Source organism: Leopardus geoffroyi, chromosome C1 (assembly GCF_018350155.1).
Source record: "Leopardus geoffroyi isolate Oge1 chromosome C1, O.geoffroyi_Oge1_pat1.0, whole genome shotgun sequence".
Lineage (NCBI taxonomy): Eukaryota > Metazoa > Chordata > Mammalia > Carnivora > Felidae > Leopardus > Leopardus geoffroyi.
Genome location: NC_059328.1, coordinates 168,534,566 through 169,043,153, shown reverse-complemented (window position 1 = coordinate 169,043,153; position 508,588 = coordinate 168,534,566). Strand labels below are relative to the sequence as shown.

Sequence of the window (508,588 nt, the reverse complement as noted above, 5' to 3'; positions counted from 1 at the left end):
ATTTGGAGTTTGGGCTTTGTTTGGAATGGGGAGCCATGAAAGAAAAGATATTTGGGGACGCCTGGGTGGCCCAGTCGTTAAGCGTCCGACTTTGGCTCAGATCTCAGGTCACGATCTCCTGGTTTGTGAGTCCCCAGCTCCATGTTGGGCTCTGTGCTAACAGCTCAGAGCCTGGAGCCTGCTTTGGATCCTGTGTCTCCCTGTCTCTCTCTCTGCCCCTCCTCCATTCTCTCTCTCTCTCTCTCTCTCTCTCTCAAAAATAAATAAATGTTTAAAAAAAATTTTTTTAAAGAAAGAAAAACTCTTTGTAAAAGTGGATTCTTTTAGAAAATATGTACCACAGAAATAGCCTGAAGGTCCAAAGGCCCATTGCTGATAGGATTTGTGTGGAGCTAAGAGATTGGGAGATAAAGATATTTAGTTGTGTTTTGGTGGCATCTATTTGGGGCTGAAAAGCTAGAGAACTGGATTCTAATCTCATTCTACCAGGTTTATGTGACCTCTGGTAAATTACCTGTTCTAACTTAATTTTTCTCATGTAAAAGAAGCTTGTAGTTTGCAAAGTTTCTAAGTACTCTCTTGCTTAACAACTCCATGGTTCTGGGGCACCTGGGTGGCTCAGGCCGTTAAGTGTCTGACTCTTGATTTCTGCTTAGGCCATGGCCTCACAGTTGGTGGGTTTGAGCCCTGCAGGGGGCTCTACGCTGACCATGCAGAGCATTTTTGGGATTCTCTCTCTCTCTCTCTCTCTCTCAAAAAATAAATAAACTTTTAAAAAAATGTTGTTTTGAATTCCATGATTCCTCAATGTGTTTGAAGTCATGAAGCTCCACTCCACTTTCACTCAACAAAATATGGTACTTAGGAACTACCAGATACTGGGAAATTGGAATGAAACATGGGCACTGCTCTTATGGAGCCCAGTACATAGTGGGAGAGTTGGAAATGTAGGCTATGGAGCCCATTAAAGGAGTTAACAGAATTAGTAGAGTGTTACTATCAACTAATGGGTAATGGGATTATTAATTCAGCCTGGGGTTATAAGTCTTGGGTGGGTCAAAAGAGGTAACAGTGAACTGGGCCTGAAGGAATGAATGGATGATAATGTAGATAATGCTCTGGGCAAAGTAACTGGGACGTAATAGATGTTCAATAAGTATTACTTACCATATTGTTAAAGTCACCATAAAGAGAATGAATGGCTCCTTAACATTAGGGAGAGTAGTGGTCTGCCCCCAAAATATTAGGTACCCAGTTGCCTTTATTCACCCGACTAAATGACTAAACGTGTCATTCAAGTGATTCTTTCCAGCTCACAGTTCTGCAAGGTAAGATAGCAACTTGTAAATTATGAATTGTTTCTAACATGCAGTTCTTCCTCACAAGACACCTTTGTTTGTAATTATTTTATCTGCTTCTTGTATTTGCCATGTCTACCCTTGAAATTAGGGATCATGTTTTATAGGCACTCCTGAGGGCATATAAATTTGACCTAATGCAAATTATTCCATAAAGTATGTAATAAAAATTTTCCCATATGACCCCTCAAAACTACCACGAAGCAGACACCAGCTACTACAAGAGGATTGTTTCCTCTCAGTCTGCTGTTTTTCTCTGGTTGGTATGGGGTCCTGCCAACTTCTTACAACCCCGAGAGAGGTAGAGGTAAGAAGAAAGATACCAAATCCAATGGCAACAGATATTGCCATAATAACCTTCTCTTTTTGTGACCAAAAGGGACCTGGCATTATAAGGACAGAAAAGGCAGGCCCCAGAATCCTTTAGTTTAGGAGATGCTTTCTCTCGAACCTTTCCGTGAGCCTCAGTGTTATATGTGTACATAAGTATATGTGTGTGTAACTAAGAATTTTATAGGAATATATCATTTGCATCACCTAAGCAGTTTCTGAATTGATGACTTGTATAAGCTTTGGTGAGGCTAACTGATCTTTTTCAATCACACACCATGGCCAGCAGTGTACCTCACAACATAATGGAGATAGGATAAAGCTAAATTCGTTTTGTTGTGTTCAGAATGCTTTTGTTCGTTTCTTTCCACTCCATATCCCTTCATTTTACCCCTTTCTTTTTCTCAGGCTGTTTCAGAACCTACCCAGGTACTTGTATCCTTTTGTCCTCTGACTATAATTTTTTTTTCTTTCTATCCATACAAATGGATTGGTTTACAGGGAAGTCATTTCTTGGCCCAGACTTAGTTTCAGAAGCCATGTTTGTTTGCCATTGTGAGTCTCAGTGGCTCTGGCCCTCCAGGATCCAATACTCTGCTTGACATCTGTGCGCTCTGTCCATTGCATCATGGATGGAAAGCCTGCGGTGTGCTAGACCCGAGGTTAGGCCCTGGAAATGGAAAGGTGTTTACACCTTCCTTGGACTCCAAGGACTTCAGGGCCCAAAAACTCAGTGATCATTTCCTGCTTTTCTCCTTTGAGAGAACTCTGGTGGAGGGTAAATGCCAAAAAGGCTCATGTCTTTATTCCCTAAAGAGCTCATACACATGAAAATAAAATATAAGCATGTTAAATAGAACCAAAGCATGATCCGAAAAATTTGCAAAGAACTACATTTATTTAACCTTATTAAAAAAACAAACAAACTCAAATCTTGCTAGTTATCAAAAAGGGAAAATTAAAAAATAATCAACAAAAACAATTTTAGTGATATAATCATTGCAAATTGGTAAAAAAATAAAAATTAAAAAAAGTTCTCTTTGTCCATTTCCAGCGGTAATGAAAGTTAGTACTAACCTTTTGAAAAGCAATCTGGAAGTTTGTGTCAAGAACCTTATATGTGTTCATATCCTTTAACCAACTTGCTCCATTTGAAGACATGTATCTTAAGGAAACATTGTAAATGTGGAAAAAATAACATTAAAAAATTGGAAAAGTCCAATTCTAGGAAAATGATTACTTAAACTGATTCGCATGACATAATGAAATTTGCAGTTATTAAAATAAGATATATGAAGAGTATGCAAAATACAAAAATAAATTATGATAAAATGTTAATGAGGGCAGGAGTTGTCTATTTTGTGAGGTCAGAGCCTGACTCGATGCCTATTAAGGTATCTGGGACAAAGTAAGTACATAATAAATACCTATCAAATACATTTGTACCACATCTTTACAACTAGCAAGGCAAAACTATCTGAAAGAAATACTCTCCAAAAGGTTAACTGTGATTATATTTTAGAGTAACTATGAATAACTTTTTTCATTCTATATTATTTTTCTAATTATTTTTAAATAAGCAGGTACTACTTTTATAATAAAAAAAGATATGAATAATTGTGGATGCATATATTTGGTGAAAATCCTGTTTGAACAGTTTTTTTAATATTTTTATGAACAGTTTTTTAAATTGTTATTTATAAGCAAAAAGAAATGAAAATTCAAGCAGACTGTTTTACAATTTGTCAAAATTTTCATACATGCACCAAGTTGAAACAACGAAATAGACACAATAGTTTGCACTATAAGGTTTAATATAATCACATATAATTCTGTATAGGCTTATAAAATTATCAACTCAGTATAGACAGTTAAAGAACATGTTAGAAATTCGAAGTTATTCATAACAATACGTTGCCTTAAAAACACACCAAAAAAGCCACTAAAAAATGTCTATTAAAGTGAGGCACTACATTCTTGTCCACAAAATTTGCAAATCTAGAAATTCTATGATGTCAAATACCTGTGAGAATATTATGAGAAGAGCACTTTCCTATATTGCTGGTGGCATTGTAAATTGATACAACCTTTTTTTGGAAAGCAATTTGGCAATGTATTTCAAGAGTCATAAAAATGTTCATACCCTTTAACCTAGTAATTCTACTTCTGGGAATCTATCCTAAGGAAATAATCCAAAATATTAAAAAATGCCATATGCCTGACAATGTTTATCCCAGTGTAATTTATACTATATAAAAATGGAAACCACTCAAACTGTCCAACGTAAGGCTATGCTTTAGTAAATTATGGTCCATTCACTCAATGGAATATACATGAATATAAAATAGTGAGCACTGTATCATTTTTACCGTCATATCCTTTTCGTGCTAATCCTTTTCTATGAGATCAGCTCATGTCCTGGTTAGTTCATAAGACTAACAAAAGATGTTGTGCATCAACTTTTTAACTGATGTTTTTACTTAACATTATGTCACTTAAATTTTTCTGAGATGCTTTACAGTATCTCAAGTGTAAAATCAATTTAAGTGTATGCTTTATGCTTCAGAAAACAAAATGTGCAATATGATTGTCTGGAAAATGTATAAAAGAGATTTGGAAGAAATATGCAAACAATCATTTTGGGTTTAAGGGCCTGTTTACTTGTGATTCTGGCTACTTTTTTTTTATATTATACAAATGGTTATCCATTTGGAAGAGATTCAGTAAGAAATGATATGCTTTAATGTGGGGCTGCAAAAAAATGGTTTAATTTGACATGATAAATAAGTTTACATTTTAGTTGAATGCCTTTATAACTAAAGAAGAAAAATAATGTATTTTATTTTTTTGTTAACTTTTTTTTTTAATGTTTATTTTTGAGACAGAGAGACAGCATGAGCAGGGGAGGAGCAGAGAGAGAGGGAGACAGAATCTGAAGCAGCCTCCAGGCTCTGAGCTGTCAGCACAGAGCCCCACGTGGGGCTCAAACTCATGAATTGCAAGATTATGACCTGAGCAAAGTCGGATGCTTAACTGACTGAGCCAGGTGCCCCGAAAAACAATGTATTTTAAATGGGGATATTAACTAAATATGTTGTGAGTTTTCCTTGTTTTTTTTTGGGTCCAAATTCTAGAAGTTTGTCATCATTTATCGACGATCTCAAAGGTATACCTAGTAAAATGTCAGAGTGCATATTTTATCTTCGCTGGATTATAATGTCTCAAGATAACTCGGATGAAATAAACATCACAGAATGATATGAGTGGGTTAAAAAAAGTGTTAATTTTTAGTAAGAATATATACTCAGTGTTTGGTGGAGGTAAGAAGCATAACCAACTTAGACTCAGAAATACTATATGATTTCCCTAAAGTCTTAAATGTAGCTCTTGACAGAACTGGAGATAGAACTTTGGAATTTTGTCCCTATTCCACTATACTGTCATATCCACCAGAACATATAGTCCAGTTTCCCCAGTCACCAGCTCCTGTAGAGATGTCAAAAAGATGTCATCAGAAAGTTCTTTTAAGTGTAACAGCCTTTTCTCTCTCTTGTTCATAAGCGTGAGAATGATTTTCTCTGACACATTGATATAATATTGGTAATTCTATTATAATCACTCCTAATACCCTATATGTTTTCTATAATACTTATCACATTTTATAAATAAATACTTATTTGTGTGATTGTTTCTTTAATATGTTTCTCTCCCTGAATGAGAGCAGGGACCATATCTGGTTTTTATGTCCCATACAGTGCCTAGCATATAATATTTAGTAAATAATTCCTGAGTGAATGAATAATTGAATGAATGGATGAATGGGCAACATATCTTCACACTCAAAATCAATGGAAGGGAATGTGATAGAATAACAACAACAACAACAAGGAACAGAAATTTTTACAGTGTCTAATATACTTATGGATCTGATTTTTAGGAAAAGTAGTATAGGCCGACCACACAGGAATGCAAAAGTATTTAGACAAATTAAAAGACACTAGAATCATACATTCAAATAAATCAAGGGTGTTTGGCATGTGACCCCAACCTCTGAAATACATGTCAGGAGAAAAATGACCACATTTTCTCACCAAACTTCTTACAGAACCATGGTCAGAGAAGGAGTACTGGCTTATACAGTAGGGCAGTAAAATTTTTCTTCCTGTTTATGAAATGTCTACATAGAAGAGATCAAGTCATATGTTCTATAAAGCTAAATTTTAGCAACAAAGATTAAAATCAATCAACCTCAATCTCAGACCCATTGGCGGAGATATTTAAAAGGACTGATGGAAAAATAAAACTGTTACAGATTTGGTCCATCTTTCTCTAGCTCTTAATCAGAACATCGTGGTCATTGACCCTGAAACCTGGCATCTTGGGTTTTAGTTCTGATTACATTGCTTCAGCCTTCTAGATGCCAGTTTCCTCATCAGCAAAATGAAAGAGTCCAGAGATTCTTTCCAATTCTGGAATCTGTATGATTTACGTGATTGTATAAATAAGTCCTGTTGAACAAACTAAATTAACTAACATAGCTGGTAGTGCTTTTTAAAACACTAACAGTGCTTAATGGCAAGACTTGTGCCAGCAGTGATTTAAGGCCATATGTATCCACGCGAATTGATTAACTGCTAAAATTCAATTTGGCTTTTAAAAATTTGAACGTCTTTCTTAAATAAAGGCTACAGTAACCAGCCACCCTACTCCACATCCACCCCAGGACATCCCCCAGTTACTTTGGCTATATGAATATATATATGCATCCAAAGCAACTATTAATTTCACTGGGAAAATATATACCTGAAATTCTAGTTGTTTAAAATTTTGTAAAGAAAATAACCAATGTTATTTTTATGTATCTATTTTTTAATGTTTATTTATTTATTTTGAGAAACACGTGGGTGTGTGCACAGGGGAGGAGCAGATAGAGAGCAGAAGAGAGAAAAGCCCAAGCAGGCTCCATGCTGTCAGCGCAAAGCCCAGTGTAGAGCTCAACCCCACCAACTGTGAGATCATAACCTGACCCAAAATCAAGAGCCAGACCCTTAACCGACTGAACCACCCAGCCACCCTTAATCAATGTTATTTTTAATATGGTTGTTTACATCAGGTGAGATTCCCACTTCCTGGTCAGATTCATTCTAAAATTAATTTTCTTTTGCCCCTAGAAAAATTTTAAGAAGTCCATAACTTACCAATGGCCATTTTTACCACACCCACAAAAACCCCCACAAAACTGAACTTAGCAGATACAATCATTTGCATATCTGACACTTTACTCATCTAACAAATGGAACATATGCCTTTTAAAGGACAAAGCACAGTGCTAGAAGTTATGTGCCAAACAAGATAGGATACCATCTCTGCTATAAAGTTTATAATCTAGCACGATAGTTTAAGAGGGAGGGCTTCAAAATCCAAGAGCAGAAGTTTCTTGCCTAAAAAATAACAGCAGAATGTCATTCACCTACTTTTCATGTGATAAGCAACCCCTTGGAATTGTGCTTTTACTGCCTTCAAATACATTACCAGAAGCCAGAGGATGTAAAGGAGGGATTTATATGCTTACTCAACAAACAAACATTTTGAACCTGTTGAACAAATAAGAAAACGGTATTTTTGAATGTGGATAGCATGCCCTTCACCACAGACACACTCACACTCTCTCTCTCTCTCTCTCTCTCACACACACACACACACACACACACACACACACAAAGCAGGCTCTGAAGAAGTAGGCACTGGTTGAGTACATGAAAAACAAGTTCTATCTTAGGGTAATTACATGGTGAAAAAAACAACAGTTCTATTAATTTTTGCAATGTAGTAAGTTATTCTTTTGTTTTGTTTTGTTTTGTTTTGTTTTAGGAGACTATAACTCAGAGTTCAACCTTCCAGCTAAGGTACTTCAGGTATTGGTCTCTTTCACTGACTCCCTCCCATCACAGCTGTATCCTCAGTGCCTAGCACTCTGTTGGAGTTCACTAAAAATTTGTTGAATGATAAACACTTCTATAATACTTACTGTCTTTTATGCTGTATTTTATATACATTGACTGATTTAATATTCCCAATAGCCCCAATGAGGCAGGTACTGTTATCATACATTAAAGTTGCAGATGAAGAAACTAAGGCACAGAGAGATTAAAGCAACTTGCCCAAAGTCATATGACTACTAAACGATGGACCCTGGCTGGGACCCCCACGATCTTGACTGTTACGCTCTGCTACTTCTAAATAACTAAATGGCATTCCAAGTGACAGGATGGGAGGGAGGAGAAGGAATCGATAGCATCATCATTGGCCCCATAATCAGAAAGGTAAGAATTGGGGCCTCTGGGACAGGCTGGAGACATTGATAGCCGGTGAAGAATGGAGAAGTGCTATGATTTTAGGACACCAAAGGGGTTACTTTTGGACAATCTATGGATAATGGAGTTGACAGAGACTGCCCAGTGAGAAAGAGACTTGTAAGAAGCTCCTATAAAAATCAGAAATTATTTGTGGTCCTTCCGGGCAATTTTTCTTCTGACAATCTCTCTTCTTCTAGTTCATCCTCCTTCTTCATGCCGTACCCTTTCTTTCCTGTGCCTGTCTCTTTCTTCTACTATCCCTTTTAGGCTGTTCTAATGTTGGCTGAAATTTTAAATTATTGTATGTATTAAATGAAATGTATATATCATCCCACTCTGTCTCTGAACTTCTGTGAAAACCACTGAAGTTATTTCAAAATTATTCCTTATTAGTGCAGTAAATGCAGGCCAGTGACTCTTAATAGAAGAAAAGTCTCCCAAAGTAGACTAATTCTTAAAAAGCAAGAGATCATGAAAATAAATCTTGGCACTCCATCAATTCAATATTAGAAGAGATTGCCAAATCTTAAGTACAAAGCATCTCATGTTGAAATTTAACATTTTCTTTTAAGTTAAAAAGTATCTCCAAATTTAGATTTAAGAACATTTTAACTTTAATTAGACTCGTCACTTTTAGAACGGGAGAAAGAGTTCTCTTGGGCCTAACATCAGGAAAGGAATTGTTTATAGAACACTGAAATTTCTCAGTTTCTGAAAAAAAAACCCACTAAAACACTGATAAACTATATTTGTACACTTAACTATGTTCATGTATGAAAATAATAGTGAGTCATTAAGAGGAGTTGTCTAGAGAAAATTCTCACCATCACCAGGCAATTTCTGCCTACTCTGGTACAAAGAGTGTATGGATTAATGACTTAATCTGAACATACTTAGTCTAATTAGTAAAACAGCGCAAATACAAACATACATATATTGTGCATGTGTGCACAGATAGTTAATTTGCCAAAAGAGGAAACACTTGTTTGTTAAAGACTAAAAATAAGGATTAACATCGCAGCATTCACAACCACATAACTTAATAAACTACATAACTTAGGTGCTGCAAACATGGACAAAGTAAAAACCGGTATCGGGGACTGACATCAGGAGCATATGCATAGACTCCACATTGCCTAAGCTAAGTAGCTACAATGTGTTTTGGCATATAATATGTGCGATGTAAAATCCAAACAAAGGAGATCCCATTTTAAAGAGATTGATTTGGGGTGAGGGAAGGGGATGTGATATTCATCTCCGTAGAGCTTCTTAAAACTGATTTACTGCAGTGGCTTGTGGAAGTAACAGATGTTTATTTGAATGAATATTCATTCGCTGACATCAAATCCCAGTAGATGACACTTTCCTCTTAAGAGGTCATATTTTCCTCTTACGGAGTGTTTGCTATTGCGGTTGCCAATTGTCTATTTAGAAGACATAACACTAAGGAGCGATGTAAAGTGGAGTATTGATGTATAATGATGTAGAGTCTGAACCCAAGGTAAATATGCTAATTAGAAACAGTGATAACGCCAGGTATAAACATCATAGTGACTTACCTTATCCTTCTTGACAGCATCATGATAGCTTCTAATCAGCCAATCATGAATTTTCTTTTAAATTACCTCATTAGTACATTGCTTGAGTTGTAAAAACATTTATTTAAGAAAGAACATTACCATGAAGTGAGGTGACTTTAAATCACCATAGAAACCAAATAGAGAACTTTATTGTGAAGAAGCTTTAAAAAAAATCATAAAATTCTGTGTGAATGGAAATTATTATTATTTGGGGCCTAGCCGCATCTCTACCGCTTCCTGTACAAAATCTTGCTTTTCCCCGTGTGTGTTTTTAGAGAAAACAGCAATATCAGAAGTACACATAGCCTATTAGAATTGTTTGTTTCATAAATTTATGCATTGCGGCCAGTTTATCGTACCTAAATTTACTTTGGCTCTGCAAAGGATTATTTTGGCAGAAGTTTTATTAGTGTGTCAAATTGTCTTTTAAGGATATTGGCCAGGATTACTGCCCAAGATGGTAAGTTATAATTTTTAAATCTTATTACTATACACTCCCACTCCCCTCCCCCAAGACAGTAGTACCATCGAATTTCCTGGTGCTACCATTCAAACACAAATTTGTTATAGAATTCCAGAAACAAATAAGATAATTTTAGGAGCAGAGTTACAATGAGGTAATGATCTGGTTGTATTTCTTGGTCCATAAAGTGCCTACAGTATTTAGCAACATAACTAAGTCTCAATTATCTATGATGTTAGGAACAGATATAATCTATACTGCAAAATCTGTAACTAATTCAAAAGTATCACTATAAGCCATTAGGGTCAGCCTTCTTTCTCACACTCGCAGATGTGTTTTCTATTATCTAACCCTTTTCTTAGTGATTCTCACCTTAGGCTGCACATTAGAATCATCTTGTGATGGTTGGGAGCTGTTAAAAATCCTGATGCACAGGGGTACTTGGGTGGTTCAGTCGATTAAGCATTCAACTTTGGTTTAGGTCATGACTTCGAGGTTCACAAATTTAAGCCCATGCATCAGGTTTTGCACTGATAGCTCAGAGCCTGGAGACAGCTTCAGATTCTGTCTCCCTCTCTGTCTCTGTCCCTCCCCCACTTATGCTTGTGCACTCTCTCTATATCTCTCTCAAAATAAAAACATAAATAAATATTTTTTTTTAAATCCTGATGCACCGGTCACACACCTGATTAATTAAATCATATGCTCCGGGAGTGAGATTCAGACATCCGTAGTTTTTTAAAGGTCTCCTGGACGATTCCAATATAAGCTCAAAGTCGAGAACTTCTTAATGGTAGGGATGCTGAAAATTGGTGAAGTGGAGAAAGAAGAAGAAAAGAACCTCTACTTACTAAATTAAAAAGTAAATGTCAGTGATTGTCCAAACTGCTTTACACCAATGATCTGTAGGAACAGATTAGGCTATTTTTTTTTTTTTTTCAGATTACTTCAAAAATCATTATCTTCAGTTCCATTTATTTATTTATTTATTTATTTATTTATTTTTAACATTTATTTATTTTTCAGAGACAGAGACAGAGCGTGAGCAGGGGAGGGGCAGAGAGAAAGGGAGACACCGAATCTGAAGCAGGCTCCAGGCTCTGAGCTGTCAGCATAGAGCCTGACATTGGACTTGAATTCACAAACTGGGAGATCATGACCTGAGCCAAAGTCGGATGCTTAACCAACTGAGCCACCCAGGCACCCTTCACTTCCATTTATTATGTGAGAGGTACATTTCTAGATTTTAGAAGTGTTCATCTATTTATTAAGATTGAAATATACCAGTAGTATGTTTCCCCTCTATCTCAATGTATAATAATTATTCCTAATTTGTGTCTTTTCCAAAGAAGCAGTTTTAAATACTTACCAAAAATACTTTACTAATTAAAAAACTATATAATATACATACATTGTATAGTCATGATGCAATGATGAAAATGAATGTTTTTCAAATGGTAGTTGGAGTTAGCAGTGATGTCCTTAGGAAGTGGATTTTAGCCATTCTCAATTTAGGGAAAAAAAAACAATAAATCTGTATTTTGTGATGATACTCCTTGAAGTTTAATTATTTTCATAAAGTATGTTTTCTTGAGTTATCTTAAAAGAATTATCCTACAAGGAGGATGAATCACAGTAGAGACAGAAAAATTCCCCCAACTTTAATGTAATGTCAGTAAGTTGCAAGCAGTGATTTATTTGCCTAGAAACAATATAATTAATATTGAAGGCAGTATAGTACAGTGATCGGATTCAAATAAACCAGGGTTCAAAACCCAGCTCTGCCCCTCCTGGCCATATTTCCTAGAACATATCATTCACCTAGTCCAGGACTCAATTTTCTCTCCTATAAAAGGGGCATATTTATATCTTCTGTGCAAGGTTGTTAGTCCTGGGAAATTAAATGGGGGAATGTTGACAGAGCCCATAGCATAATACCCAGTACATGGTAAGCCCTGAATAAATGGTAGTTATTTTTCAATTATTCAAGCAGGTTTTTTGAAGGCCTGTTTTTCCCCTGAGTAATGCTAGTATGCCAGTTTTTAAATATATGCTATTTTTTTTAAGTACCCACCACAGACTTGACATTCATGAAGGTTACAGGAAATCTTTGCATATTCTTAAATTTAGATGTAGAGTGGCAGGGAGAGTGTGAGTTGCTGCATGGGTGCATTCCCAGCTCTGTGACTCGAGTGCATAACCCACCACGCTCATTCACAAACTGAGGTACTGGGTCTGTGACCAAACAGAAAACATGCAATATATGTCTCAGCAAAGCCAAAATCATTTCCCATCACAGACTATCTCAGTTACTACTGAAGAGTGGAATCAAGAATGTTAAATCATCATAGTATAGGATCTCCTGATTCTATATATATTGCATTTCATTGATTCTAATGTGCACGTTTTAACATCTCTGAAATCAAAATGTACCATCCAATCAATGATGTCTTAAATCACTCTCAGCCAGGAAGCACTTCTGATGTGGCTGGCATTGCCTGTGACTGCATGAGCTTGGCCATAGCTCTTCTTATTGTCGTGATGCATAATAAATACCCAAGGCCAAGTACATTTAAGAAAATTCTTTAAATAACTATCAAGTAAAAATTCTAAGTGATAAAAAATAGTGTCATAGTTTAACTGACAGTACTGGCATAAAATAATAATGCATTTTAGAATCTAAACTTCAATTTGATATAATATTCTGTGTAATAATCTGTGGTGGTTTTTGTACAGCAATTTGCCAAATATGCTTCAAAGACCTTCACAATGTGCATATATCCAACAATTTCACTGCTTATAATTCATCCTAAATAAATAATCAAAATCGAACCACATGAATACTTCTCTCTCGGTTGCTGTTTAGGCCAAATTTGTTAATCTGATAGAATAATGGCCCCCAAATCCCACACAAAAACAGAGGTCTGTATCCTAATCTTTGGAACCTATGAATATTAAGGTCACATGACAAAGGAAAATTAAGGTTGTGGATGAATAAGGTAGCTAATCAGTGGATCTCAAAATAGGGAGAGTATCCTGGATTATCTAGGTGGGCCCAATGTAATCACAAGGATCATTAAAAGTGAAAGAGCGAGGCAGAAGAAAAGGCTCTGAAAAGGAAACATAAGGAAGGAAGAGGTTGGAATAACAAGACATGGTATGAGACTCAATCTGCTGTTAGTGACTTTGAGGATGGAGGAAAGAGGTACAAATCAAGGAATGTAGGAGGCCTCTGGAACCAGGCAAAGGCAAAAGCGAGGGGATGCTTTCTCCCCCAGAGCCTGTAGAGGAGGATGATATCTAAGCATACCTTGATGTTAGCCCAACAAGATCCAGGTCAGACTTCTAACCTACAGAACAAGAAGATAATAAATGTTTGTTGGTGTAAATCACTACATTTGTGGCAATTTATTATATCAGCAATAAGTAACTAGTATGGTTGATAAGGTGGAAACATTTTTATGATTGATTATCCGCATTAGGTAAGTAGTTACTAGTCTTGTAAATTTAATAGACCAGTAAAAGTTCCAAAACTTGTTAGGGCCAATTCCCAGTGTTTAATTTTGCTGCCTTATTCTAAACTTAACTGCTTAGAATTATAACATGACATCAGCATATTGTCACATAGCTTTACAAAAGAATAATAAGATAAATATAACATATAGGAGCAAATATTTAAATGAATTTAATTTAGAAAAAACATTCTCTTCCTCACTTGATCCAAGGACCAATAAAAATATTCCATAGCAGCACTATTCTAAGGATCAAACATTTGCAAATCTCTGTATTAGCTGTGTTTTGTTGATTTCAGTGTGAAGGTCTTAGAGTCCTCTAAAAAGAGGGAGATTGGCATAACGACAAACAACAAAATCGCATTTGTGAGGGCTCCACTCTCATGACCTACTCACCTCTTGAAGGCCCTACTGCTATTAACACCAGACTCGGGGTCAGGATTTCAACATGTGAATTATAAAATATGTATGAAAATAACCCAGTTAAAAATGGGCAAAGGATGTGAATAGACATGTCTTAAAAGAAGACATACAAATGGTCAACAGGTACGTGAAAAGAAGCTCAACATTGCTAGCCATCAGGGAAATGCAAATCAAAACCACAATGAGATATTATCTCACACCTGTTAAAATGGCTATTCTCAAAAAGACAAAAGATAAAGTGTCGTGAGGTTGTGGAGAAAAGGGAAACTGTACCCCTTGGTGGGAATGTAAATTAGCACAGCAATTGTGGAAAACAACATGGAGGTTCCTCAAAAAATTAAAAGGAGAACTATGTACCATGCGATCCAGCAATCCCACTTCAGGGTATATAGCCAAAATTAATCTGGATCTCAAAGAGGATAAAAGGGGAAAGAAAAACGTAAATTAAAGTCTGCCTCATCTTCAGCTCTCTCACAATCAGTGTCAATAACTGAGAAAATTGAATGACATTTTCATATTTAAAATACTGTAGTATTACAATAAAGAAATAATCTCCACATGTATTAGAGTGGGAAATGATCACATTTCTTTTTAAAAAAAATTTTTTTTTTCAACGTTTATTTATTTTTGGGACAGAGAGAGACAGAGCATGAACGGGGGAGGGGCAGAGAGAGAGGGAGACACAGAATCCGAAACAGGCTCCAGGCTCTGAGCCATCAGCCCAGAGCCTGACGCGGGGCTCGAACTCACGGACCGCGAGATCGTGACCTGGCTGAAGTCGGGCGCTTAACCGACTGCGCCACCCAGGAGCCCCAAATGATCACATTTCTTAGCAACACCAAGCATCTGGGGTCCCAGTTGCCTGAAAAATCCTAAGATTTTTAGTTCACATGGCAGAGGGCGTGTGTTCAACTACCTGACCTTCTTTCTCAGTGCTTCCATAATCCTTTTTCTTTTTCCCCTATCTCTACCTCAAACACAGAAAAAAAAATCCACATCTCCTTTGTGGTCATATAAAAACTACAGCAGTAACTGGAAAATATCAGAATACTGATAATTTTATAGCCCAAAATATCCCACAGATTTTCAGAAAGTTGCCACGGAACAATTTTTACTACTACTCTCACTAATGACCACCACTGCCACATGTAGTGATATTCATAGTATTAAGAATCATATTTGGATGGGGCGCCTGGGTGGCTTGGTCGGTTGAGTGTCCGACTTCAGCTCAGGTCATGATCTCGCGGTCCGTGAGTTCGAGCCCCCGTGAGTTCGAGCCCCGCATCGGGCTCTGTGCTGACAGCTCAGAGCCTGGAGCCTGTTTCAGATTCTGTGTCTCCCTCTCTCTGTGACCCTCCCCCGTTCATGCTCTGTCTCTCTCTGTCTCAAAAATAAATAAAAACGTTTAAAAAAAATTAAAAAAAAAAAAAAAGAATCATATTTCGAGTTGCTACCATTTTTAAATTGAGCACCTACAGTGTGCTACAGACTTGGCCTGCATATTCTCATTTTTTTCTCACTATAAATGTACACCATCCCACTATAAATGTGCACCATTTCACAGTGAGACAAACCGAGATGAAAGATTTTAAGTAACTAACCTATGGTCACGTAGTAAGTGCCGAAGCCTACATTTGAAACCAGGCAGCCCTCAATATTCTATGCTTTTTAAGCATTAAACTTAACTGCCCATCAGTGTTCCGAACTTACCAAATGGAACATCTGAAAGCAAATTACATTAGTAAGAATTTTTGTTGCTAATATTATAATGAAAATTCTTTGAAATTATTTTTAAAAAACGTTTAGTGTTTATATGTTTTTGAGAGAGAGCATGAGCGGGGGAAGGGCAGAGAGAGACAGAAACACAGATTTCAAAGCAGGCTCTAGGCTCTGAGTTGTCAGCACAAAGCCTGACACAGTGCTCAAACTCATGAGAGCTGTGAAATCATGATCTGAGCCGAAGTCAGATGCCTAACCAACTGAGCCCCCTGGAGCCCCTGAAATTATTTTTAAACCCTGTACTGATGTAAAAAGTAACATTCTCAGATTAAAATTAATCAGTGTAGATACTTTTAAAATCTACCTCAAAAAGCACTCTTTCTTATTTTTTTGTGGCTTTCTTCCACAATTATTTTATTTTACTTTGTTTTGTTTTTAGTTTATTATTTTATCTTATTTTATTATTTTATTTTAATTTACTTTTTAAATTTACATTCAAGTTAGTTAGCATATAGTGCTACAGTGATTTCAGGAGTAGAATCCAGTGATTCATCCCCTACATATAACACCCAGTGCTCATCTCAGTGAGTGTCCTCCTTAAAGCCCCTTGTCTGTTTAGCCCATCCCCTGACCCACAACTCCTCCAGCAACCCTCAGTTTGTTCTCTGTAAATTTAAGAGTCTCTTGTGTTTTGCCCCCTCCCTGTTTTTATATTGTTTTGCTTCCCTTCCCTTCTGTTCATCTGTTTTGTATCTTAAACTCCACATATGAGTGAAGTCTTGTGATATTTGTCTTTCTCTGACTGACCAATTTAGCTTAGCATAACACACTCTAGTTCCATCCATGTTGTTGCAAATGGCAAGGTTTCATTCTTTTTGATTGCCAAGTTATACTTCATTGCATATATATACTGCATCTTCTTTATCCATTCATCTGTCAACGGACATGTGGACTCTATACTTTGGTTATTGTCGATAGTGAAAAAGCACTCTTCTTTAACTAATTGACAGTTTGATAACCCTACACATTTTCTCTTGGGTTGTAATTGAGATCCATGGTTTTAACTAATGCCAATCCACTGGTGAAACCCAAGTCTTTAACCCTAAGACCAGTTTCTCTTCCTAGTTCCATTCTCTGCATACATTGCTTTGGAACTTTCCAAGAAGATATTCTGTCATTATCTAAAAAATAAATGTCTAAAAATACAATTTCCCCAACAACACTATTATATATAAATCCCCTCAGTGTCCCTTAGCATACTAGTTTTCCCCTTTATTCTTTTTACCACAATTTGTAATTCATATTTATTTGTTCATACGTTATTCTCCATCACTAGAGTGATTTCTAGTTGAAACAAACAAAGGTCATTTAGTACAAGAGCAAATGAAATCTGTATCTCCTCCTGTGTTCAGGGACTCGGCAAATATCAAGACCGCCCACATTCACATGGTCCAAGCCAGAAAATGTTAAGTCAACAAAGACTCGCTCTTCTTCATTTCCACTTTAGTGACAGTTCAGGTCTTTTATTTTCTCTTTGTATAACTTCTATAGCCTCTTTTTTTTTTTTTTTTTTTTTTTTTAATTTTTTTTTTTTTCAACGTTTATTTATTTTTGGAACAGAGAGAGACAGAGCGTGAACGGGGGAGGGGCAGAGAAAGAGGGAGACACAGAATCGGAAACAGGCTCCAGGCTCTGAGCCATCAGCCCAGAGCCCGACGCGGGGCTCGAGCTCACGGACCGCGAGATCGTGACCTGGCTGAAGTCGGACGCTTAACCGACTGCGCCACCCAGGCGCCCCTTCTATAGCCTCTTTATTGGACTCCTTCCTACTGGCTTTATCTTCAAATGATTTTTCACTCTCCTGTCAGAGTGGTCTTCCTAAAGCAGTATTTGTCAACATTGCAACCTATGCCTTCTAAGATGCTTTCTTCCTTTACCTTCTGTGAAGTTCCAGAGATCTTATCAAACTTTACTTTCTGCTGTTATATCACAAAATCAGGAGATATACTCATATGCTTTTAAAAAGCAAATCCTCCAAGATTTGGGCCTTGCTCTCCATAGCCTCTCTCATTTTGAGAAAGAATATTGTTGTTAACATAAGCTTACTTAAAAATTTTCAATGGCTCTACATCGTCTAGCATTGATTTTCAAGTCTGTGATTTTTATAACACTGGTAGTTTTGCTTAAGCTGGATCTCATTTTGTCATTTCATTTTCATAACTGAATAAGATATGTTTACATTTGTATTTTTACTTTCGTGATGATCTAGAGCAATTTAAACAAGTGTAATGTGGATGATCTCAATGACTACCTTATTCAGTGTCCCCTTGTCTATTTTTATGTTTATGATAACATGCAAGAAGACTAGTATAACTATTTGTGTTGTGGGCTAAAGATGAAAAAAACACAATGAAGTATAACACAGATTGCAAGTTGCCTACCAATAATCTGTCAATAACCAGTTGTTCCTGTTTCCTCAGTAACAGAACCAAAAGGCGGCCTCTAAGAAAGGCTTTGTTTCCCACCATCCCCTGCAGCTAGGTGTGACCACAGGACATAATTGGAGGTGGCATGTGCAGCCACTGGAGAGCATCCTTAGTGAGAGAATGCACATCCTTTTCCTTCATTTTTCTCTATTCTGTGGTGTAGAATATATTCTCATGCCTGAACTCTTCTTAGCTGATGAGATATTTAGGGCTCATTTAGGTCCATTTAGGGCCGGCAAAATGACAGTACAAAAGAAGCCTGGGTCTCTGATACTGTAGAGACTATACCAAACTGTATCACCTTCCCAAACATATACAAGAGAGTAATAAACATCTATCCATTTTAAATTAAGTATTTGGATTTTGATCACTTGTAAATGAACTTAATCCTATTGAGTACATAGATTCAATACTCAAAACATTCTTAAGTGAAGGTCAAATGACATCAAAATGGGTCATACAAATTAGAATTCATAGTAGTTCAAATAGGAAAAAGTGTGGGATAAATGAAGTCATTACATGATGCACAATCATATCGACATGCTGAACTCTGAAGATCTAGTGCTGCAACAGGAGGCAGAATCATAGTCAGTGAGGAAGCTCCAATTGAGCTCAATAAACAACTCCATCCCACAATTGAAATGAGTGTTATTAGATTTAAATTCTATTGGTTTCACAATTTCTTTTTACATTTATTTTCTTTATTTGAGAGAGAGAGAGACAGAGAGACAGAGAGAGAGAGAGAGAGAATCCCAAGCAGGTTCTGTGCTGTCAGTGTGGAGCCCAATGGAGGGCTCAATCTTACAAACTGTGAGGTCATGACCTGAATCAAAATCAAGAGTCAAACACTTAACCAAGTGAGTCACCCAGGTGTCCCCACAATTTTTCTTTGAATTTCATTTGGAAATACTGGTGGCCAGTTCCAGTTTGCTTTTCCTATTAAAAACAGTCCCTATATTACACTAATTTTAGAAACACTGACCAGCTTACTATAATGTTTAATTCTGTTTCCAGAATCTGATTAAAGGGTTCTCTGGGGGAATGGGGAATGTGGGAATCTATAACTTTTTTTTTTTTTTTTTTTTTTACATTTTATTTATTTTTGATAGACAGAGAGACACAGAGCACAAGTGGAGGAGGAGCAGAGAGAGAGGGAGACACAGAATCTGAAGCAGGCTCCAGGCTCTGAGCTGTCAGCACAAAGCCCGATGCAGGGCTCGAACTCACGGACCGTGAGATCATGACCTGAGCCGAAGTCGGACGCTTAACCGACTGAGCCACCCAGGCGCCCCGGGAATCTATAACTTTAATAAGTGTTCCAGGTGATCCTAATGTAGCTAGTGTTCTGGGAACAAATGGGTTTATCTGAATCCTTAAATTGTTTCACAAATCTTTTTAATGTCTGCCCCTGCCAACTTTTCCAGCTTCTTTTCTCACGGTCACCACACACCTTTTTCCTTACAGCTACAATAAACAACTTGAAGTGCCTTTAAAATTGCAAACTCTGTTTCTACTGTTCTGTGACATACACCTTCCTTCTGCTTGAAATACTTCCTTCATGCTTTCCTTTCATTGACTAAATCCCATTTATCACTCAAAATCAGTCATGACTTCTTAAAGGAAGCTTTCTTTTATCACCCTAATGCCCCTCCTCAATGCACCAGCATCCAGGGCCAACTGTTATTTCTGTCAGTCACCACCCTCTGTTATCACTGTTATTTGTTGTCTACCCTGTTAGACCTTAAGTTTCTGGAGGGCAGGATTAGTAATATTCCATTTGGTATCTGGATTGCCTAATACAAGTCCTGGTCATAACAGGGACTCAACAGATGTTTTCTACCTGAATTAATGATAAAGGGAATGAATGAAGGAATGAACAAGCCATATAACATATTCCAAACATATGGAGGTTCTGGACATTTTAAGATTTCACCAAGATCTTTGATATAAATTTACCCTCATCACACAAAACACAATAGGGCATTGTAGTCTTCTAAGGTTAATTATGGAAATCACTGAAAATCAGACTATATAATGATGTATTTATTCACAGAAGACCAAATTTAATATAGTTAGCAGCCCATTCCCAACACCCAAAACTTGACTGGGCAAATTTCAAGACAGAATGAAAACTGATGTGCTACATAGCACACAATGTTATGTTGTATTAGTTATTACTGTTATGTAACAAATTATCCTAAAACTCAGTGGCTAGAAACAGCAAACATTTTATCACTTCAAGCAGTTTCTGCGGATCAGGAATCTGAGTAGCTTAGATGGATGGTTCTGGATCAAGGTCGCTCCTAAGGTTGCAAGCTAGCGGTCAGCCAGGGAAGTAGACTCCTCTTGAAGGAGTATCCACTTCCAAGCTCGCTCATGTGGCTCTTGGTAGGGGGTCAGAAGATTTACTTCCAAGATCACTCTCATGCACCTTCTCACAGAACAGCCTGACATTATGGCAGCTGGCTTTCCCAAGGTCATTCAAAGAGAGCAAGATTCAAGGGAGAATGAGAGAGTGAGCAAGAGAATCCAAGACAGGAGCCAGTCTTTTTATAATCTAATATCAAAAGGGGTATGACATTACTTTTGTCATACTATATTTGTTAGAGGTGAGTCACTAAGTCCAGTGCATATTCAAAGGGAGGTGATAGAGTGTGGATATCAGGAGGTGGGGATCATTGGGGGCCATCTTACAGGCTGCCAACCAATACATATTCTCTATATTTCAGATATTTTAAACAGAACAAAATAGCAACATATTTAAAATGCACAAAATTACAGTGGTTAAAATACATAGCAAAGAAGAAAGCCCTTAAAATAATGTTCAAACTATTTTTCCAGTTTTATTGATATACAACTGATCTATAACATTCTATATGTTTAAGGTATACAACATGATGATTTGCTATATGTATACATGCAAAATGATCACCATAGTAGGATTAGTTAACAACCATCACCTCACATAGTTACATTTTTTTCCCCCTTGTGATGAAGTCAATTCTTTTCACAATTTTCAAATATGCAGTATATTTAACTATAGTCATCAAGCTGTGCATTACATCCCCAGAACTCATTCATCTTATCACTGGAAGCTTGTACCTTTTGGCCACCTTCACCTAATTCCCCCACCTGCCACCCTACCTCTGGCAACCACACAAATGTTCTCTGGTTTTTAGGAGTTTGGTTTTTATTTTAGATTCCACGTAGAAGGGAGACAAGTATTTGTCTCCTTAAACTCAATGCTTAAAATGGATGTATATTATGTAGAGGTGGCTTTTGAGACAATATACTATGGGCACAATCTATCTAACAGGGGGCACCTGGGTGATTCAGTCGGTTGAGCATCTGACTTTGACTCAGGTCATGATCTCATGGTTCGTGAGTTCAAGCCCTGCATCGGGCTCTGTGCTGACAGCTCTGAGCTTGGAGGCTGCTCTGGATTCTGTGTTTCCCTCTCTTCCTGCCCTTCTCCCTCTAGTTCTCTCTCTCTCTCTCTCTCAAAAATAAATAAACATTAAAAAAAATTTAATAGTTATGGTTTATGCCTATTTTGAAATTAGAGTCAGGTTAATGCCTTAGTTCCGAACATAAACCAAAAGTTCCTTACCATCAAAATATAACAAGCGAAAACAATCATTTGCTATGGATATTGTATTTAACTATTACCATTAGCATCATCTGACTTCATCTCTTAACTGAAGGGGAAATAATGTTCTTTTAATTATCAGGTTAACCGTATTCCACTTATAACACTCACATATGTCTCTAGGTGGTTCGGTGTGATTCCTTAAAATAAACTAGCAGTTAAGGTAATATTATCATGAAATAGTATTTCTTTCTATTTCTGATGGGCTTTAACAAAGAAATAGGTAAGAACACAAGACTTTGAATTCCATGTGCCTTGAAAAAGCAGCAATAAACAAATGCCTGTGTCTGAATCATACCAAAAATTTCCAGTCATGATTAAAAGCAATTGTATGTTATTGGCTCCATGCTCTTTATCCGTATTTAATAGAACTAGACTTACAACATGAAAAGCACATACCCATTCTTCAATATTCTTCCTTAAATAATGGTTTTGAAATTGAATACACTTTAATATATGTACCTCTCAGGCCTATGTTTTCTTACCCTTCTTGAGAGAGATCTAGTTTTAGTTCTCCAAAGCCCTGGGGGACCTTTGGAAAAGAAATGTTGTAATTGTCCCAGAGGATGCTGAAGGTGAATACTGAGAGTAAGCACTGGAGCACCTGGCCCAGAGTCAAGTTAGCATCACGGTCGCTACTACCTGGAAATCAGCTAGATCACCTTTCACAAGAGGTCAGTCAGGGGCTCCTATTTCAAGTAAACAAGTAGTGTTTGCTTGACTACTTTCAGGAATTCAAAAAAGCAGAGAAAGATCATGAAGGACACAATTTGGTTGGAGAGACGAGACAAAGCCATAACAAAATGGCAATTTGGAGTATCATATAATAGATAATGAACAGCATTGCAATTAGACACCACACTAACTTTTTATCCATTTATTTTACTTCATCATGTCCCCTAAATTATTTAAGGTAGCTTACAAGAGTTGCATGAATATGACATTAAAAAATAATTATATGAGGCTTCAGAAGAGAAGGGGGTTCCCATAGGTCGGCTTTATAAGGAAAAACTGATACAGATAAGCAGAGAGAGAGATTATTTTAGTCAGGAAATAAGGAAAACAAGAAAGATGGTATTCCTCTTGTATGTCTGAGGACAACAGTTCAATTTATCTCAAATGAAAAATTTCAAGTTAAAAGTTGGTGCTAGTTTGCTGGGATTGCTGTAACAAAGCATCACCAACTGAATGGCTTAAACAACAGAAATTTATTGCCCCACATGGAGTTCAGCAGTCTGACATGCTCCCTCTGGACATGATGGCAAATGATTTATTCTAGGACTGTCTCATAGCTTCTGGTAGTTCCTTGATTTGTTCTTGCCGTGTGCAAATGTCTGGGCCCAAATTTCGCCTTTTATAAGGACCCCAGTCATACTGGATGAGGACCCCACCCTGCTCCAGAATGACCTTATCTGAACTATTACACCTGCAATGATCCCATGTCCCCTATTACCAAATAAGGTCACACTCTAAGATACTAGGGGTAGAGACTTCAGCATATGAATTTTGATGGGGACGCAATTCAGCCTACACCAAAGCCTAAGAATCTCCCTGAGTTCATAGGCAGTGGTGAGTTACTAAGTGACTTTTTTTTCCAGTTTTCTTTGTGTTAGGAAACTGATGTGTTCCAGCAGATCTTTTTGAAAGATATATCTAGTTCTAGTGGGCGAGAATAATTGAAGAGGCTGTAACCCGGAGGCAGAGAGGCAAATTTTATCCTGTTTGATGTCTACAATGTAGTACATAGCCTACAAAGGGCTGGATGATCTGGCCACCCTACCTTGGCAGCCTCAGGGCAAACCATTCTCCTCCTCTCTTTGCCCTCCATCCAACTTGGCTTTGTCCCAGTATTCTGAACGCCCCAAGTCCTTTCCTCCTCAGTTTTCTTGAACACCTTGTTCATTACGCCTAGATTACTTTCTCCTTGCTTCACTTAGTTAATGCCTCCACTTCAGAGCTCAAAAAAAAAAAAGGCATTTCCTCCAGCCATCTTCAACCTGAGCTCTGCAGACTAGATATGTTCTCTCTAGTTACTTGCTCTTACAATTGTCAGACTTTCTTCCATCAAGCATTACCACAGTTGTAGTTGTAGGATTAATTCTGTAATTTGTCATTTACTGTCTATCCACCCTGCTAGACTAGACATTCCATGTGGGTAGGAACAGCCTCTGTCCCAGTATCATAGCCTTGTGCACAGTAGGCACTAAATACGTATTTGTTGCAGGAAAGAGGTAATGAAAACCTGTGCTAGGGTGGGAGCCATGGGAATAGAAAAGGACAGAGAACAGGTTCAGTGGTAACTGGATATGGTAGGCAAGAAAGGAGAAGTCAAAGATTGCTCAAAGGTTTCAAGTGTGAGAGAAGAATGGTGCCAGTAATAGAAATGATGCTAGTGGGAGGTAGCCTGGGAGTCCCATTTTTGGCACTTCTTTTTTTTAATGTTTATTTTTGAGAGAGAGAGAGAGAGAGAGAGAGTGAGCATGAGCGGGGGAGGGGCAGAGAAAGAGGGGAACAGAGAAAGAGGGGTTCTGTGTTGACAGCTCATAGCCCAATGTGGGCCTTGAACTCATGAACTGTGAGATCATGACCTGAGCCAAAGTCTGACACTCAAGTAACTGAGCCACCCAGGTGCCCCTTTGGCACCTTTAATGTAAGGTGGATGATGAGACGCAAGTAGAAACACCAATTAGTCAAAAAAGGAAGGTAGGCAGATACTTGAGGTTAATGTGTGCATCTCGGGCAGATTCCAGGAAGCACTTGATAATCACTCTTGAAGGACAAGATGTTCCATCTTATTTGATCTGCATTTTCAATACTGTATCTTCATATGTGTATAAGTATTTTTTTATTATTAAAATGTTGTTCTTTAATGTAGCTAATTTGGGCAATTAAGAAAAATATAGAGGTGCCTGGGTGGCTCAGTTGGTTAAGTACCCAACTCTTGGTTTTGGCTCAGGTCATGATCTCACGGTTTTGTGGGTTCCAGCCTGCGTTGGGCTCCGCACTGATGGTGAGGAGCCTCCTTGGGATTCCCTCTATCCCTCTCTCTCTGCCCCTCCCCCACTTGCACCATCTCTGTCTCTCTCAAAATAAATAGATACGCTTAAAAAAAAAAAAAGAAAAATATAAAAAAGACCTTGTAAGCTAGGTACACCTGAGTAGAAAATTGGCTTGCTTACAATAAAAATACATAAATTGGTGTAACACTCATGGATGGTCGTTTGAAAATGTGATATAAACCATTTAAAAATAACTGTATACTGGATTGTCTCTATGTTTAGGAATTTAATCAAAATAATTAATCAGCTATGTGTATAAGGTTTGCACTCACTTTACCTAGATATGACATGGTTGAATTTTCTTTCAGGAAAACATTTTTTTTATGTTGGGTCTTACTGTATGAATAGTTTTAAAAACTCAGGCAGGTCATGCAATACATACTATTTCAAACTTTACCTTTCCCCCCTATCTTTGGTCATAATCACATATATTAGGTTATGTCATAATAACCTAATAATTAGAGGTTTTTTTCATTATTTCTTTTATAAACATACTATGATAAACATCTGTATACAAATCTACTTTACCCAAAGATGATCAGCTGTGAGCACAAAGTAGAAGTGCTGTGTTTTTTAAAGACTCTTGATGCATCGTCAAATGATCTTCCAAAAAGTTGAACCAACTTATACTCACACTAGCAGGACAGGACATTTTACAATGATAACAAATTCTGGCCAAGTTTACAGTTATCTCTGATCAGACCTAGATGACTCGCTGGGTCCATTCAATGTCAAATAGGCATTGTCTGGGCTTGAGAAGGAAAAGAAGGAAAGGAGATCACCACCACACATTGGTCATTAGTGACATAAATTTAGGGTAAATGGACTTCAAGCAATGTGATATATATTTCAGTCTACTTACTTCAGTTGATTTGAATTGAACATAGGTATAGCTTGAATATAGAACCAACATCTCTCTTAGAAATGTCACTTTTTTGCCCTCCAGTTTTATTTCTCAGAGAAATGTTCAGTTTTTGATTGAGGCATTATGGCACTATATGTGCTATAGGTGAGTATCAGGGTCTTAACTGTGTATGTTGGTCTCTACTGGATTCCCCTCTACTCTCTGCTGCATTTAAAGGAGAGGATCCAGCAGTATTAACAGTTACCAAAAGGAAACTATTCTGAAAACATTTTTCTTCCCAAACTGGGATTCAGACTAAATAAGCGATGCTCAAACGTTTTATGCAAGGGTTATTCTCCAATGAACTCTTACACATTATTTCATCATAGATGTTTTTAAACTGGGAGCATAACTTATTGAATTGCATTTGCTGCACTAGAAACCATGAAAAGCCTCTTTGCAGAGACAAATGAGAATCCCATTTTCTAGAATAGAGATACATAATGTTGGGCAATTTGGGGAAAAAAAATCTGCCACTCTTATAAAAATTCCATTCTGAAATGGAGAAAAAAATTAAGTCAAACAAAAATAGAGAAAGACAGAATGGAAACTGAAGATCACCTTAGAAAAGCAGCAGAATCAAAGAACAAAATAAAACTAACTTAAAGGGACAAGTAACTCTGAAATTCAAATGTTTTTTAAGTTGAAAATTCCTTTACATTTTATTGCCTCAACTAAGATAATTTTACAATTTTTAAATTATGCCCTTTCTCTCTCCTCAAACACTACAAAATTAATCTTCCATTCATGAAAAGCTTTTATATGAACATCAATGAGGAGTGTTTTTTCTGCATGGATGAAGAAATTTGGCTTAAAAATTTGATTAGTTATACATGTTTGGAAACAGCTTATGTGTAATACAATGGTTTCCACTTAAACATGAGGTTGTGATTACATACATCCCTGCAGATGTGAAATTTAAAAATAACAACATTTACTGAATGACACCATACATTATTTAAAAACCCGTAGCAGACTGAACTGTACTTTGCTATTTTAAGACTTTTTTGTAAACGTTAAGAATTCATTGGTAGAGCCAATTCTATCCGAGTTTTGATGAAGGTTTTAGATGAGTGTAGTATATTTTTATCCAACCAATATTTATTTTCCCCTTCATCCTTACTAATGAATTCTCATTTTGTTCAAGGCAACAAAGTGCATCACTAAAAATACTGACTTCCTGATGCTGCCATGGCATGTAGGGTAGATAACGTGACACATTTCTGGCCAAAGGCAGACAAGTGTCTGCTGTGCACCTAATCTCCTGAGATAGGTACTACCCCTTCACCTTTCCAGCTCATTCTTTCCTGAAACAGATGTGAAGTGTGGTGGGGTAAGAATCATCTTGCAACAATGAGGCAACAAGCATGATGAGAATGGCTAAGGATAGAGGAACATGAAGATGGAAGGAGACTGGGTCCCTGATGATGTCACTATGCATCATTATATCCAAGCCTTGGAATGCTCATATCTAGTCTGGTTTAGTGGGTTTTTTTGTTTTTGTTGTTTTTTTTTAATGACATGAAAAACATTTCTATTAAGCCCCTGTGGTAGAGTTTTCTCTTATTTGTAGCTCTGCACATTCCTAACTCATGCAGTGACCAGTTCTTTTACAGTTCTTTGTTGTTGTTTTTTTTTGTTTGTTTAGGTGAGCAGTACCAAGTATACTTATGAGAGAGAGAGACAGAGAGAGAAAGAGAGAGGCATTTTAATTAAAATAGAAAACAATTCTATGCAATTTGTAAATAGCCACTACCCCAAGCCTTCCAAGTGCCAGACACTTGCCCTAGTAATCTTGGTTATTTCCCTGAGGGCTATTGGATTCTCTATCGTCCCCCATGGATCCCAGCTCAATGTCAGGCACAGCAAACGGCCTCCAGAACCTTGCTCCACTGGGCCCTGCATCCTTCAATATAGGTCTTCCTTCTGCCTTAAGGTTGTTAAATATTTTTAATGTCATCTTAGGTAAAACATGATTTATTTATAAGAACAGCATCAATGATATTTTATATACCTTAAATAATATATGCTATATTCAATTCCCACTTACTGTTCTTATAGAAAACTTTCAAAATTTCCCTCTTTTAGTTTTAACCACATATCCATACATTTATTTTCTTTTATGGTAGATAACCTGGATAACAAGCTTTTGTTCACTTCTAGACCTACCAATGCTTTTTTGATTTTCTGTGCCTATCATTATTTAATCTTATGCTCCAGGCACCTGCATCATTGTCAGGCCTCCTCATCTGCTTTGTCTTACCACCTTATTGCCTTAACTAAGGGACGCAGAACAACTTGGATATTTGTACTGGAAAAAACTGTGAGTCATCTGTATTTAATATATTCATCATCATAGAGCAGGTATTTCTTACTTTCTTTCCAAATACTCAGTTTTATAAGGTCTCAGCTCTTTCTATGATCACCTCAAGCCAAAGAACATGTATTTGGCTTCCTTCCTTTCTCCTTACAGATGTCACAAGGAGGCAATCTTAAAATCTGCATTTACTTTTCCTCCTCTTCTCTTTAAACTTTATATCCCATTATGGAAAGGGAAGCCCATTTTTACTTCTCCAACTCTATTCTGTGTCTAGTCTCTATTTTCCTTTCCCCAATTTTACTTTATGTAATTAGATGCAATGGGAGGGGCTCACCATTGTCTTACATTAGAATTGAAATCCTCACAGTCATTGAAAGTCTATACAAAGGGAATTTCGTGGTTGGACAGGGTTAGGAAGAGATCACTAAACTCAGTAAGTTGCTTGCTCTGTTAGGTAATATATTTTTAGAATTATTTTAAATTATAATATGTATGTATTAAAGGATAGATTTAAAAAAATCTTTAAATGTTAATTTACTATTGAGAGAGAGAGAGAGAGAGAGAGAGAGAGAGAGAGAGCATGAGCAGGGGAGGGGCAGAGAGAGGGGGAGACACAGAATCCAAAGCAGGCTCCAGGCTCTGAGCTGTCAGCACAGAGCCCGATGCGGGGCTCAAACCCACAAATGGCAAGATCATGACCTGAGCCGAAGTTGGTTGCTCAACCAACTGAGCCACCCAGACTCCCCAAAAGGATAGATTTTTAAAGGATAAAATCATGTCTCTCATACAAACAAAAATGAACACATGTCAAAGATTTTATGTAGTTTAAAAGACAACTTATAGTCAGATGAGAAATGCTGAAATGAATATATATATAAATAAAACACAGGCTAAAAGAAGTCAATGTCTAGAGAGCAATAATCAATATAGCATTTTACCAGACAATTTGCATTTCTATGGAAAAGAATTATTGCATTATTATTCATTTTCTACAATTTCTATCTCTACAAAAGTGTAAAATAGTCCAGTAAAGACAAGCAAAGGTGATCACCAGATGTATAAACTAGCAAGGATACCCCATAATTTTAGTCCTCCAGTTTTTCCTTACATAGGTAACCTGGTGAGACATAGCCAAAAGGTTGTGCTCTTTCTCAACCTCCATCCTTGGGAACAAGCTTTTTAGACTTTCCTAGGAGCAGATAAAAATAAGGGTGAGGGAGGGCAGTTTTAAAGGATAAGACTAGGAAACTGAGTAAGAGTGAGACAAATTGTCCTTCTTGCCCAATTAGGGGTAAGTGTTCAAAGCTTGGGCCACAGTTTATGGTTCAAAACCACAGTTTATGGTTCAAATCCCATTTTGGGGCACTTACCTATATGTCACCTCCTAGGCAAGTTACTTCATCTTTTGACTATTTTATCTGGATAATGGGATATTTAGTAATTCCTTATTGGTAAGTTTATTGAAGGAACCAAGTGAGATGACCTAAGTGAAATGTTTAACATAATAACTGGCATGGCAAAGTGCCCAGTGTTAGTTGTCATTGTTAATATTTTTGTCAACATTATAATTTTCTCTTAAGTGAAACGAGTATGTCCAAGTTAAACTAGCTCAGAAATATATAGCATCAAATTACTTTTTAAAAGTTTTATTAATGCATAATTAGTATATAATAAACTGGATATAAAGTTTACAATTTAAGTTTGATATATAAGTACTATGAAACCATCACCATAATGAACATGTCCATCACCAGGAAAAGTTCCTTCATAACTCTGTAATTTCTACCTTCTACTGTACTCTGTTTCCCATCTCCATCTCCAGACAACAACTGATCCAATTTTTGTCACTATACATTAGTTTGCGTTTTCCTTATTTTATTTTTTTTGAGAGAGAGAGAGGGAGAAAACGTATGAACAGGGGAGGGGCAGAGAGAGAGAGGGAGAGAGATAATCCCAAACAGGCTCCATGCACAGCACAGAGTCCACAACAGGGCTCAGTCTCACAACCGTGAGATCATAACCTGAGCAGAAATCAAGAGTCAGACGCTCAATTGACTGAACCACCCAAGTGCCCCTAGTTTGCATTTTCTAGAATGTTTATAAAAGGAAACATATGGTATGTATTCTTTTTTTGTCTGGCTTCTTTAACTCAGCTAATTCTTTTGAGATTCATTCATTCTATACTCTATTAATAGTTCATTCTTTTCAATTGTCAAGTCGAATTCCATTGTATATATATATATCACAATTTATTTACCCATTCAGGTGTTGATGGAATTTGGATTTTTGGTCATTACAAATAAAACTGTGATAAACATTCATGTACAGGTGTCTATATGGATGAATGCATTAGTTGGGTAAATACCCAAGAGTGGAATGGCTAAATCATATGTAGGTACCTAAATGTTAACTTTTTAAGAAACTGCTAGGCTATTTTCCAAATTGGTTGTATGATTTTTCATTCCTGCCAATGTGTATGAAAAGTCCTCTTGCTGTACCTCCTTGTCAACACTTGGTATTGATCAGACTTATAATTTTAGCGATTCTAATAATCACATGGTTAACACCTCACTGTGGTTTTAATTTATACTTCCTTAATAGTTAATAATTGAACATCTTGTCCTGTGCTTGTCATGTACTTCTGAGTTTAATATGAGGTGCTTTGCTAAAACTATTGTGGGACTTTGGTCAGTTGGGTAATAAATTCATGTGTAATACACTTCATCTTGTTGAAACCCATAGCCATAACAGATGAAATGTAAAATCCGTAGACAGAATCCACAACATGTAAACATCTACATGGCTCATAAACCAATAGAAATATGAATAAGTGGGACTGAAGTTGAAGTCCTGCCAGATGATGAGTCTGGAAACAGAAGTGGGGAAAGGATGGCTCCCATTGGTAATGAAGATTAAAAATCCTCCATAGGAGACAGGGGACGTGGGCTGACTCATAGCTTAAAGCCAGTGGCTGGAGTGGAAACTTTCTTACTCACCCCTATGAAAGGAAGCTGAAATAGGAAAGGCCCCATATTTTTACCCTCCACCTTCTTGCTGCTGACCCTCTGTCTGGGGCTCACAGGAAGGTGTAGCTAAGCAAGCAGGAAGCAAGGAGACTTGTGACTGGAAATTGAGTCAAGCTGTCCTCTGGCCCTGGGCCTAAATCCATTATAAACCCATAGGTCGTAATAGCGTGAGATCCCAAAACACATTATAAGACTCAATTCTGGACCAGAGGTCTGACAGAGTGGGAGAAAAAGTAAAAGCAGGATAGGTGGAAGAGAGAGACTGAGGACTGAAACAACAAATCACAACAAAATCTAACCCTCAAAATGAACCTCATGAGAAAAGTAAGGATAAGAATAAGACAGCCAACAAAGTTAACAAGCAGAACATACATTCACCCAAAATGAAATCAGTTCCATGGCACAAGATGACAAAGATCTTAAATAAGTTTGTTCTTTCAAAGAAAGAAATAAAAAATTACATTCATTACAAAACAAGATTTTATGATACAAAATAGGCATAAAAAGAGAATATATGGATATGATAAAAGAGTTACAAATATTAGAAATGAAAAACTATACTTGCAATACAAAATGTAGATGATGAATAAATTCTAGCCAGGTATGGGAAACTGTGAAGAATGGCCATTCATTTTTTTTGTAGCTCCTGCCATCAAAAAGAGGAGTCTACTTCTCTGTGACTTGTTTTAGCCCATGGATCACTAGCAAAATTGATGCAAGTTGAGACCTGGAAAGTATTGGGTCTTACATACTCATACTGGGAACACTAAAGCCACCATGGAAGAAGCCTTGGTTCAGCCACCTCAGCTGTCCCACAGCTCAGTGAAGCCAAGACTCTAGCTGACCTGCCAGGTAGCTATAGTGCATGAGGGGGTCCAGACAAGGCTTTCAGAAAAGCCACTTCGCCAACCCACTAACTCACGAAGCAATAAATTGTTCTTATTTCAAACCAGTAAATTTTGAAGTAATTCTTTAGACAATAGATAATTGACACACTGGCATAGGAAAAGACAGAATTAGGGAATGAGAAGATAGCCTGCCGAATTCACCCAAAACACAGCACAGAGGGACCAAAGAGATTAAAATATGAAAAGGCAAGGAAGAGATGAAGAGGACAGATTTGAAGATTCTAACTCCTTCTAACAAGAGTCTTAGGGGAAGAGAATGGAGGGACTGGCAGAGAGGTAACACTGGAAGCAATGATAACTTGGAATTTTCTGGAACTGAAAACACTCATGAGTCTGTAGCTCCAAAACTACTAAGGTATATTTTATGGAGTTAATAATTTAAACATAAATTAAAACGTACCATTCTTATAAGCTGTTTCCCTATCAACTTGAAGAAAATGTGAATCCTGCTCAAGTTAAACTAAAAAGGGGCAGTTTCTCATTTTAAAATCCAAGCTTTTTTAAATTCGACAAGTGGCCAGGATGATGGTGGGGAAGGCCTCCTTGGAGCATGTGCGGGCATCCTGAACATGTTTGGTTTTTTGTCAAGCCTCTTTCCCACAAGCCTTGTGGTTTCCATTGTCTCTACGTGAAAAATCCTCAATTCTAGCCCCACCAGTGAAGGGAGAAGGTATGAACCAAGATACTCCACAGTTTTGTCACTCCCAGGAGTTAGACACTTCAAATAAAGTCATTATAAAAATGCCATGCATTCTTGTATTGTACTCATACAGCATATGTTTCTTTCATTTCTAGGGATTTGGAAAAGGAAGCTGAAGCACACACATGCGCTCTGTCCACCGTTTTGATTTCATCTTTCTTGTGCGTTCTTATTCTGCTTAAGTTATCCATTTTTCAAAACCGCAACAGATAAAAAAGCAGCAAACTTAATGTCAGGAAAAAAGGCTGCCAGAGACAGATTTATTAGCAGCATTGAAGAATGACAGGCTGGAGTCTGATAGTAAGGAAGAAAACCAGAAAACTTTAAAAAGGAGACGCTACTAAAACCACACATTAAGAGCATGCTAATGTAGGGGGGCACCCGGGTGGCTCAGTCGGTTAAGCATCCGACTTTGGCTCAGGTCATGACCTCACCATTCGTGATTTGGAGCCCCACATCAAGCTCTGTGCTGACAGCTCAGAGCCTGGAGCCTGCTTCGGATTCTGTGTGTGTGTCTCTCTCTCTCTCTCTGCCACTCCCCTGTTCATGCTCTGTCTCTCTCTATCTCTCTCTCCAAAATAAATAAACATTAAAAAAACTAAAAAAAAAAAAGATCATGCTAATGTAGGGATATATATATGCTTCAGAAGAGTCTGAGGGACTCCACGTGAGTTGAGTATACAGCAGTGGTTCTGTGGGTCATTAAGACATTAATTATTATTTTTTTTTGGCATTCTCTGTTAAGGCAGGAAAGTGGCAAATATACCCATATATTTGTAAAAAGACTTCTATCAAAACAAAACTTTTAGTGCTTAAAGGTATGAACACTCATGTGTAAAATTTATTCCATAAGGACCTGAGAGATTTTACTCCATTAGCTAAAATCTGACAGTTCAGAAATTTATCAATATTTTTTGGGTTTTTTTCACTTTGTCATGCTCATGTTTTCATAAAAAACACTCTAGAGTCCCATGCTGATAAAAATATAATGTTTCTCTTTGCTTGATATGGTATGTAATGTTTTCAATTTTATCCAAGAGAAATTTCTCTTCTCTGTGTAATTCAAAATAGCTTTATTTTTCAAAAGGGAACTGTGTGTCATGTTAGGTTCTTTGTATTTAATGCACTGACTACTGATTGTTCTGAGTCACAAGAAGATCAGGACCTAGTTATTTTTGCTACTAGAAAATTGAGTACAGCCTTCCCCAAGTATGCTCTTTCAGACATTTTTTGAGTTATGTTAAAAAGCATGCTGGGCAAAGACTCATTTATCAGATTAGGAAAATAAAAAGATGAAACAAAAGCCCAGGGATCCCAAGTTAGTTACCTACCCAGGTTAACTAATTTAGTCGTCATTTGGTACTACCCTTCTTTCAAAGCAGGGATGAAGCTCCTGTGCAAAACTCTGATGACTGACATCCAGTCTCTGCTTCAATGCTTCCGGTTACAAGGGGTTCCGAACTTTACAAGGCATCCTATTTTACCTCTAGACAGCTCTCATTGTTAGAACACTATGTTGCTTATACTGAAGCAAATGTGCCTCCCTGTAACTTAGACCATTGAATTCAAAATCGTTCTTTTTGTTTCTACATGTGAGTCCTTAACCTCCATGAAGACAATGGTCATGCTTCCCCTTCTGTTTTCATTTGTCTAAAATAATTTTCCCTAATTTCTTACATAGCCATCTTTTCATAAATGAATGAAATACAAGCCTTCTTCTTCCCTCTCTCTATTCATCCCTCCTTCACTTCCACTTTTTCTTCCTTTTTTCCTAATTCAGTCCAAAAGCCATGAGTTGCAGCTAAGTCGGGTAGAGGTGTACGTGGTGGGGAGAAAGGTGATGATAGAACATAGGGTATTGGAGCCTATATGAGATGAGGACACTAGGGCTTGACTGCAGATATACAGTCAAATGATCTCACCAGGTACTACCTCCATCTCTTGGCTTCCACAAAGGAGCAATGTAACCACTCTAGCTCTAGACTTATTCATACAAAAGTCTGGGGTTTGACTCTCTCAATCCTAATGCTGATTCAATGTCTGTGGCTGGCTGGCAATACAATGATTGCTTGAGATTAGGTCATATGCCAACTTCTTTGTTGAACTTGGGTTTGAGTTAATTCTACCCAGTCATTGAACAGAGGATAAGAGAGGGACAATTGCAAAGTCTAGGTCTTGTTATTAGGAAAAGGAGAAAGAGATACTGGGTAAACTAAAACATGTCCGCTCTGGTATAACACTTAATATTTTGAGTAATAATATCTAGACTTAACTTTTTTTTTCATTTTTATTTATTTGAGAGAGAGAGAGAGGGAGTACTTCAGCAGGGAAGAGGGGCAGAGGAGAGAGAATGCCAAGCAGGTTCAACACTCAGTGTGGAGCTTGACATGGGGCTTGATCTCATGAACCATGAGATCCTGACCTGAGCTGAAATCAAGAGTCGGACTCTCAAATGACTGAGCCACCCAGGGGCCCCCTAGATGTTTTTTCATACAGGTATGTTTCTTACAATGGGATCATTCTCTGGCAATTCTATTTTTGTGACTTGTTTTTATTTTACTTAGAACCAATAATAAAAATATTTTCATGTTAACGAATATTCCTTTAGAAAAACATTTTGGGGGCGCCTGGGTGGCGCAGTCGGTTAAGCGTCCGACTTCAGCCAGGTCACGATCTCGCGGTCCGTGAGTTCGAGCCCCGCGTCGGGCTCTGGGCTGATGGCTCGGAGCCTGGAGCCTGTTTCCGATTCTGTGTCTCCCTCTCTCTCTGCCCCTCCCCCATTCATGCTCTGCCTCTCTCTGTTCCAAAAATAAATAAACGTTGAAAAAAAAAAAATTAAAAAAAAAAAAACATTTTGATGGCTATAAAATACCAATTTTATGTAACATTCCTTTACGTTTGAACAAGTTAAGTTCTTTGCCTATTTTTCTTTGCTAAATAACACTGTGAAGATTCTTGGCTTTTTATTTATTTATTTATTTATTTATTTATTTTTAATTTTTTTTTAACGTTTATTTATTTTTGAGACAGAGAGAGACAGAGCATGAACGGGGGAGGGGCAGAGAGAGAGGGAGACACAGAACTGGAAGCAGGCTCCAGGCTCTGAGCCATCAGCCCAGAGCCCGACGCAGGGCTCGAACTCACGGACTGTGAGATCGTGACCTGAGCTGAAGTCGGACGCTTAACCGACTGAGCCACCCAGGCGCCCCGATTCTTGGCTTTTTAAAAAAATAATTAGTTTATTTAAAGTAGGCTCTATGCCCAGTGAGGTCTTGAATTCACGACCTTAAGATCAAAAGTCACAGCCAGGCACCCCCAACACAGTGAAGACTCTTTGCACACAATCCTTTGTGTACTTATCCAGGTATTTTCTCAGGATAAATCCTTACTGGTAGGCCCATCAGATCAAAGAATATGTTAATTTTCAAATTTTCAACCAATTTTAGGTACCATTCTTCATTTGGCATTTGAGAAACACTCTACACTATCTGTTGTCTATTATCTTGCCTACATACTCCAGTTTGTCAGTGTCTCTCTGTATCAGTGCCACAAAGAAGCATAAAACTCCTAATATACATACAGATATTAGGGCGAATACTTCCTTTTTGTGAAAAGCATACATTTATTTTTCCACCGTTTATAATTGTATTGATCTGTAAATTTAACAACACTGGTATTTACACCTTTGTATTGTCCCTTCACGTGTTTTATACAAATTGGCCTCCGTGACCAACAGAATACAACAGAAATTATGCATGTTCAGTTCTGAGATTCAGTTACAAAAGAGATCATGGGTATCTCTCTGTATATCTTATCTGTATCTGTATCTATCTGTATCCCTGTCTTGTATCACTCACTCAATGGTAAGCCAGCTGCCATTTTGTAAGGACAACAGTTAGTCAGCCTAGGAGAAGCCCACAAGGGGAGGAACTGCCAGTCAATGACCAGCGAGTCCTGCCAAAGACCTGTGAATGAGCTGAAGGTGGATTCTCCAGCTGAGTCTTCAGATGACTGCAGTCTTGGCTGACAGCTTGACTGAAATCTCGTGAGAGATTCTGAGCCAGAAGCACCCAGTTGAGCTGCTCCCTGATTCCTGACCCACAGAAAGCATGAGATAGTAAATGTTTGTTCTTTTAAGCTGTTGTGTTTTAGGGATACTTTAACCCAGCAATAAAAAGCTAATATACCCTACACTGTTAAAAAGATTGAACTTTTCATAAAAACCTTTCCACAAAGAGAACTTCTGACCCAGATGTCTTCACTGGTGAGTTCTATCAAACATTTAATTAAGAAATAATATTAAGGGGTGCCTGGGTGGCTCAGTCGGTTAAGCGTCCGACTTCAGCTCGGGTAACGATCTCGCGGTCCTGAGTTCAAGCCCCGCATTGGGCTCTGGGCTGATGGCTCAGAGCCTAGAGCCTGCTTCCGATTCTGTGTCTCCCTCTCTCTTGCCCCTCCCCCATTCATGCTCTGTCTCTCTCTGTCTCAAAAATAAACAAACGTTAAAAAAAACTTTTAAATAAAGAAATAATATTAAGCTTACATGACTTTTTCAGAAAATAGAAAAAAAAAAAACACGTCTCAATTTATTTTGTGAAGCCAGCATAATGCTGTTACCAAAACCAGATAATAAATGCCACAAGAAAAAAAAAAAAAAAGAATATTGCTTCTAACCATAGATGCCATAGATGTAGAAAACCTTAACAAAATATTAGCACATCAAATTAGAGTAATATATACTAAAACCATAATAGATCATGACCATGTGGGGTTTAGACATAAATGCAAGATTCTTTTTTTAAATGTTTATTTATTTCGAGAGAGAGGGAGAGAGCACAGACCCTGATGAGGGGCTTGATCTCACCAACCATGAGATCATGACCTGAGCTGAAATCAAGAGTTGGACACTTAACTGACTGAGCCATCCAGTCACCCTGCAAGATTCTTTTAACATTAAAAAATTGACGTAATTTAGGTTAATAGTTTAAGGTAGGAAAAAACCACAGTCACTGCAAGAAATGCAGAAATAGTGTTTGGCAAAATTTAGCACATATTCATAGTAAAAATTCACAAAAAAATACAGATAGAAAATTCACTCATCTGATATGACACATTTATGAAAAGCCTACTGCTCAGTGTTGCAATGTTAAAACTTTCCCCACTACTCTTCAACATCGTACTATTTAGGCATTCTAGCTAATTCCATGAGAAAAACAAAAAGACAAAGTTTGAAGGCAAACGTAAAACTATTTTCAGATGATATGATTATATACTGAAAATCCTAAAAAAAAAAATCTCCAAATACCGACTAAAAGTAAGTGAATTTAACATGCTGAGAATCCAAAATTAGTATACAGAACTCAATTATTTTTCTCCATAATAGCACTGAACAATTGAAAAAGGATTTAAAAAACAATCAGCATTTGTAGTAGCATCCAAAATCATAAAATACTTAGGAATAAACTTAACAAAAAATGTGTAGAACTTCTACACTGAAAGCTACAAAACACTGCTGAGAGCAACTGAAGCAAACCTAAATAAATAAAGATATACCATGTTCTTGGACAGGAAGATTCAATATTTTTAAGATGTAAATTTTTCCCAAATTGATCTATATATTCAATGAAATCTTAATTAAAATGACTGTAAGACTTTTTGAGAAATTGTTAAGCTGGTTCTAAAAGTTTTGTGAAAGATTTAAAGAATATAAAATGGCTACAATAGTCTTAGAAGTTGGAGGGCTTAACATTACTTGATTTCAAGACTTATCTAAAGGTATAGTAAGCAAATCTCCTTATGAAAGTATAGTGATATAGTGTGATATTGATCAAAATGTAGACAAAAGGACCAATGGCACAGAATAAGGAGCCCCCAAATAGACCAATGTATGTACAGACAAATGACTTGATACAAAAGTACCCAAGTGGTTCTATGCTGAAAGTATGTTTTTGATCAATGTTATAGGAATATTTGGATATCTAGATGGGAAAAAAATGAACACACCTACACTACCTTTTCCACATTATACACTAAAATTAATTCAAGAGGACTTACAGACTTAAATATAAAGGCTAAATTAATAAAGTTTCTAGAAGCATTCATTATAAAATAGCTTTGCAACCTTGGGTAAAATGAAAATCTCTTAGCAATGACACAGAAAGCATTAATCATAAAAGGGAAAAATGTTAATTGAAGTTCAGAACAATCAAAAACTTCTGTTCTTCCAAAGACACCACTAAGAAATGAATAGTCGATTCACAGACCCCGGAGAAAATATTTGTAATTCTTTGTAATATATCTGACAAAAATACTTGTTGCTCAGCATTATCAAGCACAGGAAAGCAAATTAAAACCACAAGGAGATACCTCTTGCCAGAAGGGTTAAAATGAAAAAACACCAAAATCTTGCAACACCAAATGCTATCAAGGATATGGAACTTTCAGAATTCTCATAATGCCAGTAGGAATAAAACTGTTAAACCACTTTGGGAAATAGTGTGGCAACTTCTTATAAAGTTAAAAATTATATATTTACATAACATCGTGCTTCCTGATGTTTATCTGAAATGAAAATATATATCAATATAAAGCCAAGTAGAAGAACGTTTATAGCAGCTATATTCATGATAGTAAAAACTGGAAACTGTCCATGTGTGTGTCCATCAACAGAAGAATAGATAAACAAACTAGTATATTCATACAATGGAATACTATTCAGAAAAAAAGGATTAAATTAGTGTCACACTCTGCAGTATGGATGTAGCTCAAACAATATTATACAGTGGAAGAAGCTAGAATCCAAAAAGTAAGTATTGCCTGATTCCACTTACAGGATGTTCTAAACCAAGTGCAATTAATATTTTGTGATAGGAATCTGAAAAATGTTGCTTTCTGGGTGGGAGGGATTGACTAGGAAAAGGGCACAGGAACTTCCTAAGGAGAGCAATGGCCTATATCTTGAGAAATGTGTGGATTACATGGGTGTCTACATTTGTTAAAACTGAAAGTACTCCTAAAATCTATGCATTTCACTGTCTTAATCATATATCAATAAATTTTAAAAGGGCATAGAGCATGTTAATTGTTGCTCTCCAGTATAGCCTCCCTTTACCATTTCGTTAGTTAGCACATATTGGGTAGGGCATTTCAATTGCCAGTGAATCAATCCATCTTTATTCAGTCAATGTCCATTGTTTCCAGGGATATAATGAGTTACTTCATCATGTTAAATAAAGCTATGCTGTGTTTGTAATTCTCTCCAATATGTTAATAGAACCAGTCATTCTAACTACTGATGAGATTAGACACAGAAGTCAGTTTTAAGTTTCATAACTCTTTAAGTGTCATTTTTTTGTACTTATTTTTTTAGTTCTTATCCCTTGTGCTATATTTATGTTATCTACTGTGATATATAATTCCTTTAATATCATATAGTGATTACTGCCTGGCAACTTGGTTTTTGTTCCAAAATGTGAAATAGGAGTAAATATAAAATCCTTCTAAATTAAATGGTGGGGGTGCTGGGAGGAGGAATATTGGAGTGGGGAATTGAACAAGAGAGAGACTGAGTTAGGGAGTCACCAGATGAGTTACTTAAGGGGTTGTGCGAGGAGCTGTCCGAGGTCTGAATGAAAGAGTTGTCATAGAGCCACCTTTTCCAGAATGGTCAAAAAAATGGCAGAAGACATCATGAGGAAGAAGCCTTCACTTATTTACAGCAAGTCCATTACAAACCTCTGCAGTTAAAGAGGCAATTATGGCAAAATACTGTTATCCAAAAATGACAAATATTCTTTGTAGAGGCTTGACTCAACTAAAACCATATTATTGGAAATATTCCTCTCCGTAACTGCTGTACAGATTTTTTTGTTGTTGTTTTAGTCGTTCTTGAGTTCAGTCAATGGCTGTCAATGTCCAGCTAAAGGGCATTTGTGTATTACAGGTAATACTATTAAGTATTAAGTATGTTCTCTTATTTTAGAATCTAACTATTTTAGATAGTTATTACTGCAATGTATAAGAATTATTTATAATGTTGATGATGATGATGATGACAGCTAATGTTCCTTGAGTTCTTGATAAGTAGTATTAAAATACTTTCCATGGATTTATCTATGTAAATCTTGGCAACACTAGGACATAGCACAGCAATTATTTCTATATTACAGATAAGGCAAGTGAGCTACAACAGCATGTGACGCACATTGTTACTTAGCTAGCAATGGTGAAATCCAAATCTTTCCTCTTAATCAATATACCATGATTCAAAGATGTTAATTTATCTTATGTGGATCCTGAGAAACTTAACAGAAACCCATGGGGGAGGGGAAGGACAAAAAAAAGAGGTTAGAGTGGGAGAGAGACAAAGCATAAGAGACTCTTAAAAACTGAGAACAAACTGAGGGTTGATGGGGGGTGGGAGGGAGGAGAGGGTGGGTGATGGGTATTGAGGAGGGCACCTTTTGGGATGAGCACTGAGTGTTGTATGGAAACCAATTTGACAATAAATTTCATATATTGAAAAAAAATTAAAAAAATAAAAAAAAACCAAAGATGTTAATTTACATATAATTGAACACTTATATAGATGCTCTTTTCTTTTAAGAATACTCTATGCATAACATGTTGCTGTTTTCAAAGACTTTTTTTCCTCCTTAGGGTTGTTTATTGTTTATTTGTGACAGCATCTTCAAAGAACAGGGACAGCAGTCTTATTTCTATGTTCTTCAGTGTAGAAATGAAGCTTTTAGCTAGCACAAAAATATTAATACAATCTTTTCTCAGAGAGATAGATTATCAGTGAAGGTAAACGACAACATTCTCTGGCAATAAAAATAACAAGACAGACAGGACAAAAGTAATGACATCCTCTAGCATAATCTTGGCAGAAAATAACTAAATCACCTTGAAGGAGATAAATTGTTACAAAACACTATCCTTGTCTAATATGGATTGACAGGGAATGACAGTATCCTTCAAGAGGATGGCAGCCTACAGGCCCATGTGCTTTCAAGGGATCAAAGGGACTGACACTGCCTGCCAGCCCCATCTAAGCAGAAAACAACTAGATTCTCTCCAGATGGATATTTACACTAAGATATTATTTCTGGGAAAAGATAGCTTATTTGGAAAGGATGACAGCATTTTCCCTACATGTATTGTCATCTGTTACAGTAGGACTGGAATGGGGGGGTGGATGTAGGGGGAAATCTACCAAACCTGTCCTTGGGATCCAAATTTGTCATAAATCTTTAGCAAGCTAGGAAAATTGAACTATTCTATAACAATTGTTTTAAACATAGAACATGGGGAGCATTTGGTTTACAGATTGTTATTAACTTCCCTTCTATCAATATAAAACTTTTAAAAAAGTCTTGAACTTTCAAAAAATGTGACATGAAATCCTAATCCCTACAAAAAAGACTGATTTGACTACATAAAATTGTAAGGCATGATTAAAAAGTTGAAGAAAGGATAAACTAGTAGAATCAACATTCATGATCAATATTAACATCAGTTACTGTTATTAACATAATAACTTATAAATTATTAAGGAAAAAAATGACACCCAAAATGGCAAAGTATGTGAACAGACACTTTACAGAGAATGAGATTCAAATGGTTACCAAATATATGAAGCGATATTCAACCTATCTGCTAAAGCAAACCCCAATAGCAAAGAGATCTCATTTCTTATCAGATTTGCAGTCAAAAGAGGGACAGTGTACATTGATGTCAAAGTGTCAGAATCAGACTATCTCCTATATCATTTGTGGATTAGCAAATGGCACATGGGAGTAAGATAGAATTTTTTCAGTTTCTCTAAAAACCCAGAATGTGTATATTCTTTGATTTATCAATTCCACTTGGAGTTGATGTCATAGTAACAGCTTTAGAATGATACAAGAATGTACATACCTTGATGTTCACTAGAACACTATTTACAAAATTTACTCTTGGCATAATCTGAGGCTGACAGAAAAATCACAAGAATAACCAAAGAATATAACTTTTATCCCAAATTCCCAAATATTAATACTTTATTACATTTGTTTTCTTCTCTTCTTTTTCTCTCTCCACACACCCTTATACAACTTTTTTTCCTGCAGTGTTTGAGAGTAAGTCGTAGACAGAGTATTCCATTACTCTTAAATACTTCATTACATATTTCCTAAAAATCCAGAACATTTCTGTATAATCTCAGTACATTTATCAAAGTTAAGAATTTAATAATGATATAATACTATTATCTCACCTAGAGAACTTATTCAGATTTCTTCAGTTTTCCCAGTAATGTTCTGTAGGGCAAGAAAATCCATGGGTTGTGTTCATTGTCATGTCTCTTCAGTTTCATTTATTCTGGAACTGTTTCCGTGTCTTTCTTTGTATGTCATGACATTGACATTTCTGAAAGAGTACAGGCCAGGTAGGTTGTAGACTTTGTCTTCCTTTGGGTTAGTCTGATGTAGTCTCACGATTAGGTTCGTATTATGCACTTTCGGTACAACTACCACTCAGTCCTTCCCTTAGTGTATTAGACCAGGAGGCACATGCGGAAGAAGTTTTATCTTCTTCCTGGTAATGTTAACTTTGAACACTTGGCTAAGGTGTTTGCCAGGTTTTCCTAGTGTAAAAATAACATTTTCTCTTTGTAACTAATAGGTATTTTTGTGGGTAAATGCTTTGAGACTAAAAAAATGTGGTTCCGCCTCAAACTTTCACTCACTAATTTAGGTTCTGATGTTGATTCACACCCAAGTCAATTGTTAACCTGATGGTGATTTTCTAATCTCATCATTCCTTCTATATGATTTGCTTTCCACTGTAAGGAAGAGCTTTCTCTTTTTCTGCATGTCTTTAGATTTTGTCAGTATGGACCAGTGACTTCTAATTTTAGTCAATAAAATAATTTTTATTAATATATAATATTAACAACATTATCTTAATTGAGATATAATCTTTATTTTTTTCAAGTTTTTTTATTTCATTGGGGAGAGAGGAAGAGCTAGAGCAGGGGAGGGGAGAGGGAGGGAATCCTAAGCAGGCTCTGCGTTGTCAGTGTGGGGCCCGATGCAGGGCTCAAACTCAGAAACTGTGAGATCAGACCTGAGCCAAAACCAAGAATTGGACGCTTAACCAACTGAACCATCTAGGCGCCCCTAATCTTTATTTTTTTTGGTACTCAAATTTAGACCAGGTTTGACAAATGGACCCATTTAAAGTAAACTTCTATGTCCTTTTGACATAATCCAATCATTTTCAGAATACTTTCCTACATTCCGCTGTAATAAGATGCTCTAGGCTCACTGTCCTTGTCCTGGTACTGGAATCAGCCATTTTCCTAGGAGTCCTAGTTCCATTTAGTGGAGATTGGTATTTACAAACTAGGACCTGCTCAGTGGGTATGTAGAGTACCATTCTTTCTTTGTTTTTTATTTTGTTTTTTGAGTATCATTTTAAATAGCAAAAAATTAGAAACAATTTAACATTTATCAGAGGAATCAGTTAAAGTATGTACATGGATGGAATACTATACAGCTATTAAAAATAATGAGGAATCTTTATTGCACTGATAGGGAAGAAGGTCTAATGTATGTTACATTTGGGAAAAACAAGTTAGTTAACAGTTGGTATAGTTTATTTTGAACATATGTAAATAGATACATAGTCAAATAGAAAAATGTTTTAAATCTGGAAGATTACATACCAAACCACAAAAAATTTTTTTAAGTTTTTTTTTCTTTTTTTTTAGTAATCTCTACACCCAATATGGGGCTCGAACTCATGACCCTGAGATCAAGAGTTGCAGTCTCTTAGACTGAGACAGCCAGGCGTCCCAACCACAAAATCTCTTTAAATTTCTGGCAGTGGAATAAGAAATAAGATTGAACAATAATGTCAAATGAAAATAAAAACTGTTTGGGTGTTAATGGTTTGCAAGAGAATAAAAATAATTTATGGGAGAGGTTAGGGAAACTCGACCTCATTGTACATTAGTAAAATTGCTAGGATTAGTAGTCCCTAGTCAATTAGTTTGTAATAATTGCCTCAATCAGTAAGTCAATTTTCTCAAAGTCTCATTCATTTAGGATCCTCATTAGTTAAGTGTTTTCATCTGTAAATAGATTTTCACTTACCAGGGCACAAACTTGTTAACATATCTTGGAATCAAGACTAGTAGATGCCACTGGGGCATGATTTACATTTTCTTGGTCCAGTTTTAATTTCAGCTGAAGCTACAAGGGGCAGTTCTGTGCCAGATCAGGCTCAGCTTTCACTGAGAGTAACCAGGCTAGATCACATGCAGCATACTTCCACATTTAGCCAGGGGCTTCTCAACTCTGTAAGATCACTTGGTTCTCTTATGTGCAAGACCAGGAAATAGGGGAGAGACAGAGCTCCTCCAGAAATCCTCCAACAAGGGTGGATGGGAGCTTGAAGATAAATGCTCTAGAATAGGGCTGGTAAATTTGTTCCTCAAGGGGCCAGATGGTAATTATATTAAATTTTATAGGCCATAGTTTCTGTGGCAACTATTTTTTAAAAGAATTTTTAATGTTTTATTTATTTTTTGAGAGGTTGAGAGAGAGAGAGAGACTAAGCATCAGAAGGGGAGGGGGCAGAGAGAGAGGGAGACACAGAATCTGAAGCAGGCTCCAGGCTCTGAGCTGTCAGCATCGAGCTCGATACGGAGCTTGAACTTACAAACCGGGAGATCATGACCTGATGTTTAACTGACTCAGCCACCCAGGCGCCCCTCTGTGGCAACTATTAAGCTCTGTCCTTTTTGCCCCAACACAGCCATAAGCAATAAATGAACAAATTATCATGGCTGTGTTCCAATAAAACTTTATTTTCAAAAAACCTACCGGCCAGATTTGGCCCATGGGCCATACATAGTAGGCCTACCCTTGCTCTATACTCCTGCCTTGAGGTGGACCACCATGGGAGGAATTTTACACAGGCCTCTGAGGAAGCTCCACTGGACTTAAGACTGTTGCTCACAGCAGTGGCCTGGGTCATCTCCCTTTGTACTGGCTTTTTCTTCTTTCCTGTTCACTCTGCTTGCTTCCTCACTCTCGCTCCCTATGGTAGCTTCTACATTAAAGCTTCCACGTACACCCAAGTCCAAATCTCACATGATAAATGAAAACACTGAGTTTCCACATTAAATTGTGCTGTGAATGAACCAAGAATACAAATGGAGAAGGTAGCACCTTTTAATTTGTATGGAGTCACAAAAAGAGAAATAAATTTAAAGACTGTGCTGCCGACAATACCTCATACTCCAAAGAGGATACACTTAAAGTGTAAGGTGAGTAGGAAGGGAGGTTGCATCATGCTCTATTTTTTATTGTCAAAATTACTTAAAGTGTTTCCTATGAACAGTGTAGAACTTGGAGGCTCTCTGAGATTTCACACTGAAAAATAAATGATACAATACGGATCTAACTTTAGGCAATGTGTATAATAGACAAAGTTTATCTTTAGGACTGACATATTCTCTTAAAAAATTTTTTTTAATGTTTATTTTTGAGAGAGAGAGAGAGACAGAGCATGAGCAAGGAGGAGCAGAGAGAGAGGGAGACACAAAATCCAAAGCAGGCTCCAGGCTCTGAGGTGTCAGCACAGAGCTCAACGTGGGCCTCGAACCCATGAGCTGTGAGATCATGACCTGAGCTGAAGTCAGACGCTTAAACGACTGAGCCACCCAGGTGTCCCAGGACCTACGTATTCTCAATTAGATCTTGCTTCTCTGCTCTCCTATACACCATTCTCGCAGCGATCATGCAGTTTTTTGATCTAGAGCACCTCACTGTATCAGAAATTCATTCATTGAACAAATAGTTGCCGTGTGCCAGGCACTGTTCTAGGCACCAGAGGCACAAGAGTGAACAAAACAAAGTCCTACCCTCTAGGAACTATTGTTTAAGTAGCAAGAGAATGACACAAATACATATGTAGTTAGTCCAGGGGTGGTCAGGGCCGTGAAGGAAAATTAAAAGTAGGTAAGGGGGATGGAGTATTAGATGCTGTTTCGCATAGTTGTGCTCAGGAAAGGCTTTTTGAGAAGGTGATCATGGAGCAGACACTTGAATTAAGGTGTGCAGATAACTGCAGGAAGGCCTTTTCCAGGCAGAAAAGCAAATGCAAATACCCTGTGGTGGCAGTAAGTAGGAGGCCAGTGTGGATGGCAGTGCTGAGGGCCATCCAGCAGAGGGTAAGAGGTGGGATCTGAGAAGAAGGCGGGGAAATGTGGGGAACAACAGGAGGGTGGAAGAAGGGGAAGATAATTAACATGGATTTTATTTTGAAGGATCAGATGAGATGAGACATTAACACTGAAAGGAAGGCAGCTGCCATTTACTGACAGACAAGAGAGTGGAAAGAGAAAGCTTGGGGGAAATTCGAATGGTGAGTTTTGTCACGTTAGATTTGAGATCCTTATTTGATATCAAAGAGGAAATGTAGGAGTTGTGAGCTTGGAGTTCACAGGAGTGGTTGAGACTGGAGATAAAAACAGAGTTGTTCATTTCTAGATTGAATTTAAAGTCATTGAACTAGATGTGACCAACTAGAGTAAAGAAGAGAGGGGTCCCAGGATTGACCTAGGATGCTTTAACACCAGGTTGGAGAGAAGATGCAGTGATGTAAATCGGCTTGGGGAAGGGAGGAGATACGGAGGGCGGGGAGGGCAGGGGAGAAAGAGGAGAAAAAAAGAGAGAGGGGGAGAAAGAGCTAAAGAGAGTGTGAGAGATGAGCTAGCAGTTACATATGTTCATATTGGGCTCTTTTTTCCTCTTCTTTCTACTTCTATCAAATGTATCCTTATACTTTATTTTTAATTTTTTTTTATTTTTATTATTTACTTTTGAGGGGGGGTGAGGGGCAGAGAGAGGCAGGCACAGAATCTGAAGCAGGTTCCAGGCTCTGAGCTGTCAGCACATAGCCCGACGTGGGGCTCAAACCCACAAACTGTGAGATCATGACCTGAGACGAAGTCAGACACTTAACTGACTGAGCCACCCAGGTGCCCCTCCTTATACCTTACTGAAGTAAATGATTATCTAGTATTAATAGCATCAACTTCTGACTGAACTGTTGGTATTTTAACAGGAATCTTTAAATGCCTAGGATACCAAAGTTTGGGATCATTGGGAATGCTCTGAAATGTCGATTGAAAGAAATGTTTTCAGGTGTTGTTGATACTGATATGGGGATTCCATATATAACATATGGGTCAAGCAGTCTTTTGACACATGAGCTTGACGTTAACTCTAAAAGAAACATACCTGAAGTAAAATAATCCTATCATCTTAAGAAATGAAGTTTTATTTTTTTTTAGTTTTTATTAACAATTTGTTTTTACATTTTATTTTTGAGAGACAGAGAGAGAGCACAAGAGGGAGAGGAGCAGAGAGAGAAGGAGACACAGAATCCAAAGCAGGCTCCAGGCTCTGAGCTGTGAGCACAGAGCCGACTCGGGGCTCGAACTCACAAACTATGAGATCATGACCTGAGCTGAAGTCGGATGCTTAACCGACTAAGCCACCCAGGTGCCCCTTTTTAATTTTTATTTTACATTTTTAACATTTATTTATTTTTGAGAGACAGAGACAGAGCACGAGCAAGGGAGGGGCAGAGAAAGAGACACACACACAGAATCTGAAACAGGCTCTAGGTTCTGAGCTGTCAGCACAGAGCCCGACATGGGCTGGAACCCACGAATCATGAGATCATGACCTGAGCCAAAGTTGGATGCTTAACTGACTGAGCTACCCAGGCACCCCAAGAAATGAAGTTTTAAATTTGGTGAGATAAAAGTATGAAAAGCTATTCTTTAAATAGAAAATGCACAAATGAAAACACAGGTAATGACCACTGGCAAAACTATCAGTTTAAACATAGAGATTATTTCTTTTTTTCTTTTTTCTTTTATTTTAGAGAGAGAGAGAGTGCAAGCAGGGGAGAGGGGCAGAGGGGGAGAGAAGGGGAGAGGGGGAGAGGGGGAGTGAGGGAGAGAGGGAGAGGAGAGAGAGAGAGAGAGAGAGAGAGAGAGAGAGAATCCAAAGCAGGCTCCATGCTTAGGATGTAGCCCAACACGGCTTAATCCCATGCCCCTGGGATCATGATCTGAGCCAAAATCAAGAGTTGGACACTCAACTGCCTGAGCCACCAGGCTCCCTGAGGCTATTTCTTTTAAGAAAACAACTAAAGATAAAAAAAAAAAAAAAAACTTACCATTTTGGAATTACCAGGACACTTTAAAGTGTAATAGGAATAATTAGAAAAGATTCTTGGAACTAAAGGAATTTCTGGGAAGATTTTTAGCTCTACTTACAAAAAATGTATATAGTTTTTGCTTTGCTTAATAAGATGCTCTGCTTTTGAAGAACTTGGTCCCTGCTGCATCTGTAATTATTAAGCACTATGTGGGAAACTTCCTTGTATATTCTGTCTAGATCATTTCTCATACATGTGATCATGTATCATTTCAGTTTCCTAGTTCTGTTGTAATGGTATATTTGCTAGAAATATTTAATTCCTATAACATTTTATACATTATTTTAAAAACGAATAAGTGAACAGGACAATCATTACTAAGAGGCAGACTGAGTGTGCATTTCACTATCTATCTAGCTTGTGTTTAAGGATAAATACATAGAAAGAGGAATACATCTGTCAGGAGAGTATAGGCTATGCTGTAGTAACAAAAAGAAAACCCCAAATTTTAGCGGTCATAACCATAAAAGTTTCTCACTCATGCTACATGCTCACTGCTAGGTAGCTGTGGCCCTTCTCCATATTTTCTAATCTCCAGGTATAGACTGAGGGCCCTACTCTTATCTTGGATGTTGCTGTTCCCGGGGCAGAGAAAAGTGCTGTTCCCGGGGCCAAGCACAGGCTGGCTCTTAAAGCTTCCGCTCAGAAGACACACATGAACTTCTAAGTTTCATGACCATTTCTAAGTGCAACAGGAAAGGATCGTACATTCCTCCCACAGGATCGTACAGTGAGGAATACTGCAGGCAAAGAAATGAGAAGATCTGGCAAGAAGACATATAGTGTGTTACAAAGGATGAAGAGTTGAAGTTGGAAAGGTCTCTGTCTTTCCACGTCTCCAATATACCGACTATGTAACACCACATCTTTTCTTTTCTTTTTGTTTATCATCTGTACTCTTCTTTACTTATTCACAGTGCCCAATGGAGTATTTCTCAGCAACCAGAGATCCTAATCGGCCTTTTAAATTCATCTTAGGATCCGTACCACTTGAGAAGAGAGCAAATTCTAGAGCCTGGGCCATTGGCATTCTATCATTGGCTAGTTCTTATCTAATCCTTCTGTGTAACAGCTCTTTACCCCCTTGGCCCCTCCAGTTGAGGACCTTGCTATTTAAATCTGCCCTCATTGAATATTACCTCTGCCTCTATCTCTTGAGACCTTCTCATAGAATTTTTAAAGAAACCATAAGCGTCCTCACAGTGTTAACATCGTGAAAAGAACACACTGTTTGAAACACAACGTTTGAAATGAGAGGAGGTCTGCGCTCACTCACGGCCTGGTGCTGCATCCCTATCTAGCTTTTTCACTTCAGGCAAGTAACTGACAGTCTAAGAACCTCAGTTTTGTTTTGTTTTGTTTGTTGTTGTTGTTTTTAATCTCTACAATTGGAATAATCACATCTACCTTAAAGGGCTGCTATCAGGACCAAATAAGAGCACATGTAAGGTGCTTTATAATTCCAGAGGATGGGGAAGTGTTCATTGATGTTACAGTTGCTGCTGTTCCAGATGAGTTAGAAATACACAATTCTGGCATGTTATTAATTCTGGAATGAGGGAAATAAAAGAGTTTTATGAGGCCCTAACATGGTGCTTTTGTTCAGATTTTCTAGTGACTAAAATATCCTATTTTGGAAAGAGACCAAATGATGGAATAAATGGAAAGAATCTCCTAACCTACAGGCCTAGCATCACTGTTCTATGTACACAAAAGATCCGACTATAAAAAATGAGTTTCTGTTTGTCAGGGTTCCAGTTCCTTTTTGTCACAACTTGTCAAGGTTGCCAAGTGGCTTCGGTGGAAGCAACCTTTGTGTTAGCCACCTTGTCTCTGGTTAGCATTGTTGTAACTGATTAGCTCCTGAGGGAGCTACTCCACAGGGTCGGGACCTATGTGTAGACATTTACAGAAACCTTCGTGTCAGGATTTCTTATAAGACTAATCTGCTAGGCCTTAATACAGATAAAATATCAGGTCCTAAGTAGATCAAGTCTGTACACATTGGAAATTCAGTACATTTCATATACATCTTCAAGTTTGCCACCATATGGAACAATAATTCTGAGGTACTGGCATGAGAGAAATCATAGTAATCAAACTTCACTGAATAACGGTTTACTTTTACAAAGACCTTTCCTGCTTCATTTGGTGCTGCCAGGGCTTTATCCAAAGGAAATCTGTATGGATTGGGAAGAGTATTTCTCCAGATTTTTTCGGCTTAAACCAAAAAGGAAAACATCTGGTCAAACTCATTTATCACACTGTTTGTCTGTAGTATGAAGATTTCCTTGGCCATATTCTTAGCTAATTTGTACTTGCCAGTAACTCAAAGACCATAAAAAAGTAATAAAGTAGGAAAACAGATTTCAAAAAATTCAGTGCAAAGACAGGTATACTTTTAACTTAAGGACTAAAGTGATACTTGGCCTATGATGGGTAAGAAAAGTCTTTCTTTTCTTTTTTAAAAACATTTTTTTTGAGTGTTGGAGATGTGTAAAACATGGCATTGAAGTGAAAAGATCTCAAAGAAAAAGAAAACAAGGAGGCTTTAGTAAGAAATCAGCATGATTGTGTAAGGAGCATTCTGATTAACATCTTTTGATTAAAAAGATGTGCAAAAAAGTGAAGAAGAGACTTAAAAAAATAAGGACCAACTCAAGAGTGCACCAATAATATCAGAAAGATTGAAGCCCTGGATAAACTGAGGATTTCAAGAAAGTGATTGGAACAGCCCAAGTGACTTTTTCAGCTGTTGTTCAGAGCAGGAGAAAGAATAAGAAGAAAGGGTTAGACTCAATGTCAGAGGTAAATGATTTCATGTTTCTACATTTCAGAAACAATACCCAGACCCTGTTTTGTTTTCATATTTGGCCAGGTTTCCAAATAAATATGGAAAATGAACAAATTATAGAAGCAATCATGGTATGCTCAAGGTATGTAAGGAAGTAACATGAAACTTTTGGTAGCTACAAATGATTTTGAGTCTCCAAAAGCATGAAGTGTCAAAGAAACTTTTACCAGTTGCCTAAGATCTTCCTAGAAATATTCGAAAAATTCAGAGTCTTGCAAAGGTTCCCTGAGACTTGAAGGATAAGAATTGCGCCATTTCGGAAAAGTAAAAACCTATCCATTGTGAAATGGTAGCATTATTGTGTAAGTGATTAAGATTTAGAAAAGAATCTAAGATTTTACATGGTTTCTTTAGGATAACACATTCCAAAATATTTGCTTCTACTTTATCAGAGTTATTAGGTTGGTTAATACAAAATGTTAAGATCGGTATATAAGGATTTTAGAAAAAAAGAATTACTGTCATAATATCCAGATAAGCTGGTAATGTAGGTGGGAAAATAGTCCAGCTTGGTGTATTGACAGCTTATTTAACAATCATAGCTAAAACAGTGATGGTTACATTACTTTTAAGTATTTGCTAGCTTTGTTTCTCTTGGATATATTGCACATTAGGTTAAGGATATTGAGGCTGTCTCTTTCTTCCTGATGTTGTCTGAAACCAGATGGCAGTTTCTGTTGGCAGTGATAGAGCCTGTTTTCCTCCTCAGGGTGAATACAGATCCCACTGGAAGACACTACAGTACAGAAGGGAAGAACTAAGGTGTGTTGCAGTACTCCCTGAGCCATTTGGCAGCCGTGTGGCCTTGTAAGTATCCCTACCTGTCAAACAAAGATATAATAACTGCTGTAACTCAATCTTCTAGGTGGCTGCAAGGTTTAAACAAGATCGTGGTTTTCAAAGGTTTTTACAAAGTATACCTACGCATGAAAATGCAAGATAAGGGTATCAGCAGTATCTCTGTTTCAGCCTGCAATGAGAACAAACACGGAAGACCAGAGGATTCCTTTCCTGAAGCTGTCCCAATCAATACTTTCGTCATGGAAATAGAAGACATAACTGTTAGATTTTAAAAGGTTAACAATGGTAGCCTTAAGATTCAAAACTTTCTTCTCCACCACTGCCAAAGTATATTTCCAGGCAACAAATATCAGATCAAAACAAGAAGAAATTTAGCAGGAAAAAAAGATCTGCTCCCTAGACTTAGACATGCAAATATGGAAGTACAAATCAGTAGGGAAAAACAGCAGTTCCTGTGAAACACTGTGCAGGTTTCGCTGACCACATGGTTTAAAAGAATATTATGAAGAGTGTAGATCCTTTCGTTCTGAGATAATCAGACCACATTGGCCCAGTGCCTGGAATGTAATAGACACGTGAAAAAGTTACTTTGCTTAATTCAGCACTCCTTCCCCCTTAATTCAAGAGAGACATCTACAATCAGTAGTGACCAGTAGATGCTGGCAGGGTCAGGAAACTATGATCTACAGGAAGAACTGAAGGAACTGAGACAGGTTAACCTTAGGAATCACACTAGTGAAAAACCTTAACAGCTGTCTTCAAATATCTAAAGAATTGTCAAGTGATGTTATAGGGATCACTTTCACTCTGTCATTCCAGAGAGCAGCGCAGGAATCAGGGGTGAGAGCAAAAAGAAGGCAGATTGTTGACTCAGAGAAACAACTTTAAAATAACACTTCAATCTGTACAACTAGGAGACGGGCTGCCTGGTGAGAAAAGAAGGTCTCTCTTGCAAGAGTTTAAGCCAAGGCTGGCTGTAATCTATTAGGGAATCCATACAACACGATTCTGCTTCAGGCTGGTCTCTGAGGTCCTTGCTGACTCTCAGGTTCTATGATTTTCTTAGAAATTTGACTTTATTTTCAAGACTATTATATGTCCAAATGTTTATTTTTACTTCTCTTATTACATAGATATCAAAAGACACCTTGCAGTAGATGGTCTATTATTTTCCTACCCATAGGCCATTTTGAAGAAGCTAGTCAACCCTTAAAAATTGCTGATTTACCATCTTAGAGGTTTCTTTACCTTGCAGAAGTAATTTATTGCACACAGTTATGATATGTAATATGTCTAGCTTATTAAGCATGAAAAAGCCATGTTTCTGTGCTATTATGGTTAAGTTTTCTACCTTAGAAAGCCTTAGCATTCATAGCTAAGGTTACTATGGTAACCACAACTCAATCCTTTGTGACTATAAATTATTTCTTATTCCTATATGTTAACTTTGATTCTTTATGTCCATATGATATCTAACTATTCAAAGTAACAAACTATAGTCTCTCCATAAAGAAAATAAATGGGTTAAAGATCTTTCCCCCTAATGATATAAAAAGAACTGTTTGAAGTAGATAGCGATGGCAAGAAAGAATAGAAAAATTAGAATTTTGTGTGATAAGGGAGGGCAAAACAGAGGGCCATGGTAGACAGAAGCATGGATGAGAGTGAAAAGTGAAGTGACCATAAGTCAGTGAATTATATTGTATGTAAGATGTACAAAGTATGCTACTTCACAGATGATTAGGGATGGAAAAAAATACATGACCTGTATACGACCGCTTCCCCTTTCTACGCCCATAGTAAATATCAGTAGTTAATTATGGCAACCTTTTTCTATTGATCTCAAACGAGCCTTCAAATCCTTCACAACACAATACTGTACACAGTGACAATCAATTGATCTCAATTCTTCTCACTTCTTCCAGAAATGCCTTCATTATGAATGTTGAAAAGGTAATAGTCTCCATAAATTTTGCACTGATCAGATTCTGCAGTTTCCATGGAAGCATCTAGGAGGTTGGTTGGAGGATTTACCAAAAGGAACCCTGATTCTGACAGTAGTGATACCTCAGGAAAAGGTGCCCAAGTTTCACTGAGACGATTGGGGCTTGGACTCAAATGAGCCCTAACTGTGGCACTTGGGTAAAGAACTTAACTTCTCAGGGTTCTGATTTCTTTATCTGTGAAATGTATAGAGTAATAGTCATTAACAGTGTTGTTCAGAGGAAAGCACTCGCCATGTCATGATGGTGTACTCCAAGCTGGGCTAAGTGGCAAGGGAAAGAAGGTACACTTTTCATGTCAACCGATTCAATACTGATGGTAAATGGGGTCTGGATCGGGACAGACAGATCATCTTCACTTTCAAATGAATGTGAAGTTTATGCTGTACGACTCAAAAGAACTTGGACTAAGTGTGGCTTGTGACCAGGTTTGGATGATTATGATCTGTTTCATTTCCCTTGCTAGACTGAAATTTCTCTGTGGGCAGAGGTAACACTTAGTTTGACTTCAAGTCTGTACAAGAGCCTTGTATTTGTAAGACTTGGAAAATATTTTAAGCTGAATTAAAAAGTTAAGTGATAAGTCATATGAGGGATAATTTTAACCTAATACCACTTAAAAATTATAGATAAATATAGAAATTACTTCTGTTAGAGAACATCAGGACACAGGCTTAAACTATAGCATGATGAATGTAGCTTAGGTAGAAAATAATGTAACACCACTATAGAAGGCTATAGGATACTGAGAGAAGTATGGTTCCAACTCCGTTCTACAGATTGACAAATCAATGCTATCTTTAGAATATTACCCTGACTTTTCCAAAATTATTAAATATCAGATTAGGCTGCCCATAGAAATGATAAATGATCAGCTAGATTATTAAAAAATGAAAATAGTTTTCTGATATAATTACCTAGGCCATCCTCAACATCACACTTATTAATATATATTCCTTTTGACTGTAATTAGTATATTGCATATAAATATATCTGCATTTAAAATATTAATTAGTACTAGATCACTAATAATCATAGCAATAGTAATAATAAAAAAGAATAATAATGAAAATATCTAGGAAGCTATACATTGTCAGATTGGGAAAAATAATTATAACAGCTCAATAACAACTTCTACAATGACAGTCAAGTGAAATTCATGTGGAGTATGACTCTATGGATGATTTAGAAGAAAATACTTAGGAAGAGAAAACTTAGAAAGGAAAGGAGAAAACATTAATAAGAAAGAAAGCAGTATCTGGCTGAAAAGGCTAACCATTGCAAATGTGAAAAGGGATTTCTGATTTCTCCAAAACAGGTTCTGAGAAAAGAAGAACTATACACAATAAGCCTGAGTCATACAAGACTAAACAGGGATCAGTAAACAATAACTAGAAAACAAATGATCAAGAGGAAGACAATACCATGGACCTTTCAGGAAGGATTTTAATAGTCTGACAGGTCTCATCAAAGAGGCTACTCTAGTTAGGATCAGATCTAATTATAGATAGCACTATAAATTTTTTACTAGGGGGCATATGACGATTGAGCTTTGTAAGTAATGGTTTTACTTAAAAAGTTTCTTCTGAATCTTTTATGGTGCTGTGCTCTAAATGGGATCTAGAATTATTAACAGCATCATGTTCCCAATTTGAGTCCTCTGGTCAACTGGCCACAAAGACCTGGTATAATAATAAATTAGCAATAAAATGTACCAAACCTGTTGCTTGTGAGAACAGATTTAAGCAATTGCTTTGTTTTTGTTAAAAATCCTGGAGGTCTGATTGTTCTTTTGTACATTACTGTTTACAAAGAAATAGGACTATGTGATATCTTGCGAACAGTGGACATTTTTAAAGTGGTAACTTTCTCTTATTATTTTTCTTCATAGTAATAAGAGAAAGTTACTACATGTGATAAGTTGTTACATGTAGCAACTTCAGAAATGTGATTAAAGAAAAGAAAGAAAGAAAAAGAAACTCCCACTGCAAATTCTGTCTCCAGCGGACATAGCCACTAGTTCATAAGCTCCTGAGGGCCAGGCCCAGGTCCTTCTTGGTCACTGCAGTAAACACTGTGAAGAGCACAGTATCTGGCACATGGTAGTAATAATAAATATCTGTTAAACAAATGTTGCCATTTTGGTGTATGCCCTCCCATTAATTTTTTATGTGTAAATATCCTTTTAAAATGAGATGGTACTGTGTACATTCTGAATCCTGGAGAGTAACTGAATTTTGAACATCAACCTTGGATTGAGAATACATTCTCTTCATTCACATTGTAAGATTTTGCAGATTCATAAAGTAGGAAAAGTGGAAGGGAACTCCAGTCATTTAGTCCAAAGCTTTCATTTTATATACAAGCGAAAACTTGGTCTTAAGGTGGTAAACAGATACAAGGGAGTTGTAAAACCCAGGCCTTTCAATTACGGCCAGAATTTTTTCTGCCATGTGACTCCTTACACAGTATCTTAATTCAAACTTTTTGAAATTGAAGTTGAAAATTCATGCTTCTTTATGAATTTTGGTCACTTATACTTGGGTATTACTTTGAATACTTCTCACTCTGATATAAACATTAAAGTGTTTGGCTAAATTCCCTGGGAAGATAATTTATTGCTAATTACCAAGCCTAGGTAATTTCAAATATTTATTTTTATTTCTTATGTTATTCAGCAACTTACATTTAATATGTAAATTTTATATTTTTATTCTACTTCAAGATATATACGTATTTATTCTAACTTGATTGATACATCTTTTGAAAATGCCTATGGCTTTTCTATCAGCAGAAAAAGCAGGGAACCTCCACAATTGAAGTAAGTTGCTATCCTTAAGAGGAAGTATCTGCCTTCCCCCAACACCAGTCAGTGATTAGAAAGATTTATTTTCCTCCCAAATATTTCCATTCTTCATGTACACTGCTTCTTGTACTATTCGTCTTATTTGACATAACATGATTTCAATTAGGGTTTTAATGGTCAAGATCCATGTATGAAGATTTTGAAGGTGAGTACTTACAAGAATGCCCAGCATCTGTCAAAATACTAATGCCTCAGGCTATTTGAGCAGTAGAGTCAAAAAAGGAAGCATCAAATTAGAATCATTAGCATGGTATATTTTGAATGTCACCGTGCAATATTATTCAATATAATCAGAATAAACCAAGTAATATTAACAAGGCAACAGTTCCACACCTATCTCCCATCTACCACCCCCATGCCAATTTAAAGTGATTTCCCAAGCTGAGAATTTACAACCAGTCGTTCTTGAAAGTGTACATGGTAAATCTCTAAGCCATGTTAGTCCCTTCCTCCCCCTGCTTCATTCAGTCTCTCTAGACTTTCTGAACATGAAAAAATAAATTTTAGTAGCCAGCCCCCTTCCATACGATCCTGTTAAGTACAGGCTTCTCTTCTCTCTCCTTTACCATATTAACTCAAGATTGCCACTTTGAGGAAGACTCTGGCCCTTTCTAACAAAATGAAGAAAACGGCAAAGCTGTAAAACAAATCCTGACTCTCAGAGAACAGAGAAAAGGAAGAAGACAAGGAGAGGGAGTGGAAAGCAGGAAAAAAAGAATAAATGATACAGATACTATGACTTCCGGTTGGTGTTCATTTGGTAGCGCTATTTTTCCACCGTACGTTTCCTTAATTTTTTTTTTTTTTTTTTTTTTACTTACAAGGAGAGGTTGAACAAGAGGAGTAAGCAATTCCTCTGTCTCCTTTCTCGGTCCTCCCATCCTGGGTCTGCGATCATCTGCTCCTCTCCAGCCGGGAAGTATTTGCAGTGGGGCTCCAGCTTAGCTTTCCCTCTAATTGCTATCCATCTGTTTCCATTAAGCCTCTAAGCCATTTGTCTCATTTAAATATCTCGTTCCTTTTTCTAAACACTTCAAACCAAATTCTGACCTCAAATATTTACATAGCATTTCCACAGATTTCTGGATTTGAGGACAGTGTCATTTGTTATTTTTTAAAGAATGTTACTCAGCACTGTTCACACTGTGAAGTGTGAAATATGTGGTCATTATTACTTGGATAGTATGGTAGTAAAAAAAAAGTTGAATGGAGTGTTAAGTTCATCCTCTTATAAGATATTCTGTAATTTAATTTCACGACAATAGTATTTCCTCTGATCCAACTTTAAGATAATTCTCTCTCTCTCTTTAACATTTGAGGCTTTTTTTTTTTTAATTAAGGTATGACTGACACACAATGTTACATTAATCTCAGGTGTACAACATAGTGATTCCAACAACTCTGTATGTTATGCAATGCTCACCACAAACGTAGCCAGCACCTGTCACCATACAATGCTATTACAACACCATTGGCCATATCTCCTATGCTGTACCTTTATATCCCTGTGACTTATTCATTCTATAACCGGAAGCTGTATCTCCCACTCCCCTTCACCCATTTTGCCCAATCACCCACTCCCTCCCCTCTGGCAACCATCAGTTTGTTCTCTGTATTTCTTTTGAGATATAAGATCTTTATGATTAAATAAAACCAGTCAGCAGTTGGAGTTACCGTAATAGCACTAGAATGTTCTTGCATCAACCTGAAACAATATTTTAACAACATCCCCAGTCTTTAAATTCTGTTTTAATTAAACATACGAAATGAAAATCTCAAAAAAAGTCCTGAGTAAACATATTCCACTCCACATTTACTATGATGTAAGCAGTATTTTTCCCAGAGGTAACTTACTGGGTGTAAAACACTACCTCCAAAAGACAATGATAACAATACTCATACACACATTTCTCGTGTGTGTGTTTAATTGGTGGCTGCGTCTGCAGTGTGAGAACAGTTTTAGGAGTCGCCAAAGCATCTCATAGATGTTGCTTCCCCACTTGTTAGCCAGCATCCATCGCCAGTGATCTTAGGTGGCTGTTTAACCTGTGAAAAGACGAAAAGGAAAAAAAATTAAATACTGTTTTCATCATATTTTCTTGGCTCCTGTAAGTTTATTTTTAAGGCTTTTTCCATGATTACTCATTGCTGTCCAAGGTCATCTTTCTATTCCTCTATGCATCTCTTCTCTTCCCTCTTGATTACAGTCCCTTATATGCATTTTTTACATCCTCTCCTTTGTACCTTGCTCATGGAGTTTCTTTCTCATTAAGTACCTGTCAGTCACCTTTCCAACAGACCAACAGTTCAAGACCCAGCTCAAATTTAATTCCAGCCAATGATTCACCTTGCTCTCACCAACTCACTCTCCTCCTTGAACGTGTTTTCGGTCTTTGCTATGAACGGAAGCAGGTGTTAAGTGATTACTTACCTTTTTCACTTTTTCTATTCCCAGCATCTCATCATATTGTACTTATTTTATGTGTGCTTTTCCTCTAGTCAATATTTCATTCAAGTTTTAGGATCTGCAAGCAAAAGGAAAATTCTCTTGTTAGTAGCCTCACATCCTAATAGTCTCATATACGGGAAGTTGTCAGTAATGCTTCTGGAGTTTATCTACAGAGATACTTCTTTTATGAGAAGAGTTCTCTTTATCAGGATTTTGCATTAATATGTACCCTAGAACTTAATTATGATAATATCTTCAGGATCCACTTAAGAGAATGCCTTATAATCGAGAATGTTCTACATGTGGGATTCCTATATTTCATGAAGTAAAAATTCCAGGAGAGGATCCAAGATGATTCTTCTATGTAAAATTTATTCTAAATTCAACAGTATTATAGCATGGCTACACAATCCACTTGCCATATTTAAATTTGGCTTGAGGATTTCTACCATGTTTCTACTCTGGTAAAAGTTGGCAAAGAGGGGAAACTTGCCAGAGATTTGGTACCTCAAAGAGTTAGTGCCAAACAGCTGGTTCAAGGTAAATTCTTGTCTGATTTCCTCCTTCTGGACCTTTATTTCTACCCCATAGCCTTCTCCACCTCATTTTCATGATCTCTTTCTTGGGCTCTTTCCTTTTCTGGTGGTTTTTGGGTCCCTCTTCCAGTTTGGGAGCTACCTCTCCCCATCTGTTTTTATTCATTATTTCAGGAATTTTTTCCATTTGGGAGCTATACATTTCTACATTTTAAGGTATACTTTGGTGTTTCTATCTCTAGATAATCTTGAAACTATTTCTTTTGTGTATTTTGCTAATTTCTTCTGTCAGTTCCCAAATGTGCCTTTCCTTCCTGTCTTGTTCTGCAAAGGCTGGTTCACGACTTACAAACACCTACACAAGATAAAGGCCAATTGATAGCTGGCTTGTACATAGAAAACTGGTAGGGAACCATGTCTCATCTCCATGTTGCCTTACTTTACTTACCTGAACTTTAACTCCCTTTAGCTTCCATTTTTTTCCTTCAAATTCCTTCCATTCTCTCTCAGCCAAAAGTGAGGACAATTTTTTTTACCTTCACTCCTTAAATTTTGAGTCAAGTCCATTATATGCCCCAGTGATTTTTCTTGGACATTATTGACTTCTGATTTAATTGGCTTGACATGAATTAATCTTGGGATTTACCTGTAGCCTCCTTTGTAATTCTTTGTTTGGCTAGTGCTCAAGTCTTGATTTTCTTGGCAGTAAGTTCTGAAAGGAAATGCCTAGTTTTCTATGTAATACATGAAGATCTCCTAGAGTCTATTCACAAAATTAGACAAGTAGATTATGTAAATTGAGCTGAGGTCTTCTTCCCTCCACTATCCAATCAGTTCTCCGGGTTCTGATAACAGAAATAGATCAAGACATGGGAACTGTGCAGAGTATTTATCACTATGTATAGATATTTTAGTATGTGTTTATGAATATCCTTCCCTGCTTTTTTAGGTAATTTGGCTTTTTACCTTGAGCGTCCAGTTAAAAGAAATGTGGGCCTTTTCTATTTCATTGCATCTCTTTCAGTGCTACTGTACAATTTAATTTGTATTCATTGGCTTTTCTTCTTTTATTCTTGGCACCAAATTTGATATGAAATACCCAATACCAATATACGAAATGAATTGTTTCTTTTTCATTACCCAAAACTTTCATTTTCTTTTATTTTCAAAATCCAACTCCCCATTAATAATTTCCCTTTTTCTTTTTTATATTTTATAAGTCCTATCCTCATAATCTCCACCACATATTAAAACAATATTGAAGAAATTAGGTAGCATATAAGGCTTAAAGAGTATTTCTGCCTTTATTCTAGTTTATTCAAAAATAAATGGTAGTTGGGCACTTGGCTATATTAGTCATTCTTTCCTCTGAACTTCAAAATTGTGGATTAAGATGGAGTCACTCTGCCACTATCTATTTGGCTAGGTTCCAAATCTTGATCTCTCTTTGCTCATTAGAGAACTGGGCTTCTGTTCTACATATTTTTTGGTTCCTGTAGAATTAGTTTTCCTGAACTTTGATGCTACAGCATCAGCCAGCTTGGGGAGATGTTGTGAGGAAAGGCCTCTGACACTACTTGTATGGATGTATAGCTGTGTTGTTGATGATGCCATTTACTATATCAAAGAGGGTCCACTTTCGGATGATGCATGGGAGAGATGTCTTGGCACCAGATGTCAGCACCAGGAAGAACCACATCTCCTGGCATTTGGATCCCATGTATATTAACCAATCCTATTTTTCCCATCAGCTAAATTTAGTCCTTCTCTGGCAAGTACATTGAGCCATATGCATTCTAACCTCACTTTGAACTTTGACTTATTTTTCCTACACTCATTTTTTATTGATCTCAGGTTCTGTGACTATTTCATGTTATGGTGTAGCCATTTATAATAGGGCATTGTAATTCTGTTTGGGAAGGGGGTATAAACAGACAAGCCAATAAAATCACACCACCTATTACTTGTATATATAAGGGCAGCTCTACAGGTATACTTTGAAGTATATATCTCAACTTGAGAAAAAATACAGCTGCAGTATAGAAAATGATGGATATTGAGGAATCACCAAGTTTATGTTTGTACTTTAAATGTTGATTTTTAACAGTAATTTTCTCAAAGACAAGGAATTAGTATGTTTGAAAATAGAAATTAGTTACATAGTTAAAATGTAAAATAAGGCAAGCCCCCAAAATTTGTATATTAAAAATATTTTTGTTAATTAAAAAGTTATAATTTATGGGTAATATTAAAATTATCTCCATAAAATGTTATTTATGATTTTCAATATTTAGGACATAGCTAGTTCTTAGACTATTATTGTTCAATTGTTCTTATAAATCATTCATTAAGGCTTATTTGCAATTATTATTTAGAATTCTTGTACAATTTTGTCTTTGTGAAGTTTAAAAAATATTTACATAAGACATTTATTCTCACACTATTCAGTAGCATGTTCTTACTTTCCAATTAGTACAACATGCTACAGACATTTTGAAATTCCTCCAGATATCCTTGTGGCCCTCTGCATTTCCTCAGGGTATGGAATAGGAACAGCTAGACTATATTGTTAGAGATCTTTTGCTCCTAAATCTAAAGCTTAAGAATTTAGCAGCACCCCAGCCCTTTAATGGAGAAGCTAGAAATGGAAATAAAATATATCTTTTAGGGGGGCCTGGGTGGCTCAATCGGTTAAGTGATCGACTCTGGCTCAGGTCATGATCTTGCAGTTTGTGGGTAGGAGCCCCGCGTTGGGCTCTGTGCTGACAGCTCGGAGCCTGGAGCCTGCTTCGGATTCTGCGTCTCCAGCTCTATGCCCCTCTCCACTCATGCGCGCTCTCTCTCTCAAAAAAATAAACATTAAACAATTAAAAAAAAAAATATATATATATATATCATTTAGGTTTCTAAAAGGAAAACTGCAAATGGCATACAGTATCTGCATGCCACATGGCTCTGTGTGTGGAGGGAGTGGGCCACTTTCATGAGTTAGAGTTAATAGGATTCATCAATGTCAGTAAATACGCCCAAGACATTTGCAGTTTGGAAACTATCACCCTTCAATTAATGATTCATTCACCACACACTAGTTTTGATCATGAGAAACTTGCTCTATTTATGTAAACTATAGCTTTTAAAAAATGTTAGTTTCACAGACCCATAAGTGGGCAGCTAACAAGAGTTGAGTTTTTAAAATGGTAATAATTATGACAATGGCAACATGTTTAGCACTGTATAAGTTAAAGTGCTTTCTTATATTATTTCTTTCATTCCTCAGAATATTATTATTTCAAATTTACAGCTAAGGCAACTAACAAAGAACTCACCCAGGGTCAAACAGACAGTGAGTAGAGTAGGAGGGACAGGAACAGCAGCCCTCTACTTCAGTCCCCACAGTGTTTCTAGGACTCTGCTCCACATCTCAGTTATGTGTCATCTGTAATATGCACTTTTGCTCAGGAGCATCACGAACTGCTGTTAAGTAAAGTTGAATAGAATAGTAATATGGAGGGGCACCTGGGTGGCTCAGTTGATGGAGTGTCTGACTTTGGCTCAGGTCATGATCTCACCATTTGTGAGTTTGAGCCCCACATCGGGCTCTGTGCTGACAGCTCAGAGCCTGGAGCCTGCTTCAGATTCTGTGTCTTCCTCTCTCTGCTCCTCCCCGTTTGTGCTCTCTCTCTCTCTCTGTAAGAATAAATAAACATTAAAAAAGTTTTTTTAAAAAGAATAGTAATATGGAATCTTGAGAACTTTCCATAATTATAGTAATTAATATAAAGCTTACTATTTTTTAATTTGTAAACTTGTGTCAAATCCTTTTATAGAACACATTTGTCATTCTATTATCCTGGGCAATATGATAGGACCCCTGCTGCTATTTACCTTGGTTTACACAATATAGAATTGCCCCTTCTAGAAGAGGTTTAGCACAGATTAGTTCCTGGAATTTAGAATACTTTTTTCTTGCATCTCATTCATGGCCATGAAAGAATAAAACGATTATTTGAGAAAATCACGCACATTCAAAAGATAAAATATTGATTTCTTGTTTTAACATAGCATGTGGAAAATCACCTATGTTCTTTTTTTAACTCCATTATGATTTAGGTAGTCCAGAGGCTCACTAACTAGCCTTGAGACATAAACTCATTATCAGAATAATATAAATCTTTGGGTTTACTTTTCTCTTACAGGGCTCGAAATAGTGTCAAATTTCAGACACTGAAATAATGCTACATTCCTTGGTGTAATATGGTGTTCCTCAGGCCAGACCGCACTTTAGACTCATCTAGGATAATTAGGATCATCCTAACTCAAAAGAGAATCTCTGGAGAAAGGACTTGACATGGGGCATTTAAAAAACTTTCCACTTAGTTCTAATCTGCAGTCAAGGGTTAAAAAACATTAGTATACTTAGGATTCATACTGGAAAGGAATGATCGTTTTCTCTGCCACAAAAATCTGTACACAGCCTTTCTTCTCAGCTGGTAGACAACCTTCCTTTGCATTGTACTTTGCTGTCAACTGCCCTCAGCCATCCACAGCTCCTCTGACTAGAAGCCTCTGTTGCTCCCCAGAGATGCCCTCAACATGAAATTAAAATGAAACCAACTTTATTTTGAAATAATTATAGACTCACAAGAAGTTACAAAGGTAGTGCACAGAGGACCCGTGGACCCTTCACTCAGTTTCCCCCCAGTGGGTCCATCTTACATAATTGTAATACAGTATCAATGACAGGAATTAGATGTTGACACGATGTATGTGTATAATTCTGTGTTCTCCCATGTGTAGGCTCCTGTAACCATCAGTGCAATCAAGATGGGGAATTATTCCACCACCACGAAGATCTCCCTCCTGCTACTCCTTTAATAGCCACACCCCATTCCTTCCCCCCATGCCTGGTAACCAATAATCTGTTTCCCATCTCCATAATTTTGTCATTTCAAGAATGTTATATAAATCGACTCACAGCATATATGTCTTTGGAAAATTGTTTTTTTTTTTCACTTAGCATAATGTCCTTGAGATCCATCCAAGTTGTGTATATCAATAGTTCATTTGTTTTTATTACTGAGCAGTATTACATTTTGGTTGTTTCCAGTTTTGGGCTATTACAATAAAGCTGTTACAATAATGTTTCATTTCTCTGAGATAAATGCCCAGGAGTGCAATTGCTGGATTGTGTGCTAAGTATATGTTTAATTGTTTTGAGAAACTGTCAAACTGTTTTTTCCAGATTGGCTGTGCCATTTATATTCCTACCAGCAATGTATAACGGATCAAGCATCTTTATAGTCTTGCTAGCATTGAGGATTGTCACTATTTTTATATTTTATCATGCTGAGAGGTTTATAGTGATATCTCATCATGGCTTTAATTTGCATTTTCCTAATAGCTAGTGATGCTGAACATTTTTTCACATGTTGACTTGCCATCCATATATTCTTTTCAGTGAAATGTCTCTTTATGTGTTTTGCCCATTTTCTAATTAGATTATTTGTTTTTACAGTTCAGTTTTACAACTTCTGGATGAGTGCTTTGTCAGATATGTTTACAAATATTTTCTCTTACTCTGTAGCTTGTCTTTTCATCCTCTTAACGGGATCTTACGCAACACAAAAATTTTTAATTTTGATGAGATCGATTTACTGTTTTTCACTTTTATGCGTTACATTTTTGGTGTCATGTCTGCGAAATATTCACTAGGTCTCAGGTCCCCCAAATTTTCTATGTCATCTTCTAAACATCTTATATGATTTATACTTTATATTTGAATCTGTGATTTGGATTAATTTTTGTAAAAGTTTTGAGGTTCAGATAGAGCTTTATATTGTCTTGCCTATGCATATTCAATTGCTCTCGCATCATTTGTTGGATAGCCTAGTCTTTCTCCATTGAACTGCTTTTGCACTTTGGTCAAAAATCACTTCCCCATGAGGCATCTGTGATACCACACTGGTTGGGATGGGGAGGGACAGACATCTCCTTGTGGCTTTCCACATCACCTCCACCAGCACTGCTGGGTTGTCTCGGTACCACTGAGCAGTGGCAAAAGTCCTGACTCACCAGTAAGCCCTCTCTGACACCCCCCCAGTGGGAAGTAACAGGGGTGCTTATTACCTCCGGGTGGGGGTGGGAGTCCAAGCTTCCCCCTCCCCGAACCACAGTTTCACATGGCACCATGGAAGGAGTCCTCTTTACCACCTGGTAGAGATGAAAAAGTCTCAGTTTCCCACTCTGCCTTCTCAGACACCACCCTGGAGGTGGGGAGAGAGAGTAGCACTCCCTAAAGCTGGACAAGGGTGAAAGCATTGGCTCCTACTGGACCTTTGCCTGCGAGGGTGGGGCTGTAGTAGTTTCTGTACATTTTTTTTAAAAGTTTATTTACTTTGAGAGAGAGAGACAGACAGAGCACATGAGCAGGGGAGGGGCAGAGAGAGAGAGGGGGAGAGAGAGAATCCCAAGCAGGCTCCACACTGTCAGCACAGAGTCCAATATGGGGTTTGAACCCACAAACCATGAGATCATGACCTGAGCTGAAGTCAAGAGCCAGATGCTTAACCGACTGAGCCACCCAGGCGTCCCTTCCACACATTTGACTGGATAGAATGGCTATTGTCTAAATGTTGTCTGTCAAGCTAGGCTGTTCCTTTCCTGGTTCATTCACAGGGGAGAATAGGTTTTTCTTGAGGCTTTATTTCTTGGTTCTGTGTCATTAGTGTTTTGGGGGTTTGGGCTTCTTCAGTACCCAGTCTGGGATGTATGAAGTGAGAAGAAAGTCCAGGGAAGTCACAGTATAGTTCTTTGGGTTCTAAGTTCCCTAGTCTGCTTCGCATCTTGGTTCTACCTTGCAAAATCTCCATACATATAATATCCAGGACTTTTAGCTGTGCCTAGTGGGAGGAGTGGGGAAAAGCACCCCTACTCAACCTCCCAGAAGCAGAAGTCAGCATGAATTTTGGATATGACACCTGGCTTGTAATTTACATGAGCCTAACCTCCAAATTTGATAAAAATCAATCTGCAGCTTTTGGAGACTATGGTAATAAGCAGAAAATGAATTTCATTTACATATGTAATCATGACAATAGCTAATAGTTTTTTTGGCACTTAACTATATTCCACGTCATTTAAAACTCACAACAATACTATATCATACAGAATATTATTTCACTAAGAAATAAACTTAGGTTAAATAATATTCCTTTTGTTACCTTGGTCTTCCTGATTCCAGAACTTGTGCTTTTTAACCATAATGCAATGTCGTTTTAACAACGCTCCCAAAGTTTCTTAGAATAATAGAGTGAAAAAAAATTGTGGTAGGAGCCAAGGGACACTATTTTCACACAAATTACACAAAATTCATTTTCTGAATCTGGTCAAAAACTTTCAGCTTTCTGACTCTCAGTTTTCTCGGTTGTAAAATGATGGGTCAATCTTGATTGTTAAAATCTTTTCTTGAGCAATAGCTTTATGAATATCTAAAAATACAGAGAGAAATACAATTTGAAATTTCAAGGTAGGAGGGGCATTCTAAAGTCTGTGGAGTCCTGTGTACAATAGTGTGGCTGGGGGTGGCCTTGACAAGTGACAAAGAATTAAGTAGACTGGTTCAGAACTTTCATCTTCCAGCTTTAATACTTGTCACCAGATGCACACTTGCAAATACCTGCTTGTGAGTACACAGGTTATGTGAACCATGGAAAGATCTCATGCGCACTGAGAGAGTCAAGGCTGAGACGACAGGGTGAGAAAACCATTGTCATTTGGTTTTAATGTAGAGGGTACATGGGGATGCGTGTGCTGGAAATCTGCTACACCCCAAGTACTGAGGGAGATTCATATACATTTGGATGCTTCATTAAATGGAGAACTTCAGTGGTTAACGCCCTGATTAAAGCTCACCTAGGTAACATCTCTTATGTCTATGCCATGGTTTTCTGCCAATCATTTTCATTTTCTCTGCTTTGCATCTCAGCCTATTTGTAATATTTTATGTTCCAAACTTGCTCAAATTTTCTGAAAGGAGGAACATATTGCCATGCAAAAAGATAATGGATCTGTACATCTGCTGAGTGCTCTTGTTCTCACAGAGAAACTTCATATGTACAAGAAAAAATAATTCAGCATAAGTTCTATTTTTTTTCTGTAGCTCCCCTCAGCTGTTATCTTTCTTTAAAACTATATTACATAAATGTCTAGTAATGAACAAAGTGATTTTTAACAGATGTTTAATGTAACTTCATAAACCTTTGTAAAACATCTCAAAGTTTCCTGGATGGGTGGTAGGTGCTGGGGGGTGGGGGTGGGGCTACTAATGTGATAGCTTAAATGGACTTTTCTAGAAAGAAAGCTATATGTATACTATCTGTGTATGTATAATACAATTTTTCTAAATGTTTTTTTTTTACGACACCATGTATGCCATTGTTTCACAAACTGTTTTTCTTCTAATATTAATTGTACTGGATAAGTGGATTAAATAGATTTAGTAAGTTTCTTTGCTACAAGAATTTTGTATAATGAACTTTGGATAATGCTGCTACAAATAAATAATTCAATTCGAAGTACAAATTACTGTGGAGTTATTCAATAAGATTCATAGGTAAAATGAAATTATCCAGGACCTGATGGAATTTCAGGTTGTTCTAGATTTATATACACTCCATTTATACACATCCTTTATATACAAGAAAGGAAAAGCTCGTGGTTATGTGAGTCCTCATTCTTTTCCCTTTTATTCTTCTCTTCTCCTCTGCTAACTGGTCCCAGTGCTGACATCACAAGACTGTGGTCCAACTCTAGGAAAGCAATTGTCAGAGGAATTAATCAAGAAAGAAAGAAAGCAATTTGTACAAAAATATTTATAACAGCACTATTTTAAGCAGTGAAAAGATAGGGAATGATTTAAGGCCATAAGTTTGGAGACAGGTAAGAAATCCACCATGGAATATCACAAGGGCATTACAAAAGACAAATATGTAGACAGACTTGCTATAAGGTATTGTATGTTAATATCAATCAAAAAATCTAAATCCAAAATCACATATGCACGCTAATTATAACTGTGATAATTCTGATCTAAATCGAGAGTGCTCGAAGAGATATGTTACAAATAGACTTGTATATTTATTCATTTTTTTTTTTTTTTGCATAAGTATTTCTGTTGTTCAAATAATAATTGTAGAAAGAAAAATGTCATCTGGTTTGCCTCTCTCGGGCTGGGTTTTCTGGAGGCAAATGTGGACATGGGTTTTAGAGTACAAGATGTAAACGGACGGGGAGGAAGCAGGACTGGGCAGAAGGAGAAATTGAACTGATATGGGCCAACCAATCATTGACCAATCCAGCAGGAGCTATCAAGGGACCATTGCCCTTCACGATTTTTCTGCCTTGGACCAAATGCTGCGGCCTTTCAACTCTCGCCTTGTTCAGTCAGCAGATGTGGGCTTTCTTGGGAAGGATGTGATCACAGGAGAGGTGGCTCCTTACAGCTGAGGTGAACCCTGGAGCCACTGACTGTATCCTTGAGGGTTGGGTGGTAAGTACTTTCTTGAGAGGGATCTGGACGAAGCATCTTGAAGTGCACCCCACATTCCTATTACCAAAGCCCATAGAACTGCTCTCAGGTAACCTGAGAGAGAAGCCATTTCTGAAAGATTTTTTTCCCTACTCTTTGGAGACTTTCCTCAGTGGCACGCCAGGCAATTGCTCCCTTTGCAGAAGTTTTGGCTCAAATTGTCAAATTATTGCTTAGTGTTCCAGATGAGGCCAAGCACCAAATGCCGGGCAAAGACATGAAACTGCTACTTGACCTTAATGGTCAGGAAACATTCGGCACTGTTGAAACGATAACATTCACATTCACGGTTTTGACACTTTCCAGGGGAATAACTGTGATTAGTTTAGATGAGGCAGAGATGATCCCCACTCATTTTTTGGCATCATTTCTCCTGGGCAACTGCCTCCATCACAGAACCCAGACAACTCCCTTCTTTCTAAATCTTGGTTACTAGTTTATGCAAAGATCCACAATAAGAAAAATGTCAAAATTTTAAATAAGGACAGGATCAGTAAAGTGCTGTGCTGATCCATATTAGAACAAGAGGTAAGAGGGAAAAAAAATCAGTAACTGATTTTATTTTTATTAAAAATTTTAGTGTTATGTTCATCGTGGAGTTTTCGCATTCGTTTCTATTTTTAAAAAATATGGCACTAGAATATATTTCTCTTTGATTACTGAGTTTTTGGAACCCTTTAAATTTTGTTCACCTCATCCTAGTGCCAGCCGTGGTAACTTAAAAAAACTCGCTGCCTATAGTTTCTCCTTGTTATCTGTTGTATGACTGCTTTTCTGTCCTGGAAGCGGAACCCACAATACTCAGAGGCAGTAGTTTTGTATAATAAAGGTTGAAGGCTTTCAAAGGGCCTGTACAGTTTCTCTTACGCAGAGAACAGAAAGACCTCAGTTTATAAAATATCAGACATTCCTTTTGTGGTTATGAGGCCTCATCAGTTCTCCCTGTCACATTTAAAGCATCCTCACCCACTAGACTGATGCCAGAGTTGTGTGATATTCATCTTGCTCTCCCCCCGCTTGTCCCCTGACCCCTAAGCAGGTATTAGATGTTTGTTCCAGATACTGAAAAAAATGAATGGCTCTAGGAAGCATGAAATATATTAACTAATGAGTATTTGATATATTTCCTTTTCATTTTAGCATTTGTCATTTTGTTGGAGAGCATAATCTGGACCATGAAAATAATGCTACCAAACACTGTAATTATAATTTTTCATAACAGAATCATACTTAATATTAAACCCTATACCTCAAATGATATCCTAAATATAGGATAGTCTATTACATATGGACTATTTTAACATTTTTGACTGGATAGTAAGGGATACATTTGAATTATATTACGAAATCTGGGACAGAAAGAAGGGAACAAATATATGACTACAAAGAGGTATAGTTATTCGCTACTTTTTCAAGTCGTATGTTATTGTTGGGTTTTGTTTTTTTTTTTTTTACTAGAAAACTGATATGTAACAAAAGCGTGTAATAGAAAGGTGTGCCATAGTCTGGAAATGTTTTCTCTTCTTCAATTGAGTCCTGAATATAACTGGGCCATCTTGAAGCTTGCCTCATGTCTCCTGTCACATCCAAAAGAAACACATATGCCACTTCAATTAGAACAGAAAAAGTCTTCAAAAGCAGTGGAAAACTTTATTACATTTTATTGAGGGCACTGTGGGGAGTATTAAACAGGCATCATACAGGAAAATATATTAAATTTTTCTTATACATCTTTCCCCTAAACCCCTACCTTTATTGTAATTTCCCCCCACCTCCCCTCTAAACCCTCCAACTCTCCTGTGTTGGATTTTTCCCTGATCTACGTCAATCTCTACTCTTCTCTTTCCCCACCTTTTCATTCTCTTTCTTAACTCTTAGTGGGCCTTTTATTTGCTTCCTTCTTTGCTCCCCAGGCTTCATTCAGTTGCAGAGCAAAATCACTCTGGCTGGCCGGCTTCTTTAATTCTATATGCATACCTATCATCTCACCACCCCTCTAAATCAACACAACAAACAAGCGTTAATCAAGCAACTCAGTCTTTCTTTCACAGGCAGGATAAAGAAGAAAGATAGTGAACATTTGACTTTTAAAAGTTTCTAGGGGCATCTGGCTGGCTCAGTTAGAAGAGCATGTGACCCTTGATCTTGAGGTCATGAGTTTAAGCTCCACGCTGAGTGTAGAGAGTACTTAAATAAATTTAAAAAATAAATAAATAAAGTTCCTTATGTCTTCTATCATATAATTTGTTTCTGGAGATTATTATCTTGTTTCACACAGTCTTGGTCAGCTACAAGTACCTAGAGTTTATTGAGATCTATAGAGGCAGTTGAGAATTTATAGTTTGTATACATTTATAGTTGAACATGAGCACATGATATTTTCTACCAAAGTCATGATGTATCCTGTGATACACAGTCTTAAAAGAGACCCTGAATTTTCAGCAGCCTTTTCATAATCACTAGATGCAGTTAAATCTGACACCCGAGAAGCTAGGGTGACACATGTTAATTTCTTTCTTTATCATGAGATTTACGTGACTGATTATCATGTCAAGCTTCTGCCTTCTACAAATAAGGGCTTCGAATATTTCTAAGCAGTCCTTTGGGGGCTATGGTCAGGTTGGCTGTAGTACAACTATGAATATATATGATACTTCTCAAGCTCTCCTGTCAGAACAAAACTGATGTCCAGCAAAACGTGTTTAAAAGCATTTCCACCAACCACCACCCCACCCCCATGAAGAGGAGAAGGAGAATAACGTTCCTGTTTATTGTGTGAGAGCTTTAGGAGAAACCAATAATGAGAGGCTTTTAATTGGTTTTTGCTCTTATTTTTTTGTCAAGTCTTGTATTAGGGTATAATCAGGGGATACGAACCACAACAGTAATTTGAACAGGAAAACATAAATAGAAAGAATTATCAACTAGATTTATGACCGTTAACTACTAACACAGGTAAGCATTCTGAGGTAGCAACTGTAGAAAGGACTCCTAGAACTTAGGGGAAAGCAAAAAACGAAAGGAAGGAACTTCAAGAAGAAAGGCTGAAATTCAGATCTCTGACGAGAGGCTGTGGCGACTGCAGAAACATGCTACCTGATGCTGGCTTGATGCACATCATGGAGAACAACAATACACTGGACAAGGAAAACATCCCTCCCTCCTCTTCCCGGTTTGCAGGCTCTCTCTGGCCCCCTCTATTGGCAAAACCTAGCACTGAGCCAGCTAGCAAAAGAGGAATGTGATCTGCAGAGCCTAATTCTGGTATCACAAAGTGGGGCAAAAAGGATGTGTGGGGAGACAGAAGATGATAAATCAGGAACTAGAACAACCCACTTTATCATTGTCATTAAAGAAAGTTAACTCACTAAGCAGTATGGTGTTTTTATTTGATGCACGGTAACTTGGATGGTAATACCAACAGAAGCATAAATCAAGTTTCCTAAATTTACACTAAGTTTTATGTGACATGTATGATTCAGAAGAGAAGGGGCTTTCGATTAGCTGTTGCTTCATTATACACAACATAAAATCAAGGAATGTGAACATAGGAAAATTCTTCAGGGGTCAAACCTACAGAATAGACTTCCATTAAATGTGGGGATTCTGGTAGAGTTCACCATCTAAATTCCTTTTGAGTACTTCTAACAACCAGAGACTAAATTCATGAGCTGATAAGCCATTTTCTTATCTAGAAAGTTCTAATTTTCAGAAGGTTTCTTCTTCGCCTGTGCCAAAATCTACTTCTTAACTGCCTGCCATTGGGCCTCATTCTGTCATATGGAATGTACTAAAAACTACTGTGATAACCAGTATGACAGCCCTCCAAATATGTGAAGGCTCTGTTTCATCTTGTCTCAACTGTGGTCATTAACCATTCCTCATATGGCAGTTTCTGTACCCTGACATCATTAATGTCATGATCCAAAACCTCGCTATTTCTTAACATCTCTCTTACAATGTGATGCTCAGAAATAAACCTTGTTGGACGTCATAGGACTGATGCAAAATACTGTGGGTTTATTACTTTTAGGATCTGGATGCTGTATTTCCATGAATGCTGCCGAAAGGTTTGACTGGCTCTTTCAACAGTTACATCACATTTTTGCTTTCATTACCCACCCTTCTTCCCCAGCCCCCATCATTCAGAAAACCGAGGCATCTCTTTTTGAAGCATCAATGGTTGATTGAATTGTTCTTATGCAGGAAAAACACGTAACATATCTTGTTCCAAGAATAATATCATTTTACACACTAAATTATCTTTTGCTTCCCCTAAGACAACCCTCCCAACTGGGATGGCAGGAAGAGGTGGTGTGGAAGCTGTTCCAGACTCCTCCAGGCCTCCTCATAAGCAGAATTTCCTGTAACTAAAAGTCCTTCCTAAAAGGAAGAATTTCCTTCCTCATAAGGAAAGCAGAATTTACCTGTAACTAAAAGTCAAAAGTGAAAGCTGGATATGAGGTTAAATTATTTTTTAATTACTCCTCGGGGAGGGCTCATGACATATTTATTTCTTCTAAATTACCTAATAAAATACGAAACATGCCAGGACAGAAATGATCCTTTACAAAGCAGGATTTCGTAAGGGATGCTGCTTCCTTTGATTTGCCTACTCTGGGATCCAGAATCTTGCTTGTGGTTGTTAGTAATGTCAAGAAGCCATGGAAATCCGGGGCGCCTGGGTGGCGCAGTCGGTTAAGCGTCCAACTTCAGCCAGGTCACGATCTCGCGGTCCGTGAGTTCGAGCCCCGCGTCGGGCTCCGGGCTGATGGCTCAGAGCCTGGAGCCTGTTTCCCATTCTGTGTCTCCCTCTCTCTCTGCCCCTCCCCCGTTCATGCTCTGTCTCTCTCTGTCCCAAAAATAAATAAACGTTGAAAAAAAAAATTAAAAAAAAAAAAGAAGCCATGGAAATCCATCTCTAATGGCTTCTGGAAGGTTTTTTTTTGTTTTGTTTTGTTTTTTTTAACTTACCGTTTTTGAAAAAGATTTGCCTGCAAATGATAACTCATGCTTCAAAGGTACTTTAATATATGTATAATCATCACGTAAATAAAGGAAATATTCATTCTACTACATAAAAACTTGAATGTAAGTGCCTACAACAATACCTGAGCTACATACTTCTAACCTAGAATTTTCTCTTCCCTCAAATAGCCGCTTCACCAATTCCTTCATCTTTTTTTAAATGTTTTTTAAGTTTTATTTAGTTTTGAGAGAGAGAGAGAGAGAGAGAGAGAGAGAGAGAGCAGGGGAAGGGCAGAGAGAAAGGGAGACACAGAATCCAAAGCAGGCTCCAGGCTCTGAGCTGTCAGCACAGAGCCCTACGTGGGGCTCAAACTCATGAACCACAAGATGGTGACCTAAGCCGAAGTTGGACGCTCAACCGACTGAGCCACCCAGGTGCCCCTCCTTCATCTTTTTCAAGTCTTTGCTGAAACAGCCCCTCTCCCATGAGGCCTGGCTTGAACAACTATTTAATATTGCGATTGTCCCTTCTCCCTTTCACCAGCACCACTTTCTTTTCTACTCTTTTTCATTTTCTAATTTCATTCTTTCCCTAACATACTCTGTCACTTACTTACTTGTGTTTAATGCTTGATACCAGTCTTTTCTCCCCTCGTGCTTCCAGCCCCTCAGTGTTAAGTTCCTTGAGGGCAGACATTTTTGTCTCCTGGTGTTTCTTTGTACCCAGACATAACACAATAAATATTTGTTGAATTAATAACATTAACTTTCGGTTCCTTCTCACAAACTGGTAATAATTATTTTCTTCCCAATTGTCCAAGTTCAGCTGCTTGGAGGGCGGCACACAAGTGCACTCTATAATATTTTATTCTTACAGACTGCCCCGATGGATATTTTTGCTGTTTTAGCCCATTCTCCAGCTCTGTAAACTTAAAGTATAGCCTTTAACAAATGGAAACAAGCTTTGCTTGCCTTTGAAATTCTCTGCAAAATGTAGGCAGTTGGCTATGTTCACCCTGCAGCTCCTTCTAAAAGTCAGCTCCAGCCTCAGCCTTCTTTACTGGTCTCTGGGGAAGGTTACACTTTCTAATTGTCCTGTTTACTGAGAAAAGTCCCTTTCTGACTGGAAGCTGCAATGACACTCATGTCTTAGAGTGCAGCACTGTGACACTTCCTGAGAGGCACCATTAGACAGCCTCTTTGTGCAAGCAGTAACTCAGGAGCATTTCTATTTAACCATTTCCTGCCTGACTTCTCACCAGTATCCTTAACCACTTTGCATACAGCTTTCTGTGTTAGCCGATATGGGCTGCGCTAACAAGGAACCATAGACTTGGTGGCTTATAAGCAACAGAACTTCATTTCTCACAGTTCTGGCACATGGAAGTCCAAGATCAGGGCGCCACCATGGTGGGGTTCTGGTGAGGACCCTCTTCTACGTTGGAGACCACTGACTTCTCACTGTGTCCTCTACGGTAGAGAGCAGAGAGGGGAAGCAAGCCTTCTGGTAACTCTAAAAAGGGAACTAGGGGCACCTGGGTGGCTCAGTCGGTTGGGCGACCGACTTTGGCTCGGGTCATGATCTCACCGTTCGTGGGTTCAAGCCCCGTGTCGGGCTCTGTGCTGACAGCTCAGAGCCTGGAGCCTGCTTCAGATTCTGTGTCTCCCCTCTCTCTACCACTCCCGTGCTCACGCTCTGTGTCTCTCTGTCTCTCAATAACAAATAAACGTTAAAAAAATTTTTTTTAAATAAAAAATAAAAAGGGAACTAAACCTATTCACGAGGGTGCCACCATAATGACCTCATCTGATCCTACTTACCTCTTAAAGTATACTCATAGTATACTTAAGTATACTTGAAGTATACCCATAGTAACGTATACTCATAGTACCATCCTATGGAGGGGGAAGCTTTCAACATGCACTTTTGAGGGGCACAGACATTCAGTCCATAATACCTTCTTTCCCTATTAGACACAGAACTGACACCTCCATCATTCAGATCTCAACCTAAATGTTAATTCCCCGTACAACATTTCTTGGGCTATTTATGGTGGGTAATTACCCTTTATACAAATACACCGTGCCCTGGTTATTTTCTTCACAGAACATGTAACAATTCACAGCATTTATCGCTTATTATCTGTGTCTCCCACTTGACACTGGACTGTAGCCTCCAGTATGTCTGTTTTATGTGCCCAGTCCAAGCACAGGACCAGAGCTGGCATCCAATACATAAATGGATTTGAGGGTATACTGGCATGTCGTCAACTTATACTACCTATTCAATATATATGATGAGTTGACCTCAATTGGTGCTTATTTAGATGTGGGCCTGTATCTCCTAAAGACTTGGTATAACATACCCTAGTCATTCTTATATTTAATAACTTGTCAGTGGATACTTTCTTCATTAGAAGCCCAGGACAAGGCTGGGATCATTTACCTGTCAGCATTCAGAACTATTCTTGCTTATCATCATATTTGCTGTCTGTATTAGCATGTGGTTTTATGTTTATATATATATAACCTGGATTCTATAATTTACAGAATTGAGATCATAAATGTGAACACATTCAATTCAAAAAACTCCTAGCACATAGAAGTACTGGAAATGTCCATAAGTTCAACAAAATCTTTAAAATAGTAAACAATGCATCCTACAACTTGTACTAGAAGGAACATATTTCATAATTTATATTTGTAAAAAATAGTCTAAATGAACTGTGCTAAGTCTCTGGATGCCTTATCTCATTTAACCTCACTTCTACGAATTCAGTTTATCTTTTTTTTTTTCAGTTTACAGATGAGAGGACTGAGGTTTAACGATTAATTAACTTATTCAAGGTCATACAACAAGAAAAGGCATCAATTTTGTGAACGAACCATTGATCTGAACCACTTTGCCCTACTGCTCCAAAGGATTATTAAAATGATCACTCCCTAGTACCATTGCTTATGAAAGTAAGAAATTTTAGTCGCTGCAACATAAAAACAGCACTAAATGAAATAGGAAAGAAGATGGTTGTTTTACTTTTTTGCAATTTTCTAAAATGAAGGTTACAGATCTCCAAATAAAGAAGGCAGCAAATCAATTTTTCATATAATTTGCGAATAGTATCCATGGTTCCCTACAGACATTTGAGTCAGGATGGGGATAGGTGGAAGCATGCAGAATCATCTTTGTGAGTTTGCATTCATTGCCTTCTCCGACATTGTGAATCTACCACCTTGCACTGCTGTCAAGTCAAGGTTATAGAACATCTATTCTGTAGTCCAAAACCCATGCAGAAAACACCCATAAGTACTCTGTTTTCATGGGACTAATTCATTTTTATAGCTGCTTCCCTGAGGCCCTAAACAGAGAACTAACGCTGAAGATGGGATTTCCAAGGTAATTATATCTGACAGACAGCCAAGAATGTGAGACAGACATTGAAAAATTATAATAACTTGAAATCCAGAGCTAATACTCCATCAATTCCTACTATGATTAGTTTAGTTTGACACTTTTCGAAGTACAAACCTAAGCTATTGAAGTGATTTGTGTTTCATTTCACTTTGTAAATGCTTATTTTTCCTTAGAAAGTTTCGAAGCTTTGACTTGATTGACAGCCGGTTGATTTTTACATAAGAGAAGAGAGGAGACCATGAGACAAATGATAGTTTTGTGTCTTTCTGTTGTAAAAAATAAACAGTGGTAACCAAACTGGTTCTGATCTCACTAATTTTTGGTCAAGTGGTCAAATTTTGTTCAAGCGGATTCTTTCTGTGTGGCTGTCCACACGACTGTAATATCTGTGAGAGACCTCATAGAAAAAAAAAACCGGTATAAAATTGTAAACGAAGAGAGGTCATCCCCTAAAAGTTGGTCAAGGCTTAAAATGAAATAAATGAGGAGAGTGTACTTTTTTTTTTTTTTTACAGAATGTCAGAACTTTGTTTATGGAAGCAACTTCAGATAAATTGTCACAGTTCTGGTCTTTTTAGACCATTGCTAAAGAATGAAAAATTGAAAGAGTAGAGAAGATATAGACAAAGAATTTGACAATGTCTTCATTTAATATCAAAAGCCCTGATGACAGAGTTGATCTTGAAGTGGCCAGGAGTGGGATTCGGTAGGGGTGATCGATCAGCGGCAGCATAAGATGTCCATGTGAGCCTGCAGCAGACCAAAGCACTTCCCAGGTGGCTAAGACTTTTACTATATCCTGATGAGGAGGGATTGATTAACCAATTAATACCAGAACAATTTTCTGAAGCTTTTGAAGTTTATTGCATTATAGTAACCTCTCAGGTAAACAGTATATAATTTTTTTTAATGGCTTTTTTTTTTTTTTTTTTTAGAGAGAGAGAGAGGGAGAGACAGTGCAAGTTGAGAGGCAGAGAGAGAGAGAAAGAGTGGGAGAGAGAGAGAGAGAGAGAGAGAGAATCCCAAGCAGGCTTCGCACTGTCAGCTCAGAGCCCGATGTGGGGCTCGTTCCCACAAACTGTGAGGTCATGACCTGAGCCGAAATCAAGAGTTGGATGCTCAACTGACTGAGCCACCCAGAAGCCCCTGTAATTCTTAATTCATAGTGTTTGGTTTATTCACTCTCAGTGAACAGTTTGGGTGTCTTTGACAGAGTTCAAAGTTCCAAGTTAGAGAATTCCAAGTGATCTGCAACAATGCGTGAAGAAGTTAAAGTATTTTGGTATTAACAATACTAAGCACAGTTAAAGAATTGTTAACAATAGTAGGTATGGTAGAGACAAATACTTGAGTAGGATGAGCCTCTAAATGGTATTCATTGTGAACAAAAGAGATAACCTGCTCAAACCCTGCAGCATAGTGTGGGAAGAAGGTCAGTTCCTGTCTCTGTGTTACAAGTGACACAAGTGACTATTGTCCTTTGTGATGCAATGCCAGTTAAAATAGGAGGAGGCAGCTGCCTGGAATGCAGACTAAGCTCCCAGTTGTTTAAGGGCGTTGCTAGACCACCTGCTTCTTACCAGATAACAAAACACAAGCCCTCTCCTAACATAACTGACAACCCAGCCCTCAATGGGGGCCACCATGGGTGTGCGTTTTCCTACTTGACATGAGTATGATTTTACAAATGATCGAACACAATTACACATGTCTTTTTTTTTTTGCCCCCCCCCCCCCAGTGTTTTTTAGAGGAAGACTTTGTGTTTTGGAGCATAGCATTTGCAGCGTTTGAATTGTACGTTGATCAGATACATAAAACAATAGAAACAATTGCATACTGTTTACATACTGAAATATCAAAGTTCGAGACACATGCACCTTGTCTTCACGGTAAGAGCAGTTTCTTGTAATGTGAACTTGTGTAAAGGCATTGCTGACTGCATCTGGACAATTAGGTCAAACGAGAATCCTTCTAAACAGACCTCAGCAATTCCTCTATGGCAGATAGTGTTTTATTTACCAGAGCTGTCAGAATTCAAAAGATGAACTTCAGTAATAGTTGATGTGGCACTTTGTAAATAGCATAAATCAATTGAAAAATGCATTACTCATGCTTTGTGACCAAAATAAAATAACAATGATAAACTCATCACAAAACGGTCTAGGAATGGGGGGAAATGTGACAAGGGCAAAATATTAGTAACAGATTATACAGACAGACAAAACTATGACTTTGGAAGAAGGAAACTTGACTTTTACGTGAAATATGAACTCTCAGAGCGGCGCTGAAGTAAGTCACGTTGAATAATTTGGACCATTTACCTCGAAACACATGTTAAGTCTGTCTACCTTTACTATTTAGCTGGTTGAGATGATATCCTCAGCACACAGTGATATAGTCTACTGGAGAGATATTTTTTCAGTGCCCTTTGATTCTAAGATGGCTCATGTACCTTTTATTTAAAGGCATGTACTTTTTATTTAAAACTCTTTGTAAATAGCATCTCACTAAATTGAATCCACCATGAAATCATAATGACTAAAGGACTTCTGAAGGTTGCAGAATGAATTTGTTAGTTGAATATTCATGACAAGTCCTTGCTATTTTGGATGATAATGCACATATATATTTTTCTTATTGTTCATGATGCCTATACGTATACAGTGTCGGGAGATTAAAGGAAAAAGAAACCAAGACCCAAAGGAACACGCCAATTCATACACTGAGAATTAGCTAATTATATTGTTGAACAAAGCAAATATCCTGCATGCATGCAGGTAGCTACAAACTTATAGTGGATTTTTCAGGTCTATTTATATGGAATGAAAGCTATGGTTTTTACACATCAGCCTACTTTTAGCAAGCAGTCGGCAAATATTCAATTTGCATCAGTAGCTACATAGAGCTTACTCTGAGGTTCTGCTCTTTCTTTCATAATTCTCTGTCAGGCTTACTCCGAGGTTCTGTCCTTCACAATCCTTTATCAGTACCTCCTAACGCTGCACCTGACAGTGTCTAATATATGATTGGTCAGATCCTTTAACATTTCTCAGTGAGGTTAGATTAGGTTTCTCACAACAGGCAATTCCCAGTATATCAAAGACTCACTCTTCTGGATCATACAGCTTTATCCTTGCTTCCTTCCTGGATGCATCCTTTCTATCCTACAGAAAGCCAGGCACACATTAGGCATTCAGTAAATACATGCTAAAACAAAGCCAAGTGTCTCTCACAAACAGTAGGTTGAGCTGAGTAGAATTCCCACAGAGAATCCTGACCACAGAGCTCCTCCTTTTTGTTCTCTCCTATTTAAATGTTACAGAACACACAATATAAGCTGCCTTGATGGTACTGTCGTCTCACCCCACGTGGCAGCTCATCCAAGTGAAGGGAGTTAGTGCAAGGACTTACAGGGACATCTTGGGTAAGGAAGAAAGGTGAGAGAACAGGGAAAACCCCGGGACCACTGATGCCCAGAAGCCCTCTTCCCTACTCTCATCTCCACTCCTTCCCTTCCCACATTCCTACTTCCAGGGCCGTGGGGTAGCAACTGGATAAGATATCCAGCAGACAAAGCGGAGTCCCCATATCTGCTACAGATAGCTACTATGAAAGAGGGATGTCCATGCATTCAAAGGTAGAACTCTGAAGGTAGTTTTCAAGAGGGAAAAATTTTAAATCTTTTTTTTTTTTTAAGCTTATTTATTTATCTTGAGAGAGACAGAGGCAGCATGAGTGGGGAAGGGACAGAGAGAGGGAATCCTAAGCAGGCCCCTTGCTGCCAGCAGAGCCAGATGTGGCTCGAACTCAAACTTGCAAAACAGTGAGATCACGACCTGAGCCCAAACCCAGAGTCGGACACTTAACTGTCTGAGCCACCCAGGCGCCTCAGGAGAAATTTTATTCCCTTTTACAAGTTGCTTACAAAACTGTTTCTAATCTGCTTTAGTAGCATACAAATGATTGTCCATCTCAGAAAGTTACCTACCATGTCAAAAAGTGTTTTTAATTTCTGTATTTTTTTTTAAATCTTGTGTTTTATTTATCAATGTGGTCATGTATTCGCATGTAATTTAACATTTTCAGTTCCACAAGTTTACACTGTGTATTTTTTTAAATGTGAAAACACTTAAATTTCCTCAAATTGCCATGCAAAACTTTGCAACTTGATCTGTTAGAAAGGCTTTTAGTGGAATGTGCTGGGGCGGGGGCACCTAAATCCCCCCATCAGGATCGACACACTCATATCCAGCTGCTAGTGGTGTTGGCTGAGGGCTGAGAGCAGAGTCTCCTTCTAGGAATTTCCTTCCTTCAGAGAAAGCTGCCTCACTTAATCTTTGGATTTGCTCCTGGTCCCATGACTGGTCAATGGAGTCAAAGGCTCCCTTCCTTCATCTGGGGCAACTCAAAAGAGCTATCCCAGCCCCAGGACCCCTCACGAAGCATTTGCTACAACCACTTGTCAGTTTAACTCCCCTGGTCCAGTCCTGCTTCCCTCCCTCCCTTGGGAGTGTTGTTCCCACAGACACACAATTCTTTTCCTCAGGGAATCCAACTTAAAATAGAGAAAAAACACTACATTCCTTCTGTCAACTTAAGGCTATCTCTCATGACTACTAATACTTCTTCATACTTAGTATGATAATTATGTCAGCATTTACACCATTTAAATTTTTACTCAAACAATATGTATACATGGCTTAAAAAGTTAAATAGTATTGCAATATTTACCGTGGAAAGAGCTGTGCCCTGTTGCATACCTCTCTGAGAGCTTACACTGCAATTTCATGGATTCTAAAACTGTAGTCATTATTTACTGACTTCCTACTATAAAGAATTAAGATTTAAATTTCTTATACTCCTCCATATTCCCTGATATCTACTCCCTCGCTAGCCAATTTGGAAAATAGTCTTTGTTAGATTATCATTAGTATACACGAGTTTCATAATAATCCTTTCTAAAAAATTTATTATTTTTTTTAATCTAATTCCATGCTAGTTAGCATATAGTGCAACAATGATTTCAGGAGTAGATTCCTTAATGCCCCTTACCCATTTAGCCCACCCCCTCTTCCACAACCCCTCCAGAAACTCTCTGTTCTCCATATTTAAGAGTCTTTTATGTTTTGTCCCCCTCCCTGTTTTTATATTATTTTTGCTTCCCTTCCCTTGTGTTCATCTGTTCTGTGTCTTAAAGTCCCCATATGAGTGAAGTCATATGATATTTGTCTTTCTCCGACTAATTTCGCTTAGTATAAAACCCTCTATTTCCATCCACATAGTTGCAAATAGAAAGGTTTCATTCTTTTTGATTGCCGAGTAATACTCCATTGTATAGATATACCATATCCTCTTTATCCATTCATCCATCAATGGACATTTGGGTTTTTTCCATACTTTGGTTATTGTTGATAGTGCTGCTATAAACATTGGGGTGCATGTGCCCCTCTGAAACAGCATTACCTGTATCCCTTGGATAAATACTTACTAGTGCAATTGCTGGGTCGTAGGGTAGTTCTATTTTTAATTTTTTGAGGAATCTCCATACTGTTTTCCAGAGTGGCTGCACCAGTTTGCATTCCCACGGTCTCATAACAATCTTACTGCAGAGCCACAAAGTGTGTTTTGGTGACATTTCCTTTCCTCTCTTGAACAACTTCTTTTTTCTCCTGAGGTTAGTAATTTTCTTTTATATTTTAAAATTTGGTTTGTTTAGTTTTCTTGTACCTATTGTTTTTTTTAATTTATTTTTTATTTATTTATTTTTTTTTAATTTTTTTTTTCAACGTTTATTTATTTTTGGGACAGAGAGAGACAGAGCATGAACGGGGGAGGGGCAGAGAGAGAGGGAGACACAGAATCGGAAACAGGCTCCAGGCTCTGAGCCATCAGCCCGGAGCCCGACGCGGGGCTCGAACTCACGGACCGCGAGATCGTGACCTGGCTGAAGTCGGACGCTCAACCGACTGTGCCACCCAGGCGCCCCTACCTATTGTTAATTCATCCCCAAACCTTATGTGAAATGCCTCTTCCATGGTAAAGTATATTTGTTCATTTTTCAGGTCTGTATTTTTTCCTGTAGAGGACATCGGGCATCTGTCTTGGTGCCCTCTGTCCTACCCAATCTAAACTGCTTGTGCTCCCTGCCTGGGCCTCAGTTGTCATCTGAGGTCTTCTCTTCATTCTTGCCCTGGGATTTTTCTAGTGTTGAATTCTGTGTATCTTGAATCGCATGTCTACCTTTTGCCTGGCTTACACATTTGTTTTGCTTGAGCTTATTCTCCAGAACTCTCCTGAGAATGGGTATATCCCTGGAATAAATTGTTGAAGCTGTGAATGTGTGAATTTGTTTTTATTCTACTCTCATGACTTGCTTAATAGTTTTCTTGGGAATATACTTATAGGTTGGAAATAGTATTTTTACTCAGAATTTTGAAGGCATGGGGAGTCTGGGTGGCTCAGTTATTTGAGTGTCCGACTTTGGCTCAGGTCATGATCTCCTGGTTCGTGAGATTCAGCCCCACATTGGGCTCTCTGCTGTCAGCACAAAGCCCGCTTCGGACCCTTTGTCCCCCTCTCTCTTTGCCTGCCCCCACTCAAGCTCTCTCTCTCTAAAATAAATAAAGCATTAAAAAAACTTTGAAGGCGTATCTCCATTATTGTTTTGAGAATTATAATGTCTCTTTGATTATTTTTTTTTGGATATAACCTGTTGTTTTTTTGTTTGCTTTCTCTCTCACACATGCTTTCTTCTGAAGATTTTCTTTTTATTCCTGGTGTTCAAAATTTAATTATGAGGAAGCTTGTTGGGGGTGAGTTTTTACTCATTGGACTGGGAGCTCTCTGAGCTCTTTAAATCTGAAAGCTAGTGTACTTCAATTGTGAGAAAATTTCTGGTATTATTTTATTCATAATTTCTTTTCCTCTTATTTCTCAGTTTTTTCATTTTGGAATTCCTATTAGACATCTGGAATCTTCTGAAATGATTCTCTTATTGACCATTTTTTTTCCATCGAATATTTTCCTTGTCTTTGTGAACTGTCATTTTTTTGTTTTCCTTTACAAGTAACTTACTCAACTTCATCTCCCAAACTTCATAAATTCTGTTTGCACATTTTTAATTTATAAGGGCTCTTTATTCTCTGAATGCTACCTCACTTTTTTAAAATCAGCACTCTGTTCTCGTTTTATGAATACCCCATCTCTTCTTTCCCAAAGGAGATTACAGTTGCTTGACATTTTATTCTGTTTCCTGATATGTTCTTTGTCTTTTCCAGTTTTCTTTCATTTTCTTATTTCTTTGTTTTGCTCTGGTCTTGCAAGCTAGATTCCCTCTACTTATATCTCCTGATCTTTGGCCATCCGTTCATTTTTAAAAGTCAGATTCTAGGGGCACCTGGGTGGCTCAGTCGGTTGAGCATCTGACTTGAGCTCAGGTCATGATCTCACAGTTCGTGGTTTCGAGCCCCGCACCAGGCTCTGTGCTGTTTGCTCAGAGCCTGGAGCCTGCTTCGGATTCTGTGTCTCCTTCCCTCTCTGCCCCTCCCCAACTCACTCTGTGTCTCACTCTGTTTCTCTAAAATAAATAAATATAAAAAAAATTTTTTTAAGTGAGATTCTAGGGGCACCTTGGTGGCTCAGTTGGTTAAACAGCATCCTACGTGGGCTCAGGTCATGATCTTGTGGTTCCTCTCATTCCTCTTCAAGGACGTGAGACTCTGGCTTGGGGGGAATTCGTTCTATTGCTCATGCCTGGCTTCTACATAACAATAATATCCTCATAGTTAGAAGATTACAATTGCAATTGTTTATCAGTAATTAGCAACTAAAAACCTGCACAAGAAAATTGAATAGGGTTTTGCATGATAAATAGGAAATGACAGTTTTAAAGCTATAAGTTGTACTGCTTTTTTTTTGTAAAATATATACAGTCTATTTTTAGAGGGATGGGTTTTGAAGTGACATATATAGGTAATTCATCAGGGTAAAAATTCAGTTACTATCATGATAGCTTTCATATGTGTGTATACCTCCAAAAATTTAAAATTGAATTGCTACAAAGTTAGCCTACGAAATGCCATACTATGCCATGTGGCATATGGCCTGGCATATGGCAATAATCACCAAAATTTGTGTTAATGCCTTCAGAAAAAGTAAGAAATTGTCCCTGCAGTGGAGCAACATTAGCAAATAAAAATGAAATCTTTTGCTTATATTTACGTTCATTTCTTAAGGTTTAAAATATGACCCGAATAAGCATTTGGTATGTGTGTGTATATGTGTGTATATATATATACAGGCCTATATATAGGTCTAAATCTTTAAAAAATTTCCCCACTAACACAATTAAAATTATTATTAGATAGCTTTGTTTTGACAACTGATTTGATAAATTAACTTCACTTAATTCTTTTGTTCAGATTCAGTTTAAATTTTCTCTCTTCATTACTATGGAACATTAATTTGTTTTATTACTGGACTTTGAATAAATTTGATTTATTCTTAAAAGGCACTTAATAAAAATGGTAATATTTATGGCTTTTTATTTGTTTTTAGTTATTTCAACTTACATAAAAACCTTATAAGTTTTGAACATTGGAATAGTGCCTGGTGCAAATGATCATATTTTACATATTGAAAATCAAGTAGGTTGCTGCACAAAATTAAATTTGTATGTTCATGATTACTTGCATTTAATGTACATTCATTTGACAATATGACATCATAAAATTCCTTTTCTGTGATTGTTTTTTTCCCTAAGTAATGGTAGGAGAACCAGGTGTTTTAGAAAATCACTATTTTCTAAATATTATGCCAAGTTGCCAAGTTATCCAAGTTGTATATATATATATATATATATATATATATATATATATATATAAAATCTCCAAGTTCCTGACAATGCAGGAAAGCTTCCATCATTAGAACCTTACCTGCAACCCTGCCCTAAATCTTAGAAAAAGAATGGAATACTTCAAAAACCTTGGCCTTGAATATCAATGACTTTGTCCTAAAATGAATGACTGTCACCTTCTTTGGCAAGTGGCCCTCAGGGGCACCTCATCATTGTACAGGCTACATTGCTTTACACTATCTCTAAATACGTTTTGTACCCTCTGTATCCACTGTACCCTCATTTTAAAAGTAGTTATGTCTGTTAAAAGAGATTTCCACATAGTCTGCCTCAGAAGGTTCATTTAGCCAACAACTATTTATTTGGCACATATGTATTAGATACTGTTTTAGGTACTGGAAATGCAGTAACAATCAAAACAGACAAAAATCCATGCTCTTATGTTTTTGTGACATTCTAGTTTACATTCTAGTGGGGAAAGAATATATTAAACAGGATAAATAAGAAACATATATAGCATGATAACCCAAAGTAAATACTAAAGAAAAAAGGGAAGGAAGATAGATGGTTTCTAGTGCTGGGAGTAGCTATTGAGTTTGGGGTGACCCGGGAGGGAATAGCTGTGGGAGAGAACTTTGTGACTATTTGGAGAAATCATTTTTTAATGGGGGAAGAGGAGTAAAAACATCCTGAGGCTGGGAGTTCTGAGGTGGACTCCCTGGGCAGGAGTTGGAGATGAGGTCCAAGAGATACAGAATGTGTATGGGGGAGGGGCTGATCATGTGGGTTTAAATTTTTTTCTTGATGTTTGTTTGTTTATTTATTTATTTTTGAGAGATGGGCAGAGTGCAAGCCGGGGAGGGGCAGAGAGAGAGGGAGACACAGACTCTGAGGCAGGCTCCAGGCCCTGAACTGTCAGCACAGAGCCTGATGCAGGGCTCGAACCCACAAACTGAGATCGTGACCTAAGCCTAAGTCGGACACCTAACTGACGGAGCCACCCACGCATCCCTGATCATGTGGGTTTAAAACCAAGTAACATTCATGCTGTGAGTGAAATGGGAATCCACTGCAAGGTCTCCAGCAGAGGAGAACTGTGTCTAACAGGTTTGAACAGGATTTTGTTGGATTGCTGGATTGGTGGCAGTATTTAAAGGAGCAAGATCAGAAGCAGAGACCTGATAGGAGGTGAATGCAATAATCCAGAGGGACACCAGTGACTTGAACTTTGGTGGTATCAGTAGAGAGTGTGGGCAGTGGTTAGATTTTGAAGGTAGAGCCCAGAAGATTTGCTAATAAATGGGTGTTGAGGGTGACCAAAATGGAGACGTGAAGATTGGTTCTTAGTTTTGGCTTGAGTAACTGGAGCCGTTGTAGAGTTTCCATTACCGCAGCTGGGAGGACCCCTAGTGGAGCAGCTTAGTGGGGGTATGAGGGAGACTGATTTCTTCAAATGAAGAGGAGGAATGGGCAAGTTGAATATACAAACCTGGAATTCAGAAGAGAGACATGAGCATATAATATGGGAGTTATCAGCATATGTGGATGGTATTCAAGGCTGCGAGACTGATGATCCATTTCATGCAAATGTGACGGCTTTTTGCCATTACTAGGGAGGTCTATCATATTAGATTTTAAGAGTAATGCTATTTTTAAGGGAATGCTATTTTAGAATAAGTTAAATCTCTGTGTTTTCTGAGACTCAGTAAATTCCTGCAGACTTAGAAGAGCTGCAGGCCATAGTGTTTGATATACAAAACACAGAATAATGTTATTCTTATGTTAAGATGTTAAATAAAAAAGGAATTTGCAAAATTATAAGCATTATATAATCAGAATACTGTAAAATATACTTAGACAAAAATGTGAAGAAAATATGACATTTTTAATATCGATCATCTTGGGCCTTGGGAGTATGGATGAGATTTTCCAACTTTCCCAAATTTTATTTATTCTCTAAATTTTCCAAACAAGTATGAATTATTTTTCAAAGGGAGGGGGAAGATAAAAATTTATCTTCCAAGACTATGCAAATAAAATTGTTTTCCTGCTTGATTAGTTAATGTTTGGATACGTAACAGGACCCAGAGTGAGTATTCGCCCAGGATTTCATGATTTATGATTGTATGGAGTATGATATAAAAACACAGAAAGTGAAGATGAAGGGCATTCACCACTCTCATCTGGATAGCACATTCAAACATATTTGGTTTACTGGCAGTTGATTTATCAATACCCAAAACCAAGTTTTCTAGAAAAACCAAGGGGAAAACAGGCCCCGTAACCAGCCTAGTCCACGGACCTCACTATATTCAGGCTGCACATTATTTCCAAATCAAATTGATGTAATTTCCAGCTCCTGTTTTGGTCTCTGATCTCCTTCTCCAGCACACAGGCTCCCTTTGGGATTTCTTTTCTAACATAAACTTTCACCACGGGGTTTTTTTCACCTTGTTCTTCCAGACACACTGAAGGGTTTTGATTCTTCAAGGTTTATTTCAAAGTACTTCAAAGATCGACCTCCTGAAGTGGGGTAAAATAGATTTAACAATACCAACCTACCTCATAAGGCTGCTGTGAGGAATAATAATATAAAGGACTACAAAGCACTTTGTAAATATAAAGTTCTATACAAACGCTTAATAATAATTACTGGGTACAGCACAATGCAGTCTTTTGTGCATTTATAGAAGTGCCGATGAGTAGGATAAGTTTCCCTCCTCCAGCCTTTTTTCAATTTTATAATAAAAGTATTTTATTTAAAATCATGTACAGAACATCCTTGTGCTCCAGGCCTTGGATGTGTTCCCAAGTAAGAACTGAAACAATGTCAGGCTGTGGGAAAAGAAGCAGAGTGTCCTGGGTGCAGTTCTTTTCATGTTTGAAGATACTTTGGCACAGTAGGGAAACCTTGCTATTTTTTTTTCTCTGAATGGGTACATAGAGGTATATAGATATCTTCCATATATATATGGAGCTGTAGCCCAGCCTCTGGTATGTGTGTTCCGTTCTAAATTCCATAGCAATCACTCTCTCGTAAGCCCCAGATAGTCCTGCACTGTCAATATGCGATCTTCAGAAAAGAGTCATAGGGGACTCATGTAAGACGTCAGCCCTTCTCCATAAATTTCCTCCTCCTCTTCAGCAACTTGCTGTGCAGATTCTTCTTTTCACTGCTACTCTGTACTCTAATCTCTTCCACCTAAGGTCAGTAGGAAATCCACGCTCTTTCTGGATTCTAGCTTTATCTTCTGCGGCCAGGAAATGGTCTCCAGGTGGAATCAGCACAACCGTGAGCCTCCCCTCATGACTTTCTTTTTTCCCCCAAATCAGCAAATCAGCACATTCATTAGAGCAGATTGTGGCACGAAAGCTCATATTTGGGCTTCTCATGTTGAAAAGATGAGTCAACATCAGTTCCGGAATTTTAGGTCTTACATTTAGGTCTTTAACTCATTTTGAGTTTATTTCTGTATATGAAGGAGGTGGAGAGATGAGCAAAATAAGCGAAGGGGATTAAGAGGTACAAACTTTCAGTTATAAAATAAGTAAGTCACAGGGACTTAAATATAGATAGGGAATATGGTAAAAAGTGTTGTAATAACTTTGTATGGTGACAGATGGTAACCACACTTATCATGGTGAGCATTTTATAATGTATATAAATGTTTAATCACTATGTTGTACACATGAAACAAATATAATATTGTAGGTCAATTACACTTCTGTTAAAAAAATTAATCCTAAAACAGTCCAACCAGAAATATTTCTAACTGGTGATTATTAACACAAATGTCCCGTTCTTTCTGATCCTATCACTGTACATTATTTTCCATGTTTAAAATTCACTTCCTCTTTCTTTCCAAACTTCTCTGTGCTCTGTTTTCATTGTAAGCATGATTTATTCCCACTTATCAAGACATAGATACTGCTTCTGTAGATTGAGTCTGATTTGAAGCTTGATGAGAAAATAATTGAGAGAAATACACTGTCATTATTACCAATTTTTAAAAAATTGGTTTCATTAATACAAAATTTTTCTCTTTTCACCATAATTTCCCAAATCTTGGCATCGTATAACTACTACCTAGATTTAATTATTAGAGAATATAGATTTTTTTTTTTTGACCAATGCTGGGGTCTATGAGTATTAGTAACATTTTATCAAAACCACTTCTTACCACTCAATCTGGATTCTCATTGCTCACCATCACTTAAATACCAATCCTGATAAATAGAGCTGGGAATTGAATCACAGTGACTTAAAACTGTACACTTAGATGCAGTTCATCTGTTAAGTCAGTATGAGAGTTCTATCACTTCACCATTCTGATCATGAAAACCTGAAGGCAGTTTGATGTAAACAGATGGATACTTCACCTTCAATGTGAGTCAGCTTGTGATATTCTACTCCTTGCGAGGGGACAAATAATGCTACTAAGGTACATTTTTGGAATGCCTTTAGACATGAGAAAATAACATTGGATATTTTTTAAATTGATTGCTTAGTTAAAAAAAAAACATTATCTCTACAAAACAATCACCAACAAAATCCAGTTACATAAAAATAAGTTATAAGTTTTGTATATCTTTAAATTGAATCCCTTTTCAATCTTTTAATATTATGAGAACGCTGAATATGAAATTTGTTCCCTACATATTATGGATAATGGATTTTCAACAGTTACTAGCAGAATGGTATTGTTAGGCAATATGTGTCTTCATTTATTTGCAAAGACAAAAATCCTTTTAATCTCCCATTAGAATATGATGAATACCATTGTTGCATTCACTTTTTATAATCCTCAAATTTTTGTTAAAAACAGGTATCTACTGAATAGGACGTATCTCACTCCATTTTCAGGCAGAGTAAATGTTCACCTCTAGGGAATGATTTTGAAGCAGGGCAAAGCCTGCCTATGTAACTTGGATTAGCTCACAAGACTTTTTTTTTTTTTTAATTTTTTAAAAAAATGTTTACCCATTTTTGACAGAGAGAGAGAGAGACAGCGCACAAGCATGAGCAGGGGAGGGGCACAAAGAGAGAGAGACACAGAATCCAAAGCAGGCCCCAGGCTCCGAGCTGTCAGCACAGAGCCCCACATGGGGCTCGAACTCACAGACCACGAGACCATGACTGAGCCGAAGGCAGACGCTCAACTGACTGAGCCACCCAGGCACCCCTCACAAGATTTTTAAGTAAGGGTATCAGTCATGGTCCTGGCAGGAAACTGTACAGATGAGTGTCTTGCGTGTGATGAAATGGCATATTCACATTGTAATTTGATAGCAGATTAATAAAGGGGGTGTTAATTGTGGGCAGAGTGTGGGGAAACTACAAGAGATACTCCAGTAACCAGGGCTAGTAACAGCTATCACTAGTTCCAGGCAAGAAGGGACAGTGGAGGGAAACAGTGTCCAGAGCCCAGATTATCAACCAGACAAGAAGGGATATGAGGGGAAGGGAGTAGTACTTGAAAATCAGAGACAGGAAGTCAGGTGAGAGATCTGCCTGAAAGTAGCCGTGACTTTTGTTAGAGGGATCAGTCTGTGTCACAGACTTCACTCTCTTTCTTCCTTTTGACCTCATGTTGCTGTTCTTTACTATCCAAACCCAAAAGGAAGCTAATGAGCAAGGGATCCCATTATAGTCCACAAATATTGTACTCCCAGAGCAGGGAGCAGGTAGTGAAGAGTGGAAAGGTATCTATAGGGCAAATGAAAGATACCCTGTACTAAGAAAGGGGAAAGAAGAACTTTTCTAAATATATAAGAGAAAAACATTTGCTTTCAGAGTTTGGGTTTAACAAAAATATTTTCATATGGATAAAATTTTTCAATGATACAAACCAAATTCTAGAAAATCTATTTTGAAAGTTTATGCAGAAGTTGGACTACTTTTCAATTGAATCTAACCATGTGCTCTATATATGTACTAGATAATGATATGTACTTGATCGGAAGTAACATAAGTGTAAGTGTGCTAAGAGTATATCCCAACTGTATTTTATTTCTATAATTGTATCTCAATTATCTATAATTGTCTCAAGTTACAAAACTAAAGTTTTTTATATTGTCTTGAAAAAGATAGAGATAAAATATTCAGCATATTTTCTGTTGGAGAGTTTTTTACCTGTTTCCACCACTTAATTCAAAGAGCGGTACGTTTAAATTTCTGGGTGCTAAACTAAGTCATTCCATTACTGTCTAAAGTATTTTTAACTCATGATAAAATGAAACAGACAGGTCTCATGAATTCTACACTCGAAAGAAGCTTTGTCTTCTTAAATGTGGCTAGTATTTAATGTTATTAATCCCGCTTAGTGGCAATAATACCAGCTCCCGTTTTTAGAAATGTCGATTCTACACTGTGTAGTTGGAAGGAGAGGAAAGAAATGGACAGTGAAACTTGAAAAATGAATAGAAAATCTTTCTGTCCAAGATATTAATTTTTTCCTGTTTTGTCAAGATGTTTTTGTTTTTATTCATCTTTTTGGGGGGAAGGAGTAGTTGGATAACTAGAATATATGATTTCTGAATAGTTCTATTAATTTGCTGCTTATCACCTTAAAAAGAAAATGTACTCAAATTGATAGCTACTGTAAGGATTGGATTATTGATAATCAAATCTAGAAAAAAGCAATACTAGACCAGCATGGGTCCAATATGGTTTTTGTCATATTAATACAACTTAATTATCAACATATCCCTTACTAAGGAACTGTGAGTAAAGATAAAATAAACATGATCTTGTGCTATATGTTTATGCATGCATTTAGCACTGTTGTGAGAAACAATTTTTTACTACTATAATCTGTGGATAAGAGAGAAAAAGCAAGTCAGCTCACAGTTACAATATACTTATATATGCCAGGCCCTGTTTTAAGCATTTTATATACAGCTATAATTATTTCATCCTCTAACAACCTTATACTATGATAATCAAAAGGAAACTTTGTCACTTTCTCAAATCACACAGCTAATAAGTGTTGAATGGACATAGTGAGTCTGACTTTAGACTTTGGGCTCTGAACTAGTACTTGATTCTACCTCTTACTGAACTTGAACAGAGAAAGCCCAAGTACATTCTTTTGAAGGGATGCTAAGTACACCAATAATTTTATTTTATTTCTGAAGCTAAGAAAATACTCTCAAGTGGCTTTCATACGATGGTAAAAAATAATGTGGACAACCTTTAGATCTCCTATTAAACCAAGTCAGTCCGTTCTTTTGCCTATACCAGATGGCAGAGATCATTTCAACTGGTTTATTCATTAATGCTCAGTTCTAGGGAAGAACATGTTCATTACTACTACTTTGGCATTATGTAGATATAAGCCATGTGAGTGACTGTTAAATTTAAACATGCTAGTTTTAACATTGTCTCCAAAATAATTACTGTGCTATTTAGAATAAATGCCTGGACATTTCCCCTGCATAATTTATATTCTGGATATAAAGCTATTTTTAAAAATCTACTGAAACTAAAAAAAAAAAAAAAAAAAAAAAAAAAGGAGAAAAAGAAGAAGAAAGCTTTCACAGGGCATTCCCTTTCAAAGAAAGATGGCTATATTAATATACTAAAAGCTGAATGCATTCAGCTAACTGTTTAATGAAATGAGTCGATCTGGGCTCTTCAGGAAAGGATTTCTTCCAGTGGCATTGCTATGCTCACACAGCAAAGGCAGAAGACAATTCCTCTATTCAATTTCTATTGGGTTTTGTAAAAAAATATTCAATTAAAAATGCATTCTTTCTCTAACCTGGGGCTCTCCCATGCATTTTAAACTTCTCTGAATATTTTTACCCTTGCTCATATTAAGAGATTCTATACTAAGGTATCTTTAGTGAAAGCCTTTTCAAGCATATTTTATAGGCACCCCGAGATGCAGTAAAATAACCCATGCCTAAGACTCCAGTCTGATACACCGAATATAACATATGATCTTTGGAATGATAAATTTACACTCACAGGGCTATGAAATACCAACAATTCATAAAAACACTCATGAAATAGTTATGGAAGATTTAGAAATGTAGCACTTAAAAGCATATTTTTAAGGACAATGAAGTGAAAAATCAATACAAAGAGAACCAGGATTTTTATTTTTCATCAGAGTACTAAGGGTGCATTGCCATAGAAATGAATCTACACAATTATTCACCACTCATGATATACAAGGCTATCAGCAGTTTCTCAGATATTTAAGAAAATTTCAGTTCCCATGACAAAATTTTACCAAGGCAAAAAGGTCTCTTTTCACCAATACATGGACATGCTGGCTAAAAGCTAACACAAGTTTGTTTTTGTTTTTGTTTAAATTTTTTTAATGTTTGTTTATTTTTGAGAGAAAGAGACAGAGAGACAGAGAGAGAGACAGTGTGAGCAGGGGAGGGGGCAGAGAGACAGAGACAGAATCTGAAGCAGGGTCCAGACCCTTGAGTTATCAACACAGAGCCTGAAGCGGGACTCAGACTCACGAATGCTGAGATCATGAGCTGAGCTGATGTTGAATCAACTCAGCCACCCAGGCACCTTCACATGTTCTGAATAAATAGCCAGTCATTAATCCAAGAAGAAATCCCATGTCCCAGAAATTAAGAAGAATCTGAAAGTCAGAGTGAGCAGGAGCTGAGGCAAAATGTTAGGTGTTATAAAAACAAAACTTAGGCTAGGATGGCAGGCTTGTACAAGAAGAAAGGGTAAGGGAAGTGGCCTCTTACACGTGAGCGGCCAAGGAGTCCCATCGGATGACTCCTTGTGGTCTGAGAGCTAGGGTGGAAATACTAACACAAAGCCAGGATTAGGAAAGGACTGCCTTGGGGCACTTGGGTAGCTCAGTTGATTAAGCATCTGACTTCTTGATTTTGGCTCATGAGCTCGAGCCCCACATTGGGCTCTGCACTGACTGAGAGGAGCTTGCATGGGATTCTCTTTCTCACTCTCTCTTTGTCCCTCCCCAGCTTGCTCTCTCTCTTTCTCAAAATAAATAAATAAACATTAAAACCATTTTTGTTAAAGGAAAGGACTGTCTTGACTGAAAATGGTGCCCAGAGCACCTTATGACTAAGCAGTTTGACTTCTCTCCGTGAGAGTGAACACAGTGTAACTCTCAGAAACTAGAACCCTGGCCGTGGGCGCTCTAATGTCTAGTACATGTCTAGGCACACCGTAGGTGGGCAATATTTAGTGAATGAATGAATGAATGCTGTTTTTTTCATACAGGTCCACAGACATGTACCTAACATAATACTGTCTCCAATTTTCTTGAGCACCTACTATGGTCTAGGCATGTTCACTGCTGGGGATACAAACAATGGGAAAAAATGCTCACTCTGATAAAATTCACATTGTAGTTGTCTGAGGATCAACCACAAATAAATACATAAATATAAATATAAAATATGTCATGTGATGACAAGTGCTATGAAGAAAAATAAAGTTGAGTAGGATAGGAATAGAGAAGGGAGCACTATTTTAGATAGAGTCAATAGGGAAGGCTTTACTCATGAGGTGACGTTTGAGCAGGCATAAAAAAATTAGAGAGTGGCCATGCAGATATCAGAGAAAAAGCACTTCAGGCAGGAGGAAGAGTGAGGGTAAAGGCTTTGAGGCAAGCTGTATGTGGTTGCTTCAAGAAACAGTCAGGAGAGGGGTGAGGAAAGGAAATGGGACAGGAGATACATTGAGGGAAGTTGTTGGGAGCAGCTTGTATAGGGTTTTATGAGCTCCGTTAAGGACTTTGGTTTTTAGTTTCAGTAACATGATCTTAATTTAGAGGGATCAATAGCAGGTGTGTGGCAAATATCCTAGAGGAAAGACAAGGAATTGTGGGAAGACCAATAAGAAGGCTATGCAGTATGGATGTTGGTGAGAAAATCTTAGATTATCACCATATCAAATCCACTGGTATTAAAAAATAACTCATAATGGCAGAGAAGGTTTATATTAGAAGTATAAAGAAAGATTACCATCAGAAAAGCCATGAGAGCAGTACAATGTATTAGTAGACTAAAAGGATACATAGAATAATCTCAATAGTTTCCAAAGAAGAAACTTACAAAATTTGAGTTATTACATGGAAACTCTTTGCAAGCTAGGAATAGAAGAGAACAATCTTCGCTCCATAAAGAACAACTATCAAAATCCCTCTCAAATATTTTGGTGGCAAAACATTTGGAAGCATTTTGACGAAGTCAGGATAAGAAGGCATGCTGTCAGCCTATTATTCAATATTTTACTGAAGAATTGGGCTAAGGCATTAAAACCAAGATATTTTAAAAAACAGCATAATGATAGGAAAGGAGAAAGATGATGGAATACACATCAAGTTCAATAAAATATGTAGACAAACATTAGAATGAAAAAAGAGAGTATAAAAGGGTTTCTGAATACCAAACAATCAGCACAGGGGCCCATGGGTGGCTCAGTGTGTTAAGTGACTGACTGTTGATATCGCCTCAGGTCATGATCTCGAGTTTCATGGATTCAGCCCTGCGTGGGGCTCTGTGCTGACAGCGTGGAGCCTGCTTGGGACTCTGTCTCCCTCTCTCTCTGCCCCTCCCCTGTTCACTTGCATGCCCAGGAACACACACTCTCTCTCAAAACAAAGAAACTTAAAAAAATTGGCACAAAAAATAATTCTGTGTATCAGCAATAACCAAATATGAAATCTTTTAGAAAATAGACACCACTCAAAAAATACAAATACATAGCAGTGAACTTCACTAAAGATGTGTAAGAACTGTATGAAAGAAAAAAATACTGTATGAAAGAAATGACAAAATGCTATTTACTGAAGGACATAATGAATGTGAAAATTTGCTATGGTTATGGATGAAAAGACTCAAAACTAGAAATATGTCAAATATAACCCTTATTAGTCCACAAATGTCATGCAATTCAAATGAAATTCTTTTTTTTTTTTTTTTTTTTTTTTTACTGTCTAATTTTGACAGAGAGAGAGAGACAGAGCATGAGCAGGGGAGGGGCAGAGAGAGAGGGAGACACAGAATCCAAAGCAGGCTCCAGGATCTGAGCTGTCAGCACAGAACCCCACGCGGGGCTCGAACTCACAGACCACGAGATCATGGCCTGAGCCGAAGTCGGATGCTCAACCGACTGAGCCACCCAGGCGCCCCTCAAATGAAATTCTTAATAGAATTTTATATAGAACCAGACAAACTGAATCTGAAATCTATATAAGGGGATTATGGTCAAAACTGAGAAAGTAGAACAAAGGATGGGGGTGTCTTTCCTAGCGTATTTTATGACAATATAAAGCTCAGTAATTGGAATAAACTGGTAAAGACCTAATGTTAAACATTTGTGAGAACTTAGGATGTGATAGAGGAATCATTAGAATTCAATTGGAAAAAGAAGGCAGTAGTAAATAAGTGATATTAGCAAAATTGGTCTTCTGTATAAAAAAATGACTTTCATATGAATTCATTTATCAGTTTTCATTTACATGTAGTAATATTTCATAGATAGCTTCTAAAGTATTTTTTTCCGTAAGCATTATCCTAAAGAAAAAATGTACCTAAGCTCAAATTTTTCAATCTTCTTTAACCAAAGTGCCTTTTATCAGAATTGGGTAAGATCTAAATAGCACTGTGGTAACTGTCTGACTTAATGAAAGAGAGTAACTGAGACTCTGGAGGCATTAGACCAAACAGACCACATGCAAATATTCCATACTATTTCATTATAAGATTCTAATTTCAATGTTGACCTCTCTTTTGATGTTTTATGTGTTTTTCTCAGCTATACCATATTTTAATAGTTGAAAAAAAGGAAATGTTTAAAAACAGTATGCTTTTTATTTCAAAAGCCATTCATAAGCAGATCCACTTCTGGTCAATTAACTATAGGAAATGGAAAAATGCGAAGAGCAATTTTCTGTGATTCATAATGACTTAAACACAGACTGATTGATTAGGGTTTTATAAACAAATAATATGATATTAAAAATGTTAATCAAAAAACTCTAACACTAGGACTTTAATATGTAAGGCAGTCCTTGAAGGGAGTAGGTAGGCAGTGATCCTTACAGGTTAGTGTGCAGACTAACCCTTGAGAAGGCTGTTAAAAATGAAGATCCCCATGGGGCAAGGGGAGGGGTGAAGTGGGGTGGAACTCAGTTGGTTAACTTCTGACTTTGACTCAGGTCACGATCTCAAGTTCGTGAGTTCAAGCACCCTGTGCTGATAGTTCAGAGCCTGGAGCCTGCTTCAGATTCTGTGCCTCCCTCTCTCTCTCTGTTCCTCCCCTGCTCACACTCCGTCTCTCTCTCTCTCTTTCTCTCTCTCTCTCAAAAATAAACAAACATTAAAAAAATAAATAAAAAAACCCTGAAAATTCCCAGAGGCCATCAAGAGAATCGATTCAGGTGCAGGCAGGTTCTAGAGGCAAGCCTAGGACTCTTCACTAGGAATAAGCCCCTGTTTGACTTTATGCAAGAGCCTTTGGCTACCTTTTGGGAAAGGTGGGGAAGGAGAATCAGGGGATTTGACAGGCACCATTGCCATCTTCCTTTCTCCCTTTCTGCTCCTACAATGTGAAGAGGAAGGTACTTGAAATGGACATTGGCTGCCGTGAACAGGAAGAGAAATACGAATTCCCTTTATACTCTTAATCTAATCCTAAAGTCCTTTAAGGTGTATTTGGCTATTTATTTGAGGTTCTCTGTTATTTTTGCACACAGTGACTTCGTCCAAAAGACGTGGGTGCTTACTTTATAACTTATCGAACATTATCTATCGCTTGAGTTCTGAATACCAAAACCCATAATTTGGCCTAATTCATAGGGGTGCAGTGATGCTGAAAAGAAATAGCATAAGCAAAATGATATGTGATGCAAATGTAAAGTCTTAACTTCATCACTGGATTTTATTTATTAAATCTGGCTTCAATATTCTAAAGATAAGTGTCCACACTTTTTTGACTATCAGTAGTTGTTTAAAATCATTTATTGAAACGATTTTATTGAAAAACCATAGTATGAGCTCTAAATAAGAATTGGAATCCTCCAAACTGAACAACGTATTCATGAATCCTTGATTTCTTTTTTTTTTTTTAACGTTTATTTATTTTTGAGACAGAGAGAGACAGAGCATGAACGGGGGAGGGGCAGAGAGAGAGGGAGACACAGAATCGGAAGCAGGCTCCAGGCTCTGAGCCATCAGCCCAGAGCCCGATGCAGGGCTCCAACTCACGGACCGCAAGATCGTGACCTGAGCTGAAGTCGGACGCTTAACCGACTGAGCCACCCCGGCGCCCCGAATCCTTGATTTCTTAATGAGCTAGATATAACCAGAAAGACCCACTTCTTCAGCCAGAACTACGGATACATTTAATTTCTTTCCTTATGTTTTTGACACCTCCTCTAAAATCTCTCTCTTAAGACATCATTGGGCTAGTTGTCCAAACTTCCGGGGCGTATTCAGCGTAAAGTTGTTGGAGCTGCTTCCGAGCACAAGGTGGGGAGCAGTGGAACATTCTGATGAGTTCACTGCAGGTCCCTGATTCCGTTGCCCTTGCCTCTGTTTCCTCTACAGAGGGTTGCAACTCTAATTTGTTCCTTTGCATCGAGTAAGGACTATCCTTTCTCATTCAATCACTAAATCTTTGTTACATCACAATGCTGTACTTGGGATTCAGACTACAGCTTTTTAAAGTCACATTCATGTGCAGAACACTTCTTTTGTACCCAAATGATGAAACAAAGAGGCTTAAAGGCAGGTCAGAGTTTCTTAGCTGTGTTACCGATGAGCTTCTTGGTCCCAGTCTCGAGTTCCTTCTCCCTTATATCTTGGCAAGATCCTCTTTGCAGTTGGCTGCATTTCTACCAATAACCCTCAGGCAGACCTGAGGACAGAATAAGTTAAATTGAAATCCCTTTCTCTCTAGTAGCTTTATTGATAGGATGATTTTCTCCCTCCTCCTCTGTGACATCTTGCATTTCAAGAGGGTATTAAGAGTAGCAGCCTTGGGGCGCCTGGGTGGCTCAGTCGGTTAAGTGTCCGACTTCAGCTCAGGTCATGATCTCACACTCTGTGAGTTTGAGCCCCGCGTCCCGCATCGGGCTCTGTGCTGACAGCTCAGAGCCTGGAGCCTGCTGTGGATTCTGTGTCTCCCTCTCTCTCTGCCCGTCCCCTGCTCATTCTCTGTCTCAAAAATAAATAAAAAGCATTAAAAAAAAAAAAAAAGAGTAGCATCCTTTATCAAGCCAAAAATTCAATGTTTTACATTCTTCCCATGAGTACCTGGGTCCGACTGGCATTTGTAAAATAGGAGGAGCTGGTCCAGTAACTCTTGAAACAAAGAATAAATGCTCCAAGACTACTTATATTTTGTGAATTCCACTTACACAATGGTTGCAAACTGCTGGTTACCATTTGAAGAAATCCCTTGTTTAGCTTGAGTTGTCAATCTTAGCACAGAATTTTGAAGCGTTTGTGCTTGAAGGCTTTTAAGTGGCATATATGCTCATTTTTCCTTACCTATCCCACTACTCCCTGTTACCTTATGTTCACAGTCCTTTTGCAAATGCATATCCACTTAGCCATTTTCCTTCATACACCTCTTCAATATTGGCTCAAATGTGACATTTTTTGCTTAATAAAAAAAGGCTTATCTTATCAGGCACTCTTCTACACAAATAAAACTGTTCCTAGTTGATTCATATATCAAGAGATTTTTTACATTGTTAAATACTATGTTAGGGTTCAGTTATATACTTTAAGTTTTATCATTAAAAATAATCTAGATATAGGGGCTCCTGGGTGGCTCAGGGTGGGTGAAACATCCTACTCTTGGTTTCAGCTCAGTTCATGATTTCATGGTTTGTGAGTTCGAGCCCTGCATTGGGCTCTGTGCTGTTCCTGTGGAGCCTGCTTGAGATTCTCTCTCCCTCTCTCTTCCCCTTGTACTCTCTCTCTCAATCTCTCTCCAAAAAAAACAAAAACAAAAACAAAAACAAAAACAAAAACAAAAAAAACAAAAAAACACTTAAAAAAGAAAAAAATAATCTAGATATAGAAAAAAAGTTCTAGTGGAACACATAATACCTTGTTTATGAGCTTAAAATATCTTTCTGCACAAAATATTTGCCAGCTTGTATTCTGTTCACGTGCTCCTATGGAAATGATAATGCATTTGATGATGGTGATCATCAGAAATTTAATACCCACATTAAAGGTCATTTCATTTTAATTTAAACTTTTTTTCTAGACTATGGTTATTTCAAGTATGTAACTGAGAATATGAGCTTCTTTGAAATGAAAATATCAGTAAACTAGAAAACATGGACAATAAACCTGTTTTGCATCTGATGAGGCAAAGGCATGACCTCATTGGATTTCCATTTTCTCTTATGCAGAGAGGGGATATAATAGCTCATGCTGATTTTGTGAGCATGATGTGAGAAAAATACATCTTTATGATACATTATTGAATAGTTGAACTTCTAAAAATTGTGTGCAGATTGATTTTTTTCAGGTTGAATTGGAAATGCAGTAGGAAAAATATATTTAGGTAATTTATAGTGAATTCTTTTATGAATGATATTGCTACTTCTTAATGCCTTGTACATTTAGGTTAAGATTTAATATATTATTTTTTTAATAGAAAAAATATTTAACCACATAACAAAATCCTCTGAAAACATTTTGAAAGAAAGCTATAATATTTTTTAGGATATCTTAACTTTTTTAATTATAGGAAGGTAAACATTCTAACTACATTTTTTATAAATAGTTTTTAAATTGTGTAAAAATTTGAATAATTTGCCAACACAATAATTGCCTTTTTTTGTTTCTCATTTTTTCAAATACTTAGGTAAACAAGTTTCAGGTTTAAAGACTAAATTTGGAAGCTTTCAAGGATTTGGAATACTGATAATGGTATCAGAAAAATGATGGGATAATTTAAAATAAAGTTTAGTATGTAGGTTAGAATTCCAACTTGAAGACAATGATAAAAGTTCTTATCAAATAAATTTGGTAAAACATTAATAATTAACAAACACAACAAACCTTACTATAGGTTGTTTAACAAATACAACATTACCAAATTTTGTGTTTAACGAAAGTTCAGTTTAACGCTAAATGGTACACATTCTCATGAGTGCACTGAAATAATTTATTGCTTATAAATATATTTCATTGTACTATATGGAGGTAGGTCCTTACTAGTCATGTTCATTTCATAATCACTACATCTACATGCAAACTCTGGGGAAGAAAAAGAAAAAAATATATACTAGATGTATATTCATACTTAAATTACACTTAACTGATCCTTAGTTTTTGGGTTTTTTTCCAGTCATGATGTTTATACATTTGCTTCCTTCAAGTTACATGATTTTGAATTTTTATCTATAGCTAGATAGATCCGCCATCTTGGCTCATGAGAATTATGAATCAATTGTAAAGAAAAATGGTGATTTATAATTACAGCTAAGAGAATAAGTTACTTAATCATCAATTAATACATAATCTATCTTTTCCAGTACTCACTGGTTATGTGAGGCACATTCTGTCCTTTTACACAAGACCTCTTTTCAAAAAGAAAACACATAAGAAAAATACATTGAAAAAGTTTTTCTATCTGTAGTCTTTTTTTAAAAAAAGAGTTCCATTATTTTTTTGCTAGTCTGCAAAAATTTTCCCTATTTTAAAAATGTTTTTCAAAAATTTCAACACACCACCATTTTCACTGTATCCTTAAATATTTTATATGCTTCTATTTTTAATGACGCTGTATATTCCCAGGGATAAAAATGCCATTAGCTCAATTGTCTTTTTCCTCTACTTGGTTTATAGTAGAAAGACTGATTTGTCTTTTATAAACATACAAAATGACATTGCTCAGTTTTCTAGGTCTCTTAAGTGGTAATTTTGGGAAAAAATAGTCTCCAACTATCACTGTTGTTCAAAATGACAAAGGTAGAAACAACTGCTTCTGTCCCAAAGGCACAACTGTCCACACTCAAAGTGAATGCCATTCCAGGAATCAATTATGTGTTGAGGAAAAAAAAAAAAAAACACACACACACACACACACAAAACACTCAAGGCACTAGAATGTATTTTCAAAGAGGAAAACAAAGATTTCTAGTTTACAGGTCTTTATTAGAGGAGAAAAACTTAGATTCACTCTTTTCATTCTTTTCTCCTGTTTTTAGATGGCTTTAATCTCACAAATATATAAGCACATTATTTTACATTTACGGTCCAATTTTTTTTTTTTTCCAGTGGAAAACTGTTTCATTACCAGGCAGCAGCCTTCATCTGGCTAAGATGATGTTTACCCACAAATGTTACATTTTAACTCAAATGTCCAAAGTAGAAACAGCTAAGATTTCTTTTGGCCATAGCAAACAATATAAATTTTAAAAGGATTTTTACAACCCATCACAATGAATATTTTTACATGTTTATAGTAGGGAGATTATGTTCCATAATAACCAAACACTGATATTTAAATTCTCCCCTTTTGTTCAATGCAGATAATTCCCCCTAATTTATTAGTGGGGAATTGTTCACATCTGTGAAAGATGTTCCTTTTCAAAGAGAGGGACTGGGAACTCAGCAAACATGGGAACAGTCAGAGGGAGCAGTACTTGGAATCTAGGCTGTTAGTTCATGTGAAAGCCAATCCCACTGATATGGATGCAGAATTAAGTCCCGTAAGAGACTGGGAAGAGCCATATGCTTGCCAGGCCCGGGCCAAATGGGAGTTGCTATTTTCACTGGATGAAAGCAAACAAAATTTGAGGCAGACATCAAATCACAGGCTTATAAGGAAGAGACTGACTACTGGGCACATTTTAATATTGTAGTTAGCATGCTGAGCCGCGGCCTTACTCTAGGCACCTCCAATCCTATCATTTGAATGGCCATATTCATTGCAAAGCTCTTAAAACACTACAGGACTTTGAAGGGACTGCCTCTGGGATCAGGTGGTGGAAACGTATTAGACTGAAGTTACTTCAACTCTTGACCTCTCACATAGGACAGGGACCGACACTACTTCAAACATTTATAAATACTTCAAAATTATTCCTAGAAAAGAATGTAAGATGCACTGAGCAAATCCTGTTATCTGCTAACTTGAACAACAGAATCTTCTAGAGAGAGATTCCATTCTTTTTTTTTTTTTTTTTTTTTTTTTTTTTAATTTTTTTTTTTTTTTTTCAACGTTTATTTATTTTTGGAACAGAGAGAGACAGAGCATGAACGGGGGAGGGGCAGAGAGAGAGGGAGACACAGAATCAGAAACAGGCTCCAGGCTCTGAGCCATCAGCCCAGAGCCGGACGCGGGGCTCGAACTCACGGACCGCAAGATCGTGACCTGGCTGAAGTCGGAAGCTTAACCGACTGCGCCACCCAGGCGCCCCTCCATTCTTTTTAAAATCAGCAGATACTCCAAAATGGAGTCCGACCCCAAATTCCTCATGGAGAACACTTTTGACAAGGCTTCTACTGTCTCTACTCAGTAGGCCACGAACGTCACAAGACACGCTATCACTGCATGCAGTGTTCAGAATGCAGGTATACAGATGCAGTGACAATCTACATGACTCCATGAGAGGCAGTCTTAGGTCGCATTTTTAGCTGATCACCACTACTCTTCACTAACCCTCAGTGCACCAGCAGCCTAACTTAACGCTAAGGAAGTAGATTCAAAGGATTTCTCTTACAACTGAGTCTGGCTTTATATGCTGTTATTTAGTACTTTGAAACATTTTACAGACTCATGTCTACAAGACTCATGCAGGCTCTACCAGTGTGACACTAAAACATTTCAACAGCTTCAGAATAAGGTTCCTGCTTCCTTCTTATCCGTTATCTACCATACACTGTACTAGATAACTGTTTCCTTTGAGTGCATTTTAATTGTTTATTTCCATCTTAAATTAATCTACCAAATTCTAATTGATTTACTATTTTAGCAAACTATTAGCACTCATGCACTTTTTTGTATAATTTCTAATGTTTACTTATTTTGCAGGAGTCAAGGTGGCATTGAAGCGTTGGGTTTGAATTCTACCCTTGCCAATTGCTTGATACGAGATTTCTTCCTCAGCAAGACAACCATAGTAATATATCCTTCTTGGTTCGATGAGGATTCTCTAAGATTAAATGGGATAGCCTATGTCAAGCCCCTAGTATGATTTCAGTTATATAGCAGACCTTGAACATTTGGTAGTTCTCCCTGTCTACTTTTAAAATTTTTTTTTTTTTTCAACGTTTATTTATTTTTGGGACAGAGAGAGACAGAGCATGAACGGGGGAGGGGCAGAGAGAGAGGGAGACACAGAATCGGAAACAGGCTCCAGGCTCTGAGCCATCAGCCCAGAGCCCGACGCTGGGCTCGAACTCACGGACCGCGAGATCGTGACCTGGCTGAAGTCGGACGCTTAACCGACTGCGCCACCCAGGCGCCCCATCCCTGTCTACTTTTAACTTCCTGAGTTTTGAGCCCTTTCTTCTGAAGATTCTAAATTTCTTAGTGTTAAAAATTAATAATATTGGTAGAAATATCATTATTTTTTCATGCACATGTTTTCTATATTAATGTCAAATTTATCAATAGTTTCTTTTACAATATGCACTTATATCTTTCAAGATATATGTATGATATATGTACTCCATATGTAAGATATATGTGCTCCAAGATTACAAATATATTCCCTTAGCATTCTAGGGGAATATATTTGTAAATTATTTAATATAACAGTTTTATTTTATTAAGATGTTAGAAATAAAATAAAATATTTTAAAACTATTAATAAAGTAGTTTTTAAAAAGTATTTTATTAAATAGTTCAATGCTAAACTACTTATATGTTAGATATTAATATTTATATAATTGTATATAATGCTTACATAATTATATAATATGTATTATATATAATACGTATTATATATAATCTGTATTATATATTATGATATATATCTAAATTTTTATCTAACTTATATATCTAACTTAGATATATATATCTAAGTTTTTACCTTAGATTTTGCACATTTGCATTAGTTTTATTCCTAGTTATTTTCTTTAATTCTCTATCATTTTCAATTATGACCAGGGCTTTTTTTTCATTAGGTTTTCTGATATGTCACTATTGATTTTAGATAGGTATACTTCATCAAGTTAGGAAAGTTTCTTACTGTCTTATGTACTTACCAAATTAAAAAATGCCATTTTTAATAAATGGACTTTTTGCATTTGTTAAAATAATTTTGTGGGTTTTTTCTCTTTAATCTTTTAAAAAACAAATTAATTAAACCATTTTATAGTGTCAAACCTTCCTTGCATTTCTGATGTCAAGCAACTTTTAATACACTGCTATATTTAATCTATTAAATTTTTATTTTGAAGTTTTGCAGCTATACTTAAAAGTAAAGTTGGCCTATGGTTTTATTTTTTGTGCCATGTTTGTTTAGCTTAGGGATCAAGATTATAAAATTATCTTAGAAAGATACAGAAAGGTTTCTCCATTTTTCCCCCAATGCTGTGCAAGCTAATTATCTCTAAAAATTCCTAAAAGTTCTAAAATCTCTACAGAATTATTCAGTGCCTATCTTAAATTCTATTTTAACTTGTCACCTGTACCTTTATTTGCTAAATGTAACAACCATCTCTTAGAACAAACAATACCTGGCACAGAGTAAACACTTTGTAATTGTGAATGGCTCTATGATTTTATTGCTTTGAGATCAGAGAATTTTGAGATTTCTTTTGTGGACTGAAAAATGGTAGTTTCATGAATGTTCCTTTGACTACAAAGTTCCCTATATATTTACTATTGATAAAACCAATTTTGAAAGTTGTGCTTTTGAATTTTTTTCTGTTTATTTTTGAGAGAGAGAGACAGAGCGGTGGGGGGAGGGGGGGAGGCAGAGAGAGAGGGACACACAGAATCTGAAGCAGGCCCCAAGCTCTGAGCTGTCAGCACAGAGCCTGACGATGGTCTAGAACCCACAGACTGTGAGATCATGACCTGAGCGTGTCGGACTCTTAACTGACTGAGCCACCCAGGTGCCCCAGTTGTGCTCTTGAATTCTAAGCAGCTTTAATTATTTTTAGTTTACTTGATCTGTCAATTTATAAGGAAGATATATTAAAATCTCTGACTATGTGCACTTACTAATTTCACTTATTTATCTCTCTTTTTATTTTATATATTTCTGCTGTTAAGAACTTGAGGTATCAAGAGTATACATTATTTTTATATTGTTCCTTTCATCTCCATATAATTCTTTTTCCTTTCCATGCTTAGTCTTGATTTCTACTTTGCCTGATATTGATATTTTTAAATCTGCCTTTTTTGTTAGCAATTTTCTGTTATATTTTTCTCCATTATTTCTCTTTTCAGATATCCTTATAGCACGTTGCCTTAGATAGAGCTTTTGTAAACATCACACATTTAGATACAGATTTTGTTTGTTTTTACCGAATTTGAAAAATCTCTTTCAGTAGAAGCACATATCTCATTTACATTGTGCTGTCACTAGTGTCTGGACTTTTCTTACCATAGTTAAAAAAAAAAGTTTATAGTTATCAAATCTTCTATCGTATATACATATTCTCTGTCTTCTTTCAGTATTTTTTCTAATACGAATTATTTTTGTTGGCATAAGCTTCTAGTTTCAGACAGTTGTCTCCTTTAAAGTTTTTGAGAAATGTTCTGCTGTCTTTTTACATCTATTTTTTTTTAACTAAAGTCTATCTCAATCTCATTTCTGTGGAATTAAATTTTTTACTTCTGTCTCTTCATATTTTGAGGACTTTCAAATTTTCTTTTCTCTTTTGCGTTTTTCCAAGTGTCTCCAGGCACTTGTCCTTTTGATTTATTCTGCTTAGCACTACATGGTCCATTTTAAATGGAAAATTGATGTATTTTTTCAGCTTTCAGCATCCCCTACCCCTTTTAACTTTGATGGTTTCCTCACATGGGTTGACTCTTCTGGATTGTTCTGTCATATTTCTTTCCCTGCCGCCTGTCTGTCGTGTTGGGCCGTACTATAGGAGAATTCACTGCCTTAACAGGCTAGCACTCTAGTTTACTTTTCCAGCATAATTATGCAGCTATTCAGTCCATCTCTCTCTGTCTCTCTCTGTCTCTCTCACTACTAAAAACCACTATTTTTTATTTTCAAGATTTATAACTCAGCCTGTTATTTTTCATGGTTAAGACAGCCTCTCATATCCCTATGAAAATATTTATGATTCTTTAAATTATTTGTTGCTTCCTTTTATTACAGTTTTTCTTCAAATGTTTTGTGATTTTTGATAGTATTCTTATGTGTGCATTTGAGAAGACCTGTCTGTGAGAGTTAATTTTGATTATCATTGCCAGCGTTTAGAGATTGTGCATGTGTGCATACATGTGTGCATGCACATTTACTGCTTTAGCTGTGGGTAATTTTTCTCTCATGGCTTAGCACAAGAGAGGAGGGTGGAAGGAATCACCCTGGCAGGTATGTTTGCACCGTAATAATTGCCTCAGCTTCTTTTCTCGGGCCTTCTGTCCATGCCTGTGCATCTGGAGCAGCACCTTCCTCAGAGCAGGCTCTCCCACACTTGAGGGTCATGGTTTTTCCTGCCATCCCTGACTTGTGTAGGCTAGTCTTCATCTTCTGGGGCTTGGACATATTACCACCAGGAGAAAAATCAGGGATTTTTACCAAAAGGATCCAGGAGAATGGCTATTGGCTAAAGACCCAAGAAGGTGTCCCCTATAGAGCTACTTTATCTAAAAATTTCACTAACGCGACACTTATTTTATTCTCCTAAATACAAATTATTATTATTTTTTAACTGGTAAAATGCACATGGTTTAAAATTCAGGAAGTGTGTGCAGCGAAAATTCAGTGTCCCTCCTAACCTATTTCTTAGCCAGTTAGTTCCCCTCCCGTGATCAACCATCCTTACCAGTCTTTGGACACCTCACTTTTTGATAAGGCTAGGTAAGACAAGTATTCCTATATTTGTCATTCAATTACACAACAATGGTTTTTCAACTGATTGGATATGCAGGTTTTTGTTCCTTGCTTTAGGCATGCGAATTCCTAAATCACATGAGATGTTTAGCATCTGGGGGACTCATACCTATGAACCCTAGAAAACTGATTCCACAACTTATAATGGTTAATATGGTGCATGGTCCTTTGTCGATCATAAAACCAGCCAAGTATTCCCTTGCTATTATTTTCTTGTGTACCGCAAAGAAATGGGGTGAATGTTCCATGGAGGAGCACAGAAATACCCCTCTTCCTCCAAAGTCCAGTCCAGGCTCCCCAAGTTGTAACAGCAGGAATAGGGCAACTGTTGGGACTCCTACCCCACCCACTCTCCATCATCCCCCTTAGATGTGTCCCTAGTCTACTTGGTTTCCCTGCACTTCTGACCCTCAGAGGAGTCTGTGATACCTAAGACTTTATCTGCCCCAGTATCGTCTCTGATTTAGATCTGCTCTTTAGACCAAATTGCAATTAGGTTAGCCTCCAAAGAGGAGAAAATATAACATTTTAAAAACTCTGATCTACAATAAGAACTACACTTCATATCTTTCTCACATATACACATTTGAAACAAAATGCTAACAATTCTTACCCCTATTATCTATAATGCAATGTCATTTTAAAGTATTATTTTTCATTTTAAAAATGTTATGATCAACTCAAATGGATTTCATTATCCACTAATGCAAAGTTCCCTGAAATTTGAAAAATACTGCCTAATGACAATAAGCATCTTGTCAAAGACATTCCTCCTGTAGCCATAAAAAAGAAATTTCTACCATTTGCATATAATTTACCACAAGACAGATATTTTTATAAAGTGACTATTTTCATTTATTTTGATTCAGACCTAGACTTTTCTGGCAAAATATTATTCCAACTGACAAATCTGGTCAGTGCTGGTCCACCAGTACTTACAACGTTTACTAATCCTGAACTAGGTCCAGTCTTGGTATGTGCCAGCGATCAGGGACCTCCACCAAATCACTTCCCTTTGCTTTGTTGTCCAATGACAATTTTTCATTATTTTCCTTCCACTTGGAATTTTTAAACTCCCATTCGTGTTCTCTCAAGACTACATAGTTTTTGCTTTTACCTCAATTTGGAATCTGTTTTATATATTTGTTGATAGATCCCTTAGTTCTCTCTCCACACTGCACCCCACCCCCACCTATGCCTAACACAGCTGTGTTGCAATATTATGTTTTTCTAGTAGACATATTCAACACATGATTAAGTCATTCAGAGAATTCCTTAAGTCTTAAGCTTTGGTTTATTTTGTAGAATATTTTCTTTATAATTACTGTGATTTTTTAAAAAAATGAAGTTCATTTAGAGAGCTTTAGCATGTATCTGTTTAAAAAATATTTAATTTTCAAGTACAAACTTTTAAAATCAGGGCTTTCCAAAGTTATTAGCACTTACAGTATATCTCTGTCCAGTGGAACAGATGTTGCCTGTATCTACAAATATTTCAAAAACAGATTGAAGGCATGCAATATGCAATTTCTTTTGGCACGACTCATGTACATTTTGCCAGAAAACATTTGAACAGATTTTAAATCTTTCTCCTCATTATCTTTGAAAAATATACAAACTCACACACATTTTTGCAAGGTGTCTGTTATGAGTTACTTGCTGTGAAGAGTACCTTTTAAACAATATGCCTCTCGACATCAAAAAAATTTTGACTATATAAAACTTGGAAAGTTGAAGAAAAGGTCATGTAAACTGTAATTGTTAATAGTAACATCAGACAAGTGTATCTTAATACAAAATATTTAGCCTGGTAGGTGCATATAATTAAACTCTTTGAGAAAAATTAACAGCACCTACACTATAACACATTTCAGAGAGATGGTACTTGATTCACGAATAAAAGCTATCTGCAATCGTTATTTTTCCTGTCTTATCATCTAATTATGTTTCAGAGTCCAGTTAAATTCTATCTTTTGACATTTCTCAAAGCTCTTGGTTCTCACGTCTCTTTAAACTGTTTATTCTACCCAGAATATTCTTTTTCCCTTATCTTCACTTAGAGTGTGCAGAGTTTGGGGAAGTTTCATGTAGTTCACGGTGATGAAGGGACAAGGTACAGCATTTGAAGGTCTGCCAAGAGATAAGGCTGGGGAGGTGGACAGGAGCCAGATAACTGTAGAGACCCATATACAATGCTAATTTTAGGAGTTTACAATTAGCACTGAAGATTTGATAAAAAGCACAGGAGGATTTTAATCAAGGAGATAAATGACGGGATTAGAAGTACATTTTATATAATCAAATCCAGATACATCATGTAATATGAATTTAAAAGAGGAAAGCTGGAAGCAGAATAGCCAGTTAGGAGTTTGCTACAATAGTTGAGGCATGGAATGTTTACAATTAGAATCAGTGAACCCATCGTGCTGCACATTCCTGTGATTTGTGGTTACTGTGCTTAATTTAAAGCTTTCCACTGTGTGTTTCCCATGTTCCCATCGCCATGTTGAAAAGGTTTCTCTCCTGCACCCACCACCTCCCAGACCTTGCACATTACCTTCTCTGACGCCTATCTTAGTCAGTCTATCTCTCCCACATCTTTATCTTCTGCACAGACTGGCGATCCTGTTCCCTGGCTTTCACTGAAAACTGGTTTCTTCAGCATCTGTTTAAGTGGGTGCCACCCACTTCCCACACAAAACTAGGGTCAAAATCCTCATTCCTCAATGTCATATCCAGACTTTTATGACTCCTCATCTTACTCCTTCTTGGAGGTTCATGATGCTTTTAGGGTATCACCTTTCATACCTTTGTTGTTCTCATAAGTTTTCCAGTCACTATTTTTCATTCATCACATATTTTGGCACCTGAAGCATCTTTCTTTCTACCCCTGTTCCTATCTGGAGTAGCTTCAGGGATCATTGGGTCTCCCAGCAAACAGCTTAGCTTCCCATTAGCTTGGCTTTTCCTACACCAACAGTCTTCATACCCGCTCCATTTCAGAGCACCATGTCCACATCTCCAGCCCAGACCCTGTTTTCACCCAACAGCGCCCCTTTCTGAAATAGTCACAGCTGCTTTTGTACCACAAAGTCTTATCTTTCTAGTTCTTCTCACCATTATTTCCACAACCTCATTGGGATCTATAATTTCTTACTCCCTGTCTTTTGATCTACAATTCCCTCATATTTTTCACTTCCTTTTCTGTCCAAGCTCCAATGTTTAAACCCCTTTCTTGCCATATGTCTCAACTCTGGCCACTTCCCCTTCCCTTGCTTCTACCAACAAAACCAAAGTTTAAGCCTCTTTCATTGGGCTACTTTCCTGGGCTACTAAGCACTACTGGAGAAAATTAGCACAAATAACAGATTGATAGTCTGGCAAATGAACAGTTTCAGTAACAACTGGGTCCTGAAATCTGCCTGGAAAATTTTCTGACTTTCTCTTGCTTCCCTTTTTCAATTTCCACAGCTTTTTCAAATTTTCTTTCTCCTGAAACCTTTGATCTCTCTCTGTTTCTCTCTTCACTTAAAGCACATAATTTACAAAGAAAATAGACAACAACAGATGGATGGAACTTTCCTCAGACTCCTCCCTCTGTATATTTGCAAACCTCCCAACTCCTGCCCCCTTCTCTTGCCTCTCTTCCCTCTGTCATGGTGGAGTAGATGTTCCTCCTTCTGATCAAGGACCTCTCTGCTTCTGTGTACTAGAGCCGTCTTCTCCCATCTCATCCTTACCTCTTTGGTTGGTCGGCCATCCATCTTTTTTCTCAAGACCTATAAGCACCCTCTCTGGAAGATTTCTTCCCATCAGCACAACCATGGTTAAGTCTTCACTATCACATCAACAAGCAGCCAGCCAAACTTCTTCCCCCATCCATCTTTCTCTATCATCTTTATCTTTTCACAAAAAATTGACTATAAAGCTTGTCTTGCTTTTTTCTCACCTTCTATTCATTCTTCAGCCTAAATGTAATCCAGCTTTTGTTTCTAGAATGCAAGCGAATCTATGCTTGTTAAGATAGTTTGATGCTATATAAGCCCCTATTTTACTTACCTCTATCACTGCATTTTAAACTGGTGTCTATTTTTTCCTCTTGAGATGCTCTTTCCTTGCCTCCCTCTCCCCACGTTGGCCTATGTGACATTGCAGTCTCTGATTTTTTCCCCCTAACTCTCTGGCTGTTGCTTCTCAGATTCCTTCATGAGCTATTTTTCTGTTTTCCTTTTAAAAGGTGTCAGGTCATCAGAGTTCATCTTCAAACTTATAACAACCACAGCAATAGTAATAATAGCTAATATTCATCAAATTCTTACTTGTATTAAATGCTTTTTAGAGATGATATTTTATTTTTTATAAAACCCTATAAGGTATAAAACCCTATTAATATGTCACCTGATGGAGAAGTAAAAGATGCTTAGGATGGCCCCCAGGCTAGCAGGTAGCAAAAGCAAGATACCAAAGATACCCAAAGCAAAACCGAGTTACTCAAATCTGACTGAACAGAGACTGTCCCTTAATTGCTTGTTGTGTGTTCTTACCCTTGGTGATCCCATTCACTTGCATGTAATCCCCTGCCCAATGCTCGTGCTTCTCAAATCTAGTGCTCCTTCCCAAATATGGTTCCTGAAGACCAAGCCCCTATGTCTCACTGACTGCTGTTTTGCACAAGCAAGTAAACACCCACATTTCTCAAACTAAACTCCGCATCCCATCACTCCCTGCCCTTGCAAAATTTTCTTCGTGTTTGTCTCATTTTGGTCAATGGAGCCCACAGTTCACGCTCTCCACCAGGTCAGAACCTTGCTTTCATCCTTGACTCCCCTCAATCCTTAACCTCCTATTTCCAGTTAATTGCCAAGTCTTCTTACTTTTGCTTGTTTAACATTTCTGGTCTCTATATGACTTCTCTTCAGTTCCACTGTCTAGATCATTAAAACAAGCAGGGGCTCCTTGCTACCAGTGCCTCTGCCATTCTAATCTGCTCTTCACAATGTCACTTAATTCAGTTTCTTAAAGTGCAAATTTGATCATATCAACTCCTGCCTTTAAAATCTTCAGTGCCAGAGAGGAGGTGGGTGGGGAGATGGGTGAAATAGATAAAGGGAATTACGAGTATACTTATCTTGATGAGCACTGAAAAATGCATAGAATTGTTGAATCACTATGTTGTACGCCTGAAACTAATATAACACTGTATGTTAATTACATTTCAAGAAAAATCTAAAAGTTAAAAAGCAGTTTGACAGAATTTTCTAGTGAAACAAACAAACCCTTCTAGTGGCTTGTCACTGACCTCCAAACTCCTTAGGATGGCATTAAAGGCTTTATGACCTGCCTTCTACCTACTGTTGTAGTCTAACTTTCTACAGTTACCTACCTCACATTCTATAATCCAGCCATATTGCATTATTATCATTTCCTTAAATGTGCTGAAATATGCTGTTTTTTCTCTTGATTCTGACCTGTAAATAATGATGTAATCTCACCTATGCCCAGAATGTTCATCATTCTCATAGAAGTTAGGTTTCAACATATACAACATCTGTTCTGGAAAGTGGTTTCTAATAACTCAAGGCCGTGCAGGTGCCCCTCTGATGTCTGTCCATAGAATATTGTGCTTATCTCCACTTGAGCACATACCACAGTGTGTTATAAGTATCCATTTATTGTTTGCTCCAATAAGACATAAACAATTTGAGGGTAGAGGTGGTATTTGAACCTACAGTGTATGGCACTATGTCTAGCATATATCAAGTGATCAACAAATGTTTATTGAATTAATGAATTAATGACTGTCTACAAGTGTCACTCTAAAAAACAGAAGCCATCTGTTGTACTTGGAAACAGATAATCTCTGCCAGAAAACCTTCATTAGGGTTGAGCAGGTTAGAAATGAATGGGGAATGAGGAAATAGAAGATTAGACTTCTCATTCGAGAAGCTTAGCTATTAGTTTAATTCATAAGAGCAATGGTAAATAAATAACTAACCCACAGGAATAACCTTTTAAGAGTCAGGCAGGATTTATAGGAAGAAGGTTTAAAAGCTTGACTAGAGGGTATAAAAGGAGATGAACACCACATGGTGAGACATACCATATTTCTGGCTAGGAAAACAATATTGTAAGATAAAATTATTTTCCTAAATTAACTTACAGTTTCAATGCAATGTAACACAAATTTTCCATTGATTTTTTTATTATGAAAATGATTCATATTTGTGGGGGAAAATCCAAACCAAGTCTCTCATTCTCTTACTTTCTCTTGAGTGTGTGTGTGTATGTGTGTAAGTACTCACACATGAATATATATTTATACACACACACACACACATATATGATAGTCGCTTTTTTTTTTTTAACACATATGGACTCTTTCTTTATGTACTCTCCAACAACTATTTTATTTAACTTAGCAGCATAACTTGGATATCTTTCTACATCAATACATATGGATCTACCTTATACATTTTTAAACTTCTAAAATTGAAATTTATCATACATACAAGAATACAGAAATCATCCCTCCCTCATGTCCCTTTCCAATCATGACTCCCTAAAAGTAAACACTATTATGACTTTTTTTCAGCACCTATTAATGTTACCCATTCTTGAACTTTATGTAAATGAAATCACACAGTATGTTATTACTGTGTCTGGTTTCATTCTCAATATTTAGGAGTCATTCAGTAGTTTGGCTTTTCATTGCCATATTACATTACATGACTATTACATGACAATTTACACATTCTTCCTTTAGTAGATAATTGTGTTATTCCCAGACTGAGAATATTATGAATAGAGATGCTGGGAACATTCTTGCATGTGTCTTTTTATGAACATATGTATATATATCTGTTGAATATATACCTAGGAGTCGAAGAGCTAGGTGATAGCGTATTCACATATTTAGTTTTAGTAGATACTGCCAAAGAGTTTTCTAAGATGATTATAGCGGTTTATTCCATAGTGGTATATTCCAGGGTGTATACCATAATCTTTTTAAAGACCTAGAGTATCGCATTGTGTAAATACACTGTAAATGTATTTAAAATTGATTATTTTCATTTTTTTACTAGTACAAACAATTTTTAAATAAACATTTTGTATAGGTATTTTTGTTTACTCATGTGAGTGCTTCTTTAAGCATGTCAATAAGATAAAATCTAAAAAAAAATTGAGAACATAATTTTAAATCTCGCTTGAAAAAATTAGTTTTTCCAAAATAAAATTAGGGAATAATATCTTTTAAAAAGCTGAGTAAAATTAAAATGTTTTATAAAAGTTGCAATCCTTAAAACTGTAGGTACAAAAAAGAACATGTGCATTAGTGAATAGGAATGATAGCTGTATCAGCTCCAAAGAGGAAAAGTGAAATTAAACTGAGTATTTAAAGCAGAGGGAACTTAACGCAGGGGTTAAGCTGGTGATAAAAGGGTCTGAGAAGCCACTCAAGAGGAACAATACAGCAACAGCTGCTGTGCCCCTAGGCTGGAAGAGAAGCACAAGAAGGGGGCAGAGTTCCTAGAGCTCAGGGCTGGGTCAAGTAGGGAACTAGGTAAGATCGTGGGATGGCTGTCTAAGCAGGGACAAAGTGCTAGAGAAGTGGAGCCTCTGCCCAAGGTACCACCTGAAGCAGAAAGAGGGGAGAGATACGTTGGCTCCTCTTTTCCTCTGATCAGTGCCTCCCACCAGAAGTGCTGATGGTAAGTTAGTAAGGAGTGTGGAAAGTCTCTGAAGGTCAGCTTACTTGAGATGACAGAGCAGAGCAGCAGAAGGACAAGGAGGCCAGCAGGATGGCAGAATAGAATATAAAATAAAGATGACATCACAAATCAGGCCAGACAGGAATGATGGTTTAATAAATGCTATTGACATCATTGTTACCCTTTATGAAATTGGACTTTTCACCTCCTACCATAGCCCCAAATAAATTACAAGGATGTGTAGCGTTAAATGTAAACAACTGAAGTCTCTATGAAAAAGAAAATTATGTATATTTTCAGGAATGGGGATGATTTACAGTGCATAAAAACAACAGAATAAATCTAAAAGAGGGGCACCTGGGTGGTTCAATCAGTTAAGCGTCTGACTTCGGCTCAGGTCATGATCCCACGGCTCGTGAGTTCAAGCCCCGCATTGGGCTCTGTGCTGACAGCTCAGAGCCTGGAGCCTGCTTCCAATTCTGGGTCTCCCTCTTTCTCTGTCACTCCCTCACTAGCACTCTGTCTCTCTCTCTCTCAAAAATAAATAAATATTAAAAAAATTAAAAAAAGAATAAATCTGAAACTATGATGATTTAAATTTAAAATAATAACATAAATAAAATTATAAGGTGTATAACACAGTGGGAAAATTACTGGTACACATATGAAAAAGGGTTAATACTGGTAAAGTCTCATAGATAAATAGAAAAGTGGGCAAAATATACTAACAGATGTTTCATAAAAGAAGATAAAAATATCAGTAAACAAAGATAAAATAATATTTAAATTTCTAATAATTGAAGTCATACAAATTTAAGTAAATATATATTTATTTGTCGATTAAAGTGACAAATACTATAAAATATTGTTAATCCCACAGTGTGGGAAAAGTGTATTCTTCAACAATAAATGGATTAACATGCTGCCATTAAAATTATTTTTTGAGGAATACTTGACAAAGATAATATTCTTTTTTTTTTTAACTTTGTTTTTAATGTTTATGTATTTTTGAGAGATAGAGACAGAGTGCCAGCGGGAGAAGGGCAGAGAGAGAGAGAGACAGACAGACAGACACAATCTGAAGCAGGCTCCAGGCTCTGACCTATTAGCACAGAGCCCGACATGGCACTTGAACCCACAAACCATGAGAACATGATCTGAGCCGAAGTAGGATATTTAACCGACTGATCCACCCAGGTGCCCCAATAATATTTTTTTTCTGATAATATTCTTGATATAATAAGATGAAAACATTAGGATTTAAGCAATATTAAGCTTAAGTTAAATTTTTGTTACAAAATAAAACAACCCACACATACAAACACATAGTACTAGAAAGAATATATCAAAATATGGTAAAGAATGAACTGAAATAATCATTTCTGGACCATGGGATTACAGTAACTTTTATTTAATTATACATTTCTGCATTTTTCAAATATTCTACAGTGAAACTTTATAATCTAAAAAAAGCAGTGACCATACATAACAATACAGTGAAGTCAAAAGATGGTGAAGAACGCATTATATGCCAAGAGGAGGAGATTTATGCAAATTTGCAGACTGAAAGGAAAGAGCCAGTGGAGATGAACCAATTGTAGATTAAAAGGTCTAAACTTGCTGAAGGAAGGTCTTGGAGGAGACTGGTTGAGCTCCAGAGCATGGATGGGGGAAATCAGGATTGGATAAGAGTGTATGAGGAAAAAAAAGCCTCAGGAAGGAAGCAAGACCGAGAACCAGACCCTGAGGGAGTTCATACTCTATGACCTTGATTTTCTCTCTGCTGAGAGTGAGGAGTAAGGGTTGAATAGTATACATTTATAGAACTGTGGAGATTCTGGAAATTTGCTCAGGAGAACTCATCGCTAAAAAAAATGAAAGGATTTAACAGGTTGTCCTGGAAGTTTCTTTGAGATAAGAAATCTTAACTTTGTAATGGTGGCATGGTTCTCTACAATTATGTGAGATTTTCCACCAAGGGTATGTATTTTTAAGGACAAAAGCCTTGGAAGTTTGGGATGTTTTCTAGTTGAGAATTTGCAGAGTAGACAGAGGTAAAAGACAGAAAGGTTAGGAGATCGTAGGAACCGTGAAAGCACAGTCTGCTCCTGGATCTACGCTGATCAGGAAAGGAAGGAAACCTGGAGTGGGGGTGTGGGACAGGGAGAGTGGGTCTTTGGAAGCACATTCCCTCAGTGGGCAAAAGAGGAGTGAGAATACATTATCCACCTTAACTGAGCACCCAAAGCCTTTGGATCAAACTTTTGGCATTTACCGCACTCTGCCTTGTGTTTTAGTTGATTGTACTTTTCTTTTTTTTAAACCACACCCCACCCTCATATGTGGCTGTGTATTCCTGAGGCACCTACCCAAGTGCTCTGCACTTGGCAGCCGTTCAAGTACTGTTGTTGGAAGAGTGAAGGCAACCAAATATGTTAATTTTTGGCATCATGGCAAGCGCTTTGGTTAAATTTAGAACTACTCTTTTGAAGATCGTGTAGTCAAAAGTATTTATTAAATTGGCAACAGTGCTTGCCAGCAACATCAATATGGCGCGCCTTGGGAAGAAGCCAATGGAAGGTGTTACTGAGACTATAGCAAGCTCAGGGCATCGAATTTAATTGCACTTCAGAAAGCACAATCTTTTTAAGCTTCACACTAATGGTGAAAAGACCTGTTTCACGTGCAGGCACAGCTTGCTCTGGATTGACTATCTTGCGGTTGCAGGAATGATAACTGTGAATGTTCCTTGCTCAAATGGTATCTAGTCAAGGGGTGACAGGAAACCTTTTGCTTTTCCCTAAAAGCCTGGTTTCAGAAAGTGAATCTTCCTAACACTACATTTCCAGGGCATACTCTTCTTAGTGTATACTCTTTAATTTCTCTAAAATCCCCTAATTTAAGTAGAAACTCACAAGATCTAAGTCTTTATTTTATAGGAAGAGTAAAGATGAGGAATGTATCACTCTGGTGGTGGTGAGGCTTGGGGGTTGGGAGGGAAGAAGAACTACAATTCCTCCTTTTGGTAATCTTAACTGTAGTTTTACACACACACACACACCCACGCATGAGTACACACACACACACACACACACACCCCTAAATTCACTCATGCACACTCAGTCACAAGCTCAGTTACTTGCTCACTCACTCATGCAAACATCTCCAATCTTATTTCCAGTTGGATGTTAAAATCACAACTCCACTGTTTCAATTTTTAGTGTTTTCAAGGCTCTTTCTTATATATTCATGAATCTAGGAGACCTCATCCCAGTGAACATTCTTAATTACAGTCAATTGCCCCAAATTGGCTTTCCTGAATTTAAATGCATTTGCCATTTCATTTTTCAAGGTGAATTTGATTGACTGTCTTATAGTGATTGATGCAAACTCATTCAGAATGTGTGAATAATAAATTTATTGCTCTCTGGAAATCAGTAATAGATCAAAAAATCTCTTTGGTTTAATATTTTACTGTTAAAGATTAAACAGTTCTTCTAAATAACTTAGCAACCCTTTCAACCTCAAATTGTTTAGCTCTCTGTGTAAGGAAACTATGGAGATCGTTTCAGTTCCCTTGGGTGCATTTGTGCAATTTGGATTTAGCTGGTCTGCAAATTGTACTCATCTATGTTACTGTTTCTGTAATGCGAATGATCCAACTGTGTCATAACCTTTTGGCTCTTAACCTCCTTCATTTACATAACCTTTTACTTCTCATTTGCACTAGTCTTGCCATTTTAGGATGAATACATCAAACTCCTTCCTTTTTCTCTCACCACCTGATTTTGTTGCTAAAAAAAATCAATTAGTTCGTCTTACATATGAGAAAACCATGTTGTTCACAATAGATTTTTCAATATTTGAAAGATGTTAGGTGTTTTAACAAAAAGAAATGAGTTAAAGGATTTTAGCACCATGTTATGATTTTAAGAAACAGTAAATTATTTTTACTTTGAAAAATATTTTCAAAGATGAAAAGATTTACAAATATAGACTGTTAAATAATTGACTTATAAGCATATTTAGTGACTTGCTTAGAATAGAATATGTTATAATTTAGAGTAGTGCTACTACTTAATATCTTAAATATATATGTCAAAAGTATATATGCATTAGGGTCTTTTATATTTAAAATTATGCCATTTATATACATTTACACACACACACATATTCACAGGTGTTGATTTTTAATAACGTATCATAAAATTTGGCCTCACTAAACTAAAAATATAATTGGGAATTGTGTTTCAAAAATTAATGACAGAAGTCGTTTGAATAGCAAATAGGACACACATTGAATGATTTGTTTTAAAAATCTTATTTATGGGGCGCCTGGGTGGCTCAGTCAGTTAAGTGTCTGACTTCAGCTCAGGTCATGATCTCACAGTCCATGAGTTTGAGCCCTGCGTCAGGCTCTGTACTGACAGCTCAGAGCCTGGAGCCTGCTTCGGATTCTGTGTCTCTGTCTCTCTTTCTCTCTGCTCCTCCCCCACTCACGCTCTGTCTTTCTCAAAAAATAAATAAACACTGGGGTGCCTGGGTGGCTCAGTCGGTTAAGCCTCGAACTTCGGCTCAGGTCATGATCTCGCGGTTTGTGAGTTCGAGCCCTGTGTCGGGCTCTGTGCTGACAGCTCAGAGCCTGGAGCCTGCTTCGGATTCTGTGTCTCCCTCTCTCTCTGCCCCTCCCCTGCTCATGCCTCAAAAATAAATAAAAACATTTAAAAAATCCTATTTACATGCAAGTTTAAAAAAATATTATTAGCTATTCTGTTTGTGCTACTCTGAAGAAGAAAGACCAGGTGTGTAATAGGAAAACCAGATGTCATCCAGCGTACCAAGAAGGGCTTCCCTGAGGACATGTCATTTGACCTGAGTCATCTTTTTATGTGAACCTGACCCATGAGCCCCTCCCACTTTGCTAAAACCTGCAGCAGCTTTCTCGAATCTTCAGCACCGCTTGTGCACTGTGCATGATCTGACTTACTTCTGCCACCTCTTTCTCAGCGGCACTCATCCCATTGGGAATTTTTGTTCAGTGGCCATACTCCTAGAGGATGAACATGGACCTTGTATTGTCAGAATCACATCACTGTTATATTGTAGGGACCAAGCAAATATTTGATGAATAAATGAGGGTGACATAAAACACAAATCCTTAAATTTGTTATTTATTTATTTAATTTTTTTTTTGTAATTTACATCCAAATAGCATATAGTGCAACAATGATTTCAGGAGGAGATTCCTTAACGCCCCTTACCCATTTAGCCCACCACCCCTCCCACATCTCCTCCATATTGTTTTTTCTCCATATTTATGAATCTCTATGTTTTGTTCCCCTCCCTGTTTTTATATTATTTTTGCTTCCCTTCCCTTATGTTCATCTGTTTTGTCTCTTAAAGTCCTCATATGAGTGAAGTCACATGATTTTTGTCTTTCTCTGACTAAGTTCACTTAGCATAATACCCTCCAGTTCTATCCACGCAGTTGCAAATGGCAAGATTTCATTCTTTTTGATTGCTGAGTAATACTCCATTGTATATATACACCACATCTTCTTTATCTATTCATCCATCGATGGACATTTGGGCTCTTTCCATACTTTGGCTATTGTTGATAGTGCTGCTATAAACATTGGGGTGCATGTGCCCCTTCGAAACAGCACACCTGTATCCTGTGGATAAATGCCTAGTAGTGTAATTGCTGGGTCATAGGGTAGTTCTATTTTTAGTTTTTTGAGGAACCTCCATACTGTTTTCCAGAGTGGCTGCACCAGCTTGCATTCCCATAAATTTATTTTTTTAATAATTTTTTTAATGTTTATTTTTGAGAGAGAGATAAAGAGAGAGAAAGAGACAGAGTACAAGTAGGGGAGGAGCAGAGAGAGAGGCAGACACAGGATCTGTCAGCACAGACCCCAATGTGGGGCCCGAACTCACGAACTGTGAGATCATGACCTGAGCTGAAGTCGGATGCTTAGCCAACTGAGCCACCCAGGAGCCCCACAAATCCTTAAATTTTAAAGATAATGTGTCTGGGGTGCCTGGGTGGCCTAACAGTCGGTTAGGCGTCTGACTTCGGCTCAGGTCACGATCTCGCGGTCCGTGAGTTCGAGCCCCGCGTCGGGCTCTAGGCTGATGGCTCAGAGCCTGGAGCCTGCTTCCGATTCTGTGTCTCTCTCTCTCTCTCTGCCCCTCCCCTGTTCATGCTCTGTCTCTCTCTGTCTCAAAAATAAATAAACGTTAAAAAAAAAATTAAAAAAAAAAAAAAGATACTGTGTCTCATTCATCATTATAAGAATTGTAGCTACCACTTACTAATAAGCACATGTGGTAAGCACAGTCCAAGATAACAAATGTGGTTGATATCAACTCCCTATTAGTGATGAAAAAATGGAAGTTTGGGAGTTCAATAAATTGCCCAATGTCAGGCTGTGATTTGCGCTATGATATTTAAAAAAGATAGAATCACTAAATTGTCTCAGTATCATCTGGAGAGCACAAAAACTAGTCTTGATGTAGTTCATCGCAAATATCAATGCTCTTATAAAGATTTTGTTTCGGGGCGCCTGGGTGGCGCAGTCGGTTAAGCGTCCGACTTCAGCCAGGTCACGATCTTGCGGTCCGTGAGTTCGAGCCCCGCGTCAGGCTCTGGGCTGATGGCTCAGAGCCTGGAGCCTGTTTCCGATTCTGTGTCTCCCTCTCTCTCTGCCCCTCCCCTGTTCATGCTCTGTCTCTCTCTGTCCCAAAAATAAATAAACGTTGAAAAAAAAAAAAAAAGATTTTGTTTCAAGTGAAATGTTTATGTATTATTAAATTTATTCTCATTTTAAGGCATGAAATTCATCAGACTGTCAGACATGTACTATATATAAATAAGCAAAATATATGATATGACATATATGGTCTTAACCATATATGGTTATGGGTGAGGTTATAATTGGAGTTGGGAGAGTGGCCTGGGGAAAAATATATACGTTATAGTAGAGGTAGCCATAAAGTCTTAAGAGTCATAGAGTTATATATATTTAAAAAATATTTAAAGAGTGAATAATATGTCCCACATGTTGTTCTAGGCACTAGGCATACAGTGGAAACAGGGTCCTTGGTCTCATGAAAAATATACTCTAGAAATGAGACATTAAATTTAATTGGGGAGGCCTAATTAGGCAGGGCTTACCAGAATGAGTGATATTTTAACTGAGTCTTGAGAGATGACTGAATAGTGTCATATGCTGATGGGGACTGTATTAGTTAGGATTAGATTAATCCTTGAGTAGTTGAAACCCCAAAATACTACTCTCCCTCTGTCTCCTCCTCCCCTAATTGTCTCTCCCTCCCATAAAATAAACCTGGACATAATTAGTCTAGCTGTTAGTGTTGGGCTCCAGAAATAAGAATCCAGGGTGTTTCCTCTATGTTGCTTTCTGCCTTCTGCTTGTCACTTCCAGCTCAGGCTCTGAAAAGGCTGTTTCATTCCCAGTCATCATATCTGCATCCCAGCCAGCCAGAAGGGAGGGGGTGGTAGGGAGGACGAGCATACCCCCTTTATTTCCAGACACTTCACAAAAGTTGCATACAGTGATTCTACTATTTCCCAGAATCAACCACAAGAGATGTGGAGAGGTGGAAAAATGATGTGTCTTACTAAAAACTGAGAGTTTTATTACTAAAGAAGATAGGACGAATTAATATTGGGGTTTATGGTAGTCTCTAGCATACAAAAAAAGGCAAAGTATAGAGGGATAATGGCAAAAGATTCAAGAAAATAACTTGGAGAATTTTGTGTGGGACATGGCTGGAATTGTTCCATATTTGGAACAATAGAGAAGGGAATAGAATGCAAAACTAGGTCAATGAAAGCATTGATTTGCCATACTCAAAAACATTATCATTTAGGAATATATAATAATTCAAATATTTTTCTATATTATATTTAATATATTTTATACTTTACAATAGCATTTTTCATATATAATCTCATTTAATATTTACAATAATCTTACGGAATAGCTATTACTCTTGTTTAGCAAGTTAAATCACCAAGATCCAGATGAATTTTCTATTACACCTTAAGTATCTAATATATTCAGAGAGATTAAGGAAGATATTACATTCTTTAAAAAAATTTTTTTTATGTTTATGTTTGAGAGAGAGAGAGAGAGCACAAACAGGGGGGCAGGGCAGAGAGAAAAGTAGACAGAGAACTTGAAGCAGGCTCTGTGCTGTTAGCACAAGGCTGATGTGGGGCTCAAACCCACAAACCGTGAGATCATGACCTGAGCTGATGTTGGGTGCTGAAGTGACTGAGCGACCCAGGTACCCCAAAGATATTACATTCTTAATGCAAGGACAGAAAGGCAATGCAAAGGGAACTACTAGAGAATAAAAAAGGGGCTCCTAGAGATTAAAATATGAGCACTGAAGTAAAAAGAAAAATTGATAACCTCCCAGAAAGTTAATGGAAATTAGAAAGATATGGAAACATTAGTGAAAAGATGAGGCATAGAGTTCAAATATGGAACGTTCAAATTTTGATTAAAGTCCTAGAGAGACAGGACAAAAAATTGTGTGTGTGTGTGTGTGTGTGTGTGTGTGTGTGTGTATGTGTGTAAGTGTGAGTGTTGGTGATGGTGGAGGAGGGAGTATTGTCAAAGACAAAATGGAAGGAAATTATCCAAAATGGAAAAAAGACACGAGTCTGCACAGTAAAAGGATTCACCAAGTGTCCAGAACTATAAAAAGATGCCCACAAAGACATAATCTTTTTTTTTTTTTTTGAGAGAAAGAGAAGGAGGGGGAGTGAGGGGGAGAGAGAGAGATACAGAGAGAGAGAGAGGGAGGGAGAATCTCAAGCAAGCTCCATGCTCAGCTTGACACAGGGCTCGATCTCATGACCCACCATGAACCATGAGATCCTTTACCTGACCCTAAATCAAGAATTAGATGCTTAACCAACTGAGCCACCTGGGCACCTCCAATATTCTAATGAAATTTTACACAGTGACAAGGATAAAAGACACTAAAACCTTCTACAAGAAGTTCTTCAAAGTTCTAAGGAAAAAAATTATGTTCAAACTATCAGTCAAATATGAGGGATGTTTGAAAATACATTTAGACATGCAAAGATTAAAAAAATTAATTCTTCATCAACATACTCCAGCAAAGCAGGAGAGTACAGAAAGAAAGGAGACTGTGAAACAGGAAACAGTGGGTTTATTTTCAATGCTTATTTATATTTTAGAAGGAGACAGACAGACAGACAGAACGTGAGCAGGGGAGGGGTAGAGAGAGATGGAGATAGAATTTGAAGCAGGCTCCAGGCTCTGAGTTGTCAGCACAGAGCCCAACATGAGGCTTGAACCCACAGTTCTATGAGATCATGACCTGAGTTGAAGTCGGACACTTAACCAACAGAGCCACCCAGGCACCCCCAGGAAACAGTTGATTTAACTTTGTAAAGAAGTCAAAGAAATCCCAGAACTACAGTTTAGGATAGTGTCACATTAGAGATGAAGAGAGAGAACTCTAGGAAGTTGATCATCAGCAGGGGTTGGGGGGGAGGAGGGAGGGAGGGAGGAAGGATGGGAAATAAAGGAACTGTAGACAATATGATTGAGAAGGTGGGTAAATGTGAGCATGAAAAGGTCACAAATTCAAGGAACAAAGAATGCAATGAGAAATTTCAGAGAAAAATATGAAGCAAAATGGAGTGCCTGGGTGGCTCAGTCAGTTAAAGCATCCAACTCTTGAACTCAGTTCAGTTCTTGATCTCAGGATTGCGAGTTCAAGTCCCGCACTGGGCTCTGTGCTGGGCATGAATCCTACTTAAAAAAAAAAAAAAAAATATGTATATATATATATATATATATATATATATATATATATATATATATGAAGCAAACCAAGATGTAACACAACGGTAAGCAATTGTAGAACGTTAAAAAAAATCATTTCAAATTGAAGTTAGAAACGTCTTTGTATCAGTGATATATACATACACAATTGTAGAGGCTGTTTACACCATAAGGCAATAGGCATTTGATGTTGGACCTTGAAGTTGTCTTCAGGGCAGACAATGGGGAAGGTAAGATAAATAAAATAGTGGGAAGTAAACATACTAGAACCAATAAACACTAGCTGAAATCTACAAGAACAGACTGAAATCTATGCCCATTTGTCACTGCCTCCAACTTCAATGATATGAGTATGTATGTTCTTTAGGATAAGCTGGGGCCTTTTGTCTTGAAATTCAACATCCACCTGGCCTAGATGACAAAAAGACAGAAAGATCTAGGGAAAGATGCAAAAACTGATGGCCAGGCTTCTGCTCCTGGCCAACAAGGTGAACCAGAAAATAAGCAAAACATGTGCTAGAGGGTCACATCCCTTCTTTCCCCTTCCTTAATCTTCTTGTTACGGAACCAGGCTGGAACGCTGGTGGAAAAACCAAACAGCACGCAGAGATCTTGGTGGATTGGATATTTATTTAACACCAGTGGGCTCAGAGGAGGCTCTTTCTTCAAAGGTCTGAGCCCGGAATGCAAGTGGGGAGGGTAATTGATAGCCGACAGCTTCCATATCTGGGGGGGTTTTCACGTGCACAGCAAACAAAGGAAGAAGAACCCAGAGGAGGGGTCTCGAAGCTAGAGACCAGAGTCTGTGTGAGCCCTGTCGGCCATCTTTGGCATACTTTACTTCTCCAACATTCTAAGCATAAAAACAATAGGACTGCTTCTCCATTTCAGCCCTCAGAATTTCACACAAAGTGTCTCTCCGTGGCTCACTCAAACATGAAGCAGACAGAGAAGGAAATTCTGGGGAAATGTAGTTCAGCCTAGCCTAGCTGATCGTGTTATGCACGGACACATTACATAGCTGCCACGGTCCCCTCTGAGTGTCCCTGGGAGTTGTAACATTAGAACTACAGAGACAAGCAATGCAATTTTAGTATAGTATTTGGTCAAACTCTGAACAGTATTTACATAATAATGATAATGTAAATGTTGTTTCTGGGTCACTACATTTAGAATCAATCTGTGGAAAAGCACAGCAAGCTGGGCTGTGGTTACAAGAAAAGAAGATGAATGTTAACCTTGAAAACATAAAAATAAAAGGTAGGTGGTAGAAGGTGGAACATGGAAAGGAATGGAAGAAAAATGAAAGGAAGGGGAGAGAACCAATATTGTAATTTTTTTAAGTGAAGAGTTAAGGGATCCTTCCTAAAATTAATGAACAAGAAACAGAGGTTTAAGGGTAGTATTTAAAGTGACAAATGTAAGCGATAGGAGAATTAAAGATAATGATCTAACTATAAACACTGGGAGAAGAAAACAAAGGTGAAAAAAAAGAGAGTATAAATACGGTAAATCTCAAAATTCATAGTGTTGAATCAATAGATAGTATCAAGAGTTGTTAAGACACTAAACTGATGTATATAGAAACATGTTAGTTACTAAACAGAGATGGTTAAGAGGCTGTTTCTGAGAAATACGAGTGCATTAGGAGAAAAGTAGAGGAATACTTTTGCTTTTCATCTTTTTTTGGTAGTATTTGAGTAGTTATAATAAGCATACATTACTTTTATTATAATAATTTATTTTAAGGGAGAGAAAACAGAAGAGATCAGAGGGTAGGACCTTGGCTAAATCCTGCAGTTAAAGGGCAGGTGTGAAGGAAGAAGCAAGAAAAGAAGATGAAGTTAAGAGAATGTTACCTAATAGCATATTAACTTTTTAACAGATTTAAACAACAGAAACCTTATCTTTACTCTAACTTTACAATGGATTTGGCCACTGTCTACGATGACAGTAGATATACCTGTCAAACCATTCCTTTTCTCTCTTGAATGAGCCATTCTGATGAAAACTTATGGCAATATCCACCAACTACAATTTTATAAAGCATGAAACCATAATATTGATTTATTATATTACTATGTGTTCTATGTCACTATGTATACTATATTACATATGTATCATTTCTATTCTATCCTATTCAACCATACCAATGTTTCTAAATATTTGAGTGCTTGATGTTTCATAGAATAGGCTAAGTTTTTCAAAAACTCTTATTTGCCAGTATAACATAACATTTGAGTATATTCACAATAGAAATTAAATTATTCTTCTAAACAGAATTCTAATCAATAATTAAATTACATGGGTATCACATAAATATGGTATTTAGGATGAGAACTTTACATACTGGTTTATAATTTTCTATAATTATGTTCAAGAGCATTGCTCATGCTATTATAAGTTCTAAATGTTCTGATTCTTCTTCTTAATTATTAGTTACTATGTATATTTCTGGACCAGTCATATCACTAAAATATAAAAGAACCATGTTAATGTCATTCACATTGATATTAGTATATTTCTAAACCTTGCCTATTTCCCATCGTTACATGTTTTCCTTTGATTAAACATCTCTGCCAATTATCGTCAAGTGAATTACTATTAACTTCAACAAGTTATGTTAGTTTAAATCATTTATTCTGTTGAAATACTATATTACATAACCAATTTCTGCAAATCTGTTAGTGATTTGAATTAATTTGTTCTTTAGAAACTGTACTAGAGTAATTATGCTTTGATCTTATAAATTAGCCAAATGGAATATTGTTTATAATATAATTTAAATGAAAACTGCCATTACATTAAATAATGTTTCTTGGCTCATTGCTTAATGGATCTCAGTTAATGTGTTGTTCATGGGGAAATGGCAGAACCGGATCCGCTGGGGTTAACAACATATCAGAAACATGGTTGTCCTCACCGATGTTTTCATTACAAGGCAAATAATACAAATCAAATCTACTTTCAACACAAACTTCAGAGTGTTATTTAATAATTTATAAGGTAGAGCTAAGTTGTTTCTGCACGATGCTTACATTAGTGAAAATCAAAAATGTTAAAACTGCCTCTTTTGGGATCTGTCCCAGAACCCTCCAGATTCTAAGATTTAATCAATGACAGTGGCCACCACATTCACACATGTGAGCTACCCAGGAAACCCTGGTCTCCATCCTGGACCTTTTTATTCTCTGGAACTATTTCATTCTAAACTCTATTATCTTGTCTTTGGCCAACTTGAGATTCTTTTGACCCCTCGGCTATTTACTCCTGCTAATCATGTCTTGAGTTCATGGAGACCTCCATCTTCTTTGCCTGTTCATTTTCTTTTAGCCAATTTACTCAACATAAACCACATTTACTGAGCACTTACATTGTTGTAAGTGCTTTTACACACATTACCTTGTTTAAACCGTATGAGGTCCCCAAGAGTAGGAATTACTATCCCATTTCACCCACGAGGACATTGAGGCATAGAGAGGGTAAATGAGTTACCTCACAGAGAAGTAGGTGGAGAAGGGTTCAAAGTCAGGTGTAGTTGCTCCATAGCTTATGCCATTCAGCTCTGACATTCTTACTCCCTTTCATATTCCACCTGAATCTTGTCATAGTTCACTCAACTTCTCTCAACTGCTCTCTCTCTCATACACACACTCTCTTGTTTCTCAGTGCCCTCAACTCCTTTATTTTCTAGTCTTGTGAGCTACTGACATCCTTAAAAAGTTCCAATTCCAGGGGTGCCTGGGTGTCTCAGTCAGTTGAGCGACTGACTCTTGATTTTCACTCAGGTCATGATCCCAGGGTCGTGGGATCTAGCCCCATGTTGGGCTCGGTGGTGAGTGTGGAGCCTGCTTAAGATCCTCATTCTCTCTCCCTCCCTCCCTCCCTCTGCCCCTCTCCTCATCTTGTGCTCTCTCTCTAAAAAAAAAAAAAAAAAATCCAATTACATTAACCAAACCATTCCCCTTCTCTGTTCTTACACTCGGAGTGCTGAGCGCATGAGCACTACTGGAGAGATCATAAGTGAGTGAGTGCTGCTGCTACTACCCATTCATTGTCTCTAGCCTCAGGTGGGTCCTCAACGCTACCCCTTTGTGTGTCCTTTGTCAGCTCCCTTCTCTATTCCAAACTTAATTTCTGAAAACCTCCTGCTCTACCATTTCCTGTTCATTTAGCTAACCCAAAGACTTTGATGGCCAAATTGGCTCACATAAAAGACAGATCTTCAAGTATCAAGCTTTACTAGTATTTTCAAAAATGCAAGCAATCATGAGGCACAGGGGAAGCATGGAGAGGTCTAAGATATCCTGCATAGCTCTCACAGTGCCTCATTCCTGTGCTAGACATTCACTGTGTGATCCAGAGTAACAGATGAGGTCTCTAAGAAATATTCACGGGTTATTACCATATATAGTGGGAACATTTAGGTTATAAAATATCTTCATTTTGTACCCCAATAGTTACTTAGCTTGCATGACACTCTCCAGAGAACTATGCTTCATAAATGCATGCAACCTAGGTCCCTTTATCATGAGCAATCCTAAAATAGGAGTATCCTGTTAAAAGAATTCCAGAGATAAGGGCTCATCTTCTAGCAAATATCAATCTATTTACAAGGGGTTCAGCTATCAGCATGTCTATGAGGATCACCTGATTTCTTTCCTTCCCCAGAAGTTTCCTCTGACACAACTACAAACATACACAGGTCAACTGCTTTAACTCTTTCCATCTTTCATATTTAGTTAAGAATCCTGCTTTTGGGGCACCTGGGTGGCTCAGTCGGTTAAGCATCCGACTTGATTTTGGCTCAGATACTGATCTCAAGGGGCTGAGATAGAGCCCCGTGTCAGGCTCCAAGCTGAGTGTGGAGCCTGCTTGGGATTTACTTTTCCTTTCTCTCTGCCCCTCCTCCATTTGCACACACTCTCTCTCAAAATAAATAAATAAACATAAAACAAAAAAAAAAAGAATCCTGCTATTTTATAAAAAATAAAGCATCACCTAGGTAGGAAAGTCCTTTGACTTCCTATTTCCAGTAATATGCATTATTAGATATCCATATTACTCTCTTTCTCCCTCAGGGGGGAAAGTGTCATTTATTTTGTCCAAATCCAACCCTTTTCTCAATGATTTGTTTCTCCTTTGCTTTCTCTTCAGAGACTCTGGATATTTTATTAATCAATTGCAAATCCACCTAATTACATTCTTAACTACTCAAGACTCCTTAGCAATGATTTATTTTTTTATTATTACTTCTATTGAGCTCTTTATGTGCCCAGCATTTTAGTAATGCAAACTCAATCTTCATAACAACCATGTGAAGAATACATATAGAATCCCCAGCCTCCATATGAGAAACATGAGTACAAGCAGAGGTGAAGTAACTTTTTCAGAATCACACAGCAGGTAAGTGGTAACACTAGGATTTGAACATAGCACTTTATACTGTGCTACAAGTTACCTTCTCTAATGTCCTTTTTTTAAATGAACATATTTCAGATTTACAGAAAAAGTTACAAAAATAGGTCAAAGAAGGTGCTGATAGCTCTAATCCTCTTTCCCTCTAATGTTAACATTTGTACAATTATCAAGAACAGGAATGCAACTTTGGAACAATATTATTAACTAAACTAAGATTTTATTTTTATTTCAAAAAATTAATTAGTTAATTTGACTCGGTTTTGCACTAATATCCTCTTTCTGATCTAGGATCTACCTTGAAGTCAGGAATGATTTCTTCTTACTTGTCTCTAGTCTTTAAAATTTTCTCAGCCTTGGAGCGCCTGGGTAGCTCAGTTGGTTAAGCACCTGACTCTTGGGTTTGGCTCAGGTCATGATCTCACGGTTCCTGAGTTCGAGCTCTGTGTCGGCCCTGTGCTGACAGTGCAGAGCCTGCTTGGGTTTCTCTCTCTCTTCCCCTTTCTCCCCCCTCTCCTCCTCTCTTTCTCTCTCTCTCAAAATAAAGAAATAAACTTAAAAAAAGTTAAAAAAAATTTTTTCAGTCTTGTCTTTCATGACTTTTGTGAATACTTACTTTTTGTCATTCTTACTATTTTCTCCTAATTGTATGTTTAAATTGTCCTTGAACCCATCTACTCAGTTCTTTGCTTCGGTTATTTTAACATACAACAATATTTACCATCTCAACCATTTTTAAGCATACAGTTCGGCAGTGTTGAATATACTTGCACTGTTGTGAAAGAAACCGTCAGAGCTTTGTCACCTTGCAAAATGGAAACTCTCTACCCATTGAACACCCCCTCTTTGCCTCCTCTCGGTCCCTGGGAACCACCATTCCCCTTCCTATTTCTGTGACTGACTACTCTCAACAGCACACACAAGTGGGGCTCTGCAGTTTTGCCTTCACACCACACAAGTGAAGCAGTCTAAATTCTTCATTGTTTCACGTATTCATTCAAGGAAATCCTTTGAGAGTAGAAACCATGACACAATGTTTCCCACTTCATAGGACAATGAGCACAACTCTGAACATGTAGTTCATTCCCCAAGAGCAACGAATTTGGGGCACTGGTGTGGGTTAAACTGTGTCCTCCCAGAATTCAGAGGTGGAGGTCCTAACCCCCAGTAGCTCAGAGTGTGACCTTATTTGGAAGTAGGGTCATTGCAGAAGTAATTAGTGGAGTTAAGATGAGTTAAACTTAAATAGGATGGGTCTTGACCCAATATAACTTACGACCAGGGTCCTTATAAAGAGGGGAGATTTGGAGCCAGCACACAAGGAGGATGCCATGTGAAGGCACAGGTGGAGACTGGGCTGGTGTTTCTACAAGCCAAGGAACGCCAAAGATTGCCTGGAGACCACCAGAAGTTAGGGTGAGGCAAGACAAAGATTCCCCTCCCAGCTTTCAAAGCAGTCGGGTCTGCTAGAACTTTGATCTTGGACTTCTAGTCTCCAGAACTGTGAGAAAGTAGCATTCTGCTGTTTAAGCTGCTGAGTTTGTAGGAGTAATTTGTTATCCAGGGCTATTGACTCTTAGATGGTCAATGACTGACTCACAAAATTATATATAAAATTGTGTGTGTGTCTGTAGGTACACATTTGTTTTCCTCTTTTGCACAATTTCACAATCTCCTCTTCCTGATTAGTGGCTGGAGCGTAATCAAGAGGGAAGAAAAAAAAAACAGGAAGAAATGAGCCTCTGAGGTGGCATTTGTCTCTGTTTTAACTTTAGGTTCCTCTTGGTGTCTTCAGCTCATGACGGTTTCACATCTTATGACAGAAAGAACACGCACCTATGATCTTCAAGATCCACCTGAGCTTTACTCAGGACCTGGCATCCAAGGGGACCTCTTGCATCTTCCCCATCATAAGCATTAAAAGTGAGATTACAAGTCCACAAATAAATCAATCTTAAATGAAAACCAGGGGAGGGGAAGGAAAAGATATTCTGAGATAAAGGGAAAACAGATTATCTCTTGGAAGCTTTTCTGTTTAACAGATTTGGAAATAGAGAATGAGCGACAGCTCTCTATCAGTTTCCTAAGGATGCCATAACACATTACCACAAACTGCGTGGCTTATGACAACAGAAATTTATTGTCTTACAGTTTGAGTCCAGAAGTCCTGTCCCTCTGAATGGTCCGGGGGAGAATTCTTTCTCATCTCTTTCAGCCTCTGGTGGCTCTAGGCTTTCCTTGACTTATGGCAGTAAAACCCAAATTTTTACCCATTTCTTTGCAGCCTTCTCTAAGTCTTTTCTTCTCTGAGTGTGTTTCTTCTCTGTGTGTCTTTTTTAAGGATTCCTGTCATCGGATTGAGGGCTCACTCTAAATCCTTGCTGACCTCGACTCCAGATCCTTTATTAATGACACGTGCAAAGACTTCCTTTGCCAAAGTAGGTCACATTCACAGGTTTCCTGTGTTACGTTGTATACATACCTTTTTTTGGGGGGGGGTTGTAATTCAACCCAATACAGGCTCTAACATTATTGAATTCTAAAAATAAATGAAGAATAAAATTAGTCCAAAGAGATTTGAGTTCTAGAACTCTATTTCCTAAGAGACCAAAAGTAAACTCTTAACTATGAGTCAACTACCCACCAACAAAAGGACCTGAAAATATTTACACTGTGAAAATGGGAACTTAAGGGGTGCAACTGAGTCCAGCTTCTTTTTGAAGATAATAAATTCAATATTCCAAACACTAAAATATTTTTGAGGAGGATAGGTGATATGATTGTGGTCTTCCCCTTTTTATAGAATGTCATGTAAGAAAAGGATTAGATGTATGCTGTGAAGCTCTCTACTTTCAGGAAGTTTCAGGAAGGTGCAATTTGAACCTAATTAAATCCAAACAATTCCATTAGCAAAGGTATATAGAGACAGAGTAAGCAATGTTGTGAGTTGTGAGTGTTTTGCACAGAAGTCTCCAGCTTTGGGTAGGGGGTTAAGTTAGCATATTTTCAAGGTCTCATTCAAGTCTACATTCTATGGTTCTGCAATCTTCTTTCCTCCACACAAGTAAAAATTACTTATGGATATTTTTCAAGTTAGGGACACTGAACAACAACGTTTTGTTTAATAGCATTGCTCATAAGCTCCTAGTCGAAACAACTGAAGCATTTGTAGGTTGGGCATGTAGAACAAGACAAAAATAAGCTAAAGGTGTGCTCCAGAGTATTTGAAAGGAAGGAGTAATAATTGTAGAATTTGGGCTGACAAGGATTACAAGGGGCTATTAATGTGCATCTGTTGTTCTGTATATGAATTTAATAACCAGGATCATCTGCTATAAGTTCAGGTAATGAGGCATTTCATTTTTCATAAAGGCATCTTTAAATCTATTTCTTTCACTTTGTTATTATAAAAGTACTTCTTTCCCCCTAAAATATTCGATAACAATGAGTAGGCAATCATTAGACCAATATTGTGTTCCAAATAGCTTTGAAATTATGCCATGGGATCTAGGGATAAGAGCTCAGGGGAGGAGAAAGCATATTATAACAAGTAATAGTTTCATATATTTTTTTCTCCGTGTGCCAGAACTTTTTACAGATGGGGGTTTGAAATTGGATGAGATTCAAATAATCTGGTGTAATAAATAATGCCAGGTGCAGATCAGGTCCAATTTCTTTTTAAAAATGTTGAATCCAACATTTCAAATAACCAAAATATGTTAACATTGGAAACTGGTCAGAATAGCTGGCTAAGGCAGACACTCTGAAGCAAGTGATGAAGCTCCATCTAACCAGAGCTCTTTGGCATGGGGTCAGAAAGACAGCATAATGCAAACTCTAAAATGATTTTCATCACTAGGGCAACTTGGCAAGCAACTAGGAAGGGTCAAGGTCTAACAATCATGAAAAATGTTACAATTTTCAATGTACTAAAGTCCACTGAACTTGGAGGTTTTACTTGGGTAATAATAATAATTTCTCACAACGCATCAGGTGTTATTTCAGATGCTTTATTTATGGCATTTTATTTAATCTTCATTTAAATCCAATGAGGGGATTTGCTTTTCCCATATTTCAGATTAGGAAACTGAGTGTTGGAATAACTTGTGTTGGGTCCCCCAGCTAATAGATACATAGTTCAGTCCAGATTCCAACCCAATCAGCCTGTCTCCTTGGGCTCCTCTCTTAGTTCCTGTACTATTAAAAGTTCTGTCTCAATCGTAGGACATCTCCTTAGCCTGAAACTGCAGCCAATTAGTTTGCCTTGGTGAACTTGACGATTCATACTTTTATCTCATTTGTTTAAAAAGAATTTATATGGATCATGAAATGAAATACTATATAAAATACTATGTATGAATAGAATAATGAAATACTATATAAAAGAACTGACCTTTTGAAAAGCAGAAAATGATAGAATGTAATATTCAAAACTCATTAATTTGTACAACTAATATTAATTGATTGCCTCCTACATGCCAGATATTGTGAAATGTACAGGGGGAAAAAGACCTGTTTCCTGCCCTCAAGATGTATATAGACCTTTGGGGGGGGGTGACAGACAATAAGTAGAGGATTTTACATTTTGCTAATTTTGGGGGGAGGGGAACTCATTTAAGCTGAGATTAGATGGTTGAGAAGAAACTAGCCACAAGAAGGGAAGGCAGGAAAGAAGCAAAAACATTGTAAGCAAAGAAAACAGGATGTGCAAAGGTCCTGAGGTAGGAAAGAGCTTGGGGTTGCTCAAGGAACTAAAATGCCAGTGAGTCCAAGAAACAGAAAACAAAAGGAAGAAACAAAAGGCTAGAGATGAGGCTTCAGAAACAGAAGGCAGAGGGTATTGGATGGTCTGATGTGCTGTTTGAATTATATCATAAGTGGCTAAGAAGATATTGGAGGGTTTTAAGGAAGGGGAATGAAATGATCTGATTTGTGTTTTAGAAAGTCCACTTTGGTTCCCATGTAGGGAATGATTTGAACATAGATTTTTATATTCTGGACTCAGATTTTCAAATTCAAGCATCTGGAGCTCTCCTCAAGAGCCGTTAGAAAAAAAAAGAAGTTTGAAAATTATTTCTGTGAGTTGATTCCCTTTTTGTTTAATTCCAAAGAACTCTAGCTGTACTAGATTTTTGTTTTATTTTATCTGTTATGAAGCAATGTGGACTTACTTCTATGTTATTTATTTTAAAGTATTTAGCCTGTGATTGTAACCTCTTCATGTATCCATCTTTTTTGTCTACAAATGAGAGATTTAAAAAAATTTTTTTAATGTTTATTTATTTTTGCGAGAAAGAGAGACAGAGCGTGAGCAGGGGAGGAGCAGAGAGAGGGGGAGACACAGAATCCGAAGCAGGTTCCAGGCCCTGAGCTGTCAGCACAGAGCCCAGACTTGGGGCTGGAACCCACGAACTGCGAGATTATCACCTGAGCTGAAGTGGGTGCTTAACCGACTGAACCAACTAGGTGCCCCAGAGATTTAGTTCATTGACAATGATCTTCCATAGATATCATAAAGTCATTTTGTACCTTTCCAAATATATGAATGCCATGTTAACAGAACATCTGTGAGTTTATTGCTTCTTTCACATTTTATCTGCCAGTTTAGTGTCATGTCATTTAGAAAATGTGGGTAAATAGGTTATGTTTCTGGCTTTATTGAAATTCCAGTTGACTGAAATGATATTTTGAAAACTGTCTTTCATCTAAGACCTTCAAATGCATTGTAGTCATTTAAATTATCCTCCAAGGGGTGCCTGATTAAGCGTCAGACTTCAGATCAGGTCATGATCTCACGGGGTTCATGAGCTTGAGCCCCGCATCTGGCTCTTTGCTGTTAGCACAGAACCTGCTCTGGATTCTCTGTTCTCCTCTCTCTGTCCCTCCCCTGCCTGCACTTGTGCACTCTCTCTCTCAAAAATAAATGTTAAGAAAAAACAACAGAGTGACAATAAGTAAGTAAATAAATAATAAATAATCCTCCAAAATGCAGACAAGGTTGAAAGGCTCTGGAAGATCATCAGGTGATCCAAAAAGAGAAGGCTTTGGATCTCTTGGTCTTGTCTTCATACTTTATATCTTTTAGAGCAGAGGGAATAATAACGCCACCATAGATACTTTTATTTTCTTCTTTGTTTCTCCTCAACATCTAATATCTGCCTTCCTTTTTAGAAAGACTGCCCTGGGCATTGTGTCATGGGGATCCAGTACCCCTCTCCTGTTATGGAAGCTGAACGGGAAAATTCCCCCTCTCCCCACCCCTGGGTGGACAGAATCAGGAGTGGTGGGGTTTGCATGAAGGTGTGGTGTGCCATGGCAGTGAATGTCCAAGCGTTAGTAGTGTTAGTGTCTTGGTGACAACATTCATGGCACCTAACTTCCCAAATCCTTTTGGGTTTCACACGTCTTCCAGAACGACTTCTCTCCAGTTTGCAGATTTTACATTCTTCTGATAATTTCACTCTGGATAGCTGGTCGACTCTACTGCTTGTACCGTGAACCCTACAATCATTAACCTGTACCCGCGGGAAGGCAGCTAACGGGTCATTGTGGAAACGTGATTGAGCTGCTTTGTGTAGGTCATAGATCTGGTTCTGTTCTTGACAGAACAAAAGAACTAAGGTCCTACCTTCTCCCTCTCTAACTCTCAAGTGTGATGACTGAACAAAACATATAAGTAAATGTATGTTACAAATATACTTTTAAAATTTCAAAACGCTGAGAGAGTTCTGAAATAACTGATGAAATAAACCACTTTTACTAAAGTTCAGAAGGAAATACGGTCCCTGTTACCAAACATACGTATTTTTATGCTACATTTCTGTTTTCCGAAGGAGCTGTTTTACATCGGGGTAGTATTAAGACCATCTTCTGACAGGCAACTTTCACTTCTCAGTGTCCTCCCTGCAAGATTCCTTCATGTTATCTTTTAAACAACCTTTCATCTTAAACAAGAGCAAAGTAATTTATTCAAATTGTTGTGGTTGCTGGAAAATGGTTCCCCCACTCCTTTTACCGTGTCTTCTGGGAAACTTAAATACAATTTGAAAACAAATGAGAGGTCAGGACTCAATTTTCTTGCTGTAAGAGGAAACTGGAGAACAAATTTTTAAGTTCAGGTTGAAGCATTTAGGTTTCGATTTCAAAGGGAGTTCTGAACTTGTCGTAACACTTTTTTTGTAGGAGGAAAACAGGCATGGAATTATACAAAGGGAGATGCTAGCATCTTCCACCATCTCCTATCTTATACCTCCTGTGCTGTTTAGTTGTATGTTCACAAGAGTGCCTGCATGTTTTTCTTTTGTTTTGCCCTCATCAAGGGGAAAATTCAGCATATTGCCTACTAATGGTATTTACATTTAAGTTGGCTGATGAAAATTCTCATTTTTAAACCAGTGAGTACTGTTGAAGACTAGAGAACCAACGAGCGCCATAGTCAGAAAGGATCTGAGCTGTTCCCTTTCCCACACTCTGAGATGCCACTAGTGTTAATTATTGTCAGTGCTTATTTTCTACTTGGGGATAAAGACTAAATCTTAATCTATGTGGGAAAGTATTTTGACTACAGGATCTGACTAGATAGTTGAGTTAGACAAATGGTCAATTCATTTCAGTAAGTGGTTTGACCAATTTGGTAAATTCATTTTCAATGATTAAATTGTTCATATTGATACATAATTTCTTTACTTAATCAGGAAACATTTGCAGCCTGCCAGGACTATGCTAGGCATTAAACCTCTATGACTTCTTTATCTTTTATTATTTTTATCAGTTGCTCAATTATCTTAAGGCTAAACTGAGATAATGGTATTAATTTACTTTGTATTAAATTGCATTAATTAAAAGTACGTTGGATTGATTAGAGCAATGACATAGGAGTTGTTATATTCAAATGAAACTAATCTTATTTTTGAGAGAAGTAAATTTTCTCTTTTTAAAAAAATTTTATTTATTTTTGAGAGAGACAGAACACGAGTGGGGGAGAGGCAGAGAGAGAAGAAGACACAGAATCTGAAGTGGGCTCCAGGCTCTGACCTGTCAGCACAGAGCGTGATGCAGGGCTTGAACTCAGGGAACTGTGAGATCATGACCTGAGCTATAGTTGGACACTTAACCGATTGAGTCACCCAGGCGCCCCTCTAACTCTACAAGAGAAGTGAGTGATCTTTAGGCTAATTCATGGAAAATTTGGTCAAACATCTTGGTAAGATTATACAGGGAAATCCATATTTCAAAATTATTTTGCCACCTGAAGAATCAGACAAAATGTGGGTAGTGCACAATAATTGTTTTTTAAAAATAATTTTTATATTCATATGAAATTAGAATAGACATCATTAAATTAATAGAGATCAGTCTAAAATAAGAAGTCTTTAGTAAGTATAAAAGAGTAATAAGTTATAAGAATATATTGTTTACTCAATGATTATCCTCAAATAATCTTTGCTCTTTATTTTTGAATTGAGGGTCAAATGCCATCCTACGAATCCTTTCTTAATTCCCACATGAGAATTAATTACTCTCTCCACTGTCTTACCACAGCAGTTTTATACCTGTATTACAGTGCTCAACACAATGACTCTTCATTATTTTCAACCCGTCTTCCACACTGGACTGTTAGTTCTGAAGTAATGTTTTATTCACAGCTGTGTGCCCACAGAGCCATTCAGAGTGGGCAATCAATAAATGTTGTTGAATGAAATGAGTACAACATTCACCTAAGCAAATATTTTACTAATTTTCCATTTCCCTATTCTATTTTTTTGGTTATTATTTCCTAATGCTTATCTTTTCTTGTCTTCTCATTGCATTTACCTCTTTGCAAATGTTCACCTTACAGTCTTTGCCTACCCTTTTCACTTTCAGAATTTCCTCTGTTTGCTGCAATTTCCCTGTCTCCATTCCTTGTTTCAAATGGCTCGCACTAGTTCTTGTCTGATACTGGAAATCCCTTCATGAGGTCATACCACTTATTTTGGAATCTAAAGCCTCTGTCGTCAAAGTGTTATCCTGCAATAATGACTATTGAACACAATTTATCATCTTAAGAGTGTTGGCAACATTCTACACTAATCCAAAAGGATGGTCTCATGAGGGAATTAAGAATTAAGATTTTGGGGTGCCTGGGTGGCTCAGTCAGTTAAGCGTCCGACTTTGGCTTAGGTCATGATCTCGCAGGTCCGTGAGTTTGAGCCTCGCGTCAGGCTCTGTGCTGACAGCCCAGAGCCTGGAGCCTGCTTCAGATTCTGTCTCCCTCTCTCTGCCCCTCCCCTGCTCATGCTCTGTCTCTGTCTCTCTCTCAAAAATAAGTAAACATTAAAAAAAAAGAATTAAGATTTTGAACAAAAGTATATTTTATAAAACTATTGCCTTGTTCAGTAATAAAATGGAACCAAAGATGATCTTTGGGTAATATACTCAAAGATCAGGAATTCTATGACTTAAATTAGTTCACGGGCTGTTTTGGGGACTCTTAATACTTTGCTTCAAGGTTCTGGACTTTTCATGCCAACCTTGTGAGGGTAAGGTCCACAGTTTATTGTTAGGTCCTTGCATACCTGTTTGGGTCGAAACTGGTGTCTGCAATGATTGTGGTGTGGTAGAAATTTGTGTGTTTCAGGAACTCCATACGTTCAAGAAGGTAAGAAAATGCATGCACAAGTAACATCATAAATTGAAAACAAACCAGACTAACTTAATTAGAAAATGAGAGGTATTATCGGTTCTGAATTTTTAAATTTTTACTTTTTCTTCTCCTTCCCTCCTTCTTCCTCCTCCTTTTCAGCTACAGAGTGGAGTTAGTCTTTTCAGTTCATGGCACAGTGTCAGCACTGATCCCCACAAGACCCCTCTGTTGTTTTGTTAGCATATTCCTTCTTATGATATTATCCTTTAGCTGCTGCCCCTTGTATGGACAACTATTTTAATATGTAAAATATATAGTAATATTTTTGCATATATATTATAATTTACATAAAGTTATTTTCACCATAGACAAAGACAAAGTTTTGTTTTTTACTTTTTCCACACTATGTTTTGAGATACATCTTTGTTCTGAGGACACACATGAAAAAGTTTATTTCTTCTAATGCTCACTAATATTCTGTAGTAGGCATCCACTACCTTTACCTGCTTGGTTCCCCCAGTGAGGATTATCTAGATGCCCTCACCCTGCTACGAGATATATACTCTCACATGTCCCCTACCTGAGAATTTCTTCCTATTCTTCTAGAATAGCTACACCATTCTACAAAACACTAGCTGAACCATGGTGGTTTCTGTTTCCCCATATCTATTTTTCCTCAATCTTTAGGGTTTAAAATGAGCTTTCAGTGTCTTCATTCACTTTACTCTCCTTATGAATCAAATTGAGAACTTCTTCAGATAATTATTTAACATTTGGGCTCCCCTTTTTTCTTAGATGACTGTCAAGTTTGGGTTTCTTCTTTTTTTATTTTCCTGAAGTAATTCCTTCTAACCTCCAGCATATGTCATTTTTTTTTTTTTTTGGTCAATTTTAAATGCTGCAAATCTCTTCTCCTATAGTGCACTAATGGTTAGCTTTGTCTAAGACATTCTTTTCTGAACAAATATCCTTATTTTTATGGATCTAAACCCATTGATATATGTATTTTTACTTAAAGATTATACTTTGGTCGTCTATTTTAAGACCATTGGTATGTCTGTATGTTACCAGGCTAGATGCCAACCCTCTTCCTCTAGTTTAGTTCATTAAAAAAAGGTTAACATAGTTATTCATGGGTCTATAATCTGTTATTTATGTATTTTTTTAAAACATGATGTATTCTTCTAAAAAAATCTAGGTAGATTTCAATGGTGATTGCACTGCTCCGACACATAATTTGTAGAAAATAGGTATCATCTATAATAAGTCATCCTTTACACAAGCATAGAATATCTTTTCACTTCAGAGGTCTTGTGTCTTTCCATAGAGCTTTACAACTTACTTTAAGAGGTCTTGTAAGTTCTTTGTTAATTCCTATATATGGAGAGCATTTGTTGTTATTGAAAATGATGTATTTTCTATTTGCTGCTTAGAAAAAAGTGCCAGAGAATTTGTACATTTATCTTGCATTTCTCTTGACAATGTATTGCTGGATACTGCTTTTTAAATCTAATCTGATTGTCTCCGTCAGTCTGGAGATTGGAATTTATTTATAGTTATTACACTTGTTTCTAAACTGAGACTTTAAAAATTCTATCTCATTTTATGTTTCTCTTTACATATTTTCATTTTTCATTCTTTCCTGCTTTGCATTGAATAAAACAGATTGTCTTTTGCTGATTAAAATGCAACATATTTTTTTTTCTTTTTCAGTTGTTGTCATTAACATTTTAAAGCACATGTAAGGTTAGTTTTAGTGGCCAATTTTATGAATTTACCAATATCTACATTTTCACTCAAATAAAAGAAGTATTTCGTACCTTTTCACCTCCCTACCTTTGGGGTTCTGCTACTATGGTAGAGAATTTAAGTTCTACAATTGTAGTGTTGTGTTGAATGGATTTCCTTTTTTCTCCCTTCCTTCTTTTATTTCCTTTCTTCCTGTTTGTTTGCCTTTTCTTATTAAACAATTTTTGGTCTTTGCTATTTTACATCATAATAACTTTATCAAGTTCACCCATTCTTTTCATATTTTTAGTAATACTCTCCTTTTTATTGTAGTATTTCCTCAAAGAATGTTTTCAGATGATCTCTGTTACACCAAATTGCTGAAGTCTTAAGTACATAAGAATGTCTTAATTTTACCCTTACATGTAAATGATGGTCTAGGAAAATTACAGTATTCTCAAATCAGAGGTTTTTTTCCTTCCATATTTTATTTATTTATTTATTTATTTATTTATTTATTTATTTATTTTAATGTTTGTTTGTTTGTTTATTTTTAAGACAGAAAAAGAGAGAGAGCACACGCATGAGATGGGGTAGGGGCAGAGAGAGGGAGACAAGTTTCCAAAGTGGGCTCGGTGCTGACAGCAGGAGGCCTGCTATGAGCTCAAACTCATGAAGGAACCATGAGATCATGACCTGAGCCGAAGAAGTCGAATGCTTAACCAACTGAGCCACCCAGGTGCCCCTTCCTTCCATATTCTAAATATTGTCTTATTTCCAGGGCTTTTACTAGGGAGTCAGACATCAATCCAATCTTTTTTTTTTTTTTTTTTTTTTTTGACCGGTATGCTCTTTCTCTTTTAGAAACTTTTCTTTACTTGATAATCTGGAATTTCAAGTATAGAAAATTTGTTACCTATCATTTTTGTCATGCTAAGAATGCATTCTATCTATTTTAATCTTTTTTTTTTTCTTTTCTCCAGAAACTCTAGTTTTCTGGATATTGGAACACTTTGTCTGTGGTAGAATTTTTAAGCCCCATCTTCCAGGCACTTACTAGTTCAGTCTTTGTCACTACACATTCTGCTATTTATGACTTTCATTTTGTTTTCCCCCTGCAAGTTCATGTATCACTTAGCTTTAAAATCAAAATTATATGTGCACAATTAAGTAAAGTTCAATAGTACCACAAATTGCGTTATGAAACACAGTAGGCCCCCAACCCTTCCCACTTTCTTACTGGAAACCACCACTCTCAATTCTTAACTGATTATTTGGTATATTTTTCTATATATACTAAATAAAACGTGGCAGTTCTGGTTTTTTGAGTTTTGGCATTGTCTATTGACTTGATAATTTGGAAGATAAAAATTTTCACTCTCTTTTAACTTTCCATCCAATTACAAGCTCCCACCCCCACCCCCAGTTTCCCAACTGTATTCCATCAATATGGTTATATAATTACTTTGGTTACAAAATATACATTATTCCCATTATTACATCTTTTAAAACTGGACACATAATAAACTGTGATTATTTTTGCCACATGATAAGTGTGCTTTCCCTAAGGTTAGTAATTGTGTTTCTTTTCTTTTGTATGTCCTGTTACTAGTTTAGCTCTAAGCTCTTGTCAAGTGTATAAATATCACTCAGTATGTTCAAACATACTAGTACTTTATTAAGATCACCTTAAGTCTTTCTTGGACTAGCCATTCTCTAGACCTGCTACATCCCTCTACCTCAAGTGGTAATCAATTTGGGCAGCCATTTTTTCCCTAGGGTCTTAGCTTATAACTAGCTAGGTAAGAAGGGTCTTCCCTGTAGACAGTATTTCCTCTGACAGATTCCAAGTTTTAGACGTGTGCATTGAGAATCAGGGTCCATTTTACTTTAGGTCTTAGCTATTTTCTGATGACTGTTCTTTGTGTGCATTCTCTATTGATTACAATTATATAAGGGGAAAAGAGTGGAATAATTTGGGCACTGTATTAGTCAGGGTTTTATAGAAAAATAGAACCAATGAGACATACTTATGTATCTCTAGCTCTAGTTCTAGCTAGAAAGAGGTTTATTATAGGGTATCATGTGATTCGGAGACTTAGTATTCGCACGATCTGTCTGCTGTAAGCTGGAGGCCCTGGAAAACCCATGGTATTGTTTTAAGGCCTGATTTCTGGAAAGTTGATGGGAATATAGATTCCAGTTCCAGTCTGAAGGCCTGAGAACTAGGAACTCCGAGAATAGGAGGAGACTGATATCTCAGCTCAAGCAGTCAGGCAGAGAGAGAATTCAACTTTGTTTAGCCTTTTTGTTCATTTCAGATCCTCAACAGACTGGATGAGGCTCACCCACATAGAGGAAGGCCACCTGCTTTTCTTAGTCCATGAATTCAAATGATAATCTCCTCTAGAAATACAGATACATTCAGATACAATGTTTAGCTAGCTATCTGGGCAACTCCGGCCCAGTCCAAGTGACACATAAAAATAACTATCACAGGCACCCCTCAACACTCCTTATTTCTCTACTTTGCAAAGACCTGATACAATTTTCAACACGGATCCGAAATGGTCTGTGGATTGGTGTTTGGGAACCATTAAATGAGCTCACCTACTCTTCAGATTTCACTAATACCTATAAATGGACAACTATTGTATCTATATCTTTAGCTCAGCCTTCTTTTTAAAATTTAAGACTCACATCCAGTAAGCCATCTACCAATAGGATGTTCTCTGAATAGGTCAAATTGACATCTTCCCCACCAGAGCTATCCCTTTCTTGGTATTCTCCATGGCAATAGGCCATGAAACATGCCTATTGTCACATGTGGCATATGAGAGGCAGTCTAGATTGGTGGTTAGATATATGTATTCATGAGTCATACTGCCTGGGTAGGAGTTCAAGTGCTACCACTTAATGGCTCTCTGATCTTGACAAAGTTGCTACTTGGCCTCTCATCCACAAGAGAGGAATAAATAATAATAACGTTGTTGTGAGGATTCAATGCATTACTAAGCACTTAGAATACAACCTAGCAAACAGTAAGTTCTAATGGGCATCTGTTAAATAAATGAATAGCAAAATGAAACAAAAACCCATGTTAGAACCTTGAAAGCAACTGTGTATTCTTCAACTGCAAGCCCCCATTCATCTATTATATTGCCAATTATTGATAACTACCAATAACTACCAATTTTGTCTCCTATTTATTTCCTAAACAACTCTCTAGACTATAAACTCCATAAAGACAACTACTATGCCTGCTTTCTTGTGATGTTATTTCTAGTTTTTAAATATCACAATACCAGACACAGTGAGTATTCAATATAATTTTTGTCGAATAGTTTAATGAATTATACATCTCACATTATAGCGTTAATTTTATAGCATATTTTTCTGTTAATATATCTCCCAAAGTAGATTAAATTTCTTGAGTTGTAAGAATATATCCCAGTACCTGGGATATATTAGGTATAAATATATATCTGTTATATGAATGAATGAATGAATGAATGAAAGCATTTGGATAGGAGAAGGCTTCAAGCTGAATAAGTTAGACTTCTTAGTGGCAGTATTGCTCTGAGAAACACTTAGACTGCTGAAGTTAATAAGGCAGAAGAGCCTAATGTTATGTTGGCTTTACTTGGTGTCAGTTTGAAAAAAAATAACAAGGATTTAACTCAGACAGACCATCGAAAGTAACTAAGACATCTAAAGCACATGAAAGTAAAGCCAATTATCCTGACAACTAGGGGTATTTTGTGTTTGCTAGGCATTTAATTCCCAGAGCTGAGGATGCATTTTTAGCAACAATTCAGAGGGTAGCACTTCTGGTCCTCTTCATATAATTTGAAGAACTCTACTCTAAGAATAGAATAATATTCCTAACCAAGAGGATCCACGCTGCTATATTTGTGTCAAGTTAACTTGTAAACCTAAAGTAATAATGAGGAAAATAGTAAGACTATAAGCATTCTAGGTGATTAAAATGTATTATTACTGAATGCAATAAACATTTTATTCTTAATAATGTACATGCTTGAACTGTATCTAAATATCATTATAATTTATAATGAATGACTGGTAATTGGACTATCTATGAAATGAATTTAAAAAAATTTTAAATCTTAATTAACCTTGTGCTATATGATAAGCAAAGCACCAACAGTACAATGCATTGTTCCAGTAAACAATTGACTGATCTACTTTACAGAGAGAAGCAAAGTGAACAGAGCAAAGTAAATGATATGAATTATAACAGATAGAGGTAATGCAGATAACAGATATGCTGATTTACTTCCTTTTACATAACACATAAAATCATTCTTTGTTAGCATGCACAGCAAACTCTTTTATTTGTATTTCCCTTCATATTACACAAGAAAGAGTGTATTTAACATTGGCAAGGGTAAACATTCCAAACAAGCCACCAAGTATTTCTTAAATATTTTAATTTTATGAAAATATTTCAGATGACACACAAAATGACAAAGCTGTGCACCTCCTTTTGCTATGTTCATTACAGTTGTATTGAACAGGCTATTTTTACACTGTGGTATTTCCATACCATTTGCAATGCAGTATTTTAAGTCCCTTTAAAAATTCCAAGAGATTGTTACTTCTCTGTAGGAAACTATGATCCAGAAAAAAAGTCATGCATTAAACAATTTTAATGCTATTTTATTTAATAAATATTTATTGCTCATTCCCTCTGTGCCAGGAAATCTGCTAGGAGATAAAAATAAACAAAACTCAACCACGCACACACACACACACACTCACACACACACACACACACACACACACACTCACACACACCCCAGGAGTGTCTTATCTCTTGGTGTCATAAAAGAACTCCAGCAGCAATGAAAGGATGTTTAGTGAAAGGGGCGAAACAACTGCTGGTTTATAAGAAGAGAAATACTTTAGGGAGAAGTAAACAGGTGAATTGGGCATTGAAGAATGGGCAAAACTTTGACAGGTAGAGATGATGGGGAGGGGACTGGGGAGAAGTTCCACTAGGAAAAGCACAGAGGCAGGAGCTGTGAGATCAGAATCTCAGCTGGGCGGATGATAAGGGAAAGATGTATTGGAAAGCAATAGGAGGTAAACCCGATTCATATAAATGACAATCTTAAAGACCTGCCTAAGGAGTTTGCACCTTGATGATAATTGAAGGGGAGCTGTTACAGGTTAGCATATATTTGAGCTCAAATATTTATTCCTTGCTTGAGCATTTCATTAAGTTTCATTTTAAAGACAATTTCTAAACAGAGTTTTAGGTTCATAGCAAAATTGGTAGGAAGGTATATAGACATCCCATATTCTCCTTGTCCCTACTAATACATAATCTCCCTCATTATCAACCCCATCTCCCACCAGAGTGGTACACAATTGATGTTACAGTTGACTGACACATCATTTTATCCTAAGTTTGTGCTTTACATTAGGGTTCACTTTTGGTAGTATGCATTCTATAGGTTTGGACAATGAATAAGGGCATACATATATCCACCATTAGAGTATCTAAAAGAGTACTTTTACCTCCATAAAAACTTTTGTGATCTACCTTTTCATCCCTTTCTTTCCTCTAACCTCTGGAAACCACTGATATTTTTACTCTCTCCATAGCTTTGCCGTTTCCAGAATGTCATGTAGTTGGAATGATATGGCATAGAGCCTTCTCAGATTAGCTTCTTTTATTCAGTAATATGCATTTAAGGTTCTTCCATGTCTTTCATGACATGATGGCTTACTTCTTTTGAGCAATGAATAATGCTCCATTGACTGGATGTAACACAGTTCACTTATCTATTCATGTGCTCAGTTGTTTCCAATTATGAATGAAACTACTATAAACATCTATGTGCAACTCCTTTAGATAAATATGAGGGAGCATGGAAGCTGGATCATATGGTAAGAGCATGTTTACTTTTGTAAGAAACCACCAAAAGTCTTCTAAAGTGACTATACCATTTTGCATTCCCAACAACAATGAATGGCAGTTCCTCTGGATCCACATTTTTTGCTAGCATTTAGTGTTGTCAGTGTTCCAGATTTTGCCCATTCCAATAGGTGTATGCTGGTATTTTGTTGTTATAATTTCCATATAAATGTGGAACATTGTTTCACATGCTTATTTGCCATCTGTATTTCTCCTTTGATGAGGTGTCTGTTAAGGTCTTTGGCCCATTTTTTAACTGGGTCATTTGCTTTCTCACTGTTGAGTTTTAAGAGCCCTTTGTGTGTTTTGGATAACAGTTCTTTATCAGATATGTCTTTTGCAAATATTTTCTCTCAGTCTTTGGCTTGTCTTCTCACTCTCTTGACAGTGTCTTTCATAGAACAGAAATTATTGATTTTAATGAAGTCTAGCTAATCAATTATTTCTTTCATGGATTGTGTCTTTTGTATTATATCTAAAAAGGCATCACCATACCTAAGGTCACCGATGTTTTCTCCTATGTTATCTTCTAGAAGTTTTATGTTTTACATTTTATATTTAGGTCTGTGATCCATTTTGTTAAATTTTGTGAAGAATGTAAGTTCTTAGTACAGAGACTCACATTTATGCATGTGAATATTCAGCTGTCTCAGCATCATTTGTTGAAAAGACTATCTTTTCTCCATTTCCTGACCTTGGCTCCTTTGTCCAATATCAGTTGACTGTATTTATGGGGGTCTATTTCTGGACTCTTTATTCTCTTCCATTGATCTATTTGTCTATTCTTTTGCCAATACCACAAATCTTGATTATTGTAGCTTTATAGTAAGACTTGAAGTTCAATAGTGTCAGTCCTCCAACTCTGTTATTTTCCTTTAGTATTGTGTTGGTTATTCTGGGTCTTTCTCTCTCCATATAAACTTTAGAATTGGTTTGTTGATGTCTACAAAATGACTTGAGATTTTGATTTGAATTGTGTTGAATCTACAGATCAAGTAGGGAAGAACTGACATCTTACCAACATTGTCTTCCTATTCACAAACATAGAATATCTCTCCAAATATTTTGTTTTTAAATTATTGTTCATCAGAGCTTTTACACTTTTCCTCATGTATATCTTGTTCAATTTATACCTAAATACTTCAAATTTTTTATCCTAATACAAAATAGTATTGTGTTTTTAATTTCAAATCCCATTTGTTCATTGCTGGTATATAGGAAAGTGATTGATTTTATATATTAACCTTATATCTGGGAGCCTTGCTATAATTGTTTATTAGTTTAAGAAATTTTCTTGTTGATTCTTTCAGGTTGTTTGCATAGATGATCATGGCATCTATAAAGAAAGACAATTATGTTTTTTTTTTCTCAATGTGTATACCTTTTATTTCCTTTTCTTGCCTTGCTGCATTAGCTCCAGCATGATATTGAGAATTGATAAAAGGAGACATCCTTGCCTTGTACCTGAGCTTAGTAAGAAAGCTTTGAGATTTTCACCATTTAGTATAATATTAGCTGTAGTATTTATGAATATTCTTTATCAACTTTATCAAGTTGAGAAAGTTCCACATTGATATATTTTTATTATTGAGGAAGGCTGCATCCTTGGAATAAACCTCATTTGTTTATGATGTGTAATTTAGAATAATTACAAGATATTTTTGAATTCTTTTTACTAATACTTATTAAGAATTTGCATCTATATTCATGAGGGATATTGGTCTACAGTTTTTTGGTTTGCTTTTTGTTTTTATTTATTTTGGTACTACTCTGTTTTGTTTTGGTATTAGGGTCAGATAAGCTTCATAAATTGAATTAAGAAATATTTTCTCCTCTTCTTTTCTTTGGAATAGACAGTGTAGAACTGATGCTACCTCTTTACTTGTTTGGTAGAACTTCTCAGCAAAACTATCAGGACATGAAGATTTCCTTTCAGAGAAATTTTAAAACTATAAATTCAGGACACCTGGGTAGCTCAGTTGGTTAATTTTGGCTCAGGTCATGATCCCAGATTCATGGGATCCATGCTGAGCATTGAGCCTTCTTAAGATTCTCTCTCTCTCCCTCTGCCCCTGTACTCCTTCCCCCACTAGCATTGTCTCTCTCTCTCTCTAAAAATAAAAATAAATTAAATTAAATAAGCTATAAATTCTATTTCCTTAATAGTTATGTGGCTATTTCAGGTGATCTATTTCATATTGGATGAGTTATGAGTTGTTTGGTCTTTTTATGGAATTGATCAGTTTTGTCTAAGTTGTAAACGTATGTCTATATATTTTGTAGTATTTCCCCATTATTTTGCTGATATCTAGTGATTTGATAGTAATATTCACTATTTCATTTCAGATGTTGGTGATTTCAGTTACACCTCTCTTTTTCTCTATTTCTCTCCTTCCTCCCACCACTTTTTCCTTGACAGTCTTGCTAGAGATTTGTCAATTTTATTGATCTTTTCAGAAAACCTGTCCTTTAGAAAATTAACAAGGAAATAGTGGCTTTGAATGACACATTGAACCAGATGGATTTAATAGATATATTCAGAACACTCCCCCCCTAAAACAGCAGAATACAAATTCTTTTCAAGTGCACAAAGAACATTCTCCAGTACAGATCATGTATTAGGTCACAAAAACAAGTCTCAACAAATTCAAAAAGATTGAAGTCATACCATGCATCTTTTCTGACCACAGCACTTTGAAACTAGAAATCAGCCACAAGAAAAAAACTGGAAAGAGCACAAATACATGGAGGTTAAATAACATGCTACTAACAATGAATGGGTCAAACAAGATATCAAAGAAGAAATAAAAAAATGACAGGGAAAAAAATGAAAATGAAACACAATGGTCCAAAGTCATTGGAATGCAGCAAAAGTGGTTCTAAGAGGGAAGTTGATAGTAATACAGGCTTAGCTCAAGAATCAAGAAAAATCTCAAATAAACAACCTAATCTTACACCTAAAGTAGGAAAAGAAGAACAAACAAAACCCCAAACAAGCAGAAGGAAGGAAATAATAAAGATTAGAACAGAAATAAATGATTCAGAAACTAAAAAAAAAAACAAAACAATAAAACAAACAAAAAACAATAGAAGAGATCAACGAAACCAGAAGCTAGTTCTTGAAAAGATCAACAAAATTGTTAAACCTTAGCCAGACTCATTAAAAAAAAGAGAGAGAGAAAGAGAAACACAGAGAGACAGAGGACCCAAATAAAATCGCAAATGAAAAAGGAGAAATAACAATCAATACCAGAGAAATACAAATAATTATAAGGGAATATTATGAAAAATTATATGCCAAAAATTTGGACAATGTAGAAGAAACAGATACATTCCAGAAGCATATAACATACCAAAACTGAAGCAGGAAGAAAACTTGAACAGACTGATTAACCACAATGAAATAATAAAAAAATAATAATGAAAATCAATAAAATCAATGATCCAAAAATTCCCAACAAACAAAATCCAGGACCAGACAGCTTCACAGATGAATTCTACCAAACATTTAAAAAAGAGTTAAGGGGCACCTAGGTGGCTCATCAGTTAATCATCTGACTCTTGGTTTTGGTTCAGGTGATGATCTCGTGGTTTTATGGGTTTGGCCCTGCATTGGGCTCTGTGCTGGCAGCATGGAGCCTGCTTGGGATTATCTGTCTCCCTCTCTCTCTGCCTCTCCCCACTTGGGCTGTCTCTGTCTCTCTCAAAATAAATAAATAAACTTAAAAAAATTTTTTAAATAAAAAAGATTTAATACATACTCTTCTCAAACTATTCCAAAAAATAGAAGAGAAATGAAAACTGCCAAATTCATTCTATGAGGTCAAAATTATCCTGATACCAAAACCAGATAAAGACACAACAAAAAAAGAGACCTACAGGCCAATATCTCTCATGAACATAGATGCAAAAATCCTCAACAAGATATTAGCAAACCAAATCCACCAATACCCTACAAAGATCATTCAACATAATCAAGTTAGGTTAATTTCCAGGATGCAAGTGGTTCAATATATGCAAATCAATCAGCAAGATACATCACATCAGTAAGATAAAGGATAAAAACCATATGATCATTTTTAATAGATGCAGAAAAAGCATATGACAAAGTACAGCATCCATTCAAAATAAAAACCCACAACAAATAATAAAGATCTTCTATGGAAAAACACAGCTAACATTATACTTTATGGGAAAAAACTGAGAACTTTTCCTCTAAGGTCAGGAACAAGACAAGGATGTGTACTCTCAGCACTTTTATTCAACATAGTACTGGATGTCCCAACCATAGAAATTAGACAACAAAAAGAAACAAAAAGCATCCAAATTGGTAAGGAAGAAGTAAAATTTCTACTATTTGCAATGACAAGGTACTATATTTAGAAAGCCCCAAGGACTCCACGAAACAAAACAAAACAAAACAAAACAAAACAAAACAACTAGAACTGATAAATGAATTCAGTAAGGTCACAGGATACAAAACCAATATACAGAAATCTGTTGCAAATAATGAAGCAGCAGAAAGCAAAATTTGAAAAGCAATCACATTTACAATTGCACCAAACATAATAAAATACCTAGGAATAAACTTAACCAAGAAGGTGAAAGACCTGTACTTTGAAAATTATAAAACACTGATGAAAGAAACTGAAGATGACACAAAGAAATGGAAAGACATTCTATGCTCATGGATTGAAAGAATATTGTTAAAATATCAGTACTATCCAGACCAATTTACACATTTAATACAATCCCTATCAGAATACCAACAGCATTTTTTGACAGAACTAGGATAAAAAATCCTAAAATGTATATGGAAACACAAAAGACTCTGAATAGCCAAAGCAATCTTGAAAAAGAAAAACAAAGCTGGAGGTATCACAATTCCAGACTTTAAGTTATACTACAAAGCTGTAGTGATCAAAACATCATGGTACTGGCACAAAAATAGACACCTAGATCAATGGAACAGAATAGGAAATTGTGGGTTTATTTCTTAAACACACAATTATATGACCAATTAATCTTTGAGCTAGGAGAAAAGACATGCAATGGGAAAAAGACAGTCTTTTAAGCAAATGGTGATGGGAAAACTGGAAAGCTACATGCAAAAGAATGAAACTGGATCACCTTCTTACATGACACAAAAATAAACTCAAAATGGATTAAGGACCTACATGTGAAATCTGAAACCATAAAAACTCTAGGAGAACAGGCAGTAATTTCTCTGACATTGGCTGCAGCAACTTCTTTCTAGATGCTTCTTCTGAGGCAAGGGAGACAAAAACAAAAATAAACTATTGAGACTACATCAAAAGAAAAGTCTTCTGCACATTGAAGTAAACAACCAACAAAACTAAAAGAAAACCTAGGGAATGGGAGAAGATATTTGTAAATGGCATATCTGATAATGGATTAATATCCCAAATATAAAAAGAACTTATAAAACTCAACACACAAAAATAAATAATCCAATTAAAAAATGGGCAGAAGACATGAACAGACATTTCTCCAAAGAAGACATACAGATGGCCAACAGACATATGGAAAAAATACTCATCATCACTTACCATCAGGGAAATGCAGATCAAAACTACAACGATCATAAGGTAGTTCTATTTTTAATGTTTTGAGGAAACTCTAGACTATTTTCTAGAGTATCAGCACCAGTTTGCATTCATAAAATAAGGTTATCCTCAGGAATTCAACAGTTTTTATGTTCTTTCCATTAAGTGGAATAAAAGCATAACTTTATGTAAAGATTAAAACAGGATTAATTTTAAGAAGCGATAAATGTCACATAGAATCCCTAGGTATTAAATACAGATATTTCATTTTATCTTTATTTTATGTCAAGAATTACTGAAATTAAATTTCTTTAAAGCCATCATCACCATCAGTATGACTCACTTGCCTATGATTAGAATGGATGGAAAAGGATGCCTGGAACAATCACTGATGTAGACTTTCATTCTCACTGAGTTCGATTCCCGGTGATGGTGTGTTTAATCATTGTATGAGTAATGACTACTGAATTTGGTATGAGAAAAGGAAGTACCAGATGTATTAAAGAAAATTAGTAACTATTTTTGGAAAATAAAGCATCATGAGATGAATCATCCATATTCTAATTTTTATGGAGCTCCGGTCACAAGGGTAGTGAATTCTAAATTGATAAAAATCAATTTATTTTCTATGGATATCTCTTTCTCTGATTTTGTATTAAGTGTTTATTCATTTTTAGTAATATTAGAAATAAGTCTCACTCAAAATTAAAACAATTTTAATAAGACTTAAGAATGAATGAAGCCCATTTGTGCATTTTAATCTAAAGAATATGTAGAAAATGCTTTATGTACTTAGAACGTAGGTAAATGTGAAGCTCACTGAAATTCTCTGCTCAATAAATTAGGAATGTTGATCTTGCTGTCTTACATGATATCGTCCTACATTATATTTCTTAGGCTTTAGATAAGATCAAATTTATCTTTAACATTTGAAAAGAGAAAGAAGCATGGCCAGCATGACTACAGTCTAGAACAGCACTGTCCAGTAAAATTTTCTGCAATGATGGAAATGTTCTAATTCTGCACTAAGATAATAGCCAGCAATGACATTAAGACACTGAGCACTAGAAATGTGGCACTGCAATAAAGAACTGATATTCCATTTTATTAAATTGTAATAAATTTAATCTTACGTACAAATATCACATTTAGCTAGTGTTTATCATGTTGGACAGTGCAGGCAGAATCCTAGGTTTTCCAAATTTGTCATTTAATTGTGTTGAGTCTACAGATCAAGCAGGGAAGAACTGACATTATTCACCAAGTCTAGATGTTATATAACTCAGAGGACCAGAAAAATAACTTAATATTTGAAATATATTAATTTCTTTTTAATTTGGACCCTTCACCGAGGTCCATATTTTCAAGGGAAATTAAATTATTCTGTAAAATTACATAGCTATGTATTACATTAACATTTTAAGAGCTGGAAATAATAAGAAACCACATTTTTACACTGCAAATGATTACTGCCATAAAATCTTTTATGTAAATCTCTTTAGTGCTTAGTATTTAAATTATAAATTAAAAATTGATGAAAAATTGTTGCATGTATTCTATACGGAGGGTAAAAAGCACAAGAAATCATTTTCTCAGACTCCAAACACACAAGTTAAGTTCTGCATTGGTTTTTCAAAAAATATTTCTATAAATATTTATATTCAGAATAAGAAATAGTATATAACTACATAATTTATGTTAAGCATCTTTTTGGCAAGTGAATTTCAGACATTAAGTATTGTCTAGACTTTCTCTAATATTTCTTAATACTCCTACCAAAAAATGTATATATACCAAATATACATAATTCCATATATAATTAAGACCAACATGGAATCCTTTATTAATAGTGCTTAAATGAATGACATCATTAGTCATTTTATGCACGCACACACACACACCCACAGAGATAAAATATTTTGGAATGACAAAATATAATTTAAAAAATTTTTAAAAACATAACCTTCATATATATATAAAATAAACACATGTTAAAGATTTTTTATTTTAATACTTTATAATATGTTTTTAAATTAAAGAGTAAACCAGTAGAATGGTAAAGCTGATTAAGAGGATTTTCTGAACAGCATTTATATCACTAGTCAGTAACAGAATGTTGAAAAAAGTTTGCTAAATTATTTTTTTGCATGCTCCTACCACAGAACTTTTTTGGTGCAATGCTCAATAAGCGTAGGTATCCAACTCCCTTGCATCTCTTCTATTGAGCTGTAGGAGTGCTGACAATACTGACTTCCTCTTTGGCCCTCCATCTTGTTCATGCCCACGCAATGACCTCTCTCAGTGCTACACGTTCCAGGCCTCTTGGAGGTTAATGTAGGCCCAGAATGGAAAGTGGGAAGGCTTGTTCTGATCTTCCCTAAGGTGACATACAGGAAGCACCACTTTATGTAACTAATAGAGATGGCTGGTAGACCGATGGTACCACTTTGGATAATTATCCTTTGACCTCACCACAATGCCCCTCACTCTGTAAGAGCTGGATTGGGTGGAGAGTGGCTGCTGAATGCTTGGATCATCTGTCCACCTGGTCCACCCTGTCAGTAAATTACCCCGAACAAAACTCAGTAAATGGTGTGGAGTGGCTTGCTTCGTTTATCGGACTCAAAATCGCCTGCTCCATTTGGAGGATACTTTACTGTTCTCCTCCACCCTCAACCACCAGCAATCCCAGGAAAATGCTCTGCCTACTCTGCCTACTGTGACCTGTATCCATGCTGTAAAGTTGAAAATTATCATCCACAGACCCCCAAGCTTGAGGGACTTTCTGCTAGAACTAATTAATGGGACCTTGATTAAAGAGGTTTACATTCTCCTCCTTGTGAAATTGTGGGGTGCCTGGAAAATAATTTGAGGAAACCCAAGTAGTTCATAACAAACAAGTCAGCAAACAGATAAAACAAAACAAGAAAATCCCCACAAAATGACAGTTCTTCTCCAAGAAAAAAAACAAAACAAAACAAAACTGCACAGGCTGTGTGTGTGTGTGTGTGTGTGTGTGTGTGTGTGTGTATGTGTGTGTGTGTTTTCTAAAGTGAGAAATTGAAGCAAAAGAAGATGCCCAGGTAGGATTGTTTTTTTCTGTCCTGGATAGTGGCAGAAAGTTCTCTCCCAGGTTATTCCAGAGATGCAGTGCAATTCAATTCAAAGCAATGAGGGAAATATTTGCAATAATAGATATCAAAACATATTGTAAACTTAAAGTAGTGAAAAGACAGTCTCAAGTAAACAGGTCTTATTGCAGACAAGAATTCAGAATATGAAAAATGGCATTACTCGGGACACCTGGGTGGCTCAGTCGGTTAAGAGTCTCTTTTTTTAAATTTTTTTTTTTCAACGTTTATTTATTTTTTTGGGGACAGAGAGAGACAGAGCATGAATGGGGGAGGGGCAGAGAGAGAGGGAGACACAGAATCGGAAACAGGCTCCAGGCTCTGAGCCATCAGCCCAGAGCCCAACGCGGGGCTTGAACTCACGGACCGCGAGATCGTGACCTGGCTGAAGTCCGACGCTTAACCGACTGCGCCACACAGGCGCCCCAAGAGTCTCTTTTTAAAAATTTTTTAAAAATGTTTATTTATTTACTTATTTAATTTTATTTTCATTTTTTAAAATTTACATCCAAATTAGCATATAGTGCAACAGTGATTTCAGAAGTAGATTCCTCAGTGCCCCTTACCCATTTAGACTATGCCCCCCTCCCACAACCCCTTCAGCAACCCTCTGTTTGTTCTTCATATTTATGAGTCTCTATGTTTTGCCCGCCTCCCTGTTTTTATATTATTTTTGTTTCCCTTCCCTTATGTTCATCTGTTCTGTGTCTTAAAGACACAGAGTGAAGTCATAAGATATTGGTCTTTCTCTGACTGACTAATTTCACTTAGCATAATACCCTCCAGTTCCATCCACGTAGTTGCAAATGGCAAGATTTCATTTTTTTTTTTTTTGATTGCCAAGTGAGACTCCATTTTATGTATATATACTACATCTTCTTTATCCATTCATCCATCGATGGACATTTGGGCTCCTTCCATACTTTGGCTACTGTTGATAGTGCTGCTATAAACATGGGGGTGCATGTGTCCCTTTGAAACAGCACACCTGTATCCACTGAATAAATGCCTAGTAGTGCAATTGCTGGGTTGTAGGGTAGTTCTAGTTTTAGTTTTTTGAGGAACCTCCATACTGTTTTTCAGAGGGCTGCACCAGCTTGCATTCCCAATAATGTTTATTTATTTTTGAAAGAAAGAGAGAGAGAGAGACAGAGCATGAGCAGGGGAGGAGCAGACAGAGAGGGAGACATAGAATCTGAAGCAGGCTCCAGGCTCTGAGCTGTCAGCACAGAGCCCAACGTGGGGCCTGAACTCACAGAGTGTGAGATCATGACCTGAGCTAAGTCGGATGCTTAACTAACGGAGCCACCCAGGTGCCCCAAGAGTATGACTTTTGATTTCAGCTCAGGTCATGATCCCAGGGTCATGGGATTGAGCCTCACATCAGGCTGCACGCTGAGCTTGGAGCCTGCTCTCTCCCTTTCCCTTTGCCCCTCCTCTGCTTGCTCTCCCTCTCTCTCCCTCTCTCTAAAAAGAAAAAAAGAAAAAAAAAAAAAAGTGACATTAAAAATATTATACTAATGCTCTTATTAAGATTTTGAGTTATTTTCATTTTTTTCTTTATGATGGTTTCTCTTTTCCATATCTTTAAGAATAAATCTGAATTGCTTAATGTAACATATATAGCATATTGTATCAAAATGCAAATTCATATGGCAACCATAATGTACACACATATTCACACAAACATACATACACAAATGTTACACCTCACACTTCCATTAAATTCGTTCATTAAAGAATTTAAGTATGCTATTTTTGAACTTGTCAAAATTAAAGAATAATGAAGTATATACAATATAAAAGAAGGCAAGGAACAAAGTCTTCCATGGCTCAGCAGATTGGATTGCAGAAAGATTACTTTACCATATACTGCCCAACATTTTAGGTTTCTCTGTTTTTCATCAAAGCAGAGCTGGCAGAGAAGCACATGTTTTCAGTTTTATTCCATGAAAAGATAATCTTCACTTTCGCATTCATTATGCACAATGTATGCAAAATGCAATGAGCCAACTGACTCACACTTTGGTGTCATGCAAATAAAACCTAAACACAAGGAAGTGTAACGTCTAGTAAAATGTGCATAAAACCACAAAGGCTAAGATAAGAAAATGGATAGCTAAGAAATGCAATTAGCACATTCTCGCTGAGGGCAACTAGTAGGATTTGGAGATGAGCCATATAAATATAATTTTGCACTATTGGCTAAGAATAACATAACATTTATAGGCAAACGTAAGCTCAGGTTTGCCAAGCACTTTCTGCATTTGATAAAAAAAAAAAAAAAAAAGAAAACTTCTATAAAGATAGGTGGAGGGCAGGGATATAAATACGTCAGATGTGATCTTCTAAAAAAAAGATAGGTGCATGCATGTTTCCTGTTTGATATTTCAAATGGTGTTCATGTTCTTTTCTAATATCTGAGAAAATATTTAATCGGCCAACATTTAGTAATTTAGTTAAGAATCAGACTTTCTTCAAAAAGATATGAAGGTTGATTTTTTTCCCCTAGAATAGTAGTTCGTTGAATATATGTGTCTGATGTATCTATTTATCTATCATCTATCTCAATAAATAACTGTATGTGTGTGATTGATCATTTTTGTACTTGGGTGGATAGGCTTCTTTCAATCAATGGCTATATTTAGATATAGAAAATCAGTCTGACTCGTTTGTCTAAGTGACAAATTATTATTTTTTAAGAGATTGTAAAAAAAGTTTATTTATTTATTTATTTTGAGAGAGAGTGCCAGCAGGGGAGGGGCAGATAGGGAGGGGGATAGAGGATCCAAAGTGGCTTCGTGCTGACAGTAGTGAGCCCAATGTGGGACTCGAATTCACATACCCTGAGATCACAACCTGAGCCATAGTCAGATGTTCAACCAACTAAGCCACCCAGGCACCCCTAAGTGCCAAGTTAGAATTGATTGTGAAATATATAGAGCTCATATATTTAGGTAACTAATGCTAATGGACTATAATATAGCCAATTATTTCAAGTAGTAAAGTTGTTTTGGGTTGTGTGGTAAATATTGGGAACATGGAAAATTTGGGGGTAGCAAGAAGTTTTCTAAAATATAAGGAAGTCACTGGAAGGAAAAGGATGAAAGATAATTTTTTCTAACATCAGCACTATAAACAAAACTCAATAATCAGCCTATTTCAGTGGTTCTTGAACTTCCTGGATTTGTGTCCTCACTCACAGTGATTACCACATAATCACATTCACAGTATAATATCTCACCAACCTATACAAGCAGCGATAGTCATCACAGGACTCAAGTGTTGCCCTATAGCACTGGGTCTCTGCTTGAGAATAATTGATTATTGCAGATGAATGCTTTCTTAAAATCCCAAGAGGCAAAGATGAGAATTTACTAAGGAACCTTCCAAGTTACTTTGAAACCAGTTTAAAGACACACCAGTTGGCTTTTAGTCCTAACCTGCTCCAGGGCAAATCTCAGGACCTCTTTTGCTCCACACTCCATCTGAAAGACATCTCAATGACCATATGTATCCTTAGTTATAACCAAAATACATTTTACACATTGCTCAAAATTTGGCAACGCACTCAGGAAACATTTATGGTGTATGGGCATATGCCCCAGCATGCTGGTGAGGGGCAACTGATTCATGTGATCATTTCAGTCACATATGATCACAGATGAGGCAAACAAAAATGTTTGACAAACATGACCTGCAATGTAGGAAAGAAAGAAAGAAAGAAAGAAAGAAAGAAAGAAAGAAAGAAAGAGGAGAAGGAAGGAAGGAAGGAAGGAAGGAAGAAGGAAGGAAGAAAGAGGAAGGAAGGAAGTGAGGGAGGGAGGGAGGAAGAAGGAAGGACAAAAGAGGAAGGAAGGAAGGGAGGGAGGAAGGGAGGGAGAGAGGAAGGAAGGAAGGAAGGAAGGAAGGAAGAAAAGGTGAATAAGTAACCACTAGTTGACACTGGTTTGGAGGAGAAAAAGGTATTTATGGGGGCAATAATAGAATAAGATTATAAATTTGAAACGCTCATGTAGAGTTCTCTATTCTGCATTTTCTTCTAATTGACACTGGAGGATATCCAAATGTTTGTTGTTGATGTGTATTTATGTGTTAGAAGGGTGCAATCTGTGAGCTCCGAGAGGATCATGACAGCTGGTAATTTATTTCTATTTTTAGTTTATTAATATTTACCAAGTATATTTCTTGTAATTATTTAGTCAAGAATTGAGAAGTTAGATAAAATTCCCTATTTAGAACTTTTTAGTCAATATGAGTTTGGTTCCAGTTATAGAAGAGACTAGCTGTGTAACCTTGGGGATGATACTTGTAATCAAGGTCTTTGTTGTCATATTTATAAATGTGGTTAATTAATAAGACCTACCTCATATGATCATTGAGAAGACTAATACATGGAAAACATTTAGCATAGTACCTGAAAATAGTAAGTGCTCAATAAATGTATCCTGCTATTATTTCTAGCCTAGTTTGATTACATCCAGATATTTAAACCCCTGGAGTGGTAAGAACATTATAACTCTAAAATTACACAGTAACCAAATTTAGGATGTCATTGGTCCTGAGAAGCTTAAATTAGCAAGATAATGGTGAGCAACTTCTGGGAAACAGTCTGAGAAAGGAAAACATATAAACAAAAATTATTCTGTGTAAAAGGTATCTATCATTTAATGTAGGATTTATAAGAGCCTAGGCACATAAACTTGTTCCTTCAGTGCTCCACAAAATGCTTCCATGTATCCTAGGCAATGAGGGAAGACCATGGGAGTCTCATGATTATGTGAAAATGGAGAATTTCGGAGTAATTATTGCTTTTCATTACTGAGTAACTGTTTTCAGAATCCATTTGGCAGGCATCTGTTTCCTGTGTCCAGAAGTATCCAGAAAGTAGTTCTATAATTATATTTCATATGTGAAAAAGTCTAGGAACACAAACAGATGTTCCTGAAAAGAGCAGAGTTATTTTGCTAAGAGATGTTAAAATGCCAGACTATTTGAGAAAACAAAGTAGGATGAGCAGGTACTTGCTGAGAGAAGTGGGGCTAAGTCTGATAACTCACATCCAGAAAGCCACTCTGGAGAGTAATGCAACCAGAAGTAGTCGTCCCCAAGGCCAGTGGGCATTTCAGAGGTGTCTGATTGGCCCAAAGGTGAGCTCCGCCTCACTGAATGCTAGCTTGGGTTCCTCTCTTACTTATCCATCTTCTACTAATAGGCTATGGGGAGACCCCCAACTTCAAAGCTGATCTTTCATTTTCAGGGGAAAATTAAAGCTTACAAAATAAAATGCCACAGTCTCTTCTCCCATGGTCAGTGACAGCACCTTTCAAAGGAGGAGTTCTATTTAGTTGAGTGGCTCCCTGATGTGCTTGTAGCTTCTTGAACATCTTGGGGTGTTTTGTTTTGTTTTGTTTTTAAAAGAAGCCGACTTAAAGAAACTGGAAGGCATAGTTCTTCCTCATTTTAAAAATAAAAGTATATTTAAAAGGTGATAGCTGTGTGTTTCTGATTAATACACATAAAGAAATCCAGAGCCATTTAAAGCTTAGAGATTTTCATGAGCCTTATAACAATTCTGATTTTTTCATTGTAAAGGCTATTTCATTCTTTTGAAAAAAATTATAATGTTTATTTATTTATTTTGTGTGTGTGTGTGAGAGAGAGAGAGAGAGAGAGAGAGAGAAAGCACAAGCATGGGACAAGCAGAGAGAGAGAGAGAGAGAGAGGGAGAGAGAGAGAGAATCCCAAATAGGCTCTGTGCTGCCAGCACAGAGTCCAAGCAGGGCTCAAACTCACAAACCATGAGATTATGACCTGAGCTGAAAACAAGAGTTGGAGGCTTTACTGACAGAGCCATCCAGGCACCAAAGTACATTTCATTCTATAAATTAGTCCTGGGGCACCTGGGTGGCTCATTCGATGAAGCCTCCAACTCTTCATTTTGGCTCAGATTATGATCTCATGCTTCTTGAGTTTAAGCCTTGTGTCAGGCTCCAAGCTAACAGCTCTCTCAAAGTAAATAAATACACTAAAAAAAAAAAAAAATTAGTCCTACTTATCCTAAACTACCATGCCAAAGAGGTAAAGATCTATCTTAACACATGAACCAGCTATGTTACTCCTAGGGTCCAGCTCCTTCCTTCCAATAAAATAGTAATGATTCAACCAAATTAGCAATTCTTTAAATCAAAACATGACTTTAGTGTGTTCCCCCTTATACCAACATTATGGATCACTGCAATATACTTCCCAATTTGGATACTTAAATTTAAAACATAAAATAGAAATTCTTTCTGGAGCTTCTAGCTGGCTCAGTCAGTGAAACATGTGACTCTTGATCTCGGGGTTGTGAGTTCAAGCCCCATGTTGGGTATAGTGATTACTTAAAGATAAAATCTTAAAAAAAAAAAAAAAAAGGAAAAGGAAAGAAATACATTCTTCCTGATATTCCATCCTGACCTAAATCAGAAGTAATTTTTAAACTACCATTAGCCTAAAATTAGCCTAAAGCTAATTTTCAAATGCAAAAAAGTACAAATAATCTCACATATTATAGCTTCTAGAATCTAGAAGCAAAGTTTTCCCTGTGCTTTTAATAATAGTAATTTCTATCAATGTAACAATAACTGCCAATAATTTTTGCAGTGAGAATCACAGAAATTAAAATTTTAGAATTAGAAAGATTCCTTAAAAATCATTAAATGCCGTCTCCTTCTGTTTTAAGTGAGGTAACAGTAGTGGACAGCCAGCACAGTGCCTGGATCTCAACCCATCCTGTGCTGCATTTATCTACCTTTTGTTCAAATTTCTAAAAAAATGCAGTTAACCCTTAAACATGTATAACACCATAAAAATTTTATTCTATTGAAAATAATGCACAATTAGGAACTGAAAAAAATATTTATGGAAAATATGATCCACAGCAAGAGAGAGGGAAAGGAGGAATTGCACTTTGCAGAGCTATTTTATTACCAGATTACCAATATGGGTCAGCCTGTTTGGAATACTGTCATTTTGGCTTTCCTTCATGATATAAGTAATAGGTTCTACACCTGGACCAAACCATAGGTTAACTCATTTGATATATGGCTGATTTTTCCAAGAAAGGTAGAGTAGTTGCTACATGCCATGGGTTGATCAATAATATACAAGCAAATTGAAATTCTATAGACTTATACAAGTCTAGCCATAGGTAATTAAAATAATTCAAATTTAATTGAGCTGTCAGAAAGAAAGTAAACATTTCTGGGTCTAGAGCAGATTGCTAATCAACTCTATAGTTACACATTACCTTAGGTTGGGTTTCCCTGGAGCTCAGAGAGTAGTATTTGAGGTGTAGGTAGCTTATTTGGGAAGGGATCCTAGGAAGCACCAATCAGGAAGTGGAGAAGTAAGACAGAAAAAGGTAGACAATATATGATGGGATTAATGAACAATCTAGAAAACTGGGTGCTTGTGACTCAGTTCCACTGGAATCCCCTGGGAGATGATGTAAAATAAACTTCAGAGTTGTCATATCTGGGGATGAGGAGGCTGGAGTTTGTCACTGGTCATGGGCTAAGCTCTTCAGCACCTCTGGTCTTCCCTCCTCTTGGCTGTGGCTAGAGCAAATCCTAATGGATGTAAGTGCCAGATCCTCAGTCATTTTACACATGTGTATATATGATAATGTCTTGTCTACTTGATTAGCATCTTCAGACAAGTGATAGTGCAATGGGGAAGTCTGAATTTACCAGGTTTTCTTGGTCGCGAGTAAAAAAGATATAATAGCAAGATATTCTTACAATGTGGGAATAAGGTCACTGTAAGGATAGTATGGAAAATTATAGTGGATGATAGGAGGTTTCTTCAACCTATTTATTAGAGGGTAGCTTTAGGTGAATCCTGCCTATAACATTGTGTCTAAGCCTACTGATGTAGTTAAACTGTGTTATCATAACTTAATAAGCATGGATTTAGTCAAAATGAGGTGTTTAGCAAAAAACATTAAAGAGCACTGTGAAAGGCAAAGCAGTTAGCTGTGCTCATGCAATATTCTACCATAACTGAGGCTGGAATTCATGGGACTATGGCTCTCTTTGGAGCATGGTGGATCAGGCTCTAAAAGCCTGAAAAGATGCCATTAATGATGTAGGTCATATTGCTAGCTCCTTTTGTTTTGATCCATGGTCACCAGAAAAACCTTCCAATTTTAATCTGGCTTTCCAGGTAGATCAATCTACAAAGAGAAGAGATGCTAGATAGAGACGATGGCTGCCTGGCTGCTTTCACAACTGTGTTTTTTACCGTAAAGTGAATTTTTTTAGGATACCTTTGGGGTCAATATTATGATACTGGTCACGACAAGGTCAAGTTTCAGGCCTGTATCATGGTGACTTCTTCAGTATGCTGTGAACCACCTGGTAATGCTTCTGTGTGACTATCTGGGCAGCATTTCTCTGGCATAACCTCTACAACTACAGCAATGCAGCACTGGCTTTCAGGGACTGGACTGTAGAACCGTGATGTGTCTACTTGCATTTCTTTTTTTTTTTTTTTTTAATTTTTTTTTTTCAACGCTTATTTATTTTTGGGACAGAGAGAGACAGAGCATGAACGGGGGAGGGGCAGAGAGAGAGGGAGACACAGAATCGGAAACAGGCTCCAGGCTCTGAGCCATCAGCCCAGAGCCTGACGCGGGGCTCGAACTCACGGACCGCAAGATCGTGACCTGGCTGAAGTCCGACGCTTAACCGACTGCGCCACCCAGGTGCCCCTCTACTTGCATTTCTATAAACACTTTCTTCATTTGTAAAGAATCAGATTTTAACACTGGTTATCATAGCAGTGACTGGAATAGAAGGTGGAGTTGAGTTTAACTCTAGGTCTGAATCAATCAGGAAGACATTCAGTGTCCTGTGTGTTCCTCAGAACTTTTCATTTCTCATGTGCTTTGTGAAAGAGTTTCAAGGTCTAAGAATTTTGGAAACATCACACACTTTATTTCTGTTTAGAGATTCAGAGTTGAGAAGTCTTGAGGATATCTCTTTAACTTTATTTAACACAGCATTTTCCCTCTCTTCTCCACCTCTTCCCCACTTTGTTTAACCAAATATTTATTAATATCCCATAGAACACATTTGTGGATTATCATTACCATCAATCTCTTATCCTATTTCATGTTTTAAAAGTCATTTAATATTATTAAGGATTGTAATTGGGAAAATTAATCTGGTTTTGCACATTTATAAAGGTTGAATGCATCGTGGTTATTTACTTTGCTCTGCAATAATATTCAAATCAATTTCTGCTTATCTCCCGTTTACATGAGGTTTGTCCTGTTAATAACATTCAGTTTACCACTTATGGCAAAAATGCATTTTCATTTCTCACATAGCTAGAAAATCTTTGCAGTATCTGTGCAAATAATTTTCTTCCTGCATTTCCTAGTGTACATCTATTTGCATTGCTCTGTCAATATGCTTGAGTTGCAAATGTAAACATTGAAATGATCTGAAATTCTCTCTAACAGAGAGGTTTCCACCACTGATATTCATTTCTCATTGTATATTTTGCTGTGTGAACAATTCCTTTCTTTGTTCATATATTAAGGCTTTGCCAGAGGCAGACGTTTATGGCATTAATACACAGAATGTTGTGTGTATCTCTTTCATTATCTGGAAGGAGAGCAGATAAAAACAACATGGAACTCTAAATGCATAAGGAAATACAAAGATTTCAAACACTAAGTGGTAGCTAAGGTTTTCCTGAAGTTCGATAGGTAGTCACCTAACACTGGTGTGGGGTGTGTGTGTGCCCACGTATGTGCATACTTGTATGCAGGCATGCATGTGTATCTATCAGAGAGATGGAGAAAGAAAAATTTGCCTTATAGCCTTGTTTCAAATGCTACCCTTGTTCTTGCCTCTAAAAGGAGACTAGCGATACAATTTTGTAATACGTTAATACAAAATATAATTTTGAATTATCACAGTGATTCTGACATTACTCATAGTAATGTTTAAACTAATAAGGAAGTTTACATTTGAGGGGGAAATATGATGAAAAGAGAGAAACATTAAGCTGCAGATAAGAATTTTTGTGAAAATCCTAAATGAAATTTGGGGTTATCCAGAGTAAGCAAAAGAAACCAGAAGATCCACCACTATTATCAGACTTTCCCAGAGGTTAAGTGATTGAGGGGATTAGGCATTTTCACTAATGAGACTCAGGCTTAATCTCAGCTTTAAAAGGGACTTTTGGAATTTGTAATAATTCTTCCCAATGTCCAGAGCACTCTGTTTCTCCATCTATCTTTCTTTCTTTCTTTCTTTCTTTCTTTCTTTCTTTCTTTCTTTCTTTCTTTCTTTCTTTCTTTCTCTCTCTCTCTCTCTCTCTCTCTCTCTCTCTTTCCTTCCTTCCTTCCTTCCTTCCTTCCTTCCTTCCTTCCTTCCTTCCTTCTTTTCTTTCTTTCCTTTTTTCATTAGGCATGTCTATTATGAACCTCCATTATGTATCACTTAATTTCCATTTAACCACATCTCTGAGGAATTTAGAACTGTGTGGATATTTTCAGACTTCATTATTAATCACATTTATAAGTGTGAAAAAGGGAGCAGTCATATCATTCCCATTCTATAGACAAGGGAATAAAAACTGATTTGCTCAAGTTCACAGAGAGGACTTAGAATGGATGCAGGTAAATAAATTCTGTGCCTTGACTAGCCCAAAACTCACTATTGCTTCTGTAGAGCCTTGAAGCTGGAAAACAAGCCAGTGATGTGTCCTTGGGGGTGAGAGGCAAAAAAAAAAAAAAAAAAAAAAAAAAAGGGAAAGTAAGGAATCACTTCCTTCCAGTATCCAGTATTGTAGCACTATTCACGCAATGAGATGGTCCCTGTGCACATCTTGAACTATGAATTCAGGAAATGAAGTAGAGCCCACAAGGACTGACAGTCAATGAATGGAATTAACCCAAGTTAATTTGTTTTCCACATACTCCTACTAAACAAGGGCAGCCTTGCCCTGCTTGTCATGACAGTCTAGGAAGATTGAAACTCAGGAGGAGGTATGCACATGCTTTTCTGCTTCTCTGTGCCCCAGCACAGCTAGAAAGGAAGAAGCCAATTAGCTATTGCTACATTAAGAAAATCTCATTTTTACAGCCGTCAAGAAGTTGCAGTTCAGGACTCATGTTGGGAAGCAAGCTGCAAATCATATGAAATTCATGGCCCCCATCACAGGTCAGACCAGAGATACTTCTAAGCCCACTGTTAGATCTGGCACAGAGACAGACACTTGAAAATCAGAAGAATCCACATTTCATTTTTTTTAAAGCAGCATTATTGAGGTATAACCAATGTACAATAAACTGCACATATTTAAAGTGTACCCTATGGTACATTTCAACAATTGTATACATCCCTGAAACTATCAACATAATTAAGAGAGTGACATATTTGTCATCCTCAAATTTTCCACATTGCATGAGTTCCTGTCCAGAGAATTCCGATTTCTGTAGTGCATCTCTATGAGCAGTGAAATAGCTCAAGCAAATAGCCAGAAAGCTACCGGATGAGAAGTAAGAGGCTTAGTCCAGTTGTCTTCAGCCTCTGACATTGCTGTGAATTGCTGAGTCCCTGACATTCATACCACAGAACATCACACTGCCCCTGTCAGTCAGTCAGCTCTTGCATTAGTTTCCTATTGCTGCTGTAACAAATTATCACAACATTGGTGGCTTGAACAACATCAATTTATTATCTTTCCGTCCTGGAGGCCAAAGACCCAAAGTGAGCCATGCTGGGCTGAAATCAACATGTCAGCAGGCTGCATCCCTTTCTGGTGGCTCTACGGGAGAATCCATTTCCCTGCCTCTTCCAACTTCTAGAGGCTGCCTGCATTTCCCCGCAGTGGAGTCAGCAATCGCAAGTTGAGTTCTTCTCACATCGCACTACTCCAATCTCCCATCACCACATCTCCTTCTCTGGTTCTGACTGGGCTTGTCCCTCTCTTCCACTTTTAAAGATCATAGGATACTCTCCATATCTGAAGGACAGCTGACGAGCGACTCTAATTCCATATGCAAACTTAATTCCTCAATGTCTTGTGCCCTGATGTGCTCAGGTTGTGGGGAGTAGGATGGGGACATCTTTGAAGAACCTTCATTCTGCCTAACACAGTGCTGTAGCAACTTATCTCCTCAGCCACTATCATTTTGTCCCTGTATAGACATGGGTGTTACTACCGACTGAAAGTTAATTCCTACTTTGGTTTACTCTCGCTTTTTTACATTTACCAAATATTATCACACATAGTGCCTCTCTTAATTCTTAAAAAGTGTAACAAACCCTAATTTTACAGAAGAAAAATGAGGCAAAGAGGGGTTAAGTGACTTTGTCTTATTGCACATGCAATGGTGGCAGAGCTAATATCGAAGTCCAATTTGACTCTCTCTAGATTTTATTTTATTTCTGCTATGCAAATCTACCTCCCGTGTAGCTACACATATAGTAATAATCTATGTAAGTACAAATGGACACTTTTATTTACACATATTAATAAATACATACACACATTTTTGGTCTCTCTGTTGACTGATGAAATGGGGTGATACTTCTCTGTCAAAGTTATGAAAGAATTAAAGAGAAGATATTTAGTGTCAGACCCCTGGATAAGGGCAAAAAAGTGGTATCTTCATGACTGAATTTTGCATATCTCCCCTCACCCTCTCCGAAGGTTTGGTTTGTCTAAAACAATGTTTAAAAATTAGGATTTGAGGGCCTTCATATGGGGCTCGTACTCTCTAGCACCTGCCAATCCCTAGGTTTTATACCAAGCTGAAATCAGGACTTTTCACTACCTGCCTGGGCCCTACAGGAATATAAGTTTGTATCCCTGAGATAAGGCAATAGGGAGAAATAAAAACCTATGGATATTTTGAGATATCAGTTTTTTCTTAAATACGCAAATACCCACACCCACTGGGTAAAAAGCAGTGCATTAGATTTCACTTCTTTTCCTCAGGTAAATCAGGAACCAGTTAGCAGAAAGATACCATACATAGAGACACCAAAGGTTCTGGAGGGAGGGGGCATGTAATTAAAAAATTCTTTAAATGCTGAAATATGTAATCTGTTCTTCCACTGTGAGCAGGTTTTCAGACACAGTAATCTTTAGCATCAAACTACATCAAATCATTTTCTTCCTCTCATTTTTTTTTCTCCTGCTAACTAAAATTCAAGATAATGCTCTATGGCTACTAAATGATGTTCCAGAATTGTAGGTCAGACTTCTTTGACAGAGGAAGTTCCTTTCACCTTATCATGGCTGATGAGGAGCTATCAAGGGATAAAGCCCTGACAGCATTAGCAGGGGATTCTGGTACTGAGAATAAAAGCAAATTAATTATTCTTTCCTGTACATATATTTTATAATATTAATGATTCCAGAACCAAGGGAGAAATACATAATTTGAAAAAGAATAAATGGATTACATGTAGTAATCTGCACAAAACTCTATTGCAAATAATATATCCATTTTAGTACTAAAGTGAAGTCTGCCCCAAAAAGACTTGAAATTGATGCACAAAACATTTTCACCTAGAGTTCAAAGCTATCTATAGAAGCAGCAATTATTTTTAATTTAAAAAATGAGTATAAAACATATCCATAGAAAATAGGTACTCCACTAAAGAGAACTAGCAGATAATCTAACGCTGAGTGACTCTGTATAAAGACTTCTTCTTACTTATAACTAACCTCTTCTGCAGGTAATTTTTTTTCAGTCTGGGCTATTTTCCTCCATAGAGTAATTTTTTTGTGTTTTTGATTCCAAGCAAAAGGAATACATTTTAGGAATATTGATAGTTACAGAACAGTGGGTTATTTAAAAAAATAACAGTGGGTTATTTAAAAAACATTACATTCCAAAATTGTTCAAAAAGGATAACAATAAGATGTTCATTTCCAGCAACTTAAAATAAAATCTAATGAAAGATATCAGAAAACATTAAAAATTAGGAACAGTATCTCAGAAAATAAATTGATTACATTAAAAAGCCATTACAAATTCTGTTTTAAAATATTATCTGTCTTATATGTTTTGACTTATCTTCTCTTGATTTCCCACTAAAAAGAGATTAGAAACTCTCAGTAATACTTAAAAAAAAAACATGACATGCTTTTAGTAGAATTTGGGGATAAGATCCATGAAGCACTGGCATAATGGCCAGCATATACTTGGCCTCTGTGACCCAGCAAAGTCCCCTGTTTGGGGGGAAAAAAAAAGTGGTAGAAATGAGAAAAGGTGTTTTGGTATTTTCTATTCTCTGGCCTAAAGCTTAGGAATTGAGAATTTGAACCATGCACAAAACTGAATAGTGGTCCCTTAGCTCATCTTTAAGTATCTTGAGGGCAGGATATAGACCTGCTTTTGCTGACACTTTGTAATCCAGGACCTACTAGAGTGCCAGGAGGATATAGCCTAACTATATTTTGAAAGAAATAATGAATAGGAGTAGCTAGTAAGAACTGAAATCCAACAATTAAAGGAACATTAATAAAAATTAACAAGCAAAGACAAGTTCTTGAGCTAAAATAAGATTTATAGACGTGGACAGAATGCTCTCTGCTAGTCTGAGGCAAAATGAAGAGACTCATACCTATAGATATTCTGTGATTTCTTTAAAATTCCAAGAATAAGGAGATATTTACAACACTTTGGAAAAACATCCTTTTCATAACTTTCCAGTACAGGGGGAACATATGCTGCTGAGGAACATCCCAGGACTGGGCCTGCTTTGGAAAAGTAGCTAAACATAACTTGGCCAAGAATAGAAGTGAGACATTTACTCTGAGATCTGTCCTACACTCACATACTAGGAGTTTGGTCACAGAGAGACTCCTGGCCTATGAATCATAGGACCATGCTTTTGGCTCAGCTAATTACTAATTAAGCATGTCATTTCTTGGACCTCAGTGTTTTCAGCCTAAACAATGAAGAGTTGAGACTCCTAAGGGTGCCAATTTGGTGACCTGGGAGCTGAATTCAGCATATACTTTGGAAAGAACAAAGTAAAATGGCCCTTATTTGTAGGAGATATAATTATGTACAGGGAAAATCCAGATGAACCTATAAACAAATGATTAGAACTGGCAAGTGAATGAACCTTTAAACAAATTATTAGAACTGATAAGTGAGTTTGGTAAGGTTGTATGATACAAGGTTCATTAACAAAAATAAATAGCGCTTTTACATTCTAGCGATGACCAGTTAGAAATTAACAACAACAACAGAAAAACATTAAAAAAACTTGTCTTCAAACTCAGGAATAAATTTAATGAAAGGTTTACTAAGACTTGTACACTGAAAACTACTGTTACTTAGGTAAATTAAAGAAGATTTGAATAAATAAATCTATTACATTAATAGATTGAGAAAGCTCAGGATTTCTAGGTTTTAAGAATCTCACATTTATCTATAGATTCAATCAAAATCCCAGCAGACTACTTTATAGAAATAGACAAGCTGATTCTAAAATTCATATGGAGATCCAAAGAAGTAGAATATCCAGGAAAATAATGAAGAAAAACTGTTGGAAGGCAACTTGATTTTGAGAAAAAAACATAAATCCACAAATATTAAATTAGTGTACTATTAGCATAAGAAAGAAAAGACAAATCAGCCGACAGAATACAGTTCAGTAACTGATTCACCTGCATATGGTAAATTGCATTTCGATAAAGATACCAAAGAAAGTGAGCAGGAAAATATTTGCAACAAATGTTGTTTTTAAAATTGGATAGTCTATAGAAAAATGAAACAAATAAAACCCTTGACATTCTTCCTAACACCATATATAAAATTTAATTCAAAGTAGCTCACAAGTAAAATCTAAGTGTAAAATCCAAAATGATACAGCTCTGGAAGAAAACAGAAGAGAATATTTTCCTAACTGTAGAGTAGGCAAAGATGTCTTAGGGCACAGAAATCATTAATTACAAAAGAATAAATTGTTAAGTAGGAATTTATCAACATTAAAAACTTCTTGGGGTGCTTGGGTGGTTCAGTCAGTTGAGTGTCCAACTCTTGATTTTCACTCGGGTCATGATCTCAGGGTTTGTGGGATCAGGCCAAGTGGTGGGCTCTGTGCTGTCCATGGAGCCTGCTTGGTATTCTCTTTCTCCCTCTCTCTCTGCCCTTCCCCATTCATGTGCACACTTTTGCTCTCAAAATAAATAAATAAACTTAAAAAAAATTAAAAACTTCTCATCAAAAAATACTCTTAAGAAAATGAAAAGGCAAGTCACAGATTGGGGAAGATATTCACAATACATATATCTGACAAATGGCTTTCATCCAAAATATAAAAGATATAATATAAATATATATAACAAATATATAATAATATAAATAAAAATGTATATTTATATTTTTAAATATATAATAATATAAATAAAAATGTATATTTATAAATATAAATATATGATTTAAAACAGATAATTAATTTGCCTTAAAAAACTTCACAAAAAGTATATGAGTGCTTAACAAGCACATAAAAAGGAGCCAAACATCATTAGTAAACAGAATACTGTAAGGAAAACCTTAAGAAGGTACCACCCTACATCCATAGAATGGCTTAAATTAAAAAGATTGATTGTACTAGGTATTGACAACAATTTGGATCAACTGAAAATCTAATATATTGACAGTGTAAGATGATACAACCACTTCCAACAAGTAAGAATTTTCATAAAGTTAGAAATACATCTTTACTATGACTCAGAAATTATGCCCCCCGAAATGAAAGCATATGTCCCCAAAGATTTGTACAAGAATGTTCATAATACCTAAAAGCCAAAAATGACTCAGATGTTTGCCAACAGAAAATCACTAACCAAACTGTTGAAGTATCACATAGTAGTTTTTACTTAGAAATTAAAATAGCTATTGATACACACAACAATATGGATATATCTCTAAAACATTATGTTGAGTGAAAGAAACCAGGCAGAGTATACACTTATAATTCCATATATTTCTGTTCAAGAACAGTAATACCACTCTAGAACAGGGGTTAGCAAACTTTTTCTGTAAATATTAAATATTTAGGCTTTGTAGTGATAAAGTTTTTAGTTATCTATATCCATTTGTTCTTGTCCAGAAAGTACACAAGAAGTTTCTGGATCAGAGGCAGACTACTATAGCAGCAATAACTGCCTAATTTCCCCACTCCACATCCTCTTCCTTCTAGGGCAATGTGATGAAAGCCATAAGTTTAGGTCTGTAATACCAAAAGGAGGGTTTTGTATCATAGGAAAAGAATCCTATAATTATGAATCTGAGAATTTACATGGCAACTGCTATGCAGCTCCCCTCCACTCCTGAAGAAGGACATAAATCTTACCTCCCTAATGTACATAAATCTTGACTAGGAAGAAAAGAGGAATGTTCCTAGTTTACAGTCCTTTGAAATGAAAACAAATAGCTCTCAATTTCATCTCCTTTAGCAATGTAAATATACACCCTTCAAATGTGAAGAGCAAATGTTTCTAGGGAACAAAATAAGGCATTCTCTATCTTTATAGCATGCCAATTTTCATTGCTCAGAGGCTGGGTCTCTGCAGGATCTCTGAAAAATCCAAAAGAGACTGATACCCAAGTGGTGGCCACAATGTCTGGGTCTCAACTACTTAGCTCTGCACTTGAGCCATGAAAGCAAGCAGTATAAAATACAATAAAAAATAGGTATGACTTTATTCCAATTAAACCTATTTACATAAACAAGTGGTAGCCTCCTGGAGGAGTCAACATGGTAGAGAAGTAGGGGGACCCGAAGCTCCCTTCCTCCTCAAACACAGCAGTTTTGAGGCCAGAAGCCTTGGAATTCCAGGAATCGAGGCTACACAGTGACAGAAACATCTCTAGGGGTGCATGGGGACAACTTGATGGGCCATTGGGAAAGATAAAACAGGTGGCATAGGCACAGAGGGGAGGGATCCCCTTCTGTAGAGAGACAAAAAGAAGAGAAAGAGAGGCTGTGGAAGTGTAGGGTTGTGTTCAGACAAGAGAAAAACCATGGACCGGGAATGGAAAAAATGGAGAAAGAACAAATTTCTAACTCTATCCAGGGTTGTAGGGCTTTATCTGGACTGGGGCCTGCTGCTCTGTACATGCGCCTGGGGAAGAGGGGGAGCTAGCCCTGGTCTCAGTAGCAAGATCAGAGGCACAGTTGGAGACAGCAGTCCTCTCCCTTGGGTGCTGTGGGAAGAAGGTATGTAGTCATTCCAAGGACAAAAGACCCTGCAGGCGCCCACCAGTCAGAGGCCCTTTGTTGGCTGGCTGGGTGGAGTAGCACTACCCAGGAACCAGGGCATGTGGAGTCGGATCCTTTAAGATACAGAGGTTTGAATCCCAGTCAAGTGCCTGGGAGGCGCGGGAAACTGTGGAGTGGAACAAACTGGCCCACTCATACCCTCGCACAACACACAACACTGTGAGGATGGCCTGAACAGAGTGGTTTAGAACACACGTTCTGGGGAGGAGAGACTGGGGTGTTGCCATTTTTCTCCCCATTACCAACAAGGTGTGGCTTCAGCGAACAGAGAAACGGTCCCACAGTGGAGGTGGGACTGGCCTACACCAAACCACCCCTCTCCACACCCGGTAACACCAGAGCAAGATAGACACTGACTGAACCAGACGGCCCCTCCTCCAGACCAGCACAGCCACCGGTTTCAAGGCACCATCAGATATTGGTCCAATAGTTTTTCATTTTCTGATATACATATATATATACCTGTATAGGTATATATATATGTATATATACATATTTTTTTTTCTTTCTTCCTTTTCTTCCTCTTATTTCTTCTCTTCTCTATTCTGGTTGTTGGTTTGTTCAAGCAGACATTTTTAATCTATTCTTTTTACACCTCTTCTTTTATACCTCTTACAGCCCCCCACCCCCACCGTTTTAAAATTTTTTCCAGGATTACCTCAATGAACAAATCAAAGCACACCTGGTGGAAGGTCCAAACCATCACTATGAGTAGGGAGATAAAGCAACCAGAGTCACAACAACAGCAAGCATGCAACACACACCAAAAACACCCCTGAAGGGCCAGGCTCTGGACAGTGTATGGTCCTTTTTCAATATAGTAGTGCTTGCTGATGCAGGACACATAACAGACTATTAAACAAGCTATTAAAACACATAAAGGACAAAAAACTAGCCAAAATGATGAAACAGAAGAATTCTTCTCAAAAGAAATTCCAGGAAGAAATGACAGCTAGAGAATGGCTCAAAACATATAGAAACAATATATCTAATAAAGAATTTAGAATAATAGTCATAAGATTAATAGCTGGGCTTGAAAAAGGCATAGAAGACAGCAGAGAATCTATTGCTATGGAAATCAAGGAACTAATAGTCACGACGAATTAAGAAATGTTGTAAATGAGTTGCAAAATAAACTAGATGCAGTGACAGTAAGGATGGAGGAAACAGAGGGAAGAAAAAGTGAAATAGAAGATAAAATTATGGAAAATGATGAAGCTGAGAGAAGGAAAGAGAGTAAAATACTAGACCACGAAGGGAGAATTAGAGAACTACATGATTCAATGAAATGTAATAATTATCCGTATCACAGGAATTCAAGAAGAAGAAGAAGAAGAATAAGAATAAGAAGAAGAAGAAGAAGAAGAAGAAGAAGAAGAAAAAGAAGAAGAAGGAGGGAGAGAGAGAGAAAGGGGCAGAAGGTTTACTTGAACAAATTATAGCTGAGAACTTCCCTAATCTGAGGAAGGAAGCAGATATCCAAATCCAGGAGGCACAGAAAACTCTCTTCAGATTCAACAAGAGTATGTCTTCACCACAGTATATCATAGTGAAACTGGTAACATACAAAGATAAAGAGAGAATTCTGAAAGCAGTTAGGGACAAATGGGCCTTAACCAACAAGGCTAGACATATAAGGGTAGTAGCAGACCTGTCCACTGAAACTTGGTAGGCTAGAAGGGAGTGGCAGGAAATATTCAATGTGCTGAATAGGAAAAATATGCAACCAAGAATCCTTTATCCAGCAAGGCTGTCACTCAGAATAGAAGGAGAGATAAAAGCTTTCCAAGACAAACAAAAACTGAAGGAGTCACAACCACTAAACCAGCCCTGCAAGAGATCCTAAGGGAGACTCTGTAAGTGGAGTGCTGCAAAGACTACAAAGGACCAGAGACATCACCACAAGCATGAAACCTACAGATAACACAATGACACTAATCCATATCTTTCAATAATAACTCTGAATGTAAATGGACTAAATGCCCCAATCAAAAGACATAGGGTATCAGAATGGATAAAAACAAAAACAAAAACAAGATCCATCTACATGCTGTCTCCGAGAGACTCAGTTTAGACCAGAGGACACCTTCATATTAAAAGTGGGGGGATGGAGAACCATTTATCATGCTACTGGAAGTAAAAGGAAGCTGGGTAGCCATACTTATATCAGACAAATTAGATTTAATTAAATTAATTAATTAACTAATTAATTTACTTTTAAAAATTTTAATGTTTATTCATTTTTGGAAGACAGAGACAGACAGAGCACAAGCAGGGGTGGGCGGAGAGAGAGGGAGACACAGAATCTAAAGCAAGATCCAGGCTCTGAGCTGTCAGCACAGAGCCTGACACGGGGCTCAAACTCACAAACTGGAAGATCATGACCTGATCCAAAGTCGGATGCTCAACCAACTGAGCCACCCAGGCACCCCAAGACAAATTAGATTTTAAACTAAAGGCTGTAACAAGAGATGAAGAATGGCATACACAATTACAGGGTCTATCCATCAAGAACTAATAATTGTAAATCTTTATGCCCCCAACTTAACAGCACCCAAATATATAAATCAATTAATCACAAACATAAGCAATCTTATTGATAAAAATACAGTAATTGCAGGGGATTTTAATATTCCACTTACAGAAATGGACAGATTTTCTAGGCAGAAAATTAATAAAGAAACAATAGCCTTGAATGATACACTGGTCCAGATGGACTTGATATATTCAGAACTTTTCATCCAAAAGCAGCAGAATACACATTCTTCTTGAGTACACATGGAACATTCTCCAAAATAGATCACATACTGGGTCATGAAACAGTCCTCAACAAATATAAAAGAATTGAGAACATACCAAGAATATTTTCAGAAAAAAATGCTATGAAAGTTGAATCCACCACAAGAAAAAATTTGGAAAGCCTCCAAATGCATGGATGTTAAAGAACTTCCTACTAAAGAATGAATGGGTCAACCAGGCAATTAAAGAAGAAACTAAAAAATATATGGAAGCAAACAAAAATGAAAACACGATAGCCCAAACCCTTTGGGTTGTAGCAAAGGCAGTCCTAAGAGTAAAATACATTGCAATCCAGGCCTATATCAAGAAACAAGAAAAATCCCAAATACAAAACCTAACTGCACGCCTAAACGAACTAGAAGCAGAACAGCAAAGAAACCCCAAAGCCAGCAGGAGAAGAGAAATAAAGATTAGAGCAGGAATAAACAATATAGAATTGAAAGAAAAAGAAAAATCAGTAGAACAGAACGATGAATGTAAGAGCTGGTTTTTTGAAAAAATAAACAAAATTGATAAACCCCTAGCCAGACTTCTCAAAAAGAAAAGAGAGAGGGGGGTGCCTGGGTGGTTTAGTTGGTTGAACATCCAACTTCGGCTCAGGTCATGATCTCACAGTCCATGGGTTTTGGCCCCTCATTGGGCTCTGTGCTGTCAGTTCAGAGACTGGAGCCTGCTTTGGATTCTGTGTCTCCCTCTCTGCCCCTCCTCAACTCATGCTCTGTCTCTCAAAAAACGAATAAATGTTAAAAAAAAAATTAAACAAAAGAAAAGAGAGATGCTCCAAATAGTTAAAATCATGAATAAAAGAGGAGAGATCACAACCAACACCACAGAAATACAAACAATTATTAGACAACACTATGAAAAAATATATGCCAACAAACTGGACAACCTGGAAGAAATTTACAAATTCCTAGACACCCACACACTACCAAAACTCAAACGGGAAGAAATAGAAAATTTGAACACACCCATAACCAGCGAATAAATTGAATCAGTTATCAAAAATCTCCCAAAATGTAAGAGTTCTGGGCCAGATGGCTTCCCAGGGGAATTCTACAAGACATTTAAAGCAGAGTTAATACCTATCCTTGTCAAGCTGTTCCAAGAAATAGAAATGGAAGGAAAGCTTCTGTACTTATGCTATGAAGCCAAGAATCTCAAACCAGACAGAGACCACTAAAAAGGAGAGTTACAGGCCAATATCCCTGATGAACATGGATGCAAAAATTCTCAACAAGATACTAGCATCAAATTCAACAGTGCATTAAAAGAATCATTCACCATGATTAAGTGGGATTCTTTCCTGGGCCGTAGGGCTGATTCAATATTTGCAGATCAATCAATGTGATACATCACATGAATAAAAGGATAAGAACCATATGATCCTGTCAATAGATACAGAAAAAGCATTTGACAAAATACAGCATCCTTTCTTGATAAAAACTCTCAAGAAAGTAGGGATAGAAAGAACATACCTTAACATCATAACAGCCATATATGAAAAGCCCACAGCTAATATCATCCTCAATGGGGAAAAGCTGAGAGATTTCCCCGAGATCAGGAATACAACAGGATGTCCACTCTTACCACTGTTGTTTAACATAGTGTTGGAAGTCCTAGCCTCAGCAATTGGACAACAAAATGAAATAAAAGGCATCCAAATTGGCAAACAAGTTAAACTTTCACTTTTTTTGCAGATGACATGATACTCTACATGGAAAACCCAAAAGACTCCACCAAAAAGCTGCTAGAACTGATACATGAACTCAGCAAAGTTGCAGGATACAAAATCAATGTACAGAAATTGGTTGCATTTTTATACACCAATAATGAAGCAACAGAAAGAGAAATCGAGAAATCAATCCCATTGACAATATTACCAAGAACCATAAAATACCCAGGAATAAACCTAACCAAAGATGTAAAAGATCTGTATGCTGAAAACTATAGAAAACCTATGAAAGAAATTGAAGAAGACACAAAGGAATGGAAACTCATTCCATGTTCATGGATGGGAATAACAAATATTGTTAAAATGTCACTACTTCCCAAAGCAATCTGCACATGCAATGCAAACCAATCAAAATTGCATGGGCATTCTTCTCAAAGCTAGAACAAACAATCCTAAAATTTGTATGGAACCAGAAAAGACCCTGAATAGCCAAAGTACTGTTGAAAAAGAAAACGAAAGTGTAAGGCATCACAATCCCGGACATTAGCCTCTACTACAAAGCTGTAATCATCAAGACAGTATGGTTTTGACACAAAAACAGACACATAGACCAATGGAATAGAGCAGAGAACACAGAATTGAACCCACAAATGTATGGCCAACCAATCTTTGACAAAGCAGGAAAGAGTATCCAATGGAAAAAGGATAGTCTCTTTAGCAAATGGTGCTGGGAAAACTGGATAGCAACATGCAGAAGAATCAAACTGGACCACTTTCTTACACCATACTCAAAAATAAATTCAAAATGGGTGAAAGAACTAAATGTGAGACATGAAACCATTAAAACCCTAGAGGAGAAAACAGGCAGCAATCTCTTTGACCTCAGCTGCAGCAACATCTTACTCGACACATCGCCGAGGGCAAGGGAAATAAAAGGAAAAATGAACTATTGGGAACTCATGAAGATAAAAAGCTTCTGCACTGCAAAGGAAACAATCAGCAAAACTAAAATGAAACACAGAATGGGAGAAGATATTTGCAAACGATATATCAGATAAAAAGTTAGTATCCAAAATCTATAAAGAACTTACCAAACTCAACACCCAAAAACAAATAATCCAGTAAAGAAATGGGCAGAAGACATGAATAGACACTTTTTCAAAGAAGGCATCCAGATGGCCAACAGACACATGAAAAGATGCTCAATAGCACTAATCATCAGGGAAATACAAATCAAAACCACAATGAGATACCACCTCACACAGGTCAGAGTGGCTAAAATTAACAACTCAGGAAACAACAGATATTGGTGAGGATGTGGAGAAATGGGAACCCTCTTGCACTGTTGGTAGGAATGCAAACTGGTGCAGCCGCTCTGGAAAACAGAGTGGAGGTTCCTCAAAAAATTAAAAATGGAATTACCCTAAGACCCAGCAGTCACAGTACTAGGAATTTATCCAAGGGATACAGGAGTGCTGATTCATAGGGGCACATGTAGCCTAATGTTTATAGCAATGCTATCACCAATAGCCTAATTATGGAAAGAGCCCAAATGTCTGATGAATGGATAAAGAAGATGTAGTTTTTATATACAATGGAAAAAAGCCCGGTTGGGAAGATGGAGGCATAGGAGGACACTGGGCACACCGCGTCCTGCGGTTCACTTAGATTCCACCCACACCTGCCTAAATAACCCAGAAAATCACCAGAAGAGTAGCAGAACGGATTCTTGGGAGCCAAGCGTAGACAAGAGGCCCACGGAAGAGGGTAGGAAGGGCAGAGAGGCGGTGCGCGCTACACGGACTGGCGGGAGGGAGCCGGGGCAGAGGGGCGGCCCGCCGGCCAAGCAGAGCCCCCGAGTCTGGCTTGCAAAAGTGGAGGGGCTGGATGGAGTGTGTTCTGAAAGCAAGTGGGACTTAACATCTGGAAGGTTATAAGTTAATAGCTCTGCTCCGAGAGCAGGAAGGCTGGAGGACAACAGGAGGGAGAGTTGTTGAGCCCCGGACAACAGAGTTCAGCTTGGCAGGGAACAAAGGCGCTTGCCAGCGCCATCTCCCTCACCCATCCCCCAGCCAAAATCCCAAAGGGAACCAGTTGCTGTCAGGGAACTTGCTTGCACTGCGCAAACAACCAATGCTGTGCTTCTGCGGATCCATTCCTCCGGCCTCCGGCGGCGGTTCTGACTCCCTCCCGGTGCCACAGGACCCCTCCCGAAGCAGACCTCTGAAGGAAAAGCGAGCTGAGCCTGCCCCTCCTGCCCCTGTGCACCTTGCCGATCCACCCAGCTAATATGCCAGATCCCCAGCACCACAAGCCTGGCAGTGTGCAAGTAGCCCAGACAGGCCACGCCACCCCACAGTGAATCCCGCCCCTAGGAGAGGGGAAGAGAAGGTACACACCAGTCTGACTGTGCCCCCAGCAGTGGGCTGGGGGCAGACATCAGGTCCGACTGCAGCTCTGCCCACCAATGCAAGTTATTCAAGACAGCAAAGGGGAAGTGCCCTGCAGTTCCTCACCACTCCAAGGACTATCCAAAATGATGAAACAGAAGAATTCCCCTCAAAAGAATCTCCAGGAAATAACAACAGCTAATGAACTGATCAAAAAGGATTTAAACAATATAGCAGAAAGTGAATTTAGAATAGTAGTCATAAAATTAATCACTGGGCTTGAAAACAGTATAGAGGACAGCAGAGAATCTATTGCTACAGAGATCAAGGGACTAAGTAACAGTCAGGAGGAGCTAAAAATGCTATTAATGAGCTGCAAAATAAAATGGAAACGACCACGGCTTGGATTGAAGAGGCAGAGGAGAGAATAGGTGAACTAGAAGATAAAATTATGGAAAAAGAGGAAGCTGAGAAAAAGAGAGATAAAAAAATCCAGGAGTATGAGGGGAAAATTAGAGAACTAAGTGATGCACTAAAGAGAAATAATCTACACATAATTGGTATTCCAGAGGAGGAAGAGAGAGGGAAAGGTGCTGAAGGGGTACTTGAAGAAATCATAGCTGAGAACTTCCCTGATCTGGGGAAGGAAAAAGGCATTGAAATCCAAGAGGCACAGAGAACTCTCTTCAGACATAACTTGAATCGATCTTCTGCACGACATATCATAGTGAAACTGGCAAAATACAAGGATAAAGAGAAAATTCTGAAAGCAGCTAGGGATAAACGTGCTCTAACATATAAAGGGAGACCTATAAGACTCGTGACTGATCTCTCTACTGAAACTTGGCAGGCCAGAAAGGAATGGCAGGAAATCTTCCATGTGATGAACAGAAAAAATATGCAGCCGAGAATCCTTTATCCAGCAAGTCTGTCATTTAGAATAGAAGGAGAGATAAAGGTCTTCCCAAACAAACAAAAACTGAAGGAATTTGTCACCACTAAACCAGCCCTACAAGAGATCCTAAGGGGGATCCTGGGAGACAAAGTACCAGAGACATCGCTACAAGCATGAAACCTACGGACATCACAATGACTCTAAACCCATATCTTTCTATAATAACACTGAACGTAAATGGACTAAATGCGCCAACCAAAAGACGTAGGGTATCAGAATGGATAAAAAAACAAGACCCATCTATTTGCTGTCTACAAGAGACTCATTTTAGACCTAAGAACACCTTCAGATTGAGAGTGAGGGGATGGAGAACTATTTATCATGCTACTGGAAGTCAAAAGAAAGCTGGAGTAGCCATACTTATATCAGAAAAACTAGACTTTAAATTAAAGGCTGTAACAAGAGATGAAGAAGGGCATTATACAATAATTACAGGGTCTATCCATCAGGAAGAGCTAACAATTATAAATGTCTATGCGACGAATATGGGAGCCCCCAAATATATAAAACAATTACTTACAAACATAAGCAACCTTATTGATAAGAATGTGGTAATTGCAGGGGACTTTAACAATCCTCTTACAGAAATGGATAGATCATCTAGACACACGGTCAGTAAAGAAACCAGGGCCCTGAATGATACATTGGATCAGATGGACTTGACAGATATATTTAGAACTCTGCATCCCAAAGCAACAGAATATACTTTCTTCTCGAGTGCACATGGAACATTCTCCAAGATAGATCACATACTGGGTCACAAAACAGCCCTTCATAAGTATACAAGAATTGAGATCATACCATGCATACTTTCAGACCACAATGCTATGAAGCTTAAAATCAACTACAGGAAAAAGTCTGGAAAACCTCCAAAAGCATGGAGGTTAAAGAACACCCTCCTAAAGCATGAGTGGGTCAACCAGGCAATTAGAGAGGAAATTTAAAAATATATGGAAACAAACGAAAATGAAAATACAACAATCCAAATGCTTTCGGATGTAGTGAAGGCAGTCCTGAGAGGAAAATACATTGCAATCCAGGCCCATCTCAAGAAATAAGAAAAATCCCAAATACAAAATCTAACAGCACACCTAAAGGAAATAGAAGCAGAACAGCAAAGACAGGCTAAACTCAGCAGAAGAAGAGAAATAATAAAGATCAGAGCAGAAATAAACAATATAGAATCTAAAAAAACTGTAGAGCAGATCAACAAAACCAAGAGTTGGTTTTTTTGAAAAAATAAACAAAATGGATAAACCTCTAGCCAGGCTTCTCAAAAAGAAAAGGGAGATGACCCAAATAGATAAAATCATGAATGAAAATGGAATTATTACAACCAATCCCTCAGAGATACAAGCAATTATCAGGGAATAGTATGAAAAATTATATGCCAACAAATTGGACAACCTGGAAGAATGGACAAATTCCTAAACACCCACACATTTCCAAAACTCAATCAGGAGGAAATAGAAAGCTTGAACAGACCCATAACCAGCGAAGAAATTGAATCAGTTATCAAAAATCTCCCAACAAATAAGAGTCTAGGACCAGACGGCTTCCCAGGGGAGTTCTACCAGATGTTTAAAGCAGAGATAATACCTATCCTTCTCAAGCTATTCCAAAAAATATATACAATGGAATACTACTTGGCAATGAGAAAGAATGAAATCTTGCCATTTGCAACAACATGGATGGAACTGGAGGATATTACGATAAGTGAAATAAGTTAGCCAGGGAAAGACAGATATCATATGTTTTCACTCATATGTAGAATTTGAGAAACAGAAGACCCTGGTGGAAGGGAAGCAGAAAAAATAGTTTCAAAAAGTGAGGGAGGCAAACCATAAGACACTCTTAAATATAGAGAACAAACTGAGGGTTGATGGGAGGGGTGGGAGAGAGGGAAAATGGGTGATGTATACTGAGAAGGGCACTTGTTGGGATGAGCACTGGGTGTTGTATGTAAGTGATGAATCATGGGAATCTACTCCCGAAGCCAAGAGCACACTGCATACACTGTATGCGCTGTATGTTAGCTAACTTGACAATAAATTATAGTTAAAAAATAAATAAAATAAAAGGATTAACTCATTAAATTAAAAAAAATGACAGTGATAGCTCATATTTAACTAGTCTGAGCTGTTTGCCAAACCCTGTTCTAGAATATTCTAGAATGATTGAAGTCATAGCAATGGTTTCCTCAGGAGTGTAGCTTATTGACTAACAAAGAGGTCAAAGGAATTTTAAGTGTGGTGAAATTATTCTTCATTTTTTATTTGGGTGACCATTATATGGGTGTATATATTTGTCAAAACTCATCAGACTATGCTGTTCAGATATGTGCATTTTACTTTTGTAAATTTACCTGATTAAAAAAAAAACACTATAGATTGCTACCACCATTAAGAAGATAATAAGGGAATACCATGAATAATTTTATGCCTATTAATTCAACAACCTAGAAGAAAATAGACCAATTTCCTGAAAACCACAAATTGCCAAAATTCAACAAAGATGAAATCATGTGAATAGCCATATAACCATTAAAGAAATTTAATTCATAATTTAAAAGCTCCTGAAGACTATATCTCCAGGATAAAATGGTGTCACTGAAAATTCTACTAAGCATTTAAAGAATTAACATGAATTCTACACAACCTTTTCCAGAATACAGAAGAGGAGGAAATACTGACCAACTTGTTTTATGAGGGCAGTATTGACCTCATATCAAATCAAAGACAATACAAAAACCACACAAAGCAAAACTATATACCAACGTTCCTCATATAGACACAAAAATCTTTAGCAAAATATTTGCAAATGGAATTCAGAAGTATCTAAAAACTATTATACACCATGATCAAGTGGATTTTTTTCCGAGGATGCAAGGCTGATCTAACATCTGAAAATCTATTTTTGTAATCCACTATCTCAACCAATCCCAAAGCAGTAAAAATCAATTTGCCCTCAGATTTCATTTTCCAACACTAAATGCTAATGAAGTCTCCTATATTTACATGGTAAATAAAATACAGTATGTTCCTAATTAGAATTCTTATAGAAAATAGACACATCTTTACTCGCATGTGCACACCTGACACACATATATACTCTTACACACAGATAAATGAAAAAAATGACGGATATATTTTTAAAATGGTGATGTTTCTAGTAGCAGAATTATAAATGGTTTGAATGTTCCATTTTTAAAATATACTTTCTACAATGGGCGTGAATATTTACATTCAGGAAAAAAGTAGAAGAAAGTAATATGAAGAGAGATATGCACTGGTATTTCTCCTGAGTAATTTTACTCATTAAAAAAAAATCTTGAACATTATATCTGATATCAATATGAATAATTCTATAATTTCAAGAAACACTAAGCTATTATCATGGATAATTCCCCTCAAATTTATAACTTCATAGGAATATTCTAAAGGGCAACGTGTGAGACATTTGACTATTACAGCTTTAACAACTGACCACCAAACCAGACTTAAACAGATTGCAAGACGGATTAACACTGACATATTGAAAAAAATGATACAGTTTTACGACATGAACTATTGCGGTCGAGTCACAAGGAATTACCCTTTTAAAATATACTTTAAAAACACCAACTTTACATTATGACAAATTAGGTGTCTTCCATAGATATATGCTATTATGAAAATACAAATGAAAAGTATATCAGTGGCCATTATTATACTAATGTCCAGCATTAATATAATGTCGAGGAATCAGATGTAATTACAGTGAAAGCCCCACGGCTTAGATCTGCCACTGGCTTCTTAAATAATCAATCCGAGAAGCTGAAATAGTGAGTCTGGGGCATCTTTACCAAATGGCAAATTACATTTTCATTAACAATAACACATTGATTTCTATTTTAAATGGACATTAATGAATAAAGCATGTATTTAATGTCATAACATAGAATCCCAGATAACTGTCTTTCCTGGTTAATGTGTTTTATATTTTCAAACAATTCAACTCCCCCAGTTTAAAAACTGTAAATGTGACCTTTATTCCTTGAATGAAGGAAGGTGTAGAGATGAGTAGAAAAATAACTGTAAGAGTCTTTCTTTGGTGGGTCCTACAGGAAGCATGCGCCTGTGCACACATGCGCGCGCGCGCGCGCACACACACACACACACACACACACACACACACACTGGGGGTATGAGTACTAGCAGTATATCCATTTATCCATAATACAGGGGGTGTTAGAGAAGGAGAAGAGCAAAGGGAAAAGGGCCACTTGAAAGAAAAATAGTCTGACTTGGCACATACCTTCTCTACCTTCTCTTTCTGCTTTGGAGCTCTTATTTATTCTGCCCTAGAAACCTCCCCACAGTCTAATTAATAACAATGACACTATCATAGGCTCAAGCTCTTCTAGGTTTCCCACATACCACAGAAGTATGAAACCTGCAAACTACATTGTGCACACCCTTCCTGCCAGCAGGATCCTAGGTAGAAATGACCAGTGAGAGATCATTGCATGAGATTTGTAAGGAAGAAAAAAATAAGACCCACTATCCTTTAGCTTTGGATAAACCCTAGGTAGATGGTAAAGGTAAGGCTTTATTTTCCTTTAGCATTTAGAGATCCTCCCACATGTCAGCCACTTTGTTGCTATAGGTATCTGAGCACTTTTTGGTGGTAGTTTTCCTGTAATTCTTTCATATACAGATTTCCCAAAAGAGGCCTTCCCGGCCTTCACTCCTCCTACCTTTCCACAGTTGTGTGAGCCTTTAATTCCACGTTTGATCCACAAAACAGCAATTTCATTTGCTTCAGCCTAAAAAGAATATAAAATCGAAATATTTTCGGTAAAAATGTAATAACAATACTGTCAATCCCCAAATGGGACACATTTCCATTTTAAACAAACAAACAAAAAATGACCTGGAAAACATGTATTTCTTTCATATGGGAAAGTATGTCTATAAGAGATATAATTCTAACATCCCACACATACACTATGTTATGGTAGAAGCATTCTTCCTTATTGGCCTCCACAGTTCTTGATGAGCGTGGATCATTTATCTCCTACTTGCATACTTCAGTCTTTTTCTGGACTCTAGAATAGCCCAGGCTTGATGAACGATGTTCTAATGTTACTTTAGTCACACACCTGCACCCCACTGTACAGATCCCACTCCTCACTTTACTAGCTGAGCCACTTTCTTCTTAATCGTCTCTCTCCAATAAATCTGAAATTCTGTCATTTATTTTTTTTAATTTAATTTATTTTTAGAGAGAGAGAAAGATAGAGTGTAAGCAGGAGAGAGAGAGAGAGAGAGAGAGAGAGAGAGAGAGAGAGAGACACCCAGGCTCCAGCTGTCAGCAGAGCCTCATGTAGGTCTTGAACCCACAAACTGTGATATCATGACCTGAGCTTAAGTGGGACACTCAACCAACTGAGCTACCCAGGCACCCTGAAATCCTGTCATTTACTGAGGTCCTGGCTACTGTGGCCAGACCCAGAAACCATGTGTGTGACTGGGCTCCAGGGTACAGATCCTTTGGGTTCCCTGTCACTTTGCTCTGCCTCACTACCAGGTTACCATTTTTTTTCATTTTGGATCTCAGGGTGTTGGTGGACATACTGAATGGTGACCAAACACTGCTATACTATTGTGCACATTGCCTAGCATACTTCATTAATTATTAAATGAAAGACTAAATGAAAAAATGAACGATTGTTCAGAGCAGGCCCACGTTAATGGGAACCCGGTGTAGGAAACCAAAAAACATCTAGACAGAGCCTTTTATACAAATTTACCTCAGGGATTCAGTTCATGTGGGCACTTGATTTAGGTTAAGCCCAAGTCTTTGCCTGCTTGGTGAAAACGGACTCCAGAGAGAGGTTGATTTTTTCCATGAAAAAATACAGACCTGGGCGGACAATGTGAAGTAGCGTGTCTAGTCTTCATCCGCATGGCTGAAGCTGGCTGAGCAGCCCCTAACCCCTTTTTGAAGCTTGCGGGAAAAGAGGAAAAAATGGAAGGAAACCTACTTCCTTTTTTAGACAACCTGACCTGGAAGTTTCATATATATCACTTCTGCTCATTTCCCAGTGGCCATTATCATATGACCACACTCATCTTCAAGGAAGTAGTTTCAAGAGGTAATGCCATGTGCCAATCTCAAATTCAGGGGTTTTATTACAAACGCAAAGAAAGAGCAATGGATCTTGGGGGTCAGTCAATGGGGTCTGACATACATGGATTTTGAATTCGGCTCTAGGTGAAACCAGTCTCGCTTATTTGTTTTACTGTGCTATGCTACTTCTCCACATTATAGGTTAGAATAGGTATAAAAATTTTAAATAGAGATTCAATATAGTCAGATTTGTATTCTGAATGAGCGCTTTGGAGAAATTAGGCCGTTAAGGCAACAGAGGATGATTTAAAGAGTCAGTTCTCAATCTTTTTGGTTTTAGGACTGATTTACCCTTTTAAAAATCATTGAGAATTTCAAGGAACTTATGGTTATCGGGTTATACCTACTGATCTTTACTATATTAGAAACAAAAAGTGAGGAAATTTTCAAGCACAAGAGCATTACAAACACATATGCTGTTAGTCATCAGACTAATGATGTCGCCACGTGTCATGCAGCTTCTGGAAAATTTTGCTGAACATTTGGGAGACAGTAGGAGTAAAATACGCAAATAATATCTTAATATTATTATGAAATTGTTTTGACCTCACAACACCTTGAAAGAGTCTTGGAGTCCCCCAGGGATCCTTGGATACTTTGAGAAACACCGGTTTAAACTAAGGTCATGTCCACAGAGACATCAAGGAGAAATAAGTTTAAAGAACTTATAGGAATAGAAATGACAAGATTTAGTGACCTCCTTCAATAAGATACAATTTACAAACACAACCTCACTCTAGCATTGGTTAAGTTGTTATTGTTTTAAAGTTAACCTTTAAGGAGCACTGTACTAAGTGCTTTAACTATTTAATTTTATTTCATCCTTACCTATGATATGGTGCTATTAAGTTTTTCCACAGTCAGTATGTGTAATGAGTATTGTATAGTTGTGTATAGTGAACAGTGTATAATTTCCTGGATGACTGGAACCAAAGTTTATTTTATTTTATTTTTGTAAATATTTATTTTTGAGAGAGAGAGAGTGCAAGTAGGACAGGGAGAGAGAGAAGTGGACAGAGGATTCAAAGCGGGCTCTGTGCTGACAGCAGCCAGCCCAATGTGGGGCTCAAACTCACACACCATGAGATCATGGCCTGAGCCAAAGTCTGATGCTTAACTGACTGAGCCACCCAGGCGTACCTGGAACAAAAGTTCTTTTAAGGCAAGTAAAGTTTGCATAAAAGGTTTTGGCCAATGCTTTAAAAATTACCTGGTGCCTCCAGGGAAGTATTGCGTGCGTGCGCGCGCGCGCGCGCGCGTGTGTGTGTGTGTGTGTGTGTGTGTGTGTGTGTGTGTATGTGTGTGTATTTGTTTTTCACAGCAAGCCTATAAGATTCTGATCTCTGTTGCTTCTTCAGTGAGTCGACTTCTGTAATTTGGGGTTCTGGTTCTGACACTGTTCTTGTTATGGTTATTCAACATTGCTCACTGCTCATCTTTTCTTCCATCTCTTTAACCTAGATTCCATTCTTACTACTCAGCCAAACTTAGTTACTCAGCACCTGTTCCAACTTTCCTCCTACTTGTAGCACCTTGTTCTGGTATGTAAATTGTTTCCCATATTCCAATTGGCAATCTGGTCCAACTGTCCTCATATATTCTGGATTTGTCTTTGGACATTATTTGCAAGGTGACACCACAACTATCTACTACTCACAGTTCTCCCTGTGTTGTGTTAAGCCTTTGGTTTTTGGCATTAGCCCTTCTGGGTCATTCAGTAGAGATGGGATACCACAGGAGGAGAAAACGGGGCAAGACCAAGAGGTGTAAGCTCCATAGAAGAAAAAATTGCTCTTTTTGACCTATAGGAATTGCCAATAGAGTATCTGAATGTTTTATTTGTTTGCAAAGTACATTAATCATAGTTACATGTTATAGCTATGAACTATATTATGAAGATCAGATTGTGCTGAATGTTCAAAGTGATAGTGTTACTAAGAGAGTCTTCCAGTAACAATGTCTTTATATAGCAATTTAAGAAAATGTTATTTAGAATACTTGCATTTTAATTTTTTCTTTATTTTTTTAAAAAAGTTTATTTATTTATTTTGAGAGAGTGAGAACGAGCAGGGGAGGGGCCAAGAGAGAGGAAGAGAGAGAAACCCAAGCAGGCTTCATGCTGTCAGTGCTCAGCCTGACTTGGGGCTCATTCCTAAAACCACAAGATCATGACCCGAGCCAAGATCAAGAGACAGACTCTTAACCAAATGAGGCACCAAGGCACCCCACATGTTTTTTTGGCAATAGACAACATGTAGGCTCTTCAAAAAAAGTAGCCAAAATATCATATCATAAACAAACAAACAATTCAATAATTAAATATACAGTTAGTACTCCCATTTCTCTGGTTATCAACTTTTAAGGAATACATTTTCTGTTCTATACATTTTGTTTCTTGGAATCAATATTCAAACAAGTCCACATTTTGCAATTATTTAACATGTCTCTTAATTCTCTTTAAGTTTATAGATTCACCTTTATCTCCCTCTTTTTTTCTTACATTTGTTCATTTAAAAACTAGGTATATGTTTTAAATTTTATTTATTTTTTTAAAGTAATCTCTACACCCATCGTGGGGCTCAAACTCATGACCCCAAGATCAAGAGTAGCATGCTCTACTGACTGAGCCAGACAACGCCACCCCCTCCGCCCCCCGCCCAACAGGAAGTTTTCTTATACTATTTCCAACTGTCTGGAGTGTGCTGGTTGCACCCCTATGATGTCTCCTGTTTTTCCTGTGTATTGACTGTTAGATCTAAATTAAATTAAATCTAAATTACCCTTGTGTAATACTTATTTTGTACCAGGTACTGTTCTAAGAGTTTTATGCATAATGTTCCACAATTAAGTAGGAAGTTAGCTTTTTGTTTTTTTTATAAATTCCTTTGATTAGATTTAAGGTTTACTATGAGAGAAGAATTTTAACGGTAATGGGTGTCAAATTTTGGTAAATCCTTTGTCCACATCTATTAAGTGGATCACAGATATTTATTTTGTTAATATCATTAATTTCATGGTTTATTATTTTATTTAAATTTATCATTTTTTTCTTTTTACCCTTTTACCTTGTTCACACATTCCTCCCTCCCCTGACCCTCTGCCCATGGCAACCATAAGTCTGTTCTCTCTATCTATGACCTTGTTTGTTTGTTTTTAGAGTCCATGCATAAAAAGGTCATATGATTTTTGTCTTTCCCTGTCTCATTTATTTCACTTAGCATGATACCTTTGATGTCCATCCATATTGAAATAGCAAGATTTCATTCAATAATGAATATTCCATTGTATACATTCTGTGTATACAATGGAGACTATTATTCCATTGTGAATAATACTCCATTGTACATATATACTATATCTTCTTTATCCATTCATCCATGAATGGACACTTGGGTTGTTTCCATATCTTGGCTACTGTAAATAATGTTAATGAACTTGGTGCATATATTTTTTCAAGTTAGTGGTTTTGTTTTCCTTGGTTAAAGACCCAGAAGTAAAATTGCTGGGTCACATGGTAGTTCTATTTTTAATTTTTTGAGAATCTTTTATGTTGTTTTCCACAGTGGCTGCACCAGTTTATATTCCCACCAGCAGTGTACAAGGGTTTTCTTTTCTCCTCCTTACCAATCCTTGTTATTATTATTATTATCATCATTGGTAATAGCCATTCTGACATGTATGAGATGATATCTCGTTGTTTTGATTTGAATTTCTTTGATGATTTCTGATGTTGAGAGTCTTTTCATTTATCTTTTGGCCATCTGTATGTCTTCTCTGGAAAAATTTCTATTCAGACCTTATGCCCATTTTTTAACTAGATTGTATTTTTAATTTTTCCTGAGTTATATGAGTTCTTTACATATTTTGGATATTAACCTGTTATCAGAGATACAATTTGCAAATATTTTCTCCCATTCTGTAGGTTGTCATTTCATTTTGTTGATAGTTTCTTTTGATGTGCAGAAGCTTTTTACTCTGATGTAGTCCTACTTGTTTATTTTTAATTTTGTTGCCTTTGCTTTGTGTCAGATTCAATAGTTCACCAAGACTTATATCAAGGAGCTTACCGCCTATGTTCTCTTACAAGAGTTTTATTGGTCTCAGACCTTATGTTCTTTAATCCATTCTGAATTAATTTTTGTATATGGTGTAAGATAGTGGTCCAATTTCATTCTTTTGCATGTGATTGTCCAGTTTTTCAACATTATTTATTGAAGACTGTCCTTTGCCCATTGTATATTCTTGGCTCCTTTGCCATAATTTAATTCATCACATATATGTGGGTTTATTTCTGGGTTCTCTGTTTCATTGATCTATGTGTCTGTTTTATGCCAATACCATAGTGTTTTAATTATTATAGCTTTGTATGTAGTTTGAAATAAGGGGGCTGATGCCTCCAGTGTTGTTCTTCTTTTATAAGATTACTTTGGCTATTTGGGGTTTTTTTGTGGTTCTACACACATTTTAGGGCTGTTTGTTCTATTGCTGTGAAAAATGACATTGGAATTTAATATAGATTGCACTGAATTTATAGATTGTCTTGAATAGTATGGACATTTTAACAATATTAGTTCTTCCAATCCATGAGCATGAAATATCTTTGAATTTATTTGTGTTCTTCAGTTTCTTACATTAACATCTTGTAGTTGTTAGTAAATAGCTTTTTTTTTTGCCTCAGTTAAATTTATTTGTAGGTATTTTATTCTTTTGATGCAATTGTAAATGGAATTGTTTTCTTAATTTCTCTTTCTGATAGTTTGTTATAACTGTATAGAAACACAATAGATTTTGGTGTATTTATTATGTATTCTGCAACACTGCTGAATTTGTTTATTAATCCTAGGAGCTTTTTGATGGAGTCTTTAGGGTTTTCCATACATAGTATCATTTCACCTGCAAAGAGTGACAGTTTTACATCTTTCTTTCCAATGTGGCTGATTTTATTTCTTTTTCTTGTCTAATTGCTATGGGTAGGACTTGCAATAGTATGTTGAATAAAAGTAGTGACATTAGGCATACTTGTCTTGTTCCTGATCTTGGAAGAAAAGCTTTCAGCTTTTCACCATTGAGTATGATGTTAGCTGTGGGCTTGTCATACATGGCTTTTATTACATTGAGGTTTACGTTGAGGATTTGTTGAGAGTTTTATCATAAATGGATGTTGAATTTTTTAAAATGCTTTTTCTGCAACTATTGAGATGATCATGATTTTCATCCTTCATTTTGTTAATGTGGTGTATCGCATTGACTAATTTGTGGATGTTGAACCATCCTAGCATCCCCAAAATAAATCTCACTTGATTATGATGTATGATCCTTTTAGTGTATTGCTAATTTGAATTAATATTTTGTTGAGGATTTTTGCACCTGTGTTTTTTAGAAATATTGGCCTGAAATTTTCTTTTCTTGTGTTATTCTTGACTGGTTTTGGTATGAGGGTAGTGCTGGCCTCATAAAATGAGTTTGGACAGAACTTTTCTGTCCTCTTCTATTTTTTGGAAGAGTTTGAGAAGAAGCATTCTTTCAGTGTTTGGTAGAATTCACCAGTGAAGTCATCTGGTCCTGGACTTGTATTTATTGAGAGGTTTTGATTACTGATTTGATCTCTTTACTAGTAATCAGCCTGTTTAGATTTTCTATTTCATCATGATTCAGTCTTGGTAGGTTGTGTGTTTCTAGAAATTTATTCATTTCTTCTAAGCTGTAACTTTTTTTAAAAAATGAACTAATATTTTTAGATATATTGAGATCCTTAGATTTGGGTCATTTCATTAATAAGATGCAGAAAATTAGTTACAGGAAAAACATATTTAACATCTGATTTTCAGCTTATAAATACAAAACATACAGTAAAAAACATAATCCCTGAATGGGTAAAAAATTATGCTACCTTTAGACAATGGCATATCATTTAGCACTCAAAGAAATGAGCTAACAAGTTATGAAAAGACATGAAGAAATTAAATGCATATTACTACGTGAAGGAGGCCAATTCAAGAAGACCACATAGTATATAATGCCAACTATTTGATATTCTGGAAATGGCAAAACTATGGAAACAGTAAAAAGATCAGTGGTTTACAGGCATGGGAGTGGGGAGGGATGAATAGACAGAGAACAGAGGATTTTAGAGCAGGGAAAATATTCTGTATGATATCATAATGTATAATTACTATATATTGTATATTATATTGTAATAATGGATACATATCATTTTACATTGCTCCAAACACATAGAATGTGTAACCAAGTATGGATTTGGGGTGATTATGATTTGTCAGTGTGGATTCATCAGCTGTAACAAATATAATTGACCCTTGAAAAATACAGGGGTTAGGGGCAGCAACTCCCAATATGGTAAAAAAATCCACATATATTTTTTGAACTCCTCCAAAACTTAATTACTAATAGCCTACTGTTGGTTGGAAATCTTACCAATGACATAAACAGTTGATTAACACATATTTTGTATGTTATATGTATTGTATACTTTCTCTTATAATAAACTAAGCTAGAAGAAATATTATTATTATTAAGAAATCAAAGGGAAAAGAAAATACATTTATAGTATTGTACTGTATTTATTGAGAAAAATCTGCATATAAGTGGACCCCTGCAGTTCCAAATGGTTTTGTGAGTGATACTGATAATAGTATATGCTATGCATGTGTGGGGGAGGAGAGTATATGGGAAATCTCTGTATTTTCCACTCAATTTTGCTATGAACCTACTCTAAAAAATAGGTTGCTCTAAAAAATAAAATCCTTTAAAAAAAGATATAACATATCCTAGGTTAACACTGATATTTTTAATTGAAATCGAGACCCATTCGATACTTACTGAATCTATTGATCTTACATTTTTACCATCTTTTCTCTCATGCTGAAAATTCTGGTTCTTAATGACACCAATACAATTATTCATTTGCTTTATTCTGCACTACACACAAAGCTATCTCAGAATAATACCAACAGTATCGACAATAGTATAATTCATAAAAGACATGTTTGCAGTTCTTTTTTTCCTCCCCCAGTAGGGAACTATTATTGCATTTTCATGCTATTTTACATTGTTTCTGTATAGTTGTGCTACCAACTGAATATGCATCTAGGTTTATTTCATTTAACTTTTGATTTAAAATATTTATCTTTTCAAACTTAAACTGAGAAAAAAAAATGTTCAAAGATGTCAAACTTCTATCTCTGCCCTTCCCATCCGGTTTTTTCTTTCCCACCTGTCTTTTGCACCTCTTTCTTCCTTCATTCCTCCACATGAAAATAAAATTTTAGTCTAAACTGGGACACGTTTCAAGAGTGAAAAGGGGTTATATTGACAATTACACCTTGGAAACAAGTATAAACCAGGGCCATCTGCGGCAAAACTGGAGTAAGTGTCATTGTATCTTGAAGACGCCATTTACATTTGTTATCTTTTTGACTCAAAAAATATAGGCATATACTTATTTTTTGAATTTTTTTAAACATTTATTCATTTTTGAAAGGCAGAGAGAGACAGAGCGCGAATGGGGGAGGGGCAGCGAGAGGGAGACACAGAAACAGAAGCAGGCTCCAGGCTCCGAGCCATCAGCACAGAGCCCGATGCGGGGCTCGAACTCACGGACCGTGAGATCATGACCTGAGCCGAAGTCGGCTGCTTAACTGACTGAGCCACCCAGGCGCCCCTAGGCATATACTTTAAGTAGAACCACATCAAACTGCCAATATGTGGCTGCTTTTTAATGGAAAAATGGCAATTGTGTATGCTCTATCTATATGATGTAAATATTCATGTCCCTACTTTCCTAAACAAATGGTGGCATATTATACTCACTCTTCCTCACTTCACTTTTTCACTTACATATACGCTGGAGTTATTCCATAGTAGTAAATAAAGACAGTGCCCATTCCTTTCACAGGGGCTTTGACTATGTTGTATAAATGGACAATCGTTTAGTCAGCCAGCCCATCTTAGTTGACAGTTATTATTTATATATTTTTTATTTTAAAAATAGTGCTGTAATCAATAGCCTTGTACAGAATGTCTTTTCACATTTTTGCCAGTGTCAATTTTGGGATAGATGTTTAGAAAAGGAATTGCATACAATCAATAATGTGTGCGCAACTTTTCTAGAAGTTGCCAATCATTATTTATAGAGATTGTACTTTTTGTCTTCACATACTAGCAACGTGTGAGAGGTCTTACACACCCACATATCACACAAAGTTTTGGTATCTGTCAATCTGATATACACCGTGTTCTTTTTTTTTTTTTTTTGAAAGAAAAAAATAAAATTTTATTGGGATATTATATATAACACACAATCCACCATGTTCTTTAATTTCACTGTGACTCTGTACATGTCGGGCTCTCTTTCAGAGCATGTTTAATCTTCTCTATACTTAATGAACTTCCCCTCACTGGGGCTGCCAGTATTTCTTTGTAATGTTCCCCAGCAAGCAAGGCCTGACTAAAGACGTGGGCCTGGGGTTTGTAGGGATATGCAGATATTTAGGTACAACCTCATTTCTGGCATTTGGTCCTGTGATCTGTACTAGATTCTCCATTCCCTACTTGCCACAAATCATTCTTTGAGATTCTAATCAAATGTTGTCACTTCTATAAAGCCTTTTTTAACTCTTTCCTCTGTTCCTTTAACACCTGCAGACACTTTTATTGCAACTATTATCACATTGCACTTAACCATTTACAAGACACCCTTCCCTCATTAAACAGACTTCTTAAAGTCAGAGACCCCATATTTTTGAGATTTCCAATGTTAGTGCTAAGCCAAGTCTTTAGCACAAATAAAGATTTATTTTTGAAAGAGTGAAGCAGACAAGGTATTATTAACTGATAGGAAGACTTTAACAGTTACAGTGAAAAATTTTTGATCTAGAGAGCAATGGGGATCTACTGGAACTTTTTTCTTGTATATGTCTAAGTATATATGGTTTTATCAGATTAAAAGAACAAATTATACTTGAAATAGTATTTTTTATGTCTGAACAAAATATTCTTTTCATTTTTCATATTTCAATTTTTCCACCCATGATCACACTATTGCTTTTCTACTGATTTACAGTGTGTTATAAAACATACACTCTTTCAAGGTTTTATTCCATGTGTGTTGTGCACATTAACTGCTAGTGTCTGCAAAAAACACTCCCTCCTAAATTGAATTACATTACAACTAAGTGCCATATATTTGAGCTGAGCAATACATATGTACACACACATACATGCATTCTTATTAAATGACTGAAAAGCAAAAAGTTCTAGACACTTTAAGATGGTTAGTTACACCATTTAGATGGTATAGAAGGAATGGCAGAGAGAAAATGCTCCTTGCATTTTTTACCTAGGGTCCCTCTGCAGTTAGGCAGGGCCATGCCACTAATCCTGGCCAGTGACACGTGAACACAAGCATGGTATGCTATTTCTGGATTAGGGAAAAAGCACGTGCAATTTCTTATTTCTCCCTTTCCTTCTTATTTCTCCCTTATTCCCCACTAAGGAGGCACTATGACATACTATGCAGCTGTGGGGTAGTGAGATCTCTATCTGTCCATTTGCATCCTGAATGATAATACAGAGTGGAGACACTTGCTGATGTGCCTAGGATGTGGGGCAATAGTAGAAATGAACTTTTTTTGTATTAACCACTGTAGTTTTGTGAAGTTTGTGGACCACCAACTTATACTTGGTGTATAAAAAAATGAGCTAAGTTATAGAAGAAAACACACAAAAGATTAGTAAAATAATAACATCTTTAAGATTATTTTTGAATTATAAGGGACCAGAGATAAGGTAATAGAACTTGAAATAGCTTTGAAATGTTTATTTTGAACAAGGAATTGAATTAAGTGATGGGTATAGAAGTGAGTAAGCAGTGATAGACAAGACTACATTAAATGATGACCCAGGGGGACATCAGTCTGTCTGTTTATTTATCATTTCTTATGTGACTGACACTGTATTAGGCTCTGGGGCTATAAGGATAAACAAGGTAGACAATATCCTTGACTTAATGGAACTTTTAGCCCAGACAGAAAGACAGGCAGCTAATTAAATTATGATAGATTTTTGAAAAGTGTTATGAAGAAAATAGGACGGGGGGGGGGTGTAAAAGAAAATAATACTGGAGAGGTAGGGCTGGGGATCATACTTAAATAAGGTGGCCAGGAAGAAAATCTTTCTAGGCAGATGATATTTAAACTGAGACCTGAAGGGTGAAAAGGAGCCAAGAATTCAAAGATGAGAAGAGCATTCACAGCAGGGGAATAGCACATTCACATTCCTTGGGCAGGGAGGTAAAGTGTGGCTGGTAACTATCTGGCAGGGGAGACAACAGAAAGTAATGTTCCCAAGGTGGGCAGAGGCTAGACTCTACAAACAAGAGTAAGAAGTTTAGATTTCATTTTAAATACAACATCTAGAGTTCTCCATTTTATTCTAAGTGAAACTGGGATGTGATATGATCTACATGATGTTTTAAGAGACTGCTTTTTTCCTTCATGGGGAATGGCCAAGAGGACACCATAAATGGACACTGAGAGGCCCTAGGTGGTGACTAGGGCAGGGGCAGTGGGAGTGGAGTGGATGGATTTGGAATATGTTTAGGGAATGTAACCACCGGAAGTTGCTGATGGACAGGATATGCGGAAGGAGGAAGATGATCCCTAGCTTTTTGGCAAAAATGGCTGTTGGAAAGTGATGGCATTTCCTGAGATGAGGAAGAGGAGGAAGCAGGTTTAAAGAGAAACCAAAAACGTTCACTTTGGATGTGTGAAGAGTGAAATGCCTTTGGGACCTCTAATGTTAACTGAACAGTTGACCACAGGAGTCTAAACTCAACAAGAGATGTGAAACAGAGATATAAATGGGAAACTATCTTTTGAAATGTGTCTAATGTAACTGGAAAATGTGTCTTTTCAATAGCAATCAGTGATGGGAACATAGAAAGCTCTAAAAAGCTCAAAAGCTTTTCTGTTTTGTTTTAATAAGACTAAAACATATTTTGATTTTAAAGAGATTAGTGTGAAGAACACTGGCATAATTTGTTTTTGGATGTTTAAGTTTGAAATCTTTAATATAGCAGAACCCATTTCATCCCACAAATAAAAATGACTAAGATGGAGGAAAAATCCTGGTGTGTCTAGATACACCTTAAAAACTAAGGTACGCTTAAGACAGTAGCAAGATGATAAAAAATTTATAGTACTAGGGATATACATTCTATTACCGTGATAGTTTATGCCTATCTGGATAGTCAGATTAAAGGTAACTTTAGAACAATAGATGGGATTTCCAATTGCAGACCCAAGGTGCAATTTTATAGACATATAGACTCTCAAATCTCTAGAGGGAAATGTAGAAAAATAAAAACTTACTGAAGTAAAGCAATGTGCATCCTACATTATTATGGCAACAAATCGATAATGGTATTACAATAAAATCTGGTGTAATCACATTTTCCTTCTTTGGTATTGCAGCATTAATCTCTGTCTCATGGGGGATGGGATACAGCACAGGATATATAATGGGATGCAGAATATTTTGCCTGTTACAACCAAGGCAATGGGACTGGCAATTACTGAAACTTTTTATTCTCAATTGCTGGTCGCTTTTTTCAGCCCCTTTAACAGTTTAAGTACTCACACCTCAGAGCCCGCAGCTCCACACCAATGCTATTGATACAATGCATTCTAAACATTTTCCTTCATCCTCTCCCTGAACCTTCTAGCTGAAAAGCTTGGAGCATCCAGGCATAGCTTTGACACCGAAAAAACAGAACAAACAAAAACTGGTACTGCCTGAGCATCAGGCTGAGGGGTCAAAAATGGGCTGAGGGCTACTCTCTTGTCACCGCAGTAAAAGTGTGGCAGAAGAGAAACATATACAGCTGGTTTCCCTGGTGCTATTTGTTCTATAATCAAGAAAGTATCCAGTAATTTACAGAGGAATAAAAGACATAAAGCTATTTTAAAAAATCAAATCCAGCTAAGATTTTGTTTCAATACTTTCCAACTGCCTTGGATGAATTCAGTAGCTCTTGTTATGATGATAAATTTATCATTCTGTATACAGTCTATACCATGGATTTCCAATTTTCTGTTAAAAATTATTGATTGTCTTAAAAGTTCTCGGCACACACAAAATTCTGTAACTATGTATGGTGATGGATATTAACTAGACTATATTAACTAGACTATCATTTTGCAATATATGCAAATATTGAGTCATTATGTTGAATGCCTGAAATTAATATGTTATGTATCAATTAATTATATCTCAATTAAAAAGTGTTAATTGTAATTTGTAGGATTAATGACTCCAAATATGCAAAGATCTTTCTAAACCAACACTCCACTGGAAACAAGCATCTCTAAAAGATACATTTAATGTACTGTCCACTGCCTACTTATTTGTGTTTATTATAAGCATATTATGGCCCTGTGTTCAAAAACACACATTACTAAAATGAGGTTGCATAACCATAGACGTAAACTCTCACTCTGTAATCAGCACAAACATTCACCAAGGCAAAACATCAAAAGTATTTTTCAAATGAATATTTCTTCTGAGAACTGGAGCTTGAGAACTCGAGATACCCTGCTAAACATTCAGATAGTAGTCAATCTTATCAACTAACTGTTTTACAATTCTAGGTAAGAGTAGGATATCTGAAATATTTGTAATACCTGGAGAGAATCCAAATTGCCAATGAAACCAAATAATCACACGAACAACAACATCTTATTTCTAGAAACAGTCAAATGAAACCCATGCCAGCAGTTAGTATCACATCCATTTTAAGCCTTCTGTAAACAATTTCCGTAATCTTTCCTGAACCTGCTTCCACGGCATTCATTAGTATTCTTTTTCCATCGGGCATCTGGTGCCTCTGTGATAGATATTAAATATCTTAAGGCAGGCAAATCTCACTAGTATGCAGAGAACAGATGCAGAGGCTCATGTAAGCCAAAGAAGCCTGTAGGCAAAACCGCAGAGAGTGATAGGTCACAGCTGCTAGTTCAAGGCCAGGCTGTTGATGGAGCAAGGCCCAATGCCAGAGTGTTATCCCCACTCAGACACATAAGCCACATGATCCTTAAGATGATAAGGTTGGATTCTCAAAGTGCTTCTCCTCACTCCAAATGGAGTCTGAAATTGTCAATGACTTGCACATTTTAGATGCTTAGGCTACACAATATTGAGGTAAGCATGTTGGAGGACTGAAGTTGATGTGTGTATGAAGAAATAGCATATCTATTCGTCTATCCACTCAACACATTCATTTGTTATTTAGTTATTGAACATCTATGATGTGCCACTCTGTCTCATTCTCAGTTTACCATACTTTTTCTCTGAACCTCCTGGTTTCTAAACTTTGGGAAGGGGAACTATAACTTCAATTGTGTTCACTTCTTTTCCCTCAGATGTAAAGCTAGAATAAATCATATTTCATAACCCTAGAAAGCTGTGGAATTTTTTAGCATATTACTAAGGAATCTTTGTTCCTGGATTATTGGGAGCAATGTTTAATAGTTTATCTGAAGATGCAAAGGCAAAGTCCAATCACATTTAAAAAAATTTATTTCAGGATGTTCTCAGTAAGATGTACAGTTTTGTGTGTGTGTTTGCTCTCTAGATCACTATTCTGAGCTATTTACATGTAAAAAGTTAATAATCAAGATATTGATAAAGCACCAAAGTGATTGTCCTGCTTGAAATGTAACTTGGTACCCTTAGAACAGTCACCTTTTTAAAGTATATTAGTAAAGAAATATACTTTGTATGTTAGTGAAGCATACATTAAATGCTAATATTTGCATATTATGTTGTACATAATAAATTGTATATTACATAAGGTAACTGAGAAGTTTTGGCTTACACAGGAGAACGTGTCCTCAGTGAATGGATTAGAGTAGGCATTTTTCACCACATATAGTGTCTCAATCAGGTTTGTAAGGTGTCATAAGTAATTAAGTACTGATAGTAGATAGTACCAAAACATGTGAAGGACTTGCCTTAATAATAACTTAGAGGTGGTTCAAGGTTATCTCCCTATCAACATCTCTTGAGTCTGTCTTGGCGTGTGCTTTCTGGAGTGTAAGAAAAGGAGTTCAAGGAACTGGACAGAGTGTGACACACATGTGACCTTTCTCATTTATGTCACAAGGTAAACGGTTTGAGAATTGCTGCTTTAAACGAAATGAGAAATAGACTAGTATAATTCGGGTGGCCATGTAATTTATCACACAAACTGAGACACTTCCAAGAATAGAAGGGGGAGCTATTTTTAATTATACGTGGTTGTAAATAGGAACTTGAGCCGTGAAGTGAGGAAAAACAAAGTTCAGCTCCCGATCTCCCATTTATTAGCTATGTGACATTGGAACAGTTGTGCTCTCAGTCTATTTTCTAACTGCTACCTTGTGAAAGCCCTGTCAGTCGGGTTACAAGCAGAAGACAGAAAACTCACAGTTACTTGAACAGTGTGAGTTTAACATAAAAAAATTGTTAGCTGCACCAGGGCACTGGAGGTAATGGAGGACTGGCACTCTACAGAGCGCAGCAATGGCAGCTCATTCGGAGCAGCCATTTCCTGAGGGCTGAGAGAGGGCACCCAGGGAAGAACAGTGGGATTTGCTGGCTGCAAAGGGGAACGAGAAGGTACCGGGAAAAGCCATCCGCAGGGAGGTGCTTCTCCCACGGGGCTTGACTGTGAAGCTGTCTGACTGACTGGGTGTTGAGGAAAGTTTGTGGCCACTGGTCCAGCTAGCTGCAGCACTAGCAGGAGCCAGATGCTAGGGAAGGTGTGCTCTCTGCAAAAGCCTGGCAAGGGGAGCACGCCAGACCCAAGAGGAGACACATTCCTTCCTCCTTCAGTGTTCTCCAGCACTTCCAACAACAAAGTGTAGCTTTGCACTACTTTGCAGAGGAAAAATACTTAAAAGTTCAGCTCTATTTTGTCACAACAGAGAATGAAGGATAGAGTTGGTAGTTGAGAGGCAATGAATTGATAAATAGTACACTCACACTGATGATCATATGAAGTACTGTAGCAAGCATGTTTAATATGTTTACATTAAACACGTTTAGCACAGCGACTAGAATATGGTAAATGATTAATACATATCATATCATTATTATATTTTCTATATACAGTAAAACCTTAGATTGCAAGTAACTTGTTCCACAAGTATTCTGCAAGATGAGCAAATATTTCTAATGAACTTTTTTTTTTTAATTTTTAATGTTTATTTATTTTCGAGACATGTGAGCGGGGGAGGGGCAGAGAGAAAGGGAGATACAGAATCTGAAATAGGCTCTAGGCTCTGAGCTGTCAGCACATAGTCCGACACGGGACTCGAACCCACAAGCCGTGAAATCATGACTTGAGCCAAAGTTGGACGCTTAACTAACTGAGCCACCCAGGTACCCCTGTAATAAATTTTAACTTGATAAGTGATGTCTTGCAATACAAGGTACGTGATGCCGAATGTCACATGATCACAACTGAACCAGTGGTTCTTGAACGTCGCTTTTACATACAAGTGCTTTGGATTACAAGCATGTTTCCAGAATGAATTATGCTCACAAACCAAAGTTTTACTGGATCTCATTCTAATTTTATTACTAAATAAGGCTGGGGTACTAATTAATGACTCTAAGAGTTGTGAGGCAATGGATAATGTTTAGAAGGATGAGATCGCATCATTTTCTATAGGGTCTCCCCCTCCCCACCCCCCCACCCCCCGCAAAAAAGAAAAAGACTATTACTTATTTACCTCTTATAGGCTAGGGAGCATCCTGACCTGTGATCACTTTTTGAAACAGAAGGATAAGACCCTAAAATAGCAACAAGGCTATTTTCTTACAGTTCTAGAGTGGGAAATTTCAAGCTTAGAATTTTTAACATGCAAACAAAACTTTATTTCTTCATTAATAAAGACACTTTCCCATTGAAGCTTCATCACCTTCCTTTTGTATCAAATGGAATTGTATTGTTGTTGTCTCATTAATCCTCAATGCTCTCGGGAGGCAAGAGTATGGGATTTTCTATCCTATTTCACATTGCCTTTACTTCTCATAATTGGTTTAATATTATGTTATTAAAACCGAGTTCCCTACCTTTTATTTTCTTATTGCTAGCAAAAGATTAGCAATTTTGATCCTGAATCATATTCTGTTAATTTGGCACATAGCTCTTTATGTTTTCCTTTCATTCCTCCCCCCCACCCCCCCACACACACCATAGTGTGTTCTAGTGTCCCAGATCACTGATTTAAAGGTTAAACACCAGGGTTTTGTATTTGTTGCATTTGTCACATCTCCTTCTGTATTCCTGACTGTTCTCTAAATCCAGTCTTCATTTACTTAATAGTTGACTCCCACACTATGTTTTATTTAATGTTTCTCCTCAGAATTAGTCTTTTATACAAACTTACATGTCTTGACCTCTCATTAAATTAGATTTACAACCTTCCACAGTTTTTCTTCTTAATTATTTATTTTAAATTTTACCTGTTTTTTTTTAAACCTTTGAGCATATATAATGATTACTTTAGATTTTTAAAATTCAACAGCCTATTCTTTTTATTCTCAAAAAATTTATCTTCTTGGATATAATAGTTATATAATACAAAGTTCAAGAGCCTCCTTTTGTTATGTTTTTTGAGCCAGGAAGATGATCTTCAAATCTTTTCTCTATCATTAGCTCAATTCTCTTTTATATAAATAGTTACCTCTTTGTTGATGTTTAAGGTATTTCTGTCAGTGGAGAGATTAAATAATGAGATTAAAGGTATGGAACTAGTAGGAGTTCAGGGCAGATGAGATATCAATCAAGTTTACCTTTTCTTAAAATACATTGTTTCATTGCATTCCTGTCTTGTGTGAAATGTCTGTTAAAAACAGTCTTATTGGGAGCTAGTGCATTTGAGAAAGAATTGGATATTTCATATTTTACTTTGTCATGACCATTTTACTTATGGTTCTAAAAATGTTCTGAGGGTAAAATAATAGTTAATAAATATCAGAACCAATTCTAAGTCTGGACACTGGAATTCTGTAGTATATAATTTAAAACATTTCTTTGTAATTTCCACAGTCATTTCTTAAAAGACACTTGGTCTTAACCACTCTTCTGGAATCTTAACTACTCTTCAGGGATCTCCTCTCCTTCAGATAGCTTTAGACGCAGCCACATTTGTATAGTCACTGTCCCTTGATCAATTATCGTGTTTCCATTGCTTTTTGCTCTTGGCTCTTCTCTGAAGAAACCTTCCATACTCTTGCCTACTTCCCCAATTCCCAACTATACTTCAAGGTTAGCTCAGATCTTCCCATTTCCTTAAAACCTTCCCTGATCTTCCTAGCTTTCTCTTAAACTCTTGCATAACTTACTGCTCTTACTGGTTTCAGTCATTTTACAGATGACATTCATTGCCTTGTACCTTGGGTATCACCTAAATTACACATATGCTATGTATTACCTATGTGTTCTAAGTCTCCCCCCCCCCCCACCAAATAGTAAGTCTGTAACACTTTTTATATAATTCGTGATAAGTGGTCAATAGCCAGCTATATGTTAATTGATTTAAACAAACGTTTGTTGAATTTGTATGTAGTGCTACTGCTACAGTATACCAGATACTGCGTTGGCTGGGGGGAAAGAAGACACAAAGTTCAAGGAAAGATTCCTCATAGGAAGCTCTGTCTAGTAGTGAGAAATACGCAAGCAAGTGTGTGAAAATAGCTGAGCCCAGTCTAGACACAGTGTTCTGGAGAAAAGGGACTCTGCGGTGTGCAAATCACGAAAGGTCTGGCAGAGGTCCTAACACTGGAGTTGAATCTTAACATAGGTGGACAGAAAACAAATTCTAGGCACAGGTAAAAAGGTGGGAAGATATTGCTGCCTCTAAAGCAATACTTCAATTGTGACAGAGATGAAATCTTACCTGAAATCCTAAGTTAAAGATTTATCCTTCATGAGACTGAAACCTGGAGACCAGTGCATTTAGCATGTTTTTGTAGAATTGGGAAACCCCATACATTCTCATCTGAAACCAGCTTGGTCTTAAATATGTGTAAATACTGGCAAGATTCTAATAGGTACCTAGTGTCGTTATAGTAGAAATAAGCTAATGCAGACTAAGTTAAAATATCTTCCTTCAGGCAAACACAAGGAATATTTCCTTTCCAAGATTTTGTAAGGCTTAACACTAAATAGTAAATTGTATTTTAATGTCAAAATATTTTCAGAGATATGTTAAGGTTAAATTAATTTTCAAAGCTTTTAATCTTGAGTAAAATTGGAGTAAGAAATTATTTCTTCTTAATAAACACTATAGCTCTTGGTAACCCTGTGATATAAGCTCTTAATAAATGCCATGAATGCAAGTAGAAATTTGAGGCATAGTATCCCTAAACAACCTTCCACATAGGCACTCCTGCTGCAGTGTTTGTAAATGCAGTTCTTCATGTAAATGCTAGATTAGACTGAATGATGAATTTAAAACAAGTGGGTGCACTCACTGTGGCCCAAATTAAGTCTGTTCTAAAGTTGCTATAGCAACATTATCTGTACCAAATGTCCTGCTCTAAAAAATAATTGGAAACATTTCCTGTTATTTAGGGGAAAAAATAAAATCACTATTAATTTTTTATATTCTACTACACCAAATGTATTATTCTCATGCAAATATTTCTTTAAAGCAGCAAAATTCATCAGTGGGTATATGTAATTTTTATATAACTATAACTGAAAAATCAAGAAGAATAAAATTAGTTTTCAGGCATAATATGATATACCTAAAAGTAAAATAAAGTATTTGAATAAAGATACTTTTCTTCTTTCTTTCTTAGTTAACACTTAAGATCAGAGAGCCATGAATACCTTCTTTGGGCTTTGTACACACACACACACACACACACACACGAATCGTTTACCTATGGAGAACAGCTGAAGTTTTACTATTGATAGAATAGTAAATACACATATTCAAACAACATAAAAACACATGACATTCAAGAAGCAGAAAGGTCTAAAATGTTTTATGAGGGTAACTCAAATAAAGCAAAGGAACCTATGTTCAGAATTTGACCACAATAGCTACCTGATATAATAAAACTCCAGGCCCAGATGCATTTTCTTTCTGAAAATGACTGAAAATCAAATCTATCAATAAAATTGTTCCCATAAGAAATTATTAGAAAATGTCATAATGTTGAGGTAAAGCAAAGATTCACATAAAATAGTGGGTAAATAACTGCCACAAACAACATACTGTTTATTGGCTACATATTCAACATTTTAATACTATTTTTTTTCTTGAGTTTTGGAAAGGCACTTTCTTTCAATGTAATTTTAAAGTGCCATTTCATGCTTCATTATCTCTGAGTGGGAGTTGTAGTTTGTAGTGGGACCTCAGCTTCATTTGTGAATCATGGGTGGTACATCTGAGTATATTTTTCTAAGCATTTGAGTGAAGTAAATAATACTTTTCCATATTTTTCCATATATATATATATATGTGTGTGTATGTATTTTAGGCTTTCCTATTTAACAACACTAGACTTCAAAACGAAAGTGGCATTTTCTTCGAAACTGATGAATGTATGTATACAAACTGCAACATTTTGGAGAATGCTTAAATTTATTTGCAAAATAAAAACATTTTATTTGTTCAATCCTTGTCCCCACCCCTGTCACTAATTCCCATTGCTCTTTCTACCAGGTCTCAGTCATGCTGAATATTACAGCACAGCTCAAAGCAAACATGAGTAAAGAAGAAGATTCCAGGTTTGTCGTTTTGGTTTTAACAACTCTTGAGTACTAATGGTGGCAGCCAGCAGGCACTTTCTCACCTCCTGTAATAAATGCGGACCTTATTCTGAAAGCTGTAGCTTTGCCCATTATACACATATAAATGTGTAAGTGCATTCATTAACTCCAAAAGAAACTTAAATTTGGCATGAAACCGGGAGAAACTAGGATTAAATTAAACTTTTCCACCAGAGGGTTATGTTATGTCTGTTCCATATCAATTCCATTATAATTACAATTAAGCTTATAATTAAGCTTTCCTTGTCACTCATCTCATAAACCCAGTTTATTTTTTCTGTGTGTTCACCTGATCTGAGATGTTCTCCTTTAAGTTTTTGCTAAATCATTCACGTAGTCTCCAAGAAATTTTCCTTGATGGATGTCAACCACTGTTACCCTTACTACCATTTACTGTTTATTGTCATTTACTTTCAATGAAGTGTTAGTCAAAGAGAGTATTTAAGAGCTTGAATTCTGGAGTCAAGTTCAACTCAAGTTCAAATCCTAGCACAGGTGCTTAGTAAAACAAATTAATTGTATAAATTAATTATGAGGGCCAGCTGTGGGCCAGACACTGTTATAGGTGCTAACATACAGCACTGAGTAAGGCAGACAGAAAAAATCTATTCTTGAACTCATGTTTTAATGGTGGTAGAAGAGAATGAGACATGGGCAGACAATTAAAAATATTATAGACCCTATAAAGACTTACAAAGGAAATAAGCAAGCAGTCATGTGATATAGAGTAAATGGGGGCTGCCACTCAAGTTGGGGCAAGGGTCCAGAAAAGCCTTGATCAGGGGATAACATTTAAATTGAGACCTGAAGGACTGAGAAGAAGTCATCTGTGCAAGGTCAGGGAAAAAAAAAATATGCCAGTCAGAGGAAAATCAAGTACCAACATCCTGAGTAGGATATAACATTCAAGAAATAAAAAGAGCAGTGTGGCCAGAATATGGGTTGGGGAAGTAGGGAGCAAGAGCTGTATTTGATAATAATGAAGACTATTAAAAGGGGTTTGAATTTTATTAAAAAAATTTTTTTAACATTTATTCATTTTTGAGAGACAGAGAGAGACAGAGCATGAGTGGGGAATGGGCAGAGAGAGGGAGACACAGAATCCGAAGCAGGCTCCAGGCTCTGAGCTGTCAGCACAGAGCCCCATGCAGGGCTCTACTAACTCACGAACTGCGAGATCATGACCTGATCCCAAGTTGGACGCTTAACCAACTGAGCCACCCAGACGCCCCTGAATTTTATTCTAAGATTGGGATCAAATATGGTGACTTTGCTTGGCTCTTACATAGATTTTTAGAATGCTGAATTGGATCTAAATATTTAAAAATTATGAAATGCTACATAAATTCCCAGTATATTATGCATGTACATATATGTGTGCTGTACACGAAGATTTGCCTAATTATGAAAAAAATTGTGTTGAGGCACTTTGGGTGGCTCATTTGTTTAAACAACCAACTCTTGATTGTGGCTCAGGTCATGATCTTGAGGTTCTTGAGATTCGACCCTGTGTCTAGTCTGTGTCTGACAGTGCAGAGCCTGCTTGGGATTCTCTCTCTCTCTCTGCCCCTCCCCTGCTTGTGCCCTCTCTCTCTCTCAATAAATAAATAAACTTAAAAAAATTGTGTTGACTCAGTTTTCTTACACACTCCAGTTGAACACAATATTCTGGGTGATGGTTAGACCAAGGAAAGAAAATATTCCTTTGTCTACACCAAGTCACAGCACAGGACAGTGAGCCTCTGCCTCTTCCATGTCAATAGACTCTTCTACACAATGGTGTTGACAAAAGGGATAGGTGAGGAAACAGAATTTTGAGCCTGGAATATGGGAGCAAAGTCAAGGCTGGTCTTGTAAATTTGGGCATCATCAGAGTTTAGGTGTTTGCAAATCAAGGGAATGAGATCATCTAAGAAGACAATAAAGATAGAATGGGGAACCAAAAGGAGCCCTGGGTCATGCTAACATTTAAAAATAAGTTTAGGTAAAGGAACAGGTATCATCAGAAGAGACTAATTAGGATCATAAAGTAACAGAAAAATCAGAAGAAAAAAAAACAATTAAAGGAGGAAGACATGGTAAACTGTGAGATTGCATATTATGAAAACAGTTCAAGAGGCCAGAAATCCAAAGGCAAAGTGTCTGCATGGTCGGTTCCTCATGGAGACTGAGGGAGAATCTATCCTATGTCTCTCTTCTAGCTTCAAGGGATTCTGGCAATTCTTGGCAGTCCTTGACTTGTGGATGCATCACTAATATCTGCCTCCATCATCACATGGCCTCTCTTTGTGTCTGTGGGTCTGTGTCTCTATTTTCTCTTCCTATAAGGACACTAGTCATTGGATTAGAGTCCACTCTAATATGGTAAGACCAAAGACCTCATTTCACCTAATTACATCTTTAAGGACCTTACTGCCAAATAAAGTCTCCTTCTGAAGTTCCAGGGAGACAGTAATTTGAAGGGCTGGGGTGGGGGAATTACTCAACCCAGTACAGATAGGTTGCAAAAGTGTGGTCCAATGCATACTACAGTTTACAAACACTGTTACAAAAGCATAAACAATGTTTGAAGTCCTTTTAAACATAATTAATTAAACAGGGTGTTTCACACCATTGAAATTGCTTTTTTTCAAATGCTAGAATACCTATTTCACTGCCAAATATAATAGCCCTCAAGAATTTATGTGTCGGGGGATGGAATAAGGGGTAGGGGTATACACTCCTCAAAATCTGAGACTGATCTGTGACGAAAAGAGCATAACATTCATGTTGTCTATACCAACCTCTAATGTCTTTGCTAAAATTTTAGAGCTATTTTTTTTTGAGAATGTATAACACTGCTAGCTACTCTGCGTTTCATAACAATGGCAATATATTTTAAGTCCATATTTGAAACCCATTACTTGAAAAGGATGTTGGTATTGCTTCCAGGTGCATAGTGAGAGTGGCTTCTATGGGTTGAAAATAAAATTATTGCCATTTTCAAAATATTGATGGTCAATGAAGAGAAGGGATAGACTATTTGAAATCTAGGAAGTTTTAGAAAAACCCAGAGAATACCCTTCCTGAGCCTCAGAAAGAACAATGATAACGGTCTTGGAAAGATAAAATGGAATGCATAAGAAAATATATTCAATTTCTTAATATTATTAGATAATTGATCCAAGTTTTGGAACTGTGGTGATTTTTTTTCCCAATTCAACTGAATGTTTCCAGCATTCTTCTAACAGAATTGAACGCAAAGCAAATGAGAAAGGCATCTTGGCAAAAACCTATCTTTGTCATAAATTTATTATGGTTCTCTAATAAAAACCTGTTTTAACTCAACTGGGGATTTCAGAAGGTTTTTCTCAGAGAAAAGAAAAAACCTTCTATGTATTCAAAACTATGTGATGTTTTCCTTATAAGGGAACTTATTACATTAGCATTTGATTAGTTTGAATGTCTAATTTCCACTCTAGAGTAAAAAAGGGTCAGCGAGGACTATTTTTAAAAGGAGATGTATTTATTATCGTCATAATCAATGTAAATCTCATCATTAAAATTGCCCACAATTCTTCACATTTGACAACTTCTTTCTGTTCTGGTTTTGAGCATTAATATGTCAAGCACACCAAGGTGTTCACTAATAAAATCCTTTCAAGTAGAGTCATTACCAGGTGAGCAGTTAACTGTGATGAGGGCTTTACTTTCACAAGGCATAATACATGCAGAAAATCCCACAGGTTGTGAAGTCACTAGGATAAAGCATGGGCTGGATTCTGGGCCCCTACCTGCCTCACAGAGTGACCTGGGACAAATAACTTCTCCAAACTTAGAGTCCTCATCTACATGATGTTGCACTGTTCGTAAAGCTTAGCAACATATTTTTGGAAATATGCCTGCCACGCATATTAGTCACTTAATAAATATTTGTTCTTTCTTGTCTTTCTAATCCCTGACCACTTCTTTCAAATGGAAACACCAGCTGCCAAGGGCATCACAAACATTCTGAAGGGTACAAGTTGGTCAGAATTTATTGGAGCCTATGCTGAGGGTGAGAAGAGGCCCGCAGTGGAACTTCTCAATGGACCAGCAATAGCACCAAAGTGGTAGGAAAATAAATCATTGTGGTAATTTATGATTTAACACAGAGATGGAAAAAAAAAAACAGTATTTACTGAGAGCTGGTATAGTCTTGGCACTTTTACTTATTCATTTAATTCCTATGTCTTCCTTATATAGTGAAATAAGTAATTCTTTATAGAAAGGGAAACTGAGGTTCAGAAAGCTGATGTAACTTGCTGAAGGTCACATATAGTATATAGCAGTATAGAAACAAGACACTGATGTTTGATATAACTTTGCCTAATCCAGTGACACATACTGATAAAGATCAGTAAGTTGTCTGTTCTTTACATCAAAGAATAAGAAGATCAAACTCTCTGATTGGTAAATCATCCTTCAATTTAGGGCAAGCACAAAAATATGAAGGGATACAGGTATTATAACAGAGAACTATAATAACAACATTAACTTTAGAGTCTGACAGTGCTGGATTTGAATCCTGGCTCTGCCACTTATTATCTATTATCTATTATCTATGTTTCACTGGGGAAACTATTAAACTTCTTAAGCTACACTTCCTCATTAAAAAATAAGGATAATAATGTTACCTACTTCATAGGTATATATGTATGTATAATAATAAATAATGTAAATAATGCCTCTAAAATACTTAAGACAGTTCCTGGCATATAATAATGAATTTATTTTTAGTTGTAATAAGATACTGCAGTCTCAAAGTGTTTCACAAAGTTTGAATTAATAACTTCTTGTACCAGATTCCCTAAGGATCTTATTAAATAAGAAGGTTCCTGGGCCTAGATTCACACCTCATGAATCAGAATATTTGGGCAGTAGGAATTTGCTTTTAACAAGTTGCCCAGATATAGTTGATATCAGATCCTGGTGCTATCCATCATTCATTCACTCCTTTCCATTTGGGGGACTATACTACACCAACCCCCTCTTTTTTTTTTTTTTTTACTTCTGGTGGCGAATCTACCTGTCACTGTTGCCTGACTGTTATTCCCTGGCCACAGACACTGGGACTGATCTGTCCCAATTGGTACTGATGTGATGTATATAGGCTTTTGCTGAAATAGGAGGACAAATATAAGCACTCTCTCCTGTTGGATACAGACCTGAAAGGCTGTACCTCTGGGAATGTTGGCAGCCATCTTGTGGCCATAAGGCAGGGTGGCTATCTGAGAATGAAGCCAGAGGAAGCAGAGCCAAAAGATAGAGACAAAAGTCTCAAATTGATGGTGACATCTGACACCACACTAACTCCTATACTTTTCAGTTATAGAACCAACAGATTCCCTTTTTTGGTTACACTGCTTTGTATCATGTTTATTTTTGTTATAAAAATACCAAAGGTCGGGGCGCCTGGGTGGCGCAGTCGGTTAAGCGTCCGACTTCAGCCAGGTCACGATCTCGCGGTCCGTGAGTTCGAGCCCCGCATCGGGCTCTGGGCTGATGGCTCAGAGCCTGGAGCCTGTTTCTGATTCTGTGTCTCCCTCTCTCTCTGCCCCTCCCCCATTCATGCTCTGTCTCTCTCTGTCCCAAAAATGAATAAACGTTGAAAAAAAAAATACTTTAAAAATACCAAAGGCCATAACAAATCAGGTAATATACATGCAATTATTTTGTCAAATGCTTACTAGCTAGGTCTTAATTCCGTACCCCTGCATACCTTGATATATTTGGCTGGACCATATATGGGCCCTAAGAATTCTTTTTGCTTAGGCTTGAGGCAAGGTTAGGCTTCCTAGATCTCTCTCTTCTAAGCTGATACCTGGATCTTGGCCTTCTAGGGCATGTAAAACATATCCAAGAATACACCAACCCTGATGCTTTGACTGAAACTTGATTCTACTAGCCAGAGGCATAAATTCAAATATGTAAAGGAGCCATGGAGGAAAAATGATTAAGCAAAACAGGCTGGAAGTCCAAGGAAAATACCAAGGCAAATCTGGTATTAAATGTTAATAAGACAATGGGGAATAGGAAGATAAGAGTATTTGGGGGCTCTTGCCTCCTTTAAAAGGAGCAGCTGTTACTCAACTCCAACCAAAAGTTGCAATGGAGGGATGCAGTTCCAGTATTACCATCCCCCCATCCTGACTTTTATATGAAGTCTTCTGAATTTTAAACTTTAACAACTAGTTGAGATTTTTGACATATACAGTGCAAGCTGACACAGTGAGGGCCAAACTACATGCAGACATGAGGCACCCTATTATCTCCTTGGTAGACCTTTCAAGAGGTGGCAGAGAAGAGAGTTATTGGGGATACTTTCACAAATAGGATTCACCCCAAGTCCATCTACAGATACATGGAAGAAAAGAAAAAGATCTATAACCAAATACAACAAGCAGAAATGTCTTTAATCATAAGTTTGTTTGGTGACTACCATCTGGGCTTCTTAGGAATGCATTATACTCTTAACTCATATAAGGTCTTCTTCCTCTCAGGGGGCAGGTATATTTTTTCCCCAGAAATAAAGTTGTGATGCTAGCAGAGTCTATGCATCTGTTTTCTTATTTTTCCCTTTTTAAAAGCTGGTAAGAGGGTCTTCCGGCTTCTTTCTCTCCAGAAGGCATGATTAGCCAGAAGTCTCGCGCCAGGCAAGTACAAATTGACATTACAATTCTAAGAGAAGCAGTAACTTGAATCCATTTGATTAATAAAATCAAATATTTGTGTTTACATATGCTTTCAACATAGGCTTATCTAAACTGTGGTAATTTCCTCTTACTCAACACATATTCGTTCCACTTTTAGATTTTCAGATATCTGGGAAAGGCACAGAGAATCAATGATACAAATTAAAAAAAGAAGTGTTTCTAATTCAGTCCTTCAAGATTGAGAAGCCCATGAAAATTCATAACACATGGTCTTCTCCGTCTAAACATTTGTAGGTAGGAGCATGCTAAAATGAGCATCTAAGGCAGCCAAGAAAGGAGAAGAAAGACTCCAGGAAGGCTAACATAAAACCTTTGGGATATGGAGTGATGGTGTGATTGTTCTCATACTAATGAGTAAGTGCGGAGATCTCATGGTTGCTTAGACCCCAAAAGTCCATTTCCACTCTATCTACCATCTCAGTCCTCATCACATACACAAAAGTATTCAGGGTTCTGAGCTATTGCTCTAATTTCTAATTTGTGGGCTCTTGTATCCTAAGGAAATCGGGAGAAGTGGAGGACTAATAGAGGACTATTTCTCACATGTTCAGGGAAGCTACTGGTTCCAGGAGTAAATATTTGCTATTTTCTTTACTAGCGAATGGGGTGTTTAGAAAAAAATATCAACATAAATTTAAGGTGCAAAGAAGATGGAATTGGAACCCAAACAAGAGTTTACTGGATTGCTGGCCAAACATGTACGAAATCACTAGTCCCTAAGTAGGACATCTCCCAAGCTAAATAAACAGAAGTTCTAATTCTATACTACAACTTGGATAATTTTATCCTACTCAAGATAACTAGTTCATCTGAAAGGTGTGGTGAACATTACTAATGCTTACAAATATCTGCTTCTTTTCTCATCCCTAGGACATACGAGACTAATTCTCAAAGCCTCATAATTAGGTAGGTCATGTGCCTAGCTCTGAGCAATAGAATAAAAGCATAGAAGAAGTAGGTGAGGTCTTTATACACTTCCTTCTCTTAAAAAAACAAAAATAGGACCACACATCCCAGATGACACAAGTTTGGTTAGTGGAGCTCCCATCAGCCAGGAATCCGGAGTGACCATACAGAGGAGAGCTCCATGTTGACAGAAAATAAGCAGGTAACATGGGCAAAGAATAAGCTTTAGTTATGTTAAGGCCATGGGATTTCAGAGTGAATTTTTACTGTAGCATAGCATAGTCTATCCTGACCAGTAAAAAGGGATGCCAAGAGAGCAAGGAGATTGCCTTATCTCTGGGGTTAGGGGAAAGAAATTAGAAGCAGAGAAGGCAGCTAGGAGTAAGCTCTCCTATCTTCCTTCTGTCCTCCTGCCTTCCTTTAATCCTTGTTCTCCACACACACAAAAATGCACGCATTCTGTCAACTTTCAGTTCTATATTCACACATATGCCAACTTTACAAAATGAAAATAACTGGGAAAACACGTAAAGTATACAGCTTAGTCTTGTGCATAATTTAAACATTTAAAAATTTTTATGTATTCAAATGCATTCATGAAAGGAGACATTAGCATGAAAAGCAGATTAGAAGTTGGTTTTTAGTTCTCTTAGTCTTACTGTTCTTTGCCAAACATTTTCTTGGTAGCACATACCTATCTCCTCTTCTCTTCCAAAGATACACAGGGTCCTAGGAACTTTTTCTACCCTATTAAAACCCACACTCAGAAAACACTATACACTCATTCACTTACTTAGTCTTTGACACAACTTGTGTGTGGCATGTGTTGTGTCTCTATCTACCCTCAAGGGACTCCCAGGTAAGTAGGAAAGCTAGTTTGCAAATAAATCCTTTGCAAAGTGAAGTGTGTGGTATAGATGTCTGCACAAGAGCAGGGACTAGGAGAAGCAAACACATATAATGTGATCATCTTGGGACATCGAGAAAAGATTTACTGAGAAGGATGTGATGACTTCTCTTTAAAAGACTTACCAGAGATATTCTAGTCAATTGTTGGAGAAGGGTGAGATTAGAGGCAAGAGGCAATGGATTCATAAACTAGGACAGTTAGCAAGAAAAATGGAGAAAAGAGGACTGTGGCAGAGATATTAGGAAGCAGACACTAATTTGGATTTGAGGAGTAAAGAAGAGGGAGGAGTCCAAGAATATTCTAGACAAAGAGTCAGTGAATTTTTTCTACAATGGCCTAGCTGGTAAATATTTTAGACTCTGTGAGCCATATACAGCCTCTGTTATATGGTTTTTATTTTGTATTATATTTAAAAAATATAAATGTCATTCCTTGTTTGAGGCATGGATTTGACCCACAGGCCATAGTTTTTGCCAACCCACCTTCTAGGTTAGGATACCCCAAGGGGAATATATTGACTTAGATTAGAGGAGAGAAGGGTCAGCCTGAAAAGGAAACTGAAAAGTATGAGCTAATACTACTAACTAGTTCACTGTTTTATCACAAATAGAAAAGCTCTTTCAATAAGATTGACATTTCGGCATACTGATTGAATTTCCCTTCATTACAAAATCCATTTTTATAACATGTTCTTAGTTTTGGAAAATAAAACTTTCATTTATTACTCTTATAGTGCTTAAGAAAAAAAAATTTAAAGTTTTAAGTCTTATTTGCCCAGTATAGGCTTTTGTGTCCTACTTGTCAGTTTTTGGTTATAACATCCTAAATACTTGGAATTAAGGATATAGGTTTCTTCAACCCTAAAATTTGTGTGGAACCACAAAAGACCCTGAATAGTCAAAGCAATCCTGAGAAAAAAGAACAAAATGGAGGTATCATGCCTCTGGATTTTAAACTACACTTACAAAGCTATAGTAATAAAAACAGTATAGTACGGGCACAAAAATAGATGCATAGACCAATAGAACAGAGTAGAAAGCCCAGAATTAAATCCCAGCATATACAATCGGTTAATACTGGACAAGAGAGCCAAAAACACCCAGTGAGGAAGGGATAGGCTGTTTAACCAATGGTGCTGGGAAAACTGGAAAAAAACACATGTAAAGCAATAAAATTGAACTCCGATCTCACACCAGTCACAAAAATTAACTTCAAATGGAGCAAGGACTTAAACATGAGACCTAATACCATAAAACCCCTAGAAGACAGTGTAGGGAAGGCATTCACTTATTTGGTCCTGGAAATGATTTTTTTTTTGAATGTAGCAAAAGCACAAACAACATAAGCAAAAAATTAACAAATAGGACTACATCAAACTCAAAAGCTTCTGTATAGCAAAAGAAACAATAAAACTAAAAGACAGCCTATGGAATGGGAGAAAAAAAATTTCCAAACCATATATTGGATAACGTGTTAATATCCAAAATACATACAGAATTTATATAACTTAATGACAAAAAACAATGATTAGAAAATGGGCAGAAGAACAAAATAGACATTTTCCCCAAGAGGGCATCAAAGTGGTTAATAGGCACATGAAAAGACGCTTAACATCCCTAATCATAAGGGAAATGCAAAACAAAATCACGAGATATCACCTCACACCTGTTAGAATGGCTATCATCAAGAAGAAAATAAGTGCCGGCAAAGACGTGGTAAAAAGGTATCCTTATATGTTGTTGGTGGGAATGTAAACTAGTCTAATCACTATGGAAAACAATATGGAGGTTCCTCAAAAACTTCAAAATAGATCTGCCATATGATCCAGCAGTTCCACTCATGGATATTATGTAGACTATATACATAATGGAATACTATTCAGCAATGAGAAAGGAGGCTATCCTGCCACTTGTGACACACACATAGATGGGCCCTGAGAATTCTATGGTAAGTGAGATAAGTCAAAGACAAGTACTGTATAATATCGTGTATATGCAGAATCTAAAAAAGTCAAACCTGTAAACAAAACAGAACAAAACAAAACAGAATAAAATGGTAGTTTCCAGGGGAATGGGGGTGAGGGAATAAGATTGATGATATTTAAGAGTACAAATTTGGGGGCATCTGGGGGTTCAGTCCCTTGAGGCTCCAACTTTCTCTCAGGTCATGATCTCATGGTTTGTGAGTTCAAGCCCCTCATTAGGCTCACTGTTGTCAGCACAGAGCCTGCTTCGGATCCTCTGTCCCCCTGTCTCTCTGTCCCTCCCCCGTTCACACTTTCTCTCTCAAAAATAAACATTAAAAAAAATTTTTTTAAAAAAGAGTACAAATTTGTAACAAGTACTAAATAGGCCACAGAAATCTAATGTATAGTATATTTAATTTAGACACTCCTAAATATGTAATGTGATAAATACCATTATAACCACAACCATATTACAATGCATCAAAATAATACTCTGTATACCTTAATTTTACACAATATTACATGTCAAACTTATCCAACTTAAACAAAAAAAAGCTCCAGCCCTCCTTTGTCATTATTTGCATTGCTTGCTCTTTTTTTGGATACTTGTATTCTAGAGAAATAAACAAATGAAAAAAAATGATAATAATAATAATAACAATACTACTACTACTAATAATAATAATAAAGAAGTAAATGCAATGTGAGATCCTGAATAGGATCTTTGAACATACACACAAAATGGATATTAGTTTAAAAACTAGTGGAATTCAAATAAGGTTTACAGTTAATGGGATTGTACCAAAGCTAATTTTCTGGTTTTGGTAATTGTGCTATAGTTATGTAAAATGTTTACATTAGAAAAATCTAATGTTACTTCTACAACTTTTCTGTAAGGAAAAAATGAGTTCTAAATAAAAAGTTTAAAAGTAAGAAAAAAAAGAATACGGGTTTCTTATTACAAAGCCATAACCCATTATATTCTTTAATAGTAGATGCTTTTTGGCTTGATGTACAATAGATGCTTAACACACGTTATTTGAGTCAATTAATTAAAATGATAAAATATCCATTGAAAAGTAAATATCTATTCATATGGGATATAATCACTAGTTTCACAAGGCTTAAAAGTTTTCAACTTTGGGAGTATATAAATCAGTTAGGAGAGATGCCTTTCAATATTATCTATATTTTTACATTTGGATTAAAAGACGACAATGGAGGGGCGCCTGGGTGGCTCAGTCAGTTGAACGGCCGACTTCAGCTCAGGTCATGATCTCTCCGCCTATGAGTTCGAGCCCCGAGTCGGGCTCTGTGCTGACAGCTCAGAGCCTGGAGCCTGTTTCGGATTCTGTGTCTCCCTCTCTCTGACCCTCCCCCATTCATGCTCTGTCTCTCTCTGTTTCAAAAATAAGTAAATGTTAAAAAAAAATAAAAAAATAATAAAAAAAATAAAAGATGAGAATGGAGAAATGTCTTTTATTATATCCTAAATAGAATTTCTAGACTTTCACTTACAGAAAACTGCTCCTTTTCTTTCTAATTATTATTACAGTATGTGCACAGACAAGCACATACCATTAATTCCTGTTTATCTGAGGGTGGATTAAGTGGTTTCTGGAATAACAGGTTTGTGGATTAGCCAGTTTTCAGATGGAGGTGGTTAAGGTACAGCAGAGATTTGGGATTAGGTCACTTCCCCTACAGAGGCATATCATCAAGCCCTGGGGCATTAGTCCTAATTATCAGTTCCCCAGTGGTTGGATGACAGGATTCCAGGTCATGCAATCTGGCACACTTGATCTACTCTACTAAAAGCCCTACCCAAGGTTTGGCTTCCCAGCTCCTCACCTTGGAGAGCTGTCCTTCAATTCCAATTTCATACATTACCTAATTGTTTAGCCTCACTGGAGAATGAGATCTTTCCAGATGGCAGCTGCGGTTTATCCAATGTTTGACTGATCTGCAAACTGGCCTCACTACTTTGAGGTAGTGAAGAGTTGACTGTCTTTAAACTTGTGTGGTTTGGGCTTATCTGTAACCTATTTTATTTCCACGTACCCTAAGATTATCTCTGATAGCCAAGTATTGAATGTAATCATATGTCATCCCTTAAATTTCTCTAAAAATATAAATTTTACAGCATTCTGACTAGTTCTGTTTTATCTTACAAAATATTTATTTCATTTCAGGGATCCTATAACATAGTCCTATTTGTTTTCAATATGATACTTCTGTGACAATGTAAAATTCTCCAATTCATAAGTCTGTGTTTTTAATATTCAACTCAAAAAAAAAAAAAAAACTAGGCTGAAATTTATATTTTTACTTAGGGACAGGTTTCCAAATGCTCAGAGTGACCTGAATATTAGTATCAACTCTTTACCCCCAAATGTATTCACTTTATAAACATCATCCATATCTTGTAACTTTATACTGCATTCTTTAATTCTAAAATACAAAGCAATACATACAAAAGAGCTTAGGGAAAGTTAAGAAAAATGCCAAATAAAGAGATCCATTCCTAGAAACTGAAACCCAGAGAGGGTTTATCCTTTCAATACCAGGGGAAAAAAATGACCAGAATGGGTCAGTGAGAAGGAGGTATTGGAAGGACATAGGAAGAAGAAGCAATTAATGAATCCAAGTGTGAAAGAAAGCAAATGAGAGAAGAAAGAAAGAAAGAAAGTGAAAGAAAACTTAGAGCTCTTGCTGGCCTCATTTCAAGCTGTATGCCTCTCTTTTCAATAGTTTGTATAATGTAAGTAGAAAAAATACTGACATTTGTAGCAAGGCTGAAGGCAAGGCACACAGAGACACGCAAATTACATGTATGCTTCTGAATTAAAGCTGTTGGGTGGGAAAACAGAGTAACCTTTGTTCCTCTAGGTATTTCCAAAATGAGTTACATTTTTATAGTTTCTCCTTCAATCTTGGGTAGATCCAATTAGGTAAACCTTGGAGGATGTATTAATCATCACAGCTCTCAGTTTGCATGTACCATGTTGTATCTGGTACCATGTTGTTAAATCAGATAGCTCAGGGAGCGAAGTTTACTTTTGGAATACTTCTAGTTCCTTGATCATGGCTAAACATTTTGTTTTCCTCCTCAATCCATTAAACTGAAATGTTTAAACAATATATTGAATCAATTAATGAGTATAAAAATCAATAAATAGAATTCCTTCTTTTTCTGCTTTTTTTATTCCCTTTTCCGGTTCCCTGCACATTCAGGCTTCGTCTGGGATACCCAGAGCTCCAAGGATGTTGTTCTGCAGGACTTAGGAAGCTAGAGACATTGAAAGCCTCTACCTGTTTCCTCCTCAACTTCAGAACTTGCATGTCTCTGGAAGTGACATGCTTTAATGAAAGCTTTTCAGATACTCCAGTTCTCTGCCTCCCAGGCATTATCTGTTTCCTTGCAGTTGAGTAAGTTCACATCACTAGTTCTGGTTATTAGGTTGAGGGTAGAAGCAAGAAATATCTCTTCCAGGCCAAGGCATTGAATTACTAATGCAAGACCCTCTAGAGTGCTTTTTGCCCAGACTCTAGTGACCAGTAATATTTGAGATAGTAATTACTCTGTTAACCTGAACCTCAGAGAAAAGAGATGTGGAGCAGAGCCCCAGCTCAGCTGCAAAAGGCATGAAGTGAAAATGAGAGATAAACCATTGTTTTCAGACACCAGTGACTTTGGAGAATATATTTTTCTGTAGCATAACCTAGCTTGTACTCTGACTGATACATCATCCAGTACTTCTCCCCTCCCATTTGGATACATGAAAATATTGACTCATCGAGGGCAGAGACCATCCATGTTGTGATATTCTCTTGGGTTTTGTCAGTGACTTCTCAGTGCCAAGAGTATGGGCAATAATCCATAAATATTTGTTTATTCTAAAAATAAATGAAAGAATCTACTTCTGGTTATGGTGACAATAGGTTATATGGGGTAAACAAAGGTAGTTACTCATGCAAATGAATCATGGTTCTATTAGCTAAGTCATAGTTTTTTGTTCCCAGTACTACTTAAGTGGTTGCAGATGCACTGGAAGGCTGGCATACAAGATGATATTAGTTAGATCTGGGCTCTTTAAGAAAATGTCACTTGAGGGGCGCCTGGGTGGCGCAGTCGGTTGAGCGTCCGACTTCAGCCAGGTCACGATCTCGCGGTCCGTGGGTTCGAGCCCCGCGTTAGGCTCTGGGCTGATGGCTCAGAGCCTGGAGCCTGTTTCCGATTCTGTGTCTCCCTCTCTCTCTGCCCCTCCCCCGTTCATGCTCTGTCTCTCTCTGTCCCAAAAATAAATAAACGTTGAAAAAAAAAATTAAAAAAAAAAAAAAAAGAAAATGTCACTTGAGCAGCCACTTGACCGTCCTCATGAAAAGAAAGGCTCCAGATTGGGGTGCCTGGATGGCTCAGTCAGTTAAGCGTTCGGCTTAAGGTCATGATCTCACGGTTCATGGGTTCGAGCCCCATGTTGGGCTCTGTGCTGACAGCTCAGAGCCTGGAGCCTGATTGGGATTCTATGTTTCCCTCTCTGTCTACCCCTCCTCTGCTCATGCTCTGTCTCTCTCTATCTCTCAAGAATAGATTCACTTAAAACAAAATTAAAAAAAAAAAAAGAAAGGCTCCAGATCAGTTTATAACTAGATATGAGTTAATGAGGGAGCGATTTGGCACAACTGAGAGGAAGACAGAAAGAGCCAGATTGAGCCTTGATAGTTGTGTTAAATAAGGCTTAGCTGATTAAATGGATCACTCCTCTTGTAGTTATTAGTCTTGTAACTTAATTGTAACTTAGTTAGTTGAATTTTAGGAGAGATTCTAGCTGTGAATTATTCAGGTCAGTTCACTTTTTTTTAACCAAAAATTTTTTTAATTTAATTTTTTTTTTTTTTTTTTTTTTTTTTACTTTATGACTTTTGAGCAAATAGAAAAGCTTCAGTTATTTTGTCATCTGGAATTTACCTCTTCAAAAATACTTTTTGAAATGCCTACAAGAAGGAAGATTTTATATAACAGACACACCGCTGTGATTATAGTCCCTAAAAACCAAAATCAGTTACAATAAAACTATAAACATCTTTTACCAACAGCCATATTGAGAATTCCATGGCAGGCTAGTGCTAAGACTAGAAATATTTAAGAACACTTCTTAGAAGCTAATCAGGCCTAACTGGACCTTGAGCATCATCTAATTATAACATCCAAAGGTCATGTCAAATGGGTTCTAGCCAGACCATCTAAAATGGGGGAGGGTGGTATTAGTGTAAGGGGGTGATAATCAATGATCCAGAAGGTGTGTGACAGTGCTGAGGTCCTAAAGCGTGCCTCACTTTTTATCCAGATAGCAACCATATAACAGTAGCTAAATAGACTCCTAGTACAGAAAATAGAAATGGAGGCTGAGAAGGAAGAGTGGAGACCTTGAGCTCTGTAAAGGCTTGGGTTTCAGAACCCAGTATCAAGTGAGACGCCAAGAAAAAGCTGACAGTGACAATCAGAACATGAAAATAAATATACATAGATAATCATCCCATGGGAAAATTACATTAAATTAATTTTTTATAATAATTTATTTTCATTCCACTGAAAAGAGTAGATATGAGTTAAAAGATAAGAGTGGTGGGAGGTGGGTGGGGGGATTGGTGGCAGGTAGTGGATGGAAGATGTTTGTTTACTGACTGTGACAGTCTTCTGTGACCACTAAACATTATGGAAGTTATCAAGTCTTAAATTGTCTTGTTTTACTTTTTTAGTTGAGTATTATTAGTTTCCTTTGTTCTTAAAACTTAGCTTCTTCATAAATTCGCAAAACAAAAAGATTGTAGATATTGTAAATATTCAGCCATAGAACCATTTGTAACAAAAAGGATATAAGATATCCTTTAAACTAAACAGTACATTTGTAAGCAAACACTTTATTTATCATATATTTAAATATTTGTGAAAGGTGAGGTACTGTTAGATTTATGATGAGTTATAAAATGTTTAGTCCTTGACCCACTGATCTCTTTTCATCTTCATCTTGGGTGATATCATTTTCACTCATGAATTTTACTCTATGATATTATACCTAGATGACACAGGATAAAATTCAGAGTGCAATTTGAGGCTATAAGCTCAGACAACCTGGAGGTTCAATCCTGGCTCCTAATTATAACACTTACATTTGATCTTCTGCATCTGTAAAATTTATCATAATAATTTATGTCTCTTAAATTCATTCTGGCCATTACTAAAGTTGCAAATGTAAAGTCCTTGATCTGATTAAATGATCTGTAAATAGCAGATGTTATTTACTACCTACAAATGTGAGCATCAGACCTGCGTAAGTAACTAACTGTCTGTTGGCAAAGTCCTTGGGATGTTGCAGAGGCACAACACATGTTCAGTCTCTTCAAAAACAGAACTCACCATCTTGACCTCTAAATTGACTTTTTGTCTGTAATCTCTGCCTAATTGCTTTCAATCTTATTTCCTGGATCTAACTAATCACCCAGATCTACTGATTTTACCTCATGTATGTCTATCATTGCCTTAGATTACCTTCTCCCCCTTGGTCAGTTCCTTCGTCAATGCCCTGCTCTCTCATATCAGCCTCATACTTTGTCTCCTTTCCTCTATTCCAGTATTCCACCTCTTAGACCCCCTCTTCTACCCCTTCAATTCATCCTCTATAGGCAATCAGAGTCATCCATCTAATCTAACTAAAACCTAATTTTCCTTTAGAAACTCCCAGTGGCTTCCCATCACTTACAGAAAAAGTGTGAGTTCATAACATGATTTATAAACTGTAGGTCTCAGCTGGTGTTCTGGTCACCTCTCATTTTCATTTGGGGGATCCAAGTTTTACTCCTTTTCCCCGAGGAAGATGTCTTTGTATCCAAAGTTAGGTAAAAACACCACACAATTTGCTCAAATAGAGTCTGTTCTTACCTCTCATTGATCACTTCTCTATATCATACCAAATCACTCTTAGGATGGTCTTTGCTAAATTACAAGCTTTTCAATTACTATGATTATGGCCTGCTCATATTTGTGCTATAAGAGCCTGGCTTATAGTTGATTCTTAATGTTTTATGGAACTGTTGGCCTTCATTTTAGTTAATTTACTCCAGTATTTCCCACCTCCCTTCTACCTCCAGGAAAAACAACAAACAACAACGATGAAGACGATGTCAGCAACAACAACAACAACAACAGATTCTCTGCCTCTTATAGCTTCCATATTTCTGAAAAGGCTATATAGCTCTATTCACATCATTTTCCAGTTTAGTTTTTACTTCAGGAGTTGAGATTCTGGGGTATAAAAAGCATACAAAGTTCCCATAACGCAAATGATTATTTAAAAAAAAAAAGGTCAAGTCTGTAGAACACTTTGGAGATGTTGGATCAAACTTACAAAGAATTGATCAAGCTCAGGGGATTTGAGTTTGCCTGGCATCGAAACAAAACAAAACAAAACAAAACAAAACAAAACAAACAGGTGGGAGAAAAAGATGTGACCCCCCTTTAAGGCTATACCAACTCAGATAACTTTAAGAGCTTGGCTGTCCAGTATAGCAGTCACTAGCCATATGTGGTTACTGGCCACCTGAAATGTGGCTAGTACCAAAATGAGATGTGCTTTAACTGTAAAATACACACCATGTTTCAAAGACTCCATACAAACATAAAGAATGTAAAGTATCTCAATAATATTTTAATATTAACTTCATGTTGAAATGACAATATTTGGGATATGTTGGGTTAAATAAAATATGAGATTAAAATTAATTTTACTTAGTTTTACTTTTCTTAATATGGATACCAGAAAATATAAAATTATATATGTGGTTCATATTATATTTCTATTGAACAGTCCTAGTATATGGAATAACATCTTATAATTAATTATTTTTTCCTTCAGTTGGGACCCCTGAAATGCTCCTTTGGGGAATATGATATCTTGTCTGGGAAGGGCCGCTGCAGAACCAACTTGTATATTCAGGAGTTCCTAGGACCATCTGTGAACAAAAATAGATTACTCCCCTAGGAGTCAAGTGTTAGTCTAAATAGGTGTTCTTAGGCAGAACTACTTCTAACTTCTACTCCTAGGGAGACTTGGGATTCAGTTGAACAAGTCATGTGTTCCCCATGGTTAAGTCATTTCCAATGGGGCATAAACAATGGTTGGGCGCCTACCTACTGAATATCTACTGAGCCAGCATGTGGCTAATTGGCCATATGCCCAGATTGTTAAGGCTCACTTTGGGTCAGTAACAGTCCTGGTCCTTGGGTGAATAACTGCTCACCTTTCTGAGGTGAATTAACTCTTTCAGGGCACTAGGGCATCATTTAGCACACTGAAAAAAGTAATTTACATAATGGCTCCCTAAGGACACCCTGAATGCAGAGAGAAAGTGCAGCAATTCAAAGCTCACACAGCAATCCTGCAAAGCCAATTAGGGGAGCAAGATAAATTAGATGGAAGTGTGCTCTGTCCAATTGAGATATAAAAACAGTTTATATGAACAGGATGTAATTGCCTAAGTGGGAATCTGGCTAGGAACATGAGGCTTTTCTGAGAAGGATTTTGGAAAGAATAAAGCATGGCTAAGACCTCAGTTCTATACAAAAGCAGATCGTATGCCTGTGTACTTTAAACGTATTTCCAGATGTGAGGAGTTTTTTGTATTTTGTCCACATTATAACGATTATACCTAATTTTTGAGTAATAAGCTGGGAATCAAGAAACTTAACTCCATGCCACAGTGCTACCACTAAATACCGTGTGATCTTGGGCAGGTTACTTTTTCTTCATGGGCCTCAGTTTCCCCATTAGATGATGTCAGAGATTGTGTTGGGATTGGGATGTTTTTAGATGGAATTCAGGGAAAGGACCCAGGAATGTCCGAAACCTACCCAGACAACAGCTAACTGGGACAGAGAGATACAGGCAAGGAATGCTAGCCCAAGGAAGCAGATTATTAGCCATTAGCAGGGCTCCTGTCCCAAAGTCCAAGCAATGCTCCGGTAAGCTGAGCTGGTGCACACAGCTCAAGGGAGTTTTTTTCTCCTTACACCTGAAACCCTAAAGCAGACTTACCACACTCTGGTTGGCTGCAGGAAGAACTGAAAGAAAGAGTGTAAGTGCGGGTTTTGCTTTAAGAAAATAGGCTCCAGGTCAGGCACTTCCTATGCTTTGAGAGGAACCCAGTACAGTGGCCCCATTTCCCTTTCCCCGTGAAGACTGCCTGCCTCATGAGATTCCTCAGCTCTAACTCCTTAGCTCCCCTTCAAGAAGAAGAGTGAGGAAGGGGTGGAGGCCTTCCTCAGGGAAAAGATGAATGAAGTTTTCCTTCTTTAGCAGCCTCCCTGCTTCTACCCTTTCTAATGTTTCATCGTACCATCTGCTTGGAAGTCTGAGGCCTTAAATGCTGACCTGACAAGTGATTCCGCAGGCTCCTACTTTGCATCTCCAAGAGAGAGAAAAATGTCCTGTTGGTTGCTTGCTTTGCCTACCTAAAGGGTTGTTTGAGATCTTTTGAGAAAGCTTATTAAGACCCTTATCTTGATAATTTGGAATAATAGCTCCTCTGACAATCAAGCAATAATAATGATATTAATCACTCTCACTCATGCAGTGCTAATTATGTGTCAGGTGTCATTCTAAATGCCATGATCTACCAATGCATTTAATCTTTACAACGAGTCTAGGAAGTGTTTTAGTTATTATTGGCATTTCTATTCTACTGATATGAAAACCGAGGTACAGAGTTGCAGGTGTCATGGCTCAGAGGCGGCAGAGCTAGGATTTGAACCCAGGGTCAGGGTATTTACAGCCACTAGGCTCAGGGCTGTTCAATGTCAGTCCTACCTCTTTGGCTATACATTTCAATCATAAAATCATTTCCATTTATAGAAAAATCAGATTTAAAAGTTTGAAATTCCACTTTTACATTAATTTAAGTGCTTCTAATCATATGTAAACTACTTATACACAAGTGAACGGTGATTATTAAAGTGCTGTAATTAAGAACACATGAACATATTTATATTTGTTGTAGCTAATGTTTTAATTGCATAATAAAATTTTGCTAATACACTGCAGTAATTATAAAACATCAGAAAGTTTCATTTTATGCAAAAATGTAATATAATCACGAGGGCTAATGATGTTCGGTGACTTTATGCTCATCACCTGTTAATCAGGCAGAGATGCTTATGAAAATTAAGCATAATACGTATTACTGACCTATGCCATCATCTTGTTACTCATTAATTTGCAAAATTTAGCAACTTACAATGAGTGCTACTGTTATTGTGCTAGAGAGTCCACATGATTTGTGAAAACTTGTCCCTTAGATGTCTAGCAGGGACTAGTGTTGGTAAAGGACTTTCACTGATTATACCTCCTAAGGGAGAAATTCTGAGGCCCTTACATCAGTCAGTGGCTGCTCGGCACACAAAAGGGCAGCGGTTTGAGTCCCAAGTGTTCTAAATAATGCAGCAGGTAACTACCTCATCAGGGGTTTAAAATCCCCTAATGCTTATTTAAATTTTTCTTTACAAACACCTACCTAATGAAAACCTTTCACATTCGCCACAATTAAATGCAAAGCGCTTGTGATTTGGGCCCTGAAATCAGAACCTAACTGTCTTCACCCACATAAGTTTTAGAAATATTAAACATTGTTTCCACCTTCTCTGACTCAAAAGATTACCAGGAACAGGAGTCGAAATATAAGGCCTCTGCTGGTCACATTTTCTGTAATGGCTTTGGAACAATTTCTGCAAGTTCCTTTTCCCCACGTGACTAGATTACATGCTATTTCATCATTGAGGTCGAGTATGCATTTTAGGTGTAGAAAGAAGTATGCTGACAAGCAAAAGGCTCATTTTCAAACACCATCTTTTTCTTATTTTCGATGTAACTTTTGTTGATCCCTTTTTCCCTTCTTGTCTCACTTTTTTTTTCTCTATGAAACCTTATTTCAGCCTTTCTCCTCCTATCTCCCCCTATTTCTACAATTTGTCACCTCAGAGGAATATAACATGTAGAAGGGGTGGCATAGGAGATTGTCACAGCTGGACAGAGGGAGGTAGCAATATCCTTGAATTGTCACTGCCTTAACAAAGCCGTGAGGATTCACCTTTTCTTCCCTCTGTGTTTCCTACCTGAACACATTTCATAAATGCAACAATATAAATAAAGCTCCTAGTACACAGTAGGTGCAAAATAAATGCTTGCCCAAGCATCATTTTATAGCAGCAAGTGGGACTTACTTCATCGGCCTGGATTTATATTCTAATGGTGGGGACTAAATTCTCCCCTGCACCTCTGTTTCTGTGTTCAAATTTCTCTAGTGGCATTTTTAAGGAATCACAGCACATAATTTGTTTTGAAGAGTAGGGACTCTGTCCATATTTACTTATAATTACAGGCTATTTACTCTCAAGGCATACATTGTCACATAAGCCTGGTATGATTATTATGCACAATAGGACCAAAAGGAGACACAGGTTAATGAACATGCTGTGTTTCTCTTCCCTTATGTTATCACCATTTGTCCTGGTTTAACCTACAGACACCCATCTTCCTGCAGACATATTGCTATGTCTGACCTTACGGGCTCTGCTAGTGGATTCCAGCTCCTCAGTCAACCACCAGTTCTGTGAGGCTTGCCATCTCGCCTGGGACACACTGAAGCAACTTTATGTGGCACCATGGGGTCAGATCATCCTGCTCTGCGTCAACTCTTCATTTTCCTTGGCCACCCATCCAAACTGCAAACCTCTGATCATTTCTCTGGATCTTCACCTGCTCACATGCACATTCTCTGTGCTCATCCCACTGACCTCCTAAACTTGCCATGGCACCCCAAGGAAGCTTCGCTTCCTGTGCCACCACCCTTCATTCCTCAACCCACTCAGAGAATGCTGCCTCCAGCTCTCTGGCTCTTCCTGGAGGCCCCTGCTTCTCTTCACTCATCCAGAGTAGAAGCAGTTCGTTCTTCCTTTCCTTTTTAAAAAATTTTTATTTTAGAGAGGGAAAGAGAGAGAGCACAAGTGGGGGAGAGGGGCAGAAGGAGAGACAGAAAGAATCTTAAGCGGGATCCACACTCAGTGCAGAGCCTGACATGGGGCTCAATTCCATGACCCTGGGATCATGACCTGGGCTGATATCAAGAGTTGGGCGCTCAACCAACTGAGCCACCCAGGCGCCCCTAGAAGTAGTTCATTCTAAACCCTATGTGGCATGATTCCTGGAAACTAAATGGCCTTTACCAGCTCTGAACACTGATATGGCTATTTATAGAGCACATTCTATGTGCCAGGCACTAAACTAAGCACATTATGTAGATAATATTTATTCATCTTATCGTCCCCGATTTATATATCAAAAAGCATCATTGAGTGATTCTTATATGGCAGGCATTATTTTAAGCACTTTATTTGTTCTACTTTGAGTTTTCTCAGAAGCCAATCCTGAAAAAAGGATTTAAATAAAAATTGTTATTTTGGGAGTAGATTCTACGGGGAGTGGGCAAGTGATACAGGAAAGGGAAAATACCCAATAAAGTGTACATTATCAAACAAGTTACCATGTTTGGTAAAATCTGGGAACAATGGGGAAAATCTAAGAGCCAGTGTAGAATGCCATCCTTAGAGTTATCCTATTCAGGGAAGGATAACTTAGCTAGAGACACTTAAATGGGTTTTTAGACAGTGCTGAGATCTGGCTGGAGTTGGAGACCATGCACTTGTAATAACCCTAGTCTTTTCATTTCTGTGTGACTGCCCATTGGCCCTCCACCCAAAGCCTTGATACTCTTAATCTTCAAACTTGTCTGCGCCAAGTCTCTTCTTCTTCCTTTGTTTCTCGCAGTGGCTGCTGTCCCTCTTCCTTCCCTGGGCAGCATCATCACCCGCCTGCTCAGAGACTGAGCCATCACCATCTTCTAGTTTGGTTCTATCTTCAACCTCTTTGTCATGTTTTCATTTTATTTCATTATCACCCCCAACTATGAACTTGGCCAAACCTCTCTTTTCTTAAAAGTAGAAAATATTCTTGATCCTACCTCCTTCTTAAACTGTTACACTCCCCACCACCCCACCACCCTCTTGCTTGCTTATACATACAGTCTCACTTTCTCCTCTCCTTTTCCTCCTCCAGCCCACAGCCTCTAGGTCTCCTTGACCCATCCTCCATTGAAACTCTTTCGTTGTTCCAATGGGCTTTCTTCAATCTTCATGTTAATTTACTTCTCCATAGACTTTAAATATCATTTTTTTTTAATATATGAAGTTTATTGTCAAATTGGTTTCCATACAACACCCAGTGCTCATCCCAAAAGGTGCCCTCCTCAATACCCATCACCCACCCTCCCCTCCCTCCCACCCTCCATCAACCCTCAGTTTTAGACTTTAAATATCTTAAATGACTTTGACTTCCTTGAAATTCTTTCTTCTTGTCTTCTTTATTTTCTTTTTCCTGGGCTTTCCTGGATGTCTTTTTAAAGTTGACTCTATAGATCTGCACTCTTTTAATAGTACTTAAGTATGTATTTTCTCCAAATATTCTCGCCTTCAGCTGTTTCTCTTCTTTACATATTTTCCCTAGAAATCTCCTACATCTGTAAATTCAATGCTCTTTATTCCAGTAACTTCAAATTCTATAGCCCATCTCAAATCTCTCCAATAAGCTCCAGATATGTATTAAGCACAAGGTAATTACCATCTTCTCCCAAATCTCCTCTTCCTTCTCTTTTTTTGGTTAGGGTCAATGTTATCTCTTTGGTCATCTTGAAAAACGAATAAACTCCAAACCAGATTTTGTACTTTTGTCCTCTCATTCATCTCTCACATAGAATTTGTCTTGAGTTGAATCTGAGTCCACCACTTTGGTATCGGTCAAATCTCTCTCCTCCTGTGAATGACTTACCTCAGGTCTTCACCTTCACTTCAACAGCATTGTAAGTGTACCTCCCTGTGTCCATTTGTTTTTACTCATCTCAAGTCTTCCTCACTCCTTTTCCTAAAATGACCATGTCACTGCCTGGCTTAAAAACCTCCCATAGCTCTTCAGGACCTTCAGAATTAGTCTTAGGTTCTTTGGCAAAGCCTGTGAGTCCTTTATTGTGGGACATCTTCGTACCTGCTCACAGATGCATGGTTCTGTGCAATTCACATATCTGCCTGGGACACCCTCGGGCTCATTGCCCCTTGCTCCCAAACAGAGACATACCACTACTTGCTTAAAAAATGACTAGCTATTCTTCTAGCTCGGCTCAGCTCAAGCTCTGAGAGATCTCTTTAGCCTGCAAGATCTGGTCTCCATCATACCAAGTTATCTCCAATAATAAACCTGAGTTTGTTACTTAAAAGGACCACAATGTATACAATTTTGTAGTTTAAGCACCTAACATGGTGCCTGGCATAAAGCAGGTGCTCAGTACCTAGTGTGGAATCCAAACCTTACAGAATTCCTGCCCTCACACAAACACTCAATCCATCTCTTAAGAAAAACATTTAATGGCAACATTTCTTACATAATATTTTCTCTCCTTTTAGAACTCCTATTTGGCTGGAGTTTCTCATTCCACCTTCCACATCCCTTACATATTTTAAAAACATTTTTGATATAAAATTAAATGAAATTAGAAGGACGAACTTTTGATTTCTTAAAACATACTTACAAGATGGATGATTGCAAAGATGTATCCTTAGAGACAACTAAACTTCATCAATTTAATGTAAGTGTGAAACGTCCACTAGCTTCCATCATGATGACTGAACACTTTGAATAGCTATTTTCTTAAGTAATTTTTTAAAATGTGTACTTCATTTATGTGTCAGGAAAATGCACCATTTCATTTGATTAGTGTAAATCAAATTGCTACAAACTGCTCTCTGAACCAACACCACGCTGTTTCAGATGTGCATTAAGTAGTAAATCAACTTTATTGGAAATGCTGGGTCTCATCTTTTCAGAGCGAATGCTATGTCCTTTTTTCAGAGATGCAATAATTCTTTTACATTTCTGGATTCTCTATTAAATTGCTCCTATTTAGTAAATTATTACTGTACTAAGTAGCCCCAAGTAATGAAAGTATTAAAAAGTGTCTAAAAGTTACCTCCCTGTTGTATTCCTGAATGCATTTAGCCTTCTCTCCTTACCCTTTCAGGGTTTTCTCAATATCTTTGGCAAATTTTGACAAAGATTTGCCAGCATTTATTGACTGGGCATTATATTTTATTATGACCTGCTTCTAGGGAGCTTTTGGACTAAAAGACATTCAGTAATTAGAGCACAGTGAGGTGCTTAGCGAAAGAAGGCAAAGCTACCAACAGGCAGTGAAAGCTATTGTGTGTGGCCAACATCACACTTATGGGCATCTGTTAAATTAATTCATCTTCTATGGCTTTTCTCATTTTGATAGAAAATTTATCAGCAGCCTAAAAGAGAAAGACTGGTTCAGTTTCACATTTCAGTGTGTTGCATTCAGGAGCTGTGAAGTGTGATTTTAAGTACTGCTCAGAAAACAATATCTGTAATGTTAAAAAAGCTTTGTCAGGTAAAAAAAAAAAGGTGCATTTTGGTTATGAAAAGGTTCCTTGCTGGGCAGCCTGAACTATGTGATAGTGAAGCCTTCCTCTTAAATTAAAGCAATTTAGCCTGGCCTTTTCAACATAAGATGATTACTTACTTCTATTTTACTGAAAATGCACGTGCGTTGAATCTGCTCAAATATGACAGCTAGCGAATGTTTTCTAATCTCTGGTCATACACATATTAAGTTAACACATTTTAACTGCCTTGTAGGATGACATTTTCGCCCACATGGTTTTAGAAACAGTCCCTGCTATATGCTTCATCAGTCGCAACTGTGGATTGAATGGTCCTTTGAAAGCACGACCATAAATATTTCCACAAATGAGTGATCTGTTCCCATTACATCTGCTAATGCTATCTTATGGCAGAGCAAAACAAATAGTTCAGACATCACATCACTGCACACAGGAACGGTAAGAGGCACTCTGGCGGGGTGTAGCACATCACTGAGTATTGCATCACTGATTGTCTCTGAGGAGCTAACCTGTCTTTTCAGAGACATGTTTCTTGACAGCCTGTCACAAGTAGAGCCGTGGATGTTCAATGAACAAAAAATAACGCCAACACTGTGTATGTTAAAAAGTCATAAACTTTAATCCCTACAGTGAAGGAGGGCAGAGTTGGCAACTCCCAAATATGCCTCCTTGGTATATTGGTTATTTTAACTTAGGTATTTTTTTCAAAGAAATGGTAGACATAAAAAAAAAAAAAAAAGAAAGAAAGAAAAAAAAAATAAAAAGCTCTGAAAACTGGGTCAAAGTTACCCTTTTGTAACATTTATATTTATAAGGAAAATCTCCATTTGTAAGGATGTCTCCCTCCCTGTATCAGGTAAAGGGGGAAAACTCAATGTCTAGAAATTCTTCTCAATGGAGAAGGCAGTGACTTAAATTTGTGTGACAACCTTACCCTTGTTTGCTGTGCTTTTCCTGGTAACCTTCCATAACTGACTCCCCATCCCCAACACCTTTTGTCTTTAGCTGAAGATGGCATTTTAGGTGATGGCTTCAGCCATTTCTGAGTCTTAGGCAGTTTTTCTGGGTCTCTTCTATGTATATATGGCATAGGAGGTATACGTGTTATTAAATTTCTGTTTGCTTTCTCCTGTTGAGACTATGAGACCAGCCAAAGAACCTAAGAGGATACAAGAGGAAATTTTCTGCCCCTATTTTGGAAACCCAGATGGGACCTTCACATACTGGTGACTGCTCATTCCAGAGCCACTGCAGCTGAGAGATCTTGGGATCTCTGAGAAAAGCCAGCAGAAGGTAAGAATTCTCACCATATCAGTCTCCTGGATCTCTGCCTTCAGGGTCTAATGGAAGCAAGAGTGATCCAGTCCTTTTCTTTGTCTAAATTTAGGTGAGCAGGAGAAAATATTTGCGTGAACTAGTTCACTGGGTACAGTGGCTTTTGTAAAAAATTTGCTATCAGTACCTTTGTTTTCTATTGATCCCTTTTCTCTCAGAGACAGTCATTGTTTCTTTTTGTCTCTTCCGTCTTGTTCTAAGCTTGAGAACCTGGTTTTATGACCAGTGAGAATACTCTTCTTAGTCTCTGTCAGCTGGAGGGTACATGTATAGACATGCATCTGATGAATAGCTAACTAGGCTGTGGATCCAATAAACAGTGTTCTCTTTGTCCAGCTGTGCCAGCTTTCAGGGGAATTTGTCATAAGTGGTCCTGGTCCATAAGGGGCCTTTGTCATCTCAACCTTCATTCCCTTGTTAGTGCTGGAAAAGTCCCAGTCCAGTAGAACCTACCCAATGTCACAGATTAACAGGTCTGCAACTGGAGGCATCTCATGTTCTCATGGGAAACCAGAGATACCATTTATACTGTGCTATTCTTACTGCCTATGAAAGGAAGGCTTCTGCTATCCTAGGCTAACTCTGAAAGTGAAAGTTCTGGATCTTGTGAGGCCTGCAGCTTTTGCATTCTCCTTTGGAGATGGTCTTGTATCCTTGGTTAAGCCATAAAAAGGCTTATTGGTTTGAGTGGGTATCGAGATTAAAATAAGATCCTATTTGTCAATGGCCAGATGATGGATCCTTTGAATTGGGCAAACTTTGATATTTGAAAATTTTCCTTCCTTCCTCCCTTCCTCCCTTCCTCCCTTCCCTTCTTCTTTCCTTCCTTTCCTTTCCTTTCCTTTCCTTTCCTTTCCTTTCCTTTCCTTTCCTTTCCTTTCCTTTCCTTCCTTCTCCTTCCCCCTCCTCTTCCTTCTTCTTCAGAACTCTTATCCTAAACAATTTTCTTATTAGTACCTATAGAAAGACCAAATTTAAAACGTGGACACAAAGAAGTATAATGGCTAGTTTTAGCAACTCTTTTGATGAGAAAAAAAAGAACAAAAATTGGACTTAAGACAAAAATCAATGTCCACATACAACGTAAATTCCTCTTCTGAAAATCCATCCCATCTGCTTATTTTAGCTTCCTCTTTTTTACAAGATTTACAGGGAGCACTCAGCCTAATCTCTAGACACAAAGTATATAGTTAACACATGTAAATGCTGAAAGCCAGGAAATGAACTTAACAGAAACACCCAAGATGGGTGGTAGGACTCGCTTTGCTGTCCTTTACAATCCCTCCCATCTTCCAGGGCTCCGTAATTAGGCTCTGCCAGCTTCAGGTCTTCCTATGCAATGTCCTTTGAGAATGTATGCAAGACCCCCACTACAAAGAATTCGTGTCCCCTGGACAGCAGCAGATCTTTTAAATTATAAATCCCTTTAATCGCCCCTTTCAGAAGATCCTACTAAATGTAGAGAGAAACTAGAAAGATTAGTGGCCATTCACAAGCCCATTCACTGAAGAAACAGATGACAAAATTTTTTCCTAACCTCCTATAAATTATCAGCTGAAGACATGTTCGGGGGCTGATAGAAGCTAAGTTTCAACTGCACACTCAGAAATAAGGCTTTTGTTGGGGTGCCTGGGTGGTTAAGTCAGTTTAGTGTCCAAGTCTTGATTTTGGCTCAGGTCATGATTCCCAATTCCTGAGATTGAGCCCTGATCTGACAGCAAGGAGCCTACTTGGGATTCTCTCTCTCTGCGCCCCCCCCCTCCGCCCCGCCTCTCTCTGCCCCTCCTCTGCTCATGTGCTTTCTCTCTCAGAATAAATAAAGATAAAAAATACATTTAAAAATAAAAGAAGGCTTTTGTTAAACTACTTTACACAAACTTTACAAAGGCATAAATCTTTTCATTTCTATCTTAGTTGGAAATTTCCCTGCCATAGAGAAATGAGGGTAGTTGGAAAGGCAGGTCGGTCCTTTGATATTCAGGCTATAATCCAGTTATTTGGTGAATTGGAAACAACTGTCTTTGTTTCGGAAATCTCTACAAAACCAGAAATGTGGCTCTAGGGGCCATCTAAAGCTCACCTATCCTTACCAATCCCCAAACCTCCACTAGTGGTCTCAAAATACCCATAGATATTGAAAAAGGTCAGGACATTGGAAACAGAATTATCTTACACTTAAGGAAAGAAAGAAATTAAATAGTAGTTATCAGAGTGCCTGCGCGGCTCATTTGGTTGAGCATCTGATTCTTGATTTTGGTTCAGGTCTAATGCTTGTGAGATCAAGCTCCGTGTTGGGCTTCATGCTAAGTGTGGAACCTGCTTGGGATTCCCTCTCTCTCTCTCTCTCTCTCTCTCTCTCTCTCTCTCCCTCCCTCTGCTCCTTCCCCACTTGATCTCTCATAAATAAATAAATAAATAAATAAATAAATAAATAAATAAATAATAAAAATAAATAGTAATTATCCTAGTCTTCTGAGAATAGTCAAATATGGCCCCAAAACTCCATCTTGGAGAACATTTGAATCATCTTTGTGATTTAGATTATCTCTCTGTCTTTTCTAGGACCTAAGAGCCATCCTTTGAAATGAAAAGTTTAGAAGGAGATATTTCTCATCAAAAGAAAAAAAAAAAAACTACTGTGGAGAAGTATTTGGAAGTTGGGCTATGAAAAAATCTTAAGTGTCTTCTCCACAAATATTAGTCGAAAAACTAGCTATCTGAGCAGGTGAACTTAACTTATTCTAATCACCAAAACAAAATTTGGATCCAACTCTTCTTTATAAACCAGTGAGTTTTGTGTTGTGCCTGACTAATGGCTCAAATTTTAAAGCAGTGGCTATGGGGTCTCTGTGTCTGTTTGCATATTTATGTGTGCAATACCTCTGGGTGGTATTACCAAAAATAATTTGTAAAGAGCTCTATATACTTGACTTAAACTCAAGTACGTAAAAATTAAGCATTTCTAAAGTTCTCAGAAATATAACAGAAACTAAATGCTTTGTAGGTTTGCATGATCTGGAAAATACTCAGTATTAAAGCTAATTTAAGTTCATTGATTTAGTTAAAATACATATGTCTTTAGAGTTATCAATAGTGAATATAACACACACATATAACTTTTATCCTGCCTAGGTTTAGTAGTCAAATAAGTTCATGTTTTATATCTCTGTTATAGAAAATTGTCAGCAAGAAAAATAGCCTAGGATGATGGCTGATTTTGTCTAATGGCTCATGAAGTTTTCATGGGTAGTCTAAACGTAATTGTTGGGAGGAAGTGATTTAGAGAGATGTTAGTGGGGTAAGAGTTTTTAGGTGAACTTTTTAGCTATAATTCCATTTTATGGTATGTGTACTTAAAAATACTTACCAAAATCTTTTTTTGGTAACTTGAAACTTTAGAGTTTTGCTAAGCTAAGTTAAATGATGGAAATTTGCTCAATATATAAATCATTTCCAAGTAAGATAAAATAATAAAACAATTACTGAACAATGGTTTATCTACTTCTGGCTTCTGGACTACAGAGAAACTAAAGATAAATTTGAGTCTGTTGGTAAACATGTCTTGTGCTTTACTGAAAGATCATACTATGAAGCAGCACATGCTTCCAGAAATTATAAAATGTATTCATAAATTTGCCAATCTAAGGAATACTGGTGTACCAGACTGTTCATAATAACTTACTTTTTAGTTTTCACTAGAAATTAAGGTTTCTAAGGGCTAAGAATTCTAATTAATATTTGCAACCAAAACTATTAGAAATGATAATGGAAATATCTTCACATGCAAAGCAAGTAGGATGTGTGTTTTTAATAAAAGAAGGTATAACAGATGGAAATGCATTTTTTTTTCATTTTTGTTGAAGGGGAAAAAAAAGTAAATTTGTCCTAAAGTAAAACTGGTTATTTCAAGAGGAAAAGAGGAAAAAAAAACATATGATAAAATCTGAAAGTTGTAGGTTTGTGGAAAGAAATCTTTAGAAGGGAATTTGGGGTGACTGGGTGGCTCAGTCAGTTAAGCCTCTGACTTTTGTCATGATCTCACTTTTCATGAATTCCAGCCCTACATTGCTCACTTGCTCTCTCTCTCTCTCTCTCTCTCTGCCCCTTCCCTGTTTGATCTCTCTCAAATAAACAAACAAACAAACAATAAAAATAAATAAATAGTAATTATCCTAGACCTCTAGCAATATCCAAATATGGCCTCATGACATGGCACAGCCTGCTTGGGATTCTCTCTCTGACCCTTGCTCATTGAGTGAGTGAATTTCAGTATCAAAAGTAATCTTGGACTATTAGTCTCCTCTTCATAAGAGACTATAAAAGGTTTTTACCATTTAAAATAATCTGCCTAAAAAGGGAAGATTTTGTACTTTATCAAAATGGTTGTGCTTCATGTTATCTCTATCATCAGGTCTTTGATTACTTAAGTAAACCTAGTCCTCTCAATATTAAAAGAGCTAAGTTTTGCTCAGAACTATGTAACCTTCTATATTTGCCTGTGAAATCTTTGTCATTTTGGTTAAATACATAAGTATTGTTGCACAGTAACTATGACCTTATTTAGTCATGAAATCAAAATCTATTGATATTTTTAATACTTACTTATTTTTGAGAGACAGACAGAGACAGAGCATGAGTGAGGGAAGAGCAGAGAGAGAGGGAGACACAGAATCTGAAGCAGGCTCCAGGCTCTGAGCTGTCAGCACAGAGCCCAACGCAGGACCTAAACTCACAAACTGTGAGATCATGACCTGAGCTGAAATCGATGCTTAACTGACTGAGCCACACAGGTGCCTCAAAATCTTTGATATTTTTGACAGACTCCACCAAATCAAATTCTCAGTGAAGTTTTTTTTGATTTGGAAGAAACTGTGGGATAATCTAAAGGGTCACTGGAATATATTAACAGATTTGTTAAACTAATTAGGCTTATTTGGTGTGTTAAATTGCATGGGAAGCATTATCAAGTGATATTAAACCCTCTCATATTATATCTGTATAGATACATGCTATCAATATATTAATTATTTATAACATTAATATGTTATGAATAACATGCTATTAATATAAGTGTCCTAGAAGCCGTATATGATTACTAAAAATCTAGTATGTCCTGGTAAAATGTTATCACTTGTAATTCTAGTTATTATCTTGAAGTGTTGTGTGTCATAGAAATAACCAAATTTGTTTTTGTTAACTGCATTGTAATAAACTCTCATCAGATTTTTAGCCATGGCCATTTTTAAGTCTTTGTTTTGCTCTGATGCTTTTGCAAAATTTTTTGCCAAAATGCTTCATCTTCAAGGAGTCTCCTGGAAAGTACTCTAGAATACAAGTTTCCGGTGAAGTTAGGATCATAAACACAAACTGGGAAAAAAATGTCCAGAACTAATGGATAAACTAGATTCAATAGAACAAAATTAATAACATGGGACTGAATGAACTGATGAGGATGGTTATAATTTTTGTGACTTTTTGTTTTATTGCTGATTTTTTAACTGTTTTTTTTTCTAGGTTTAAGGAAGCTTTTTCTCTTAAGTTAATTATGACTTACAGCAATTCAATAAAATATACCTTTGTGAACAAATTGAAACAATTATCTTTTTCTCCCTACTTGATCCCTCCAGATTTCAAAACCTCTGAGTATTCTTATATTTTCACCTTCATGCAATATATTTTTTTGCATAAGTTCAGTAAGAATCTCTTCTCTGTGTAATAGGATATACTGGAAGCAATGGTTTTATTACCAAGACTTTTCTTGGAATGCCATATTTGAGAGAGGCATGCATAGCCTCAGATATGATCAGAGAGCTGTAAGGAACTAAGGTTGACTTTATGCAGCCAGAAAAGCCCCTCTGAAAAACAGCCTGGTACTTTGCTTATAGAGTTCCCGGGAATATTACCAGGTGAGTAAGGAAGGTTACTTCCCTGCAGGTGCAGGATTCTTAGGATATTTTGGGGATCTAGAAAAGAGAGGAATTTAACCAAACATACAGGATTGTAGGCAAGTCTGATGACAAATCCTTGGTTTGGCTTCTTGGCCTTGAGGGGCTTTTAAAAGTTCAATCTGAGACTCCTTATGAAAAGTTTCAGCAAAGCAGATTTTAAAAGAGCCTATATAGTCAACTGCTATTCTTGCTGCACTTACATAAATAATCAGACAATGTTTATTAAAACTAAACTTACTTTACCAAAAAAATTGTCTTAATTTGGCTGACTGGATAGAAATGAAGGTGATTTTAGACAGTAAAATTATGTTTCAGTAACATACCTTTCTGGACATTAGATTCTAGTTTTGATTGTCTCTGAAGATTTGTTGTTTGCCTATGAACTGCACTGGATCCTGAATTCCTCTCGTTTCCTCAAATATCTGGCTATGACTTTACAAATTAATGTTTCCAATTTTCTCCCATCCTTTGACTTGGAATCACTGCCCATTTTCCTAAAGCCCTGAAAACTGAAGCTAGACGATTTGATACAAACTTCAGAGAAAGCACCACAATAGCTCATGTTTAGACAATCTTTGTGTCTGTTATATGGGTCACTCAAAAAAGTTTACTAGTACACTCGATGACATCGTCAGATACATTCAAACTGCAAACCAGCACAATCTGTCAGATTGCCACTGCCCGCCCTCACTCCATCTCAAGATGCTTCCAGGCTGATATCTAGAAATTGTCTCTATTGGTAGCTCTCAGGACTCAGACACTGAGTTTATAATTTGCTGTGACCTTTAACTTTTGGTCTTCTTTGTTTCCACAGAAATGCTTCATATTAAATACATGATTGCTTACAGAACATAAGCCTAATTTTGGGATCCCACCTGCATCATCTGCCTCCTGAAATAAGACACAACTGTTTAATTGAATTTAGCTATTCTCAAGACTGAGACTGGTTCAATGAACTATGGAACAACCTATCAACTTAGCTTCTAGACTGCGAAACTTCTTTGAAGTTTCAAAGGTGGGACTGAAGGGGATCAGATTTTGCCACCCCAAAATATGTCTCTTTGGCATATTATTTTAAGCTGGTTATTTTTTTAAAACAAGTTCTAAAACCTGAGTAGAGTTATGCTTTTGTAAGAGACTTACATTTATAAGGGAAATCTCCATTTGTAAGGGTGTCTTCCTCACTGTACCAGGAAGAAAGGGATAAACTCAATCTCTAGAAACTTTTTTTTGTTATTAAATTTTTCATTTTAATGGCAGTATAGTTAACATACAGTGTTATGTTACTTTCAGGAGTACAATATAGCTCTAAAAACTCTTATCAGTGGAGAAGGCAATGACTTAAATCTGCTTAACAACCTCACCTTTGTTTGCTATGCTTTTCCTGGTAATGACCCATAGCTGACTTCCCATCCCCAACATTTTTTGTCATTAGCTGAAGATGGGATTTAAGGTGCCGGTTTCAGACATTTCAGAGACTTACTCAGTTTTTCTGGGTCTTTCCCATGTATAGAGGAGGTATACATGGTATTAAATTTCTGTCTGTTCTACTCCTGTTGGTCTATCTTACATGAATTTAGTTATTAGAACAAAGAACCTAGAAGGGAAGAAGGAAAAACTTTTCTGCCTCTACAACATCTACCAAGATGTAAACATCTTTTTAGGGCCAATAAAACTCTGAAAAAAAATCACAAGAGATGGGCACCCTGATAGCTGAAAATAAAAATATTGCATCTAACCAAAAAATATTATCTACAATAAATTTAGAAGGTTTAAAATAATGTGGTTTTTTGGGTAAACTTATTTTATGTTTGAAGCCCAAGCAGGTGTTATCAGTATTATGCTGATAATTTCACTTTTTTTTTCTGGAAAAAATTTACCAGAAACTGTTTATACCTTTTCTCAATTCAATGAGCATTATTTATTTTTTTTGTTTTTGTTTTTGTTTTTTTTTTTTTCAACGTTTATTTATTTTTGGGACAGAGAGAGACAGAGCATGAACGGGGGAGGGGCAGAGAGAGAGGGAGACACAGAATCGGAAACAGGCTCCAGGCTCTGGGCCATCAGCTCAGAGCCCGACGCGGGGCTCGAACTCATGGACCGCGAGATCGTGACCTGGCTGAAGTCCGACGCTTAACCGACTGCGCCACCCAGGCGCCCCAATGAGCATTATTTTTATTTGTGTAACAAGTGAATGTTAAATTATTTTCCACCTTGATAACAATTTGAGATTTTTCCTTCTGCATGAGTGGTTAAAAATGACTGATGTTTTAAGATTTTTTTTTTTAATAAAAAGATGATTTCTTGTAGTTTTGAAAGGGAAGAAACTTAAATGGAGGAAAATATCTATATCTTGTAAGGCAGCTCAACCGATCATGCAGATAATATTTTTTATGATCAGACATATCATGTCACATCATCTTCAGCATGAGCTGATCACAGCAACAGATCCAACAGCCATAAAGGCAAGTTTCTCCTCTCTACAGCACAGCCACTCTGCCAATGAAAATCCAAATGCTTCTGCTTACCAAAATAAAATAAAATACAAAGTTACATATGTAAAATAAAATAAAGAGCTTTAGTACTCACGAAACTTGACGAATTCTAGAAGTCTTCTAATGTGCAAGCCTTGGCATGCTGCATTTGCCCTGAGTTTGACTAAATAACCTACATTTTCCTGCCTTCTGCCTTTGAGATTGCTGAGATGTGTATTCGTCCTATAGATGAATACAACAAAAAATTAAAGAGATTCCTTCAAGAACAGACTTTGTTGTTCCAAGTGTTGCACAGGGGAAAGCTTTACAATCTACTTCAGAAATGTACTCAGAAAAAACTGTTGTGTTATAACTAAGAATGTTCTTAAAAAATGTTTTAAAAGGAGAAGATGGAGGCATAGAGAAATTATGTGATTTCTCCAAATTGCACTGCTCATTGAAACTAGGACAGAGATCTTTTGATTTCCAAACTCGTGCTTTTACCTACCCCTGCATCTTCCTTAGCAGTTACACAGACTGTGGCACAACAAGTTCCTGGTGCAATGAACTCACCCTCTTGGGTGGCCTCTGCTGGAATCTCAGGCACCTCTTTCCTTAGTTTTCCTGACTCCCCAACCTAGTACAAATATACCCAAAATATGTGATTGTCTTAGAGCATAAAGGGCCACTATTTTTAAACTAATATTCCATTTCAAGAATTTGCTGTGGTATAAAATAAAATTGGCTACATAACAAGTGTGTATAGGAATTTAGCATATGCAAGAGAAGCATTACCACCATCGCCAAATAGACTTCAGACGAAGCCCGGAGGGAAATTCTACATGTCACACACCAGATAACAACAAAAACAACAAAGCAGCAATCAGGTGGTATTTCCCAAGTCTCTACTATGCACTGAGACAGATTCTCACCTGCAGCTACACAGACCACCCTGTTTACTGGACTTGTACTCAGACTTTTACTAGGTCATGGTTTTGTTAGTGAGTATGTTTAGGGAGAAAAGAAATTGCAAGAGACACAAGTCACATAATCCTGGTTACTGTCTTCTGAAAAGCTAACACAGTTATCTTTATAGGTACATTTGGTTCTACTATGGGCAGAACACTGCTGTGGGAGTGAAGGAATAACAGCATTTGAGAAAGACATATTCTTTTTCTTGCTCCAGGAGCTTTAAGTCCACTTAATCAGGAGCTTGTGCCCACAGCCAGTATGGGGTTCCCACAAAAGAAACTAGTCCAACCAATAGTGATTTGGAGCACTCTTGTGGCAAATTTATATTCTCAAGCAGTTGAGGGGAAACCCACCCTGAGGACTCTAAATGATCTACTGAGAAGCAGTATCTTTTCTGCGTATTTCCTTCCCCCTTGGAATCAATGAGAAATAAGAGACTGGAATCCAATAAAACTCCATCTAAATGTATTCCCCATAGCTCAGGTGTGCTGACTTAATCCTAGTACTACCCAGGGATTTGGAAAGACTAATAGTGGTTTACTGTTAAGCAGTAACATCATAACAGGGAATACTTTCCTTAGCTATTGGCCCGTGTTTAGAAATATATAAATACCTACAAGCATTACATCTGATGATTTGAAACACAGAAGTAATCTATCTTTTTCATAAATAAAACAGACACACATACAAGCAAAACAATGGAGGAGAAAAGATAGTGTCACACTAAAATCTTGTGTTGTATCATTTCGTAAAGGCCTCATAATTAAAGCTAAGTATGTACAAACTGTGCGAACATCTGTAAACAATCTATGATCTAGGACATCTCCTAGACAATGTACTTTTACAAACAGCTCATGGCCAGAATGCCCTTCTATATATAATTAGAAAGGAAGGAAAAGGAAAGAAGAGATGGCAGGAGAGAAGAAGGAAATGAAAGAGACTTATATTTTCTTACCAGGTATAAATTTTATTTATAAAAGCAAAAGAGAACCTGGAGGTAATATTTTGTTTAGTTTCATAACGTTACAATAAACAATGTTCAATTACATTTTGGAGTCAAATAAATAGTGTTGAATATAACTTTAAGATTGACTGAGCCCCTTCTGAAACCCTGGTGAGTCACAATGCCAACTACCTTGAATCAATTTTCTATTTGCTCAGTAGTTAGTTATGCACAACCACTTAGAGACATGCATCACATAACTTGTATTTTGTCACTAAGTTCCAGGCCCTGTGTCTTCGTATGTGACTCAGAGGCAACTGAGGCAAGACATATCTTTTGCAGTCTCCACTACTAGGTTCAGACTCTATTTGCTACCTCCATCTAAGCTAGGTGTGGTGCACAATTGTTCAGAAGAGAACTTATTACCAGTAAGACCTTTAAGAATATCTTTTAAAAATTTTAACATTTATTTATTATTGAGAGACAGAAAAAGACAGAGCATAGGCATGGGACGGGCAGAGAGAGGGGGAGACACAGAATCCGAAGCAGGCTCCAGGCTGTCAGCACAGAGCCCAAAGTGGGGCTCAAACTCACAAACCGTGAGATCATGACCTGAGCCGAAGTTGGACGATTAACCGACTGAGCCACCCACGTGCCCCACCAGTAACACCTTTAAACACAGCACAAGATTTAATGAAAATACATTATATCCTAATTAGGTACTTTTCATTACCAATAGAGGAGTTGGGGACGATTTTAAGTTCTCTTGGACTATTGATTATTCTCGCTTTGAAGCATTTTCAGGCAATCATCATTATGTCTGTGAAAAACTTTGAGACCTTCTTCACAAGCTGAAGGTGGAATAGTGCTGTTTTCTGAGAACCCTATTCATGCTTTACAGGCATTCTTTTAGCCCATCTTTAGACAGGTAGCCCTTATTCTGGAACCATCTCTGAGGCAGACTTGACACAATCCAGGAACCAGTTAGAGAAGGAAGACCAAGTGGCAGACTGGAATGAAGTATCTTTAACAATGGCTCGTCTGCAATTAAATAGCAGGGCAACATGCTTTAATAACAACAATAAAAATAAGAGATAAATGAGGTATTTATAAAAAGATGAAACATTGCATTAGAGAGGCTAAACTTGTTTGTGATAAAACCAAACATATACATCTATTTAATTTTTTCATCAATTATGGCTCTTTTCCTTTTGATGAAAATTGGTAATGGTTAGCACTCTAAAAATTAAGACTTAATATGTTGCAGTGATGCTGCTGAGTATCATTTTTAGCAGTATTCAGAGATATAATAAGATTCTTATGTTAAAATCTGTGTGTGTGTGTGTGTGTGTGCGCGCGCGCGTGCGTGTTTGGTGACTGGCTCTGTATAAGGACCCTTGTATTGAAAACTATAATTATTTAATTTAAATGAGTTTTAACCCTAGGTATACAAGTTCCTGTATTATTTTTGGATATAAGTCTTGCTTTGGTTAGAACCAGAAATTTTTAAAGAAGTTAAAATTATAAAGACCATTTATAACTATGAACCAAAATAGAAAAAGCAGGCAAAAACACAGGTAAACTTAGAAAGCTCTGATCCCACGATATTTTGTGCTGCTATCTCACCTCTCCTGACATAGTCATTTCTACTCCCTCCAGTCCTGAGCACAATCCTTTCCTCATACCACCATTACTCACTTTCCATGTTATTCTAAACAGAAGGAAAATATCTGGGAGGCCCAGAGGATCCATACTGTGAATACCCTGAAAGATTAAGGAAGAACACTATTGTGGCAGGTCATAAGTTCTGGTAAGAAAATGTTACATTAAATGAGGGAACTCCTAAAAGAATCTATAAACAGAGATAAGATGGTAAGAGCAGCAATTGAAGTAGATGAGCTGAACAGTGGTGTGAAAGATGGGCTTCAATCCAGGAGTAAGAGGTAATTGCCTAGACAGAGACACTGAAATGGTAAAAATGGAAAGGGATTCACACCTTCAATGCTCTAAACAAGGAGTAGGCAGGACTCAGGGAATATTTAAAGATGGGAGGGATTAAAAAACAACCTTAAGGTCTTTTTTTCCCCCTTTTTTATCATACTTGGGTAAGACAACAATGGAAAAATGACAGCATTAAAAATGTAAGGAAAAATACCAGTTCTAGATGGTAAGCTATTTAATGGGCTTTCAGACATCCTAAATTTGAGGTAACAATGAAACATCCATATTAAATTTTACAAATACGTAATAGTCTTCATACTTGAACAAAAGTTTATGTTTTCAAGGTATCTGCTCAAGTTATTTTGTTAGATCCTCCCAATTTTAGGTGCTATTACTAGGTCTATTTTATAATTAAGAAAGTGAAAGTCAAATAACTTCAATGAATTATCTAAAGACAATCAACCTATAAGTAGCAGAACTAGGATTCTAATACAAATGTTCCGATTCCTAAATTTAGAATAATTATGCTTATAGTTGGTATTTGGATACAGAGGATTAGAATTTGTCCCCGAGATTTTGGAAGTAACTAAGTAAAAGAAAATAATGAGAGCCAAAACCAGGCAATCCAGGAGAAATCCCAGAGGGACATAAGACTCACTGTAATTTACTCATCCATCTTTCCTGGGTTGAATTGTTATCTACTTTGATTTCCTTCCCAGTCTAGCAAGAGCACCTTCAAAATGACTTGAAATCTATTCTTTTCCTTAATTGGTTCCCATACCATCATTTGCACCCACTGCCTGCCCTTTCTCATGGTGATTTTCTTGCCTTTTGTTTCTTTTTTAAAGGCCATGACAGAGCTCTTATTATCTATCCTGCCATTCTTGCCTACACTACCACCTTCCTACTTCTGACTTTTTTCAATTTTGCTTTGAGCATCAAGCACCACTGAAAATCTGTAAATTACAATCTGGTCTCATGTCCCATGAGTCTCCTCAATTTTGCTTTAAGAGTAAAACCATGAGCTCAAGCAAATAATTTAAGGTAAAAGTAATCTTTAATCCAGGAAAGAAAGGAATTAGTCAAATAGCCCCACATCTAGTCCAGTTAAGTAACATGCCTGGACATGCCTATCATGTCTCTGTTTTCAACCATTTTTCTTGGAAATTCCCAGGAATAGAAATTCAAGTTATCTGGAAAGTCTTTTTATTTTGGATGCATTATTATTATTTTTTTAATTTGTTTAAATTTTTTTTTAATGTTTATTTATTTTTGAGAGAGAGAGAGAGAGTCCAGAGACAGACTCTGAGCAGGGGAGGGGCAGAGGGGGAGGGAGACACAGAATCTGAAGCAAGCTCCAGGCTCTGAGCTATCAGCACAGAGCCTGACGTGGGGCTCGAACCCACAAACTGTGAGATCATGACCTGAGCCAAAGTCGGACACTTAACTGACTGAGCCACCCAGGCTCCCCTGGACGCATCATTCTACAAATCCTGAAAAAATGAAAAAATAATGTATTGTGTTAAGGGACATTTTTAGGAATATAAAATAGATCAAAGAATTGGTCTTTTTGTAGGACATATTCCCTGTTGGGGTGGAAACTGTATACATATTGTGTGTGTCTGTGTGTGTGTGTGTGTGTATGCAATATAAGATGGCAGAGGTAAAGTAATATAAATTAACCATTGTCAGAACAAAAAATAATAGCATGATGATATTTAGTTGAGAAGGCTCTCTAGAGGTTTGGAAGGGGAGTTAGGCACTATAGGAGGGCCTAGATCTGGTCAGTTGATATAAGATGGGATTCCAACTGGGGAAAACTAAAAGAAGGAAAGGCAAAGGGACTCACTGGAACCTCTACTAACATGTACAAAGGACACGGAAGATGTGGGCCTGATTAGGAAAAATAAGTAGGACCAAATTTAATTTGAAATCAATGTCCCCCACTTAAGCCTTGACTTTCTAGGATTAGTATAAATAGTATTTCTACTCATTTGATCCATATTTTTTTCTCTCATTTGTGTTTTCTTTATAATAGTGAGTGAAGCCTTGAAGACAAAAAATTACCCAATTAATGTTTTTCTTCAGAGTGGCATTTTAAAAATTTAATTAAAACAATTTATTTATAGATTTCTCCCCTAATTAGAGGCTCCAAAAAAAAATAAAGAGAAACATTGGTCTTCGGAACGAAGATTGATGTAATAAGCATAATGTGCAATTTTCCTGGCCGGCATAAACATATTTAATGGGCAAATAGTATCAAATGACAATATCGTGCCATTTAAAGCCAACTAATGACATTTTTCTGGTAGCCCCTGGCACATCTGTTCTCAATTTCCTCATAATATTCCTAAAAAGGCTGAGAAAAACACAAGTCACAATGGCACCAGCAACTAGGTCTGACAACGCATCTCTCTCTGATTTGGGGTACAACCTGCTAAAGTGCAAGACTACTGGAGCCAGGTTGGCAATTGCAATGAGAGAAGTAAAGTTCTAAGACTGGCACTCTTGAAGGAAGCAGAAAGGTCCTTCAGGCACCACCTTCCCCAACCCCAACCCCAACTCCAACACCATCACAGCTTGATTCCAGAGTACCAAGCTGTCTTCCTCCTGCTGTGTGGCTATTGTCCTTGGAAGGATTAGATTTGGCATGGTGCCATCTTATCCTACATACATTCAGAGTTTGTAGCTCCAAAATTCAAGTGCAGAGAAAGACAGTAGCCTGAGAAGGTGAACAGGCACTGATGTTGCATCCTGAAAAGTGCTGTGAGCCGGAAAATAGTCTGGGTGGGATTCTTTTCCATGTTGTCCTGGTAATCTTTGGCTCTGTCTCTTGGACACTGGGCTGAAGGCTTTATTGTAGATACAATGGTCTGTGTTCTGGTCTTCAACTGTTTGAGGAAACTGTGGTCAGAGAACCATATCATCGTATATCTTTCCTTCAAATTCTCCAAAGCTGGGAACCAGCTCAGTCACAGTGAAGATTCTCCTTAAACTTGATCTGAGTGCCTTTCAGATTTTCAGTTGTTTCCTTGAATTTGGAATAGACTGATGAGTTGGTCAGAGTTTGGATTGCAGAGATTCCTCGCGATTCTTACTTTTGAGTTTATTGTTCCCACAACTGTCGTTGCTGTTGTTATTTGTGGTCTTCAGCAATGGCAATGGGGGGAAATACCTATCTCAATCCTCAGGCCACCCTTGTTCATCTCTACTCTCCAACTGGAGGATATTAGCAAGATTATTTTTTATTTGAATTCCTTCCACTTTCTCTTATTTTTCTTCTACTTTCTTGCATTGCTCTGTCAAGAACTGGTGTCATCCTGTAATTTGATTCAATTGTATTATGCAGTGAGATGAATATTTCTATTACCAGAACTACACTCAGGAAAATTGCTGAGAGGATTTGGAAGAAGTGTTTGATGAGCAACTTGGGACATGGAGGTGAGATGGCAATGAGCAGTCTCAAGTAAAAATAGATGGCCGTAGATGGCCCTCCATAGGGGTGGTTTCCATCAGTGGCAGGACCATTCACCGGAACAGTGGTGTACGTGTTTGGTGGAAAGTAGAAAATAATTTCTGAACTGAAGAGAGAGAGAGAGCCAGCATAGTTGGGCCTCTTCCAGTTAGCCAATTCCCAGCCCTTACAGACTCCCTATGGGGTCTTGAGAACTTTCAGCTGTATTTCCTGCCATTCTAGGGTCTTCAGATTCAGTGAACCTGAGCTGCAATCCGAGTACCTCCCTTAGTCATTCCCCAGTTACTGCTCAGGACTTCTCTTCGAAGCCTGAAGTCTCTAGGATGACATTCAGAGAAGCCAAGCACTGAGCGCATTTGAATGTATGGCAGGAGTGATGGAGTTAGTGGGGGAGAAAATGCATGAAGAAAGTAGATATCTGTGTTTAATAACGTGAATATTCAATATTCTAGAATTTGGTGGCTTTAGATAACTTCTCATAGGCTCTCCTTCTCTAGTCTTCAAAAAAAGGAAAAAAAAAACCTGGAAAAGTCTCATTAGTTTAGCTGGAGTCAATTTTTCCCACTAAACTCAGGATAGTAACTAAATCTTAGGCAATTACTAAACATGTAAACTTTGCATTGCAGATGAACATAAAGTGTGAGAAGACGGGCATCACGTGAGGGATGAAGAGATGTGTATTGCACCCCACTGGATACTAAATTCAGACTTTGCTCAGATGTTGTGTTAGCAAACTACCATTGTATTTCTAGACCTTGCTAACCAGAGCAGGAGCATTTTAATAATGAAGAAGAAACTCTGTGTGTGTGTGTGTGTGTGTGTGTGTGTGTGTGTGTGTGTGTGTGCGCATGTGGAGGTACAATGCAAAGTAAGGTAAATCCCCCAAATGTCTATCTATTTTAATATTTCTCAAGGTTTGAAGTCCCTTTTGACTGGAAGTCACTTGTTTGAGTCACTGTAAAGTTAAGCAAGATTTGTTTGAACAAGATAATACCATTATTGCAATCTCACTGACCTTGGCATAAGGTCCAGAGGATGCAGCATGTCCTTTCAATGTTACACTGGGGCACTGCTGGTGAAACCAAAAGTCCTGGGTTGCTCAGGACTTTCCTGATTTTAGCTTTGAGAGTGCAATGTCTGGGAAATCCCTCAGTTCTTAGAAAACTAAGACAGCTGGTTACCCCATTTATCCTGAAGTTAAGTGCCTAAATGATGCATCTTTGTTTGACTTTGTTATTTGCTATTATTTAATGAAATTACATGTTGACTTGTAGATTTTGCCTAGTATAAATGCAGATAAATTGCTTAGTAGAAAAGATAACTCCAAAACTTATGTTTTTCTTTTTAAACAATTGTTTTTATTGCTCTGTATCTCCCCTAGAAGTCTTTTTTTTTTTTAAATTCCTTTTAGAAGCTCCTGCGTAGCTCACTCGGTTGAGTGACTGACTCTTGGTTTCACCTCAGGTCATGAATTCAAGGTTTGTGAGTGTGAGCTCCATGTCAGGCTCTGTGCTGTCAGTGCTGGGTCTGCTTGGAATTCTTTACCCTCTCACTCTCTGCCCCTCCTCGGATCTCTCTCTCAAAATAAACTTTAAAAAAATTATAAAATTCTTTTTACATGCTTATAAGTATCTACTTTTAAAAAACACTTTATTAGTTCTCACCTTAATGCCTTAATAAATCTTTGTTGTGTTCATTCTAGATATGTGTAACAGGTGTTAAATTAATTAAACAAGGAGGCCATTAGACTGAGGTGAATTTGGTGCCTCAGTAGCCTATGTCAGCAAACCAAAACCTAAGCCTGAAATGTCTCAAGGCTAAGAAATTAAAACCTAAGGATAACCTATCAGAAACAGCCAACTAAACTTTCCCAAATATGGCTTTGATTGGCTAAAACATAGTCAATCAAATAATCTCCTAGCTTTGCTTCCACCTCCTCTCTGTAAATGTCTTTCCCCTAGCTCCTGGTGATGGAGTACTTCTAACTTCTTCTGGTTTGACAGTGTCCAGTGTGAATCAGTTTTTACTCAAATTCTTAAAAATTTAACATGTCCCAGTTTATCTTTTAACACAGTCATATTTTAACTTTTAAAAATGCATGCTTGGCGGGGCTCTTGGGTGGCTCAGTCATTTAAGCATCTGACTCTTGATTTCAGCTCAGGTCATGATCTCTGAGATTTGTGAGTTCAAGCCCCACATCAGGTCCCACAATGACAGCCTGCTTGGGATTCTCTGTCTCCCTGTCTCTCTGTCCCTCCCGTGTGCACGCTCGAACTCTCTCTCTCTCTCCAAGTAAATAAACATTTTTTAAAAGTTTATACTTGGGTATCACTATAGACCATCATGATTTCAATGCAGTTCTTTTAGATAATCATATTTTAGCCAAGATGCCCATGCATTTCTTTAAACTTTAGTTTACTTATCTCCAAATATGACATTAACTTAGGGTTTTTATAATGATCAAATGAGATAATATATGTTAATTATGAAGCAATATGCCTCATATATAGTAAGTCTATATTTATGCTTTACAGTCACGGTTATCAACTCATTCCCAAGTTTCTTCCTCTGGAATTTTGAACACCTAAGAATAGGAAAATATTTCTGCTAACTTTTATCAGTGTAACCTCATTGGAAAAGTCTACATAATTAGATTCAATATATTATGATTCAAAACATGGTTTGCTTTCTTTCTTAAGTCTTTTTTCATATACTGTTATTCAGAATACAGCCTCATTTTATATTTGTGGGGAGAATTAATCAGTTCTAAGTGCACTACCCTGAATTTGTTCTTATTGAATTTCACCACATTTAATTCAGACTCTCAATTTTTTAGCATCAGTCTGAATTCTTTCCAAATTACTTGGTCTCTGACATTTTTGTTATCTTTTGTGAAGGTAATACATATAACAAGGTAGAAATCCTTCATGAAAACATTAAGTTTTTCCAGAATTGAAGGATCTGAGAAACATTACTAATGATATAATAAAGGACATTTGAATCCAACAGTAATTTGGTTCTATATTACATACTTTGAACATTTCTCTAATTTCTTAAATATAATTAACCAATTAGCCTCCAGAGATTCCCATTAATGTAGCTGAAGGAAGATAATTCATAAATTTATGTGCTCAACACTATAAAAATATTATTAAAATATTCCAGATTTTTTTTTGCCTTATTCTTAGTATCTTTTCCTTTTCATGATATTTGAAGTCATTATAAAATGTCATAAAATCCCTTTAGGTAAGGCACCAAAGTGACAAAGGGCATTATTCTTTATTACAAATGCAGTATAGTATAGTGGGGAGTATTTGGGGTCATACAGGCTGAGCCAAAATCCAAGCACTGTCACTTGCTAGATTTTGAGTTAATTGCTCTCTCTCTCTCTCTCTAAGCCTTAGTTCACTGATATGTAAAATGGGGATAAGAACACTGATCATTTAATAGGAGGTCTCTGTTGAGTCAATGAGATAATACCCACAAAGCACAGAGTAAGGCAGCTGGCACATAGCATTTAATACGTTTTAACTGTTTCCACCATCATTGTAGGATGAATTACCAGTTCAAAATATGCAAATCCAACAATAAACACATATTTTATAATCATAAGGAAGAATCATAAAGGAGAACAGAGTGATCCAATATTGGCAGGGGATTAAGACTTCTCTTGCCTTTCCGCTTTCCCAATTATTATGTTACTGAGCTTTGATTCTGAAAAGGTGATTGTTTGATATAATAAGTGCCCCCAGCAGGTTTGAGAAGCAGGGCACAGATAGACATCAAGGTAGGACCCTTAACTCCACTTAATACTTACAAAGTGATTAAAGGATGGGGTGGGAACCAGGCTGACACGGATCACTCCCAAAAGATGCAGAGTCATATCCCTCTTTGAGGGTCCTGCATTTCTACACCCATACTGCTGAAGCAGTATCAGAGTCTTTGAATGGATATATATTATCAAGTGGTAATAAGATCTCAATTCTTATACTTACTTCTTCAAGTCAGTAGAAGACACAAATCCAGTTAAGAGGAAAGCCATTTTATAAATTCGTGTGACCAGCAAAAAAAAAAAAAAAAAGCAGAACTTGGTTTATTATGGCAAAATTTTCTTTACCAAATGGCATAGTCAATTGCCTCAGCCACAATCCAAAGCAAGCACTAACTGACTTCAGTGTCTCTCATTAAAGGCACCCACCTATAGCTTGCCTATGTTCAATAGGAAGCAGGAGATAAGGGCAGAGGATAGAAACCTTCTTTTAGATCAGGAATCAGCAAACTATGGCTTATGGGACAAATCTGGCCTGCAGCCTGTTTTGTACTTCATGAAAGCTAAGAACAGTTTTACAATTTTTTGGAAACAAACAAAAAACCCAAAGATTATGCAGCAGAGATCGTTTGTGGACCCAAAGTCCAAAATGTTTACTATCAGGTGCTTTACAGAAAATGTTTAGCTGACCTCTGCTTTATTATTTAAAAAAATTTTTTTTGTCTTTTCAGATTTTTATTTAAATTCTGGTTAGTTAACATACAGGGACGCCTGGGTGGCCCAGTAGGTTCAGGTCATGATCTCAGGGTTTGTGAGTTTGAGCCCCGCATCAGGTTCTGTGCTGACAGCTTGGAGCCTAGAGCTGCTTCAGATTCTGTGTCTTCCTCTCTCTCTGCTCCTCCCCCACTCGCACTCTGTCTCTCTCTCAAAAATAAATAAACATTAAAACAAATTTAAATTCTAGTTAGTTAGCATACAGTGCAATAATGGTTTCAGGAATAGAATTCAGTGCTTCATCATTTATATACAGCACCCAGTGCTCATCACAAGTGCTCTCCTTAATACCCATCACCCATTTAGCCCATCTCCCTCTCACCCCCCTCTATCAAGCCTCAGTTTGTTCTCTATCTTCAAGAGTCTCTTATAGTTTGTTTCCCATATGCCCAATTCTAAGAGCCTTCTAGAATACATGTCACCGAACTTTCTGTAAAGGTCAGAGAGTAAACACTTAGGCTCTCTGGATATGGTCTTTGCTGCAACTATTCAACTCTACTGCTGTGATATGAAAGCAACCACAGATACCAAGTAAATAAACAAGAGTGGCTGTAATCCAATAAAATCTTATTTGGAAAAAAAGACAGCAGGTCAGATTTGGCCCTATGGTCATAATTTCCCCTCCCCTATTCCAGAAGATTGCTCTTATATCTGAACTTGAACTATACACTTGATTTTCTCATCATATTGTTACTTTGTTCTCTCTGAACTCAATTCATTTGTTACGGCATTTTTTTACCCTCCTGTTGCCTTCTCCAAATACCAAGACTTAGCTCCCAATAAGGACTTTCATTTTTCTACATTTCCAGACATCTTGGCAATGACTTCTTGCTCACTTGTATCCATATTACCCATTAGGTCATGCCTTATATTTCTTAATTTATCTGTACTGGAGCCCAAGATCAGAGCAATGATCCCCACCTTCCACCTCCCTTTTATTCTTCTGACTTAGACAAAGTTCTTAAAAACAATGCTAGTTTCAAACGAATCCCCATTCCCACACAAGAGGCAGGCTGACATCCACAAAAGACTACAGGTTTGGCATAAGATAGAACTAGGTTCAAATCTTCATTTATCAGCTTTCTACCAGAAAGAACCTGGACCAAGTTTTTTTTTGTTTTTTTGTTTTGTTTTGTTTTGTTTTGTTTTGTTTTGTTTTTCTGAGCCTTTGTTCCCTCAATCTTGCTACCTCTATTTCAGGCTTTTTATGAGGATTACATATGGAAATATATATAAAATGTCTGGCATGTCACAGGCAACAACCAGTATTTGATGATGGTAACCAAAAATCATGATTGCTGTAATTGTCCCCTAGAATGATTCTCTTTTAGTCTTCTTTCTTTCATTTGTTATGCACACAAATGTTAAATTAATCTTTCTGTGATCTTTTTCAAAATCTTTCTTCTGAATTTAAATACCTAAAATGATTTCCAGTTGTGAGGATGGGATATGATATTCTAATAACTTGAGCCCATTGATCTTGTTGGGACCAAATTTTCTCCTTTGGGATCACCCAGACTAGAAATCCTTTGAGAAAAAGGAGTAAAGGTTACCTTGCACCATAATAAATTTGACTTTTTCACACAAACGTTCTACTAATTTCTATACAGCATTCTCTCATGCACTTACACATACACAACCAGGTAACAAAAATGATTCAAATACGGCCTCTTCATCAGAATCTGTACCCATATCTATACTTCCTTTTTGACCTAAATTATAGTGCAAACTTACTTGATTACTGAGTGCCTATTTTTTAACCCTTGTATAATATATATTTACAATGGAATGGTAAAGACATGACCCTGTCTCTAAAATATCTTGGACACTAATAGGGGAGTGTCAGTTCAGTCCTTTTGGAAGCAGAAGCTGAGACAGTTAGGAGTGCAAAAGGTTTATTGTGAGCAACGCTTGTGGGTGATAAAAGGAAGAAGAGGAGGAGGAAGCAGGAGCTCTCAAGTCAGGAGGCAAATCTGACAAAATTGTGGTCAGCATGGGAAGCTCCAGAACAAACCACTACCTGCTAAAGGAGTCCTGCATTTGGCCAAAATGGCCAGGAACCACCCCCACCCCCCCACTCCCCCATACCTCTGCAGAACTACTGCACTATGTGTTGCTTAGGAAGGGTTGACCTTGGCCTGAAGGCTTAGACAGATCCTGAAGGTTTAGCAGCTGGAGGCTGTCAGCGCACTACATTCCTCACAGCTGAATTAAGTTTTCCTTGAAGGAACAACTGAGCAGCAGAGTGCTTCCGCAGCTTGCACTTGAGACAAAGGCAAAAAAGGTACAATTCCTGTGACATATGAAACAATGGAAGTATATAGGAGCAAAAGGAGCTAAATTAATGTATCAATGCTAAGAAACATAATTTGAGCACAAGCCAATTTGAATTTCATTCAAATTTGGAGGAGTGGAAAATAAAGTATTTCAAGAGGTATGCTTCAACGATCAACATGTTTTTAGAGACAATACATATTTTAAAAGTTTATTTATTTATTTTGAGAGAGGGAGAAGGAGAGAGAGGAAGAGAACGAGCCAGGGAGGGGCAGACAGAATCCCAAGCTGACTCCGAGTGGTCAGTGCAGAGGCTGACACACAGGGCTTGATCTCATGTACTGTCAGGTTATGACCTGAGCTCAGATCCAGTAGGATTCTTAACTAACTGAGCAACCCAGGCACCCCGACAATATTTTCTTTTATTTTTAAACTACTGTTTGTAAAACTTGGTTAAAACTTCTGATTCTATAATTGCAGTTTTATGACTGAGTGGCTGGACATTTGATTCAATATATTGCATTTTGTTAAAAAATAGACTCTAGTTGCTCCTGGGTAGCTCAGTCGGTTAAGTGTCTGACTTTAGCTCAGGTCATGATCTCATAGTTTGTGGGTTCGAACCCCACGTCAGGTTCTGTGCTGACAGCTCAGAGCCCGGAGCCTGCTGGGTATTGTGTCTCCCTTTCTCTCCCTCCCCTGCTCGCTTGCTCTCTCCCTCTCTCTCTCAAAAATAAATAGACATTAAAAAAATAGGCTCTACTATTATAAATTCATTCATAATTTCTCAAAGAAAATTCCCTGGTTTGCTGTAACACAGAATATTAATCTAGATATTTTAAAAATGTTTCCATGCTCAAACTAAGTATGGAAAGAAAGGATAAAGAAGACGGACATAGATATTTACTGCAAAATTTCTCAGGGCCTTTCAAATGGTAGAGGGACAAGGTAAATAGAATATCCAGAATTTCTCATATTTAATAGAAAACCAAAACTAGTTTGGGAATTGCTGAACTGATGAACTTTAATAAACTTACATGAAATGATATAGTCAATTGTTTCATTTTTTTTAATATCCAGAAAACAGACTAATTATTTTTTCAGTTTTTATCTGCATATTTGACATTAGACAAAGCCCAATTTTCTGTTTCTTTGCTAAAGGAAAATGCTCTTTCTGAAATAAATCTCTTATTTTGAAACCATTAGTTAATAACACTAACTAGAGGCTAAAGGCAGCTATAATTATTTGCATCATCATCTGGAATTGACTTTCCTTTTAATAGAGTCCATTTGCACTATAATAAAAAGCATGATAGGAACTGATTAAAGCTGGCTGGAGCAGTTTTCATTTAAGAATTTCTCTTCCTGTGTCAGCCAATGTTTCTCTCTTAATGTTATTTTAATGCAGTCATTTTATGTTTGAAAATGAAGGCAATCATGTCAGTCCACGAGCTGGCAAAAGACAGTTATTGATTTTTACAAATCAGTCACCTATAAAAATCCATATGAGATGAATATTTATTATTTTGCAAGTACAAATCAGTTTCTGTAGAAACAAGAATGGATGCATGATAAAGCAATGCATTTTGAAAGAATGGAAATGTGACAAGAAATAGCTTTCCTTAATGTGTTCCTTACATTGTGTCATTGTAATAAACATTCCTCATTGATTATTTCTTCCAAAGTATCAGCAATTTTCATTGTTTGCAGTGTGCCAGGTGCAAAGACTGACAAGCTTCAAAAATGATCGACTCTGGAAGCACCTTTTTGCTCGTTGAGTTATTGCAACTCACATGTAACAATACAAATTTGTCAAACTCCAATAGAAGTTTTTCTTATAACCCTATGCTGAAATGGTTTTGGGAAACTATATCATCTTATACATGTATCAGGGCAATAGTTTTTGAACTGTGTTCTTGTTTTTGAACTGAGCCTTTGGGCCGAGCACAGAGAAGAATTGCCTTAGAGGTTGGCTCAGGGATAAGGAGGTGGGGAAGAGCACTCTGGATGTATGCCCAGCCTCTCCACACCCTCCTTCTACCAGGGAAGGTACACATTAGAGTTCTATGTAATAATCCATTTGTGGCTTAAACAAACAAAACAAATCAAAACCCGAAATGGACAAACTTTGGTAGGGGAATTTTCATTTTTAAATGTTTTATCATCATGAATCCTTTACAAATAAATATTAGCAACAAATTATATTGAAACAGGTGCTTTTTACATAAAACCAAATGTTCACACAGAACTCCCCGAATAAGTAAACCTGTGTATGGCATAAAGATGATAAAATATCCTTGGATAACAAAAGGCCCTTAATAAGATTTGAAAGCTTTTTTTTCCCTCCTCTCATTTTCTTTCATATCCTTAATGTCAGAAGGGAGCTAGGAGTGGAAAATGGTTCCAGAGAGTCTGCTAAAGGCTAAAGTATGATGAAAAGGATTATTTTTTACTAAGCTCAAGATCGTCCACCTAAGGCGGCAGGGCAAACTATTATTCAATCAGTGGTGTTGACTTCCGTGTTAGAAATATGTATAAAGTTTCCTCCAGATTCAATCCTTGCACTACATTTCATCCCTGGAGGAAAGCAGTTCTTTTACTTCTCACTGGCTCCAGGTCATGTCCTGCTAGAACTGCTGCCAGTCTTGGCATTTAGCTCCCCAGAAATAATTAACTTGACAGAACAAATAAAGGTTAAAAGATCTTCAAAATGTGAACAGGCATTCAAACAGGTAGCATGCACTTTGACAGCAGGTTATGGACAGGTTAAGGCAAATCATAGCCAATTTAGTGGACGCCTGCACCCCAACTAGAGAAAACAAGATTCCTGTTATATGAGCTGAGGAATTTGAAGCAGGTTCTCTGAAGGCTGACAGAGAAAGGTGCGGCCCATTCACCCTTTTCTTAGCAAAAATGTCTTGTTAGGGCTACAACAACAACAGAAGTCTGTCACGTTGAACACAAGGAAATGAATTTTCAGAATACAGGTCTCTTTCAGACATTAAAAAGCCCATTGACCCAGCCTACTGAATTTTTAGTTTGATGATCCCAACCTGCCATATTCTAGAGAAAGCATCTCAGTCATACAGAAATAAGAGTACAGTCAAAGAACTGTGTGTGCGTGTGTGGGTGGGTGGGGGGCCGTGGGGGGCGGGGATTCAGCATTCCTGAAAAGCCCTGTTTCTGGTTGAGTAGCTTTTCCTAGTCTCCCAACCATTTTTGCCATCACCAAGTAAGGGATGTCCTGCCACTTCCTAGGAGCAAGGAGTCTGGTACCTTCCAGGATCAAGACTCCTGCCTGGGAGAGGAGTCACTAAGAAATCAGTGGAATAAAAATATTTATGGATCATTCCTAGGAAAAGTGAGGTTGGACTATGGCCAAAGGTGCTCCATGAGCAAAAGGAATGCCATGTTGATGGGTAGAAGGTAAGAACAGACAGGTTGGGGCGGGGTCTTTGGGTTCAGGGCCAGGGAGAACTCTATAAAAATTTGGGATCAACATCATGGTCTCATTCCTGCACATCAACTAAATTGTCCTACAATGACTTTAACAGCCTTAATTCTCTTTTGAAGAGATGGAACCCTCAGCTTTAGTTGCTGCCCTGTTGTACCTAGATTTTTCTCAGATAAAACAGAGACCAGAATCACCTTAGTATTATTATTTGTAAATGGGATAAAGTTAGTGGATGGGGAGGTTAGGCTCTTATAGTTGTGAGGTTTTTGAAATCCACACAATAAGGATCCTGGCAAATGAGGGGAAAAGTCAGAAGAGCCATTAGCTGAGCCCATTAAAAAAATCATTTTAAACTGGTAATGTTTATTAATTGTTAGGAGAACTGGGAGATGGAAGAAAAGAAAGGCAAGAAGACCTCATTTTAGGGTATGTTGAATCTTGACATGTATGGATACATTAAGTGTTTCACCAAACACATAAAAATAAAGCAAAAACAGAAGTAAGCTTCCTAGGGGAAGCACTGGGTTTAGCCATTAAAGAAATAGCAAACGCACAGTGTTTCTCCTTTGAATTGCTTTGTATTTAGTGACGAATTTAATCTTTACAACACCCCTATGATGCAATACTATTACCATAACCACACTGTACAGAATAGGAAACTAAGGCAGAGAGAGGTTAAGTACCTTGCTCAAGGACACACATCTAATAATGACAGAGCCGGAAGTCTGACCCAGCTCCAACTGTCCGGTACCCCAAATTGGAGTTCTAAACACTTCAGCTTTGGCTTCACCTGGAAGCTTTTTAGAAAATGCAGATTATGGGGCCCACCCCAGACCCACTGAATGGGAGTCTAGACCCCTAGATGATTCGAACGTGCACTAAACGCTGGTTGGACTGAAGCCTGCCCGCTGCGCGCACTGCCACGTGACACCACCGCGAGACGTGCACAGCCGCTCTCCGTCAGAAGGGAACTCTTGAACTTGCTCCTCCGCGTTATGGATCAGATTCGGTTAATGGGAAGAATAATTAGGGAGAAACTTACTGGAAAAACTGCTGTTCCTTCACTGGAGGGGATTGGGATTTTGTCGAAGGCGCTAAGGTTATTTCATGTGTGTCCAGGGTTTATAAACATGACTCCGGGTACTTTATTTTTATTTTTTTTTCTTTTTGGTTAAAGCTCCCTTAACTATTTCTATTCCTGACAAGCTGTTTCATGAAAAGTGCCTCATTTCAGGATTAAAATGCCCAATCTGTACCAATATTCAGAACTCCAAACTTTGTTTAAAAGAAAGCTTCTCCCCTCACTCCCCACCCGCAGGGATGCAAGGTTTAAGGTCTGGAAGTTGACCCTGGGACAGCATGTCATTAACTGTGGTTTCTTGATAGTCTCCTTGCCACTACCCCACTGTCCTGACCACTCACTCTAGGGTCAAGCTCAGGAAGAAAGAGACTAAGTGAAAAATGGACAGTGTGGCACATTTTGGTAGGCACAACATTGCTGTGTGTTTTGTTTTTATTTCACAAGGGTGCCCCTTTGGAGGTTTCCAGGTGACATCCTGTTGGGAACTTCTAGGGGCAATAGCATGAGAGAGGCATGCCTCCCCCCTCTGACTCATGGCGCTCCTCCCTCAGGCACAACCATCTCTCTGCTGGGCTTTCTTCTCTCCATACTGCTTTCCACTGCACAGTTTTTTGTTTGTTTGTTTGTTTTTGTTTTTTTTTTAATGGCTGCAATGAGCTCCCCCTCATAGGATGACCTGGCTGTCAGGCAGGGGCAATTTGAGCCTCAATCACTTCTCCTTAGACTCTTACCAAGAGTCAGAGTCCAGTCCCTCAAGCTCTAGGAGATATTTGACTGATTGGTAAGAATGGGAGATCTAGGGGTGCCTGGGTGGCGCAGTCGGTTAAGCGTCCGACTTCAGCCAGGTCACGATCTCGCAGTCCGTGAGTTCGAGCCCCGCGTCAGGCTCTGGGCTGATGGCTCAGAGCCTGGAGCCTGTTTCCGATTCTGTGTCTCCCTCTCTCTCTGCCCCTCCCCCGTTCATGCTCTGTCTCTCTCTGTCCCAAAAAGAAATAAACGTTGAAAAAAAAAATTAAAAAAAAAAAAAAAAAGAATGGGAGATCTAAAGGGGCACCTGGGTGGCTCAGTCGGTTGAGCGTCTGACTTCGGCTCAGGTCATGATCTCACAGTTCGTGAGTTCAAGCCCCACGTCGGGCTATGTGCCGAAAGCTCAGAGCCTGGAGGCTGCTTCAGATTCTGTGTCTCCCTCTCTCTGCCCCTTCCCCGCTCCCCCTTCCCCGCTCATGCTCGGTCTCTCTCTCAAAAATGAATAAACGTTAAAAAAAAAAAAAAAAGGAATGGGAGATCTAAAATGATATGCAAATTGTCTCCAAAGAAATGCTCCCTCTTGATACTTTAATACTGCTCTCTCCTCCTAGACCTATATTCCTTCCCTCTCTCCACTCCTCTTCTCTCTCTGTCTCTGTCCCTTTTGTTATCTGTCTGTTTCTCCCCCTCTCCCTTTCGCCCACCTGGAGGTTGTTGCTCTTTAATACTATGGACCTGATTATATAGACTCTTTTACCATATCCTGTATAGGTGGTCCAGCACCTCACTTTAAAATGTACAAGTACTTGGTCTTGGCCTTTGGGCCTTCAAGGAAATTATCTTAAAGTTCCATTGTAACATCCCCACACATACCAGACCATCTAAATATCTATATCCCCCCCCCTAGATTGAGAGAGATAACTTATCTAAATATCTCCCATCAAGACAAGACCATGCTTTTATTCATCATTGTATCTCTAGTGCCGAAAACCTATAAGATAAGATCTGATCTTTCTTTTCACCTTCTCTACCCTGTCAAATTCCTTTTTATCTTTCAAGGCTGAATTCAAACAGTATTCCTTTGCAAGTCTTCCCTGATCCCGTGCAGCAGAATCAAGTGTTTTCTCTGTCTTCATAACTCCTATATAACTTCACTTGTACCTCTGTTATATTGCTTATCTCTAGCCATGCTTTTACAGATAATTAACATGTCACTTGTCTCCTTTAATGCTAAATGCAGTCAGAGAAGAGTAATGTGTCCCTGATGCCCTCTTCTGTCCCTGCATCTAGCATAATGCCTTGTACAGACTCGTATAAAAATCATCTCCTCTCCATCCATGTTTTTTTTTCTTTATTTTCAATTTCACTTTGCCAGCAAGAGATCAATTGTTATCATGTTGAGTGTTAATGAGTGGGAGTTTTCTGTGCCATGAGAAGGAATGCAAACTTATCCTAAAGGGGATTTAAGGGTCTAGAACTCTTCCATTAAAGAAAACAAAAGCTTCCATTCCATCTGAACAGGGTGATCCCTGAATGCTATGTATTATTGCATATTTTAGAGGAATTTCTACTGTATCATGCAGCCAGTATGCAACCAAGATCACGGAATCAGAATGACCTGGCTTACACTTAATTGATTGTCAGTTACTTAATTTCTCTGAAACTTGATTTACTCATTTGTTTATTTATTTACTTAAATTTTTTAAATGTTTATTTATTTTGGAGAAAGAGTGCAAGCAGGGGTGGGGCAGAGAGAGAAGGAGACACAGAATCCGAAGTAGGCTCCAGGGTCTGAGCACAGGGCTCAAACCCACAGACCGTGAGATCATGACCTGAGCTGAAGTTGGACACTTAACCAACTGAGCCCCCTGGGCATCCCCTGATTTACTCATTTGTAAACAGGGATATAAAGTGTACATAAAAAGTTTATAGAAAACACATTTGTGTACATTACCTAACTCATAGCGAGTACTTAATTAGTAACTATTATTGCCAATTCATTTGGTGCCATCTATATACCAGACCTGCTCACGAGGGGCCGATGTGTCCTCCTGTTTCATACAATTAGGAACCACTGCCCTTCCTTGAAATGTATCAGAAAGAGAAGTGTGTACTTTAGATAGTGAGCTTAATGATGTCTGCAACTGACATTAACTAAGTCAAGGAATATCAAACTTGACTCAAAGACCCTTTTTGTTAAATCGTATGCTTAACACCTAGCAAGTGATAGAATCCCAGTCTCTGTTTCTTTTAGTAAGATAAACATTAACAGATGCCATAAGAAACCCATGTATGTGAGAAAGATTATTCATTCTGAAAACAAAAATTGCTCTGTTATTAAGACCTCTATCCCTTACAGGCCCAGCTGCTCTGCAGACCCAAGAACCCTTCCTGGGTGATTTGTATCTTCTCCCGAAGTAATGGAGTCATGTATTCTAACACCTGGTACCACCTGCTCCTGATAAGCTAAATGGCTTTGCAGCCTCCTTGACTTGCAATGAGAAGATAAAATGACCACATGCAGCTAGGAGAGCATATTATGTGGATGGCAGCAAGAAGAGGAATAAATTAAAGCAGTCCCTCTCAATGCCCTTTGGTAAAAAGAGACTAAAGAGATTTAAAATGCTGAACTTTGGGTCAGCTGGGCAATCAAATAAGCAGCCAAAAGGATCTAGAGGAAATGTGAGGATGGATATGTGGAGCTCAATTGTCCAGAGGGTCTACAAACTTTACCATAAGGTCAGGGTTGGAATTGTTTACCGGGAATGTTCTGATAACCCAATAGTTGTTTTAACTTATCAGTAAAAAGTAAATATAATTTAAGAATTAAGCCCATATCCCTTATCACTTGGGTTTTATTTAAGTATATACCTTAGAAGACAAAAACCAGGCACCAACAGTAAAATGTCCTCTTATGGAATATTTCTTACTTCTTTAGCTAAAACATTTATTTCACAAGAGCAAGGCATAGAGGTCAAGGGAAAATACCCAAAATACAGTGGAAAATGCAGACGTACGAACTTTATGAGCAGTCTAAGCCTTGGGGCATTCTTTCAAAGTAGAAGACACATTCCGGTAGTGAAATCTGCCACTTAAGCTCTCTTCGCTATGTCACTAAGTATTTTGATGCCCCCCAAAAGAGAGATGCTTGAGAGGAAGGAGCTGGTAGTTGTTAAACTTGAAGGGCTGGAGTGGCTGCCTGACACCAAATACTGGTTCTATCAGTTTTAATGTGTTTAATTTTTACTTTTTTTAGCTTTTCATTTTAGTTTGTAAAGTAAGCTCTATGCTCAACATGAGACTTGAACTCATTACCTCGAAATCAAGAGTTGGATGCTCTATTGACTAAGCCAGCCAGGCTCTGTCACTTTTTTAGATGTGTGCCTTCTGTGCCTCATGTTCTCATCTGTAAAATGAAAATACTAATAGTATCCTGTTCATCAAGATTCTTGAGGGGACTGAAATAGCCAATTCACATAAAGTGCTTTACAACAATGCATGGTGCATAGCAGGTGCTCAGTATGTATTTGCTGACTGAACTTTTGTATGTATATATGTATGTGGGCTTCATGTCCAGGCTTGTGCCCAACACGGGGCTCAACTTTAAGACCCTGAGATCAAGACCTAAGCAGAGATCAAGAGTTGGATGTTTGACTGAGCTACCCAGGCGTCCCCTGACTTTTGAAATCAACTTTTAAAAATACATACATCTATTTCTGTTTTGACTCCTTGTTGGAAATATAGAATTAACCACAGTAACTACATCAGTGATAACAAAAGCTCTACTTATCAGGCTCTGATAGCTCACATCCTTTGCATCCATCATCTTGTTTACCGCTTGACTCAAATAGAGTGCAGAATTCTTAACATACCATTGAAGTACCTTCATGATTTTCTTTTCTCTCATTTACGTCAGACATGGGTTGTCAGAGAAACCCAGGTGATTTCCAGTGGCATACAATTTGCTCTGACTGGAACGCAGAAACTGCCACTGTCCTCTGACAAACACATATTTGCACTTTAAGACTCAGGTCAGTTATCTGCTATTTCAAAATCCTGTCCTTTCTCCACTAGCAGGTTGATTTTGTAGCAGTTGTTATGGTGCTATGCAAAATCAAGTATCAGTGTAATCATCTCAGCGTTTTATTGTGCGCACAAACTTCCTTTACTTCTTTTATGACTCCCTAGTTTTTCTTCTATCCACCTATCATAATTAGGGTACAGGCTGATCTACATTTGCTGTGCCATCATTATCATTAAATAAGCCGTCTCATGCAGCAATACCTCACAGGGATGCAGACCCTGATCTCCGGGGTCAGAACATCTTGTTACAGATCCCAGCACCTGCACTGAGTAACGTTGGACAACTTGCTTGATCTAAGTATCATCTAAGGGTTCTCACCTTAAAAACCTGTTTCATCTCATCCTTCAGAAAATGCTATAAAATAATGTTTAAAAAAATTTTTTTTTTCAACGTTTATTTATTTTTGGGACAGAGAGAGACAGAGCATGAACGGGGGAGGGGCAGAGAGAGAGGGAGACACAGAATCGGAAACAGGCTCCAGGCTCTGAGCCATCAGCCCAGAGCCTGACGCGGGGCTCGAACTCACGGACCGCGAGATCGTGACCTGGCTGAAGTCGGACGCTTAACCGACTGCGCCACCCAGGCGCCCCTGTTTAAAATTTTTTTAAATGTTTATTTATGTTTGAGACAGAACACAAGCAGGGGAGGGGCAGAGAGCGAGGGAGACACAGAATCCAAAGCAGGCTCCAGGCTGTCAGCACAGAGCCCCACACAGGGCTTGAACTCACAAATAGCAAGACCATGACCTGAGCTGAAGTCAGATGCTTAACCAACTGAGCCACCGACAGGCCCCTATAAAAAAATGTTTTAAATCTGCTTATGACTCTGCTCAGTTTCCTATGTATGTTTTTTATGGTTAACTGAGAAATAAAATTTAGAAAGGCCAAACTCCTCTCTCTCGTGCTCTTTCTAGGTGTGTGTACACCCGCATAGAAGATGCAACTGTCAAGGAGATTACCACGCACATTATCTAAATGCATACATTACAGGCATTTAATACATATTTGTTGAAAGAATACTCTTACCAGGCACAATATGTTTTAAAAATACAAAAGCATATCTCTCAAACATGACATGTGTAAATAAAGGGATTATTTCCACAAATCTCTCATTAATGAAAGAGAGAAACATGAGAATATAAAGAAAACTGCAGCTCCTTGGGAATCCCTAACATCCTTTTATGTGTTCCTTCATTCATTAGACAGTTATTGAATCTATTGCACAACTAGCAACAAATCCTTTACTAGATGAGCTGTACAACAGCCTTTGGCTAAAAGCAATAGAATTGTAACCGGTCAATTCAATTGTCTGTGTGTAGTTGAATTTGACCATTTTTCCTTTTGTAATTCCTTTCCTTTCGCATAGGTGCCATGGTCAGTATGCTAAATTCAGTTATGAAGAAGAAGCGAATGGTTTTGCATATTGTTTTTTTTTAAATATGCATAATCAGAAGCTAGAGAATGGGGAAGTCCAAACATTTTCTGTGCCACTTACTAATTCATGACTTTGTGTAGGCGAGTGCATGCGTACTTAGCAAGAAATCTATGGCTTAAATCAACACCTCCTTTTCCCCTCCAACTGCTTCAAAAGGAACGAACACTACATTTTTCAGTGTCAAGGTAAGCAAAATACCTGTTCATTCTATTTACATGTGTCTTAATAACTAAGTCGCTAGCATCTTTAGAAAATTATTTTAGTAAGTTTTCCTTCCCTTTCATTAACTTGTTTTCATAGTATACTATTTTTTTTCTGAAGGATAAATCTGTGTACTATTATAGCCAGAGGGGCATTTAAGATACTGCTTTGCACCTGGGAAACCCGTTTAATTACTCGAGCTGTCAAAATGTTTTATTGTAAACAGCTTTTCTGATAGATTCTGTTTCCCTCCTATGAACTATCTTCCCCAGAAGACCGTCCTCTTTTCAGAGAAGCTTAAAGTACAGGTGTCATAATTTAGAGGGATGAAGTTTTTATGTCTGAAAATACTCCATCCTTCTTCTTATGTCTGATTAAGAAATATTGTATGTTCATTTTTTTTAGTTTATGTGTATCATAAAACACTATCATACTAAGATTTTAAAAATTAAATAGAACAAATTGTCTATAAACTACAGGTAAACGTAAGGTTTTATCTGAGATAAAAAGTAAGATATTTGAAGTTGTTCATGTCTAATAAGTCTATTTAGGATACAATCTAACAACAAAAAAGAGACATTGATGTTATAAAATTTTAGAATTCACTTAAATAAACTAAATATCACATGAAGAAACTCAGTACCAAAACAAGTTTCTGTGATACACAAATGTCTTTTCACACAACACAGTTGAGGATAAGATTTTGTCTTATCAGGCCTTGATTGGGCCTAACATTCCAAATCTATTAAATCCCTTCTTTTTTGGAACTCATACTCTCATTCCAGGGCCTGCCCTGGCTTGGAGTACCAAAAGCATTAACAACTAAGGAAAATTCTTCTCCTTTATGCAGAGAGGCAGAGTTCCAACGTAAGCACCATTAATTCTTGATTCTGGAGTTTTCTCATACAAGTGTGAGGGCGGTTGGTTAGCTAGAGAAATACAGTGAGAACTCTATTATGGATTTTTAAAGATTATCAGCAGCTAATGGCCATAATTAGAAAAGAATTATTAGCACATTCACTTAAGCGAGGCTCCTATCTACAGTCCTGTTGTAAAAGATAACCTTTTTCTATCCTTATGCGTTGATAACTGTCATATGAAAATATGGACTAAACCGAACAATTCCCATAAAATATGTGTAAAGTTCAAAGAAATGATGTTTTATTATTGGATAGGATAATTAACAATTGAAAGAGACCCCAGCTGCAGTAAGTATATTATTATAGTTTCAAATAGAACTCTGAGTTCTATCTTTTTTTTTTCAACGTTTATTTATTTTTGGGACAGAGAGAGACAGAGCATGAACGGGGGAGGGGCAGAGAGAGAGGGAGACACAGAATCGGAAACAGGCTCCAGGCTCTGAGCCATCAGCCCCAGAGCCTGACGCGGGGCTCGAACTCACGGACCGCGAGATTGTGACCTGGCTGAAGTCGGACGCTTAATCGACTGCGCCACCCAGGCGCCCCATGAGCTCTATCTTAAATAATGGAGTTTTTCCTAATCCTTCCCCACTCAATATTTAGACATTCATACACACTTTCTCACATGAATGTGGGCAATGAACTGTCTATGCGGTTAGCACAGTTCAAAGTATGCTACGGTGTTGCTCAAAGATCCCTCACTGGAATTCTGTCTATTGAACAGCACATGGGCGTGGTCCCTGCCCTAGGTTCTACTCAGCCCATCCACATGCAGCACACTCACACACACGCACACACACACACACACACACACACACACTCTTGCTTTAAGAATTAGGTTTATGGTCTTTACCTCAACCAACCAACCATCCAGGCTCTAAGTGTTCAAGGAGTCAAAAAGTTACCAAAGATACAGGAAGCGTGGAAGACATGTAAAACGATGAATAACGAGAACACATACTTGGAAGCAATAAGAGAATGCGATGGGTGAAAATGTGTAAAGTGTATAGACAACTAATTACCTACTCTGACTGCACAATGGTCCTATCTGAGAGCTTGGAAATAAATGCCCTTTCTGGTTTAATTTGTTTGGGTTGAGCTCTGGGCATGAGTTTTATTTAAAAGTGTCTCAGGTGAATATAACGGGTAGTCAGAGTTGAGGATCACAGATGTCGGTTATGGAGCCCTAATATCACAGTGGCCAGGTAACAGGGTGCCTGGGTAAATGTGAGTTTCTGACAAACAATGAATAATCTTTTAATATAAGTATATCCCACATATGGAATGGTACAAATACTAAAAAATGGTCATTTTTATGAAATTCCAGTTTAACTGAGAATCCTTTATCTGCATGTGTTGAGGTATTGGGAGATTTATATTTGAGTTCTAGTAGATGAGAGGAAATGACCTGACATTTTTCTTAAAGAAAAAAAAAAAAAAACGCTATTATTTTCCTAACAGCAGTCACTAGGCTCTAGCAGATAAGTGATGAAATCATATTAAGAATGAAACTGAATGGAGCAAATAACAATTTTTATGTTAATTCTTAGGGTGCCAGTGTGTTCCAACCTCATAGAATCTAAGCAAATTTAGGAACGTTAAAATGCAACCTGCAAGGCTTGCATTGTAATTAGAATAAAATATGTAATTAGAAAATAAGACAAAGCAAAGGAACTAATACTAGTTGAGAAATGGCCCCCAAACTCTGAACTGCAATGTGAAATGCCAGTGTACTGGTCCGAACCATATGGGGGCAGGGGGACAGATAAGGACTTTTGCCCACGTGTGGTCACTGCAAATGACCCAGAACCCCAAAACGGGATTGGTTTACATACTTCCATTCCAAAGTTCTACGGTCTGATGATTTTGATATAAAAAGAGGAAGGCCAGGGATCACTGGCCCTAGAGAAGAGCAAGAGGAGGAGGATGGCCACAGCTTCATCATTATGCCTGAGGAAGAGGAAAAACGCTCTCAGACATCTCTGGGCCAGGAGAAAGTCACCTTGGGACGACCTGGAGAGTTCCATGGAAGAAGAAACTATGTTGTCTGACGTGCCCTTACTCTTTTCTCCAGTATGTCCCACCTTCTTTTGTCCGGAGGAGTTTTTAAATTTGGCCTGCTTCGGAGGTTGCTTCATTTTCTACTGTGTGAAGGGTTAAAACTGTTGCTTACTCTTTAGGCTCTCTTTCTTCTTTTCCCCCAGCGTTCCTACTCTAGCTAAAAGATCAAAAACTGGATTTTTAAGCTGATTTCATTCCTCGCTGAGTTTCTAAGATTTTTCTTTCAAAGGCCCAACAATAGTTGTCAGTTCATATGACAAATTCAGAAGGCTTTTCACCCTTCACTGGGATAGTTCCTCTGCTTCTGAGCAAACATGGTTCTTGGAGCCAACGTGCTCCAGCCATGGATCTTTTGATTTCCTACTAAATCTTTGAGTACGAGGTAATTCCACTGAGTCCTGCTTCCATTTCCACCCAGGTTGATGACTCATACTCAGTGTAATAAGGGTCTTATCCCTCTTTATTTGTTTAGTATTTAACTCTGCCACACTCTAGTTTTCTGAAAGCCACAAATACAATAAAAGATTTAGCTTATGGTCTCTGAGGGCCTGGTCAGGAAATAAACCGATGGAAGAGCCTGGCTGTTTTGTGGATGTGTGCGCATGTGCGTTTCATCTTTTGTTTTGGTTTCACTTGAACTCTCCTATATTCAACCTTCTCAAGACCATGATTTATATAATGAATAAATTGAGAGCACATGGTTGGAGTGATTCAGATTGGCTGAAGAAAATCTACAGGAGTCCCCTGAGGTGAATTTGGCATGGTTGCTTCTGACCTAAGATGGTATCACAGCCAAGAGCGAGGTAAATAATGACAGAATCTAGGGCAACCAACCAGGTAGTAACTTCTAATGCTTGACACTAGTATTCCAAAAACAGGACAGAACAAAAAAAAAAAAGAAACTTGCACAATACAGGTGTGCTTGTTTTGTGGTGAACGTCACCTGGTTAGCAAGGAACTTTGCATTTCCTGGATTTTGCCTGGAATATCAGTTTAGCTGGGCTGGCAATCAGAGCCTTACAGTAAACCAGCCGTTCTAATTGCATAGTCTGTGGACCAGCAGTATCACTGGAAACCTTGTTAGAAATACACATTTGTGGGCCCTTCCTGGGCCTACTGAATGAGAAGCTGTGGGGGTGGAGGCCAGCAATGTGTGTTTTAATAACCCCTGCAGGTGATATGATGTATAAGAACCACTTCCCTAAACACTAATGATCCTTTCTAATATGGGAGTCCTTTGAGACTAGATTGTGAAGGCATCCAATTCTGCCATTCACTTCTATCATTATTTCTTCTCGTCCCAGAGAGAAATGCTGACACCTTAGTATAGGGCAAAGAGACATGAATGGCATTACCAGCTAAGGTTTTCACTGCAAACCCCAGGTTCTCTATCTATTGTCCCCGCATGCCTGGGAGGAATCACAAGGGACTTGGAGGGATGGCCAAGATGGCCTCAGAGATGGCAGCCTGAGCCTTCTTGCTGCTCTCATAAGAGGAAAACATTTTTAAAAACCATTTACCTCTAGTAGCTTGTAACGCTACCCAAAACTCCATCATCCTGCCCAGAGGAATGTCCTGGGATTTGTCTAATACTTGTGCAGCATTTCCCCTCAGAGCAGTGATACTCTGGCTTTAGTTTCCACAGGGAACCATGGGGTCACAAAAAATACAGATATTCAAGCTGGAGAGATTCTCATGTGGATGGTCTAAACTGTAGAGCCTGGGGAGCCAGTATTTTAATAAAAATCCCCAAGAGATCCTATAGCTGTTCCCCTAAGAAATTTCAAGAACCACCACCTTAACGGCAGATAGATACAACAATACACACAACATTTTTAGGCTGTACATTGTGTCCATTTTCCAAACTTCTTAGGTGGAGATTTCAAACCTTCTCTCAGTTAAAAATATGAACACTTTGTAATGATAATGTTCCCATATGTTCACATGGCACTTGAGCACTTTTAAAAGTTCTTTCACATACACCTTCTCAAAAGAGTGAGGGCACAAAATGGCATAGCTTTGAGAACATTGCTTCCTCAATACAAGCCTTTACTTAGAAGTCTCAGAATATGTTTTTGGGGCCATATACAATGTATAGGGAGTCATATGAGCCATGGATGAAATCAAGAATTATGGAGAACAAGCTTCCAAGGGAAATAGGGTATCTGTTTTCGTTTTGTTTCGTTCGTTTTTTTTTTAAGTAAGAATTAAAGTAAGGTGATTTTTAGTGCAACTGCACCAGATTCCCAGCTGTTTTCAAGGCTGTGGTCTAAAATATTGGATTATGTACTTTTTCCACACTTGAAAAACTTGCAGTTCAACTTCCACAGTATACTGCCAAATAAATACTGTGGCCAGGTTTGCTCATTTGGAACAGACACAGAAATCAACTAAGAACTCTATTTAGGAGTGGAGGGAGACCCCTGAAGGACACGTTTTCAGTTTGTAATAATAAAGGATCAGGACATCTCTCAGGAATTTCCTAGTGGGCTGTAGCTCAACCAGTTACTTTTATCAGAGAAGAATGCTAATGTAGCCAAGGTTGCAAGTCTGATTCCCACATCAAAGAAAAACTATTCTCTGGTCACAGACTGCACCCTGACCTCCAGCCAGCTGCCATGCAATTGTGGGCCACTGATCAGGAAAGATTTCAAGAAAAATCAAGGTGCTATTAATACTCCCATACATGAAATCAAAGTTCCTTTCATACTGGTACATGCAGCTGGGGCTTCATATCTGTTGTATCTATCATTTAACTGGCTTTAAGGCATCAACTGCTTTGAGAGTATCTTTTTTTTTTCTTTTCCTTTTTTTTTTTTTTTTTTTTTTTTGTGCACAACTGTTTTAACCATGCCACACGTTAGGGGACTCCAAGACAGATTCTCTCAAATATTAAGTAGATTACATCTGATTACCTCTATTTTTTATTTATTTATTTATTTTTTTCAACGTTTATTTATTTTTGGGACAGAGAGAGACAGAGCATGAACGGGGGAGGGGCAGAGAGAGAGGGAGACAGAGAATTGGAAACAGGCTCCAGGCTCTGAGCCACCAGCCCAGAGCCTGACGCGGGGCTCGAACTCACAGACCGCGAGATCGTGACCTGGCTGAAGTCGGACGCTTAACCGACTGCGCCACCCAGGCGCCCCTGATTACCTCTATTTTATAGGCACGTTACTTTGTAGTTTTCTTACTAACTTTTTAACAGTTGCTACATTGGTATATGATTTGACATTGCTATAACTTCATTTGGTTCTGCTTAGGTTTCTTATTCAAGTAATCTAGTTTATAGGTAAATATGCACTAATTCTAATGTGAAAAGGTCATTCTAACTAAAATAACTGCTGGAAGGTTCTATATAGTTTCACTCTGTGTGGAATTTAGCATGAACGTGTCAAACACACAGCATTCAATATACACCATTACATCTATGTCTAAATTCTCCAAAAAGAAAAAAAAAAAAAAAAAAAAAAAACCAAAAACACAAGGAAGGGTCCATTTGATAAACCTTTCCTAAGTTCTCACTTTCTTTCTGATTTTTCTTCTTTCAAACCACAATAAAGAGGGTAAAAAAGATAAAAACCTTTGTCTGAGGTGGATTTTGTTAAAGTAAACTTTAGGGATTGGAGTCAAAGGCCATTTCCCATGGGCTTCTAGAGCAAAACAAAAATTGAAATACAAGTCTACAGATAACAAGCTGTGGAGGTCCCTGGGGCCAAGCTTCTCAGACTGCAGGGGAGTTATATTCCACAACTTCTGGGGACCGTTAATGCTTCAGGCCCAGGTTTAAGGAATAGTTAGAGGGACAGCACAGCTGTGCCCCAAATGCTACCTGTTCTGTAAATGTCACTAAATGAATTTAAACCACAAGCATCACTAAATGAGTGTGCACTTGAATAAAAACTCTCAATGTTAGCTCTAACTATGTTATTCTACAGTTGAACAGTACCCTGGAAATTATCTGGTAAAATGCAAATTCCTCAGATTCCAGATTAGGTAATGACCACTTAAGGTAAAAAGACTTGTCCAAGGACATACAGTTGGTTAGACAGAGTATCCCTCAGCTATTAAAATTACCACATGGTTAATGGCAGGGAAATTTTGACTGCCTTCAAAACACTTAGAAAACAAGGCCAGTAATGCCTGTAATAGTCTCTATCTCCAATCCAATCCTTTACCCTCATTTCCTCTCTGAATATCATACCTTCCTCTCTTCTCCATGAGCTCCCTTCTTCCTTAAGTTTTCCCTCATTTTCTAAGCCATTCCCAATCCTCCTCCTTCTCACACTGTATTCTTCAGCATCTCACCACTCCCCAGTCATATGGTAGTATAGACTCAGGAATAGGGAAGGAAATCAAGAATATATATTGCTATACAACCTGGCAGTTTTCATTAAAGGTTTTACATTTTCACAGCACATTTCAAGCGTCCCTCCTGAAAGTGTCCGCACCAAAAGGTCTTGCAATAAAGAAACACCACATCTTAACTTCTGACCGTACTGTTATCTATAATTGCATCAGATAACTGTTATATACCTTTCTGATTTTCTCAGACACAATTATCAACTGCTCTGGACACCACTGCAGGGCCCAGCTCTGAGTGGACTCCAGCCAACCTCACATAGGCACAATCTACCGACCGCACCATGTGACATACCCTAATGTCCTCTCTCTCTTTTTACTTCCCCTGTGTTTCCCTATTGCTGCAGGTGGAAGAGCCCCAAAGAACCATGCTTGGTCCCCAAGCATGCACAACTCAGGTGGGGAATGGGTCAGTGGGAAATTATTCAACTGCCTTCCTTCCCAACCCACAGGGAAGGTCCCGAGATACAGTTTATATGGCTCTTTGGAGATGAGGTCTCTTGGATCAGGTCATCTGACCAGCTTGTCTGAACATTCCCATACTGGTTCTTGCTTCTTCCTGCTTCAGCACCTTTGTATCTTACTTCTGTTCTCTGGATTTGTACTCTCAAAGTAACAGCACCTAAGCCTACTCTCTAGGTAACCCAGGCTAAGTGAACATGCTTCAATATATAAAACTTACATTCCAGTTGAATCTCAAAATAACATTAGCTGATATTTTACAATATAGGAGTTAGCATTTATCAATTATGTGGCTATACCTAATGTATACAAAGATTTTTAATCCCAAACTAACCAAGAATCTGGGTATTAATGACTTCCCCAGACTCTGTTATAAAGGCTCTCTCAGGGTGCCTACGTGGCTCAGTCGGTTAAGCGTCTTGACTTTGGCTCGGGTCATGATCTCGTGGTTTGTGAATTCGAGTCCCACATCAGGCTCTGTGCTGACAGCTCAGAGCTTTGAGCCTCCTTTGGATTCTGTATCTCTCTCTCTCTCCCCCTTGCCAGTTCACACTCTGTTTCTCTCTCTCTCAAAAATAAATAAACATTAAAAAAATTTTTTTAAAAAAGGGGTTCCACTCTATATTTAAAATTTACTTGCTTTTGTGTAAGGGTGTGTGTGACTTAGGATAAGGAAAGAAAAAAATCATTAAAAATGCATTATAAATTTATGTTCCCTATGTGCTCCATATAATTCAAAGTGTTAAGCTCATTTGTGATTAAAGCAAGCTACCGATAAGTGTTAAATTAAAAATAAGTGCATGTTTGGTCAAACAGTTTTGAGAATTATTGAGAACCATTTGGGAATTTTGAGTTAAATATAATTAAACATTTTTTTCTTTACAACTTCTTAGAGCCTATGATATGGACAACAACTATCACGTTATTCATTGATATGCACAGTATATTAACATGTGCTGGAGATCCACTGGTGGGCAGACACAGAAATGATCTTTGTTCTGTCCTATAGCTTTTAGCCCATTGAAAGGAGAACAACATCTATTTAATGATCATGTAAATTCATGTAAATTTGCAAGTGGGAGAAATGCAAGGTACATGAGAGTCTGTAATAAAATTCGATGAGAACTGTGAATATCTAAAGAGGCTACAATATATACTATTCACAAACATGATTTAATCACCAATGATGTTTTGGGCATGTGTGTGCGATGCTGGATTAAAAGTGAGTCCAAGTTTATTAGCTAAGACTCAACAATGTTCAAACTTTTTGTTCTTAAGATTCTTAACCTCTGTCTCCTCATCTGAAAAGTTTGAACTCACTGATATTCTGTGACTTTCCTAGCTGTATATTGTATGACTGAATAACTCTAGCTAAAATATTTAGAAATTTGAGTATGTTGTTTGTGATCTCTCCAGGACCCAAATTTTTACCACTAATCTAATTGCTAATTACCCCCTCCATTTGAATGACATTATGGAAAATGGAAGCCATAAGATCTACATTAGGAAATTTTGCTACTATTGATAGCTTTTGCCAGGAGGAACTGTACTCTTCAACCTAAAGATGTGGCATAATCAAACAAAAGGCATCTTCTTTGCTCAAAAAATAATGTTCAATGTAAAAAAAAAAATTGAGATGGAGAATTAGTCCACATTTGCTTTGGTGAGCACCATGGACAACAACTGTGTGGAATTTTATACAGAAAACTTACATAATGTATTTGTAATTCAAATAACCTTAAAATATTACAATGATTTTTTTTACTGTTTATTCATTTTTGAGAGACAGAAAGAAACAGAGCATGAGCGGGGAAGGGGCAGAGAGAGGGAGACATAGAATCTGAAACAGGCTCCAGGCTCTGAGCTATCAGCACAGAGCCCAGTGCGGGGCTTGAACTCACAAACCGTGAGATCCTGACCTGAGCCGAGTCGGACACTCAACCGACTGAGTCACCCAGGCGCCCCTTAAAATGATTTTTTAAAAAATCAATTAACATTAACATAGATTTCTGCTTTAAGTGCTATTTTCTAGCTAATCTCTTTAAAATGTCAAAGTTCTGTTTCCCATTTGTCTTCTCTTTAAAAAAAAGCTTTACTATGTGCCATGTATGTCTAATCCGTCTTGGGTAATACGGATTTAATAAGACATATTTCCTTATGTGTAGGAAAGCCCTGCCACAATTTGCCATTTTAGGTCACACACATCTGGTGCTATTTTGACCTGGCAATTACAGAGTTCGTTCCTTAATTTCTGAGGGAAAAATAATAATGTGGCAAATTGGAACTATGTTCAAATTAGCTTTTAAGTTTCTCCTAGTTGGCTGGATTTTGCAAGGACTTCTAGAAGCATTTCCTTCTTAGAGCTACATAAAACTTTATCACCCATTTTTCATTGTTACAAAATGTCTTTAAAAATTTTTTTTAATGTTTTTATTTATTTTTGAGACAGAGACAGAACATGAGCAGGGGAAGGGCAGAGAGAGAGGGAGACACAGAATCCAAAGCAGGATCCAGGCTCTGAACTGTCAGCACAGAGCCTGATGCGGGGCTCAAACTCATGAACCGTGAGATCATAACCTGAGCTGAAGTCGGACGCTTAACTGACTGAGCCACCCAGGTGCCCCCACAAAATGTCGTTTTAAACGTCCCCAAAGCAAGTTTAATGGCATCATTCTAACATTAGTCCAATAAGCCACACTACAGATTGGGGCTAGATATACTTCTTCCTGGATATCATGTACCACAAGTTCCATCATTTAGCCCAGGCTGTGCCAAATACAAATCCTGGAACTTTTGTCAATCTACCTGACGACTATTAGCTTCTGTGTGTATTTTATAGACAGAAATTAAATTATCGGGTTTGCAAACATCACAAGATTGCTTTCAAAATCAATGGAACAATATATACGAAAATGTTTTGAAATATAGAAGGAATTTTACAAATATGAGATACTGTTCTTATTGATCTCTACAGATTCATTTTATTAAACCCAATGCCTAGAAGTTAACACAACCTTATTAGATACATGGAAGATATGAAACTTGGATTATGCAGTTTCTCAATTATAAAACATGACTTTAAAACACATATGCCAATTAAGAATATACCACAAATTAAATACTATGTATTATAAGCATGAAATATAATAGCTGCTAAAAGAAGAAACTAATCAACGTAAACTGGAATAAGGAGGGAGAGCTTCATAGATTTAGGACAGACAATGAGAAATCCATAGTGTATGAGTAATTGGACAGTATTTGAATAAGTGGACAGCAAAAGATCATGACAGAAAATATTTGGTAGGGGCAATCACAAACATAAAAAGCTGAAATGTCAGAAGGAATGAACCAATTCTCAGGTGACATGGCCAGATCCTTACAACAACAACAACAACAACAACAACAACAACAACAACAAGTATATCCTTCTGATATTCCATGACTTTTACAGCTATATATGGTATGACTGAATAATTCTCAGCTAAAATATTTAGAAATATGAGTATATCGTTTGTGCTCTCTCCAGTACCCAGATTTGTCTTTTGTACAAATTTGCATCCCTGCGTTTTTCTATCCAAAAGGAACATGTGGAAGAATTCAGGACCAACAAATCACGAAGAACATTTTGTCCTCAATCACCTAATACCTCCTCTCATTGTTCTTCTTCCACCAAAAGCAGCATAGACCATTTTTGGCAGCCTATCAGCATGCAACCTGCCACCACATTAATTGATGGGTCTACAGCCAGAAACAATGTGATGTTTCAAATTTAATCTCTGACAGCCACTTTCCCAAACACAACCTGTGCAATTTATAAACCAAGAGGAAAATCTTCATATTTATAAATCCAAGACAATAGGGTGGCTCCTGCCTTACCTGATTTATACGGCATTAGTCTGATTGGCCCAAGCAACTCTGGCCTAAGAATAAGGAAAGTAAAAACTTAGGGAGAAGGGAAACAAAATGAGTATGTTTTGTCATGGTGATGCTCAGGAGTATCACATAACTGGAGGCGATCATGGAATCAGGTTTTGTCTATAAAATTTGTCATGGTTATCTCAGAAACCTAGAAAGAAAATGCAGATGGCATATTGGAGTCCCTTAATTACGTGCTCTTGGGCACGCTTTTTTCCAGTGGGGGGAAAGCTCACATATGGTACTCTCTTACCCAAAGGAGTTCAATGATCCCTGTGAGGTATTTGATCACTGCAGGACAAATAACAAAATAGTTTTGTGATGCCATTAAATCACTTTTGTACTTCTTCTCTCTGTTTCTCTACTGTTTTCAAGCTATAACTGAGTTACTTATTAAGTAAAAACTTTATCTTGAACTAATTTCACCTTCATAATCTCTCCACTGCAGCACTCATTGATATGTTCATTTAACAAAAATTTATGTAGTACCCATGATGTTATGGGTGTTTGGTGGGGACTGATGATCCACAGATATATCATGCCTGGTTCTGAAAATTATTTATTGCAGCCACTGTGCAATTGCAATCTTAGTTAATTTCTCACCATGTCAACGTAACTTGTTTTATTCTTGCCACTTCCTTAATGTCTAAAAGCAGTCAACTTTGTTTAGCGGTTCTATTTCACTGATAGTACAGTCAGAAAGATCTACTAAATCCCTGCTATGGACCTCATGCCATTTCAAGTTTTGGCATGGAATTGGTGGGGATGGGTGTGGAGGACCCAAGACCTAGTCGCTGCTACCTACCATGCTGCCTTCTCACTCACGCCTTGGGAGAAATACACCCTCACCACAAAGAGATCTTGCCTTTGAGTGCAGTGGAGGCAGATTTCCAAGCCAGGATATTATAATATCAAAGCGTCACTAAATCCAATTTACTCTTTAATAACAGCCACATGGAAGAGCACTGTTTTAAGAAGGAAATTATTATTCCAACTTTATAAGGTATGTGCCTGAGCGGAAAAAAATTGGTTGAATCTTAGTCAAGCCATGAGCACTATAGCAATTTCACTCTTTCATGCCTTTGCACATGCTGCTGTCTTTATTTGGAAATAGCACTTCTCTCTGCTTGGAGAACCCAGCTTGAATGTTACCTTCTGGGTAAAGTTTCTCCTGATCTCTCTAAGGTAGAGAATAATACTCCCTCTTCTGTTCTTCCATTACACATTCTCATGAACATACTTCCATTGGAACACGGATTATTTGTTTTCATGCTCATCTCAACTCAGCTCTAAACTCCATCAGAACAAAGACGTCTTTATATTTGTTTTCTCAGTGCCAGGCTAATCACAGAGACTCAGTACTTGTTTGTGAAATAAGCATTGTCATGATCACATGAAGAAAGTGGCTAACATTAAATGAACAATGGACAGGAACCCATAATCATTTGTCCATGTTCCCAGTGACTGCCCTGCCTGTGAAAAGGTAGGAGTAACCCTCACTGTTTATACCATTCATGTTGATAATATCAATTCTGGATAAAAATGGATGTCAAGGGCAGCCTTAAAATAAAAAGGTATCCATTTATTCAGAGAGACATTCAGTAAACATTTACTGATTAATCACTATGTTCCATGGAAGGCAAGATAAATGACATAGTCCCTGCTCTTAAGGAGACAAGAAAATAAATCTTCACAATGCAGGGTATTAAGTGTTGATCATTGGGATAAGAAAGACACCAATAATCCACACTAGGTAAGTCAGGGAAGGGATCTTCAAGGGGTTTATGCCCAATGCCCTTGAAATACCCATGGGACTCAACTGTGAAGAAAGTATAGAGAGCATTCTAAGTAAATAGGAAACCATGTGAATGTTCACTGTTGGGAAAGAGGTTAGCACGTCTGTGGACTGGAAGTAGTTTGGTATAGCTAAATTTGGGGTAAAGAAAGAACAGGGAGAGGGGGAATTCTACTTGGTTACAAGCTAGGGAGGGAAAGGTGTGAATGCACATAAATGAGCCTTGAAAGGTACAATTTAATGGATTCTAACCGGGTATTCCAGCCACATCCTTGACAGGCAGCATTGTCCAGATTATAGAGCCTGGGATACTTCGTCAAATTTCATGTACCTGGGGGATGTGGGGGAAGATTTAAGATGGTTTTACTAATCCTACCTATTAACATTTTTTAAAAAGCTGATTATGTTAATCATCCATAAGGTAGATATACCAACTCTTTTTTACACAGATGTTTAAAAAAATTTTTTTAAATTTCATTTATGTCTAGAAGAAAGATGAATAACTAACCGATTCTAATATATCAGCACAACTAATTTGGAGAAAAACATTTCGGTAAACTGGACTATATATATTGTAATTTTGAGTAGATTATAGGTGTGGCTAGAGTGCAATAAAGTTTTATGTCCATGGATGAGTGATTGATTTAAAGCAAAATTAATATGTCCATACGATTCTCCAATAGTAATTTCTTGGACTGAACTTAATCTAAATTCAACTTTGTATAAGATGTGCTGTATTTCTGCTAACTGTAATTCCAATCTTTGTCTTTTAATTCCTAAGTCTGCATTACCTCCCTCTAGTATAAAGTGGTCATTTTACTGAGTCCATATATAGAAGACCTACTTGTTTTCTCTGACAAAATCATGAAACAGGATAGTCTTATTTTTAAAACAATAACTAAAGAGCAGAATCTAGACTTTCCAAAGGACTAGAAAATATAACCATTTAAGAGGCAAAAAAGAGCTATAAATCACTTCCAGGGTAAAATTATCTTCTACACTAGATGCACATAAACAGATTCACTTCTATAATCTGTACTAGAATTTTCAAAAGTCTCAAGACCATATTTGAAAAATCTTAATAGATCATCAAAGAAAAACTATTTTACATGCATTTATTTAAATCAAGTGAATCCAAACATTTTATTTAATTAATTAAATTATTAAATTTTTTTTTTAACATTTATTTATTGTTGAGAGACAGAGAGAGACAGAGTGCAAGTAGGGGAGGGGCAGAGACAGAAGGAGACACAGAATCTGAAGCAGGCCCCAGGCTCTGAGCTGTCTGAACAGAGCCCGACGAGGGGCCAGAACCCACCAACCTTTAGATCATGACCTGAGCTGAAGTCAGACGCTTAACTGACTGAACCACCCAGGTGCCCTAATTAATTTTTTTTAATGTTTATTTATTTTGAGAGAGAGCTAAAGAGAGAGAGAGTGGCCAAGAGAGGGCCAGATATAGAGAAAGAGGGAGTCTCAAGCAGGCTCTGTGCTGTCAGCCCAGAGTCCCACGTGAGGCTCAGATTCACGATCCGGAAGATCATGACCTAAGCCAAAATCAAGAGTGGATTGCTTAGCTGACTGAGCCACCCAGGAGTCCCAAATTCAAACATTTTAAGTCCCTCCTAGTACAGAACTCTATGCTAGGTGTTCAGTAGTATCCAGAGATTACCCTGGCACAGCTCCAGTCCCAAAGAACACTTCAGGGTGGGACAGCTGATGGATCTCTTCCTTTCTGAGTATCTCTTCATATTCAGTGTAAAACACTTATCCACTGATAAGCACTCCCCCACCCATGTCAACTTAGAAATATTTTAAGGCCTTTTGGGAAGATGACACTAAATGGTGTGACCTGGGATTAAGATATGCTGACATTCTAATGAAATTGTGAATTTCGGGAATTTTCCTGACAGGCCGGAAAAAAAAAAAAAAAAAGGAAAGGATTAAAAAAAGCTAACAGGTCTATCAATACATAAAGGGTTTTGGGAAGAAATGGGAAAATAGTTTCATTGTAAATTATAGTAACCAAAGGAAGCAATCAATGCAGGAGAGGAAAAGGAAACTATAAAAAAAATAATTTTTAAATCTAAAGATTTCTGACTGGAAGTCTAAGATTGATAAATACATGAAAAGATATTTTGCAGGAAAATGTTAGACATGTCTAGATCTCAAGATACATCCCAATCACTATTTCTCACCACACATCTGAAATCAGTGGGCATCGTTTTTGCTCTTGGTGAAGAGAAGTGCCAAGTTGCCTGGGGCTATGCAGCTTGACACGGTGTGAACCAGAACTGAAATAGGATTCCTGGCTCTCTGGATTTCTGATATCCAATTCAGCAGACTTCAACTTTCCATTAGATACTCTGCAAGTTAAGCAGTTCTCCTATCTGCTTGTGCCAACTGGTTAAATACCCTGTCAAACTCTCCAAGCGCTGTAAGTCTCAAGTGCCTAGGGACCTAGTATGTCCTCAAGGCCTAGTACCTACCTTGCTGTATTGTTTGAATTTAGGTAATGGTAAGAGTTCAAGAAGCCATCATTTCTAAAGTACTGCATATTAAAATTCTGATGTAAATATCTTATTGAAAGAAGACTTTTGCTGGATAAGGCTAAGGAGATCCAATTATTTCCTTTGATAGGAAACGAAATTCCCAAAGCTGATAAGGTGAATCAGTATGTACACAATATCAACACAGTTTGTTAAAAAAAAAAAAAAGTATAAGAAAAAAATCAAATAATTGGGAGTAGGCATGTATTCATATGTGTGCTTATGCTGGGAGCACATATGTGCTTGTTATATGCCACATAACCAATTCACTTTCCATTAAATGGATTGGTTGTTTGACACTGAATACTCACAACACACAGAAGTGTTTAGATTTTTTTGGTATTAAGTAAAAAAAAAATCATGCTTAGAAGTGTTTCTTGTTGGCATAACTAAAAAATATGCAAGTTAGTAGATGGCTGAAAACTAAACATAAAGAAAGTAACATAAGGAAGGTAGAGGGATGAGAGGTAGAAAGTGAAATAATAAGAAAGATGAGGTTAAAATGTGTTATTAAAAAAGTATCACTCATTCAACAACTCTTTACTGAGAAATGACTATTTGTAGGCACTGAACAAAATATCATAGAGCTGGAATTCTAGTGAGCAGAGAAAGAAAATAAATAGATGTCAAATGTATTCTGTGTGAAGAGGGGATACAGTTATGGCTATACTGACATTTTAAACAGAAGCAACTTAAAATTTAAGTGATATACATTAAAATTGAAAATACTTTTTTAGGACACCTTAAAATAGGAATTACTCACCTCTGGTCATGTATCAATATAGTAGTATATAGTTCATAACAGAAAGATTTCCACTAGGTGTTCTTTCAAGCATCATGCCCTTACATCCCAAGAAACAACTTAAAGCAATGCTTCATTTATAATGAAACTGCTACCAAGATAACCCACTGACTTTATAGGAAGACCTTTCTCTGTATAATCTTTGAAGTAGTAACTCTAACCTTCCCCTCTCATCTCCAAATCCCCATTTTCAAAGCCTTGTTGCTTTGGGACTTAACAGCAGTGTTAAGAAGGGGTCTACTTGGATAGGATCAGACCCCAGAATTAGTTTGATAGCTTTATATTCACTCCACAGAGCCCTGGAGCTCTGTGACAATTGATTAAAGAGGGAACAGGTAAAGGTAATGAAATGACACCACAAAGGAGACCTCACCAGGGGAAGATGACATACAACTCACCAGACCATTAAATTACCTCTCTTGATTTGTTCCAATAAGATACACACAGTCTTAGTTCACATATTTTGTATTACTAACGTGTATCTGGAGCTCATTCATGGTTACTTTCTTTCCTTCTCCTTTTTTTTTAATCTCCAACTTTACTTAAAACTCTGTTCAAGCAAAATAATGTGCATAGGGGAGTCCTTTGCATGATCACATCCTTTCATAGTTTAAATAAAAACTTCTTCCAAATTTACATAACATTTTGAATTCCCAATGTTTGGATAGACAGAACTGTTGCACATTCATTTGTTGGTTCACTGAATCATTCACTTAGTCGTGTAACATTATGTATTGAGGCTTCATAATAATATCAAGACACTCTGCTAATATATAGAGAGGGATATAGAGATAAAAGACCCATTCTCTTTAAATCATGAAGGAAGATAGACAACTTTGAAGACAATTATAGTATAATGAACTGATATTATAGAAACAGGCATAGAGTGAAGACCGGTTGGCAAACTAACTCATCCTTGGTATAGGCTATTGGACAAGAATTCCTAGAGGAGATGACGGTTGTCTTGAATCTTGAAGATTAAGTCATATGTAAAAGCAAGGGTGGGGGAGGTATGGAGAGGAACATGCTGAGCAGGCTTTCTGGTTCTCAAAGGAATTAAAGGTGTTTAGCAGGAACCTATGCCTGAGGTCCCAGGTCGATTGTATAGTTATTTCTAAATCATAAATTTTGCCTTTCTGCCCCCCTTCTAGAATCATCTGTCAAAGGGCATATTTATATGGGATCAGTAATACAGAAGTGGTTGAGCCGCTGGGTAGCTGAGTTGGTTAAATGTCCAACTCCTGATTTCAGCTCAGGTCATGATCTCACAGTTCCCTGAGTTCGAGCCCCATGCTGCCAGCGCAGAGCCTGCTTGGGAATCTCCCTCTCTCCCTCTCTCTCTGCCCCTCCCCTGCTTGTGCTGTCTCTGTCTCTCTCAAAATAAATAAATAAACTTAAAAAAAAAAAGAAGAAATACAGAAGTGGCAAATGGGGTATAGTCAATGTAGAGAATAAAAATAAGTTTTGCAGAGGGGGGCTAGTTTATGGGCTTCTAGTTGGGGAGCAAGGCCAGTGAATATAATTGACAATACCAGGCCTTTTGACATACTTTTATTGTGCAGGTTGATGAGGGAAGTCTCAATGGGTTATGAGGTCCTCAACCAGCATTCCTTTGTGAGTTAAGACAAGGTAAAAAGCTGAATTTGTCAGACCAGCTCTTGGTTCTTCAAAGCCATCTGAAACCATGTGTAGGATGAAGACCCCACAATCTGCCTTTCTATCAGAATGCAGGGCATCCTACCCTTTCACATTGGGAGTCTAGAGGATTAGCATGCGTGCACAGCTGGATGGATACACACTCTGCTGAGGGGTCAATGATACTTTGAGGTGAAGGCTGTGTCTCTAAATTCTGATACTTGTGGACAAAGTGGATTACCATGGTGCAAGCCCAACTTTCAGCGGGACATTAGGTGGGCCAGTGCACATAGTTCCTGTGCGATCTGTTGAACTCAGCACTTTCGCAGCCCATTACTAGCACTTTTGAATTCTTTGTTGGCCATACTCAACAGGCAGTCAAAGATGCCGTCTCAATCTTGCTATTGACTTATCTGTTGCCATTGTTGTGTTGTCCCTTAAATGGTAAGATGTCATTGTAGAGTTTCTTTGTTAAAACAATGAAGTATCCCACTAGCCAAGTCCCCTTCCTCTAAGGTAGCATGGGAAGGGAAAAAAAGGGGGAGTAGATTTTTTTTTAGCTTTTTATATAAAATTTATAGATGATTGCATTATTTTCATTAATTTTTTTAGTGTTTACTTATTTTTGAGAGAGAGAGAGAGACAGAGTGCAAGCAAGGGAGGGGCCAAGAGAGGGAGGGAGACACAGAATCCAAAGCAGGCTCCAGGCCCTGAGCTGTCAGCACAGAGCCCTGCACAGGGCTCAAAGTTACAAACCGAACCGTGAGATCATGACCTGTCAGATGCTTAACTGACTGAGCAACCCAGGCGCCCCGAGGTTATTGCATTTAAAAAGAGGGGTGAAAGCAAGGGTGCTTGCTGCTGCTATCTTCTTTAACCAGCATTAAAGAAAAAAGGAGAGGCTTTCCTCTTCCTCTTCTTATATGTCTGGGCCTTTGCTTAGATAAAACTCAATAACCAAGTCCTCTAGGTCCAGCATTTGTTATACAAGAGGAAGAACCCTGAAATTTAGAAATCAATTTTCCAATCCCACAAAGCTATGCTTTTTTCAAGACTATCGTCTTGCTACCTTTGACAGTAACAGCTTTGTTCTGTGGATACTTGCTGATACCCTCCCTGGAGAAGTTCACATCATGGCTCAGTGACAGAGGTAAAAGGCAACAAAGGAACATGCTATACAGGAGAAATAAAAATGTATTAGCTTAATACTTGTAAAATACTATCCCTGTATCACTGGGAAAGAACAAGGCCCCCCAAATTAAAACGTATGATAATTCAACAGATAAGTGAAAAGAAGCCTAGATATGTAGGTGTTTGGAAATAGAGCTGCTGTATCCCCAGACTTAATCGATCAGGTATTCTCCGATTGGGGTCTTGAACAAGGATGTTCCAGTAGTAGGGAGAAGAACCAAGTATAACAAAGCTTTGCAAATAGAGTATAAGAAAGGAAAGGGCCCTCTGTAAGCTGTGTGTAATTAATTACTTGTTGTTTGTTGCAGAGGTGGAAGTCAGGCCTTATGCTGGTAGGTGAGGATGTGTATCAGAAGGTGTATAAGTTCAGCTGGGTGTAGATATTTTAACCTCAAAAAGGGAAGCAGCTTGATATATCATGTGCTTTCTGACAGAAAAGGGTGAGTCTTGTAGGATATTCATAAAGGAGGTATCTAAAATAAGTGAAGAAACAACTATTTCTGTTAAATGCTTAATGGTTTCTGCCTATATCTCAAACAATCTGGGAATATTTGAGTTTAATTAGAAATGAAGGAGTCAAATGCATCCCATTTTTAGTCAGATGTGTGTTGGGACATTCGGAGTTGTTCCCTGGGAAAACTAATATAAATGAGTGATACTCATGGGAAAATTGGGTATAATGAAAAAAGGGAATGTTGCCATCCAGAAAACTAGTGATTTGTTACCTTAAGCGTAAGGACTTTTGAAATCAATGGCACCGAATTAATTATAATGCCTATGGCTTGAAGAGTTCAGAACATACATCGATAGTGTTCATGATGATCTTACTTCATGTTATAAGATTACAATTAAAGAAAAATAAATACTTTGAGTATGGAAACTATGATTAGTCTGATTTTTGTTCATATTCTCAGTATAGAAGAGATATAGGCAAAGTAAAAGGCATACAGAGAATTTCTCACAAATATTACTATTACTTCTACTACTAGCCTTACTGCGTTCTGTAAAACTTTCACATATATTTCCTGTACCAAAGCTGAAAGAGACTTATCTTTACTTTCAAATTTATTCAAACTGGGAGGAAGTTTGCCTCAGGATCTTCTTACCTTCTTTAAAAGTGGATGGATAGATTGATGGATGGATGAATGGATGGATGGATTTATTCATTTGTTTATTCATTCATTCACTCAAGGGGGAGGAAACTTGCTCTTTTACTCCTATTTTTTTTTAATTAAAAATTTTTTTCTTAACATTTATTTTTGAGAGAGAGAGCATGAGCAGGGGAGGGGCAGAGAGAGAGGGAGACACAGAATCTGAATCAGTCTCCAGGCTCGAGCTGTCAGCACAGAGCCAATGGGGGGGTGGGGGGGGGAGGAGCTTGAACTCATGAACCGTGAGATCATGACCTGAGCCAAAGTTAGACCCTTAACCAACTGAGCCACCCAGGCACTCCTCTTTTACTGTACTTCTGACAGTGACTTTTTTTTCTTATCCTTAAATTGTTTTCTTCTCTGGGCTTAGCCTGGGGAACTCCATGTATGTCTGATCCCTGCTGGCACAGTCCTTCCTGAAGGCAACTGACTTCGAGCCAAACAATGGCTTATGTGAGGGAAGGGGAATGGGAAGATGAGTGGGCTTGTAATAGATTGAACATGTCTCCCAAAATTTATACGGTGAAATCCTAATGCCCAATGTGGTGGTATCTGGAGATGAGGCCTCTGGAGGTGATTAGGTCATAAGGATGGAGCCCTTGTGAATGGGATTAGTGCTCTTATAAAAGAGACCCTAGGGAACTCTGTTCCTTTTGCCATGTGAAGACGCTGCGAGACAACAGCCATCTCTGAACCAAGAAGTAGATCCTCCCCAGACACCAAATCTTGATCTTGGACTTCCCAGCCTTTAGAACTCTTAAGTGAAGTCAAACGACGGAATTCATGTTCCATGCTATGGCAGACATGCTGTTTATAGGGATGATAGGGAGGACAAAGACCCTTTACAAAAAGGTACCACATGGAAATTAAAAAAGAAGGGAGAGAATAAAATGATACTATAGAAAACGATCATTGCAAACTGTCAAATGCTTCTTGCCCCTCTCCCATTCTATTCTGCTCTGACCAGTCTATTTCCTGAGGGTTGTGTAATTAGAGCCAACATCACCTGTCCTTTGTAACATTGCACTCTCCAGTGAACATGTATTAAACAGAATGTCAGGTTAGGTCTACATATATTGCCAAAATGAGGGTGGGGGGAGAAGAAATAGCTTAGAACACACAGTGACACATGTCATGTTTTTTGTGTTTTTTTCTTCTTTTTGGTCAATAGACTTGTTTGGGTCTGCTACACTTTGGCATGAAAGCTTATTTTTGTGCCACATGAGTCGATTAAGATGAAGATTAATAGTGTGTTTAAACAGACACAGGAATGAATTGCTTTGGAAGCAAGGTGTCTATGTACTGGAGCACACCATTAACACAAAACGATGTGGAAATGTACCAAGGGAAGGAATTTATATGTTTGGATTGATGAATTGAGATAGAAGCTCTTTCAGGTGTCAGTTGCAGATCCTGTGTAGAGATGGACCGGAGGAGGAAGAAGAGATGAAAAGAAGGACCTAACAGTCTTGTCGTGGAGAGAGTGTGACGAGAAGGAAGGACAGAGGTCACCAGCTGCATTGGACTGGTAGTCAGAGCATTAGCCACCAGGCAGCTGAGTTGCCTGCCAGCAGCCAGTCAACAGTGTAACACAACTGGGCTAAAAGATCCAGAAATGCTGCAGCCCAAGCAGAAGGAGACAGAGGCCTGAGATCTCCAAAAGACACACAGAGATACTGGACACACTGACAATCTCAAAACTTACTGACAAAGATCATAGACCTGAATAGTAAAGTGTCATGAAATGATCCATGTGAAAGAGGCAACCCACTCATTATAAAGTGTAAGACGGGGTGGTGGTGTAAAGATTTCTGAAATTTAGAGAGAAAACAATTCTTCAAAAAGAAAAAAAACTCTTTACCACTGGAAGGCAGAAAACAAATAAAAAAAAATTTTTAATCTTCTTTTTGTCTGTCCCTGTGCATATTTTTCTCTGTCAGCATCTGGCCTCACATATAAAAGCTGCTCACAGGAGACTCTGGGTTGTAAATCCTCTTTCTGCTCAGAAAGTGACACAGTTACTAATCTGATAAGGGAGGATCATCATACACAAACACACCGATAACATTCTGCTGTGGTAGTCACATGGTTGCCCTAATTGTCCCGACATGCCTATCTAGGTTTTCAGAATATATTCACAGGTGTCTTCCCCCAGTTTAGTTTAACACTGGGAAGAAGATGGAAAGACCACCTTGAGAGTTGGCGTGTCTTAATCTTCAGATTCTGAGATATTCAGATGTCCCTGTTTTATTTTCCAGGGAAGAGAGGCAGTTATAACTTCACGATTCAGCCTGACCATGATGGATGAGGCCACAGATATGCACATGCGATGGACTGAAAACCGAAGCGGCAGATGCATCCCTGGACGCTCCTCCAAATCCTCTTTCTGCTTTCTCCACAGCTCCTGCTTCCAGCCCTTGCTTCCTGCACTCTTCTCCCTTCTTGGATTTTCATCTTAGATTCTATTTTTTTCCCCTAGAATCTCACTTGGAGATACATGATATTACCATATTCTTGGGCTTCCTGCTCAAGTCTCAGTAGCACACACATTCTTGATTTTGGAATTGCAGCATTTTTGGAAAAAGGAACTCCCATCACTGGTCACGCCAGGCAGAACTTGCAGCTTTGCCATGCGTGAGGGATTGAGAAAGATTTAAAGCAAAGTAGTACATGCACATGTGTACTTTTGATAAGAGCACCTGCGAGGCTAATGAAAAACTTAAGTTAAGTGAAATGTATTTTATCTAAAAACAGATATAGAGTCTTATTTTAATGATTGTTCAAATCATTTAAAAAATTTTTTTAATGTTTATTTATTTTTGAGAGAGACAGAGACAGAATGTGAGTGGGTTAGTGGCAGAGAGAGAGGGAGACACAGAATCCAAAGCAGGCTCCAGGCTTCGAGCTGTCAGCACAGAGCCCGACACGGGGCTCGAACTCACAAGCTGTGAGATCATGACCTGAGAGGAAATCAGACGCTCAACTGACTGAGCCACCCAGGAGCCCCTCAAATCATTTTTATAATGCTCTGCTAGTAATTAAATGTGTATTCTTTTCCCCTCTGCAGCAAGAGAGACACCTTAGAATAAATGCAAATAGCTGTCATATCCTTTCCTAAAAGGGCAGGTCTAGAAATCCTGAAATTTATTGAGGACTTTGCCTAAGAAAGCAAATCTCCTTAGATACATTGGAAATACACTCAGAGGGGTGATGGGAGGACTTCCAGAATTACTGAAGGTCACTTACTTTAGGAGGAATTACAGGGAGTATCATTACAGCCTCAGTGTTTTCAGGGTTTAAAAGGAAATTTGCCCTAGGTGGATTGCAAGGGAAGACAGAGGACGATGGTTTTAGGTCCGTGAGGTGGAGGGTACCAGAATTCCCTGCTTAGTGTTCCTGAAGCCATTTGGTGCCCATGACAGTGGTTGTATATCAAGAACTAAACAAAATGCAAGCTAAAATGTACAAATGTAGGAACCAGAACACTGATACAAAGGGATGAACTGGTTCCTGGTGGGAGGGGTATGTGCAAGTACGTGTGCTGTCAAGACATCACCACAGCAGTCCACCAGTAGGATGGGCTCCGTGGCAAGACCGTGTAGCAGTGAGCAAACCAACTCCCTTTTATAGTTCCATTTGGGCATGGAAGCTAGATTGAGCCTCCACAATTTGCATTATAAAAGTCTTCCTTATAAAAAAAAATAATAAAAAAATAAAAGTCTTCCATTCTCATTAGTGTAAAATGCTACTTTCTTAATTTCTTCTTCTTCTTATTTTAATGTTTATTATTTATTTTGAGAGAGAGAGAGAGAACAGGGGAGGAGCAGAGAGAGAGGGAGAGAGAGAATCCTAAGCAGGCTCTGCACTGTCAGCTCAGACTCCAACATGGGGATTGATCTCACGAACCATGAGATCATGACCTGAGCCTAAATCAAGAGTTGGGCACTTGACCGACTGAGCTACCCAGGTGCCCCTCTTTCTTAATTTTTTAAATAAAATATTTCAAACATATAGAGAAGAATAATATAATGAACACTCCTACCCATCACTCAGCTTTATCAAGCTAACATTTATAACATTTTGATATAATATTCTTTAAGTAAATCTTTATTGATATATTGCAAGACCCCTTTGTAACCTAACCACCCTTAATCTCATTCCCTTCTCTTCATTCCCAAAGTCTGTCATCCCCACATATATTTCCATGTTTTTACTGTACATACATATCTTCATAAACAATATGCAGTGTTATTTTTAACATGTTTAAAATATGTATTTTTGCTAGAAATGCCACATTTATCATTCTTCAAACAAATTCTTCAAAGATTCTTCAAATCTTCTTTTGTTGTTGTTGTTCACCCTTGTTTTTTTAGATTTATCCATGTTAGTATAGTTCTAGTAATTTTTAAACATTCCATTTGTAGTAAAGAGTCTGACTTCATTTTTGATGCTTCACTGCTGACAGTTTTCAAGCTCCACCATTCTCCCTTCCTGTTCTGTTCCATATCTGGGCAAGTTGATAAGAAAGCCCAGTGCTCACTCATTTGCTTTTGGGAGGTTCGAATAATCTAAGTCCTACTAGTTGATATTTGGGTTGTTCTCAGGTTTATCATCATTATAAACAATACTGTGCTAAATATTCATATATGAGAATTTTTTGGATTTATCAGGAATCTCTTTAGAATAAATTTCTGGACTTATATAAACCATATCCCTAGCTCAGGACACAATAATGGCCATCTCTCCTTAAGTTTTTTTTTCAAATTAATCACTCTAAGCTCCACCACATTATTAGAAGGAAATCCTAGTGTCTCTATTTTGAGAACTTACCCTCCTTTTTTCACGTGTCTAAGAACCTGGAGATTTGCTCAGTTCTGCTTTATAAATGCTAGAAAATCTGATATGACCACTAGCACCTTTGTTATCAGTAGCTACCTCTGGACATTTAAGACTGGTCCTGCCCACCTCTCACTATGCTTCTCTTTCTCTGTGCACCCACTCACTGGCCTTCTTTCAGGTCTCGGAACAAACTAGGAGCTCTCCTGCCACAGAGCATTTGGTGTTCCCTCTGTTTAGGTGGTTCTTCTCCACCCACCCACTTCTTTGCATGGTTAGTCTTCACATATTAGTCTTAACTACATTCTTCTAAGGGAAGATTTCACACTCACTCCCTGGCCTTACTATGCTTAGACACAAAGAAGAAGGCCCTTGCCCTGGACTGCTACTTGAGAAAGCCCTTTACATCAGCTACACACACACACACACACACACACACACACACACATTTATTAAACTATCAGGCCCCTGTCACTCAAGAGCTTGCCTTGTATACCATCTAAAACCATAAATCTCAGGTCTGATGATCTGACCCCAGTCAGGAACCAGGCAATGCTCCTCCACATATCTTGCCCTATATTCCTGAAATGATAGATTTCTTTCATGTCATTACGGTCTGTGAGTTGTGCTGCTCCTTACACTGGAGATGGAAATGATTAGGAAACATGGCGAGAATTTGAGCCATCGAAATGCTTAGGTAAAAGAAAAGTCAAATTAATTAACCTGTCAAATCCTTCCTCTCAGATAGCAAGAATACAGTACATTCTTGCATAATGAAGTATCATTTCCCAGTAGTGCACAGCATCTATTTTTTGTTTTTCTTTTTGTTCTAATTTATGATTTAGAGATACTCATGAATTAGCATTATATATGCAAAAGTAGCAAATGGTGGCTGAGGAACATTTTGTAGTGTTAAATAACTCTTATTTTGCATAGATGTAGATCTAGATGTACAGAAAGTGCAAGAAAATACAGTTTTTTTTTATGTTGGTAATTAGATGGACAGTGAATATGAGAATTGCAGGTTTTTCGTTTTTATGTTATTTAATATGATTAATAAATTTATAATTAAATTATTTCAGCTTTATTTAAATATCTTATTTAAATATTTGATATTTAATCATTCAAGAATACAATTTAATCATTGACAGAATTTGGTACTAGATTGGAAAGAAAGATAACAAGATTTTATAAACAGATAGATAGTAGTGACATCTTCTGAGCAGGAAACACTGATTTGGGAGGAAATATCATCAGTTCAATTTGAGATTTGTTGAATATGATGTATTTTCAACAATCCAAGAGAGATGTCAAGTTGACAGTTGGATAGATGGTTCTGCGTTTCAGAGAAGAGAGTATTGGGACAGAAGATTCATAGAATAGGATTGAAATTTGAGGAACTTCGTTATTTATTGACCTGTTACACTAGGATAAACCAGAGGAGCAATGGCCAACAGAGGAGAAGGAAAACTACCTGGCTGTGGCTTTAAGGAAACAAAGGGAAGGATGTGCTTCAAGAAGTGAGTGGTTAAGTGTTGCCTGGGTGGCTCAGCCAGTTAAGCGTCCAACTTTGGCTCAGGTCTTGATCTCATGGTTCGTGAGTTTGAGCCCCACATCAGGCTCTGTGCCGACAGTTCAGGGCCTGGAGCCTGCTTTGGATTGTGTGTCCCTTCTTCCCCCTCACCCTGCTCTCTCTCTTTCTCAAAAATAAACATTAAAAATTAAAAAAAAAGAAGTGAGTGGTTAAGAGCATTCATGTCATGCTCATGACATGTCCAAGAGCTCCACAAAGGCAGATATTTATTTTGTTCTCTGATGTGTCCCAAGTGTTTAGAATATTCCTAGAACATGGCAGGTGCTCAATAAGTAATTATTAAATATTGAATAAAGATGAAGACCAAAAAGTATACCCTTTGGATTAACCTATATAGAGGTTATCAGGGAATTTGAAGATGACTCTTTGGATGGAGTGATCAGGGAGTTGAAATGGAGTGGTTGAGGAGAGTGCAGGATCCGAGGAAATGGAAAATGTGTTGTGTGAATGTAGATATTGGCTGTGGGGAGGTGGGGTGTGAGGAGGGAATATGGTGTCATGGGAGGGTTTGGGTTTTGCTTAATTTTGTTGTTGTTGTTGTTTCTTTTTAATAGGAGAATGTCCAAAAGCTTGACATACCATAGACAGAAGGGAAAACCAGTAGTGTGGAATTTTGAAAAGGCAGGAGTAGTAGAGATCTAAGCACAGAAAGAGGCATTGGCTTTAGGTAGCGGGAGGGAAATGTTCCTAACTGCAAAAGCTGGAGAGGCCATAAAACAGATGCTGATACAGGTAGATCGCATATTTGAAAATGAAGGAATTCCCATCAAGTGGCTCAATATTTTCTTAGTAAAATAGGTGATGAGATTATTTGCTAAGATAATATATAAAGAAAGGTTAGGCAGAGAGAGGTTGGATGTTTGAGGAAAGGGAAATCAGTTAAAATATTTGTCACAAGAATGGGAAAAGGTGACTAGTTCATTGGAACTGAATAGTACTAAGGGTCCATTTGAGATTGGTTGTTATTAATTTATAGAAAAATATACCTGTTCTGTTTTGTAAAGGTGAGGATAGTGTTAGAGTAGGCTGTTAATGAGGTTCTAACAGGATACCTGGAGGCCAGAAATGAGGAAGTCACAGTCAGCTTTTAGGAAGGCCAGGGGCACTTCACAAGAAGACATAGCAAACCAAACAGGCCCATGACAGGAAACCTCTAACCAAATAAGGAAGAAAAGGTACAGAAACTCTGCTTCAAAGAAATCCCCACCCTGAGAGTAATGAATATTCTTCTCCCTAGTTGACAACTGTCAATAAACAATAGAAACCCAACCTGAGGGTGTGCAGCTCCTTGAGTGCTTACTCCAGCATGTACTCTCTCTCTTTCTCTCTGCAGCTTGCCTGCTCTTAGATCTTGAGAATGTACTTTTTGCTTTAATAAACTTCCCAGCTCCTGTTACTCATCCACTGTGCTCCGTGTCTGTCCTTGAATTCATTCCCGTGACAAGACCAAGAACCTTCAGAGACTCCTTTGGGTCTGGGTGGGTCAAGACCCCGGGGCCCAAGGACTCCCCAGTCCACCTGGCAATAATAGGTTCATCTTAAAATTTTCACTGCACAGCTACATAAAGAAAATTAATTGGAAAATACCGGTTCTATCTTTTATGCTGGGCACAAACAAAATACACTTGTTTGTCTACATTTCCCTAAAGACTTAGTACATTTCCCCAGGCAAAAATGGTAACTCATTCAATTTGAAAATGAATTTTAAATGCTGAAAATCCTCTTAGAGAATTTACTTATAGTACCTTGATATAAATATGTTCACTATCACTGTGTTATTTGGTAAATTATGTTTTTATTTAACCATATGTTTTATGTGGGTTTAAATTCACGGATGCTAACAATGTATATGAACCCGAAGCAACAAAATGCTTTTGTTCTTGTCAACATGACCATTCTTTAAAAGTGCATACTCCAATGTGGAGTTAATTTGGAGTTAATTTGATTCGGAAAACTGACTTGTTATGATTAAATTACTACTAAATCCATTTTTGACATTTAACGAAATTTATACCTCTAGTGGACATAAAATCATAGGTAGAACAAATTAAGAGAAACTATACACAGTATCATGCAAATTTTAAAATTGATATTCATCATTCATCTCTTGATAGGTGATAATCAGCCAAATTGCCACACCACCTTTTACTTTTAAACATGGTAATGTGATAATATTCAGCTCAATTTACAAAATAAAGGTAGAATAATGTAACATTTGGTCAATTCAGGTTTTTATTATGTTATTTATGCACTGTATTCTTTGTAGAAAACACATGCTCGAGTACATGCAATATTTTGATTATACATCAAGGTGAAAAATTAAAATAGAACCATATTGTAACCATTTTTCTTTTATATTAGTTGAATTTTGCATTTTAAAATTAGCCAATTTGGGGGTGCCTGGGTGGCTCAGTCGGTTGGATGTCCGACTTTGGCTCAGGTCATGACCTCACGCTTGGTGAGTTCGAGCCCCGTGTCAGGCTCTGTGCTGACAACTCGGAGCCTGGAGCCTGCTTCGGATTCTGTGTCTCCCTCTCTCTCTGTCCCTCCCCAACTTGTGCTCTGTGTCTCTATGTCTCTCAAAATATAAATAAATGTAAAAAAAATTTTTTTTTAATTAGCCAATTTGAATTCTTCACCGATGTAATGTTTAGAAGTTGATTTTGTTTGTGTTTTTAGAAAAAGGAAATTGCATATAAACTATGCTTATGATTCTTTAATTTTTTTTTAATGTTTATTTACTTTTGAGACAGAGACAGAGCATGAACAGGGGAGGGCCAGAGAGAGAGGGAGACACAGAATCTGAAACAGGCTCCAGCCTCTGAGCTGTCAGCACAGAGCCCGGCTCGGAGCTCAAACCCACAAACCATAAGATCATGGCCTGAGGCTAGGTCAGATGCTCAACCGACTGAGCCACGCAGGCGCCCCCTATGCTTATGAATATTTAAGGAAATGTCTCTTTTAGGGTGTTTATTTTCCAATGACAATTGAAGATGATTAACAAATATTTGTTAACTAAGTCAACTTTAGGGCTTTACATTGTCACTAATAATTTAGGTCACTAGAATTTTATGAGAACCCTCAAATTCCTATTTCTGTGTTATAACTTTGGTGATTATAAACAGCACAGAATGTAGAATGTAAACTTTCGGAAGTATCCTAGATAATTCAATCCAATGAAAATTTGAATAGAGCTATAATTTGCTATGTTTATGGAGGATTTGAATACTTCATTAAATGCTTGTAATTAGATCTCACAAAGTAACTGGAAGTTAATCATAATGAAATTTAACTTTAGAAAACATTGTGCCACAAGACAAAGGTAGGAGAAGGCGGTGGTGATGAACAAACCCCAGTGGATAGTAACCAATGACCCAACCTGTTTCTCTGAGGTCTACTTAGCAGCTAGGATGAGTCATTTTGAAACAAAATAAGGAAAAGTTTCTATAAGTGCTATTTCTCTTGTGTTTTTTTTTTTTTAATTTTTTTTTTCAACGTTTATTTATTTTTGGGACAGAGAGAGACAGAGCATGAACGGGGGAGGGGCAGAGAGAAAGGGAGACACAGAATCGGAAGCAGGCTCCAGGCTCTGAGCCATCAGCCCAGAGCCCGACGCGGGGCTCGAACTCGCGGACCACGAGATCGTGACCTGGCTGAAGTCGGACGCTTAACCGACTGCGCCACCCAGGCGCCCCTCCTCTTGTGTTTTTAATGTGTTTTTAATGCAGTTTGCTGTGGTTATATAAACGCATGTTAAGAAAGCACTCTAGAAATTTCTGTCATTTTTTGAAAGAATCATCTACCCTGCCAAAGATGGAGACTTCCGTGTGTGGTAAGTGGCATAGTATTTGAGACCTCATTTGTGAAAACAGAACTGGGACTGAAGGTTTAAGGAGAGACAAAATGGGTCAGGACTTAAGGAAAAGGAGATGTAACATTAGAAGTAACAAGTTAATAAACCTGGAGTTGTATCAGAAATGAATCCTCATCAGTTTAAGGCCTGCATGGGTTGGCCTCACAGGAATATTCTAAATTAGCAACCACATCCTACCTCTTCACCATCAGTGTTGGCATATAGTATAGAACGTCCATTTGTTTTGTGATGGAAAGTATTTTTCAATCTTTGCATTTTGCATGAGGATAGTGTTAGAGTAGGCAGTTAGTTAGGTTCTAGCAGGATACCTGGACAAAACATTTGATATTTAACAAGTGATTGCAAATGTCTGAAATGTCTTCCCTTAAATCATACATTGTTGCCTTGCTCCAGACTCCTTTTAACTTTTTGTTCACCTAGCTTCTTCCTTTACCTCTGGGAGGTTGCTGATGTTTTCTTTCTAGTGCAACATCAACCATTACCTTTTGCTTTCTTCTCCACATCACAACTCACTGACCCCAATCCAGGTTAGGCCCTCCCACTTGTATGTACCCATAAAAATTTGTTCACAACCTCATTATAAAAGTTCACTTTGTTTTATAACTGTTTATTCAAACATTCCACCATCGGATTATCTGCCTCTGGATGACAATAATTCTGCCTTATTTTTCTTTGTACTCCCAGCACTTAACATATTACTTCTCTGAATATTATATCTTGTCTACATATGCTGCAGCTGATATGAAGAATTAAGTGTCCTTATTCATTTATTAGAACTCTTGGTGCATGTTGAAAATGTTCTCGGCTGATCTTTGTCTTTTAACTTTGTTCAAGGTCTTTTTTTTGCTGCACAGAAAATGTTCATATTCATGATGTCAAAGCTGCCAGTATTTTCCATAATGGCTTGTGTTTCATTTTTCATTTAGGGAGATGTTCCCTATATGAAAATTGTGAACACAGATTTCTGTATTTTCTTTTAATATTTTTATCATTTTTGTTCTCAGTCTTCTTAAGAATTATACATTTACTCAGTGACCATTACCATTAAACTAACACTGGAGAATTTTACAGTCATTATTGTTTGAGGCAAAGAAACTCTGGAAACTCTGACCATTATATGAACACTTCAGTTTTCTGTGACTCAGAACTTCTGGAAGAATGAAAGCTTAGTGAATTGATGATGATATATGACATAGAACTGCTCCTAGAATTATAAAATGCCTCAAAAAGAGCAGGATTCAAGGGAGTAGTTTTTGGCTATAGGGTAGAGTACCCACATAGGAAAGAATGGTTTAGTGAGTTTATTCCTAGGTTTTTGTGATTTTTGGTGTTACTGAAACTATTGCTTTAAAATTTATAATTTTTATTCATTGCTGGCACATAGGATGTATTAGTTTGCTAGTGCTGTTATAGCAAAAGTACACAGCTGACATGATTAAACAACACAAATTTATTTTCTCACAATTCTGGAGGCTAGAAGTAGGAGATCAATGGATAGTTTCTTATTCTCAATGGTTGGCTTCTATGTTTTCACATGGTTTTCCCTCCGTGTGTCACTGTGTCCTACTCTTCTTATAAGGATCCCTACCAGTCATATTGGATTAGGACCCACCCTGGTGACCTCATTGGAACTTAACTACCTCTTTGAAAACACTGTCTCCAAATACAGTCACATTCTGAGGTATTAGGGGTTAGCCCTTCAACATATGAATTTGTGGGGGTGCACAATTCACCCCATGACATAGGACTTCATTGATGAGCCTTGCATCCAGGGAGTTTGCAAATTTTATTATTTCTAACTGTACTCTGCTTTTCAGTGGCTTTCTACCTAGCTTCTCAGCCACTTTGCTGGAGAAGCTTAAAAATAGGGCAGATGTCGAGAGGGGAAAACCACTAAGATTTGGAGTTATCTTGTGTCTCTCATCTAGCCAGGATCTTGGCCTCTCTAATCCAGCCCCCTGACCTCCCCAAATTTGTCTTGTGAGACTGTGCTCTGCTGGTGTCTCCACTTCTTCACCACATTCAACCCATGAATTGGAGATATAAATACTATGCAATATTACTCACAGGGTTGCATGCATTAATAAATTCATGGAGTCTGCCGGACTCCACCTCCGAATCAGAGCCAACAGATGCAGATGCTCACAGAAAAAATGTGACTCACCCTTCTGTCCTCCTTCCTCTAGTCTTAGTTTTTCAAGTGTTGGTTGCCTCAGCAACCCTATGATGCTTTAAACATATATGTATAAAATTATCATGTATTTATATATAATATATATCATTTAATAATATATTAACATATCATATATTTATATTATTTATTTATAAATATATGTTTATCTTTATATACATTTATAGATGGATAAATCCAGATTTTCTGGTGATTTCTGGCAGACATATTGTCTGTCCTAAGCTAGTTTATCCCAGCTGGAAGCAGTAGTCTTCCATGAGTGAATCCATTTGACTCTGGAAGTTTGCCACCATTTAAAATACCAACTCTCAGTTAACCTAAAAACATCAGCTTCCCAATGCACATTGGACATGAAACTATGATAATTTCCTTAATTGCCAAGTTAAATGTCAGTTCAATTATATTATTCTTAAGAGATCTAGTTGATAGCACCATTATAGAACATATGAACATTTTATTCTATTTAAAAGGAAATCAAAGGTTCCTGGGTTTTTTTTTCACCCAATTAAGTAATTTTGCTTTTGGTACATACACAAAGAAAAAAAAGGAAGTAAACATTAGGATTTTTTTTTTTTTTGCAAATAGTAAAATGTCTAAAATGCAACTAAACAATTTCTCTTAAATAATGTCCATAGCCATACATGCCATAAATTTTTACAGCAGAGTATTTACTACATACACATATTTATTTATAAGTATCAGCCCTTTTATCATTATATGTGAAAGCTAATAAGAGGAAAAGCTATGTATATTATGACCAAAAGAATGTTTGCAATTTAATATTTAACATAATCTTTGTTCAGTAATAGGAAATACCAATTGTGCTTACTTATTAATAGAACTCACCAATTTTATTCCACTTGCCACTGTTGACACTGATTAATGACCATTATTAACACAATTGAATTTATATGTGAAACTAATTTTCCATGGATCATTTAGGACCTTGACCAGTCATCTTGCATAATTCTGAGATTAACCAGTTATATTTATATTAGTAAGTTACCAGACATGAATAATATTGTTTTTCTCTTAGGAATGGCCTATTCTTAAAAAAAAAAAAAAAGGAATGGCCTATTGTACATTAGGAATACAAGTTCTTTTTATTTTTTTTCTTTAAGAAATGGTTTTAATTCTTAAATCTACTCAAGTTACTTCAGTTTGGTGTTGTTTTAAAGATGTGTTAGAAGTCAGAAAACATTATAAAATGTTAACAATGATAATGCATAAGGCGTCAAAACTGACTGCTCACTGATGAATGAATAAAGAAATTGTGGTTTATATACACAATGGAGTACTACGTGGCAATGAGAAAGAATGAAATATGGCCCTTTGTAGCAACGTGGATGGAACTGGAGAGTGTGATGCTAAGTGAAATAAGCCATACAAAGAAAGACAGATACCATATGTTTTCACTCTTATGTGGATCCTGAGAAACTTAACAGAAACCCATGGGGGAGGGGAAGGAAAAAAAAGAAAAAAAAGAGGTTAGAGTGGGAGAGAGAGCCAAAGCATAAGAGACTCTTAAAAACTGAGAACAAACTGAGGGTTGATGGGGGGTGGGTAGGTGATGGGCATTGAAGAGGGCATCTTTTGGGATGAGCACTGGGTGTTGTATGGAAACTAATTTGACAATAAATTTCATATAATAAAAAAAGCGACTGCTCATACTAGGGTTGATTAAGCATGTAAGATTTAGAACCAGTGTACCTTAGTTTGATGTCTGATTTGTGTAAGTTCAATCTTTCTATCAACATTTCTAACCTAAGTACCTGATCCATGAGTTGGAGATACAAATACTATGCAATATTACTCATAGGCTTGCATGCATTAATAAATTCATGGCACTTAGAACAGTGCCTGGTACACAGTAAGCACTCAACAAATGCCAGTTAATATCAAATGCCAGTTAATTTTTATATAGTGAAATTAAATTAAAATATACTGAGACCATCCAGAAAGGTAAATCAATTCTAGAGAGGGTAGATTAGAATATAGATGCTGGATACAGCAGTGAGTCCCACCTATTTTGTCTTGGTGATAACTTGAGTAAATATGTGCATTCCATAATCACTTTACCAAGCTACTATATTTTCAGCAAACTTTTCTGTGTTCTCTTCCATTTCTCTTCTTCCTTCTTACTGTTCATGCTTCCTGTCATTTTCTCACCCTATTCCTCTACTTACCTTTTTTTTCACTTGCTAACAATATTAATTATATCTTTCTTGTCTTCAAATCAACCTATCAAAGAAGGCATTTCTAGTATCATCTTTAGATACTGTTCCCAATTCTGTTTTTACCACCCAACTTTTTGAAAATGTTGCCTAAACTGACTGATTCCTTTCCCTCTCCCCATCTCTTTCCCCTGCCCCCCTCCTACACACTTCCTACACAGTCTAAAGAGTTTAAGCTAGAAAGGCAGAAGGTATGAATAACAACAGAAGAGATAGGTGCATATTTCTGGAGGATTAATTTTGCCCAGTAGCATGTAATTAACAGTGATACTGCTCTATCAAAACAAGTGTGTATGTGATGGAATAGAATGTACCAGATATGTGAAAATTTTAAGATAAATAATAGTTTAAAAATTTGAATTTAAGATGATGGCTTCAGTTTACTCTCCAGACTTCCAGAGGCATATAATGTCTGGACAAGATCTTCTAGGATTCAAACTTGGGTGTAAGGGATGACATTCTAATCTCTGCACTGTACAATTCAGTGTTAAACCTTCTAATGGTTTCATGAAATGATGATTTTAGCCTGAATTATTTATTTCTCAAAGAATTATAAAACAGTGATTCAGTTAATTTGCCCTGAAGTTTTTAGTCAGGCATCAAAGATCAGGTATCATGTTCTGCAAAGAGTGACATCTCTACTTTAATTTTTGTCATTTAACAATATATCTAGGAGATCTCCCTTATTCTTTTTCTACAGCTTCATAATATTTCATTGTGAGAATGTACCCTAACCTATTGAATGAGTTCTCTATTGAAGAACAAATGAATTACATCCACTTTTTTTTTTTTTTTTTGCTATTGGAAATAATGTCAGAGTAAATAACCCTGAGCATAAGACGTTAGAAAAGTTTTGCGATATGTATTTTTGGAGACAGATTCATGGAAATGATATCTCAGAGTCAAAATATAAATGCATATTTTAGAAGACAAGAATTTGGTCTTATATTTTGTGTCCTCTTGTTCATTATCCCGGTGTTTATAGTGTTATGACAATATCAATAATATTGACTGCTTAATGAAATGGCATGATTACATTTCCTTTTTGTATTTTGTTTTACTCATTTTGAAATTAAAAATGATTTTTAAATAATTTTCAGTTGTATTGTTTTCTCCAAGGCCAAATTAATTAGGTGATCAATCAGGTCTACTCCTGGATCCTTCTGTCCTCATATTAGAATCTGTGCCCAGCCCTTATCCTGAGGTTTTCCTTTGACATTTCCTAGAAAATCCCTTTGGCTCTTTGCTGTGTAGGATCCCCTGTTACCTAGTTCCCGAAACTTGTTTCTTGGCGGCGTCTATTCATGCAAGATAAAATTTTTGAGGACTTATAGGTCTGCAAGTGTCTTTATTTTACGCTCACACTTTATGCTTGTTGCACTGGTTATAAAGCCTAGGTCAGAAGTCAGTCTACCTTAGAATTTTGAAGGTTTTGCTTCAATCCCTTTTTCTTCCCGATATTGTTTTTGAGATGTATGATGCTATTCTAGTACCTGTGCCTTCATTTGTTCGGAAGGCTTTGGCAAGACCTGATGTTGGCTTAATGAGGAACAAGAAACAGAACACCGAAGTGTAGATTGTGGCATGGCAAGACTTCTTCATGTGTTATTAGTTATGGACCCATGAGAGCTAATGTGGTCCTATTCTACCCAATGTTGCAATGCCAGCGTTCCTGTACTTCTGAGCTCCTCTAGCCTGGTTCTCCACACTCCCATGGCCTGCCATGCACACAGAGCTTTGAGTGTTTATCTGAACCACAAGAGTCATATTTGTTTATGTGTGTCCTTGTCTTATATATATCTTTGAACTGCTTGTTATTGGTTAGTTCAAGAAATAAAATGAGGGGAGGAGTTAAGGTGACAGAGAAGTAGGGGGACCCTGGGCTTTCTTTGTCCCTTGAACTCAGCTGTATTGGGGTCAGGTCGCTTGGAACACCCAGGAAATCAATCTGCGAATTGGCAGAAGGATCTCCATGGTTGGAGGGACACAGCGTAGCAGATGCAATGTGTGTGGAAGTGAATTATGGGAGAGAATAACGGTGGTGCTGCAGCGAGGAGGGAACCCCTTCCCCAGGGAGACAGAAGGGAGAGAAAGAGAGAGGGGTTGAGAGTAGAGTGTGGGGTTTGAAGAAGGTGAAAACCTCTGTGAACCATGGACTATGGAGTGAGGGGCACTGAGTGTCACCTTGTTTAGCAAATAGCATGTTGAGTTCAAACTTTGAGGTTTTGGAAGTGCTCAACTTTGTCTGGAGTGCTCCTGGGGAGGAGGGCTGCTGGTCCCAGAATGTAAGCCTGGCTTAGGGATTTCCTGAGGTGCAATGGGAGAGAACATTCCCCTTCCTGGAATACATTTGGAAGACAGTATATTGCCTCTCAAAGAAAAAAAAGACCCTGCAGCCTCCAGTGAAATGCCTTTCATCAGCAGGGGACAGAGGCACACACAGAGGGTGAATAACCTGGTTGCTGCTTTTCGTGTTGCTACACCATAGATTCCCCATACCACACAGATATGGTACTGTTACTCAGGGACAAAAGACATTAGACAGTGTGAAGAGGCTCTACTCTGGAGGAGGGGTAAGGTCTGCACGGTGCTGGGTCCCTTAAGATTTTGAGTTTTGAATCCCTGCTACATGTCAAAGAAAAAATGCAGGAGAGTTATGGTGCAGGACATGCTGAGTACCCTCACTGTTCTGTGAGGGCTTCCTGAACAGCAGGAGGTGTGCGATTCCCCTGTCCAGGGATGAGAGATTGGGGTGGTGCCATTTCCTCCCCAACACCAACACAGTGGGACTTCAGAGAGCAACACAGCAGCCTCCAGTGGAGGCGGGACCCACTTACACCAAACCTCACTCCCCTGTGCCTGGCAACTGCATATTTACTGGGGCAAGACTGACTCTGAGACAGAGCAATGGGCCTCTCCTCCAGAAGAACAGCACAGGCAGCACCCTGCACATACCAAGTGCACTGATCATAGATTGCTGCAAACTGTCACCTGCAGTACTGGTGGAAATAGGACAAGGCTCACTTTTTTTCCTTTTTCTTTTCTTTTCTTTTCTTTTCTCTTTGGAATTAGGTGTATAGTTTTTTTGTTTGTTAGTTTGATTTTCATTTCCTTTACTCTTTTAGATCAAGCTTCTTTTTTTCTTTTGTTTTCCTTCTTTCTTTCTTTTTCTTTGGAATTTGACTCTTTGTTGTTTTTTTTTTTGTTTGTTTTATTTTTTGTTTTGTTTTCTTTTTGGTTCCTTTCCTTTTCTTTTCCTTTTTTTTCCAGGCTTATTTTAAAAAAAAATCAAAGCATGCCTCGTTACAGTTTCAGACATTCCCCACTGTAAACAAGGAGGAGTTCTGCAGAGGTCTGACCAGTGGGAAAAAGCAGCCAAAACACAACAGCAGAGTGCACATAACATACACAAGAAACACTTCTTGAAGTGTCAGGCCCTGGACAGTGTATGACCCCTTTTTAATATAGCATTACTCTCAGGTACAGGAAACATAACAAGCACTCAAAACATGCAAAAGACAGAAGCTTAGCCAAAATGACAAGATGGAAGAATTCCTCCCAAAAGAAAGGTCAAGAAGAAATCACAACTAGGGACTTGCTCAAAACAGATATAAGTAATATATCTGAACAAGAATTTAGAACAACAGCCATAGACTACTAGCTGGGCTTGAAAAAAGCATAGAAGACACCAGATAAATCCTAGCTACAGAGACAAAAGACTTAAAACTACTCAGGCTGAAATAAAAAATGCTATAACTGAGATGCAAAATAGACTGGATAAGGTAACAACAAGGGCTGAAGAAATAGAGGGAATAAAGAAGATAAAATTATGGAAAATAATGAAGCTGAAAAGAAAAGGGAAAGAAAACTATTATATCATGAAGGGAAACTTAATGGAACTCAGCAATTCCATAAAGCAAAATCATATCCACATCATAGGAATCTCAGAAGAGCAGGAAAAAGGGACAGAAGATTTATTTGAACAAACTATAGCTGAGAACTTCCCTAATCTAGGGAAGGAAACAAACATCCATGTCCAAGAGGCACAGAGAACTGCCTTCAAATTTAACAAAAACAGGGTAACACCACAACATATCATACTGAAACTTGCAAAGTACAAGGATAAAGAGAGAATTCTGGAAGCAGTTAGGACAAAGTTCTTTAACCTACAAAAGTAGACACATAAGGTTAGCAGCAGGCTTGTCAACTGAAACTAGGCAGGCCAGAAGGGAATGGCAGGAAATATTAAACATGGTGAATGGGAAAAATATGCAGCCAAGAATCCTTTACCCAGGAAGACAGTCATTCAGAATAGAAGGAGAGATAAAGGGTTTCCCAAACAAATGAAAACTAGAGGAGTTCATGACCACAAAACTAGCCCTGCAAAAAATTTTAAGGTAGACTCTTTGAGGAAAAAAAACAAAAGATTAAAGCAACACAGGCTAGAAAAGACCAGAGAACATCAACAGAAACACCAATTCTACAGGCAACAAAATGGCATTAAATTCATATTTTTCAGTAATCACTCTGAATGTACATGGACTAAACACTCCAATCAAAAGACATAGCTTATCAGACTGAATTTAAAAAAAAACAAGATCCATCTATATGCTGCTTACAAGAGACTCATTTTAGACCTAAAGACACCTGCAGATTGAAAGTGAGGGAATGGAAAACCATCTATCATGGTAATGGATGTCAAAAGAAAGAGTAGCCATACTTAAATAAGACAAACTAGAATTTAAACCAAAGACTGTAACAGGAAACGAAGAAGGGCATTATATCATATTTAGGGGGGTGACCAAGAAGGTCTAACAATTGTAAATATTTATGCCCCCAAGTTGGAAGCAATACATATAAATCAATTAATAACAAACATAAATAAATTCATTGATAATAATACAATAATAGTAGGGGACTTTAGCACCCCACTTACAACAATGACAGATCATCTAAGCAGAAATCAACAAAGAAACAATGGCTTTGAATGACACACTGTACTGGATGGACTTAACAGATATATTCAGAACACTTCATCTTAAAGACCCAGAATACACATTCTTTTTGAGTACCCATGGAACATTCTCCAGAATAGATCACATACTGGGTCATGAATCACCCTCAACACTTACAAAAAAGATCAAGATTATACCATGCATATTTTCAGATTACAAAGCTATGAAACTTGAAGTCAACTACAAGAAAAACTTTTAAAGCCCTTCAATATATGGGGGTTAAGGAACATCCTAGTAAAGAATGAAAGTAAAGGAAATTAAAGGAGAAATAAAAATAATACATGGAAGTAAGTGGAAATGAAATCCCAATAGCCCAAGCCCTTCATGATGCAACAAAGGTAGTCCTAAGAGGGAAGAATATCACAATTCAGGCCTGTCTCAAGAAGAAAGGAGGTCACAAATACACAACCTAACATTATACCTAAAGGAGTTAGAAAAGGAACAGCAAGTAAAGCCCAAAGCCAGTAGATTAAAGGAAATAATAAAGAATAGGGGAGAAACAAATGATATAGAAACAAACAAACTAAAAAGAAATAGTAGAACAGATCCATGAAACTAAGAGCTAGTTCTTTGAAAGAATAAATAAAATTGATAAGCCCTAGCCAAACTTATCAGAAAGAAAAGAAAAAGGACCCAAGTAGATAAAATCATGAATTAAAGAGGAAAGATTAAAAACACCACCACAGAAATCCAAACAATTATAAGGGAATACTATGAAAAATTATATGCCAACAAACTGGGCAATCTGGAAGAAATGGACAAATTCCTAGAAACTTACAAGCTACCAAAACTGAAACAGGAAGAAATAGAAAATTTGAACAGACCTATAACCCGCAAATAAATTGAATCAGTGATCAAAAATCTCCCAACAAACAAAAGTCCTGGGCCAGATGGCTTCCCAGGGGAATTTTATTAGACATTTAAAGAAGAGTTAATACCCATTCTTCTTAAACTGTTCCAAAATAAAAAATAAAAATAGAAGGGAAAATTACAAACTCATTCTACAAAGCCAGCATTACCTTGATTCCAAAACCAGCTGAAACCCCACTAAAAAAGGGAATTATAGGCCAATATCCCTGGTGAACATGGATGTAAAAATTTTCAACAAGATACTAGCAAATCAAATACAACAGTATATTAAAGTAATTGTTCACCATAAACAAGTGGGATTTATTCCTGGGGTGCAGGGCTAGTTCAATATTTGCAAATCATTCAAAATGATACATCACATTAATAAAAGAAAGGATAAGAACCATATATCCTGTCAATAGATGTAGGAAAAGCATTTGACAAAATACTTCATCCATTCTGGATAAAAACCCTCAACAAACTAGGGACAGGTGGAACATACCTCAACATCATAAAGGCCACATATGAAAGACCCACAGCTAATATTATCCTCAATGGGGAAAAACTTAGAGCTTTCTCTTATGGTCAGGAACAAGACAAGGATGTCCACTCTCACCATTACTATTTAACACAGTACTGGAAGCCTTAGCCTCAGCATTCAGGAAACAAAAAGAAATAAAAGGCTTCTAAACTGGCAAGGAAGAAGTCAAACATTCACTATTTGCAGATGACATAATCCTCTATGTAGAAAACCCAAAGGACTCCACCAAAAAATTGCTAGAACTAATACATGAATTCAGCAAAGTCACAGGGTACATAATCAATGTGCAGAAATCTGTCATATTCCTATATACCAACTATGAAGCAAAAGAGAAAGAAATAGAGGAATTGATCCAATTGCAAATTCACCAAGAACATTAAGATACCTAGGAATAGACCTAACCAAAGAGGTAAAAGATCTATGTTCTGAAAACTACAGAAAGCTTATGAAATAAATTGAAACAAAGAAATGGAAAAGCATTCTATGGTCATGGATTGAAGAACAAACATTGTTAAAGTGTCTGTACTATCCAGAGAAATCTATGCATTTAATATAATCCCTATCAAAATACCACCACCATTTTTCTCAGAGCTAGAACAAACAATCCTAAAATTTGTATGGAATCACAAAAGACCCCAAATAGCCAAAGCAATCCTGAAAAACAAAAATGAAACTGGAGGCATCATGATTCCAGATTTCAAGCTTTATTATGAACTCTAGTCATCAAGACAGTATGGTATTGCACACAGATACATAGATTAATGGAACAAAGTAGAAAACCCTGAATGGACCCACAGTTTTATGGTCAACTGATCATTGACAAAGCAGGAAAGAATATCCAAAGGAAAAAAGGCAGTCTTTTCAACAAAAGGATGTCGGGAAAACTGGATGGCAACATGCAGAAGAATGAAACTGGACCACTTTCTTATACCATACACAAAAATAAATTCAAAAAGAATGAAAGACTTGAATGTGAGACAGGAAACTATCCAAATGCTAGGCAGCAATCTCTTTGATCTTGGCCAGAGCAACTTCTTACTAGACACGTCACAAATGGCAAGGGAAACAAAAGCAAACATGAACTATTGGGACTTCATTAGGATAAAAAGCTTCTGGGGGTGCATGGGTGGCTCAGTTGGTTGAGTGTCCAACTTTGGCTCAGGTTATGATCTCATGGTTAGTGAGGTCAAGCCCTGCATTAGACTCTGTGTTGACAGCTCAGAGCCTGGAGCCTGCTTCAAATTCTGTCTCCCTCTCTCTCTTCCCCTCCCCCACTCATGCTCTGTCTCTCTCTCTCTGTCGAAAATAAATAAACATTTTCTTGAAAAAGGTAAAAAGCTTCTGCACAGCAAAGGAAAACTAAAAGGCACTCAATGTAATGGGAGAAGATATTTGCAAATCACATGTCAGATAAAGGATTAGTATCCCAAATCTATAAAGAACTTACCAAATTCAACATCCAAAAAGCAAACAACTCAGTTAAGAAATGGTAGAAGACATGCATAGACACTTTTCCAAAGAAAATATCGAGATGGCTAACAAGCACATGAAAAGATGCTCAACATCACTCATCATCAGGGGAAGACAAATCAAAACTACAATGAGATATCATCTCGCACCTATCAGAATGGCTAAAACTAACAACACAAAAAACCAACACGTGTTGGTGAGGATGTGGAGGGACTTGCACTGATGGTGGGAATGCAAACTGGTGCAGCCACTCTGGAGAACACTTTGGAGCTACCTCAAGAAACTAAAAATAGACTGCCCTACAATCCAGCAATTGAACTATTAGGTATTTACCCAAAGGATATAAAGTTACAGATTTAAAGAGGGACATGCAGCCCAATGTTTCTAGCAGCATAACAACAATAGCCAAAGTATGGAGAGAGCCCAAATGTCCACTGACTGAAGAATGGCTAAAGAAGATGTGGTGTATGTTGGGGCGCCTGGGTGGCGCAGTCGGTTAAGCATCCGACTTCAGCCAGGTCACGATCTCGCGGTCCGTGAGTTCGAGCCCCGCATCAGGCTCTGGGCTGATGGCTCAGAGCCTGGAGCCTGCTTCCGATTCTGTGTCTCCCTCTCTCTCTGCCCCTCCCCCGTTCATGCTCTGTCTCTCTCTGTCCCAAAAAATAAAATAAACGTTGAAAAAAAAAAATTAAAAAAAAAAAATTAAAAAAAAAAAAATTAAAAAAAAAAAAAAAAAGAAGATGTGGTGTATGTTTATGGTGGAATAGTACTCACCCATCAAAAAGAATGCAATCTTGCCACTTGTAGTGACGTGAATGGAGTTAGAGTGTATTATGCTAAGTGAAATAAGTCAGTTAGTGAAAGACAAATTGACAAAGACAAAGACATATGATTTCACTCATATGTGTAATTTAAGAAACAAAACAGATAAACATATGGGAAGGGGGATGAAAGAGAGAGGGAAAGAAACCACAAGAGACCTTTAACAATAGAGAACAAACTGAGGGTTGATGGATACAGGTGGGTGGGTGATAAGCTAGATGAGTGATGGATATTAAGGAGGGCTTTGTTGTGATGAGCACTGAGTGTTGAATGTAAATGATGAATCACTGACTTCTGCTCCTGAAGCCAATATTGCACTGTATGTTAAAAAAAATTTTAATGTTTTTATTAATTTTTGAGAGAGAGAGAGACAGAGACAGAGCATGAGCAGGGGAAGGACAAAGAGAGAGGGAGACACAGAATCTTAAGCAGGCTCCAGGCTCTGAACTGTCAGCACAGAGCCTGATGCAGGGCTCGAACTCACGGATGGCGAGATCATGACCTGAGCAGAAGTCAGATGCTTAACTGACTGAGCCACCCAGGTGCTCCTGCCCTGTATATTAAATACCTAAAACTTGAAAAGCAAAAACAAAGAAATAACATGAGGATAGGTTTAAATCATTAGTCATAATTCTTGCCAATATCTGAAGCTGTAGCAATAATTTGTGATCTGGGTTTTATGAACTTCTCTTATCCCCACAATTTTGAAATTACAAAGTTATTTTATTTTATTTTATATTTTATATTTTCTTTTATTTTTTAGCAGTATGATTCCTTTTTCTGTAAGTTTCAAAACAAAATTTAAGCAATGCATTTTTAAGAGAATCATACATTAGGTGGCAAAATTATAAGCAAAACAAGGAAACAATGTAAGATCCAAGACTGTGGTCACCCCTGGGGGTGGTCAAGTGCTATAGAGTGACAAAGTACTGTATTTTAAAGCTTCCTCCACCCCTCACTCCCAAGCATTTGGTGGACCATTTTGACCTGGAAGCTGAAGTTCTTTAGCTTGGAAAAACAGTTTTATAGTCTTGTATTATTTTTTTTATAATGTCTTCTCTTCCAATTTCTCTGTTCTTTCTGGTACTCCTTTCAGCCAGATGTTAATCTTCCTGGATTAATTCTCCAATTTAATTTTTTCTCATGTATTGTCCACAGATTTTTTTTTTTATTCTTGAGTCTTAGAGATTTCATTGGCTATTTTTCAAACTTTCAATTGAATTTTTCAGTTTGGATATCATATTTTTAATTACCCAATACATTGTCATTCCCAAAACGTTCCTTGAATTCTTTTGTTTCTTTTATGCAACATCATATTCTACCATTGAAGTAATTACAGGATTTTCTAAAACACTTTCTTTTGTTGCCTGCTTTGTTTCTGTTTCCTATGAATGTCTTTGTTCTTTGTCTTCCATGTTATACATATTCCTTAATTATTTGGTTATTCTTACTTATCAAATTTAAGAATAAGGCATTAAAAACCCAATTAGAAGCTATGGATTCATGGATGTGACTTGGCTGGTAAGCTTTCAGTAGTGTGATTATGTAGAGACAAAGTTCTTTTATTTGGGAATCTGCAACTGTCAGTATGTGTAGGCTTTTTATCTAGAGCTGATCTGTTTCTCTAGAATAGGATATCCCCATGTTTACTTGAAAAGCATTCTATTCTATCCATTTCTTCCTGCATTCTGGGAGCTGAATATAACAAAAAGGCATGAGGTTCTCAAAATTTCATGTGCAGATTCTAACTCTTCTCATTTCAGTGTAATCTCTGTTTACAGAGATCTGATTTTAACCTGTTTATAATCTCTGTTATCTGGGTGTCTCGTGGTTCTGAATCTAGAGATTTTTCTGGTTTAGCTTCTCTGGATAATACCTCCCTGTTTCATCTGACGGGAGACAGGGGCTTCATCATCTGGTAGTTCAATGTGCATGGGGTAGAAGAGTAGTATCTTTGTTGTTCGATACTTTTTAGGCAGACTTTCAAACAATTACACTGTTTTAAGCCACTTACCTTACCCTGCTTCCATGATACTTGGTGTCTCCCAATTCTTGAGACTTTCTGGATTTCTGTGGATATAAATTAGCCTATCTTTCTGTGGTATTCCTCTCAAAAATCTTGTATGTGACAGTAACCTCTGCACTGCTTGAAAACAGATTCTACTCATTCAGTTCACTTTCAATCTCTAATTAATTGGTTTAACTCTCTAATCTACTATTGATTTGTGTTCTATTCTCTTTATTCCTGTATGTTTATGCATTTTGAGTAAGAAGCTGAGGACTGGAGAAGAGATAAATGCATATGCTTTTCACCATGTTAAACTATAAATCCATCTTCATATTATTTAACATTACTTCTCACTTGAATTGTTTGTGAGTAGGTAAAAAAAGATCACAAAGGAAAAATACTGATGGTGATAGACAGATTTCTTAATGGAGTGGTATTTGAGCTGAGAGCTCATAAATAAGTGGAGGTTAAATCAATTGAAAGTAAGGCAATGGACATCAGTAGAAAGCACTCCAGGCTAGGGAGAAGCATATGCAGAGAATCCACAAAGGAGGAGGGAGAATGGCACATTTGAGAACCCAAACGAAGGCTTCACCCGAGATAGCAAGGACAGTCCAGTTTTGAGGAAAAGTTGGAGAACTAGACAGGGGTCAGATCATGAAAGACTTTGGACACTTATTTAGAAATGTTGTCTTCATTCGGATGGCCTTTGGAAGATTTAATCAAGGAAGTTACATGATGAGATTCTCTTTGCAAAAATCACCAGTTGCAGTATGGGGAATGAAGGAGACAAAAAAATGGATGCAGGGAAAAAAATATTACAATGATAATCCCTATGAAAGAAAATGGTAAATGAGAGTCAGCATACTGTGGGGCAACATGATAAGAACTGGGCAAATTTAAGAGGTTTTTAATAGTAAAGTTGGATTACTGGCATTGATTGGTAAATTTATTGTGGCATGCGGTGAGAGGTAGGCAGTGGAGATGCTCCTTAGGATTCAGATATGTGTAACTAGATGCATATCGGTGTCATCTATTGAGATAGAAAATACAAGGGGGAGGTCAAGTTTGGGGGAAAGATTACTAATTTTGTTTTAGATAGTTTTAGTTTGGTGCATGAGATATCAATTAGGCAAATAACATATGGTCTGGAACTCTGAAGAGAACTCTAGGTTGGAGAAACAAGTTTACAAGCAGGGTTTGTGGATAATAAAAAAAAGTCTGAATTGGATCACCTCAGAAGAGAGAGAGCGAAGACAGAAAATGCCCATGCTCTTCAAGAAGAAAGACTCACCAGTACAAAACTTGTAATTCAACAAAGGTTAGCTCTATATGAGGATAAAATGGTTTATAAACTTCCAGCCTCTATTTTAGAGCCTGGCATATACTAAAAGCATATGTGACTGAATTGAACTACAATAACAAAAACGACATTGATTAATTATATAGCTGTTTAATTTCATCACTCTCACTTGATGTGCAAAGAATTACCTTCATCAAACTTGTTTTGCTATCCAAATCTTACTCACCATTCATGATCATCAAAGAGCATAATTGTTATAAAATCTCCTGATAAATTGTTTCCAAGAAATGGTTACTTCCTCCTGGAAACCACAGCTCTTTGTTGGTTATCTCCATCACAATACCTATATTTTCTTTTTATTTTAGTAATTTATATATGGATCTTATCTCTCTTTCTATTTCATAAATTTCTTGAGGTCAAAAGCTAAGTCTTTTTCAACTTTGTATTCTACACATCTGTCTAGCATAATGGCTAACATGTAGTAGATGGCCAATAAATATTTATTTAATAAATGCAGGAATGAGTCATTATGCTCAGACATCAGTTGCTGTAACAACTCAGTTGTAAAATCCTCAGTCCCAGGATAATAGCCTTGTCATATCTGGGGAGCAGTGAAGCACAAACTTTTGAGAAAACTCACATTCTTTTGGATTTCTGTGGTTACGTAGTCTATCACATTTTTTACCTAGAAGAAGGTAGGCTCAGGCACCTGTAGTGCAAAATGAATTTATTCCTACACGAATACACCATAAGCCAAATAGAAATTTTTATCTTCTTTAAGTTTAAATTTAAAAATTTTATAGTTTTTTTTTCTTTAAATTAACAAGCAACGCTAGAATGGCAAGACATTTAGGGATATTCATATTCATGTGTGCATATGTATGCATATGAGTGTGTGTATGTAGATATGTGTGTATATATGTATATCTGTATCTAGACACACACATACACATTATTTTAAAAGATATCCAGAGATAAAAGTTCCATAGCTTTCTTCAGGAGGTTATATAACACTAACCACCTTTATGATTAATAAGTTCCTTATGTTAAACTGTTTTTAATGTAATTTTGCTCAGATGCAGGACAAATATTCAAAACTGCTTGTCATCAGTTTTCTTCTTTCCTTACTTGCGCTTTTCAATTATTTGAAGACAGCTATTAATTTGTCCCTAGTTAACTTAACATGGAGATTATATAGCTTCAAATTTTCTCATTATGTACACCTTATATTCCACCTTATTATTTAATAAGTCCACTGTTGGTCATTTCTAGTTTTTATATATCCTTCTTAATTTGTCTTAAGAATATTTTATCATAGTTCATTGAATAATTATCCAGCACTGGTATTATGTTGTAATTTTTCTTTCAATTTTTCTAGGAATGTTTAATGATTAACATAATTAATTTATAAATTTTAAAGGCAAAGTTTTCTTTGTCAAAGGATTTTCCATTTTTTTATTTTTCCATTTCTAAATCAAAATATTAGATAGAAGAGAGCCATAGCATTTATTTTGTAAAAAAAATATATTTTGAATTAAAAAAATGCCTTTAAACACCAATCCATAATGAAGGTTAATTAAAACTGTATATTTTTCCCTTAGCTATCAACAACTAGTTTTGGCATAGATTATTGGATTTATAATTAGATGTAATTTGACTTAATTAGTTGGCTATAGCTCTTAATTATGGTATACCTTTTCCCATTATGGCCACTGTAACAGCAGCTTAGGATAAACATTGATGCTCCCCCTTGCCAGTGGGACTAGCTGTATCCCTTGGGTTATTTGTGTGATAATGAGAATGAGATTTCAGGAGCATGACAGACGGTCTAGGCATAAAATACTGTTTTGGCACAGCTCCCTTCACTGCCTTTCAAAAATGGCAGCTTATTCCCCCCCCCCCCAAAAAAAAAAGTTTCATGTGGATTGTTATTGTTTTGGTGTGGTTTTCTACTGGGAGGAGTCAAAGGGTGACTTAGGCAAATGTTAAAAAAAAAAAAAAAAAAAAAAAAAAAAAACTTGGGAAAGCCAAGTTTTGTTAGAAATTTCCTGAAATCGAAAATTCTAACATGGGTTACCTAAATGTGTTTTGCTGAATAAAATAAGTCACACGTATTCTTTGGATCCTGTTGTTTCAGAATTCCATGATGCCATTTCAGCCTCACCCCCAAAATCCATCCTTAAAAGGGTTACTAGGAAAGAATGTAGTACATCGGGAAGCTAAAATAAAGCAATTTTGTACATTCCCTATGAATAAAGTTGAAGTGATAGCAACTGTCAAAGAAAACATTTTCACAGGAGTTAGAGAAGAATGGTCCTGAGCTGTTGAATACTCATACATGTTAGATATGGGAGCACAGATCCTATGCACCACGAAAATAGTTTGGTGTTGAAAATAAAAGATATCCACACAGATTATATGGTAATTTGGTATCACTTCTCTTATTTGCAGACTAAATCATTCTTAGTCCATTTCATAATAGCCAATTACAGGCTACTCAAGGGACATGGATCATGCAAATCAGCTCATATTTCACTGAGTGACTGTTTCTTCATGTGTTTTGAGCTATTATCTTCATTACAGTGCAGCACATGAATCCAACTCATCTGTACTGTAATTGCTATAAATCAAGCATTCGTTTGCCATTATTTATTGCCTACTATAAAGAGTTTTAATAATATTTAGAGGGCACTGCAATAAAAGCAATCATTTATTGTGTCTGCTTACAGGGTCACTCAAGGTTTTCAACAAAAGCCAATGTCATTTCCTAATCTTTTAATATTCATAAGGTAACATCACTTGCAAATGGTACATTATGATTTATAAACATTTCCTGGGCAGGAACATAAAAGCATCATTATAATTCCTTCCCAGGAAAAAGTCAGATTCTGTGAGGCAAATAGCAACATTGGGTACCAGAGCCCCATGTTCTTAACCAGATCTTGTTTTTCTTTGTCCATTGCTCTCAATCATACTACTTAAACTCATGCTAACTATAAATTGCAGAGAGCTTATCAAAATCCTTCTACGAGGGAAGATCTGCATTAGTATTTGAAAAGGAGGCTGTGACTTTCCTTTCTCATCTCAGTCATAACAGAAGTGGCATGGTGTGATAGACAGCTCTGGGGAAGAAGAAGGCACAAAGACAGGGGCTCAAGTTCTATTTACATCAATTACTACAAGTGTGACCTTTGACAAATAAATGAATCTGTAGAGCATCTATCTTCTTTCAGGTAAAATGGAAATAATACTTGGTCTACCTATTCAAAGTATCTCTGCAAGAAGATACTTGTAAAGTACAAAGCAACCCAACTTTCTTGTTAGAAAGATAGAGATACTTTTCCTCTACAACACCCTTTGTAAAATTATAAAAGACTTTGTAATTATCTAGAAAAACCATGTAATCTCAGCTGTCAGGCAGTTACATCGACTCTACATATCATTGTTAAATTTTGTCTACCACATCCCCAGACTTTGCTTGGGTATCTCCAATCATGGACATTACATTACTCATGACAGTAATGTAGTAAATCTGATAGTTCTCTCTAATTCAGTGCTAAAAACTGTTTTTATTTTGGGACAGACACAACAAGCCCAATGCCTCTCTTCTTTATCAGTCTCTCTGATATTTGAAGACAAGTATATGTCCTTCTCAAGTCTTACCATTTTCATATGAAATATTTCTAATTCTTTCAATAATTCTTTATGAAACTTGATTTCAAGTTACTGGTATATATGGGTGAATGTATTCTGAAGAATAATTTGGTTTGATTCAACTTAATTCAACTCTGTTAAAAAATATGGAATGTTTACCATGTGCCAGAAATGTGCCAGGTTCCAGAGATATAAAGCTGAACAAGGTACAATGAGTGCCCTCAAATGGCTCCTACTCTAGCCAAGCCAATCCTTGTATTTAATCTATAGCACAACATGGTCAACTGAAATATACTGAACACACACTCCATGCCAAGCTCTTTGGCACGGGCTGGGAATCCAGCAGATGAATCCAGCAGCCTTCATTTTTTGTTGGGGAGCAAAGACAGATAAACAGTCATTTGTAAACAAGTTTATTAGGTAAGGGAGGAAAGAAACAGTGTTTTAAAAAGAAGGGAGAGTGTCATGCCCTTGAAGGCACAGACCACTTCTATCTTGTTCCCTTGTATCTCTAGTACCTAGCCAGTGCTCTGCTCAGGTATGTACTCTGTAAATAACCTGAATAATTAAAGCAAGCAAGCAAGTAAGAATTCTTAGAGCATGTGGCATAAGAAGAAAGTGAGGCGAGGGACGTAAGAAGGGACCTACAGCAGATACCATGAGAGCTGCCCACATCCCTTTAGGTCTTAGACAAATAGTACTGAAGCTACTTTGCCTGCCCCTGAAGCAGACAAAAGTGCTGGGAAATTAAGTGCCCCCTCCCCACCTTTAGCTGCTCTCAACCAAACACTGATGAGAGGTGGAATATAATAATACCTGTCCCTCTGGTGGGATAATTCTGCAGTACATGTTTTATAATGATCCCAGATTTTCCCTCAGTGGACTAAGCTTTAGTTATCTTCAGTGGTAACTGCTGTGACAAGATACCCCTGATGGCTGACTTCTCTTCTGCATCTCATTTCTCCACTTCTCTACCAGTGCTTCCTTCATGGTGCTGAAATCATTTCAGTGTCTACTTCTGGGGAACCCACTCTAAAACAGGGCCACATAATGCAAGTCCTTATAAGCCATATTAAAGAGTCTGAAGTCTATCAAATATAATCTAAAGTGCTGTATTAGCAGTATAATTAAAGTATTAAAAATACTTTGTTTATGGCATTTTCAGGACTCTTACTCAGCCTAGTAGGAGTACTGGGTGGAATCACACTTCCCGCCCCCGTACTGAAAACAGGAAAGGGGATATGAGCCCATTTCTAGTATCCTCCCCTAGATAACAGCTTCATTCATAACTGGAAATTGGTCTTTATACCAACCTAGAAGGAGGTTTGGGAATAAAGAAAAGATATGGGTGATACCCTGACTTTTTGATGGCTGGGATGTACTAAGCACTAGAGGCACTGAAAGCTTGTTCTGCCTCCCTTGAAAAACCTCATGCACATTTTCTGAGACTGATGCACTGACCACAATAACATGCAGGCTACTCTGGACACTGACGCTTAGAAGGAGGATGGGTCTGAACACCAATAGAATGACTACTCTAAACACACACTCTAAATACGACCCGATTGCCCTGGATCTTCCTAACAGGGTGGCCACCATCACAACTCCCAACATATCAACTCTCTCAGAGAGATACACTATTCCAGAGCTTCCACCTGGAGGGCAAACAGACCATCATAGACTGTGGATCACCTAGTCTTGTCAACCAGTCCCAGTACTGCAGGCATCCCAGGGAGGTCAGGATGAGATCATTTGCAGGGCCCAAAGTACTATCTTCTACCTAGCTATATAATATACTTCTATTTGATGAAACACTGGCTCTCTAAGGATCTACAGAATATTATTTTCAAGTTATAACTCCAGCCACTGAATGTACCAGCACCTAATGATTATGTGACCATCACCAACTCTTAAGTTATAATTAACATCAATGACCAAAGACCTTTTGATCATGGCTTCTAATGAGAATACTATATGTTTCTTAGTATTTCATTACTTGTTCTATCTAAAATTAATTTCAGCATAAAAACAAGGTGTAACATTTAAAAATTCTATTTTTAACTTATCTCACATACACACACACATATAGAATTCTAATTAATTTTGAGACTGACAAAGATGGATTCTTTCTTTCTTTCTTTCTTTCTTTCTTTCTTTCTTTCTTTTCTTTCTCTTTCTTTTCTTTCTCCTTTCTTTCTTCTTTCTTTCTTTCTTTCAATATGGAACACTTCACAAATTTGAGTGCCATCCTTGCACAGGGGCCATGCTAGTCTTCTCTGTATTGTTCCAATTTTAGTATACGTGCCACCAAAGTGAGCACTGATCATTGGATTTCTTAAGTGCTATAAATAAGAACATTTTTCATCAGCTTAAAATGAAATATTTAAATATATATGAATAAAGACCTAAATGTGCTAGGTGCTAGGAAAATGTTACGCAACATTGGGTATAACCATGAGATATAATTTTCGCTAAAAAATATGACAAATATTTACAACTTGATAACATATAGCCCTACCCTATATACCTTATAGGGATTGAGTGATACACAGTTTTTATAGCTATATACAGACCCACCAATTCCACACCAATTCCAACTAATTCCACACCAGTTCCACACCTGTAAATTCATATTAAATATTATAGAGCTCTGCAATGACTCGGCTGTAAGAATATTAATAACATTCTTTTTATAGTATCAAAAACTGGGAAAAACTAAATAGTTATGTAGATTGATAAAATTAATGTTGGGGGTCTCTATCAACATTCTTTTCAGCACTTAAGGATATTGTAGATGAATATTTATTGATATTAACCAATAATTTATTGCTTACTTCTTAAAAAACAGGTTATAAGAAAGTATAGAAAGTTTAAATTTTTGTAAAATAAAATTCCATGTAGCTATATACATAAGATAGCATTCTAAGGCTAGACATTGAAAAAGCAGCATGGCTTATCTTTGGATGGTAGATACTATGAGTGGTTTTTAAAAATTTTGTCTTCACTTTTATTATATTTTTCACTTTTTAAAAACAATAATGAAGGTCATAGTAGAAAAATAGCTAAGGTACAGATTACAAAGGGTCTTTAAAGCCATACAAAGGACTTAAAATTTTATCCTGGAGGTAACAAAAAAACTCCAGGTTTTTAAAGAAGGGAAGCAAAATGGTCAGATGAATAGACAGAAAGACATCTTAACAATTGGTACCAAAGTTTCTCTAACATAAGAAACTGTTTTTGTTTTTGTATAAATAAATATTTAGTTAACTACTTCAAAGTGGCAGATAAAGTCCTGAAAACATGGCCTGAAAAAGGAGAAACAAGGTAAAAGCAAAACCACTTTGCATAAGAAGTGATCAGGAATGTAAAGGTGAGGGATCCCATAGAAGAGAGGAGGAAGAGTAAGACTAGAGAAGAGAGAGAAAAAAGGAAATATTAGAGAATATGGTAGAAGGCCAGGATTGCATAATCATGATCAGTGAGAAGTTTCCAGTGGTGAGGAGCTGGAAGTCATTTTTAGCACAGAAATACCAAACACTGCATTTTTAGTTGGTCCCAGGGCTGTGATATAAACCTGCTCCATCACCTGTTCTGTGGGTAGCCTCCAGCAGTCCATATGAGCTCAGAACAGAGGTGTTTAAAGGATAAACTGTTGGAGCCATAATAGCTGTGGGTGTTATTCAGATAAACCTGAATCATTGTTCCATTTTTCAATTGCTATAGAACCTTGGGCAAATGTCTTAATGAGATGCCATGTTCTGAGTTAACATGTGACCTTTGCGCTACAAAAAATGCTAGCAATTATTTTTATTAATTGCTATCCACGTGCCAAGAAGTATTCTAAGGGGTGTTACAGGTATTTATTCACTTAATCTTCTAGATAACCCTATAAAGGTATACACTATTTTATTTATAACCTCTATGTGCCTCAGGTGACAAAACCAAGGCACATTGAAGTTAAATGACTTATTTGAGATCCCACAGCTTGACAGTGAAGAAGCTGGAATTTAAACCAGTTATTCTAGTTCCAGAGCATGTACTTCCATCCACCCATGTTATACTGCTCCTCAGAGGCTGGTCTCAAGGTAGGGAGAACTAAATAAGATGATGTAGGATAACACCAAGCACTGTGACTCCCACAGATAAAGATGTTCTGCAAATTTGAATTATATTTCTTTTTTCTTGAATTCACTGTATTTATAAAACTTGTTCCCAAGAGGTCAAAGAGTTTCTCTCAAATGTCTTTAAGCTTGTATATAGTATTATTTTTTACATTTTCCTGACCAAGAAACAAAAGAATTCCGTGAAACAAGGAAAAAGGAGATTGGATACATCTTATTTCCTCCAAGTAAACTCTACTTTCTTTCTATTCCGTTTTAGGATTTTTTTTAAAGATGTGGGTCAAGCTCATTTCTCTGTAGCCCATTGGGTTTTAATTAATCTATTTATTAAAATAGAGTAGCATACCTTATTTCATTTGCTCCCCATAGCAAGATCAGCAAGATAGACATTTTTCACTCCATTTCTGTGAATGAGGAAACTGAGACTCAAGTATATGCTTTCATTAAGACCATGTGTGTAGCAAGGCAAGGAGATGTATTAAAAGCTGGGATAGCTGGTTCGAGTCAAGGGCTTAACAGTCAGGATCAACATGTTTTTGTTTTGTGTGTGTGTGTGGGGGAGTGGTTTACAATTTTCATGGTCAGCTAGTTATATATAATCATATATATATGTGTGTATATATATATATATATATATATATATATATATATATATGTAGAGAGAGAGAGAGGGAGAGAGAGAAAATACAGTATTCAATCAAAAATTTTTGTTGTATATATGCAGTATATGTGTATAAAAATCAGGCAAATTTTCTAAGTTCATCACAATATATATCAAAATAAAATATTTTCAGATTTTTTTAAATCTAGTTACTTGGTGTCCAGTTATTGATGTCATTGCTTCCATTCATTGGGGTAAATAATTAAGAAAGACTGCATTTAGAATTTCCCACATAAAATGATTACTATAGATTAAAGAACAGAATCTTAAAGCAGAAAGAAAGCCAAAACTGAAGAAATAAAAAAACAAAGGCCTAGACAATCTTTGAAATTTAATGATAGTATTTTTTTTCTCCAAACCTCTAACAGTTCTGTTGAGCTGAAATCTAAAGGTATTTAAAACTTACTTAAATGTAGTTAAAACCATGAACAAACCTCTGTAGCAAATAGACTTTCCATGTCTATAGAGTCACTTAATAGTTGACAAATAGTTTCTATTAGACCCTATCTTAATTGGTACTTGAGCTTTTTGCCTTAAGTTGATTTGGCTTGTATCATCCTTCCTTTCTTATCAACTGAAATGTCCAACCCCCTTAAAGCTTACTATACCTTGCACATGCTTAAAGTGACAAGTTTTTGGACATTTCCCTCTTATTCTTGATTGAGGCATTGACTGTGTGATTTGTTACAAATAAATTAGCTCTGAAATCTGCATGTGCCAAGGTATTTAGTTTATTAAGTCTTAAAGTTCACCTAATTTCATAAAACCCAACACACACATTCCACAACGTGACAAACAAACAGAGTATGGTACTTGCATATATAATCATTTTATTGAGGCAGATGTTGGTAGTTAGAGAATGGTTTTGATCTACCCTCAAAATAAAGCATTCATTTTACCTAGGTTGCAATAAAAGTAGGGTGACTACTTCTTTGCCTTCCCAAGCCTCTCCAGTTGGAAAGCTGCTTACATTTATATACTAGGATTCTATACAGCAGAGAGCCATTAACTACCTGCAGGATTGTTACCCACCACTCCTCGCTTCAGCTAGACCACCTCGGCTTCCCAGCTCAGAGCGGTCTGTCCCATTTTCCATTCTTTTCTTTTGTTGGGCTGAAGGACAGCCTCTGATTTTCCTGGCTGGGGAGGCATCCATCAATGCATCCATTATCTTTTCCAACATATTTACATACTGTGTGTGCTCAGCTCATTGAGACTTTGCCAATAGCTCATAAGGCACTTGGCCCCCAAATTACGGCTGGTGATTTGGTGAAATAGTAGGTTAAGTAAGTGAGAAGCATGTGCTAAAACTATTAAAAGATTAGGGACAAGGGTAGACATGACATTAAGGTGGGAGCTGACTTTAGGAACTACCTTCCCTCAGAATTGACCACTTCAGCCAATTCACCTCAGCCTGGGAAAAAAAGCAATGGGCTGTTGTTTTTCCTACGAATCTGTACGGAAGGAAAATGCTTAGCTGATTGGATGACTCTACTCAGTTAAAAACATACTCAATTTAGTGAAATAACATTCTGTCTTAAGTCATTAAAAAAGTCATCATTGGAAAATAGATAAAATTACATATATCATACACATAAATATACATATATGCATATATAGCTACATATTTCTATATATTATACACTTACGTATAGGTTACAAGAATCTTTCAGTTTTTAAAATAGTTTAATTTTTCTGGTTATCGAAATTCTAATGTTCAAAAAATTACATTAAAATTAGAAAATACTAGGCATTCTCTCTCTTCAGGTACACCAACAAAAAGCTTTGCTATACTCTATTATTTAAATATTCAAAACAATAACAACACATCTCATTTAATACTGAAGTAGAATCATGTGACTTTTCGAAAATAGGCCCTTTAATGCTTTACTTATTTGTATATATTTTCCAATTAGTAAAATAAAAATAATAAAAGTAACCAAAATGGGTTGCAAAGTAATTATAGCCTACCAAGTAGAAACATGTTTGAATGAGTAAAATAATCCAGTGAAACCTGTAGCAAGTCTCCTGTGTGAAGAAGTGTATTTATTTTCCTCAAGTCTATTTTATATTCTGTACTCACTAACATTTATAATACGTGACTTCCCCATGCAACAATAATTTAATGATACCTTATTCTTTCCTTGAAAAACAAAAGAAATATTATCAGGCAGTATTACAATAAGCTAAACCAATTACCTTCTAAAATGATTTTAATGCAGGCAAAATACAACAGTCATCACTTTAGCATGGTGAGATTTATTAAGACCGCAACTCAAAACAGTACACTATGCTTCTTATATGCTACATCACTTCCCATGGAGTTTCAATTAATATTTTGAAAGTTTGTATTTTATACCGTAAAATTTCAAAATGTCATATCCTAGTAGATTCTGTGTAAAGAAACTAATAATATCTTACAGGCCACTTTGTTGCAGCTGTCATCTATACACATTCAAATTCAAAGCATACATTGCAAACGCTACCATGAACAGTGACAGGCCCACCAAATAGTTTAAAGCACTGCTCCCATGTCCATAATTCAAAAGAGGTGAGAAAAAAAAAGTTATAGAAAAACTAATATGAACCTCAGATCTCTTGACAAATCCTGACTCTCAAGTTATTAATATGCTATGCAGAGGCTTGCCAACATTACACAAGACATTCTTCTAAGGAGATAAGTAGATATCGTAAATCAGATACTTTAGCCCCCCCCCCCCACGGCCCCCCAAAGATAAGAATAGGTCCTGCCCTTGAATTCTGCATACAAAGATCCACTGCACTAAAATAATTATTTTCTCTTGTCATTGCCTGCTGCATGTACTAGCATTAGGTGCATTTTTTATCTGAGGAATAAAAGAGAGTTACAGCATACATTTCTTCTTAAACCACTTTTATCTCATCTCCTTCAGTGAAGTTAGTATCATTTTGTTCTCCATTATAATTTTGAGATTAACTACCTCTTTTTTTCCAGAAAAATCTCCAAGAACTAGAAAAAAGATCTTTTTAAAATAAACAAACCAAAAAATATGTTTGGAAAATGACCTTTCTTTCCTACTCATGTGATTATTTAACTATGCATTCCAAGTGCTACAGACAACATATGACCTAACAGTTTGGTTGAGGAAGAAAAATGCATCACTGGGTAAAGTGCAATGTTAAGGGGTTAATGATCACTCAATAATAAGACACTAAGAGATGCCCACAATTTAACATTTGAGGGAGATTTATATTGTTTATAAAATTAGGAGGCTTGGGGCGCCTGGGTGGCGCAGTCGGTTAAGCGTCCGACTTCAGCCAGGTCACGATCTCGCGGTCCGGGAGTTCGAGCCCCGCGTCGGGCTCTGAGCTGATGGCTCAGAGCCTGGAGCCTGTTTCTGATTCTGTGTCTCCCTCTCTCTCTGCCCCTCCCCCGTTCATGCTCTGTCTCTCTCTGTCCCAAAAATAAATAAACGTTGAAAAAAAAAAAAAAAAAAAAAAAAAAAAAAATTAGGAGGCTTTTTTTAAATTTATTTTTTTATTTTTAAAAATTTTTCTTTAATGTTTATTTATTTTTGAGACAGGGAGAGACAGAGCATGAACGGGGGAGGGTCAGAGAGAGGGAGACACAGAATCTGAAACAGGCTCCAGGCTCTGAGCTCTCAGCACACAGCCCAACGCGGGCTCGAACTCATGGACTGTGAGATCACGACCTGAGCCGAAGTCGGACGCTCAACTGACTGAGCCACCCAGGCGCCCCCAAATTATGAGGCTTTTAATTTTCTTTTTGGCCCATTGCATACTCCCACTACAGTGAATGAGTGCTATTTTCTGTATTTTCACAACTATTATTGAATAGTTCAAATGGCTAGAAATCATTGCTCTTAGGAAAAATAATGTAGCACCAAACACAGAAAGGCAGATGCCACAGTATAGCTCCCAGTTCTCTAAGGAGATGATGAGAGTCACACACCTTAGGAATACCCTCCCCATCATCACAAAGGCTCATTTTTGTTATGTGCATTTTATATGCATTGCCTCACTTAATCCTTACAAAAATTTCGTAAAATAAATACTACTCAAAATCCATTGTATATCAAGAAACTGAGAAATTCATTTATGACTTATACAAAAAAATCCATAATTACAAAGGCAGCGCTCTAAACATTATCGTGCCCCTTTGCCTTCCTGAAGGTATACAGGAAGCAAATTGGGTACTGTAGTACCTATAAGTAACAATACACAGTAACTACGATCATAGGCTCTGAAGCCAATTTGTCTGGATTCATATCCTAGTTCTGCTACTTAAATGGCCAGTAAGTGAATATTTACCCTCACCTTTCTTTAGGCAAAATAGCAAAGCCTATCTCATAGGGGTGTGGTAAAGTTTAGATGAGGTAGCACGTGCAAAGTGCCTAAAACACTGCTTGGCATATAGAATGTCCTCAGTAAACTAGGTGATTGCACGTGCATTAATTCACCAATTATTTATTAAACTTTCCCTGTGTGCAAGGTACTTGCAGTTTGGAAAATGAAGGACACTCTACATTCTCAAAGATAGAATCTAACAGGGAAACTTGTACATCATTAAATAAATGTCAATAATGGCTATACATCTATTGCTAAAAGAGTTTAAAGAACAGAAAACATATATATGAGTATAGATGAGAGACTGCTTCATGGATGAGGTGTGTTAACACATAACCTGGAAGAATGGCTGCATTTTGGAGAGGTAGAGGAAAGGTGGTGGGAAATAACTTGTTGACCTGGGAAGATGAGATAGCCGGATAATCTTAAAATCTCTTCCAAAAATATCTAGGGTCTATCATTCTTTTACAGTAGGTGCACTACCCATTTCTGGACAAATGCACAGAATGTGCTTCTAGGCACAAAAGAAAAGTATATTAAAGAAGAAAATTGAGGTCAGTCATTTCAGTGTCCTAATCTTCCACCAACAGTTAGTTTGTGTTTTTAATTTTTTATGAAGCAATAAAACGATGATTTCATTTTTTAATTAGGGAAGTCTTTTGGTCATCCTAGACCATTTCTAATGTGTGTGGTTGGGGGCTTCCCTAGACACCACCAAGCAATTCTCAGACACCAGGGCATCCAAGAACTCAGCATAGTTCTGCCATTATCTACCCAGGGGATAGCAGCAGAATCCACAGGTTGAGGGCTCGGTCCTGCAAGACAGCCCCTCCAACTTCTGATGCCAGTCAAGAGCCCAGGTTGTCATCTGTGCCTCTGACAACCTTGGGGATTTCAAAGACCCCCTTCTTGGACTTCAGATGCCATTTGCAAGTCCACGTTGTTACTGTACTTGTGACTGACTGGCTATAAGTCAGAGGTTCCCATGACCCCCTCCTAGCATTTGATTAATTTGCTAGAGTGGCTCACAGAACTCAGAGGAACATTTCACTTACTACTACTTACTCTTTTTTTTTTTTTTTTCGATAAAAGGATATAACTTTGGAACAGCCAGATGGGACAGATGCATAGGGCAAGTATGGGGATTGGGTGTGGAACTTCCATGTCCTCTGGGTATGCTTCTCTTTCCAGTATCCATGTGTTCACCAACCCAGAAGATTTCTGACCCTGAACCCCGTCCTTTTTTTTCCTTTTTTTGATGGAAGTTTCATCACATAGGCATGATTGGTTAAGTCATTGAGCATTGGTGACTGAACTCCATCTCCAGCCCTTCTTCCCTCCATGGAGGTTTGGGGGTGAGACTGAAAGTTCCAACCTTCTAATCACACGGTTGACTTAATTGGCAACTTGCCCCCATTCTTAGATGGGGTTCAAAAGCCACCCATTAACTTAACAGAAGACACCTTTATTACTTTCAACACTTCCTAAATTCCAAGGGTTTGGGGAGCTCTGTGCCAGAAATAGGGACAAAGACCAAATATATATTTCTTGTTATAAATCACAGTATCACAAAAAGGAAGAAAACCAATAGCTACAATCTGAAATTGGTCTGTATGGGATTGTGTTAGAACAGCAAAGTCTTATCTAAAGGGGAAGAGTTTGTCATGGATCTTTACATCTTATCTCTAGAATGTCATGTCTCTACACTTCCTCCTTGACCCCTCTTTTCACTTCAGTTTGGCATTTCGGTAAGCAATCTAGAAAGGGTAATGGATAGACTGTCAGACTTAGTTTGTCTGAAACACATGCTCTCCATAAACCAGCTGCTTGCTCACCCTCCTATTCCTCACACTGGCCAGATTAGAAATTTATGTATCATCATCAACTTTTCCCACTTGCTTGTCTCAAAGATCTGGGCCTTGAGATTAAAATTCCAAAATGTCACTAAGATTGGTAGCTTCAATCCCTATTATCTTCCCACTGGACTGTTACAATTACTTTGCAATTGGCCGATTTCCTGTCCATTTCCCATACAATTCATCCTAAATGTTTTGCCAGGAAAAAAAAAAAGTCTAAAGAATACTAGTTTCTCAGCTGAAAAAAATTTCAGAGTCTTCCTATTTTCCACAGAATTAGGTTGATACTTGGCTGCCAATCAAGGCATTCTTAAACCACACCCAGCTTGCTTTCTCTTCCATTCTTGCCCTCTTATTGCCCTTTGTTGGAGACTTCAACTTAAACACAGAATACAGTGATCATTCTTTCGAACAGGTTCCCTCTCTCAAATGCCTACCCCCTCAAAGATCTTCCCATTGAAAGTCCATGTATTTTTGAAAACCAATCTCAGTAACTACATCTCTGAATCTCACCAGGAATCCCTCCTTTCCCTAAATTTCCTATCACTTTGTATTTACCTTATGGGACATTCAGCATATTCTAAATCATGTTATAATCACATACGTAACATTTTCAATGAGGAGTCACTTACATTAAAAAAGCAAATACCCGGGGCGCCTGGGTGGCGCAGTCGGTTAAGCGTCCGACTTCAGCCAGGTCACGATCTCGCGGTCCGGGAGTTCAAACCCCGCGTCAGGCTCTGGGCTGATGGCTCAGAGCCTGGAGCCTGTTTCCGATTCTGTGTCTCCCTCTCTCTCTGCCCCTCCCCCGTTCATGCTCTGTCTCTCTCTGTCCCAAAAATAAATAAACGTTGAAAAAAAAAACTTAAAAAAAAAAAAAAAAAAAAAAAAAAAAAAGCAAATACCCTCCACAGCACCTAGCTTAGTGCCTTAAATAAAAGCTCTGTAGATGTCTACCGAATGAATGAACAAATGCATCAATGAATCATGGAGAGTGCAAAAGTGAAGATAAGAAAGACAGACCCTGGTCAATTTGCAAAAACCAGATTCCAAAATTGTTTCACTTACTTAGTGCAGATCTGAACTCAGTCTTCTGATAATTACATACACACTACTGCTCTATGTAGTAGGAGTGGAATGAGAAGGCGGGCTTTTGTTAAAACAGGGAAATCCAGGAATCAGCATTTTCTGATAAGAGAATAGGTCTTTAGATATTGTTGACATATAATTCATCATCATTAAGTTTGTCTACCTAGACAAAAATATTTCCATATTGAAGTATTTTTAAATGTATAATGTAAGATAAGTTGGCAGTAGGCTGTGAAGGATACAAAAAGACAGATGTAGATATTGTTCTAAATTTATAAAGCTTATAAAGAATGCTTCTTGCCTATCTATGGAGAGATACCTGTAATTGTGTCCAGCAATTAGTTAAGGTTTATTGTTAGAGTTTAAAGATTCTGTGGACTCTAGTGCTTCCAGGTTCTTCAGCTTATAAAATTTCAAAGTCATCCTTGAGCCTGAATATGCTATATACATTCGAAAGACAAATAACACAGGAATCCTGCTATTCTTGTACTGACAAACACTCATGCTTTATATGACCTGATGTCACACACCTACTGGATTCTAAGGTTACTGAAGGGTAGAGATGAAGCTTTGGAATCAGATAATTTCATTCCATTTTAACTGTTTCACAAGCTAAAAGTATCACTTGGAATTTAAATCAAAGCCAGCTTTAATGAACTAAACCAACCCTGGATGAAAATGCTCATTTCACATCAAATCTCAAAGCTGATTATGTATGTATGCTGTTCTCAAAGGTGAAATTCGATTGGCTCCGACACTGACAGCTCTGTTGGAAGCTAGTATTACAGCCACTTATAACTCAGATGAAATGAGGCATTAGTTTGCCTGATAAAATGAACAACCCACAGTGAAAAGATCACTGCCACAAACAATTTTTTGCTAACAAGATTTGGGGGTGACTTAGTTATGCATTATACACTCACTGGATTCAGGACTCAGACTCTGAAAAGATAGAAAGCCGTGCTTTAAAGTAACAGGGCAAAGGGGCGCCTGGGTGGCTCAGTCGGTTGAGCGTCCGACTTCCCCTCAGGTCATGATCTCACAGCTTGTGACTTCAAGCCCCGTGTCGGGCTCTGTGCTGACCGCTCGGAGCCTAGAGCCTGCTTCGGATTCTGTGTCTCCCTCTCTCTCTGCCCCTAACCCACTCGCATTCTGTCTCTGTCTCTCTCAAAAATAAATAAACATTAAAGTAACAGGACAAAGAAATCCCCTGCCCAGATGACTTATCTGGATTGTGACCTCCAAGTATCCCAGATGATCCAGCCCCTGCCTCCCCTTCAAACCTCCACTCTCCCACTTCCTCAGCTGCTGCCAGCCCTATGGAGTGTCTCTGCACCAGGCTTTTCTCATGGGCTCCTGCTTATCCATGGATTGGCTCTGTGCAGTACAGTCATCACTAGTCACATGTGCTAGGGAACACCTAACATGTGGCTAGTACAAATTAAGCTGTGCTGTGTTGAACATACATTGGATTATGAAAGTTTAGTATATAAAAAAATTGTTCATATTGGTTACATGTCAAAGTGGTAATATTTTTGATATTTGGGTTAAAAGAAAATTAATTTGACCTGTTTCATAATGTGGCTACTAGAAAAATTTAAATTTTACATGTGGTTTGTATTTGTGGATTGCATTATATTTCAAATGAACTATAGTGCTCTCTACATTAATTCAGATGTCACCACAGAGAGCTGAATTTGTCAGAAGGCATTTTTTAAATGTTCTCTATTTTATATGCTGCCGTATCCAAACCACCCTTTATTTCATATGAGGCATGAAATAAATACGTGTGGAATGAATGAATGATTGAATACATTATAGATGCACCAATTAAGAGCTCAGATTCTGGAATCAACCTGCCTGAATTTCCATCTCAGTTCTGCTATTTATTAACTGTATGAGCAGGGACAAGGGCTTATTCTCTCAAGGAGTGGTTGTTAAGATGAATTCTTACATCTAAAATGTTTAAATCAGGGTATGATATGTAGTAAGTGCTCAATAAATACTAGCTATGGATAAGTATTATTATTCCATTCTATAGACAGAAACATAAAGCACAATAATGCTAATCTTTGGTTACTGAGATGGTGAACGGGAGCCATGATTTAACTCTTGAACTACATGACTCCAAGATACATTTTCTGCCCATTATATGAATGTAAATCAATAGGTGATATAAATAAAAAAACCTGAAGTCAATTTTAAGTTGCTTCAATAATGCTAAAGGAGGTTATATGATTCATATCTGCTCATCTAAATGATATTGGACTTTGGCCTCTAACTGAGTATTATCTATTAACAATGTGACATGTGCTAACAATTATTATATTGGCTAATATTTGTGTAGTCTTATTAGCAGCAGGAATTTTTCTTACCTAGTATAGTGCTAAAATATTCAATTAGTGTACCAGCTTTGAAAGCGGACACTGTTCATCATCCTCCCTACTTTCCAGATGAGGAAACTGAGGTACAGAGAGGTCAACTACCTTGCCAAAGTCACACAGCTAAGCAGTGAAGGAGACAGAATTCTAACTCAGCTGGTGTGGCCCCAGAACCTGTGCTTTCCCCCATTTCTGCTACATCACATTTTCCTCTCACATTTTATGCTTGTAGAGCAGTAAAAGATGGCTGAGCATTCAGCCTTATAGTTGCTGCGATTAACTCAAAGATAGGAACTGACTTCTGGTATTTATCAGTAACAGTACATTTTCTAAGAGAAATTGTTTTTCTGACTCAAGCTGTAGAATGGATCATCTAAAAGTAAATTTTCCTTCCAAAAGACATCTTTGTAATCCATACAAACCTAGGCCATCAGAATCTCTGCTGTACTGGGGACTATTTCCTCTGAATTAGACTTAGAGCAAAGAATAAATTATCCTGCATGTCATATCACATCAGGCCCAATCAAGCTCAGTAAGTGACTATTTGCTTCTCTCTTCAGAAGCCCAGCACAATAGATCCTGTGCTGATGACACTTAGAATATTTAAATAAAGCCAGACTAAGTTTATGATTGAAGAAGCCATCATCTGTCATTAGAATGAGAAAATAAATTTTCAATAGTAGACCACTAACATGTTCGAATGGCTCAATTCATTTTCTAGCAGGTCATGGCCAATATCCACTACAGAGGAGCCTTGTTGAAAAACAATCCTCTTAAAGAATCCACTTTGTCTTGATGACAAAGAGGTGTGTTCTTCCCCAGACAAGAAATGGGGGAAAAATAGCTAAACCCTCTAAATGTTTTTACATTTCAGTGATTTGGTTCTGCGACATTCTATCCCATGTGAGGGGGGGGGGGAGGGAAATGAAACAATGGATAAGGAAAAGGACAGATTGTTATTAGTGAGCACTCTTAGGTATATGGCAGAAGCAAGTGAAATCTGGAAACCCAGCAGCCAGAGGCAGCCTGGAAGAAAGAGGTAGTGAACAAGAGTCAGAGAGGCCAGGTTCTGCCTCCACCTTGTCACTCACTCACTACCTCTGTGTATTCAAGCATCTTGCAGACCTTTTCCAAGTAATTATAAAATGAGAGGGTTCAGTTAGATCATAAGATCACTTTCAGTCTCTAAAGGATCTTCCTTACTCTGTACATATGTCTGAGAATTCCAATGTCAAGAATCTTGTTAGAATATGCTGGTCACAGGGAGATGCTCTTCCCCATAGAAACTGATGTGGAAGGACATGATGCTCTCTGGTTGATAAAGTAGCAACATTCACACTTAAAGTTGTGAACGGTCATCAAGGAGACTTAACTGGGAAAATGCATGTGGTCAAAGGGTTTGGGAACACTTGCAACTCAGAAGCACAGAAATAGAAGTGAAGACATCTGGGTGTGTTAAAATCTAAACACGTATTGTCTTTTTTTTTTTTTTTTTTTTTTTTTGGAGGATGATGTGAACAGAGGATGCATAGTCACCCTGGAAAATGGATCAGGGAAGGCCATGTAGATTTGTATTATTTACTTATCTATCCAGTTCTGAGTCTGGGAGTGTGAGCGAAGGCATTTCCCTCTGTGAAGATGGATGGGCAGATCAGCCCCTAGAGGTTGATGCATGTGTGTTCCAATCAGATAATATTCACTTGCCTTGTTCTGATTCTGCTCATAGCAGGCATCTGTTGGCCCACAGGGACAGAAGGCAGTGGGAAGACTGACATCCATATCCAGTTTTCCTATGGTTATATGTTTTTTGGAAATAAGTAAACATGCATTCTGGTGGGCTTCCTATGAGAAATGGGTCTCAGGGAGTATATGTAACAAGTGGCCAGCTCAAGTATTTAAGTCTACCTAAAATTGTATTTCTCATTCTAAATTAATTCATTGGCATTGTACTTGAAATATATCCTTCTCAGTGAGCTTTATTAACGGGGGTCTGTCCCTGAGAGATGGATCTTTTCTAAAGATTCTGGCAAGATAATGTTTAAAAGTACATATCCTCAAGTATTCCAGACTTTGGATTCAGTCTTCCTTTTAAAATGCAAACAACAATAGTCTTGGTCTCTATGCTGCCTGATTAGTAGTGAATCCTGTCTTTTTCCTCTCTGAGTATTTCTTAGTTTCTCAGGAATATCGACAAGTCCTGAAACCCGTCCTGGTGGTCACTTGACATCTCTGTCAGTGGTTTTCCTCCCTCCCAGCAGGTTTCTTGGCCAGTTGCTTTGTGCATATCCTAACTAGCACTACCATGCTGCTGAAGAAGGCACCCCTATACAGCATCACCTGTATCATCACCTGGCACAGGCTTGAAAACAAACCCAGTTTACTTCATATTAAAGATGGGGGCTTATGAGGGGCACCTGGGTGGCTCAGTTGGTTAACCATCCAACTTGGGCTCAGGTCATGATCTCACGGTTTGTGGGTTTGAGCCATGTGTCAGGTTCTATGCTGACAGCTCAGAGCCTGGAACCTACTCTGGAGTCTCCCTCTCTCTCTGCCTTTCCCCCATTTGTGCTGTCTCTCTCTCTGTCTTTCAAAACTAAATAATAATGAAAGAAAATGTTAAAAAAATTAAAAAAAAAGATCTGGGCTTATGAAAAAGAATCAGAAGAAAAAGGAAAAACTTCTCAAAGTTGCACAACAGTATCGTTGTGAGATGAAAGTATTGTTATGATTTGATGAAGACCTAGCCCTTAGTACCTCAGAGTGTGACTGTATTTGGAAATAAGGTTGTTGTTGATGTAATCAGTCAAGTTAAAATGAAGCTGTATATGAGGAGAGTGGGTCCCTAATCTAATACTACTGGTGTCTTCATAAAAAGCGGATTTTTGAAGAAAGAGAAAAATAAACCAGGAGAACGCCATGGGAAGGCTGGGGTTAGATGCCCACAGCCAAGGAACTACCAGAAGCCAGGAGAAAGGCCTGGAACGGATCTTCCCCTGGCACCTAAAGAGCGAGCATGGCTCTGCTGACACTTTGATCTTGAATTTGTAGCCTACAGAACAGTGAGACAATAAATTTCTCTGGTTTAAAGCACTTGTTTGCAATACTTTTACAGCAGCCGTAGCAAACTCGTCCTGCTATTATGGCTCCTTCAAACTTCAGACTAGGCCTCAACATAGGTCCTGCTGCATGTGGGCCCCAGCTGGCTGCCACACTGCAGGGGACAGATCACCTATATATAAATCTGTAACTCTCAGGGGCAGGGATGCTGGGCTCTCCTTACCTACTGCCTAAGCCCTGCAACCAACTTCCTTGTGTCCCCTGTGACATTTTAGAAGAAAAAAAATTCTTTCTTTACAGCTAGTATCAGGTCTATTTCATAGCCAGGATCAAAAGGAGTTCTGTACATGTAATTCTGATTATAGTGAGAGAAGTTGTCTCAAACCTCATCATTACAAGATAATGTTTAGCTTTATCTTTTATAACCAAAGAGACCCCTAAAGCATTCACCCCAAATAAGAAAGTTTTCTTCCCAAGGTTGAATTCTGCATATCATTTCAGGAAAGAACTGTAAAATAGTAGCTTGTCTTCTCTCTGGTCATTTGGGCTTTAGGGTATAAGGCACCCTGTGTCTTTTTTTTAGCTGCTGTGACATTGATGAACTCACTGTGGACGCAGTGTGAACTTTTTGGTAAATGTCACCTCTGGAGGCACCCTGGCTGGTATTTTCCATGTGCAGTGAATAGTGTCCATACTCCCCTCAGTACTCACTGTTCTCATACATGCTAATGGCTGTGAGCAGGCTCTGCCTGACGGTTTTCTCTGGCCTCAGAGTGCTTGCAACACTCAAAAGGCAGGATGAATTGCCAGAGTTCACAGCCTTGGGAGTGGTCCTCAACCAGTGCAAAACAGGAGATGGTGTATCATGATCAGGGTCCTCTCTGACTGTTGGATTGTGTCCCCTCAAAAGATATGTTGAAGTCCTAATCCAGGGCACCTGTGAATATGACCTTATTTGGAAATAGGGTCTTTGCAGATCTAACCTGATGAAAAATGAAGTCATACTGGATTAGGGTGGGCTCTCATCCAACATGACTGGTACCATTACAAGAAGAGGAAAGTTTAGACAGACACAGAGGGAAGTCGCCCATGTGAAAACAGAGGCAGAGACTAGAGTTATGTTACCATAAATCAGAGAATGCCTGACGCTACCAGATGCTGGAAGAAGCAAGGAAGAACCCTCCCCTACAGGCTTTGGAGGGAATATGGTCCTGCTACCGTCTTGATTTCAGCTTTATGACTGCCAGAACTGCAAGAGAATAAATTTCGATTGTTTTAAGCCATCCAGTCAGTGGCACTTGGTTAGGGAAGTCCTAGCAAACTAACACAGACAGTTTGGCTGGGCTATAGTACCAGTTATTAGTTCAAACACTAATCTAGTGTTGCTGTGAAGGTATTTTGTAGATGTGCTTAACTTTAAGTACAGGAGATCTCTTTCGATAATATGGGTGAATCTCATTTAATCAGTTGAAGGCCTTAAGAGCAAAAAATGAAGTTTCCCAGAGAAGAAATTCTGCCTCAAAAGTGCGGCATCAACTCTTGCCTGAGTTGCCAGCCTGCTAGTCTACCCTACCCTACAGGTTTTTGACTTGCCAGTCCCAACAATTAATGTTCCAATTCCATAAGATACATCTCTTTATATTAATAATCATATATATATACATATGTGGTATTATTGTCCTTATGTGATCCTGTTTCCTTGAGTGTGGGCAGGATCTGACACTTGTTTGTGACTACTAGAGGTGATGGGACATACGTCATTACATGCACATAATCACATTATATAAAATTTCAGCATCTGCCTGGCTAACAGTGTCTCCTTTTTGCTGGCTTGGAATAAGCAAAGGGTCATGATGGAAGAGTCCATCTGGCAAGGTACTGAGGGCAACCTCTGACTGACAGCCAAAAAGAAGAAACTGAGGTCCTCAGACTGGCAATTGACGAGGACCTGAGTGCGGCCAACAAACATGGTAGGATATAAGTAGAGGCATCCCCAGTCAACCCTCACATGAGACCACAGTCCCAGATAACACTTTGATTGCAGCCTTTGAGACCCAGAAGCATATTAATTAGAAATTTTGAGCAATTATGGTGACATACTAAAATGGAAAAAAAAAAAGGAAAGAAAGAAAGAAACTAGAACTTGACTCATCAGAATCCTGGTTCAAGGGCCTTTCTGCTCTCCAAAAATTCTGGTGCTGAGAAAAGGCTCTAACTATCCTTCATACAAGAGTAAGCATATAAGTGTGGCTGTGGATATATGCATGCGTTTGTGCTTTGTAAGAATTTAATTTATACATTAGCACCTCTGTTCATCAGTACCAATCCCTATCTCCATTTCAGAGCAACTTGGTAGTAATGAGCATCAAAGGTAATCATTTCATATGAGGAAATAGAGGGTTATTCAGCTATTAGTACTCAGAAAAATTTGCCTTGCTGGCTTTCCACTTCCTGACTGATATTGATTCAATTGGAAAACTGCACAGATGTGACTGTTTCACCTCCATTTAAAGTAATTAGAATTAGTGAGAGAGTGTGTTATTGTCATACCTATTCACTAGTTTTCACAATTTGCCATGAACTTCTGGGAAGGAATAAAGGGAAACCCATGTTGACCTCTGGCAGGCCAGATTCTGGTAGCAATCAACCACTGAGCTCATAGGATACCACTTCCAGTAGGTTTTTCTCATTTATTTTTCAAAAAAAATTATTATGTGATTTATTACCTTAGCATTGATCTATAACTATCATGTTGAGGAAAATGTATAAGACCTGAAGTCCGAAAACTGCTTGGAAGTATTCAAAGTAGCACGTACCCATCAACTTGCCCTGAATTGAAAAAGCAACCTAAAAGCTATGGCATTCCCCTCCCCTAGGAGAAACTTCAACATTATAAGATATAGCAAATGATAGCACTCAATTTTAACAAAATGCCAGGGGACAAATGGATAACTCCACCCTCTGTAAGTGCTATGGGGGACTTTGAGAAGCATGGAGGTCTTTTATGCCCCACTCTATGCTGTTTAAAAATCTCCTAAGTTTTTTTCTAATCTTTAATTCAAGCAATTTTACCTAGCCATGTCTGTGTCTTTCTGCCAATCTTACCATGACATTGGTACATGGTGCAGTAGCCATAGAGTTGGGGTTGGGTGTGGACATAGGGGACAGAATAGATTAGCATGTTGATATTGTTTGTGTCTTGTGTACAAGTGATGAGATTACAGATTATTTCTTTTTGCTTATTTTTATTTTATGAATTTTCTAAAATTAATATGCATTACTTGAGTAATTTTAAAGTTATTCAAAACTAGCTTTGAAATAATGTGGATATTAGGACATCAGGTTTGATTTGGTATATATATACCATATATAAACCAACTTGGTTGTGGTTAATATCTTTAGCTGGTGATATTATGATTTTTTGCTTCTATGTATTTTAAAATTTATAATCAGGGTAATTCCAATACTTAGACTTTCAAGGGTATCCTCATACTCGGAAACAGTCTAGAAATCACCACATGGGCTCTGGTCACTCACAGCGTAGATCACTGACCAGCATTGTTGACATCACTTGGGAAGTATAGAAACTCAGGCTCCACTCGAGAACCAATTCATTCCACATCTACCTTTTAGTAAGATCTTGGGTGATTTGTATGGATATTACAGTTTCACAAGTACTTGTGTGGTTAAAAATTCATTACCCAGAGAACTTTTTTTTTTCCCCTCTATGTTATCCCCTCTATGTTTCCCCTCTATGAATCTTTACTTTCCGTCTTAAATGTTCTGATTCGCAAATAAATGCTGCTATAATTGGAAGTGATTGAAGTCTGATAATGGACATTTGGTCACTTCAGGGTTTTGTGTAAGACTTATTCTCTGTGATATTTTGAGAAAAAAAATACATACTTTAGGTTATACATGACCTATGTGCAAGATGAAGTATGTACAAGAAGAAACTTTGTCTATAATTAACCCTCAGCAGTGATGGCGATAGGAGGTACTCAGAGTTAGGAAAGTCAAAAGGGGGGCATTAAGAGGTAAATATGGTCTTCCTGATCATAACTCTTTTGTTCATCATTAATTGTCTGATTATGAAAGGATTTAGTAATCACACCTATATGTAGCTTTAGATTTTATAAAGAATTTTACAAGTTTTTTCTTTACCACTACCCAATGGGATAAGCATTTTAATTAGGAGCATTACAGTTTAGAGACATTAACATCTGGCTAAATATTGGAGAGCAAATCAGTGATGTGACCTTGGGTCAAAGCTTCCCTCTGTACCACTAGCCAAGTTTAAACAAGGAAGAACCATTCTTATGACTTCCCCTCCTCACAGGGTCTCTGGCTCTGGCTCTAATACTATTCACTCAACCATGTGTCCTTCTCACTTACCAATGCTGGGTACTGTGTGTGATGCTAGGCAGAAAGCAAGGAAATATGACACATGTCCCCATCAACAAGGAGCTTATAATCTGGACAGACCATCCTTTCCATATTTTATGTTTATTTAATTCAGTATGTCAAGTACTCATGTCATTGTCTTATAAACATGATATACCTCACACTGGGTAAAGGGCTCATTCTGGGAATCACTTTTCCTTAACTTCTAGCTCCAAAACTTATTTTGTGACAGTCCCAGGTATTTACCTTATATATAAATCAGCAAGTTTATCTTAAATATTTGAGTCCATTTTCATCAGAATACTTTTTCACATTTTCATTGTGTTATCAACACTTATTCAACAGAAAACAGGAATAGAATTTCCCAGACTAACAACTCTGAACCATTTCACCATTTCAAATGGAAATCCCCCCCTTCCCCCCCTCCCCCCCACCCCCCCCCCGCCCCCGCCCTCACCGTGTGTGGCGTACTGCACCCCAGAGAGCCTAGAACAATGTTAGCCTGCAGGGCTGTTCCCAGTGGGAAATGACTGCTCAATATCGCCACCTAAGTGGCAGGTTTTGCCTCTCTGTGTACTTGGTCACAGGACTCATTAAGATCACTGAAAGGTTTCAGTTAATAACAAGACAAAAAAAAAAAAAAAGTATCTTCAATAATGAATGCTTTAATGGAAATAACAGCTTTTCTTTTCATGTTAACTAGAAAATGTTCTAAAGCAAGATTTGCTTTATAATACTCTATGCACACAGAAGTTTGTTTTTTGTGTTTTTGTTTATTTTTCAACCTCATCTGCATGTATTTACTCATTTTGGTTAGTGATCTCAGATATGACCTTGATAGGCAGCAAAACAGGGTGGTTAGAACATGGCATCTAAACTGTATTTCCTGAGCATGAATTGAAATTCTATGAAGTATTACCTGTATGCTCTCAGGTGAGTTACTTAATCTCACTGTGATTCAGCTCATTCATCTGTAAAATGGGAATAATAATAGGATCTCAGTATCTCGGTTGTCATGAGGACTAAAGTACCATATATGCTACTGTTAAATTGTGTCTTTACTGGAACTGAGTCTAAGCATCTTCCCTCAGTAGGAGTAAAATATTTCCCTTCTATCTATGTGATAGTGTAACTCTTTATACGCACAGAAAAGGATGGCACAGTAGAAACAGTACTGAACAAGGAATTAAGAGATATGTGCTGAAAGCTCTAATTCTCTTAATTAGCTTGGGGATCTCAGGTAATTTCTTAGCCTTTGAGATACCATTTCTTATTTACAAAAGAAATTAGGGTAGGTATTCGCAACATTCCCTTCCAGTTCTAAGTTTCAATGATTTTGAGTTTTTGTTTAGGGTTCTATTTAGATTAGAGAGGGAAATTTGCTATGACTCATAATTGCTAATAATTGCATGTATAATATAATAATTCATATTTGAAGCTGAAAGAAAAAACATTTTAGACCTATTTAGTTAACAGCTAAGAGCTATTCCTTACCAAAGTCTATTCCAATTATTTGGTGTTTATACCATTGGACACAGAATCTACTGTATTAGGGCTAACTGGATCTCTTGTAAAAGTCACTCCAGAGAACGGATATCTATGTGCTAAACCACACTTCCAGGAAAGTGTCTAAAATAACAGCAGGAATCTGACCCTGAAATAGCAGGCCAGCGCTGTAACAATTTCATGGCTCTAGGGTCCAGTGCAAGGCCAGAGCAGTACAGCCACGAGAGGCTGAATCATGGCCAATAGCTCATTATCCTGCAGGAGGAAGGGGGCTGTAACTGAAATACCCTGCTGCTAGGAGTCTTTGAAGACCCAGAGCCCTCACATAGCGTATTCAGCAGATGGCTTTAGTTAGTGTGACAGTGTGTTGTGTATGTGAATCTAATAAAACACTCCTGACTTATACCAGGGCACAAAGTCTTAAAAATCTGTCATCCATGACTTTCAATAACAATTGAGAGTGAAAAAGTCTTATCCAAGCTAAATATGAAATGTAAGAGGTCACGTTTGTGGTGCTGATGTGGTTCCTGGACCTCCTGATACATCCATTCCAGGATACATGTTCATTCGGAACTCTTTCAGTCTGTCATTTTGCATGGATGATAGCCTATTTAAATCTGAGGGAAGCCTGACATGGTTTATAATTCTCACATGACCACCCTCCTCTAACCCACATAATCCCAATAAAACAAAGTGGGAAAGTAAATCCCTGTTGAGATGTGATGCTAAGTGACCACCACTGCAAAACTACAAATTAGACCTTTGGGTGTTCTTGAAACAGGCATAACTGGGGCGCCTGGGTGGCGCAGTCGGTTAAGCGTCCGACTTCAGCCAGGTCACGATCTCGCGGTCCGTGAGTTCGAGCCCCGCGTCAGGCTCTGGGCTGATGGCTCAGAGCCTGGAGCCTGTTTCCGATTCTGTGTCTCCCTCTCTCTCTGCCCCTCCCCTGTTCATGCTCTGTCTCTCTCTGTCCCAAAAATAAATAAACGTTGAAAAAAAAAATTAAAAAAAAAAAGAAACAGGCATAACTGCTAATGCTAAAGTCCATCATTTAATTACTTTAACGGAGGAGATTTTGCTAATGGTAAGGAAAAAAGTGATAATAGTTGGTAAATGGTCTCTAGATCAGCACCGTCCAACAGAATTTTCTGCAAAGATGGCAAGATACTACATCTGTGTGCTATCCAATATGGTAGTCACTAGCCATATGTGGTTATTGAACATTTGAGATATAGCAAGGGTGACTGGGACACTGAATTTTAAATCGTATTTATTTGAACTAATTTATATAATGTGGCTAGTGTTTATCATTATGGACAGTGCAGCCATAGAGCCTACAAAGCAGGAAACCTGAGTTATTACCAGTTAGTAAATAACTTGAATCTAAGCCCTCTGCCATTATCTCTACTGGCTTTTCTCAAAAGCACTTGAAAAAAAATTATATTAATTTTACATTAATTTCCAAACTGGATTTGAGGAGTCTTGTGTAAATCTAGCTCCAAGGAAAATGGCAAGGTAGGTGATGTCTGTTTTTCTCTTGTGGTTTTTCCTACCATCCATATTCTCCTTGATACCTGTTATCTTTTTCTAACCATCAAGCATCAATCCAACCCCAACCCCACACTCCATATTTTGCTCTACTGTTTATGAACTACTAGTTCATAATTTCCACTAGGTGAATTTTCATTGCAATATGTGACTACTGAAGACCAGACCATGTCTTTGGATACCAAAGTCAATGCTTTTCAAAGCATGGTCTGAGAACTCCTAGCAATGGAGCCATCTAGGGGATGGGGGAAGTATATCTTGAAAGATTGGATTCCTGGGCCCCATCCCAGATACTCTAATTCCAAAATCTCTGGAAAGGGAAGAAGGAGTTCTCTTAGGACCAGCAGAACGGGTAAAAACACAGGCTTTGGAACGAGGCTGCCTCAGTTTGAATTCTAGTTCCAGACTTTATTAAGAGTTAAACTTTGAACAACTGACAAAACTTCTTTGCAGTTCCACTTTCTTTCCTATGAAAGGAAACTTAACTCAGGGTGTGAGAGAAAGAAAAAAAACAGTTGATAAAGTGTGAGGTGCTTCAAAGAGTACCTGATACATATATTAAGCACTATAGTAACCATCATTCTTGTTACTTTTAGCCAACAACTTAAATGAGTCTCATACACATTTAAGTTTCAGAACTCCAGACAAAGGAAAATAGTGAAAAAAGTAGAGGAATAAGGGAACCCAGGTTGTGTGGTAGTAGTTCCTATCTGGGGTCTCTGTGTTTTCAGCTGTAAAATAAGACAGTGTTATCTGCTCAGAATTAAATGGGTATAGAAAACAAATGTGAAAGCCAAACTGCACGAAGGTTTGCACACGAGAATACCAGATTTGGGATTTTGAATGGAATGAGATGCTTAGGGGCTATCAAATGGACAGTGTCGCATTGGATAACCACAAGAAGGAAGAATCAAACCCACTCATGCAGGAGGGAGAAGTGGTATCCCCATGCGAGTGCAATTTGCAAATAGTTGTACTTATAACACATAAAGACTTTGAGTAGAACCATTGTGCATGCATGCCAGGTTATAAAGCCTTCCATTTCACAAATCACATACACCTGCCAATTGGGACAGGCACTTTTCCCTTGTCAGCAAGCTGGAGTGAAAGCTTTGCTGATCATCATCCTGCCAGCTAGAAAATGGATCTCACCATCAATTTATTCTGGAAGTGAGAAGCTCCTTGCCTCTGGGAGAGATTATAAAATGGAGTCATTTTACTCCTGACACCTTCAGAGTCAGTTACTCCTTATGGGACAACTCAAGATCCACGTTCTATGCCTTTGGCAAGAAAACATTTTCTACAAGCTACTGGCTAACACCTCACAGAGGAGTTTTATTTAAGGTCCATGTGGGACCAGAAAACTAAAACCAATAAATTGACACTTTCTAGAGAACACAAAATACCTCAAGACTGAAACGGGAAGACAATTTTTTCCCTTTTCTTTCAGTATTATTTTTATTTCAGCATTATTCTAAAAGCATGATTAAATTCTGAAAGTAGCTTAGAGTATGTTTTGACATTTTCTACCTTCTCAATTTCCGAAATAGATATGTAAACTAGCTCATCTCTCATTTTACCTTAGCATACTGTACTCTCTTTCCATTAAAGAAATCATGCATGCTGCCCTCTTTTGATAGGAAATACATTTTTAAGAGACCTAGATGTCTATCATGTAAGTATTTTTCTATGAAACATGTTTGTGCTTTCCAGCTTACTTCAGAAGAGCAAAGGTTGATCTAATTGCCCAGTATATTTATCTGTTGCCATAGGGCAGTTCAGTTCAAGCTTCCCTTGAGCATGGATCATCTAGCTGCTCAGAAACGGATTTGGGAAAATCGAACTGGGGGTACCCCTGCTACAAAGGAGCCCTGTGAGCTCTGGTCAGCTCTGAAGCTGAGCCAGGTTGAGCCTCTGACATCTTGGAGAGATTGTTATCTAAGCCTCATCATAGAGTATTTCATTAGCCAGAAAGAATTTGTCAGTAGTTTTGTTCAACAGGCCTTGTCCTCCTGAAAGTCTATGAATAGAAAATCCACCAGATTCTGACTAGAATGAACAGGGTCAGGTGGATACTCAAGAAGGTCATAGTGACAACTCCTGGGGCTGGTAAATGTCTTCACAAGATTTTGGGCATAGAGAACCAGACACTGAACATATTACTATTAATCTGTTCTTCATACCAGGTTGAGGTTGAGTCTATTTTTTTCTCTCAATTTGGAGTTAACTTCATTGCATGAACACTGAAATGAACACAATTGTACAAGCTTATTGAGAGAGAAGCCTTTATTTACATCCTTCCTTTTTTCTGCCCTCATCATAATTACAAAGTAACTTGTTCTCCACTGCTGCAGAAAAAGAAATACCAACACCAAAGGCAAAGAGAAATATAATCTATTGATTCTTGCTTTTGAGCTTCCAGTGGCTCAGTCTAGATAATACGAGGTTCATTTAAGAAAGTTTTAGAGATAAATTACTATGCTCCATATTTTATATCACTGGCTAACTTTAGTGCCCAAGCCCCCATGCAAGTTTTCACTTAAAGTGGCTTTTCACCTTGTGGGAATTCATGGACACTTTTGAGAATCTAATAAAAACAATGGACTCTTGCCTTTGGCAATATGTCTAGTAAGTGCTTCAGCTGAGGTCCAAAAGGTTGCTGCCTATGTTCTTCTCTAGGATTTTGATGGTTTCCTGTCTCACATTTAGCTCTTTCATCCGTTTGGAATTTATTTTTGTGTATGGTGTAACAAAGTGGTCCAGTTTCCCCAACACTGTATGTTGAAAAGACTTTTTCCCATTGGATATTCTTTCCTGCTTTGTCAAAGATGAGACGACCATGTACTTGTGGGTCCATTTTTGTTTTTTTTATTCTGTTCCATTGATCTATGTGTCTGTTTTTGTGCCAGTACCATACCATCTTGATGACTACAGCTTTGTAATAAAGCTTGAATCTGAAATTGTGATGACTTCAGTTTTGTTTTTCTTTTTCAGGATTGCTTTGGCTATTTGGGGTCTTTTGTGGTTCCATACAAATTTTAGGATTGTTTGTTCTAGCTCCGTGAAAACATGCTGGTGGTACTTTGATAGGGATTGCATTAAATGTGTAAATTGTTTTGGGTAGTATAGACATTTAACAATGTTTGTTCTTCTAATCCATGAGAATGGAATGCTTTTCCACTTCTTTGTATCCTCTTCAATTTCTTTCATAAGTGTTCTATAGTTTCTAGAGTACAGATCTTTTCCCTCTTTAGTTAGGTTTATTCCTAGGTATCTTATTGTTTTTGGTGCAATTACAAATGGAATTGATTCCCTGATTTCTTTTTCTGCGGCTTCATTATTGGTGAATAGAAATGCAACAGATTTCTGCACATTGATTTTATATACTGTGACTTTGCTGAATTCACGTATTAGTTCTGGGAATTTTTGGTAGTCTTTTGGGATTTCTACATAAGAGTATCATGTCATCTGCAAATAATGAAGATTTCCAGTACTATGGTGCAGCCACTCTGGAGAACAGTATGGAGGTTCCTCAAAAAACTAAAAACAGAACTACCCTACCATCCAGCAACTGTACTACAAAGGGTACAAAAATACATATTTGGAGGGGTACATGCACATGCACCCCAATGTTTCTAGCACCACTAACAACAAAAGCCAAATCTCGGAGAGAGCCCAAATGTCCATTGACTGAGGAATGGTTAAAGAAGTTGTGGTATATATTTACAATAGAATATTACTCAGCCATCTAAAAGACTGAAATCTTGCCATTTGCAATGATGTGGGTGGAGCTAGATGTATCATGCTAAGCGAAAAAACTCACTGAAAGAAAGACAAATACTATATGATTTCACTCATACGTGGAATTTAAGAAACAAAACATGAACATATGAGAAGGGGGCGGGGGGAGAAGAGAGGGAAACAAACCACAAGAGACTTTTAACTATAGAGAACAAACTGAGGGATGATGGAGGAAAGATGGCTGGGGGGATGGGCTAAATGGGTGATGGGCATTAAGGAGGGAAATTGTGATGAGACTGTGGTTGTATGTAAGTGATAAATCACTGAATTCTACTCCTGAAACAAATACTGCATTACATGCTAAGTAAAACTTAAATTAAAAAAAAAAAAAAAAGTAAAATGCTTAGAGTAGGATAATAACCAAAACAAACAAACAAACAAACAACAAAACAAAACACTGAACTCAATCCCTGATAAAAATTATCTCGTATGGACAAACAAAATTTTGGGCATACTTTTAGGGGGGTCTTGGACATCATGAGGGCATCCATTCCAAACAATCTTATTTTAAACCAAAATACTAAATACAAAAAGTCTAAAAAATAGCCTTTGGGAACTGATACCCTAAATTTCTACCTTGACCCTGTTGTTGGCTGTTATTGTGATGTATTTTAACTAGACTTTAATTCTCTCATCTGTAAGATGAATATAATAAAAGCACTATTTCCTAGAGGGTCTGTGAGGATAAGACGATATCATGTATATAAAAACATTTAGCATCACCCTAGCACATAGAATTCAACTGAAGTTGATACTATTTTGATATTCATCATTTAAAAACAAATATGGGTGGGATTCAACAAAATTGAGAATTAGCCTACATGTTGGCATTCTCCTGTCATCTCATCCCAGAAGTTGTCCTGGAGGTAAAACAAAGTGAATTTGAAGAAAAGAGATAGACAAAAGTTGACAGAAATGCTTGAAAATGGAGATGTGGCTGAGGAATAAGGCCATGGTGGAGGGAAAAGATGGGGAGGGTTTTAAACTGTTTTTTTTTTTTCTTATCTTGGCCACATGGTAGTTCCAGGGACAGCTGTGCCTATCCAGTGGCACCGGGTGAGCAGATTATACTCAGGCTGCACAGGAGATTGGCAATGGGCTCGGAGAGATAACAAAAGAGCCCAGTGATTATGGAAAACCCCATAGCATCATCAAACCCATCTCTGGCAATAACCAGCTACAACCAAGGGGTAAGTAAGATTGATGAGGAGATAGCAAAGAGGGGTGGTCAAGTGCAGACTACGGCATATTAGGCTCTTTGCCCAGGATCATCAGCACACCCCCCCCACCCCCTGCCAGTCACCTTCAGCTCTCAGAAACCACAAAAGCTAGAACCTGGGACTCCTTATTTACAAAACCAGCCACAGGGAAACAAGTTTAAAGGTAAAAATTACTAGATATCTGAGGAGCATAACTGCTACAAAACAAAGGCAACAGACCCAAGTACAAATATTAAGTGAGCCAACTCTTAGTTTTTACTTATTTGCATATTTATTTATTATCTTATTTATTACCCAAAATAAAACTAATGAAAATTTTCAGAGGATTAGGAGAGAACAGTTGGAATATGAAGCAGAAACAAGCCTTTTAAAATAAGAACCAGGTAGGCATACTTGGTGTGAAAGATATGTGAGTTTCAATAAATTATTAATGCACTGGATAAATAACTAAAAGGATACAGCCAAAGAATAAAATAGGGTACTGGAAAGTAGGCTAGAATATTTTCCCCAAAAAAGCATTTGAAAAGAAGAAAGAGAAAAGGCAAAAAAGTCAAAAGATATAGTCAGCAATAGAAATAACAAAATATATATTTAAGAAGTCCCATTAGGAGAGAGAAAAAATGTATGTAGACAAAGAAAAGAAACTATTTCAAGACATGGCACCCAAGAACTGAAAGGGGTTGGAAAACTTCAGATTCAAAGGGCTTCAGAACCAAAAAGCATAGAGAATAAGATATCCAAATCTATAAACATTATGGTAAAATGTATGGATATTAAAGACAAAGAAAAAATCAAGAGTTTCTTGATAAAATAGACAACTCATAAAGGAAAACAAGTCACACATCAAAAAAGCACACTTGAGTGTGGAGTGGAATAACATTTTCAAAAGGCTTAAGAAAATAGCTTTCTTTAAAAAAATTTTTTTTTACATTTATTTATTTTTGAGAGACAGAGAGACCATGAACAGGGGAGCGGGGGTGGGGGGGGAGAGGGAGACACAGAATCTGAAGCAGCCTCCAGGCTCTGAGCTATTTGTTAGCACAGAACCCAATGCGGGGCTCCAACTCATAAACTGTGAGACTATGACCTGAGCTGAAGTCGGACCCTCAACTGACTGAGCCACCCAGGTACCCCGAAAATAGCTTTCTATATAAAATGTAATGCTATGTTGCTATGTATGGTCATTAAGGGACATATTTAAAAGGTTTTTTGGGAAGAATTTGAAAACTCACACTAAAATTTATACAGCAGAAGAAAAGCCCATAAATAGCTAAGTCAGCTTTAAACAAGAAGATAAAAGGTGCATGGTGGGGTAGCAGGGAACGGACTTCCCCTTCTAGATATTAAGACAGAACCAAAGCTGTAGTGATAAAAATCAGCATAGTGTTAACTCTGGAACAGAAAAGCAAACCAATGAATAGGAATAGAATTTGGAAGTAAAATATAGCACCACAAAGCAATGGGAAAAAGGATTGTTTATAAGTGGTATTTAGAAAACAGGCTTACTATGTGAAGAAAAATAAAGTTAACCATATATATTTTATAGCATATATGGCAGTTTAAAAACATGTTAAAAATTTTTTAAATTAAAAATAAATAGGTAGATTTAAAAATGTAGAAAAAATTTTTGTGACCTAGGAATAGAGAAAATTTCATAAAACCAAAAACATACAAAGTATCAGGCAAAAATTAAAATGGATTTTATTACATCAAAGTAAAGATTTCTTTCTAATGAAGGACTATATAGAAAAGTTAGCAGATACATGGACTACAGAGAAAGATACTTATATATCAGCAAGAAAAAGGAATCTCAATAGAAAAATGGGCAAAAAAGATGAACAAGCAATAACATATGAAAGGATGCTCAATGCTACTGTTAATCAAATAAAGGCAAAATTAGACAATAATGAGGTATCACTTTTCATCAGTCAGAATGGCAAAAATATGAAAAAACATTTAATAACGAATGTTGGTAAAGATTAGAAGAAAGAGAAACTCAGAAACTGCCACTAGGAATATAAATTGGTACCGATGTTTCTGAAAGAAAACTGGTATTTTATTTACTGGATTAAACTATTCATTTTCCTCATAACCCAAGGATTCCAAACCTGAATCACACCCAGAGAAATTCTCACACAGCTTCCTAAGGGAACATGTAAAACAATGTTCATACATATGATGCCAGGGAGGTGGAAACTACCTGGGTTGTTGTAAAACATGAACCATGAAGATAATGGGAAAACCATCTATAAATAAAAATAAGAAGGAGAGTAAGTGAATGTACATCCCACAAAGTGGACAGATTTCAAATGTGTTCAATATGAAAAGTAAGAAACAGGCAAGATTAACAGTAAAATATCCTGTATGTAAGTTAAAAAAACACCCTCCTACAAAACAGCACTATGGGGATGTGTGCACAGACCTGTGTCACAAATAGGGTGGTACCTATGTGTATGTGGAGAATGGAAGCAGTGTTAGAAAGAAGAAGAAAAATAGTAGTTTGAACTTGAAGTGACCAATGATGACAACGTGCAATTAGCTGAGGGGTATAACTAACACACCTTTATACTTAACACAACTCAAAAATACAAACAAATCCATACATCGTTAAGGCTTAAAACAAATTAGAAAATAAGGAGGCCTAGATAGAAAATGTTAAAGAAACCAGAGTGAAACTTTAAATTTGGGTAGATTTAAATATCTTTGGGCTCAGTCCAAGTGCCGGGGTTCTTGACTGTGCTGTGCCAGGCGCCTGTTGTAGCCATGCAGGGAGCAGACTCAGACCAGCCCTTCAAGCCTCCCGAATGCACTGGCAGCCCAGGAACGCCCCCCAAACACCCTGTCTGAGGCTGGCGGAGAGGTCCCTGAGCCCCAAACTCCACCCTGACCACCAGACCTGGGCCCCAAGCAGGGGTGCTGCTTCCTGAAGCGCAGGGGCCTCAGTAATCCCGGACTGCTAGAATGCTTCCAAGCAAATAAAATCACAGGTTCAATACTGCTCCACCTTAATGAGTGTGATCTTGAAGGTCTTGGAATAAGTACCTTGGGCGACAGAAAGAAGGTGAGTAATTATACCCAACAACTGAGTGAAATTCATGTTGATGCAACGAAGATAATTACTGATCCTATCCAGGGCCACATTGAACTCCACCCTCTCCTCATCCGAATCATGGACACACCTGAATTTCAGTGGCTTTGAAATATTGCACAGTTGGGAGGCAGTTACTATATTTTTACAGGTGCTTCTCACAATTGATTTGAACACAGTCTAGGTGTAGGGTATCTAGCAGGATGTCTGGTTCACGCACTGTGTGAAAAACAACCAGAGCTGCATAAAGTGAATGAGATGTGCTTTGTGTTCAGAAGATGGCCTTTGTCATGATCTCGGTCGTGGGCCATTTTCTGCTATGTTTGATGGAAGATTTATTCCACTTGCTCACCCATATGTGAAATGGATGCATGAGCTCAGTGAAAATGTCTGAGCAAAATAAATAAATAAACAAACAAATAAAATATCTTTGGAAGAAACTGCTAAGAAATAATTTTTTAAACTTCTCACAATATAATATTTTCTTTTAGGAATAGTTTCCTTAAATATATCTTGCTTACTCTTTCCTATTTTCAAAAGATCACATATCTGATGTGATATTAAAATTGTCATTCAAAAGATAATGGAACCAGTCATATCTAAAAAGATAAAACTGCAGAAATTGTTGAGAAGTCACCTAATATTTAGTAATGATTATATAAATAATAGTGTCACTGTTGTCTGGAATTAATATTTCCAGGTGCGCAAAGAACTGTGCCTATAGCTCACAAAAGATTTGACACTAATATTACACGGTCATCATTTTTCATAGGTTATTACATCAATTCAGTGCAACCAGACCTGGTGGTATCTGATCTTCTCTGTCAATATCCGAAGGATTTGTGGCCACATTCTTATAACGAAGAGTAAGACTAGGCTGTTCGAACTAGCCTATGGCAGTCATGCTGATCATGGAGATGACTCACGCAGAAAGAGATGGAGATTGAAAAGAAATGACTAAAAAAATCAGGGTGGAAATAGTTTCAGAAATTGGAGAAAGTACTATTGGAATCTCTCTATTCATGTTTCAGTGAAAGATATTTTTTTGCCTCCATATGGTTCCTGTAAACTGGTCACTAACATTAAATGTTCCCATATCTGTCACTACCAGAGTACCTATTTCCAAGACACCAAATCCTTGTCCTTTGCTACAGCCAAGCCTAATCATTTCATGAACTCAGTTTTACCTTCTCTTCAACCATGACTAGTGTGAATTAACATGAAATATTGATATTTTACTGACTTCCTCCCGGCCCTCTTTATCCCATTAATCCTCCATTCTATATTTAGAGACACTTTTCATCTATGAATTTACACATTTCTTTATCTTCCTTCCTCTACAGCCAGAAATAGAGTTGACAAAAACAGCTATGCAGTGACACTTTTTTTAAATTAACATACTCTTTCTTCTTTCCTTAAAGAAAACTGACCACATGTCTTAATTTCTGAATATGGAACTTTTTAGCAATGCTCTGGATACATTCTTATCTTCCTATTTAAAACTAGCTCTGAATTCAAACAGAGGGTTGCTGGAGGGATTGTGGGAGGGGGGATGGGCTAAATGGGTAAGGGGCATTAAGGAATCTACTCCTGCAATCATTGTTGCACTATAGTGCTAACTTGGATGTAAATTTAAAAATTAAAAAAAAAAGGGGGCGCCTGGGTGGCTCAGTCAGTTAAGCAGCCAACTCCGGCTCAGGTCATGATCTCGCGATCCTTGAGTTCGAGCCCTGCATCGGGTTCTGTGCTGACAGCTCAGAGCCTGGAGCCTGTTTCAGATTCTGTGTCTCCCTCTCTCTGACCCTCCCCCGTTCATGCTCTGTCTCTCTCTGTCTCAAAAATAAATAAACATTAAAAAAAATTTTAAAAAATAAAAAAAAAACAACAAAATAAACTAGTTCTGAATTGTGATTTCCATGCCTCAAGTATGTCAACCTTTGTTGTAATTCCTTACAGACTACTGAACACTATACACTGTTACATAACTTGCTGAATCATTTTGACCGTCTTATAAGCAATCATCAAAATTTTATGGATGCAATGATTCACAACGATTATTTTTCTTCTAAAAGGAAATGTCTCCCAGATGAACTTGAAATGAACAGGTTGGGCATTGTAACCAAGCATATCATCATTATAACAAAATACTCCAGGAAAGAAGCAAAATTCCAATGCAACAATTACCCAGAATCCTCTAGGTCTACTCATGTCAACTGAGAATTAAGGGAGGAACTTTCAGTCCTTTGATGACAGGGCTACAAATTATACACGGTTCAGATGCTAAGGCCCAGGAGGAAAAAGCCTCAGAGTTTATACAATAGTTTGTACTGTTGAATGAGTGTTATTTTTCCATTAGATAAAAACACACAAGGTCTCTGAAACCGTGACTGAAGAGAGGGAATCCTTTACACTCTGTAGAATATTGAAAAATCCTTTCCTGAGGGAAAATAATAAAATAATCTTATGATGTTTTTATTAACAAATGTAACCTTTCTATTCTCAGGCAATTTATCTAGTTCTGGCAAATATATGCCATCATTAGTGTATTCTCTGCTGCCTCATGATTTTTGCTTAATAATAAAGTATAGAGTGCTTTCATAAACCACAGATGTTTATTTAGAAGTTTATTACTTTTCTGCATATAAAGCTTAAGTGTATTTGCGAAATTTCTTCTCCTTCCCTCTGTCATTTTCCTAATTAACAATTTTCAGCATCCCCAGGCTGGGGTGCATTGGCTTTGTAGCTAAAAGATCAAATACTTAATTTGAACTGCATAAATCAGGAAGAAATAGAGTACCAAAGAAAGTGCTCAGCTCCCTCTTGCAACTTCTTGGCAGAGGTGTTTACTTTGCCACAGAAATATCCCTCGGGAGTCTGTAATTAGAGATGGAAGGAGGAAGAAGGAAAGGGGGGATGAGAAGGGAGCAAGAGAAGGAGACACTAATATAATCGGGCCCTACTCTTCTCAGATATTTTACCTAAAAATTTACTAATTGTCATTTTGTTGATATGACCAGGCCTTAAAATCGCTATCCCTTTTCCTTTTTAATAATTTTGCTCTATCAGAGGCGCCTGGGTGGCTCAGTCGGTTGAGTATCCAACTTCAGCTCGGGTCATGATCTTGCAGTTTGTGGGTTTGAGCCCCGCGCTGGGCTCTGTGCTGATAGCTTGGAGCCTGGAGCCTGCTTCGGATTCTGTGTCTCCTTCTCTCTCTGTTCCTCTCCTGCTCACGCTCTGTCTCTCTCTCTCTCAAAAATAAATAAAGATTTTAAAAAATTTTAAAAAACAAATATAATTTTGCTCTATCAGAGCTACCCCTTTATTTGAAAGCCTCTGGATTCAGCTACAAAAATGTCATACACCAGGAAAAATAAATCGTGGTGTGTCTCATTTCAAAAGCTGACACATGAAAGATCCAAACTTATTAAAAGTGACTTTTTAATTGAGATATAATTCACATGTATAACATTCATCCTTTTAAAATGTAAGGTTTAGGGGCAGCTGGGTGGCTCAGTCAGTTATATGTCCTGCTCCTGGTTTTGGCTCAGGTCATGATCTCACGGTTGGTAAGTTTGTGGGATGGAGCCCTGCAGGGGGCTCTGCACTGATAGCATGGAGCCTGCTTGGGATTCTCTCTCTCTCTCCCGCTCTTTCTCTGCCCCTCCCTGGCTCAGGCTCTGTCTGACTCTCTCAAAATAAATAAACATTAAAAAAATAAAAAATGAATAACCTGTAAGGTTTAGTGATCTTTAATCTGTTGGCAAAGTTATGCATCTATTACCTCTAATTCCAGAACATTTTCACCACTCTAGAAAAAAACTCCATACCCATTAGCAATCACTCCCCATTCCCTCTTCCTATCAGTCTTTGAACTAACTTACTTTCTGTCTCTGTTGATTTGCCTACTCTGGATATTTTACATAATATTTGTCCTTTTGTGTATGGCTTCTTTTGCTTAGTATAACATTTTCAAATTTATCCATGTTGAAGCATGAATCAATATTTCAATCTTTTTATGGTTGAATAATATTCCATTGCACAGACATAGCAAGTTTTGTTTACCATGTGGGTTGTTTCCACTTGTTGGCCATTACTAACACGTTTTGACCGCAATGAACATTCACATACATGTTCTTATGTGGATATACGTTTTCCATTCTCTTGGGCACATGTTCCAGGGGTGAAATTCTTGTGTCATGTGTTTAACTTTTTGAAGAAGCTGCCAACCACAGGATTTCTTTAGATTATGAGTTCTCTTGTTCATTTAAGTTATGCCAACTTATTACAAAAATCAAATTTGGCAAAACTGCAAAGGTTTCTTACTAGAAGAAGGTGATGCCCTGAACGCACCTCTCAGTTCAAATTATATAGTAACATAGGAAAACTTTTTATGCGAGGAGAGAGCTGAAATGCTGAAGACTGATATTGTCATGGTAGCAACTTATTTATATCTGGCATCATTGGGGAATGAAATGGTCTCTTCTGGGGAATTGTTAAGCATGTGGCTTAAAATTTCTAATACTAGGCCATTTTTAGTAGAACCCTTTCTGAAGTGCCTTTTAAGATAGAAACTCCAAAGATGATTCAGCCATTCTTGATAACTTCTGGGAATGTGCTGTGAACATCTATCATAATACTGTTTAAATCCAACTAAACAATCATGGAGTTATCACCTGAGATATATAAAGCCATTTGCCACTGTAATAAATTCCCATGCCTTTTGAGATCTTGTAATTATTTTATAGATTTTTTTCTTCTTTTTTTACTTTTCATTTACCAAAAGGCTACATCGCTTGTTACTGCCTATGAGAATGTTTCTGAATACTTTCTATTAATTCTCATTTTCTTGATTGTGATTTTTTACAAAGTTTTAATGTTTATTTATTTTTGAGAGAAAGAGACAGAGTGTGAGTGGGGGAGAGGCAGAGAGAGAGAGAGGGGGAGGGAGGGAGGGAGAGAGAGAGAGAGAGAGAGAGAGAGAGAGAGAGAGAGAGGTTGGCTCCAGGCTCCATGCTGTCAGCACAGAGCTCAATGCGGGGCTCAAACCCATGAACTGTGAGATCATGACCTGAGCCGAAGCTGGATGCTTAACTGACTGAGTTACCCAGGCACCCCATCTTGATTGTGATTTTTAAGTTAGAATGAAACCTTAATTTATTTTAGAGCATCTCTGAGTCTCCTGAATGGGCACACAAAATTTTATGTCTCTATACGTATATGCATTTCCTGGACAGAAATTCTTTTAAAATAAGAAATCAAGAAAGAAATCCATGTTGCCTTATGGCAATAATCTTTGTTCGTGATAAAATACAGCATCACTGCTTGTTAAAACTATCATTGGTAAATTCTGGGTAAATATGATACTAATGTAAAAATTTATTCTTTGTTAGTATTATGGAACCATACACATTTATTTTGAAGTCTTTGGGAAGGATAGATCTTTGATAGGTCCTTTTCCTCCAAACCACTCTAATTTTGACATGGTTCATTTTGAGTGTAACAGCAGGCTCTGTTGTCCTAGAAACCAGTCCTGGTTAAAGGTCTTTAGGTCTTACATTTGTTACACCTCAAAAATGTATGCACTCAGCTCCCCCTTATCACTTTACCTCTTTTTTAAACTCTTCCAAAGTTATTTTCAGATCAGTTATTTTAAATGTCATGAAAACTACTTAACATATACTTACTGTGTATAAACAAACTTTATTTTATTTAGAAAGTCCTCAGTTGGGAACTAATAATCTAGGTATGGCCCATTCTTAAACCTATACCTTCCTTTCCTAATTTTGCTAGAAAATGCATTTTCTTGCAAGTGCCATAAGATTCTATTGGTAAGTCAAACTGAGATCCTATTCTCTGACTTCAGGAAAATCAAATGTCCAACACTAGGATATTAGTTACATAAATTATGTTCCATTCATATGATGGAATATTGTACTGCCATTAAAACTATGAATCATAAAGAGCTTTAATGACATAGGGAATTCTTATATTAATTCTGTTAAATTAAAAAGTGAGAGGTAAAACTGAACTTATAAATGATATATTTTATGCACAAAAGTATCAAAAAAGATTAGGAGGAAATGATTATTAAATATGTTTGCCTCTGGATTTTGAAATTATGTATATAATTCAAAGTAAGAAATTTGGATTTTATTCTACTGAGAATAAAAAAATCAAGATTTTTAAGTGGAGAGTGGCATCATTTGGCTTACAACTTAAGAAAAAAACACATAGATAATTGTAAAGGGCTAAGAAAGTCATTCGGAATCTACTGCTGTAATATAGATGTAAGCTTTAAGGGACTCAAACCAGAGTGATGGTGCTGGGGTGATGAAAACTGATGGTATATATGTATGTATATATGTGTATTTATTCATTTATTTTGAGAGAGAGAGAAAGAGAGAGAGAGAGAAACACGTGTGTGCAAGCAGAGGAGGGGCAGAGAGAGAGAGAGAATTATAAGCAGGCTCCATACTCAGCACTAAAACTGATGTGGAGCTCGATCCCACGACCCTTGGATCAATGACCTGAGCCGAAATCAAGAGTCAGACACTTAACCGACTGATCCACCCAGGTGCCCCAAAACTGATGGCATTTATTATATAAATTAGAGCTAAATATGAAAGGGCTAAGCGTTTTGCACCAAACAACTGAGTAGATAATAGTGAATTTATTGAGAGGAGAAATATTTGGGGAGGAATAGATTTGGGAGAATAGCACAAAGTGCTGAATATTAATTGCTTTATTTTTACCATATTAAATTTAAGATAGCTATTAGATGGCTAGGTCCAAGTTTAGAGTAAGTTGTATCTAAATATCTGGAGCTTGGTGGTAGGGCTGGAATCAGACATCTGGGAGTGAGCAGGGTAGAAACTATTTAAAGCCAGAATACTGCCTCAGATTGACAAGGGAGAACATGTTAATAGAGAATAAAACATGACAAGGGCTAACGTTCTAACCTATAGAAGAGGACTTGGTTACTAAGAAGTGGCAAATTGTGAGAAGTCCGAGATTTTGTCTTTCTTGAAAGCTATCATGTTAGCTTGGTAAAGTTTCAGGGATCCTTGCAAAAGACATGAGGCTCCTGGGTCAAAAGCAAAGGGCTTTATTACTCCTAACAGAGCAGGTAGCGTGAGCATGAGCATGTTTTCATCAACTCCCCTTGCTCCCAAGTTTCATGGTAGACGATGCCAAGGGGTCCAGGTGGGTGCTGTACATGTAGTGGATTTGTGCCATAACTGAAGAACTGTGAACTTAGAAACTCAAATCTTTCTAATAGAGAGTAAGCCTTTTTCACTTCTACCCCAGAGAAACACATTTTTTTACTATACTGGGCAGTAAACAAAGCTATCCTTTGTACTGGGGAGAAACACCACCTATTTGCTATACAAAAAGCATGGTAAAAAAAATAGTATGAAATGAAGACACCTAGTGCCTTTGCTTGCAACATGAGCTGAATGTTTCCCAAAATGAAGTAAATAATAGAAATAAATTAGAAGCAGTGGGTAAATTAGCAAAAGTAAGTATTATTGAATGCAGTGAAAGAAAAGCCTATAAAATGGAGAGTTAGAAGATAAAAGAAGCCAACCACATCAACTGCTGTTATGAGACCTTTCTTAGATTTAATTCAGTGCTGGGTTCAAAAGTTTGATTAAAGAGAATTGAAGAGAGAAGTAAAACTTGAGGAGGTGGAGACAGAGAGCATAGGCAGTAAGTACATATAGTGAGTATAGGGCCTAGATGGAAGCAGAACTTCTTGGTATCTAGTGGAAGTTTTGAAGTTACCTATGTATACTGATGGGGACAATCTAGGTCAGAGCAAGAAAATGATGCAGGAGATAATGGGAAAATTTGCAGGAACAAAAATTTTGAGAAAAAATAAAAATGGTTAACATTTGCAAAGTACTTGTTATGCCCCGTCCTAACGTAGTCACTTGGCACATACTAATTACTCCCCACTCACTTTGAATGAGGTACTTCTATCGTCCCTAGGTAATGGATGAGAAAACTAAAGCACACAGGTGAAATATTTTATCTTCAGTGTTAAGGACTGCATGGTACTACCTCAGAAAACTGAAGGACACACAACTAGAGGGTTAACAATGGAAAGGGAGAAAGATATTTCTTCTATTTCAATGGAGATTTGTGTATAGATGTAGGGTGAATTTTCTTATGGGAACAGGAAGCAGTTCTCATCTGATAGCATCAATTTTCTCTCAATATGAGACAGCAATTAACTAGCCAAGATGAAAACAACAGGAAGTGTCAGAAACTCAAAAAGAACCTCCACCACCACCACCACCACCACCACCACCACCACCACCACAACAAACAGGTCTGAAATATTCATTTTCATTAGAGAAGTATGATTACCTGGCAGCATGTGAATGGTCATGAAGATTCATGGATGTGGATAAAGAGTAAGAGAATGTTTGGATTTGCGGAGGGGCAAAGGTATTGAGGGAAAAGGTGTGTTTATTTTGAAAGACCCAGAACCCAAGCTGGGTAAGGAAGGACAGAGGACATGGAGGCGACTGAGAGTGAAAAATAGGAGAGTGAATGGATTGGAGGACCTGATGTGTCAAAGAGTGGTTGGAATGCAAACACACAGCAACAGATGGAAAAGACTGAAGGCCAGAGCAACAGCTTCAACAGCTTGAAACGGAGAACTTTTAAAGTAGTGCAGTTAAGGAGGACCATATCCTTTGAGGGGGGCATGCCAAGGAACTGGACGCCAGCTGTGGGATGGGTCATTGCTATGGATAATAAATGGCCAGAATGAAGATGATTACAGTGAGTCATGTAGTAGAGTAACTAGTAACTATGGGATCCAGGTGGGGAGTGCAGTTGTAGGAGTTGGGAGGTGACAGCAAAAAGGAAGAAGAAAGGCTGATAGAACGTACTTCAAAGAGGGTGGCACTGCTGCACCAGAAATGTTTTAGAAGCAAAAACGAGGAAAAAGGAGGATACCTACTCTATTTAACAAAATAATTCTGTGTCCTATAAATGGTGTAAATGTACTGAAATCCACATACTTGTATCAATGAAATAAAGTATAGACCTATAGGTATTGAAACTATGTTTTTACAAACTGATAGTATCTCAAGTTAGACTACAAGGGAAATGATTGTCTAAATATACCACGGCTCTAAGGGTAACAAAATCTGAAATATTTCCTTCGTACTTCCTAGGAATGATGACTCCTATAAAGAATAAATGATTAATATGTGAGAAAATTAATTTGATTGACCAATGTGCTTCTGCATAGAAACACATCTAATGTGAAACTGGCAAAATCACATAAAATGAAATGAGTGCATTCAATTTTATGTAACTACTATTTATCCTAAGCTTTTTGTTTGTTTGTTTTTAAGTTTATATTTACGCTGGAAATAAATATAATGAACAGTCACATAGGTTGGGTGGAACTTACATAGTAAATCATCTAATTAACTAGTCACTTGAAAGTGAAAAAGGAAATTTGGGATCTGTTGTTTAATTGCCACATTTCAAAAACACATTTTAGTTGGCTGCATCTAAAAAGAAATAATAATGTGAGATCATGAAAGCATTTCATAGTAATGAGTAGGGTCTGGTTTCTATTTATTGCATATACAAAGGATACTGACAATAGTTTTGGAAAAATGAGTAAGCTCTCAGAATAGCTAGCACAGAGATATGAAACACTGGTGTGAGACAGATCAATTATAATACTATCTCCCAGGAAGAAGACAGAATTTCTTTTTTTTTTTTTAACTTTTTAAAAAATGTTTATTTATTTTTGAGAGAAGAGAGGCAAAGCACAAGCGGGGGAGAGACAGAGAGAAGGAGACACAGAATCTGAAGCGGGCTCTAGACTCTGAACTGTCAGCACAGAGCCCGACATGGGGCTCAAACTCATGAACACTGAGATCATGATTGAGCCAAAGTCATACGCTAAACTGACTGAGCCACCTAGGCACCTGAAAAAGACAGAATTTCTTAAAGCTATAAGAAATTCCTCAGAATGATATGGTTATAATTAGTCACTTTTGCAGTAAATTCCAGTTTTAGCCACACACATTCATAGGAGGGAAACACACTGGCCTACTAAGGACTCATCTGTTAGATCAACTATTATTGTGTTCATATTCTAGCATCCCCTCAGACAGGGTCTTCCTTACACATGCCAGCTGAAGGTTCCAATGTCTGAAATGCTTTCTTTGTACTTTCCCTTTGTGTTAAACATTGCCTCTTTCACGTCCAAAATTAATATATCAACAGTAATTAAATATCAAGTCCCTAACACTTTAAGGTATATGAATATTAGAACAGTTATTTTTCCCCTCTGGGCACCTATATGAGGTAATGGAGATGGGAAAGGATAAACTGAAATAAACTATAAGAAAGAAGAGGGAATATATCTGGCTTGTATAGACCTATATACATCCATATATCTATATCTGTATCTATATCATCCATCCATCCATCCATCCATCCATCCATCCATCCATCCATCTTGTATAGAGGGTTGCTTATGCTCTGCTGGTCAGACTAACAACATTTGGGAGGGAATTACTTTCTATCATGCCATATGGTCATCATAGGAGAGGATGACATGATAAGGAAAATATTTTTGATATGATGGTAAGTGAGAAAAAATAAGCAACAAGAATAAAAGCGCTCAAGGCCTTACAGTGGCTCACGAAGCCCTACTCTGACTCCTCCCTGCGTTGACTCTCTTGACTTCATCTCTTGCCTCTTCGCAATACTCCCTGCACTCCACCCACACTGGCCTCCTGTCCTGCTCCTGCTAGAGGCCTTAGCCTGGCTCTGTTCTATGTCTGGAACTCTCTCAACCTTGAAAGCCACATGGCTAACGCTTCACTTCCTTTAAGTCTTTGTTCTAATGTTGCCTTCTCAAGGAGACCTACTCTGTTTATGCTTATGTTATGTAACTATAATGTCCCTCCTCCTCCCTTGTACTCCAGACACCATCATATTCTCTCTGTTTTCTAACCAAAGTATTTATCGTCTTCTAAAAGTAATATAAATTTACTTTTTTATTGTCTTCAATCCCCTAAAATTTAATCTTCATGAAAGCAGAGGGTTTTTTTTTTGTTGTTTTTTGTTTATTGTTTTTTTTTTTTTTGGTCTTATACATCACAAACTTCCTAAAATGATGTTGGCCTTAATACATATTTGGCAAATGAATGGATAAATAAATGGTTTTGTTGCTATGTAAATACTATGTTAAATTTTTTATATGTATATTGTCAAAGCTTCAAAAGGATAATGAAAAACTAAAAAGTATGATTTGTTAAGGTGACAGGATAATGAACAAATGTTGTCTTTTTATTTGGTGTTTATAATTTCTAAAATATTTGTATAATAAGAAATAAAAATGAAAATTTGGGGTGTTTTTCTTCCCTTTCATGTAAAGCAGGAATATAAACACATATGATGATCAGTTGTGCACTGTGAAACAGAGATGGCTTAATTCACACTAGTCAATATTACATATATTTACCTTCCTTTGAACAAATTTTAGCCTGCATCAACTAAAATATATGGCATACAGAGCTTCAGGTGTGAGAACACATATATTCTCTCAGAAATACATTTAACTCTAAGTTCATAAAATAATTTGTGACTCCAAATATGTGTCTAGAAAGAAATTTTATATGGAGTTTTGCCTTATTTCCAAAAATTCTTTATCTATGTCAATGTCTAGTAATACCTGAGATACCTTTTTTTCCAATTAAAGCTAGATGATGAGTAAGTCACAGGCAATTCATTAAAATGATGCCAAGTATTACAGCATTAGCACTTAAAGGATAAGCCAACATTTCTCACTTCTTTCTAATTCATGGTAATGAGTTTTATAGTGTAGTGAGCATGGATTACTGGGTGAGATGAGTGGTTTATCAATGCACTGCATGAAAAAAAAAGTACTTCAAAGTCTCTACATCACTTCTGATACTTTTACTCCTACTTCTCTTTCCATATGATGGCATGCTAATTGTCGAAAGGATTGTATAGAAAAAGCTCTACCAATTTTAATTTTAAAACAATCATTAAAATAAGAATTTTCTTTCCCAAGTAATGGAATAAGAACAAAAACATTATTTACTTCACAATGAATTTCTGAGTTTTTAAAACAAACAAAATGGTGTTGTTTATGATTTTACCCACTTGTTTACAGACTTGGCAAGAAAAGAAGGGGAATTCAGAATAAAAGAAAAAGTATAAAAAGCTTTCTTAAATAATACTCTTTAATTGATACTTTAAGGTAATATTTGATGTCAGCGAAAAGATTTACTGTAAGATATCACCCTGCCACACACAATTCGTGTTTATTGAAAAGAAAATGAAAAGAGGTATATCTAGATAATAGTCCTCAAATACTGTCACTTGTATAGCAAACATTCAATAAATATTTGTGGAAATAAATGTATTGCTTACTTACTTCACTTGAATGTAGGATGACAACTTTTTTCGAAGACAGATTCACCAAGGTACAGTTGACATGCAGTCACCTTTTTTAGCATATAAGATGCATGAGATTTGACAAATGTATATATAGTTATATAACTGCCATAGCCATCAAAATATGCAAGTTTCATTCCTACCCAGAATTCTAGGCTCCTTTGTAGTCAACTCCTCCCCCAAGCCAAGAAGAATCCCAGTCCCTGGCAACAACTAATCAATTTTCTATCAGTATAACTTGGCCCTTTGATTCATTTTGAGATGTTGAACTAGCACTGCATTCCTGGGATGAATCTCATTTGGTCTTGTCACCTGTCTCTATACATGTTCATGAAAACTATTTTGGACTTGTCCTGTACTGTCTCTATCTGGTTTTGATACCAGGGTAATACTGGCCTCATAAAACAAGATAGCAATGTATTTTTTAACTTCATTTCCTTGAAAAGTTTTTGTAGAATTGTCACAATTTCTTCCTTAAAAACATGATAAAATTTGCAAGTGAGGGCCTCTAGGTCTGGAGTCTTCTTTCTTGGAAGCTTCTTAACCACAAACATAATTTATTTAATAGATGTCACGCCACAGTATTCAGATTATCTCTTTCTTCTTCAATGTGCATTATAGTAGCATCACTTAAGGAATTTGTTCATTTCTTCCAAGTTGTCAAATTTAAGGACACAGAACTGATAGCTTGTTATTGTCCTTTTAATATCTGCTATTTCTACAGTGATAGCACTTTCTCACTCCAGCTGTTGGTCATTTGTGTCTTCTTCTCTCTCTTTTTTTTTTTTTTTCCTGATCAGCCTCACTAGAATGTTATCATTTTATTGATCAAAAATAGTTTTTTGGCTTCATTTTATTATTTTTATGTTTCTGACTAAACATAATTTGGGCTTAATTTGCTTTTCTATTTGTAATTTCTTAAGGTATAAACCTATATGATAGGTTTAAAACCTTTTTTTTCTTTTTTAATATTAGCATTTGACATATAAATTTCTCTGTAAGCTCCACTTAAACAACATCCCACAAAGTTTGATATGTGATATGTTTTGATTTTCATTAAATTCAAAATATTTTGTAATTTCCCTTGTGATTTCTTCTTTACCTCAAGGATTGTTTAAAAATGTGTTATCTAATTTCCAGATATTAGAATATTTTGCAAATGTCTTTGAATTATTTATTTCTAGTTTAATTATGTTATGGAGAATTTATTATATGATTTAAATTCTTCTAAAATTGTTAAATTTTGCTTTATATATTGGGGTATGATCCAATGTCCCATGAGTACTGGAAAAATGTTTATTCTGTTATTATTGGATGCAGAATTCTATAAATATTAATTAGATGAAGTTGATAGTGTCTTTCAAGACTTTTGTATCCTTCTGGGTTTCTGTCTACTTCTTCCATTGATTTTTGTGAGAGGAGTCTCCAAAATTAATTGTGGATATATCAAATTCTCCCTTAATTATCTCAGTTTTTGCTTCATGGAACTTGAAGTTTTGTTGCATACACATTTAGGAATGTTATGTCTTACTGTTTAATTGCATTCTTTATCATTACATAATGTCCTCTTTTTTTCCTAGTAGTCTTCCTTGATTTGAAGTCTGTATGTTTGATATTAATAGAGTCACTCCAGCTTTATTTTAATTAGTGTTGGCATAATATATCTTTTTGCATTGTTTTGCTTTTAATCTACATTTTTCTTTACACTTAAATGGTTTCATCTAGACAAAGTAAAGTTGGATCTTATTTTTTTATCTGGTAAAAACTGAATGTTTGTGTCCCCCACAAATTCATATGTTGAAATCCTAGACTTCAATGTGATGGTATTACAAGGGAATCCTTTGGTAGGCTCTCATGAATGGGATTAGTGCCCTTGTAAAAGAGACTGCAGAGAGCTCATTCACCCCTTCTGCCATATGAGGACACAAGAGAAGATGGCTGTCTATGAAGTGGGCTCTCTCCTTCATCAGAAACCAAATCTGACAGTGCCTTGGTCTTGAACTCCCAGTCTCCAGAACTGTGAAAAATAAATTTTTGTTGTTTATAAGCCACTCAGCCTATAGTATTTTGTTATAGCAGCCTGAACAGACTAAGACATTATCTAATCTGACAATCTCTTTTAATTAGGGTATTTAATCCATTTTTATAAAGTATAAATATTGATAGAGTTAATTGAAATCTACCATCTTGCTGTTTTCCATTTATTCCATCTGTTCTTTGTTCTTTCTTGTCTCCTTTTCTCGGCTAATTTTGATTTAATAATTTACATAATTCTATTTTATCTCCGTGATTAGCTTATTATATATACTGCTTTAAAAAAATTTAGTGGTTGCCCCAGAATTTTCCATGTATGCCATTAATAACAATGTACTTTCAAATATTAGGCTGCTTCATTTAGAGTGCAATTCTTAAAACAGCACACTGTCAACTCCTCCATCTCATCTTTTGTGCTATTGATGTCATCCACTTTACATTTACATATGCTATAAACCCCTCTTGCATTGCTACTAGCTTTTCTTTCAACACTTAATTATTTTCTGCAATGTATAAAAGTAAAGAAAATGTATGGTTGACCTTTGAACAATGATTTTGAATTGCATGGGTTCACTTATACATATTTTTTTTGTAAATACAATACTATAAAGTATGTTTTGCTTGTGGTTTTCTTAACATTTTCTTTTTTCTAGCTTATTTTATTGGAAGAATACAGTATGTAATACACATAACATATAAAATACGTATTAATTGACTATATATGCTATTGGTAAGGTTTCTGATCAACAGTAGGCTCTTGGTAGTTACATTTTGGGGGAGTCAAAAGTTACATGTGGATTTTTGACTGTGCAGTGGGTCAGCACCCCTACTCTCTGCATTGTTTAAGGATCAACTGTATTTTATATTTATCTTCATTTTAACTATTCCTAGAGTTCTTCATTTGCAAGTATTTGTATAGATTCCAGTTTCTGCCTACTGTCATATTCCTTTTGCCTAAAGACTTCTTTTTGTTTTACATTTCCTGTGGTGCAGGCCTGCTAATATTAATTAGTTAATTAATTAATTAGCTTATCCTTTAGTCTCAAAAACTTAATTTCACCTCCATTTTTAAATGGTCTTCCTAGCATTTCTATTTAACACTTTCTCATAGCTTTCATCTTTTTACTAAATTCTGTATCTGTCTAGACCTGTTTACATTTTCTACTAGAAATTATAATTTATTATTTACTAATGATAGCTACTTAAAATTTCCTAAGTGACATTTCCAATGTTTGTGCCACTTCTGAGTCTGGTTCTGTAATTTGATTTGACTCTTGATAGTGGGTTCTTTTTTCTTATTTGTGTGTTATGTATATGTATTTCTTAATTGAATGCCAGTCATTGTCTATGGCACAAGTAGGGAGTGAGGCAAATAATATTTATGCTGGGCAATGGGTATGTCTCTTCCATTAATCAGTAGTGTGGGAGGTGGAGTCAATCTACTGAGTCTCTGAACTTTGGTTTGAGTTTTGTTGTTGCTATTGTTTCCTTCAGGTTATCTTGTGTTAATCTTGGGAGCTATGCTTCCAGAAGGTTTTTCCTAAATGTTCTTGCTCCGCCCTCAGCCTTCAGCCTTCCCTTTGTGCTTTCATCTCATGGTGGGAGTCTCAATTCTCTTACCTCTTTCTCAGGAACAGACATTCGTTGTCTGTTATATGGTATTTTTTTTTAAGTTTATATTTATGTATTGTGAGAGAGAGATAGCAAGTGGGTGAGAGGCAAAGAGAGAGGGAGACAGAATCCCAAGCAGGCTCTGCACAGTCAATGCAGAGCCTGATGCGAGACTCCAACTCATGAACACTGAGGTCATTACCTGAGCCGAAGTCAAGAGTTGAGGCTTAACTGACTGAGCCACCCAGGTGCCCCTATTACTTGGTAGTTCCTAAAGTTATTATATTAGTGATGAGTTTCTCTGTTGTCCTGCTCAGGCCTCATTCTCAGGCAGGTCTTGTGCTCCTTGTCCTTGGAGCTGGAGCTTTGTCAATGATCCTGCCCCTCCCCATGTTTTTTTTTCTTATTTAATAAATATATTTATATCATAGAGGCTTAAAAAATGATTCCTCAGAATGATTCCTTGTTTTTCTAGAAAACTAAGTCTTCTCATAGATCTGATGACTGTCTCATAATTTAAAAGGGAGCTCTATCTTTCTACTATTATGATGTTATTTTTTCCTGGTATTCTATGAATCCTATTTTCTGAGTTCTCTCCATATCATATGGCTGATCATCCATACACTACATACCCCAATAGGGTATTGCAGGCTGAAGTCTAGAACAGGCCCACAGCTTTTTAAATATAATATAAACATATATATACATACATACATATACACACACATACATATATATACACATATATATAATGTTTATATACATAATATATATAACACATATATTATATATGTGCTACAATGGCAGAGGTGAGTATTTGCAGCAGAGGTCATATAATCCACAAAGTCTCAGTAAGTACTATCTGGCCTTTTATAGAGCAAGTTTTCTTATTCTGGTCTAGAAATTGTAGAATGTAGAAATTGTAGGAATTGTAGGTCCATGGATCTAGAAAGGTAGAGTGGTTCTGAAGTGTCAGTTAGGAGACATCTAGCTTAGGGTACAATGCAGAATAAATCTGCTCTGTGTCCTTCTTAAATTTATTTTCTTCAAATGGAAGTTTTCCCATTCATTCACTCATTTGTCTTATGGCATGGTTCCTACCACCTCAGGCACAATTACCTGGAGTTCATTATAAAATGTGGCTTTAAATTCATAGTTCCAGTAATATATTTCATTGATTATATATATATATATGTATATATATATATATAATACATGTACATATATGTATATGTATATGTATATGTATAATAGTTTAGAAACCCTGCCAAACTTTCTTTATGTATCTACTTCTTTAAAATGCAGAAGCGTGGGTATAGTCTGGCCAAAATTTCCCATTTGGAAATAATGTCACAAGTTTTTTCCTATACACGTTGGAAGGTAGCAAGAACCTGAGTTCTCATTCCTGTCCAAAACCTTTCATGCCAATTTATTTCAGTTTGCTTTTCCGACAACTGGCAGAAATGGCTTGCCTGTGAATTTTTTTTTTAATGAATCAATGTCCAACAAAAATATCAACAGATTTAAGTTTCAAATAATGACCTCCTTTACCAGGCAAAAGTTAACACTATTTTTTTTAACTGGATTGGAAATACCTACTGTAATTCCATTTTTCTTTCATCAGTTAAAAAGAATTCAGGGTTTTAGCCAAAGCAGGTTTTCAAGCATAACTTACATTCGTGTTGCTCTTAGTTCCACCCTTTGAGCAACAGCATGTGAAAAAGTGCTTCAAGTAACAGCTTCTCTGAGATGAAGTCTTACTTCTTCCTTGATAACTTCATATAAATCTATATACATACATGTGTAAATATGTATGTATATGTCTGCTTTACATACATACATACTTTTTCTATCAATTTAAGTTACAGATGGTACTAGAAATCATGATTTAATGCTTTAAATGCAGACCAAACCACGCCAATTGAAAAATTTAAGAATAATCTTGTCATTTATATCTGGTTAATATTATATATGAGTTTATATTTACTCTTGTCATCTTCCAAAATTTGGCTTCCTTGAATTTCCTTTACTTTTCTGTAAGTATACTAACTTCTATCTCCCTTCTTTCACAAAACCCATCTAAGGTAGAAGAATATATGTAATGATAGGCAGTTTCATTTCATCTCTATCTCTAGGTTTTACATAGGACTGTGATATTGTATAGTGTCCTCCTATAGAACTGTCTTATTCTCACCCCAACTCAGAAGAAGATATTGAAGTCAACGCCAGGTTTCAAAGCCAAAGGTAGGAACTTAGAAGAGTCAGTTTCCAAAGTCAAGAACAGGAACATTAAAGAACAGACTCAAAAGAAATATACAAGGAAAACAAATAACCAAGAAATCTTAGAATAAGAGTTAAAATACTAATTTTTATAATTATTAAATTTTAGAATAGTTTGAATGCTTACATCATTTTATTGCCATATGTGATATATAGAAAACTCCCCTCCCCTCCAAAGATGCCTATGTTCTAATTCTTGGAACCTGTGAATATGTTACCTCACATGGCAAGAAGGATTTTTATATGTAATTAAGTTATGAAATTTAAGATGATAAGATTTTCCAGGACTATTCTGGTGGGTCCAATCTAATTACAAGGGTGCTTTAAAAAGAGGAAGCAGAAGAGAGTCAGAGGGAGATGGTACTTAGAAGATCAGTAAAAGAAATGCAACACTAATGGTTTGAAGATGAGTGAAGAAGGACCACGAATAAAAAAAAAATGTTGACACCCTCTAGAAGCTCAAAGAGGCAAAAGAAAAAAAAAAAAAAAAAAGATTCTCCCCTAGAGCTTCCAGAAAGAATTCAGACCTGTTGAGTCCTTGATATTAGCCCAGTGTGATGCATGCCAGACGTCTGATATATAGAATTCTAAGATAATAAATTTGTATTGTTTAAGCTGCAAAGTTTGTGGTGACTTGTTACTATAATAGAAATTAATGCATCATAGTTATCATAGCTATTTATATTCTGCTGATTTGTTGTTCACTAATAATTTTCTTAATACCATTGCTTCACTATTCCTGTTTTCTACTTGGATTAAATCTTACTCTAAACAACTAATTATATGAGAAAAAGAATGTTTTTATCAGTAAGGGCATAAATGTGGGATTTTATATATCCTTCCACCCATGAGCATAGCTTTCAGTTATCCTTGCTCATAAACAACAATTTGACAGAATATATTTTTTTAAGTTTTTATTTATTTATTTTGAGAAAGAGAGAAAGTATATGTGTAGGAGGGGCAGAGAGGGAGGGAGAGAGAGAATCCCAGCAGGCTCCACACTGTCAATGCACAGCCCAGTGTGGGGCTTGAACCTACAAAACATGAGATCATGATCTGAGCCAAAATCAAGAGTCAGCCGCTTAACCAACTGAGCCACCCATGCACTCCAAAAAAATTTTTTTTGGTCTGCCTCATTGACAAAATAGAATTCTTGAGTGACAATCTTTTATTCCCTTTACTCTCTAGATTTGTATTAATATTTTTTCCCTCTAGCTCTCTCTCTCTCTCTCTCTCTCGCTCTCGCTGTCTCTCTCTCTCTCTGCTAGACTATACTTTTTTTTTGGTAGGAAATCTTTGTTTCCTATCTATAATTTTTCTCTTGTATCTGTGCAGATCTTTTTGTATTTCTCCTCTCTAGATCTTTTGCCTGAAACACACAAATCTTTTCTAAGACATTTTCCTTCTCATTATTTGTTTTCTTTATCTACTCCTTGGATTCCTATTATTTGTATGTTATAGCCCACAGATCTGCTTTTCACATCTCTTCTTTTTTCTCTCATTATTTTTTCTTCTTTTCCAAGATTTTGACTTTAATTAATCCTGATTTAATGTTTAAAAGTCTATTATGCTCTACCACAACCGGACGTTTTAATTTAGAAAAATTTTATTTCTTTAAAACTGCAGCCAGGCCTTTCGGATCCTGGATTACTCTAATTTTATGCATAGTGTTCTTTAAAGCATAGTATCCTTTAAAGAAGATGGGTCAGAGATTTTCCAAACTTTAGCCTTCTTCATTCTCTCATTTTCTCTGATTCCTCAGAATAGGTACTACCTCTTGAACTCAGTGATGTTTCTGTTTTCTCATCCTAAATTCAAATCCTAACTCTGCTTCTTTCTAGATATATAAGCTTGGGTAAGTTAGTAGTTCTCTCCAAACTCAGATTGCTTATTAAAAAAATTCCTATAATGGCACCTACCTTATTAGAGATCTTCTAGGGATTAACTAAAATAATACAAGAAAAAACTTAGCATGGTGCAATGTACATGATAACTGCTTAATGAGTGAATGTTGCCATTATAATCATCCCTCTCATCCCCATCATAACCATCATCATTATCACTATTATAGAAGAAGGTCTATTATTGTCTAGACAGGAGAAGAGGTTGGTTTTATAGGAGTGCTTGGAATTTTATTTTGGTCTGATAGACTAGATTAAATGAGAAAAATAAAATTTAGACTTACTGTAGTGTTACTTTGTTACTTACAAATTTCACTTCTTTGGGAACCAGTCTGGACGGCACCTTTGGCCAAGCCAGCTGCAACAAAAAGCTTTATTTCCAGTTGAGGGTGTCTTTCCCCTTGATACGGCAGTCAGAAATTTGCTGAGGTATTCTGTTTCAACCTTCATTTTTCTTATGTGCTTGTCCTTACTTCCTCTTGATGAAAGGCAACCATAGCCATTCGCCAACTCTTTGCCTGACTTGGTAGCCCACATCAAAAGTGTTTGTATGAGAAGGGAGCAGTGAGTATTATCAAGGGTTCTCCAACTAATGTGGGCAGTCACATGGGTGTGTGCCTCCAGCCTCTGCCCCTATGAGTTGGGGGTAATTGTATGGCAGTGGGGTGGGTTAGGGTAGGGGTGGGAGGATGTTGAAGCCTTTCCCCTGCAAGGAATGACTTCACAGGTGGAGATCCATAAACTGTCCTTCCCTTCCTTAGCTATATTCTTAGCTGCACTTACATTGCAGAAATTTCTCAAAGTTTTTGGACATGAATATCTCATTCTCCTAATTTTCACTTGATGTAGCTTTCCCACTTTTACATTCTATTTTCCATTTCACTAGTCAACTAGGAGGGCAGGAGTTAGACATGAATGCTCATATTAATGTTACAGAAAATCAACTATTACTCTTGAAATAAGTTTTCTTTGTCAAGCTCATCTTATACTCAATAAAGGGCTCAGTGTTTAAAAATCATAATAAGGCAAAATGTCTTCTAATGCTTTCACATTATGACCAAGCTGTAAATGTGAATCTTTTTCCATTTTTTTAAAGTTCTCAACTCTTATTTCTACTGCCTTAGAATCTATTTAAGGTCCAGTAATTTCTAAAAATACTTTGCTCTATTAACCTAAAATGATCTAACATTACTCTATTACAATAGCAATGAAAACTAAGCCAGGTTTTTATATCTATTGAATTTCTTATATTTTCAACTATAGCCCAATCCTCCTATAAAGCTGTTCAGCCCTTTAGATACTTAGTTATATATTGTGGAAATAGAGCCCCTCAATAATGTGAAGCAATCTAAAATGCATAAAAAATACTTTCAAGGAGATCTCTTTCCAACTGTGGTTAAACAGATGTTGAATACATTTTCTGTTTTAAACACTCTCAGTGTGGTGTGTTCAACTTCTTCCTGCTTAGCTAAGAATGAAATAATCAGATTTTTAACTTTTCCCATTAGATCACTGAAGATAATTGTTTTGTGATGTGGAATGTTTATTTTAGATCATACATTAGTTTATAAGATTCAATCAATTTTTCAGCATTTCTTAGTTCTCTTTTTATGAACTTCCACTTAAAGCTAAAAGACTCTGGAATAAGCTTTATTGCTAATTCCTTGTTAAAATCAATTATGTTTAAAATATCTAGAACATTACAAAACCATTTACAATTGCAAATACAAAGGCAATAAAAACATATGGCAGGTCTGGGCTGGGTCCTATTTGTGGCACTAATAACAGTTGAGAAAATCTCTAAGATTAAAAAGTTAGGAAAATTTATGTTTTGACTTCTCTTGAAAATATAGGGTTTGTATATAGAAACGGAATAGGCATTCGCCCAAGGATGGGGATGTAAGGCTTTTTGAGAGGGATTATCTTACTCACACTACAAAAATATCTCTTGTACTGATCTGTTGATGAATATCTAAATTGTAGCAGTGCTTATTTACTTATTTGTTTAGTGGGCAGATCTTTCCCTCCCCCCTTGCCCCTTCCCTCTTTCTCTCCTTTCCCTGTTTCTCTCCCTTCCCTCCTTTCTCTTCTCCTGTGTATGGGTGTAATCTGTAAGAGCAAACAGCATTTAGGAAGGCATTAAACATACTGAATAAACACATATTGAATTGGATTATTTTGTTTTGTGTGTTCCTCTCTTAAAATAATCCTGGGAGAGTTGAGATGTTAAGTCTCTGTCATAGTGATTATCAAAATTTACTGGGCATAAAAATAATCTTGGATGCTTGTTAAAATGCAGATATCCAGGCCCCACCCCTTTGAGATTTTGATACAGGGAATCCTTGGTCCACATTGTCTGAAACCACTCTGCAACATATTAGTATGAACTTGTCTATTACTTTCCTCTGGGGAAAGTTGAGAGTTCCTGGATGGAACCAAGCAAGAACAGTTTAGTTGAGAATGTGAGTTAAACCACCGTCGTTTACACAGTCTCATTATGCAGGAATTTGAGTAAGAGAGTGAATTTTAGAGTGGATATTAAGCAGCTTCTTTTTGCTTCTGCAATTAAGCATGGGGTAATCAACCACACAGTGTTAGTAAGGTGGCCTTCTTCACTCCGCACCCTTACATCCAGTCAGCGATTTCTCCACTGGCCCTTAACCAGTGACTCATAGTCTTCGCCCCATCTCCATGGCATTGCTACTGCTTTCGTCAGTTTTAGCATTGTTGCTAGACTATCATGATGAAGTAACTTCCTTGTTGGGTTGCTCTACCCCCCATCCTCTCCCGAATTGCTGATGAGTCAGATTTCTAAAAAAGCAGATCTGATGAACTCACTATGCTGCTGAGATTCCTTCTAAGGACCTTCACTAATTTCAGGATAAAATTCAAATGTCTGAGCAATTTGTGAGGTGATGCTTATGGCTCCTCTCTACACTGACCTCCAGCCATGTTGAACTCTGTCCACATCCCTGGACAAAACTCACTCTCTCACATCCACAGACTTTGGCTTCCTCTCCTTGTCTTTGCCTGAAGCACCAAACACTCACCAAAGAAGGCTGACTAATGTCTAATCATCCCCTAGAGTTGTATGTAACTTGATCTCTAGATTAAAAATACTATGACATTAAGAAATAAATATTCTGCATAAATGAAATATATGAACTTAAGCAATTCTCAATCTTTCATAAAATTCTATAATCAGAACAGCAAAGAAGTATGACTGTCTTCAAATGTTTTTGGGATAACTGGACAGAGAAATGCAGAAGAATGAAAATGGACCACTTTCTTACAACATACACAAAAATAAATTCAAAATGGATGAAAGACCTAAATGTAAACAGGAAACCATCAAAATTCTAGAGGAGAACACAGGAAACAATCTCTGTGACCTCAGCCACAACAACTTCTTACTAGACATGTCTCCAGAGGCAAGAGAAACAAAAGCAAAAATGAACTATTGGGACCTCATCAAGATAAGGAAAACAGTAAAGGAAACAATCAACAAAACTAAAAGGCAACCGATGGAATAGAGAAGTTATTTGCAAGTGACATATTGGATCAAGGGTTAGTATCCAAAATGTATAAAGAACTTACCAAACCCAACACACATAAAACAAATCATCCAGTGAAGAAATGGACAAAAGACTTGAATGGACACTTTTCCAAAGAAGATATCCAGATGGTTAACAGATACATAAAAAGATGCTCAACATTACTCATCATCAGGAAAATACAAATCAAAACCACAATGAGATACCACCTTAAACCTGTCAGAATGGCTAAAATGAACAACTCAGGAAACAACAGATGTTGGCAAGAATGCAGAGAAAGGGGGACACTTCTGCATAGTGGTGGGAATGCAAGCTGGTGCAGCCACTCTGGGGAATAGAATGGACATTTGTCAAAAATTAAAAACTGAACTACCCTACAACCCAGAAATTGCACTATTAGTTATTTATCCAAAGGATATAAAACTGCTGATTCAAAGGGGCACATGCACTCCAATGTTTATAGCTGCACTATCAACAATAGCCAAACTATGGGAAGAGCCGATATGGATGGATAAAAAAGATGAGGTATATATATACCTATATCTATCTATCTATCTATCTATCTATCTATCTATCTATCTATCATCTATCTACTTACATACATTGGAATATTACTCGGCAGTCAAAAAGAATGAAATCTTGCTATTTGCAACAATGTGGATGGAACTAGACGGTATTATGCTAAGTGAAATAAGTCAGTCAGAGAAAGACAAATATCATATAATTTCACTCATGTGGAGTTTAAGAAACATAACAGATGAACATAGAGGAAGGGAAGGAAAGATAAGTTAAGAACAGAGAGACAAACCATAAGAGACTCTTAAATACAGAGAACAAGCTGAGGGTTGCTGAAGGGGTATTGGTAGGGGGATGGGCTAAATGGATGATGGGCGTTAAGGAGGACACTTGTTGGGATGAACACTGGGTGTTATATGTAAGAGATGAATCACTAAATTCTATTCTTAAAACCATAAAAAAAGAAAAATATTTCTGCCTTCAGAAAATCTTTAGTGACTATACAAAATATTAACTATGTACTGAGTCCAAGATTACAAATTATTATTCTTCCTTTATGCTTTTCTATATGTTCTAAGTTTTTTGACCCAGGTATTTACTAATTTTATAAATGGGGAGAATAATTCTTACAATTTTTTGATGAATGACTAATAACAAAACCTGTCATTCCTATATAATTTCTTTCAAGGAGTTGCAAGTTCATATATACTCACTCATTTGTAATTTGACATGTTTCTTAGCAAGGCTGAAGCCTAACGTATTCTCACTTTACAGACACAATGAGTAACTTGCAAATAATATTTCAGGGAACCAATGGCAGAAGGTCTTAGGAATGTTTGCCCATCATCCTCTCCTAGAAACTACTGGCAAAGGTCCTAAAACTCAAACAATTATCAAGTTGCTACCATTTATTAAGCAGTCAAGTAGTATAGGTCTCTGTATCAGGATATCCAGGAGTAAGGAGACATTTTCAAATAGCAGATATAGTCCCTGCCCGTTAACCCCTAATCCCCTATATCATTTAGCAAAGACGCCACAATACCCCACTTAAAGTGCCAGAAAACATTTAAAGTCTGTTAGCCACTCCAGGTTCTTGATTAAAAACAAGAGAAACAACACTGGCTACATTGAGCAGGAAAGGAATATACAGGAAAGATCTTGCATAGCTCACAGAACTCACAGAAAGTCAAAAGAACTAAGCTCTGTAAAGAGAACACAGCCAGAGTCAAACTATAGGCCTGATCTGCTTAAGCCTCTAACTGTCCTACTGTCCTGCCTCAGTACCCTCTGCCTGCTCCCCACCAGGGTGGAAGAACTAGACTCTCTGTGTCTGAACCTCTCCAGAAGTCTCAATCTCCTGAAGCTATGGCTTGTTGGTAGGCTGACTTCATATGTTCACGACCGCAACGACAAAGGAGCAGGGAGTTCTCCAGAAACAGGACATGTGTTCCAGTGCTAGGTAGAACTAAAAGAAAACAATGTTTGGCACACAGAGTACCATGCCAAACCAACAGATGCAGACACATGAACTGACACAGTGTGGCTCTGAGCCTTGGAGGAAACACTGGCTTGTGAAAGGATTAGATTTATCCGTCTTGGGTTGCTAACATGCTTTAGAGAAGAGAAGAAGGAGTTGCTTGTGAAACTGTCCTGAAGAGGAGGGAAAGACTAATGCAAAAGAAGAGGGGGAGGAGGAAAGAAGGAAATTTGAATTAGAGGAGAAAGACAGGAAAGAGGGAGAAGTGACCATGGATGACATATAAAGAGAACAGAGACATAAGAAGGAAAGGAAGATGCAGGAGGAAGGCATGTGAAGACCAGCAGAAGAAACTACAAAAGCCATGGATCCCTGATCTCTATATTCATAGCATTGAGTTACTTAATTAAGATTCTAAGATTAGAGTATTAGTACTTTCCATTACTTATTAATACACACTCAGTAATACTAGCTATAGAAACATTTTATCCATTAAATAATAACAAATCCTATTAGTGCTATAGCAGTATAGGTACGAAGTGAGGATTTTAAAGGCAGGCAGAAGGAAAATATTATACTATTGGCTCCTATCCCTATGTAAGTTTTTAAGAATATATAGTTTTACAAGTTACCTAACTCTTTTTGTAGTAATGACTATAAGTTTCATGAAATGTTCTATGCAAATATGTACAAGTCAGTAGCTTTCCTCATCTTTTTCTTTCTCACTTGACCACCTATAATCTTTGTTAATAATACTTGATTTTATTGCTTATGTTTGTTTATCCTAAATAAAATACATACTGTCTTAAGCATCTAATTACTAATTCCACAATTTAAGCTATTTTTTTTTTTCTTAGCCTAGAGTAGAGGTAGTAGGAATACAGTGGGTAGGAAAATGAAGTGGGATTTATACCTGGGATGCAGGGCTGGTTCAATACCTGCAAAACAATCAATGTAATTCATCACATCAATAAAAGTAAGGAAAAGAACCACATGATCTTCTCAATGAATGCAGAGAACGCATTTGACAAAGCCATGCGAAGTTCAGTGAAAAAAAGTGTATTTATTGGCAAAAAATGGATCCCAGTTATTTATTCAATCTTTATTATTTCTTTAGAGTTTTGTTTGGTTTTGGTTTTTTTTTTTTTTAATTTTTAATGTTTATTTATTTTTGAGAGAGAGAGAGAGAGAGAGAGAGGCAGAGTGTGAGCAGGGGAGGGTCAGAGAGAGAAGGTGACACAGAATATGAAGCAGGTTCCAGGCTCTGAGCTGTCAGCACAGAGCCCAACGCGAGGCTCAAACCCACGAACTGTGAGATCATGACCTGAGCCAAAATCCGACGCTTAACCGACTGAGCCACCCAGGCGCCCCTTCATTAGAGTTTTAATATGGGTATCATTTAAGGCTAATCTTAAAAGTCATAATGGGCAAACTATGTATTCCTCTAAATTGCAATTGGTGAGATAGAAGTAGATATAGTAATATGGAATTAGGATATTGAATCAAACAGAGGTCCACAAGAGAAGGTAGAAGCAGGGTTCACTAAGAGACTTGGTGCAAAAAACTCTTACATGATAGGGGGTGCTGGCTAGCTACGTATGAAATCCAAAGGCTAGTGGCCTGGAAACCTCTGAGCAGGAGCTGACCTTGCAGTTTACAGAGGGAATTTCTTCTTCCTCAGGAAAACATCAGTTTTACCCTCAAGGCTTTCCAACAGATTGGATGAGGCTCACCCAGATTATGGAGGATAATGTCCTTTACTTAAGGTCACCTGGTTGTAGATGTTAATCATACCTGAAGAAATACCTTCATACAACTAGCGTTTGATTAAAAAACTAGCCAACTTGACACATAAAACTTACTACCACAGGGGCGCCTGGGTGGCGCAGTCGGTTAAGCATCCGACTTCAGCCAGGTCACGATCTCGCGGTCCGTGAGTTCGAGCCCCGCGTCAGGCTCTGGGCTGATGGCTCGGAGCCTGGAGCCTGTTTCCGATTCTGTGTCTCCCTCTCTCTCTGCCCCTCCCCCGTTCATGCTCTGTCTCTCTCTGTCCCAAAAATAAAAAATAAACTTTAAAAAAAAAAAAAAACTTACTACCACAGATTTCAGTGAATAAAACGAGATGCCTGAGCAGAGTTGGAACAGCAAGTCAGCAAAGTGTGTGTTAAAGCCTCTGCACAGTGGCAAGGGAGGATCTGGGGCCAAAGGAGATTTTTCTGGACATCCAATGTAATTTTTAGAAAGACAGATCTACCCTGAGATTGACTGGAAAAAGAAAGACAGTTGTGTTTGAGAATCTCATAAATCATATCTCTAGTGAGGGATTAACAACAGAAGCAGCTGCCGCTGACAGGCTTCTCACTCTGCCATGTCCTGTGCTAAGCATAATCTCATTTCATTTCACAAAACCCTCATGGATTAATATAATTAATGCTTACTTATATAGCTGAGGAAACTAAAGTTTAGAGGAATCGAGTCTTGCTTAGTAAACTAACATTTGTTGAACACCTTTGATGCGGTAGAACACTGCTGGGCTTTTATGTGACTTGATCTTTATCATATACTTTCACATGTAGAATTCTCCCCTATTTTATACATGAGACTTTTGAGAGCCCAAGAGCTTAAAGAGCACACGCCACATTAGGGTCCAGGAAAAAGTGGATTCAAATACAGGTTTTTCTACTCAAAGTCCATATTTGTTCCACTGCTTGATAGAATGTCAACAATCACTTTTCACTCAGAAGGATCCTGACCTTCAAAAAAACAAGAAGAATTAATACAAAGTGGTGACAGGAGGGGAAGGGGATTGTTTGTAATTGGCTAGCCAAGACAGACAGTGGGTCACTGTGGTAGCTTTCAGGTTACAAAAATAAGCAGAGAATTAAGGAGTGTGTGGTATGTCCCCCAAGGAAGGGTTTGTGTAATAAAGGTAAAGCATGTACGTGTGTGTGTGTGTGTGTGTGTGTGTGTGTGTTTGTATACATATATTTTTGAGGAATTATTACGTAAACAATGAGGCATCCATCCATTCATACTATTGCTTTACTAGACGGAACCTAAGTAGCTAATACAGGACAGAGGAGTAATGATGGTAATAACAATAATGGAGTAAGAGTTTCCTAACCATGGTGTCACAATTCGTATGTTCTCCATAGTCTTTCATGAAATGTACATTAAGTATTATAACTATTAAGTGCTGAAGCTTGTGAATAATTTTTGTTCCTAAATCAGAGCAGCTACAAGCTATATCGCTCTCCCTGGGTTTGGTCAGTCTCAGTTTGGTCAGGAAGACAAATTCCCTGCAATTATTCTAGAAATAAAGAATTCAATACAGAAATTGGGGTTTCACAAGTGTGGCAGGTGTTGGACAGCTATAGCACTGGGCCAAAGAAACAATCACTAGTGATTTCAGTTTCAAGTCCTGGAGTGGCTGGGAAAGTTGGGCTGGTGGTCAATCTAAGAATTGCCGTGTCTGGCCACTGGGGCTGCAAAGCAGATGCTGGTGGCGAAGTGTCTGACATTGCCGTAATGGTGGTCTCCCGGGAATAACAACTTTCTCTTTCCACTGCCTTCCAGATCTTCCACAGGTGCTGCTCTTTGGCAGACTAGCCTGAAACCTGACAGGAAAGGGGGTTCTGGGAAACAAGTCCCCGGCATCAGAAGGGAGTAGTGGTGGCACTGAGTTTATTTTTATTTTCTCAAGAGGCAGAGGAAGAGTGAGGTTAAAGCTAAGACACCAAGAATTGTATACAGGGGTGTATCACCTGTATGAGTGTATGTACACCATAAAAGAGAAAAAAAAGTTTGAAACATCTGTGATCAAATGTGTGCCTGAGTGGCCTATGAAGACTGCAGGCTGATGTAGAGCCATTTGAATACAGCATGATAACCTCTATCAATAGTAATCATCTTTTTAGTGATGATTTTTTCACGCTAGATCCCATGGAGGGAGGAAAGGAAGAAGATCAGGTCAGTCTACATCCCTTGCGACAGCAGGCGTCAGCCTCAGGAGAAATAGCGGCAGCAGCAAAGTCATCATGTCCTGTAGCAGCATAGCAGGCTGCGGTCCAGCTTGCGTGTGTGTAATTCCCCTGGCTATGCTGCCTGCTGAAGAGGCAAGGTTGCTTTTCCACCACAGCTCTGATGTGACCCTGAAAACCTGGGCAATTTAGCTCACTTATAAAACCAGACCATAAAGCAAATAATTGAAAAACAGCACTAGAGGGATGGCTGGGTGGCTCCGTCAGTTAAGCCTACCACTTTGGTCAGGTCATGATCTCACAGTCCGTGAGTTCAAGTCCTACATCAGGCTCTCTGCTGTCAGCACAGAGCCTGCTTCAGATCTTCTGTCCCTCTTTCTCTTCTGCCTCTCCCTTGCTTGCTTTTTCTCTCCCTCAGAAAATAAGTAAACATTTTAAAAAAACAGCACCATAAATTCAGGGTAAAGTACCTTACATATTTGAAAAATTAACACCTTTTAAAATAAGGTTTTACTCTTTGAGTGAGGCAGTATGTGCATTATTATTACTTAATAGTTAATGAAGGCCACCAGTGTGCCAGGTGTTATATATTACCCTGCACAAACAGTTGTGTGTAGATATAAGAGCTGGATTCCTATAATTATAGGGTCATGCGGCATATGGGAGAATGGACCATATCCCAGAGAGGTCCAATGAACAACATTAACCATAACTGGTTTATATACTTCATTTCCCCCAACTGAGGTTTCATCTTTCTTGATGACATTAACTTTTATATTACAGTTCACTGGCTATATGAGACTTATTGAAAATTATGACTCCTTGAAAAAGAGTTAAGCTCTCTTTGTCCGGTTGTAAATTGCCCTTAAACAGATTTCTTTTATATATATATATATATATATATATATATATATATATATATATATATATGAAATACTCTTTCTTTTTAAAAAAATTATTTATTGAAATTCAAGTTAGTTAACATACAGTGTAGTATTGGTTTCAGGAGTAAAATTCAGTGATTCATCACTTATATGTAACACCCTGTGCTCATCCCCACAAGTGCCCTCCTTAATGCCCATCACCCATTTAGCCCATCCCCTCACACAAAACCCCTTAGCAACCCTCAGTTTGTTCTCTGTATTAAGAGTCTCTTGTGGTTTGCCTCCCTCTCAATTTTAATCTTATTTTTCCTTTCCTTCCCCTATGTTCATCTGTTTTATTTCTTAAATTCCACATATGAGTGAGATCATATGGCATTTGTCTTTCTCTGCCGGACTTATTTCACTCAGCACAATACATTCTAGTCCCATTCATGTTGCTGCATATGGCAAGATTTCATTAATTTTGATCACCAAATAGTACTCAGTTGTATATATAAAACACATCTTTATCCATTCATTAGTCAATGAACATTTGGGCTCTTTCCATAGTTTGGCTATTGCTGATAGTGCTGCTATAGACATTGGAGTGCATGCGTCCCTTCAAATCAGCAGTTTTGTATCCTTTGCATAAATAACTGGAAGTGAAATTTCTGGGGCATAGGGTAGTTCTATTTTTTAATTTTTTGAGGAACCTATGGACTGTTTGTCAGAGTGGCTGCACCAGTTTGCATCCCCACCAACAATGCAAAAGCGTTCCCTTTTCTCTGCATTCTTGCCAACATCTGTTATTTCTTGAATTGTTCATTTTAGCCATTCTGACAGGTGTAAGGTGGTATCTCATTGTGGTTTTGATTTGTATTTCCATGATGAAGGGTGAGGCTGAGCATCTTTTAATGTGTCTGTTGTCCATCTGGGTGTCTTCTTTGGAAAAGTGTCTATTCAGGTCTTTTGCCCATTTCTTCACCGGATGATTTGTTTTTTGGGTGTTGGGTTTGGTAAGTTCTTTATATATTTTGGATACTAACCTTTGACCCAATATGTCATTTGCAAATATCTTCTCCTATTCCATTGGTTGCCTTTTAGTTTTGTTGATTATTTCCTTTACTGTGCAGAAGCTTTTTTTCTTGATGAGGTCCCAATAGTTCATTTTTGCTTTTCTTTTCCTTGCCTCTGGAGACATGTCTAGTAAGAAGTTACTGTGGCTGAGGTCACAGAGATTGTTTCCTGTGTTCTCCTTTAGGATTTTGATGTTTTCCTGTCTCACATTTAGGTCTTCCATCCATTTTGAATTTATTTTTGTATATAGTATAAGAAATTGGTTCAGGTTCATTCTTCTACACGTTGCTGTCCAGTTTTCCCAGCAACATTTGCTGAAGAAACTGTCTTTTTTTTTTCCATTGGATATTCTTTCCTGGTTTGTGAAATATTAGTTGGCCATACATTTGTGGGCCCATTTCTGGGTTCTCTATTCTGTTTCATTGATCTATGTGTCTGTTTTTGTGCCAGTACCATACTGTCTTGATGATTATAGCTTTGTAATACAGCTTAAAGTCCAGAATTTTGATGCCTCCAGCTTTGATTTTCTTTTTCAATAGTACTTTGGCTATTCAGGGTCTTCTTTAGCTCCATACAAATTTTAAGATTATTTGTTCTAGGGGCACCTGGGTGGCTCAGTCAGTTGAGCATCTGACTGTGGCTCAGGTCTGATCTCACTGTTTGTGGGTTTAAGCCCTGTGTCGGGCTCTGTGCTGACAGCTCAGAGCCTGGAGCCTACTTTGGATTCTGTGTGTGTGTGTGTGTGTGTGTGTGTGTGTGTGTGTGTGTGTCAAAAATAATAAAACATTTTAAAAAAAAGATTGTTCTAGCTCTGTGAAGAATGCTGGTGTTATTTCGATAGGAATTGCACTGAATGTGTACGTTGCTTTGATACTTTAACAATATCTGTTCTCCCAATCCATGAGCATGGAATGTTTTTCAAATTCTTTGTGTCTTATTCAATTTCTTTCATAAGCTTTCTATAGTTTTCAGCGTATACATCTTTTACCTCTTTGGTTAGGTTTATTTCTAGGTAGGTTTCTTATGGTTTTCAGCGCAATTGTAAATGGGATCGATTCCTTGATTTCTCTTTCTGCTGCTTCATTATTGTGTATAGAAATCCAACCAATTTCTATATGATGATTTTATATCCTGCAACTTTGCTGAATTCAGTATCAATTCTAGCAGTTTTTTGGTGGACTCTTTTGGGTTTTCCATGTAGAGTATCATGTCATCTGCAAAGAGTAAAAGTTTGACTTCTTCCTTGCTAATTTGGGTGCCTTTTTACTTCTTTTGTTTTGTGATTGCTGAGGCTAGGACTTCCAGAATAATGTTGAACAACAGTGGTGAGAGTGGATATCCCTGTTGTGTTCCTGACTTTAGGGGGAAAGCTGGAATATTCTTTCTACTGGGTTTGAGAGTTGCTGGTGTTGAATGATATATTTTAAAGAGGGGTAGTAACTGTATTAGATACAACATTTATCAAAAAGAAAATAGTTTTGTTTAAAAAAATCTCTAAATATTTTAAAGAAATAAACCAATAAACTGCACCCAAATCTCTGCACCTTCTTGGATGATTTGCCTACCAAGGATACTTTTTCCATCTTAGAACCAGCACATTCAAGATAATAATCATATTTTTGAATATTGAAAATGAGTAATTGCAAAGAGAAATAATGTTGGGAGAAATGGATTTTAAAATGACACACATTCACCAAAAATCTCTGTAAATTAAAGAGTTCCTTCCAACAGGAATTCTTATGCCATTCCATGGGAAATTTTTTTTTGTGGCAGAAAAATAGTAACAAAATCTTAGTTCATTAATTCTGATGCCTAACTTTTAAAAGTTCTTAGAAATCAAGCTAATCTGCAATAAGAATGGTTGAATTTCCATAATTTAAGGTACAGATGAGATAAACATTCTCAAACTCAGGTGCTTGTAAATTTTTTATAGTACAACAGTTTGCCATGTACTAATTGATTCACAAGACATTTGTATTACTTCCACAGCTGGGACTAGATATAATCAAGAAGAACTACTGTGGCACCCAGAAATAAAAGTTAATGGAACTTTTGCTGAGCCACAAAGAGAGTATTTTCAGTGTTTGGCTAAGGGTTCAATTTCACACTTGAGAACTTTCTTGTCTGCCCTGTTTTTCGCTGGTCTGTACCACTAACACTTCAAGAAAGGATGGAAAAAACTGAGCCAAGCTGACAGGAGCGATGTCTTTCAGGCAAGAAATACAACTGCCAAAGAAGGCAAATGAGGACTTTATACAAGTGTAAAGCCAGCAGGGTATCTGGGGACATCACATTTCATTGCTCTCTTCTGTTTACTACAAGATATAAAAACAGTCGTTTGCCACTTGGGGGATGTTTCATGAATTCACTGTTATAATTCTGTAACTGGATATTATGGCTTTAGGGAACTAAATGAACTTTTCAGCAAGATTTTTTTTTTCTCCAAACTGTGATTCTAGAACAGATTCTAGTAATCCTTCAATAGGTAAATGGTAACTGTTTAGGCATCTCCTGTTGGTCCTTTCTGGACAAAACAAAGAACTTCAAGAATTCTTATCCCTTTAAATTTTTTTTTTTAATTCCACTTAAAACTTAAGAAGAGCAAAGTATTTTTAAAGAAACAATTCAGTTGCTTTCCTTCTGTCTCTCTTTTTCGGGCCTTCTCCTTCCTTCTCTGTTTCTTGCTCCCTTTCTCTCTTGCAAAACAGGTATTTCTTTCCCTATCCTTCCCCAGTTTCCCCATACGTAAATGAATTCTTTTGATTCAACTTTCAATTGTCTAAGCCAAGGTCAGTTGGCAGGTGTATAGAAACTTTACCTATAAGAGGGTTGGTAGCTAAGGAAAGCTGAGGCTCAAGGAAATTGGGGAAAGCCATTAAGTGGTAGAACTAAGATTTGAAGCCAAAACATTTTTATCCCACTTAAAAAGAGATGTTTATTTAATTTGAGAGAGAGAGAGAGAGAGAGAGAGCGAGCACATAAGTGTGCATGAGCCAGGGAGGGGCAGAGAGAGATGGAGAGAGAATCCCAACCAGGCTCCATGCTCAGCACACAGCCTGATGTGGGGCTAGAATTCACAAACTGAGATCATGACCTAAGCCAAAATCAAGAGTTGGACACTTAACCGAATGAGCCACCCCAGGTGTCCCTCAACAACTTTTAATACTATTTTCACTGTAACTTATTTTGAGAGGAAATCCTTATTAATATGCTAACCACAACTGAATAACTTTTAAAGATGCTTTTATGAATGATCTCAAAAGTATTCTCAAGAATAAAGTCAGTTATAACTATGTTTCCCAGGGTGTAGGCTCCATTTTTAGCATCAATATTAAAAGAAAATCTACTCAGTGCAAACTTTCTCATTACTTGTAATACTGACAGTGTTTTTAGTTCTTAATAAAAATTTTAAGATGATGTATTATAACCACTTACTTGTTCACCAATATTTATTGAGTGCCTACTGTATTACTGTTCTAAATACAAGGGATGCTCTGGTAAACAGCCAAGATCTCTGCCTTGTGGAGCATCCCTGCAAACTATGAAAAGCTAAACCATACAAAAACAATATTAAATTTTTGGTACTATTAGAGAAGATAAATAGATCTGAAGGCAAAAAAAATGTGTTATATGGTTACTTCATCTCTAGAGCCTCAATTATGAGCCATCTTTGTTTTCAAAAAAATTGTTTTAAAGAAGTGATTGCCAACTTTTTCCTACTGGCAAGCTTAGGGCCAAAAATGGAAATTAGGAGAAAATGACGACAAATGGCTCGGACCAAATATCCAGTCTAAGTTAACTGAAAGATCTGAGGAGTTTCCTGGAAAATATCTAGAAGTTCTCAGAAGTTCCTGTAGTGCTGTCATGGCTGTGCTAGGATGCCCATGAGAAGCTATATGCTACATAGATGTGCACAAATTTCATGGGTCTTCTGGATTCCTCTTCAAGTCTACACCTCAAAAAAAAATCCTCATTCATATTCCTCAATTGTCTCTGATTTCTCTACCTGCCAGAGACAAAGCATCCAAAAAAGATTTTTCTCTCTTACTAGAGAATCCAGCCCAGCAAATATAGTTCATGATACCACACAGAGAATATCACCCAAATATTTAATATTTAGCCACAGAATTAATTTCCACATCTCCAAAATGTGGAAGATTTAAAATGCTTAACTAGCTTTTAGGGTTACTGTGAAAATTCATTAATAAAGAGCCTTGAGGAAGAGTATTTGTGAAGCACTTGAAAAGGATAATTACAATGAAAGGCACATTTAGCAGGCATGTAAAATGTGGTTTAGTTTCCTTTGGTTATGAAGCTCATCACTGTACATAAAAACCCAGATTTTGCATGAATGGATAAACCAGTTAGAAGAACTCTTGATAGTCAGTTCTGCAAGATATTATATTCAGTAATTAATTTTATAATAACTGATTCACACATATAAAGTAGTCCATTTGCATAAAAAATGACTGCTTAAATGACAAATCAATTATTGCACACAAAGTCAATTATTATACACTTGTTTAAAACTGAATATCATAATTAAAATTTGAGTAATTTGCTGTTTTTCCTATTGCAACACAGTTCAGTAATTAGTATTCTGGCTCTGTGAGATTAAGTATCTCCATAAAGTCATTAAAATAAAAATCCCTAAATCTAATGCATAGTAAATGCATGATAATTTTAATAGTCAAAGAAAGTTTTTTTTCTTTTTTAATAGAAACTATCATTTGAGCCTCCTTCTCCTTTCTAAACCTTCTGACAGAGTCCATATGACTATCGGTTATCACTTTTTTTCTGAAACAGAGGTGGGGGTAAGAACTGAGGATGTAAAACTACAGGACAAGTATCCTTCTGATCAAATGAAATTCACTTATATAAAGTAATTGCAAATCTTTTAAAAAGCATCAAAAAGGAATTTATTGGTGAGTTTTCTAATTGGAACCTATAACTCCCAGTGAATAGAGAATAAGCTCTTAGTTTGTTTCAATTCCACAGAAATACTCTGCAAGCGAAAAACATTCAAAATGGTAGCAGAATCATCATGGATGGATAAAAGAGTCTCAGAGGCACTACTGAATAAGTCTTCGCACTGAAGAGGCCCACACAGGCCCACATGGTCATATGGATCAGGCAAGTTGCAGGTGTTCACAAATATGCTTCTCCCTAATGATTTTCTATGAGCAAAGTACACACTGAAAGACAGTTGTAGCTTCCAGTTTTATCCAAAATCTGACCCCTTTTCACTTTCTGTACTCTACCACCCTAGTCAAAGACACCATCATCTCTTACTGGAATAATATAATAGCTTCCTAACTCCCACCCTATCCCTTCTAGTAGTTCAACAAAACAGTCAACATAGTCCTTTAAAACCATAGCTCAGATGAAGTTGTGAACAGGTAAGTTAGCAGATAACTCTGCTCAAAACCCCCTGATGCCTCTCATGTCATCCACAGATGTCAAAGCCGCTTCCATGGCTAACAAGGCCCCTCTTGACCGACCTGGTAGTAATAGAGCCATGAACAGAAATGAAGAAAGTAAGCGGTTGTACAGTGTTAAGGGTGCTATTTGAGAAGAGGTGGTGAGGGAAGCCTTTTTGAGAACGAGGTATTTGAATAGAGCCCAGAATGGAGTATGGGATTAAGCTAAGATGGTATCTGGGATATTGATGCCAGATGATAACTATGGGCATGCCAAATGGAGAATGAGTTTGGCATATTGGAGAAAAGGAGGCCAGGGTGGTGGGAGCAGAGGCCCTGGAAGGGTGAGGGGTGAGTGGAAGCAAATGAAGATAGAGAAAAAGCCAGGGGTAGGTTTTATAAAACTGCTGGATAGCTATTCTCAGTGTTCTGGGAAGCTATGGAGAGCTTTCAGCAGGGGAGTGACTGGATCTGACTCATATTTTATGAAAAAAAAAGATCATCCTGGCTGTTGTGTGGAAAACAGACTCAACAGGGGCAAGTGCTGAAGCCAGGAGAGCACAAAGCCTTATAAGGGAGAATTATTCATAACAGTGGTGGGATAATATCAAGAGCTCCTTGGTAATATTTGGGAGCTGAGATAGAAGGCCCAGAATGGCAAATCACGTAGGTAAATATAGGAGCAGAACAACATGGGGCAGCGCCCTCTCAGTCACCAGCACAGTCATTCAGAAAGTTCAAAACAGAAGCCCAGTGTTCAGTGTACCCTGGGTTACTCCTCCTAATGCTGAAAAGGAACAAGAAAAACACTCCAGCAAGAAATACTGCATTTTTTGATCCTTCATGTGGAAAGAGAGAAAAATAGGATCAGGAGAAATAGCACATGCAATTATCTACCCAGGCTGGGAAATGTATGGCCAGATTGGCCCTTCTTAGTCATTTATGTTCACATAAATAAAACACTGATGGAGGAAGTCACCCTTAACCCTTAAGGAACAGCTAAATGAGTAACAACATTGAGACCTATTTTTTCTTTCACTGTCCTAATGTATGATTTTCTTCTTTTTCCCTAATATTCCATCTGTTAAATGTAAGTGGCCTAGAGTTGGTTTTACAATAAAAAAAATATACTATGATACTATGTGGCAACCATACTAATTTCTTCCATTAGAGTTAAAAATCTACTAATTCAAACCCATGTCATCTGCCTATCTATGCCACAATCCTATTGACCATGACCTAAAGAGGAACTGATGAGTTAATAAAATCTGTAAGTCCCTTGGACTCACTGGACTATGGCTACCAAAGGTGACATTTACATTTTTGCACAGAAAAAATGATTTGAAGCTTCTACCAATATGAAATTCTATATAGTATCCTCTCTCCAAATGTTCTTGAAAGAAAGGCCTGTTTCTAGAAAGGCCAGTTGTTCTCACATGACTAACTGGAATGGTCATTAGGTAACAGGCTCACTGTTTTTTTGGGTAACCTATTCCCTGTGGATTGGGAAAAAGTATGGCATAGCAATCACCAGCTCAGGCTCTGAGTTCAGACTCTGGATTGGAATTCTAACACTGCCACTTACTAGCCACGTGACATCGGCAAATTACTTCATCTCTATATACCTCAGTTTCCTGAGGTGTAAAACAGAGATAATACTACCTTCCTACCTCCTAGTAATTACCACTCAGACTCATGTTATGAGGAATAAATGAGACATCTGTAAAACATTTAGAATAACGTCTGACTTCTGATGAATGATTAATACATGTTAGTGATTATTATCATGTCTCGGAGAGGGGAGTTGTTTTCAGCCTCACTACTGCCCCCACTGTGAATACCCATCTTGAGAATGCCAGTGTCTGGGTCAAGCATTCTGTACTCAGGTGTCCCAAAGCTGTCCTTCTTTAGTGCTGAGCTCAGGATAAAGGTAGGAAGATTAACTCTCTCTTTAAATTCTTGGCTTATTTTTCTTGGTCCCAAATAGAACTACTTAGATCCATCATTTTGTCAAGCCTAGACTGTGGTCTCTGTTTGTTAGTTTCTGGTCTTCTCTCCTCCATTTACGAGGGTTCAAGTTCAGACCTTGTGCCTAGCTAGACAGGGAACAGACCTCTTAATATCCTCTACATTCTATTAGCACCTGTTTCCAGTTGAACTCTTCTCCTTTCCCTTACAAACAAATGCTCCCGTACATATCAGAACATGCAAAAGGAATGAGGGAGAGGAGTATTTTCCACACCACTGAACTTCTAGTTCAGTCAGCCAAATACTTTCTATTGTATATGTTGGAGTTTTATCTACCTAATGGGGTTATATTTAGATGGCCCATGGTTACCGGGTTGAAAAGGTGTATTATATTAAAATAGGTTAAGTGTAGATTTTAAAACACAGAGGCCAAACACATATGGTTCAGATGCAATAAAAATCCTATTTCTTACTTGTGAACAATCCAAAGTTGATGTAACTGTTGGGAACCTCTCTTCCACTTGGCAATTCAGGGAGTGACCCAGATTTCTTCTCTTTTAAGGCTCTGGACATTGTGATCATCTGTACCTAGCTCTCTAAAGGAAAATAGAGCATAAAGGAGGCATGTGTACTTCTAACAAGACAGAGCAGAAGAGCACACATCTTTTCCATTCACAGTCCATTGTGAGGTAGTCACATGCTTACACTTAGCTGCAAGGTCTGTCAAATGCATTCCCTGGCTTGGCATAACTCCCCAGTTCCACCTGTATACTCTAGAAGTGGGGTGGGGGGAACATCTTTTTATGGGCAACTAGCCATGTCTGCACATAGAAAAAAGAAGTTCACATTATCACAGTCAAAAGATCAAAATACTTAAACTCTCATTCAACTTTAGAACTGCATTACTCCAGATTAAAATTATAGCTCATCAGTGAAATATTATAAGGTAAAACTGAATTGTTTTTTTTAAAGGTGTAACTTTAGTTAAGTATATTTATTCCTCCTGCATATTCTCCATAAGGAATTATGGTTTAAATAAGAGAAAAAAAATTACTGACAAAGATTATTAATTTCAGTCTTCATTCCAGAAATCACTTCTGGTAAAAATTAACATTGGCTAAAGAAGAATAGTAAAGAAGTAAACACTGGGACCTAAACACCAACCTCTTTCTTTCCCCCTTTTCTAACACCCAACCAAGGATTTAAGTCTCTGCCAAGAATGGAGAAGGTGGTAGGTACTTCATGGTACTCATTAGCAGTATTTTTAAAGACTATTTTTAACCTTAATAAGTTAATTCAATTCATGCTCAGGGAGCTGCTAAAATTACTAGATTTCAAAGTGCTAAACAAATACTCCTGACTCAGGCGGCATCTTTTTCTACATTACTAATGCATTACACATAAGCTTTCCTAATATTGATACCACTATGCAAACAGTACTGTCACTTAGAGCCACGTTCACCTTTTGTAAACAAATGATTCAATTAATAACCCTCACTAGGGAATAGTACTTTTGACTTAAAGGTTGCCTTTCTAAGATTGCTTTATAAAACAGTCTTCACTTTCCTGGAGCTTATGACCTACGTGCAATCAGGATTTGCTAATGAACTGCTCAGCTGCTGAGCTGAGTAAATAGAAAAGGCCATTTCTCTTTGCTCTTTTCACACCTTTTAATTGGAAGAAGTATGTTTTGGTCTGATTCATACTTCTATTTTATGTGTTAGAAACATGTGTGAATAAGAATTTGGTTGAAATTCTGCAGGCAGCAGAGGTCATATTTTTTAACATGGGCAGGATGGTTACTTTAATTCGACAGGACAAGATTTAGTAGATCATGAGTGACATGATGGATTGGTTTGAGGATTGTATTCCAACCTGAGTGAGTTTTAACTCTCATAATGTGTCTTTCCATGTTTCTAAAGTAATTATTTTCCAAGTAGAATATACAAGGTGGCCGGAGGGGGCTAAGAGAGATTGTATTAGTTAAGACTCTTTCTGCTTGCAAGTTATAGAAACACTTCTCAAAATGGATTAAGCAAAAAATAAAATGTTCGTGCTCATGTATGTGTGATGTCTAGGGTTGAGCTGATTCCAGGCAAGGTTGGTGTATCATTGGGTATCTCAACAGGAAACAGCTGGCACACTCACAAAAATAATGAGAACAGTTTATTTACACAAGGGATACTATGTAGATGTGAGAATAGTGAGTGAAAATGAGCTAGTAACCCAGGTTTTGTGAGACTAGAGCTCTTACCACCTCTAGGCCTGATGATCTGAGAGGAGGGAGAAGTTCTTAGACCCTGGAAGGAGTTTTGACAAGTCATCCTGAGACAGTCCTGTCAAGGGATCTAAGGGATCAAACTGCCTCATCTCCCTCTGCTGGGCCTCCTCAGCCTCCTGCCCTCCATCTGGAAGCCAGAAGTAATTAACGTGAATAGTCTCCACAGGTCAGACACCTGAACTAGAGTGCCTATGGGGAAAGGTGGAGTGTGGCTCTGAATAGGCAAATAGAAGCTATCCCACACAGTTCAACAGGATACCTTCGGGGCTGGGTCTCCATCTCCTACACCTTTACTCTCTGTTACCCTCACTGTTAGACATGCTTTCCTCTCATGGTAACAGAAAGACCAGTAGCAGCTCCAGGCCTCAATTTATCAGCCACCACAGAGGGTTTCTTTTTTCTGCAAGTTGAACATAAGTTCCCAAACTAGCTCACAGATCCTTCCCTAAACCAACCACTGTACCAATTTCAGATTACGTGCCAGACTCTGGAGCTTGAGTGGATTCAGCCATATCTGAACCAAAAACAAAAAAAAAAAAAAAAAAAAAAAAAAAAGAATTATAGAAGACTGCCTCCTCAAAGGGAAAGGCAGGAGGTTATTATTGAGGTTTCCCTCAAAGGGAAACTGATGCTGAACAGGTAGATATGCACTGAATAGATACCCATTTTGGGGACCAAGATTGGAAGCAGTGTGTGACCAAATCCACTCCTTGCATCCATCAAGCACAATTTCAGTTATTTTTTTGTTTCTTTTGCCAAGATCCATCCCGAGATATCTCTTTTCCTGGGATATACCTACTAGGGAATCTGAAGACCTAATATTTCTTTATCTGTCAGTTTGTTTCTTTGGTAATTTTTCTTTCCTTGAATTGGAAAACAACCCTATTCTCCCCTGAGAGGCATGTAAATGAAAAGGGTGATATTTTTTTTTTTTTTTTGGAGTTTTAACATGGAATCTTTAGATCCTAGGGAGTTTAGTTATAAACTCTATGGCTCTTGTGAACACGTGTAATTATACATAAATACATCATTTTAATTTTTCTAAGAGGGAGAGTCCATAGCTTTTCTTGGATTTTCAGAGAGGTGATCCCTTAACTAGTTAATAGCCTTTGAATGCTCACTCTTTTTCATGAACAAATATCCTTTCTGGTGCTCACAGCTCCTACACAGAGCAGCTATAAGAATATTTCATCACTATCTGAATTCAAGAGAATCCAGACTCTTGTTTTTTTCTGGTTTTTAAGGTGTAAACAGGCAGGCTTACTCTATGCAGCAATAACCATTGTTTATAAAAAAAAAAAGAAGAAAATATTTAAATATACCAAATTAAACAAATTAGATACTTAATAAGGATGCCCCCCCAAAATGATGGGGGGTCTAGTAATTAGCTATACAATGGAAAGAAGTTATTATAATTGTCTAAGGTTAATTCTATTCTTAAAACTCAACAATTTTTCTCTTCCATGTTGATTTTCTGTGCCTATAAATACTATATTAGCATATTGGAAGTGCTGAAAAGTCTCATGACCAAAACATATTTTTAATCTTGATTGAATCAGAGTTTTCACTAATTCCTATTTATCATCTTGCAGAGTTGGTGCTGTGTGCCACACATTTTGGGAAACAGCAAGGTAAATATTTACTAGAACCTATTCTGGATCCAAATTTGCGTGGCTTTCTGACAGGAACAGGGAGGTTGGAGAGGGGACATGACAACTAAATAATAGTTTTTTCTCTAATACTTTGTCATGGGTTCTGAGCCTAGTGCTGTGTCTCTACGAGGTAATCCAAACATAGAAGACTCATAGTTTCGGCAAAGCCCTAGCTTCTGGATGGGAGAATTTACTAAGAATTGTATCATTCATAGCTGGGTATCCAATCAGGAAAGAGACAGAGGACCTGCCATCAGGATGCTAAGCAAATACATAAATGACTCTGATGGAGCATGGGACAAGGTCTCATAAGAAAAAAGTACAACATGAATTGGTTTGGAGTACAAAGCAAGGACAACATACATTTAGGCCTAGACTTTAGATGCTTTTAATGTACATGCATAACTCTCTGAAGTCAGTGTTATTATCCCATATGATGTTCAAGGTCCCACACTAGTTAGCAATTAAGCTAGGATGGAAATCTAAAGTCCTGTGCCCCTACACCTGTGTCCTCACCATCACACATTGATCTGAAAAGATCCCCAGGAGAGAAGGAGGTCCTGGAACATGAGCAAGAAGTCCTTCAAGAAACATAAGGAAAGGGTGCATTGGTCAAAAGGCCCTGTTCTAGTATATAACACGTTCCATGGCTTTTAGTAGGAATTTGTTGTCACATTATTAGTGATGTTATTTATGATAAACCTGAATAAAATAGAAAGCACAAAATAACCTTCTCAGACCTAAGAATATGCTGAGCATTAAAGAGTCAAAAACTATCTCTGAGGGGCGCCTGGGTGGCTCAGTCGGTTAAGCGTCCGACTTCAGCCAGGTCGCGATCTCGCGGTCCGTGAGTTCGAGCCCCGTGTCGGGCTCTGGGCTGATGGCTCAGAGCCTGGAGCCAGCTTCCGATTCTGTGTCTCCCTCTTTCTCTGCCCCTCCCCCGTTCATGCTCTGTCTCTCTCTGTCTCAAAAATAAATAAACTTAAAAAAAAAAAAAAACTATCTCTGAGTTCTTCAGTCTGAACGCAGATTTGTCGAGCAATGCTAATTGACAAGACAAAAAAAAAAAAAAAAGAAATAGATTAATTTAAAAAAATTCACATCCTTTGGGACAGACCCAAATGTGGATCTGTGCACTGGTTGTGTCTGATCTTCAAGATGCCTGCTATGTCTTTGACATACCTTGATGCTGTAGCAGTTTCCCTGAATCTCGTTAATGTCAGCAGCCAACCAAAATTAGCATAAAATGAAACAATCTGGGATTGCCAAAAAGATCCTGAAGCAGTCAGTATAAAACAGCAGCCAATGTGGTTATATACCTCTGCCCCATGGGAGACACATAACAAACATAAACCAGCAGGAGTCCAAATGGCAGCTGAAGAACAGGTTGAACTGAGCAGCTTTCTAGAGACACTGCAGCCCAATTTCAAGTGGCATGGCAGAGCTGAGAATGAACTTGAAGCATCGCTGATAGACAGAACAATATGGCAGGAAGTATACCGAGATAGGGTGACTCTTTGACTAAAGGTGTCAAGCAGACTGTGAGGAAATGAAACAGATCCTCCCGTGGTGGCTGCAGCTGAAAATGAAAGGGCAATGTCTATGTGTCTGCAGTGTGGAGAACGCCGCTTTGCTTTCTCCAGCATCAGCAACGCCCATACATCCAGATTGTGAGCACTGACAGAGCAGATTTTTTTAAAGTTTTTGAAAAATCTGGCTCACAACAATAACCCTTTAAAAGTACTGAGCATTCACACATTGTGATATACCATGGCATTATGTGCTCAGTGTAGTCCAACTTCCGAACATAGTTGGTCATTATCATGCTATTGTACTAATTAATCATTTTTATTGCCAAACCACACGGGCTTTTTCTTCTAACCCAAACCAGACAAATGGGGGAACATGAGGGAAGGGGCAAAAGTGTCTTAAAATATTACTACATAATTAAAAAAAAAAAACTAGAGAGGTTTAGCTAGAAGAAACAAATAATGCCATTTGTTGAAGTAAACAGAACCAAAATAGGGACATAAGGGTCTTCAGATATTTGAAGGATTATCCTACAAAAGAGGTAGTAGATTGTTCTTGATTCAAAAGACCAGAACAAAAATGAATGGGACAGGGGGATCCTGCAAAGAAACGGATTTTAGTGGGGCGCCTGGTTGGCTCCATCGATTAAGCATTGGACTCTTGGTTTTGACTCAGGTCTTGATCTTATAATTTCGTGAGTTCGAGCCTCGCATCAGGCTCCATCAGTGCTGACAGTGCAGAGCCTGCTTGAGATTCTCTGTCTCCCAATCTCTCTACCCCTCCCCAATCTGTGCTGTCCCTGTCTCTCTCAAAATAAAGAAACTTAAAAAAAAAAAAAAAAAAGAAAGAAACAGATTTTAGTTCAGTGCAATGAAGAATTTTCCAATTACATTTCAATGTTACAAAACAATGGATAGCATGAGGTAGCCCCTTTGCTGGCAGTGGTCAGTGACTAGAGAACTATCTGTGATGAAATAGAATAACCTTTTTAGTGAGTCAGAGGTTAAAATAAATTTACTTTATATATTTGTTGTTGTGGCTGTTGTCTCTTATTGTTCCTACTGGGTTGTAAACTCCTTGAAGACAGGAATAGAGTATTTATATTTATCTCCACAGAGCCGAACAGAGAACGTTGAACACAGCAGGTTCTTAAAACCTATGATGAAATTGATGTTACAGCTTATTTCATGTTGAGACTACTATGACATAAAGAATTCAAAAGTATCCATTCAATCCAATTCAGCTAATTAGTCCAAAAGTAATCAATTCAACAGATTTACTCAAACAACTAAATTTTCTAAGACAATGTGATTCTTTGTTATCAAAGTGCTTAAGTCAGTTCATGTTATGTGTGTCAAAAGGGCCATGTCAGCTGACTATGCTTTCCATTCTCCAACCTTATACTACCAATAGGATCTAACAATTTACAAAAGAAAGTAAGATTTATACTTCTAGGGGATTTGGACCAGTCAAGTAAAAGTAAAATCAGACCAGTGTCAATACTTTCTAAACTTAGGCTGCGCTCACCTATTCTATTAAAAAATTTTAAATGTATCAAATTAAAGAGCGATTTCAGTTATATTCTTTTAAAAGTTAATAATTGTTTGATCCACTTCAAAATATCATGTTGACCTTTGAAACTTTTACACTTAAGCCCATCTTTAAAAGTATGGCACTGACGTTTTTGTCTCAATAGATGTTTCATTAAGGTCACTGCTACATTCACTGCAATAAGGAGAGGAGAATAAAGAGCTCATCAGCATTGTCATAGTACGCATTGAAAAGACTGAATTATGTGCTGAAGGAGATGAATTGATAATCATTGGCAAACTACTGACAAAACTGCTGTCTTAAAAAGTATCTCAGAGAAAAAGTGTTTCCATGGATATTTCTCCTCCTCCAGCATATTTTTATTTTGATAAAATATACCTGTAAATTAGGGTTATCTTTTAAAGATTCAAGCTTCGACTCTGTGATTTAGCCTCTAATTAGCTCGAAGGGATCACTGTCATAGCTACAATTTCGAAGTAATTCTGAAAACCTGCCATTGAATCCTCATTGAAAATGGGAGTTGTTAGGGGCGCCCAGGTGGTTCAGTTGGTTAATTGTCCAACTTTGGCCCAGGTCATGATCTCGCGGTTTGTGAGTTCTAGCCCCGTGTTGGGCTCTGTGCTGACAGCTCAGAACCTGGAGCCTGCTTGGGATTCTGTGTCTCCCTCCCTCTCTGCCTCTTCCCCACTTGTGCTCTGTCTCTCAAAAATATATAAAAAGTTAAAAAAAAAAAAAAAAAAAGAAAAGAAAATAGGAGTTGTTCTCCTGACCCAAGAAAGTAATCGAACTGCTGTCTGGTTTTTTAAAAAACAAAAACAAAACAAAACAAAAACTCCAAAATAAAAAACAACACAGAAGGAAACTGAAGAAATACTAAAATAATGAGGAAATATGTAATGTGTGTAGTCTAGAGGTATACTCTGAGCTATTTAAAATATCCTTTGTATAAAATGAAATATCAATCTAATTCCAAGTGTGGAGAGCTAGCATGGCAAATCCAATGTAGCTGCAAGGCAGTTTACATTGTATCTTACCAATGTTCAATTTAAGAAAAGATTGAAGAACATCAGGCTGCTATAAAAACAATTTGCACAGAATAAATTTGGTACTTGCCAACCATTTCTGAGAGAAAGCAGCTTTCCAGCAGAGCTAGGATGTCACGCGACATGGGTTACTGGTACTCACGCAGAATGATTATTAGGCCTAAAATTAGTTCGAAAAATAGATTTACAGAGGTATTAAATGTTTGAAATAAGAGCAATATCTGCCATCTAAATCATATTTAAATTTTGCTAACTGAGAATAGGTAGTAAGAGATGCATGTTCCTTACAGAAACTTACAGAGTTGTTTTTTCTTTTCTTTTCTTTGTCAGATTTTTGCTACAGCTGCCTATAAAATAATGGGTTAAGGAAAGACAGTCAACATCTATGAATCAAGCTTCTCTATGTCATGCTCTTGAGGGATGGGTAAAGGGTCAGAAAGAAGAGGGAAGCCTGGAGGAGGGGTGGAGACACCAAAAAAGTAAATGTCACTGTTCCAAATGCTAGAATGTATTATATAAATAGGTACAGAAATCATGGAAATTCAGAGAAAATTGGTTATAGGGAATGAAAAGAATGATTTTGTGGAAGATACGAGACTTAAGATAAATCTTTGAAGAAGAACAGAAATCAATAAGGGTTGTGAAAGGGAAGCATACTTCACTGACAGCAAATCTTAGTAGTTCAGGGCAAAGGCTATGGGGTCAGACGCCTGGCTTCAATTTTGCCACTTCTTAAATTTGTGTCCTTGTGTTTGTTTTCTCAGCTGTAAGTGGGGATAATGAGAGCATGTGCTCCTTTGGGTTATGTGAAGGATTAAATAAGGTAATATATGTAAAGCTTTTAGAACAGTGCCAGGCACGTAATGAATACTCAATACAGTTAGCTATTGCTATCTCCATCAGCAACATCTGGGTTGAAATTCCTGTTATTAATTCTCTTTAACTTCATTTTTACCTCATTATATATATTGCTTTTCACAAAGAGTAAGCCAGAGGATCTCAGTTGGTTGGGAAATAAACATGGACTTTTAAAAAATCCAGTTGTTTTTTTTTTTTTTTCAAAACTAAGCCAAATTCTTCTTTTTCTCTCTCTGGATGTATGAACACAGAAAATCTTTATGTTGTATAGATGCATTGTCCAATGTGAACTTTAAACTCTTCATGACATTAAAGCAGATACATGCCTAATGCTTGAAAGAAAATATTTGTGAAATAGTAATTGAAAAAGGAATGCAAACTTGAGTAAATGTGACTGAAATTATAAAAAGGCATATAAACATATGACCAAAAAATTGGAAGGCAATATGAATTTATTAGGGGAAGAGCTATATTATTTCTATGCTATTGTAATTTCGTTTAAAACTTATATATTTAAAACATGTATTCAAAAATAAAACAACCTGATGCATAGTACTACAGGAGAAAGAAGTTTTATTTTCCTATGTGTCAATAATCACACAGTCCAGCTTTGTCAGTAGCTGAAAGGTCTCCCTATCTTTTCCAAGTGATTATTGTACTCCCTAGCCCAGTATCTTCTGTCATAAAGAGTTGTCACTTTTCTTTAGATCTTATTGTCATGTTTCCTTGCATCTCTGTTTTCTTCTTCATCTAGAGCAGGAGTGTCAAGTGACCTTGATGAGTTATCAATGGGAATTTGGCTTACAGAGCACACTATTTAATTCTGTCAGTCCCTATTAGACACTAATGGTTGCCATGGTATCAATTTGAATCTTTCTGCTTCCTTATGGTTTACCATCAATGTTTTTTCTTCACTGGCATAAAATTGGGATTTCCCTAAGAAGACCAGAGTTAATACATTTGAGAGTTGGACTAGTTGACACCTAGTCAACTCTTCAATAAATTAAAGCAATGGAAGATGTTTAAAACAAATTGCTAAGTGGTCAGCCAGTTCCACTGCTATCTGGTTCGGTAATTTCTTAAACATACACTTTAATTAGTATTTTCTCTAAAATACTGAAGCCATAATAGTGGAAATAGGAGTATATACAGAAACCCTCCCCACATAGCTAACTGGGCTTAATATGCTAACCTATGGTAATGAAAATATTACAACATTTTCACGCCCTGAAGCCCTTATGCTTTTAGCTGTTTATGTTGATAGGTTCTTCTGGACCACTTTGCAATCATGGGATAATTTTTCTGAGAATACTGATTTGGCACAGGATAACAGTTTGTTTTCATAAACCTGTAGCCAATTGAGATATCTGGGGGAAAGAAAAAGACATCTGTCTGGGAATCAAGTCTGTATCCTTGACCTTAATTTACACTACACTAACTAGCCACAACCACCAAATGTCAACTCTTTTCTCTTAAAAATATCATAAAGTGTAGTATTGTTTTGCAAAATTACTTTCTCTTAGTAGAGAAAAATCATTTCAACTGTATTTCTCCCTACTGAAAAACTTCACATTACACTATCATCACACTAAACCCTTAAGTTCTTGTGTCACGGTTTTTTCGGACAGTATTGTTCTAGTGAATTTACTTTTATAAAGAAAGTCCCACACTGGGATATTATGTCATTACAATCCTACCTTCAATTAACCTTCTTTCCAGTGGCTAAATTAACACAAATGAGATAGGATGTCATTCTAAGCTATATGACCTTGGTGTTAACAACTGGTGGTCATTTCATAAAAGCAGTGCCTTGGTTAGAAAAAAAATCATTTTGAATGCATCACTGCACATAGGTTTCATTTATCTCTTAGTCCTTATTATACAGTGATATTCCTGGAAATCAGTAGCTACATATGTCAGTTTATTCTGGTTTTCTCTCCTTCCTAAACGAAATGTTCGAAAATGGCCAAAATAGCATTAGGTCTTCCACTTTACATTCGTTAAGTCACGCAGGAAGTTAATCATCTGAATATAACCGAAAGCTTGTACCGGTTTCAGTAAGGCAATATTTATTTTCTTTTTATCTTCAGTGATAGAAAGCCTAACTGGTAGAGGAAATTAAGCCTGACAAGCCTCGAGATGGTCTGATTTCTAAACAAATATTTTTTTCTATTGAAATTTCTCAAGGCAGAGACGTTCAACACTATATAATGAAAGGGAATGAATGTACCCCTCGGTTAAGACTCGGTGAATCTAGAGAAGGTAATGGTCCATGAGTGAGAAGTGGAGAAGGAGAGTTTCACACCTGATTTTCACACTCTTGGTCATAAGCACAATCCTCTCTCCATATATCAGTGCAATTTGGAGAGATGTGGAGGACAAGCTTGACAACTGCCTGCTTTTATTACCTTGAATCTCAGGTAATCTCAATTTGAAATTCTGAAAATCTTTGGGTAAAGAAGATTGACAACCACTGTTAGCCTGAAATTGACTATCAGGTTTTCTTACTGATTTGAAGATTGAGCCCATACGTATATCAATTATTACTTTTATGTCACTGAATAGCAAAAGGCCTTATTAGCAATGAATTGCAAGACTATAAGGTAATTATATATTTTTAAATTACCATTTTTATTAAATTACTGCAACTTAAGATCATACTTTTCTACTGGAAAAGAATATCAAATAGGATAAAAATGATTAGTGACAATTGTATTTAGTAGACTACCTGGAAGATTTTCCATTCTAAAATGGTTGACCAAGCATAAACTTTTACCTTGTTTCTTTGGACAAAGCCCATTAAAATGAAAGAAGATACACACAAATAAGAATAAATCTGATATTATAGAACCACTACTGTCAACAGAACTGAAATTGAGAATTTCTAGAAAAAAGAGAACAGTTAGAAACAGACGAACTATGAAACCCAACATAGTTGAAGAGTTAGAAGATCTCTGCAAAAAACAGATCAACCCAACAGAAACAAAAAAATAACCCCAAGATCAGGAATGGGTGTTAGAATAGCAGTGAGCTGTATAGCAGTAGGCATGAAAATTAATTTAAAAGCTGTGGCATATTTATCCCAATCTCAATTTCCAGTTGCAATGTTTGTCTCCAAGAAAAAGTTATTATTAGAAGTCACTCAATAAAATGAGATTTGTTGAAGGAAACTCTCAGAATTAAGATGGAAGCGAGAAGAAAAGGAAGGCAGTACCCCCTCCCCCCAGGTAGTCACAATGGTAGTCATCATGGTGGACAAGAGGCCACCTAGAGAGCAAACTCTAGACATGAAAGGACCAGCAACTTTCTGTCCTCACAAACTGAAGGCAGCACTTTCTGTGATCATTCCTTGGTATAGGAAGAACATTTTTCATTTGTGTTAGGAAGACTGCATATACCTAATAGTATTATAAATATGAATAAATCCAACATCACCAAGCATTTGGGGCAAAATCATCATTCTGAATGAATGCCAAATGAAAATGTTGATGTAAAAGGTAAAAGAGAACTTTAAAATGAGTAATATTACTATTCTCAGAGAAAGTCAAAGGGCTATCATATCCACACAATAAAAATAGACAGCCATTGTGTGTCTACTATACTTAAAAAAAGAAGAAAAAGAAGAAAGAAAGAAAGAAAGAAAGAAAGAGGAAAGGAAAGGAAAAGTTCCCAAAGCAAACAAACAAACAAAAACACAGCCTGCTATGAAAAAAGAATTAAGTCTTTGAAATGAAAATCATGGCAGTGAAAAAAAAAAATCTAAATAGCAAATAGCAGGCCTTAAGGATGTTTCTCTCCGGTTTTCTTTTTTTCTTTTTTTTTTTTTTTCAACGTTTATTTATTTTTGGGACAGAGAGAGACAGAGCATGAACGGGGGAGGGGCAGAGAGAGAGGGAGACACAGAATCGGAAACAGGCTCCAGGCTCTGAGCCATCAGCCCAGAGCCCGACGCGGGGCTCGAACTCACGGACCGCGAGATCGTGACCTGGCTGAAGTCGGACACTTAACCGACTGCGCCACCCAGGCGCCCCTCTCTCCGGTTTTCTATATAATCTTTCATGTTAACCGAAGTTTCACCTTCAGGTTCCAAATGGTGACCCTTCAGCCAGTTCCTGGCCATCCCCTCAAGGTCAAACAGTAACTGGCACTGCTACAAATCTCAGATTTTTTCAACATCTAGCATGAGACAGAGCTCTGCTCTGGTAGCTGCTGTGTGAGCCCCAGGGTTCACTAACTTTCATAGGCCTGAGCTGGTCAGGACTGATGGTCTACCCATGGTAACAGAGGTAAAGGCAATCTCACCCAAACCATTTGAAGGAGAATGGGAGTAAGGTGAATCTGTCATGGAAAAAATAATTGGTAGGAAAAAGGAGGAATTGATGCTGCAGGGCCAATCAACTATACAAATCAAACATGTCAATACATAAGAACATAGAGGATCTGCATAACATTTTTAACATGGTGAATTTTAACAGTCATATGCTTGTAGATGTAATAATTAATACATAACATAGGTAATGCATAAAAGGTTAATACATTTCAATATGGAGAATTCATACAGGTCTTTTTTTTTTTAATTAACCTTGGGTCAACAGAACTCAATATTGACACCAAATGACAGAAAAAAAGGTTATAATTACAGAAAATATAAAGGCATTATTAAAAATGTTTTAGGTTATAGAAAAATTCAAAATGGAAATTATAGATTATTCAGACTCTGTGTAAATGATAATCTGGGCTATATGGAAACAACAACTAGGGTGTGGATGTCAGGGGACCCAGACTCATTTCCTTTTGCTGATCAGATCTGTGACTCCCAGCATGCTACCTATCTCTTCTCAGTCTCATTTACCTGTCCTCTTTACTTTGTTAGCTTAGGAAGAAAGAGGGTTTTTAAAAATATTCTAGTAATTATCTATCTATCCACCTATGTGTATCATAAATATATTGCTACATATAGAAATATACAAAGATATGTGTGTATGTATGCTATTGTTATTTTCAAAATAATATTGCTGATCCTAAAAACACCAGTTGTCATAACTTCTAATGTTACATACAACAGTAGTAACCAAGCTTTTATTCTCTGTGTTTATATCTTAAGACAATATTTTATATCACACATACAAAACATATCCCATTATTTGGGGTGGTGTGGAGGACAGAGCACAAATACCAAGCCAGTTGACTTGACCTTTTTTTTTAAATTTTTTTTAACGTTTTATTTATTTTTGAGACAGGGAGAGACAGAGCATGAACAGGGGAGGGTCAGAGAGAGGGAGACACAGAATCTGAAACAGGCTCCAGGCTCTGAGCTGTCAGCACAGAGCCCGACGCGGGGCTCGAACTCACGGACTGCGAGATCATGACCTGAGCCGAAGTCGGCCACTTAACCGACTGAGCCACCCAGGCGCCCCGCCTTGACTTTTTTTTTTAAATGCAGACTAATCACTTCATAAATGTATAACAGTATATACAGAAGCCTGCCCAGGTGTTTCAAAAGAGAGATTTCACCCCCAAATTCTCTAAAATACTTTTCTGGAAGCTAACTTTAAAATCTTTTTTTTTTTTTTAAGTTTATTTACTTATTTTGAAAGAGACAGAGACAGCATGAGTGGAGGAGTGGGGGAGAGAGCAGAAGAGTGAGAATCCCAACCAGGCTCTGTACTGCCAGTGCAGAGCCTGATGCGGGGCTCAAACCCACAAAGACATGAGATCATGACCTGAGCTGACTGAGCCACTGAGGCACACTCTCTGGAAGCTATCTTTGAGAGCTTCTCTGGAAATTTTTTTGGCAACAACTAAATACTGCTAAGAATGATTACATTTCATTCCTCAGACCAGTTGATATTCATCCCTCAGACCAGTTCATATGTTTTCATGAAATCATGTTCAAGACTCTGGTTCTTAAAAACTTCATCAACTTGGGAAATATAGATTATAACTCGTTCACTAATTTACAGTATTCAAAATTATATTTGGTTATAAATATTTGCAGTATATCATGAAGAATAATGTTGGAGTCAGCCCTATGGAAATCCAATATTTTCAAACCTTTACATCTACCTGCTAAAGATACCAATAGTCACTGAATTTTTTCATTTTTGAAGATGTTGAAATTTGTGTTATCCTTGCTATACTAAAAATGGGAAAACTATAAATATGGGTGTTATAGATATGGCCAAACATAATTTCATTTTATAAGCAACAATCCTCAATATGAATCAAGAGGGCTTCATGACCAGCATTCACACCCATGCAATGCAAAGAAAATGATCTGATAGTTAACAGATAATTTTTGTATTATAGAGTTCCTTGATGATGAAGTTAAGGCCATTTCACAGATGGATGAACATAGTTTTGAAGGTCAATGATTGGAGATGAACAATTAGTTCATCTGCCAAATCATAAAGCAGAGAGTTGTTGGACCAATATCATACTGCTGCTTCTAATCACTGCTCACCCTGTCCCCTGCTGCAGCCACATTTTAGCACATTCTCAATGAGTAATGTTCATACAGCTTCAATGATAGTGAAGAGTTCCAAGTGCTAAGAAAAGAGCATTTTTTCCCCTCATGATAATTTTAGGCAGAAATTGGGCATAATTAAAATTTAAACATAAATTTCATTCCTGATAGCCAATAAAGAATGAGGGCCATAATTTGATCTTTGGGAAACAGGGAATTTAATATTATTTCTTAAATCTTCTATTCAGTTTTGACTATATATTTTGATAAGGAAATACTCTAAAATATCATTTCAATTTCCTCTTTAAGTAATGTTTTGGCACAGTACTCAGAATGCAAAATTTCACAAGAATTTCCCAAATGGTGTGATTTTTTTCCCCTCTAGTGATTAAGAGGACTATATTAAATAAACTTTCACAGCTTTTAGAGATTGCTGGTATGTTTTATTACCATTTAACCTCGTGTACTTCAGTGAATTGCACTTTCAAAAAAAAATCAGTAACATAATTAAAAATAAGCTTTTATATTTTTATTCAAATCAGAAGGCCACATGGTCTCAAAGCTCAGTGTCTGTAAACATAAAATTTGGTGAGAAATTCTGACTGTCTTTTGTAATATATATGAATATAGATTTAATCACCATTTTTTTTTTGGCAAAGATCTTAAAAAAACAGTTACTCTCTTACTAGCAGGTGAATAAATGTGTATGTTAGTTGATAGGTGTGAGATGTTCTATACATCTACATATGCCTGAGGCTCAACTGAAATTTAATTTCCATATAAACCTATACCTGCAGCCTGATACCTGACATTGTTTTATAATACTAGAGGACAGCTTCAAATGACCCAGCTTTGACATGCCCTCATTTCGAACACACTGATACATGTTAAATCAACTTACAGATGAAATATAAGATATAAAGTAGTAGGCTTGTTGAGGTGCAATACTAGCTATTGGAAAATCCACATTTACTTTTTATACTAAAGTATAACTCAGAGCAAAGAGAACAGATCTGATTTAAAGTTTGATGAATTTTGACAAATGTATGCACCACTGCAACCCAGCCCTGATCAAAACATGAAACATTTCCATCATGCCAGAAAGTACCCACGTGTCACTTCCCAACTATCTTAACCATTCCACTCCCCATTCCTCTGCTGCCAGAAGCAACAACTGTTCTGTTCTCTATCACCATAAATGAACTTGGCCTGTTTTAAAACTTCATATGAATGCATGTAATCTTTTGCATCTGGCTTCATTCACTGAGCATAATTTTGTTTGAGATTCATCTATGGTTTTCCATATGTCACTAGTTTATTTCTTTTTATTGCTAAGTAGAACTCAAGTGTATGAACATGCATGGTTTGTTTATCTATTCTCTTGCTCATGGAACATAGGCTGTTTTCAGTTTGGGGCTATTAAGAATAATGATGCTATGCATATATTTATGAAAAGTTTTTTGTGGACATCTGCATTCATTTCAACAAATACCTAGATGCTGAATTGACTGATGATAAGGATGAAGTATATTTAACTTTACTTCTTTATGTCTTTTAGTTTTTCATGCCTTATTGTACATCCAGTTTAATCTTGAATGAAAGTAATAAAAGCTGATATTTTTTCCTTGCTCCTATCTCAAGGGGGAAAACATTCAATATTTCACTATTCAGCATGTTAATTGCAGGTTTTTAAAAAATGCAGTTTATCAGATTAAAGAAGTTTTGTTTTATTCTTAGTTGGCTGAGCGTTTTAGTCATTTCTGGAATGAAGCCCACTTGCTAATGATTAATTTTCTTTTTATGTCTTGTAGATTCTCCTTGCTAATATATTTTTGTATGTGTCTTTAATCATGAGGAACATTAGTCTGTAATTTTCTTTTCTTCTATTGTCTCTGTATGGTTTTGGAATGTGGTTATACTGGCCTCAAAAAATAAGCTTGGGAAATATTCTTTCCTCTGAAATAATTTGTATAGGATTAGTACTACTTCTTCCTTAACACTGATAGGATTTCATAATAAAGCTATTGAGACCTATGGTTTTCTTTTGGGGAAAATTTTAAATTAAGAATTTAACTTCTTTAAGAAATGTTAACATTTTAATTTCTTGTTGTAACAGTTTTGTTAAATTGTGTTTTTCAACAAATTTATCCACTTCATCTAAGTCATCAAATTTATTGGAATACAGTTGTACACAATAGTCACTTATTATCCTTTTAATGTCTATAGAATCTGAAGTAAACTCTGCTGTTCCATTTTTTCTTTTGTCCCCAGTTTTAATGAGAAATAACTGGCATACATGGCTATATAACTTTAAAGTATCCAACATGATGGTCTGATTTACTTCTATTGTGAAATAATTACCACAATAGGTTTAGCAAACATACATCTTCTAATACAGATAAAATAACAAGAAAAGAAAGGAAAATACTTTTTCCTTGTGATACAAACTCTTAAGATGAAGTTTAAGATTTTTTTCTATGTATCATACAACAGCATTAGCTATAATCATGATGTTATACATTATATCCCCCTACTTATTTATCATGTAACTGGAAATCTGTACCTTTTGACCTCCTTCCTCCAATTCTCCCTTCCCCTTCCCTCTGTCACTAGTAGCCACAAGTCTGGTCTCTTTTTCTATGAGTTTGGTGTTTTTTTTTTTTTTTTAAGATTCCATATATAGGTGAGATCATGCAGTATTTGTCTTTGAGCATAATTCCCTCAAAGTCCATTTATATTGTTACAAATGGTAGAATTTCCTCATTTTTTATGGCTGAACAACATTCCATTATATGTATCTACACACACACACACACACACACACACACACACACACACACCCTCTTTATCCATTCATCCACTGACAGACACTTAGATTGTTTCCATGTTGTGGCTATTGTAAAAAAAATACCACTACAAACATGGGGGTACAGATGTCTTCTAGTGTGTTCATTTCCTTTGGATATATTCCCAGAAATGGAATTGCTGGATCATAGGGTAGTTCTGTTTTTACTATTTTGAGGATCTTCATATTGCTTTCCACAGTGACTGTACCAATTTATAATACCCACTAACAGTGCACATGCATTTTCTTTTCTTTGCATCCATGCCAGCATTTGTTATCTACTATCTTTTTGATGGTGGTCATTTTAACAAGTATGAGGTGATATCTCACTGTAGTTTTAATTTGTATTTCACTAAGGCTATAGTGATGTTGAGCATCTTCTTATGTGCCTGTTGGTCTTTTGTATATCTTTTTTGGAGAAATGTCTGTTCAAGTCCTTTGCCATTTTGTAATAGGGTTACTTAGCTTTTTGCTATTGAGTTGTGGGAGTTCAGTTGTGGGAATTCTTTATATGTTTTGGACATTAAACCCTTATCAAATACATGGTTTGAAAATACTTCTTCCCATTCTGTAGGTTATCTTTTCACTTTGTTGATGGTTTCCTTTGCCGTACAGAAGCTTTTTTGTTTGGCGTAGTCTTGCTGGTTTATTTTTTTATTTTGTTGCTAGTGCTTTAGGTGTCTTATCCAAAATATCATTACCAAGACCCATTCAGGAACCTTTATTCCTATATTTTCTTCTAGAGTTGCATGGTTTCAGGTCCTACATTTAACTCTTTAATCCATTTTGACTTACTTTTTGTGACTGGCATAAAATATAGGTCCAGTTTAATTCTTTTACATGTGAATATGCAATGATGCCATTTATTGAAAAATCTGTCCTTTCTCCATTGAACACTGTCCACTCCCTTATCAAAGATATACTTTGCTTTATTTTTGAGCCTTCAATTCTGTACCATTAGTCTATTTATCTGTATTTATGCTGATATCATACTGTTGGGTTGACTACAGTTTTATTGAATAACTCGAAATTAGGAAGTGCAATGCCTCCCGCTTTCTTCTTTCTCAGGATTTGGGGATAGGAGTGTTTTTTCTACTTCTGTAAAACATGCCATTGGAATCTTGACAGAGATTGCACTGAATCTACAGATGGTTTTTGGTATTGTTGACATTTTAGCAATAGTAATTCTTCCAATCCATAAACACAGGACATCTTTCCATTTATATGTCTCTTCTTCAATTTTATTTATTAATGTCTTATAGTTTTCAGAATTGAGATCTTTCACCTCAAACTTATTTCTAGGTATTTTATTGTTTGATGGTATTATAAATAAGACTGACTTATTTCTTCTTCAGAAATGTCACTACTAGTGATAGAAATGTTATTTATTTTGTATATTAATTTAGTATTCTGATTATTTACTGAGTCCATTGATTAGTTCTAACAGTTTTTTGGTTGAGTCTTTAGGATTTTCTTCATATAAAATCATGTCATCTGCAAAAGAAATAACTTTTCCTTTTCCTTTCCAATTCTGATACTTTTCATTTATTTTTCTTGTCTGATTGCACTAAGATTTCCAGTATTCTGTTGAATAGGAATTGTAAAAGTGGGCAGATTGTCTTTTTCCTGGCTTTTAGAGGAAAAGCTTTCAATCTTCTACCATTAAGCATGTTAGCTGTGAGCTTGTCATATGTGACCTTATTATGTTGAAATAAATTCCTTCTATGCCTTTTAGAATTTGTTTAGAATTTTTATCATGAATGGACATTGAATTTTGTCAGATGCTTTTCTGTGTCTATTGGAATGATCATGAGTCTTTTCTTTTATTCTATTAATGCAATATATCACACAATTGATTTGCATGCATTGAACTAGTCTTGTATTCCAGGGATAAATCCTACTTGATCGTGGTGAATAATTTTTTTAATGTGCTGCTGAATTTGGTTTGCTAGTATTTTATCTAAAAATTATATGTCTATACTCATCTGGGATATTAGCCTGTAGTTTTCTTGTAGTGTACTTTCCTGGTTTTGGTATCAGGACAATGTTTCTTAAAATGAGTTAGGAAGTGCTCCTCCTCTTTGATTTTTTGAAAGAATTTGAGGGCTGATGTTAATTATTTTTTAAATGTCTGGTAAAATTCACCAGTGAAGCCATCTGGGGTTCTGGGCTTTTCTTTGGTGGAAGATTTCCGATTATTGATTCAATCTCCTACCTAGTAATGGGTCTATTCAGTTTTTCTATTTCTTCCCAATTAGTCTTGATAACTTGTATGTTACTAGGAATTCTTTTTCTTCTAGGTTGCCCAGGTTGTTGCATATAATTGTTCACGGTAGGAACTTATACTTTGAGTTCCTGAATTAGCAGTTGTAATGTCTCCTTTTTCACTTTTAAGTTTGTTGATCGGGTCCTTTCTCTTTGTTTCTTGGCTAGTCTAGCTAAGGGTTCATCAATTTTATCTTTTAAAAGAACCAACTCTTAGTTTGGTTAATCTTTTCTTTTCTTCTTTTCTTCTTTTTACTATTCTCTATTTATTTCTACTATATTTATTATTTCCTTTCTTCAGTTTGTTTGTTCTTCTTTTCTAGTTCCTTAAGGCATAAAATTAAGTTACTTCTTTGGGATCTTTCTTGCTTCTTAATGTAAGGAGTTTATTGTTACAACTGTTTTGCTGCATTGCATAAGTTCTAGTATATAATGTTTCTGTTTTTGTTTGCCTCAAGAAATTTTATTTACCCTTTAATTTCTTTTTTGAGCCACTGGTTGTTCAGGAGAGTGTTAATTTCCATGTGTTCATAGTTTTCCAGTTTTATTTTTGTTGTTGGTGTCTAGTTTCATGCCATTGTGGTCAGAGAAGATACATGGCATGAATTTAGTCTTATTGAATTTTCTAAGACTTGTTTTCTGGCCTAACATATGGTCTGTCCTGGAAAATTGTTCCATTTGAACTTGAGAAGAATGTGTATTCTGCTCTTATTGGATAGAATGTTCTGTATATGTCTGTTAGATCCATTTGGTCTAGAGATCCATTTGGGCTATAGGTCTAGATGACCTATCCATTGTTAAGAGTGGGGTATTAAAGTTCCCAACTATTAGTATATTACTCTTTATTTCTCCTTTTAGCCCTGCAAGTTTTTGCTTTATATATTTAGGTGTTGACCAGCCCATAAATATTTACAATTGTTGTATGTTGACATACTGACCTGTTTACCATTGTATAATGACCTTCTTTGTCTCTTTTTACCATTTTTAAAGTTTATTTTGTCTGATATAAGTATAGCTCCTCTTTCTTTCTTTTGGTTACCATTTGCTTGAAATGTCTCCATCCCTTCTCTCAGTCTATATGTGTTTTTAAGGCTAAAGTGAATCTCTTGTAGGCAGTATATTGTTGGATATTATTTTTTTATCCATTCAGACTTTATCCATTCAGTCTTTTGGTTGGAGAATTTGATCTGTTTACATTTAAAATAATTCCTGTAAAAAAATAAAATAATTCCTGTAAGATAAAGACTAACTATTGCTACTTACTTAATTGTTTCCTCGTTGTTTTTCAGATTCCTTGTTCTTTTTTTTTCTTATCCATGGTGTGTGTGTGTGTGTGTGTGTGTGTGTGTGTGTGTGTGTTGATATCTTTTGGTATCAATATGCTTTGACTTCTTTATCATGTTCTTTTGTGTAAGGCCTTGTAAGGCAGGTCTGGTGGTAGCAAACTTCCTCAGCTCTTGTTTGTTTGGGTATATCTTTATATTTTTATCTCTCCTTCATTTCTGAAGGACAAACTTACTGGGTACAGAATTCTTGATTGACAGTTATTTTTTTTCCAATATGTCATCCCATTCTATTCTGGCCTGAAATGTTGCTATTGAGAAATTTGCCAATAGTCTTATGGGGGTTCCCTTATGTGTAACTTCTCTCGCTGCTCTTAAAGTTTTTTGCCTTTGACTTTTGACAATTTAATTATAACGTCTCAATGTAGCCCTATTTGAGGTCATTTAGACCTCATGGATTTGGATGTGCATTTCTGTTCCCAGGTTTGAGAAGTATTCAGTTATTATTGCTTTGAATATACTTTCTGTCCCTTTCTCTTGCTCTTCACCTTCTGGAATTCCCATAATGTGAATATTGCTTCTTTGCATTGTGTCCCATAATTCCTGAAGGCTTTCTTTACTCTTTATCATTCTTTTTTCTTTTTGTCTTCTCTAACTTCAAATTTTCTACTTTCTATTTTCCAGGTTGCTGATTCATCTGCATGGCCAAGTCTACTTTGAAAGCCCCCTATTGAATTCTTCAGTTCAGTTGTTGTATTTTTCAATTCTAGGATTTTTGTTTGATGTTTATAATTTCCTTGGTGAACATCTTGTTTTGTTCAAGTGTTGTTTCCTAATTTTGTTTAGTTGTCTATGTTTTCTTGTAGTTCATTAAACTTCCTTAAAAGGATTATTCTGAATCTTTGGCAGTTCACAGATCACCATTTCTTTAGGGTCAGTTTTAAGAAAACTTTTTTAAGCTTTCTTTTGTGGTATTATATTTACCTGATTTTTCATGATCTTTGATTTATTATACTTATATCTATGCATTTGAGTAATGGGGCTCCTCTTCCAGACATTATAGGCTTGCTTTGGTGGAAAATCTTCCACCAGCCAACTCAGTTTGGGTTTCTGGGTGTTTCTGTTAATAATGTCTGTAAATAGGCAGGGGCTATACTATGGTCTACTTTTGAGCAAGACAACTGTTTTAGCATGGAAGATGGAGATAAGAGAGTGTGCCACCACAGTTATATATGAATGTTAGCTTAGTTTCCTACCCAAGGGAAGCCATAGGATGGGCTCTGACATCTCTTGGACTCTCTAGTCAGGCTTATGAGACTGTCAGGACTGGTACTATAGTTCAGTAATAGAAGGGGCTGTGAATAAGCTTCCTTGCCCTGGCAGGGGAGCAGGCCAGGACTTAGGGCCTATATAGGTTGTCTTTGGAGGTCCAAATCAGGCCTGAGTGTGAATTCCTTGGTCAGAATGTCACTGGTTTTGCTCTGCAGATGGGGAAGCCACAGGCTGTGCTCTCTGTTCTAGTGCCACTATACATAGGGCTACTGAACGGGCTATATAGTTTCCTGTGTGCTCTGGTCAGATCTTTGGTCAGACCAGTAGAAGGTTATATTCAGTAATAAGTGGGGGTCTAAATTAGATTCCCTTCTCAGGCACAGTGAAAGTAGTTTTAAAACAAGTAAAGCTTTTTGTTTTCTTAACTCAATCCAACCTGCACCCCAAGTTTCCTTGTTGAACTGGGCCACTGGCTTTGTTCTGCAAACTATCAGCTGTGCCTGCCCTTCTCTTGGCTTGAGTGCCACTGGGCTGCACAGTTTCTAGGAGTTGTTGGCAGCCCTTCTGGTCATATGGGACTGGGACACACCCTCCAGAGTTCGTGGGATTCTCAGCTCCCTTGCTTGGGCTGGAGGGGAAGTGACCACTCCAAGCTACTCTTAATTTCCCAAACAGGCTCTATGGTCAGGAGCCACCTTCAGCCTTGGTTAGGATTTAATTCCGCTGACCTAGCATGAGAACATTCCATGCTCCTTATTCTTGGAGTAATCAGCTTTGCTCACCTACCTCCTGGCTGCAGTGTCACTGGACCACACAGCAGTTAGGAGTTGCTGCCAGACATTCCGTTCAGATGGGGCTGGAATATGCTCTCCACAGCAAGTAGGGCTATGCTATGACTCAGCATTTTGTCTTGGTGTAGGGTAAACTGGGCTCTATGGCCAGCAAAAGCCCTCATTTGAGAATCTGAATCAGACAGATCTACACCCTGCCAAGTTTCCTGGTCAGAGTGTCCTCCTGACTTGGTTCTGCAGACGAGCAAAACCACTTGTTGGGAATACTACTTGAGCACTGCAGGTAGAACTCAGTCTGCCAGGATCCATGTGCTGGTTGTTGCAAGCCACCTCACTTTTTCTGTCACAAATTCCCAGAGGTTGAGCCTTGTAATCCCATGGTACAGGATCAGAATAGGAGCTCCCATAAAGCAACCTGCAATCCCGGGAGTGTATGGTTGGCTCCCCCAGGGCTATCTTCTCTCACTGGGGGAACTGGAGGTTCAGGGGAGACCACTTTGTGTGGTGTGGAGCTGGCTGGGGGAGTGGGCAATGTGGTTAATGTACAGCCACTTCTCTTACCCTTCTAATGTGGTCAGTCTTCGTGACTGTGGTCATGGGGTACTTCAACCTCACCTCAAATTCTAGGATTCTATCAGTGGTGCCTTATTCTTGAATAGTTGTCCGTTGTTTTTCTTGCAAGGGGAAGCAAAGTCAGGAACAACCTGTGTTGTCATCTTGGTGACATCACTCCCTAATCACATTTCCTTATAGCCACAATTCAGTTACTTTGGTAGTCTGTCAGTAAAAAGTACTTAATATTTTCCAAATAATGTAATACCATCAGGTACTATTATTACTTTATTTACATTTTATCAATATTCCATTATGTACAAAATAAAATAAAAGAGGAGTTACAGGGGGAATTATTTATGGGCTCTAGTTAAGTACAATCTGTTACTCTGCATTTACCTTTTTAATAGGAAATCATTTACCTAAATTAAAAAATTTCTTTGGTAGTTGAAAAAGTAATCAGAATCTATGTCAATATACTTATGCAAGATGCAGTCTAAATGAAAACAAGTAACAAAATAATCTCGAGAAACTGAAATCCCTGAATTTTTCAGAGTTTTTCCCAGTTGGCATATTTCACTGTACTATTCTATATTATTTAGAATTAAGATACTAACCTGTCATATTGATTATGTAAGGTTTTTCATTTTCATAACTCATCATCTAATTTTAAAATAATCTTTGTGTATGACAGAAATGAAAAATAATATTTAAAGATAGTAACCATGAATAAAATTTGGCAATCCCCACCCTACAAACTTATTCTGAAATGTTGTAAACAGATGAACATCTAGCTATATTGTTTTCATCTCTAATAATCTACATAATAAAAATGATTGACTGAAAGAAGTTCACAACTTTATTTCTATTTGCAAATCATAAAATATACCATATTAAGCAGACTATATCTATTAGACTAGGTTGAAAGATAATAATAAAGTATTTGCTACTGTGCCTAAGAGACGTTTGCAGATGTAATTTTTATTTTGAGAGAGTCTACTCATATTTTATGTATGCTCACAGCAAAGGGCTGAAATATACAAATTATATACACATACATGCACACACAGCTAACTACATGCATCTGACTTTTAAATGCATATGTACTTATTGATGGGCTCATAAGGAAGAGTTTCTCTACTCCAAAGCTTATGAATCTTTTTTTTTTTTTACAAAAGAGGACAACTAAGGTGCAGTGAACTCCAATTACTTGGGAGTTTGTGGGAAGAAATGCTGTGAAAAAAGCATCCTATCACATTATACAGCCAGTGATCTTTACTGTTATTTAAGTATTTAGTTTTTAAAATGTGCCATTTTTATCCTAGGATAAGATATTTAAAAAGTAAACCATTTTTAGAGTTTATCTAACTATGTCAGAATGAAACAATAATTTACACTTTGAATGCAGATGATGACATCACATCTTGATTCTCTTAACCCTACATTCTCCAAAAATCATTGGTCCAGTCCACATCACCTAAGACATATTTTTATAAAGTTGGATTAAATTATTCTTCAATAGTAATGTAATTAGGGTTAGGGTAACTAAACTAGTGTTTAGGGTAAACACTAAAAACCAAAGCTTAATATTCATAATTTAGTAGCATCCACATTCCTAGCCATTTCCCTCTTTAGCTTTAAAATTAATTGCTTTCTGAATAATATGATTGCTCATATCTTATTACTCATATCATATGGAATACTCAAATATTTGGACACAGGAGGCATATTCATCCTATGTGCCTCCACAAACATAAATACAGACTATATATATGCTTCTCGTACCAGGTTATAGTTGGCATTTTATTTGTATACTCCTCTCCCCTGCAATAGACTGCAAGTTCTAGAGACAGAGATTATAACTCTTTTAATCACTACTGATCACTATTTTAGTACAGGTATATAACTAGTAATCAATATAATTTTGTTGAACTTTTATTCATTCATTAAACAAATACTTATCAATGCCTTCTGTGGGCACTGTGATGGGCAATAAACATTCTGACATGAACATAACTAAGAAGCTTATAGTGTAATAGAGGAAACAAATAAAATGGTGTGACAAGGGCAACAACATAAAAGTACATCATTTATAAAAATCTCAAAAAAGAAGGAGGACTTAATTCTCTCTGTTAAAGTCTATAAAAGATTCCAGAAAGAAGTGACACCTGAGCTGGATTTTCAACAATGAATGGGCTTCTGTCAGGCAGAATATGGAGCAAGATGTGACAGAATTCTAAATAAATGGCGCAGTATTTGAAAAAGCACATTGGACATGATGATAAAAGTTGACACAGCCTATATCCCTGAAACATAAAATAAATCCGTTCTTAGAGTATGTGGCAGTTCTCACTCCACAAAGAGTGAATTCTCACTCCAAAAATTCCGTCAACATCTCCTTGGTATTTCTGTTACTTGATTCTAGTCTTTTATAACATCATCATTATTAGAGTTCTATTCTAATTTAGTCAGTATGTCCCATTTACCAGCATGAGGTAAAAAATTAAGTTACATTTATTTTATTCAAATTAAGTTTTTTGAAGCTCTTTTCCATTTTTTTCGAAATCCTCTCATTATTGATTGCTCTTAGATCCCCAGGGATAATTTCTTAATCTGAAGGGTCGTCTTGGTTACTACCACCTCAGGGATAGAATCCCGGAAAGCATGTCCTGTCAGAGGACCGGCCTTGTTCCTGTTTGCTGTCCTGTGGCTGCCCAACACTGATAGCTGATACAGGTACAATTCCTGCCTTACTCAATAAAGTGTTTACTGCATCCATGCTTGGTCCTAGATGAAGGTATAAACAAGATAGTCTCATGCTTAGGTTTCATGGTTCCACATACCTCCCACTTGGGCTCCGGGTATGGAAATTATTTAATAACACATATCTTTCTCTTTATACACACATAACACACAACCTTTTTTTTTTTTTCCTCAAACAAGCCCAGATCTGGAGGAGTTTTCTATTTCACATGCTATTCCATAAACTACCTTATTGTATAGTTCCAGAAGGGGTAGAGGTCTTACCTCTTCCAGGTACACTGCTAATCACCATTTCCTATTTTCAGGTAAATGATATCTCTTCCTGTGAAACTCCTGAATCCAATCCACCTTCTCAATTCTTCCCAACTAAACTTCTTAAAGTATAACTCTTCTGGTGCCAGTTAAATTCTGTTATTGATTCTCTAGTGTACATTAAACTGTGGCCATACACAGCTTAGCATTCATGGGTTCCCATGTTCCAGGTTTTTGGTCATTCCACTGATAGCACACCCCTTTGTATAATTATACATTTAGATATGCTTCTAGCCATAAGAAATTAGACAATATCTACTTCTAATTCAACCATTTTACTTTGCTGGTGAGGAAGCAGACATGGAATTTCAAAGTTCTATTATGGAATTTACATGTTCACCATTGTATATTCAACGCAAAGAAGAGTACCTGGCCTACAGAAAGTGCTCATTAAATATTTATTGCATGAATGAAGGTTCATCCATTAATTTTTCAGTTTACTTCCAAGGTATATATCAAAGTATATACAGAGAGACTGGACTCTCACAATACTCATACTGTATATTGAAACAAATAAAAAATATACATCTATCAATATTCACCAATATCAAAGTGTGTAAATGCAGAACAACTGTAATTCCCATATTACTAATAAGAAATATGTGTTGAACACTTCAGCATGTGTCAGGTATTCATCTAATACTGTACATGTATTAACTAATTTCATCTTCAAAACATTCCTTTACCACAGACCTTATTATGTCCACTTTACAAATGAGAAAAACAAAGCCTAAAGAAATTAAATACCAAGTACAATGAGAGAAGATGTAAGAAACTTTTCACTACATCTTGTGTAGGAGTAGATAATGTCACAACTAACTTCAACTTCTCTGGCCTAAGTATCTGATTGGGTGGAAATGCCAAAACAAAGATGGCAAATATCAAATGAACTCTTGGATTTGGAAGTGTGTACTTTCAGTGTTTGCTTTAGATTATTTTGTGTTAGAGGAAGCTCTAAGACATTCAAGAAGATATATGAAAATGACAATTGGTTAGAGGTGTACAGAAGTCTTGAGTGGGGAATATAAATTTGGGAATCATTGACTTACAATTTATAAAGTGTCCAGATATGACATATGCGCACGCACGCACACACACACACACACACACGTCCAAACACACATATACATACATACTCAGATATTAATATATGAACTATGTCATGTTGAATATAATTTATCCACTTTCTAAATATATCATCTTATGACATTAAAGCTTGGGTATCTGTATCACTTAGGATTGATACTAGCTGCCTGTAATAGAAGCCAGGTTACAAATATTACTTAGATAACAAGTCTGTAAGTAGGTATTTGAGGGCCAATGAAGCTGTTAAGGGACCCATTAAGGACCGTTCCATCTAATGTTGCATTTGCATTTGTTGTGCTGTGCTATATTCTAGGCAGGAAGAAGAAGGAAGTGAGAAGGAGGAAGAGTAGTGTCTATATCAGGAAATTAAAACATTCTATATTGTTTCTATTGACTGGAATGTGTCACCTGGTCACCCCTATTTAAAAAAATAAAGGCAGCTGGGATATCAGGTTTTTACCCGAATATATTGTAACCCCAAATAAAATTAAGATTCTTTTTTGTTAGGAAAGAGAGAAGGTAACTATCGGATAAACAACTGATGTTTCTGCCAGAGTCACAGAGTTTTAGCACTTGAGTAGAATTTGAAACTGCCTAGCTAGCATAAACCCCTTCATTTTCTAGATAAAAACAGTAAGAGATTTGCTCCAGGTTACCAGGTGTGTAGGCAGAGTTGACAGGAAGTGAAGTTGGTAAGAACAGAACCTGGGTGTTCTGGCTCCTCATTCAGTGGCACACCCATCATACTACAATGCTGCATCAACTGCCTTAAGGATTGTCATAACTGCTCTATTAACCTTATCCCAGAGCCTTTCATTTCCTGCTCCGCTCATAGTTCTCTATGCAAATGGCCACTATCATACTCAGTATACTCTATTGTAATTATTTGTTTGTGTGCCTATTTGCCCTATAAATTGGAAATACCCCCTGGAGCAGCCATTGTGACTTACTCATCTTCATTTCCCTGCTCCTTCCCCTCAGGGTCTCAGAGAACACTCAGTGTGTTGCACACAGTTAATAGGTTCTTGTTAAACGCATTAACCTGACACAGAAAATATAACTTCAGGATATCTTAGTGGTTTCTGATGGAAGAATATTAAGCATTCTTATGATATGGAATTTTACCCCAATAGCCTCTAAGTCATTGGTGAATATCATCATTATTATAATCTTAACAATCATAGATCTTAGGGCTAGTAAAAAATCAGCTGATTTATTCCCCATGTCCTCATACAGTCTTGTTTTATCAGAATCAACTAGGGACTAGAGACATTACATTGCCCAACTTCACTGGATCAAGCCAAGAGTCCTCCTTCTTAGGGCATTTATTGTTGTTTTTGTTGTTTTTCAATACAAATGTAATGTACTGATAAATTACATTTCCAAACCTTAAATAATGATATATTCCACTTTCATATTTTATATGTTCAAAGTCTAAAGGGGTCTATTCTATTTTAGAATACTGACCCTTTGATATATCTCTAGGTGAAGAAGATACAAAGGTTTTCACATGTTGGCTATTGTAAATGGACAACAAAAAAGAGATCCAAAATTTATTATCAAGATTAAACTTGAGGTTTTCCACTTCTAGGGATGATACTCATAATACATTTTTAGCATCCCTCCAGGGCAGCTTAGATATCCTACTTTCAATTTTTAACTGGGAAAATAGAGGTTAAGATAAAGGCCAGAGCAACTGTCAGAAACCATTAGTTTTGCTACTCTATAAACATCCATTTGCTTAAATTACATTGGCTCTTAGCATCCACACTTTTACTATATGTAACATGGCCAATGCTATTTTCTCAGCACTTTACTCATTTGAAAATGAGAACGTGCATTTTATATGATTAAATAAATTATACCAGGCTAGCATATGACACATAGTCCTTGTCCCCAAGACCTAAATGAAATCAGGGAACCCTATTAAGAGCTAGAAAATAGACATAAAGACAATCAGGTGCAGAAGTAAACATGAGCTCATGTATTTCTCATATTGTATATGTCAAATATATCTTACCTATTAATAGCAATCTTCATATTTTTGTTGTATGTAGTCATGTGAGCTCTATTCCCCTGGGACATGAACTTCACTTAATATAAATTTGTTGAATAAAAGTGATTCATGTTTCTTCATCAATTTAGTGCAACTTACAGAGAGAGGAAAAATTTTGGAAGTTATTTGAACAATGAGAGATTGTTACTTAAGTCAAACAGGATCAGATGAAGCTTACATATGTCCCTAATGTATCCATAGGGTTAGAGCCTAGGCTTCTGTTTACAAAATACATTCTTATTTGCCTACTTGATTCAATCCGACTATTTCTAAAACCTCAAGATATAAAAAAAGAACAAGTTTTCTTACTTTTAGATGAGAAAAATGAGGCTCAAAGAAGTTATGCAGTCTTCCCAAACTTTTATAGCTACTAAGACCCAGAAATGGGAGTCAGAGCTCCGTCCCGCTTGCTCTGGGTTTCTTTTACTTCAGTGTCTTTTCCTGTCGTTAGAAATGCAGTGATGGTGTTACAATACACATTGTAAGAGCCAAGCTGATACTTCATAGATTTGTTTAAAAAAAAAAAAAAAACTTAAGTCTTTATCTGTTTATTTTGAGAGAGGAAGAGAGAGAGAGTGCACAAGTGGGGGAGGGCCAGGGAGAGAAGGCAAGAGAGAATTCCAAGCACGCTCTGTGCTGTCAGTGCAAAGCCCGAGGTGGGACTAGATCTCATGAACCCTGAGATCATGACCTGAACCGAAATCAAGAGTCTGACTCTTAACCAGCTGAGCCACCAAGGCACCCATAAAAATTATTTTTTAATCTAGTTTAGTTACTAAACAACTACACTCAAGACAGGTAATCATTTGAAACCTCAATCATTTGACAAAAGTACGAAATACCTGAACAGTAATTAGTTCGGCTACATAATTGCTACATTTAATAATTATTATGCTTTTTAATTCATAGTTTTCTAATATCTACCTATGTATTGCTGTGGGACAAAGAGACCCTTTTCTGTGATATGTGTGCCCTGTAATCCTGGCTTTAGATTGCTCCATGAAAAGCTGATTAGGAGTGGAACCCATTAAGTTCTACATTAAAATAACTGTGGGAAAATAATGACTCAGAAAACTGACACAGGGAGCTAAATGGAAAATAAATCCTTTAACCCCTGGTCATTCTTTTAAAAATGTATGTATTCCTTATGCAGGGATGTTTTAGAAGTCAGTTAAAAACTTACTTCAAAAAAGATTTATTGTGAATAATTCAGAACCTTCTTCCACACAGCACTGCTCTCTTGTACCCAACCTGCCATCTAAATAACAATATTATATATACTACCACTACCTTTATATTTGTATCTGTTTAGTGCTTTATAGCTGAAAAGAGAATTTTCACTTATTTCCTTGTTCTCTTTCTTTTTAGTTTGTGCATCCTTTCCCACCTATATACCACTGTATTTCTCCAGTCATCTCCTCTTTTGTCTAAAATGTTAGCTCAGCATTTATTTGTTTATCAAAGTAGCAAAACATGTGTGTGTTTAGTTTTGAGAATATAGAGAAAGCCTAAGATCTTTAGCTAAGCAAGAAGATAAATGTCCTAAACGTCCTGCAATAAATTTCATGACAAAATATCCCATAAATCACCCAGGAGGTCCTCATTTTCTTGGATTATAAAGACTTGAGAATTTCAGAAATGTAGTGATGCTGTCATCATCCTTTGATACTCAAAGGTGACTCTTGTTACCTATGTCCTCATCTCTACCTGACATTACACTTGAACAATGCTTAAAATTCTTGGTCCTTTCCATGCAGACCAGGCCCCGTTACTGTTAATGGCTGTCATCAAAGGATCTGGTTTATATGTGCCTTGATTTTCCATGCTATAAGTTCTGCTTAAACATTTGAACTCTGTATGTCAGGATAGCGGACCTGCTGCCGATCTTCTCTTATCCCATAGCTCAATTCTCCTGATTGAAATTATGTAACCCTGTAATGTTTATTTCATTCATGCACATTACTTAGTACTTATGTTTCTGTCCAACTTCCTAATTGTCTAAACTAGGACCGTGTACATAATGGGACTGGGCAAGGGAAAAAACAAGTGGAAGCTTGACTTCAGGTGTCTCTTCTTCCTCAGTCTGAATGTTTCCTCTCATTCCAGTATTTGTGACCCCCCCAAAACACTCTTCCAATCAAAATCTGCTTTGAAGAAACAGTACTATAAATATGAATTAAATTCTTTTGTAAATGTAAGCTACCTTAATCAAAAGGTTTTAATATTTAATGCAGTAACTCTAACTAAAGATACTTTTAAATAGTATCAAACATCAAATAAGGAAAAGAAGTGATAGGAAGGTTGTGATGAAAACAGTAAAGGAAAGTTCATTTCTGGAGTATGAATTTGGCTGATCTTTTTTTCTTTTTTAATGTTCATTTTATTTTTGAGAGAGAGAAACAGATTGTGAGCAGGGGAGTAGCAGGGAAAGAGGGAGACAAAGAATCTGAAGCAGGCTCCAGGCTCTGAGCTGTCAGCACAGAGCCCGATGTGGGGCTCAAACCCACAAACCATGAGATCATGACCTGAGCTGAAGTCAAGATGCCTAACTGACTGAGCCACACGGGCACCCCTGAATTTGGCTGATTGTTTATCTGATTATAATCTGACTTTGTGACCCTAAGAGTATTTTTCTTTACTCTGCTCCTCTGACAGATGTTCCAAAAAGATTAAGAAGTAGAGTTTTGACATTTTAATTTAAAGCTAAAAAGTAATATTTGGCTTTAGAAGAATGATGTCAAATTTAGTGCCAAAAATATTTCAACTCTTTTATTTCATTTAATACTTGAAAATATTCAGGAAAAGAAAATATATTCTTGGGAAAGAAATGGGAATGGAGACATCCTTGGGAAAGCAGATAATAATTGCTGAAGTACCTGATTCTTGATGACTAAAAAGGCATCAGAATCATTTCCCCTTTCTATCATTTTGCCCACTTTTTTTAAAAATATGTTTTAATGTTTATCTATTTTTGAGAGAGACAGAGTACAAGCGGGGGAGGGGAAGACAAAGAGGGAGAGACACAGAATACGAAGCAGGCTCCAGACTCTAAGCTGTCAGAACAGAGCCCAACGTGTGAGGCTTAAACTCATGAACTGTGAGATCATGACCTGAGCCAAAGTTGGACACCTAACTGGCTGAGCCATTCAGGCACCCCTCATTTTGCCCACTTTCTAAAATGAAGTCTTGCCTTTTTTTTTTTTTATTAAATAAGTCTTGCCTTTTTTAATTGTACTTGGATCAACTATTAGATGTATTAAAGTGTCAGCTTTAAGATAAAAATTGGTCAAAGGCATCACCTTGATTTTTATAATTTTATCCCTTGAAAGTTACAATTTGAAGTGTACATTTAATAATCTTAGTAATGGGCTATGGAAATGCCAGGTACAGATATAGGTATCTTCTGTGGCAGAGTATATTTTCCCAAGATGGTTGCACCAATGTATACATCACATATTACATATTCTTACAATCTGAAATAAACACTTCAATCAAGAGGTAGGGTGTCTCTATTTATTCTCTCTAGATCTCTATCTTCACCCTCCCTCTTTGTCTCCAGTCACTGTGAAAACTCAGCCACCATGCAGTATGCAAGACCATACTATCCAACATGGAGAGAACATATAAAGAGTTCAATGTGGAAAGAAACGGAATACTCTAGCCAAAAGCTAGTCACAACTCCACTTGATTTCAACCCCCACCCTTGGAGTTTTCCAACTGAGGCCCCAGGCATTGTGAAAGAGTGATAAGTTGTCCCCTTTGTGCCCTGCCCCAACTCTTAACCCTCATAGTCCATAGACATAATAAATGTTGTTTCACTCAAATATATTTTGCATGATTCATTATATAGCCATAGTAACTGAAACATCATCATACTAGAAATATGAACTTGATGTTTTTGTTTTCTATTTTTGGCTTCTATCATCGGTGCACTTCTTGATTGTTTAAAGAAATGATGAGACATAGTGCTACCTCATCTACTCCATTCTTTCCATATCACTGAATCTCCTATGAAGGTTCAATAAAATTCTAGAGGTAGGACATGGAAAAACCATATTTCAGGACTAAATCAGCAATTTAGAAGCCACATGGGAACAACATATTCTTTAGCCCTATCTGTGGTAATACCCACGTACAGAGATATTCAACTTACTTCAACAGCTATTTATTGAGTATCTGTGTGTACAAAAGGAGAGAAAGAGGGAATTAATGTTTATTAAGTAAATTGTACATGGCAGGCACTATTAGTTCCTTAAATATTTATAACAACCTCATGACACAAGGCTTCACCACAGATGAGACTCAGGGAGGTTAAATAACTTTCCAGATCCAACTGCCAGTGGGTAGCTGAGTCAAGATTTAAGCTTCCATCTTCATTATGACAAATATATGCTTTTTCAACCTGCTTTATTTTTGTAATGGGATAATAGCAACTTCAATGATTATTATGCAAATTGAATAAATTCATAAAAATGACTAGAAAAAAGTAAATAATATTAAATATTTCTTAATATTGTTGTCCTTACCTTTCAATTTCATGCTAGATACTGTGAAAACACAATAATGAGTAAGATACAGTCTTCACTTTCAATGCATTTAAGTTATAGTTTTGGATGTGTTGAGTTAGAGCTATGGTTTAGGTGTTGAGGCAAATACACACAAAAAACTATAATAGAAAATGGATTTTAATTAATGACTCAGGAAAGGTACAGTAAAATTCTTACATCCAGTTAAGATTTCAAGAAGGTCTTCATGGATGCAATGGTGGCGATGATGCACCTTGATGGTTAAGATTTTATTTCAGTAGATAGAGTGGCTAATTCCATGTGGAAGGAATTGCATAGCAAAATAATATAAAAGCACTGAGAACAAGTAAAAAATTCCAAGAAATTTAGTACTCCCAGAGGAAAAAAATCTCAATTTTTTTAAGATGGAAGAACTGGATATATTTACAGGCTTAAGGGAAGAAGTCAATAAAGATTTTAAGGATAGATATAGAAAGACAATGGCTGTCCTTAAAGAGGTGAAAATGAATTAGGTTGAGGGAAGTGGAAATGGATGTGGCTGTGAATAGCAAGTGGGGTCTTATTCTCAGAGAGTAGAGGAAAGTGTGCATGAAAGGATAAGGAGAGGAAGAAGGATGCATATGGCAGCCTCAAGTCCTCCACTGAATAAGAAAGGGGATTATATAAGGGGTAGAGGTAAGACGAGGGCTTGAAGAGGATGGAGTACATTTAGAATCATTTTGAAAGGGAATGGAAGAAAAATTGAGGACAAATCCAAGGTTTGTCAGTAGAGTTGCTCCCACAATAAACATTGCTTGTTCACCTCCCATGTGGTAGATATTGGGAGCACCATAATCAATAAAGTAGACACTGACTCTGCTGTCAAGCAGGGATTAGGAAAGTAAATGGGAAGTTACCATTCAGTATGATATAGCCAAATAGAAGCTTATTGCATAGACCTCTGCAAAGGCACAAAACATCTAATTTGTGCGTTAGAAGAAGACTTTCCAAACCACATGCCACCTCAATTGAAAATAACAACAGTGTCAAAAGCAGTAGGTATAAACCAAGCAAAGGGAGAGAGGAGTGGGGGGAATGTTGTAATACATGACTTGGTGGGTACAAAGACCCACAATTTTACGAAGTCTAGCATACTTTCCACAGAAAACAGTATCTCCTTTCTTTTAGGAAGTCTAACATACTTTCCATAGAAAACAGTATCTTCTTTCTTTATATGTTACACCAGGAGTGTGAATTAAACCCCCAAGATATTAGGGAAAATTTTACATAGAAGAAAAAATAAGCTCAAATCTACATTTTGGAAAGATGTCTTAGTCAAAGCTCTCAGTGGTAAAACACAATCCCACTTGAGCTGACTTAAGCAAAAAGGAAAAATTTATTAACTATATATTATAGTGCTTTTCAACCTTTTTCATATCCTGGCATAGACAGAAAATAATAATATTTATACAACACCCTAGAGAAAAGAGACGAGACTGCTTGTGGCAGGAAGCAATCAGCCTGGGGACTTGAGCTGCCCCGAGGGCTTGATGGGTCAATATTGAAGCACACATCTTCAGCATACCAGCTGGGGAATCTCAGATGCATTATATGAAATTATAGACTCAGGGATAAATCATGAACCTGAAAGACTGGCTGAGCCTTATGCAGGGCTGAGGCTAGGAATTCCAAAGCCAAGCATGCTTCTCTCTCTTTCTGGGGCAATGAGGTCTTACCTCTGCCCCTTTCTGTATATACACTTCTTCTTTCTCTCTCCATGAGCTAGATTCATTGCTTCCTTGTACACATGGCAGAAGATACTGCCTCATAACTATCACATGTGTAAATTCTTCCAGTTAAAACATTTAATAAAGATAAATTAGAAGTTCTTAGTGTTAACCCCAAATCCCATCCCCCCCTCAAAGTATCAGATTGGCCCAGATATCCATTCTGTTTGAAATTTTTTGTAATAAGTAAGAAACATAGGGCCACAGAAGCTGATCATCATGTAGTTGGAGGGGGCATTTCCACAGAAGGGGCTGCAAAAGCTAGCAGGTTCTGGAAGGCCACTCTGGCTACAACATGAGTATGTCCAGAAGGAGAGGCATTATGGGAGTCGTGGAGTTGAACTGAGAAGCTGCTGCAGTAAGCCAAGAAAAGATCCAGAATGGGCACGGCTGGGATAAGAACAGGAATAACAAATTGCATAGATCTGAGCAACAGTAGATAAGGCATAACTAATAAGGCTTGGGCTTTGATTGCAAATGGGTGTAAGAAAAAGGAGATTTCTGGCATGAACAATGAGGTGAAGAGGATGGTATCTTTCACTGACAAAGGATAAAAAAGAATAAAAGCATAAGAGACGGAAGAGTTTCAGTGTTGGATACAAATTTAAAGTTTCCTTGAGAAATCCAAGTAGACATATCCAATAGGCAGCTGAGTAGGAGAGACTGGAGTTCAGAGGAGCCATCTAAGATGATAGATTTGGGAGACCTTTAGACGATGGCTAAATTTTGGGGATGAAATCGTGCATTAGAGAGTTTAGGATGAGAAGACAAGTGATACAACAGTGGAAAAACCTCTAAGAAAACCTAGATTTTGAGGGATGATCAGAGTCAGAGGCCTAGGCCTCCAAAAGAGATGGGGAAAGAACACAACAATAAATGAGGAGGGGGTGAAAGACAAAAGAAAGGATTGTTTTTCTTTGCTTAGGAAGCAACCAATATCGGAAGTGCCAAATGCTGCCAAGATATAAAATAGAATTAAAAGGACTTGGTAGATTTGCCCATAAAGACTTCAGCAAGAAAGCAGTTTAAATAGAGGGGTGAGTACACAGGCCAAATCATAAAGCATTTAAAGGGTGAATGAGAGGCGAGAAAGTAGAGCACGAACAAGACTTATGAGAAGTTTGGTTATGAAAGAGCGGAGAAACATGCCAAAAATTGGAGAGGGTTATGGGCTCAGGGAATGTTTTGTTTTGTTCTTAAATATGTCGCATTAATTCCACATAATGATGTGGCTGGCTGGTATCCCTGAGCTAAAAAGTAGAGCTTGAAATAGTGTCAGTGGCCCCAAAACAGTGCTGCAACTTTGCATCTTTGCTCCACGTGCCTAAAAATGCAGAAAATGATGCTGAACTTCAGGATTTAAAAGTGGATCCTCTAGGGGCGCCTGGGTGGCGCAGTCGGTTAAGCGTCCGACTTCAGCCAGGTCACGATCTCGCGGTCCGTGAGTTCAAGCCCCTCGTCAGGCTCTGGGCTGATGGCTCAGAGCCTGGAGCCTGTTTCCGATTCTGTGTCTCCCTCTCTCTCTGCCCCTCCCCCGTTCATGCTCTGTCTCTCTCTGTCCCGAAAATAAATAAACTTTAAAAAAAAATAAAAGTGGATCCTCTAGTCATTATACACATCAGGTGAATTAAAGCCTTCAAGAAGCTGACAGAGATTGTGGTCATACCACCTATATGAGAGCAACCCCAGAACATGGAAGGGCCTCTTATTGAAAAGGAACAACTAAGGGCCTCTTATTGAAAAGGAACAACTATTCTGAAGCCAAAATAGGAGTCTGCCTTAAAGGAAAGATAACCCAAAAAAAAATACAAGAAGAGACCTCAGGGCTATGAAATACATGGCATACAATGTGTGCAAATAAAAAGGAAAGGAGGGAGGGAAGGTAATAGCTAAAGGAGAGCTTGAGATCAAGGAAAGGTGTGTGTGTGTGTGTGTGTGTGTGTGTGTGTTGTTTTTATAGAATGGGAGAGACCTAAGCCCTGAGTATCATGCCCAGCACATAGCAGATACTCAATACATATAGTTATAAAGGAAGGGAGGGAGCAAGGGTGGGAGGAAGAAGAAGGAAAAGAGAGAGGAAAGGAAGAGAGGGAGGAAAGCAGTCTGCAGGCTCAGTAGAGAGACTCCCTGAATGATAGTGTTATTGAAATAAAGCAGAAAGAATAACTAAATGATGACTAAAGTCCCAGTGAAATCTGAAAAGAATGGAGTCTAGAACCCAAGTGTTTGTTTTTAAGTTAACTACAATGGGTTTATTTTTAAAGTGACTAATATTTACTAAATAAGTAAAAAGTTTTGGAAGAGAACTAAGAATAGAAATATCTGAAAGAGTAGAACAAAGTCCCAAAAAACAAAGTCTGGTAACACCAAAGATAACTGCCACATCTTCAAAATGGTCCTTTTGGGGTGAGCTGAGCTACTCTTTCTTGGCTTCCATGAACAATAAAGGAAAAAGATAAACATAAACCCTGGAAATTGTTGATTATTTATACAAAAACCTAAACTATCATCTCTAATGAGAGCCAGACTTAACAGGATGTTGAAATGAGCCGAAGCCCCAAAATAATAAACATAACATCCTAATTGAGGTACAAGATAAACATGCAAGATTTCAGAGGAGATGACCAAAAACAAGTTTTGTGATTATTGATCTCTTACCCCTATTTAGCACATAAAAGGGGGTTTAGAAGAAGGTTGGAGGAAAGTGTAACTTTTGCAAGGAGCTGGTATTTGCAGAGATTCCCTCCCAAGGGGGAGAAGTCAGAGTTGCCTGTTCCCTACCACATTCCTAGGAAATGGGGTTTCTCAGGCACCACTCAGAGGGTCTGATATGTGCTCCCAGAGCCTGAGGAGTCACAGTGTGTAGGTTGTCACCTCACACCTAAGGAATCAAGATTCACAAGCTGTGGCTGGCCAAGCACCTGAGAACAGAGCCAGGAGGGATGGTCTCCGTGCTTCTCAGGACAGAAGGGATGAGTCTTTCCTCTGGACCAACAGTGGACCTCCTGTAACAGAGATAACATGAGTCTTTTTAAGACTCTGCCTTGAGGGATAAAAGAAGTTGAGCAGAAAGAAGCTGGTGGTACCCTGCTGGAGGCAGAAGGACTCTAGAAGACATTACAAAGATGCAGTTTGAGAAATATATGTTACCTCTGTCAAAGTCACTGCGATGAGAGATCCCCAAAGGGAAGGCGTCTCCAGGGAGCTCACGAAAGTAACACGCCAGAAAAAATTGCCAAGGCCAGAGGGTTGTTACCAAATCTTGAACGATTTCTGCAAGTAAAACTTTCTTCCTCTCTTAAATTTACCTCCTCTGCCCCCATCCAGATTCCAACCATAGGAGGATCAAAAACTGTCAGAAAGATGAACAAAGGGATAGAATTTCTATATTGGGATTGAGAGAATCTCGCTAAGCCTTTTCCCTCATTTGCCACTATAGGATGCAAGCCTGGGTAGATACAAGGAGGGAACAATTAACTTAAAAATAAATTTGGAGTGTTAATTATTATACCAGACTGGACATATTAATTATGGAAATGAGACTGTGACCTGTGCCTTGAAGTGGCTGGGGAGTTTTCATTATCTGCAAGTGACCAGGAAAGTCATGGGTTTGCCCAAGAATTCAAAGGGCAAGTTAAGTGTTAACCTCACATAAAAGGCTTGAGTGGTGGGAGGAAAAAAAAACCCATCAAGTTGTTTTCTGGTTGCCCGGCAAGACCCTTCTGTTCATCAAGATATTTACACAAGTATTCATAATCTTTCCAATACTTGCTCCCTCTCTCCAGGCAGTAGAAAAAAATAGACATTTCTAGAATCTTGAAATTTTTACCTGTCTTGCAACTTGAAATTTTAAAAAGCAATAAAGAAATGGAAAAATCAGATGTAACCTAAAGTTATTTCCTTTCATAAAATGTTGAAACACAGTTTCTTTTCATATGTTTCCTGGGAGAAGTGAGTTAGAGAAAGTTTGAAGGAAAATGCCTTCTACTTTCAGAATATAATCTCTGCTGAATGTGTCCACACATTCGATTAATTTACTCTTTCACTAGTGTGGTAATGCCTATTCTTGAAATATATTTCATTAATCTGATGATCTTAGGGAAATGCACTTGATAGGAAATAATGAAATCTGTAATATGTTAATATTAAGGGCTATTTCTGTCCTGGCTGATTCTGGTTTCAGACTATAAATTATCTGTTCTAAAGTGGAAAGTTCCTTATTGTTTATTTTCTGAGAATTCATAGCTAAACTGTGGAATCCTGATTTCCATGAGTAACACTTGAAGAAATAAAAGCAATCATTTGGAGGCGAACGAAATTCTCTGCCTATGCAAAGCAACCAACGATATACCCAAGTTAAACACCAGAGTGTGGGGTAATTGTCTCTGTCAAAATCACACACTGATTAGCTGATTTTTTCATGTAGTGCCTGACCCAGGCATTTAGAAATAAAGCAAGTTTGCACTGACTGAACCATTCTTTCAGTACACTATTGCCACCACACATTCTCTACTAAAACCAACTTTTGGTTAATAGCTTGTTGAAATATGAGTGTTACATTTTTATAAAGGTCTTTTGAGGCTTTAAATTTTGGAGGAGTAAAAGGTGAGTTTATGTTTTCCTGCAACATAGAATTGTTCAAGTTTTCACTGGAGGCATAATGTTTCCTTAGTTTATTGTTTTATGATGCTGAAATTTTTGCTGAGTTTGAATGATAAATTCAAAGAACAGATGTACAGAAAAATGTTTCTTAGACTACTTTTCTTCTACTTGAAAAATCACAACAAATGGAAAATATTATATGTATTAGAACAAAAGTGTTTCTTTTAAATTTTTTAAATGTTTATTTATTTTTGAGAGAGAGAGAGAGAGAGACAGATCGAGCATGAGCAGGGGAGGGGAAGGAGAGAGGGAGACACATAATCTGAAGTAGGCTCCAGGCTGTCAGCACAGAGTCTGATGTGGGGCTTGAACTCACAAACTGTGAGATGATGACCTGAGCTGAAGTGGGACACCTAACTGACTGAGCCACCGAGGCATGCCTTAAAGTTTACATGCCTTGTTAGGAATGTCTTTGTACGTGTTTTCTTCCACTGGTACTAGTTCTCTAATGGTATAAAATAGAAAGGACAAATAGTATGCTTTTACCAAGGTCGAAAGAAAATCCGGAAACAGAATTTGGACTAACCTGGATTCAAAAGCCTGATCTAAGCCCCCAACTCATGTTCCTTTTTATGGTCTAGTGGAAGGAAATACTTCTTATTCATCACGAATCTAGAAGTCTCAAATTCACCCTCTAACTCCAAAATCCTTTTTTTTAACTTGGTGCAGGGTGTAGAAAGTACAAGAGCAGTGTTTTATATTACTATTGAGCAGTATCTCTGGGAAGAGATTAATAACTGCTTAGCTTGGAGTTTTACCTTGTGCCAGAGAAGGCCTTTGCATGGAAGCAATTTTAAAAACTCCCACTGCAATCATTAAAAATAAAATATACACACAGTACTGGAACTCAGAGCCCATTGATTTGCTTCTACTTATTACCTCAATTCATATTCCCCAGGAAAGGAGTATATGACTTTTGGAGGCAGAAGGTACAGCTCATGGCCAAAATGGGGCCAAGGCCCTCCTTTTAGAACCAGTGTTGTTACAAAGACAATTGCCTCCTTGCTCAGTAAGTTATTGTATTCCTACAATTTTGAGAAAAAAATTCACTCAACAAGGGCTGATCCACATAAGAAGCATTAGGAATTTCATGCCAGATAATCAAGAATACTTTATGTCACATGAAGTTGAAGCTCCAACTATACTTCCAAAATTTTATTGTAATTTATGCCCTAAACGACTCAGTTTTTAAAACAAAAATTTGATGTGGTGCTGATGAGATTCCTTTGGGTCATCTTCCTTGTCTTCTTAGCTTTCCTACTGTGTAATGCATGTTGAGTGTTCACGGAAAATCTTGGACTAGCTGTACAATCTATTGTGCTGCCCTAGTTTTCATGCCCACCACTTATTAGAGTCCCGTGGCTTCAGCTTGTTCATTAATTTTCTTCATATATTTGCTCAGTAAATTCTAAGCCACAAAAGCTAAGGTAAGCATTATTTCTGGAGACCTTGACCATACTAGGGAGTGAAGATTTAGCAGTTAACTCAAAAGACAAGGGCCCTCCCATCATGCTGTTTATATCTAAGTAGAAGAGAATGATGGTAAATCACCTCTGACATTATTAATTATTCAAGTACAACTGTGGTAAGTGCTATGAATGGCAGGATAGGGAACAGTGAAAGGTTTTAATGGAGGAATCTGAACTAATTTGGAGTCTTGAGTGTCTAGGAGTCAATGGGGCAGAGGCATTTCATACAAAGGAAATGATAATGTGATGAGCATGAAATGGAAAGAACATTGTGCACTCTAGGAAATAAAATAAATCAGGGTAACTAAAGAAGATTTTTCATCTGAGCTTCCACTGAATTTTAGGATGCTACAAGATGTCACCAGGGGTCTCATTAGATTGGGGAAAAGTGGGGAAGATATTTTTTTAAACTTCACACATCACACATTGTTAGCACTTGCAGTGGTGGCTATTTACTGAGTGGCCCCAGTAGAAATGTCATCAGCAGTCATGCAGCTCCATCTGACAGTATGCAGTCGTCCTGTGTCACTTGGTAGAGTACATTCTCAGCTGTTTCACGAGTTAGGGGAGGTCACTGACAAATGGTGAACACTGTGGTACACCAAAGGGAGGCTGGTAGATCTCTGATGACATCAGCCTCTTCCTCCAAAATTGTCTCCCGCACTTTCCTCTTCTGTGTTAACGACTGCCTCAGAGGACTGACTGAACTCTACTGGTGTAACAGAAAATTGCAAAGTAACTTTTATTCTAAAGAAGGTATTTTAGGTGTCATAACTCAGTTTATTTCATGATGCTTTGTTGTTGCTATAAATGCTGCAAACACGGATTACAAAGGTTAATGGTGAACTATATATTGTAGTCTCATTGTCTTACACTTCATCAGTATTTATGTTTTCTAAAATGTCTGATATTCCATCATGGCAATTTTTGAAGACAGAGTGTGAAGTGGATAAGTAAGATTCTAGACCTAGGTATACGAATGCTTCTAAGTCATTTCCCTGTATTAGTATGAGAAGAGATACAAAATAAATTCATTTCTACAGTAAAAACTACTTATCAATGAATTTTTCATGGGTTGGTTATCTAAATTGTATTCCACTGTGCAAATCACATCAATGGCTGCAGGAAAATTAAAAAGACACAAGTACAAATCATAGCCATTTGACAAGTAAAGGGGTTAGTTATTTTAGACAAAACCAAAATATTTATTTTAGAGTAAAACTTTGTTTAAAAAAGTCACATTTAGTGAAAAGACTCAGGAAGCAATTATTTAGTAACAGAACTCATTGCCCAGAAAAATGAAAAAACACCATGCACTTGGTGAGAATCTATTAATACCAGCATATAAATATATAATGATGAAAATGCTGACAAGTTTCAGTATGAGAAATTGAAAAGGTCCCATATTACATGGTATGAGAAGTTGTTATATTGATGATATGTCACATGATGCTGAAGAGCTTTGGGGTAATAAACTAAAGAACAACAGCTTCCCATTACAGGGTGATCAATCAACAGATTTCATTAGTAAATGTCATGTTGTAGAATTTGTATGATTTCTAAATGGTGGTGAAATTTAAGAAAATTTTCTGTTGCGTTTAGCCTGCCCAAACGAGCAAAGGCCAAGATTTAGTTAATGTTGTGCCATCATGTCTAGAAACAAAAGGCCTGTCTTGGGAAACTATTAGCATCTGTGTTGATGATGCCCCATCAATGATGAGCTACATGAAGGGTTCTGACTCTATTATAAAAAAGAAAGAAAAAGAAAGAAAGAAAGAAAGAAAGAAAGAAAGAAAGAAAGAAAGAAAGAAAGAAAGAAAGGAAAGAAAGAAAGAAAGAAAGAAAGAAAGAAAGAAAGAAAGAAAGAAAGAAAGAAAGAAAGAAAGAAAGAAAGAAAGAAAGAAAATAAAGGTAATTCTAATATTGTCTCCCAAATTACCACTTCACTGAGAGGTACTAGTGTCAGAAACTCTTCAACATGAAATAAAAAGATTATAGGTAACATTGTAAAAATGGTTAACTTCATTAAACAAAGATTCAGTTTACACAAGAATGTTTAGAAATGTAGAAAATATAAATCTGCTACCTACAGACATCCAAGTACTTAGCATAGGAGGAGATCTCTACAGGGTGTGCAAGCTGAAAGGTAAATCACAGGAATACTTAGAAGGACCCAGAAGGCCAGATTTTACTAAGTGCTTGAGTGATAAAGAATAGCTGCAGACTAACCTGCTTAGCAAAAATTTGTCATTACATGAACCAGTTGGACAAGTTTCTGCAAGAAAATGTTTTGACTTCAAATGACAAGATGTTTGGCTGTAAAAGCAACAGAATCATTGGGGGAAAAACTCATGTTTCAACAGGAAATCTTGAAATATTTCCCATGCTACTTGAATTTGAGAATGAGATTATCAGCAAGTCTCTAGTCTTATTGAAATCCACTTGGAGGAACTGCAGAACAAAAGCTCAGTTTTCCCCTCACATTCAATACAACCACCTGGCTAGGTGAGGGGCCCTTTCTCTGACAATATTGCTCAGTCTAAGAACCTCATTTATTTGTATTTCTGAAGTGAAAAACAGGCACATGATTTACATGAATGAGGTGAATTTCATTCTTTGTTTTTAGTTTATATATATATATATATATATATATATATACAGGCTTCTAAAATAGATCAAGAAAACAATAAATGTACTTATAGATTTTGTAACTATCTAGGCCTATATTTGAAGCTGATAAGTGATTCGGCCAAAAAAAAATCTTCTTCAAAGTCTTGTATAAAACTGTGCTCAGCTATAATTTTTATTCATACTGATTTGTCTAGTAGCTTTGCTATGTAACATTGTCAATAAATTGTCATTGTTGAAATAATATTAATTAAAATCAATTTATGACCTTTATCTAAATGAAATCTACAGAACATATCATTAGAAAAGTTAAATTCCATCTTGGCTCAAGGAAATTATTTAAAATACATTTATTAAGTTTGTTTATAATTATTTTTTTGTTTTTTTTTTTAACGTTCATTTATTTTTGAGACAGAGAGAGACAGAGCATGAAAAGAGGAGGGGAAGAGAGAGAGGGAGACACAGAATCTGAAACAGGCTCCAGGCTCTGAGCTGTCAGCACAAAGCCCGATGCGGGGCTCGAACTCACAGACTGTGAGATCATGACCTGAGCTGAAGTCGGACGCTTAACAGACCAAGCCACCCAGGCGCCCCTAATTGTTTTTGAATCTATATAAAGAATAATTTTTAAAACAATAAACTTAACTTTTCTAAGGAAATTTGGACAAAAAGTCATTTTTAGATTTAAATAAGGAAATACACAATGATTCTTGTATATACTATCCATAACACATAACAGATTTTATTAGCATTTCATAGAGGATAAATTTATAATAAGATTTTTTGGTCTATCTGATAATAAATTTATGATAAGATTTTTTTGGTCTATCTGAATATCTTTTTAAAAATCAAACATAAAATTTTTAAATAAAGCCAAAGTTGAAATTCCCTTTACTAATTTGTTGACTTGAATTAGAGTTGACACCCTTGTGGAGAGGTGGAACAACATGAGAGTAGACTAATACATTATCCAAAATAAAAAAGATCCACTGAAAAATATTTTCCACTCAAAAGAGCTTTGACAAGATCTTTCACCTCCATGGTTAAGTTTATTTTTAGGTATTTTATTCTTTTTGATGCTACTTACTGTAAATGGAATTGCTTTCCTAATTTTCTTTCTGATGTTTCATTGCTGGCACATAGAGACACAACTGATTTTTGTATATTAATTTTCTATCCTGCAACTTTACTGAAGTTGCTTACAAGTTATAACAGGTTTTTTTGTAGAATCTTTAGGGTTCTTTTTAAAATATCATATCAGGGGCGCCTGGGTGGCTCAGTCGGTTGAGCATCCGACTTCGGCTCAGGTCACGATCTTGCGTTCCGTGAGTTTGAGCCCCGCGTCAGGCTCTGGGCTGATGGCCCAGAGCCTGGAGCCTGCTTCCGATACTGTCTCCCTCTCTCTCTGCCCCTTCCCCGTTCATGCTCTGTCTCTCTCTGTCTCAAAAATAAGTAAATGTTAAAATTTAAAAAAAAAAAATAAATAAAATAAAATATCATATCATCTGCAAACAGAAAATTTTTCTTCTTCCTTTCCAATTATGATACCTTTTATTTCTTTTTCTTGTCTAATTGCTCTGACTAGGACTTCTAGTAAGATGTTAAGTAAAAGTGCTTGAATGGGCATCTTTGCCTAGTTCTTACTCTTAGAGGAAAAGTTTTAGCTGTTCACCCTGAGTATGATGTTAGCTGTGGGTTTGTCATATATGATGTTTAAGTATGACGTTGAAGTATGTTCCCTTTAAACCCACTTTGTTGAAGTTTTCACCATGAATGAATGTTGATTTTTGTCAAATATTTTTTACACATCTATTTAAATGATTATATGATTTTTATCCTTCATTTTGTTAATGTGGTATATTACATTGATTAATTTGTGAATGTTGAACCATTCTTGCATCCCTGGAATAAATCCCACTTGATCCTGATGTATGATCCTTTGAATGTATTGCTATTTGATTTGCTAATATTTTATTAAGGATTTTTACATCTATGTTCATCAGAGAGACTGGCCTATAATTTTCTTTCTTGTAGTCTTTGCATGGCTTTGGTGTCTGGGTAATGCTGGCCTTGTAAAATGAATTTGGAAGTCTTCACATTTCTTTATGTTTTGGAAGAGGTTGAAAAGAAATGGTGTTAATTCTTCTTTAAATGTTTGGTAAAATTCACCAGCAAAGCCACATGATCTTGGATTTTTCTTTGTTGGGAGGTCTTTATGGATTCAATCTCCTTACTAGTAATTGGTCTGTTCTGATTTTCTATTTCTTCATGATGCAGTCTTCATAGGTTGTATGTTTTTAGAAATTTATCTATTTCTTCTAGACTATCCAATTTGTTAGCATATAATTGTTCATAGTTGTCTCTTATGATACTTAGTATTTTTGTGGTATTAGTGGTAATGTCTCCTTCATTAATAATTTTACTTATGAGGGGCATCTGAGTGGCTCAGTCAGTTGAGCATCCAACTTCAGCTCAGGTCATGATCTCGCTGTCTGTGAGTTTGAGCCCCGCGTCGGGCTCTGTGCTGACAGCTCAGAGCCTGCAGCCTGTTTCAGACTCTGTGTCTCCCTCTTTCTCTGCCCTTCCCCCACGCATGCACTCGCTCTCTCTCTCTCTCTCTCTCTGTCAATAATAAACGTTAAAAAAATTTAAAAAATTTTTACTTATGAGACCTCTTTTATTCTTGGTAAGTCCAGCTAAATGTTTGTCTGTCTTTAAAAAATACAGCTCTTGGGGCACCTGGGTGGCTCAGTCGGTTGAGCGTCTGACTTCGGCTCAGGTCATGATCTCACAGTTCGTGGGTTCGAGCCCCGCATCAGGCTCTATGCTGCTGCTTGCTCAGAGCCTGGAGCCTATTTCAGATTCTGTGTCTCTCTCTCTCTCTGCCCCTCTCCTGCTCATGCTTTGTCTCACTGTGTTTCTCAAAAATAAATAAATGTAATAAAAAATTTAAAAAAATGTTAAAAAAAAAATACAGCTCTTACTTTCATTGATCTTTTCTACTGTGGGTTTAGTCTCTATTTCATTTATTTCCACTTTGATCTTTGTTATTTCCTTCCTTCTACTAACTTTGAGTTTCATTTGTTCTTCTCTTCTAGTTCCTTGAGATGTCAAGTTAAGCTGTTCAAGATCTTTCTTTTTGCTTAATGTAGGTATTTATTGTTGTAAACTTCCTTCTCAGAACTGCTTCTGCTGCATGCAATTATATTTGGTATACTGTATTTCCACTTTAATTTGTCTCAAGAGATTTTTTTTATCTCTCTTTTGACTTCTTTGACCTATGATTGTTTAGAAGCATGTTTTTTAATCGCCACATATTTTTAGATTTTTCCACATTTTGTAACTGATTTCTAACTTCATACCAGTATGGTTGGAAAAGATGTTTCATATGATTTTAATCTTCTTAAATTAAAACTTTTTTATAGAATAATATATGATCTACCTGGAGAATGTTCCATCTGTACTTCAGAAGAATGTGTATTCTGCTGTTGTTAGAATGGTTTGTATATGTCTGTTAGGTCAATCTGGTCTAACATATAATTGAAGTCCAAAGTTTCCTTACTGATTTTCTGCCTGGATGATCTATCCAATGTTGAAAGTAGGGTGTTGAAGTCCAACACTGTTATTGTATTACTATTTCTCACTTCATTTGTATGTTCATATTTGCTTTATGTATTTAGGTACTCCAAAATTGAGTGCATAAACATTTACAAATGTTATATATTCTTAAGGGATTCATCCTTCTATCATTATATATAATGACCATCTTTGTCCTTTGTTATAATCTTTGGATTAATGCTTATTTTGTCTGATATACGTTTTCTATTTTACTTCTATATCTGTAGTATTCTATGTTACTCCAGTTTTCGTGTGGTTTACTCTTGTATTGACTATCTTTTTCCATTCTTTTACTGTCATTCTGTGTGGGTCTTTTAAGCTGTAATGACTCTCTTATAGGCAGCATATACTGGGAATATTTTTTTTAAATCCATTCAGCCACTGTATACATTTTCATTGAAGAATTTAGTTCATTTATGTTTAAAGTAATTATTGATAGGTATGGACTTACTATTCCCATTTTCTTCATAGTTTTCTAGTTGTTTTGGAATTACTATGTTTGTTTCTTCTTTTATTGCTCTTTCCCATTGTGATATGATGATTTCCTGTATTGATATACTTAGATTCCTTTTTCTTTATCTTTTGTGTATCAACTGTAGGCTTTTTCTTCATAGTTACTCTGCTTACATAAAACATCTTATATTTCTAACAGTCTACTTTAAACTGATAACAGCTTCATATGCACACAGAAACTCTACATTTTTACATCCTCACCCCAAATATTATGTTTTTGATGTCACAATCTACATTTTTTGTACCTTGCATGTCCCTTAAAAATTACTGGAGTTATAGTTTTAATATTTTTGTCTTTTAACTTTTATACTAGAGTTATATGTGGTTTACTTACCACCTTCAAAATACTAGGGTATTTTGAATTTAACTGTATCTTTACCTTTACCAGTGAGTTTTATACTTTCACATGCTTTTCGGACTAGTTAGCATCCTTTAATTTCAGTTTGAAGAACTCCCATAACATCTCTTATAAAGCCAGTCTAGTAGTGATAAACTCCTTCAACATTTTTGTTTGTTTGTTTGTTTTCGTCTAGAAAACTCTTTATCTTTCTTTCGGTTCTGAAGGATAACTTTGTCAGGTTAAGGGTTCTTAGCTGGCAATTTTCTTCCTTTCAGAACTTTTAATTTATTGTGCACTCCCTTCTGGCCTACAAATTTTCTGCTGAAAAATCTGTTCACAGTTTTAAGGGGGTTCCCTTGTGTGTAGCAAGTTGCTTTTCTCTTGCTGCTTTTAAGATTCTCTCCTTGTCTTTAACTTTTGATAATTTAACTATTATGTGTGTCAGTATGCATCTCTTTGAAATAAGGGCTGAAGATCTAATGTATAACATGATAACCATAGTTGATAATACTGTATTGTATATTTGAAATTTTCTGAGAGTAGAACTTAAGTTTTCTTATAAAAAAATTTGTAAAAGGTAAATATATTGATGGATGGATGTCTTAATTAAATCAATGGGGGAAATCCTTTCACAATGTATACACATATCAAATAATAATGCTATATATTTTAAATATACTACAATTTTAGTTTTCAATTATTCCTCAATAAGATTTTTTAAAAAGCATTGATAATTGTTATTGGATTATTTTGTCTACAAGTTACTGTTCAGACTAGTATACTGAGAGCTGTAGATATTCCAACTGATATACATGGTTTTCTGGAATCTGAAAATTATTTCAAGGTTCCCCATGGATTTTAAAAAAATGAGAAACCTGGTCTAGAGAAGAAGTAAAAGATTGACATATACTGGATAAAGCTGGGAATGTATGTTAGGATTAGATCTGGAGTGGAGCTGCCAGAGACTTAATGTTGGTATCCCCTCAAAATTAATATGTTGAAACCTAATCCCCAGAGTGATGGTATTTGGAAATGGGGTCTTTGGGAGGTAATAAGGGATGAAAGAAGAGCCCTCATAAACATGATTTTTTCTCCTATGAAAGAAACCCTAGAAAGCACCCTTGTCCCTTCCACCATGTAAAGACACAGCAAAAAGATTGCCATCTAGGAATTAGGAAGCAAGCCCTCACCAGCCCACACACCTGCAGGTGCCTCAATCTTGGACTTAACCAGCCTCCAATAATACTGAATACCGCTAAGAGAACAAGATTAGGCCTGAAGATCATGTTTACTGGATTTTTCTAACAAAGAGTAAAGAATGACATAAGCAAGGGTAGATTTGTTAAAGGTGTAACTGCTGAGGCCAAATCAGGTGAAGGGAAAAATGGGGATGAGCAAATGGGATGTAGCAAGTTGAGAAAACTTTGAAATGTTTAGTTGTGAGGGAGAGTAGAGAGATAAAAGTGGGTAGCAGGTAAGCCGAGGGCAAGAATACAAATGGTGGCTCATATGTCAAATGTCTAAATATTTAAAAGTTATAAATCAAACTGACATAATGTTAAATAAAATGTATATTCTTACCTTTAAAAACTTTATCTTTTTTTTTTTTTTAATTTTTTTTTTTCAACGTTTATTTATTTTTGGGACAGAGAGAGACAGAGCATGAACGGGGGAGGGGCAGAGAGAGAGGGAGACACAGAATCGGAAACAGGCTCCAGGCTCTGAGCCATCAGCCCAGAGCCCGACGCGGGGCTCGAACTCCCGGACCGCGAGATCGTGACCTGGCTGAAGTCGGACGCCCAACCGACTGCGCCACCCAGGCGCCCCATATAAATAAAAAAAAAAAAAAAAAAAAAAAACTTTATCTTTTAACAATCAGGAAGGCCAGGTTCAAATTTGAAATTTTTGGACTTTTCAGAATTATGCACTGGAATGTGACATCATATAGAATCCTTGCTCCAAGTCTGTATATTTGGCCAGTAATTTGTTTCTCCTTCTAGTTTGGTTCCCTGAGGTACCTCACACTCAGGGTGTGAGGACATCCCAGCCTTCATGTCCAAGCTCTATCCACACTCCTTGTATGTTACTCCAACTTGGTCATATCTCTGACTCAGGTGCAATGAGGTCCATGCTTAGAAGCATGGACCTGAAAAAAAGGCTGTGCAGGTCCTGGAGGTGGGCTTGGGTCACAAGTACTTGAAGCATGGTCCCAAAGGACAGAACATGACCTGTGAGCAGATATATCTGCTTCCCTGTGGCTCTATGAAGAGTAATATGGTATAAAATTAGACCCAGGCCCTCTAAAGCACAGGGTCAGTGTCAGAAGTCCCTCTTCTGGAGTTCTGAGGGTAGTAGTAGTAGCTTAAAAGAAGGGGTATTTTTAAAACTCCAGTTGCATTTTTCCCTCCTTTGGAATTGAACTGATATTTTTGGCAAATAGGTAGAATGACCTGTTTCTACACCAGTTTTTCCTATTTGACATTATCTAGAGGAGGAGATCGATAGGCTGTAGCATGGCTTCAAATGAAACAGGCTGGTTACCAAGTTCTTGTAAGACATTGATTTGTGAGTTATTTATTCAAGTTCACTGAATAAGCAATTTACAAATCACTTTTCATTGAGCTTGATTCAGCATTCTGAAGCAAATAAATATGGAATCTCTATCAGGCTTTTAGTGTTATGTCAGTCTTTCCTAAATAGAGGATGCTGGATTTATGCTACAAATCTAACTCTATTTTGCTATATTTGGGCTCTGTTTTCTTGTTGTCATTCCTAGGATTTGTATAAAGGCTGGATCTACATTAGCAGAATAAAATGAAAAAGAAAAAAAGCTGCAACATTATTTGCCACAATAAGAAATTTCAAGTAAAATGATTTAGCCTTAATTATCCAGATTAATTTTCTTCTTCATTTTGAGTCAAACTGTCCAAACATACAGCTTTTTCCTAGTATTGTTTCTTTTAAAATTTGACAATATTAGGTAAAAACACCAAGTCTTACATTGTGCCTCTAAATTTAAAATTAGCAGAGTTTCACAAAAAATATTTTCCATATGATTTATATTTTTCTCTATACCAAAATAAATAATTCACTACATACAATACTTGATATAATGTTATAAACTGTGCAGATTTTGGACATATCTCATTTATTGCATTAAAAAAGACAATATTAATGCTCTGTTCCCATTTCCTTTCTCTCCTTAAAAATCCAAGAAGGGTGATAGATGTAAAGAAACTGCATTAAAGTGCTGTTCAGTTGTTTAAGAAATCATTAGAGAACAAGATAACTAGAAGAAATTATCTGGCACCTATCAAACAATTAACTATTTTGATCATTAATTAACTGGAAGAATCAGAGGGTCAGAGATATGAAACAAGGTCATTTAAAGTTATTTTAAAATAACAAATTGACCTAAAGGTTAATCAATGAAAATTATTCCCAGAAAGTCTCCTGTTACATGGATTTATACAACTATATTATGTGGTATATGAATGCCTTACGAATTATTCCCACGTTTCCTTCTATCTCTCTCATGTTTGATGTAGAGTATAATAAGAGGCCCCAAAGTATCATTTAGAACTCTTATGAATTATTTGAAAATAAGAAAGATTTCAACAGTGTTGATCACATTAATAATTGCTTTCCTCATTGGGATAAACCCAGCTTTTAAAAAATATTGATACTAAGGCAGGAGGCAGAGGCTGACTCGTACAACACAATTACAAGCAAAAGGAGCAGAGATCCACAGCTAAGGGTCAGGTTTTATGAATGTTTTCCTCAAGTTCATGGGTACCAATGTGCCCACCTTCTTTTGGGTATGAAGTCAAAAACAGAAAGTAAATAAAGAGACATGGGGCGCCTGGGTGGCGCAGTCGGTTAAGCGTCCGACTTCAGCCAGGTCACGATCTCGCGGTCCGGGAGTTCGAGCCCCGCGTCAGGCTCTGGGCTGATGGCTCAGAGCCTGGAGCCTGTTTCTGATTCTGTGTCTCCCTCTCTCTCTGCCCCTCCCCCGTTCATGCTCTGTCTCTCTCTGTCCCCAAAATAAATAAACGTTGAAAAAAAAAAAATAAAAATTAAAAAAAAAAAAAAAAAGAGACAGATGGCAGGGGAAGGCAAAATTGTGTCAACCCACTATCTTCTTGGTGCTGACTTATGGGGGAAATCTGTTTTTATCTTGGATCTTGCATATAAAGTGACTCTTGCCCACAAAAGACATTTAAAATGACCTTGCCACTCTCTCACTGCAGAACACCAATGGTGCATTCAGAATGCTGATCAGGCAGTGGGAACACTGGTCAATGAGAACAGAAAGACTCACAAATGAACAGCAACTCCAGGTAGCCATTCACACTAAGAATGCACACAAAGCATTTGGGGGACAAACTAAGTCTTCCACAGAAATCTACCAAGAATGATTTGGTGCTTAAAGCTATCCATTGTGTGATTCTTTAAGCACAGACAGGAAAAAAAGAGAGTCTCAGTCATATGAAGCTTGAAACAAAATTATAGATACCATGGTACTAGAGAAGAATGGCACTCATTAAAGGAGATTCTCTCCTGACCAGAATCTTTGAGTTTTTAATTATTCCTAAGCAAAAAGGGAGTGGTAGACATTGAAAGCTAACACAATACATGGCTTTTGCAAATTCTGTATATTAATATCCACATTAGACTGAATGGAGTTCTTATTCTAGTGTATCAATTTGATCACTATCAAAAAATCCTTTTGTCATTTTTTTGCAAAATACCAAGCTGAAATCTCCTCCAAGTACTGCTGTAGTTATATAGTTGAACTGGAATATTTCTAGTGAACATAATGGGAAACCCAGGTAATGTGTACCCATCTGAATGGGGCATATTACATAAATACTGCCTTTAACCAAAATCAATGAAGTTGATCAAAAGTAGAGAAGAAAAATTTTAAAGTTTTGCAATAGTCCTTAAATCTTTCCTAGAATAAATCACAGTATATAAGTAAATATACTCAATATGAATCTCAGTTATACATGTCTCAATGAATTAAAAATATAATTTTAGGGGCGCCTGAGTGGCTCAGTCGGTTGGGCGTCCGACTTCAGCTTGGGTCATGATCTCGCGGTCCGTGAGTTCGAGCCCCGTGTCGGGCTCTGGGCTGATGGCTCAGAGCCAGGAGCCTGCTTCCGATTCTGTGTCTCCCTCTCTCTCTGCCCACCCCCCCACCCCCGTTCATGCTCTGTCTCTCTCTCTCTCAAAAATAAATAAACGTTAAAAAAATTTTTTTAATAAAAATATAATTTTATATTCTATAACAACTTGAATTAATTTCAAGTCTCCCAAGAAAGAAGATACATACCCAGTGAAATCTGGGTTTCTATTCTTCCGTCTTAAGTTTATATCAAAGGTCCAAGCCATGAGAGATAGGAGAGGGGCATCAATTTCAGGATTCTTGAATTATTTGGGCACAAGGTAAGGTCTGACCTTAAAATAACCCTCAGCTTAGTAAACCTGTGGGTAGCTCTGCAAAGGTCTCTATGGCTCACAGTGAACTACAGGGAACTCACAGTCATTTCTTTTTTTGAGGTTTTATACTATCTTTAGGCTCTGCCCAAGAGAAGGACATAGATGATGCCACCTCCATGGCCCATTAATATATTTGCATCTCATTTTTTCTCCATCTCTCCTTTCTCTAGCTTAAGGGGATTATTTTCTAGACTAAAATTTAGGCTGAGGAGACCTTTCCCTTGTTCCTTCTAAGTATTTAGTCTAATGTCTGAACACTTTTCCATCCTAAATTTAGGCTTACAATTTTGGAAACCAAAGTTAGGATAATGTATGGAATTTCTCTTCTCTCTGTACACCTAATCCCTGAGGGATTAAACATAGAATCCACTGCTATTCCAATGAAGTATTTTAATCCAAGAAAAATAATCAGAGGGGAGAAAAATAATACTGGTTAATAACTAAAATAAAGGGCATTTTCCCCCCACAAAGTAGAAAATGAAATGACCAAAAGATGACAATTTACTTTGAAATCCTAATACATACATCACATAAAATACTGCCACACGTATGCTACTACAGCATGGCTTTAGGCTTTATATCATCAATTTTCATAGGTAATAAAATGCAAGTAATCAATGAGTAGTACCTGAAACAATAGTTTGGGCTTAAAACTTGGTATTAAAGATCTTCAAGAAAGAACATTTTTTTTTATAAAACTTCCAAGATAGGCCAAAATATTATGATTTCCACTTTCTAAATGTCACCATGTTCTATGCCTTTTGCTTTTAATCATAACCAGAAATTTCTGAAGACATCCAGCAGTAGTCATGACATCAGACAGGAAGAGACAGCCCTCTGTATAACATACACCCAGGAGAGACGTCCTGCAGAGGAAATGTCATGAACAATGTTATGTCGGGGATTTCTCTAAACCTATCATTGCCAGGCACCTGTGCTCCAGGGCATCCATCCAATCAACCAGAGAGTAGGCACCTTGCCATTTCAGCAGATGGGTATTAGTGTTGAAGGCAAAGGAACCATGTACAGTATATATTTCAATTATAAGTGTGGAGACTTGGAGTCCCAGTTGGAATCATGTCCATTCCTTTCTGCGCTGGTAACAAGCTAGAGATTGTACCATCCAGAATGTACTTTACACAGAATTAGCTTTCAGGAAAAATACACATTTACAAAGGGAAGAATATATTTTTATGACAAGTCAAGAGTCAAAGGGAAGAAGATGAATACTCCTGAAGAAATATCCTAGGCTTTGTATTTCTACTGAAACAGCATTGAAAAGGCAGAGGGGAGGGAACGTTGCCACCACACAGATACATTATGGCAGAATTAACAAACTTTGAAAGCTTGTATATTCCTAAGTGTCAGTGTGTTTCAGGTTTTTGAAGTGTTGTAGTCAAACAAACCTCAGAGGTGAAGTAGCTTCTGGAACAGGACAGGATCATCTTTCATTTTTGGTCTGTATATTCTAGACAAAGATACCTAAGTCCATCCTTCCAGGTCATACTGGCTTACACACTGTTAAATTTTAAAAGCGTTTCAAGTAAAAATATTTAGGTATTATATTGATACGATTTGCTGGCCAGTTACTACTTCAGTATGTGATAACACAGAATACTATATGACTCTGCATTTAACTATTTACCTAATCTCATTATCATCATCAAAAATTATATAAATACTCCCTTAATAGTTTATACATTGTTCTGGCCAGTCAGCATGATAAAACAGGTACCCACACCTGGGCGAATGGTCGCAATTATCTAAAGAAACATCATCTAGATTGTTTCTTCATTCAAATACACACAAGTCTTCTTAAAGCTTTTACTCTGTTTTAACTAACTTAAGTATAGAAAAAGAGGTGTTTTTTTTTCTTTTTGTCCTACATGGACTAAAAATGTATCTATTATTGCACTTGGTACATCATCAGTTCTTATGAAACTATTTTATAACACCTGGGGTTAGCATATGGGAAGAATGTCAGCATATCTCAGAATTCATCTAGACCCTGAAATATCTCTAAGTTCTTGTTCAAGGATTCAACTGCTTATTTTACAGACCACAAGAAATGCTGATGTCCTACTTCAGACAAGCAGTCACAGCTCAAGGGTCAAATGGGAATTAGGTATAGTGTAGGGTTCCTGCTGAACACACTCCTGTGTGTGTTATGGTTATGTACCCGTGGCATAGACTTTAGACCACTGCACTTATTCCAAAACCTGGTAGCTCTGCTTGCTTTATAAAATACTGCTCAAGGCTTACTCTCCTTTAATAATTCATTCTGGTAACACAGAGACTGTAAAAAGTAGCACCTGCAACACTCGAGGGAGCTGCACAGGCAACCAGATGGCAGAACCAGTAGCTAGAGAACACGAGTAATAGTAGCAACAAAAACACCCACAGTACTACTGTCTGTCCAATATGGATTAAGTAGCCATGTGTTGAATCTAATTCCTAATCTTCTCTTCATTTCCAGCTCAGGTAAACTCCTGTCTTCCCTTGCTCTTAGAATCTTAGGGTTAAGTTTGAAACCCCCAGGCTGCTCTCACCATCATCCTAAAATAGAGGTCCACATGAGCACATGCCCAACATCAGGCTGGCCCGGATCTGTATCCCCACATAAAAAACAGATTTTCAGGTCTGTGAATATCCACCACACACTGAGTTACATTTGATCCATCACATCAGTGTCATTGCCTCCTAATAATAATAGCAACCACGTATGAGCACTTACTAGGCATGAGATACAAACCACTTACTAACACTGTTAGTAACTAGCTTCCTAACAGTAAATGCCCAGGAAAAATTACCCTAGAAGACACGGTGAAGTATTCAATGATTTGTACCCATATGTGATATCATATGGAAATACAACCTCCTCAAATGAAGTATGATTAAGGCTGTTTCACTGAAGTCAAATACCATGTACAGCATTGCTGCTTCCTATGTGATTTTTTTTCTCTTTTTCTAAAAGGGTGAACAACTTTTGATAAATAACAATAAACAAAACAAAGTATAATCTTCCCTCAATTTAGATGATAGTAATTTGCATTCCCGGAAGTTCAGTGGGTTTTAAAAGCATGCAAAAACTGTATGCAGTTAGGTTCTAGGCTTAGATAATTATAAAAAGGACTTTCACCTACATGAATGTCTTGGGAGCACTAAAAAATAGTTCAGGGAATAGTCCAGTCCTCCATGCTGGGACTGGCCCACACATTGCAGGGTGTCCCAGCCCTGCTTTTTGCCCCCCACGTGCTACTGTCTTTTCCAATCCTGTGATCACCAAAAACTCCCTTCCGGGAAAGCACTGCCCTCATCCCACTTTGGGAGCCTCCATCCAACGGAATAGGCATCATTATCCTGTTTACAGATGAAAAACCTGATTCTTGGACATTTAAATAATTTGCCTAATGTTAAATAGCTAGAAAATGAGATTCAAACACAGGCCTCTTCTGTTTCTGAAGAATGGGCTTTTCTCTTTACACTATCCTGACTTCTAATTATTCCTCCAATTAGAAAATTCCCAGGTAATGTAATTAGGTAGGGCAGAAATGAGGACTGAACAGTCCCTGGACTCCAGTCTCATATTCAAGAAATTTCTACCTATGGTAAGCTTTGAGTGAGCAGGAAACCTCAAGACTTCTTTATTACTCTCTCTATCAGTTCATTTTCTCATCCAGTTTTCTAATTTCTATTTTGATTTTAAAATACTTTGACCAAAATCCCTTAGAAGTTAAAGAAAATTAAGAATATAAGCTATGAGACAACCCATTTTCATTCCATTTTATATATTATGAGTGTTAGCTCTGCTACGCTAGCTACACTAATGTAATTCCAGGGCAGCCTACAATAGCAAGGACCCTTCAAACACTGAATGTTTCCTTCAGTGGAATCATCACCTTTCTGTCTACTGAAAGAGCCCTCCAGTTCTTCACTTTGGTCCATACCATAGCCACATACTCACTTGACAACTGCGTTCTCACCATATGAGACTACAAAGCAGGGATTATCTCATCAGTTAAGGATCTGTCCTCATACTTCTTAAACAATAGCCATTAGTATTTCCAGCCTCCTGTTCCAAGAAACACTAATGCAGTGGTTCCCAAACTTGAATGTGCATCAGAATCATCAGGAAGATTGTTCAAATACAGCTTTCTGGGCCCCACCCCAGAGTTTCTGATTAAGAACATCTAAGGTTAGGGCCAAGTTCAAGTAAGTTCCCAGGAACTGCTGATGCTGCTGATCTGGGAACCACCCTTGGCAAGCCATTGAAGAAACTTCCCTCCACTGCTATCTGGCAGAGGAAATATTATATAGAATTTGTGTGGTGACTAAGGAACTACCTATATATTCTTGTGCACATTCCAATTAAATATTGAACAAACTGGGTGCTGGAACCTTTATTATAGTTATTTAAAAGAAATCCTTGAACTCCTGTTATTATGAGGTAATAAGGAGGTGTGACTATCGAAACCAAGACCCTAGACACTTTAACTAGGAGCCTTATTACCCAGGGAAATCATGCTATATTAAAGATGCCAACACCTAAAATTTTAATAATACAATATTAGAAATAATAACAACTATTATTTATTGAATATTTACTATAGGCACTAAGTATACTTAGTATAAGTGTACTATGCACTTTCCCTGAATTATTTCCCTGAATATTAGACTTGCAAGATGCAGTTATTATTAATTCCTATTTTACAGTTGAGCAAATTGAGACCCAGAGAGGTTATATAACATGTGCAAGGTCTCACAGCCAGAGAAGTTGCTCTGTCTGCCCAACTCACGCTGCTGAAAGGTTCCCCTCAACAGATCTTCCTCTTCTTCTTTTCATTAGGTGTTCCCATTGACTAGATCCCACCAGCCATGGGACATGGTTGTTCATGAACTTGACAACCATTAACATACTTCTTCCAGAAGCATCATGTCTAAAAGGCAAGATTTGCATATGAAAAAAGTACATGAAGCTAATTAAAGAATTCATGATCTTATGATCTGGATCCTAAAATCATACTGATCTGGCAACTAACCATTTGGCAATGGGACCACTAGGGCACTCGAAAGTTTTCCATACATGGCATTTATTTGTCAAGTTCATAGGTCTCACATTTCTATAAACTGTGATAAATTCAGAACAAAGTTTGCACACTTTATATTAATTTTCATTATTATGCAAGCATGGTTTTCACTTAAATCAGGACTCTGAGAGACCACTGTGCAAAGTATGGTTTGAACATTTTAATAACAGGCAGCTTATATGGGAGGAGTTTTTTTTTTTTTAATTTTTTTTCAATTTTATTTATTTTTGGGACAGAGAGAGACAGAGCATGAACGGGGGAGGGGCAGAGAGAGAGGGAGACACAGAATCAGAAACAGGCTCCAGGCTCCGAGCCATCAGCCCAGAGCCCGACGCGGGGCTCGAACTCATGGACCGCGAGATCGTGACCTGGCTGAAGTCGGACGCTTAACCGACTGCGCCACCCAGACGCCCCGATGGGAGGAGTTTTAAAAGAACTTGAAAATTACAGTGAGAACCTGGCTTTATACAGTCTCTTCAGTCTTATGATAAGCTGAGGTAAAGGCTCTAAATAAGGGGAAAACAGCAGTCCAAATAAATCTTTGCTTCATAATGGAAAAATAAAAAACGAAACAAAACTGCTTTTAATAAATGACTGTAAATGTTAATAAAATGTCAGTAGGGTAAGTGATCAACTGTTGTGACATTAAGAATAAGAATTAAGTAATACATATTCTAAAAGGTTAGCCCACAATTGGGGTCTCATTTTACTTCATTCATGTTACAGCCTTATAAATATACCATCCTATAAACACAGTCTAGAAACACACAGTGATGAATACAACCATCAATCATTGTAGCAAAATATTCCTCAACCAAAGCCGTTACCTTTTGATAGAAAAAAAAATCTGTAGTGTTACTTCTTAAAATTTTTATGACAACATTGATGTTTTGCTTTTGAATTAATTGTGCTTTCTTTGATTCCTAACACCACTCACAGGTTATCTTTAAATATCTAGATTTCTAAATAATTGGGTCATGAAATCTTTTAAAAATTGATTTCCTACTATCATTTTGAGGTATTCATTTTTAAATAACATAGAAAAAATGATTTGCCTCTAGATCTTCCTTGTGAGAATGAACTTTTTACCTAAGGCACATTTAAAACAAAATTTTCTCAGATGGTTCATGACAGAGTAGTACACTAATAAATTGCAAGAAAGTCAAAGACTGATTGCAGTTAATAGTTTCCACACAGCATGACAATTACAAAAGACTCGCTTCTAAAAAAAAAAAAAACACAGTAGACTTGAGATTATTTTATCATTTCAAAAGAAACCCAGCTAACTTGGATTCACAAATTGGACAGGTGGAAATTTTGAAATAGTATTTCCCACATGTTTTTCTAATGGTGGCATTAATTTTTCACTGTCTCTGAGCAAGGTGAAAAAAAATGGGATAAAAATGAAATACACATTGGGCAAAAACAAATGTTCTTTTGCCTTTTCCCAAGTTCTACTGGTGTGATTTTAAAGGAAGCATGAAGCAGATGCCCTCAATCCTAGTTCTCTAGCAGTTTCCATGACTGCTTAATCCTCAACACTTGTGGACTGTGGCTGAGCCCAGAAAGGGAGGGAGAAGAGTGAGAGTTGGAAACAGAGCTAGGAACAGGAATGAGGACAGAGGGAAAGGAAAACAGGACATCAGGAAAGATAGAGATGAAAACATAATGGAATAGGCTGACGATGAATTAAAAGTGGAAAGTGAAAAGTGAAGAAAACTGAGATCATGACAAAGTGTCTTAAGGGTTCTGGAGCATCAATACCTTGATTACTTTCCCTCCAAATACGGTTCTATCACATCATTCATAAAGCTCATATTTAGATAGTAGAGGTTCTATCCCATCATTTATAATGGTCAGATATAAAAGCCACATATACACATGTGACAAAAAGTTCACTATATCTTCTAATCATTAACTGGAACAGAAGATACTGGAACACATAATGATAATACTTCCAGTAAACCAGAAAGGTACATAAATCATATTTATCTTAATAATACTTTTTTATATATACTTCTTAAACACTTAGAAGTAATCATTTAAAAGTTATGAAAGTGAATTTTATGCTTTCAGCTTTTCAATAGTTATTAACCTCAAAATATTTTGTGACGTTACTGTTTTTAAGCAAAGTCACTTGTCACATCCAAAAGTATAGACATCTTCCCCAAAGAGAGTCTCTACAAAAATGTCAAGGCATCATCACATTCAGTACATGATTTTGTCCTCATCCAGGTTAACCAAGTAATCAGACAAAGACGAGAAAATCACACTCAGGAACTGTGAAATCTGGTGATTGATAACTATGCTGATTGTAAGATAAATAGCAAAATACTCTAAGTGTTCATTTCAGAAGATCTGTTCTCAATATGATGTGATCATATTTTAAATTGTATATGTTCCAATATGTATTATTAACTCCTGTCTGATAATAATGATCACAAAAGCAAAAACATTTAAATATGCTCTTATGTGAATGCATTTGTCTTAAGATTTTTGTGAATTCAGAGAAGGGCCAAATGTGGACCCAACTATACCCTCACAACCTTAGGCAATAAACACACCAAACTATTTCCAAAATCTTGAAGCAGAACATAATATCCTTTTATAAATCTTTGATAATTATCATAATATTAATTTCTCAAATGATGCACATAATTGTTAACTAATGCTCTCTTCTATTTATATGTCTACTAAACTTCCATAATAAATAATAAATTCTGATCACAGATTCTAGCCTTGACCTGTTGGTTTGCCCTAAGAAACCCTGGCATCTCATTCCCAATGCGCCAAACCACTGAGTGGAAATAGCCGTCAGCTGGTGTCAGACTGGTTTGCAGCAGCCCATATGCAACAGGCAACCTGATCCCGATGCTTTACTGAGGTGCATTATTTATGGCCCCTGGCAACTGCAAGCCACATTACAATGCATTATGCAAGTATTGCATCTGTGGTTCAGAACTGGAGGAGAAACAGATTTTATTAAATACAGGTCATATTCGATACGAAAAAAGAAATAAATCATATGTGCACTCCACAAGAAGAGTACTCTAACATCTATCTAAAAAGCTATTAATAATTATTCCTTTAGTGTTGAAGCACTTGATGCTATTTTTATGCAAGTTTTAGATCACAGATCACAGTGGAATGCCAATTAGATATTTCTGGTTCTGGCCAGGTCTGAGTCATTTTATAAAGTCTCATATAAGAATTGCTTCCAGTGCTGACACTGGCATCTGCTTCTATGCCAACCTGGATAAAGGCAGTTCTATACACAGGTATGAGGGGTCAGCAGGTGTGGCTAGGGTAGAACCAAAACCATCCAATGGTTCAAATCCTGTGCCCTTATGCAGCAAGTCCCCTATAACCTCTCTTCTTCCACTAAACATTGGGTGCTTCTCAGAATACAAACAATAGTAGATCTGTAAGTTTTCTTCCCATTCTAACACTTTTTTAATCCTCAATAACTCCAGACATATCTGTTCAGACACAAAATAAGATTTATCTCCTGGAACCCTCACAACTATTCCCCACTAAACATATTGAGAGCTTATTAGGTGACAGGCTCTTACTGAAGTGTTTTGCATTCAGAATCTCCTAAAGATCACAATAATTCAATGAGAAGTAATCAGTAGTGATTACTGGAACAATATCCTTACCTCTCCTTTTGGTTACTTTGCTTGGTAGTTTCATGACAGTGTACCTAAGTTGGTATATTTTTCTATAAGCAAATTGTGTGTGTGTGTGTGTGTGTGTGTGTGTGTGTGTTTAAGAAGAGCTAAAAAAAAAAAAAAAAAACAGAGGGAGACTGGAAAGAACAAGTGAGAGAAAGGAAAGTAAGAGTAAATACTATTAAAAACCTGTTTAAGTTTTATAAGCCAAATACAATTTTTGCAAGCACAAATTTTATTAAATGTGATTTAAGAAATGAACAAAAAGACTTACTCACTTTGTCCCCCATAGCACTCTCTACATGCATTCATTATAGAACACAGCATTTAGTTGATACACAAAAATACTTTTTGAATGAATGATGACTGACTGAATGAATGAAAAGTCTTAAAGTACCAATGTTTTCACTACTCTCAAGAAGCTCAGAATAGGTCCTTAGAAGCCATTCTGAAAGAGACCAACTTTCCAAGCAAGTTCCTTAAGCAAGAGTAATATTCAAGGAAATGTATTTGGTCGATCCTCTTTGCCAGCCCAGGATATAAATTTTTATATCTATTTTAATACTTAAAATAAATGCTAGAAAACCTTCTGTGTCCAAAATAGTAGACCCTCTAGTATCTCTCTCCTCTTCACCTTACCTAAATGCTTGTACAATATATCTGGAAGGCTTTTTCTTTCAGTATGAAAGAAACAATTCTCCTCTGAAACAGAAGTGAGGTGACTACGTGAGGTAGTAACAATTTCCCAAGAATGCTAGAATGGGAATGATTTGCCTTTTTAGCTAGTAATAGATGATGAGTTGAAAACTTGTTCTACAAAAATTTTTTAACAACCTTATGAAGATATAATTCACATATACTACATAATCTAGATTATAACACCATACTTTAAACTCATAAACCCAACCATTGTTCCCAGAATATAATCCTTACCCCAATGCCAGTTTGCCTGAATGAGAAGTAAATTCACCATCCACCAAGATCTGGCTATTGAGCTCTGGTTAACAGTCCAGATTTCCTGTGGTACATACTGAGCTATGCTAAACAAATCTCCCTTCAAAGAAAGACAGGCTGCCCAGTGTAGGGAATATGGTCAACAGATAGCCTCCAGCTCTCAGTGCTTTTAGGGTTTGCCTTAGCTGCACAGTTTCCCAACCCAAGATTCCATCTTTCTTGGGTAACTCAGATCCAATCACTGAGTGAGCCATAGGAATAAAAGCTTAGCCTTTTGGATTGACATGGGACACTGGTGGCCAATACTCATTCCAGAACATTTGGCAGGATGGATTGAGACATTGCTAGGTTGCTTCACAGTTTGACTTTTTCCTCTTCCCAATACTGTTCCTTCTCTTTCCTTTTTGTAGGTGTTAATCTCCAATAAACATCTTGCATCTCAGATTCCATCTTAGTGACTCAAGAGTTGATGGTTGTTCTCAGGAGTGGTCTGAGAAAGTAGGCAGTAAGACAGTTTTGAAGCTGCATCATTTACACCTAGGTAGTAATAAACGCCCCCTCGCTGGTAAAGATGAACCACCAATAGCCCCTGGCACAAGGTGGTAATCTAGTTTCACAACTAGATTAGGTGGTGAATTAGGGTGTACCAGTGAAAATGAGTGCATTGGGTACAGCCAATAGAGTATTTGAGACATACAGAGGAAATAGCAGCTATAAAGGTTACAGGATTAGATGACTATTTCTAAGTTCCATCGATGCTCTAGAGAAAAGTATTGCACAGTGAAGGGTGAGTAATAGGAAGTTGAAATTCAGGTATGAAATGTAGGGAATCTCTTTGGTTACTTACATACAAAGAAGTTCTCATTAGTCACAGGGGAGGGCAGGGAAAGTTGAAGACCAAACCTAAACCTAACAGTAGGAATGCCTTTATTTTAAAGAAGATTAAAAACAAAAACAAGGAAGCTATATTATGAATAGTTCAGAAAAATGTGCAGGTTTGTTGGGAAAAAAAAACAAAATTGCTGTATGGCCTACCCAACGTGAACTGACAGGAGCCAGGGAATAGGCATGCAAGTGGATTCTGAGGTATTTGAGCAGGAGAACTAGAATATGACATTGTATAAGAAAGAGTCTACTGACTTTGAGCTCCCTGTATCTACTGCCAGATACACCTGGCAAAGACCCCAGGGCATAGTGTGAATTTGCTACCAGGATGGCTCCCAGAAGCATGGAAAAAGTGATGGCTCATTCTGAGAAAAGTTGAAATGCCATAATTGTCATGGTAGACAGTGACAAAAGGAATAAAGGGTTCAGAGAAGTGGGTATCTAGGAATGAATATATATATCATGTAAGGTTGGAAGACCCACCAGATGATCATGTTCCATAGGAATGCCCAGAAGACACACTATTTACTAAGCCATAGGAATGCTGTGGTGAAAGGGGTAACAATATTACCTAGGAGTGTAGGGGTATCTCTCTTCTATGAGCCAAGGTTGGCAATAGGAAAGACTGTTACATAAATTGGCTTGTTGATAGCAAAAGAGATAATAGGATTCTAAAACCACAGAGCTAGGTAGCAGCCTTTAACCTCCAAAAGCCAAGGAGTTTCAATCACTGATTGTAAAGACTAAACAGGTCAAAGTTCCAGTCAAGAGACCAAGCTTCAAAAAGTTAGAGAGATAATTAACAGAACACAACATTCTAAGGGTCATAGAGATGTATAGACAACAAGGGTGCTTCTCAACTGTAACAGAAGAAATCAAGCATGAATGACCAGAGGGCTGAGGACTGCTATCTCAATAAAAATTTATGATCCACTTCCATTTTTCAGACCTGAGCTATTTCCCACACCCATAACACAATGACTGAAAGATGGTTGGATATTTAGAAGGAAGGATCCTAACAACTACAATAACAGCATAGGATTCCTGTATTTCTTCCCCAAAGGGACACATAGCTATTTAGACAACTATACCTTATGGAAATAAAGATATACAGACATTTTAAGGGCAGTTGCACATCAAGTCAGAGTTAATATCTAGAGACCTAAAATGTTACGGTCCCCCTGGAAGAGTGGGGGCATGTGCCAGTTCATGTCCTCTGTGAAACAGATGCTAAATTGGAATTAGAAGTGGGAGAGATTTACTGGGAAAAATTTCTGTGAAAGATAAAGAAAAACAAATAAGAACGTGCAAAGAGAGTCTTCAGGTTTGCACCAGGCCTATGCTAATTATCTGGCACTCTTGTGTATGTAGAATCATCTAAACGTCATGCAAAATACCATTGATCCATTGTATTGATGACCTTTTTTGGTTGAGCCAGAGATAAGCAAGAGATGGCTAGCATGTCAAAGGTCTTGGTAAGTCACATGCATGCCAGGAGGAAGAAAATAAAACTTTATTAAGATTCAGGAGACTACTGCAACTATAAATTTTTAGGAGTCAGGGTGTGCCAAGACATCTCCTTAAAGTAAAAACCAAATTATCGCATCTTATGTGCATCTTACCATCAATAAAGAAGCATCACACTGGTCAGCCTCTTCCATCTCTGGAGTTAGTGCATTCCACATCTATATCCAAGATGATAAGACTGTCAGCTTTAAGTGGGTTGCACAGCAGGAAAGCACTCTGCTTCAGGTCTTGGCTGCAGCGCAAGCAGCCCTCATACTTGGACCATATGATCAGGCACACCCTGTGAAGTGGGAGGTATCAGTGGTGAGAAGAGATGCCATATGGCAAGTCCCAATGGGAGACTTGGGTCCCCATCATAAAGTGGGTCCCCTGAAATTTTAGGGCAAGGTCTTGCCATCTGCAGTATAGAATTACACATCTTTTGAAAAATAACTTCTGGCATGCTTCTGGCCTATAGTAAAGATGGAATGCCTGACCATGACTCACCAAGTGAAAATATGGCCAGAGCTAGCCATCATGAGTTGAGTCCTGTAAGACTCACCAAGTAGTAAGGTATTGTAGACCCAGAAGCAATCCTTCATAAGGAGAAAATGGTATATCTGTGACTAAGCACAAGCAGGATTAGAATCAACCACTGTTATACCACGCTCCTCCCTCAGCTGATTGCTATAGCTGTATGGGGAATCTTTTATGGCCAGCTAAAGAAGGTGGACATCCTCCTAATGGACATATTAGGTGCAATACACCTTGTCATTCATTTTAGCTAAAATTACTGAAGTTATAAATATATTCAGGCTTACAGGCAGTAGTGAAAGTCCTGATCAACTCTGCAGGGACATGAAAAGAAGATTAGAAGGTAGAGTATAAGGAGGCTGGATTAGATATGTGGAATACCTATGAGATGGACGTATGTGAATGGGCATTAAGTATGAATATCTGTGTATCATAAGTTCTTGCCCACTAAAGACTCAGTAATCAAGTAGACAAAATAACAGCCAGTTAATGTCAGCTAGCCTCTGTCATCAGCCACTTCAGTGCTGGCTCAGGGATCAGATAAACAAAATGGTCATAGTGGCAGAAAAGGAGATCATGAATGTGCCAATATCATGGACTCCTACTTATGAAGGTCAGTTTAGCTATTGAATTTCCAGTCTGCCAACAACAGATATCAGTTTGAAGCCCCTGATATGGTATCACTGTTTAAGGAGTTCATCCAGCCAAAGGATCCACTTCCATCCTGGAAGGACCATTAGTTTATGTTCATAGGACTAGATACAACATGTATTCAAAACATGGGTTTGCTTTCTTTGCCGAGGGGCCTCAGCCAGCACTCTGAGAGATTATGAAATTCCTGATACAGCAGTATGAAATCCAACATAACATATCCTCAGACCAGGACACCACTTTACAACATAGGAAGTGTCATTGTGGGCCAATGACCATGACATTCACTGGTTATATCACAAACCACACTATCCAGACACTGCTGGTCTAGTAGAGCTTAGAGATGCCCTGTTGAATGAACAGCTAAAGCTCCAAATGAGAGCCAAAGCTCCAAATGAGAGCCAAAACTCTGTGAGGATGGGCTATTATCCTATAGGATGCAGTATTTATACTGAATCAAAGAACTTTATACAGCACTGCATCTTTGAAAGGAAGAATGCAGGGACCCAGGAACCAAGAGGTAGAAATAGGAGTTGCCTCACTTACTATTATATATTATAACAAATAATCCACAAGGAACTTTGTGTTTTCTGTCCCTGAAACTCTGTGCTTTGCAGGATTAAAGGTCCTGATGTACGAAGAGTGACAATTTCACTAGAGGACACCATCAAAGTCCTACAATCTGTGAGTGCTGTCTGAAGATTTGGGGCAAGAAGAGGGTCATCATCTTGGCAGGAATAACTCAACTGGATCATCAAGGCCAATGGACACATGAAAAGATGCTCAACGTCATTCATCACCCGGGAAATACAAATCAAAACCATGCTGAGATACCACCTCACATCAGTCAGAGTGGCTAAAATGAACAAATCAGGAAACTACAGGTGCTGGAGAGGATATGACGAAACAGGAACTCTCTTGCACTGTTGGTGGGAATGCAAACTGGTGCAGCCACTCTGGAAAACAGTGTGGAGGTTCCTCAAGAAATTAAAAATAGAACTACCCATGACCCAGCAATAACACTACTAGGAATTTACCCAAGGGATACAGGAGTGCTGATGCATAGGGGCACATGTATCCCAGTGTTTACAGCAGCACTCTCAACAACAGCCAAATTATGGGAAGAGCCTAAATGTCCATCAACTGATGAATGGATAAAGATGCAGTGTATATATACATTGGAATACTACTTGGCAATGAGAAAGAATGAAATCATGCCATGTGCAGCAATGTGGATGGAACTGGAAGGTATTATGCTGAGTGAAATAAGTCAGTCAGAAAAGGACAGTTATGAACATAGGACATATGAAAACATATGATTATGTTTTCACTTATATGTGGATCTTGAGAAACTTAACAGAAGACCATGGGGGAAGGTAAGGGGAAAAAATAGTTACAAACAGAGAGGGAGGGAGGCAAACCACAAGAGACTCTTAACAAACTGAGGGTGGATGGGAGGATGGGGGAGAGGGGGAGATGGGTGATAAGCATTGAGGACAGCACTTGTTGGGATGAATACTGGGTCACTGGGTATTGTAGGTAAGCCAATTTAACAATAAAAAATATTCATAAAATAAACAAATAAAGAAATAAATATGAACTCAATCATCAAGAAGAGGTAGGACTGATTACACCATGGAGACTGGGAAAAGTACATGTAGGACCCAGCTACGCCACCGGGGGGTGGCATGGTACTCCCTTGCCCAACTGTGAGTGTGAATAGGCAGATAGAACAATGCAGGCATAAGAAGAACATGGTGACCAAGAGATCAAGATGTCTTCTGTATGAGAGTCTGGGTAATGTTACCAGATAAGCCACCAAATCTAGCAGAGGTGGTGGCTGAGGGTATAAGGAATCTAAAAGGAATAGTACAAGTGAAGGAAAGTAACTGCAGCCTTGAGATCAACTGCAGCAGTAGAGCTGGAGTTGCTTCTGTTAATCTCCCTCTTTTACATTTCCTATCAGGAAAAGAGGTTTGGAGAAGCGCCTCCCCAACCATATACAGAGAAATGTATACATGTGAGCAAAGGGGGAAGTGTGATAGATATGGAGATGTGCCACTCAGATCTTCCTTCAGTGAAGAACTTGTTGTCTTCAGGGTTTGCCCACAGCTGTATGAGTTACTATTGCTGATAACAAACTACCCATCAAACTTAGCTGTTTAAAACAAATATTTTATCTCAAGTTTCTGCAGCTCACGAACCAGCATATGGCTTAGGTAGCTCAAAGGCCACTTGTGAGGTGGTAGCCAAGTTGCTCACTGGAGCTGCAGTCTCAACTGAAAGTTCCACCGTGTGGGTTGGGGTTTGGAGGGTCCACTTCCAAGATTACTGACATGGTTCCTCAGCCCCTCACCAAGTAAGCTTCTCTGGAGGGCTGTCTCACATCATGATACTGGCATCCCCAGGGTGAGTGATCCAAGAGAAAGCATGAGAGGGAGACTTACCCAATGTCATACCCTTTCCAGGGTGGCTGGAAAGGGTACTGAATAAGGCATCCAGGGACTGAATAAGGCACAAATTGAAAGACCCAGCCATTTCACTCTGACATGAGCCACAGATAGTACCACGTGCCTAAAGGTTCCCTGTAAGGTTGGCCTGAGCATTATCAAGCCTGCATCACAGTTCAACATCTTCCTATGGTCAATCCAACCACCCCACCTGCTGCCTTCCTCTCATAAAAACTGATCCCTAAGAAACATCTTGTATCCAAACTCCATCTTTCTTGAGGGAGTTGGTGGGGGAGGTGCTTTATTTCTTTTCCCATCATTGCTGAGTGTCTTCTTCCCAGGAGACTTCAAGTCTCCTTTTCTAATTCACTACTTCCTCCCCACTGACTAAGTCTATAAGCCAAAAGACGGGAAGTCAATCTCTCCTAAGCCATAAATGGTCTTGTTATACTTTTCCCAAGTTAGCAGCCACCTCCTGACCTTATATTTAAGAGGGTTTGGGTTGTAGAGATGGCAGAGGAATTGGGGAGAAGTTCTCAGGTTACTTTTCTTGAATTAAGAGGTCTACACAACACTTAGTAATTTCACCTAAATAGAGACACAACTATCTCAAATGGAAGTTTCCTTAAAATTTCATCAGAACTACCTAGTAAACAAATAATGGTATCAAGTGAGAGGTTCTCTCAGAGAGGTATATGGAAGGTGGTGGGTAGTACATCAAATGAAGCAAATATTTGTTTTTGTTTTTTATTTATTAACTATCTAATAATTTTTAAGAAATTAAATTTGGAACACATAAACTATTTTGGTGCTACCTCAAGATAAATATTCTCCATTGAAATATGAGCTTTCCAAATCTTTTGAGAGTATACAAATAATCAAACATAATATATACGATTTAGAATTACAGTTCTAACACAACTGCAAATTAATTCAAAGGTCCATAGTGAGATCATTCAGCCATATGGTCACTAATGAAGTTCCTAATTGCTACAACATCAACACTCCTGTCAGGAGGCAAGATGGAGAAATTCTGCTGTATTTTCACTTCCTCAGAATATTTTTAAAAGTTTAATTGAATTTCAAGAAAGTTTTCATCTCTGAAACATTTTTTTTACACTGAGGAACACTGCAAACCTTGTAATTATAAAACTTAAAAAATTTTTCAATAATAATTTCCCAAGTTGTATAATGAATAAAAAAATCAAAATACTACATTCATAATTTAGCATACAAAATATATGCTAAATATTAATTTATTCATTCATCCAGAGCATATTTATTGGCATCTATAATGTGGCAGGAACTATTCTAGGCCTTGGAGAGATGTAGCAGTAATCATCCCTGCCTTTATCCCATCCCTTCATCATGCCTTCATTCTACCCAGGGAGACAGAAAGGAAAATAATAAATAAAATGTAGAATATGTTAAATAGTAAAAAGTTCTAAAAATACAAGCAGATAAAAGTGATATAAAATGTCAGTAAGGGATAGAGATAAGAGTTTAAAGTTTAGATCTTGTGTCGAGGAAAGATCTCACTGGGAAAGCCTCTTGAGTGAAGACCTGAAGTGAGCAGATGAGCCAGGCTTCCTCTGGGGAGAGAGCACCCACTAGTGGAGACAGCAATTGCAAAAAGTCCCTGAGGCAGGATTTGACCTTCCATGAATAAAAAATAGCAAGGTGGTTAGTGCTGCCATTGAGGAATGAAGGAGGACAAAATACTAGAGATGGGGTCTGACAGGTGATAGATCATTTACACCTTGAGAGTCACAAGGAGGTCCTTGGCTCTACTCAGAGGGAGAAGTGAAGCCTTTGGAGAGCTTTGGGTGCAGGCAACATACCAGGATCTCAATGAGGTTTTAACGGAATCACTCCAGCTGTTCAGACGAGTAGAATGGGGTAAAAATAGATGTAGGGATACAAGTTTAGAGCTAGATGAAGGTGAAAGGTGATGGGGACTTGTCCAGGGTGATGGCAGCAGGGCTGGTGAGAAATGGTCAAATTTTGTAGTACTTAAGATTTCCCCAAAGTCCAGATAAAAGGAGTGTGACTTTTGTTGTTGTTGAAAAGTGTGATTCTAAAATATCTTTAACTTTTATAACGATGTTCTTTTTTTTTTTCTTTTTTTTTTTTAATTTTTTTTTTCAACGTTTATTTATTTTTTTGGGACAGAGAGAGACAGAGCATGAACGGGGGAGGGGCAGACAGAGAGGGAGACACAGAATCGGAAACAGGCTCGAGGCTCTGAGCCATCAGCCCAGAGCCCGACGCAGGGCTCGAACTCACGGACCGCGAGATCGTGACCTGGCTGAAGTCGGACGCTTAACCGACTGAGCCACCCAGGCGCCCCTATAACGATGTTCTATAAGAATAATGGTGCTAATTATAGACATACAGACATATTCAGACTTACAGACATTATAGACATATTTATTGTCTGTTTGCTTATTTTCTTTTAGCAAAGAGACATATTACCGAAGTTTAGCACTTAACACTGCCCTGTAGATAATGTTTATTGGTTAAGCTTTTTATGATGTCCCAGTTTAGTATTGAATAATAAAATGTTCAAGGATTTATAAACTTTTGACCTATTATCATGTTAAAGAAGATACTTGGAGGAAAACCCTATTGAATAAATTCTTTACCTTAGTCAATTCTAGATAAGTAAAAGTTAACTGTGGCCTGCCTAGAGAGGGCAGGAGAAACTGGACAGAGTAGAGCCCTGTGTTTACAAGGGCATTTGGAAACTCTTCTACTAACAGAAATGTCTCTCCCCTCCAACAAAAGGTGGAGTTCTTGATTCAATAACTACTCAAATACTCAGAGCAGTTACACTGTGATCTTCATCATGTTTAGAGAGACATCATTTTTTTTTCCTGATTCATAAAAACCAATACATGTGACAACCTAGGACAACTCCTAGCAAACTGACCTAAAAACCCTTAAATTTTCCCAGCCATTTTCTCCAAGCTGCTTCTGCTGATCTCCTATTCTGGCATGCCTTTAAGTTCCCCTTCCCCTTACTCTGTCCTACCCTTGAACTCTAGTTATGATGGTTAATTTTATGTGTTAACTTGACTGGGCCAGAAGATGCCCACATATTTCGTCAAGCATTATTTCTGTGAGGTTGCTCTTGGAAGAGATTAACACTTAAACTATTGAACTGAATAGAGTGCTCTCCCCAGTGTAGGTGGGTACTAACCATCCAACCCATTGAGTGCACCAATAGAATAAAAAAGTGGAGGAAGTTGAATTCTGTCTCTCTTTCTGTCCCTCTCTGCCTATTGAACTGAGAAATCACTTTTCCCCTTATCTTGGACTGGGACCTACACGATCCATGCTTTTCAGGACTTCAGACTTTAACTGGAATTTCCATCCCTGATTTTCCTGAGTCTCCTGCTTGAAAATGGCAGATTGTGAGATTTCTCAGCCTCAATAATCTTATGAGCCACTTACTTGTAATAAATCTCATTTATATCTCTCTCTCCCTCCTATTGGTTCTGTGTCTTTGTAGAACCCTAATACATGATTCAAACCCCATGCATCAAGACTCAGTGTAGAAGTAAAACTTTAATTTTGTTTTTGATTTGACAGAGAATGAGCAAGAAAACTTGAGTGGGGGAGAGGAGCAGAGAGAGAGAGACAGAGACGGAGACAGAGACAGAGAATCTTAAGCAGGCTCCACACTCAGCACAGAGCCTGACACAGGGCTTGATCCTACGACCCTAAGATCATTGCCTGAGCAAAAAGCAAGAGTCAGACACTCAACCAACTGAACCATCCAGGTACCCCAAAGTAAAACTTTTTATATTAAACCCTTCCCATTTTTCTCCAACTAAAAAGGAATTAATTTCTCTCAGTTCCAATCACATAGCATCCTCTACTTCTCTTATTTCTTCCTTTGGCCTTGTACCATGCTACAGTCCTTATCATAGCCATGAGAGTACAATCTTTGTATTCTCCAGTTTCCAGAACAGCTCTGTGAATGTTTCTTGAATCCATTTCATATCTAATGGGCCTTTGTTTATAATTAGATGTAATAAAAAATGAATGTCAATTCTTCAAACACTTAGCATTGTGGTGCTTGTTAGGGATATTCGTATCAATTGTATTAAACTGGCTCAGTGATTTGTTCCTGAAGGAGAACCTAGGTAAAGAAAGCCAAATTATTAGCATCTTAAAATAGCAGGAAAAATAGAAGACTAAAGACAGAAGAATCAAATGGTATAGTCAGTGGACACAATCAGGAAAGGGAGTAGGGTCTCCAAATAAGAGCAGAGAACAAGATCTGAACTAGATTTAGGCACATGGAAGCATAAAAAGAGAAGGGTTTTGTGTATAGGACTTAACACCAGGAAAATAAAATAAAATTTAAAAATCACGAAGGGAGAATGAAAAAAAATCAAAAAGATTCTGAATATTTAAAAGGATGACACAAACCTGCAAAAAAGAGAGATAAATTACAGAGTTTATTAAGAATAGTTCATTCATTGTCCAAATAATATTCAAGGGTATAACAAACAAAATTTATGTTGGAAATTTTTGTAATCAGTTAATTGCAAAATGGCATCTATAGATGCCTTTCCAAAAACAGAAATATAATCCAGTCTAAATAAGTTGAAATCAAGATCAAGAATCTATCAGCATGACACATTTGGAAATAGGAACAAAATTCCTGGACAGAGTTTATTGTTATTAACACAGGGGGTCCAAGATAACTCTCTTAAAAAGAAGATGAAGGAAGGAAGCAACACACAGGATCAAAGCATTCAATCCGATTCACATGAGTCAGACTTTTACGCAATGTCAAAATTATTAAATGGTTACAAGAATACAAGGCATTCAAGTGACATGGATAAAGCAGAATGAGGTCTAGGTCATTAACAATGGCTCCCTAGGTCCTTTCTTCCCACATCGGACATGCACCTGTAGTCCAGGAAAATGGCTAGGAAAGGGAGACTCTTGGATTCCTTACATAGTGAGATAGGTTTAAATTATAAAATGTTTCAATTTTATACCCAATAGAGTTTCATAGCCATGTGACATTCTCCAAGGAGCCATGTCATTTATCGTGGGTTTCATTTATTATAGGTAATCTTTAGTCAGGGACTCCTGTTAAGGGCATTTCAGCGGTAAGGTCTCTTCCTCCCAGCAATTAGCATTAGCGTATTTACCCAGAGGGCCAATCTACAAGATTAGACTGGATCATCTGCCTTCTTTTCTTTCCTGAGGGGACCTCCCTCTTGTGAAGGGGAAGAATGGATCCCATCATCCTGGCCAGCTGCTTTAACATCTTCTTCCCAGGAAGTGCAAGAGATTGTGTCTTATGTAGTATTTTTGTAAGCAAATGTAAGATGATTTTAGGAAAGCGGGGTTGGGGTGGGGGGGGGGAAGAATTTTAAAAGACTTAAGGTAAACATGTGCTTATAAAATCCCTGAGTCCACAATTTGAAGGAAATAAGAATGATATTTGGAGGAAGGGTAAAATAAATGGTAACTTGATTGAGAATACTTCGGTGGTAGCCTGGGGAGAAACAATGGCTAATGTGTTTAAAGTGCAAAGAATTTGGAATGTTCTCATATGATTGGTAGCAACAATGATTCCCAGCCTGGCACTATGCCATTAGGGGTGAACTAGATCACCTCCCCTCGCAACTAATATATGCTTAAACATATAAACCACGTGTGATATCATAGTAAAATGAGGCTTCCTGCTTCTTGAAGCTGAACAAGATAACAGCTGCTCTATCCCTAAGTGAGTATCAAGACATCATTGTGACCTAGAACCCGTTAGAGGATGTGGCTATTGTGACCCCAATAGCAAAGTCTCTGAGGAGTGGACAACTAAAAACTCAAGGGCTAGGGGGGAAGCTGCAGCCTGAGGGGAGAACAGCACATGCGTCATGGAAAGTTGCAGGGCAACTCTCCTGACGGAAGTTTCTGAGGAAACTTGAATTGTGTTCTCTGGAAAGGGTCAGTTTTGAAATCCGCCAGGCTCACAGAGCACCAAGTGTCCAAGGAAAAAACAAATCACATAACTTTCCCACCCTCCTATTTCTTTCTGTCTCTCCTTCTACCTCCACATCTCTTCCATTTAGAAACTGGAAGGAAAACTATCAACACTGTCTAACATTGAGGGAAGAAGGAGAAAAGATCAGTTTTCCCTTATTTGAGTTCTGCATGCTGTCAGTCTCAAAAGTTTGAATATTATCTGGGACCAGACATTTTTAATTACTTGAGATTTTGGGGTGTGTATGTGATTTCTGTTACCTAAGAGTAATCAGAAAAATTTTTATCCAGTCATCCAGATAGGAACAATACCCAATGAAAGATTTAGAGAGACTGTGAGAGACTAAATAAAATTGCTTTTGCAATTATACTTTGTTAAAACTTACTCTTCAATGTATCAGTCAGTTTACTAACTTTAATCTTAATATCCCTATAGAAAACATAGTTAACATAAAGTTACCTAATTGGGAAAAAAAATTAAGGAAATCAAACTGACTCCTAAAGGAAAAGCATATGATTTAAACTATTGTTTCTATTCATTAAAATAATGATCAACCATTGGCATGTAATCAAACAGTGCATATTTGTTATTTTACAAAATGAGGAAATATATACAGCCAAAAGAAAAAGAAAGAAAAATAACTGTATTCTACCTTCCAGATGATAACTACTATTAACACTTTGGATTATATCTTTGGAAGTGTTTCATAGATGGATCCTCTGTGATTTTTTTTTCCCCACTGACAAAGTATCCAATTTCCATTTCAATAAATATATAATTTCTTGATTTTAAGGGTGCTATTATAGCCCACTGTTATTAACCACTTTTTCCCCTCACTTTTCCTCTCATTTTCCCCTACTTTTCCCCCCACTCATTTTTAGGACTAACTCCTAGGAATAGAACTGGAAGTTCACCATATAAACTTTATTTATGCAAAATTATAATATATATATTATATATAATATTATATTATATATAATATTATATATAATATAATAAATATATTATATTTGCCTGATGAGGCTCAAGGGGAAAGGACACAGATTCACCTCGTGTCATGGTGTGGCAAGATTCTAGTAGTGCATGTGAGATGGGAAGACATTAGGGAAGCCATCTCTGAGAGACACAATCTGCAGCACTCACTTAATGCGAGATCTCAGCCTTGTGTGCACTAGCTCCCAAGATTATTTCTGGAAGATTGCAGCATGTTTCCCATGTATGTTTAAAAATAAGATTTGTATTTACTATCCGATATATGCAGTTTTATTCTCCTTCTCTTGCTTCCAACCCTTGTTTCTCAGCAAGGCTATATATATCATATATAATATAATATATATATTATATAAATATTATATCATAAATTATATTATAAATATATATTATATAATATTATAAATATTATACTAATTTCCACTTCATCCTTAGCAATGTATCAAAGTAATTTTAATCTTCACCTATCTGAGAGTTGAAAAATGGTACTTTCTAACTGTATTCGCTTCCTAGGGCTGCCATAGCAAAGTACCACAAACAGAGGGCTTAAAAAAAAATTTAGCATCTCACAGTTCTAGAGGCTAGAAGTCTACATGCCAGCAGGATTATGCTCCCTCTGAAATGTGTCAGAGAGAATCTTTCCTTACCCCTTCCTGGCTTCTACTGGCAGGCAGCAGTCTTTATTGTTCCTTGGCTTAAAGTCACTCCCATCTCTGCCCCTGTTGTTACATAGTATTCCCCTGTGTCTGTGTTCAAACCTCTCTCTTGTTACGAGGACACCAGTCGCATTGATTAGGGCCCACTCTAATAACCTCCCCTTAACTTTTGCATCTGCAAAAACCCTTTTTCTAAATAGGGTCACATTCACAGGTACTAGAAGTTAGCACTTCAACATATTTTTCTAGGAGACACAATTAAACCTATTGTATTGCTCTTATCTAGATTTCTGTGATTACTAGTGAAGAATTTTCTATATTTTATTTAAAACTTTTTCATGTTTGGGGCACCTGGGTGGCTCAGTCAGTTAAACATCCCACTGCGGCTCACGTCATGATCTCAAGGGTTCATGAGTTTGAGCCCTGCATCCAGCTCTGTGCTGACAGCTCAGAGCCTGGAGCCTGCTTCAGATTCTGTGTCTCCCTCTCTCTCTTCTACTCCCCCTGCTCTGTCTCTGTGCTGTCTCTGTCTTTCTCAAAAATAAAATAAAACATTAAAAAAAATTTAAACTTTTTCATGCTTAATCCTTTGTCCATTGTTCTAGTAGATATACAGGTGTCAAAAATTTACTGGTAATGTCTTAATACATAAGACATGTTCGTTCTTTTATAGCATGTATGTTGCACATGTTTTCTAATGTCATATGCCCTTCCATTTTCCTTACTCTTTTTTTTTAAATTACAGATAAGTTTAAAATGCTTATTTAATCAAATTTATCAACATTTTCCTCAGTGGGTTCTGACATTAGGGATTAAAAAAGAATCCATCCCAAAGTATTACACTGATAGTTGAGTATATTTTCTTCTAGTACATTTTTGATTTCATTTCATTAAGTATTTCACTTTTAGTCTATCTGGAATTTATTCATGGAAAGATGTTTATATATATAAAGTTAGAACTTCAGAAAATATATAATATTATAAGAAAGGATAATTATGTTAAAGTCTAATCAGCCAAACATTACTACAGAAACAAGCCTGTGGTCTGACCAAATCAGATTTATTGACCCAGAGTGAGAGACAGCACCCAGAGAAACCATGAAATGCTACCCTCCACAACAGGAAGGAGAAAAACGTCTTTTGTGAGCTTTGTATCCCCACAGAAGTATGCTCAAGGCAAAATAAGGGGCTCAGGGATCACTTCTGTATTGGTTAGTGTTTCTGAGCTGGGATTGAAAAAGCTGAGTTAACAGGTTTGGGTGCTGTCAACCAGACAAAGATGGCTTAGCAATTGTGTATCCCCAGTAAGAGATGGGTGTATCAAAATGGTCTGGGGGCATCATTAGTAAACAACAACAAAAACAAACAAACAAACAAACAAACAAAAACAAAAAAACCTAGTTACTCAAAGAGGGCATCATTTTGGTATTTATAGTTGCTCTATCGCCTTAAAAGAAACAGTGGTTCCTATCAACTTTGGAGCAGATTTATCAGTATCCTACTCATATCCTGATGAGTGGCAGGGCCGGTTTTTCCTTTTCTTATCAAGCTGATTTTTCACTATCCCAGTCCCAGAAAAGTTTTTAGTTTTTCAGTGTATTTGTTATATATTTAATATACATATTTATATATCACACGTATTTATTTTATAATCCACTGGGAAATGAATCATTAATCACATTTTCACATATACTTGCCTATTTCTATTCATTTTTTTTTATTCCAACAAACTTTCTGATGATAGTGGCTCCAGAATTATGTTGTTTTGATTATGGCTTGTATTGATTCTTATTTTAATGATATTCTAATCTTGAGTTATAATACTAACACTGTACTATAAGAGTATAGTATAATACTAATATTGCAAAACAGGCTTAGTTAAGATTAACTTCAACTATGAGTAGAGGAACCCCAAATAACTGGTTTTCCACTATGTCAGACAGCAGGCTTCTTGTTTTTATTACTCAATTGTGGATAGCCTTAACTTGATGGTCCTGGATAGGAGCAACCATGCTTCTAGCTGCAGGATGGGGAAAGGAAGAAAGATTGAGGAAGGGATGAAGATGAAGAAGTGAAGAGCACATATACACAGTTTCTTAAGGAAGACTTGGGAAGCTGCTACAACACATCGCTGCTTCAATTTCATTGGCCAGAGAGGTCACAACCCACTTGCATGGGAGGCAAATATAGTCTTTATTCTGGGCTACTAGGAGATGAGCCAAAACGTCCATTACCATGAAAGAAGGGGACAGTAGACATGAGAGCAACTGGCAGTTCCTACTGTAATGTGCCCAGTGTGTCTTCAATTCTTTTATTTATTCCTTTTGCTGATATCAAAGTTATTCTTTCTTATAGAATTATGTATCAATAATCATTCTCTAAGTTTTATTACAGAAAGTAACTGACCCTAGAATTCCCTCTACACCCACGGTCTTGCTCCATACAGGCAACAAGCATCTTTGAATATTTCATTTTTAAACCATTTTTCAAAACAATAGGTTTATACTTCCTTTTTAAAAATGTTTACTATGGATGATAAGAATTTAGCCTTTTTACCACTTCTCTCCCTCATCCACATTTTACCCATCCATCCAGAATACAATTGGTTTAGATTCTTAGACCAGCATTCCGTTTTTAATGTAATTATGGTGAAATGTTAAAAGCTGAGCCTTGTAGTATAAAATTACTTCATTATTTTATACCGTTATACCTTCTCCCAATTAATAGTGGTTGCTTTTTTGTTTTGTTTTGTTTGCTTGGTTTTCCAATCCATCTCTATATGGTCTACCTCAGCCATTCTCTCAACATCATCTTAGACTTCTATATAAATCTCAGCTGAAATCTGTACTGGTTTATTGCTAGTATACATCTCTTACCCTGTACTTCCCTTCACTGTCCCCATGATGATTCCATCTGCTTCTCTCCTGTGTACAACCCTCTGATTCCTGGTTCCAGGTTCCTCATTCTTGGTTCAATCCCACTTTTTGATGCAGTAACTGTTCAATAGTTCACTGAGATTGTTGACTGGAGAGGGAAGTTTTTTAGAATTTTCCCTTTTAAAAATATGATACAAACTTATTCTTTATTTCATGTTTAAAAATATATGTTGAAAATCTTGATATCTAAAGCAAACACACGATTTCTAGACTTGTTATATGCTATGAACTCCTTATAAATGTCTTAATTTGATGCAAACATCTTGGGGAATCAAAGCTTTTGTCTTCTCTAAAATCCTGAAATACAATTTTAAAATACCTTGACCTGAATCTACTTTTTAAAACTTTGTATATAAACACTTCCAGTCTTTTTGGTGTGATGGAATCAGGCCTCTATTTTGGCACTTTTATGTCTAAGGTAGAGAGGGTCCCATCTCTCTGAAGAGGTATCTCTTAGGTTCAGGAAAGTGCTTTGTTGCATTTATGTGACACTATTGGTCAAAAAAAAAAAAAACAAAAAAACAAAAAAAACAAAAAAAAAAAACAAGAAAACAAACAATAACAACAAAACCAAAAAGCAAAAAACAAAACAAAACAAAACAAAAAAACTAAGATAAAAGCCTATCATTGACAGTCTTTCTATTTGGGTTAGCCATGAGTTTGATCTTTTCCTGCCACAACACCTGAGAGAGTCCTGGTATGGGTCCTTGCAAGGACAAGGAGCTACACTGGAAAGCCCTTGTCCCTCCCATGGGGAGTGCCTTTCCATGTACTAAGATTGCAGAGATTGCCATTTCTTACACCTCATAAGAGCACATGCTTTATCTGAAAGAAGAGCTAGAATTCAGCTGGTTCCACCTATAGTCTACCCAGCAATATTTAAAGTTTTTGATACATTAGTATTTTTCATTTGCTTTAGCAACTTGCTTCAACTAACTTTGTTTAATACCCCCACCACCACCCTTTGACAGTTGCAGTGATTTACTGGAGGAAATTTTTAGAAACTTTCTCTTCTTGGAGCCCCATTTATCTCTTCAATATTCCTTCACATTCTAAGGACAAAATGATAACATTTGAGCACTAAATTAGAGTTTAATCATTTCGATTTGAAATTTTGGAGAGATAACATGGAACTATTTTAGGAACTAACAGAATGATGACAGTTTCTTTCCTATTTCACCAAAATTAGTTATTAGGATCCAGGGTTTAGGACAAAAATTTGTCAAGTACCAGATATTCTGGAGAGAGCAAAATTAGGAAGGATGAAAGTCACTTCAAATTTTATTAGAAGACAGTCAAAGTGGCGATGCTACTTCATCTGTCATCCAAGAGCTTCCTAACCCATCTATATATGCTGAAAACTACATAGGAAGGAGAGAGATTTGAGAGGTAGGGAATAACCCAAGTCCTGAGACAATGGCTATATTCAGGGGAAAGGTCTACAGAAAGTCAAAAGGGAGGGAATCCCTCTATAAAGCAATCTAATTACAGAGGTTGGGAATGCCAGTAGAGCAAGAAATCTGGGATTTCATTCCCTAACAGAATACTTCTGGCAACAGCAAATTTGCTGATCTTATTTGAGCTAAAAAGAAAGTATAGGACAGAGAAGAGCTCAACCATGGAGCAGCCTGCACTTCCATCACTTGGCATGTCAAGTTTGTGGCTCAAGTAGATACAACAAAAGTTAGCCAGACTTGTGCACATCCTAGGATCCCCATCCAAAGTGACTGCCTGCTGGAAGAATAACTTCAGTAACAAGCAGCTATGGGGACCCTGCTAGGGTATATATTAAAAAGGGGCAGTGGAAAAATCTTATCAGCAATAAGGATGCCCCCATAACACACCTGAAGAACTCAACTGTGCCTTCCATGAAAGTGATAGCATTTGTGTGTCTTCCAGCAAGAGAACATTAATGGTCAGTCAGGGTTCTCCAGAGGAACAGCAATAACCAAGAAAACACCACAACACCAACTAAGAAAGAAACACCTGTGCCTTTCCATCTTTCTTATTCCCTCCTTCCAGGCTCCAGCCCCCCAAAAGATGTTAATCCAGAAGTAAGAGTGAGAAGACGAATGAAAAAGTAGACTGTGCTTCCCCACAACTTCAAGATAAAGCCCAGGAAATTTACAGATGGCACTAGAAGGTTTGGGAGTCTGACTAAAGTTTGGCCAAGCAAAGAATCTTTGTCATCTTCAAGGTTTTGTTTTTTTGTATTTTGGTTTTTTTCTGTGTGTTTTGTTTTGTTGCTTGTTGCATCATAGATGTAAAAAAAAAAAAAGCTATTATTACATACTGTTTCTATCATTCCTCCCAGTTGTGAATGCTCCAGGGCAGAGGTCCTCCAGGAGTCATAAAGGGCAGTTTAGATAAAGGGGTGAGTAAAGGTTTTGTCGTTATTACAGAAAAGTGGCAGATCACCCTTAATATCTGATATGACTTACATTTAAAGCGGTGACCCTTGATCTTGAAGGTATATGACATGTTATAATAATTTTGCTAAGGCATCCCCTAGGTGGGGAGTGAACCTACTTCATTTTTGGTATTCTTATGTTAATGTAATTAAAAAAAAATCCAATGTATCTAAACAAACAAAAAAATAACCAGTTCATCCATTTCTCCACCCTTTTACCCTGTGGCTATGGCAACCACCAATCTGTTCTCTGTATCTATGAGCTTAGATGTATGTATGTATGCAGATAGATAGATAGATAGATAGATAGATAGATAGATAGATTCCACATATAAGGCAGAACATACAGTATTTATCTTTGTCTGACTTATTTCACTTAGTATAATGCTTCCAAGTTTTACCCATGTTGTCAAAAATTGCAAGATTTTATTTTTTATGGCTCAATAGTATTCTACTATATACATATAGGCCATAATTTCTTTATTCATTCACTCATTGATGGATACTTATTTTCTACCTGTAAACTTCCTTGTAAAATGCATTTTAGCAGGAACCTCTCCTAATACATACATCCTCAATTTCTGATCACACTTGATATCTGATTGTAGTCCTCATCCTCTACATTCCCACAACTGATGTCCTATCCCTTTGGCCTACTGTCATCAAGAATCCTATTAGGTTGGTTAAACCAAAATTCCTCCTCCTGATCTCTGATGTTCCCTTGCAGGAAGTTTTCATCCACTAAGCTCCCACCCTGTTTCTTATCTATAAATTCCCACTTTCCCTTGCTATGTTGAGTCCAATCACTCTCTTTCACTGCAAAATTCCATTGTAGTGGACCCTAGTTCTATTCCAACCATCATGAATAAAAGTTGCCTCCTGTGTTTTAACAAATGTCCTTGAATATTTTTTTAAGATAGATAAGTACTCATTTCTATTACCACACAATATTTCTAACTTATGCTTCGGTTACTACATGAAAATTTTCAGTGAATTAACAAAACCATGTTAAATAAAAACATTGAATCAATTGTTCAATAGAAATCAAGTGAAATCTGTAAGTAAAATTTCTAACAACAAAGAAACAAAGATAAACAATTTCTCCTCAAGGTATAATATATCCAGAGACGACCAGTACTAGGGCAGTCAAGTTAGACCTAGCATAATCACATGAATAAACAGCTCATGACTATAGATGGCCTTGGTTCCAGCCAATAGTCTGTGTTCCCTTGGTCAGGTGTTCCTTCTGCTTTAGCTCCCAAACACCAAGACCCACTTTGAGAAATGCCATTTAGTTTCAATATGTTCTCTCAGGTTATGTGTACAGGAGGAAAAGATCATAGAGTCCAACCTCCTTCCCTTGGTCATGACAGATCACTTGGCCTCTGCATGAGCATTTTGCAAATTATCCATCTGTGGTTGAAAAGCTTTTGTTACCAGAATGTTTTTCCTTATATTGAGCTGATATCAGATGCCCTCCTAACTTCTTTCTCTTGGCTCTAGTTCTGCCTTTTGGAGGAACACAGACTAGGTCAAATGCCTTTTCTGTGTGTTAACAATGCAAATGGACTGTAATTTTCCTAAATCAGCTCTTCAGGATAAACATCTCAGGTTTTTAGAACCATCTCATTATCCAGATCTCTGGGACTCCCTTTCTCACTCCTTTGTCAACATTACACTTCAAAGTGTGTCACCTGGAATAGTACATAAAGCCACCTGACTAACTCAGTGCTTCTGATTTCTTCCTTTGGTCTGGTCACTGTTCTTCTAGAAATAAGGCCTAAAATTTCATCATCTTTTATACTACAACAATTTAAAACAAAACACTAGATTAGTGGCTTTCAAACCAGCCTGCATATTAAAATCATCTGGAGGAGGTTTTAAAAAATACTGATGCTCATGTCCTGACCAAATAAACCCAACTCTCTGGGGAAAGGCCCAGGTACAGGATTGTTTAAGTGCCTCAGTGACTCTGATGTGTAACCAAATGAGTTTAGCTCTTAAATGCAGTTTGTCTCAACCTATCTGTAAATGAATTTTTTATTTGAATGTAAATACCAGACTTTTGCTTTGTTCCTATGCAATTATGCTGATAATAGGAGTCCTGGAATTTTCAAATGTAATTTTATAAAGTCAATTTTCTTTTTTATTTTTAAGTTTATTTATTCATTTTGAGAGAGAGTGAATGAGAGCAGGGAAGGGGCAGAGAGAAAGAGGGAGGGAGAGAGAGAGAATCCCATGCAGGCTCTGCACAGTCAGTGCAGAGTTGATGCGGGGCTCAAACTCACAAACCGTGAGATTATGACCCAAGCTAAAACCAAGAGTCGCAGATGCTTAACCTACTGAGCCACCCTATAAAGTCAATTTTCAACGAAGTTAGAACATTAAAATTATTATTGAAATCCATAAAATGTTTAGAAAGGATTTTGAAAAGTACAGAGATTATTTTAATTTAATATTTCTTACACTGTTAGGTTTATGCATAGAATACTTTGGTTAGCACGTACTGTAAATAAAGGCATCTTAAGAGCATACTGTGAATACACTTGGATGATCACTGATAGCAAATTACATAGCACAGTAAGCACGGGACACAAGAATGGTTTTCTAAATTCATGGTCTTTCCAAATAAAATAAGCATTAATTAAAAAAAGAGAGAAAGAAATCCAGGTATTCCTGGGATGAAGGGAAAGAAAATCAAATTGGATATGAGGTAGAGGTTTTAAATGGAGCTCAACTAAAAATAACTTTTTAATAATTGAAAATGATCAAAGAGTTATAGGATCTGCCTGAGATAGCCTTAGGGGACAATAAAGGAAAAGTCTGCATAGCCCAGTTGGGACAGCAACTGGAGGAAAAGATGAATCAGGCATGGCTATGTTCTTACCCTATTAGATTCAGCCAATTAATAGCAACAAATTTAGAAGAAAACAAATACAAAATGAGATAACTTTGTAAGAGAAAAGTGTACAAATAAATTTGGTTTATACTTGGAATTATGGGAGGTGAGGATAACAGATATTGACGAATTTCAAGAATGTAAAGTTGCTGATGAACAATTTTATGTTTCATGATCTTTAGAAATCAATTTTTGCTGAGCATCAAGTGAGGAAAAATAAAAAGCTACTCTCACCTGGGTTCTATGAGAAATTAAAAATCAGAATCTCTACTATTTGGCAATCACAGCTAAGTAAAGCAGATATATATATGCAATTGTTTATAATACAAGATATAACATGAAAAGGGCCATAAGCAAGAAATAAATGCAGTGATAGAATTCAAAGTAGTGACTATTTTTAGCCAAAGAATCAAGGAGGGCTTTTTGAAAGAGACAGCATTTGAGCTGGACTTAAAAATGGACGTTGAAATTTATCAAATGCTTTTTTTAAATTTCTTTTAATGTCTATTTTTGAGAGAGAGAGCGAGCAAGCATAAGTGGGGGAGGGACAGAGAGAGGGGGAGACACAGAATCTGATGCAGGCTCCGAGCTGTCAGCACAGAGCCCAATGCAGGCCTCGAACTCACAAATGAGGAGATCATGACCTGAGCTGAAGTCTGATGCTTAACTGACTGAGCTACACAGGCACCCCTATCAAATGCTTTTAATATTCTGAGGTTTTATTCTTTTAATCAAATTACATATTAACTTTTTTTTGTAGTAAGTCATATATTCCTGTAAGAAAAAAATGCATTTAAAAATAATATTATGTTGGATTCAACTTATATTTTGGACTTTTGCACACTTATTCATGTATATTCCAGACGACTGGTAGGTGTTTTTCTTTCTGTGTAACTCTTTATAAAATTTTATCATCAGGTTAACATAAAATGAATCATGTAGCATTCCATCCTTTTCCATATACTAGCAGAATTTACCATGGTGATCTTCAGTCCCTTGGACAATATGAAAGGATTCCCCAGTAAAACTCATCTGTTTTGGATTTTTTTTTTTCCTCTTAGGTAACTGACAATTCTGATGGCATTTTCTGTTTTCTCCATGGCAATGAACACACCAACAGCTCTGTTGACATTTTTTACTTCTTCCAAAGTTCATTGTAGTGGTATTTCCTAGAAATTGTCTATCTCACTGAAATGTTAGAATTAATTTGCATTGAGCTTGAGTTTTCTTTCCCCTTATTGTCTTAAGTCTAAAGACTTCTTTTCCATTACATGTCATTGTTTTTTCTGTAATTTTGTTTATACATACTTTTAGTTGGGTCTTCTAAAAATTTCTTGGTTTACTTATTTTTACCAGGAGGGCTGATCCCCAAGAGGACTAAAGTTGAGAGGCACAGAGGTAGGTGGAAAAGGAAAAGGAAGGTAAGAGTTTCATCAAAGGTTTCATTTTTTTGATAGCAGTGAACAGAGGGAAAAAAAAAAGCAAAATGGGTCTTCCGTAAGATAAGAAATATTGTTTGTCACGTTACTATAATAAGGCTTTTTGAAGTACTATTTTATTAACCCCCTTAAATGACTATTGTATCTTTTCTTTTTAATTACTTTTCAAAATTTTTTAACGTTTATTTATTTATGAGAGACAGAGCTCGAGTGGGGGGAGGGTCAGAGAGAGAAGGAGACACAGAACCTGAAGCAGGCTCCAGGCTCTGAGCTGTCACACAGAGCCCTACGTGGGGCTTGAACCCATGAACCGTGAGATCATGACCCGAGCCGAAGATGGATGCTCAACTGACCGGGCCACTCAGGCACCCTGAGTATTGTATCTTAATGGGCAAACACATTTATCAAACTGAAGGTCTTCAGATATAGGTGGTATGGGCTAAGGCTTATACTCATCAGGAGAAAAATACACTGAAAACGGAGAAATGTGTGTGCTAACCAGGAAACAGGGCTGGGAAAACTGTTTTTAAGCATTTTGTTTATCTTACTCTTCCTCGTCCTTTGTCAACTGAGGATGATACCCACCTCACCTTTATCATCCAAGGGTATTTTGTTAATAAATAAGGAAATACACAAAGTATTTTGAATCTTTATAAATGGATGGTTAAGAGAAAACTGCAATGTTCTATTTTAAAACATATTTAAAGATAGAGGTTTCCTGGCCAATATTAGTAAATTCGCATTTCTACCAGAATATTTATCATGCGCCTTAATTTCAGTGTCTTAGATCGAATTGACCGAAATTATGGTTATTAAGCAACTGGAACCTCAGTTTGAAACCCCTCAAGGCAGCCTTGTAACTCCTCACTTAGGTAGAGGCACTTGGCAATGTTAAACATCAGACTGTCTCCATATTGAAATAAGGAAAGCCATTCGTGAGGAAGCCTCCATTATTTATTTTGTTGGCCCTCTCCTCTTCTATCAGCAAGCACGAGTACAATGAGATCCCGGAACAAATGAGCTTATTAAGATCATGGTTAGACATATCGTTTTTCAAATCACACTCTACAAGACAGATATGCTGGCAAAGCTGTAATAAATGTCAAGGCTCAAGGCATCCACCATTCTTTTCAGCAGCCCGATGGCTTGGCTAGAAAAGCTTTTCATAAATTTTAGTGCACACCTGTCAAGTGGCAGGTGTGATAGTCTGCTATCGTGTAGCCTGAGCTGTGCTTGCTGGGCTGGCAGCACAGCCACCATGTGCAGTGCAATCATGTGCTTTTCTCTGTTTGTGACCGAGGAAATCTATGTGATCACACTGAGAATCGGTGCGTCTTGGCAGATCTGCCGGTAGCACTCATCATGCAGAGATTATTTTAGATTGGCTGCCATGAGGTGTTATTTCCCATTTGTTAACACAATGGGGTTTCATGACTATGACAGCTGAAATACATTCATTTGTATATGGGTGTTGTCCTTGTTGCGGAAATAAAAGCCCATTCCATCTTTCCTGGATTCCCTTAACCTTTTACAGCCGATGCTCTACCTGAACAACCTCAGTGCTAATCACGTCACCTTCTCATGAGAGGAAAGAGAAGGGGAGAAAACACACTTTGGTTTCAGTAAGCTGGATTTGTGAGTCAGAAATAAACTTTTTGGTTCAAAGTACAGGAAATAAAATTATATTTCCCATACATGCATACAAATATGATTAGAAAATTTCTGAAGGGAAACTCAAACTGTTTCCAGTGATACCACTGAAAAGAAAGGAGGATTTGGAGGTTGGGGAGTCAGGGTCTCCCATTGTGTTCTCTGTATATTATGGTAATTCTTGAATTGCTATCATAATATTTTCATATATCCCTTGTGCAATAAAAGAAGGAAACTTTAAGACAGGGAAACCTAAATATTAATATCAAGGTGAGAATTGATATTAATCCTAATATCTGATACTGATATTAATTGTACTATCTGATATTAATTCCAAAAATCCTACTTGGATGAACAGTGCCATATAGAGTGCTGTCATATTTTCTGTCACTAAATCCTCACATTCAGTGGGATGACTGAACCAGATATTGGCATTCTCACTTACATAGGTAAAATCTGAAAATTAATGAAGTTTAGTGACCTGCTTAAGTTTCAGACTAGGTTTTCTGATGTTTACTTGCAGCTTCCATTGCTTTCAAGTCCCTATCCCCCACTAGCTCATTATTTTCTACTCTGAAAGCAACAATAAATTCTAATACATTTGCTATAATACATACCATCGTTTTCCATTTCTTAATATTTCTGACATATATAATATATACGTATAGATATAGATATATGGTATATTCAATTTACCAATAGAGTTGCAGTTTTACATTAATAAAACACATTATTTAGGGGCACCAGGGTGGCTCAGTCAGGTAAGCATCCGACTTCAGCGTAGGTCATGATCTCATGGTTCATGAGCTTGAGCCTTTTGTCAGGCTCTGTGCTGACAGCTCGGAGCCTGGGCCCTGCTTTGGATTATGCGTCTCCCTCTTTCTCTACCCCTTGCCCACTCACACTCTTTCTCTCTCTCAAAAATAAACATTAAAAAAATTTTTTAAAGAAAAAAATAATACACATTATTTAGAATTTTTCAGACATAAAGAGAAATTTAGATTCTGAAATATAAACAGAAATTTCAGTACTAAGCTTTCCACCGAAGAAAAATTAACCACAATTTCGTTTAGCATACCAAATTCTATTTTGCAAAATCATGGTAAATGCAAAGCCTCTGGTTTGTCAACACATGGATGTCTGCCATAAATACCATTTAAAAAATAATTGGTAAGTGGTCTCAGTTGGAAGAACATGGGACTCTTGATCTCAGGGTTGTGAGTTTGAGACCCGGGTTGGGTGTAGATACTAAAAAAATAAAAATAAAATAAAAAGTAACTGATAAGTGGTAATATTAGTTTCTACTGATGGCACAGTCGAGTCTACCAGAATTAATAACAATTTACAAGTTCAGCACAGGCACATCTTTAAAAATCTTCAATCTACTAACCAATAATTACTTAGGGTGATAATTTAGTAGGAGGATTTTAGGAAACTGCTTACCTGCCCACCCCTCCTTTATTCCCACATCCTTGACTTTTCATGGTAATATAATACCCTATAATCATTTTTCTTTCTTTTTAAAAATTTTTTAGTGTTTATTTTTGAAAAAGAGAGTGAGACAGAGCATGAGTGGGGAGGCAGGGAGCAGAGAGAGAGGGAGACACAAAATCTGAAGCAGGATCCAGGCTCCTAGTTGTCAGCACAGAGCCTGACATGGGGCTTGAACTCCGGAACCATGAGATCATGACCAGAGTCAAAATCGTATGCTTAACTGACTAAGCCACCCAGGTGCCGCAATCATTTTTCTTTCTTCTTTTGTAAATGGTTCAGAGAAGACAATATTGAAAAAAGCTCTTACCTCATCTTTATTTTTTTATCCACGTGCAGAAAGCCTGCATTCATATGCTAAAGATCCCTCGTGACCTAGAAACTTTACCTGAAATTTTTGACACTCACTCTAGTGACTACCAAATCTGTTCCTGGCACTCTCAGGAATTAGAATTGGGGTGGAAATGGGGGAGAAATGCTGGAGGGCACTAAAAATCTTCAAACAACATCAAAAGGTGTCAGCAATGACAACTAATCACAACTACCACCCAGCAGGGTCTTCTGTGCCTTACAAAAGCACCACACTGCCCCTTAGCCCTGTCACTGTTTGACTCTGTTCCCTTTGAGTTTCCCTCACAAGGCAAAGTGCCAGCAAAACTGGACTTCCTTTTGGGGCAACTAACCATGCTTCTGAACTGGGAACACCGGCTCTCACTCTCTGTCATTTCATAGGGTAAGCTCAGTTCAACATTCACTCTGGCAGACATTCACTGCAGCCATCTTCAATTGAAGAAAAAAACATGCTTTGCTTTGTAATATTGGAAACACACCTGCGAAGGAGAGGGGGCAAGTGACTGGCACCAAACACAGGATGAGAACCCCCACCCCTTTCCTCTCCCAAATGAGGCTATGGCTGTGACTGGCACAGGGACTCTGGAGAGCGGTCAAGCATTTCCCGTGAATGCCTGTTGAACTAGAACATCCCTGCCGCCCCCCCACCCCACCCCCCACCCCCAGAGATGGTTTCGATTTCTGCATCCCGTACCTGTTCTTCAAGTCCTTGAATCTGCACTAGTAGTGACCCCACCAGGGACTTCCTGACTTGCTGGGTGGAAGAGCTAGAAGAGTGTTCTGTTTCAAGGAGGTTGGAGGCAAGACAGGCTCATCACATTTGACAAACAATTGCCATTTTGGTACTTGTCTTCATTTGAAACATTGATCTCTGCCTTCCAAGAACTAAGATTCATTTATTAAATGTAAAGATAGATTTCTAAGAGCTTTACATTAATTAAACAGTAATTAAGGTCACCAAAGGAAAAGATCTCACTGTTACCCAGATTTTATAAGTGAAAAAATATCAAGATACAGAGAAACAGGGATTGGAGAACAGCTGTATCTTAAGTGTCATATCTCTCTCAAGTCTGTGGCCTTAATTGACAGTGATACTATTTCATTTACTGATTTCTCTGTCAATTGGTTCTTCCTCTGCCTGTATTTCCATTTAGACCACAGCACTTGAAATTTCTAGGTTCTCTGGGCATCTCATACAGCCTCATGTATTGAAAAATAAACTATTTTAATTAAACTGTTCATCTTGAAATTAAAACCTTTGAGATTTATTGTATTCAAAAATCTTTAAAAATGAGTGAAAGCTGGCCTTTGTATACTGTACAGTATTTTAACTTAGAATGCTGAGGTGTTGTACTCCCAAAGCCAAACACTTCATTGAAAAGTGATGCATTTTATGAACCATCTTTTACCTCAGAATCCCAAGAAAATGGGAGAAGGCACATCTGACCTTGAAATCCCTGCTGACCTTCTTAGCCCCTTGTAAGAAATACTCTAGCACTCTGTGCACACGTGCCTTTTCTTTCAGTGTCTCTTGAAATTGTCGCTTGAGGGATTGAGAAGGAATGTGAATAAGACAGAAAGGACACTTGTGCTAATTCTATCCAGGCACTAACATTCTAATCTTAGATGAAATAAAGCATCATATATATGTTGATTTTAGAAAGGGTTTGATGAAAGCTCTGGCACTTAAATCAATCTACAGCTTGTTTCCAGCACGAAAAGAATGTTCTAACTAGTGTCTTCCTCTACTGCATTTTGGGCTGATTTCCTTTTCCCTTTCCACCCCTGGGGCTAGAAGCCCAGCGCTGCTCTAGGGACTGCAAGTACAGAAATAGTGCCTGTGGCATAGTCCCTGCTCTGTGGGATTTCAAATGGTGTCACAGCAAGTTCAGCACCCTGTGACACAGGGCTTCAAGCGGGCATCGTTACGCTCCTATCTCAGCTTGCCAACTTTCCAGGTTTGAATTTCAAGTTGCATTAATTGTTCCGTTGTCCTCTGGAGCTGTCATTCCCAATTGCCTTAGAAACGAATACCCACATCTTGCCTAAACTGGTGATCAAAAATTTTAAGTAAATGAACAATGCAACAGAGACTATCCATCTAAAGGAAATGTTCATTAGATTCTGACAGGGAAGCCATTAATACTCGAATAGTTTCAGGGATTGTAATCAGATGCCTGATTAATTCAAAGCCATGTTCCGCTGGCAGCCTATGCAATCCTGAACAAAATGGCCAGATCCCTAGGAGGTAAAAATTTAAAAGAGACATAGGACCTAGAAATAGCTTCTTTGCTGGAACACTCGAGAGTAAGTGATAAGTAGTTCAGCTGCTTCATTTCTCTGATGTTCTTGCAATAAAGGCTTGGCTGACTGCCTTTTAAATTTTTTTAGGGGTTTATTGCATTCAGCTTGACTTGAAACTGTAGTTTTTACTCAAGGAAGGTGTGGGGTGATTATTTTTCATTTGTAAAATATAACCGCTATTTTAGTTGGTGAATTGTAAACATGCTAATATTCCCCTAGCTGCATTGCTAGAGGTTTTTCCTCACCCATTAAGACATCTACTGGCTGCAGTTCTAATATCCTTCACTGAAGGTAAGCAACACTAAAATGTGAATATTACTTTACAGGCACCCCAAGGCCCTGGTTCACTTGCTGTTTGACTGGGCTGGCTTAGAGAAATAACATGAAAAGCGGAGATACATCATTCCTTTATAGGCAGCGAGGTGAGCAACCTACCGTTAAAAAAAGACAAGAAAAGAAAAGAGAAATAGCTACCATACACTGAGCCCAGGCACCTACCAAACACTAAGCGTTCAGTTTCATTACCAACACCGTCACTGACATGACAGAACTGTGCTAGGTTATGTATTTCCTAAAATTTTTTTTTTCACAAATATGTGAGATACGTACTATGGTTATGTGTTTTTACAGTTAAAGAAACCGAGTCTAAGAGAGACCAAATGACTTGTTCAAGTCCTCTCAGTCAGCTGTCCAATCAAGGTGGGAACGCTGGTCTGATTCCAAAGCTAAACAAACTCTAGCCTGGACCAAGCTGCTTTTAAGACGGAGAAGTTAACTCAGTGCAAACTAATAGTTTCTAGCATAGCATGGAAAGAAAGTCAGTTTGAAGTCACTTCTGAGTTAAATAACATGTTCAAACTTTACTTGCTCATTGTGGCAAGTCACGAAGTTAAGTGTCTAATTATAAAATTGTTTATTTTTTTACAATAATAACAGAATCACTTTTAGTATTATGTCTATAGTAGGTTTTTTTCTTAATATCTCATTGGCATCCTTTCAAGTTAGCATATACTTATCCAATATTTTATTTCTCATAACTGCATCCCACTTCATGGAACAGATAAGCCATCTGTATCTACACATTCCTCTATTAGAGGGAATCCAGGTTGTTTCCATATTTTGCTATGACAAACAATGCTATTATAAACAGCCTCCATATATGTATACACATACATATATACTGACAGACACACATATATGTATACTGTGTGTCTATATATGTATTATGGGTATGTAGACACATACACACGGGACTTTATTCTTCTCGATTCCAAAAGTAGAACGGCTAGCCAAATAAACTAATACAACTTTTTCTGAACTGTTTAGCTATTTTTCACACCTCCCAGCAATGTAGGAGGAGAGTGTACGCTTTTCCAGGTCTTCCTTAGACCCAACTCGTTGCTTTTTTTAGCTTTTGAAAACCTGATGGTGAAAAAACTGTTTTACATTTCCCAACTAGTTAAGATGCAAATATATTAAAGTACAGTTACACTTTATTCGCTACTAAATATTTACCACATTAGGTGTTGGTTTTTCTATTTGATTGTGTTTTTATTAGGTTGTATAAGCTTATGGTATAATAGTGTCAAGGGCTGTGAAAATCTCCAGTTTTACCCTATTTGCATGCTAACAGTTAGTTTACTGTAGCTTTGTGGATACTGGCAGAAGACACAAGATGCCTGGGCCAGAGCCAAAGGGCATTCTTTCTTATACCACATGAGGCATCATGAACATGAGCGTGTTTGTTCCCGTTCTCCTTGCCTCCAACTCCACAAAGGTGTCGATGGGTCCAGATGATGCTTGCACATGAGTTTACACCTTGTCTTGGTGTGTCCTTCTTCCTATGGCCATTGGTCTTATTTGCACTATTTTCATGTTAAAGTCAATATAATCACATGGAAATCATTTCCCTAATTTTGGTTACAATTATTGCTTTGCTTCTAGTCCAAATGAAAACAGTTATTATCTAACTGATGTTTTATGAAAATCCATGTCCTTTGTTTCTGTTGTGTTTTTACCCTAACAAATGAGGGGGAGAAAAAAACCTAGAAAGGGAAGCCCACAGGGACTTTTGCTCAATCAAAATAAAGACTTAAGGTACATAACTCCTTTCTGTCAATGTAATTGCTATAAATTCAGAAGATTAGCAATATTAGGACCCTATCTACAGGAAGACAGAGGTTAGGCAGATCCATGTTTTATGGGGCTTGAAGCTTCTGTAACTGTAGAGGGGAGTGTGACTGAAATGTAAGAATACAAAATTATAAACACAACATGACTTTGGCCTGCAAAAATTTATATGGCCCATACCAATGTGAGTCCCTACAATGTCAGCTAAGCTTCTTTAGCTTCACGATAAATCTTCTCTATCTGGTAAAGGATGTGAAAGACAAGGTTGAAGCTAATCATAATTTGAAATTTTTTTGCTTTTCTAGGCCATAGTGCTACCTTAGAAGCTCAGCTAAATATGTACCATTGGTCCCTCAAGGCAAACATTCCTTAACTTCTGCCCTTCCTGACCTTGGATTATGCTGAGTTGCAGTTCAGGACAAATGACGTTTTGTTGAGTTTAGCCACTGGGTACAAAAATTATCACATCAGATCCACCTCCTGTGCTGGGCAGGGCAGGGTGGGGGCGAGGGGGGATAGAGTAAATGCTATAGCAAGTGTTTGTAAGGGTGAAATCTATGCTAAGTGGATTTGAAAGGTAAAGGTGGCAACAAAAGAGCTCTAGAATATATACTAGATAAATAGCTCTAGAATAAGTACTAGAATATGAGGGATGATATTTAGGAATGTGCATGAAATGAATTGGGAGTTAAGTATTTTCAGACAGACTTACTTAACCCTGTTTCATCTTTCTGATTATTTATATGTGCCCTATTTCTTTTTAAAGTAACAGTAATTGGTAGAACTGCCTTCTTCCCTCTTTGATTTGCCCCAGTCACTTGGTTCATGTTTCAGTTAGCTTTAAAAAAATAAATCAATAATACTGAATGCCTAGAATTCACATGGTACTCTATAAACCATTAACACAAAGATTATTATGATGTTCCCTACCCTTCCAGTTTTCTTTTAGAAATAAAACCAGTACACAGGTATCTTCAAAGCTAGATAGTGCCTTGTGGCATAGAGACCAACAGATAATTATTTGAGTTTAAGGAAGAAAGATTTCTGAGAAGTAGTAGCATTTAAGATGCCTGAATAATGAGGTTGTCTACAATGTAGACACAGAGCGTTCTAGGCAGATGAAGGGGCAAAGCCTTAGGTATGGGAGGAGAGGAAGAAAATTTCAAGGAATGGGAAGTAGTCTAGTTTTAGTTGGATGATAGAGTAATATTAAAGAGATTAAGCAAGAAAGGTGATTGTATTTTATCACTGAGGTCTTTGCACTCCCATCAGTTGTGAACACTGATGTGATCATCAATGGGGAGGTGTTTTCTTTAGGGGAATAGATGAACAGTGAGGTAATTTTGGAAAGTTAACCTGAAAGGAGTAGGTAGAACAGAAAAAAAAACAAAAAAAAACAAAAAAAAAAACAAGGTAAAGTACTGGGAGGCCAGGTTACAGAACATACAATAGGTATGGAGGCAAAAAGGTCATTTGCAGATCTCCTTGCAGAGGTTAGATCTTGTGATGAAAATGGGAGGTGTGGGGAGAAAGAGGGTGACAGCTTTCCAGGAATCTCACAAGTTTGGGATCTTGCAGGACAATCTAAGCACATTTATCAGGCTGAATTTTTCATGTTCTTTTTTTCTTTAACATTTTAGGTAGAATGCTGCCCTAATGCTCTCTCTCTCTCTCCCCTTCTCCTGTACCTTCACCTATCAGGATTATCAGCCATTTTACTCAGCTTTGTTAGTGGAATAGTGGATTAATGCTCCCCTGCTAATTAATATCTTAGATATTTTGTGGTGTTTCAAAAGAAAAAGCAAGCTCAATTCTTCTTAAGGGGATGGGTCTTCCCTGAATTTAAGACAAGAAACTACATGTGATAAAAACATGCAAACATCAATACCAACTGTCTCCAGGTGTACAAAAAAAGTGCACCAAGACATAGCTCCCCAGGGAAGGGGGTGGAAAACACAGATCTGTGGAGAAAGGTGAGGTGGCTACTGTCAGATGGTGATGTTATGCAAAATCTCTATGACTGAGGACAGTCAACACACAGCAGAAGAATTACTACGTGGTTTGGAAAGCAGGAGTATATTTAAGGTCAGGACATGGGTAGGGGACATGGTATACCAAGGAGTTTCCTATCAACCATGAATGGCCTGTTCCTCTCTCTATTCACTTCCATCTTGTTCTCATCGTCACAGCCATACCCATAAGCAACTAACAGATTCAATAGGAAAGGCATTCTTATGCCATAAAATATTATACGACATCATCTCCTCCCCATGAAGTATTTATTTCCGTGTATTTTCATCCCCTCAGTTTTGTAAGGCAGAATCGTGCAATCTTGATTTTAACTATAAAATGTCACCAGATTCCTGATAGTCATGATTACAGACAGAATGTCAGTCAGAGGTTCACAGTAATTGATATCTGTGCCAGAAAAGTGGATCACATCTGACCTGAAAAGTAGATCTACTTGGCACCATTTGGCAAGGATTTAACACTTTGTCACTAAAGCTAGCAGATGTGTTCAAAATTTCACTGTGCCCCTTGCTACATATGATGGTGAAATCACCACTTTAGGTAGGAACTAAGATTCTAGAAGTGCTTCATACCTTACTGGTTTTGTGATATTCTGCAACGTTGTTTTGAGTATCTGGTGAAACAAATAAAAATATCCATAAACTGTAAAGCCCTATGTAAATGAAAGTTCTTAAATAATTATTACTGCAAATGCCATAATTTCCTGCGATACTCATATCCTGGTATTGGTGGAACTTTAGCGTGGGCCATTAGAAATGACTTTTCAGAAAATTCCTGAGGCACCCAGATTTTTCTCTATGACCCGGCTAGTATTTACCAGCAGCACAAGTACCACCCAGGGGTGAGCAAGCAGTGTTTACTTCCTAAGAAACTAAGTCAGAAAACTGTGAGAAAATACAACCAAAGAACACATCCAGGTTTTGTTGGACTAAATGCTTATAGTTTGGAGATCTCTTTTAGAAAAAGAATATAAAATCACAAGTACGTTATTTGGTACAAAGTACACATATACTTAGATTGAGGAAAGAAATCACAATAAATTACAAATTTTAAAAGGCTGACAACACAAACATACAAAGTTTCAGAAAAATGCAATAAATGCTTAACACATGATCTAAAGACTTTTTTCCAAAAACTTTTTTGCTGTATATATACTCTTATTACCTTTTTTATATAATAATCATTTTATACTATTTTCCATAGAGAAAGCATGACAATTTAGTCTTTCCTCTAGCATAGGTGATTGAGATGTTTTTTATTATTTATAATGGAAATGTATAAAACATCGTCCTTCATATTTAGATGTACTCTTTGCTGTTTTAGATTTGTGCTCTCATACTGGGGATTCCAATAAATTTTGTGATCTCTTTAAAATATCATATGCATAGTACATTTGTAATTGTATGTATTCATTATTGAAAATATTCCTGACAGAAGAGAACTTCTGTTTAGATTTGATGTCAATGAGAACTGAATCTTCTGCTTGCAATTTTACACATCTGCTGTTTGGAAAAATTTGCCACAGAGTGCTTCTGGCTCTGTACATCTGTGACTTTATTTATCCTAAGCTGCCTGCATATGTCCTATGACAGATGCTGTGGGGACCTGCTCATATTGTGATATGACCTGCACATTCCTGACATGACAGCAAGTGAGATGGCTCCATGAATAACTTCTAGAAGCAAGTCCTACATTGAGTCATGGATGTGCCTATATATCTCATGTACACATCTAAACTATACACAACACAAATACATGTCTACTCAAACTAAATGTATTCTTGACTCTACTTCTTTTCACCTACATTTCCAAAATTCTCATAGTTACAAAAACACTGTAATACAAGAGGGGATGGATTTAGGAGCATTTTTGTGGAAGGAGAGAGCAGTCTAAGGTGGGGGTGTCAAAATACCTTTCTTTGCAATATTATAAAATCATATGGCTATATTCCCACCGTGCTAAGGCCATCTTCAGTCCTAGGAAAGGTTCAAGCAAATAAGGACCCTAAAACTTAAGTTACTAAATTAGCCTCATGGTGAGTCTGCCTCTGAATCAATGATATGTGAAAACAAGTGACAAACACTGACTGCATTCACCTTTTCCATTTGTATCACAGAAGAATGTCAAGTCTAGATCAGTGGTACGTTACAGTTCTTCAAGCTTGATCAAGGATCAGGGTTGTAAGGTCAATTAGATACAACAAAAAAGTTTAACCAGGAAAACAGGATGACAAAGTTGAAATTCTAATTGAGACTTAAAGAGAATCAGAGGCAAGAAATGGGAATAAAAAGTTAATGATCACAGTTCAGGATCACTGGGAGTGAAAGCAAAGCAGGAACCATACCTAGAGATGCTTTCTTCATTGGACCCTCATTTTCTGTTAACACCTAGATATTATAAACTTATATAGCCAAAGATATTCAACGTAAGAACCTGCCCACTCTAGGAGTTTATATAAAAGGGAAGACATGCTAGTGTTAGTCTAAGTTGTTTAACCATGACATAAACATCTCATCACTGGTTTAGTTGACACTTCAGTGGATTTATCAGGAATTTCTTACATATAAGACTATCATTGCGGAACCGAGCTAAGGAGATGCTGTTTCACTAGTGCTTCAGTGGGAGCGCAGGTAATTGCACTGACTTATTTCTAAACATTTTCTTTAGTGCTATCAGTCTTACTGAGCTTAGGAATTTACAGTCACTCAGGAGGGAAAGAGTACAACAAATTTTTTATTTATTACCAGAAAATAAATAATTTTTCCCCTCCCCTCAAAGAAACACATCACATTTCCAGGGGAAAAAAAAAATATCGCTTCACTTCTTTTGGTTCTAGGTCAACTTTGGGGAAATCATACTAGTGAAGTTTACATTAAGAGATTCAATACTTACTATAGTTTAACTGCAGGGTGCCTGAATGGTTCAGTCGGTTGAGCGTCTGACTCTCGAATTCAGCTAAGGTCACGATCCCAGAGCTGTGGAACTGAGCCCCATGTTGGGCTCCTACGCTGAGCCTGGAGCCTGCTAAAGAATTTTTTTCTCTCTCTTCCCACCCCACCCCACCCCCGCTCATGTGCACATGTGCATGCCCTCTCTAAAAAAAAAAAAAAAGTAGTTTCACTGATACTCTCCTTCAAATCTCTCTTTCCTGGGAAAACTACAAAATTAACAGGTCTTGGGTAGAAGTCAGAAAGCAAATGGAACTGCACCTTCCAAAACAATGTTGTCCAAAGAGTGATTTTAGGCCCAGCTGCATTCGAATTCTCAAGGTACCTGTTCAAAATGCAGAATCACTGGCTCACAAAAACTTGAAGGAACCATAGTCTCTGTGTGTGGTCCCCATAAGTATGTGTGGCTAACAAGCACCCCAAAGGATGCTTACGACCATTGTACAAACTCCTGAAAGTGGTAGAAGCTGCCATAAAGGAGAGGGCTTGTTTAAGTCAGGGTCCTGAAGTACCATGAAGACAACTCAAAGAATGGCCTCAAGTCCTAGATCTAGAGTGCAGAGACTCTCCAAGCATGGATGTTCCTGCATTTGAACCCTCCCTTCCCTCAGCTATCCTTCCTGCAGATGAATGCCTTACACATCAGAACAACAATTCCATTTTGCTGCTTCCCTTTACTGCTCCCCTGCCTTTTCTTCTTTCCTTCTGTCTGATGCAACTTCATTTTGGGTGTTTCCATGGCCCTTCTGCTCATTCTAAACTCCCAGGTCTGAAAGAGATCTCAGATCCAACCAGTGCTTTAATTCCCTCTTCAATATTCCTGAAATGTTTCCCTAAGAATGTTTGAATAGATTGACTCTATTGAAATGGCTGCTTGTTTCATTTTTAGACACTGCCTATCATTACAACCATCTTCCTTATCACCAGTCAAAATATATCTCTCTAATTAGCGCTACTGGTCATAGTTCTGACTTCTGGAAATACACTTCGGGTAATTGCATTCCCTTTCCATATGACAGTTTTGGCTACTCTCCTATTGATGGGTATTCAGCTTTAAATATTTTGTAATGTATCCAGGATGAAGGTACTCTATGAATGTGAACTGGGAATTAACAGTCTCAATTGCCATTCCTATGATAATAGCTTCATAGCATAACCCTAATTAGATAAAAACTATGAGGTTCCCTGTGCCCCTCCCTAGATAAATAACCTAGGTCTAGAATAAACCAGCCAGAAGCCTGAGGAAACTTGTCTTTTTGTGTTGCAGTAGTCGTTCTCAAACCAGGGTAATTCTCTCAAACTGCCCACACCTTCATCCTGAGTACAGGAAACACTTGGCAACATCTAGAGACATTGCTTGTCACACTTGAGAGAGAGGTGCTATTGCCATTTAGTGAACAGATGCCAGGATACATCCTACAATGCCCAGAACATCCATCACCAAGGATTATCCAGACCAAAATGTCAAGTGTTGAGATTAAGAAATCTTTGTTAGAGAAATCTCAAAAAAGGCAACATAAAAAAACATATGCAATGATTACTTGTTACTCACTCTTTCTTGGGATTCCTTTCCAAATAGCTGAAATTTTCAGATTCCATGTCACTTTTCACCTGAAAAATTATTAATATTATTTTTATGAGTTAGGACTATCATTGACATTGTTCTCAGTCACTTAGACACTGTCTTAATAAAAAAGAGGTAAATGCTGGACTTTTTGTTTTTTGCTTCTCTATAGTCTCTAACTGTTCTGAAATAATCCATTCTCTTCTACGCCTGGGTGGCTCAGTCAGTTAAGCGTCTGACTTCAGCTCAGGTCATGATCTCACCACTCACTCGTGAGTTCCAGCCCTGCATTGGGCTCTGTGCTGACAGCTCAGAGCCTGGAGCCTGCTTCAGATTCTGTGTCTCCCTCTCTCTCTGTCTCTCTGCCCCTCCCTACTTGCACTCTGTCTCTGTCTCTCAAAAATAAACAGTAAAAAAAAAAAATTTTTTTAAATAAAGTGAAACAAATGTCAGCAGAGGAGAACCTGGCTTTGAGGTCAGATATTCACTATCAGCCTTCCATAAACTTTGCCTTTAATTCTACTCTAATGAAATAAACTTTAATGTAAATGTGTTCAAATTACATATTGAAGGTGAAGACCAAAGTAACTTTTAGACATTATTATTAGAGTTTTATAATTATTCATGAAGTATTTAATGTGTGCTAGACATTTGGTCAGATATATGTTATGAAGATAGAGAGGACATGATCCCTAACTTTAATAAAAAGTCTGGTGAGAAAGTAAAAAATACAAAGTATTTACTCAGAGCTAAGGACCTTCCTTCTAATTCTACTAAACACACACACACACACACACACACACACAAAGAAAAAGAAAAGAATAAAATCACAAGAGCCCTTCTTTATACTTCTGCCATTGAATCTTCCTACCCACCAGCATCTGTAGCCATGTATGCTCTGCCTCCATATTGACTCAATGGATTCGCTATCTGTGTCCTATATAGGCCACCTTCTCTCACACACTGAGTCCCATCTCTGCCTACTCCAGAACTTCTCTCATGCAATTATTCTCTCACTTTTCTCCCTCATCACATCATCATTTCTTCTCTCTTCTCTATCAGTGTTATAAAAGCATACTATAATATCTATCCCAGGCAGTCCCCATCTCCTCTCTATCCCAGTCTCTTTCCAATCTCCCTTCACCTTCTTAAACTCTCAGCATCATTTGATATAATCCATCACTACTACTTCCTTTAAAATCTTTTTTTTTTCTTTTAACTTGAAATTTGGTATACCACGGTCTCCTGATTTTTTTCTTACCCATGTGGCAACTACTTCTCAGTCTTCTTTATTGGACCTACTTTAATTTCCCAACCTTAAATGCTGTAGTGTCATTTACTCTTAGGTGATCTCATCCATCCCAATGGCCTTCTTTAGGCTGATGACTCCCAAATTTGCATCTCCAGAGTGAACCTCACTTCTGAATCTTCATACTTGTTCTAGGATTTCTAATGGATATTTCTATCTTAGCAAATCCAAAACTAAGCCTTGATTCTCTCGTCTAACTTGCCAACCATGTTCTTCTATATGTCCCTATCATAGCTGTTATTATCATAAAGCATCCAGTTTCTCAGGTAAAAAACCCTGGGTACCACCATTGATTCCTCCCGTATTTCTCAATAATTTTTCTTCCAGTCCATCAAATGAATCCTGTGAGAACTACAACCCAGTAATATCCTGTTCCAGCCAAACCCAAACCATCTCCATCTTTTTCTTGGGTTCATTTCCTGGTTCTCCAAGAAAACTTCTGCTCTGGTAAATCAGTAGTCAGTTCTCCCCGCAGTAGCCAAAGCAAATCTACTAAAATGGAAATTATGCCCTATCACTCAGCTCCTGGACACCTGGAAGTAGTTTTCCAACACTCAAAATAAAATCCTCAATCTTTGCTGCATCCTATTAGACCATAACTTATCTGATTTGGGTTATCTTCATACTCCCATTTCCTGTCATTATTCTTTTTTTGCTCATGATACTTTGTGGGCCTCTTTGCAAGTCTCAAACACTCTTCCTCCTTAGGATCATCATACTCACTACTCCCTAAAACAATCTTCCCCCAGATAATGACATGGCTCATTCCATTCATATCCCTGCTCAATGTCATTCCCTAAGAGACAATCTTCTCTGAAAATAATACTCTTCTCTGTTCCCCCATTCTGCTATAATTTTCCTCCTAGCATTATTAGCTAATACAATTTACTTTTACATTTCCTGTATATCCCACTATTATATAAACTTCATACCCACCGAGTGGTTATTTTGTTCTCAGCTGTATTCCTAGTGTCAAGACTCTGCTTGGGGTATAAGTCGCTCAAATATTTACTCAACTACTAAATGAACTGGTCTCCATATTCAGCCTGATATCACCTAGAACATGTAATCTCAACTTGTATGAACTCATCTCACTTCACATATATACAAACATTATACTTTTGGAAGCAATAAACCTGTTGTTTACAGTTAACTGAAAATAAGCATTCATTTATAGTATCTCCTATATTTAAGCAAATCTTATCCTAAGGTGAGAGCAGACAACATATAACACAGTAAATATAATGCCACAGCACATCAATTAAGTACAAATCAACAATTAAAATCATTACCAATATATCACATTTGAAAGCTAATTTTCAATATTTTAAATAATAAGCAAAAATTTACAAGAGGTTGTGTGCTTTGGGAATGAAACAGAATGACCCCTACATATCACTTTAGAGATGGGAGTAATTTATACTCTTCAAAGACAATTGCAGTATATCTAATGGCTTTAAACAACATTTTGATACAAGAAGCAATATCTGTCTTTTCTGAATTAGGTTTTGATGCATTGCCTGACATCTAGGATTTGAAGTTTTACACACTGACAACATTGAAACTTCACTTTGTCAATAGCAAGTGGAAACATATATTTGAGAATCATTTTAATAACGGTGCAACCTAAAAAAAATGTGAATAATGTTAGTGAGTCATAACATGCAGAGATAAATAGACTGTTCCCACTGTTCTTGTGTAGCCTTAGATTAATTGTCAAACTTCCAGAAGCACTAAAAATGAGAATTGAAGAGTAGCTTGCTTCAAATCTTGTTAAGAATAAAGATTCTGACACTTATTTGGCATTAGAAAGGTGACTAAATGTCTTTCAATAGGGTATTAAAGCACTGGATTGGGAGGAAAGAAGCCTGGCTTTTAGTCTTTGCTCATCCACGAAGTAGTTGCATGGCCTTAAGCCTCACCTTCGTTTTTCTAATAAAAGAGGGCAATGAAATGAAATAATTCTACCTTGTGTCTTCCACTTGAGGCCAATTTGCAATTTAAGTCACAAAGCTACTCATTAGAAGAGCTGAGATTTGAATTTGTATCAGTCAGGATAAGCAAGGTTATGCTGGGAAAAAACCACCTCCGAGTCTCAGTGAGTTAAAATATTAAGTCTATTTCTGACTCATACTACATGTCAGCAGGCAGAGTGTAATCTTACTGATCATTCAAAAACCCAGTTAATGAAGGTGCCATCTTGCCATGTGTCCACAATCACTGAGGCAGAAAAAAGAGAACAGGATGCTTGAAGCTTTTGACCAGAAGTAACACACACTTTCTCACATTTCATTGGTCAAAGTCACAGGAACACATTTAACTTCCAATGTAATGGAGAAATGCATCTCTCTGTGGGCATGGAAGAAGAATCAGAATCTTTGAGTAGCTCCATTGACTACACAAAAACTTATCTGGGTCAAGAGACCATACTGTTCACTTCTGTGTTAGAGGGAAGCTTGTTAGAACTTCCTGGTATACAACGTATCAACAGTGCTTATCTGTTTCTGGTGAAAGTTTACTGAGAAAGAGAGGGGGAAAAAGATACAAACAAACAGATATATTGCATATAAGGACTTTCTTCATGTCTTCTACTTAGATACAAGATATGAAATATATTCACGATATAAAGATATATGTGTCATATATGATCCTGTAAATGACTTGTGATTGAATAGATTTATAAGAGGAAACTTAAACTTGTAATAATATGTACAAAAATTAAAAACAAAAAATTTTAATGTTTATATTTGAGACAGAGAGAGAGAGAGACAGAGGGAGGGGCAAAGAGAGATGGAGACAGAATCTGAAGCAGGCTCCAGGCTCTGAGCTGTCAGCACAGAGCCCAACATGGGGCTCAAACTCATGAGCTGTGAGATCATGACCTGAGCCAAAATCTTATGCTTAACCAACAGAGCCACCCAGGTGCCCCAACAAAAATTTTAAATGTTGCTATCATAGAAATAACCAGTAATAAAGAAAAAGTCAAAGCAGCCAGATGATTAAAAAATATTGCAAATTTTGTGAATTTTTAATTGTTTTAATTTAAAAAATAGTTGAGAGTAAATTCTATGTAACATTGAAAGGCACAAAAGTATCCATAGTGGAAAGCATGTAATCCTCATGTATTATCCTCCAGTCATCCAGTTCTTATTCTAGAAAACAACCATTGTTTTTAGCATGCGATCTTTAAAATTTATGGTAATTTTTATTTCACAGATTTATGTGTATATAGCTGAATGTACCAATCTTTCATGGGTTCTGTTTTCTGGGTTTTTTTCCGGTCATTCCTAAATAGGTATTCTAATGCCAGAAACAATACAAAACAAAGACCCAAGTTTTTTTTTCTAGTAGTTTTATGGTTTTATTTTTTCATTTTAATATGTATGAAGTACATGCAGAATTTATTTGATGAAGAAAGTGAAATCAGAATGCTATTATTTTCTTATAGTTAGATATCTGATTATTCCATGAATGTTACCACAAAATTCACAATTTCTCCACATATGAGAAATTCCTGTGTATTTATGTTTATTAGGTATATAGGTCTCTAAATTTTTATATCAATATTACAAGCAATATTTTAAATTCAGCATTTACTATATTGTGACACAAATTCAAAAAAACTTAAAATACTTTTTTTTACTTAAAAAGTCTGAAGGGCTGGGGCACCTGGGTGGCTCAATTGGTGAAGCGTCCACCCTCAGCTCAGGTCATGATCTCATGGTTTGTGGGTTTGAGCCCCGCATGTGCTGTCAGCACAGAGCCCACTTTAGATCCTCTGTCTCCCTCTCTCTCTCCACCCCTCCCTGCTTGTGCTCTCTTTCTCTTTCAAAAATAATAAATAAACATTAAAGTAAAAAAAGTCTGTGAAGGGAATCATTTCTAGAATAGTGAAGTAAGAATCTCCAAAAGTCTGCTTTTCAATTAGATTAGAAAAGAAACTCAAAAGCAACTCTTTTAAAACTCTGAAAATAAACCAATAGTTGATATAATCCAGAAGCATTTATTTAAGAAAACTGGCTGCATCTTCCTAAAAGCAGTAAGCTTTGTGAGACTTTTTGTTTTTGTATTTGCTTCATGGTATTTTTAATTCGCCTTGTTTTCATCTAACTACCTCTGTGCTATCCATGAAAACTGACAATCTTCCAATCTACTGTGAAAACCATCAGCCCAGTTGGGAAAGAGTAGATTTGGAGTTCCCCAAGCAGCCCCATTCCCAGATAATTGTCAGTTGACTTCTCTGCCAGCTCTCTGAAAACAACTGCACACATGACTTATATTTATTTGACCAGACTCAGAACTTGTTCAGTGAGAAGAACCCTTTCTTGGGGATATTTATATAAAACAATCAGTGACAACTGTGTAAAATTAGTTCAGGACAAACAAATAGCAAAACTAGTGAAGGAGGGATAAGATTTTTGGAGCAAATGCATGTATTAAAGATGTCCAGTGTTCAACAATAACACAAAATCATTAGATATGCAGTGAAGCAGTAAAGTATATCCCATACACAGAAGAAGTTAATAGAAACTGTTCCTGAGGAAGCCTAGATGTTGGACTTAATAGACAAACATTTAAATCAACTATTATAAATATATTCAAAGAACTAAAGGAAACTATCTTCAAGGATGAAGAGAAGTATGAGAAAGAATTTTCACCAAATAGAAAACAACAATAAAGAGATATACATTTAAAAAACAGAAAAACTAGGATTGAAACGTAATGACTAAAATAAAAACTACCAGAGAAGATCAACAGCAAATATGAGCTGGCAGAAGAAAGAATCAGCAAACTCAAACATAGGTCAATTGAGACCCCTTGGTGTGAGGTATAAAAAGAAAACAAAAAGAAAAATGAACAAAGACTTAAAGACTTATGGGACAACATATGCAAAATGAGAGTAACAAAGAAGAGAAAGGAGCATAAAGAATACTTTAATACTGGGGCACGTGGGTGGCTCGGTTGGTTAAGTGTCCGATTCTTGATTTCAGCTCAAGTCATGACCTCACTGTTGTGAGATCAAGCCCTGTGTCAGGCTCTGCACTGAGTATGGAGCCTGCTTGGCATTCTCGCTCTCATTCTCTCTGCCCTTCCCTGGCACTTGTGTGCGTTCTCCCCCCACCCCCCTCTCTGTCTCTCTCTCAAAATAAACATACATTTTTTAAAAAAAAAAAGAATACTTGAATACTAATATAAAACTTCCCAAACTTGATGAAAAACATGAGTTTACCTATCCAAGAAATTCAATAAACACCAAATAGGATAAAGTAAAAAAGGTCCACACCTAGATGCATCATAGTTAAACTTTTGAAAGCTAAGGACAAAGAAAATCTCGAATACAACATGAAAGACAGGACTAATAATGTACACAGGACTCATAGCAAGATGAATAATTTCTCATTTTAAACTAGGGAGTCCAGAAGGCCAGTGGCATGGCATTTGCAAAGTGTTGAAACCAAGAATTCTATATCAAGCAAAACTACCCTCCAAAAATGAGGTTAATAAAAATAGGTGAATAAAACCTAAGAATTCATTGCTACTAGACCTGTCTCACAAGAAATAATATAGGGAGTCCTTCAGGCTGAATTAAAAGGACATTAGAGAGAAATCTGAAGTTACAAGAAGAAATAGAAGCATAGTAAAAGGTAACTATGTAAGTATAAACACAAAAGAGAGTAGGTGTACTTTTTCCTCTACTCTTACCTTATTTAATGGCAACTGAATATACCAATTATAAGACTGCGCTGATGTTTGTGATGTACAAAGATGTAATGCACAAAAACTGTAATGTATAAATAAGACAACAGCACAAAGGGTGAAGGGAATGTAGACATATTGAAGCCAGGTTTCTGTAGACAATTGAAATTAAACAGGTATTAATTTGAACTAGATTATAGTTAACATGTTAATTGTAGTCCCCAGGGCAACCACTAAGAAAATAAATTTTTTTTTTTTTTATTTTTTTTTTTCAACGTTTATTCATTTTTGGGACAGAGAGAGACAGAGCATGAACGGGGGAGGGGCAGAGAGAGAGGGAGACACAGAATCGGAAACAGGCTCCAGGCTCTGAGCCATCAGCCCAGAGCCCGACGTGGGGCTCGAACTCACGGACCGCGAGATTGTGACCTGGCTGAAGTCGGACGCTTAACCGACTGCGCCACCCAGGCGCCCCAATAAATTTTTTTTTAAATAAGGAAATTAAAATGATATATTGGAGAATATCTTTTTGACATTAAAAAATGGAGGCACAGAGGGGGAAAAAGGCATATAGAAATCAAAGAGCAAATTAGCAAAGTGGATAAAAAACATTATTCAACTATACTCTGTTAAAAAGAGACCCTTTAAAAGATACAAATAGGTTGAAATTATAAGGATGAAAAAAGACATGTCATGCCAATAGTGATGAAGGGCGCTAACATGGCTATATTAATATCAGACAAAATACACTCTAAGATAAAAATTCTAGACAGAGAGTATTATTTCCTAATGATTAAAGGGTCGATATACTAGGGAGGTGTAATTTAACCAAATATGCACCTAACAATAGAGCCTCAAAAAAGCAAAAATAGAAATGAGGAAATGGACAATTCAATAGTCACAGACACTTCAGTACCCCACTTTTAATAAGTCTTCTATTACAGGTTCTTAATAGAAGGAACAAGGAATAGATGAGTCCAACAACACTGTAAGCCAACTAAAACTGACATCTATGAAACACTCTATTGAACAACAGAATACAGATTTTTTTTCTCAAGCACACATGGACTATTTTCTAGGACAGACCATTTATTAGACCATTAAAATAGGACTCAATACACTCGAAATGTTTGAAGTCACCCAAAACATGTTCTCTGACCACATGGATGAAATTAGAAATCAACAACCAAAGGAAATTTGACTTCACATATATTTGGAAATCAAATAACATACCTAAATAAATGAGTCAAAAATGAAATCACAAGAGAAATTAGAAAATATTTAGATATGAATGAAAATGAAAAAACCTGGCATCCATATGGTAAATAACTCAAGTAATACTTAGGAGATTTACAGCTGCAAATGCCCATATTAAAAAAGAAGATGTAAACTGAGTTATATACATTGTGTGGTATTCCTGTTCCTGTAGTTTCATGAGTATTTATACATCACATTCAGTGTTCTGTATAAACCTGCCTTCATTTCCATTTATTAACCACCTCTTCATTTGAGAGAGCACTAGCAACTATTGTTAACTCTGTTAACTCTTGTACTGGCTACTGAGTTAAACACGGACTCATCAGCTCTTTTCTTTTATCATGAAAGTGCGTTACCTTGCAATTCATCAAAAGTTTAGTAAGCCAGTGCCATCTTTACTGTTGAAAAATTAAAGGAAAATACAAATTTTCAAAATCATCTTTTGATTGCAAAACTGACACATCTATGAGGTTGCATTTCATTGTTGTACATTTGTTATCATTCCTTTGTGAAAAATCACCTCATTTACTATAATATGCTCACAAGTACCCTTGTTAGTTTTGTTAGAATTTAAATCAAGACCATTTGAAATACACACTGTTTTTCTATTCTATGTCACTTGAAAATCTTTAGATTTGTCCTTTATTCCATTAACTGATATCCTGTATTTGATTCTCAAATATGTTGCTCTGCTAAATATGTCATACCTGAGAAATTGCACTCCATCCTTTTATTAGTATAGCCTTATTACTATAGAATTTATTGCTATAATCTCTACAACTCTTCCTTTTTAGATTACAATTAGTATGCTTTTAGTTATTTAAACATTAAAAATTTGAGTATGTACATTGAGGCCATTTAAAGTCCTAGCTAATGCAATACGTTTTATTCTTATATCATTTGCACTTGCTGTCCATACACACATGATAAATGTGAAGGAAAGTATATTCAAATATTTTGTCCTTGCACAATTTTTGATACTGATTCAGTAACATTTTTTATTTTTTTAAACAGGAAAAAAATGATAAAGAAATGAAAAGACTAAAAGTTTTAATACAAATGCTTAGGATCATTTGAACTTTGCTGGCCAACAGACAGACTCACATGTTAAATTTATTTACTAAAAT

The 508,588-nt window shown here is 37.2% G+C and overlaps 1 long non-coding RNA gene and 1 other non-coding gene across 2 annotated transcripts; both read right to left on the bottom strand.

Annotated features, from left to right (window-relative positions):
• Positions 1–59,216: 59,216 nt before the first annotated feature.
• LOC123599159 lies at positions 59,217–499,254 on the bottom strand. The gene is made up of 3 exons (XR_006713012.1): positions 499,187–499,254; positions 190,276–190,344; positions 59,217–59,647 (listed from the first exon to the last, which is right to left on the bottom strand). It is a non-coding gene; the product is annotated as an uncharacterized LOC123599159 (long non-coding RNA).
• Positions 326,007–326,113, bottom strand: LOC123600121. The gene has a single exon (XR_006713500.1). It is a non-coding gene; the product is annotated as a U6 spliceosomal RNA (small nuclear RNA).
• Positions 499,255–508,588: the final 9,334 nt, after the last annotated feature.